Source organism: Chiroxiphia lanceolata, chromosome 1 (assembly GCF_009829145.1).
Source record: "Chiroxiphia lanceolata isolate bChiLan1 chromosome 1, bChiLan1.pri, whole genome shotgun sequence".
Taxonomy (NCBI): Eukaryota; Metazoa; Chordata; class Aves; order Passeriformes; family Pipridae; genus Chiroxiphia; species Chiroxiphia lanceolata.
In genome coordinates, this window is record NC_045637.1 from 73,576,945 (window position 1) to 74,153,660 (window position 576,716).

The 576,716-nt window shown below is 37.5% G+C and overlaps 1 protein-coding gene, 1 long non-coding RNA gene and 1 other non-coding gene across 9 annotated transcripts; 2 read left to right on the forward strand and 1 right to left on the reverse strand.

Moving 5' to 3' along the window:
- The first annotated feature begins 105,162 nt into the window (after nucleotides 1–105,162).
- LOC116780373 lies at nucleotides 105,163–110,354 on the forward strand. The gene is made up of 2 exons (XR_004354444.1): nucleotides 105,163–105,559; nucleotides 109,992–110,354. It is a non-coding gene; the product is annotated as an uncharacterized LOC116780373 (long non-coding RNA).
- A 32,559-nt stretch (nucleotides 110,355–142,913) lies between these two features.
- Nucleotides 142,914–476,388, reverse strand: SEMA5A (semaphorin 5A). Of its 7 annotated transcripts, XM_032697806.1 has the most exons (25): nucleotides 476,240–476,388; nucleotides 395,706–395,799; nucleotides 394,449–394,547; nucleotides 391,119–391,197; nucleotides 375,697–375,895; nucleotides 354,115–354,213; nucleotides 340,651–340,697; nucleotides 296,316–296,378; nucleotides 290,332–290,430; nucleotides 288,947–289,160; nucleotides 275,273–275,558; nucleotides 271,748–271,883; nucleotides 269,799–270,003; nucleotides 247,541–247,748; nucleotides 234,746–234,863; nucleotides 228,851–229,032; nucleotides 227,697–227,840; nucleotides 219,974–220,121; nucleotides 182,949–183,174; nucleotides 170,083–170,301; nucleotides 160,012–160,182; nucleotides 154,815–154,970; nucleotides 151,583–151,630; nucleotides 149,259–149,470; nucleotides 142,914–147,805 (listed from the first exon to the last, which is right to left on the reverse strand). In XM_032697806.1, exons 5-25 carry the CDS (start codon nucleotides 375,827–375,829, stop codon nucleotides 147,686–147,688), a joined length of 3,234 nt encoding a protein of 1,077 aa, XP_032553697.1. In that variant the 5' UTR covers nucleotides 375,830–375,895; nucleotides 391,119–391,197; nucleotides 394,449–394,547; nucleotides 395,706–395,799; nucleotides 476,240–476,388; the 3' UTR covers nucleotides 142,914–147,685. The 7 variants fall into 7 exon arrangements, with proteins under 7 accessions (XP_032553697.1, XP_032553662.1, XP_032553672.1 ...); XM_032697771.1 differs by lacking the exon at nucleotides 391,119–391,197; XM_032697781.1 differs by lacking the exons at nucleotides 391,119–391,197; nucleotides 476,240–476,388 and adding an exon at nucleotides 475,700–475,913.
- A 4,554-nt stretch (nucleotides 476,389–480,942) lies between these two features.
- LOC116781209 lies at nucleotides 480,943–481,011 on the forward strand. Its single transcript, XR_004354811.1, has one exon. It is a non-coding gene; the product is annotated as a small nucleolar RNA SNORD123 (small nucleolar RNA).
- The last annotated feature ends 95,705 nt before the right edge of the window (nucleotides 481,012–576,716 follow it).

A 576,716-nucleotide genomic window follows, 5' to 3' on the forward strand; every position in this document is an offset into this window, starting at 1 on the left:
GTTTTGGTGTATCTTGATGTAAAGACTAGGAAAATATAATAGAAAATTGTCTTCAAAAAGGGTAGTCCTGCTCTATTCTCTATCGTCCCCTATATTTGTTGTGAGTTCCTCGATGCTAGTCGCATAAGATCTAGGTTTCTTTCTAGAGGTTTATTTTCCAGTACACCAATTAACTGAACATCATCAGTTAATAGCTGCATAAACACTGCAGTAGCCTCACAAGAAGGATCACTGAATCGCTAAAAGTAGGGATGTACCCTAAATATATCTTAGCATTTTCAGTAGATACTTGCATAGAAAGTAGTTACTTTTGATACTAGGTGCTAGGGAAGGAGATTCCCATTGACCTACCAACTCTATTCACAGATATTTTGTTATATATTCAGCTCATACATGCAAGTTGAAAAATACTGATGCATTCGGATAAGGCATTTTATTAAGACAAGAAGATAGAAATACATGTCAAGATCAACACTCTGTAGTCCTATAGAGTATGAAAGACTTTTACAAGAAGGCAAATTAAGTTTTGTCTAAAGAATAATCATCTGACTAGAGTAGACTAGTAGCTACTGAGTCAGCAACCCTGACTCCCACACAACAGGCCTAAGTTCTGTGGAATAAGGTGCTAATGTAAAGATTACATAGAAACAGCAGATAAGAGAAAAATATTTTATGCTTAGTTCTTTGAGTTAGCTCTATGTATCTTTGATGTGGTGTTTATGTCCTTCTAGCCCCATATTGCCTGTTGCTGCCACCTTCAGATCAAACACATAGTATTATGCATATCCCAAAACGAGCTGAAATAAGTGTTTGCATGCATTAAGGTTTTAGAAAATGTATCTTTCTATGTATAAATTTGTACACAACAGGAATGTTACTTATGTGTTCAAGATGTGCAAATGACACTGCTACCTGTTAAACAGAAATATACACTGCTCACTGTTCTATATAAATCCTTTTGAGCTTCAACTATGACAGCTTGAAACATCTATTTGAGTAGCATCATCTAAATGATCACAATGAATATAATACAGATGTGTTTGTGCTGTTACATGCAAATTTGAAAATCATTTGTAATGAATCTTCTAATTTTGTAGTGCATTGAGGTGAATTATAGCTGTACAACACCAAAGGAAATGGCATGAATTCATAGAAGGTTGGTTTTCTAAACTAAAAGCACTAATATTCATCAGTTCTTCATGAAGTTATAGCTTACAAAGTATAATCCTAAAGATTAGGTAACAAAACCATCCCCAGATCTCCCTGCCCCCAAAAAAAGACCTCAAAAAAACAGACAAAAAAAACCATCCCCCCAAAAAGACAGACCCATACTGGAACACAAGTAACTCAGGTGATATTTTTGAGAAAATTCAGTCAATATTTCTGGGAACAGTACAAAATTTTCTGTGGAGGACACAGAAAGATTGTATGCTGTAATTTATCTGGCTTCTACCTTAGCCCAAATACATCCAACAACCTAAAAGGAACGTTACGTTATGAAGCTGAACCTCTGGTCATTTGCTTATTTCCCACAAAGGGCTGGGAGAAGAAATTGAACCAAAAAAGTGTAATGGCTTTGGATTCTGAATCTTCCACATTGGCCACTGCTCAGGTCACAGTTTGGAAAACTAATATGGACTGCTGTGATAATGAAGTCTGATTTCATGTCTAAGATATTAGTATACTTGTGTTTCTATCACAATTTAAACACTACTCCAGATAAAGGGATCTAACAGGACTTTTGAAAAAAAAGTGTTTTAATGGTTTGATTTCATAACTGCTACAATAGAGCAAGTTTATTCTGATTTGCACTTTTCTACTGTCCGTTTTTAGCCATGGGCTCCTGCAATGCTCCTACTAATTAAAAGATTCTTCCTCTTTGCATGTATGTAAGGACTGTGATTAAGAAAACTATTCTTCTTCTCATTATGCAAAATTGGAATATATATTACTCTAAATATTTCCCAGAGATGTCATCATTTTGATTTTTTCTGTGCTTATCCAGTTACAATGTATTAACATTCATCTTTTGCTGTGAAACCATGACTGTGCTTAGCACTGGCTGCAGTGCCAGTTTCAGAGATAAGGGACTCCAACTGCTGTCATTCGAGATTTACATGTGTATAAATCAGAGTATTGCTTTATTCCTTTGGGATAATCATTGCACTTGGAGCTGCTGTGGTACTTCTGATTAAAGAAATTGGCCTAGAATTATAACAGTATCAGATTAATATACTCATGTACAATATTAAATAGTGATATAATGTTTATATTAAATAGTTAAATAACATTTGGCATTTCAAATGCACAGAATTCAATTAGCTGCATAACAATGGGTAATTTTTTTTTTAGAATCCTTTTCAGTGAGGATGAAGATAAAGAAAATTTTATTATATCAAAATGTAATATATTAGGTAAGGATTTCTTTTTAAGACTTCTTATTATCACTTTTCAAGGACACCAAAAGTTTTGCAGCCTTTTTAATGGTATTAGGGATAGCTATAATTAGTCTTCCTGAATGAAAATCACTTAAAAATAAGCTGGTATCGTTTTCATGGTCATTGCAAAACTGATCCTGTCATTATTGACATAAAATAAATATGCACGTGAAAGGATAAAAACATGAATCCTACAGTAAATATGCAAACTGGTCCATCTACAACTTTCACCTCTACACCTTTACCTACAACTTTAGTTCTGGAAACAAAGGTCTTCTGAGACCTAACAGATTTGTACAAGGTGCTTTTCAAGATATTCTCCTTATCTGTATACCTGCACAAAACAATAGTGTAAGGAATGAAGATTTTTACCATCTGAGGTAGGATTTTCATAATGGAGTACTGTCCCAGTTAAGAACAGCTGGGACTCATTCATCACTGTGTGGGTGTAACCCAAAACTGTGTATTCTATGCCATCAATAGACCATTTACAGCAGCTGCCCAGAGCACGCTTGACCCCTCAGGCTATAAGCTGGGTGTTAAGAGGCCTGTGAGATAGGAGGATGCTCCTGTCCTCATACCCATTGTGGAACTCCCCACCCTGAGGGACGTACTGGGCATTCCTGCCTGAATCTGAGGATATATAATCTTGGGGGTCTTGAGACTTTGGTACCACCTGTGGGATCCAGAGAAGGACCGGAACTCGGACTGGACTGCGACCACCACTCTCAACCAGACTGAGACCACCACTCTTGACTGAACTGTGACTACCACTCACAACCAGACTGCAATCACCACTCTCGACTGGACTGCAACAGCACTCCCAACTGAACTGTGATCCACGTGATCTGGTCACGCTCATCTTTAAGGACTGGATATTGCAATATGAAATGAACAACTAAAACACACATGAGCTATCACAACGTGTTTTATTTATATTAATTTTTCAGTTTTTAACTGAGACTTGTACCACCTACTCAATTTTTTTTTTCCTAAGATGGATGTTGAGCTGACAGAACTACAAAAATCTTACCAATTTCAGAACTACATAACTGTTGAGGTTGACAGGGACCTCTGGTCCTCTAGAGGTCATCTGGTCCAATCCCTCTGCTCAAATAGGGCCACCCAGAGCCAGTTGACCACAACTGTGTATTTTTAAGAACGGACACTGCACCAGCCATCTGTGCCAGTGCTTGGTCACCCCCACAGTAATAACGCGTTTCCTGATATTCAGGGGGAAGCTACTATGTTTCTGTATGTGCCCATTTTCTCTGGTCCTGCCCCTGGGCACCATTGAAAACAGCCTGGGTCCATCTTCTCTATTTCCTCTCATCAGGTATTTATACACAATATTAAAATCTCCTCTGAGCTGCCTTTTGTCAAGACTGAGCAGTCACAACTATCTCAGCCTATCCTGAGTATGCAAGAGATACTCCAGTTGCTTAATCAGCTCTGTGGCCTTTTGCTGGATTTTCTGATGTGGCTCTATGTACTGGGAGCCTAGAACTGGACCCAGTACCTCAGACATGGTCTCATCACTGCTAAATAAAGGGGAAGGGTCACCTCCTTTACAATTCTGGCAATGCTTTGCCTAAGGCAGCCCAGAATATCATCAGGATTCTTTGTGGCAAGTGCACATTATGGGCTCATAGATTCATTTAGGTTGGAAAAGACCTCTAAGATCATTGACTCCAACCATTACCCTGCACTGTCAAGTCCACCACTAAACCATGTCTCTTAGTGCCACATCTACATATCTTTTAAATATCTCCAGGGATAGGGACTCGGCCAATTTCCTGGTCAGACATGTTCAACTAGGTGTCCACTACGAACACCAGGTTCTTTTCTGCAGAGTTCCTTTCCTGATGATGTTCCCAGTATAAATTAGTGCATGAGGTTGTCCCTCTCCAGATGCAAGACTTTGCACTTTCCCTTCTTGGTCTGATTATGGTCCTGTCAAACCATTTCTCTAGCCTGTCTCTCTCTTTCAAAATACGATCACAATGTTTTATTTCAGTTTTTTGGATCATTGCCAGTATTCCAGGTGCTACTGTAAATCAACATCAATATTGCAAAGAGATGCTTATCCAGCATTTTCAAAATCTTGCATTAAATCTGGGTACATATTACTGAGAAAATTCTCTCATGTAACTTTCACTCCAAGAACTAGAAAGCTAACTTTAACTGTCCTCATTTGGGGACTGATTTATTCAACCCCTGCTTTAAAAACAATAGCCTTTGCCCTTCTGTTCAAATCTCAAAGACAGTAAATTGTCTAGGCAGCCCTGAAAGGACCTGCTCACAGTGAGGACATAGTAGAAGAGAGGTCTTCCAGCACTGTGTGCAAGAGCAAGACTCCTAAAGGGTTTTTCCAACAAGTAATAGAATCAATGTCAGTACAAGATCAATCCTGCTTGGAACAAGCCATGTATTTTGTAGCTGTTAGATGATGAATAGTCTCAGTGTGGTGTTCATTCAAAGTAAGCATTTTTATTGGTAAGAAAGAAATTTTTAAAAATATAAGCAGTTATTTTTTCTTGATTCTGCATTAAATAAAGCCACAGTAATTTAATGCTATCAGCAAGACTTGCATGGTCTAGCTGAAAAGGGTCATATTGAAAGAATCCTCTGAAAACAGCAATATCAGCAGTTTCTCCCCGTTACCGTTTTTGTCACTGTTTCACTGAGCTCAGTGTATTAAAAAAGCAAAATCATTCCCATATTTAGCTTATTCCCATAACTAATTAGATCAGAATGTGAATTTCTGTTAGATGAGTATCCCAAAGGTATTCAAGTATCGCAAAATACCATACATGGTTTGTCAGACACTACTGCACTGCATCTTCTGTACAAAACAGATGAAATACACTAATTCAGTAGAGGAGATATTTAAGCTGTTAAATAGCTCATACATCTTGTATAGGCAGACCATTTTTGATGATATTAAAGTGAATTGGTTTCTTTTCTGCGTAGTTACTGATTGATCAGTACTTCCAGTGGCATAATGAAACTCACAATCTTAAGATTTCATTATTAGCTTTAATACTTAAATGTGCTAATGATATCCAAGAAAATGGAATAAAATCAGTGATGTGTCAGAAGAAAGTAATTCATATTATCTATAAGACAGTGCTGAGAGGCTGAGTGCTGGTGTTTAACTAAATGTTTTAGTACCACAAAATTTCATAACCTTTCTACAAAGTGCAGTCAATACAAATTAGGTGTTGGCAACAATACACTCTTATCCCATGTGTATCCTGCAGAATCAGAAATACTGCAAAAATTATCACATAAGGAGACAAGTAAAGCAAAAGATCTTATATGATGTGTTGATGGACAAAATATTGGAATTTTAAGAATCAAAATGGCTATATAAGCAACTGACTAATCAAAAGAATATCACTGTGTAGTGTACACAAGGGCTGTACTTCCATTGGACTTTTGCTGGTCAACTACTGGGTCTTCCGACCACATCCTTCATTTTCTTTTGTCTTTGACTGAATGCTAGCTGAAACAGCATGGTCAAAGCATGACAAAAATTATGCCCTCAATGGGAAATCTGAGCATATTTCTCAGATGAAATAACTGTATGGAGATAATTACCAGTTCTTTGAATAATGCTTGACAGTAATGATTCTTTTGATCTTACTTTTCTACTTTGAAGTCATGCTTACTGCTGTTCTCAATTCCTTTCTCTGGTCTAGTGCCTTTTGAATATTTTGACAAAAATCATCAATTTCAGTGTTTTCACCTGGAAGGGCCAACAACCTAACACATTTGAGGATATTGAAAGAGTGAATTTAAGCTGTATCAAGGCACAGGTGGAGCTGGATCTGTCTCCCACACCCTTGGACTGATCAGGATTTTCCTGGAGCAAATTATAGCATTAAGATGGATCACATTCACAACTTTAAATCTCAGTCATGGTTAGACCCATATTATGTTTTGGCTTATATTATGGATCTGTTTCTAAGAGCCTGCTTTGCTTAGGTAATAGCAGCAGCCTAATTGATATGACACTTGCACCAATGACAATATTTAAAAATTCATTTTTAAAAATTACCTTTTCTACCAGGTCACACCAGTCATTTACTCAGTACTGCTGTGAAAAAGAGAATGTAGGTTGGCAGAGTTATGATGCTGCAGCTTTCAGCAGTAGCTCTGTGTGTTTAAAGGACAAAACAAACAATGTATTTTAAATAATGTGCTTCTCAACTTCAGCTTCTTTTTGTTGCCTTAGATGTCTAAACAAAGAAAAAAATCTTTGAATTCAGTAGAACTTTAAATTTACACTCTTACTTTTAAAAAAATATTCCTTGATTAGGATTTGACTGCAAATACTTTGCTACATGAATGTCAATAATCTGATATTAAAAAATCAAGATATTACAATATGCCGTTGCTAATCTAATAAGAAATTTGGAATTGTATTTATTCTACAGTGGGAAGAAGTAAGCTATTAATTGGTCTTCCCATTAAAATTTCTAGCAATCTTATTTGTATGTCACTTTCTACAAGATTTAGCTGTATCATTCTCAAAGTTTTTTCTAGGGTCTATAAAAAACTGTATCAGTTGGTTGATCTTTAAAATCAAGTGCCTACTGAGCATAAACAGATATATTGAACAGAAAATGAGTCCATTTTTTCTTTGTAAACCTATTGATCTGGCTACACATAAAGATATTCATTGCCAGTTAATTATTAAAATGAACTTTAGGGCAACACCTACTCCTTCCTGTGAATAATAAATAATATGATCTCTGCCATATAAATTTTTTTATTCTGTGGATTGAAGCAGTGTCATCAGTTTCAAGTCAAATCACAAAATCAAACTACTGTCCCCACTCCCCTGCTCTTATTTAAGATGCAACAGTCAGATACTCTGGTATGACAGGTCACAGCCCTTTAAAAAGCTGCTGTTTAAAAGTCCCATTAGCATTCTGTAAGGTGTTTCTTCTGCCCTTCTGGCAGTAGTTCTTCTAAAAACATGCTTTGGCAATAACTGTATAAATCTGAAAAGAAGCAAGGCATAATCAGCTTGGTCAAACATGAGCAATCACAGGAAAAAGATAATTGTGATTATCTTCGAATACTTTGATCTGGTATATTTTTAGTTACTGATCTGATAAATTAGTTTGTAGAAAAGACTGTGACACAGAAAGCAATGTGTTGACCTTTCAGTTCTGAAGTATAGAAAGAGTGAAATACTAGGAGACAATTATTAAATCTTTTTATTACTGAGATTAAATTTAAAACTTTGCAGTATATATTTAACTTCTTCACTTCCTCCATTTTATTTCATAAGAAAGCATTCATTTTAAGAGTATATGACTGGCCACCTACATACACTTTTCCCCCCATGTTTCTTTTAGCACACATCAAAATTTATTAGGTTATGAGACAGAGACATGCTAACAAGGTAATAATTCTCTTCCTTGTTACACATTGAAAAAACCAGCACATTTACAAAACAAAGAACTTCAATAGCACAGGGAGTTTGAGAAAAAATTCTCTATTTCTAATAACCTGTCCTTTCTTGGTCAAAGAAATATTGGGAATGAAAGCAAAAGACTTTATTTAGTCAGTACTAATCCTACCAGTGCAAAGTCAACATTTTCTCATAAAAATCATTATATATGGAGATATGTTTAATGGCCCACAGTTTCTCTGAGATATGAATATCCAGTTAAGTTTTATTTGGCCTTTATAAAAGCCAGCCAATGGAAGAAACAGATGAAACCTTTTTGATTATTATAAGGCTACTGATGGATGATAATATCATATCATCAGCAGTAGAGAGATTGATATTTATAGAAATAAACCTTTGTATGGGATGTGAATTTAATATGCAAACCAGAACTAGCTCATGAGGATGGGAAATCCATGCAATGTGCAGTCACTAGAGGTCTTTGATATTTTTCCTCTAATTTGAAAAAACTGCTAGCAAACTACATGGACACCATCTTCCATGCACAAGTGAAATTCACATTCTGGGCCTCTCATTTGGCTCAAAACATTGCTGCTTATGCTATTTGTTTCCTCTCCTTTTTCTTAAGGTTTTCTTAAGGTGTTGGATAAGGTAGTAAGTAATAATAGTAATATATGCACTATTTTTTTCCCCTTGATAAACTATAAATATTGCTTATGCTCCATTATAAAATAGCAGGCCACTTTCACATTTAAGTAAACATTTGTAAGTCCCTTTGAATTCTATAAGCTACACTAATTTGCATTGTTTGGGATTCTCTGACATTTTTCCTATTTTTAATTGAATTTTTATTATCCCCTTGAAAGACTTTAAAGATTAGGAAAATTGTACAAAAACAATGAGGATACAAGAAGACTAATCAAATTTTCCAAAACTTTAAACCAGTCTTGTCTTAGGTCATTTGTTGTTTAAGACAAACCTCTTTACCCATCCCTTTCACACAAAATGAAACATTGAACTGAATCTAGACGCAAATAGCTTCTTAGGATGATTCAATCTACTTTAGCAAATAACATGCACATGATGCATAGTATGTGCCACAATTTATCAAGCTCTTAGCTGAAAATTCTTAGCCTCCTAGATAGATACGTTTCTTATGTGTCATAGTTTCCTCTTTTGCTGCTTTTGTATCTAAGTTCAATCTATTTGTAATGAAAAGGGAGATTGCTTGCTTGAAAAGCAAAACTGAAATAAAGTAATTTAAACACAATCTGCGGGTAGGAAAAGATAGGTTAAAATTGTATCTGTGTAAATTGTTCAGGAACACAAAGACAGTCTAGAAGTGAAAGAGGAGCTTAGAATCCTTATCTAATGATCTTAGACAATCAACACATTAAGTTATTCCATATTATTTTTCTGAAACTTCTGAATGACATAAAAATGAATTATGTTCAAATTTAGGCCCTCAAGATAAGACTTCTGGATTTATACTGAAAGTACTCCTGAATTGTCTTGAAAGGGAGAAATATATCAATTGTTCACTTTTTAGAACAGCTGTTGACCAACGGTCAACAAATGGGAGAGACAAAGTTGTTCCTGTGGGCTCCAGATTTTGAGCACATCAGTTTTTACATCTTGACTTATGAATAGAAGGGAGGACTGTGGGATCTACTCACCTGTCAGCCTCATCTCTCTGTCTGGGAAGATCTTGGAACAGGTCTTCCTTGAAGCTATGATCAATTATATGGAGGACAGAGAGGTAATTTGAGACAACCAGCATGGCTTCACCAAGGGCAAGTCCTGACTGACCAACAAAGTGGTCTTCTATGATGGAGTGACTACATCAGTAGATAAGTGAAGTGTTACAGATGTTATTTATCTGGACTTCTGTAAAGCCTTTGACATGGTCCCCCACATGGTTCTTCTCTCAAAATTGGAGACAGATGGTTTTATTAGATGGATGAGAAAGTGCTTGGATGCTCACATCCAAAGGATAGTGATCAATGTTTCAGGGTCCTGATGGATATCAATGATGAGTGGTGTCCCTTAGGAGTCTGTGTTGGGACAAGTGTTATTAAATACCTTCATCAATGACAAAGACCAAAGGATCAGGTGAGCTGGTATGGGAAGGGGCCTCCTTTCTAGATGACTTAGGAAATTAGGGATCTCTAGCTTAGGAATATTGTATTTTAATCAACTAAAGAATTTGCTTTTCGCATTATAATTATTTTCTTTTAGAATTACAATTAGTTTTGAGGTATGGAGTGTAGATGAAACATGGGAACTAGTGGGGAGTGCTGTATGTCCACCTGCAAGAAATTAGCTTACATGCCTCAGAAAACTTGATCAATAAGAGATTGTTCTGTTAAGAAGTAAATTCAATTGAGGATTATTTAAGCTAATGGGAAATTCTAGTTATCTTTAACCAATGATGAATATATGTGTCTTAGTGGATTCCAGAACAATTAGTTTAGGGGTCGGGGCCAACTGGATCAATCACAGAGGCTAGGAGGCATGACAAGTGAAAAGAAAACTGTGAAAACAACTGCCCCCCCCCCCCAAAGAAACAGACGCTAGGTAGCAGTCTTGCTTCAGGAATGAACACCAGGATGATATTTGACCCCCAAATCATGACATAATCAGAGGCTGGGTGTGAGGGGGGGATGTCTTTCAGGTATCACTGTATTTATATCCTGAAATTTGTGCTGATTCTTTGGTTCATGTATGGCAAATCAATCTCTATGAACCTGCAGCTGGCACATTAAAGAGATGTCCGATCCAATGATTTCTGGTCATTGGATTTAATTCTTTTGTTTTAGAACCCTCAGCAAATTTGCAGATGACACCAAACTGAGTGTTGCGGTTGACACACCTGAAAGACTGGATGTCATCCAAAGGGACCTGGACAAGCTCAAGAAGTGGGCCCATGGGAATTTCATGAGGTTTAACAAGATCAAGTACAAGGTGCTGCATCTGGGTTGAGGCAATCCCTGGTATCAATACAGGTTGGGAAATAAACATATCAAGATCACCCCTACCAAGGAGGACTTGGGGGTGCTGGTGGTTGAGAGTCTGGACATGACCCAGCAATGTGTCCTTGCAGTCCATAAAGCCAATTGTGTCCTGGGCTGCATCAAAAGCAGCATGGCCAGCAGGTCAAGGGAGTGGATTCTGCCCCTCTACTCCACTCTGGTGAGACCACACCTGGAGCACTGCATCGAGCTCTGGAGTCTTCAGCACAGGAAGGACACCTATTGCAGTGAGTCCAAAGCAGAGTCACTAAGACGATTAGAGGGATGGAGCACCTCTCGTATGAGGAAAGGCTGACAGAGCTGGGATTGTTCAGCCTGGAGAAGAGAAGTCTTTGGGATGACCTAATTGTGGCCTTTCAGTATCTAAAGGGAGCCTACATGAAAACTGGAGAATGACTATTTAAAATAGCATATAGTGAAAGGACAAGGGGGAATGACTTCAAGCTTGAAGAGAATAGGTTTAGATGAACTATTAGGAAGAAATTTTTTTCTGTGGAGGTGGTGAGGCACCGCAACAGGTTGTCCAAAGAAGTTGTAGATGCCTCATCCCTGGAAATGTTCAAGACCAGGTTGGATGGGGCTTGGAACAACTTGGTCTAGTGAAAGGTGTTCCTGTCCACAGCAGGAGGGGTTGGATCTAGGTGATCTTTAAGGTCCTTTCTAACTCAGGACGTTCTATGATTCTATGGTAATAAGAAACTGTACTATAAGAATGAGGAAATTGCTGTTCTGTTTCTACTAGAAAAGCTAAACAGGGAGAAGCAATAGAGCGTAATACCTAGGGAATCACTTAAAATATAATCTATTCTTGGATGACAGTGTTGTGAGATAAAAAATATTAGCAACATGACAGTGCCACCATTCCTTTTTCCATCTGTCCTGATGGCATAGAAATGTAACCCATAGGGTTGTGTAATAGCAGAAGTTGACAAACTAGATTCTTCCATTGGTTCTACTTCTAACCTGTTATATGAACTTGGAAAAGTTCTTCTGCCCTGCATTGTGGCATACTTGGCAGAAGAATATTTTTTGAAGTGTTTATAAGAATTGGATCTGAAGTTAGAATCTACTCTCGAGGCATAAGTTTTTACCTTGAATTTAATTCAGGTTAAAACTCCTTGCATATTGTCAGCACGTTTTTTTGTTTGTTTATGGGTAGTTTACATTCCTGATTTTTCTTAACTAAAATATCTACGTGATAATGCAAGTAATTTCTGGACTTATAATGAGGAAAAGACCAATCCTCCTTCACATGGATGTTTCTTCTATGCATGAAAATAGGTCCTTCATTCAAGGTAGGATCTGGGAAGCCTTTACCTTTAACTGGTTTCACAAGTTATGTTTCTTCAACAGCCTGTGGCAGTTTGTGTTTCTTGAAAACCAAAGAATGGCACAGATATATCACTGTTCTTTCCTCAGTGTCATGATAAAAAGCACACTAAAGATATCCATGTCTTCATACATACGAATTATTTCTATCCATGCCTCTGTGTAATGAGAAAAATAGTTCATTTTTCTGTCTAGATATAATTTTTTTTTAAAATTTCATTTTTTTTTTTTGATTCTGGAATGAATGATTCAAATAGTAAAATAAAATGTAGAAGTAAGGCTAAAATAAAATGCTAACATAAAGTTTCTATTATACCACAAAATTTAAACCTGTATTTTTGTGTTACATTGCCTAATTTATAAATTGCTATAGGGAAAAGAATGTGCATTTTTGTGAATGTTTAGTTTTATCAAATACAATAGAGACAAATCAACTGTCATGTATAGATTCATGATGAAAAACTGATGTAAAAATGAAGCAGTTTTTGAAACTAACATACTACATCAGAGAAATGCAATCCCTGAATTACTTTCTCCAAAAAGCATACTCTGACATTCTAGAAGATGAAATATTTTAGAATCCTGTCAAAGTAAAAAAAGTTATCAAACATTTGTTATATCTTAGTTATGCAGACACAGGCATTTTAGACACTTTGGGCTTAGATTTTACTACATACTGTTATTGCAAGGGTTTTCTGGCTTTCTTATACTCTTTTGAGTTTTCATGATTTCCGATGTGCATATCCTCTCATCAAGATTGATCTCATAAGAGTCATTCACAATGCATGGTCTAGTCTTCCCATTCCTGGATTTGAGAGGTTATTTCTAATAGGAATAGTGGTTTCCACAGAATTCCTAATCCTTTACATTCCTGAGGTTTCAGTACCTTCAATTAGCCATTGAATAATCTTATTAGGTAGCAATTATGCATATATCAAAGAGATGTTACAGATCATGTATTTTGCACATTTTGCTCTTCACTAAAATCGCAGGTGTAAAATGATCACCCCCCAGATTTTTGTTCCTTTTACATTTTGGGCAAAAATATATGAAAAACATCAGTAAATAATATGGGAATGCATTTTCATATTAAATACTGGGGATTTATGGTAACATTGTAATTTCATTTCAGTAAAGTTACAGTATATAATTTTTTTAGCCATACAGGTTTCAGTAGTTCTTAATGGCAAAATGTAAGTGCTGTATTTACACACTGTAGTAATAATTGGACCAGAAAAAACTGCTGAGTGTAAGGGAAGCATATTACATGTATAATGGAAATAGAAGCATAACTTCAATAGCCTAATTATTTTCAGATTTATAGAGTTGGAAGTAATGTCATTTTAGCAAGACTGTTTAAGTCTAAAGATAAGTAAATAATTCATTCAGTTAAGTTAGCTTCTTCTGTTAACTGGGTGTATGTAGCAGGATCATAATTTTTCTGTATTCACTCCAACCTGTAAGATTTGTGTTGATTTTTTTAAACAGCTCTGTGAAATCCCTGCAAACATGCAAACTTATTTTTCAAGGAATAAATGACTGTCATGTTCAAGTCACTGCCTGTTGTGACTCATTCACAAATAAAAAGATAGTATTAGATCTAGATTTCCAAGATTTGTAATTAGGAAAGAAGTTACATTCTATAAATATCTAACTAGCAAGATAACATTAAAATGCATTTACTGCCTTAAGAAAGATCAGTAAACCTCTATCCTCAGATTAGAAATTTTTATTCCCTCTTCACTTTTCTTTTTGTGTTTTTTGATTTTAATATTTTGTGTATTTTATGAACTTGTTTGGAATAGCTTTACATAGAGTGGGCAAAAATTTTACTTGCTTTTATAACATAGCCAAGAACAAAGCATTTTTATAAATGTAACAGAGATATTATTTTCCTTATCCTAGTGTATTTTTTTTTCTATTTTCTCATGGCACCATCGCCAAGACAGTGACTGTCTCTTTCAAAGCAGCTTGGGCTAACTTTACAATTGCTATCTAATGAGTGTGCTATGTAATTCTGTACTATTAAATGAGTTCTCATTTGTTCTTTCCAAATGAATGGCGTCTACAAATAGGGAGATCTTTCAATTAGTAAATTAATTAAAATTGAAATTATTGAAGATTTTTTCCTTTAAACTTCTAACTCTTGACTTAATATTTTCTTCATTTAATGATATTCACTGGGAGAGTAATTCTATTCAACTACAGCAAAAGTCCCACATGTGGAATGACGAATATTTTTACTCTTTTCACCAGATTGTTTTTGTAAAGATACAGTTGTCCATACACATGATACACCTGTAATTTAGGTCATTGGTGATGGAGGATGCAATGGTTTACCTCTCTCTGTGTAGCAATGGTATGCAGCTTGAAGCAACGTAGCATCACTTAAAAAATCTACTACCTTGTGCAAACGTAAACATTTCTTCCTAGTGAGTAGTTATAGCGACAAGTACTACTTTCAAGGCTCTCGATATGCATAGGTCTTTTTCAGTTCTTGTGGTGGTTTAGCCTCGGCTAACTGCAAAATGCTCATCCAACTGCTTGCTGACTGGGAGATCCTGGATCCGAATCTCACTGAATTATTGATATGGGTCAGAACCAACCCACTGTGAGTGTGCGTGCTCATGTGGGGAAGGAACATGGTGAGGTCTGCACACAAGGCCTGTGCTGAAGGCACAGGGCAGAGCTGAAGGCAAGGCCTGCTGCCCACGCAGAGCACACGGCAGAGCTGAAGACCCTGCAACCGGGCTGTCAGTCAAGGCAGACCTGCAACCTGTGACTGGCTACAGCACAACTCACTCTGGCCTGGAAGGCACTGACTGGATATCCTGCCTGGGAGGGAAAACTGAACTCTATAAATACATGAGATTCCATGTGGCCTCCCTCTTCTGCTCTTCTCTCTTCTCCCTCTCCAGCCCGCACCATGTGAAACATCGGATCTTGTCAGTAGCTACTCTCCTTTCTCTCTCTCCTTCTCTCTTTCTTCTCTCTTTATATCTTTTAATATGTTTTCTTCTTTTACTCTTTTCCTTCTCTTGTGGGTAACTTAAAACCAATGAACTGTGTTTTACTAAAGCTGGTATATGGATTGTTTTAGTGGGTGTTTCCTGCGGAATGGGTCTTTGTGCTGAATGTTTTAATGAAATGCTTTTCTCTTGGTTGTATTTTACTCCTGTAAAAAGCTTTTGCCAAAATATGTTATTTTTCTCAGTAAATTAAAAGAATTTCTCTTAAAGAAGAGTGTGTGACTCTTTCTCCGGACTCTAATTAGAGTTTATAATGAACCAAAAGGCTTTTAAAAAGTCTTAAATAAAAATGTAACCCCTCTGGGCAGTTCATAGCTTAATCCAGAGGGCAACACTGACTCCACCTCTCTGTGAGGCACCCCATGCAGTTACATGCAGTGATTCACTAAGGACAGAGCTTGGCACCGAAACTAGCTATAACTCTGCCCTTTGTTGAATGCCAGAAATGTAAATAAACTCTCTCTACTCCCATTCTTTGTGTTGCACCAAGGGAAAAATAATTTCAAACAATTATCGAAAGAAAGAATATGCAAATACACTGTATCTCTCTGGCTGACTGGACCCTTACACAAAATTAGACGAGGTCGCTTCATCTGCCTAAATTTCCTGAAAGTAACTGATAGAACAGAGAAATCAAGGGGTATTCATTAGATGCAAAAACCAGACTTATGCTATATCCTCTTTAAGGTGTGGAATGGGTTCCACATGTTGGAGAATTCAGCCTTGCAGTACTAACAATATTTCAATTATATTTAAACTACAGGTGGAAGAATATGATCTGCCACATAACAAAACAATACCTCCATTCAGCATATGAAAGAATAATTTTGTGTCAACATGTTTAAAAACATGGAGGAACATTCAAGTTTGTCCTTCTCCTACGCTGCCAAAAGTTTTTAATCTATTTCTTGGTATAATATAAAATGATAACATACACAACATGTCTTCCTAAGACTCGAGACTCAGCTAAAGAGAAAGGTGACATGGAAAAAACACCACTGGATAGTGTACCTTCTGTTCCCAAATATTCCTTGAGAAAGTCATATATCAACACATTAAAAAGAAGCAATCAAGTATAACAATGAGAAAATGCATGAAAGGGCTTTGTTATAAGAATCATTTACCTGAATATGAAGGGTTGATTCATTCACTGCAGTCCAAGAGGTTACAGCTCTGGACCTCCCTACCCCAAAAATTCTCAGACAGGAATTTGTGTCTCTGGGCTAAATGGTTGAAGGCTTTGTAATTTATCTCTGTTCTTTTTCCTACTATACTATGAAAAGGGTTGTAAATCATATGTAAGTAAAGCAATAAACAGACAGTAAATGGCTTGTTATGCAAATAATAAAAGACCCCAAACCAAAACCCCATAACATTTAATGTCAGTGAGAGCACTGACTGCCGAATTTAATATGGTCCACATAGGCTCTGGATACTGCAAAGATCTGGAGATATTTTTCAGAATCAGTTAAAACAGTTAACTTTAAACAAGAATTTGAAAAAAAGATGATAGAATTAAAAGTGCATACCAAGGCATAAACACAATGCTAGAGCAAATAAACATACAGCTGAAAACTGTCCAGTTTAAGAAATGCCGTACTGTGGCTGTAGTGGGAGCAAGCATTTTGTGAAATACATGTCTCTCAGTGCAAGACACTGCAGTGACAGCTGCAGTGAAACACAGAACACAACACAGTGGACAGAAAATATACTAATAAAACCAAGAATGTAAGTTCCTTTTTATTGAGGATATTGCTATCCATTTGCTGACAATGAAAGCCAGCAGCAACAAAGGATAGCCTGCTGACCCCAGAGACCACAACAGTATCAGCAGATGTTTATTGCTTCTTGAGTAAAAGAGTTCAGATAAAGTAAAGCAGCTTGAACATGTGCCCAAAATCAGACTTTTGGTATATGTTTGACTAGGTTTAGAGTAAAAGGAACAGGAGACAGGACCTTCCACATTTGAAGCCTTAAAATTATTACGAGTAAATTGCATAATGTTTCTCCATATAAAACCTAAAATTTGTCATCTCTCATTTCTTATATTTGATGAATCTTTTGCTTGCTTTCCTCTGTGTCATTTGTGAATATATTTTACCTAAGTAGATAAACTCTATGAATGTACGTTATGTATTGTTCTTGAAGGAAATATTAGTGTTTCCTTTGATCTTATGTTGCATATGACCTGTTTAACAGTCAGGAAAGGGTGAGAAAGCTATAGCTGCTAAAAAGATAAAAGGAGATTAACCTTGAAGATTGTGCATGTCTTATTAACTATTAGTAGTATTAAAACCAAAAAGGAGCTTCTGTATTTCTTTCCCAGTCTTAATATAAAAATATGTACATATTTTGAACTGGTTTTCAATCCAGTTGTGATTTAATAAAACATGTTCTTGCCTAGTGTATTATACAATTACCACCAACTCTCAAGTCTCAGATGCCTAACAGCTGCTGCAATAATGCTATAAATAAGGATAATGATTTCAAAGCTGTCTGGAAATTTACAACTTTACTTATCTGATTGTAACATTTGTATGGTTAGCTAGTGGTTTATATACACAAGGAACACTGAAGATATCTTGTAGACATCAATTTGGGAATTGGCTGCAATATTTGCAGATTATAGATCTGGAAGTGAATTATTAAGAATGGAAGACGGATACCATATCAAGGAAGTTGTCAAGTAGTGCATATACAATGTCAGTATTACAAAATAAGAGCAGCTGCAGACCTCTGAAGCTGTAAATAAATCATTCCATAATTTCGTGTTTAACTGCAGGGAACAAAGTAAAACACATTTCCACAAGTGACCTAAAAGACTTGATTTGTTTCAAAAGCCTTGTGAATTGATACTTCATAGAGCACCGAAATTGCATTACTTAACTTATTCAAGTACGTACAAGAAATTCCAGGCTTTCTCTCTTTGACTTTACATAATTAGATGTATCTCTCCCACGCAGTCACTCAATGACACATCCCAGTAAATGAAGAGTTTGACTGATTATACTGTAAGATCATCGAGTCAGGCACTGTTTTTTTTGTTTTACATGGTACAACACACAGGCCTGTTTTTGTTTCTCTTTAGTGCTACCCCAATAAAAACACAAACTAGAATAAATACAAAAGTGACATTCAGATCATATGATAGCATAGAAATTATATTTACATCCTTTCCAAAACTGATATTCTAGAGGGAATAGAAGTTTTTCAAGAGAGGATTTGCAGGAATGGGTAAAATGAAAAATGAAGTTGAGGATTTTGAAGATTTGATTACATGGAAAAAACCAAGACCAAGTTTTCATAAAGTCTCATAAGGGATGTGGGGTGACAAACTCATATGACCTTATCTCTCTCTACCACTACCTGAAAGGAGATTGGCATGAGGTGGATGTGGGTCTCTTCTCCCAAGTAACAAGTGGTAAGACAAGAGGAAATGGCATCAAGTTGTGCCAGGGAAGGTTTAGATTCGATATTGGGAAAAATTTCTTCACCAAAGCAGTTGTCAAGCATTGGAACAGGCTGCCCAGGAGTCCCCACTGCTGGAGGTATTTAAAAGACTTGTAGATGGGGCACTGAGGGACATGGTTTAGTGGTGGACTTGACAATGATGGGTTCATGATTGGATTTGATCATCTTAGAGGTGTTTTCCAACCTAAATGATTCTGTGATTTTTTGATTTTCCACAAATCAGCTTCTACCATCAGTAGATTAAAAATGCTGAAACACATTTTTATATCTTTTATTCAAATCTACTCTTTATTCCTTAAATGCTATTTAAGGAATTTTACTATAAACAAATATTTCCAGCTGAGAGAGAAGTAAAATATTCTCTTTATAAAGTAAATATTTTCAGTTGGTAAACTAAGATCCTCTATAGTCTGTTAAAAAAGGAAAACCCTACTTTATAATGGAAAGGACAATTTGAGTTTAGAGTCACTGTCTGTTAGTCACATTATTTTAACATTGCAATAACATTTAGTAAGTTAATAATGCATTTTATATACAATAACCTTCAAAGAGAAATATCCTAATGGTTTTCAGGTAATTTAAAATACTGGAACTGCAACAAAGGTTTCCACATACAGTATTGCTCGTTTTGCTGTAACAGAAATAATGATTTTATACAGTACACATTCATTTTATAGAGCCAGCCTTCAGAATTGAACAAATTAATTTACAGGAAGCCTTGAAAAATTCCAACTGAGCGATGGGGTAACCCATCCAGTTGTGCCTTTTTTGTCTTTAAGCCACAGCCACCTGAGAAGCAGTAAAAGGAGAAGTGACTGAGTATCAAAAGTGGATAATATCTCATGAAACCAGAGAGGTTAAAATGTCCACCTGTAGCTCTTAACGCACAGACTTTCCTTAGCTGGTGAGATTTGCCATCAAGAATAGAGGAAAGTTCTGTTTGTTTTTCTTCCTTATAGAGGCAAATCATTAGAGCAGTGTTTTTTAAAAAGTCTTCAGCATTGGTCTATTGTAAGAATGGACATGTCAAAATTTCTGAAGATACTTTGGACGGGGCTCAGATTTGAATCTTGTGCCTTCAGAAAAACTAGGCCTATTTTATTGCCTAAAGTGTCCCTCATAAACTAACCTTAGTTCTTTTGATTTTTGTTATTCATCATGGGCTTCTTCTGTTCATGGTTTAAATACTGTTGTAGGCTGGCAGGAATGGAGGCCAAATATTCAAAGCTGATGGCTAAACTGCTGTCAAGCAACTACTGAGGAGTGACATAGCTTGTGCTTCTCCTCCCTTCCTGTTCCTTGCCCTGAACAGTCCTTTGTTGGCTTGAATAAAATGAAAGAACTAGAATAATAAACTTCCCAACTAACTAGATCTAAATACAGAAAGTATTATACAGAAGTACTATGGTCATAATAGATGGAGTCACAAAGTATTTTATCTCCATGAACAAAATGCCAGAGAAGGGTAGAAGAAAGATCCACTGAATGTGACCCTTGTGTGCACACATGCTTGCAGAATAATTAATTCTGGTTATTAGCTGGTACTTTAACTGACTTTAAACAGATTGTAAACCCCAAGTTTGTTACCATAGCTTTTGCATGACAAATATAAATGCCAATTTCAATGGTGTCAGGAAATGAACCATCAGTCTCTGCCTATTATATGGGATAAAACTCTTAGGATGTGGTTTTTATTTCTGTTACATCTAGGACAAAATATAGCTGTCAAATATTTCATCCTACACAGAGTTAATGTGTCAAAAACATGTGATATTGCTAATAGATGCTCACATAATTGCCTGAGTTCTTCACATAATATTTTTGGGAGTCACTATCATTCATTTCAATATGTGTATGGGAATGATTTCCTTCTAAAAATGAAGATACAATTTTCTAGATAGGATATGAAATAAGAAAACACATAATTACCACAGCAATGTGACAATATACCTCTGTCTTTATTTTGAAATCTCTCACTTTTGCTACTGCTTCAGTATGACATTTTAACTGTATTAATATTTTCATAGTAGAAAAAGAGTAGAAAACTCAAAAAATACCCCTATTTTTCCTCTAATTTATTCTTTCAAATTCAGGTAGTATTTGCACTCATGACTGATAGGCATTTAGACTTGAAATTTTTTTAATACTTCTCTAAAAGGATTCAGTTGTGGCATATGTATTAACATAAGATGGGTATTATCCAAAACAGGAAAAATGATCTGGTCCTGAATACATCCTTATTAGAAGACAAAGAGAATGAAACAACAGGAAAAGATTAAAAAAAAAAGGTCTTAAGACATTGTCTTTTTAAGTGGCTGTTTCCAACATCAGTTGGAGTTACTTGTTAGAGCTAATACTGAGAATCTTATACTGCTGTATAAGCTGAACTGTACCGTATTATTGAACCCCAGACTTTTCTGTTCAGTAAATGGGGTAATTGATCCTTCAGGATTTCAAACCATACTTCCAATTGAAATATTAGGGGAGAGGTGTTGTTAACATTGCTCAATCTTATCAAATAATTTCCATGATAGACTTTATTATGAGTCAGCTGTCTATTTGTGTAAAAGCTGAGAATGAAATTCTCTTTTTTGATGTTCTACCTGAGGCTGAAGAGAAGATTTGCTTTTATTCTGGAAGTGAATCATGCAAAGAAGTGCTGACAGTAAGATGATGAGAAATATGTGCATTATTAGCTGTACCAATATGGAATTAATAATATAGTAGTTACTTTTTCCTTGCTCTCTCAGTGCTGCTTTGCTTGTTACTGGTACTTGAAATGTCCTTAAACATGCCCGTCATTGTGGATATGCTTTTTGATCACCTACTGAAAAACTATGCAAATTTAATTTTGAAAATAATCCCAGTTCATGCACAATCCATGGATATTACTTAGAGTATAGGGGTAAAAAGTCTGCTTTTTTTCCCAGGGAATATGCTTTAATCCCTTACAGGTCTTTATTCTGACTAGGTAACTGCATGTCTCATACCTGCTAAATAATGGAGTGTGGATGAACTGATCCTTAAAGTTAAGCATAACCTGGTCTCTATTTATGTCAAGAAATCTATTATCAGTAACACAAATTGTAGTAATTGTAAGTATTCTAGTGGTGCTAATCATACTGATGATCAAGGTAGATGTTAGTATGAGAGAGTGACTCTGTTTTTGTTGTTCTTTTAAGGATTTGGGATATCACACACAATATATAAAGAAAATAAAGTCTTCAACACCAAGCATCAAAACCAGAAAGCCTCAATGTGTCAGTCCTGTGTGCACAAATGGTCCTTAATGACCCTGAGCAGCCTCACCTGGAGTGCCTCCGCACACGTACTCTGTATGTTGGTCCATTTAAGTTCAGACCTGAGCCTTGTTTTCTTGCCTACACTATGTTGTAAGTGTACTTGTCTCCAGTCCCCTCTCTGGTTTTGTTTACTGATGGACCTTGAGCACACTTTGTAGGTAGCTTGTCTCCAGCCCTGCCTCCTGCACAGACCTTAGTCCTATGTTATAGCCTTACCTTCACTCTCTTGTGTCCAACTTTTTCTTCTGCTGTCCATGCGGTCACTATGGCTTTCCAGCTCAGCCCCAGTTTTGGAACAACCCTGTCCTTGATACTCCCAGAAACAAAGTCAGCGACTCCCTGTACCTTTTCTTGGGGGTGGTGCAGAGCTAAGAGTTGTACTCAATGATCCTTGGGGATCCTTTCCAACTCAGCATATGCTGTGATCCATGGTTACATCTTCACAAAGAATAATCACACTCAGTTTTTCACAGAAGTGTCACTTTATTTGAATCATCTCTTCAAACTGCTCTGAACATTTACCCAAATACAAATATCCTTTCACATGCAGTCTATTTTCCCCTTTCTTCTTTTTCCTCTTCTGTCCTGCTGCTTTCCCAGACAAATCTAGTCTTAATCTGTTTGTAGATAGGTCTCTCCCAAGACCCATACCCCAAGTATCATAGCATCACAGAATCAAAGGGACACTGACAATGTCTTTGCTGTTCTTTGGCCTTGCACAATCATGTTTTGATTACCTACAGCCATGGAGACTCCACAAGCTCTGGGCAATTCCTAGGTCTAAATGGAATTTGATATATTTTAAATTTTGCCTATTGTCTCTTGCCTTTTAACTGGAATCACTGAGAAAAATCTGTCTCCATCTTCTTTCGTCTCTCATCAATTACTCATACTCATTAAGAAGATTTTGTAAGCCTTTGTTTCTTAAATCTTGGACTTTCTGGAAGTACACAACATTATGATAAATTAGATATAAAAATAACAGCTCTTCTTCCTATCTTGTTATATACCAAGTTTTTTTTTCCTAAAATTTCCAAGGAAAAACTGCCCTACAAAAAAATTTCTGTTAATAACCAGGAAAATTCTATCATAACCGAAACAGTTCAACTCAAAAAGGACCAGTGAACACACATGGATAATGGGAACTAATACTGCAAAACGGACTAAGATGTATTGCTGCTGCTTGAATATTGTCTCAAAGTGTCACCTTGATATTAACTACAGAAATAAAAATGTGGAAATAAAAATATATTTCCTCTAGTAAACAAAGATTTGCAATATGGCAGTGTTTTCTTGCATTGATTTTGCTGCATTTCCATTCACTTTTCCAGTTATCTTCCTTTACCTTTTTCTTGACCTGTGGTGTGTTTGAACATTGTTACATTTTTTTTTTCTGTTTCTCCCTTTATCCTGCTTTTGGTTTGAGGTCAGCATCTGGGTGCTAAAAGGCACATTTTGAAGAACCAATTTAAAACACGTCAGCTGAGGTGCTAGAAAATTGTGAATCACCTTTCAAAAGTGCAAAATACATAATTTAGAATCTATTGCAATTTAGAATGGTTAGTCCTTGATTATATTTCTTCAACACTGCCTGATAAGGTTGTTGACCCTTTTAAAAAAGCTTTCCAGTATGGCATAAAGTCCAAAGATCTGACAGATGCCTGAAGAAAAATGAGTAGCCCATTTCTGAGTTCAGACAGACCTTTAGTATGAAGGACTAAAAATGACAGCTGAGGATAGAAGGCAATTAGGTTATATATTCTGAGGATTTGAGATGACAAAAACTACTGTTTTGGGAGTCTGTTCAGGTTCTAAATTCTGCTTCTAGCTAGATTCCTTCATGGGCTGATACATCACTCTGGAGAGTGAATGTGGGATTATTTCAGAGAATTTAAGAAACTGAACAGTGGTTTGAAAGTCATCTTGTACAGCCTCCCATTCAGAATGGGTCTGCTGCCTTCCCAGTTATCCTTTTAAATCCGTGATGCAACAGGATGCTAAGAGGTAGCAGTTCACAGCTCAGAGTTACGAAGTATTTTCCCATTTCTTTTTCTCAGGAAAGCTTTTGTCATGTGGAAGACAACTGCTTGTGGAAGTGACCTGATAATGTCTTCTGTAGCTGATCACTTCTTGAAGCTTGCCAGGAGGACACAAACAAGAAATAAGGAAAGTTTCTAAATAGCTTTTCAATTACTTTCACTAGTTTAGGACAAGCAGAGCTGTTTCCCCAAAAGCAGGGTAAGGTGGAATGAAAGGCGTTGTGTTCAATGTATTGTAAAATTAAAGGATGTATTCTCCAAAGTGTGTTTTTGCCAAGCTGTGATGAGCTTAACAGGATGGGGAGAGGCCTTTGCATTTTAAATGAGAATGAACAGTATTAATTGAGTATGTGTATTTCCACAAAATATAATATCTCTATAGCTAACTAGGGTTGAGATAGACCTGTAAGTATCCGTCCAGCTTTGTGCCAGACAGTTATGACTTTCACAAGGGACCTCCAGACTTATTCTGCTCTCTCCATTTTTTTTGTTTCTCTTGTGCTTGCAGCATTTTCAAAGGGAACAGAGTAGGTACTGATGTTCAGCTGTCCCATTGAACTATGAAAAGTACTCTGAAAAAACACTGAAAAAAGTACTATGAAATGCCACCTGGACATTCAGCAAGAGTGTCTTACAAATAGATCTGTTTCTATACATCAAAACCCAACAAAATCAACCTGTGGCTCTAGACTCACTGCACAGGAACTGGACTGATGATCTTAGTGCACAAGCTGTGTCCTTTGACAATGTCTCTTATACTTCCTATACTTTAGAAGGCCTCCGTAATATGAAACAGGTCAAAGGAAATCATGTAGGCTGCTGTCTTCACCCACATCTCTCGTGTAACTGCAGAGAGCAATTTAGCATTCCCCTAGGATTATCAGCGAGGACTGTGTGCAGACTCTCCAGATTATGGTCTTCAGACCTGCTTCTCAATTTCTAAGAAGACTTTGAGGATTTTGAATAAAGAAGGAAGAAAGGATCTACCCTAGCTACAGAAGAGGACAAAATTCCAATGACAAGGCTGTCAACAGTAATCCACTGAAAAAATAAGAAGGTAAGAATATCAGAAAATGTACTCAAACACATGTTGCAGCTACAGAGTTATTCTGTCTCAAATAGTAGGAAACACAGTTTAAACATAAAATATTTTAAGCAGTGAAGTGACATGATTTTTATGACAATTTTAGATAAATCTTGCTAAAGGAAAGGCATGTTGTTATCCACTTTTAGCATATAGCTAGAAAAACTTAAAGCAGATCTGAGGGAGTGGGATTTGATTCAGTAGAGGTAGCAACAAAAAATGGTTTGAAGAAAATGCGAATGAGATCATGATGAAGTTGTTGAAAAAAACTATAACTCTTCAGAACATGGTACAATCATGCAGTGATGTATGTAATTTTTTTCAAGATTTTTTTATTAGCTGATATGTCTGTGTTCCTACTTCATATTTATCACAGCTGACACATGGAGAAACAGCTATTTAGTATCTCTGCAAAATTTTCTAAATAAGAGAGAATAAAATAGTTGCATAGAGCATAATATATTTTTTTCATTGTATTCTTTTAAGACTGTTTTAAGGGTTGTCCATGGACATGTGTGGATATCCAATCTACTGCTTTTCTATTGCAAGGTGCAAAAACTATTCATGATTGTGTATTGACTTTTTTTCCCACCTAGGTAGAAGAACAATGAGATCTCATTCTCTACAGCTGCTCTGTTTGTTCAAAGGGATGAGGTGAAAAGATTATGGGTTATTCAATCACTTGGGTTGCCTCTTTCTGTAGCAGTACAGAGTATTCAGAAATTCCTTCAAAAGAACTATCTTTAAAATATTTATACCTGTATCTATATCTTTTAAATATCCCAAGTTTTGTGTCCTTGATGAAGAGAAGGCATGAAAGACAGGATTATAATAGGATCATTTTCCTCATTTGTACAACCTGTGGCTGATGTATGAGTTCAGTGACTGTGGGGGCAGAATGAAAATGACTCCCAGAAAACTGGAATGTGGTGTTCCCCCTTCATCTTTTTACCGCACAGCTGAAAAGGGCTGCTATGGACAAGTTCTAACCCTATGAAGGAATGAAGTTGCAGTGCCACAATGCACATCAAAAAAAGGGCTTTGCGTTACATCCCCTGTTCAGTCAACACAAAGCACAGTGACATGCAAGTATTGGCTTATCCTTAAAAAGTACATTTTATTACCTGAGACCACAAGGTGAAGAAAGAGTCAAGAGGAATTCCTGGGAACTTTTAGTTTAGAAGCTGCAGCAGCAGGTAGTGCTGCCTTTTCTCCTCATATGCTTCATTTCCTCACAGAAGCATCAATGTCAAAAATAGGCTTAAAGTAATGTCCAATGCCTCAAGGCTTCATAACAAGATGTTAGCCACTAGATGTTGCTCACATCATCCTCCTACTTTCCACTTTCTAGCTTCGTTTTGCTCAGAGTGACACTAACCTTGTACAGTTGTCTATTTCACGATATTTTGGATTCATGAATATAAATAAATATCAGCAAGAGAAGAAAGTTTGCGTTTAAATATTCATCTATTATAATAGAAATTATCCAGTTACAACCCCTTTGAAAATCCTGTGTACACAGGGAACACTTGACCCTAGAGACTGGATTTATTTTACACATGAACCGTCATGCTTAATTTGCCATTCTCGTTAGATAGAAAAAATGGTTTTAGTCTTCCTTTGTGTCAGTCTTTCATTTAAAAAAATGTTTATCAGCAATTGAAGAAACTAATTAGATGAACATCTTGATTTCTGAAAATGAATAAATAGCAAAGAAATTATATACAGGGTGTTTAAAATAGTACCAGAACCATCTTCTTTTTTTTTAACTTTTTTTTTTTGTTTTAACTTTACATAGTTACTTCTTTTAATTCTCTATCACAAGTTATATATAACATGAAAATTCAACTATAAATATCTTTCAAATAATAGTAGGAGTGCACAAAGGTTTAGCACTGAGAATTTATTCATTCTCTTGCTGTCTTTTGCTATATTTTCTCTCTGAAAATGTAACATTTTAGTATTTAGGAAATATTATAACAGTTAAACTCAGGCACTGCTTGTTATTTTTGTGCTTCCATTATAATCAATTTTTAGTGAATTCCAATTTGGTAATCCATGTGCAGGGAATGTCGCTGACTCATAAACACAATTTTTTTTCTTCCAAATAATTCTGGATTTTTTGAACTGATTGTGTTCAGTTACTTTCCTCAGGATGCTGTTACATTGATATAGGTGGGAATTAGACTGAAGTAACTATCGTTGTCTTGTCAATCAATGACAGAATTTTAGTAAGTATGGTTAGTTTCTACTCTTACATGAATATGAGTATCTCTTGTTGACAATCAATTGAAAAGGTGAGCCACATAAGCCAGTAGAGCAGAAGACTGTATTAGAACTTCAAGTTTTGTGAGTCGAATTATTTGTTTAAAAGCATACACCCCTGCCCACATATTTATATCCTTTTATATATAAAAATTTTATATATATATATATAAAATTTTAGTGCCTCATCGAATTAGGGATTTAGACAGTTGTCTAGCCAGAAATTGTTTAGCTGTTTTTCCTGTAGTATTAATATTGATATTAAAAAAAAGCCTAGAGCCTACACAAATGCAAAACAATCAGCTGTAAATGTTTTCCTGATTGCACAATGCAATGGGTAAGTAGAATTGTCTCAGAGTCTCTCAGACAAGGCTACAGTTGAAGCAATTGGATGGGGGAATAGACCTCGGAGGGAATTGTTATTGACTTAGCTAAATATTCTTTTTCTCCTTTCTTTCAAGCTTGATTACAGGACAAAGCCTCTTCACATGCACTAAGACATAGAGAAAGTAAAAAAAAAGGGAAACTCAGACTGGTCTATGCAAATGAAACTGTAACAAGGGGATCAAACTTCCTTGTGTGAACTATAATTGCCATGTCACTTCACAGATCTATATTTGAGAGGGACAACACTCAACATCTCATGGGTTCCCAACAGGAAACTGTGACTTTGAATGAAACCCACTCCAGACAAAAACCTTTGCCAGATTTTCCTGTTATCTGACATTACATTTACTTTGCCTCTGTGCCTGTAGTTGGAAGGTAACAGACAACATGAATTCATTCATAGCTGACAGAGGGAGACGAAATTTCAATAAGTAAAGGGAATCATAGAACCATAGAATAAGCTGAGTTGGAAGACACCCATCAGGGCTATCAAGTCCAACTCCTGGCCCTACACAGGGCACCCCCAAGAATCAAAAGATGAGTTATATGACTGAAGCAAGGAAAAACAATCTGTCAGAAACAGATGGGGTTGATTCTTATGGAACAAGAGGTGCATATTACCAATCAAAACAGGCAAGAGAAAGACATGCAGAAGGAAAAAAACCCACTTATTTATCTTACCACAGAAAATTTTGCAGATCACAGAAGTAATACTAGGTGTATTTTATGTACTGTTCAGTCTGTTCAGTAAAATAAAATCTGAATGGGACTGCCATTTGCAGAAAATAAAGCCCAATTTAAAAAGTGTATATATATGTCTGTGCAACTAATTCCCACTGGTATGACAGATTACCAGAAAAGGAAGCACTTAATATCATCTGGAAACATATATTTACCTCATAAAAAGGGTAGATAATTCTAGAATTGTGAATACTTAGAAATACATTTGGAGAAGGAGATCACTGTATGGGAGCATGTAGAAAAAAGAAATGAGATTTCAGCTGGAGAAAGCACTGGTAAGAGGATGCTTCCCAATCTCCTCAGTGCAACATCTAAACACATGAAGTATTCTGGTAAACAGAGCAAGCAATATCATGTTAAAGCAGGAGCAAATGCTTTATCCGAGATTTTCCGGTGCATATCAAAATATCCCTATAAAATTCACCACATTTTCTGAAAAAGAGATCTGGAGTCACTAAATCAATTGATCACAAAAATATAAGAAAATATTTTAATATTTTTTAAAGCTGTATACAGAATAGCAGAAATAAAATAAAAATGTTATGTGTGGAAGAACCACACTCTAAAAGCAACATAATTTCAAAAGCTGATAAATGGGTTTATTTGTAGAGCTAACTATAGTACTGTTTAGCTGGGGTTTTTTTCAGGGAAAAAGCAAAGAGTGAAATTAGACTAGGATGAATTGGGAAGCTTCCCAGGGTAATGAAGAGTAGCACACCATCTGTTTGAACGGGAAAGATATTTGATCAGTGCATGTTCTTCATCGTGCTGTGCAGTACAGAGGTAAAGGTCTTTCTAGCAAAATGGTGCTATGCAACATGAGTAATGGCAACTGAATAGAACAAACAATAAATGTAAACCACCACTGACTCTTGGGACACCTAAAATACAACCAAGTTATGGGCCAGTCTGTCACATAACAGCTGTGAAAATTATCTTTTTATCATGATGAGGAATTTTCTAAAGTTAATAATCTGATCAAACTTTTTTCTTCTTTAAAGATATGTCAGTGAGAAATTTTTGACCACTGGGCTGGTACAGGACCGGGCAAAAGGTGATTTAGAAATTGAGTCTGTCTGGTATGCTTTGAAAGGAAAACTGAAGTGCAGTGCAGAGGAACTGAAATGGACGCATGGAGATTTTGTTTCTGTTTGGACACAATAATAAACATCAGGTTTCGGGTTTTTTTCCTTCCCATGTGCCCTTGTTCACACTTTTTCCAAACAGTATAATAGTGGTGAACAGTATAATACTGCTTTTCATGTAGGTGGTCAACAGGTAAGTAGGTAAATGATCTTAAAAATATGTAAGGGCAGATGTTGCTATCCTTTTAAAGAGATCCAACTGGAAGTAACACTTAGATTGTTCATGTGTACCCAAGTTTTCATTGTTCTCAGCAGAAGTGGGACTACATGCTTCAGATCATGGCATAATAGCAACAGTTATAGGAGTATTAGCACTGGGTGAAGTTGAAAGCATCTGGCCGTGTTAGATGATCAAGACGCATTGACTGAACAAACGAAACTTCTGCATGAAGAGGAGAAACCTGTGCAGAATGGAAGTGGCTGTCTAACAGGGCAAATGTGAGGGATGTTTGTGCTCTTCTGCTGGGATGTGTAGTTGAAGTGACTCTATATCTCAGCCTTGTCTCCTTACTTTCTAAAAAACTTCAGAGTAGTTGCATCCAGAAGATGAAAAGCACGAACTTCCACCTCCTCTGGGCACATTTTAAGTATGTTTAGAGTGAGACAAAAGCTTGAGGTTTCATGGGCATCTTTCCCCCTTTCCCATGCCCTTCCCCGCTTTTCAGAAACATGAGAAAGCAAAAACTGTCTGGGAAAATGAAGCATACAAAAATTAGAAAAAATAAAAGCAGTAGACTTGGTGGTTTGCTCCCATGTTTGTAGAGAGCTGGATCATACCATACTGATAAAAAAGGATCAGCCTGTATTGTTCTTGGTCACTGACATCCACTTGTTAACTTGCATTGAAAAATCAGTCTCCCTCTCATATTCCAAATGTCGCATGTCTCCTGCAGGGTACATCTGCATGTCTGGGCAGATCTACTCATCAACAAGGGCCACTTTCAGCAGTATTTATCTATCTCCAACATATGTGTAAAGACCAGTTCTGCCTCCCCTCAGATGCTCTCAGCAGAACTGTTCTGATCCCTCAGCTGAACAGGAGAGACCTCTGATCTTTCTCAGGATGCAGAGCTGTAATTATAAAACTGTAAACTAGATGTGAGGCTTAATTATAATGTCAAATAGATTGGATTTTAATCAGCTCTCTGGATATACGGTTAGGAAGGATTTATCAGGGCAATGACCTAATTTTAAGAGGACGGTTTTCAGCTGAATGGTCTGAAAACAATTTAGTTCAGTGCCTACAGAGGGGAGACAAAAAAATACAGACCATCGCTTTTTAATGAGTAATGTCTAAATCACGGCACAGACTTTAGGAAACAAATTAATGTCTGATGTAACAACCAAGAGAATTGCTGTGCCATGGTGATGATTCTGGTCATGGGCCTGTCACAGCAACAGAAGAAATACCACAAGGAGAGTTGCCATAGAACAGGAAAGGACATTATAGCATGCAGAAATGTATGTTTGAGCAAAACTTTGCGAGTTCTCAGTGTGAGAGGCAGACTTATGGGTGTATTTTTGTCAGGTTTGGTGGGACATGGGAGCCAGAAGGGTCCACCTTTTCTTGAGAAGACTTTGCTCCCACACCAAGGTCCCACAGTTCCTACTGGGATAAGATATTATTCAGTAATGGCTCTGAACTAAGACCTGTCACATTGGTGAGATGTTTCCAAACTGGTCAGTCAGGAGGCTGTCAAGAGAGAGGGCTGCTGGTAGCAGGTACACAGGTATTGCATTGATACCAGATGGTGGCCTTGGGCTGCAGCAGGGGATTCCCTCTATCCCAGAATGGCAGCAGGCTGGGCAGAACCCTTCCTCTACAATTGCATAATTTCTTGTACTGAGCTGTGCTCAGTACCCAGAGGGAGCAGCCATCTGGGACGCCTTCTCTGCTCAAAGCTGTTTAGCAATATGCCTTCTGATCCTTCTCAGCTTCCCAGCTCTCAGCAATTACTTGAAGTATTCTGAATGGAGCTGGCAATCTCAAGAAAGTCTGTTTGGTTTTGCCCAGGATGTTTTCAAGTGGTGGTCTGGCTTATAATAACCCATCACCATGTTTTTAGGAACCATCACGAATAAGCGAATAGTACACATGACAAAAATCTGGCTCAGAAAGTGCTTTCAAAGTACAGCAGTGCAGTAAACTCAAGCCTCCAGAAGTCTGTGCAAAAGCACACATCATTTTAAAAAATCCAAAAAGGCACCAAAGTAACACTGTGTTAATTGCAACTTGAAAGCACAACAAAGGCATTCCAGAGTGGCTTCATTACATATTAACTCTGGTCACCCGGTCTGTTGATGTGAGGCTGTTTTCTTCTCTTCTTTGTGATAGAATTTTATGGAGGACATTACTACTGAGATTTTGCAGGCTTTCTGTCCCCACTCTATCAAGCTCTCTGAATTTCTTTTAATTTCTAGGGAGGCAGAGAGTACTGAACATCTGCATCAGCCTGTCAGATTGATCAGGGTGGTGAATGCTTCTCCTTGGGTGACAGTGCTCCCTCACTGGGGTTTGTTTTTTAAAATAGTTGAGTGTGTTATAGATGTGGGATTTCTAGTGGGAAAAAAAAATGGAAAAAAAAAGGGAAGGGAAGGTTCTGGAAGGGAAGGGAAGGGAAGGGAAGGGAAGGTTCTGGAAGGGAAGGGAAGGGAAGGTTCTGGAAGGGAAGGGAAGGGAAGGGAAGGGAAGGGAAGGTTCTGGAAGGGAAGGGAAGGGAAGGTTCTGGAAGGGAAGGGAAGGTTCTGGAAGGGAAGGTTCTGGAAGGTTCTGGAAGGGAAGGGAAGGGAAGGGAAGGGAAGGTTCTGGAAGGGAAGGGAAGGGAAGGGAAGGGAAGGGAAGGTTCTGGAAGGGAAGGGAAGGTTCTGGAAGGGAAGGGAAGGGAAGGGAAGGGAAGGGAAGGGAAGGGAAGGTTCTGGAAGGGAAGGTTCTGGAAGGGAAGGGAAGGGAAGGTTCTGGAAGGGAAGGGAAGGTTCTGGAAGGGAAGGGAAGGGAAGGGAAGGGAATGGAAGGGAAGGGAAGGTTCTGGAAGGGAAGGGAAGGGAAGGGAAGGTTCTGGAAGGGAAGGGAAGGTTCTGGAAGGGAAGGGAAGGGAAGGTTCTGGAAGGGAAGGGAAGGGAAGGGAAGGGAAGGGAAGGGAAGGGAAGGGAAGGGAAGGGAAGGGAAGGGAAGGGAAGGGAAGGGAAGGGAAGGGAAGGGAAGGGAAGGGAAGGGAAGGGAAGGGAAGGGAAGGGAAGGGAAGGGAAGGGAAGGGAAGGGAAGGGAAGGGAAGGTTCTGGAAGGGAAGGGAAGGGAAGGGAAGGGAAGGGAAGGTTCTGGAAGGGAAGGGAAGGGAAGGTTCTGGAAGGGAAGGGAAGGGAAGGTTCTGGAAGGGAAGGGAAGGGAAGGTTCTGGAAGGGAAGGGAAGGGAAGGGAAGGGAAGGGAAGGGAAGGGAAGGGAAGGGAAGGGAAGGGAAGGGAAGGGAAGGGAAGGGAAGGGAAGGGAAGGGAAGGTTCTGGAAGGGAAGGGAAGGGAAGGTTCTGGAAGGGAAGGGAAGGGAAGGGAAGGGAAGGTTCGGGAAGGGAAGGGAAGGGAAGGGAAGGGAAGGTTCTGGAAGGGAAGGGAAGGTTCTGGAAGGGAAGGGAAGGGAAGGGAAGGGAAGGGAAGGGAAGGGAAGGGAAGGGAAGGGAAGGGAAGGGAAGGGAAGGGAAGGTTCGGGAAGGGAAGGGAAGGTTCTGGAAGGTTCTGGAAGGTTCGGGAAGGGAAGGGAAGGTTCGGGAAGGTTCGGGAAGGTTCGGGAAGGTTCGGGAAGGGAAGGGAAGGTTCGGGAAGGTTCGGGAAGGTTCGGGAAGGTTCGGGAAGGGAAGGTTCGGGAAGGGAAGGTTCGGGAAGGTTCGGGAAGGTTCGGGAAGGGAAGGTTCGGGAAGGGAAGGTTCGGGAAGGTTCGGGAAGGTTCGGGAAGGGAAGGTTCGGGAAGGGAAGGTTCGGGAAGGTTCGGGAAGGTTCGGGAAGGGAAGGTTCAGGAAGGGATGGTTCGGGAAGGTTCGGGAAGGTTCGGGAAGGGAAGGTTCGGGAAGGGAAGGTTCGGGAAGGTTCGGGAAGGTTCGGGAAGGTTCGGGAAGGGAAGGTTCGGGAAGGGAAGGTTCGGGAAGGTTCGGGAAGGTTCGGGAAGGTTCGGGAAGGGAAGGCAAGGCAAGGCAAGGCAAGGCAAGGCAAGGCAAGGCAAGGCAAGGCAAGGGATAGGTGCGAGTCTCCCCCTAAGCATTTTAGAATTTCTTTTGGCTATGGTAAAATATTGATATTGGATTGTGAGAGAAGCAGTATCAAGCAGAAATATTTGGAACAGAGAAACTCGAGGTCAGAACACTTTTTATGCTCTTTAGTCTGTACTTCAAAAGATTTTATGCTGAAGAAATCAAGCTAAATGGGATTTTTAAGTAATAGATTTTCTACCAGTAATACTAATATTCCACATTTTTTTATTTTTAAATATGAAAACAGTTTAGATCATACTTTTCTGATTAGTTTTCAAAGTGAAAATTAATTATAATCTCTCTGAGATGCAGAAAAATGGTTTCTTTTGTGTAACTTTCTATGCGAAGATACATGCAAGGGATGTGAGCTATACTACATATAGTTTCAAGGATTTTATAGAGTAAAATTAGCACATCATTCTTTGAAAGTTTAAATTAATATGAAATTGCAGAAAAACTCAATTGAAAAGTGAGAACTATAACATGAACTGTAACAACTGGTTTAGGAAGGCTAGTAAAACAGTATAATTCCTTGTGAATAAATAACTAAGATTTGTTAGTTCAGGTTTGCTCTAACATTATAGTGGATATCTGTAGTTATTTTCAGCATTTGGATTTGAGGAGACAGACTAAATTTTATGTTCCAGATGAGATTTTGGAATCATGTCTGCAAGTGTCGAAATTAAAAAATATAATTTTTATAACGTAAAAGTAAGCTTGAAAAGTACTCTTAAAAGTCACAGTCCCTTATATTTATTAAGCCTCTTTATTAAGATCAGTCACAACATCTTTTTTTTTTTTTCGGGACAGAAAGCCTAGTAATTTCATTTAAAAAAATTGTCCTGAAGAGAAGGAAAAAAATTCCAAATAAAATGTGAAAATCCCTCCTGCCCTTAAAATCTCATTGATTATATTCTCTGTACTTCCAAATTTTGGCTTTTAGTACAGCACAGATTTAAATACAAATATAATGCTATTCTATTCTATTACATATATAAAGCTCATCTAAATATAAACGTAATAACTCAAAACTGGTTTAGAAAACTTTAGATGCTTTGGCAGAACAAAAGATTGGCTTTTCAACAACCAGAGGAGTGCAATTTTAATGCTTATAATGTAAAAACCACTGTACCAGCATACCTGCTGTATATCAGTTTTAGAAGAGCAGTTGACTGTAAGCAAGACTGGTTTACAAATATCATATGCAAAAGTTTAACAAGAATTTCGGGTGCATATGTGCTTTGTACTGTTCTACCCCAAATATCTTAACGTTATATCAATGACAATTACATTGACTGACTTTAGTAGCACTGAGATGCAAAAAATGTGTGATTCCACTAAAATTCTTTCCTCACAGTTGAATTCTGCTCGAATTAGACTTGTATTTTAATTCAGAATCATTACTGACTTATGCTGCTATACTGATAATCTGGTAGAAAGTGAGTTGAGCTAAACTGTTCAGAGAAAAATAAATTGGAAATGTCTGCTAAAAGATGGAACTGCCTATCATGTAAAAAAGCTATCATGAACTGATCCAGCTTTGGGTCATTTATAGCACAGAAGTTAAAGGAAGAGGCTTTAGTCTCAAACAGAAACCTCAGAAACCTCAATGTAAAATAGTGAAGAATGGATTTTTTAATTGCATTTTTATTCTACTCCAGAAAGATAAAAGGAAAAGAGAGAGGTGATTATTGGATAGGGAAACTTTTTGATAGGTGTTTGGAACTTTAAAATTAGTAGTTGAAAAGACACTATGCACTGTATGTGATAGGGAAAAAATAATTAACAATTACATGAATTTCATATCTATGACTAATATGCCGAAGTTTTAAAATTGCTATCTCTGGGTTGTTGACCCAGGCTCTTGTTGGCAGGTGGGACCCATCCAGATGCTTGTTCACCTTCCCATCTCCACACAAGCAGTGGGATGGGAGAGAAAAGAGGTGGCATACGACTGAGAAAGCTCTTGGGTCAAAATCAAGACAAGGAAAACACTAGTTACTAGAAAAACAGCCTTGACTTGGGACCACCCTTTCAAAATATCCCTCCCCACCACCACCTTGCGAACTGCAGCTACACCCTGTACACTATAAAATGCCTTTCCAATCCTAAATCTGTAACACTGTGAATAGATATCCTATGGTAGATTTCTGTAAGAGTTTAAGCTATCAAATCACTTTATTTGGATTGAAATAATGGTTTTGTATAGATAGAGAATTGATTCAAAACTTGGGTTTCCAATTTTTTTTTTAATTTCCTTGTGCCAGTTCATAGGCTATCCTAGCTCGTACGCATATATATGCACAGATCCAATTGCTCTCCCACAGTGACCAAAAACTTCTTTCATGCAACCAGACATGGAAAAAGAAAGCCTGTGACATGTAGTTATAAGAGCTTTAATACCACCATGGAAATATCATGGAAAATCTGGCGCTGCTTTTGAATCCTGTGACATCTTTGCAACTCAAACACTTCCATGTGCTTGGTTATAGAAACTACTCAGTTATTAAATTGTGAACATTTACTTTCTTAGGTCCTTTTTTTGTGTTACAGACCTACTGTGGAAAGTTAAATTTCTTTTTAAGATCAGGTGTTCTGGTTGCAGTGTTCATATCTAAAGGAAAAACAAGATACAAACCTAAAGCACAGTGGACTTTGTTCTTCCCATGCAGCAGGCAAATACTACAATAACCACACAGCCCAAAACTCCCTGGACACAAATGAGTGCATTGCAGGTAGGCTGACAGGTTTCCCCAGAAGTTTGTGGCTGAAACTCTCTTCTTCAGCAGACATGCAAAAGGCTGAAAGCTGCTCTTCTTTCCCACTTCACTGCTGTATAACCAACTGATCATGATCACAGCAGATGGGAAAGCTGTTTTCAACATCAGTGTGGTAAATTGTGAGCCATTTTCTTGTTCCCATTATGTTATCACTGTAGCACAGAGCATGATGGATCAAACACACGACAAAATTGCAGAAGCTGAAGTTCCCTGAGTTCATAGTCAAGCTCTGGAGCAGCTCTTGAAGGGCAAACACTGCTTGGCCCAGTTAAAGACCCTTCAGGGACTGCTGAATGTATTAATATCCAGGTGGAAAGGAGCTGGCTTTAGAGACTGAACTATGATCTATGATAAAAATACATTTGGGGCAATTTAAGCCAAATGTGAAAGCAGCGCTAACTTCTCCCATGTCAATTCAGCGTGTTCCACTCTTCCTTGTTTTTCTATTCTATACTGTGAAGAAAATCAGCTGATGCCAGCTTTATTTATCCTCAGGGGCTGTTTTTCTTTTCATGTGCTACAGCACAGATAAAGGTGCTATACACACATTTGTTATTTGTCGACCTCACCAAGGCTTTTGATACTGTGAGCAGAAAAGGTCTGTGGCAGATTTTGGAACGTTTAGGTTGTCCCCCCAAGTTCCTTAAAATGATCATCTCACTCCATGAGGATCAGCACGGCCAAGTCAGATATGGCAACACACTTTCTGAGCCCTTTTTAATTAAGAATGGTGTGAAACAAGGCTGCGTTCTCGCTCCTACCCTATTCACCGTCTTCTTTAGCATGATGCTCCAAAGGGCCACAGCAGACCTCGATGATCAGGATGGCATCTACATTCGATACCGTACTGATGGAAGTCTATTCAATCTAAGGCGACTGAAGGCCCACACCAAGACCTTAAACCATCTTGTCCGGGAGCTGCTTTATGCTGATGACGCTGCCCTTGTTGCCCACACAGAAGCAGCTCTGCAGCGTTTAACATCCTGCTTTGCAGATGCTGCTGAGCTCTTTGGGCTGGAAGTCAGCTTAAAGAAGACAGAGGTCCTCCATCAACCTGCACCTCAGGAAGTCTTCCATCATCCCCACATCACCATTGGCCAATCAGAGCTCAAATCAGTCCAACAGTTTAATTACCTTGGTAGCCTCATCTCCTCAGATGGTAAGATCGATGGAGAGATAGACAACAGGTTAGCTAAGGCATATAATGCTTTTGGAAAACTCCACAAGAGAGTATGGCGTAATAAACACTTAAAGAAAAGCACCAAGATCAGTGTTTACAAAGCCATAGTCTTGTCTACTCTCCTATACGGCTCCGAATCATGGGTCATCTACCGCCACCACCTGCGTCTCCTAGAACGCTTCCATCAGCGCTGCCTCCGTACAATCCTTAACATCCACTGGTCAGATTTTGTGACCAATACATCTGTACTAGAGCAAGCAGCTGTCACTAGTATTGAGGCCATGTTACTGAGAACGCAGCTGCGATGGGCAGGGCACGTCTCAAGGATGAAGGACCACCGCCTCCCTAAGATCCTGCTCTATGGTGAACTTGCCACTGGCTGCCGCATGAGAGGAGCCCCGAAGAAAAGATTCAAGGACTCCCTGAAACAACATCTCAGCCTTGGCCATATTGATCACCATAACTGGTCTACTCTGGCCTCCAATCGGGAGGCCTGGAGACACACCATCTATAACGCAGCTGTCTCCTTTGAGAACTCACGCAGGATCACTCTCGAGGAAAAAAGGCAACGCAGAAAGAACCGTATCTTGCAAAATACGCCATCTAAGGAGTCTTTCTGCTGCGCCTTTTGCAATCGGATATGTCTATCACGTATTGGCCTCATAAGCCACCAGCGTGCCTGCAGCAAATGTGGATAGTGCCTTCCCAAATCTTCGTTCGCGAAGCCTAGCCATGATGATATTCTAAAAAAGCAGTGGATCTAACATGAAAAAAACATTTTAAAAGCCATTTGGTGGACCTAATTGGAATTTCAGAGCTCCATCATTTTCAGAAATATAAAGAATCCTGTCTTCAAGTGATCTTTTAGGAATAAGATGTGTTCATTAGAATCCGGTACTTATGTCTTTGAATGATTCATTCAACCAAGGCTCTTTGGCTTAACTAATGTGTGTTCTATAGCTCATTCTGATCAATCATGACGGTATTGCAATTCCACAGTAAACCTAAACCAAAAAAAAAAAAAGATTAAAGCGAATTCTTTTTGGCTATGCATTTATATTTAGTCTGAGAGGTATTGAGGTTTTTTTTTTTTAATCTACAAGAGACAACAATTTTCAGAGGTATGCCAGTCACCAACATGTATTGTTTTAGTAAATTCTATTATCTCACAATTCTCTATGTTTTTGGAAAAATGACAGTTGGCTTGGAGACGAAGGTCTGCCTCCATTAAACTTGCTGGAATAACATATTTGCAATTCTTCGTTAATCTGTCATTAATATACTGCTCTGTTTTCAAAAATCTGTATGTCGCATTTGTGTTTAACAGTCAAGATAAATGGTAAAAGCTTTTTTTCCAGGTTTAGTAAACAAGTTCTGAACTTCTTTCTTCTAATACGTACTTACTGCAGAAAAGAAAACTTAGTTGCATCCCATGCTTAATTTGAAGTTCTGTTGCAATGGTGTATCAGTCTACGAATTGATTCAAGGCAATGTTTCAGATCAAACAGGGAGTATTATGAGACAAACAAGGAATAAAATCCGAGGGCAGGAAAAGAATTAGTACTTTTGTAGTAATACATAAACTGTATATCACAGTTTAGATATTAGTCAAATGTATTGATTCTGCAGGAGAGACTGCCAGGTTGTCAAAGACGTGTTTTTAAATTTTAAGTACAATTAAGCAGGGGATTAGAATTCCCAAATTTTTAAGCAAACTACTGAAAAATCTTATCAAACCTTCCAGCTTTGGAAAGTATGTTCAAAGGCTTATAAATAATAGTGACTTGCAGGAAGAAGTATGTGTTTTAGTATATTTACATCATGAGACATGCACCATTGGACTATGCAGGACTGAAGGTAGGGGCTTTAAAAACCCTGAACAAGGCATTTTTTAATCAAAAATAGTATAGTAAATGTGATAATGTCAGTGCTATGTCTACATTAATATGGCTTCTACATCATCATAGTCCTAGATTCAGCAAGGTCTATTGACATGTGCACCGTTATAGCAGGAATAAATTTCTCTGTTGTGTAGGCAGAAAGAGGAATACATCAAATTCTCCATCCTCTGTAGAGTTTCCTCTTGTATGGCTTACAGAGCTATTGAGAACACCACTCTCCTCCCTTATCCCAGAGCTGGACAATATGAACTGAAAAAATTTAGCTCTTATTTCTCAATAATATCTAGCTAAGTTGAACAATGAAACTCTTCCCCCCCCTTTCCAGTGTTCAAACTATGCTATTTAGTGCAAACATCTAGTTCTTAAACAAATATGCTACTCCAACTCTCCAGCTTCTTCGGTGACTTCACATGCATGCCTCTCCCAACATGCACGAGAGCTAATACCATAGTATACTATAGTATATTTCTTGATATTTTTCAGAACTGCATGGATTTTAGGTGAGTATCCCAATTTTAATGTTTTGGCTTAAGACTTTTTACCTAAAAATGAGCTTTTATATAAATTCTAATACATATTTCTAGATCCAGTTTGTCTACATAGGGAACAAATAATACAGGAACTAACTCTACAGTTCTGTTACTGCAACCAGACTTGTATCTATCTATTGACCCATTAAATAAAGGTCTGATTTAATTTAAAAAATTGTAATAAAAATTAACTACACTGAATAAATAGAGTAAATTTTTATACTTATATTGTAAGTAGAAACTATACCATGGATATATATGTAGGTTTGTAAGTTTAAAATGCACTTATCCATTGCTGAATGGAAAACCAGGAATGCAGGATTTCATTTTTTTTAATCCTTACCTGAATTTTCAATTACTACACCAAAAGATCAGAATTTTGTATTCCATCTTTATCTTCAGATTAAGTTTAATCAAAGCACTTTGTATGGACCCCTCAGGGACCTCTTTGAAAGAATTATTGTGAAAACATAATAAAAATGCTGAAATTAATTTCATTTTGAATTTCAACTCTCTGAAAGATTTCAAAGTGGGCATAGTGACTTAGTCGATTTGGATTAATTGAAAGTAAAGTCCTGAATGACAGATTGAAAGGAAGTAGACTTTATTACACTAGATTAAGTACCTGACAATTTGACCAATGACACAATAATGACTGGGATACACATGGAAAAATAGAGAAACTGAATTTGTGTTTGAATTTGTGCCACATGGCGAAACATTTGGGATGAACTAAAAAAAATGGAAAAATACAGTTTCCAGGTTTTGAAACTGCATGAAGCCTCTGGCAACCATGCAGTAGTCTAGTAGTGCTGAGAGGCTGGGAGGGAGAGAAAAGGGAAAGGACAGACTGAGCTGAAACGTCCAAGTTGTTTATTTTCCTTTCAATTTAAATAGCAGCAGAAAGGAGAATCTCTTAGATCATTCCATACGTGACCACCCAGAATTTATTCCAGTTAGAGCTAAAAAATGGCTTGCATATTTCTTCACTTGAAGGCAGGGGAGTGTCTGAGGAAGAAAGACTCTCTTTCTGCATAAACCTCTTGAGGATGGGGGCTGAAGTAATTATGTATGTAAATCAATGTTTTGGCATAGAACTTACAAAGAAAAGATACCCTAAAGTTTTAATCAGCAGTTCCACCATTTAAGCAAGGAACACACAAAGAATTATGGGTTTGATTTATGAGAATGCCACATCCTCAGAACCATAAATGTTTCCTACAAAATAACAAAAACCATCTGACCTCAAAAAGCCAAACTAGACACGCAAAAAAGTTATAATATACTCCTCTAAGCTTGAAACTGCTTTCATTAATTAATGTTAGATACCTAAAGGAAAGAGTTCATGCTTGAGTACAACATAATGTTATACTCCAGATATGAAATTCTGTCATAAAATATTGCTATCTTATTAGATTCTTACAAGGTTACTAGAGAAAAGCTTGAGAATATTTCTAGATTGTATCAAGATAGTATTTTATATGTAATATATTGTAATTTAATATGGAGAGAAATCAAATGAAGAAACTTATAATTTTAAAACCGTGATTTCTTACTGCATTTGTGAATTTATAATATTGTTTATTAATACTGTACTGTAGCTAATAATACCAAGAAATAATACAACTGATGTCAAAGAGTTTTCCACATTTAATTTCTCTACAGGAAAATGAGATATTTTTATTGTATCACCTATTGTCTCCTTTTAGAAAAAGAAAGTAACTAGGTTTGCATCCTGTTTATTTCAACTCAAGTAACAAAGGTGCTATTTCCAGGCATGATTAATACCAAATGTTTTTACAGCAAAGTGATATACATTAGTTGTTCCTTGTTCTCTAAAATGGATGATAATATTTGAAATTGCAGCTTAGATTCATCCAGAGTTGACAATTTTATATACAATAGCAAAAAGGATAGTCTCATTTCAGTGCATGAAAGAATTTGGCTGCCTTTCCTGCATATTCAGATCTACATATCTGTGGAATCTCATGTTTTGACTTTTAAAACACTTCGGAAATGCTTTTTGTATTGTCTTTCTAGGTAGTGACAACAGCATAGTGCAAATACTATAAACTTAACAATTGTGTTGATATGAAACATCTCGGGATGGGATGTTAACTCTTGATGAGGTAGGAAGTCTTTACAATGTAAAACAGGAATGAAGAATCGTGGATTAAACCATTCTTCCTAATCATTGTCCCTTCCTGAAAAATGACCATAATGGTCAGGTTGGACCACTCTGCAATACAAGCTATCTGAATGGCAAAAGATTACATAGATTCCAAATACAGTACACAGACTAATTTTTAGTCATCAGTATAAACATACTGTAATAAGGAGACAAAGTCCTTCATACTTGGACATAAAACATCTTTTATCCTTTATTACACTGTTGTTCATGAACATTTGCATGTATATATATTACTGAAATCGGTATTTCATCTGTATGCAGAATTAGTTGAGGGACACACAACTTCTTCAACTCATTTGTCATGCTAGAGCCAGCATTCTTTTTCAGACTTTGTCATAATACTTTTTCAGTGTTGCAGATGTTAAAGGGAATTTCAATAATTCTTAACAATCGTTTAGATTGCTTATCTGTAAAGATTCAACCCAGAGACACCAGTAATGCAGCATGAAATGTAATTACCAGTGTTGATAGTATTTGTTTCTTTAAAGAACTGGTTAAAAATTATGCACTTCACATACTCGAATACTTTATCACCTATTAATGTCATGTTAATCAGAGCAATCTGCACAAATGCCTTGATCAAAAGAGTGAAAGCAGAATGATTTGTCATATAAACATATTTACTCCTTGAAGTGTAGAAGCCAGTCTGCAATTTGTTTAATCAGGTATATGACAATTTATTTTAAAGACTACAGTTTTGTTCCTCCTCCTTATTTTTGTGGCCACTATAATGTGATATGTTACTTGCCATCTAACTATCTCTCTTTGAACAGAAAGACAAATTATTTTTTATTGTTTTCTAGTCTGGTACAGATGAATATATGTGTACTTTTCTTCCCTATCTCTATTTTGCTTCCATTAGCTTACAGACAACAAATACAGCATCTTTCTTCCCTACTTTTCCCACTCTAGCAAATTGGTGCTTGAAAATTACTCCACTATTAGAAAGAGCTTATAGATAAAAATAGGTCAGCTGGGAAAAAAAATAGATGTGATTTCTTTCTAAACTTTGCAGTAAGGGCAGTGTGGGTGTGTGGTGGCAACTATACTCATGAGGAAAACGTGGAAACACATGGAAAGTGTTGAGGTGCAGGGGAAGGAAGTGGCTCATCATTTCCTTAGAAGAGACCCATATGCCAGAGGTCTCATACAGGACCACCAGATGCCTGCACTCGATTTCTATTATTTAACTGGGTCTCAGAAAATGTGGTGGTCCAGGAGGGCAAAGCAGGGCTTAGCTGTCCCTCAGACTGGGAAGAAATGTCAAGAATAAGAAGGACTTTATCAGTATTTTAGTAACAAGCAGAAGTCCAGTTTGGTTTCCCCAGTTCAAGAGAGTAATCGAAAACCTTGAGACAGTCCACTTAAGCCCATCGAAACGAGCACATTCTTGGAGAATGTGACAACCAGAGAAAGGTTGGAGGACTAGTGTTTAGCCCAGAAAAAAGAAAGAAGGCTCAGGGAATCCAGTCTTTCAACACCTAAAAGATAGTTATAAAGAAGGTAAAGGTACTCTTTTCAAAGGGATCCACAGTGACAACAGGCAATAGGCACAAGCTGCTTCAAGGGAAATTCCACCCAAACTAAGAAAAAGATCATTTACCATGAGAACAATTATGTGTTGGAATAGTTTGCCCATAGAAGTGATGGAATCTCCCTTGCTGGAAATATTAAAATATATAGGACTGTGCTTTACAGGGCCCTGGGTAATTTAACCTAGAGTTGGATCAGATAATCTCCAGGGGTCCTTTCCACCCTTTTCTATTATTCTACATTTCAGTGATTCTATAGTGTTACTTCTTGGACTTATGCCACATGACAACATGATGGGGTAAGACATAAACCACAGAAATAAAGGCATAGAGCTATTGCCATTGGCAAGCTAAATAATGCATGGACATATTTAAAAATATTATGCAAAAATTCTATTAATTGTGGTTCTTTTTCAGGCATTCCTGATGATTGATTATTTGCCCCAGTTTTTACTGGGAAGATCAGATTATTTACCTGGAAGCTAGAAGAAGCAAGTTAAATCTGAGGATAAGATTTGTTCTTGATGTGTAAAGGATTCCACCTGACATAAATCTGAATCTCTAAGCAGATAAAGAGCAGTTCAAGAATTGCTGCGATTACAATCAAGCCCTCAGAACTGTACGTCATCTAGAGTCCCTGAAGGAATTTACATCTGATTGTTTTTCAACAGGAACTCCAATACTTGTATTATTTAGAATGCTATGCTGCATAGACCCAGTATTAATAGAATGACATTAAGCTGAGAAATAGTAACTAGCTACTACATGAATACTTTCAGAAGTTTCTAATCTTTCTGTCAAACAGACATCTGTGTTTCAGAAAAATTATATACTAGAAATGACAGATACTTAAAGTGGAAGTGGCCTTCCTCATATTGGATGTTTCCTTGTTTTAAACTCTGGAGTTCCTATTGCTTTTCCTTTACTATCACTTATATAAAGATCTGTGTATGTGATTGTGTTTAGTAGTGTTAGTCATGCTGTTTTTAACTAAGGTGGGATTATTGAAAATAAAGGGTTTGCCTGAAATCTAGTTCTAAGCCAGTGTAAATTATAGCCCTAGGTACTCAGAAATTTATGTAAATAAATCATTTCACCTATATTACTTATGGTATTTCCACATTCCAAATCTTAAACGCGATGCAGACTTTCACTTTTTTTTCCAGATGTTTCCTTTTTTTGATCTATCTCTAATTGCTTGATAGCTGCTTTCTCCTCATCTACCTATTCAAAAAGGAGGAAAAAAAAAGAGTATCAGTCTACAATACCATCTTTCCATTGAACGGGCTTGCAAGACCTTTGATGAAGAACAGCAGCTTGTGTTTCATCCTCATTTCAAAGCACAGAAAATGGCCTGAGGAAGGACGAGCTTGCTGCTTTCATATATTCCTAGTGTGCATGCTGGAATTACAGTGTTTTGGCCCTTGTCTGTACAAATAATGTGGTCTCCAGTAGCACAACATGAAAAGATAACTTAATGTGCATAATAAGGGAAAGTTACATTGTCAGTAAACTCAGACAGAAAGTCCTTGGAGTTAGTTAAGGAGAAAATTCATGAACTACTGTGTTACAGGGAAAAATTTCTCAGTTCACTTAGCTTAAATCTGAATCAGGATAGAAGCGGGTTACAGATTTATTAAGGGCTTAAAACAAAACCAGGAATCGTCTCTATTTTAGAGTCAATATCACTAATACAACATAAAAATCACGATACAAGACAATTTCAAAATGCTAACAAGCACCTACAAATTTCTAAATACTTTTTAATAAGAAGTGCCCAAAATTTTTAATCACAAACATGCCAGATATTCACAGAACTACCATCACACCTATCCCATCCCCAAAGGATGTGTGGTTTGCAAGCACCATGACTCCTTCAAAAGCATGGGTTACCCTATGTGTCCTGTAAGGACGCATGGATGCTACAGCTTTCTAGGTGTCTGTGTTGCTCTCTACAACCTATTAATTCACAAGCTGGTGAGAAAGCATTCCATGAGTTCATGTGCACAGATAAACTGCTATTTGCAGACTGCACTGCTACTCCTTAAGCTGTAGAGCAGGCAGTTCCTGGTGTCTGACAGGGAGACTCTTCTAGCTGGCTAAAGCAAAGAGGTGATGCTGGTGTGGCGAATTCTGGCAGTGTCAGACCAAGTTTTGATGACTGCTGTTTCCACTCCAAGGTCTTCAACTCCTGTTATGAATTTTCATGCTTCTTTTATGTTTCTTTTAAGATTAATTTATTTTTTTTACCTTAAAATTCCCCCATTACTGTTTAATCCTTCTGATGGTGGTCTTTCTCTTAAACATGATCAGGTTTTGGCAAATGCAACTTTCTTCTGTGTGTGCTTGATACACACATGCACACTCTTTGACCTCACATTCTTACTAGCAAGGGGTGTTAGCATTTAATGCTGAAAGATTAAGTATTAAGATTATAAATCTTAGGAGAAAAGTTTTGGCAAGTACAGGCATTACCACAACAGAATAGCTACAAATGACTCCTGCTAGAAATAAGTAGAAAGACTTCTCAAAAAAAGACATCCTTCTTTGTCTGGAGTTGAGTATGTGCATAATAGTAAATAAGGATAACACTATTCTTAGTATTTAAAATCCTCTCCCTTGACTATGGCCTGAATGTACAACAAGCTTCTCTGTTGTGATTGCAAATACAGCATGCCTGAAAACGAAAACGAACTCAGAAAGGATATGGTGTGTTGATACATGTCAGTGATCAAAAACCCCCAGACAAGCGACTTAAACGTATTAACACTACAGATGGTACTGCAGATATAGCCTTAATTGCTAATTTGCATTTCGTTGTCTACCTGCTTGAATACCCCAGTTTTGCTTACTTATCCAGCCAAATGCAGAACGTATGTAAGGAGAAGATGCCTTTTCCTTGATATGACAGAAATCATATCAGGAAAGAAGGGAATGAACAGTACTCAGTTTGATTTCTGTTTGATTCAGTGTAACACACCAGGTTGTCAGAGGCTTCTCTGACTATGTGAATCTATTGGAACAGTACATTTCTAAAAATATTATGTAAGCAATCCATATCAGAAGCATATTTTTCTTATGACTTTCAGGTCTTCTTGGACATCATGTGTATTCAGCACCTAATTATATCATTTGGAATACTTATATAGTTTGAGTTCAAATAACTTCCATCATGAATTATGCTAGTTAGAAGAATTTGACTGTCCAGCTTCCTATATGCCAATTTGGAGCAATTTCAAGACTAGCAGACCTAACACTTTATCATGCCTGCTACTTTTCCTTAAGTAATTTTTAAGTTCATACAGAAACCACAATTTTTTTTCATCACTGAATTTGTTTACCTTTGTCTTCCACTGGTTGGATCTAGTCACAGCGTTGACTGTTATATTATACTCTACTACCAAATTGTCATTCCCTATCAGGGAATAGTCCTTGATGAAATAACCCATTTTAACTTACCTAAGAAATTTAGTTGATTGTGTGTTTGCACCTCTTGTGAAGAGGTGATTAAATGACAACACAGTAGTTAGCATTAGGTCTTTGGGGCAAAGAAGGTGTGGAAGAAAGTAAATTACTAGAAAACCCTTGTTCTGGTGTCAGTGGGCTTCATAGGCTTATTGCCTACCCAGCTCAGCAGTGAGCTCTATTATGTCTAGAGTATCCTTATTTTTCTTACCAGTCTTCCTTGATATATGGCTATCAAACACAAAATGATTTTCACGAGTGTTTCAAGAAAACAAGTCACTTCTGATTTAAGGCCACCATAACTGGAAATCTCTCCAAGTCAGAAAATAGCCAAATGACATGCAATCCTGTTTACTTTGAAGGATTATTTTTCTATATGTGCCTACAAGTGTTAGTTTAGCCTTTTCTGGCCAGAGACCTTCAAGGGAAACTGATGTGACTAGCAAACAGAATTTGCACTTTTCAAACTCCATGAGTGTCAAATGGGGTTCCCTCCCCAGTAAACCTGTAAGGCGTACACTGCTCCTGTAGAACTTTATATTGGATGTTTTGGTATGAGTTTGACTCACACATCTAGATGTCTGTTCCCCACTCATGAGAAGAAAAGCAAAATGCCTAGTAAGATTTAATCAAATATGATTTGTATTAGTCATGGAAAAGAATAAGATGGGAATAACTCCAAGACATAATTACTTTAGGACATTCTATCCTGAAAGGAATCTTAAAACAATTTCCGTAGATTCTTATAAGAAAGTTAAGTTAATAAGTTTTCTTAAATTAAATGCTGATAAGAGAAATCCAAACAGACTTAATAAATGTATACAGCTGTCGGATATATTTTGAAAATGAGAATGGACTTTCAAAGGCCTAAATAAAACACAGGATTGCACATCGTGGAGGGGTTTGGAATGGCAACACTATTATTTTTTCTTGAGAGTTGACTTTTCCACATTTCTCTTCTAAAGAAAATTAATCTGGTTAATAAGTGTTCTTGTTTAGGTTGCATACACATTTTCAGGGTTTTTTATTTATTTCCAAAATTAATGGCAGCTAGTCACACAATGTTGAGATTTGACTCAATTATAGATTAAAACCCCTCAATTTATTTTAAAGAATAAAACCTTAGTCAAAAAATAATATCAGAAATGAGATAAACAAGCTCCCTATTGGTTTCTGCATTCAAAAATCTACAAAAGCCTATTTAGAGAAAAGGTGTGTTTTCTTTGGGGAAAAAAAATGCAGATATGAATGGCAGGTACTGCTGGCAACAATTTAAAAGAAAAAAAATTGTTCTGGCCCATCACCATCACAACTCTATGAAGCCATTAATAAGTTCCTTATGAAGCACTGTTTACTATGACCTGGAGAACAAGGGACATGAGTTTTTGCACCCCTCCCCACACTCTCGCCTTGAATTCTTCATAGGATCATGCTGGATTTGAATTTTTCTCACCATACTCTTCAGAGGCTGGGATTAATTTCTATCTTGTCCTGCCTCTGTGGTGTATCAGCATTTAGTCACTCTTTCAGATCTAGTTGTTATGAGAATCTCCAGTTGATGTGTGCTAGGAAGTTGATGACCAATGCTGTATCTGTCAGCAATGCACACCATACTCTGTTAGTATTTTGGACCCATGTCACCATTCATACCAATGTAAACATTTTTATTATCATTTTCTACAGCACTGGAAAATTCTTGGGCTTTAATTTTCAAATACATTTCAGGAATCTTGGTACCTGCTGGCAAAAAAATGACAGCTATATTCAGTCTCCCAAGCTCTTTGAGTTGTCCCTCAGTATTTCAGCATCAGTCTCTTGGCCCAGAAATAGAATACAATTTCCTTTTATGCAATTTTTTTGGCTCTAAATTCTAGTGCGATACAATCTTCATATTTTATTTCTCAGTTTTATTGTATTGTGGTTATGGTATACCTTTCTACTCTCTCACCCCATATTAGTTACATTACTTTTTCCTTTTTTATGCAAAATAAACTGGAAACAAATCTGAGAGGAAGAGAAAGCTACTTGCCATTGACAGCAGAGACAGAAGGAAATCTTTTGAATAGTGGAAAGAGTATTTCTTTCACTCTTAAATAATATTCCAAATATTTTGTCTATGAATACTCTTTCATTGACCTGTTACAGTTGTTCTGATACATATTTTTTAACAGTTAACACAGTGGCTGATCTCAATTATGCTGATTGCGACAGAGTTGTCAGCTGACATCAGACAAGTTTGATTCAGAGACAATGTAAAGAAATGCAGCACAGCTTTGGAACTTTTTTCTGAGCAGTCACAAATGAAAACCATCCCCATAGAACTGTATCTCCTGGTTGTACATTCATATTAATATAAAGATAAAGATGATGATGAAGATTAAGATAAAGGTGTATTTTCATACATCAGCATGTTGTGGTCTTAAAGAACTAGGCATCCAATAAGATGAATATCTGTGATCATGTGCATACAATAGAGTCAAGAAATTGCAACAAGCCAAACGAAGTGTGAAAACACAAAGTTTTTGAAGATGTCAGCCTCTTCGTATAGAGCAGGTAGAAGGTTCCTGTTATGATGTTCTTCTGAGTAGCCTGGTCCTGCCAGCCAGTCACCGGGACAGCTCTGACTTTGGTGGGTATAATGGCTTCCAAAATGGTGATGTTCAGGTATAGAAAGGGGAAGTAATGTGACAGCTGTCAGGGGCAGAGCTTCCACTAGAATTCAGGGCTCTGGCTTCTATCACTTCCTATCTGGGACAAAATTGTCCCTTGCATCATTCCTAGTACATCTTAATCATGCTATATGATTAAGATGTCTTGTTTTGTTACTCTCTTTATCAAAAAATAGATGACTGTGCACCCCATAGGATGCAAACACCCAAAGAATTCAAATCCACTTAAGTTGAAGCAAAACCAGACTGGAGAAGAAGATTTTCAGATCCCCTGGCACTTGGGTTTTTTTCATTTTCAAAAAAAATTGCTGAACAAATAAGTACGTCCCATTAAAAATCCTCCTGCTTACTTAATACTCATTACCAACAAATATGATCTCCATGACCCAAAACCCAAACAAAACTCAAAATGTAAATAAAAATAATTTATTTTTCTAGTTGAATTTCATCATAATATGGGACTGATCACTGAATATTGCTATGCAGCTTTTTACGCCAGCTGGAAGACTTCTGGCAGTTTTCTTATACTGCCTTATAAAAAAAATTCTTCATTGAAAACATGTGAATTCTTTTTTTCACCACCAAAAATAATTCTAACCCTAAAAAATGAATTTGATTTGTGGATTTGAAATAAAAAAGATGACATGAAGAGAAGTGTTAGGTAACAGCAGATCACTGTATTCTATTGTGAGTCCTGTGTAGCAGAAGTTCTTCATATTAAGGTTTTGTTCTATCTGTCCCTGTAGGAAATTGAGAGATCACCTTGATTTTTTCACAGTGTATGTACAAAAGAAGGAAAATACATGAAAACCCACACTGTACACATGAACTAGGGTTTGTGGAAGTTGCTACTAATTTCAGAGTGTAGTGCTCTGGAGATCTGCAGAAGAGTTTGGAAAAATACCAGCTAGATTTCGGGGAGAACATACCTGCATTGGCCTGATTAGGAAGAAGGGGTAAAAGAGGTAGAGCTCAGACAACAGGGGTGTTTCACAGAAAAGTATTTTGTGCTTTTGGATTTTACCCAAGCAAAAGAAAGTGCCATGATTTGAAGGGAAAGGGATGTGAATTATAAAGAAACAGTATTATTTATTAGTATTGGGGTATTTAAAAAACAATCTGTAATCTTAGTCCTTTAAAGAAAATTTATTTACCAGCCAAAAAAAATCATAATTTGTGCTTACTAACCTAGTAAATATATTTTTCATTCTGGTGATCATTTACTGTATTTTATGAATTATTTTGTAAAAAAAAATAAACCTTGATGAACCCCCAAAGAAAACTTAATTACTGAGACAGATTATCCTCTTCCCATGCACTTACTTTTCAGTGAAATTCCTGCCTGTCAAAAATTCTTGCCAAGTTGAGCCCTCAGCATTCTGCCAGGTTAGCTCTGAGTCTTTCCCTTTATTCATAATGAAAAATGTCTGTTAAAAAGTATTCTCCAAGTTCTGTGCTTCCAGTTTGCAATGTAAGTTTTGTTCTCAGTTCTAGTAGTATGTATCCTCATTCTGCTGCTAAATGTCTGCTTCTCATGAGGTAGAGAGAGACTTCATACAAGTTGAGGCTTGTTTTCTGTTCAGGTAATTTCAAACAGCTTAGAAAGGTTGCCAAGTCAACATCCAATTGATGTTATATAATGAAATGAGTCACAAAGCTACAAATATACTCTAAAGGTTAATTTTGGTAAAGTACATGCAAAAAGAAATGTAAAAAAATATAAACAGAAGTGTTTCTAGAGAAGCAATCTATGTTTTGTTCATACTGTGTATGTGCATTTACCATTACATGAAGAAATTTTTTTCTTTTTGCTTATTTGACTTACCCCACTCCTGAAGCACATCATATAGTTCAACAGAAAAGACCACACCCAGTTTTATTTTATTGTTCTTTCAAATACAAAATAAAAAATATAACTCCAAGAAATTTTGAAGGATTCTGAAAGAGATAAAATGAAAGGTGAGTGGAAAAAAAATTATACACCTAAGGAATTTCAGTCATGAATAATTTTGCTTTCTCTCTTTAAGGAATAACCCATGCTTAAAAATGCTCTGTGGATGTCGCTGATCAACCTTTCATGTTCCACATCAGTTTGGCAACAGCGGCCAAAGATGAAGATTTCTTTTCAGTGATCCGATCTGGAGGATGACTCAACTGAACAACAAAAGCAATTTAGTGGTGTCATAGCACACCAGAGGCAGGTTGCTATCCTTTTTTAATAGTCTGGAAATGGTGGAATGCCTAGGTCTTTTAAGATTGGATGGAAAGAGTCTGGGTAATCTCCTGGACAGTCTGAACATATAATTATATGAAAAAGAGAGATTTAATAACCCTTTGCGCAAGAAAAGCACATTCTGGTGTAGAGACATGACACTCGAGAAAGAAAACTCTGAAGGTACTTAATTAAGTTAGTTAAAGAAAAAATCAAATTCAGACAAATAGTGGGGAGAAATCTGAGTATTGTCCAAAGAAATAATCCATTGTTTTCAAGGAAAACTGTGGCTGCCTATATTGCCATACAAGCTTTCAAAATGTTTCTATTTCCCCTACCCTCTTCACACCACAGCAGGTAAGAAAACAACATCCATTGATTGGAGAGGAAAAGAACAATTTTATCTGAGTGATTGTTCAAGGAAAGTAATCCAAAAGTACACATAGAAATAAACTTAATTTCCGTTAGGCCAAGGGATCTTTTACTAGAGAAAGCATTTTAACTAACCTCCGAGAAATATGAAAACTTAGGAGACGAAAAAAAACAGAGAATCTAGTCAACCGGAAAAGGAAAGAGTGGACAGAACAAAACCAGTGTGTGCTTCAGTATCTGGGTGTAATGTAGCTATGGTCCAGGTACTTTGAGTTTAACTAGGTGTTTCAAAGTAGTGGGAACTAGAAGTTTGGAAGTGAAAATAGGTCAACAGAAACAGCACGTTGAAAACAGTCAGTTTAGCCAAGTGAGCATGCTGAGTACACTCTGTGAGGTCACCTTTAAATGGAAAAGAAAGAAAAAAAAGGGCAGAAAAAAACATTTTCTAACTTCTGTATTGGGCACTGGAGTGTTTTTGGACTGTGATGAACCAGATGGTCTGGTTTCTGTATCGGTTACTGTAGCAGAGGCTTTTGGATCGCGCTGTTGGACATCTAAAGGAGACATGTAGGAGCAAGCACTGGTATTGAATTGCTTTGATATACTGTAACGATGACGATTACCTGACTATTTTCTATTCTACCTTAGTGTGACCTTTGATAACAAGAGAATCTGAAGAAAGACAGCAAGTCTGTCAATATAACAAAAATTGTACCCAGAAGAGATGTAGGTACTGACTTGCTGGCAGTTCCTACTGACATGGAAAGTAAATATTTTATGTTAGATTTTTTCCAAAACTGGGAGATCATTATAAGGATATTATTTGGAAATCAATAAAACCCTATTGGAGTTGATCTCTATTGTGCTCTAGGAAAAAAAATTATCTTGAGATTGTTTAATAATGAATGAATAGGAGAACAATACAGGTAAGTGGATTTGATTTTGTATACACCAGTGCCATCCATCAAACTTATCTTGGCAGAAAATGGGAACTTTGCCCTTTTCCACTTGCTGATATAGCACATGTTGTGAACAGTGGGATATGCATAACCTGGGTATAGAACTGGAATCCTCTGTTCACATATCAAGAACCCCTAAGGCCCAGCACACTAAGAAGCTTTTTTACCTTCTAAGACTACCCTTCTGTAATCCACTTACCTCTTTATTTAAGAGGATACAGTGGGATCAAAATTCGAACACTTGCACTTTGATAATATTTTTTAATTCTACATTTTAAGCCCTTTTTGTGTTCTGCACTTAGAAGAGTGATAGATAATATGCCAGGACCTTATTCCTTTGAAGTTGACAGTGCACAATGCATGGGAGTTGGATGAGACAGTTTCATCCTTAGAAGTTTCTCAAGGGCCAAAAGTCACTGAAGTGTAATACAGACTCTTTCCCAGGGCAAAATTAGCTGGGAAAATTTTCCACGCAATGGAAGATATTCATGAGACTGGAGGACTTTTTCTTGATAAGGCAGTCAAGAGGAACTGAAATGGTGATGGCTAAATTTCAGTGTGACTTCCATTGTCACTGAAAGGAGGAAAATACTGTTCCTGTTTTCATTAACAAGGCACATATACGCCCATAGGTGGAAAGCACATTTGGAACAAACATCCTAAAAAGCTTCTGGTAGGAGCAACTACCTCTCCTTTTTAGAATCCCTGTAGAATCAGAATGATCCTGAAAGCTCTTCTAAGCCATCTCATGTAATAACCTTATTCTCTATTGAAATAAAGTTTTCCATGATGTGAAAAGTAGCTGGTAAACGTCTTCACCAAATAAAAGTCCTTTTTAAAGTGAGCAAAGAATGTATATGCCAGTGAAAGGGCTGGGATAGGCTGTATGGGCTGGCCTGGAGGTTTGCCAGCAGAAGGAGAACATTTCAGTTGTTATGAGGATTGTTATCAGGATGCGTCATAATTGTAACAATCTCCTATCAAATACTTCAGTCATGAGTGTCTTTTTTTGCTTAAGGGCAAATTTAAGTCCATACAGTTCAAAACCTAACTAGTGCTGTTTTATTTGGCAGGAAAAATCCTGAGTAGGACCCAAATCTGAAACCTTTATGCATGTCAGACTTCCCTAGGCCCAGGGAAATTGGTGTTATTTTAAAGCATGCAAGTTCATGTATTTTTATTAGCATGTGCTTAGAAAACTATTTAACACTTTGCAGCTACCATAAACTCATTAAACCTGCTTTAGAAATATGATGTCTAGTCATGACCAATGCTAAGGATGATGCCTATGCTGTTTGCAGCTCGACACTTGTAAATAAGCTATTAATTCAGATAGTGCTTAGTAGCTTTTTGTGCAATGTCTGAATTCATCGAGGCTATACCAGTGAAAGTGATTTTTCTGTGGAAAAGAACAGAATTAAAGAGATTCATCACATGAATAAGTACTACACAAGATGGCCTTAACATAGTCTGGCACTGGGCTTCCAAAGTTAACTGGGGCTTAATTTAATTCCCCATTCACATATGCCCTGTATGGACCACTGACAATACAAAACCCACATTACCCATTTTCTGTACTGAATATCCCACCTTTAATAGGATACCTAAGATTGCATATCTCTCAGATACAGATCTCACTTTTTCTCATACTTTCTTATTTTCCGCTAACTTTTAAATACATGGGACTGTAAAAAGGATAATGCCAAAAATTCATTGAAAAAATTATGCTCTTATTCTATAAACAATCTGAGTATGGTTCTGTTCACTTTGAATGACAGTAGGACAAAAACCAACAAAGTCATTATTCTTGACTTGCACTCCAACAGTTTCTTGCCATACCAGTAGTACAGCAGTGTTTGTACCACTGTGGATGCAAATGCCTGACCTATCTGACCGTAATGAGCTGAAAAGAAAATTTAGTAAAGAAAAAAAAATAAATTATTTTGAAATACTTGTTGCTTCTCTATTCCTCCAGTTGCATGTTTCCTTTACATGTAACATGGCAAATCTCCTTTTTCCTCCATTTTAGATGTCAGTGACAGCCTTAGAAAAGCACTTTTTAGACAAGTCATAATTGACAGCAAACTGGCTACTCTTTGGAGTTATTTATCTGAGTCTTCTCTCCCTTAGACTTGCTGCGATATGTTTAATCTCCTCTCAGCATTTCACAAGCGTGATACAGCTCTGGAACCGGTGAAGGAGCAACACCTCTGTCCTTGGAGGTTTATATAACTTATCCAGACACAGCCATGGATAACCTGATTGTGTTGGTGATTGTCTGCCTTCTATTGGGATATTGGACTGCATGACCCCAGAGGAAGAAATAAATTACCTTTTTTCTATATCTATTTTTGTATTTAAGCTTAGAATTGAAATCTTACCATAGGGTAGAGTTAGAAAGAGAGTAACACTATGAAATGCAGACACACTCTTAAGTGAAGAGGAAAAAGGAATAATGAATATTTTATAAATACAAACAATACTGATACTTTGAATTTTTCAATTTGTGACTCTGAGTAGTGCCCAGGAAAGATGTTGAAATAGGAAATGCTGGCCTCTATACTGAATATAATCAGACAACTGAGCAGCAAAATGATCTCAAAAAGCTTTTCTGGAGCTAGTGATTATGTATACTTAAGAATTAAAGTGGCACGAAAAAAAGTTTAGAAACTTTTCTTCTGAAACTCCACATGCTGCAACTACAGTTTTTTCACGAGTCTGCAAGACTGACAATCTGAAAATCTGAAGCATAATGTCAAACACATTAAAATAGGTGAGTCATAGGCTGATGTTCACTGTTCTGGAGGCATAGCTTTGCTAGTAGAAAGAAAATGAGAGCCAAGACGAATGGGACTGCGTTTGCACTGAATTTCTAGACCAGCTAGAAAGCTTAAAGACTGTTTCAAGACTGTTTTTTCAGACAAGTTCTGTCCACAATTTTTACACTCTTATGAGGTATCTTAAACTGCAGAAGCCATAAGCCACCACTTGTTCAATGATCTTTTAAATGGAGGCCTAGGATATTTTGGGATTTTACTTTTTTTTTAAGAAAACACACTGAAGTTACAGTCAAGGAGAGAAGAGAGATATTTTTCACTCTGAATTTATCATGAAGTTTTCACACTGCACAGGACTAGAAATCTTGCCGCACTAGAAAAAGGGTTTCACTTACAGTAGCAAATTGAAATGATGACTTCAGTGATGGTTTATCATTTCTCCAAGCTCTTGGTATCTACGTTGAACAGTGAAGAATCAATAATCTTCCAGTTGAATTTGAAAAGGCATCATCTTACTAGAATTCAAAACAACTATCTATTAACAGTTTAGGTTAGTGTATTAGACAAGCATTATTAAGTCAGCATAGATGTGATGAAGTAATTACTGTGTAAATCCTCACTCTAAATATGGTATTAATATAGATTTTCACATTTAAATAGGGAGTGGAAATGACATGCCACAAAAGCATCAGACTCAACTGTGCTGTAGAGTTTCATGACTGCTTTAGACAGCAAAAATTAAAAATAACAGCGGAAAATGCCAGTATGATTAATTTTTATTTTTTATCTTTCCTTCCACACAATTACATATTTATTACCATGACAGTAGAAAATAAGCTGAAATATTCAAAACTACTAGGATGATTATCACAATGATTTTTACTGTGCTGTTAGCAGAAATACCTTTTTTCCAGTTATAGGCATTTTCCATAGCTTAGAATTTTCTTTGACATGAAGAAAACAAGTTCTAACTTAATACTGGATTTTGAATGGATTTTTACATTTATTTTCGTGGTAAGTTACTTATGTTTTTTCACGCTTATCTGAACAGAGATTTAAGCAGTTATTGTAATTTACTTCTTGTTATTTTTATTGTCAAGACAATTAGCAATTAATGAAGTGGGAATTGGATCCACTAAAGATCAGAGCTGATTTCTTTTTAACTAATTTACGAAGCTTTAGACATTTAGCTCAATGGCCTTTTTATTGATAAAACTTCTCGCTATTTCCTAATAATACCGAACAAATGACAAATCACAAATTGCTCTTTGCTAAATGCTCCTGAGCACTTCAATTGATAAAGTACTGAAATTTGCCCATGCTGACATAAAGATTCCTTTCAGCCGCAAATAATATAATAATAATCATCCCCAGTTCTGAAAGTTAGTTTTGGAAAAGGAGAAATTATAAAAGCTTAATTTTATTTTACAGTGGCTTGTACTTGCGTATAAATATCTCAGGTATATTGGTCTACATCATTCTAGGTAGTATAGCAACATGTAACATATAAGACATTCCTATACAAAAGCAACTTATGAAATTAAAGAGCAGTTGTAGCTGATGAATGAGAAAACAAGTCAGGATAGGTAAAGAGAAGCAGGAGATATCGTGTGGAAACAAATAAGAAAGATTAGATATTAATTTTTCCAGCAGTCGAAGTAACAGTGTTATATATCTGCTTTTGGTTTCTAAGCAGAAAAATGTGTAATAGCTCCTAACGATGGTGTGCAACAGCATGTTTGAGATCCATTTCAGCTGTGGATGTCCTACGCAATCAATCTATTCACATGCTGTCAATGCAATATATCCATAGCACTTACTGCAGAGCTGGAAATTGAATACACATCATAGCAGCGAGTCTGATGTATTCTGTATTCTGTATTTTCTATGTCAGTTCTGTAGAGTTCATCTTTATATGTTCAGGAACTGTGAATTCCAGATAAAATGAAATTGCAGTCAAAGGGATACAACGCAAGACTGTATTTGAAATAAAACATCGAGTTGGAAAAGAGTGTGCACATGAAAATTTGGGTAAACATTTTCTCTGAAGATGAGAGACAAAACTTGCCCTCAGATTTTCACTTTGTTGTCTACTGTATCGCAGTGCTATGTGAGATATTTAAACTGTTCGGGTCCCCATTCTGCTGTGTGCAAATAAAAGCAGATCACTCTTTCAAGAAGAGTAATATTTTTATCTCATATTTTTTAGCTTAATTTTATCTCATGAGCTTTCACAAAAGGTGTTTATAATTAAGACAAATTTCAGTGGATGTTTCCCTCCTAAAGGATTCTGCATTTGGGACAGGGCAATCCTGGTTGTGTGTATAGACTAGGGAATGAGAGGCTGCAGAGCAACTCTGACGAAAGGGACCTGAGGGTCCTGGTCAATAGCAAATTAAACATGAGTCAGAAGTGCCCTGGCAGCCAGGAGGGTGTGCATCAGGCAAGGCATTGCCAGCAGTTCGAGGGAGAGCATTGCCCCGCTCTGCTCTGCACTGGTGTAGCCTCGCCTTGAATGTTGTGTGCAGTTTTGGACACCATAATATAAAAAAACCAGGATGGTGAAGTGTCTGGAGGGGAAGCCTTAAGAGGAGCGGTTGAGATCACTTTGTCTCTTCAACCTGGAGAAGAAACTGAAGGGAGACATCATTGTGGTCTTCAACATCCTCACAAGGGGAAGCTGAGGGGCAGGTACTGATCTCTTCACTCTTGTAACCAGTGACAGGACCTGAGGGAATGGCCTGAAGTTGTGTCAAGGGAGGTTTAGGTTAGATATCAGGAAAAGATTTTTCACTCAGAGGAGGGTTGGGCACTGGAACAGGCTTCCAGGGAAGTGGTCACAGCACCAAGCCTGTCTGAGCTCAAGAAATGTTTGGACAACGCTCTGAGGCACAAGGTGTGATGTAGGGATAGCAGTGGGACTCAATCCTCATGGGTACCTTACAACTCAGCATATTCTATGATTCTATGATTCTATGAAGAATTTTATGCAGCTTGTAGAAAATATTTTCCTATTGGATTCTTAGAATTAAAATTTAGTAGAGGATGACATGGAAAAGTGCTTGCAACATAACTTGTAACAAAAATTACAGTTAGTGTTTCAGTAGAGATCTACAATCACTTGTAAGAGATGGAGCATTGCTTAGGCAGGAATAATCAATTACCCTCAGCAGTAGAAATCAGTTTTGTTTAGCAGCGTGAAACCTTTCTGAAAATACATTGCTCTCTTTACTTAGACACTATAAGACAGTAATAGAGAAATCCTGCATTTTAGTACTCCTACTCCAACTTTCTCAGTAGGCAAAATGCTGCTGTAAGGATGCTTTTATAAGAAATTCTTCTAGGATTGGCAGTCCAAGAGATGAATGCAAGACTGTGCTTTACCAAGAAGTTAGTACAGAGCAGGGCCTCCTCATCTCAGAGTTGACAGGGCATCAAAGAAAAGATTTGGGGCAGAGACTTGCCTAGAATATGTGCCTCCTAGAGCCATCCAGGAGCATAAATCTTAGAAAAGTAGCATAAAGCTATGTGCATTTTCTTACATATATTGCACAGAATTTTCTTGTTCACAGTTTCTATTTAAAGTGTTTATAGTTCTAGTTTATCTTTTAATTTGTTTCCTCTCTACCTCAGACAAATAGCCAATATGTTTTGCCTTTGTCTTTTTCTAAGGGATTGTAAAGTGGCTTATCTGAATGTTGGCTTTACAAATCAATGCAGGGCATATTTCTTGTGTTCGATGACGGGTTTGGATGAGCAACAGTAAGAGTATTTTGGGGACCAACTGAAGCATTCCTGTTCCAAAAAACCTTCCGAACAGGCATGGCTTCAAACACAAACAAATCAAGTTTAGCAGAACTTGCATACAGGTTCTGCCTTGGATTAACAGGTACACCACCCTGAATTTAGCATAGCCATTTTCACAGTGGTGGATGTTATCAGCCATTACTTTCACAAGCACATAGTGTCTTGAACAGTTGTTGAAAGTAGACTTTATTTTTCTGTATGCAGAAAAGATAAGAAGATATTTTATGGCTTTTATGTAATGGAGGGAAAGAAACAGGAAGGACCTCAACCAGCAGATACGTGAGCTGTTGGCTATGTCAATGATTGGAAAAGGAAACATGAAAATTATTGTATCACCAAGTGGAGATCATTAAAGCTAGTGCCTCCACATAAAGTTGCACATTTTAATTCAATGTCAGACAGAGAAAAGTCTGCTGCACCAGTTTTACAATTATATTATTCTCCACATACAATTGTATTATTCACCACATATAAAAATAAAATACTTGTTCCTCTGAAATTTCTACGCCTTATAATGCATGGAGTGTACATTTACTATGTGACATAAACTACCTCAGAGTATTATTCCATGAAAAGAACCAAAAATATTCAAAATCTAATGCATTTGTATATATTGATAGAAAGGTTAATACAAGCCTGTCTCTCTATTCCATCAGCTACTACTTGCTTCTTGTTACCATGACAATTCAGCAACTTAATATCCTCAGCAAAATCTACTGCAGGAAATAAATCCATTCCATGGGCTAGTTAAAAAAATGACAACTCATCATCCTCCATATAAAATGAGACAGTCACAGTTTAAGACTAGAAGTAGTCTCATGATGAACAAGGTGTATTAACATCTCAGACATATTTTGAATTGACTAAGAGAAGATCTTAATGTAGGTTCAATCTTTAGACAATTGCCTTCAGATACAAAAATTGAAAACATAATTATTGGGGTTTTTTGTAGCAGATCAGACCCAAATTTCTCTATTTGTCTAACAATAATTTAACCATCATTATTTCATGTAGCTGTCATTTTCTACCAACAAAAGCAAATAAAAATTTCAAATAAATTATTTCTGAAGTGCATTCTGCAGAAAAGATTTTGTATCAGGAAACAATAAGAGATAACTTTCCAAACTAGATAAAATAAGATGACTAAGTTGGCTTTGGAAATTCACATATGGTATGGTTTAACCCTAGCCAGTAACTAAGAACCCTGCAGTTGTTTGCTCACTTCTGACAATCAAAAGTAAAACTTGTGGCTTGAGACAAAATCAGTTTAATAATTGGACTAAAGCAAAATAGAATAATCATAATAGTAGTAATAAAAAAGAGAGACAGAGAAAACCAAAGGAAAAAGGGGATTATTATAATTGCTCACCACCTTCTGACTGATGCCAAAAGCCCATCCCTGAATTGTGATCAAATAGGTAACTCCCACAATTTGCATACTGGACATGACATTCTATTGAATGGAATATCCCTTTGGCCAGTTTGGATTAGCTGTACTGACTATGCTACCTCTCAGCTTCTTGTGCACCTCCTCACTGGTAGAGCATGCAACACTGAAAAGTCCTTGATTTACGATAAGCACTGCTCAGCAACAACTAAAACATCAATGTCTCATCAATGTTATTCTCATACTGAATCCAAAAGAGAGCACTGTGCCAGCTACAGAGAAAAAAAAATGAACTCTATTCTAATTAGAACTAGAACAGAGTTCAGCCACTGTGGTGGAGATGAACCTCAAACAAAGTTTTAAGTAAGTCCATTGCCAGCCCATTAGCAGATTTTATTTCTTCATTGTTTCCTGATCTTTGTTATGCCTGTCCATTGCTTACTGTCTTGTGCCAAAATGAAAGAAGTGGCAAAGCAAAGAAAGTGCTACTTAAACTTGTGTTAGGATATTCTCGGTGCACAATCAAGCAGACCTGCCAAACAGCTGTTACAGTTTTAATATCTTTACTCTATGCTGTCTTAAGTCCTACTTTACTCTGAAACAATCCTCTGCAATTGCTGTTAGCAGAATATATGAGTTGAAATAAATTAGCTCCACGTAAAATCCTTTCAACAATTTTGTGAATGTGCTTTTGAATAACTGTGAACTTTCAGCCCTTCTGAAACAACAATTAGCACTGTCTCTTCACAGTCTAGGACAAAACTATCTGACCATTAAGTTTTTCTAGATTATGTAAGTCTTCAGAATAAAAAAGGGATGAGATTTAAATCACAGTATTAGACTGAAGGGAATAACTAATATTTCATTTTAAAGATTCATATTTAAAGACAGGTATTGCTTAAGGAATTTGGAGGGTCACAGGTTTGTTTCCAAAAGTGCTGGAAGAAATCTTGTTGTGCATCATAGGATGAAGTTGAATATGCATACCAAGATGCTGCTCACACAGGGAATTGATTAGGTTGAAGAGTACAAAAGCATATGGAAAAAAAAATAATGCATTCCAAAAGTTGTCAGTTAGGATAAGATATAGAAAGCATAAAAACTGTCTATCCAGTTTACAGCTCATTCAGTTTCCCTGCATTCACCATTTGAATCCAAATGTATGCAATACAAATGACCATGCTAAAATTTTGCAGTCTGAAAATTCTCCTGCCTGTAACAAGTCTTCCAGTGGGTCATTTGTATTTAGCGTTACCAGGGACCAGGTTTCCATTTAGAAATACCAGAAAATGTCACTGGAAGTTTAAATGAGTGCCTGCAAGGTAAGCAAAGCCCTTAAGCAGATAAAGGTCAGGTTGAATGGGGTTTTGAGCAACCTGGTCTAACGGAGTGTCCCTGCCCATTGCAGGCGTTTGGAAGTAGATAATCTAATTTAAGGTCCCTTCTAACCCAAGTCAATCTGTGATTCTATGATTAAATACCAGCAAGAAAGAAGAAATCTGCCAGTTAGAATAACATCTCCAGAGAAAGATATGAAGAGAGTGTCCTGCTGAATATGTATGCTGAAAAGCCCAAGTATGGGTTAAAGATCAGAACAGATGACTGGATATAGGCCTCTTTTTTATAGTGCTTCAAAGGCTTTAGTTTGACTATAACCACCACTTTAATTTGCCCACTTTAATTTGCCAGCCAAGCTAGAAAAGGCAATGTACCGACCTGGAGAGGCTTGCAAATGTTCCTGAAACAGGTGCTGCTGCTGCAGGGTGATACTAGATTTTGTTTTAGAGGAAGGTGAGCAGAACTTCTGAACCACAGTTCTCAGTCAGATGCATAGAATTTGTTCTTCCTCTAGCCTTGCTACCTGTGAAAAGGGGATCACACCTTTGGGACAGAGGAGGTGGAATATTTCCGTGTAACTGCAGGAAAACAATAATAAACTTTGCCAAACCAGCGTACTGATAAAAAAAGCTGACTGTAGAAACAGCTTTAAGGAGTCAATGCTAAAGAGGAAAAGGCTGTTCAAGTGAAACATAGGCCTATGATAGGTATTTTATTTTAGTCCATGAAATATACTCATGTTGGGAATATGCAAACTAGAATTTTTGCTTTGGAAAGCCTCCTCAAGTTTGACCACAAACCCCTGCAGTACATTTGAACAGTATGTTTTTATGTCAGCAATGAAAAAAGTTAACTGTAAATTTACCACTGATAAAAGGAATATAATCAATATTCCCTAAAATAGTCTCTATTAAGACAGAATAGAGTTGAGATTCATACCTGGTTTATAAGTATCTTTTCCATCCCACTTATTCTGTTACTCAAAAACATTGTCTTACTCTTTCCTCTGTTGTATTTGTTTGTGAACATCAAAACTGTTGTTCCTTCCAAGAATGTAAATGATTTGGGGAGCACAGCAAGTGTAACACACTGTAATAGTTTCTTTCCAATCCTGTGACATTTCATATCAGTAGAAGTCCTTGGAAGATAGATAAATCTGCCTGCTAAAGGCTGCTCTCTCTTCCAGAATTTGAATTCCACCTGTTGTGTTAAAAGACACTCTTAATGGAAAACATGATTGTCATTCAGTCTTTTTATTTTCCAGTGAAATAGTTTTCATTTCAATCTATACCTGTTGGTTGGGCAGCTCTCAATCAGCATGGCCAGTTTTCTTGTGGTCTTGCCAATTGACACCAGAGCTCTTATTCTTGTTCAGATTAATTGTATGCCTGCAAATAACATCTGTGTTAGGTTCAGCTGATGTATTTTAAAGATGTGAATCCTAACAATCCTCTGAAATTCCTGTTAGCAGAATATATGGGTTGAAAATGTGCTTTTGAATAACTGTGAACTTCCATCTCTTCTGAAACAACCATTAGCACTGTCTCTTCACAGTCTAGGACACGAGTATCTGACCATTAAGCTATTCCAACATCATTTAGGTTACATAAATCACAGAATATGCCAAGTTGGAAGGGACCCACAGAATAAGAAATGGATGAGATTTAAATCACAGTCTTAGACTGAAAGGAATAACAACTATTTCATTTAAAATATTCATATTTCCAAGAAAAATATACATTACTTAAGGAATTTGTAGAGCCACAGGTTTGTTTCCAAAACTGTTGGAAGAAACCTTGTGTGCCATAAGATGAAGCTGAATACACATCTCAAGGTGCTGCTCACACAGGGAACTGAATAGGTTGAAGATGATTGAAAACATATGGAAAAAAACATAATGAATTCCAAAAGCTGTCAATAAGCATAAGAGATAGAAAAAAAAAAAATCTATGCAGGTTACAGCTCATTCAGTTTCTCTGCATTCACCATTTCATTCTAAAGGCAATACAGACAACCATGCTAAAATTCTACATACAGCTGATATATTTTAAAGATATGAGTCCTAACTGAAAAAAAATAAAAATTGTAGGGCTTGGTATTCAAAGTCTGATTATGACTTTAATACAGATTTTAGAGGAGTTTGTGGGGTTTTTTTCTACTGTATACACTGTTTTTATACTCCTTTCTGGATTTCAGAGATTCTAGGAGTTCATAGAAGAACATGACTAGTAATTGGAATCCACTTGTTTCTTGAAGTTTGTCACTGAGACTGATCAGGAAGAGCAATTATTCATTAGTCCTGGTTTCTTCAGCCAGTAGATAAAAAAAATGTTATTGCCTTGGGGCTGGGAATTTGCTGGAGTCCATGAATCTTCCTAGTATAATCTGGTTCATAATTCTTTCTGATGAGTCTGGAGATTTCCTATCATTACAGCAAAAAAGACTCATCTAACGACTTATCTTTTGGCTAGCTAAACTTTATGTTTTCTTCTGAAATGGTAATGCTCTAGGAGACAGTGCTGTACAGCTCTTAGCTTAGCTCCATGGGAACATTGACTTAGTGGCGAAAGGGAGAGACTTGCAGTCAAGTATGTGATTATCCTCATATTTCCAGTCACCTAATGGCAATTTTTGACATGACAGACACTGAGGGAAAATACCAGATCCTGTAAGACTTAAGTCCAGAATAAGTACTGAATCACAATAACCCAAATTTATTTTTCCTTGGGATGTGAACTGTATGTCATGCTCTAGGCAGTGCTAGGCCATGATCTTTCCAGCTCTCATAGTGAAAAGTAGCAAGGTGTATTACAGCATTGTGGAGATCACTATATTGACACTTTCACTTTGGACAAGTTTGATACAGTTCAGTCATCATTTTAGTTTAGGAAGCAAGGAGAAACAATATACACAGTATATTATGTAATCAGTCGTTCAGATATTAAAAGAAATTAGAGACTATATAATTGTATTTTACAGTCTGGTACTAGGTAACTGGACCTTGTGACTACTCTAGTCTTCTGCATGATCACAGCAGTACAGAACAGCGGGAGAAACACAGGTTCTGATGCCACTTCTCCATCCAGCACACTAAAGCTGAAATGAGTGTGAAATTCACCTATAACCTGCCTGGACAAGGACCCTACAGTTTCCATAATGGAGAAGAGACCTGAACAAGTAGGAAATGGAGAACAACAAATGGAGAACAACAAATGGAGAACAACAAATGGAGAACAACCATTATGCTTTACTTGAATTATTGGTGCTTAAGTCAAATTTAGAACAAAAGAGCTCAGAAAATGTCTGGGGAAAGAAAAAGCTTACTATAAAATTCCTGAGCTAAAAAGACAGTAGAATGTACTTCCCATTGTGCCAGTACACTTTGATTAGTCATATCATTATGACTCCATGACTCCATGGTGAACTTTTATTTCAAACCAAACAAAAAAATTGATTGAACTAATCTTCTTAGTGGGCAATGGGCTTTCATTGGGAAAAGAGCAGTCAGAGAGACAGCTCAACTGAAAGAAAGATGATGAAAACATTTTTGATGGTCAGAATGCCTTGATTAAACTATGTTATGTAAATTGGTATAATAAACAGAAATCACAACTTGGAGCATCACGCCATGTTTTATATAATGATACTCAATTACTCTTGTAGAGAATAATATCTCATTTTGAGAATGTGGACTAGTAAACTGCATTCTGACAGAGGTGGGTTTCCAAAGACTTCAATAGATTTACCTGGTGCAAGGATTATATTTTGGTGATTTGGTTTGGTTTGGGGTTTTTTAAAAGAAATTATGAGAATTGGTTGCCTTCATCTAGACTGTGGTAGATTTTGATAGAAGTTGTAATAGGAATACTTTTCATGTCTGATATTTCAAAAATGGCTATCTAATAAAAAAAGATATCCCTGTAATATGCAAAAAACCCCATAGAAATGAATAAGAATCCTTTAGCACATCCACATAAACCATCTTTGGTCATGGTAAGAATCTTTGCAAGTCCTGTTTATTGTGTGCATGAGTTCTCCACTATGCCATTTCACAGACTCAATGGCCCTAATCGGTTCTACCAGCATAATTCTGTATCCCAGGTATTTGAAAAAGCCAGGTCTGTTGGTAACTGCCTGATCAAGAGACATGGCTACTCCACAACCAACTCTGTGGATTCTGTGGCTAAGAGGTGGGTGTCAGATATTCAGAGGAAACTGTGGAAAAATACCACAGTTCAACTGAAATGTTAAAACCAGAGGAAAAGAACATCTTTCCTGACACTTGCAGAGTTTAACTAGAGCAACCCTTGCATCAGAAATTATGAAATTCCTTAATGCCCACATATAAATACAAGGATTTAATAGTGATAACAAAGAAGGGATTTGGGTGGTTTTTTTGGTATGAATAAAAGCAGTTCATGTAGAGAAAGAAGGGAATGTATAAGATAGGAAACAATTCTTTTCTTTTTTCTAAGCCTGAACAACCCTCTACTCTGTAAGCTGCCCTTACGTTCCCATGGCATGTACTGTTTTGCAGAGAAATTAATCAATCTATGTAGAATTTCAAAACTTTAAAATAAGTGATGGAACCTCTGCATTTTCATATCTTAGCTGTCTATATCTACACTTGGCTTCGGGCTACTCCTATCTCTTCATCAAAGTGAGAGTAATCCTCTTTTCCGCTGGGCTTCGGCTGGTATTGATACTCAACGATTCCCATCTCAGTTTGGCCATAGCTACAAGGCAGCCCTGAGCCCTCAATATCATCTGTCTCTGATTGTCTTAAAGATGTTCCATTTCCACAGCTGTTGAAAATCACCAGTAAGAAATTGGCCAGATTCAAAATGCGCTCATGTCAGAGAGCCTAAATTTAAGCCAGAATCACTAATGGAACTTCAGAGCAGCTGCACCTTCCCACCTACACAGTCATAAATCAAAACAAGAACATGATCCAGGCGTATCTAAACTTCAGAGATTTTGGAAACTAAAGGAATATTAGCCCAGATTTTGAGATTCCCCTTCTCCTTTCCTTCAGACAAATGTAGGTATGTGCAGACCTTTGGCGCAGGGAAATTTCAGAACTAGAGGATGAACAGTCACCTCTTCTTTCTAAATATATTGAAGATATTCCATTCGACTTACATCTTGCTTTGTAAAGTCATAGCAAACTGAAAAAAAAACATTAACTGTCCCTCTTCTATCACCATTTTGACATTGACAAGTTGAAATGAATCCTCCCTAAACTCTCTGGAGAGATGAGGCCATCAGCATTATGACATTAAATTGATGACTCCACTTTTTCCAAGCAGTTACTATCAATGAGACTGGTTTGTCTCTGGTAACGTCACAGTTAAAACTCCAAACTGGTCTGATTTGCAGACACCTGATGCTCATGATATCAGGGCCATTTAGTCTTTCTGATTTCTTCTCTTCTCTTGCAGTGACTTTAATTCTTGCCCTAAAGTAAGGTGCTGTAGTTTTCTTGCTTTCATCCTCCCAGGCCCAAAGTCTGATAGTAAATCAGTTTCACTGTTGATTTGTTAATCAAAAGAAAAATATGCTAAAGGTAGTGTATGTTTATCTTTAAAGCAGTATTTCTCTCACATGCTTTGGAGATGTTCTTTTGATTAATATGTTCCCTTTCTCCACTTTCACTGTCTACAGAACAGCCAACCAAACCAAGAATTGTTATTTTACCTCTATCATTAAGCAATGGCATGTTGAGCAGTAGATGTCTGAATTAAGCTACACTTTTGCAAAAGGTTTCAAACATGAAAGCATTGCTTCCCAGTTGGCACACTGCATTCCTTTTGTCTTGTGAGATTGCACTATTAAAAAAACACAAAACAACCAAACCAGCTGACAAGACCGAGAAAAAAAGAAACAACAGACAAGACTGAGAAAAATAAAACTGTGGCAAAAAGGAGGCTTCAAAATTTTAACAACTTCTTGTAAATTACATAAAAATGCTGGTAGTTAATATTTTCAAGTGCTACTGAAGTACAGAAGGAGTATTTCATGTTTTAGTGGGGCTTATCTCTTAATTGTTTTGATCTGTGCAAACTCTTACATAACATTTTCATGTCCTGCAAAGCAAGAAATGTATAATGCAGAATTAGAATAAGGTGAAGAAATATCCCAGCTTCTACAAAAACAAAAGCAAAAAATGTCACTGTCACCTTCAACATACAGAAGAACATAAAATATAAGCCAAAGCATTACACAGATAACCGAAATTATTGTTCTGGAGGAATGGAATCAGCATTTCTGACAACCATTCCCAAATGCTCTCAGTGCTCAAGAATGTGCATAGCCAAATGGAAGCTATTTCAAGTTGATGTGTTCTACATTATGACTAACCACGGTAAATTACAGTTGGAGTTCCTCATCTATATCGCCGAGCATATACACCAGATGACATACATAGATCAAGGCTAACACCTAATGAGAAGCATGAGTGTAAAACAAGAAAAAAAAAAAAAAGGAAACAGACATCTATTTCATTGGAAGCAGAACAAAAATAAGTCATATTTTGGATCATAATCTTTGACAGTGTCTTTATACATTAGGTTGAAAATAACTGTTGAACAAATAATTAATGAAATGTCCCAGATGTCTTCTGCTATTTCCACGGACTCTACTCTTTAGGTAGTCATTCTTAATCTCTGCATATTCCAAATCAACTAGCTGGGTTTTCCAGCTGTAATGGGAAGAAAAACAGATATGTCACAGGCAGTTTTTCTAGCATATTGTAATCTTATTTGTTCTTATTCACTCTTTCTCTCAGAACCCCAATGGTTGCCCTTATGTCACACTGAGATGTAAACCATGAACTATTGAAGTATGAAGTATTTCAATTTTTGTCAGAACTCTTTGTGTTCTCTCTTCTTTTTTCTTTTTTTTTTAATTATTTTAATATAATTTGGGTAAACTACTTTTTAATCTAGAAGGATAGAAGCCTAGAATGTCATATATTTGTTACTTGAGGTATTCTGTTAAAGAAAGACTCTAAAAAAGAGTGACCTAAGAAAAGGTCTAATTTTCTAATCACAGTCCTAAATCAAAGTTTTTTTCCTGACTTTACTGGTAGGTACCAGATTCTTGCATAGTTTCTAAGTGATTAGGTATCTTGATCTGAAAATACTCAACATTTCAATCTGCGTTGTCAAATGTAAAGCTGCATTCTGATGTACTGTTCTCCAGCACAGGTATGCAGAAGAGCAGGTCCACAATCCATGGAGAAAAGAAGCATTCAAACAATTCTCTATCTCATCTATTCATCACGCCTAATATACCAAATGGAAAACATTTTTATGTTGTCCGATACTACTGTCTAGCAGAGAATACTGGAACTCATGTTAAGGATATTTCATACAATATTATCTTACAGAATATGCTGCTTTTTTTTTCTTAGGGGCTTTGGGAAAAACATGTCTTTGTTTTAAATTTAATAATCACAGTATTCATATAAAATTGTTTCTTTTTACAAAAGCAGCCTTTTTACACACACTTTTTTGAGGGACGAAACTGAATTAATAGCATTATGCATTTCCTAGTGTAATGCAAAAGTCATTAAAATATCTGAAATTCAGTGGTAAAATGAAGCACACAACTATAACAACTATCATCGTATCATGGCGGTTTTGGATAATCCTTATTAGGTTCAAACTATTTGTTTGAGTATATGAAACAAGCCCGAAGTAAACAGTAGAGAAGGAAAAAAACTTTTAACTAGGAATGTATTTTTTTTTAAGAAAATGAAGTTTTTTAATCTATTGAGAAGAATGTTTCCCAGATTGAGTACTTGGTCTTTGAAGAAGTGCTCCTCATTACATTCATTACATTAATTGCAATAATTAATTACATTAATTTTTACCCTAAGGACTCAATAATACACACACACATGCTAATACAAAATTTACAACCTGTTAAAAGGCTGAGAAAATGCAAAGAATGCAGGGAATGCGTACTCATTGCTCAGTGTGACCATGTACTTCTCAGTGTTACTGGTGATTCATGAACCTCCCAGCTTCTAGGGATAAAGGCATTCTAGTATGAAAACCAGAATTATAGTATGTTACTGGGTGAATTAGATGGAGATTTGTTAAATTCATCTTGTGTGCAAAAGTAGTTATCAATTTGAAAAAATATCACTATTCCCTCTATCACAACAACTGAGGGTATGGAGGCCTCTTGCAAATTGACTGAACACCCAAGACACATCTGTCATTGATGGAAACACATTGTAACTGACCCACTGTTTGTGTTTAGGGAAAATGACAATGGCCCACATCTATTTCTTGCCTTCAATGACTGCCACGGGACATTGCTAAGTAATAAGGGAACTATATAATATATAGTTAGCCTTAATATCTTTCTAAGTGATTTTGAGTGCCAAGTGAAACTTCTTTCTATTTACTACCATCAAATAGATTTCTATTCTATGAACTCGTCAAACCTCTTTTGGAATCTAAGGAAAACTATAGCACCTACAACAGTCTTTGTCAACCAGTTCCGCAGATCTATCTCCACTTGTGGGAAGACATTTGTCTTTTTCCTTGTTATGAAACTTTCTTAGATTGGTTTTATTTTATGGTTCCTAGTGCTTGAATTGGAACCCAACTGCCTTGAGACCCTGCTGGTTTTGTCGACCCACCATATTTGCCTTCACTTACCTCCTTTCCAAACTGATAAGTTCTACTTTGCTGAGCTGTTCTTCATTTTGTATCTGTGGTAATTCTTATTGCCCTTCTCTGAACTTTGTTAATATTCTTCTGGAGATGAGAGAATCAGAATTTCACATTTTTCAAGTTGTAGGGGAACTATGTCACCGATAAACATCATTCAAAAATGCATAGGAAGAAATGCAAGAACAACCATAGTGTCACTGAATAAACATTTTAACTGCAAGATTCCTGTTGTCTGGACTGATAACAGTAATTCAAAGCTTTCATCAATTTATTTATGGGATTACACTTTTTTCTGTGCATCACTTTAAGTTAATCTACAGTGAAATTCACATGTTATTCATTGTCATGTCATGTATTCCCTGAAACCCTCTTTAAAACTGGTCCTCTTTTTTGCTACCCAAAAAAATTTAGTATCATTACTGTATTCAGTTACCTCTTATTGTGTATTATTTTTAGATTGTTTATAAATATGAGGAACAGAACAGATTCCATATTTGCCATTCTTCCCCTCCTTGCAAGAACTGGCTGCTCCTTCAATTTGTGTGTTTCCTGACTTTTATTCAAGCAAGGGCCTTACCTCCTGGTTTACACAGCATTACACTGCTTAGTTTACTTCTAAGCAACTGGCTTATATCCATTTACTTTTAGTCCCTTCAGATAACCCTAATGGGCTTATAAAGGGGGACTTTCCTTTACAGACATCCTGTTGACTCTTCCCCTTTAGGAAGAGATCATATTCATCCATGTGTCTGTTATGTTAATTCTGCTCTTCGTGAATTTGCACTTACTCTTATTCTCTCCAGAAACTTCTTTGTTTCAAAAGCCAACCAGATTTCTTTCAGGGCTACAGTCCCTCTGCTTCCAATGGGGAAGTTTGTGAAGGAAGGAAAGCAAGAGGAAAGACAAGAATCTACTCAGTAAGTGCTGATGATGTAAACCTATTTGGAAAAACTTATTTAACATTTAGCATTTGAACCTCAAGATAGTGATAAAGATAGCCATATAGGATGAAAGTTCTTTTTGAGAAACACTGCATTTCTTTTCAAAATACTAGTTAGTCTCACTACAATGAGCAACAATTCTGGCATCACCAAACAATGAAAAATTTGACTGAAAGTGAAAAAAAAATTACGAAGTTTTAATTCTTTTTTTTTTCATTGAAAATGTATCAGACGCTGTTGTGTTTGTTTAATCTGTCAATTTGACATTAGCAGAATGACCTCATAGCCTGAATGAACAAATAATAAGCCAAGCCTTAAGATCTAAAATTCTTTGTGAGAGCTTTCATGTTTTCATACAGACTGGTATTGGTCTCTATGTTTTGCTCTGTTATGACAGTTCATGTTTTCTTGCTGCACGAGTTCAGTCCCACTAAAATGCACAGGACACTAGTCATCTAGTGTAGGTAGCTAAATGGAAGACAGCAACGATGCTCCTAGAAGAATGAAGGCCAGGACTGTAGCAGGAAGAATGTTGCAAAGTATTATGGGACTTGTAGTCCTTGGTACTCTTACGCATGCTCAGTGGAGTACTTTAATGTCATTGGTTGAGGGATCATGTGACGCGTTTTAAGCACTGTATTTAAACTGCTGTCCTTTGCCAATAAAGTAATTCTGCTCTCACACTCCTTGATATGGGTAGTGGAGTTCGTGAAGCAACAAGCACCTCACAGGATAAAATGACCACGATATAGTTTACATGTGTAGTTAGGTGTAGTTCAAATAAATAAAGCCTCCATACTGAAGGGCAAGAGAAAATAACAAACAAACAGACAAACAATAAAACTTTTCTCTTTTGAGACCTTTTGCTTCTCTCTTCAAGGCAAGACAGTGTTTCTACTCACACTAAGATAAAATTTGCAGAATATTTGAATGCAGTTTTTAATTTCATTTCCCCTGGGAGCATGCTGGGGAAGAGCTCTTTTTAACTTGTCAAGTGTAACAAATATTAAATTTATTAATAGTATAATAGCAAAGGACCTGAGCTGTTTATTTTTGTCAGTATAATGATAATGTTAATAAATGTGTAGTCAGTGACTCACGACACATGTATGTGACTCACAACACCCAAGTATGTCTTCTCTGTAAATCTGTAGGACGTGTTACTGATTCTGGTGCTACAGCAATAATTTATGGGCAGTATCTGGAAGGACATCCCTCAGTAACATCTATTAAAAACCTAACACGCAGTAACAGGTGGTGTAGCCTGGAAGTCCTGCTGTAGTGCTAAAGCAGTCTCATAACAAGACACTTGGGAATCCAAGTATTGTGTACCAAATCTGGGACACCCCAACACCATCAGAGAGCCAGATCTGCAGACCTCCAATGAAGTAGTAATAGTGGGGTGCCCTTGAAGAAGCAGTATAACCTGGGAAACATGGATGTTCAGACATTTTTTGTGCCCTGTGACACAGTAGTTAGCATTCTGCTGTGCATCCGGGGGATGCCTGACAGACTTATTTACAGTGAGCAGAAGAATATGTTTATACATTAATGTTGGTCATACAAGAAATGTTGCACCAGGACATGTTGCATGAGAGTCTGTTGATTTCAGTGGAGATATTTCTTCTGCCTCAAGTAATTTCATCTCAGTCTGTATGTTTGTTTAGTGCTTGAATGTGACATAATCTACAATTCAAAGTGAAGAAGAGGTGCAGTGTGTGATTACCTATAATCTGTTTGCTCTGTAAATTCATGTTGCTTCTTCCTCATTAATAATGCTATAGTTCAGTAATCTTGCAAAATGGGTATTTTAATACTACTTCTTTTCAGCACCACTGCAATGATGAGCCTGATTTTTATCAGTAATATAATTAACAGGTATTGATATCTTTTAATTGCTTCCAAGATAGTTCAGTAACATTTTTCTTTAACACATTAGTAGTTGATGAAGGAGGAAAAAAAGGAATTTATCAAAAGTCAGTTAACAGCTTAATTAACAACTTTCTGTTTAGTGGGGTTTTATGTACCTAGAGAGGTGATTTTTTCCCCAGTACATGTTATCTGCTTGTTTGTTGACAGACTGAGTGATCTGTCTGCAAAATGACATTTTCACTTAATAATCTAAAGCTACCACTTGCTCGCTAGGTTTCTTATTTATTCAGGGTGTTCAAGTTTCACAGAAAATTTAGGTTATAATATTAAGGTACCAATCGTGTTTTAAGTTGCCTAATTTTTTTTTTTAAGTGATGAAGGAGCTTCTGAAATTCTACTTGGTGTTCACATTCTGATTGCTCAAGTAGGTCTTCTAACTAAAATAGCCAAGTAAGAACTTGGACTGCTATAGGAAAAATGAGGATAAGTATAAAGACCTAAATAAAAATTTCGGTTCTAATCTTTAATTGTTAGAAAACTTAGCAAAAGAAAACTGTATCCAGTTTCCAGTTAAATTTAATAATGGCCAGTTATCTATTTGTTTGGTTCCCGTATTGTCATTTCACTTAAATCAGATTTTCTCAGTCTAGAAAATTAGTTATAGTCGAATAAGAATCTGTTAGTTTATATTGTGGCTTTGGCAAAAAGTCAATTGTGTTATGTCTGTTTTTACCTTCTTGGCTTCATTTCTTCTTCTTACTTCAAAATTTGCTTTTTAATTTCTTTGAGTTTATACTAATGATTTTGTAGTTGAGTTAGTAATTTTTTTCTTGGCTTCTTACATGTAAGTACTGTATTTTCAACTGTACAGTGATATGGTACCAACCTCAATTTTGTTACAACACTAAGACCACAACACTGTGTGCTAATCAGAGAATTCTAGAATTATGAAATTTGGCTTCTCAAATAAATCCCGAATATTCTTTCCATCTATGCCCATGGTGTCATACCTTCTTTATTGGTTTCTATCCCAACTTTGACCCACTGGCTGACACCAGGGACAGTATCTCTTAGTGAAGCTTCCTCTTAGGCTCTGGGTTGCATTACTCTAAGGAGAATGACTAGATGAGACAGAAGATGGTAGCGGTTATTTCCCAAGGTGTGAAAAATCATTTTGAAGGGAGAGAAGCTTACAGATGGAAATAGTGAGTAAGAAGTTGGGAGTCTGCAGTTCCAGGATGTGGAGAGCTGTAAATCGATAATCAAACCTCTGAGGAACAGAAAGTAAACTTCCTAGTGACCAGAAAGGATTGTGAATTTCAATTTCTTAGATTTTTTAGTCCCTGAAATGTAATTATTTAGTCCTTGACCCAGTCAGAATGCCAGTTTTATTTAGAAAGCCTTCAGGTGTTCCCCACAAACTTCCTGTAATTGGAAGACTTGAAAGTCTGGACTTCTTATGACGGGAAGAGATCAGCCGAACAGTACTTTACTTCTTTTATAGATAAGGACTCCTAGATCATAGGTCTCACTGAGATGGAACCTTTTCTGACTTGCTGTTGGAGTTAGATCTCACAGGAGAGCCAGTAAAAAACCCAACTTGTCTGTGGTTATTGCAACCAATCTATCTTTCAGAGCTGTGAGATACTGTAAATCAGCTGATGAGCAGTATCTTGCTTCTGTGACAGACTAGAACTTCAGTTCACAATTCCTGCATAACTGGAACCATATCTCAGCATGCCTTCCATGTAACCCTGTTTGCACTGTTGGGAGAGACTCTGATAGGCCTAGTAGTACCAAGATCATAGGTCCATATCTGACTGGAATTCAGATGCCTAAGTTGATATCCTAACAATAATTTAGATGTTCAGGGTGTAAATCTTCACAGCCTTTTGTAGCTAAACTCATCTAGCTCTTGAGGCATCTAAATTTCTTAAGCATCTCAGCTTTTGACATCAACATCCATGTTTTGCTTCTGAACACACTGGTTGTGTTGGTGCACGCACCAGGATGCAGACACAAAAATATTAGACCTAAATTCTGCCCTGTTCACAATACCTGTGCCCTTCTGAACTTTTATTTTTCCTTGAATATTTTAAGTGTATTTAGTTGGACTGACTGCTGCTCTGAAAAGCACATCTGAGAGTTCCTCATGCTTTGCCCATTTATTTGCCAGAGCCTAAAACACATGTAGAGAATTATGCTTAATAAATGAGTTGGTAGAAGAAAGTTACATCCTTTATCAGATTTTTTTTTTTTCCAGAGTTGTCGAGCTCATATTTCAAAATCATCCATTGTTTTAAGTTTTTAGCAACTTCCTATTGGCTTCCTAATGGTTTGGGTGTTGGGGTTCATTTTTTTGTTTGTTTTTTTTGGAGGGGGGAGGTTGGGGTTGTTGTTTGGTTTTTTTTTTTCCTGAAAGGAAGCTGACCCACTTGCAGATTAGAAATATGGACCAAGAATTCTCTCTATGCATAAATTCTAATTCTGCCAGAAATTCTTCTTCCATTTGTGGGAGCTACATGCAGAGAATTGGACCAGGTAGTTCAAAAAGATTCATGGCAGCATGACGATACTTGCACAAAATTACCACTTAAATCTGCTTGTTAGCTTTATCCTTCTTAAATAATGCACATTTTAAAGTATTTTTGTAAGGGGACTTTTAAAATCACAGTAACCAGAGACAGGGAATTAAATATGGATTAAGTTTGGTTGGTTTATTTCATCAAAACCTTGCTAGTTAATGCTTCACTTTTCTTAGGATTCTGGTTTGCCCTTAGATACTTGTATTAAGCTACTCTGGGTTGCTAAAAGATCGAGGCTGTAATGTCTGTAACATATACCTATAATATAGGGGATTTGACACTACAGCAATACGCTATTACAAATAGTTGCAGCTTCTATCAGCCCTGGAGGTACTCCAGCCTATACTGGTTTTTCTCTTGGGCACCGGTTTAGGAGCCCAAAAGGCTGTCCCAACAGCATTTAGCCAAACCCTGAATTCCAGATATCAAATTTGTCTTCTGGCCATGCTACCTGTTTTTAGGCCCACTTGAGACAGAATCCTTGAAGCTCCTTGAAATTTCTGGCTTGACAGAAATTTTAAAACAGTGTTCTAAAGGACTTTCTCTTCATTCCATTATCCATATTTTGGTGGTTTAAACAGGAAACAAAGAACTTTTTGGGAAGGAAGGCTGAGTGATCATCACGGAGACATTGAATATGCTAAGAATGAATGGAAAAAACATGTTTTCTCTCAAGATTTGTTTCATATTTTAGTCTCTTCAGCTCACCATGTGGGTTTGAAATTACACTTTTTTTAATAGCATGTGTCTTGTAGCTTATATGGATTTTTAAAAACATTTTAAGCATAAATTATGGTTTCTGCATATTAATACTTCTATAAAACATATTCTGTTCCATAAGTTTTTATGTCATATTCATCTCATTAGAGCACTTTCTAAATAAAAGCTGAAGGAATGTAATTAACGTGTGCCATATGTTTGTTTTTTCAGTCTCTCTCCCATAGGGAAGAATGAGTGCAGTGGCATATTTTTATTCTCATGTTATTTAATTAGACACACACAAACTATTCTGAACTTCTATCGGAGAAAGAACAATTAAAAAAAAGTTCCCTGATATCCGTTCGTAAATTCCATAAAAGTCTGTTTTACATGAATCAACCCCCCCTATGCCCCTGTTTGAAGTCTGTTTCCTACACAGGTAAGCTGTGCTGCTCTTGTCAGTTTTAAAGCTAGTGACCACAGCTGACCTCAGAATTATGGGTATGCTTTTTTCTGTTTGCACCACTTTGATATACAGATAGATAATTATTTGTATTTCTTTATAATAGGTAGTCATCTGCTAAGTTGCAAATATTGTGTCGTTCAGAACATAGTCTCCATGAACTGCAAGGCTATGAACAGTCTGTTTTTGTAGCATCCAGTCTACACTTAAATCTTCAAAAAAGGTACAGTATAATCCGTTCTTCTTTTAAGTGCCAAGTACTGCACTAATCAGAAGAAGATTCCCAAATTTAATAAGAAAATTTAAACAAGTTGGCATATGGTGCTTTGGTTACCTGCTTCTTTTTAGAAGGTAAATGTTGTATTTTTGTGATTTAAAGAATTTAACACTTTTTACAGCTATTTTATTGAACCAGTTGTACAAACTCCCATTTACATTTATACGACATTAAAGTGAATAGGAGAACCAAATTGTATTACACCCTAACTCTAAATGCAACAGTAGCAGAGAGAAATTCAAACAGGATCTTGTTTAGAGACTATCAGAGCAGAATTAACAAGGTTCAGGCTAAAGTCTTTAATTTCTTCTCCCAAGTAACTGAACACCAGACACCTAAGTTTAATTTCATGAAGTGGTAAATATCACCTAGTCCAAGTAACATTTTCTCGGTGTTTTCATAATGCCATTCTGTTTCCATTTCATCAACTTCAGGGACTGATCCTGAAGTTAAATATTGAAAAGAAAACCAAAAGAATTTTACAAAAGGTTGTGACACAGGAAATTTAAAGAAGGAAAGACATCAATTTAAAGTAAGAGTTTGAGAATCCACTAGCTAGAATTACTCTATTTCTTCAAACAGCTTTTTCTCTATCCCTATGTGTAGAGCAAACCCACAGTGGAAATCAAGGAATTCTCAGAGCTGAGAGATTTGCTTCCACTGTTGCCTGTAGGCAGAATGGGTTGGAATTAGACACATTGAAACAGGCTAAGATCCTTCTATGGCTCACATCTAAATGGATTATTTGAACCAAGGCAGAGAATTGTAAAAACTGTTGTGACACTAGGCTTAATTTGATCTCCATCTTCCTTTGCATTTTTGTCTCATGTTGCTTTAATTCATTGCACATTTATTTCTTCAGCACCAGAAACTGCTTTTTCTTTCTCTGTGTCAGCACTGTTGTCACTGTAATGGTTGTTCTTGAGTAATGCAAATATTTTCATTTACAACTAAGACTAAGGATTTTAGGACTGCATTTTTTGTTTTCTTCAGAGAAGTAATTTTCAATCTAATCTGTAGCCTTCTGGTATCTACAACAAATTAATATTAAATATGTACAGACCTAAAGGTGTTGTAGATCAACACCTCCACTAGAAAAACTCTAGGCAGTGAAGAAAAAAAAATTTTTAAAACCACAGCTTTTCAATCCATATTTATTTGATAACTACCTTACTCATCCTGTTTACTCAACTTGCATAGTCATCTCTCCCTGTTATGCCACTTTACCTGATCAAGTTTAGTACAACCAGGACTCATCACTTATCATTATTACTCTCATTTTCCATCTACTTTTCTTTGCCACCAAAGACCATTTCTTTATATCATTGCACTTAAGTAATGTCTATTTAATTTCAACTGCATGTCTTTTTAAGCAATTGGTTGACAGTATTAGATACTATCAATTGGCTCCTACTTTGTTTTTAACAATTATTCTCTGTTCTTGCCATTCTCTGATTGTCATCTGACTGCTGCTAATTATTCACCATGAATCACTGATAACTACAATTCTTTCCAAATATCTATCATTTGCTCGACTTTCTACATTTGCTTTGTGTTTGCACTGAACTTTTTACAATAGGTGCTCCAAATCCTTTGCTTCTGTATTCTTCATGGATTCTTACCCGAAAACCTTTTTCTTTACCATCTTAAATGAATATAGAATGGAGGTTCCTTCTTTGCTACTTGCTTTATAGGAAAATGAGACGAGTGATAACCAGTGAGTGTTATCTGACATCAAGAGCTGATTCTTTTAAATGTATATTAATACATGAAGGAAGATTGCAAAGAAGATGAAGCCAGACTCTTTTTGGTGATGCTCAGTGACAGGACCAGGGGAAATGGAGAACATAATATCTGCCCCTTTGGAGATACTCAAAAGCCATCTGTCTGGATGGACCTGCTCGAGTAGGAGTTTGGATCAGCTGACCTCCAGAGGACCCTTCCAACCTCAATACTTATGTGATCAACAGATAATTAATTCTGTAGACCACCTAAAACACAGGATGTTTATTAGCAAATTTTCTCCCTTCCCTAAAGCTTATCACTCTTCCCTATGAAAAACAATGCTCCCCAATCACATCTCACTTCCAGTACCTTCTTGACCTTATGTTTCTTTTTCTGTCTGACTTATTGGAAATACTTCAGAAATATTCATGATCTGAAAATATTGGCTTTCTTCTTTTTTTTTTTTTGTTTTTGTTTTTTTGTTTGTTTTGTTTTTTGTTTGTTTGTTTGTTTGTTTTTTTGTTTGTTTGGTGGTTTTTTTTTTTAATAACAAAAAAACCAGGAAGCTGGAAGTCAAGTGGAACACGGTGAACGTGACAAGATTTATCCACCTTTTTATGCACAGTGAGTATTTCAGATATCAAACTATGTTCTCTTTCTACTTGATTCTCTTTCTCCTTTTGACCATTAGAGTTGGTTGCTTGGAGGTCTGTGCTTCAGAGGTCTTTTTTCCTGGCAATACAGCTTGCATTGGGTATCATAAAATGTGATACCTGGTGAATTGCTAGTTAATAGTTTGAAGGCAAGTCAAGTAATTTCTCATCATTCCTAGCCTGCCAAGACAAAAGGAGAGATGAGTGGAATTTAAATACAGCAATGGTCAGGTTAGAAAGCTACCTCTGATTTAAGTATGCTATCAGAAGTTTTTCTTTTTGATGCCAAACTCCAGTGCTTATAGAATACAAATAAAGACAGGAACTCTTTTTTTCCTGTGTCTGATGGACAAGAATAGTCTTGATAAATTCCACAGAAAGGTCTTACATAAAGTGCTGATAGTAAATTTGCTCATTTGTAATAAAGCTGTATTATTTGACACTTTCAGATTGAGCTTTTTCAGTTGTTCATTACTAATGGCAGGAAACTGAAGTCATAAGATGTTAAGACAGTAACAAGAGAGAGGATATAATGGTAAAACCTGAAATAACAAGACAGAATTACTAATTGTCAGAGAGCTGAAAGGTAAAGTGAGGAAAACAATGTATTACTCAATGTATAACTGTAACATTTAAACAGTGAAATCCTACTCATTGTTTTGCTTACACATAGAGAGCTCAAAATAGCACTGAGATATATCACAACATTAAATTATGAAAGCATATCAATGTTTCCTCATACTCTTAATGTTTGCAATTTGAAATTGATTTCCCTTAGGTTGGATACAAATATGCAAACTTCAGTCCCTGCCTGTGATTAATTTCAAAGGCTTTCTTTAATTGACGAAATACAATACCATAAAATAAAATCCTGTGATGCATGGTAGTGGCAAAATATTATGCTATTAGTCATTTTATATGACTGTCATATTTTCATTCAAACTTAGAAAAAATATGGCCAGGCACCAAATGAGTGACACTCTATCACCAAAAGTTAAAAGTTTGATAGAATTTTAGATAATGAAGTGGCTCTCTGAACTAGAAAGGGGCAGATAATAGCTGTAGGTGCTATGGGAAGTTATAACAAAGTCACATGCTTTCTATAATGCACATTGTCCAAGCAGTACTGAAGGCTCAGCAGAATTTTAGAATGCATTTAACTGTTGGTCAACTCTCTACACACTAATCCACTTCCGGCAGGATTATTTTGAACCCTAAAAATCTCTGAGCAGCTTCAAAAAGTTTTTGTATCTTGTATTAGTCCTTGTTGTCATTCTTTTCCTCCAACCTGAGGCTATCAAGAACAAAAAAAGCCTGACAATTAAGGACAGAAGTGTTCAGTCTTGGACTACTGACATCCTTGATATTCACAAATCCAGGCTGGTTAGAAGTGGGTGATTTTCAACAAATGAAGAATGACACTTTCCTTCCTGATGCTCTTTGCTGTAGCATCAAGCACTTGTTTTCATTTCTACTTTTATCCTTTAGTCATCAAAATTGTCAGTTCAACCTTATCAGTTAATGGAAAAACAATTTTCTGCAATTTAACTCTGAATGATGTTTTCTTGTTCTTCTAAATATCATACAAACAACGTTTGGGCACAAAGATAGCCTGCAAGCACAACAGTTATGGATAAATGATAGAAAACCTTTCTTGAAAATGTGTAGTAAGTACGAAAATCTTTCTTTCAGGAAATGACTGGGTACAAAAACATCTAGGGATTTTTCTGTGGGTTTCTCTCAAAATAAATTAAATGAAGCTCTGCTTGGAATCTCTCTCACTACATGTCTGAAAATTAAACTCCCTCACTTGGCATTATTATGACTTCTAATGTTCTTAATATGTACCCTTTCCCATTCTTTCCTTCACTAAACCCCCCTTTCCTTCTTTTAGTCAGAAGCAATAACATTTATAGTTCATGAAATGCCCCTCAAAAAACCTGAATAAATTTCCAAGAATTCTTTCAAATAACTGACATCCAGCTCTTAGAAACTTTTAGTACTGTCTTGGTTTACTCTGTTTCTGTTCAACGGAAAAAATAGCATTGCCTGTCCAAAAAGACAAGAAATTATAAAAGCTTCATTTTAGATAAAATTTGGAGAAAGACTGCTATATCAACACTATATTGAAAGACAAATAGACAGAATCATAACATTCAGTCTTCCTTTTGACAGACATATTTTTCATGGCTTAGCTGCACATTTAGGTGTGCATTTGGCTGATTGACATTAGCTATTTGCTGAAGCAGGAAGGAAAAAAATGAATCCTTCTGAAATGAGATTTGTAAAGGCCAGGCTTCCTCTGATCTTAGAACTATTAAATGCATGCCAAGACCTCTGCTTACCTAGTTCTCCTTGATTTTCATGGCAAGTCTGGTTTCAAAAGGTTTATGAAAATGTCTCCTTTTACCAATATGAGGCAGGAGCCTTTGAAAGTATAAAGCACATGAAAGATGCAGGTGTCACAAAAGATATATGAGACTTTCAAGATACTGGGATGCTTTTAGACTAAAATTTCTATGAATAAAAGGATATTTTCCACAGAATCAGATCTTACCGGGCTCTAAGATTCACCAGGTTTTGCCCAAGTAAAGTAATTTTAAGGTAATTTTTTTGCTGGTAGCAATGATATCCAGAAGAGAATATGTGCAGTTCATGAATGTGTGTGATATGACAAATAGAACCTTCTTTATAAATGAAGAAACATCATTTGTGGGGTTTTGTACCTGCTTACTAGGCTGCGCAGCACAGAGAGACCAAAATGTGGGTTTGAAGGCAAAGAGAAAGAGTAACCGTAGAATCAAATCCACCACTCAAAAAATGGAAATAAAGTTTAAAAAAATTATACCAGGGAAGAAACATATACAAGCTCCCTGTTGCTCTCATGATGTTCTGTCTTGGTATGAACTGCAAGTCTTCATGCTGTCCTGTAATTCTTTTGTGTTCCTCGGTAGGCTCACCAGAAAAAAAGAAAAAAAAGAAAAAAAAAAAGGAAGAGAACACATTACCTAATTTTAATATGAGCAGATTTCACTAACAACTTCAGCTGATGGAAGAGTCCTTTCTTTGGACACGAAGAGTAATTTTACCTTCCTTATAAGTGTACACTGAAGTACTGCATTCAGTGCATTCAGAAACAATCAATGTAAACTAATCAAGTCAGAGAACACCTACAATCCTGCACACTGAATTCACCAGAAATTTTTAAATCACAGGGAGAAATAAAGCTTTGTTTTTAACAGAACTTGGTTTTACAGAGGGGAGGTGATAAAAATCTAGAAGGTATATGAGGCTAAAAGGCACATAATAAGGAAGGATGTGGAATGTGTCCTTTGAGATACTGTTACGTGATGACTAGAAAGCTCTCAGAAAACTAAGAAAGGAGGGAGAGGCAGAAAATCAACAATTCAGTTTCAGTATTCAGCTCTGTAAAGACTTAGTTTACCATGTGGTTTGGCTACAGATTTTGCATCAACAGGTAAAATTCCCTTTTAAAAGTCTTTGTTTTCTGTGGAGGTTTATTTTGATGAAGATTATATAACATACCAAAGTGGGGAAAGTCAGAGAAAGGAAAAAGGGAAAGGAAATAGCTTTTTACATGGATTAGAGACCTGTGTCTGAAACAGAACTATAACTTAATGAAGAGATAATGAAATACTTAGTGGCATTGTAATGACTGAGAATAGCTAGCTGATGTTAGAAAGTTAATAGTATGATATTGCTTCCCTCTGTATGGGGGCAGATTACAGGATTTCTGGTGGAGAAACCTTGTAGATTTCCACTGCACTAGGGAAGATGGGTCATAGTTAATCTGCAGTGTACACACAAGTTGGTAAAGGTGACCCACTGAGCTGGGAGACATTTAATGAAACCTTTCTGCAGAGGATGAAGAGTGCGGGTAGGGGAAAAATCCCTAAGTCACACAAACTGCAGAAAAAGGTTTGCAAAGATAAACAAACATCATAGATTCACACAGAATTTTGATAGCAGAAGAAGAGAGAAAAAGACAGACATGCTTTGTATGAGATGGTACTCCCGTATAATTGCAAAATTAACAGGCTCAGAATAGACAAGGCTCTGTGATTCTGCAGAAGTTAGGACCCTGAACCCTTCTAGAGCTCTCAGCCTGAAGGAATATTTCAGAGTGGTACAGAAACAGAAACAGAAGCAGAAGAAAGAACAGCTAGAGACTCCAGTTTAAGATATCCTCCCTTCTCTTTTTATCTTTAAATAAAGTGTTCAGAAACTTTCTGCAAACCTTGCTTTCTGAATGTTCCATTGTCTGTCTGACAATCAGTCCAGAGGTAAACCATGAATGGGAGTCCTATGTCCAGAAGATGAGAAGGTTCTGGGAAACAAGTTTATTTTGGCATATATTGCTTTTTATTTTTAAAAAGAAAAACTTTGTGTTGATTCCATTCAGTGTGAAATAAGATAAGAAGTGGGAAGACTGTAAAAAAAGGTATAGGAAATGCTTTCCTGCCTTCCAATTGGTGTGCCAATAGCAAATCAATTGATATTAAAGCTAAGATCCGGGTAAACTTATGTCAAACCCAGAATGATGTTCAATTGTGTAAAATGAAAACTGCACAGAGGACTCTCTCACAGTGATTCTAGCTATAAGCACAAACCCTACACTTATAGAAGATGGTCATTGAAAAATTTCTTGAAGGTGTCCAGCATGTCCTTTGGCTTCTCCCTTCCCATCCCACATTTTTACAGAAAACATATTGTTGAATTCTTGTAGGGAAAAAAAAAGGCAAAAACCCAACATCCGCCTTTTATTATTTTCTTTCTGCACAAAGAAAAAATGGAGCTAATTGCAAAAATAAAAAAGTATAAATCTCTTTTATTTTTGTATGAGACAGCAAATGACTCCCACTTGCTGCAAAAATGGACTCCAATACAATATTGATTAGGGGTATTATAGCCCATCAAGGAATAAATGGGACAGCAGTTTCAAAAATGCTCATGTAGTTATGTGATAGAAAGAGAAAGACAAATGTTTTGACACAGAAACAGCCAAAGTAGCTTGTATTGCAGGTGAAAATTATGGACATTATTATGGATGTGATATAGCCAAGAAAACTATGAAATATATTTACAAATAATTTTATTTAGCTAATTTATTCTCTTATATGTATTTGTGTGAGAATTAATTAATATATTCAGAAGCGCTATTAAACACATTTGAATGTTCAAAACCAAATGTGTTTTCAGGTACTGTCCAAACACCTGGAATATTCCCAGCTTCTCCAGAGCTGCATGAAGCCTTATGCCTTCTGTCTTCATGCACACATTATCCTACAGACAACATAACATCAGAAATGGTACAATGCTTCCTGAATTGCCTTGGCTTCTCCTCTACTAGCAAATTTTGTGATTGTTGTGCAGTCAAATGGGGCTCATGTGGAGCTGCTCTGCTGGCTCCTTTCCCAGAGTGGCTGGGGCACTCAGCCTTGATTTCAGCCTTGGCTTCAAGGACTGCTGGGCTCAAGCATAAGGTGACAGTAGGTTGGAAGCACCCAATACTTTGTGTCCTGAGGACAAAGCTCTAAGGATTCAGTTGTGGGAGCGGCGGCTGAGGTCATGTCCCAGCAGCAAGTTGAACTTTCAACTCAGATGTTGATGGTGCCTATAAGATGGTTCCCATTAAATCCAGTTGCAGAAAACAACCTTGTTTACAATGTGAGGCAGGATATTTCTTGCAAAACAGGCATCAGTAATGCAGTCTAGACTGTTCCTTCGAACTATTACCTAATTTGCACTAGCACTTTGGAAACAGTTGTTTGTTAGAGACTTTCTTATTTTTTCGTAGTCCAACTGTAGTCAGACATTGTTAATGACTTTTCTATACTTGCTGGTGGTTCTGTACCACTCTCCTTTGGATATCAGTGCAAACTACAGCTGTATCATTCATTCACACTTTACCTTCATAATTCCCTACAAGAAAGTAGAACTGCCACTACAAAATACTTTGCACCATCTGTGGTCAGCATCTCTGCTTATTATTGCAGAAAAAAGTTATATATCTTTGTTCACTATTCCACTTTAACAAAACTCTCAGTCTCATTTATTTCTCTCTAATTATTATTTTATCCATTTTCAGCACACTACTAATTCACTGAAGTAGCGTGGAAATTTGCATATAAAAATATTGTATTTACTAAAAGCATAGTAGGTTTTATCCATTAAGAGTATACTCTCCCTGTATAACCATCAGCTCTTGCCGTGTTCCACCAGTGCAGTCTTAAGTGTAATGATTGGAGCATAAATTATTGCTGTCCATCATCTCACAGTTTGACTGTGCTTTCACCAAGACTGCTGTGGAAAATAAATAAATATATTATTTTTCAGATCACAGACTTTTTTTTCCATGAAAGGGAGTAGAAGTTCAAGATACATACTTCTCTTGATCTAAAAACAAGTGCTGCTGTTAGCTTCTTTCCCTTCAAATCAATGTAATTCATACAATATAAGCAGCCAAGCCCTCAAGATACAATACAAGAGGTCCCAAGCTTTGTATCTTCTTTAGATATCAGATAAAAATCAATAGCATTTAGAATTACAAACACAAGCAATACTTAGAAAAGGACAGTCAGTAAAGAACAAAGCAGGGGACTGTCTCACAGCTATAGAAAAGGTTTGTTGGATCTCCTTAGATTAGCTGAGACAACACTGCTGCTAAACTGCTCTACTAAGCTCAACTTTTATGAATACCAAGTGATAGCAGACAAGTTGTTTACATTGTAGCTTACAGACATATATATGCACATAGGTTTTTGGACCATTTTAAAGACCTTCTTATGCTGTTACTTGAAACTTATACAGGAAGCTAAACACTGTCTCAGTAATTTCAAGTAAGAGGAGTAATTTCAATTAATAAGGAGGTAGAAGCCGTTCAAACAACATAGGAAATAAACATTACAGAAGGACTTTAGACCAATGCAATTACATATATGGAGAGTTAGCAATTTCCAATATTTCCAAGACACAAAATCTACCCCACAGATAGGCACAGAAGATCAAGAAGGTAGCCAATGCTTTTTGTCTAAATTAAATCTCTGGTAAGTGTTATAAAAGAAGCTACTTCTAGACTAGAGACTGGCCATCCCAACCCAGAAGGGTATTTCAGCATCTCTAGATGATGAACACACTAAGTATCATGAGTATGGCAATCTCCTCTCCCTGTGTGGTCTGGAGCACACTGAAGAGTGACTGCAACTGGGCTGCAGGAGGTGATAAGGGATGCAGCTAGTTTAGGTGTGATGTCAGTACATAGAAGTTTAGAGGAAACTAAGAAGATACTTAGGTCACAGATACCCCTCAGAGCAGCTAGACTACATGGTATTGCTCTAATGTGTTCTCCGCCGAGATGGATGCAATTGCCACTTAAATCCTACACGACAGTGAATTACCCCAAGCAGACTTCTGGTGGTTGTGTTCTGTGAAAGATTTTTGCCATAGTGGTCTTCTGTAACTTTGTTATATCTGAAGGATAGTGTTACAAGCAATACTTAAGAGACTGGAAATCTGTATTAACACTTCTCCAGTGAATTAATGATGGTGGTGTGCTTTCTGGAATGAGTAACCCAGAGTTGGAATTAATAGCTTTAGAGCCAAGGTTCCAAGCAACCTGATCTAAATTTGAGTTTGGACTAACTTTCAAAGCTAGCCATGCTTTGAATGGAGTTTGGATCACATGGCCTCCAGAGGACCCTTCCAAAGTAAACTATTAATTATTCTAAATGTAATTTCTGTGTGTGAAAGGATTACATTAATTTAATACTCATTTTATACATCTTTAGTGTCAAGTTCAGTAATTCCTAGCTCAGTTAGAAAAGTTTCTGTGATTAACTAAGAACTGGCTGAGGAGCTATCTCAGGCCTTCCCTAAACAGATCAGACAGTTTGGATCTTTAACAGAGGCATTTTTTTTTTCCTCACAGCTGCTATTCCAGACATTAGAATTAAATTGTAACTCACAAAAGAGTTAAGAAATTGAAAACAAAGTTTGAGTTAGTGTTATTTTTTCTGGTCCCTAGTATATTATAAACTAGGTGCTAGTTTAATAATTGTTTTTCACTCAAGGAAACAGCTGCATTACAGGCGATATCATAAATTTACCAGTTTTCCACTTACTCATGATGAGTTCAGTGGGAATAGAAGGGAAAAAAATAAGAACATTTTGGAGAATATCTTTATAGCATTAGTCAAATAATTCTTATTGTTTTATCATACAAAATAAAAAGGCACAGAAACTTTTCCTTCTTTCTTCTTTTTTAGCATTTGATTGTCTTAAGCAATTCATTTACAAATTCTCCCCTTCAACCTCAGCATAAAGACACCCTTCCTCTAATTTCGAACTTTTTAAAAGTATGGACTATGATCTTTAACTCAAATATACATTGGTGACCTTTTAGTTTTGTGAATTTTAATTAAAGACCCAGTCCTTGCTTCCTTACTAAATGACTATTTGAATGGATTTACCTGGGTGTGAGCCTTATCTGCTCCTTTCCTTTCTCACGCCTAATCAATCATTACCTGGATGTAAATGCTGAGAATGGCACATGTATCCATCATTCTGCTGGTGGTTAACTACATAAGAAAACAAATGAAATCCAAGTAATGAATATTCCATCTTTGACAAATATTAATTGCCTACACAACATTTTGCTCTCTAGCTTGTGATATCTCCAACCTGGGGTCATATCTTGTTCTCCTTTAGAGTGAACTAGGGTAAAATTCTACTCAACTTTCAACAAGACTAATTAATGTTTGGAGGAGAGATGGGATGCAAGAAGTCATTGTAAATTATGATATTTTACCAATCAAATCAAAATAATAAGCAGTGCTCACAACTTTGCATGTTTCTGCTCAGCTCTTTACAAATCAGAAAAATGAAATGGTGCACCTCATGAAAAGCTGTGAAGAAATCCCTGTCCTTCCCGTCATATATGCTTCCTTGGCCTGATATATTCTACCCACTAGAGTGCATTTTTGTTGGATTTTACAATAAGTTTTCCTACTTATTATAATTTTAACTTCTTTTCTGTTACCTGGTAATAAAAAGGACATTCATAATCTAGACTGCAGAGTCAGTTCTTTCACAAATGTAATGACTAAATTAGTGTATGAATTTTTCATGGAATAAGTTTACAAGCACTGAGTCATCATATGTCATACATTTGCATTCAGAATTACAGAATATGCCAAGTTAGAAGGGATTCACAAGGATCATTGAGTCCAACGCCTTGCCCTGCACAGGACCATCCCCAAGAGTCACCCTGTGTGTCTGAGTGTATCTTCCAAAATCTTCTTGAACCCTGTCCGGCTTGGTGCTGTGACCATTTCCCTAGGGAACTGTTCCAGCGCCCAGCCACCCTCTGAGTGAAGAATCTCTAATATCCAACCTAAAGCTCCCCTGACACAACTTCAGGCCATTCCTTTGGGTCCTGTCACAGAGAAGAGATCAGTGCCTGCCCCTCTTCTTCCTCTCAAGAGGAAGTTGTAGACTTCCAGGGGGTCTCCCCTCAGTTTCCTCTTCTCCAGACTGAACAGACCAACTGACATCAGCTGCTCCTCATGTGGCTTCCCCTCAAGGCCCTTCACAATCTTCATTACCCTCCTTTGGACAGTCTCTAATGGCTTAATATCTTCTTGGCTATTATCCATGGCACTGCTTTCCAGCATCTCACTGCCCAGCTTGTACTTACATCCAGGGTTACCCTGTCCCAGGTGCAGAATCCAGCACTTTCCCTTGTTGCGCTTCATATGGTTGCTGATTGCCCAGTCCTCTCATTTGTCGAGGTCTCTCTGCAGGGCCTCCCTGCCTTCGAGGGAGACAACAGCTCCTCCCAGTTTTGTGTCATCTTCAGACTTGCTTGGTATCCCTTCCAGTCCTGCGTCCAAGTCATTTATGAAGATATTGAAGAGCACAAGGCCCAAGATGGGGTCCTATAGAACCCCACTACTGACAGGTTGCCAGTCTGATTTTACCCCATTCACTAGGACCTCTGTGCAAGTGGTAGAACAGGGAGTATCTGATTGGTGAAATAATCTCATTTGTAATTGTCATACATCCTGTTTGGAGAACTAATATTTATTTTTGTTGTGTCATCCTAATTACTATATTTATTTCTATCTTTCCAGGCATTTGTAATCTTTTCAGCTTTGGGAAGTGTCCTCATGATTATCCCTTGAGGTCAAGTAGATTGTAATGTGGAAAACTGAATACTGCTGGACCTTGAATTGCATTTAAGAAATCTTCGGAAATATCACTTTTGATTTTTGGGTCTTTAGATCATTTTTTTTTACCCAATTTCATATTCTTCTGATCTTTGAACCTTTGATTTTCATACGTTTTACCCTGTGAAACAGCAAAAAATGTCTTACTAACATCCATAGTTGTGTTATTATTATAACAACATAAATGATAATTATGAAGTTTTATGTCGCACTTTTTATTACTCACCAAAGACATTATTTTTTTTATCAAAGAAAGGATTTAAGTCTGCTTGTAAGTGTTTTACCCTGAGGATCAGACGTTTACTTGACCCTCTCCGCTCATGGGATGTCCTTATGCACTATAGATTGCCCACTTTAAAGAACTTATTTAGACTGAATGAATCATTTATATACTTTGTTTCAGACACTGACTGTAAAACTTTAATGTTTCTTGAATGTGATTTGAGAAATACATCAGATGATCTCATTAGGGCTGCCTCACTGGACAAGCCTTTAGGTTTTTCTGGCATACATACCTGACAAAGCATTTGTTTTCTCAGTGACTACAATGCAAAGTTCCTTTCCCTCTTGTAGTCATATATTCACTGTTTCTTCTTTTCCTTTTGTTTTTTTTTTCCCTGATCCAAATCCATCAGTTATTCCTTTTTGTCATTCAGCTGTGCTACTTTCCATTTGCTAATTATACAGTTCATTAGGATATCTTCTTGCCACCTTTCTTTTCCCCCCTCATTGTATTCATTCAGCCAGCAAACACTATTTCTCCATCCACATTATGCTTTGGTAGAAGTTTTCCCATCAGTCTTCCCAGCAGATGCTTATTCCTCTGCAACATTTCCTTATGATTTCTTTGGACACCAAAGTTCACTAAATCTCTGGGCAACCTCTGTTTGACTGGACTATGGCAAATATTAGTGGTGATCTTATTTTTCTCTTGTATTTTGTTTCTTTGTTTGTTTGTTTGTTTGTTTCTTCCTTTGTTTTGTGTGGGTTTTTTGTTTGTTTTTGTTTGTGTTTTGGGGGTTTTTTTGTTGGTTTTTTCTTTTAATTAACACATTATCTGTCTGGATCTTGTAGCTGCAGATTGAAAATATGCTGTGTAGCAGAACTGGAAGGAATGTTAGCCTTCTCTCACTGGCTCATTTTAAGTTTTGCTCAGTACTGGAATAAAATCAACAAAAGAATATTCCCATAAAATGTAGGAAACTGTTTGTACTATTATTTCCTAAGAGCTTCTTCTCATATAACCTATAATAATTGTTTGTTCCCTCAATGTGACATGTTTTTTTGTTCATGTATTTCTTTTCTCATGTCCTTGCTTTTATCTTTGCCAACATGGAGGATTTATTAGTTTGGCTAAAAATAACAAATGCAAGCTTTTAGCTCAGCATGAAATGTTTTCCTCTCCCTTGAGAAAGAGCACAGATCTCTCAGTCTTTTCCCACAAAATGGATTCCCCTCTGGGACTTCATTCTGGCCAGTGATGTGTAGATTTACAATGTATCATATATGAGACCATCATCAGTCTGTATCTGGAAGAAAAGAGGTTATCTTTGGAAGGAGGAAGCTTGGTCTTGTTTCTGTTCCAGTCATGTTGGAAAAGAGAAGCCACAGTAATTCTCCTTGCACTCAGAAGGGCTGTGCCTGTGCTGCAGATCACAGACTCAAAGGACATCCTTCTCAAGAAGAAGATGGAGGCTAATGGCCCTCTTACAGCCCTGCCTCATTTTGTGGTGAATTTGCGTAGAGTGGCACCAAGGTTTGGAAATGAGTTGGAAAGCAGAACAAATAAGAGCCAGACCTACAAAAAGACCTCCATGTCATGAAATGGGGGAGGCTCAAAGACTAAATTAAGTTTGTTCTCCACTACTTACTGTGAACTGAAAGAAATTAATTGAGCAGAAATTATTGCTTCTCTGACACCTTCATAAGGCTTAAATCCTTGAAAAACTTAGTAAGTTTTACTGTTTGGTAATGTTGTACTTACTTCACAAGTGAGGTCCCAGGGTCCTGTCAGCCTGCATTATACTGAGGGTTTCTTCCTGTGTAAATGACAGCAGGGGAGGGGAAGTGAGGATAAAAAAAGTGCATACTTAAATCTCATCCTGACATTGAAGGAGGCTGCAGGTAGACTGATAAAAAGGATCTGGGAGCTGAGATATCTTTGCATTTCCTGCAGTTTAGGTATAGCCTGAGAGTACAATCTATAGCTTCAAAGAACCTCTGTCTTACTCATTTTCCCCAGAGTTCCTTCCTAACCTCAACAGTCCTGTAATTCTGTGAAGGTGTACAACCCAGCCAGACGGAAAGTACAGAATATAGTGGGACTTTTGTTTCGATTCTGTTGCCTGCCAGTTGGCTTAGAGAGTCAGCTTCTTGATTTCTTTCTTCATTCTTAGACATAATTAACGTTTTAATTATTTTGACTAAAAAGTGAACAAACAAAACAGCTTCAAAAACAGATTGTGAGCAACACACTGCAGCACGCTCAAGAGCCTGTTGTTTGTCTCTAAATATAGGGAGATATAGGTCAACTTTTTTACTTTTAATAAGGCACAGTGATCATCTAAGCCCAGAATGATTCTCTAAGCATTGTTCTATTACATTAAAAAAGCACATAGCCATCCCAGAAAGTCTTGTTCTGCAGCCACTCATTTCTGTAAGTTATGTATGCTTTCAACATGCCAATCACCAGTTGAGAATATCACCTATGCACAGACAAAAGTTAACAGCGCTTAAAACTCTTCTGAATGTTAGTGATGCCTCAATGTTGCATTTTGACATTAGTTTCAAGTGCAGACTGAATGCCATATGTAAACTCATGCAATAAATCTGCAGCAGAGTAAGGAACATGTCCCATATGTGTCAGATCCTAGTTGAACACCGTTCCTTCTGAGTTATCCTTCCCATTTGGAAAGAGGAGAATTTGTCCCCCACAAACCTTGAAAAGGAAAAGACAAAATGTATCATCCACAAGTAAGTATACCAGGTTTCTCAGTTTTCCTTTGAAACACTTAACTCTGAACAAAGTCATATTGTTCTGAGAAACAATGGTTTATATTAAAGAATATTTTCTTCCACACTATACAACCATGCCTTTTTTTCCCACTGTGAGTATAAACCAAAGTTTCCTGTGTTTCTCATGAGATCTTTGGATGATGACAACAGACTGCTCTAAAAACAGCTGTTTCAGTGCCTAGTGAATCGAAAGAATTTGGAAATCCTTACGTGACAATATCTGCATTCAGAATAAGAAAATCTCATCCGTGTTTTTTAAGATAAAGTTGAGAGTGAAAGAGAAATTCAGCTCAGAGAACAGAAATAAATTAGTTTCTCTGGTAGCTGCATTACAGCTGTTGCAGATGCAACAAAATTAGAGTCTGAATTAGAATTTTCCGTACTTGTACTTTGTTTTCATTAGGATTTATGTTTGCTCTAATGAGTTTGTTTTAAGTAGATGCACATTTATGGAACGAAAATATTCTGTTCAGTTCCTTTTCCTAACATGTTTAGCTAATCTGCTGAAGACTCTCCAGCAACCTTACTTAAAGGAAAGCAAATATTAATAAGGGACATTCCCCAATGGTTTTTTTCTAAAACAACTTGAACAATCATCTAATTTACTTTGTCACTTATTTCATTGTTTTATTTCCCTGGTGGTTTTTACATCTTAAGTGTCTGTCATTTGTGAGTTCTGAGTAGTAGTGGTGGTCTGGTTTTGCTTACACAGTCTTCTAGCTAAATAGAACAAAGCAGAAACTCTTTCTCGGTTCCTCACACTGCAATTGCTTCATTAGCTACAGAGACTGGTGGAAACAAGAGCTCTCCATCGCTTACAACATGGGAAACTTCCCTTTCTTCAACTCTCTTATTGAGTATACCTACATCTGCAGCTGCATTCCCCTAAAGAAAACTGGAAATAGCATCTAAAATGAAGAAAACAGACTTGTTTCTTGTTTCTATTCCCACAGCATATGCTTCATGCTGTACATAGGATGGAAATAAAAGATCAGGTAGTAAAAGAGCTAATTCCTAAGAGAAGCTTTGTGCCATTATGTCATTGATAATCTGGAGAGTCAGCAGGACAATGCTGAAGTTTCTGGCCTCCATTCTTGGCTACCATGTAAATACTGTCTCTTCCCCAGTAAAAAGCAGTTGAAGCTGGCTTAGTTACTAGTAGAACATTTTGCATACAAAGGTTTTCCTTCCATCTGTACCCCAATTTACCGTCAAGCCAAGTACAACTATCTGCAGTGGTGCACAGCTGATCCACAACACCTTGAGCAACCACCATTAGCCTAACCGCAGAAAGGCTCAACTTTATTTTTCGTTAGTCAGTCTGGTGGCACAAGAACATAAGCCTCCTCATCTACTCTTAGCTTTTCTTCCTACTTCTACTATCTCCCTTGATATTGCATGTCAGTCAGAAGGCACAGATTTAATCTCAGATTTAATCTCATCCTCTACTTGTTCTCTGTATAACCTCTCATGTCCAGGTGCTGCAAAGTCACATGTTTGACTGTTCATTAGCTTGAATTAGCAGTCTCTTTGTCTTGGCATTGACACAGAGTGGGAAGAGTTGAGAAATCAGTCTTTATACTGGCCCATATAAAACGCCTTTGGAGACTAGTCTTCCTAGGATGCCTGCATATAGCATGTAATATGACAGGCTAAAAGGCAAATGAATGGAGGAACTTCTTGTAGGTGTCCTGTGGTACCCATAAGCTCTTTACAGCTCTAGACCTAGGCAAATGAGTCTTCAAATTAGTACTCTTATACTGACCACTTAGATGTTAAATGCCTCTTGTATTCATCAGGAGTAACACCTCTCATACATATGTTGCCACTCCATTGTCTTTTCTTTTAACTGGCATTGTCAGTCTTTCTGTGGCATTGAGTAAAAGTGTAGGATAACACTCACCTGGGAGGTTTAGGTGATCCTAGCTCAACCTGGAAAGTCCTGCCTTTAAACACCAAGAAAATTCTAGCTAGATTTTTCTCTCAGAAACAAACAGAGCCTTTTGAACGTTTCATTGGCTGAAGTCCAGCTGTGAAGTGAGTTCTGAGGTGCTCTCTGTATTGAGAAAAAGCACTTTAAATCAGCCTGATGCTTCCTGCTTACACAGACAACATCATGCTCAGCTGGTACATGTGGGAAAGTACCTCCAGAGCAGCTAATTAGGGGGCTATCTGTGCATAGATGGCATGGCGCTCCGGAGTACTCTCCCAGACAAATCTACAGAGTGGATGGTTGAACGAAAAAGTCTACCAAAGTGCCAAAAACCAATTAGTGCTGGATGTCAGCACAAACAACTGTGAAACACTTGTCAGAACTCAATAGGATTTTTTCCCACAGAACCTAGAGCATTAAATCTGTTTATGATGTTAATCATATGAAGTAAAAATAAGGCAGGCTGTTCTGAGTCCTCCTGTTAGCTCCCATGTGTGTTAGATACGGACGAAACTCCATTAAGAAAGCTCAGGGTAGTTTTAACTTAGAACCATACCAAGAACTTACCTAACCGTTTGGAGAAAGTGTAAGACAGGATCTTAAACACTACTTTCCTCAAAAGCCACTAAGAAGTATGACTCATTGTTTTAGTTAATTAACTTCTTTGCCATGTTAGGAGGAATACTGTAAGTGCAAAAGAAGTAAAACAGTAAGATGTACCAACTACAGTCCTTTTATCATTAGAAAAGAGACAAAGCATTTGCTACTGACTTCCCTGATACAATAAAAGTCACAATTTGAAGACTGATGTGACCTCTGAGAGGGAGAAGTCTTATACATCTAAGTCAGTGAAGTACATTTCACTCAAATTATGACCTGGCTTCTGTTTTGTGGTGTAACAGCGTAGTTTGCAGTCAGTCAAGAGAAGTCTGTTTAGTGTCAGTCGGTTCCTCTCGCTTATGTATAAAACTCAAATGAAAGAATCATAAAAAAAGTCAGATAAAGTCAAAAGGAGTATTTAAATTTAGTGCATCAGTTGCCTGAGTGAATGCCTTAAGTCAGTAAACTGCATCTACTATAACCTCTACTAAAGGTTATGATTTGCATTATGTTGTGGTTCAACAGGAAAGTCTGCTGGTATTTAAAACAAAATGACATTTTAGTATTTCCTGAGATCATTAGAAGAAACAGACAGATGTGATCAGTGGGTTTTCATATTTTTCTCTGACTTTTTTTTACTTTGGTGATAGTATTAAGGTGATACCGTGAAACAGCAGGTAATATTTGACGATACTGCCAGGCAGCTCCCTTCTTGGTCTTGTTTGTTTACTTGAAAAAAGGCAGAGGAGTGTGCTGAGATAGCAAAAGAACTGAAGGTGAAGTATAAGAACTGTGTTTTGTTTTGCTTGCTTCGTTGGAAGATAATTTACCTTTCCTCCTTCCGTAGTTTCACAAGAGGGACAACACCTCTCCAGGACCCACCCCAAATTTGTGTTCTAGCTGCTGCTATCCTTTGTTGGTGTAGCTGCTACACTGACAGTGTTGGCAGCTTCTTCAGCTTGTGTGTATGAAGGGGGACACGTGCTCCATGTCAGGAATTCTGGAAAGATACTTTCACTTTCAGGTCTTTCCTGTATTCACTACTTTTTCTCAGATATTTATTTAGTTCGATCAGCTTTTAACAGAAGTTCAGATTTTGTTTCAAGTTAGTCCAAACATGCATGCTTTTATAAATAAGTCATTATCAATTAAGTGTTTGAATTTTTAAAAATTTTTAAAGAAATTCTTTGACATAAACTGTCCCCACAGGCATACAGACAGTTCTTAAAAATTCAGAAGAAGAGAGTATTGTGTATCTTATTTCTGAAGGTCTGTTGCATAAATAATTCTTTATAACTAGCTAATCCTCAGGTGAATATAAATATTGTCTATTCAAGCAAGTTTTCATTTAAAAAATTTAAGAATGTTAACATTGTATTAATAATAAAAACAGTAACAATAAAAAATAGCATCTTTATAGTTCTAAAAAAATTTTGAAAGATGGATATATCTTCTAAATATTTCCTTAAATCTTCAGGGTGTTTGTAAAAATAATCATTATCTATTGAGAGTATTTTTAACTCTTAGGTAAGACTCAAAGTGAATTTTTCTGTTGTTACAGAAAGAGGAAAAGCAAGAACTCTCTCTCGCTCTCTCTCTTAGGTTTGGATGGTACTGAAAATCTCAGTGCTGATCCCTTTGAGATTCCCTGAAAATTATTTCCTTTTTTGTTCATTAAGAAAGTAGATAGGCTTTCCACAAGAGTATCTTTCACTTAATTTAACAGTTCTTGTGTGTTCTCAATAGTTCTTCAGTAGTCATACCCACAGTTTATAACTTAACAGCCTGGTAAAAATTCTTTTTGAGGATTTGTAGCAGATAGCATTCAGTACTTTCTTTCCAATATGATATAAAATATTTGGACTATTATAGCATATCAGAAATTTTGTAACTGCATTCCAGAGACTACAGCTGGACCTAGAATTAAAAAATAAGGATTTACAGACAGAAAAGACTTTTCCTGAAATCTAGCAGCACTGGAAACATCAAGAGAGTACATATTTTGTATAGGTTTCATTTTTCTCCCAATTTAATTTATATATATCTATTCCTTCAAATTTTCTAAAAACATAGGAGAGTCTGTAGCAATTGAAATAATTGCAATTGAAATAATTTTTGTAATTACTGTTCTTATAACAATATTAAGGTTTATAATTTTCAACCTCTCCTAGTTTGCAAATTCTCACAGAGCAGGAACCAGAATGTGGTTCCTTGAAGCACCGCAACTCAGTTCCTTGGGGTTAATGTTTATGATACTCTTTTAGTGCATGATCATATACTGCTTTGTCTGCCATTTCAGCTGAACCAGGGAACAGATGCCTGATTAGTGATGAGCTACGTGGCTCTTTTAATTTTACAGAGTATGGTACCAGGTCTTATTTACTGCACAGCATTCAAATCCTGCTAAAAGTCAGAAATATTAGCTTCTTCATAGGCTCTTCCATTACAATTATTACTGTTATCTCTGAATATTCACATAATCCTGAGAGTTTATTATCCTCACTTTTTGGCTGGAGAGCCAAGGCATAGATCCACTAAGGTAAAAAATAACCACTAATTTAATGTTTGAGAATTCAGGAGCCTATGATGTTTTCAGAACATCAACATTATAAATCAGCATGTGTTCAAGACCCCACACCACTGGCTTGTCATTGTGAAGAGTACCCGTGATGGAAACAAATGAAATTCTATCTCCTAGAACAGACACTTCTCTTGAAAACAGGCTTTTTGCAAACATGGTTCTATTTCAGTACATACCGAAATTTCATCTTGACAGGAGTACTGAATTTTGGGAATATCAAATGCATAAATTGAAGTTTGACTTTTTTATGGTGCTTCAAAAGTTTAAAAAGTAGATAGACTTCTTGTGTGATAGTAGAAACTCAAAATTAACCAATCTGTTTAAACAGCGTGAAATCACTGGTTTAATGAAAATTGACCCATCAGAAATTATCTCATTTAAGGAATGTACACTGATTTGGTACAAATCTGTATTTCAAAATCTTTAAATCCTTTAAATAATAAAACTTCCTGTGGTCCAACTTGTGACTACTTGGCTCCTCTGAAAATAAACAGCATGAGCCCAGATGTACTGATGCCTAACAGTGGATAAAAAAACATAACCACAGAACACCTGTGAGAAGTTTGGGTGAATGACCTGCCCGGGATCACACTGAGAAATTTTTAGCAGATGTACATATGGAATCCAGTCTCCTGGATGGATTTCAACATCCTCAGCCAGGACACCATTATTCATTCTTTTCCCCCAGTTCCTTTTTCATTCTTTACACACCTTTCTGTTTTTGCTACAAATGAAGCAAGGATCCTTCAAAAAATAGGCCTATTTCATCACATACTCCTAATTCATCCCGAAAGTAGAATTTGTTGTGCAAAGAGAGACTGGAATCCATGCAAAAGAGAAAAAAGTAATCACAAAGCTCAAAATCTTTTCATGTTGTTCATGTACAGGAATGTTATCGTCAATGAGCCAAGGAAACATGGTTTAGATAAAACCACTGAAAAGCAAATGGAAAACTCATTAAAAAGTTGGGTCTTTAGAACCCATTGTCTAGGTCTTAAAGGAAGGTGAAGTTTGGTGGGGATGTGTGCCAACTGAAGTAGGCTCAATCAGTTATAAAAATATAAAATGAGGAATGCTCCAGACTCAAGTCCTTGGCACCTCATTCCAGTTCAGTGCCCACATGCACTCCCCTGACTTCCCATCCTGACTCCAGATGGCCTAGCCTTTTTCATTTCACCCATATCCAGGGTCTCTGTCATAGGCTTGTTCCATGTTGCCAGCAGCAGACATTGATCAGCCACCATGTTTTCCACAACCCTGGCTCAGTATTTTGTTCTTCCTTGGGTTCTCGCAGTTCCCTCCCAGACTTGGTGGGTAAAAAATTAGTATACCCCTCACTGAAAAGCTGTTGCTCTTCTCAAACCATATTTCAAGCTCTTACTCCAGAAACTGAAGTGACTGGAATATTACAAGTAAAGCCATCATATTGATTATTCATAAGGGGAAAAAAAACCCACTGATTTTTTTCCCTATCCTCAGTTCCAAATGTCCCAAGGTTGGTTTTCCTGCCTGTCCTTTACGGGCATTTCAGTTTACATGTAACAAAATGTATGAACACCTGAGTTGGAAGGTAATTTCAGAGCTATCCAGTGTTCCTAACAAAACTTACAATATTTTTTTATTGTGCTCTCTGTTCCTACTTCTCAGAGCTCCTAGAGGTATTTCTACCTTGATATATTATACAAAATTTAACTGAAGTGGGAGACTTGTGTTCATAAGCCATTAGCAAATGTGGATTGCAAACAGTGTGATGCTGATGGATATACTGGAGATAGAACCTGGAAATTAAAGAGTTAAATTATTTAGCTGTGACTTCTCTTCTCTTAGTCTCTTCCTCATGGTAGAATGAAAATTGGCATTTCCTGCACCCCTCCTACCCCTGCAAGCCTTTCCTAAGCTATCATTCTATATGTATGCAGCAGGACTGAAAGGAGGTAATATTCACATCAGAAGGAATCATCAGGACCCAACAGAACACTGTAGCTCCTTTAATTGTCCTGTGTTGAAAGACAACTAATTCTTGTTCTTCATATCTTGTTGAATACACAAGTCTGTTTAGTGGATTCCTTTTCTTTAGTGTAAGTACTGTGTCACAGAGAACATATTTCCATTTCCACTTGATTTACAGAATGAACACCAAGTGATTTTTAATATATTGCTGCAGTTCACCACCCATAGTTCGATGGCTTCAAAGGCAGACCTTTCCAAAAATAAGTGTAGCTTCTCATATATCTTGTTTGCAGTTTTATGGTGTATCCCAAGGCTTTCTGAAATAATGGTGGTATGTTATACTTCAGCCATCTTCTTATCCTTGATGGTTTTCCATGAACTGAATAAATGTTTGCAAAGCAATAAATTTGCTTATTTTTCCCATGCATTTCTGAGTATTTCTTGCTGCTCCGTATACTTTCTGTATAAAGTGGCCCATCAATTTAAATGGTTTCTAATCTCTATCATTCACTCACTTTACAGTTAACTTATGATCATGTTCTTCATATACTGTCCTTGGAAGTCTAGTCACTGATTTATGAAACTTTAGCCTTCATATTTTGCTGGAAAAAAATGTAAAATAGATGTTTACTATTTCTAAATCCTTAGAAACATCATAACAATAATAAAATTAATGTTTTTACTAGCTTTTATACTTTTATACTATCTTTTATGTACACCCTCAAAATAATGGGTGCTTTCCAGCCCCTTAATACTACAGTAATTTTGTCTTTGGGAAAGAATCAGTGCCTTTCATTGTTTAGGTTCAGTTGCATCCTCTAGTTAATCTATTACTCTTACAGAACTGTACATCTGGATAACATAATGAATACACATAGTTATCAAAATTTTGGTTTTGTTATGCAAGCAAAAGAAGCCAGTGTAGGATTTGATTCTTGTGCTGTATAATGATTTAAAAGAGCATGTAAAGGACTTACAATACTAACAGCACGACATCATTCATTACTAGAAAAGAATTTGTACTCACACAAAAGGAAACTGATTCTCTCAGAAAATCTGCATAGTCAGGTGGATAATTAAAGCTGGGAAAGGTGCAACATTGGAGATTTGCTTTATTACTAATCTAAGAGGACCATGAATACTTTGAAAAGAAGATTCTGTGGTGTCTCTTTCAGCACTTTTGAATTACCCCAAGGCTGCTGTCTTCTTCTTCTGTAAGCCAGTAAATGGATTAGATCAAAGTCCCTGTAACCAGTGAAATTAGAAATTACATCCAGACATATTTTTAGGAGGAACTCAAATATCGTAGATAAAGTTTCATTTATTTTTTAAACTGTTGTCTTGGTTTGAGCTGCCCTTCCCACCCCCCAGGTTCGTGGAGGCCCTGAGTTAGATTAGAGAGCTGAGTGGTGCCAGGGAAGTCCCCCCTGGGGAATCAATAGCAGAGGTGTGCCTGCCTGAAAACTTCTCTTCCGTGTTGAGGTAAATTCTGGGGAGGTGGGGGAAGCTTGGAGATTGGATTTTATTTTTTTTTTGGGGTGAGGTAAAATCGCCACACCTGTTAAAATATATTTTATACTTCTCATATGATTCTTCCCTTCTTTATTCCACCTATCCAAAAATACCTCAGGATTGACAATAGAAAAATATTTCATAATTTGCATGAATACAAGGCAAAGATTTCCTTCTTCAAACAGGCATAGTTTTCTCTGAACTGATTAATCATTCTTTGAAGAAAGGATAAAAACTCAGTATATGGACAGGTCCTAGCTAATGTTACATGAGGAGAGACTGTTCAGTGCTCTGAGGTTTAAACTTTAATAGGAGTATTGACTGTGATGCCAAAACCTGGTGAACACAGTAGTAGTTCAAGCACACAGGGATTAGAGAGCATAAAGGAGAACTCCTTCATAAGTTGGCCAGACTTGAAGTTTGATCAGGACATGCATGCATACTGGAACAGGTGGAAAGTGAAGAAGCAGCAGCTGGTCTCCATGACTTATTTTGATTCATGGGGAAAGGCAGCAATATATTTTCAAGTTTCTAAGTAGACACTACTTCCACCAAACCCAGGAGGAGACAGGAGGTAGCTCTGTGGCTGGCAGGCTGTCTCCAAACCTGGGCCAGTGTGGTGTGCCTCCTGAGATGGGTAATTTATGACTTGTCATTGATTCAGTGCTGTGTCCATTAAATGTCCACTTAGGAGAAATAAATCAAACATATTCTAGTGAAAATTAATGTAAATATCTCATTGCAGCTTAATCATGTTTCATATCTTAATCTATTCTTCTATAGTATGTTTGTCTGACTACATTACAGAGTGAATGTACAGATTCTCTAGTGGTAATTGTCTGGGTTACATTTTTTTAACCTCCTATTCAATTCTGGGCAGTCTCAACCTCATAAACTGACTGAATTGCTTTCCTCAACTAGGTTCTCCTCAGGGTTTTTACCTCCTTGAAGTAATTATAAAACAAAGTTATTTTACAGGGGAAAAGACAAAGATAGAGAGAAAACACCCAAGAAACTGAAGGACAAGACTTGTCAGTTTACTTTGAGTACCTGGGTATACTTCTATTCAAGATATTTGGTCTGAAATATCACTCATTTAATACATACTTAATGTTTTCAAACTCCTAGCTACAGGATTTTTTGCATGCGTGGGTTGAAGAAGCAATTGGACAAAGCTGTGACAGAAGAATCCTACTGCGATTTCTAAATTCAAAGACAGTTCTGTCCCAGGAAGTCCCTGACAAGTTGCTTGGTGGAGGCTGAGAGGGTGTGATGGGAAAGTAACATTACATATTGACCTTGGTCTTGTTTTCTAACCAAAGCAACTGCTATTGGTCATTATCAGCTGCAGGAGCATGAGGGCAGAGTCAGCACAGCTGGTATCATGGATTCAGGCATAAAAACATACATATACAGAGAGAGAGAGAGAATATTGGTTTGTTTAAAATGAAATCAAGAATTGGTTTTACACCATAGTCTTTGTTTTCAAGGTCTCCAGTGACTGGCCAAAGGGTAAATATGAGTCACTGGTGGAAGCAGGAAGCCTTAAAAAGAAGAAATGTCTCCAGACAAACGTAATTATTTTTTTAAGAGAAATAGTAGCAAAGCTGGAAATGTCTATGAAAACTGTTTGGGTTTTTTATCATTTAAAACATGTCTGAAAATTAATTTATATCCAGTCTTTGTAAGATCACTGGCATATAACTGAAAACCTGTTATGCAAAGGGACTTGCAAGGCAGGAAAGTAATGCAAGGCGAAACATGCATTGGGAATATGGCAAGTTAGCCTTAGTGATTTGGGGAATAGAACAAATAAAAACCTTAATGAAATTCACTTGAAACAAATGGACAGAAACTGCAAATACCTCTGAGAGCAGAGGAATAGTACAGAGGAAACTAGAGATATCCAAAATGTGTGAAGATAAAAAAAGATCCAAATAGAAAATCTGTGAGTTGTTACAGGGAGAAATTAGCTGAAACTCATCTATTCAGTTAAAGAAGAGAGAAATCTGGAGAGATGTGTAGCATACCACAGAGGGAAAGACAGGTGCTGCACTCAACTCCTACTAACGAAAAAAAGTCTGGTATTTTTTCTCAATCAGACTCTAAATTTTAGTTTTGAAGTTCAGTTGGATGCTTTCTTGAACTAAAACTCAACTGAAAGAAATATTTCCCACCATTCAAAACACTTCAACTGAAAACTGACACAGCAGAGTGAACATTTTAACCTTTTGAAGAGGCTTACAGTAAGATGAACGTAAGCTATTTCCCTCAAGTACAATATTTCTTTTTTACAGTAGTGGTCAAGTTGTATTTGTGGAACTCTATCTGTTGAGATGGGAAGACTTTGGCTTTAAGTAACCAACCTGAATGCTTTCTTGTTTATTGCAGAATCAGCACAACCAGCAGGAGGAACACACAAATTAAGATTTCCTCTGCACTTGAGGAATGAGAAGACCAGCATCTCTTCTCCAGGTTTCTTGTAGCTTGCTCCTCTGTCACTCCACCAAAATGCCACAGCAAATCCTCTGGCATAAGCTCGGTGTGAGTTCATGGATCAGAGGAGGGGAGGAGAGTAAGAGAAACGCTGTCTCATGTTGGCAAGAGGGCTGTATCATGCAGGAGAAGCCATGGTGGTCACCTTTCAAGATTTATCTGTTATGACATGATGATGCTTGAGGCTGGATTAAGAATTCCAGAAAGACTAGAGTGGCAGGAGAACAAAGGGTTTGTCAGTAAACACAGAGACCAATATCATCACCTTCAGCCTTCTGAAACTGCTGCATCGAAAGGTTGGTCAGCTCTTGGCTGATCTGTGACTGCTGTTAATTCAACTGAGGCCATGCTCAAAACAACAGAGCTGACAGCTGAAACAGAAATTTGCATATCTCCTGCACTTTCATGGTTCCACAGGATTTCCATAATCTAGAAAGCTCAAAACAAATTGTTTCATAATTCAGTGCAAAAGGACTGAAATACTTGTTCTTATTATTTTCTCCAGATGCTCAGATGGAGAAGTACAAAGTGGAGAAACCTATACTTTTCACAAATGTCAATTACAACATCATCCTTTGAGCACGCTCACAAATCCTTTCATTTTCGTTTTCCTACAAAGTAAAAGTACCTTTGGGAATTTCAGTGACCGATTTCCAGTGCGAATTAATTCAAATTCAATGGAAAGTACTGGGTCAATTATCAGTCTTTATTTGGCTTTTGTGAGAAATAAATGAATCACAGTTCAACTCAAAGTGCTTCTACACCAAAAAGTTTATCAATTCACTTCCATGATTTAGGAATCAAATTCCTCAAAAGAATGGGTGTGTAGATGACAGATAATTCAATAAAGACCTAGAAAATAGTGAATATTTCCTTTCTTAGCTAAACTACCTTTTAGACTCTTTCCTAGAGCAGAATCAGAATGCTCTGTCATGACTGAGATGCATATGAAGGTAGTGACACAGAGTAAAAAGACTACACGCTTGGCTTCTAGAGGTTGAGAGAATTACTGGCTTCAAGGACTCCTTATATCCCTCTGTTCTTCATCACACTAACTTCTTCCCAAACTCACTTTCTTCTTTGAGTGCTGTACATTGTCTCCAGCTGCCTCTGTCTCTGAGGATGTATCTGGAATTTTTTGTTACCACCTGCATGTCCTCTCTGTGCTGCTCCAAGCAGAGGCTGTTTGCACTATTCCCACCTCTCACTCGCTCACCACTCAGATGTTCCTCTATTTTTTTAGCTGCCTATATCACACTACCATTTTTTCATTTTCTTTTTCCTAATCATGTTGTAAACCCTGCCCATCTTTTCTGCCTTTTCCTATTTTATCCCTTTCAAGAATTTTGATTATTTACACCCCACTCTCACCTCCACCTCTCCCACCAAAGGTTCTGTATCTCTCCTGTAAACCAAACAGAGTGGGATTTAGACCACCAGTGCTCCCCTACATTGTGGTTCTCCCTCTCTCCTCTTTTCCCATATGCTTTTCACTGCTACACTCACTGCTGCCTAGGAGACAAGTCCTTCTCAGTACAGCATTGATCGTTTTGGAGAGATGAGCAGAACTGAAAGCTGAACACATTCCTTGCAAAAAATACCAGCTGCTGCAACAAACAGTTCTTTGTCTTACTGACAGTCAGAGAGGGGTCTAAAGTCATGACTCTACTAAATACTTGCAGAGGCACACCTCTTTCCTCCTCATTTGCTGACTTCAGCAGTCCAATTGACAACATACTCAGCAGGCTTCCTGTGAAAATGCAATATGGTCTGAAGTATGGAAATTAATATAATGCAGTTAAAAAAATAGTCTTTTCAAGTACATCATAACAAAGAAATACCACAAAGTTTAATGTGATGCCTTACAAACTTGGCCAAATATGTACAGGGTGGTTTGAGCTTGTCTAAGCAGAGTTGCAGAACCAAGACTTGACTTAACATGCTCCTGCACTGGGGTGATGTGCATAACTCAGAGTATATTGTTTTCAGAAACGTACTCTTGGTGTTGGGAGTGTGGAAAGAAATAATTAAAGGGGTTAGCAAGCTTTGAGAGGCCGATTTACGAAAAAATCTTGGGGCGGGACAGTCTGCACAACAATTAGGAAATGTTTGATTATCTAAGAATAGTAGCATAAATCACAAGCATTTAGAATAACCAATGACAGGATAATGAATGCCAAATAAAGTATCTCTTTAGACTGCCTATGCAAGGTGACACACACTCATATGCAGAATAAACTGGGGTCAGTGTCACTATCTAACACGATTACATTAAAAGTAGTCTGTAGAGGTCAAAGTGATGGTTTTTTGATAGATAAGGTATAATAAAATATTGATATTTACACCGTGGAAATAATTTTACAATGCCACATAGATGGAAAAATTAATCCTATCAGGTACTCTAAGATTCCTGTAGTCATGTGAACTAAACATCAGAAAATTATTCAAAGGAGATTTATGAGACTAACATATGATGATTCTGGTTCTGTGAAAACTTAGCTTTCTATGAAAAATATTTGGGCCAGAAAAAAATCACTTAGGTCACTGATCTCTTTCATTTTATACAAGTCACATTATTTAATTGATGAGGATGCATTCTTTTAATCAAATGTGAAGCATAGGACATTAGAGGAGGTCTTTCTTGCACTGTGCTAAAATAGTTATTCTCAAAGGATTTACTAAGGTCATTTTGAAGCTATACCATAATTTGCAGGAACCACTTAAATGAAAATCAGGCAGAACAAAACACCTTGGGGTACATTATTCTGAAATAATGTGCAAGAGAAATAATAGACGTAGTATCTGCCACTACTATTAGAGAGACGTGAGCATTTCACTCTTCATTCTTGTAATAAAAAGGTCCCCTAACACCCCCCCTTGATGATTCTATTTTACCTAATTGCTTTGTTTTATCAGCTATGGAAAAATATATATTCTGCATTACTAATCCCATTAGTGCTTTCAGAGGAAATGTCAGAATAATTAAATTTCTCAATGATCAGTATTCTGTCTTTTTTTTGTCAGGTCCTTCCTGTACTTAAACTACATGCACTGCCATAGTCTTTTGCAATTTTAAAACAAGGTCAGATACCAAGACAAAATTTTGCTTTGTATGAAGCTTTCCTTAGCAGGGACTTTTAAGCCTTTAGAAATTCAATCATTTAACAGAACCAATGACACAGGGTTTCTTCAAGCAAACAGAATGTACTTCAGCAAAAATCTTTGATAATGATGACACCATCCAGAGATCCAAAATATCACCAGGTTCCAGATTTATAACACCAGTCTAACTTGTATGCTTGGACACTTCCCAGGTCAAGTTTGGCATACCTGGTGAAAGCTGAAGACCTCAGGTGGGATGAGCAATGTGTCTAGAGTAGTGGCTGACGTTCGTCAGGATGAATTCAAGTGTTCAGCCACAAATTCCAAATACAAGGTCCAAGATTTAAAAAAAATTTTCCAGTTACTATACAAAACTTTCTGTGACTAAGAGCACACAATCATAGCTCAAATATGCATGTGAAAGCTACCTAACAAGCAATTTGAGAAGATGAATAGGAAAATAAAGCAGATGGGGAAAATCTCAAAACACGGTTAAATATTTCTCATCTTACTAGAGAGATTATGGATGATAAACATTGATGCTCTCTTATATAAAATTTTGGTATTCTTCAGGTGCTCAATAGTTTCTGTATCTTCATACCTGAAGTCTTCTGTGGAATTTGTCCCATAAAAGCTCCGCTCTCCACAGTGATGCTGTAAGAATATGGCTCTTTGTTGAGATTTGCCAGATTATTTCAGCCAATTTGACATTGCCTCTATCACACACACTAAGAAACTTCATTTTCTGTCTTGGAAGAGCTGGAATCTACTATGCCAGCAGTATCTAAGCTCAGAGTGAGAAACTAATAGATTTCTTATCCTTATCTCTAGCTATAATCCTGAATATATTTGCATTTAAAGAGTCTAGTTTTTCTGAAGATTAATTCTATGTTACCAGTCTTATAAGAGTAGGAAAATATGGACTAAGAGAAAAAAAAAGCCTTGGGACGCTAAGTATGGTGGCCTTCTGTCAGGAGGATGAAAATCAGTCTTGCAAGAAGGGGAAACCTAAAATACTGATGGCTCTTGCTTTTGCTTTAATTTCAATAGTTCTTTGTTTTTCCATAGTATCTCCCAACAGAAATCTACACACTGCAATGTAGGCTACAGAAACCATATCAAAACAGAGAAGACAGGTGTCTTGATATCACTACCTAATTCAACCAAACGATTTTTGTTGACTGCAGGATACAGGTGTGAGAATGAAGACATTGCATATCTACCTGTCTGCCTGCTGCCTATGATTAATAGTCTTGCACTTTCTGCTGCTTCTTGAAACTCCTGGTGTATAGCTCCTGAGGGGAAGCTAGTAGAAGCTTGATTTGTGACTCTCATCAGATTGTATGAACTCAGAAACCTGCTCTTATGGTATTAATAAGAAGTTAAAATATGCGCATGCATCCATGCACATGCATGCAGCTCAGTAGAGACATATTATTTGGCTATAAAGCAACAAGTATGATCATGTTAAGAAAAAAAATAAAATGTTGGCAGCAATTTCCAGCAAGAAAGGCAAAATTAGCTTTTTGCAGCTACTAGCTTTTAGTGAATGAAGGATATTGAGACAATAGTATTACCATAAAGGAGCACAAAGTAGATGTGCTAACTGTACTTTTTCTCTTAAAGGTCTCAAAGAAATAGACCCTACAGATTCAACACTCAAACAAAGCACCCCATGTCCTACAAGTATTCATTGAAGACAGCAGGGGGAAAAAGGAAGAGAAGCCCTTCTGCCTCAATCAATGATACTGCTTTTTAACAATGAGGGAGGACACCACCACCTCTTACAACAGAAAGGGAGGGGGAATTTGTATGCCTCTGGATGAACAGCAGTACTAAAGCGTTTAGCCATGAGGCCACTGTATCACGAACAACAATACAGAGTGATATATTTTTTTCAAATTTACATGTTTGCACTGCTCATATCAGAATCCTTATGTGGACAGATATTTTTTTCAAATAGCCAGTCTGGCTCATTTCACTCCTTCAGAACACAGGTTGAAAGAGAATTAACACCACCACCCTCCAAGCACCCAGATAAATAGGGCACTCATTTAGAAAGTAGGATGGACTAGGACTTTAACTGGGCACCAGGACAAATTCTGCTGTGGTACTTTCATCCCTGAGCAACTTTGCACTCAACACAAGTTGAGTGCCTACACTGTGCACTGAGTGGCCTGGTGGCTCCCAAGGAGTGTGTCACAGGTCATAGCTCCTCTGTGATCTGAGCCATGAGTGTACCGCAGCTAATGCTTTTGCTTATCCTATGATCTTCCCACCATATACCAACTGATGCATCAAGCCTCATTTGCTGATGGTCCTTACATACTTCCATGTGAAGTACAATGTTGTTTTATTTCAATGTGCCACTACTATACACTTGCAGTACATATGTAAGCAAAATTGCATAGTGCTCAAATCAGTGAGAAGCTGTCACTATCTCTATTTACTGACATTTTGAGCCCTTAGACCTGGAAGATGCAGTTTTATCAACTGCATTAGTGGTCACTTTTTGAAAGCAAAAGTCTGAGGACTATTTCTGTTACTCAAGTATCTATAAAGCCTTCAAGCTCCTATGTATTAGATGACCCAGGGAGAGACTCAAGTAGGTTGCCAAATATTTCTACTGATACGAATGTACCGTTACGAGTCAGACACATGATCAATGAAACTGCCCCATAATAGCCAGAAAACAAAAATTACCTGAGGAACAGGGGCATGTACACGTACCCTATAGCTGATATTATCATAAAAAAAAAATTCCAAGGTTTGTTCTGATTTTTATATTAAAAGAGGAAGCTGATTTAGAGGAAATCCATACTAGGTTGCCTCCAGTGCAGCTATAGTGTACAGGTGTGGCTCTGATAGGTGAAGTTTAGGGAGAGCCTGGTTCAATTATTTTCTAAAAGATTAAGCACACATTGAGGCTACATGCAGCTAAGTGCTAGGTAATTTACAGAACTTCACAGTAGTCATTAGTTCTAATTTTTTTTGCACATTCAAACAAAAGTTTCAAAAGTCAGATTGTCCTGTACACTGAATTATCTGTATTATTGATCACTATCATTGTACAATTATTTAGAAATGCTGAATTGAAGAGTTGGACTCTTCATTCATTGATTCATTAAAAGCTTTTGGCAATTTTTCATTTCATTAGTTTTTGATCATGCAGGTATGTCCTTGAAGTGACATGGCAGAGCTGAAGATGCAATTAAATTTCAGTCTTTTTCTGATAGCTTCAGACCACCATATCAGACTGCTTTTCAGTACAGGATACTTTATTTTAAACTAAAAATACATTCTGAAATGTCATTTTGAGGTAAAGAGAGCAAAAACTAGTTCTTTACATTAGCCATTTCTGTACTTTGGGTCACTATAAATTTCTCTTCTTTTTTCTGAGGTGATATTATATAAATTCCCAAACAATGTTTTAAAAGCAGGTGAGAAGTATTAACATCTGGACCATACCTCGAGAACTCATCTGATGGACTGGCAGAAATCTCTGAATTTTTAAAGATGCAGCTAACTTCCATTACTGGACAAACTTAAAGCTGTAATTTAAAGCCTTTGAAATCACTGGAAATCTCCCATTGACTTCAAAGACTCATAGAGTAGACACCAAAAGTATTTATGCCATTCCTGAACACTTTCCAAAATGGCCCCTGCATGTGTGTTCATGTGTAAAGACCACAAACACCAAAACTTTTGGGTAGAGAAACCTGATGCTTCTCCTGCGTTTCCTCCCTTCTTGTTCCCCTGTCATCAGGAGTAAGTACCTGAGTGCCTCCTAGAAGACGTAAGCACACTTCCATAAATGTCTGAAGAGGCAGACTGTGAGGTTCTGAGACGGATTTCTAGCAGGTTACGGGCATGGGTTCTGGGATTTTGATCAGGCCAGTTTGTAAAATAGGATTTCAAGATTTATCATCCTCTCTCAAAAAATCCTCAATGTTAAAAGTGTATGTTGCTATGGAGTACAATACTTGAAATACTGATTTATTAATAATGAATCTTTTTTTTTTCTTTATGAGATCTGGAACTAAAGAAGTAATTTCAGATCCATTCCAAATCCCACTATTTCAATGGTAATTACTAAAAGTGCAGGAGTAATGCATTTGCTCTGTTTGGACCATCTGGCAAATTTCTGAGCTTTGCAGTTTTATGATCTTGAGAGTCACTCTGCAAGTTATACAAAATAAATATTTCTGAACTCTAGAGCAATTACAAGATTAGTTAACATGTTAAAAAATATAACAATAGAAATGCGGAGGTTCTACTAACAAAGGCTAAGGATTCACATTGATGACAAAATCATTTTGAAGTCTGGAGAATAGAAGGATTTATTCAATATTAATATTCTTTTTCTACAATGTTTCAGCAGAGTTTTCATCTTCTGATGCTTTTCTGAGATGCACCTCTGTGATATGGTTTGAAGCTGGCTCCCTACCAAGTCTCCAAACCTTACCACAAGAAGTCCTCCCCCACTAAACCTCAGGGAGAAGAGGGAAAAAACAACCAAGAAAACCAAAACGAGAGAGAGAAAGCTAAAGCAATATATATAAATATATTTACACTTATATTACAGTTATATACAATTGAAATATATATACAATTTCACAAGGGAAAGGGAAGGGGGAAGGGAAAAGGAACAAAACCAAAATAAAATATATATATCCCAATCAGTAGCCCGAGATCTAGCAACTAAAAGAAATAGCAAAAGACTATCTTACTACTCTCCTTGGGACAACAGAAAGTCACGCTGGAACGATCACCGGCAACCTCCACCTCCCAAGGTCGACAAGGCCTTACCAGGCCTCGCTCCCCAACACGGCAGACTCAACAGCAGGGAACCTGCACCTCCAAGCCGCCAGAAGGAAAGAGTGAAGGCCTTTCCTCCTTTCTTCTTATAGCCTGGCTTACATAAAAATCGTAGGGAATACTGGATAAATCTGGGCACTTCCTTGGTTACAAACTGGTCACCAAGGAAAGCCTAGACCAAACTACCACATTCTGTAAAACAGTTAAATGCAATTGGTTGGTTACCTTTTGATGACTGATAGAAGCATTATAAGATAATAAAGCTCTTACAATGCCTTACAAACAAGGCAATTGTAGTGGTTTGGATCTTGTTTTCCCCCCAGAGGCTAAGAAAAGTGGTAACCCCCAAGGGGTGGAAACCCCTGGAAGTTTTGAAGTTCTGTCCAATGGGCGCTCCTGCAGAAAATGTAAACATACCACAAGCACCGGAAGAGACAAGTTGTAGTTTTGGTTGTTAGAAGAAGTAGCCATGTTGTAGAGCCACGAGGAAGGGGCTCTGAGCCCCTCGGGGCCTCTGGGGCCTCCCAGCCCCTGGCTGGGGGGGACTGCAAAGACTTGGAACAGTGTTAGACTGGACTAAGTGTCTGTAGTTAAGCCTGGAGATGTTTTCTCCAAACTGGGCAGCGGAGACAGAGCAGAAAGCAGAGACACAGCATCCAGAGACTGGCAGAGAGCCAGGATAGATAAGACCTGAACCGGAGGAGCAGCAGGAACAACATGCAGCACCGCAGAGAAGACTCCTGGAAGGAGAGCTGAGGAAAAGAGAGCCAGCAGCTGAGAGACAGAGTTCTGGGGGTAAGAACTGATACCAGACCCCCTCCCCCAAACTCCTTTGAGACCTCCTGGAAAAGGAGGAAGATGATAGACTCTTACTTGAAAGAGCCTTGAAGTGCAACATGCACTGCAGAGAGAGAGGAGCTGAGAAGCTCAGTCGTCCTGAGAGCTGAGCCAGGTGTGGGAGGTTGGCCTTGGGGGCCCTCCCTTGCTGCAAGCTACAAAGAAGCTCGCAGCCTGAGAGAGGTCCTGCAAGGAGCTTGAATCTCCTGGAGATACCAGACCGTCATGAAGACCCCCTGCGTCTTCGTGATATGACGTGGTGGAATGACCTTTGTCTGGGGTGATGTAGTCCACGGAGGAAGACCCCTTTGCCTGTGTCAAGGGGCCGAGGGAGCTTGGATACCTCCCTTGTGAGTGCTGGCAGAGATCCAGCAACAGCTGCATGCATGAGAGAGAGATAGACTGCTACTCTGAAGAAGCTGCTGCCCTGAGAGACTGGAAGGGGTCTGTCCTTTTTTCCCTCCTGGACTTTTATTTGGAGGGGAGAAGAGATCTGATCCATTGTAAATACTATGTCATGGTAGAGATAGTTGCGATCGTGTGTATAATGTGTTATAATATTTATTTGTACAGTCATTGTAATATATTCCCTTTCCCCCACTTTGAGTCTGGTGTGTTTTGTCTGGAAAAACCCATCCCACATTGGGTTGAGATGTGGAAGGGGGAATGGAGCTAGGGAACTGGATTTTGGGGCTATCTCAAACCATGACAGCAATGGACACTGCTTGTGAAATTGTATCAGACTTGCTTCTTGAAAGTAAGAAAAGCTGTATTGAAACTTCATTGAGGAGAGATTTCTACCAGGCTAATAGCTAATTAGCCAGAATGGTTGTGCCTTGGACATGACACCATTAGATGGTCCCCCTGACAACTGTGTCTGAGGACAAAAATAGCTGTGGATATGCTCTTTAAACCCCCAGGATGTTTGAGTCAATGTTCACTGAAACAAGCACGCATTGGTTTTATGTGGAAAGACATATGTAGCTAAACAGGGCACTAATGCATTTACCTCTGGAATGCCAACAGTGTGATATATATTTATATATGTAAGGTAATTACTTTCAAGATTAAGCTGCTACTGAGTAGTTTATTCACATACAAGAAATCAGGAGAACAGCTTGTTAGTCAAATCTGATCCCCTGTTATTACAACCAATACACTGCCCTTCATAGACTTTTGGAGTCATTTATGTACGACCCTGAGTGAGGGTTACTTCTTTAAGTAAAAGTTTAAAATTTCTTAAGCAAGAATACAGAGCATGCTGAATGAGAATTAAGCGCCCAGCCTAAAAAGAGCACTTCTAGCAGGCCCAAAAGACCTCACCTGGTGTCTTTGAGCTGAGCTAAGGGTAGCCGATGACTACTAGCATACCTGCTCACACCTGATACCCAGAAGTTCTCAAATGTTGTGTTTTTGTAACTTTCAGTATCTAAATTCATGAGAGTTTATGAATTAAATATGCAATGCTTATTAATTAAATAATATTTATTTGTGTTTGCATTTCCATTTTTCAAAATTGTTCCCCAATCTGAGATTGTTGTATTCATATGCACACTATAACAAGGCACAATCTAATAAGATAAAAACTCATCAAAATAATTTCCATACAAAACAAATCAATATGCAAATAACATGTCCCATTCCATCCATTTAGCCAATACCCTGAGTAATCTAAACAGCAGAGTTGCAGGCCCTTTGAATGCAAATGAAGGGAAACAGATGGTGATACATGCTTCCACATGGGCAAACTTTTTCAATAATGGGTTTTCTTTCATCATCAAATTGCTCAGAAACTACTATTTAATCTTGTTATGCTCAAGTTATTCAAACTTTGACAGTAATGAAAAATTACCTGTAGTATTGATTACCACAGACATGAACCACCAGTGGTCTGTGATCAGCTGTATTGATGCTGATCTCTGGAAGAAAAAGTGTTGGTTTTGATATCTTAGACACAAACATTTAGTTACCAATCTCCTTGAAAAACAGTTAGGTCACATAACTTTATGGTACTCTTTTTAGGAGCAATCAATCCATAATCATTAAAATAGCTTGTATTCATATGCAAGCACAAACTTCCTCAAAGATCACATTCTTTTAATGCAAGTCTCTGCGAAAGCATTGCTACAAGTGAGTGCTAGGACACAAAAGGGAAAGAAGCTAGGACCTGCATCCACCCTTTCATTTGGCCATGTAGTTCCTGCCTCCATACATCTCCTCTATCACAACCTCAGATAAACTGTCAAGAAGAAAAATTAATCCCTGGGCCCAATCTTCATATACAGAAGAGCAAGATTTATATGTACCAGAAGGGTAGCAGCCTGCCAACAGTTTAATGGCATGCCATTCAATCTAGAAATGTGGTATAGATATGCAGACTTCGTGGTTCCTCTAAGGTACACTCAAGCCTAGAGACCCTTGGGTTCGAATCTTTCTGGATTCATAAGGGAAAAAAAAAATCCTGAATATATAATTTCCTCCAGTGAGCTGAAAGTAATCTAAATAATCCAAGAGATGAGATTTCCAATATTGGAACCTTTAAAAATTTATTACTTTTCTAATACTTAGTGCTTTTAGTCTCGGGTTATATCAAAAAGCATAAAATTTTTTTTTTTTAATTTTTCCAGACATCCACTGTTTCTATGCAGCTGTGGAGAAAATTACTCTCTCATAATGTAGAGAGCCACATGGTAAAGAAATGTCCAGATATCACCTCTGGGACATGCGATATAGAATCCCAGAATCACAGAATATGCTGAGTTGAAAGGAACCCATCAGGATCATCGAGTCCAACTCCTAGCCTTGCACAGGACACCCCAAGAGGAACTCTGGACTATCAAGATATCATCCAGTACATTATTCTGCTCTGAGACAGGTTCAAAGATAATTTGCAGATCCTTTCTGATGTATCTCTAGTTTCCTTTTGCGCCACCTTAAACACAGATCTCTCAACGTTTCTTGCTAACCAGAGAGATAGCCTAAAACCTTTTTCTACTTCCCTGTCTTTAGCTTTTCCAGGGTTGGTTAAGCCCTACGGCCTCGACTTACCCTGTATGGACATAAAGTAGAGCTGAACCTATCCTCTTTATAGGAGTCTTTTATATACTTGAATATTGTAAAGCATGCTCCCAGTAATAACTTTTTTTCCTTTTTTTTAACACTTAATAAAGCTGTTTCCTTCAAGTTTCCATATAGGTCATGTTTTATTCTTGATACTTTAAAACAGATAAAAATCAGATAATTTACCAACTTTTCTCTTTGTTCTTTGGTTTTGTTCTTTTTCTTTTTTTTAAACAACTTATTCTTTTTCGGTTTGGTCGGCTTTTCTCTTCACAGTGGACATCAGTACCCCATCTGAGAAATCACTAATGCTGAGAACATAAAATGACTTTCCAATTTCTGTATATGCGTTGCATTATTCAACTTGTATTTAGTCTCTAGTCCACAACAGACACTCCCCCCTTCCACATTGCCTGCAGCCTAACCAGTTTTTCCTCAATTTTTTACTTCTGTCATTCTCCTTAAATGCAGCACTTTGTACTCAGCTTTGCTGAATATTACCTCAGTGGTTTGGGGCTATTTCTCCAAGTTATCAAGATCACTTCGAATTGGACACTTTTTTAAAAGTATTTTCAGTTGCTTTCCCCTCTGGTGTCATCTGTGGATTTTGGAAGAAGATTATTGTCCATCATCCAAACTGTTAATGCTGGTATTGCCTATTACTGAGTCAAGAAGACAGACTCGTGGGCCCTTCCTTGATATGCCCTCTAGTTTGACAGAATCCTGTAATCACTCTTTGACTGCAGTTTGGAGCAGTGATGCACTCACCCTATAATAATTTTATAGATTATGATCCATGTATAACTGTGATTAAAGCATTGCTCATGGGCTTAAATTAGACTTTTAAAGTCTCGAGATTGGCATTTGCATTTTTCCTCCCCCACCCCCCCCACTCGTGATGGTAGTATAAGCCAGAAGAAAGGTTGTGTGTAGGCTATTCATCTTAACATAAGAAGATTTGCTTTCAGTAAAACTTAAATTCAGATTTCCCTGGATTTAAAGTGCTGATTTAAAGAAATTTCCAGCATCTATATCCTTCCAGTTGCCCACATAAATGCTTGCTTCATTTTATCTGGCTGTTTTTTCATAGTATTTCTTCATCACAGGAAAAATACAAAGTATGTTATTCATTAATACTAAAAAAAAAATCCAAATACTACTGCAGGGTATTTCTGAGTCTGACAATAGAAGAACGATGATAAGGCTACCACATTTAGTTTAAATCACTTTGGTGGTTCAAACACCCAAGGATAGATTTTCCACAACAGCAGAGCACTGCAGAGCCTGCAAGAATGTAATAACTTTGGCAGAACTGAGAGGGAACAGGTATCCAAGTCCTGGGAGAGGCATTTCTGCACCCTGAAGCAGCTGATTTAACTTTTCTCTCTCCTTTCCTGCTACACGTGCCTCCTCCATATGGGACAGCACTAGCATCCTGGCTTCGCATTGCTGGGACAGGGACAGGCACAGAAGTCATCTGCAAACCTTGTCAGAGCAGCACAGAGCAGCCAGGCTCAGCCCTGCACTTTGGTTTATCTTTCTGGCTTGGAGAGCTGTGGAAGGAGTGGCAAATAGTCAAATGCACTCTTCAAATAGCTGAGATTGCTGAAGCAAGTAATTTCCCAGAACTCTGAGTGCATGTGGCCAACCCTTATCATCTGACTACGGTATTGTCGCTGAGAGAGCTTCATCACAAATGGGCTGTAGAGGCACCTGAACGCCTTAATGATGATGGTATAAAAAGCTTATTTAAAATATACCTGAGGTTTGGTCTGGTTCTGCTTATAGCCATAGATCCATGGTTCTCAAGGTGTGGTCTGTGGACCGCTGGAGTTTGTGACCTTTCTTATAAAGACTCTGAAAAAGATAAACAAACATCCTCCTCAGCACAGACCCCACCAGTCTGTTGCCAGTAGCCTCAAATATGTCAGGTCACAAATAAGCCTAAATTTTTCTCCAAAATGTTATGGAAAATCTTTAAGGAGGCCACAAAGGAGAAAAGCTTAAGACCTATTGCTTTTTTACCATGGTAGCACCTACAAATCTCTCTATAAATTTATCTTATTTACAAAATTTTAGCATATATTAATGATATTGGTTATAAGTGTCTTTGCTATTCTATTATGACTATTCAGAGCAAAAAATTCTGACACAGATAATAAATTTTTAAAGGTGCGTTAAGTGATTTGTAATTAAACAGTGAACTTTGCATTTTCTCCAAAAGTTATTTATGTGTTCAAAATAAATGCTATTTTGAGAAGGTATGGGATAGAATATTTCTACTTAAAAAAGAAAAAAGAAAAAAAAATCAAACTTTCCAGGGTCTTTTATTCTGAGCAATTTCTTACTATTCATAAATTTCCCTGTTCACACATTGTTAAAATGTTGGTTATCTCATTGTTTCACTTCAGTTTCAATTTTTTATAATAAAACCCGTATGCTTAAAATTTATTATGAAGAAAAGAACAAAGGTCTTTAAACTAAAAGAAGCCATACAAACTAAACCAAAATTGTTTTCTTCATTGTGAAGTCACAATACAGCTGTGTATGCTAACTATGAAAGGAAATAGAAAATTAAGGAAAGAAAAACCATAATGAAGTACATATTGTTATATAAACTATAAGTAAAGCCTTGGAACATAGACACACAGTTAGCAAATGAGGATGAAATACGAAAAATCTATCAAGACAACAGGCTGCAAAAACAAAGAAGCAAAATATTGCAGATAAGTTTAGGGACATATCCTGCCACTATTCCTGAAAGGGTACAGAATGCTACTCAGATAGGGCATTACCTTGTAAGTAATTTCTTTCATTTCAATTTAATCCTTGCATACTGATAAAGGAATTTGTTTACAAACCAATGAACATCAGAAAACGAGTCAACACTAGTGTTATTTTTCCATGTTGTCTGAAATCACTCAAGAATTCTATTGACTGTTGCAAATAAAAGTACATAGATGCTTAGTGATATTAGCTCCTGTGCTGGAAAATTAAGTACTGAGCGTTGTTCCATCATATGAAATTGTTTGGCTTTGACTCCAGAACATCAAATTAACTAGATTAATAGAAAACAGAAGGATAAAAATTTAAAGTGAGCCTGATATGCAGCTAGAATCATCAGGATTTCTTTAAAGAAAAATGTTCACTAGCATGTTGATTCGAATTCTTTTAAGACATGGTCTAAATGACAGTTTCCAAAGGAATACAGATTTTTTATTTTTATATTTATATGTATATGCGCACATTTTTCTCTGAGCACAATGCAAGTGTTCTCTTAATAACTGGGTCACAATAAATATCTAATCAGGTAAAAAGCTTCATTATCCCTTAAAGTAATTCCTAAAATAACACTTAGGTAGTCTTTCTGGGAATATAGATGTCATGAACAAAGCACATATTGATGCAATTTCAATTGCATACATCTTAAGCTCAGTTAAGATGATCCACAGATCTCACTCACAGGTTTCCAGTGATGATATTGTGCCCTTTTGACTAGGATGAAGCTGTGGCAGGAAATCTGCAGTATATGAGAAAACTGTGGTTTAAACATGTTTCAAAATGGCTTTTTGTAGTCTCTTTGCTAACTCATGCTTTCTTCTTCCCAAGACCCCCCATGACAAGTGTTATCTCCCATGCAGGAATGTCCTGGGAAGATGTCCTATGGTGTTCTCAGTGGCCCCTTTTAACCCCTTCCTATTGGTTGTTAACCCCTTCCTGCAACCTGTAATTGGTTACTCTGTGAATCTTCCTAACCCTATAAATGTAACCCTCCCAACAATAAACTCCCTCTTGCCTCCTCTCTGTGCCCAGTGTGCTGTCTCTGTGGCTGCCATGGGACAACGTGGGGAGGGGAGAGCACCTCTCCCCTCCAGGCTCAGGACCTGAAGAAACCTCTGGTGCTGGAGTTCCCTCCCCATCCACTCAAGCCGTCGGAAATGGTTCCTCAGATGGAAATGGAACTAGAACTGGGCAGCCCCACACTACGGGGGGAAAGAGATCCAAATGAAGCTTGTAAAAAACATCATCTTCTCTCATCACATGCATGGTTCTCTCACATAGGTCTCTCTGTATTTGGAGTAGCACCCTATGTTGGTTAGAATTCTGATGAGAAAATAAAACAGTAATCTGATTATACCATTTCTTTGTGTTACGTGCCTATGTGTTTCATTCCCCCCAGTAATGCACATGCCTTCTGGCATTAGCTTCGAGGAGGAAATCTTATGACAACCCAGTTAATTAAAAGCATTCCAAAGGAAGAAAACAATGTGTAATAACATGCAAAAGGCACAGAAAGGTTTTGAGGGGAAGAAAAATAACAAGGATTAAAGTGACGAGGCTAGAGATAATCCTGAGCAGCTAAACTGGCTCAAAGGTATATGCTACATGAAAAACTGCAATGAAACTCTTTCGAACTTAGCTTTAGTAGCTTACAGAACCTTTTAGGGCACAGGGCATTTTTATTTTTTTTTTCTCATGCTAGGCTTTCATTTCAGTAGTAATGCAGTCTGAGGAGAAGGAAGTTGGTTGAAAAGAATCGACAAAACCTCAGTAAATAAGTGGGAGGAGAATTGATGGAAAGAGAAAAACGGCCAGATATAAAACAGGGAATTAGGGATGGGATCCAGGCACCTAAAAATTAGATTATAGTAGGCAGGAGAAAGCAGGGGGACAAAGAAATGGAGTGAGAGATAGGGGAAAGAAACAGTAGCATGTTTGTTATTACCTTCCTATACCTCATTTACATAATGAAATTGTGTCAGCCTTAAACTTCCATGAGTTTATCATTGCTTTTATACTTTCTTACTTTATCAAGATGACATACACACATACAAAAAGGTGTATAGGACAATTTCCAAATTTTCTTTGTATATTATTGGATATATAATATCTCACCCTGTTTGACTCAAGAAAACTGTATTAGCGTGAGTAAAATATATGTCACCTGTTCTTTTTTTTTGTCTCAGACTGTGTTTGTCTTTCCAGGAATACAAGGATTTGATTGTTTTAAACTCTTACTTGCTTTTTCTCTTAAAGTTTTTTATTGAGCATGCTGATTCTGGTTTTAGCTATTTTATTTAATTATGATGTTATTTTATCAAAAGTATTTTATTCATTCTGCTGTCTTGTGTGGTTGTGAAAAATATAGATGTAGACCAGCATGAAGGAAAGAAAACAGATTTGGTTTTATTCAGATTGAAAAACTGAGAAATAAGGCAAATATAGTTTCCAGGCCAATCACTACCACCTGCCTACAAGTATGGCTGGTAAAGAGAAACTTCCTAAAACTGCTCAGCTGCAGTTCTTTACAGACAGAGGCACATTCAGCAAGTGACGTCTCAGACAGTTGAAATATTAAAGTGGTTATATGGAGATGAAGTGCCTAGCTTTGGCAAATAAAAAGAAAACAATTTTCTACTTTTATCAGGGTACACTGTCTATGTCATGCTGGTCAGAGCTGTTTCACTCTCTGTGCTGTTCATTGATATCCTCATCATTTATCCTCTCAGAGAAGTTGAATACTGCTTCAATTAGTTAAAAGGCCCCTTAAGATCTCCTTCAGTCCTAAAGTAGGCTGTTGTTTTCCTATTCTTTCTCCTCAGAACTTCCAGAAGCAGGACTTATTCAGTTAAAAAGCCTGGATGTATTTCTTAACTAAATCATTTGCATTCGTTCTTTCCTTTTTCTTTCCTTTACTCCAGTTTCTCCTTCCACTGTGCACCTCTTAGTAGCTGTCAACAATTTCTTTCTGTCTGAGGGAGTAGGAAAAGGAGTACATTTTCACAGTTAGACTGTGTCATGTCCAGTTGCCTTCAAAAGGCAGAAATTTACAATACACATTCTGCTACATTGCTTTATAAGTGTTGCACTTTATCAAGAGCAATGTATCGACAGGTTCCCATCAGGTGTGCTAGTGTTCACAGAAACTGTAGAAAGTCTTCATGTTGCTTAGAGAAAGATGAAATTTTTTGAGTGCAAGAGAGATCAAAAAGTGATGCTTCCCTTTTGTTCTCACTTTATTTCCTAACATAACAAAATCAACTTTGTTGTCCAGTGCGTGAAGAGTAATCTCAGATACTTGTAAACTACTGGGAAAAAAGCAATAAATGGGCAAAATTAAAGTGGCCTTCAAATATATTCCATGTGGAAACATTTTCCCTTTGAGAAGAACTACTTCCCTTCATTATTTATGTTTCCTCTTGGAGAACTGCCGTCCCCTCATTATCCACAGAATCAAAGGCTAGTCATTCCCCATCTGTGTCTTTGCCCAGTATTAAGTCTGTGATTGAAAGTAAAAAGTGCTGTGTCTTTTGACTTCTTTAATAGCTGGTGGAATTGATCTATTATTTAAGCATAAGACATTAATTGTAAACAGGGTAATGGAGACCTGAGAGATCTTCTCCTTCCATCTATTCAAAGACTTCTCAGAAGAGGAAACTGAAAAAAAAAGTGAATTACTTTGTTGACATATGACGGAAAACAAAAAAGAAGAACTGAAAGGGACTCTTGCAGTCTTTTATTATGTTACAGAAACATTTCTTTCAAAATGGGAGGCCTGTCCTAACGAGGGAATCGCTTGTGATTTGCAGCAGCACATCAAGGCCTGGCCTTGCCAGCTGTGCACATATGTGGCAGGAACAGCAGTCACACGGACGTCTGACAGCACCTTCCCACATGGATTCTTGTATGAAAAAGGAATAAGGAAGGGAGAATTTGTCTGGGATTCTGCTGACAGGTTTGCAAGGGGATCTGCTTACATATCTGCTGCACCTAAGACAGGGTGATGCCAGTCTCTGTGCTTGTTTCAGAGCTGCAGCAACAGAACCACCAGAGCGTGAGCAGCCAAAAGAGCCAGGAGAGCAATGTAACGACCTTGCTAGTGGCCAGTGGGAAAGAATGTGGGACCACCTGGATGCCCTGCAGCTCCTGAACGTGAAGATCCAAGCCTGCAAGTGATGCTGCTCTCCTGAGAGTGGGGCAGAAAAGCAGATGAACGGTCTGCAAGCTGCTACACAGAGGAAATCACCTTTCTGAAAGCAGGTGCTGAGCATGTATCTATGTTGTTTTCCTCCTTTCTTCCTTTAATAGTGCATAATTCATTAAGTAAAAAAGATTACTGGTTGCAACAGAAAACATATAAGCTTACATTGCATAGAAATGTGAAATTTAAATTTTTTTGATGGGAGCTGATCTGGCTTTTATTAGCAACCTTTCTGAATTTTGCAGAAGCTATTATTACTATCAGCACACTACTAGAAAAATTGTCACAGATGTTCAGAAAAGGGTGAAGTAAGGGAATATGTTGTGGGTTTTTTTTTGGAAAGGGAATTCAAGAAGCTAATATTTTAATAGTATTTTGTGCATTTTAATGTAGAATTAATATTCTATGCATTTTCATGTAGTCCTATTTTGACAGACAGCACCAAAACTAAGTAAGACAAATGTACATTCTGGTCTCTCCAGGAGAGAAATGACCCTGTCTAGTCAAGCCAGACAGCCAGCTATGCAATTCGGCTTTTAAAATGTACAACCATTTATAATTAACTAAGACTCTGACTTATACACAAGCTTTTCATCCACAGATTTAGTTGGGCTTCTGCAAGGAAATCTGGCCAATTGTGTCTGATTTACAGGTAAGATTCCAGACACAGGAGGGTTTTCATTGCTGCTGTTGTGTCATTAATTTTCAGCCTGTGTTAATGGTTGCAAATCTTTTTCAAAATGGTGCTTGCATCAATAAAAGTTATTTTGGAGAAACCAAGGAAGTTTAATGATTTGAACGAATATGTTATATAGAAAGAACAAGCCAAGTACAAAACTCTCTTTTATGAACCAGACATCAGGTTTGAGAAGATGGGAACTTGTAATAGACACCTTAATACATATTCAAGAATCTAAACAAAACCTGTTTCCAAAAGTACAGAGCATGCAGCATTTCCCGCTAATTTCCCTAAGCACTGCCACACTAAGAATTCTGCTTCAAACAGATACAGGGTTTTGAGAGTTTATCTATTGACACGGGAGCTGTCTTTGGGGCTTAAAATTAAATACTGCTCATCTTCAATAGCAGAGAGTACAAAAATAAAGGCCAATATTTCTAGGTACAGATGCACTTTAAATTAGACCAAAACACAAATGCCTAAAACATGGCATTTGGCAAAAACAACTGCTATTTATGCTGGTAGCCTACAGTGAGTGTTTTTAGACCTGTAACAAAGATACCTAAATCCTGAATGGGTTTAAATGAAAAAATTTATATTATTTTACTCTCTGACATGCTGTATATCAGATTACAGTTCCTAACACTCTTTTTTTCTCTTATTTTGTGTAGTTCTGCCTGGCAGTGTATTTGAAGTTTTCCTCCAGAACAGCTTTCAACAGAAAGTTGGGGTTTGCTGTCATAACAGCCCACTTTTCATGAAAAGATTAAATGTTTCTTTTGTCAGAAAACATGAATACCTGAATACTAAAAAAAATGTCTTTTAGAATTGCTGTCAAGTATTTCTTGGGAATTAGAGTTTGACTGTCTCAGGTCTCCATCAGCAGTTGCACCATAATGCCTTGGGAAGAAAGAAGTCTATGCTATATCCCTGGACATGTAGTAAATAACTATGTGCAACTACTTCAACAGAGGAGACTGTAGACACAAAGCGTCAGGTGCAAAATTTCAACAAACAAGTAGTCATCTTTGTCAGACAATTTTTTTCAATATAAATATTTCTATTGTTGAGATATTGTTTTTTGGTGTGCTTGTTTTTGTTTAGGTTTTTTTTTTTGGTTTATTGGAGGGGTTTTTTTGGGGGAAGGTCGTCAGAGAGAGAAGAGTGCTGGCAAAGAAATAGCTGAAATTTCACTTAAAGTACTTTTAACTATTTTTTCAGCAGCCATAATAATTATTCTCTATTTTGAATAAACCCTAAAATTAATTTTAATTCAAGCTGGCAAGTTTTGCCTGACTCCAATTTATGCCTAGTTGGCTGCATATTTCTAAGGAGGGCATATTTCTAATGTTGTCATTGCACAATCTTTGATTAAACATGACCCAGGTTTCATGTCTTCTCTTAAGAAGTCCCAGCTAGCCTCCCTAGGTCACTGACTTATGGGGCAAGCCTGGGCAGACCCCAGTATTAGAAACTTACTTGAAATTCTGCTTAACTCACATCCAAACCATGTCTCATTTTATGAAAGGCAAATATATGCTTAGTATGTTTTGGCAAGTATTTTCCAGTTTCGTATTCATCATTCTTGAAAAAAGGAGAATAAAAAAACTGGATGGAGACCTCTTTTGTGAAAGACAGTTACATTAGAAACTATTTCTTATACTGTTTTGAGAATTGATTGTACAGTAGATGTTGATGCCAGCCTCAACTTCACTTCTGCACCCCGAAGAAGTATTGGTGATTAACAAAAGTTCCCCATTGACCTTGGTCAAAATACACTGCAGTCTTCTTTCTCTTTAGGTCTACAATGAACACTAGCCTGGAGCATCACACCAGGGAAGGGCTAAGAAAACTAGTAATTAAAAAACTTTTTGGAAGATTTTTCCATCTTCCATGCTCAAATATGAATAGTGAGCAGAATAAAGTGCACTGAGATTGCAATAAAACAGAGTATGGAGTAATTCTGATGAGATAAAAGAAGTAGGTGGCAAATGAAATTATCATTAAAAATGAAAGAGCAGTATGCAGTAGAGTCAGCTTTAATTGATTATTTTTGTTTTCATGACAAGGATTCAAGCTGTGATCAAATGAGCAGTGATTTGTAGCTATCCTTAATCAGAGGCACAAAAGCTGCACAACGTGGTGGGAATGAGGATGACTGGCTCCTGAAAGACACTGGTGATGCCTCAACTACTCGTTTTCATTTCAAATCATGAATATTTGAAGTCAAGATACTCTAGCTGTTTAATTTCCTCTATAATTGATGTGGGGGGAAAAAAGAGCCCTAAAAATGTTTTGTTTAAGCTTTCATGCAGTTCCACCCCTAGGAGGAATGGGCAGGGCTGGGAGAGAACGCTCTGCCTGCTCACAGCTAGCAGTGAGTCAACAATGGGCTCCTGAAGGCTGAGTGCTGGAGCTGTGCTCGGGAGAAGAGGGAAGTGTCTGGCCCCAAGACAGGCAGATGGCCTGCAGGAGAATCTCCTGCACATCAGCCAGCATGTCCACCTGCCCCTCTGCTGCCACAGACCCCATGGTGCCCTTTCCTATTTACACCCAGGCAAGAGCCTGGTGTGGTATTTTGACAAGACACCTGTATGCACAGCTTTGCTTCAGCAGTACTCCAGATATGGTCTGCTAGGGCCAAGTAGAGGGGGAGGATCACCTCCCTCCATCTGCTGGTCACACTTTTCCCGATGCACCCCACGATACCATTGGCCCTTCTGGCTGCAAGGACACACTGCCAGCTCCTAGTCAAGTTGTCATCCACCAATACTCCCAGGTTCTTCTCTGCAGAGTTGCTCTCTAATAGGTCAGCTCCCAAACTGTACTGCTAGCGAGGATTATTCCTCCCCGGTTACAGGACCCTACACTCGACCTTGTTAAACATCATTAGATTTCTCTCCGCCTAGCTCTCCAGCTTATCAAGGTCCCACTGAATGGCAGCACAGCCCTCAGATATATCAGCCACTCCCCTCTGTTCCCTATCACCAGCAAACTGATATGTGCATGTATAATAAATGCACAGCTGAATTAAACTGAAATCATTAGTTTAATTACCATTTTTCAGTGTTACTGAAAGGACTGATTTTAATGAAGAGTGGGAGATTTGAGAGTGGCCACAGTGCTTGACTGCTTAGCACAGTTTAGGATGCAAGCATATATAGCAGAGAACTACAGCTGCGTGACTGCATCCCTGCATAATTTCCTCTGAGAATCCAGTCTATGCATTTACTCCACTATTGTACCTTCTCCTCTGAAACATTTTTTAGACCAAATGGAGGTGGTGAACAGAAAGCTCCTTGCCATCATCTTAAACTGTATGAGTCATCTCTGTGCTACTTTCTGCATATCTTTAATTTTTCTCTCTATTTTTTTCTTTCTTTTTTAGGATAAACAGATGTCAAAGTGGAGAAAGGAAGGAACGTGCATTTCATTTATTAACACCTCTCAAAAACATAAAGTGCATTTTTTTTTTGACTTTACATTGAGGCAAATAAAAGCATCTTTCACTGAACTTTATCCTAAACAGAAGTAGAGCAATATTTTAGAAGCAGATGTGACAGATAGTCATAGGGCCAGTCCCTAACACTTACTAGAGACGTGTTACTGTTTACTCAGTTTTACAATCAGCCACTGACTATGACACAGAAAAATATTCCAGGAATGCTGACTGTGAATCCTGCCATGAATCTACTCTTCTCCCTCAATGCTGAGTGTCTACAGTTGCTCTTCCACGTGGTGGCAATATCTTGGCACTAAGCTAGGCACCTTCACAGTTAAAAGCATATTACTTATCTGCAGCATAAGAGATATGCCACCTCGTCTTATCTGTGGATCATAAAGGTGGTTTGTAAGATGCACTCAGCAACAAACACATAACAGGAAAGGTCAGGACCCTATGGCTATATTTTTTTCCTTCTTATTTCCTAAAACATTTACATGGAAGAATATTGGTTTTGAGTAACTTCATGTTGTGATCTTCCCAATTAATACAGCACTTAAGCAGCACTCATTGAAGGTGAGACAAATGCTGTATTAAGTTTTTGCCTAGAAAATCAGATAACTGCTAATACTTGAATTTCATTCTACATCCCTTCAGGAGAGGAGGATAAAGTCTATATTATATAATAAATGAGTAGTCGCTGTTTCACATCCACATCCAACATCTGAGAGTCAGCCACAGAAAATGGCAATCCCAGCTCCTTTTGCCACACATTCAGATTCAGAGTTGAAATCTGTTGCTGATTTCAAAGTCCAAGTCTAGTCTAAGTGACACCTACCAGCCCACCAGAGTGGTGTCTTGTGTAAAATGAGCAAATCTGAAAACTGTATGTTCCTTGGAATGGAAATACAGGGCAAACCCCAAAAAGATTGACCAGTCATGCTGAAACAAAACTATTTCTATTCATGCTTAAATACCACTGACTAGCTGAAGAGCAATTACATGAGAAAAGAAGTCAGAAATTAAATCAGAGCTGAAATAATTTGAGAAAAGAGAAATTGAAATAAAATCAGCCTAAGTCAACACAGAATTGTTGCTCTACTTCAATACTTCTGTGTCAAATAATTTCTTAGAAGGGATATTTTCCTACAAAGTATTTTGAGCTTTTTCTGTTCCCTCAGAAATGTGTAACTGCTCTGCCTCCACCCAGCTGCAACAGCTCCTAGGGAAAACCTATTGTAGTGTCATTGCTGTAGGGTCTGCAAGGTACTGCTCCACTCTTTGTTGATATATATCTGGATCAAGCTTCCCATGGGCCTGCCTGGATACCTGTTCTGTATTCTCACCTGTGAGGCTACTGCTCAGGCTGTGCCCAGAAATCCCTAGTAGGGGTTTGGTTGACACTGCTGTAATGAGGACATGTTTGATAAAGTAATTGGCCTCCCTCCTAATTGTCACATATTTCATTCACTTCTACTTTCAGTCTAGACTCAAAGTGTGGGTAGCTGGGTGGTCTCCAGGTCCCTCTTCCCTGATTCATTGTATGCAAAGAAACTGGGGGGAGTGGCAGATACACCTGAAGGCTGTGCTGCCATTCAGCTGGACCTTGATAGGCTGGAGAGAAACCTTATGAGGTTCAACAAGGGCAACTGTAGGGTCCTGCACCTGGGGAGGAATAACCCCAAGTATTAGGACAGGTTGGTTCCTGTGTAACCTGCTCTAGGTGACCCCTGCCTTGGCAGGGGGGTTGGACTAGATGATCTCCAGAGGTCCCTTCCAACCCTAACTATTCTATGATTCTATGATTCTATGATTCTATGATTCTATGATTCTATGATTCTATGTTCTCTCCTATCTCCATCACAACTATGGGGGACTTCCTTGGATTTCTGTGCATCTGACACTGAAAACCCTGCCCTTAGTCATCCTTGGTCCTGCTTATTTCGGCTGTGATTCAACACTGATGACTCATCTTCTCCTAATGTATCGGAGCAGTAATATTCTCTTGCAAGTGTCAGTTGCAAAACCACCTCCCTCACAACCCTGTTGCCCTGTACAGATGTTTGCAAATGAAGGGGTTTGTCCTGGTTGCTTACATGCTGCTGTCTCACTCCAGCAGCATTGCTGGGAATTAGAAGATTCCATTAGACAGACTGGGATAGGGGAAGAAATATTTCTTATCTTTCTCACTCATGATATAGATAGGATAATTATTCGTGGGGTTATTTGTGTTTAGGGTGGGGGAGGGGAGGAGAGAGATTTCAAAGGTCAATTATTAAGCCTGTGCCCAAATCAAAGTCTATTGAATTTTGCAAAAGAACAGCGGGAGATCCTATTAAGTTTATTTTAATTTTGTGAGTTTGTGATTAGCTGCTTTCCAAAATAAAGCAAGAATGACAGAGACACTAAAGGTGTGCAGAGAGAATAATTTTCTGCAAATGAGACTGCGTGCTACTCATGCAGGCTGAAAAAAAAAATAACCTCTTCTTAAGGATATGCCACCCCATTATTCACCATACCCTATTATTTAGCAGTAAAGGCATTACTGAGAAGCCTTACAGCTTTTATCTGTGAACTGCTATTATACTTTTGGTTAGTAAAAATTAATTGTCCTGTTGATCTGACACATGTATGTCTATCTAAGTAGTAACATGGGAGCTGCTGGAAACAGGATGTACAATTAGTCCAATTCTTGTCACCACAAGCTGTAACATACAAAAGTAACGTGAAAAACATCAGTCAGGTACAACATAATTGTAACATACTTCATCAGTCTGGCCTACCTTTTGCACACCACCTGGTTACACATCACGTTCTGGAGAGAAAGAGTGAAGAAGAAAGTCAGCCCATGGTGTCTTCACTCTTACCTAGTTTGAAGTAGAGAGTGATTCCTTTCTTGCTTGCCCACAGCTGACAATCAACATAACTTCTGCAGACTGAGGCTTGGTAATCTCTATCATCACCTCCTCTCAGAGCAGAACCTGCATGTGCAATCAAAATTCTGACCTGGACTTCATTCTTTAAAGTGTGGCTGTTACTTACTTCTGTTTTTTTAAGAGGATCCAAGCACTATGTGCACACCAAGCCTGTTCCAGTTCAGAATAGACAGAGACTCTTTGGCCAAACCTGGCACATCCCAAATACAGTTTAGCCCATATGAGGCCACTGTGATGTTGAGGCACCTTTCCTTCACAGATCTCAAGTCTGTGGCTGACTCGACATCTCCCAGACCAGGGTCTGCAATTTGTCATCACTCCTTATGCATCAACCCTGTGAGGACCCTGAGAGCATTGACTGCTCCTGTGCTCCTCTCCTCCTTCCCATGTTTGATCCCTTCTCTCTCATCATTTTCTAGCAGTTCCCATCTTTCTCCTTCAGGACCGCAGTTATTTATGCATTGCTGTAGTGGAGCTACAAGAGAGAGCTGACATGTCAGGGAGGGAGGGAGCTCTCAGGCTGAGGGACTCCGCAGAGCCAACGACTCAGGGGTCCCTGGCAGCTGACCAAAGCAAATACAGCACAGTGGTACTGTACAGTCAGATGAAGGAGGGGTCAGGGTGGGTTATAGGGAGGTGGAAGGAAGCTGTCACATTCTCTGCATGACATTTGGCAGCTCTTTAAACCAGAGTACATGAAACAGGCTGGTAAACTATTCCCCCAGCCCTCAAGCATTGGCCCCCTGTTAGGAGCTACCTCACATGACCTCCACCAGCTTTACATTTCAGCCAGTCTTATTCTGTGTCTGAAAACCCCACCTGCTAGTCAGAATGAAACTAATTTCCTCAGTATTGGGAGCCAGGACAGGGTAGCTGATGGAAAAGCCTTCACCCAATATCAGGCTGCCTCCAACAGCTGTGCTTGAAATCTTCAGTCAATCCAGGTGTTGCCTTTCATTTGTCGGTCTGTTTCTGTCGGTAGAAAATATTGCTGCTGGTAACTTCTGCCATTCATTGCCATTGACAGCTGTATGGAATGACTGCGATCTGCCAGATTGGATTTTACAGCAGCATTTTACACCCACCTTTGGAAAATCCACCCACCAACATCCTTTAGGGGCTTAGACATGCCTGTTGGATGACTCCTGGCTGAGGAAGGAAAACCATGGGCACTGATACTGTGCACATACCCATGTGTTACTTTTAGAGATGTATAGGCACTTCAGGCTTTGATAGGAGCAGTAGAATAGTTTGCTCTGAAGGGCTGCACATCTCAGGAGGAATCCCTATTGGGAACTGCATTGACTGGGGCATCCTCTTTCTCTTGCAGCCTTTTCAGAGTTCTTTGGCGACCACTGTTCTGCTAGTTCTACTCTGAACTTCATTTGTCTCTGTTTACACTAAAGTCATATTATTGTCCACAGTTTTTCTTTATATTAAAAAAATCTCAATGCACAGATTTGGTTATTCTTCCCCCTTTCTCTCACATTATTATTAATGTTTGCCCGTGGATCTTTTTATGGGTCATTCTCTAAAGAGCACCTGCATTGCTAACTGACATCTTGCCACTACAGATATAAGAGAAAATATTGTGTTTTACAGTCTTGTTTTTAATGATGGTTGGCTCCACAATAAAGAATGCTACTGGGAAAAAAATATTAAAACACTTTCTACAGGATTCCTTACTCAAGGATCTCAGCTTCAGATTGCAAAGAGGCAAATTAAGGACATACTTTACACCATTAGAAAACATCCATTAAATAAAGCTAAAATTACATTCTTTTAGTGACTGCATTTTATGTGGTAGCATTACCCCTCGCTGAGCTCTCAGAATAGGCTGCCCACTGGAAATCTAAATGATGCCTCAGCTTTAAATCTTTAAACCTCCAGTGTTATCTCCCTAACAAACCAAATTAATCTCTGTGAATTATGTAATTCTTATTAAAAAAAAAAAAAAAAAAAGAAAAAAGAAAAGAAATAAAGAAAAGAAAAGAAAGTAAAAGAAAGAGAAGAGAAGAGAAGAGAAGAGAAGAGAAGAGAAGAGAAGAGAAGAGAAGAGAAGAGAAGAGAAGAGAAGAGAAGAGAAGAGAAGAGAAGAGAAGAAAAAAAGAAAAGAAAAGAAAAGAAAAGAAAAGAAAAGAAAAGAAAAGAAAAGAAAAGAAAAGAAAAGAAAAGAAAAGAAAAGAAAAGAAAAGAAAAGAAAAGAAAAGAAAAAAAGAAAAGAAAAGAAAAGAAAAGAAAAGAAAAGAAAAGAAAAGAAAAGAAAAGAAAAGAAAAGAAAAGAAAAGAAAAGAGAAAAGGCTCAAGAGGAACACAAGCAGAATTTATAAAGAGCTCCAAGGTTACAATATTCTTTATGGAATAAATGATCCATCCATTCAGCTCAGAACAGGGTAATTGCAAGGGACAGCATAGATAAAACATCAAGAACGCATGTCTAACTATTTTTAGATGCTTCTGCTCTACCAAAGCCCTGAGCAAACCTATTGACAAAACATATTCATTTCCCCCTTATGCCCCATTCTCTTATTTGATACTGATTGTCCCCTTCTGTGGGACACACAGCCACTCCACTGACAACAAGTGGTCACTGGATGTGAGGAAGAAAAAGGCAAGTGGTCATACTTTCCAAGGACATCTGGCTTCATAGTTAGGCACAATCAGTCGCAGTAACAAGTTCTACCTTCAGGTAGGAAAGCGTGGGACCAAGACATGATGCACAAGACTCTGCAAACAGTTTGCAGAGTTTTCTATTATTTCTGAATGAGTTTCTTTCAAACACAAAATCAAAGTTTTTCCAGTCTTTGCTGGTGTGTCCCAGAAGTCTGGAGTATCTCTGGTATAGGGAACTGGTTTTAAATCACCATTACTTTCCACACAGACCTATAAATTACTCGCTAGTAGACAGAGATAGATCCCCAGACTAAAGTGGGTAACTCCAGTTTGCATTGTGGCTATTCAAATCAAAGCCAAGAGAACTTCAGTGATATCTCGTATTTGTGTCAGGTCTTAGAAAGCACACAAGATTTTTTGGTCTGAAAAAACAGGTCCCACCCACTTGTAAAAACTTTGCAAGCTTACATAAAAAGTTCTGACAGCTCCTCTCTTTTGTAATGTTTTTGTAGGTGCTTGGGAATGTCTATGTCCCTGTCTGTGCTGTGCTACTGAGCATAAGGGTAGTGCAGACCATCCAGCTTCAGTCATTTGCATCACAAGCGGATCAATAACTGAAGCATAAGAAGCTTAACATTACTGCTAATATATGCAGTTTTGGCATCACCAACTGTTTAATGATGGGGTGTACCATCACAAGAGAAAAGAATGTTAACATTAATTTAAATAAAAGAATATTAACATTAGTTCAACATTAATTAATGTACACAGCCATTATACAGGCAAATACTAATATTTCATCACAGGTGAAAAATCTGAGGTGCTAGAGAAGTTAAAAAGTGTGAGGTTCCATATTGATTTTATCTTTACTTTTTTTTCAATCAGATACATGTGTTCCACACTTAGCACTGTTTCCTATGGCTATAAACTTGTGTTCAGATGTGGTAGGAAAGTGAGAGCTCTTAATATAACCTGTCTCATCAGAAAAGCCTGACATAAACTCCCTTTCTTTGATGAATTTATAAAAAAAGACTGTATAGGACTGCCTTGAATGTGTTCCACCTGAATTAGAGAAAAAAACAAAACCCAAGAACTTTCAATAATATCTCAAAGCTTGACATTTATTGGGAAAAAGCAAACCCCTTCAGAAGGTAAATTACCTTTGCTGTTCTAAATATGCAAGTTATACATTGTAAGTAATATTCATATAAACATGCTAAAATTATACAATATATTCTATCAGAATGTCCCTAGATTTAATTTGCAGACATTTGACATGGTTGAATGGAAACTCTAGATCCTGTAATACTTTCACCTGTATTTGTGGTGAACAGTCTATCCATCATGGCCCTGAGTTGTGTCTCTCAGAAGAGACTCCCCTAGTCTGTGCATGTGACCTAGTGGCTTTATTCCTAACATACTTTGGAACTTGCATTAAGCTGTATGAAAACATGGTCTATTTTTTTTGCACAGTGTGCTGGTTTTGTAGCTTTATCTTGTCTTTAGTTATTAATTCTATAATTTTTTGCTTTCAACTTCGCTATTATTTTTTTTTCATCCTGACCAACAAAAAAAGGACTAAACAGCATAGGGGTGAAAATAGGTTTCTGTGGAAACCTATTAAAAACACTCTCTCCATCCGGAGAATTCTTTGCTACTGACCTATCAATTAGCCAGTGTTAATGTGTTTCATTCCAGTAGTATTGTTTTATCTTTGCAGTGAAATTGCTAAGCAATAGCACATGGAATGTGAGAAGGGAATAACAGGGCACTAAAGAGCATGTCCAAGTTCATACAGGTTAATGGTTACTCCTTTCTCAAGGATCACAGATAGAGTTCAGTTTACATTAGGAGAATTTTCCTAATGATATGCAGATTTATAGTATCCCAGTTCTGCAGGTAATTTATAAAAGCTTGAGGGAGATGATGGACTGTTCATGTTTGCTCAAGTATTCTCACATTTCCTGCTGTTGAGGTGGATAATGCCAAAGCAGATTTCTGCACTACATTACAGAAAAAATGCTTGAAAAATCGATGGGTTTTGCCAAAACTGTTGATGAGCTATAGCTTGACAAAAAATTAGAGAACACTTTAAAATGTGACATGCTTCTAGCCAGACTTCAGAGTTTGCTTGGATCTGTGTCAGATCCCTCTCTGATGACAGACCATGCAGGCAAAAATGAGATTCCACCCCTTTATAAGAGAAGTTATAAGTAAGATGTGGAGCTTGTGATATTTTGAAATCAAAACTGTCACTGTGAGATAAAGGATCATCTTTTCTAAATAAACCGCTAGGTCAGAGGTTAGGGTTAGATGCTTCCTTTTGCCACAACTCAAGTTTTGCATCTCAGAGAGTTTATCTGGGGCTAGATTTATAAAAACCTTAAAGCTCATGCTCCCTTCAGTAAGAGAGATTCAGCCCTGCACCTTGATAAAACTGCTCCTTAATCTTGCCATGACACTGTCCTCAATCAGTAAAAAGGGTTTGTACCATCTCTTCTTGTTCATCTGGCATTCTGATGCTCAGAGAACTGGTAGAGAAGTTCCCCACTCTGCTGATGTTCCCAGGTTCTCCACAGTGCTGCATGCCAAAAGGGAGGATCAGGTGTGGCTGGGCCAACCAGAAGGTGAGTACATCCACTGGTGCCTCAGTGTGGGCAACTAGCACCACCCAGCAAAGACAAATTACAGAAAGGAAGTTCAGGAACCAGCTCATTCCAACTGTCAGACTTCACTCAGAGGCCTTGAGCAGCTGGAAGCCTCAGTCAACTAGTCTGAACAAGGTAGGCTACTTAACACAGTTGAAGTGTTGTAATGGCATCCCCACTATATAGATAAATATAACCTACAAAGTACTGCAGTGTTTGTTCTAAAACTAAGGTTCCACCTTTAATCTATTCTTGTGAAGGAAGTATTTCTTGCTTTGCCAGCTGCCTAGGGCTTCTTTAGAACAAAGATCATCCCTCACAAGAATTTGTGGACCAAGTTTATGATCTGGATGGGATTTAGACATAAATAATTTCAAGCCATCCAACTGTAAAAGGGCAAAAGGTGACTTACCCATCTCACCTACTAGCACTGGTAAGAAAGAGCCACAATAACCCTGCCTAATTACATGACATGGTTCCTTACGAGCTACGTAAACATTCCCCACTTTTTTATTTGTTTGCTTTTTATTCTTACCCTAGGTCTTCTATTTACCACCAGGATGGAACATCAGCAAAAGAAGTTGCTGCACAAACAATAGTGCATTTCAGAGTTTTAAACTCTGCTTCAGTCCTCTTGGATTGAAACTATTTTGCAATTGCTTTTATTGTCTTTAAACAGGCTTTCACAATTTAACATTTGCACAGAGTTAGGTAAATTAAATGCCATTTCACATATTTTCACAAAGATAAACATTTTTTGCAATAGCCTGTTTTGTTTGTTGATTTCGCTGAAGCAGACAGCATGACAAAAATACTGAAAAAGAATATTTTAACTTTAATACTTTTAGTGGAAAGTTTAGGATAGAAGCCAGACTGTGAAATAGTATTTCTCTTTATTTTTTAGTGCTCTAGGTTTTTGGTGAGGAAAAGGTCATTACTGGTTGGTTACAGGGCTATTTCTGAAGTTAATTTAAATTACTAACTGTTTAAAGCGGCTAATGTTCTTGTAGAAATTTTATTTGGTGCAGAGAGGAAACCAGGTGTTTATTATCATGCAGACAAAGCAGACTGAAGCCTACCATCTGGACACAGAGCTCTAATAAACAGCATCTCCAAGTGCAGTTGTCATTTCTGATACACACTGAGTCTGCTATTAGAGGAAAATCATGGTGCCACACTGCTGGCAATTGCCCACTTTTTAATGATAGCTCTGAGTTCACTACATCAGGCCCATTTCATTAGACATAAACTTGTAAGACTTCTGGTCTAGAGCCACAGTAGGGGTGTCTTGTTACTGCTGGTCAGCATGTTTTTTTTTCCTCATGAAACACTAGTCCAACTTTGATTCTATGCCTAGCAGACACTTGTGGTTCTTAGGAAAAGAACCTGCCTGTGAAGGGGCATGCTTTAGGAGGCAAGGTAGTGTGCATGGTTCTTTAGTTTTGTTAGTATCTATTTTGATTCTCATTGAAACTTCATAGAGTGCAGTTTTGGAGCAGAAATGGCAGACAAGATTGCTAGCAATGCAATGGTACCCCTGTTAATGATCACTAAGTGGCTTCTGCAACGCTGGTATTGTTTTCTTTAATGAGAAAACCAAGAGGATGTTGTACTCAATTTGTATCGACCGGCTGAGTAACCCTCCAGACGCTTTTCTTCAGAGATAATAATGTATTATTTAAACCAAAAGCTGTCAGCAACTACTGCTCAAATATTGAAGCAACTCACACTAAGAACTCCCACACAGAAATCTGACTTTCTGTTTTGTGTTTGTGTACCAGATTTCAGTCAGTGTGTGTGCTCTCAAGCATCAGTAAGAAACATGATCACAGGGAACAGGAAGAAAAAAAATATCATTACAGACACAAAAAGCTAAATCTATGATCTGACAGTGACTTCAGCAATCTTTGCCCCAGTTTCCCTTTGTCATGCTGGACATGTATATGCTTGTGTGCACATGTGCACAGGAGAGAGACCATGTCAGTCCAAATAGAAGAGAGTATACGTATTTTTTCACAAGCAGACTACAAACAGCAGGTAAAAAAACACTAGGCAATTGTAAAGTAGTTTGTCTTTTGAGCAGGGACTTTTCATCCACAGGCATCACACACACAAGAGTTACGTAAAAAAAACAACAGTCATGAATCTCACCTGCTACTGGTGTCAGAAAATATGCAGATGAAACAAATCAAAATCCTAACCTGCTCAGCAGCAGAAGCCTTTCTGCTTTTCCAGGAAAGCTTTGAGGAAAGCTCCTGGTGTTGGCTAAAACAGCTCCTATGTTTAAATATTATTATCTGTAAATTTTCCAGGTTGATAACTGGCTGATGTCATCACACAGCTCTTGCAACATGACATGAGTGCAGCTTCTCTGAATATTAGGGCACTTTTTGCTTGTTCCCTTATTTACCTCAGGTTTCAGGTTTGTGAGCATTTAAAAATGGACTGCATTTTTAATAGATATTGAACTCTAGAACAAGTGCATGTGCTGAAGAGTTATGGTGGATGAACTTTCCTCTCTTGAGATTTCTTTGTGTTTATTGGAGATTTAAGGTTTTTGTTGTTTTCTCATTTTGTCAAGCTCTCCTATGAATTTTAAACATAGAGACTGTGTAAGATCTTGGGATCTAAATCACAGAGTACCCTGGCATAAATAGTTGGTAACATGTATGGTTGTGCTCACTTTACCTACTGTGTTTTTTCTCTGAAAAGGGTTTACCTTAATCAACAACAACAACAACAATGACAACAAAATTAACAACATTCAATGTCAAAATAATGTTTTCTGCCCCTAAGTACCCACCCGAGCCTTCTGGAATGAAATTTTTGTAGAGGTACAGAGAGGTCTTGTCAGGTGAAGTCTGAAGACATCCAGTCAGAAATGATCAGAGAGTACATAGGTATCAGATTTAAATTTGTAACCAAAAATCAGCTTCTGACTGAAAACAGAGAAGATGGAGACAACCATGCAAGTGTCTGGAAAACTTGTACTGAAAGAGGGGTTGCAAGACAGCACAAACTTAGCGCTGTAGCACAGGGTAACATATAGAGGGTTTTTTCCGTTACTGTGGAGAGGAGGATTGCTATGCAGGAAGTAATCCCATTATGACTTGAACAGTTCTAATTCCCATGAGAAAAAATAAAAATAAGAGATGAAGAATTATTTGATTCCATTGCAAGGAAAGGCTACCCTTTAAAAGGATTATATCAAAATAAGGAACACTTGAAGCACAAATACAGATGCTCTCAGCTACTGGCAGGAAAGAGGCTTAAAGACACTTCTGGTCTTTCCCAGCATGATGGTTGTTATTATGGTATGTTAATTACTATAATCTATGTGAGTCATTTATATCCCAAAAGCACTCCCAGTAAACCGGGCTAGCTAACCTTCCTCTATTTTCATTTTCTACATAAATGCCAATGATGGGAAGAAGAGAATGCCCCCTTCAACCTGTGCCTTTCTACAGCACAGAGTATGTTAACAGAAACATCTCTATTACTAGAAAGCATCTTTGACTCTAATCTGTACCTCAGGAGAAATCCTAGCTCAGTTTTCATGGGAAATCATAGGCAAAGGTGGGCTTATTATGGTCATGGATAAGTAATTGACAAAGATTAAAAAAACCCACCCAAATATAAAAGGAGTGTTCTTGGGAAGTTATGAACAGGTCTAGGAAATCAAGGGAGTGAATTACTCTAATCCGTATTGGGGTCCAAATCATGAGATTTGAAAATACTTCTACCCATCTCTGTGGTACGGGTTTGTGGCAAGTTTTGTCTCTTTTAACGTCAAACACATTTAACACTTCATGGGATCAGGAAATCCCATAAATACATCTTTAACTGTAAGCATTGACTTGATGAGCACTCTTGGAGAGAAATATACTCATACACTATGGCACCTGAATAACATCAGGAAGGAAGCTTCAGAGGGAATATAAAAAGGTAAAGAAATTTATTTTTCTTTTCTTCTGTACAGAGTCCAAATTTATCACTGCAGAACTTGGTGTTTCCTTGCAGGTTAGTACTGTTTCCATTTGTGCAGAAAACAAGTAAACAAAAAATATAGCTTAGAAGATCACAGATGTGTAACTGAGATTTGAGTATACATGTTAAGGATGTATTCTTATTTGGGGAAAAGTGTTAAATGAGCACAAAAGGATGTTCAGGTCATGCTGACATTAAATACTTGAGAAGGGAAGAAAAATCCTTACTACCAAATCATGGAAAAGAAACTGAATCAAGAAAAAATTTTGAATACTAATCAAGGCAGTTAAATAATATCAATCTGAGTAATGAAGACCAGAAAAGCGGTATGCTCCCCACCCTCCCCAACCTAGAACTCAATTTGACGAAAGATAATTCATTAAATAAAATGATTTAAAATATCCAATAACATCACTGGGGAGGCTAATATATGGTGGGACATATGATACAAAAACAGTCACCACCCATCAATTGAGCTCCTTCTCTGTGTCCCAGGTGATCAGTAAAGCACTATGTAAAATTACCTCTGGATTACTAAATGAGTCAATGGACAGACACTAAGACACAAATTTGATAAGCAGTCTGAATAGGTGTAAAACCAAAGTGAGATCAACGTCAGTGGAACAAGATTGCAGTAGTAGCTGGCTTAGATCCCTGCACCTGTGCTTCTATGCTTGAGCCACCACAACAACATTTCTCCTTAAATGGGAGTATCTTTTGCAGCTCCCATGAGAAGTTTTGCCAAGAAAGATGTTTTTGAAGGAGGTAATGGCAAGAAAAATTATTCCTTATACAGATCTGTACAGGGATCATTTACTCCCATTATTGCAATAAGCAGTTGCCTTCTCCTGATACAAAACCAAAGTGTTTACAACTGCTAAAATCTCTTAGCTCTATTTCAAATATTTTATCTTGGCTACATCACTATTATAAACAATTTTTCCATTGTATAGGACATTTCAGAGGGCCATGACAAGCGAAAGCACTTTTCAGCACACAGACATAAAAGCATTTCTTCTGCAGCTGTCCTGTCTGCCATCAAAACTTTATTTAAAAGTTGGGACCTTATATATCCCATTTATTTGAAATTTTATTTCTTTTGCTTTTCGTCAATGTCTACTGCTGTAGCTAACAAAAGTGAGAATTCATTCAAAACCATTGGCTTAGTGATTAGCAAATACGGCTGCTGAATCCTGGAACATATACTTTGCTTATTGTTAATTACCTTTCATGAGATTTTAAAATCCAAAGCTATTGTTGGGCGAGGTTTGTGGATAAATCCTTTGGAGAAAAAATAACAAAAAACAAGTGCAAATAACATCTTCTTTCTGCATTTTCAGCCTCTAGGACTGAATTATGAGCATGCTGAAAGTTACACTGATTGAATTTTTTTCTGAAAATTACCATCTCTGCTCAGATGTTCATTTCAGTTGAGGAATTACTACAGTACTTTCAGTTTAAGACCAATTACAATAAAACAGACTCAGTATCACTATAACAGTTTTCACACAGCCCTTGATGTCACTTTTACAGTACAAATTTTTAGCAGATCTCACTACTGGCATAAAATCGCTCTGTCAAATTGATATATACTCAGCAAGGTAGAGCTGTGATCGGTTTCTCACAAGCAGAAAAGGCAAGGGGAAGGCAAGAATGTGAAACAGTGTCCAATCTGGATCCAAAAAGGCAACTGGAAACAAAAGGTTTATCAGTTTCCAGTACACCTCTCAGCTTTAACTTGCACCATGGGGTGGTCTCAGAGCATGTCATCTGGTGTGGTGTTTTTTTTTTTTCTTCAGTGAATGAGGTAAACTACAGGGGTACACACTCTAACTGTTCATCTGTGTTCAGCCTGTGGGACTAGACTGGACCTAGTCCAAAATCCAGCAGTTCAGCAACTGTTTGGCTCTACGGATCTACTCCTCTTGCCTTATCCTTCCTGCCAACACAGGTATTGCCAAAATGCCCCCTGTACTGCAGTGCTCACTGCTTGTGAGAGCATTTCCACCCTTTCCGGTTAACCTGATGTCGACAGTGTCACCAGTCAATTTTTCCCCAATTCTGAGCAACAATCACAGATTTGCACAAATACCTGTTGCAATCAGACTGCTTTTTCTTGAGCAACTAGTTGGCTTGATTATTCAGGAGGTTACACTCCCAACAGCCTCACCCTTAGCAGTTCCCAAAAAGCTTCTAAGTTCCTGTGAGTTTACTGGCAAGTTTGCTGAGTCTTCAGTCACATTCTTCTGTGTTTTTGTTTTCACTTCTGCCTATCCTTGCTACTGCTGGGATTGAAATCTTTGCCAAACCTCCCAGGTTTGCACATTTCCCTCTTTGTACCATCCCAGTTAGAAAATGTTGTTGCATGGCAACACAATGCAAAGCATTCATTTAGTGACATAGAACAGTCTAGCTAAAGGCCATTTCAGCCACACACAGATTCATTTTTGTGGAGAAGACGAGACCAAAAGAAAGGGAAAATGTCCACAGATCCTAGAACCCTTCTTTATTTGGAAGAATGGTTTTTAAATGAAGTCAAGCAGTACCTTGTTTTATCATTCATTTATTTAGCAAAGAAAGGAATGAATTCAAATACCCCACACAATGAACACATATTATTCCCTGATATCAAGATGCAGATTCGCTTGTGAACAATTTTAAATGAATCTGTTTTCTTACTATTGAAGTCATCTTGTACTGTGCATGGATTTGTGCAGAAGCAATACATTTTGGGCTCAATTCTGTAAACACATTAAAATAAGTAACTTGTTACATCCATACCACTGATCTCGGTGTGGTTACTTATGTGATGAGTAAAATTATACTCAAGAGCCTAGCTTTTGCCAAATTTAGGCATCCAAACAACACTGAAAATTAGAAGTATATCTCTCCAGGCTGAATGCAGTGTTGGTGGAGAGACACACTGGGATGTAACTCTGCCCATCGAAGGATGCTTTCCCATGAGAGACAAAGAGGGTGCTGGTGGCAGCTACAATCAGAAATTGGCCAGATGCCTTAAGCAGAGCAATATAAGCTTAGACCAAACTGTTTACAGAATTGATCTCATACAGCAAAGCCATTATGCATACAATTAACATTAGGAATGTGCTCATGTTGCGCTGATTTTAATAAAACTGGTCCCACATTTAAAGAAGTGAATATATTCATTCTATAATTATGAGGAAAAAATATTGAAGCATTTAATCCTATTAACATCTTACTTGCATCTGAGACCACTGACTTTGTTTTCTGGTTTGAACAGCCATATGGTCTGATGCTCTGAGAACTTTCTTCACTAAGTGCTTCAGTAGCTCTTGATTTGTACATTGGCATGCCATTTTCCCAGAGGTTGCTGTGGAGCTCTGGTTGAGCTAACTAAATGCACAGTGTCCTACACCCATATGAGACTTTAATCAGTACTGCTTAATAGCCTGGAAATCAAAGCCATTTAAGCCCCATTCTTTCTTCCACCCTCTTATGAAAATCCTAATACTAGTCAAAAATCTCTTGATTAATTTTAGCCAAACCACACTGCTTCAACAGCAGGTGACTGCAAATGGCTGGAAAAGCTTCCGTGTAAAGTAACTTTAAAAGACCATAAAGATCATCAGACTCAAATCAAAGTCCAAGACACATCTGCAAGGACATGAGTACATTTTCTAAGCAACTGAGGAACATACGCTATGTATCAGACATAAAAATAAGCACAAAATGTATACTTTGAGTTAGCCAATAAAAGTCTATACCGTGCAGGATGTGACTGGCAATCCTGCTTCCTCCATGTAGCAGGGCTACGTGGAAGCAGCTTTACTTAGACAATTTTGATGTATCTGCAAAAATGTTTGCATTCAAAATAGAGAAGCATTTTTAAATTTATGCAATCAGTGCAAAAGTGGTTTAGTAATATTATCTATTGGCATTTTTCAGAGGTAATATAATTATTTATCCAGAATAGAGCACAAGGATAAAGGGTATTTAAGCATGGCATTTGATGAGCAAGGGAGTTGATTTTTCCTTTCCAAAACAGAACAATTCCTTAACCTAATTTTACCCTTGCACAAATTTGAGAGCTTCATTGGCTTAAACAAGATTTGCAGGAAAATGCCCACTTGTTACATTTTTGACAAAAAAAAAATTAAAAAAAAATAAGAGCTTTCATGGAGAAATGGACATTGTTTAGTAGGGGACTTGGCAGTGCTAGGTTAATGGTTGGACTTAATCTTAGATGTCTTCCAACCTAAATGATTCTGTGATATCTGCTCTTCACCAAAATGTGTGTAGCCTATTTTAGAAAAAAAAAAATTAAATAAAGTAAGGAAAAGCTGTACTAAACTACCTGGGCAGCTTCATAGAACTCAGAAGGTGAAAATACTGATACAGGCAGTGAATCTGGGGTCCTCTAAAATTACCTAAGACACAAATATCTAACAGCTTGAAAACCTGTTGTTTCACAATCTAGTTTGGCAAGGAGATCTTGTTGTCAAGTTTTTCTCATTGAAGTGCTCTGGTATTTCCGTGTCTCCCCTGCTGCTTCAGATAGAGTTTTGAATACATTTCTGCCTGGGATATAGAACAATGAAATTTAGGAAGCTAAATGACAGAAAAATAGTTTAAAAGAATCACTTTCTGGACAAGATGGCATGGTACTTCAATAACATGGGAATTGCTCAAAGACATGTAACACCTGAAATACTCCTTTGAGAGATGGAAGTGTGAGCAGACTGAGCATCTGCTAAATGCACTTCTACTTATGATCACGCAGACTTAACCTAGGGTATTATTACCACATATATAACATGTATCTAACATATGTATCCAGGAAAAGAATGGAAAATAGATCACTGTAAAGATAGGCATGCCTCAAACTACTGAAGAGATAGGAAAAAAAAAGCTAATTTCAGTAATTTTAATTAAAAAAGTTTAAAATAAAGGTACATATTTCAAAAATTTTTAAGATATTGGTCTCATAACTAGAAATCTAAATATAAAATCCATAAGCTGGACTAATGTGCTCTTAACACAGGGGCAGAAAGGAACAGTGTTTCACATATGAGTGTATGTATATGTCCTGTTTTTTCTTGGCAGTAGCAGAAATATAGATTTTATTTTATCTTGTTTAAATATAAAATTTTATCTTTTGGCATGAATATAGCAATTCAAATACCAGACTGGTTATGATTTGGAGAGCCTTTTCCCCCTCTATCTCTTGCAGAGAAAATTTTCTCTTACCCAGGGCAATCAGCTAATTTCTTCCTGGGAAACCAAATCTAATGTACAGTAAAACATCACAAAGTATACAGAACCAGCATTATTATACTTTTTGGAGATGAACTGGTGTGAAGGTGAGGTGCTTTTATTTGACTGAGTTAGTAACAGGGAGAACTATTCAGCTGTAAAAAATAGGTGGCTGATCTTATTATTTTCATAGATGGTAAATGTGCGTTCATTTTACTGCACAGCTTTTTAAAGACCACTTGCTTTGAATTTTTTTGTAGAATAGAGACTGTTACATTCAGATATATCCCCATTCAAAAATGTAGCTCACTGCCATCAGTAGATACGGTGTTTACCCTTGCTATGTAGATGGCTGGACCACCAAAGTGGTGCTCAAATGCAGTCTCACATGATCAATGTTTCTTGGTACTTTTTGCTGGTTTTGTACATAGTTGTGAATCATTATAATCTGTACATGTTTTTCTCTATTTGCCTATCATAACATAACCTAATTAGCAAGGGCTTTAAACACAGAATGGAAACATTTCCACTCTACTCCTTGCATACCTCCCTAGTATTCTAGTATGATGATCTTTGATTTTAGCAAGGAAATGAAAGTCCAGTTCTTTAATCCTTAATATTCACTTGTAATTTCTTCTCACAAGCTTCTGAGAATAGCAAATGCTGCCTTATTACTACATAGTCTGAAAAATCTGACCCAAATCCCTGCCCTTTTCTTTTTAGTTATACATCTGGAATTTCAGATACAAAAATAATGTCATGAATGTGGGTGAAGACAGATGGAACAAAGAAAAATGGTATAAAACTTCTTTGTGTTTCCTTATCTGCTACTACAAAAGGAATTAAAACTGATAACTTAAACAGTATTTTAAATATTTACAACAAGATCATCACTTAAAACACCATAAGAATGTTCCTCTAGGGGTTAACTGATGTGGGTCAGACATGGCAACAAGATGAGACAATGCTTTGCAAATATATCTACGCTTTCTGAGCCAGCCTTGTTTGTCAGACATGTGCATATAAAGTAAAAGCTGGAAAGAAAAAAGCAGATCTATGATTATACCTACATACTCCCAGGAGTCAGAGACAGCACACAAAACGTGGTGCAGCCATATCATTCTGTGACCAGCCTGATGGTGAGTGCTACAGCAGAGACAAGTGCGTTCCCATATGCACGCACCAAGGAGAGGAAGCCTGTGGAATGCCACAACTTGTGCAAACCCGCACGCTGCTGCAAGGCTGCTTTACTAACAACACACAGAAAAACCTTCCAGTGTGCCTCTCCCATCTGCCCTCCTCCATCAGTCTCCCTTTGGGACATGCCCTTCCACATCCTTCCAAAAATTAAACTGAACAAGGTGAAGGCTTTATGTGACAGGGCTCGGCTCACAACTGGAAACCACTGACCCTGGAGGTGTCTGGGTTAATTACAAGATTGTATCCCTTGGTACAGCCTTAGTCTCCGCAGTCTGAACAGCTGAACTGCAGCCAGAGTGATTTACAGCCCAAGATCAGCTTACAGAGCCCAGAGCTGCTGCAGAGGATCACTAAACCATCACGTTTCTTCTTGTCCTCATTCCCAGCAACCTGTGAGCTCTTTCCACTGATGTGAGCTTCAGGAGACTGCACAGAGGGCTAACAGCAAAGCTCCCTTTTTAAATCTCAAGGAAATAAAAGACAATGCCTAAAAAGAAAATAAGATTTGTACTCCTGGTAGGTGTTTAAAGGGTAACATTATTATATCTGTTTAAAACTCAGGAATTACTCAGTCACTTGTTATAGAAATCTGACTGGAAATTTATGAAACTGAGTGAATCAATACAATCCTCATGAGGAGTCCAGTGACACTAAGGGGCTACAGCTGCCCCCAACACTGATGGTCAATCTTGCACTCTGCAAAGAAAACATCATGTCACAAACAGGTGGTTTGGGCTTTTGGCAGCAATGGGACATCGATGGCTTGGATCGTGCTTGAAATGTCTCTGAACTTCATCTCTGAAGCCTCAATCACATGAGCAGTCAAGTAGCACAGGCCTTGGGGACTGGGGAGTTACAGGAGGCCAGAAAATACACAAGCCCATTAGTACTCGTCATAATTATTGAAATCTGTAAAATAGGTATTAGAATAAGTCTTTGCAGTAAGATGTGGATTGAAGTATTTGTTTCTCTCCTCCAGAATCAGGTTGTTTTTGTTAAATGCCTGGGAAGAGAAAAAAAAAATGAAAAAAGAAAATGAAAAGGATAGAGGAAAGGTGATCACTAAGCGCTTTTTCACCAAGGCAATTCTTGTGGCTAATATGTGTGTATAGTAAGTCAGTCAAAAATGCATTGAGAAATACCTGTACATTCATAAAAACTTGCATTTGCAAAAAGTACCTTCTTACGTAATAAAATTCATACAGAAAATAATTCTATTCAATTAATAAAGCCAGGCACTTTTCCCCTAACATTACAAAATTAATTTTATGATTCTATGAATTTTTTTAATCATACATATGTTGTTCTTCCTATTAGAATGACTCACTTATTATCTTCATACTGAAAAAGAATTATTTTCTCTTTACTGCAATAATTCTCTCATTCTCAAGTGTTGTATGTTGCAGAAATGACTGAAGGTTTTATGACCATAAACTCTGTTTTTTAAAAAAGTAATACAGATTTTTAAATTATGAATTTTCAAAGGGTTGTGGGGTTTTTTTTTTGTTTGTTTGTTTCTGTAGTTATCTAGAGAGATGATTCATCATGGCTGGGCTTCGCGAACGAAGATTTGGGAAAGAGAGATGATTAGCGGCATTTGAAAAAGCTTTAAATTAGGTTCATATTCCACTGCTGACTAGAAACTCCAGAGTTTTCTTGCTGTTTTTAATGACTTTGTTTAAAATGTCTTTAATTAGAAAGAAAAATGCAGAAATTAGAAACTGGATTATCCAGGTAGGATTCAAGAAAAATCCTCATTTGTAAAAAGCTTTGCAGCTGCGTGAATAAACTGTGTAGTCTGAAGATACTGAACTAGATATTTTCAGAATGCACATCCTTCCTTAATTCGGTGGATCTGAAAAGCAGAGCTATTTTAAAAGGTCACAACAAGGAAGTTGCTGTTTGGGAATAACGATAAATGATATGGATATTATTATAGATTCTCAGTAAATCTGTACTGCTGTTTCACAGAATATTTTGGGTATAAACACTAGTTGAGAGTCTGACCTAGAATATATTCACCAGATACATCTCCTGTATGGAGACATAGTGCAGGAAGATGGAGAGTGCCCTTGAGAGTAGATCATCAGAGCCAAAGGATTATCTTCAATATATGCCATGGTGATCATTAATGGCCCTATTTACTTCTTGAACAAGCCACTAGGGAACACAATTAGGAAAAAATCCCACAAAAAAAACCTTGAGTGGTCTGCTTTTTTCCAGGAAAGGTTGCTGTATAAATTATATACACATGCAAAATTGAACTTCCTGCATAACAGGGATTGACATATAAAAGGATCTGCAATTAAAATACTTCAAATGAAATCTATTTTTGTCATTAACAATCAGCATAATTTGAGCCCAAATGTCACTGCAGAAAACTAGCAAGTAGAATTCTTTTGATACGGCAGAAATGTTGTCTAGGAGCATATAGTAGCTCCCAACCCACTTCTCACCTTGATGGCTTCTACAGAATCATATTTGTCCAGTTTGTTGATATGGTTGGTAATGCTGGTATTTAGAGGAGCTGGTGACACCGGATGGATGACAGTTGCATCATGGGACTGTTGTTGATACCGTTGGCAATAAGTGTAAACAAGCAGGGTAAGAAGGCAACCAAGTATTGAGCTACTTAATCCCACTGCGATCATGTGAAACATGTTGAACTCTGCAGACCAGAGAGAAGAAGGCATTCTTAATTTTAAGGAAGTAGAAATAAAAGCTTAAACTTGGGGGAAAAGTACACAAGTGTTTGATTCAAATAAGGATAAGGAAATTTTCATGTGTTTCTCTGAAACAATTGCAATGGTTTATCCCTACAGTAGTAAATTCATTTTACTTCCCTGAAGGGAGCATTATAAGAATCTTAGATACCCATACATCTCCATAAGTATTAAGATTGAGATCTCTGAAAAATGCTTAAATAGGTTCAGAACCCAAGTGAAAGATAAATGAATTGCATTTTGTAGGTTTGAATAGTTCATCAAAATTTTTTTTTCAGACTATATAACAAAGCCTTGTTTTATATAAATTATGTGTATAATGTAAATACATAGGTTTTGGGGGTTTTTTTCAGTGAACTACAATATCACCACCTCTACTGCCTTTCTAGTTCTTTCTCTTATACATGGTGACTTGTGGCCATAACAAAATCCTGATATCTTTGAATCACATTCCTTTTTTCCCTAAAATGTTTTCCATATCCCCTTTCTTCATGTAAGGGGGAGAATGAGAAAGAAATGGTAGCATTTTAGGGGAAAATTGGTAGTAGGGGGAGACAGATTCCTTGAAGCTCAACATGCTTTTAAGCATAGCAGCCAGAGAGTGTAGAGTCAACAACTCAGAGCCCAGCACCCTCCTATCTGCTCTGCCATTCAAAGATACTAGAGGATGAAACAATGGGAAACACTCTCCACCTATGTAAGGATTAAAATGGAGAGGAAGCTCATTGTTGCATGAAATCGTACAAGGGAATCTAAAGCACAGTCATTCCCCGATGTTACTGAATAGATACCAGGTCAGATGTTGCACGAGTAGGATTAGCTCAAAATAAACAAATTATACTGCTTTCCATTGTTATTTCAAACTGGAACTGTGTTTTTTGATTAGGAAAGAAGTATCAGTGAGAGGCTCGTGTCAGAAATTTCATTTTAAGATTACTGAAGATTTGTTTGTGGCTGCTTAAATGCACAAATGAAAGATTTTAAACTGAAATGCTGGTGCTAGTTTTAAAAACATCTGTTAGACTTTTTTCACTGTAATACAGAAAAACGGGCCAGGACATGAGTCCCATTTTTTGTAAATGCCTAAGGTAGAACCTTTACATGCCTACTGGGTACTTCGAAACACAAACTATATTTAGGTAACTAGACGACTGCTTCAATATATAAATTACCACTGAAATATCCTTCTACACTTTTATGACAGTTTCCCAGTGTTGCAAAACTTGATAAAATGTTTTCAGAGAACTACTGCTAATTAATAAAAAAATCAAATTACATTATCCTGGCTCCCATAACAAGTTACGATACGGAAAGGTATCCTTGCATAATCTCTGTGTTTTTTTCATTGTATTTTATTAGGTTAAAAATGCAGCTTATCTGCATGGAAGAATAGTAAACCCGGTCAGAGCTATTACCATGACGACACAGACTAAGTGTGATAGCTCAGCACAAAAAAAAAGAAAGGTCATTTTCCTTTTTATTCTTCTTCTTTTTGTTTGGTGGTTTTTAAAGTTCTTCCTTTCAAGATTTGTTTTTTTAGCATCATGACTCTCTGGAATGGAACTTCTTATTTACTTTTTAGTTTTTTCTTTGTCAGTGAAGCTAAAAATGAGTCCCAGACAGAGTCTGAGCTTATAAACGGGCTACCAGCCTGGTTTTCTGCTGTTTATTTGGAGTCCCAAAGAGGTTTGTGAAGTTATTGTCCTGAAAAATGTGGAGCAACATTACAGATTTTGACCTACTGATAATTAGCTTATTATACGTATTTTTTTTGAGACAATGGTGACTGCCATACTGAAAAACAAGAAAACAAAACATCCAGTAATGCATGTTCTTGTCTCAAAGGTCACCAATGACAGATAGATATTTAATGAGAAATCCTGTAGTAACTACAGTTTTCTGTATAAGTAGCTACTTTTTCGGTGCAAGTGTAAATAATGAGAATGCAGTATTTAGAAGGTAGAATAATACTAAGGGAGTGGAAAACGTGAAACAAAAGCAAAAACACAGAATCAATAATTCAGCATTTAATACACATCTTGAGCTGAAAAGCTTACCGCCACATCGTTTCTCTTCTATACTGCTGGATCGTGCCACAGATATTTCTAGAAAAATAAATAAACCACTTAGGCCAAGAAGAAAAAAATATTACACAGAACTACTAGTTTGATTAACACAGTAAGGATTTAAAAATTCATTCTATTACATTCACTACAAATCCAAAGTAAAAAATACTTTGACTGTGGGGTAGAATTAATAAAAAGGTCCCATGACATCTTCAGGTTTCTTAGTTTCCCAAGCAAAAGCAGCAACTTATTTTTAATTCTTGCCTCAAAACATCTCTGGAATTAAAAAGATGAAGTGCACATGAAAACATTCTTTGTGGAGTTTAAGCATGTGGAGAAAGAGTTGATTTACTGAATAGCAAATTTAACTACAGATTAATTACCTTGTGTTCAAATGGGCTCATTACTTCTAGAAGTCACGTCTGGCACTAATGTGAAAAATGGGAATTTACACATCATCAGAAAAGATGACTGCCAATTTCATGGGTCTCAGCTGTAAACTAATAAAATGTAATTCCAGCCTGTATACTTCCCATTTTGACTTTGAAAAAATATTGAAAAAATATTGAATAAAATCTCAATAAAATCAAGTTTTTCTTCTCTTTACTTGCAGACCTTGGCTTCTGGGAAGAGAAGTCCTATTTTACAAAACAGTCTCTCAAACCCCTCTGAAAGGGTCAAGGATCATGCGTATATGAGTGGGGTAACTGACACAGGCTACCTGGATTTCAAAAAAGCAGAATTTTAAGTTCTTTGAAAATGGCTTTCCAAGTAAGAATGAAATGAGGAGAGAGATACAAAACCAGGCTAGTTCTATTTGCCTAGTTCTTACAATGGAGGAAGGTTACCACTTCTGCAGGGACCTAGGCTTTCCATCAAAGAGCTAGAAAAGTAGAGGCAAATGTGATTTTGAAGTTTGCTGATGATACGAAGTTATGGTAGCATGGACAAGGGAATGCTGTCAAGAGCTGTAGAAGGGCCTTATAAAACTAGGCAATAAAATAATAAATAAACCAGAATGCAGATTAGTGCAAAGTGGTACATATAGTGGAAAGAAATCCTAGCTTCACCTATAAAACGATGGACTGTGAGCTAACCATTAGTACTCATGACTGAGACTTGCGGGTTATGACAAATTGTTCGGAGATAATAACAATTTAGTGTTCAGAAGGAGTTAAAAAGGAAAGCCAAATGTTAGGTAATGCCAAGAAAGCAATATTGAATAGAACAGGGTATCAGCATTATGGTACTTTACAAATCTATGTGCTGTCCACACCATGAACACTGTATGGAGCTCTGGTTTTCCCATCCAAGGATGTCTCTACTAGAACTAACAAACAGACCAGCGAAGGGAAAGAATGATACACACAAAGATGCACTAGAGTCTGTATAAGGAATTAAGAGTAGGCTCTCCACTGCCAGAAGATGATCCCAATGCAACTACTTGCAAAAGGGATCACAATTTTTTATCATTTGTGACAAGTTAAACCAATGCTAACTATTTTCAAAATGACAAAACATCAAACCTGACAGAACAGCACTCTTACAGAGAGTTAAAGGCTGAAAGCATACTTTGTCTCACTAAGACTGTTAATTTACAGTCACAGAACCATTTTGATTGGAAAAGACCTTTGGGATCATTGAATCCAATCATTAATAAGCACTGCCAAGTCCACCACTAAAGCATGCCCCTAAGAGCCACATCTACATGATTTTCAAATACCTACAGGGATGGTGACTCCATCACTTTCCTGAGCAGTCTGTTCCAGTGCTTGACAACACTTTTGCGATGAAATTTTTCCTAATATCCAATCTAAACTTCCCCTGGTGCATCTTGAGGCCATTTCTTCTTGTCCCATCGCTTGCTACTCGGGAGGAGAGATTTCCTCCCACACACCTGACTACAACCTCCTTTCAGGTAGTTGTAGAGAGTGCAAAGGTCTCCTCTGAGCCTCCTTTTCTCCAGGCTAAACAACCCTCAATCGCTCCTCATGGTACTTGTGCTCCAGACTCTTTTCCCATCTTTGCTACCCTTCTCCAAATACGCTCCAGCACCTCAATGTCTTTCTTGTAGAGAGGTGACCAGAACTGAACACAGGATCCAACATATTGCCTCACCAGTGCCAAGCACAAGGGGACAATTAGAGGAGGAGTGGCAAGAGAGGGAGAAGAGAAAGAGAAGAGGTGGTTCATTTCAGATTCTGCAAACACCTACTTTCCAAAACAAAATGTAGAGCTTATATTGGATTAAGCTGGAGATTCACAGAATGTGAGTATTAACAGAGTTTCAAAAGCCTTAGAAAAAGGGGAAAATACAATGCGGGAGTTTTTGCTTTTACACTGACATTTTTCACATCAGCTTTAGAGGAAAATAGTATTTGGGAGTTAAAGCATTATGCACTATCTATAAACACACTGTTTAAATTTGTTGATGTCTTTGTTATATTGTACTATACCAAATAGTCACACAAAAAAAAGGTTGCTGCACTGAGTAAACACAGCTACATTGCAAATGATACATTAAAATGTAAATTTCTCTGTCTGTGAAAAGATCACTAGCTTTTTTCAATGTACATAGGGAGAAAGATGACTGTTAACAGCAGTGCATTGTGACCACCCCTACTGTTGTGTGGATTTAAATGACTGCTGTAATTTAAAAACAAAAGTATAGTCATGAGTTTTGACAAATGCTGTAGAATAATACATAATGTGACTATCCATCAGGCACTTAGCAGTCATAGGGGAGATAAGGACTGGAGCAAAGTTAATGAGTTTCTAAGCAGTTATTAATTTAAGGGACTCTGAAATGATTTCCAGATTAACTACCGCAGCAGCCATTTTGTATAGGCAAACCACAAAACCTAGAGGAATGTTTCCCTAGAGTCTCAAAAACACTTAAATTAAAATAAAAAGCAAACTATTTCTACTTGCTGTCTGCAGTCATCCCCTGCTACCAAGTAGGATGGGAAAGACCTGCAGAATGCTGCAACAGTGACTAACCAAAGTCCCAGGTGATGACAGCAGGGACAGCTCTACAGCACTGAGTGCCATAGGGCAGATTTTCATGTAGACAGCAGATCTAACAACATCATCTCTACACAGTAGACCAACATGCTTTGGCTGACAAAAGGAAAATCTGCAGTGCAATCTGAAACAGTGCTATGCCTCACTCCAGAAACCTTGAGAAGTTTCACCAATCCTTCAAGGAGCTGGCTGATCTCACCTGGTATAAAGTTGGAGTCCAAAGCACAGGTTCGGCTCTCTGTGGTGTTGCCCGTGCACTGGCTACCTACAGGAAATAAAATGATGCACTGACGAGTGCGGGTCTGGAAGCCAGATGAGTCACAGTCAGACCACTTGGACCACTCGGACCAGCTGTCTGCAAAAGGCAAAGAGGGACACACATGCAGACACTGTGATTAAAGGCTTCAAGTACACCAAGTTAGAGAAAAATAGCTTGTATTTCTGAATTATGACAGAAGGCCTCATTTCCCACCTACCACCAACTATCAGAGGGCAGCACCTTCATTCTGATAAAACAAATGCAGTTCGGCTTTGGCAAAAGTCTCTGAAATGTTTAATGTGATGGTAAATTTGCTGCAGATGTATTACGGCTTTGGCTTCTGCCACAGCCTTTGTGCATGGAAGTGAGAAGTTGGAGGGATTCTGCAGTGGTGACTGAAAGAGTGATTGCTGTGGAATTAATTCCAGTCTAGGTCATTAGGGTGGACAAGGACACTGTCTTTGTTTATGTACCTGATAAGTAGCAATGAGAGCTATAAGCGTATGTATTCCAGATCTTAAATAGGATTTGTATTTAACTACAAAAAATAGTAGTATTTTGAAGATTTTTTAAAATATTTTTCTTTTATCTTCTGCTATTTCAGGTCCATTTCTTGACCATACATAAAGCTCATCAAGTATTCTCACCTTCTCTTCCCTATTCAGTTTATTGTCAGCTTCTATTTCTTTTCTATATTTCTTCCTCTCCTTACGTAGTTTTAAGACATTTTTATTTCATGCCTTTGTGATCTCAGATACTTCCCTTAAATGAAGTGATCTCATTCCCATAAGATGCTGTGAGTGTACTGCACTCAGCATTCTTACAATTCAAGCACAAGTCTTGCCTTCATAGGACTCTTCTGAATTAGGCAAACATAATAAAGACAGAGTTCAGTTAAACTTCCTTCTTTCTTCTGTCAGCTCTCCTATAGAGATAGGTTTTATGGTTTTAACATGGAATAAACAGCCCTACTATCCCAAACCGAGCTTGTTTCTACTTCAAAGTTTTAATTGATTTTATGTCTATATGAGGCAAATTTACAAATTTCATTTTGCTTCAAATGAAAAAGTATATATAATCTAATTTTGATTCAAGTTACATTGAACAACATCAAAATTCGTGAATTAATGAAGCTTTTTTACTCTGCCAATTAGGTCGAAAGTCGGGAAAGTTTTACACTGTTTTGGACCCCTTTCAATACATTGCATAAATCCAGTACACAAGATTCACATTTACTCATTACCTTCCCCTTATTCACACAGGAAAAAAGTTAAAACTTTAGTCACAATAAATTTAGAAGATTCCAGCAGGAATATTTGAGACTGTAGTCTTTAAAAATGTCAGTTATAAAATGGATTTACTTACCAGCTCAGGTAAGAACCTGGATATTGATATTTATGAACAATTAGCAAGTGTCTGGATGAGGCCTCATTTGAACAGGGAAAATACCTGAATACAATCAGCTTGTAGGATCTTGTTATTGTGAGTAGGAAGAATACTCAGTTTTTTATTTTGGCTTTTCTGTTTCTTAGGAAAGGTCCTGAGAGTGCTTCATTTGCAGAGTTCGTAGTAGGAGCACAGAAGCAGATGACATATTGTAGTTCAATCCTACTTCAGGGGGGTAGGAGAGCTGAGGTGGGAGTCAAGCAAATGGACAGGTTTCTTCCTTCCTACATAGTGTGGCATATCCACAGGTGCTGTCATCACCTGCATCAGCTGCTGGATCTAATTCAACTAAGTATATGGATCCTTACCATATATATTTAGTAACAAATAAAGCTCTGCTCATTCAAGTTTAAAGGAATGTTGATCAATACAAATCTTGACCCAGTTCTCATTGGTGGCAGAGAGCATGCTTAAACCAGAGCCAAGACTCCTGCCCAGTCCTGGTATAATTGGGATACATGCAGTAGGTGCCAAAATACTTGTGAGCATCCTAAATGCATCTTGTTGGCTGGTGTACTTTGCAGCCTCATCTTGTCCAATGTGCTTTCGGCCTTCCAGGTTCTTCGCTGCAGGAACTACATCCCGTGATAAAATAGAAACTTCAGAGTCCACATAGATCATGATAGGTCTCATATGGGTAACTGGGTAAGGTTACTGTTTCAGCCTGCCCTTTAAGGGACTCATAAAAGACACTATGAGCACTGGGACCTTTCCATATAAGCAACACAGGGTATCTCCCTCCCATAGTGAGTCCCACAGTGCCACCCAGTCACTACAGCACAGGTAGTCATCAGTGGGTCTGGTGCCACGCTGATCAGCTTCATCTGGCACACAGAATCACAGAAGAGGAGAGAGGGGACATCAGTGCAAGCATGAAAGGAATGGTCATCCCTGCAATGGTGAAGTAGAAAACTGTGCTTTGAGGAGTGCCACTGTTGGGAGCTCAGAGAGCCACAGAGAAGTAAAACACCCAAGACTGACAAATGTACAGTTTCAAATTGTTGCACCTGCCCTTTGTGGAGCCTCTATCTCTGCCCTCACAGGGACACTGAACCCATAGCTTTTGCAGGCACTTCTACTGACTCAGTTATCCTGACTCATCCCTTTGATTCCTTTATCTTCACAGTATCTGAGGTTCTTTTGCACCTCAGGCAGGCTTCTCTCAACTTTCTCCTCAGTTTTTTGCAAAAGCCATCAGAAAGTAAAAGAGAGGGTAGGCTGGAGAGGTGTTTAACCTGACACTGCTTTTCACCTCTAACATGGAAAGGCTTACTCATGACATGTCACATCTTCTTCCTAGACAGTCCTGTCTGGCCTTTGAAGCCAGGTTAAGTTCAAGCAGTTCCTAAGAGATCCCTTGGTGAAGAAGGCACCTCAGAAGATGAGGTTAATCAATGTAAGATTATAAATTTCTTTCATGCAGAACTATACCATCATTTCTAAATGCTCAACTGCTTTATCCATTGTTCTCATGTGTGAGTTAACAATCCAAGGACAGAACGTATTTTCCCCTCTTACAGCAGTAAATATTTTAAGTATAAGATAATGTTTTATTCAGTACATTACAGACACCATTGCAACTGATTACACCTACTCATAAGCAGCCTATAAAAACCACTATTGATCAAAACTGCAGTGCTTCCATTCACATCAATGCAATTGCATTTGGATAAAATAAAATAAAACCCACAAACTCAATAATGGCACTTTTAAAATGAAAGATGAGAAAAACTGATGTATTTCGCAGGCACAAGTCTGTTATTTTTTTTAAGCACATATTTGAATACTTTCAGTTGGATTTGCCAATAAACTTCTATATCCTCAAGAAATTTTTAGTATCGGGATTCCAGAAAATTTAGTATTCTGCTAGTTTTGTTTGGGAAAAAAACCCTACTATTTTAAATGCCAAAAAATCTTTGCTCTTTTCACACCTTAAGAAATGTTACAAATAATTTCCATTTTTGCATATGCATTTCTGTGTTGGTTGGTTGTTCTTAGATTCAAAGTGTCATTACTATTTCCTTCCTATATTAAAGATGTCACTCAATAGTGAATGTCACCAATGGTACTTTCAGATCTGCACAAGGAAGAACCACTCTTCACCTGGTCCTCACCACAAGAAAACAGCTCTGCAAAGATTCTGGAGCCTTTCCAAACTCCTAATACTGCAGTTATTTTTGACCTATACCACTGCGAAATAAAAGCAGTAAAAAGTAGTTTTGAAATCTGTATTGTAAACGTAGGGCAAAGACCATTCTCATAGCTAGCTGATGATGTGCTATTTCAAAAACCTATGGCAAATTTTCAGTGAGACTGAAATATAAATAAAATATTACAGATGTAACAAATACACTTTAAGCCTCTGAAATTTTATTGTTTTATAAGGGTTTCCACATCCATGAACCAAAATGAAATCAACCTCTTCCTCTATTTTGCATCCACTTCAAAATTTGGGTTAACAGACAGGTTAAAATAAGATGAAGACATTATTTATAAATGTTTGGAAACTGTCATTTATAGGAAAATGGCGGTAGAAAATAAATGCACAACAAGAGAAGTAGATACAATACTAGCACAATGAACTAGCTCTGAGCTTTTAAAGACGCCTTAAGAATCTCAAGGCAGCTATGTAATTTCTACATACAAATGCACACTATTTGCCTCAGAAAATCAAATCATCAACTGATTTCTATGTTTGTTGGGTTTTTTCAAACACAATACAGGGTGTTTCATCGGCTTTAATTTTGAGAAAGTAGCTACTTTTATTCTGCTGGAAGACATGCAGTGCCTAGAAAAGGAAATTACCATAAATTGTAGTTCATCACAAGTAATAGGATCCATAAATTCAAACTCATGGGGCTTTTGCCTTCATATGCACTGCCTCATCATATGAGTAGAAGACTTTTCCTATGAAGTCTAGGAGCTCTAAGTGAAGCAAGTAACACAGTGCAGCATCAGAGCTGCTTCTTTCCTTTTGCTGCTGCCTGTAATCCACTAATCGGCAATAAATGAAAGTTTCTGTGGTTTTAATCTCAATTTGTCACTTAAATTTCATGAAAAAAAATGAGTTTCCTTTAATATGGGTCAAAAGGCAGAGTCAAAATGACAGAAAAAGACATGATCCATAATATCATACAACTAGAGACATTTCATCTACTAAGTACTCCACAGTCATTTAAAAAGATGAAGTCTTTGTTCCTTAACATCTGAAGTTGAAGAAGGTATTTTACAAAGCATGCTACAGTTTGTTTTGTGTTTTTTATGAAAACAGGGCAAATATTATCTACTTGAAGGACCTCATGATAACACATGCTGAATATTAATCTCATCAATTTGCTTGCTCTGAAAGTTTAGTACTATAACAAAAGCACTTCTTTGTGATATTAAGTCTCACAAACTGTTTGCATGATCCACTTCAAATATTACACATTTTTAGTTAATCCAGATTCAGACCTGGTAACTTAAATTTTAATTTTTAAAGAGAGAGGGAGGCTGTGGTTTCCTATATACTATATCCTGCTAGTACTTGATTTACTGTAGCATTGTAGAATGTAAGAGCTGATTGTGCACTTAATAAGGGAAAGAAATTATTTGCTTCTAAATAACAGATCAAGAACATTATGTTGCTTAACTGTGAATGCCTTATTCAGTGGCACATGAACAACAAAGATGCACCGCTGATTTGCCGTACCTGGGCAGGGCTGTGTGTTGCAGAGTGCTTCTTCAGTGTGCAGTCCAAGGCAGATATCTCCTCCATATGCTGGTGCTGGGTTTGTACAGGAACGGGTTCTCATGTAATGCCCTCCTCCACAAGTTGCTGAGCATTTTGACCAAGATGACCAACAAGACCAGCCTCCATCCACTGAAAAGACACAAAGACCTATATTTTCCCAAACTGATGTGAGATGTGACATAATCCAGCCCATCTTCCTCATATTCTGCGGATCTTATTCATGGCCTACGGAAATTATTGGACATTTTTAGGTGCCACTGAACATAGGCCCACAAATTTAATCTTACCACAGTGCAATTTAATTTACATATTTTAAAAGCCCCTGGTATGCTGGAAAGCCTAACAAAATTACTCATTCATAAAAGACACTTTCAGTGAGTACCATAATATCTTGAAGGCCAAAAGTCTTTTCTCACTTGTGAGGAAACAGAATACCAAGCTTGTTTAGCAGAAGTATTATAAGTTCAGAGTAGTTTTTTTATTGATAGAAAAAAACTTCACCCAGTAATAGTAACAGAAGGATGGAGGAATCCAGATTTTGTTCTGTACCCAGCTGGATTGCCTTAACCCTACAACCCATTTCAAAGGATCTAACACATTGTAGAGTTTGATGGGCTAATATATACTTACAATCTTAACACAGCTCTAGCAGAGATGTCAGCAGCAGAACAATGGCAGAAGTTTAAAAAAAAGCTACATACATGGAGAAAAAGGAGTTGCCACCTTAAGTTTCTAACACAAGTTGTTGAAGAATAAATGTTATTATTCCCCCCTCCTTCCTCCCCCCTGCTGTTTTGTATTTACTAATTCAAGTATGTCAAACTATTCTCCACTCAGTTTGCACAAGATTTTTCTGACATGTAGGCTGAATTTCATGAGAGACCCATTTCTCAGTGGCTTTTGACACATGACCACTAGAAAATATTTTAGTGAAAGTTGACCTCATTGCCTGCCCTAGACTGGTTCCTTTGCAGCCTTTTTTCTTACAGCTACTGCTCCAGGATGTATTTCTGGTTTTCATGGCCACGTTGCAGCTCATCTGTCAAAGGCTTCCTATCTGCAGCCACATGGCAAAGTCAGATGTACTCCTTCCAGGGACAGTATTCCTGCTGCAAAGAATCTCAGTATTTTGTTGATTTCAATTTTTTTTTAAGAGACAAAAACCTAAACTTTAAAAATTTTCATATCCTACAAAAAATTAATTTCTTTTCAATCTCCTATTTAAAGTTTGTCACTCGCTTTCTTAATTCTTAAGTAAGAAAATTATTTACCGCACCTGCAACTGATTGAAATAAGTAGTGTGTAATTCAACCAACACAATAGATGAGCCTCTAAGTACTATAAAGGCAATGTGCTGTAAATTTTCCTTTCTAATAGGGTCCTAAACCAAGTAGAAGTTTCACTTGTTTTTCTCCCATCACTCATAGCAGCTTTGGGCATTTTACCACATAGGACAGAAACTTATTATTTCCCACTTTTAAAAATACTAAATAAGTACACTTTTTCTGTACGTAATTTCTACAGCACGCTCATTTAAGACATTCTTTGTAGGATTTTGTGGTTTGTTGAAAAAATTGATAGTCACTGAAGTCTCCAAAACATTCATCACCATTTCATAATGGCTCTTTTCTGCTCAGTTAATGAAACAACTTTTCAAGGAGTAATTTCTAGTGGTGTACTGAAATGCTATTCCATGATTATCTCTAACAACAAAAAAAAAAAGGGTTCCAAATTTGAAAAAAAATAACTTACAATGAAAATATCTGTGTAGTACTGCATTTAAAATCTCTCTTGAATGGAGATATAGAACAGTTAAAAATTACTCATTTTGGCTTTGTAGCATTGTATATCACAAATGCACTTTGTGAGTCAAGTAGAATGATTTCTGTGCAAAGGCTTCAAGAGTGAGAAAATGATCTAGGAGAATTTTGATATTAAAACCTATACATGCATTTTTTAATGTAATTTCAGACATAGCATAGCCTCAGGTTCTCAACTGCTATTCAAACAGGTAATTCACTAATGCATGTCTTAGGCTATTTACTAATCCTGTAAGTGAAGCTGTTGAATAGACAGCATTTTATTCCCTGTATTTTTTATTTGCAACATTATCCTAAACATCAAGAAAGCATGGAGCTGGTACTTTCTTGGTAAGAACTGTAGTTGCAAAAACTTTTGCAAGTAATGTATGTAGACTCTGAAGCCTGATTGGACAGATAGGATTTGTGGAATCTGGTTCTATATTCCAAGTATGCAATTGAAATAAATTATTTCCCTTATTAAGGAATTCAATGATTGTTACATTTTTTCCAGGATATATTTATCAACCAAATAATCTAGCTATACAGCTGTATGAGAGACTTTTATACCACCTATCATAAATAAATACTTCATCTCGGTAGAGTACTTGACTTATTCTTTTATTCATATTTTTCTTATTCATACTTTTCACTGGAAAACAAATATGTCTTTTTGCTTGAGATAACTCTGTTAATATAGTATTATGCAAACTCATATCTAAGAAATCCATAGGTTATTTGTCTTCGGTGCAGGTGAAATATACTGTGCAATTTTATAACAATTTCAAGACATGGTATCTTTTATTCAGAACTTGCCTCTGTTTTTCTTTCTTTTTAAATTATGTCAAATAAAAGCAGAAGCTGTTATCCAAGCTATTCCTTTCATGAGATATTTAAGGCTTTACCTTTCTAGATACTCCCTTTTTAGTTTTTTTATTTTTTCTTTAAAGTGATCGCTGACTAGCTCAAAATGACTAATCAGAGGCATACTTGCTGCAGCATATAGAGTTCCACAAACCAGAATTGATTCTGCCCGAGGTTGCCTAGACAGAATATAAATCATCTGGAAACATTACCTCTACATTGTTCACTGTAATGGAGACAGTGACCCCCAACACTTTTCTACTTATTTTTCAATGGACCAGAGACACAAATGCACGTGCATTTTGAAACTATGCAATCGATCTAAAAGTGGCCAAGAACACAGAGACCGATGTGACACCCAGGAATGTCATCATGTTTCACAGCTGCAGTGATCATGGTTGTACTACATAACTTCAGATATAAAGGAAGAAGTGGGTCTGGGGAGGATGGGAAAGGACAAATATACTAGACAAAGTTAGATTTGATCCTAATTGAGCTGGACAGTGCAATTATAACTGGGTATTTAGCAACTATTTATTGACAGGCCGCCTTCCGAAATCTCTAGCCTTTCAAGGACTATCATAAGTACCTTTTTTATTTGTCCCCAGAACTTTTGCTTTTCAGCAACAGAGTATGATAAGGCATCATCATGGTTAAATAAGATCAAAGCAGTGGGTATTTACTGCTTGAGTTTTTACAAGACCTAAATAGAGCTCTGTGGTTTCTTTCATCTTTCTTTAAGTTGCTTAGCAACACAGAACCATATGGGTTGGGTTTTTTTCTTTTTTTTTCCTTTTGTCATGGAGTCCTTAATGTTATTTCTGCCCCTTATAGGAGGAAAAATACACAGCTGCAAGGAAAGTCACTACAGGTTCTTTACATAAGAGTTTTGTAGAGCTGTTGGACAAAAGAAAGTCGTTAAAGCAGTTCCACAATGAAAGATTTAAAGAGCCTTTACATTTTGTGACAATAGCTGAGGTTGATCCGTTTAGGAAGGTTTCCTTCAGCTAGCAGGGTGCTTTCAAACAGTGCTCTTTCCTTTATAGTAAAGCAAACAACTTTTTGCCTACTGGTTGTTGTTGAGGTTAATGAATATTTCTTCACTATAATGAAAAAAATCCACACCATAGGAAAGAGGATGTACCAAGAAGAAACCCTGTACAGAAATGGGATCTCCTGGGGACATGACAAAACATCCAGACTACTGGAGAATTTCCAAGAGACAACTGAGTACACTTACTACCCTGCTATGCACTTTGGGTTTTACAAGGAAGTGGAAGGAAGTGTGGGCAGACACACTGGCCTCACCTAAGAACACAGAGAGGATTGCAGGCTCCTTCATATACTGTCTGGTCTCATTTTGAATTTAAACAACCAAAAAACCCCAAATAAAACCCATTCGTTTTTTGTTTTGTGGTTTGCTTTTGTGTGTGTGTGCGCGCACGCGTGTGCGCGTGTGTATGCCTTTAGGTTTATAACTTTTCATGCTAATCTTTTTAAAAGTGTGGCAAAAGAGAATAAAAAATGCTGAAAAGTCAGTCTTTTCTGTTTGCATGATTGCATAAAAATAGAGAGGCAGTAGTCCTCTCCCCCTGCAGAAATGCAAAAGTAAGACCTGGGGACATGCACATTGGGCAGCCTACAGACCCAAGAGAACACTGCTCACTTCCAGACACCTGGGGATCATCCCATTCCACATCACTTATTCTACGGTTTTTTCCTAATCCTGTGGGATATTGCTGCATGTTCAGTGTGGGGAAAGAGCAATTTTTACATCACAGTTTACAAAGTCAAAGTCTTGTTTCTGTGATGCTACAGATACCTTTTATTCATAAAAGCAATCCTGGATGAAACAAGTACTCAACATAGTGCAAGGCAGAAACACAGAAGGCAAATAAATACTTCTAAGGAAAGAACAAGAACAAAATCTAAGGATCCACTTGGATTTAAGTCTGCAACTGAGACTCTTAAGTTAGAAAAGCAATCGTTGTTTCGCAGGACAGTTCATTCCTCTTCTTACTGGCTACAGAAGCAGACTAAAGATATCAATGCAGCAGCCACAGAGACAAGCTTTACTGGAATATTTGTTTTTCCTCCTGATTTAGGAAGCTATTGCAGGATAAATTCTGTCTGTTCTTTTAAATACATTCTTGCTTCCTTGTGGCAAATATGAACTTCAAAGGGAAAAAAATGGGAGGAAAAACCCCAATAATGAAGACAAGAAACAATAAACAACAAATGGCTTTAGGGATGCATAAATAACTTAAATAGTCTTTCAGGGAGTTTTGTATATCTGAAACTTGTTATTAGCAAGTTTAGTGACCTTAGCCAAAATGTCACAACTAAACCAAACTAAAACTACTATAATAAAAATCTGAAGTTGGTAAAATCCCAAAATATTGTTATGAAATATCAGAATTTCAAATCTAAGAGATGGTAACTGTCCTTTCCCTCTGATCTAACACTATGCTCTGAAGAAGAGGGAATGGAAACTCCTGTAGCTCATGCTACTCAGTGGTGCTCATGTAGCTGTGCTTTAAATGCCTCATTAAGGCACATTGGCCAAGTGTCCCTATGAGAAAGAATATAAGAGAAGGCAACAAGAAATAAAACAAAAATAAAAAAAGTTATCCTTTTCTACAGAAATAACTGAAGAGATCTGTAATGCTGTGAACTAGGATAGTATTTCTTATGTTCTTTTAGTTCATAAAGTCTTTTAATTTTTGTAGATTTGCAGAATTTAAAATTCAAACAACACTTCTCTTCATCATGGATTTCTCTTTGTAATGTAAATATTTTGCAAGCCCCCAAGGATAACATTATAGATTTCTTTTTTTTAATATTGATCTCATATTAGTAATTCAAAAAACCCAGAAATGTCAGTGAGCATTGACATATCCTTTCCATAGTTACTGAGGCTTTTCAGTTCTTGCCAGCTCAATGCTATTTACATCTCTGAGGCATAAATAAGGAGCTGAGACATAGTGCCAAAGCATAACTTGCTAGTGCAAGACAATAGTTCAAATTCCCTTGTACGTCAAAGTAGTTTAGCCACATGGAAACTGAGTACAGAGACCATGCCTTTACCCTGTACTGACTTGCAAACTATTTCTGCAGATTATTTGGGAGAGTGCTAGTTAGTTGAAGGCAAAATTGTATGAGGGATCATTCTAAAACTTGAACAATACAGACAAATCATCTTCCAGGGCCTGGGTACAATTTCTGGCAATTTTCTGGCACTGTTCAATTTACTATTATATATTCAGCCTTCAAATACTATGAACGAAAAGCAATCTGCCTAGTGTCTGCTAGCAATCTGCACTTCAGTGGACCATTTACAACTGTGTAAAAAACTTCACTGTTTCTCCCTTGCAGGCTAAAAAAAGATTTAACAGTACCCACCGAAGGCAGGTTCTAGATGAATTTAGCAATTTTTTTAAGTTCTGGGATCCTTCAGCACATTCAATCATAAATTGCTGGCTATTAATATATCAGTAAGTATATTTAAAATGATGGTGCAAGACATTTAACCGGACAAGACAGCCTTGTACGTTGATTGCTCCGTGGACTTTTTCATTGTGTTAGTCCTTCAGAGCACTTGGTGTCTTCCAGGATGACACTGAGCCCAGATTAACTGATTGAGAAGATTAAAGTTGACTTTCAGCATGACTTAAACACCGCTCATATTCTCTATCACTCCTCTTTCTCAGTAGTTTACATCACGAGGGGTTGATCCTACCTGCAATAAGTGGAAGAGGGAGCAAAGCAGAACCTGAGCCTGCACGAGCAGGAAGGATTCCTTATGGCTGCCACTGTACCCCTTCCTACTAACTAGAATATTTCTAAAAGTAAAATGACTGGACTGGACTGTAACTAAGTGATCTGTGACAGCATGGAGCAGGTGAAGCTGTTCTTACCCTGAGGGAGCTCAGGTAAATCTTATGAAGCATCACATTCTTCTTTGTTGCAATTTTATTTCCAGTACTGTGGCAAATACTTTAAGGTCGAGGTCAGAACAAAATCTCCCCACATTCCTTCACCTTTCTGCGTGCACCACACTTATCTACATGGACAAGAATGAACTATGCAGACTTCCTGTTTTTTTCCCTGATGCTCACACTGGAAAGAAGGGCCTGACATATTTACTCTATGTTTATCTACAACTTAGTCTGTGGGAGGAGTCAATACCTCAGTGAGATCTGCCCTGATACCAGCCTTTTTTCATTAACACCAGCAAGGGCTGTGTGATCAAAGCCTAACAGGGACATTTTAGAAACTCATTCAGATCGCTACAGTAAGAATGACTTATAGAGCTATCCGAAATATTATAAGCACATAGGAAATGAAATCCAGTCCCTAGCACTGAAAGGACAAGAACCTTCTTGTTCTCGTTAACAAGAAGGCTGAAAACTGATTCAACCATGGTTTCTCTTCCTGGCTGGTCTCCTCTGTGTCCTTACTGTGGGGTACGGTAGATTTGTACACGTGGGCCTGGAGCAGAGGCTCTTCACTCATGTATGGTTTATGTCTGCCCTTTCTTGATGATGTCACATGAATGTCAACCTAATAGATGTTCATGTTTAGCCACCAATTTAACTTTTTGCTACTTTCATTAAAAATTAAGAGAATTCAAATTAATTGGTATGCTTCTCTAATAAAAATTTATTTCCTTTCTACAAAATTATAATCAGGTCTAATTTATGGATAACCCCTATGCTGCAATCATTTTTTACTCTCCCATGCCTTAAAAAAAAAAAATTAATTACATCTACTGCTGGCAATGTTTTCCCTTGAGATTTATCTGAGATCTGATTTAGCCCCCTCCATTTCTTCTTAATTATTGGCAAACAGTAGTTCTGTAGCTGAGGAACTTTGTGATTCCTTGTTGCAGGACATGATACATCTAAATATTTCATTCAATCTGTACATCTTTATTCAAATTTGCTTTGCACTAAAAAGAAAAATGAAACTTGTCTCTGAAAAAAGTTATTAGATATATTAGGACACTATTTGCTTCAGAAAGGCCCACTACAATTTATGTCTACTGATCTTTAAAAATATTTTCAAATTCAGAAACAGCAGAAGAGGGAATCATTTTTGCATAAAGCACAGTTTCAAATTCTGCCTTACAACTTCATGTATTTTAGTCTGAGGTATTGGCTAACCCATAAACAACTAGGGCCTCTACAACAAAATTATGTCTGCGTAACTGTGTTTTACCAGTTAAAACAATTTCCTTCAAAAATAAAACAGTGTAATAGCTGGAGAGCTAAATAAAAATACTACTTCGGAAAAACCTTTGACTTCTTTTAACTTTTAAAAAATCCAACAAAATTGAAGAGAGCACTTAATTTGAAAATCAATAGCAAAGGATGAAAAACAAATCTGGGCCCATTTAATGCATGTACTGCTGTTACTACAGTATGATAATACAATCAGATATCTTAAAATTTGTGAGCAGACCTGTTAGCTAATACTACACCACTCATATGCTTCAAAGGAAGCTGAAGCCTGTGTCTTGTGGAGGGATTCCCTTCGCAAGGGAAGAAGGAACTGAGGAGAAGATGCTACCTTCTAACTGCCTTTACCTACTGTATACATCCCTGAGGAGGCTTGCACATGTTAGTACAATGGTCCTCTAAAACCTTTGACCTCGGCATTACTGCCAACCCTCAAATTTTTTCACAGATCAACAGTGCAGTCACATGAAACAGAATTGTTTATACAGAAAGAAGCATATAGTCTTTTCCCTGGATCTCCTCAGATATTCACACTGACAGACAGAGGAGCTACACAATGAGCAACTAAAGCTACTTTCCTCCTTGGATGCAGCAAGAAAATTTCACCAGAAAGTGCTGGCTTGTCGTGCCCATGTGCCTCTTTCAGAACTTCAATGGCTCAGTGGGCTCAGTTCCCCCAGACTGAAGCAGGGATCCCCAGCAGAAATCCCCCTTGGATCTGCCCCACCAGCAGGAGAGATGGAGGCTTAAATGCCTCAGGGCATTCAATTTGCCAAAAAATCCTATTGTTCCTGTTAGCAGTAAAACTGTAAAGAGGTTAACTTTCAGTGAACAGCCAGAATGCTCACAGAGCTACTGGGTTTGCGGGCTATGTGCCAAAACATATTGCTTAGGTTTAATGCAAGATGGAAGCACGTTCTTCAAGAAACTGTGTACACCTGAGAGGGAACTGTGTCCTTCTGTACAGATCTGCCTACTGCTTAGATTCTAATGCAGAGAATGGGCAGTGACTGTTAAAGGGCTTAAAAAGCTTAGGGAAAGCACTGCAATAAGATTGGAAAAATATATATATACAGACACATACACACACATTAATACACACATGCTTTATGATAGTGATACACATGTAATAGTAATTCTTCAGGTCCAAACTTGAATAAATGACAAAAGCTCCATTCTCCAATAATAAAATATGCAGTATTCTTATACATCATTAATAAAATTAAAGATGTATGAAGGCTTATTTCTAAATTTATTTGTTCCTACCGTAAAGAACTGAGTATCTCAGTAATTTTTCCTTCTTCCTCACTATTCTTTCTTACCTTGAATTCCTTCCTCCTAATCCAATTGCACCTTCTTTTCTTCATGTGTTTTCCTTCCTATATCTTTCCCCTTCCTTTTTCCAGAAAGCCTCTGCAAAGCTCAAAAGCCTTTCAGTTTGGATTTCTGTTTTATGAAGCGTGAGAGGTGACTGAAACCAAGATCTTTTTTTTCGCCAGATGTCTGAGAAGCAACAATGATTTATAATCCAAAGCAGTTTCTTGTAAACACATATTCTACTTGTAATTCCTTTCATAGAATCCTAAAAAAGCTTTCAATGAAGGAGAAACTCAAGGTTCCAAGAACAATCTTTATGGTCTACTTGAATTACCATTTAATTTGGTGATCAGTCCTGAGTCTTATTTGCTGGAGGCTCTAAATTCAAGAGCTAGCACAGATTTAGTGCCAGCAAACACTGTGATGAAAATGATATTTTGAGTTCAAATAAAAACTAGGCCAGATTTCTCATGTCTTGCCAGATTTCTTATGTCTTTTTTTTCTGATAAGTTTATATACTAAAATTATATTTTTACAGTCAGTATCACAAGTGAAAAAAGACATAGCTGTTACTACTGTTGAAGATAAACTGATTGACATCACATGGGAATATTACCTAAATGCACTTATATTATAGAGGTAAATTTGAGCTGTAATTGACCCAAAAACCAAAACAAACCTCAAACCCACCAACTAAAAAAGAAAAAAGGAAAACAATTACTGCAATATATAGCCTTGAAGTTGAACTATTTGATTTTCCCTTCTCTAATTTCATTTGTAAGAATGAATTTCTAGGATTTGAATCTTACCTGGACAAGGCAAAATGTTGCATTCCTGGTACTCCAGAGATGGGCCAAGGCAAGGAAGTCCCCCATACTTGGGTTCAGGATTGCTGCAGACCCGTTTGCGATTCCGTATACCTCTACTGCAGTCACGACTGCACTGAGACCATGGAGACCAGGGTGACCAGGCACCATTGATGGTATGAGCAGAGTATCGTCCAGAACGTAAGAAATCCCCTGGCAATCCTAATAAAATAAGGATTGAAAAAGCAATACTGAATTAAAACAGTATCTCATTCCAAAACAACCTTTTCTTCTTCAAATTTACTCCTAGGCTTCTAATAGTAAGTAATACGAACAGGAAGGTCTTGACCTTTAGTCTTACAATCCAAACCCCAGTTTCATCTCGAGAAACTCTTCCGTAATACAAATTTCATAATCACTTGTACAGAACCAGAGAAGAGAGTTGGATCTAACACTTTAGTTAAAACTTTATGTCTGTGTTGACTGAACTAGCCAATTCATTCCACCTAAGAATGACAAAAATTACCTTTCTCTTGCACAGGAATTATCATCAGAAAATCTCCAGATATATTACATAGATATTACTGCCTCTGTTTTAGAGAAAGAAGGTATCCTAGGCAACAATGGACTGTACTTTTCCTATTCAGACTTTAGATAATGTCCACTAAAAATTCCAGAAAGTCTAGCAAAACTGCCCTTTTGTGAGGAGCTGTGTTTTGTCACTTTAAAAATCAGTTTATTTTCACTAAGTTGAAGTGTTCTAAGCCACATATAAGCCATGGAAATAGGCCTTTTGGAGACATACACACACGCACACACACAACATAGAATACTTCCTAGTTAAAATAACCACCTAGCCAGTGGAAAACATATTTTCTAAGTGAGCTTAGTAGAGAGAAAAGGTATCAGATTGCACAGCAATGGATGAAGTCGGCTATTTATCAATGAAAGGATCTGGAACAGATCTTGTTCACAGCATACAACCAATATGCCTGGATATAGCCCTGGGTCAACTTCTAATAATCTCTTGTTCATTTGAAGTATCTTTGTCACTTTTGGTCTTGATCCTGCATGCAAAAAGACTCCTTCAATTGCACTCATCACAACAATGAAACCACTCTTGAGCTGTAGCATTACTGCTAAGCATCACTACTAAGCAACTCCAGCAACACTACCGTTGCCAAAGCAGTTCACCTTTCCCAGTGTTAGCATCACTCTATGATTGATGGACCAGTAACTGCCGTTTTTATTACAAGCACTTATTTAAGTAGTCGTGACGAGAGAAGGTCCTGTGACCGGTACTTAAAACAACAGAGGATGTGTCTGCCTCTCTATGCTAGAGCTTCGGTATTGCTGGTATAAGTAGAGACGAATGGTATCACCATCAGTGGAGAAATGCAGGGGACTGTTGGCAGCTCTAACTGCAGCAAAAATGTCTGTTCTTAAGAAATTGTTTTGTGCCCTACTCACGGGCATAGGCACTGTGGGAGTATCAAATGGAGACAAAGAAACAGAAGATGTACTTAATGATGAGATGAAAACAGAAACAAAAAATACTGTGAAGAGTCTGTCCTGGACAGAACAGGACCAGCATTCAGCATAACCAGGACGGAGGAGCCTCTGATTTGCAGTGTACAGTACTGAAACAACTGCACCCTATTTCTACATGTGGTTATGGCATTACTATCACTGCTTAAGTTCTTCTCTGAGAAGTACACCCACAACAATCCCAAAGTAAATGAGGGTTTGCATATTTTTATTCAACACTTGATAACTGGCAGTATTGGAATGATGATGCACTGACACAGAAATACTTGTAATAGGAAACTGTTGAAATTAATAAGAAAACATCAGAACGGCAATATAAAAATTACTAAAAATGGATAAAACCTTTCAGGAATTATAGAGGGTAACTATTTCTCTCCTGCTGAGCCAGATTCTATTACACAGATATTAAAAGCAGCATTTTAAAAAGCAAGACATACATACAAAAATAAAAAAGGGAGCAAGACAGAGAACCAGTATATCAATTACGAATACAGGTCCAATTTCCTACTCTGTAAGACCCTTTTTTATGCAGTTTTTTTATCACTTTGGTCATGGAAATGCTTAACTTATGTACGCAGTGAGCTGTGAGACCAAAATAATACTATTTTTTATACCATAATTTCAAATTAAGGGCTTTTTTTAGTTATTAAATTAAAAGCAATACAAACAATGGAACAAGTATTAATCAGGCCAGCCCTCCAGTCATTTTCTTCATAAATCACTGCAGGGTGTATCACTTCATAACAATTCTAGGATATTCTCAAGATATTTTTGCAGGACATGTGTAGCTTTTTAAGTCCTAAGGAAAATTGCGACCTTATATGACATTATGGTATTTGATTTCTTCCTATTTAAACTGTAGACTGGGAAGGAGAATCTTCTAAGGGAAAACTCTAAGGTACTTTAGCTCTGAAACAGAAAAAGATTCTAAAGAATCTTTTTGCTGTGGAGTTTGGTCTGCAGCAAGTGTTCCCCTGTGTTTTCTTCTTTCCAAAGCATTAAAAATTTTATTATAAGAAGCAGACTTTTCACAGTTTTACAGTAATTCATTCAGCATTCATAGAGGGGCTTTCAGAATTTTCCCTTCAGACAGAAGCTACACAGTAAAAAATTAACATTATGCCATTAGTGGCATGTAAAATACCAAGATCAGTTTATGTTCCGGAAATACTGTTCTATATGTTCCTTGGTCAACATTATAGCTTTCAACAATGAAGTGACTAGGTTCATGGATGAGGGAGAACAGTGGATGTTACTTATCTCAACTGTAGTAAGGGTTTTCGATTGCAAGCTATGCTGGTGATGGTACATGCCTTCGGTAGGGTCGCCCATGCCAGACAGGTCCAAACCGAAGGGGTAGATAAAACCATGTCCATGGACAGGATGAGCCCGCTAGCCTTCTGGCAGTCATCCTAGGAGAAGGACAACTCTAACCCCAAACCCAGGCAGATGGAGCTCACTTAGCCCTGTAAGGCCATCCATCTAAGAGAATGACACTCTAAACAAACCTACATCCTAAGGATCTCGCTGTCAGCGTCCAAGCTCGCTCGGCCCTGACAGATGAACTTTAGGATTAAAGGGTGGGTCCAGTTCTGCGCATACTGCGTCTCGCCTAAAAAATCCATTGCGCAGGCTCGAAGGCCTTACCCACATTTGCAAAGCCCTGTAGTGATGGGCAAGGGTCGAGACGGCAGGTGAAAGGTGCACTGGCAGTCGCAGACCCAACCCTGCATGCAGGCGGTTCAGGATATTGGTCATCTGAGACTGACCGGAGATGACAGTCTCTTGGGGCAGCACCCTGAATGACCAAGCAGCCTTTTCGAGGACAGCACTGCTTGCTCCACTCAGAGAGGGACCTAGAAAAGGTGGCCTAAACAAAGCTCATCTCCCGTTTCACCCGGTTGGTTGACCGTGGCCAATAGGCGTCTTCTACTAATGCGGTCACACAAAGATCAAAAGACAAAGGCATGCACCTGCCTCCAAAGGTGTACCTAAATTAACTCTAGCATGTTGGAACATCAGAACAATGCTTGATTCTGCAGATAGTGGACGTCCTGAGCGTCGCTCTGCCCTAATCGCTCACGAACTATCACGTCTCAGCATCAACATAGCTGCTCTCAGTGAAGTTTGTCTCCACAAGGAAGGCAGCCTTAGAGAACATGGTGCCGGTTACATACTCTTTTGGTCAGGTAAACCCAAAACTGAAAGCATCTCTCAGGAGTTGGCTTCATGATTAAAAACTCTATTGTTCCTAAACTCGAAAATCTGCTGACAGGTCACTCTGACCGCATTATCTCCCTACGCCTTCCACTACACAACAAGCAACACGTCCTCTTTAGCAAATGTGCCCCAACTCTCCAAGCTGACTCTGCCGAAAAAGATAAATTCTACACCGACCTGCGCCACCTTACCCAAAAGGTACCTGCAGATGATAAGATCATTATCCCTGGTGATTTTAATGTCAGAGTAGGTAGGAAAGAACTTTGAAGCCTGGAAAGGAGTATTAGGCAAGCATGGTGCTGGAAACTGCAATGATAATGGTCAACTTCTGCTAGAATTCTGTGTGGAGCAACAGCTCACCATCACTAACACTATCTTTCAGCAGAAAAATAATTTGTAGACAACCTGGATGCATCCTAGATCTAAGGATTGGCACCTCATCGATTATGTCTTGGTGCGACGGAGAGATGTCCGCGATGTCCACCATACCCGCGTGATGCCCAGTGCAGAATGTCAAACAGACCATCGACTGGTGTGCTGTAAACTTAACTTCAACCTTAAGTTCAAGCCTAAAAGGGGCAGTATCCCAAGATCAGTGTTTACAGAGCCATAGTGCTGTCTACTCTCTTATATGGATCTGAATCATGGGTCATCTACCGCCACCACCTGCGTCTCCTAGAACGCTTCCATCAATGCTGCCTCCATACAATCCTAAACATCCACTGGTCAGATTATGTGACCAATACATCTATTCTAGAACAAGCAGCAATCACAAGTACTGAGGCCATGTTGCTGAGAACGCAGCTGCATTGGGCAGGGCACGTCTCAAGGATGAAGGACCACCGCCTCCCTAAGATCTTGCTTTATGGTGAACTTGCCACCGGCTGCTGCATGAGAGGAGCCCCAAAGAGAAGATACAAGGACTCCCTGAAACAACATCTCAGCCTTGGCCATATTGATCAACGTAACTAGTCTACTCTGGCCTCCAATCAAGAGGCCTTGAGACACACTATCTATAATGCTGTTGATGCTTTTTAAAAAGCACACAGGATCACTCTTGAGGAGAAAAGGCAATGCAGAAAGAATCGTGTCTTGCAGATTATACCACCTAAGGAGTCTTTCTGCTGTACCTTTTGCAACCGGACGTGTCTATCTCATATTGGCCTTTTTAGCCACCAGCACGCTTGTAACAAACGTGGGTAGAGCCCTTCCTAGATCTTCGTTCGCGAAGCCCAGCCATGATGATGATGAGTAAGGGTTTTCAAGATGACTCTCATAACCTCCTGATAGACAAGTCCACAAAGTATGAGCTAGATAAGTGGAGAGTGTAATGTATTGAAAACTGGCTGAGCAACTAGACTCAGAGGACTGTGATCAGTCATTAAAAGAAAAGTTACTAGTGATGCATGCCAAGGGGCAGTACGGGGTCCAATCCTGTTTAACACCATCATTAACGAACTGCACAAGTTTGCTGATGATACAAAACTGCAAGTGTGTCTGATAAACCTGAGGATCATGTTGTACTTTGTGAGGCACTGGATTATATTATTGGGTCAGAACCAACTCAAGTGTGCGTGGGTGATGGGGAAGGACTCAGAGAGCCCATATGGTGAGTCTCTGCAGCCTCATGGAGCAGCTCTGGAGCAGCTGTCAGTCAAAAGGGCAGAAAATGGAGCACCTCCACACCAGGAATCCTGGAACCCCTAACCCAGTCTCTGATAGGCTACACCACCCCTCACTCTGGTCCAGAGCCACAGAATGGTCAGTGAGCTGGAAGTCTCACATGGGAGGTGTGGTCACAGGGGCCAGAGCACATAAAATCAGCAACATGCGCCTCCATGCTCTCTCTCCTGAGAACTACTTCCATCATGTAAAGCTGGACTCTCTGGCAGTAGCTATGATCTTATCTTAATCTCATTTTCTTTCCAAGTTGTGTGGGTTAGTGTGTGCTACTCTTTTTTCTTCTCTTAATCTCTTCTCTTTCTTTACTGCTTTCTTAATATTTTGGGTAACTTAAAACTGGTGGGTTAGATTGTGCTGAATTGTATGAGTTAGCATGTGCTAAGTCAGTGCTTTGTGGAATGCTTTCTTTTGGCTGTATGTTACCCTTTTTAAACTTTTGTCAAGATCCTTATTTTCTCCCATATTCTAAAATTATCAGTAAAATTAGTAAAACCTGAAAAAATATGTGCATTGTTCTCTCTTTACTCTACCTCAAGGTAATAAAGAACCAAAGGCTTTCAAAATATTCAGTGGGTGAAATTTTGGACCCTTATATGTTTTTAAAAATAAAACACCTGGGTGAGCTTGTGGCTCAGGACCTGGGGTCTTACACACTTTGACTAGGCAGAGAGTAACGTCATGGGGTTCAATTAGGGAGGAACAACCCCATGCAACCCCATTTTGAGGCCAACTGCCTAGAAAGTAGCTCTTCAGAGAAGGATCTTGGGGTCCTGGAAGACAACAGTAAGCTGACTGTGAACCAGCAATGTGCCCTTGTGGAAAAGAAGGCACTTGAGTTACATTGGGAAGAATCTTACTAGTAGGTCAAGGAAGGTGATCCTGCCCCTCTACCAGCACTGGTAAAGACCCCATCTGGAGTGCTGGGTCCAGTTCTGGGCTCCCAAGTCCTTCAGCTAAGAAGCCCTGTTTATTAACTGAGGTGGTAGAGGAGATGGAGGGCAGAGGAGCAATGCAAAATTAACCAAAATATTACGTTCTCCAAGCAAAACTTCTTCAGGAAGTAAGTGGCTATACTATACAGAACCAAGTCCTAGCCATATCACAGTTTTCATCAAATTCAATAGAGGAATGTATAAACAGAAAAGCATTGTAATCTTCCAGAGCAAGTGGCACAAAACTGAAAACTTCAAATTTTCTCAATAAACTGTAGTTTTCTTGTTTGCCACTTCTGTTTGCAATTTGGGATGCTTTCAGATTGCTCCACATCTACCTGCAGAAACAGAAACCAGATTGTGCCACTCAACAGAAATCAATATTAAGCCTTCTGTTTTTCTCAGTTACTGTCCTGAAGATAAAAATATGTGGCTAAAACAGGATGCAAGGACCAATGCCCTCAGCTTGGTCAAAGCAAAAGTCTAGTTGCCAAACAACACCGTAGTCCCCCTTATTTAAAGTCCATCTATAGAAATAGTTGTCTCATTTGCAAAAAGTATGATCAGTCATAGCCTCATCAGCAAACTAATGAATAGCTTTCTGAAGACAGACAGAACAGCTGTAAATCAAATCCAGATCTGACCTTTATGAAAGGTTCATAGTTCAAATGTTTTAAACTAAATTGTTCTCAGAAAGCCTATGACTGACTTAGAGCACTGTGAACAACTAGAATGTGTGAATTCTGCTTGCAGTTTACCAACAGGCTTATTTTCAATTGTTCAGAAGTTGTACTCCAGTAATAAACTGCCACACACTGAGGCTAGAAAAGGGATTTAACTACTTAATCCCAGTACACTTTTAAACAGGCCTGTGCTCTTCCTTATAGTGAAAATTTCTGTGAGTAACAACAAGTACTGCAAAAACTTCAGTAGAAGCAATCACAGTGATTTTGTGGACTTTCAAGATCAAAGAAGACAGAAGATATAAACTGACATCTGAATAGAAGACTTTTCTCTCATTTCAAGTATTTATGCTTTTTTCAATATGGGTAAAATTACAGAGAAATTAGCACTGCATTGGTGATGACTTACTTGTTCAATAATGCACACATAACAGAAAATAATTGCCCAAATAAATTACATAATTCTTATCCAAACACAGATGATTTGATAATTTCTAAGTAAATTTTTAAAACTTTTTAGTTGAATTGAAATAGTTTTATAAAGCCACAAGAAATGAATCCTGTTTGGAGACATATTAACATGAAAATCACCTGCCCTGACTAGCACAAGAGAAAAAATCTGCCTTTGCAAAAGCCTGTAATGAGACTTTGATTGACCTGATTCTATTTGAAAACTGCAACACTCCCAGCCAAGTTCAATTAATTTGCCTTAAAGTAAGGCTTTAATAAAGTGTATAGTTTTATAATAATTCCCTAGTCTAGCCTGTAGCTAAGTAATACAGCTCTAAATAAGAGAGAAGTAGCTGTGACACCTGATAAATTATATTACTTGACTGATTTATGACTTATGTCCTCACGTTCCGACCTAACAAAGAAAATTCAATTATCCAAGCAGTCTAGGTTCATGACTTTGGGAAAAGACGATCTGAAGCCAAAATTCAAGTATCCTGAATAATTTCTAAATGACAGCATGAAACACTGTTTAAAGTGCTGGAAGGAACAAGGATAAGCAAAGATTGTTTCAATGTTGTCACTTTCTGAAGGCAGCCTGCAAGGTATTTGACAATGTTATTGAAGGATAAAACTTTATTACCTTCAGGTCTAAATACCTATAACTTACAGAAACTTTATAAACTTTCAACACATATTAAAATTTAAATGGTAAAATGTAATGGCCAACAATAATGCAACGCAAAGATAACATATTTAAAAAAAAACAAACAGTGTGCAGATGGAGGATGTTATGTTAGCACGAGAACTTTATTTCGTGTATGTACCTAGGTTTTCTGTATTTAAATATATAATCCCAAAATTCCATTAAGGAATGGTTGTTTGTCAATCAAACCTGATTTTGTCATCAAATTCAGTTCTAAATTCCATAATTCATTTTGTTCTTACTCAGAATTCCACAGTTTAACTTCTATAAGACAGTATAAGAGATAACATATACTCCTCCTGACTAGAGGACATGCTGGATTATCAGCGCATGTTTTATTCTGTACTAAATTCTGAGTGCACTATAGATTTCCTGTGGTTAACAGTAGGATTTAATAAATCTTTTCACAAGAGAGCATAGCCACTAAAACAGTAATTCAGACAAAATTACATCCTGCCTTCAAAAATAACTAGTGTTTTAAGTTTGGCATAGAGAAAGTAGTGATAACTGGGAATCTAAGCTCAGATTTCCAGGTGACTTTTTCTCCTTTTCCTTTAAGGAATTTGCGACTTTTCTTCAGAATTTATTCTCCCTTCCTATCACCTCCCCCCAACTCCCCAGCCACTCCAAAAAAAAAAAAAAAGGAAAAAAAGAAAGGAAAAAAAAAGAAGGAAAAAAAAGGAAAAAAAATAAAGAAAAAAAGCAAACAAAAGACTTTTTCAAACCAAAATTAGAAGTATTGTCTTTGTTTAATTGCCTTCTGAAGCTATTTTGGGAGCTAATCTGGTCTAACTCTGGCCATGTCAAATTCAAGTGTCTTGTCTAAGCTCATCATTGCTGTTTCCTTACACCTTGGAAAGAAAGTGGTACCTCCAGAGGGTAATTTGTGCCCATTGTACAAGAGCTTATCTTCAATGGATCCCTCATTCCTCAAGGTGCTATTGCTGGCTCTGCAGACTACAATGGAGTCTAGATTTTGGTAAGACAAATTCAACCTGGAAAAAAATCAGTCAACCTGATACCTTGTGAAATTTTTACCCCTGGATTTAAAAAAATATGTTTTCAATAAAATTGACAGTGTTTATATATCAGATAATCTTACAGAGCATCAGTACGTTTAATGTAGATATTTAATACGCTTCATAAATACACATTAAAGCCTATGGTAATGCAATTTCTAGACTATTAATGCTGGACTGTACAGAAATTGCATTAAGATGTGCAACAATGTACAATCTCACTCAGTTTATTTGAAATAGCTGCCTCTTTCCTATCTGAGCACTATATGAAAACCCAGAGGTAAAGAACAAGATGTATTATTCCTTCCTCTTAATCAAACTTCAAATTAGAAAAGCATGTGTGCAAATGCTGGTGTTTGCTTGATTGATAGAGAAATCTTACCACACTCAGGAGGAATTTAGAGGGTTTCTGGGAAGAAGTTCTAGCTCTAAGCTCAGACTGCAAAGGAAGTTTGCTTTGCTACCATCTGACAGTGAAACATGATTCTGCTTAACACGGCATGACTACAGTTGCACGGTGGGAGACTGTAGGCAATGAAAAAATTTTTAACAAATGGCTCCTATCTGCAAGGAGCAGAGCACTGATCTTTTGATCAGAACACATCTTTGGTAATGAGGTGTGCCAAGCATGCTGTACCAGAATTAATCTTTCTATAAAAGCCAGAAAATTGCTACAATTCAATATGAAGATAATGAAAAGAATGTTTCACAGTATCCAGGCTCTGGTCAGGTGGAAGTAAGTTATGATGTTTTCTTTCTATCTAGCCAGAAACTATGAAGGTGTCTGCCACAATTCATGGTTTCCTATTCCCGTGAGTTTCTTCTGTTCCAACAGCTACATCTACATGACTCTTATTCATGTGTTTTCTTCAAATGAAATCAAGGAACAGTAGAGTGGTGCTGTGTTGGCCCAAATTTAAACCTGGGAGCAGGGAAGTGTTCTTGAATCCTGCACTTTAGAGGCAGTCAGTAAGTTTCATCTGAGCAGCAAATCAAAATGGTGGCCCCCCTCACCCTCCCCCAGCAAATGTTCCGCTCCATACCGCTCTGACATCCATAATCAGAAAATGACTAAACAAATAGCCTCAAAATAAAATGTGGCTGTTTTCACCAGAAGTATATTGGTCAATGCAGCCACTTGGAACACTGATTGGGCTTGATCTTTCAGTACAGAATAATTAAAGACTCACTGGCCAAAAAGAATTGAAGAATGAACACAAATTAATGACAAAATTATAAGGGCACTCACTAGGAAGAACAGACATATGTATAATAGTTTCTGCCCTGTCGAGTACTCAATATAAAGTATTTAAATATTCAGTAGTTTTGGGATTAGTCAGCAAAAATTCTTCGCCCAGATGAACATTTCTATTACTATGCAACATGGCTGGGGTCACCCACATATATTACTCCAATGATGAATTATTTCCAAATGAATCAAAGCTGCAGTTTCAGCAAGATGCAACAAAAAAGTACACCACCAGGAAATTCAGGAGTATTATGTTCAGAAGCAAAAAAAAAAATCTTCAAGCTAATCAGGCAAAGAACACACCTGAACCACCTCCCACCCCACCACACTGCCCAAAAGCTCTGTTTAACAAAATATAGAGTCTGTTACTTCTGACTATATTCTACAGGAGTCAGTTCATGCATCAAACTCCAGGAGAGGACTTACAATGATGACTGAAGGGTTGAGAGAGGTGTCTCTGTACCATGTTTAATTTTCTTGCAGCAATGTGATCTAGAACAAACTGGCTCTTTCATTGGTCTACCCTACTAATGTGCTCTCTCTGCCACGCATTGGCTTTTGTATATTCCTTTCTTAAGTCTGACATCTCAGCTGTCAGACAAGGATATACCTAGATTCTCTTGCAGGTCTGCTTCTAGTTGTTGTGATAACTCTCCTAAGTCTGTGTTATCTGGTGGGAAAAATATTCTCTTTCTCATTTAATCTCATGAAATTTTAAAAGATTTCATCAATGTTGAAGCGCTGGAAGATAGTGAAAAGAAGCACCACCACCTGAAAATCTCATAAGGACAAGGGAAGTACACCTCTCATATACACCAATCATAGCAGAGCAAAATATTTGCTAAATACTAGTTTAAAATTTAGTTTGAATGAAAACAGGAGAATAGAAGAAACACTTGTGCCAAGAGTTGCTCCATGCCAAAATCTGCCTTGCTATCCACAGCTAAAAGAATCTACATTTGACACTAGATTAACTGAATTGTGAATGACACAGAACACAAAACTAAGCCTTATCCGGAGCACCATGGATTTTATTTTATTATTTCATGCAGTTCAATATATATCTTCAAAAAATTATTAACATCCTGCTCCCTCCAGAGAGGCACAGATGTCAAGTGATACAACAAAGGTTTTATAGGTTTTATACAGGATGAAGGTCAAGGGAGCAGGATGGAATTTTCTAGTATCTTATCACAGAAGCCAACTCTGCAGCCTCCCCTGCTACCAAAACCTTGATATGTAAACCTAATACAGGCAGGAGTTTAATAATCACTTTCACAATAGTTGGGCTGTCTGAAAAATATTGAGAATTAGAAAGCCTAAGGACTCAGAAACTGTTCTCTCTTTTTGATCTTAGATAAGCCAAATGTCTTCAGCTACACACTGGTGTTTTTTTCACCTAACTTGATACAAAAAAGATACAAAAGCCTGTATAAGTGGAAAATAGGTCTATAATACTATAGATAATAATATAATATAATATATATAATATAATATATATAATATAATAATATATATTATATATATAATATATATATTATATATATATTATATATAATATAATTATATAATATAATAATAAAAAATCAGTATTTCTTTAGATTATATGACTAAAATATAATACATAAAAAGATACACTGATATATAATTAAAACTGGATAATTCATGAAAAGCATTAATAAAATTAGAAGAACTGTCAGAAGGTTTCCTGGTTTTTATATATATATATAATATATATATATAAATTTATTCAAAGCCATGTATTACTCATAGGGAAAGAAGAAAATTCTGAAACAAAATAATTCCAATTTAAAGTGATCTAAAGTTAAAAAGATTTGGAAGAAGTTCAGTTTTCTGTCTCAGAAATAAACAAAATTTTAAATTACTAGCAATAGAACAACATAAACTTCTATAATACAAATTATCCAGTTCATATACTCCTTATTTATTTAAACACCTGTATGAATCTTACAGTCATTACTTTCACATTACTGAGCAAAAGTTCTTCTCAGCATCGATACTCCATATTCCAGCTAGATATTCAGCAAATATGGTAATGTTGCACAAATTCTCCCACAGGAAAAGCTCAAGAGAGTATAAGGAGATTCTTCCAAGAACCAGATTATTGAAAAGAAAATCAAAATAACTTGACAAATCTCATAACTGATGGTAAAAGACACTTGCTTAGTCTGAATGATGATGCTACATCCCGAAGAAACACAGGCAAGATTCCCTGTTGCGATCACTATGTCCTCCTTTTCATTATCAGTTCTGCTACACAAAACACCAGCAAGCAAAACCTTCCACTGTGTACTGAAAATGGAACTGCAGACGTCTCGCTAGCAGGAGGCATCATGCAGCCACTTTAGCTTTGCTTACCATCTGTCGAGCATCCACTGGTGCCATCACTGGAACAGTAGCGCATTTCAATCCGTTGCCTTCCCACCTCCAGTAAATTTGGGTCAGGCAAGCGCGCTTTGCACGTGTATCGGAAACGTTGTTCATAGTGACCACCATTGTCTGAAATATTGACTGGGGTCCAAGGTGTCCAGGGAGTTGTCTTTTTTAACTCTGGGCAGGCGTTGGTGTTACAAGGCTGATATTCCTGAAAGAAAAATGGTCATAATGAATACAATCAGCAAATATGACTTTAAAAACACCCCAGAAACCCTCAAAACAGACAAAAAGATAACCAATTAAAAAAAGCCTCTGATACTTTTTCCAGCATTTCCAATGACAGTGATCATCAATAAACTTAATTCCAATTTCAAACTGAAAGTGTTTTTTCTGCTTCTATGCAAGCAGAGTATCACACTGCTAAGAGCAATAATATGCCACTACAAATTAGATCTATTATATCCATAAAATCAGTAAAAAAACCACTATAAGTACCATGATAAAGCACATCCTTCATAAATTTATAGCCCCAAATAAGGTTTAGCTAAATATGCTAAAGCTTTTAATTAGGAAGCATTCTGATAAACTGCAAGTACTTGACACAAACAAGCAAAAAATAATTCCTTGGAAAAATCTAGTGGCATATGAATAACCAAACCACTGTCCATTTTGTGTATTGCTTATGTATTACAAAGGGGACAACAGACAAAAAATGTTTTCTACTACAGATTCTAGCTCCCTGAGGTGCACGTTACTCATAGCTCCAGCATTGCTAAACCTATCTTCAGAAGTAAATTCCCTGTGGACTGAATGCACTAAAAGGAACAGATTGCATCTGAGAAACAATGTAGAATTGCCAGTATTCTCACAAATGCAGACTTATCAGTACTGTCAGACTTCACAATACATGTTTTCTTATGAGTATCATCACGGCCTGTAGGTCCTGCCTATTCATTTTCCAGAGCAAAATACAATTCATCTAATGCAAATGCTTTGTAAACTATACGGAGGAAATTAAACAACCATTAAATATAAAAATAAATTCCCACTGACAAATTATTAAAGACAAAAAGAAATAGGCACCAGTGGAACAATTTTAAATTCTCTTGCTACCTCTGACCTCTTAGAGAGAAACTAAGCAGGAATAACCTTCTGAAAAGGAGCCCACTAAAGTTCGTAATTCCATTGAATTCTAAAAAAAATAAGGAAACAATAGAAATAATGGTTTTATCACATAGTACAACCTCCTTCTTCCATAACTCCTACCCCCGCTGATACCACCATGTTCCAACAAGCAATAGATTACCTGCTCCTCTCTTTCCCATGGTGATAATAGCTTTCTTATCTCATACTTTCCTCAGTCCACTACCTCTTCTCTCAGATAGTCTAACTTATTAATATACACAATGAGTTTGAGAGCAATTGCTTTCAATACACATTTGGGTTTAAGTGCTGTGTTGCTATTTCAGATCTAAAAGAAAATTCTTTGTCTGAAAGCCCTTCTAATTTTTCCATCTGTTAGAATTGGAAAAAAAAATTCCCCAGGAACCTCTGCCTCACTTATAGAGCAATGCACCAGAGAACCCAGTGTTATGTTCAAGATTCTCATGTTCAGAGGCCAGACGCATTTGTGACAAACTTCCTGCTTTTACAGTTTTGTGGAATTTCAGAAAGAGAGCTTTTAGCCCAAAGGCTTCAGCTGGACTACTCCTGTTTGCTCCTCAAGGCTGTGCAAAGTTCCTTCCCACCTAAAACCTGGTGATTACTGCTATGGTGACCACAAGATACTCAGGCACCATTTAGGAAAGAGGATCTCTTTAGAGCAGAGGACTGGATCAACCTTTCTGGGACCTGAGTTTCAGCCTTGACTGGTTTCTGGGTCAGAAGACAGCAAAGAACAACCTTGTCCTGTGTACAGCAGGGGAAGTAATTTTCTTCATGACTCCTCCAGGCAACTATTTAAATCAGGTATGTTTTAGTCTGAGGACAGAACGTGTATGACTGTTCTTGCAGCACATGAATTGTAAAAAAAGAAATCACAAAATTAACAGATGTCAGCCGCAGTCAGAACTACCCTGCTTGTTATCTGAACTGGCTACTCACCTCCAATGTGCAGTCCCCTCCAGTGACTGGATTACAGTGCATCTTTTAGTAAGAGCACTTTACCTTTCCCTCCCTATTTTTATTTAAAGACATCTAGCACTGATGAGTCTATCACCTCCCTGCATCAGCTGTTCCACTATTTAGTAATCCTCAAAGGCAACAAATTGCAAATTAATTCAAGGCTGCATTTTCCACTTAATTTAATTTTCCAGTCACTGAATTTTGCTGTGCTTTTATCAATGATACTGAAAGTGTTTCTTGTCCCCTATGTACAAAAAAGTTTTTCATGACCAAGTACTCATACATAATGATAAAATAAGCTGAAATTCTTAAAGCTGTGCAGGTTTTAAAACTTCATCTCTAGGTCCTGTGCACCCCAATGTCTTCCTTCTGTCCTATTTCCTTATTTTACTTAAGACTGGACACCAAAATCTGACTTGGCATTCTAGAAACAGTCTTATCAATACAGCATGCAAAGGCAAACATGACCCCATTCTACTTGACAGTCTGACTTTAATATGTACATTATTACATTAGTGCTTTTTCCTTCCACAACATTGCACAAAGAGCATAAGTAGACTCAATTATCTCTGATAACCTGTCCTTCTCTAAATCACAGCTTTACAACTACATATAGTTTCCTATCCCACATAAGAGGCGGATATTTGGCAATATTGAAATACATTTTATTAGCTTCTGCAATTTTCTAGCATGTTATGTACTACCTCAACAATCTCTGTCATGCTCAAGCCTTACTGAAAATGTCTTATATCACTGTCTAGACTGTTGATAAAAATGTTAAGTGCTATTGACCCAAGAACTGATTCCAGGCAGACTCTGCTAGACACATCCCAGTAATTTATATGTCCATTGACATCACATTTTTCAACTTGTCAATGAAACGGCTTTTAATCCATTTAACATTTGCCATAGATTTCAGTTTTCTGAATCAAAGTATTCCTGTTGCAAATGCAAATGAACTGGAAAAGGAGATCTGCTGTATCGCTTTCAAACATCTTGAAACGCAAACTCTTTTCTAGTAGTATATAAGCAGGAAAAATTCAATCTGTATAATAGCTACTATGGTATTTGTTTCAATATAGTCACAATGGTCTAAAAGTTTCAGCACCTCATTTATTATTGATTTTTGTACCGATATTTTTCAATCAAAAATAAAAGTTACTAGAAATGTGAGAGCTTTCTTTACTCACCATGGCATAGACAGGTGAGGGTCATGTAAAATAGAATATGTGAGATATGCAATGAACCTTTTGTCAAATAAAAATAGGCAGTAGGGGAAGAAGTTAATTTAGTGGCAGCATATTGAATGTTGCTTTGCTAACACACATCTGAGATGAACACGTCAGCTCACTCGCTTCTGGAAAGATAGACTACTAGTATTCAGTGTGCTTCAGGATGTGTAGTCCCTTCAAACACCATAACAGAAGGTATAGTCTTATGCTATTACATGAGCCAGAAAGAAAGATGTTCCTGAAGAGTATCTGCGGAGACCATTTATTAGTTTTTCCTTTCTTCTTGCTTGGTGCATAGCTTATATGAAAGTTTGACTGATGCCAGGCTTGATTATTTAACCGTGAGATAATACCCATGAAAGGCCCAGAATGTCAGAGGAAAGAAGAGTACACATTGTTTACACAGAAAATATTTACAGCAGTAAATAATCTCTCTGTGAGAAAATGCAGAGGACTATCACCAGAATGGATGACTCCGTGAAGTTCTGGCACTGATAATAACCTGGCAGAGACTGCTGGCTGCTCTCACGAACAGCTAGTACAGCAAACTGCTCTACCAACTACCACATCTGCCATAGAGGAATTAGAAATTGCACGGTGCTTGTCGAAAGCACCGATGTGATCTGATTCTACAAAATTCCAGTATAAGCAGAACAATGATCTTGCTCTGAATGGTCTTAGATTTGAAAATAAGTAAAGGAGAGGAGAGAAAAGGCACAATTCTGATCACATGTGGATATATTAAGTGCTGCTAGCATGGAGACATAGTCCAATTGGGAAGATTTGACAGAGACTGCAAATATGGAAACTGATACTTTTGCTTTGATTATCCTCCCCTTATCACCTTGTCCAATGCTTGAAAAATTTACTCAAGCGGGATTTCAGGAATATGGCCCTCTCCAAAGCAATTCTACTGTCTAGAATCATGGATACATTGATCAAGTAACCACATATGTCTCAGATGAATAAAAATCTCAGATGAAACACTGAGGTCTCAGCTGAACAGTGGTAAACAGAGTTAGAAAAGCAGTGAAACATTCTGCTTCAACAGAGGAACTGAGACTGTGGCCACTATACTCCACCTCATACATTCCACAAGGACTGAATGAAGAGATGGGGTCAAGCTCTCCTGGGAGATTCTCCAGCTACTCATAGAAGAAAACTTCAGGGGCTCATATGATAGGTTTAAGTACGTTAGTTCTTCGGGTACACTTGTGGACTCAGAACAAGAATTACTTGAGGCCATTTACAGACTCCAAAAGTATCATTGTAATAGTTCAAACTTAACCACATCCTCGAAGTTCTCTTTGCAAGTTGTCCTAAAACTTGTGATCTAATTCATCATATCATGGCTTTTAGTTTAGGGTGGATTTAGTCAGTGGACACTGTTAAATTATGGCCTGGCTGTACCTGGTAAAGATGCCATAAAATAAGACCTGTAAAGACTAAATTTCAGGGGACAACTCAATGGATCATTGGGAATTTTACACAAAATATACAAATAAATATATGCCTCACAAAATACATGTCTATGAAAATGATAAATTAACATAAATAAATTATCATGAAGAATACTGGTGGCAATATGAGAAAAGGCATCATAAATTAAAATCATAATTTGGAATCATAGAACATAAATATTGACTATGCCATTAAGCAACTACCTTGCTTCTGTTTTTAAATAATATTTCCTAGTATTTGTGTATAATGAAAAAAAGAATATTAATATCATGTTTTCTAGCAAGATTTATTTAGAATTATTTGGTTATATTCTTTTAGAAAAGGACAACTAAAATATTATTTTCAAAACATCTTATTTCAAACTGTAGGAGACTATTGTTAAATAACATAGAACAAATTTCTACTGTTTTCTCATGGAGGACATAGGACAAATTAATTTTTTCTCTGCTCTGCATAGCTACTTTAGTCAAATTCCTGACAATTTTGTTAATCTCTGAGACTTTTCCTCCTAGCTTAAGTTTTATTTAAATTAACCAAACAGCATGATAGTCTGATACCTCCTTAGGAAACTAGGCCAAAATATTATCTACATTTGAACTACAATTTTTTTTATTAAATCCAGAATTCAGATAGGGAGTTCTATTCCTACTTATGTTTATATTATGGAGGGATTTCTCCTAACAAACTCTTATTTCTTTCATGTATATAGTATGTCTAGGTTGAATGGACTTTAGTTCTCATCTGTGTTTTTCTTTCTCACTTGTTAGTGTTACAGACAAGACAGCTAAATCAACATTACTAGTTTAAATATTTTCAGTTGTCTTTTATGTTTTGCTTTTAATATATGGAATTACTTTTCAAATATTTTTGGAATCACCAAACAATCCATTGATTAAAAAGTACTATACATTTTTGCTTTTTGTTTCATCATGCTAAACTTCAGTTCGACTGGCCCAAAATGATTCTTCAGGTATTAAGACATCAACAGAAAAGAATGTTGCTGATCCATAAATTGAACGGTGTAGGATGTCACCTGGGACAAGACAGGGTTGTAAGGTATGAGAACCTGAGTCTCTCAGCCACCTCTCAGTCTTTGAGTTTGTCACAGCAATATGTGGTAAAAGAAAAGGATAGCTCTCACATGTAACCAAAACAAAGCCCAAAAAAATGTAACAGTGTTAATACACTCTAGAGAAAAACAGTTTCAATGTATAGGGGGCCTTGTTTACACATCAAAACGTGTAGGACTAATCATCAAAACATGAAGGACTAATACACCCTCTCTCTCTCTCTCTAAGGACCAAAAGATAGATAACATTTGTCTTGAAGTGGTTGATAAACATACTCAGAAAAATCCCTAACTGAACTTGAAAAAATTAATGGTTTATTTCTTTTCATTACAGAAATGTAAAGCCTTATCCATTTAGAAAAGCATTTTTAAACTAAAACCAAGAAAAGATAAGTCTCTGATCATATTTATATTTATTTCCACAGTTTAAAAAGCCAGGTTCTTCAACCAAATGCCATTAAATATACTGTATTTTAGTGTAATTTTGCAGTTACAATACTATTTCATAAGCATGACATGAAAGAATATCCAAACCCCATTAAGTTCAAGCCATTAAGCAAAGTATCTTCTACATTGTAAACTTTACAGTTATACTTAAAAAACAGATCACAAAAGAATTTGTCAGATCCCCACTGTATTTTAATCACACTAAGACATCATAGTTTGTAGGCTGTATTTTAGCCTCACTTGACATCAATGAGAGTAGTTTTCTTGATTCCATTGAAACCAGGACTTCAGAGGCTACTGCTCAGTGCAGATGCAATCCTTCAGTGATGTAAAGCAAGGGTAGAAGGTTGTGTCCACAACAGGTTTTTAAAAATATTTTGATGGATAGAGGGAGGAAAATAATTTATCCTACGCAAAAAGAACAAGTTTCTTCTGAAGTGAACAGATGTGGGTTTTTTGGCCTCAAATACTGACTGAGCACAACTTTCTATTTCAATTTTCTGTATTTTAAACAAAAGAATTGGAAAAAAAATCCTTTGGTAAAGGGCAATTTAAAAGGAATTAAAGGTTGGATTTGGATTCCTTTTCCTTGCAGGAGTTCAGGGTCTGTTGGGTAGGTCATTAGACTAGAGCAGGTCAGGACTCAATTCCTTCCTATATTCAACATCATTCATTTTACTTAGATAAGAAAAGTTCCAACTTTAATCACCTTTTCATAAACTCATCAAATTTTGGAGTGAACAAAGCCTCCACTTTTTCTCTACCACCCATTTGTGTAATTAATTCCTTGCTTGAAAGGCACATTTTATGTCAAACTCATCAAACTTTTCTGAAGGAAATTTTTACTACAGAAAATTACTGTTTTGCAGGTAAGTTCCTGCTTACGAGACAGGTATTCAGGGGTCATTTGATAGTCAGGAATCTTATTGCAAATCCCACTTTATCTGTGGTTTTGCACGCAGCATTAGGATGTGGCATAGAATAAACCTGCCTCTTGTTCTAGCAGCTCCACTGTGAGATGGGAACCTCCAGAAGTGGAGGGACAAGAAGTTGGAGATGTCATCACTTGAACTCACTAAAATTTGAGAAGCCCAGAAGGGCCTGTCAAAGGACTAAGGATTAAATTATCTTTGTCCTGAGTATTGTCATTTAGACTGCTGCAAAGCCTGCAGAAAGGAAGTATAAGATATTACTGAGCTGATGAAAACAGAACACATGGGACCATAAAAAATCAAGGCCGTAAGGCTGAAGGGATTGTCCATCTATAAATGATAGCATGAATTAACCAAAACTGACTCAAAAGTGATTTCAGTTATATTGCAACATAGTGAAGGCCTCAACTGCAGTATGAAAGCCATGACCAAAATCTGAGCAACAGCATGACAAGTAGACAGTGAAATATAAACATCATTGAAGCTAAATGATGTGTTATTTGTAAATTAATCAGAATTAATCTTATCAGCATTTAAAATCACCATGTAAACAGCAGCTTTGAAATGCATATTTATAAATTTAATTATAAAGAGAGGGAATTAAATTCTACCTCTAAAATTGAGAAAGCAATATGTGCCATTTGAAAAGACCTGGGAAAAAAATGTAGCTCACCTGATCACTCAGTACTTCAGAAGTTGGGAGAAGGAGGTTGTTCAAAATTTTCCATTTTGGTAGGTCTAATTAACTGATAGGAAAAAAGTGAGATGCTGCAGCTTAGCATGTTACCACTCAGCTGGGCCATGCTAAGGACCTGTGCATGTGGCTTTATTCTTACAAATGCGAATGCAAAAGAAGGCAAATTAAGTTAGATAGAAAAGGGGTGATTTACTCTCCTGTAGTAACTTAATTGTTTGTAATTAATTTTAAATAATCTTACTGAGAGGCTTAAGGTTTTTCATTTAAGCCCTATAGTTCCTGACAAAAATCTTTAAAATGGCTGAAATAGTTATTATTAACTCCAAATATATTTTTTAAACTGATGGAAATCATGGCTATCAAAGTATTTAATAATTGAGAGTAAGAATGTTAGAACATAATCCAGTAGTCAAAAAGGCATGAAAAGGCTGTCAACTCATCAGTTTTAGAGACTGATGTTTTGTAATCACTGGAAATCACACATAAATTACTTTCACCTCTAGTTTTTCTTCCTGTAGGTTTCTAAAAAGAAAAAGAGAGCTATGTTCTTGTAAAAGGAGATCCCCAACAACAAATTTTTAAACACCAAAAATGGAAGCAAATCTGGAACTTCAGTTTTCACAGGCAACACTGGAGTTACTTGGCTACTTTGGGACCTGGAAACAGGTTGATCCTTAGATACACTTAGATTCACCCATTGGTAGCTATAATGTTTGTCCATGTGCTTTTTTGTCCTGAACTTAGCAATGGGAGAAAGCTGCAATCAAATTTCATCTAAGTCTGTCTGCCACCACGTATTACTAAGTCCATAGGTTGCTAAAAAAACATGTAATTGCAAAACAAGAAGAGAAGAAGGTATAAAAGCTGCACAACCTGTAATTATGAGGTTGAGGATAAGGAGCCAGGGTGAAACTTCTACAGAACAAACTTTCTTTAACAAGGCAGTTTCAAATTAGACACAGTGGTAAAGTAGTTCTGGAAATGTACATAGTGAGGACACATTTACTTCCATAATATTTAGACCTGGAAAATCAACTGTGTGAAAAGCCTGCTAACAAGTAATGCAGAAAAATAAAACAGTTCTTACTATCCACAGAGTACACTTTTGGATTCTTATTAATTTATCAATAGTCATTTATTATATGATCAGTGCAGCTTTATATTCTAATTAATGCTTTTATCAGCCTACAGTTCATCATTCATCTTATTTTCTACAATTAGACAATCCTTTAGGTTAACATGAGCTATCACTTTTAAGATCAAAATCTGACAGAAAAAAAGATGCAACTACTAATCACTGGTACACCAAAACTGACCTGAGAGTATGAAACTGCTTATACAGTCATTTGGACAACAAGTACTTAATTTGCAGCTATTTTGTTGTTTGTTTGGACTTTTCCCACACTTATTATAAATATTTATAAATTGGGTTTTTGAAAAAAAAAAGGAAGCAAAATTTGAGAAAACTAATGCTAGAAAGAGCTGAAGACTGGTTTTGATCTGAAAATCTGATTATCCTAATATTCTTACTGTATTTTTCATATTCTTACTGTATTTTTCATTTAAAGGATGACTTAAATGATATACCAATCACTGAGGGGAAAATCCTATAACGTCACCACTCCTGAAAAAACACTTTAAATGTTAGAGCAGTTCCTAAATGACAGATGTTTAAGTGATGGAAATGGTAGAAACTGGATAGATGAGGAGGCACGAACTTTAATTCAGAGTTGCCAGTCCAAACACAGAAGCTGTAGTGAAAAACAGAACTTATTGAAATGTATTAAACTGTGCAAGTATTTAAATCCATTGAAAATTGATTTAGTCACACAAATGAAACACATTCAAAGACTTTGATCACTTGCACCTTCTGATGAGGTAGCAGAAAGACTATGCTCTGCACTTTAAAAAATGAAGCCACTTAGTAAGGGATCTGCGTATGTATTTGGAAGCTCAGTGAAGGTGGCAAAATACAGTTGCCAGAGATCCTTCCAGCACCAGATGGATTTTATGTCATCTTCCAAAACTCCAAATACTAGGAAGCTCCAATTATCTACCAGGAGGGAATTCAAGAATGGAAAGTTAATGTGCATATGTGCATCCATGTCTTCCTAGCTCAAAGGCTGCTCTACTGTAAATGAGCGAAAGGAGAAAAACAAACACAACCCCATTACCCAAATTCTTTTAAAGCAAAATTGTGGGTTTTTTTAAGATGTTGAGAGAGTGGACACAACCTGTGGCAAATGGATATAGAGGGTAGGTTAAAAAAATACCTTATGCGATAAATCTCTTTTTCAGGCCTTGACCCAGGCACGTGGAAGCAAACTGAACTGAAAATGCACTTAAGCACAATTTAATATGCTATCACCCCACAGACATCTGCCTTCCCCAGGGCAGAAGTCACAGAAGAGCTGTGAATGTACACCCACACTTCAATCAATGCTGCTACAGTCAAATATATAAACACAAAATAATCTTCAGTTATAGCTTGTAATCACCTGGATGAGGAAGCACTGCAACAAAAAAAGCCAACGCTTCCTTCTACCAACTCCACTCTGGGAAAATATGACCTTTAGAAAAGGGGGGACACCTGAGCTGGTTAAATTGCTGTAGCAAGCATCAGTTTAATGTGAGGGAAAAAAGTCCACAAAAAGTAAAAGAACAATCAAAATAATAGCAAAAGATTTTACAAGTTACCTAGTTATAAATAAACACAGAAACAGATATATGAAAACTATGCCCCTAGTTGTGATAATAAATGTAAATTCAAATTATCTATAAACTTTCACAGGTTTGTGTTTAACATGCTCAGTCAGTGAATCTGCAGAGGCAATTATAAATATACAATTTTCTGTCATTTTCTCATGAGTATTTACTTCTCAAAGCTTGTACACTTAACACAGGATTCAAATGCCCAAATGTAGGACTCTGTTGCCATTTTTAACAATATGGGTTATCTCACCTAGCTTCCAAACTGTTCTAAAAGCTTGTGGGTCTCTCATACTGCTTCTGATATAACTCTACATACACCCAGGTGTTCCACATGCATCATGGCTTCCCAAAAAGTAACACATTTGTTTAGGCAAATCTGCATCCTGCCCTTGCATCCCCCAGTGGAACCCATGATTTTTCAGAATTGTGTCAGAACTGAACCTTCTATTTCACATTCTCTATTTAATTTGTGTCAATCTAAAAAACTGCCTATAAACCAATTTCTCTCATAAAACATTTTTAACTTTTAGCCATTTTAATGCTGTTGGTTTTATATAAAGTTTATTTACAAAGGGTTTAATTTGTCAACATCACATTTTTGAAACTCTGTGGTTTCAAAGAAAACATTTTTTGATCTTCAGCCAATTCCTGGTAAGACAGATGTTTCTGGGGGAAAAAAAAGGCACTAAAAAAGTAGTAATATGCTGGTTTCATACTATGCTCTGTTTCCAGCATGAGGAAGATACAGTAAAAATAACTGTATGCTTCCTTTGCATCTCCTCAAATGTGAGCTGTTCTGTAGCTGGCACGACTCTAGCATAAAACAGATCAAGTTTTAATTGACAATAGCCTGTGTGTTTCAGCTTAGAACTTCTGAACACTATGCTCCACTGCTCTGGCGAAATTCCTTAGGAGAGGATTAAAGCCCTTTTATTTTACACTTTGTTTGAAGTCTCAGCAAAAAGGCTAAGCACAATATAGGGGAAAGGTGGCACTGCTAAAGATATTCAAGTCAGAAGGTTAATGAAGAAAAAGAAAGGAGAAAGAAATTAGAGACTGAAAAAAAAAGTAGGACAGAGTGTACTGTGGTAATGAAAATAAACTGACCAGGAACAGAGTATGATTCTCTGATAACGTTAAATCAAAGCACATTTCAAATAGAGCATTTTATGAGTTTCAACAAGTTGAACGCATAAGAACAATCTATTTTCTTAACACAATACTCATGAGGGCTCTTAAATAAGGACTTTACTACTTAAAGCACACAGAGGATACTTAGCTTCTCTTTATACACAGTTGCGTTCATCTCAGTCTTGTCGCAAATCAAATTTCTGTATGCCAGCTTTTCCCCACTTCTTGACATAAAATTCATGTAAACTCATTTATCAGAGGAAGAAAAAAGGAGATGAGTAAGGATTGACTCACACTGCAATGATCAAATTGGGCAGGAAAAAGTTTGCTAGTGAATATGTCATCGACCAAAATATTTCCTTTCAACATACCTAAAAAGGGGCATAAATTGCTACCAGCTACAAGAGTTGAGTTATATGCCACAGATTGGAAAATTTAACTTTGGCCCATGCCTTCAGGATGCTGAAGCTGCAGACTGCTAACACAGCCTGGCTAAGGGAAACAGTGAAGTCCACTCAAAGTGTCCGGTTGTAGGTGAAACAGGAGTGAGCACTTTATAAAGATGGCTTCCCCTTATAGAGGGGAGCCTGGAGAACTTTCTGAAGTATTACAAACACAAGGAGGAGGAGTTTGCCATAGGAAGGATTGCAACTGGATACAAAGCAAGAGGGAAGGGATTACAACTGAATATTGATAAGAAAGGAGGAGCAACACTCTTGTCAGGGAACCAACTGTTGTAAAAAAAGGGTAAAAAGGGGATAGGATTCTACCATACAACATGACAACTTTAATTCAACATTAAACTCTGGTTCAATTCAAAAAATCCTCGCTTATAAGTCAAGTCCACAGTCTTAAACAAAGTCCTCTTCCTCTGATGATTCCTTTATTGCTGCGGTCCATCTCCAGTATGCTTCTTTTTCTTGTTCCTCATTTCTTTCCCACAGACTGCCATTTGGTAGTTAGTAGTGTTGTGTTTGCTTATCAAAGCAATATGTAAACACACATTAACTTATTGGAAAAGAGGGCTGGGTAATGCATGATGTTGTATTTCAGATATACGTAGCAATGCAGAGAGGACTTACTGCCAGTAACTGCATAACCACGGCTGGAATACACTACTCAAATTCACATGATAGAATTTTAGCTCAAGGCCAGCATGGATGCCCTGAACCTACACTGTAAGGTTTATAATACAAGCTTCCTTTTGACAGCTCAGTAAGCGTGCTCTTTGGCATTTTCAGGACAATGACGTTAACAGATGGAAAATAAAAATGTTAGTTTTTATTTTGCTATAAAAAGCAATTTGCTCTCTGTATTTTGTATTCACTTTGTGATTTTAAATTTGAAATGTCTGACCATTTATAAAGAATTCTGGCTTATCAAATAAAACTCTGAAGGTAAGTTTTATGAGAACTACACTGCTGGAGTGGTCTGTTCCTGCAGGACTGCACCATGTGGAAGGGAGCCACACTGGAGCAGTTCATGAAGAATTACAGCTAGTGGGAAGAACCCATGTTGGACAAGTCCACAGAGAACCCCACAGCGGAGCAGCGGAAGACTCTGAGTCCTCCTCCCCCTGAGGAGGAAGGAGCAGCAGAGATGATGTGTGAAAAACTGACCTCAGCACCCATTTCCATGAAGTTGTGTTCCGAAAGAAGGGAGGGGGTGGGGGAAAGGTATTTTAAGGTTTGGTTTTAATTTTCATTACCCTACTCTGACTTGATTGGTAATAAAACAAATTAATTTCCCCCAGTAGAGTCTGTTTTGCCTGTGATGGTAACTGGGAGTGATCTCTCCCTGTCCTTATCTCAACCCAGGAGCCTTTTATTATATTTTCTCTCCCCTGCCAGCCTGAGGAGGGGAGTGACAGAGCAGCTTTGGCATCCAGCAGGGGTCCACCCACCACATGGCAGGGATGCAAAGGTAGCTTAAAGTTGTACATATGGAAAGGGAAAATTATAGCAAAAGATTTTTGTGCTGTGCAGATTTTTCCCCCATTGGACAAGCTGCTAAGGCATCCTTCTGTCTGGCAGCCTTCTCTGATACTCAGAGAAACTTGTCACCAAAATACAGAATTTCTTGGGAAAACAAATCTTTCTTTTAGATGCCCAGAGACAAGACAACACCAGTAAGACCAGTAGAAGTAGAAAATTGGCCAAAATAACTAGGACAGGCAGTCTGCTTTGCTTCATATTTTTCTCTAAGAGACCTAAAGAAAAGATTCTTAAAGGGAAAAAACCACAGAAAACAGAAAAATAAAATCAATACAGACAATAAATAAAAGATAATGACACTGAGCTGAGTTTGCATATCCATAGGCAGATGTTAATGTGCCTACATAAAATAAAAGCAATTATAGCTAAACAAATTTCACTGATAACAAAATGCAGGTGTTTGGTAAGAATTTGGGGATGAAAGTGTGAGGGTGCAAGCAGTCGATAGGATCCCAAAAGAGAGGGAAGAACGAAGATGACAGAATGTAATTTTCAATAACTTTCATGCAGAATAAAATTCTCACAAATCTTTCTTAAAGAGAAGGCTCAAATGTGGCTTTATAAATGCTAATTCACCTATTCATACTGTTGCAGTTTTAAAAAAGCCCAAGAAATAGTATATCTTTTAACTTTTAGCTTCATAATTCCAAATTATGTGGGCATGGGATTTTAAGTTTTGGTCACAGTTTCCAGCACTTCTTAAGACAGTGGTTTCTCATAAAGGTATAGGTGTTTTAGTAAATATTTTAGTAGCAGTGAAAAGGTACAGAAGGTGAGGCCCACATGCTGAGCAGTTAATTCTTGGTTTATAAAAGCAATCACTCTGCAGACACTACAGTTAATTCTTGGTTTATAAAAGCAATCACTCTGCAGACACTGAATGATGTATGAACTCTGTCTTAATGGATCCCAATACTATACGAAACTTAAGTGATTCAACCCAGGTATTTATGTATCAGTAGAGAAGTAGGAGAGAGATGCCTGAAAGGATTTCAGCATGAAGGAACAGTACTTGTAAGTTTACTAAAGATTTGTTTAAAGTGTACAAAATCATGCATTACCCAGCAGTCTTACTCTTAACATCAAGTATTGCTTAGAAAAATTGTTTCAATATATGCTATTTTGGAACTGGATTTTTTTATTTTGCTTTTTTTTTTTTTTTACTTTTCATACAAGCAAAAGAATATTTTTGCAACTCTTTTGCCACCTAAGATTGCATCTCTGTCTCTTCATGTTCAGACAGGTCTGTGAGAAGTCACAACTTGAAGCTATTTGTTCTTTGAACTGTGCCTGATATAGCCAAGCCATTTCTTAAATTATGGAAGCACTTTTTTAAAATCCCAAGCTAAAGGAAAAGAGTTAATGTGATCACTCTGCAGGATGACAAAGAAAGTATCTGATTTTACAAAATGTAAAGTTCACTATTCAATTACTTCGGAAGAATCTGTGGCAAATGCAACAGGGTAATTTTTTTTTTTTTAAACAAGGACTCTGGAAAGAATCAGTCCAAGGTGTCAGGGTTTTATCCTATTCAGGGGCAAAACGACATTTCATTTTGTATGTGTGAATGTTCCAAAGAGCATTTAGCCAACACATGAACATAGGATCTATAATCATGTGGCTGCTCACATGTCTCACAGACAGAAAACATTACAGAAAATGCAAATTACTTTTTATAGGATTCAGTGACATTACACTTCAAAAAAATTAAATCATTCAGTATTTCAAGTCAAATGCTTTATATGCCCATCACTCCTTCCATCAATTTAGCCTCAGAGAATAATTCTTAGCTTAGGAGAAAACTGAGTGAGATACAGGAACCACATGTCCTGCTGTAATAGTACTAGATGTGATTATTACTCACATCTTAAAGTTGTGTTTTATCTGAAAAAGTCCCCTGCATCCTTTCTTCTAGCAGGAGAATAGTAGGAAGGACAAGCGGGTGCACAGACTGCATACATTTCTAACAAAACAAAGCAATTCCTTGTTAAGGGGTCACATGGATTTACATGAACGCAAATTCAGATTTCTTTGAGACTTTTAATGAGGTCCCATGTGTATCCTTTATACACTGAAGAGTATTAATTTAAAAAAAATATAATTTTAGGCACAGGAAAAGTGATGAGAAAAGCGATAAGAAGGAAAACTGTGTGTTTTGTATCTACTTTAATTGAAGAACAGAAGAATCTGGCTCAGAAGAGCTTTTGATCAGAATAGCAGCATGTAATGTTAAGATTGTATAGTTTTATCAGTAGAGTGTACCATCTCGTTTTTGGCAAAGTGAAAGCAAATGTGGGCCTGCCTGGCATCACAGACAGTGAGATATGAATATAAAACAGTTGCATTTAATCAAGAGAGTTACTTACTAATCAGCAGTTAAATGAGAATGGCCAGTGTTCCCTAACAGGACCAAAAAACAGACATATCTTTATTTGCCCATGGTATAAGACTAATAGCCAGCATTAAGAATGAGAAGCTCATGACATAAGGGATTTATTCCAGTGGATGTGAAGCCTATTGTATAAATTCCAGAAACAGAGAGCTTATTTCTAATCAAGGTTGTGATCACAATCCTTAGCTCAAATGGGATTTCCGAAACATGCATGTCAATACTAAGAGGTTCAGATACTGAAAATCCAGTGTATTTTGTTTTCTTTTCATGGGTATGGTAAGTACCATTAAACCATCTGAGGAGCCATTCCAGCATGAACGGTCCACCTGAAATCTAATCATAATTAACCCACTAACATGCTTCCTAGCTTTGTAGCTCAGTAAATAGGGAGTAAGTGCTGTTTTTAACAGGCCACGGGTTTTGCATTAAGCTAACAAGAGAGGCTGTGGCACCTGCTGGGCTTTGCCTGTGCTTGTGTTGGTCTACCTGAAGATTTGTTTTTGTATGCAATAGCCATTATCCAATTACCAGATCTCTATCACCTATTTTGTTTTGACTTTTCATTAGCTCTGTATAATTGTGTGATGTAATGTCTATAGCAATATATATTTTGTAACTAATGAGTATTTCTAGCATGTTGTTACTATGGGTAAAATGACCTATTAGACCCCCTTAATAAAACAAAGCACAGACGAGTATCAGAAGCTTTGAAAGAAGTGGCAGAGAGCAATATTTGAAGCCCAGGGGCTATAAACATCACTCATGGCCTATTAATGGTCATCAAATGAATGCAACCTCACAGCACAAGGTAAGTCAAGTCATTCTTGTCAAGTCTCAGGAGTAGCAAAGAGAACAAAGAATAAGCATGGAACATATGTAAAACACACACTACATAGTAAATTCAGCTGCAATATGAACCTGCAGATCAATGAATAATAAACATAAAGAAACATAAAAAAGATCCCAACCACATCCTAAATAGAGAAGAAGGAAATCATCAACATCATACTTCTGGCAAAGGGCTTAGATACCCAGTTTCTGTAAACCCACCTCCAAACTGTAACCATCAACTTTAACACATAAAGGTGCAGTGGAAGGGCAAGCCTAACACCAGAGAAAGGAGGAGACTAACAGGTTTGTGTATTTATGCTACATGTAATTTAAACTATTTGATAAGGCTGTTATGACTGTTAGAAACATTATAACTAATCAGAAAAAGATTAACTTCTTGGTTTTTCATGAATAGTGTATTCTTTTTTGCCTGTAACAGGATTACGAATGTTGAATTGGTGGGAGTTCAAGAAATCCGTTCTCTAACTTGATTGCAACAATGGTTTCATAAAACATTGCATGGTTAAGGATATTTTCATGGGCAATTTTATTTCTGTTTGAGTTTGCAATTTCATAATTTCTTTAAATCTAAAAAAAAAAAAAATAAAAAATCATGCTTCTTAGACATTATTGTGATGAAGACCTTACCATTGCCAAAAAAGTTATATTAAACTTATTTACCACCATTATCTTTTAATTCAAAACTCTGAGATAAAATAAGAAAATGTAAAAGAAAAATCCAGATGCTCTATATCTGACCTGTCTTTGTTATCAGGTGATATCAGCAGAGACCTATTAATGTCCTGGCCTGATTGTGATTATACTGTAATTATACCCATCTGATACAGAGGATGGAGATAGAACTGTAAAATAGAAATCTCTTCAGAATGGAGACCTAGGACAATAACGTGGAGAACTACTCAAAAGGTTTAAAACTTGTTTCCAAGTACCTGGATACTTCCATTAAAGGTTTAGGAATTGTTGTAAGGCAGAAACTGACATTTTAATTTTTCTTTCTTTATTTATTTTATTTTTCCACAGAATTTCCATCTTCCATTTTCATACTAAGAGAATCAAATATAGACTTTTCATTCATAGCATGCCATTTCGATGTTGGAGCGGAAAAAAAGTGACAGAAAGGAATACTCATCAACACCAATTCACGGGAAATACTGTAAATCATAAAGTAAGTTCTGATCATGAGGTCTGACTCAGGTAGAGCTACTCTCTCCTCTGCAGGAGGATTCATTAGCCCTTAGATTAGCAGAGGTGAGAGGGGACGTTCTGCTCCAATGCTTCAAATCCCATCAAAGTTTTAGACAGTGTTGAGTGAAATATTGTTTCCCCCTTCTTTTTGTTCTTTCTTTTTCTTTCTCAAAAATGAAATTATTTACTTAATTTATTATGTTGTGAAGATCTAGCATGTAATGATTTTTACCGACCAAAAAACTGTCTAGGAAGTTAAGATTTTTAGGTACTGGGAAGAGAAGAATAGTAACAGAGGTCCTGGCACAATTCAGCCCTGTTTTCCTTAGTTCAAGACTTTACTGTAACATAATCAAGCAGTGAACTGTGAATCTGTAGGATGTGCTAGTATAGGTAAAAGAGCATTCTTCGCATACTGTCAGCTTTTTCATTTGTTTCTCCCTCACCAATAGATATTCTTCGGATTTATTTGTAATTTTGAAGCCATTTGAAAGATGAGCTGAATTTAAAAAAAAAATGTGTTGAGATATCTTTCCTCAAAATTTGTAATATTTTTTCATTAATTACAGTACTTTAAATCCTTGAATGGGCACTGGTTTGTCCTAGACACAGTATAAATGTAAGAAAACGGTGACATCATAATTCAGAAAGTCAGGACGACACATGAAGACACGCAACAGGCATTACAGTTACTGGTTCCTGATCTGAAAATAGCAGCATTGTTATTAAAGAAGCTATTTAAGATAAACCTTTATGTTTTCTAATGCTGTCTTTTGTCTAATCTGTGTATCCTGGAATACTGCTAATATAAGGATTCAGAAGGCCTGTTCTGCAATACTTTCAATTATAGCTGGGACTGTGAAGGACTTATGGTGACTGAGAGGCAGATTTTATTGGTAGTAATTCATAGAAGCTGTTCATGCTTTGCTGCTTTTGATGAATGAAACAATCTCAAGCTTATCAATAATTGGTATTATTCAAAATAAGAGAAATGAGAATAATACGGTGAACTAAACCACTAACTGAAACAGGTGAAGTAATTCTTTATCTAAATCACCACTCCACAACAAAATGGCTTTCAGGAAACTGAGATGAATGTGAGTTCTCCAAAGAAGAGCCTGATGCCAGCATGAATTATAGTGGTTCAGTCAAGTCAGAGCTCAAAAATCCTTTTAAGCATTTTCAAATCAGTTTTGTAGCCTTCTCCTGCAGTATCCTTTACCTCAGTCACCCAGACAAACCTGGAATAAGTTGCTCCGCAGAACACAGGTGTCTGTTTTACACTCCCAACATGGCTATGAAATTGATTCTTACTAAAAGTTTAAATTATGCTCAATTACCATGTACGTCCTGAGCATACAGACCTTTAAAACATCTATTTACAGCCCAAAATATGTCGCAGATATACGTATATATAAGGATAGATCCTTCTGTAACTTCAACACTAACTGAAAATTAGACTCCACTGTTAATTTTAATTAGAAAGTCTTAGAGGTGGCTTTTTTGAGGTTAAAAAAAGTCTTCTGAGATGGTATAAACTCTGTAGAGTTAAACCTTCAAGAGTTTTCTATCACAGAATAACTATACCACCTCCTCATTTACCTTTCAAAACTCATGTCCAGAAAAGCTCTGATAACTACATTGTGTTTGTACTGCACACTTAAAAACATGCAAACATATGGTTTGCTAACTTTAATTAATGGAATTGAATAAGCATGCATCCATTTATGAAAAAATCCTTTCTTTATGAACTTGTATAATCTCTTCACCACTTAAAAACACCAACAAACAAACCACAGAGCACTTAATATTTTTCCAAGGAAAATGTAGAGAAGGAATCAATTGGAACAGCTTTGTATTCAAAATCATCTGTGAAGCATCAAAGTTATGTTTGTTGACATCTGTGCTCCAGCTGTGGAGTTTAGAGTTCTTAATTTTTTTTAATCATGTTGCTTAGTCCAATGAGTAAGTACTTGGTTCTGTGCATTTACAAAGTTGGAAAGTTAATTCATCAGGGACTGTTCATATTCTCACAGCCTTTAATGTTTCCCTTAAAGAACATGTCAACTTTGAAGCTTCAAAGGAAATCTTTTTTCACTGGATCTTGATAAGTGACAATTTTAAACTAATAAGCTAGATTTGAAAAAAAATATGATTATACTCATTGAACTATACAGAGAGAAAAATATGCCTAAAAAGACAACTAAACCTGCCAACACCCTGCCAAACAAAAGACCCTTGCATCCAATTCATAAAGAATATATCTGATGTCAGCATTAACCAATTCTTTAATTGTCGAGAATCCATTTATGAGCCAGTCCTTATCTTTTTAAAAAAAGCAGAATGACACAGAAAGTCTGAGACTAACTCAGGCAACCCTGAAACCAGAGGAAGACTAAATTGACTTCAATGCCTTTTGGATAAGGTCCCATTTCAGCAGTCAAGCATTAAAACCACTTTGTGTGTCAGCTTATGACTCCATACAAAGTATAACATGACTTTGAAGAGTTACAGAAACCAAATGCTGTATCTTTCAAAGATCATGGATTCTGACTCCTCTTGCTTGATCTCTCCTAGCCACCCTTAGGGTGGAAATGCGAGGTTATCAGGGTGCCAGTGTAGAAGAAAGGGTATTTTGGGGGTTTTAAGTTTACTATAACTGTTTGGCAGCTGTGAAAAGTCCCCTGCAGAAACTCACATTTTACCCTTGAATAAGCAAACTAGGTCTCTGGTTCATGGGCCCAAGGTTAAGAAATATGAATACAGTAACAAAACCAACTATATTTTGGACAACTATTTTTTCCCAGAAAAACATAAAAGAATTTTTTTTTTTGTGAATTCTGCTCCCTTGAAAGGTGACACTACTCAAGAGAAAAATATTAGGGAGCTAGTCTCTGACCTCTCCTCTGCAGCACAAATGAACAAAGAAGAAGCTGAGTTCAGTACAACCATTAATGAGGGACCTGAAGAGGGACATGACCCAGCAGAGCACTACAGGAGGAAAGCTCACCATGGCCAGTGTATTAGAGGCAGAGATCAAATGTTTACTGTCTATCAAGAAATCTGAGGAAGGGGAAAAAGAAATCATCAGAACTAAACAGTAGGGAGATGAAACCACTCTTCAAAAAGCTGAAGTCAGGTACAAACAAAAAATGAATGGAAATAATAATGAAACCTGGCATATCAAATGTAAAAACACAACAAAAAAGTCCAGACAACAATTCAATGAGGTACTTTGTAAGGTCTAAAAGTTAAGACACAGTCCTACTTCAAGGACTTTAGGGACAGAAAGACTGCAACAGAGTCCATAGGCCCAATATACAGTGAAGGGGACATTTAGAAATCGCAAGACCATAGCAGGCTGTTAGTTGAAAACATAATGGCACAAATAGGAAAAATGAGCAAAAAATGTAACCAAAGAATATAACTACAGAAGCAGAAATAAGAAAACTAATACTAGTGCGACATAGCCTTTTGCTTAAATTTACCTTCCTATCTGAGGCCTGGAAGATTGTAAATGTCATACTACTTTTAAAAATACTTCAGGAAATTCAGGGTAACCATAAAAAAGTGAGCATAGTATCTGAATTGGGCAAACCAAGGAAATCATAATAAAGCATGAAATTAGTGGAACATGAACAAATATGATCCACTGGAGAACAAAATTATATGCCCTGCTTTTCTATAAAAGGAAGCCACAATCCTATCAGAGTCTCTGAAGGAGTCAACAAACATATGGATACAGGTGGTAAGTTGATGCAGTTTACTTTGAATTCAAGAAGACATTTCACAGTGTACCTCAAAAGCCCTTAAAAGAAACTTGCAGCCACAAGCTAAGAGGAAAGCTATTGTCCTTTCACAGATAATTAACTGCTTAAAAGATGGGAAAGGGAAGAGAGGAATAAATGGTCAGTTTTTCACAATGGATGGTGTTCAACATGGTCTATGCTGCAAACCTGTGTGGTTGAACTTATTCATGAAAGTACTGCAGCATCTAAAATGGCAGTTACATTCAGGAAAACACTCTGGAGGCGGTATTGCAGGGGAAAAAGGAAAGAGTAAGTATATAGTTAAGAAAATGCACCCTGTATCAGGCTGGAACTAAATTCATCAATAAATTTCTGCCAAATAATCAAAGGTACCTACCTTATAGAAGACCAAAGATTAATAGTTCATTTTTGTTTCTATTTGTCTTACTATATTAGGCAAAGCCCTTCTGTGACTTTAGCAAGTACAAATACTCTTGTAACAACTTGTAATAACTTACAATAACTTGCTCTCTCATTACTAAATTTTCCTTTCTTCTCCACGTTTCATCCTACCAGCCTCTCACAACACAGGAAATTCTGTTAATACATATTTATTCTTCCTATGAAGTTTAAGGCAACATTAGTTAGTTTTTCTTGGGACTTAGTTTTTCATTGGTACTATCATGGAAAGTCAGATTTAACTTTACAGATAGGGCATTTCATTTTGTTATATTTCTTTTTACTTAGAAAACTAACCAGCAAATAAAATGCCAGTCATTCTGAAAACAAAGAAAAGAAGTGCAAACATTTCCCTAGACAGAGATACTAAACAACACTGCATTTTTTACCTTTTTTTTCTTTTTCCAAGTTACATTCATATAGCTGCCAGCAAGGTTTTTGATGGATTAATTCCTATAATCCATAATTTGCTTTTTTTCTTGCATTCTGTGTAATGGATCATTTTTTTACTTCATACCAAATTGCTAATGCTAGATTTCACTATATGTCTAATATTCCTTTTAGCCCTCCATTTCAGAAGAAGATTATATGCACTGCTATTGCTTCTTTTTCTAAGTACTTTAAAACTCTTCAACAAAATATTCATTCTAACAATCTATTTCACATAAATGCTTCAATACATGAATTGGGATTCTAGACAAGCTTTTCAATAAGGGACAGGATACATAAATTAACTATTTAATAGGAAGCTTAAAGCATTTGCAAAGTGGGTTATGTGCTCCTATGTGAAAGCATACAGTACACTTCTAGTTTTGTGAACAACTGCTTAAAATTTTTGAAACTTCTGAATTAATCTCTTTTTATGCTTTGAATAGAGTGAGCATATTTCATTTCAGATTAAAGCATGAATATAGGTCTTGGTTTTCTAGATAGAGTAACAGATATACTCTCTGAACTTCTGGCTGACATCATGGAAGGCTGTGAAAAGACTTAGCTAAGTCAGGCAATGCTGAGAGATGCAGCTCTATTGACTATCTCTCATGTTTTTCATAGAGCTTGTACTGATTTTGATGGGGACAGAATAAACTCAGCTGTGAGAAATGAAATTTTTGCTAGTAAGTGGTATATCCACAGTAGTACGACATTACCAGAACAGTAAATTAACAGAGCCACACTAACTGAGCCATATACAGTGTCCTTACCAGCACTGACATGTAAATGGCCTTTTATAAAGAATCTTGGAATCTGTCACTACCTTCACAAATAACCCCTGAAGACAGGGCTGCTTTTGAGAAAAGGAGCAATAACACAGAAGAGTCATACTGAGCACTGTGCAGATGTTGGCTAAGTAACAGTCTCATATCTGATCTGGCACCTGGCAATTCAGCCTGTGTAATTGGCAACTAGGATCTGGGAGAGATTTCAGTTTCCTTTTCCTCTCTGATCCACAAAGGAAATGAGAGGTTCAAGTGCTATCTCTGGCACAGCCTGTTTCTCCTTGATAGTTGTGCAGTCTCCTAGCTCATGTGTTGTAGAACAAACACCAGGCCACTCGCACAGCAGGATGAACTGCACAAAGAGCTGCCAATGAGGGTACCCTGAGGGGACCATGAAGGTATTTAGGATTTCCTAGTACTGTCTTATTCTGCAGAAATGTTCACAGCTTGGAGATTGATTTGTCAAGCTGTAACTTAATGACTTTTCTTATGCATCCTAGAGGGCATCAACAGGGTTTCAGCAATTTGTGCCAGCTGTGGACCTGGTCAACCCCTCTTAATTTTAAATGCAAGTAAATTGCTAGCAGAACTAGCATGTCAACTCTACTATCTGGGGGGGGGGGGTCCCAAGTTTTCCTTCTGGAGATTGATTCAAAGTACAAAGAGATCAAAGTGAGCCTGTCCTTCCTGTGAATCAGATAGCTAAAAAAATACAGGTATAGTCTACAGCTGCTTTTCTCCATCTAGAGCCCCTCTGACAAGGCTAAGCAAGAACTGCATCTTGGGGCTGACATTTCTGGTTCACTCCCAATCTGCAGAGGGGCTTCAAATGAAAGATTCAAATTCCAAAGATTAAAATTTCAAATTAAAGATAAATCAACTCCTGTATCTTCACAAAGTAGTACTCCTTCACTGATCTCTCATGCTAGAAATTGTTATAAGTAACAAAGTTGGAGATTTTCATAATGTAAACTGAAAGGCCTGTTTTTATGACTTCACCTTTCTGATGTTTCAGATGATATAACAAGTATTGCTGAATTAGAAAAACTCTGTTCTTGAAGATGCAGGATTAATATTTTTTTATTTTCGACTACCTTACTCTAGCAGAAAAGAAATATGCTATGTGATGCTGCTTTCAAGTAACCTAAAGGGGGATAGGGAGACTGTGAGACTACATCCTGCCCTTCAAGCTGCAAGGACAATTCCCTGCGTATGCTAGTAAATGAGCTCACTGTTTGCATGAGTTTATATTCTCAGATTTGAAGAATACAATCCCATCTACTGGAATATTCAGATCTAAATATTATTATTTCCTGATGCTGCAATAAACTGAGTCACAACACCCTGAAGATACAAAATAAGGTATAAATAAACACAATGAAAATGTATGTTTGCCTTTTTTAAGGCTTGTGAACATGTTTGTTCAAGATGAATGTCAGCGTCTTTGGATGACTTAGTGTCTTTTATTTGGTGGCTGTAGTAGAAGTGCAGAAGTCTTCTAAGCCAACAACTTAATGTAAAAGGGAGGAGGGAATGAATCCTGGTGGGAAAAAAAAAAGGTAGTTTTAATAACTCCATCAATAAATATTCAGAACTTTAAAAAAATTATTTCCCAACCTGCTATACTCTGGGTAAAACCAGGGCTGCATGACACTATTTTCAATGAAAAGCACAAATCTATCACAGACTAATAAATTAAAAATTCTATGATGTTCTGAGACTAAGTAAGACTAAAAGCTGGCAGATAAATATAATTAATTTGGATGGAGTTCCATTTAATTGCACTCAGATGGCTAAGGACTGCTGTCAATCAGCTCAGCTAACAAATAAGTCTTGCACTCTTCAACAGTTGCTGCATTAGTGAAGCAATAACGGAAACAACACGTATTACTTATTCAGGCTTCATCCATCCCTCAATTTACTGAGGTTGAATTGAAGAACACTGAAAGAGAGCTCTGTTTTGTGTTAAGGTCTACATGTGAGCAGACTTTTTAGTATAAAATGTGTAAACACAGTTACTATGTTTGCACTGTACCATTTTAAGTACAAGAGACCAAACCTAAAAGGAACAAAATAAATCAGAGGGACAATTTGTTGCAAACTGATTCAGCACTCACTTACAAAGAGGAACATTGGAAGTGCCATTCTAGATCAGACATGCCTTCCCTGGTTATCATCAAATGGGAGCACAGAAATAAGTGGAATGCCGAAAGCACAGCTCTAAATCTGATTGTTAATACTCAGGGCAATGATTTAAAACTTTAAAATTTTATTTACTATGCTATCAAAAATGTAATTTTTTCTATTATAATTCTAGTTCATCCTGACATCCTGCACAATTTTAGTGGTTTGGAGTTTTATTGATTCTTCAGATTTAAGCCTCAATAATTTATTGCAACAAGTTATATCATTTAACAACGCCTTGAATAGAAATGAATTCCCTTCACTGGCTTCATATTTCCTTAAAACTCAGTATATTAAGCAGAGAGTACACAGAAATAGCAGAGTACCCTCTCCAACCCTGTCATTAATTTGTATATTAGTCCTTCATACACTAGAACCCTGTCTACTCTGACTTGTCAGAATCCCAATCCTTTGCCTTTCCTTGGAATACTTTCCAGAGCTCAGCTCACTTCTGCCATGTACCATGTCCTTTAAGAACAGTAAGCATGGCTACAGAACAATTTTATCCAACTGCTTTGTTATGTTTCTGAGGTAATTTTCAATGCCATGCGTCATGCACCCTTTTTTCCCATTATGATTGCAATTGTGCAACAACTTAAGGTTGGTACTGAACCACCTATAATAAAATTAAGTTTTCTGCATACTTAACAAAGACATATCTTTGTAATGGAAGTGCCTTCAAAAATTTGTAGTTGAAATCATAATGAGCTTTCATGACTTCAGTCATTGATACAATGCTGTCAGGTAAATTCAGCTTCAAAATAAGCTCACCTTCGAAGATAACAGTAGTGGTGGAGAAATCACATTACTTGCAATATGTGAAACTAAATCTGTGATTTCAACTAGCTTCAGTCCAGATTGTTACAATCATCCCTTGTGAGACTAGTTTATATATGAATCCCTGGACTACCTTTTTTGTCTCTATTAGAAATACCATGCTAAAACATTCTAAATGCTAAAACTGAATCTAAATTTTTTCACCACTGCACAAACTTTCTGGATTATAGCTAGTATCATAAACAACTCACACACCAGAGTCATTCTCCTGTCTCGTTCCTCATTGTGCTTCAAGGTGAAAGCGGGAGTTTCTGTTGATTTTATGCTAAGTTCATGACTTTGCAATTATGATACAACACTCTTCATTACTATTACTTTAGCCATGAAAGAAAGACATCTAGCGCCTTTCATAAGACATGTAAATCAACCTTTATATAGATGATGCCCCAAAACTTCAGGTCACCAGTAAATATAATTAAAATTTTCTGCCAAAATTACTCAAAACATTTTTAAGTAAGATCTATCTAAACTAACTCCTTTAGGAGACCTAGAGTACCCCCCCCCCAGTAATCTGATGTTTCTCCTTCCAGGAAAAACCACTGGTATGTCCAGTTAGCTTTATCCATCTTTTAACTCCTACACCTTCTTGCTAGTATATCACTTTAATGATGACCCTTTTTTGTAACATTGTATCATGAATTTAATACCAAGTACTTTGAAGCTGCTCCATTTTGGCTGCCAGAAACACCTGTGATTTTCTTGAAGAACAATGTCAGAGGGGTACGAAGTGGTCTATATTGGTAATATCCTAATGGACTGCACAGCACTTTCCGTTTATACCTGAATTATCTTTTACTCTGGAGTGAAGCAGCCCTCTTTACCTGCATCAATATTTTCTTTTCCTTAAATTTGGGTTAGAAGTTTAATATTTTTATTTTGCCTTCCTAAAAACAAAACAAGAGAATAAATACCCCATATTAAATACTGCTATAATTATTCCAATAACTCCAGGATACTCTTGGACAGACTTTTTCTTTTTTTTTTCCTTCTTTTTTTTTTGCTAACAGCTTTCTCTGTTTATGTCAGTTCTGATTTCATGGAAATATTACTTATGTATGAAAGAAAGCTACATTACCCATACTTCAATAACTAGATCCATAAGCACTGGAACTAATGAAGCCTGATTTTCTATAAGTTTATATTTCAAGTCTTTAAAGTTTTCCTCTTTCATTTCCCCTTCCCATATGTCCTGTCTGTAGCATTTAGCAGTTTTACTGCTAAAAATTAAAATACATGTAGTATCTAGTCACAAAGGACACGTGCTAACATGTACACTCATTTGACCAGCACCTGAGACCACCTGGACCAAATAAGGGACTCAGCTGCAAATCTGTCTCTCAGTGTAGAAACTAATTTAGGGTTTTTTGCTTTATTGAGCCACTGTTTTTCATGCAACTTGGTGCAATTCCATGTTGACATCTAAGACCACCCTCCAATCAAATGCAGTTGTAATGGGAAGTGGGTTCCTTACTTATGAGCAGTATCTGACAGACTACAATATGATCCTGTAAGCCCTATTACTTGACAAAACTAATCTAAAACCATGCCTCCTACATTTTGTTATGATTTCTAGTGTTCAGTGACAGTTATGGATTACTTTCTGGAGATAAGTGAATGTTCTAGGTCCACAGCAATTAAAAAGGCTGGATGAAGTACGAGTCCTCAGGAAATATCCTCCAGCTCCAGTATCACCCATTAATTCATTCTAAAATTAGTGCAGTACAAAACCTCAGCATCCAACATTCCTTCTCCCTAACTATCTTTCTCCTTTTTCATTCATATTCAAAACCCAGTCAAGTCAAAGGAAAGTAGAAGTTCATATCTTGTAATGCTGAGTCCTTGAGCCCAGCACTGCCTGCTGGGCCCAGAATGAAGAGGGTTTCAGATACTTCACCTTCTGTGGTTATCATGCACTGTAGTGATCACAGTTCAAGCACAGAGCCTCACATAGGCAGATATACTGTTTTACAACTAAGGAACAATAACGAAGACTACATCTACAGCACAGGAACCGCTGAGAACTGCAACAAATACCAATACTTGCACACTCTGGTGAGCTCCTTGCTTTAGGAAACAGTGTGGCAAAATCCGGATATAGTAAATCAAGTCTCCTATCTTTGATCAGTACAGCTCCCTAACTGGATGAAGGCACTTGGCTATCACTTGACCTTGAGGCACACACTAGTTGTTCCCCACATCCAAAACCCTGAGAAAGCTTGTGCACAGTTACAATAAAATTTGTTTCTTATGTTTTTTTAAAATAAGATTTGGACTTCTGAATCAAATACACATCATCTGCATCACAGGTTGAATACAAAGCTCTTGAACACTTTGAGAACACTCACTTTGGTGAGCCCTATTAATTGGATTTGAAAGAGATTTCAAGTCAGCCAGCATTGGTCCATAAAAGAAGTTACTGTACATGACCTGGAAGTCCCTGAAAGAACTTGGTATAGGAATCTCAGAACAAGACTGTAGCCAGTGTCAGTTGTCACAGGTTGAATCGCTTGAAGTGGAGTTTAACAGCAGCTAAAAATGTATTTCTCAGCTTGAAATTATTTTTAAAGTTACATGTTTCTTAACAAAGGGATGCTTCGCTCTGTTCTGGTTTAAGCAAGAAAGCAAACAACTTGCAGTTTAGTCTCTTTTTCAAAGTTAAATAAATCAAACAGCTAAATGATTGCTGGATGTGTAGCTAAATACCACATTTGATCAACCTGTTTATATTTCACATTTACCTTGACTATGTGTGTCAAGTTGGTAACTCATTTTAGTGACAAAATTGAGCACCGCATGTACCATTGATCAACATGTTTTAGCATTTTCTGGAACTACCCGCTAGACCTGCTGTTCACAGAGAGGGGCTGGTGGGAGATGTGGTGGTTGGAGGCCGTCTGGGGCACAGTGACTGCGAAATGATAGAGTTTTCAGTACTCAGGGATGAAAAGAGGGCCATCAAAAAAACTTCTACCCTGGACATCCAGAGGGCAGATTTCAGCCTACTCAGAAGACTGGTTTAGAGGTTACCTTGGGAAACAGCCCTTGAAAACAAAGAGGTCCAGGAGGGATGGACATGCTTCAAGAAGGAAGTCTTGATAGCACAGGAGCAGGCTGTCCCAGTCTTCCGAAAGATGAGCCAGTAGGGAAGACGGCCAGCCTGGCTGAACAGGGAGATTTTGAAGGAAATTAGGGGAATAAAGAGAGCTTACCAATTACGGAAAAAAGGGCTGGCTACTCATGAAGAGTTTAGGAATATAGATAGGTCATGTAGAAAGAAAATTAGAGAGACAAAGGCAGAATTTGAACTCAATTGAGCCACTTCTACAAATACATCCATAGCCAAAGGAGGGGCAAGGAAAACATCCATTCTTTGTTGGACGGGGGGGAACATAGTCACTAAAGATGAGAAAAAGGCTGAGTTACTTAACACCTTCTTTGCCTCAGTTTCCAACAGTAAGACAGGTTGTCCTCAGGACAGCTGGCTTCCGGAATTGGTAGACAAAGACAGGAAGCTGAATAGCCCCCCTGTAATCCAGGAGAAAACAGCGACCTGCTGAGCCACTTGGATCCTCACAAGTCTAAGCAATCAGATGGGATCCATCCTAGGGTGATGAGGGACCTGGCGGAAGAGCTCCCAGGCTGCTCTCCATCATTTACCAACAGTCCTGGCTCACTGGGGAGGTCCCAGATGACTGGAAGTCGGCAAATGTCATGCTGATCCACAAAAAGGGCTGCAAAGAGGACCCAGGAAACTACAGGCCTGTCATCCTGACCTCGGTGCCTGGAGAGGTTATGGAGCAGATCACACGACACCTACAGGATGGACAAGGATCAGACCCAGCCAGCACGGGCTTAGGAAGGGCAGGTCCTGTCTGACCAACCTGATCTCCTTTTATGATCAGGTGACCCGCCTGGTGGATGAGGGGAAGGCTGTGGATGTGGTCTATCCGGACTTCAGCAAAGCCTTTGACACCGTCTCCCATAGCATTCTCCTGAAAAAGCTGGCAGCCCATGGCTTGGACAGGGACACTCTGTGCTGGGTCAGGAACTGGCTGGAGGGCCGAGCCCAGAGAGTGGTGGGGAGCGAGGCTGCATCCAGTTGGCGGTCGGTCACCAGTGGTGTCCCCCAGGGATCAGTGCTGGGCCCAGTTCTGTTTAATATCTTTATCGATGATTTAGATGAGGGGATTGAGTGTACCATTGGCAAATTTGCAGATGACACCAAGTTGAGGAGAGTGTGGATCAGCTGGAAGGCAGGAAGGTTCTTCAGAGGGATGTGGACAAGCTGTAGAGCTGATCTGATTCCAACGGGATGAGGTTCAACAAGGTCAAGTGCCGGGTCCTCCACTTCGGCCACAACAACCCCATGCAGCGCTACAGGCTGGGGATGGAGTGGCTGGAGAGTAGCCAGGCAGAAAGGGACCTGGGAGTTTGGATTGACAGGAAGCTGAACATGAGCCAGCAGTGTGCCCAGGTGGCCAAGAAGGCCAATGGCATCCTGGCCTGGATCAGGAACAGTGTGGCCAGCAGGACCAGGGAAGTGATTCTTCCCCTGTACTCAGCACTGGTGAAACCACACCTGGAGTGCTGTGTCTAGTTCTGGGCCCCTCAGTTCAGGAAGGATATTGAGGTGCTGGAGCAGGTCCAGAGAAGAGCAATGAGGCTGGTGAAGGGACTCAAGCACAAGTCCTGTGAGGAGCGACTGAGGGAGCTGGGGTTGTTCGGCCTGGGGAAGAGGAGGCTCAGGGGAGACCTCATCACTATCTACAACCACCTGAAAGGAGGTTGTAGCCAGGTGGGCATCGGTCTCTTCTCCCAGGCAACCAGCAGTAGGAAAAGAGGGTACAGTCTTAAGCCCTGCCAGGGGAGGTTTATGTTGGATATTAGGAAGAAATTTTTTACAGAGAGAGTAATCAGACATTGGAATGGGCTGCCCAGGTAGGCGGTGGAGTCACCATCCCTGGAGGTCTAAAGATGAGACTGGATGTGGCACTTAGTGCCATAACCTAGTAACCACAGCAGTGTTGGTTGAAGGGTTGGACTTGATGATCTCGGAAGTCGTTTCCAACCCAGCTGATTCTATGATTTTGATTTTTTTTGGTTTTACCCTCTTTAATTACTTGTCATTGCTTACAATTGCAATAGCATATGCAGCACCAAAAGAAGGGATACTCTGCTTTGCTAAACTTTTAAAAGATAAAAAATCAGCTAATACCCAATAGAGTTTACATTATAGACAGAAAAGAAAAAAAAAAGGATTGGAAAAGGAAATGAGTATAAAGTAGGCAAACTTCATATAAACAATACAATTTCCTATACTTCATTCTTGTGAGATTGTTTTCTGATTTTGCAAGAGATAATTTTTCTTAAAGTAAATGGAAACTTTAAAAAGAACTGTAAAACAAAAGCATAATAACTATCTTATTTTCTGGTCCTTTTTCTAAACTAGATATTTCAAATCTGTTTTGTGAAATGGCAAGTATTTTAAAGGCAGACTGTTCTTTCTGATGGACAAAGTACTTCTGAAAACCTTCCATCTTCAAATTCCTTTCAAAAGCTTGATGAAAGAAAACAATGCTGACATTTGTTTATTTCCAAGACATTTTTTTCATCTTGTGTCATAACGAGAACTCTAGGATACACATAGTTTTTCTTCACAGTTTTGTGTTCAGTATAATTCCAGAATGTTGAAACAAAAACAACAATAACAACGACAACAACAACAATAATAATAGATTAATGAATAAGCAACTATTTCTAAGAAACAAATATTTATTTTTTTTTTTTAATTTCACAGCAACACCCAGCGTGGTTTGTTCCTGTATGTGGAAAGTATATAACCTTTACCAGCCTCCCAGATCCAAAACTAAAATTAATGTATATATTAGCATGACTGAAATGAGAACACTGACATTTATAAACATAAAGTATGTCACCCAACTTGAGCCTCAAACTAGATTACTCATTTCAGTAATAATTTGTTTAAAAAGTTATTCTTTTATTACTGGACTGAAGCAAATTCAAGCGAGATTATGCTTCTCAAGGGAAAAGAAGCATTTGCTGAAACAAATGTATAACTTATCCGAGTATGCTGTAAAATCTGAAAATGTTTGTCCTTTGAGTCATATTAGCACAGTCCACAGATTTCCACAGTTCCTTCTCTAGCGCATGTATCACCTGCATACATGAGACTAATACCTGTTTTGTGATCCACTTAAGCTTTTCATTACTAGATTTTAGCTGCTCCTAAATTTGGCTGTGATGGTCCTATCTCTTATTAGACAATTTCAAGCCCTCTTTACTAACTCTGATTAACCTGAAGACTTTAACATGTTCTTATGACTTCAGATTTTGATTTTAAGCTTCATTTTTTTGACCTTTATGAGTCTCTGTGGTCTAGTTCTCCTACATCATAATAATTTATGGTTTTCTATATTCAGTGAAAATGCCTTCAGTCCTAACTCTCTGGTCACCCATTTTCGTGTATTAAGTGCACTTCAGCAAGAGATGCGTCTTTAAAATATTATCATGGTTTTCTCTCTTTGAAATATTTATATGCATCAAAAGATTTATCATTATTATTTTATAAAACGCTAGGTTGGAAATAATAGCAGGGAACTCAGTATACTACGTCCTGATAAAGATCCTGAAGTGTCTTGGCTAATATCTGCTATAAGACAGATAAAGCCAAGAAACCAACTGATGAGAAACATTCCAAAATTAAAACACAGGCAGTAGCCAGTAAAATATCAGTAAACGCATTAAAATATCACAGGCAGTAGCCACCTGCTGTGATATTACAGCCTAGGAGCAATATTATCAAACCAAAAGGAAGAAAAACTGTTCATTAAAAATTATGTGGTATAAATCATTAGGTGGACACAGAAGATAGCCATTAATATGGTAAATGCTGCAAAATGAGGACACCCAAATAGATTAGGATTGGCTATACTGCAGTTTCACAGCCTGGTTGCAGACTGGAAAACAGAAGAGGCAGGTTCTCCTAGGAAATTAAATCTGGTTCCCTAATACTTTTGGCAAACACGCTGTAAGACTGCCTTTCTTAAGCTGTATAAAAACAGTTGTTGCTGTTTTTCTCCCATGATTCCCTATTGAAAAACGGTTCTAAAACCAAAGAATCGGCATAGTTGAAAGGGGTCCCAAGACAGCATTTAGTCCACTCTGTACCTCTGATGCATCAAAAATTTCTTTTCATTTCAAGGTGAAATGAAGCCTAACATAGTTACTATCTTCTTGAATAATATGTTTGCCAGTCCTCTGTCCTCTAACTGTTTTTCTTTTCCACTTCACAGGCCACAGCTGAAGAGTGCCTATGGCAACTCATGCTGTTCAAACGTTGTGAAAGTTTTACAAAGTTCAACCTCACTGAAGAAGGAAAACAAGAAACCTGGAGAGTCACTTTATAGTTTAAAGCTACCATCTAACAGTTGAAAGCGAGAACTGGGCATTTTAAGTCTCTGACACTATTTTCAGCTATGCCTTTAATTCACTTGGTAAATGTTTGGCTCATAACATGTTTTACTCCAGACGAAATAAACAGTAGAAAAGGTAGATTACTTCCACTGTAACTCTTCCTGAGATTATTTAGCTTCCAAAGTAGTCAGAGATAGTCAGAATATAAGTTTTTTGAAATAAATCAAATTCACTAAATAAGCTGAGTATCACTACAACCAGTAAAGAATGGAAAACAGTTGTAATAAGACACATTAATTTCTCCTTTATTCACTATGGTAAAAATTCATAATTCTGTTTTGAAAGATACATACCTACAACAATAAAAACAAAAAAATGGTTGAAGTACACAAACATTTGATAAATAAAAAAGTTTCATATGCATGCTCCTCATTCATAGGATTTTATTAATATAAATATTTAATCCATTCAATAATTACAAGAAGGCATAAAAATATTTCTAATTGCTTTCTTACATTAATGAAATAAACTCTTAGAAGCAATGAAGTACTTTCTTCTCCAGGTACACTTAGCGACAAGGTCCTGCTATGGCTGCAAAACCTCTGAGTCAAGACAGACAACTCAAAAGTTCAAATTCACTGAAACTTGAACAGAACAGAGACTTTATACCCAAATCCTTTGTCTTGAAGAACACCGGGGTTTACAGAGGATTTCTACCCTGGATGGCTTTCCATTGGTGCCTAAGTTTTAGCAACACAGCTGTGTACTCCAAAGCTAAGGGATTTTTTTGAAACCGTCAACATAGTAGTTTTCTAATTAATAAGGAATCTTCAAAACATTTCCATAGCTGAACTGGTAACTATTCTGTGACACAGCAGGGAATGTGCTAAGACTATTAACAAATTACAAGGCCCAATAACACTGATCTCAAATCAGTTACAAAATAGGAAACTTTTGCACTTAAGGCTTTCCTACTTTCCTCATGGAGCTTTCCAAGAAAATTAGAGCTATGTATTTTTCATTTCAGACCATGGGAAGATTCTGTGCAAAGCAAAATACTGCTTTCTTTCAAAACATTCTTGTGGGATAAAGAGGGATGAGACAGAAAACCTTCATATTGTGCTGTTTTCTGTGCTTGTCAGGAAGGTTTGACAATAGTTCTAGACCATATGTCTGCTTTTTGTGTACCAGTAGGGGGAGACAATTATTTTGGAAAACCGGATATAATTCTAAGTTATTAGGTTAATTCTTAAAGTTCAGCTGAAATAAAAAACCAAACCTGTTGGATGTTTTCAATCTACTGAAAATGAAATTCTATCACTAGAGTAAATTTTAAAAAGAGAAAAAATCCTGGGAAAATGCACAAAAAGAAAAAGGTAATAAATTATCCTTTCTTTTGTATTTAATTACCGCTAGTCTAACAAATAGATATGATGTCACATATGATGACAACCTCAGAATTAAGCCTACTCTCTGAAATTAAGGCATGCAAAAATTGGTTTTATATGTGGAAAAAAAGTACTGTTCTTCTGCCTCTTTCATATCCTGAAACAAAACTGAGTACATGTTTCTCGGTGTGCAACGTTAAGCCTGGCCACTGAACATAAAAAGTCTCATTTTCCCTTTGAGCTGTGCTTATTCTTGTTCGCTGGTGAGACTAGCACCACCATCTGTCATTCACCAGCAGAATTTTTCTTCCACAGTTTTGGCCACTTCATATTTCCATCTAGGTGAATCCTAGTGACAGTCCAGAACTAGCTTTCAAATTATCGTGGAAGAGCACCCCAAGGTTCATCTTTTGACATGAACCTACACTTGCTAAGACTTTGCTTCAGCTTCTAACACTGAGGTTATCTTCCTAGCATGCTGGAGTGAACATCACCCTTCCCTCTACATGTCTCTACTGTTTGTCTTGCTTCACCCATATACTACTATGCATCATCCCATTCACCTTCAAGAAAACAATGTCCCATTTTGATGTTCCCATCACTCAAAACCTACCACCTATATTTGTTCAGATATAAGAAAAACTGCCTACAAGATTTCCCATATGTTTTTCTTAATAAATTGAGTATCCATAAAGCACATCCATTCATTAAAATCATTCCAGTGTAGCTTAAAAGCCTGACAGCTCTAGGCGGCTGCTGTGCTGATTACTATTGGTATCTAATCTTACCTTAACATTTTTCCAGTGCTTCCGTGTATTCACTGATTGGCTTCTTATGTATTTAGATGTGCAACCTATCTTTTCCTCTGCTGTACAGAACCTGACACAATGGAGTCCTGGGCTCATAGCTAGAGTTCCTATGTACTCTGGTCATAGAAAAAAAACCCACCATAAACCCACAAGGACACATCTGCACTAACCTTGCCTCAGGAAACTAATTTTCTAGATGACACTGTGAAAAAGCTGAATTATATATATTTCTGTTTGATAAATTATGTGTATTTTAGCACATCCAAGAAACACAGAGACAAAAATAGTCTGGTGACTACTTAGGGGTAGAGCTTATAGACATACACAGATGCTTTATCACTAATGCCCTATGGACATAGGGCATTAGTGATAGGACAAGAGGAAATGGCTTCAAGTTGTGCCAGATCAGGTTTAGATTTGACATTAGGAAAAATTCCTTCACTGAAAGGGTTGTCAAAGCACTGGAACAGGCTGTCCAGGGAAGTGGTGGAGTCACCATCCCTGGAGGTATTTAAAATACATGTAGATGTGGCACTTGGGGACACAGTTTAATGGTGGACTTGGCAGAACTGGGTTAATGGTTGGACTTGATGATCTCATAGGTCTTTTCCAACTTAAATGATTTTATAATTCTATGGCATAGAGACATCCATGGCATATGGCCATAGGTATGTGCTGATGGGAAGACTGAAAATTACTCACCACGCTGCAGCCAGGGCAGTCAAGACCATTTTCGCATGTCCTACGCCGTGCCTGGATCCCTCCTCCACACTGAGCAGTGCAGCGCTCCCATGGACCCCAGCTTGTCCAAAATACATGAGGGGGGCACAACAAGTGCTCATTGCAGTACCTGTGAGAAGAGACAAACAAGGAGGCAAAGAATCTATTTAGTATCAATACAAGACTTCCCTGAAAAGCCTCTCATTTGCATAATTCAGATAGATGTTTGTACAAGGAAGTATTCTATACAAAGGGCCTCTCGCTATTCATCAAGCACTGAACTAACAGTTGTCACACTACACAGTGTTTAAACATTTGAGGGTTTGTATTTTTTTTAGGCTGCAATTGCGTGGGTGAAGCATTTGTTTGCTTTATTCAGTGACTACACAATCCATGCAATGTAACCATGCTATTGTACTGCAAGCACGTAAGCAAGATTGAAAACTACTTTATTAAAACCAGTTGTGGCTATACATCTGGGGCAGTCAAACATTTAGGCAGGCAGTCTTTTATCAGTCTCCAGCTAAGAATTGATTAGGATCCATCTCTCTCATCTTCAGAGAGCTAAACTTGCTTTTTGCTTTCCACAGTGTCTCTGCTTTTATGGGCAAAATAAAAGTTAAAACATTGATTCTAGGCATAAAGAACTGTACTGTTTTCATAATGTTATTACTTTATCTTTTAAAAGGTGTTTTTAGCTATTATAATCCTTGAAGGATTTCCCAGTAGGCTACAAACTGATTCAGGGGCCTAGTAGGTTCTTGAGGGAGGCAGGAATATTTTAATATTGAGCTGTCATTATTGTAACAAGACATTCAGACATGTGGGAAGGTCTCAACTTTTAGTGAGCTTTTTCATTTATCGTAAAAACCAAAGATTTCTGATTTTTCGAGTGTGCCATCCAAAAACTCTAGCCACAGCATATGCTACTTTCTAAGGAACCTCTACACAGGTCTAAAGGATTTGGGCCACCAGCAAGTGCAATGAGGGGTCTCTAAGAGACTGAGCTCTTACTTCAGATGAAACAAAGCCACAGCAGATAGAAAACAGACAATCCTGAAGGTATGTTCTAATATTTTATGGATGAGTCTGGGTAGCTCTTGCTATAACTACTGACTGTTCTGAACAAATAAATCAATCTGTTACAGTATTTCCTCTGTTTTTACACCAGTTATCCAATATCCAATGTCTTCTTTTCCTTCTAACAAGTTTCCATCACTTTGCACTCTCCTGCAATGAAAACTGACTAATACTCCAGTTATTCATTTCTACAAAAAGAGAAATGACAGCATGAACAGTTGTCATTTATCGCATATGCTGGAGCCTGTGATTTAAACTTTGTCCCTAGGTCTGAGAAACTCCATCAAAATTTAAAGGTAGGAGTGGGGTAAATAGGGGAGTGAGAGTTTTCTGTTTCTGTATAGCTAAAAAAATTATTAACAGCTTGTGCTGACCTTTCCTCAGCAACCTGAGGAAAAAACTCCCCAACCCTCAATATTTATGAATCTGGTGTCTCAGAATTCTTCAGAGCGTGATTTGGGTAAATGCTTTTCAGCAGTAGCTTATACATAAACTACCTTTTTTTCCCCTTCTGCATTGTTCAGTATTTGCAGTTCACAGTTCACATTATCCCATCATTAAATTAGTATAGGAATGTTCTGCACCTGGATATTCTTTCCCTAAAACTCCAACAACTGAACACATTCTTTGTCACATGCAGTCATTTATGTGAATGTTTGTGACAGTTTGTCTCTGGGAGCATTTGTTGAGAGTATGTACTCATGTAACATCAGCATTTATTTAGTCAAATTAGTACATATTTTGCATAATTGCCTTAGTTCTTAATGAAGATGTGCTATGTTAATTTGGGACACACACAGCAGGGCAAAGTAAGTCTGCCATAAAGCTGAGAATTACTGATGTTCAGCTGTGCAAAAAGTAAAATTAAGGAACTCATCTTGCCTTAAAATATAGGCATGTACAGTGTAGCTGTCTAAAAATGAAGTAGTCATCTATACTTGAGCAACAGATCATGGAAAGAAACAGCCCTGCTAAAAATATTATTTATGTCACCCTATGTCTAATGTAGGTCATATAAATACATCCCTCAGTGTACAGATTTCTTTTCATTGACTATAAATGCTGCATGGGAAATGGACATCTAAGCTCCCATTACAGACAATGGAAATTTGGTCAATACAAACTATGGTGATTAGAATTATTAATTTGAAGAAATTTAGGAATATACAGCAGAAGGAGACAAATTACTGTTCTCCACAGCCTATATTGAGTAGATTTCTACAGACCATAATGAAAGTTCAGACAGCTCATGCACATATAAGCACTCACATTTATGAACACCTGAAGTTAGGTGTGACAGATCTTGCTTAGATGAGAGATGCCACAATGCAGTGCCTCTTTTAGTGCCTATGTGCCCTACCACCCACTCTCTCATTTAAGCAGGACACAGAAAAGAAACCTAATAGCTAACACAGTAAGCACTTCAAAGCCCTGGCAATTTTGTTAACCAAGACTATTCAAAGATGCAGACGAAAAAAGCTCTAAAATCTCTATGCAAACTACTTCAGTTTAGGAAACAATTTTTTAAAAAAGCCAACACCAGAAGTGTCAATTTTTCATTTTCTTCACAAAAAGAAAAAAACAAAACCCAACACAACATACAAGTAGAATCTAATTTTTATTTCAGCCAGCCAGCCAGCCAGCCTCTGAAAACATCAGGTATGTTTTCACAGCTAGAGACATCCCTGCAATTGATCTTTGAGAGCTGTGCTACAGCATGGGTCTTTGAGCCAAGTTTCATTATATCTGTTCTTGGCTGCATTTCAAGTCACTCAGCAGCCCTTTTTCCCTTTTGCTCTTTCTTCCCCTCTTAATTTTGTTCTCAGGATCCACTGGGCTAACATTTTACAGTAATTCAACAAAACATGCAAGAAACTTGAACCTGTGAAACCAGTGCCCTCTCCCCTAACTTAACTGCAATGAGGTCAGAAGGGAGAACAGCCTAGAGAAATGTGAGTTTTATATTATGACCCTTCATGTTTTCCCTTGCAGTGAACCCAAGTTCAAATGCCTTAATAAAGGAATTGTCATACTGGGGGAAGGGAGAACATCCTATGTCCAGTTTTCTCCACAGCTACTAGTTCCTACAGTAAATTTTACACCAGGTGATTTCAGTACAACTGGTATTACTATTCTTGTTCCTATAAAAATCTCAATCTTTAGTAAAACATCAATTTATGCAATTTATGTCAGTGTTGCCATGCAGCCCTGAGTACTACAGGCACGACAGTTAGAAATACATCCTTTTTATTCGACAGAGAGATGTTATTTAAACAAATACTTCTTTATTTTGAGTTATATTATACCACCACGTATTTAAGAAAAACAAACTAGCCTTCCCATTCCTATGAAACGTACTGTTACGTGGTGGGTAGTTGTGATTACCAGCTGGTGGCTTACTGGGAAGCACAGACAATACCGAGGCTGATGGGAATGTCAGATTTCTTTAGCTGAAGGCAGACACATGACACACACATGCCCTATGGGACTGAAATTTTTGAGTTGGCAGAAATACCTACCCAGGAGACTGTGGAAGGTGGCAGGAGCTGGGACATGTGGTGCCAGGGACTTTTGTGGAAGAGGAGGGAGCAGAGAAAGCAAGGAGGACTGGAGCTCCCACTTCCTAGCAGACAAGACGTCCATGGGACTGCAAGCAAGCCTAAGGCCCTGTGGTGTTTGATCTGCTCTGCTGAAGGGAACTGGGCTTGTTCACATTGCTCAGAAACAAGCAGTGCTACACAGAGCAGGGATTTGACTCTCAGCAGTTCCTCTTTCTCATGGAAACAAGCTCAAAAGCTGAATGTCTGCTGAGGATTGTGTACAAAAAAAGAAACGCGACAACATCTACTGCTTCTAACCTTCTCATACACCCCAAAATACGCAGGGCTTTCAGAGGTTTACTCCTCATCTGCAGCCAATTTATTTTTCTAATTGCCATTGTTTTTTTTCTTTCTATTTTTTCCTGTGTAATAAAAGATAAATACACCCACTGAAAGTAATTTTAATGTCCTCCATGTCTGCACAGATAGGAGGGAGACCAGTGAACTTAATGAGGTCATATCTACAGCATCTTCCACAGAAAGGACAAACATTCTCACTTCATGATAATGTCAAGACAGGATACTACAGACTCTGTATACTAAGATCTAGAGAGTTTTCCAGCAGTTTCAGTGAATATTTGTCATACAGGAAAAATCAGAAATTTTTAAGCCCCTAAGGATTTCATCAGGATGTCTTCCATCTGGAGTCTTGACTTCAAAATTATTTTCTGATTAGCAAATTTTCTTACAATGTTATTTTTACTCCCTCTCCATATTCTGTCTAAATGCACATCAGCTGCACTTTTAACCTATTTTTACAAGGGAAATTTGCATTGTAACATGAGTATTTGCTGCTATCTCTCAGCTGCTTTCCACCCCACAAACACCCCTCTAGCAGCAGATCATGCAACAGTTTAACCTATCTTCAGCACTTTAAATTGGTAAATATTGCCACTGATTTCAAGAGAATGACCAGCAAGCACAGAACTGCCTGATAGATTAGCCATGATAGGATCATGGCTTTCATGTGGTAGAACAAACATAACCTAAACAAACACTTAGCTCTTAACACTTGAGTAAATACTTTAAAGATGAATATATGCATTCACATCTGCAGGTGAATTTACCTCAGATACACACTGCCTTTTCTGTGTTTGCTTTCTAAGCAGTTATGTACTGGATTTCTACTGAAATCACTGTTTGCTGAAAAGCTGTTTTAGGGTTTGGCATGATGTTGGCTGTGGAAACTGAATCCTACCTTTATACCCCTGAACATGTGAACGTGATTAAAGTATGTGTGTTTATAAAGACAAATGCACACAATGTGTAAACCAACTAATTCAAATTTTTACTAAGACTGCACATATTTTCATTATAAATATGAGTTGGGTCATTAAGAAAGTAAAATGCTAGGATATTTAGAAGCATCGATTGATTTAAATGAGAAAATCTGAGAAGTTGTTTTTTGCACTTTGGATACAAAAACAGTAAATGTTTCTTAGGATTTACTGCATATGTAATATTTGTTCAGCCTGCCTAAATGTACTGGGTTCAATTCTCAAAGGAACTGTTTCCATTTGGTGCAGATGTAACTCCAATAGGAGCGAAATGGTCAATTAGGACTACTGCAAATACTGGCACTCCATTGCCCTCCCAGCTAAAAACTCACTACAATCTGTAAGAGCCGTGAGGACACTCATAAAGCCCTAATGGCCCCAGTCAGCTTCACCTGGAACCCCTGCCCACACCCATGGGCCAAGAAGCTCTATTCAACCTGATCCTAACCACAGCTTCTGCCTTAGCTTCCTACCTGGACCTCTCTCATTGCCATGATATCTATGATACATCTATTGCCATGATTACCTATGATACAGACTCTTGGTTGGATCTGGTCACAATCTCCAGGCTTGCCCTGCTCCCCTGCTGGGGGTGGTGGGCTGGGCCCTGGTTGGCAAGTTTCCCAGGACTCTCTGCTTTTTACAGCTCTGAAAAGATTTGTTCAAGTACTTGGCTTAATACTGACAAAAATCCTGGCAAATAACCGATGCCTCATTCCTCTAACTGTTTTACAAATTATTTGACAAAATTCCCGAACTTATCACACCCTCTGGAAAAAAAGCCCTACTTAAAATGTTATAAAAGTATCAGGACATAACAGAGATGATAAACAAAACTAGGATAGAGGGAGGAAGGTCAGCTGTGAGCAAGCTGTGAGTGAGAGGAAGGTGCAAGGCCTGTGAGAGTGAACAATGTTTCAAGGAGATAGGAAAGAGTGACAGAAGAACTATGAGAGAAACAGGCATCCTGCAGTAAACTCACAGGCACATACATCCCAGATTGCTGATGAACTAGACAAAGAAAGAAAGAAAGGACAAATAACCCACAGGCTACAAAAGCAAAGCAACATAAGCCTATTGTTCCTTCAGAATTGTTATATACCAAAATTCATTCCTTATTAGCTGCCATTATTTCAACTCATCATAAGTACTACTTTCCATTTTGTAACTACTTTTACAGTGCACCCATTGTCTTAACACTCAACATATTCTGCTGTAATTAAGAAAATATTTCCCCCAGTTTTCTTTATTTCTCTGAAAGTTCTTGTTGGACTTTTATTCCATGTGAAACTAAAATGAACAATGACTACTGACATCTACAGTCCATCACCAAAACGTCTATCTAAGCTAAACTACTTTTTTCTATATTTAGTCTCGTTGTGTCCTGCCCTGAACTGACCTCTCAGTCCAAGAAAATCAATAACTGTTATTCATGCTGGGACAGAGCTAAGTAACAGCAGATAGAGTCTACTTTGGTGGTGATGCCTTTTGGTTGAGCAACCTATTTTCAGAAAGTAATTTACAAAATAACAAAATGCTCTCCACTGTGATGAAATGACAAATATTCATGGCCCTAAAAAAGCAAGGAATGCTTATGTGTTCTGCAATACTGATCCTTTAAGAGTTAGAAAGACTGGTGATCCATTAATGCATAAATGTGTGATGCAACAATGCAATTCCTTCAATGAATCTCTTAATCTGAAGAAATGCCAAAGTTGATGTTCAATTAAATGCCTCACTGAAACTCATCATAAAGATTACTGAACTTTATTTTCATCCAACAGCAATATAGGATACTACATCATCCATACAAAAACATTGAAGTAAGCTCTAAGTGCATATTGAGAGGAATTGTATCCGCATACATCTCTTAGAACTGATGACTACAGGACTCCACATTCTTACACCAACACCAGTCTTCTGCTATCCAGACTTCTGGTATGCCTCTAGAAACAACATAATGCACACAAGAGTTGCAGTTTATCTTTATATATTCTAGCTTGATTTAAAGAAATACTTAATTACTATTAAAACTGCGAACACAAAAATTAGAGATGTTAGGGTGCATGTAAAAAGGAATGAAAGGCCTGAACTTGACATTTGGAGCTAGTGACAAAATACTTAATCTGGTGCTAAAGCAGTACATGATGAAATCAAAATCTGAGCTAACTTCATATGCTCAGGGGTTAATATATATACAAACAATTAAAAAAAAGCCCAAGCGTGAAACCTTACTAAAAGATATTTGAGTTCATGGTGTATTATATTTACTGAACAGAAAACAAAGCCCTTGAAACTTCCTTTCATGTTATAGAAATGCTTAATTCATCTATGACAGAAAAAAATGAACTCAAAGCATCAGTAACATAGTGCTGTGACCTTATTATATTTTGCTCTGAATTCTTGTCTTGAGGCTGGGCAAGTTACAATTCAAACAAGTGCAATCAATTTTCAAGGAGAATCAATTTTCAGGGTCTCAGGGGACAACAGCACGTTGCTTCAGCAGAAGCAACTGGCACTACCAGGAGCTCTCAGGTGGCTCAGAAGGGATGAAGCTAAGTGAAAAATGAAAGATCTGCTGCAGACCAACAGCCTTGTTAATAGGAATACTGCTACTGGACAGCAGTGAAGTTAAAGAGAGTGAAAGGAAGGGGAAGAGAAAACCAAGGCAAGTAAAAGAGAAAATGTCTTATGGAATACAACTGAGCAGAAGAAATTAAAACAGACAACAGAAGAAAGATAACTCACCTCTCCTCACGATTCTGTCCCACACAGACGCGTCCTCCATGGCGCGGGGTTGGATTGCTGCAGGAACGCTGACGAACTTGAAAGCCTATTCCACAAGTGGTACTACAAGGTGACCAAGATGTCCATGGTGTCCAGCCTCCATTTCTGGTAGAATAAAAAGCTCAGGCTCTGTCATCTGTTATACATAGCGAATGGCTGATTAGGTGTGATTGACAGCAGAATCTGGCCTATTAATATATCTGTAGAAGTCATTAATAGCGCATTGTGTTCCATTTCTTCAAGAATACTGAACCAAAATAAAGGTACTCTGATTATTCCATATTCTATGCTTTGTAATCAGCAACTGCTAAAATCACCCTGCCACACAAGAAGTACAAAGTTATGAAGCTATTTAGTTGCTTTTGGTCACTTTATTCTGGGTAAACTTCATATGCAAATTCTCATATCAAAGTTCTGAAGATAATTTTTAATTATATACTGTTTTCAGGAAGATTAAAGTGTCAAATTTTGCTACCCCTTCTGAAAGTAAAGTGATTAAAGCCTAGAGGAAAAGGAGACCCATAGGACCCCATATTGCTCTCTACAACTACCTGAAAGGAGGTTGTAATGAGGTGGGGGTTGGTCTCTTCTCCAGTGTAACAAGTGACAGAATGAGAGGAAATGGCCTCATGCTGTGCCAGAAGAGATTTAGACTGGATGTTAGGAAAAGTTCCTTCACAAATAGGGTTGTCAAGCATTGAAATGGTGGAAGGAAAGTGGTGGAGTTACCATCCTTGGGGCTATTTAAAAGACATGTAGATGTGGTGCTTAGGGACATGGTTTAGTTGTGGACTTGGCAGTGCTTATTAATGGTTGGACTCAGTCTTGAGGGTCTTTCCCAGCCTAAATGATTCTATGATTTTAAAGGAAAAAGAGTATTAATTAAGTGTCAAAATGGATTAGTTCTCAATTTCAACAGGATACTCTGATAAGACATCAATATCTTTTTTGTAATATAACAAAAAAGCTAACAGAATTCACATGCTGTACCTTGTGGGAACTTTGAGAAAGGATGCTCCCGTTCCTCCCTAATATACCATAGAAAAAATAATTATTCTAATTAAGTTAAAAACTTTTAAACCATAAATGATAGAACCTGAAATTGTGTTGCATACCTGGAACAGTTGGCAATCTCCATGGTTGGTCCTTCACACAGCCAACCTCCACACTGAGGAGCAGGACTGTCACACACACGTGTCCTGCAGACGCAGGAGCCAACACTGGTACCGTCAGTGTGGGTGCAAGGTTTCCACTGTGACCATGTTCCAAAATGTCCATCCACTGTCAGATTCCTCATCTAGAAACAAACACAACAGAAAAGCTTACCTGAGGCCTGACAGTTCCTTCATAAAACCTCTTTATTTTGCAGTGCATGAAGGTTCAGCCTTCAGACATCAACAATAAAAGCCTCCTCTGGAGAGGTATAACTTCCAGACAGCAAGCTCCCCTTTTAATTTCTGCAGCTACATAATTTCCATGACTTCTGACCGATATGAGCCACTGGATGTCAACACTATAGCAATAACAGTAATCACAACTAACTGTTACCTTTCACATTCATGCTTGCCTACAGGGAGTCAATAGAAACTATAGTTTCACTTTCTCCATTGCCTTCTGATGACTGTGTTCCCTACTTTCTGAAATTTTCCTGTGAAAATGGAACCTGGATACTGACTGTAAAACCCAAATCTAGAGCAAAAGGAAGAACCAGCAGAGGATAAGGAAAAAATGAGGATACTATGAGGATGGTGAAGCACTGGAACAGATTTCCCAGAGAAGCTGTGGATGCTCCATCACTGGAAGTGTTCAAGGCCAGGCTGGACGGGGCTTTGAGCAACTTGGTCTAGTGGAAGATGTCCTTGACCTTGGCAGGGGTGTTGGAACTAGATGACTCTTAGTTCCCTTCCAATGAAACCATTCTGTGATTCTATGATACTGTAATAGTCCAGGGTAACAAAACTGGATCAATCAAACTCAAATCTCCATCATGAGTGTCTCTTTTTGACAACAGTTTTTTGAAGCATATAGTACCGTTTCATAAAAGTGAAATGTGGTTTTAAATGACAGATGCTAAGCATCAGATGTAATTATATGTATAAATCCTATAAACATCTTCAAAAAGCAGCACCTAACCCTACATGATGAGACAGTTTGTCCCTGTAGAATTCAATTCTCAACACCTTTGGCTGGAAGAGTCACACCATTCTTATCTTGACTGGATAAGGTGATTCCACCAAGCAGTCATAACACATTTAATAAGAAATTACTGTCCAGCTAAAACAAAATGAGCTAATGGAAAGTGCAGCAGCCTCCATAGCTACTGGAATTTCTAAAGAAAATGAGGAGGGACAACAGCTCTCAACAAAAACAGACTTTCATATTATCCTTTTAGCATCTTGACAAATCTGTGATCCTAAATGGAAATGATGGCCACTTTTTCACTTAAATGCTATGGGATTTGTCTTTTGATTGCCAGATTTTAACTTTCAGTCAAGACAACAGTACTAACAAGTGCAGGCTAAATAGTATTTAAAGTGACTCGTAGTTGAAAATAAATATGTATCAGTTGTAGTCATGCCTATTTCATCAAATGTGTATGAACATACCAATATAATATTTGCTTATATATTGAAATAGGAATTACAGTTGTAGATTGTCATAATTTATCTGAAATGGTGCCTCCCTTTGCTATTTTGAGTACTGGTTAACAGTGGTAAGAAAAGTATACATTTCACAAATAATTTGAAGATACAAAAGATTCGATTACAGCACAAGACATGGTTTCTCTGACACACTGGGTGTTGCCTGATTCATTCCACTGTGGCAAAGATTCCATAATTTCACTATTAATTAACTTTCTCACAATTTTATTTTTCACAGATATAGCTTGTCCATGGAAAAGTTATGTGCATATTCTGTAATCTATAACTGACATAACCACCATTCATAATTTCAAAATTCTGCTGACAGATGCTTATTGAAAATAATTCACCCACCTTTGTTCACGCAGAGTATACTCTGTTGGTTTTCATAAGACAACAGGAAATACTTACTTCTTGTTAAGTGGTAAGTAAAGCCATTCTCTCTTACACTTCTAGTCTAACAAATATACATAATTCATAAACTAACAATTACATGTCTCCAATCTAATGAGCATCAGAAGTGTGAAAATGCCTTTATAGTTTTCTATTTCTGTGTTGGACTAAAACATCTTTATTGTTGCACCTACAATTATAAACTAAAGCTACAGTTGTCTATGGTTACCATAATTTATATTAAGTGGTAGGGAAAGTATACATAAAATATAGCTGAAAGCTTGAGCTTAGAAAGATAAACTGGTGGCATATTTCTCTCTCTTCATTTTTTTTCCCTGCTCCTGAAAAGATCATCCCACTGTGGTCTCTGCTGTTCCCCAAGATTCACCTGCTCTGCCTCTCCGTGAATATTTCCCTTTCAGAAGTGTTATCAAACAATTTCATCACATGACTGCAGGAAAGCAAAAGGTAGTGATGAGGGGCCTTTTTAGCCCTTGCCAGAATCCATGTCCATTAACCTTTCACAATCTGACACACCTCAAGGGCAAAATCACAATCAATCAGACAATATGGCTGTATTATCCTGGCACAGCTACATTCTGTTTTCTCTCTCTAACACTCCATTTTTGTCACCCTTTCCCTTCTGTAGATATCTCTAGACCTTTCTTTCTTTCTCATGTCCTCCAAATATCAATCTTTGTCTTGAGCCTCTCTGCACCCACCTTGTCTTCCTGGTTTGTACTCAGAGTAAAGGTCACATCTTCAGTGACTCAGTTCTTAAATCTGTCACAAGATCTCTGGTTTGAGATTACTTTGTGTAGAATGCAGTGAATCTGGAGTACCTACTGAAGCTGTTAATGAATGTAAGATCCCATACTACACTCTTTTTCTGAGCACAACCATAAAAATAAACCCATTATATGTTGCATACTTATGTTACAGAAAATAAAGCCAAAACAAAACAAAAAAACCCCAAATATTTTTTAGAATAATTTTTATTTTCCTTGTAAAAGCTCTTTGATAATGTCAGTGTATTTTTAAGTGACAGATTGCAAGTCCCACTGGAAAATATTTCAGAAAAACAATTAACCTTCATTACCATCAAAAATATTGGATGAATAATAGGGATAATTGACTGACTGAAAGAAGCTTAAAGTAGATATATGTGCCATAGAATTAATTACTATCTATATTTATATACAGGTGCTGTATTTATGCCAACTGAAACAATAACCTAAAATCAAATTGAGAATTAAAATCAAAGCAAGATAACCAAAAGAACCACATCTTTCACAATTGATTTTCAAAGTTCAGAGTGACAGTAACACAGATGCTCAGCTACCTCTCCTAGTCCCCTCCCTGCTCTACCACGACATGCCAATAAATATCCAGCCATACGAATAATGCCCTAGGAAGAAATTTCTCAAAGGAAACTGATCACACTTTTTATTCTGGGCTAAACTAGTGTATAAACAGACCTCTCTGTCATCCAAGTTTAGAAGAAACTGGTCATGCATTAATCTAAAAAAGTTTCTATAATGTTAAAGAGATGAATGTAATTTTACTAACAATTAAGATATTGGAACCAATCGGCACCGGAAGAGGGAGGGTAAAAGGTTTCAAATAGCCCTTTATGTTCTGCCTGCAACAATATCTTAACTATATGTGGCCCATATTAAGGATGCACATAGCCTACAAAATTAAATTCGTTACATCTTGGCTTATATATCCTGTGAACACAGCACATAAAAATGCCATAAAAACAAATACTTGAAAGCCTCTCTAAGCAAAATTGTAATTGATTTCAGTTTGCCAGAATACAGTGTTATTTTAAAGAAAAGTTTCTATAAAATTTTTAAATTTGTTCAATAATGTGTTACTTGGTGTTTAGGGGTTTAAGGCAGTAATGGAATAAAAGTACACTTTTCAATTTAGATAGATAATTGTAAAATCTTCCTTATATTAGGCAACCTCAATCTGCTTAACTACAAAATTTCTTTGAAGGTTCACTAAACCTTTGCACCTCTGATTGGCCGTATAAGTCTCACAGCTATGGATGAATTTCTGAACAAGCCTTAGGTGCTCCCCTGCTTTGACTAGTCTGCCATATCCTAGGCAACTGTCATATAATAAGTACTAAATAATTGGTTTTTCCAGTTGAACGAAACAGAATTGAATTATGCTTTCTAAATCATTCATACTTCCCCCTCCACCCCAACTTGGCCTTGTGTTTTATATCTATGAAAGAAAATAAGGGCTAATACCACAATTGAAAGACCGAGCACAGCAGGTAGGCTGCTCATGCAAGTATCAACCAACACATGCATTTCAGCAAGCCTTCCACATAAAGCAACTAAGCCACCAGCAAAACCCCCATCCACAAAACCACTTTTAGCCTGTGGAATTACCACATACTCCACATACTTGGAGATTAATATAATGTGCAGTGCATGTAGTTACTTGTCGATCAGGGAGGCAAGGACTGCACTGGTGACTGAATCCAGACTTTCTGTGAGACAGTGACTATGTCTATATTAGCAAGTGGTGTGTGCACACACCGCAAATCTTGAAAATAAAAGCTGATGTTGAAGATTTGACACATACCCCATATGTATTTTGGGGGCTTTACTTTGGACTTGCTTTAGCCATAGATGGAACGCCTAGTAGTAGTTGGAGCATTTTTGCTTTAATTTCATCTGAAAGTAGTGTGGCTTGTGTGCTTCAAGACTGCTTTGTGATGTGAACCAATAAGTAGTATATGGGGAAAATTGTAGTATTTGCCCCAAATTTGTGCCTAATTTCGGCCCAAATGCTAATGCAGATGAATTCAACATAAACCTTTTTTATTAGGCCTCTGTGTGAGAGCATGGATGCAAAGGACAGGACGAGACATAAACATTTTTTAAAAGTTTTAAAAATTGAGAAAAAATGTTTAAAAATTGCTGTTTAATGTCAAACACAGAACACAGGAGCAAGTTCTCAAGGACCTCAGATTTCTATCTATGAGGCTGCTGCAACACATGTAGAGATCACAAATCAAAGCTGGAAGAACTTGATATTAATTCTGCACACCTCTAGTTCACTAAACAAAGCCTAGCTTAAGAGAGCTGGATAACCATATGAAGAGTAGAATATGAATGTCATAATGAGTATAAATTCATAGATGTGTGTGCTCCAACAATGAGTGGGGACAAGTTCAAGAAGTTCTTACTAGTAATGAAAGTAGAATTGAGTTGGAAAGGCTCCCTCTTCCTGGGCAGAAGGACAAAGCAGCAAGAGTCTTCAAAAAAAAAAAAGAGCTCAGTAGCACATGGAAGATTCTTCTTAACCCCTTTTTGTGAGCTTTGGAGTGAGGGAAAGGAATGAATATTAAAATGTCACCAGAACCACACTAAAAATGAGAGATGCAAATCAACTTTGTTGTTGTTTTTATTATTATATTAAATTTATTTGAAATAATTTTTAAACAGAAGTGCCCAGTGCAGATATTAAATTTATTATAATTATCACCTCAGTCATTGATGTGAGTGAGACTTAACTCATACAATTCACCATTCCAGTTCATGGACTTTTAAAGTTATTTGGCTTTTTATATTAGCAACACGGATCCTAAAAGAAAAGATCATACCACTAGTGATTAAACTTTTTCATAGTATATAATGGAGAAAAACCTTGCAGAGAAAAATGTGTCAGTATCTCTAATCTTAGAAAACATTTGTTTTCAAGGTGGGGACACAGATGTTACAGATAAAAACCAACCACCCTTTGAAAGTATTCTAAATAATTTTATCATATAAGTAATTTGATATGAAATAGAAAAGCAACAAAATATTCTGCTAAAATCTGATAGGAAAACCTAAGAAAAATGGTATCAAATACAGTTTTCTGAGCTTGAAAAATCTATGTCAGCTTGTTTTTATGAAATGTGCATGGAATCAAAGGTTTTAAGAGATAAATGAATGCATTTGGACTTACTGGACACACGCTAATGCTTTGCTCCCATTGACTCATACTCAGACTTTCTTCCAGTGTTGTGCATTTCTTCATCACCATGTCCCAGCCACAATAGGGGTCTTGGGATCCAATGCATGCACTGTAAACGAAAACCAATCAGATAACTCAGACATTTATCTTCATTTGTACTGACCAAAGACCTCTAAATAACTATGTAGCACTTCTTCATATTTCATAGGCAGAAAGTGAAATTGTGGTATGGCAGAAGAAATGACCAAATAGAAGAAAAAATAATTTGAATACCTACACAAAGCCAGGATTTCTTTAAATGCTTTCTTTTTTGTATGTATGCATGGTATGTTGTCAAGAATGACTACTGTACTTATTTACTAAAGAATTACAGAATTTCATAAAAAGGGTATCTTGTCTACTTCAAGCAAAGATTTCAGGAGTTATAGTTCTTAGTCTTTTCTATCAGTTTCGGAATTACATATATCTTCTTTGCCAGAAATCAGAGGACAATGTCTGCTCTTTGAAAATTAATTAGGAAACCTTCTGATCTATTTTCTGCACTGGTGTAAAATCTGTGGAAATAAACTCAAAGGGGCACTGGTGGCTGCCATCACACCCCTTACACATCCCGTGCTGCTCTTAACATTCCCTGTTAGTGGCACATGAGGAGGGAAAAAAAGGGTTAGAGATGGCAGTCTAGTTTCATACAGAGTCTGAAAGATCCACCGTGCAAAACTAGAAGTTCATTTCTCTGCTAAATAGCAGGTTTCTCTTGCTACTGACAGGTCGAACATTAACAGTCCAGGCAATATGTCTGCAGCTTCACAGCTAAAGATGCATAAGAAAGGAGGTGGAAATCCCATTATAGTGAAGCATAACATAATTTGTGTTTTTTGATCTACTCAACCCCTGGTCTACTGACACCTGAAGGAATGCACCTTTCTCAGAGGGAAAAAGGAGTTCTAGCACAGGAGCTAGTGGGGCTTGTTGACAGAGCTTTGAACTAGCTTGGAAGGGAGAAGGGACAAAGCCAGGCTTGCCAGTGATGACTGATGGGATTTTGCGCCAAAACCTGAGGAAACGAACACTCATGGGATCACTCAATCTGCCTCAAGAGGTGTTGGCTACAATGTACCACCACTGAAATGCTTCTACACCAATGCACACTGCATGAGGAACAAAGAAGAGGAGCTTGAAGCTTTGGCCCAGTCCCAAAGATTTGACATCACTGGCATAACCCAGTGGCATGAAACCTGTGACTGGAATGCTCTATTGGACAGTTACAAGCTCTTCAGGAGAGACAGGCAGGGTAGAAGAGGCAGAGGAGTGGCATTGAATGTAATAGAAGGGTTAGAATGCATGGAGCTCACAGCTGGCACTGGTACAGTTGAGAACCTCTGGGTAAGAATCAAGGGACAAACAAATAATGTGGGTGTCATCATGGGAGACTGCTATATAGACCTCCCAGCCAGGACGATAATGTTGACAAATTATTCTTTGAGGAACTACGGGACACTTCCAAGTCAACTGCCCTTGTCCTTATGGGGGACTTCAACTTGCCGGACATTAAGTGGGAGCGTCACATAGCTGGTACAACCTGAGCCAGAAAATTCCTAAAAAACCAGGATGACAACTTTATGGAACAGGTCCTAAGGGACCCGACTAGGAGAGATGCACTGCTTGATCTGCTGCTTGTCAACAGTGCAAAGTGGAGACTGGTGTCCATCTTGACCATAGTGACCATGAAGAGATTGACTCTAAAATCTCTGTTGACAGGAGGAAAAGTGCCAGCAAAACCTCAACTCTGGACATGAGGAGAGCAGACCTTGGGTTGTTCAGGGAATTAGTACGTAAGATCCCCTGGGAAAACGTTTTTGCAGGTGGTGGGATCCATCAGTGCTGGTCACTCTTCAAACATCACCTCCTAAGGGCACAGGAGCAGCAATTCCCAAATGTCAGAAGTCAAGCAGGTGAGGCAGAAAGCCGGCTTGGCTGAACAAGGATCTTGTCTTGGAAATAAGGCAAAAAAGGAAGGTGTATACCCAGATGAATCAAGGTTAGGTGACATGAGAAGAACTCAGAGATGCTGCCTGTCTCTGTAGGAAGAAAAGTCATGTGGCCAAAGCTTAGTTGGAGTTGAAGCTGGACAGAAATGTGGGGGACAATAAAAAGAGTTTTTTCAAATGTATTAATGTCAATAGGCAGTAAAGAAATAAAATATCATCAGCTCATTATAGCATAAGGATCGTCACCTCACAAACAGGGACAGAGACAAGGCAGAGGTGCTTAATGCTTTCTTTGCCTCTGTCTTCAACATGGATGATGGACCAAGGGACATCTCTCCTGTCAAGAGAAGCTGAGAGAGCTGGGACTGTTCAGCCAGAAGAGAAGGCTCAGAGAGGATCTCATCAATATATACAAAACCCTGAAGAGAGGGTACAAAGAAGGAGATCCATGGTCTTTTCAATGGTGCCAAGTGACAGGACCAGAGACAATGAACACAAACGAAATACAGGTTTCAGCTGAACATCAGGAGACTCACTGTTATGGTGAGGGTGACTGAGCACTGGCACAGGTTGCCCAGAGAGGTTCTGGAGTATCCTTCCTTGGAGATACTCAGAAGCCACCCGGACATGGCACTGGACAACTGACTCTGAGTGGCCCTGCTTGAGCAAGAGGTTGGACCAGATGACCACCAGAGACCCCCTGCCAACCTCAAATGTTCTGTGATTCTGTCCTTAGAAATTTAGGTGCTTTATTCCTATTTCTATTTATCTATGGCATTCCTCATGTAGTTCCATGTTAACATCTGACCAAACACAGACTTACTAATTCCCTAGTATGCTACTCCATAATATCATCATAGAGGATTCTTAGTGCTTATAAATTTCAAAGAACTTGTTTCTACAGTACACTTGGCAACATGGATTGCCAGTACTATGTAGGAGCATAGCTCCCATCTGCAAAATGGGTAAAATGTAAGAGACATAATAATCAAAACTTCATGAGTACCCCTAATTAGGCTGCCAGAACAAATATAAAGCTTTTGGTTTAGGAGATTCAGTGTTCAGGAGAGGGTTCCCACTGATGGCTCTTGCAGCTGTGAGTACTTAGCATTTTTGTAACTCAGGTTGCACGTTTCCATTTAATTATCTAGAAAGTGAGGAGGAACATTAATGAAAATTGTGGAAAGTTTAAAGTGTCTTGGTCTTACAATGTTTGCAAGATATGATGTCCAGTGTTCTCCTTCAGAATACCTCTGATAAAGCATGTGTTTTATCAGAAAAGAATACAAAATTAAATTAAAGGCTGACATAATGCAAAAATGGCAACATTAGATGTGCTAATGTTGAAGTGAAAACTTCTGCCTCGAAGAAGATCTCACTTTTCTAACTTCAAAGTGTTCACATTTATAAATGCAGTTATTATACTTTAGAAACTTTTTATTAGAAACAAAAATATTTTAAGGTCAGTATCCTTTCACTTAGAATTGTACTCCCTCTTTCGTGGGAATAAGCTGATCCTTCTCCCACTCTGCTCTTAGACCCCATTTCCTCTTTTGATTTTGCTTCCGCTTTACCTTCCACTCAGGCAAATCAAAATGGCTTGCACTTTTCACTACAAGTCACTGAAAAGTTATAAATAAGGAGCTAAAAACATACTTTGACTGTTCTTTTTACTTTCTGGTATCAAAACAGGTCCTAGTTTCATGGAAGAAATAAAAGTTCTTGTACTGCTAGGACAAAGCATGTTTAATCACTTTGTGGTGACACTGAACATGGTCATTTCAGTAGCTGACCAGCTTTGGAGAGCACTGCAACAAAATAAAATGAGGTGAATCTTTTCAGAATTAGTTAAGAAAGTCCAATGAAAAATGGATATTTTGTCTGTTCATCCCAGTAGGCACCAACCCACATCTCTAAGTATTCACATGAGTTGTCCCAGCACTGCTAAAACTGGCATTTTGTGCAGGAGGGAAATTCAGGAATAAAAGTGAATCAGTTCATTCTAAGACTCTTGATGCCACTTCCTCTATCGGGTCAGCATTCTCTACAAAAACATTCAACAGTTTTTGGCTTCTACTGATTGATTCTAATTTTTCTTTATGTTGTCACTTCACATTTTTTACCAAACATAAATATTGGGTAGTTGAGTGTCTCTCCTGCAAGGCATTCATTTGGCTGTGATGATTTAGTATGCCTACTGACAGTGATGCAACACTTCAACAATGGATTTTGACTGATTAGTAACAGAACTGTAAGTCACTTCACTCTAAAGGAAGTCAGCAACAGCAGGTCTTTTTCTTCAGCTATTTTAAAATTATCACTAAGTAGGCCAGCAAGACTGCTCTACTTCAGTTACATTTGAGATGATTTATTGAGACAGAAAATGAGGTAGAATTGAATATAAATCAAGCAAAATATATAAAAAATCCCATACAGATTTAGACTAAAAATAATTTGTTATGTGTGCACCAAAGAACAAAAAGTTTAAAAGCTATACCCTGATACCCTTGATTTCAGAGAGATTTTTAAATGTCCTTTCAGGGGACGAATATATTCCCAAATGAATATACATTGCAAGTGCTAATCAGGTATCCTCTGGAGACATTACATTTTATTCATACAATATAAATGTAAAAGGTGCATCTTCCAAGACTGTTCAATGAAACTTTTTTTGTCTTTACCTATACACAGCATTTTGGAGAACAGACTCTCCTGACCCTTTCAATAATTTCTACTGAAATATCCATGCTACATAGTTCCAATTATCATCAACTGTGATCTGACACTTTGTACGCCAGGAACTGAACTGGGGTCACCATCTTATTTCACAGAAGCCAGATTCATCACCGCAAATTCAAGGAGAAAACAGAAGATAAAAGCCTGACTCATGTTCCAAATGCATGGTTCTATCCATTTCTGAATGAATACATGAATCTAATACTAGACTTCTGTACAAATATATCTATCAGTGTTTCCATTACTACTGGTTTTGCACTGTATACATATATATGTGTGTGCAATGAAGAATAGGGATCTAAAGATATAGATGAATGATGTAGAAGAGCATAAATGGTAGAGACACAATTTATAAAGTCCTAGGAGCTCAAAATAAGATGCATGTCAGATACTCAGGATCCTGCTTAACCCCTGCCTGTACTACTAAGAAAAATCAAATCCTTTAATCATCTCAGACACTCTGAGTGAACTACTTTTGCTTCCTCTTACTTGAATTTCTGTAAGACAATCAAAATGTATTTAGGTACAATTCAATCTTGCAATGTCACTGAGAATACCAGCTTTAAACCTACAAGCTCCTCCCATCAAATCCAGAATCAGGAACCTTCCACAGAATCACAGAATATGCCAAGTGGGAAGGGACCCACAAGGATCATGGAGTCCAACCCCTAACGCTGCACAGGACCATCCCCAAGAGTCACATCATGTGCACCCGAGTATCATCCAAACACTGAACTCTGTCAGGCTTGGTGCTGTGACCACTGCCCTGGGTAGCCTGTTCCAGTACCCAACCACCTGCTGGGTTAAGAACCTTTTTCTCATATCTAACCTAAACCTCCCCTTACACAACTTAGGCCATTCCCTCGGGTCCTGTCACTGGTCACCACAGAGAAGAGATGAGTGTCAGCCCCTCTTCTTCCCTTCATGAGGAAGTTATAATTGCAATGAGGTCTCCCCTCAGTCTCCTCTTCTCCAGGCTGAACAGACCAAGTGACCTCAGTCACTACTAATACAGGTTCCCCTCAAGGCCCTTCGCCATCTTCGTTGCCCTCCTTTGGACACTCTCGGACAGCTTAATATCTTTCCTATATTATGGTGCCCCAAACTGCACACAATATTCAAGGTGAGGTCGCCCCAGTGCAGAGCAGAGTGGGACAATTCCCTCCCTTGACCGGCTGGCGATGCTTTGCCTGATGCCCTCCAGGACATTGTTGGCCCTCCTGGTTACCAGGGTACACTGCTGACTCATTTTTATGTATACATTTTTATGTATAAAATTTGTTTATAACACACAATTCTCTGAATGTTGTTGCTTCCAACTGAATCTACTTGAAACAAATGTGAAACACAACTTTCAGAGTACGCACTCCATCCTCTTGACAGATACATATACTGATAAAATCTCCTCTCAATTTTCTCAAGGTTGAACAGGTCCAACTCCCTCAGCTTATCCTCAAAAGAGAGATGTTCCAGTCGCCTACTCATCTTTGTTGCCCTCCACTGGATTCACTCCAGCAGTTCCATGTCTCTCTTGTCCTGAGGAGCCCAGAACTGGACACAGTACTCCAGATGTGGCCTCACCAGGGCTGAGTAGAGAGGCAGGATCACCTTCCTCTACCTGCTTTTCCTAATGGACCCCAGGATACCTTTGGCGTTCTTGGCCTCCAGGGCACACTGCTGGCTCACGAACAGCTTGTTGTCCACCAGGATCCCAGGTCCTTCTCTGCAGCGCTGCTTTCCAGCAGGTCAGCCCCCAGCCTATACTTCTGCATGAGGTTATACTTCCCCAAATGAAGAACTCTGCATTTGCCTTTGCTGAATTTCAGACAGTTCTCTGGCCATCTCTCCGGCCTGTCAAAGTCGTTCTGAAGGGCTGCACAGCACTCCGGGGTATTGGACACTCCTCTGAGCTTTGTGTCATCAGCAGACTTACTGAGAAGGCATCTGTGCCTTCATCCAAATAACTGATAAATAAGTTAAACAATACTGTGACCAGTATTGACCCTTAGATGACACCACTGCCATTCAGCCATTTCTCCATCCACCTCACTGTCCACTTGTAAAGTTACTATGAGTAACTACTCTGAACTTAGAATTCCTGAATATTTTGGTATTTTTTAAAGCAAAGTAATTAATTACATCATGACATATGAAAACCACATGCCTAATTAAAATTTTTATTTCTTAGTTCGCTTCTTTGTTCAAAATATTATCCTACTAATAAAATCCAAACTGCAAATATGTAGTCAAGTATATTTTGTTTTCTTACATCCTTGTAAACTGAAAAAAAAGATGTTTTTCTTCTCATAAGGCTACTTCAATAAATAAATTGGGAGCAGGCTGCAAAATTCTTGTTTGACAAAAATGTCTGCTTACAATAAAATGCATAGCTCACACTTTAAAAAGTTGTGACTAGACTTTTCAGGTAAAGCAAAATGTAAATGAACAGTTTGTCTCTGATGCATTTTGTGGGCGAGATAGACACTTTCTGCAAAAAGCTTCGTCTTCACAGAGGCAGAAAGGGTCAAGATCAGTTCTGAAGGGATTGAATCAATTCCCTCTGAAGTATGGGACTAATATTCTACTTCTTTTGAGTGAGAAAAACTTACAATTCTGCTTATTTCATAGTTCTGCTGTCTTTACTAGTGTTCTCATAAGTTCACACCAAATGAAGATAATTGTATAGTGTATCTAATACTCAAAAAAAGACTTGCCATTTTTAATATATGCTTATAATCTAGTCTTGCAGCCAGGATTATGGTTTATTGCAGTCTTGGAAATTTACAATGATTCTGATTTTGGAATATTACTCTGGAATCACTAATGAGATCAGTTCTCATGTGATTCAGACAGTCTAATGCAGCAGTGCATTTCTCAGATTTAAACCAGAATAAAGCCTGTGTATTTTGAAATCAGGAAATCCACCTAGATATCCAAAACCAACTATTTTGAAATGATTATTTCAAAACAGTAATTTCAATTCCATGTGTTGGCAAGGTCTTGTGGACACATGAGCACCTAATAATGGTTTAGACCACATGCTCAGTGTTAACTAGTATAGTATTAGAATACAGGAGTAATTATTTTACTGTGTAATATTATAGAATGCTTATTACCAGGAAAACAGGTTCCTACTGAGTGTGAGAGTGCTTCTGAAGATGCAAAATCTGTAGCTAGGGCAAAATAAAGGAATGCAAAAGTGGTTGAAATACTTAATCCAGTAATCTTGCTGGAGCTTTAGGAATGAAATAAAATATAACCAAATTTAGAGTTATTGTTTCTCCTGTTAGTTAATTCAGTACTTTTCTTAGTACCGTGCTGCTAGTTACCTTTTGTGTATGTACAGATTGCTTAACTAATGGATAACAAAGACATCAAAATAGGAATAATGAAGTGAATGAAAAGTTAGTTACAGTAGAATAGCTATGATAACATTACTTAGCAAGACAATCTTGTGAGTAAATAATATATTAAGCATATAATGTAAAAAGCAATACCCAAAAATTTCCAGGAGTTATTTTTCTTTTATACCAGAGAAGTCACTATTTGTACAGCTTTTAGCAGATGTCACTATTTATTTACTTAGACATAACATCGTAGTAAGATTAGTTTTCAAGCCATTCAAGTGTCTGAAACTTATATGCCACCAAAAACACCAGTTCTTGACCCTTGGTAAGATTTTAAAGAACGATGGGCCGATACAACCTCTCATTGTCCTCTATTTCAGAACTAATGCACTGAGAACTCCAGTACATAGCATAACATCAACAAATTTGTCTCAGAGGAGTCACTGTCACCCAGAGTTGCTTTTGAAGGCTACAGATGCCAAAAAAAGAAAGCTAATTGGTTCTTTGTTTCAGGGGAGAGAGTCTTTACCCCCCTGCTACAAATCTTATTCCTTATTTCACATGCACAGAGTTTTCAAAGTAAATAGAAAACATTGAAACTTTAGAGAGTTTAATAATTATCTTTGCAAGGTAATCATTCTATTTGTCTCACATTATAGTTAATTAGCAGGTATACAAAAGTCAGTTGTGCTTCATGCTTGGCCTACTCAACTCTGAAGAGGTACAGAGAGCTGGAGAATTCATAGAGTCAACAGCTCCAGTTAATAGTGTTGATGGACTTCCATAAAAGTTTGATAAACATGTGTGAATTGCAATACTCAGGTGATAATAACCTGGTCAAACCTTAAAGATTTTCCCCAGGGAGAACTGCACCTAGGTTAACTGCTCTGCTGCTTCCTCCTGGAACTTGATGCCAGAGTTTTTGGAGAACTGATTCTAGGTACTGACACGTTCCAAATTACTTTTCCCTAGTTGACTCCTAGAACCAGCAGGATTATGACAGGATGTTCAAAACTATTCGGACATTGGCAGAAGTGTGCATGAGATATTGCCCACCTGCCCCCCATGAAAACTGTCAATCCAAATAACTAGAATGGGCAACTCATGAATGATGAAAACACCATGGCACAATTAAAAGTGCTGAGAAACCCAAACAGTCTCTGTCTGTGGTATGATCTGCTGTTACAGTAATGAAATGCAGCAAATTGTACCTAAATCACAAAAAACCCCCCCAAAAATAATAAAAAAATTAGCCTCCAAATGTAAAACAATATTTTCGAGGGCCTTTGTTAACAGTATTTGTGTGAGCAGAGGAGTCATGAGGTCATGCAAACAGAACTGCTCTGAGTCAGAGGGAATGTCTGTCAAAGACAACACCATGTCGCAGGGCTACTCCACCACAGAAAAGTGCTGGAGGAACAGATTTACAATATGCAGAGCATATTACAGTGATAATTAAAGAGATATAATAATCTACAAATAAAAGCAATAACCACATGCTTTAGAAGCTAGTATGGGAAGATGAAACAAGGAATAATTAGACAATTATTCAGAAAGAAAGAAAAATATCTCAACATTGAGATATAAGCTTGTGGAACAGTCTGCTCAACAGAGGGACTGAAGTTGCATTTTCTGAAAGCTAAGTAATAAACCTAAATAAAGAGATTAGATAAGATTAAACACTGAGCACTCTGTCATTGACACAAAAACACAGAGCAGGTGAGCCAGCACGTCTTCGGCCTTTTGGCTTTTTTAAGGCTGTTATTCATAGACAAGCATGCTCTATTTCTCAACAATTATGTGAAGCAGATATTAAAGACTTCACATGTCCTTGATCTGGGGAAGAGACTCTAGTAATTATTGGTGGAATTTCAGAGTACAGCCTCGGCACAGTTATATAGCCCTAAGTATGATAAATGTAAATAAATAAAATTAAAATAATCCCCTGCAAAAAACACAATGCCCAAAGGCATTACCTTGGGTAAGGTTTACCCATTAATCTATTTACCCATTGCTATAGTACAGAAGTAGTAGTTGGAAACAGAAGAACGTGCGTATTGAAGCACCCAACAATGCAGTGAACAAGTTTCAGGTGTTTCATTGCCTAGAGAAATATGCCCAAGTAACATATTCACACTCTCTCCACATGCAAAAAATACAAATCTAGCATAAGCCAGGAAAAAACTTGTCAAACCAGAAGTAAGTTATAGGTGAGAGAAAGATTACATCTGCATTGTCTGAATAATCTGAGTCCCTAATGATAGATGACAAAGAGATTGCTTATTTCATCTGCAGCACACCTGTAAATCCTCTCCTTTCTCACAAAACAGAGCTAGAATTGCTGGTGAACTCTTTAACCACGAAGAAATCATGGATGGCAACCCTCTTGGTGCAATGAGTATTTAATTACTACAAGAAAAAAATTATGGAACTACAAAAGATACAGTTGAAAAACCCCATGAGGAATCATTTTATCTCCTTTTAAGTAAGTCACTCCGGTGGAAGATGAGACTTTACATAACTCTGAGCAGAGGAATAAATTATCATTTGCGCAAGATTTGAGTCATTTAACTACTGTTCTATGCAGTAAAATGGGAATGGCACCCATTTTGTTTAAAGAGAAATTTTTAAAATTAGCCAATTAGATCCCACTCCTCAAAGAGGGAGAGGAATGCCTAGCCTGTAGCCATACATGGGGTCTATGATTTTAGACAGCAGTCCCACCTTGAGAGGCCAGAAGCATGTTTGGGCCCTGTAGCCAGAATAACACTGATGTGCCTTGGGAATTGTCCTGACACAAGCACAGGTAACAGGGATCTGTGGGACCTCTACACAGGCACCAGCTAAGCAGGTGCTCTGGAAGTCTCATCTCTGGATTTTGGAGTTCATACATCACTACTAACATAAGGCCTCCAGCCTTGAAATGTCCAAAGTGCACTGCACGCTTGATGTAAATATAAGACACCCGTATTATTGAGTTCCCTGTGTTTATGGCTGTCATGGGTACACAGACCCTAGAGAAACACAGTCATAGCCTGATCTCCCTTTCTGAAATAAATACATCTGCCTAGGGCAACATGTTTACTGTTTTGTGCAAGCAGAATGGCTTAATCATATAATATTCAATCAAAGTGAGAAGTTTTTATTTATGTCACTATGTTTTTTTCCTTCTTCAGATATACACACTTGCATACATATGCCCCTCCTAATATGCAAGTCATTAAATAATGAAAAGGAGGAAAAAAAAAAAAAGGGCTACAGGACCACCACATATCCTGTCTGAAGTCACTAAACCAAGGAAAGATGAAACTTGGTTCTATGTAGGCTCCTAAACCAACAAAATGTTTGAAGCAGAGACTTGCCCCTGTATAACTTTTCCTTAAAGTAAGCTTTGCAGAACTTCCAATGGGGTTTTGAATGTCCTTCTATTGCAGAAGAAAATTATAAAATATGATACATAAGACAGCATAAACAAAAGAAAAAAAGTGCTGGTAAAAAACTGTAAAAAGTAGAATACTTCCCTTCCATGGTCTGCTCATTTTCTAGGGCACAGCTTTTCCTTCAGTCTTGTTCTCAAACTAGTGGCCTCCTGCATGATACCAATCCCCACAGTGAGCCAGGTCCCTTGGAAATATCCTTCCACTGTCACAGCTCTACACCTGCATCCTGTGGTCACCTACCTTCTGTGACCACCTGTGTGGTCCCTCTGATAGCCAGAAATATCTCTACATGCAAATGTTCACTGCCTTTTATGGGAGGTATAATCTCTTTGCTGCACAAATAACATCTCTGTGATGCTCAGTGTAGCAGCCGAGAAAGGCAACTGGCAGCCTTTCTCCTTCCTTTAATAGCCCAGCTTTCCAAAGGAACATGTGTTGAACAAGGTGAAGGTAGAACCAGCAAAAAAACCAACCACATGCCTCAGTAACAGTTTTCAAAATCTCATCACACTGGTTCAGTCTGATGTAACACAAAACAATTGTACTGCATTACCAGGACCTCACATATCAGAGGGAAGATCCAACTAATTAAATGGAATTATCAATCTCTAATAACGTTTTGCAACCCAGAGGTATTTTCAGATAGCCTATAGAAATAGTTGTGTGCTGAAGTTTAAATTCCTTAACTACCATAATACAGTCTACAACCAAGTGGTAATTTGTAAAATATCCTCTTTGTTTGATTGAACAACTGTCAGCTGCACAGTCCTTTTACTTAAAAGCATATTTGCATTTATTTTTTATTGATCCAAATTAACCTTTGAATAACCACTTCTTAATTCTTCCAACTCAGTGTTCTTTCTGAATCCACAGAGATATTGTTTACTCAGTTATAATACAGCTTTAAAAAAAACCCCAAACCCTAACTTAAACTTGTCCAAGTCTCAGTCTTTAAACATATTAAAGCCGTAGCTATATTGTACTTTACTAGATACCTGTTTTCTACATAAAACATTTCTTACTGTTTCACTTCACAATTCAGAATCTGCATAATGACACTTAAATATCAATATAATTCCTTGAGAGTCTCATCTAGTCCTAACAAGCTAGTACAAGAAGTCAGAGACACTTCTGATAAACAGTGTACAGAGTAAGTCATTGCTGACAAGAACAAATAATTTGGATTCCTACTTGCAGTCATTTTTCTTTCCGTTTTTCTGCAACCCCCTGCATGTATGTTTCTCCAATCAAATACAAATAGCTGATTCTTCATACCTGTATGTTTTGTAAAAGAGACATCTCTTCAGGGGGACCTTAATCACATGTTCCTGAAGGCCCACAAAAAGAACACTCTGGCTGTGTAAGATCTGAAGGCTCCTGATGGGCTCTCGCTGACTTTTCGGCAGGAGTTCAATTTCCTCGAGCAGGCAGCTGCTTGAAGTCTGGTTCATTGGGGCAAGTACCTTCTTAATAGTACCATAGTCTGAAAAGGCAAGAGGAAAATGACTTACTAAAAATCACATTAGCAATTCTACCTACTCGGTGTCATTCAGTGAACAAATCTTTGTCCCGTGCTGGATGTTTTCCAGCAGTGTAAAGTGTCAGAATGTGGGAGTATTTTGACTGAAGTTTTCTAAACTGATTATAGTGCAGTGAAAAGAACTTAAAAAATTTTTAAGGCTGTTTTCATACAATGCAATAAAGTAAAAAAAAAAAGGGTTATTATTGCAGAACAGACTTCACAGCAGTAGCCACTAGAAAGAGGCTTTCAAAGTCTGGTTATTATAAATGCACATTCGTGGCAAGGGTTACTGATTTCAGCTTACCAGATTTTACTACACTTTACTATATTTAAAGCAGTTTAAAAAGCAATAAAGTCCATAATTTCCCTAGTTTGTTTTAATATTCATTGTGTTAAAAATTATGGGATTTAGATATGTATCACATTCATTTAATAAAGCACATATATATGAACGTATGCAGGTCTTAATTGATTCTAGGTGACTATAGCAATGAAATGAGCCTGCATCCCTTTTTCTTACTTATCTGGATTTTGACCTCTGAAAAATCATCGCTTTTAGCATTCGCTCTTCACTTCTATTCTTATTGTGATTTCGAAGGAAAGAAAGTTATGCATCACAAACCAGAGTGAGAATATATGATGAGATTTATGATTCATTCTGAAAAGTTTTTAAATAATTTAAAAATATCAAAGTACATTTTTTCTGAACACAAAGGATCACATTCTCACACTGATAAATATTTTAGGTAGCTCTCTGACCAAAACAGCATCATGTAATCTTCTCTGTGCTGGCAACAGTAAATGTTAAAGATCCAACACTGCAAATACACAGAGATGAGCAGCCATGTGAAGTCTTGAAAGACTTCTCTTGTGAGTTGGTAATAATTGCAAGAGAAATGTTTGGGACGTCCTGTTCTGCAACTCAGAAAATAGTGTTTTTCCATCACTAGCACAAGGCCAGAAGCTCTGTGTAGGCTCTCAGGACATGTCTGGCCCTGTCTTGATGAGAGCTCGTTTGACCCTTGGCAGCAAATGCCTGGTGGCCATATGCCTGTGCTCCCCCCACAATGGCCTTGCCCTGGGAGCACCCAAGGCCAGGGCTGGCACCCCTGCACAGTCACTGTACCCTCCAAGGTAACTGGGCTGAGGGAGGGCAGCGTGTGATTCTCAAACTTTGCTTGGGAAATGATGAGGAACAGCAAGTAAGAAAATGCAGAAAAGTAGCCTTAAGTAGACTCCAAAACTGAAGAGAACCAATGTGTTAATTACTGTTAAAGTCTTCTGAATTTTCCTGAGGAACACTGAATAGCCAGTCTTAAGACCTGGAGAAGTACTGGAAGGGAGAGCACATCACCTAATAACATGGGAAGTTAGTAGGAAGTTTAATTATATGTAAACATATAATTAAGAAAACTTCATTTTTTGGATTTGTGCTGAGTACAGGGTTGACAATATAGAGATGTCTTTGTTCGTGCTAAGCAGTGCTAACACAGAGCCAAGGCCTTTTCTGCTTTTCATACTACCATGCTGGTACGGAAATTGGGGGTGCATAGAAAGTTTGGAGGAGATATAGCCAAGAGAGCTGACCCAAACTGACCAAAGGGATATTCCAGACCATATGGCATCATGGTCAGCATATAAACTGGGGGAAGAAGGAGGACGGGGGTAGAACATTTGGAATTATGCCTTTTGTCTTCCCAAGTCACTGGGACATGTGATGGAGCCCTGCTTTCCTGGGGATCGTTGAACACCTGCCTGCCCATGGGAAGCAGTGAATTAATTACTTGTTTTGCTTTGCTTGCATGCATGGCTCTTGCTTTCCCTATTAAACTCTCTTTATTGCTACCCATGGGTTTTCTAGGTTTTACCCTTCTGATTCCCCCCCTTATCCCACTTGTGGGAGAGTGAGTGAGTGGCTGCATGATACTTGCTGGGTGGATGGCTGGGGGTTAAATCGTGACACTGTGTTAATTACTGAATGAAAAGGGGTTTTTTTGAGCACAGAAGTTGGAAAAACATACTAAGTAGGAGAAGAAGAAGCCATGAGATCATTTTACAGATGTAAATTAGTTGGTATCGCTTTTAGAACAGTCAGTACAACTCTATATTACTTGTTTAACTGGCAGACAACAGATTCAGTATGACTCACGATATGTTGAATTTAGCTTGTTGTCTTTTTCCTGCATTAGACAAAAATCAGGTGCACATTCAGCACGTGCTTTTTGTACAGACCAACATTTCTTCCTGCCACTGTGCTGGGTCTAGCATCTACAGGCTGAGTCACTTGCCGTTACCTTCCCTAAAAGAAGAAAAAAGCAAGACCACAGGCCTCCTTCCCCCATGCCTGCATACACATTTAGCTTAGAAATGCAGCCTTGAATAAGAGAATATGATCAAACCCAAGTATTTTGTGTTTCTTGTGACTCATTTACTGTAGAGGGAAAAATTACAGTTTTGTATGTTCAAGTCTATGACATGGAGATTATGGTTACAACAGCATACTATCCCACAATGAAATAAAATATTCTCACTTTGAGAACTGCAGCACTAATGCCTTCCCCAGGACAGCTGTCATTGCTCTTGTTCTTCCATCCTGGCATATATTCTAAATTCCTCACATTTCCTTTTGCTTTCTTTCAGCATCTCCCAAACCATTCCTTTTTCGTTTGTTGTCTAAGAGGATCAGCACTCAGAAATGTTGAAAGTCATAACTGACTGGGCTTTAAGTGAAGAAACAGTGACAGAGATCCCAGAGATTATCAGAAAGAAACACTACTCTTCTCAGGAGCAGTGGGTCATACACAAATTCAGCAAAAAGGAATAGAATGATATCTGAGACCTACCTCTGCCTCAGTAAACTCCCCTACTTCTGACTTCTATAATCTATCTTCTCTGCTTTAAATTCCTCCTGCCTATGCCTGATTTTGCAATGACCACCTGGGAGCACAAACTAGGGTGAGGATCTGGTTTTATTCTACAACTTTGAGAGAGGTACAGATTGAATTGGTGACTATGTTCATTGGCCTATGGTATGTAGCAAGGGTATGTGTCTATCAACCTCCTCAAAAAATAACAGCATGCAACCTGGCTATACCAGGTTTCCTTACAGTAGAAAATCATAGCCAGTGATTTCAGTGTTTTCAAAAAAAATATTTTTAAAAGCCAGGTGCCTTGCTCCAGTGTTTCCAATTACACTACAATATGTGCAACATTGTGCACAGCCTCCAGCAAAGACTGCAGACTTCCTAAAGAACTTGCAAAAGTCTCATCCTCAGAAATGTTGTCTGTTCAGCCATTTTTACACCACAGTTGCAAAGAAAAATAGAGGGAAAAGCAGAGAAAGAAATGAATCTGGAACACAGCTCTAGGGCAGGGAGGTTTTCAGATCTGTCATAATCTTTCAAGTGAATATTTACTTTATAATCAAGCTTCTGCCAAGAAATAGCTAAGAAGGGTAATAAACACCAACTGTCTTAATGGATGTAACTTTATTGCCATGGACACAGGGAAAGTTCCAGTTTCATCACAAATGTCAAGTCTGAATCTAACAGCCATTTAAGAATTCAAATGAATGGTATCTTTGCATCCTAACTGTAAGCAAGACCTACTGGAATAGAACCAGATACCTGACAGACTTTATTTAAGGATGGCCAAGTATATACAGGAGTAGGAACAGATAATGACATTGGCCAGAATGAGTAAATAATGAGCTTTACTGGCTTTTACTGCAAATACTTTTAAAGAGACATGCCAACCCAGCAACTGAACATTAGAAATCTGATCACTGTGAATGAAGAGAAAAAAATCTAGTTGTAATATTACTATGTAATGTGTAGGAGGAGACTATGAAGAACTGATGGAAAACTGGACATGGAGTTGAAAAGAACATGCTTGGAGGCAGCAGAGTTTGTAATGAACAAAATTATAATGGCACAAAGTGAAAGGATGATCTCTAAAACTGAAAAGTAAAGTTTAATATGTGATTGTTATAAAGCATAGCCAGCAATGGAGGACATCGCAAGAGTGTGGTTGAAATCATTACAACATCTATGATGACACCTGCAAAGGAAAACAGAAAATGAACAAACAAAACAAACAGCAGATGCAACAAACGAATATAACTGTAATTTCCTGAATTTCCTAACAGAAATAAAAACACTCATAGAAGTTGCAGCAATTTCTTGCTACAGAGAAGAATAAATATTTACACGAGCTGTTATATTTACAAAATATTGCTGCATTCTTTAAGCAAACATATCTTTAACAAATCAACATGAGACAGTAAGTTCATTTCACTACTTTGAAAGAAGGGAAACAATCTCTACCCACTCCTTTTTAGAGGGAAACACTTTCAGTCTTAACTATTATTATAGATTACAGTGATAAACCCCCTAATTTCGTCTTCATTTTACTATAGTTTAGCATAGTACCTTGGAAAGTGAGTTGGTCTCCAGAAACTGGAGTTTTCTCAAGAAAACTGAACCAGCACCAGAAGACAGAATTCAAACCTATGTTTTTCAGAGGAGGAGTCTACAGTATCATCTTTCATTACTGTTGCAAAAACTCTTTGCTGTCTTTTAAACTATAGAAGATACTATATAGTTTCAGGCAAAAGAAACTTATAACTGCCTCAAATATCTCCTCAGGCCAGCTGTATGCCTATATTTAAGACTTTACAAATATTCCTTGCACTTTCTGAGCACAACAAGGTGCCTTTACAGATCTGACAATCTCCTTGCATATACCATGAAAAACTCAAGGAACAGTGAAACCTATTGTAAATTATAAACAGTCAGTGTAATAAATAAGGCCCCGTTTTTCAATTTTCCCATAAAACATTCTTTAGAACAGTAAGATGTCTTAAGCAGATGAAAGAATGTGGTCAATGTGGAGGAAAGCGGCAGTCAACACAAGACACAGAAGCTAGAGTCACATTTAAGAGATGCTTGCAACTGAACTTGGATAGGATATCACCTGTGCAAGAAATACACTACTCTGTCCATTATAATATGTGAAAACAGCCTCATTGATAATCTTACCAATCTGGCAGCATACTAATCAGGGGGTTTAATAGACGGAAATTTGGGAGAATACATTTTAAAGTGCAGCTGAAATAAATATAAATTCAAGGGGTCTAATTTGAAATAGACTTTGGAAAATTATATTAATTTTAAATTATATTAATTCTTACTTTAATTCTGCCTATTCTACATTGGTTTTGCATATTATTTATTTTATAAAAATTATTTTCCAGTTCAAAAATAAAAGCATTCAGACAGCATTAAGACTGTTGAAATTAAAGAATGTTGAATTTCTTGTTAATATTATCCATACGTGTATATAATTAGTTTACATTAATCATATAACTCTTGTATTAAATACTATAGGAAAAAAAAAATTGGGCATAAGAGTCGTCTTCAAGGTAGAGATCTTTCAGAATAATAAATTGAAATACCAAATATAAAATTGATTTATATATATATATATAATAGTACAAAACGTGATAGTACAGAACATATAATAGTACAAAATCAAAGAAAGTGCAAGGTGATTTACAAACATTCTGCCATTCTGAAAAAATGTATCATCAGTATTTTCTTTCCTCCACCACAGGAACTGGAAAAAGCCCTACCATTAAGCAGAATGTGCATTTGGCTAACAGCAGAAAATTATTCCAATGACAGAAAGTATTAAGTTGCATAAGGTCTTAAGTGCTCTCAACACAGAAAAAAAGACACAGGAACAGCTAATGCAGCAGCTGGTTGAGCCTACAAAGGGAAAGCCTGGGATTTAGGATTTAGCAATCTGTGTAACATCAAAAAAGATACATATGGTACACAGAATATGATGGGATTTAAAACTTACTCTTTTTTGCCCTTTCTATAAGTAACTTTAAAATTAGTTAAATCATCAGTAGAATGTGGATAATTAAAGCCTTCGCTATATTCTGTTTTCCGATATGGGGGTGGGGTACAATTTGATTTAAAGTAATGGCATGTTTAGAAGATAATATAACCAAGATCTGTAACTTCGTTTATCTTTTACCTCCAAGTCTCTGAGATATCTATTTATACTCGAAATACAAGAATACAACCTAAAGGACAAGTGAAAAACTGAGCTTTAGCCCTCCTTTAAAAATTAAAAATATACTATGGGCAAGCATAGTACTTCTATAATGATACAGAAAACAAAAAAAAAATGTAGTTTAATTTTAAAATTTCCACCTTTATTTACAATTTCAGTTTAAATATTTTTATGGTTTTTAGATGTATACTCTTTAATTCTTTAGGAAAAAAGTGAACCCCAAAATGAATATGTAATTGTGATGCTTTATCAAGACATAGATTTCAATTTTTTTAAATGTCTATATTTATTTTCAGAGCTGTTTTGCATGTTTGTCTCTCCATTTGAAAGTAAACCACTCTTTGAACAACCTGATCAGTGTAATGGTTAATTTGTTATTTTTCTCTACTTTTAGTATATTTTCATGACAAAAGAAAATATATAGATGCAATTTGTCTACAAGTTTCAGACAAAAATGGAGGTTAAAAATCTGAACATGTTCTGTTTTGCAGGCTTAAGAGAGAATAAAATATGATAAGGTTATGAAGGATAACAATAAGCCACTATGATTGCCTTGCTGTTACAGATCATTATCCTCGCGATGATAACAAGACAATGGTGGGTATTAAGAGAAACACAGATTAAGAGAAATACAGAAAGTACATTTATTTGATCAAAAAGGCAATTATGTAAGTGTATAACAAAAGGTTCTATGAAATACTGTAGCTGGAAATAGAAAAAAGAATTTAGTTGTATTTCCTCAAGATATATTGCAAATTGTTCTGCCCTGTTGATATGGCAACTTAATTTTAAAGAGCAAAATGGATAAATGAGACACTGGTTACCCACTGTACCATCACTTATGGGAAACAGAAAAGCTTAAGCTCTCCCTTATTCAGGTATCTTAGTTTTCCTTACTCCGTTTCAGGACACTTGGAGAAAAAAGTATGCAAGTGACATGGAAAACTCACAAATCATTACTCATTGACATTTAATTAAATTTCAGTAAATTAAATTAACCGAAGCAACAGTAATCCATGTGACAAACTTGGTATTATAAAAAACCAGTATTAATATCATTGAAAACACAGAACAAAAATAAATACTAAATAGTTTCTGTCACCTGCAGAAAATATATACAAACCACCAAGAAGTAAACCCTAACTGAAGTTCTTAAACTACCTAGTTATTTTTTATAGTTGCAAGGCTGAAAAACAACTAAAAATCTTCATAATCTACCAAGTGAGTTATATTTTTAGCTCAATCAATACAGTATCATTAATGTACCAAAGAAATTGGATTTTTAAGAGATGTTAGATGTAAAAAAAAATAAGTTACATTCTGGGGCTTGAAAAATTTTGCAGTTTGTTCATGTGAGACCTTAGCATAAAATGTTTGGCCTTAGAGTTTTTGGCCCCATGTGAAGTAAAAAACAGGTATAAAACCAAACCTGTTCTAGATGTACTCCAGAAAGAAAAAAATAGGGTGTGTGTTTTTTTAATAATTCCAGATTTTAAACCAAATCATTCTTTCCCCATGCTCAGTATGAAAGGGCTTTGTATTTCAAAGGTTGTTTATCTATTTCTGCCATTCCTAGAGAATAACAATACTCTAAGGATCCTTGGCCATATATCAACACTGAATTTTACAGCTTGGTCACTATTGCTCTGGTGGTACATTTAGTAGACAGAGAAGTTAACAAAAATTAGCAGGGAAGATAAGACTCCAAATTTAAGAAAAAAGTAACTTCAACTACTAATGAATCAAAATTTCCTGCTTCCTGTCAAACTATACCCAGTTCATAGCAATATTAAAATTGGACATTCCATTTTTCTTGGCATTTAGAAAGAAAAAGAAGTGCTAAATTGTGTAATTTTAATAAGCTTAGCAAAAGCTACTTTTAAATTATATACAAACAATTATACCACACAGTGCTCAGTGTATTAACAGTTCCTATCACATTTAGGAAATAGGAAAGGTTTGACTCTTTCTCTGACAAGAGCTTTGGAAGCAGTAAAAGAAAAATGTAGAAAAAAACTATATTAAATTATTCTTATCTGGGTAAGACCCCTAGTATTTATGCAATCTGGTGTGGTTTTGTTTTTCAGTTCTTGGATGTAATGACAGCAGTTCTGAAAGAGTGCATAAAAAGCAAGCACACATAATATTTTAGATTTACGTTCTTTATCTTTGGCTCTGACTCCTTCTTATTCCATCTTTCCTAGTACAATTCAAGTAAATATTGATGTTCTTCCTTACAATATTGGAAATTATTTTGAATTAAAGCAGAAATGAGATAGATTTTTGACAATGATTGTCAACAAAGGAGGTATGATGGTCTATTACTTGTCCCCTGGCTTCCATGCAGGAGAGATAATTTAACTCATTTGCCAACTACTACGAATCTGAAAAGTGCAATTTTAGCCACAATATATTTGCATACCTTCTAAAATTATTAGCAAACTTCTTAATGCCCTAGTAGCTATTCCAAGAGAAATTCAGTTGTACCTCTGCAACTAGAGGATTTTCTCATGGCTGTATGTCAAAACTTAATAAGTATTTATTCTATGAAGGGAAAATTTATGGGTTATCCTTTCTACATAGGGATTAGAACTATTGATTTAATAAAACTTCTGAATAAGAGAGTGCTGATCTAGATATTAGTTATGAAAAAAATAAAGAGCTTTCTTCAAAGCCGTGTGACTGGTAGGACAGAAAGAACATACAAATTAGTTACACATATATCCCAATAATTATTGCAGAGTAAACTCCCTCTCTAAAAACCCAAACCACGTTAAACCAAAAAACTAAAAATTGTGTTTCCATTTTCAAATACAGTAATTTTGTCATGTAACCATCAAAGCAAATCAGGACAACCACCATGTCAGTCCTCTCTTTACTGTTTTCCACAGAACACCTTTTAAACGTATAAAAATATTCTTTACAACACTTCTATCTCCTGTAGATTTAATTCCCATGTGTTATAATGTCTCAAAAGCATCAAGGACATAGTCAGTTTGCAGTTGAATTAGTAAAGCATTCTTCTGGTAACTACCATGCAAGGAGATAAATATCCACTTTAGCACAGAAAATATCTACCACTCCATAAAGTACAACAGATTATAAATTGATACAAATAACATTTCCACTAGTAGGGTTTCCTATGAATCAAAAAGGCATTATAGTTTAGAAAATACAGCAATTTGTGTGTCATTTAAGGCCATTTCATGCCTCAAATTGGAATTTAAATCCAGTTCCAGTGAGAATTATTCAAAAATCTTTCACATAGAGAATTCAAGTTCTAGAGGGAAATTCAGATCTACTTTAGACTAAAATGCAAAGTGACTAGCAGTTAAACCACAGTAATATGTCTTTTTTTGAAAGACTATTTCTACAAAGGTGAAGCTTCAAACTCCTAAAACTGAAATATCTTTTCTCTGCTTTCCTCTTGGTCTTTTCTAGCAAAAACCTATACTAAATAACAAATACATGCTGAGTTACGTGTCTCAGCTATCATATCAATTATGTCTGTTTCTTTCACAAAGAAAATCAAACTTTCTCAGCTTGCTAGAGTGGTTCTTGTATAATCTAGTGGCGATTTCTCACCCTTCCTAGATCTAAACCAGATGTTTCTTCCTGCCTGATGAAAAAAATACAACCCCAAAGTAATTTCAACAATCTCAAAATGTATGTATTTTTAATGAATCATGCTCATTGGCACACCTTTATTCACTACTTCTATTTCCAATCTTCTAGGAGATTTTCAGCTTGCCAAAGATGTGACTGGGGTGTCTTTTAACTATCTTTTATTTGCAATCTCATTTAGTTAGTTTTCAATGATAAAAGTTTAATAAAGAAACTATTCTTACGAAACAAGTTGGAGACCTGTGAGATCTGGGTTTAATTGCCAGTTTTTTCTCTCCAGACTTGATATTCAGAACAGTGATACCACCTAAAGTGAAAAAATTTAAAACTTGAAACTTCCTTTTTTTATAAAACTGTTTCAAGTAACTATAAGAATGTCTAACCATAGATTCTTTAACAAGTACATTTCCCTACTGAAGATGTAAAACTTCTTTTGCTACGCTGTTTTCTTGAACACTGACTTGATTCTATGACAAATTCAAAGCCAGGAACAGGCAGTTACTCTGTTCTCCCTCAATATACAGTTGAACAGAAAAGTCTCAGCTGTAGCCAAGAAAAATTATGTATGTGATTTTATGCCCTGTAAGCAATAGGTGTCCTTAAAGAATTTCAGGGAAATTACTGCTTAATTAAAAAGGCATTTGAAAACTGTTTTAATAGTTGTTGCAGCAGGGAGCAAGGCATCATCTCTCTAGCTGAATTCTCTACCTACTTGGATTGAGAGCTGCTGTGCTCCTGCATCTGCCTGTCAGATGAACTGTGCGCTCCACATGCAGATTAAAAAAGTGTCAGTGAATGGATCTGGGAAGGCTCCTTCCCATCCACAGCAGCCCCTTCTCTTCTGGATCAAGCATCCAACAAGGAGGTGCAAGAGATGACTTTGAATTCTGGAGACTCTGAGGAATTAAACCTCAGCTCTACATATTCCCCATGAATGCTGCTGCCATCAATATGACTCACCAACAGGCTGACCCTTCTCTGCTGTGTTGCTGTGTTAATTTCAGAGAATAATCCCAGAGAAATGCACAGTATTTTCTCAAAACATAGCTCCTTGACCATGTCCCCATACCAAGTATCACCATTTATAACCCCTTCAGAAAATTATATTAAAATGTGAACAACAATACTTTAGTTACTAGAATTGGTTTGAGAACTGATGTCTTAGGAGAATGGATATGGTTAAAACTACAGCTTAAAATCTTTAGATGAGGCTTTAATGAATTGAGGAAAAGAAAATAATTTCTAAAGACTTGGAAAAGAGGTGACAGAAAAGAATTTCAAGTTTGGCTCTAGTACAACACACTCTTTCTCTTTTTCTTCCTTGGGAAGTTGTCAGGAAATCTCAAGTAGGCCATGCAGACCAAGGCATGATTTGTAACATCGAGCAAACATTCATTGATTTTTTCAAACCATAATCTAATTTTGAATTCTTACTTAAATTATCCAAGTTCTGTCTACAAATTCACTCAATAATAAAAAATAATTACAAGGATCATGATAGATGAAATTAGCAGCCTCAAAGAAAGCCAGTAAAACACCTCTTCTGTCTTGCATCAGACTAAAAAATCTTGCTATATAAAAAGACACATTCTTTTAGCTTAGAAAAGGAATGAACTTAACAATGTCAGATTCAAAATCAAATAGAATATCAAGACTATGTTGGGGCATCAAACCTACAGACAAAACAAATTGTATATATTTATCAGTGTTGATCACAGTTACTGCATTTGAATCAAACTGGTCCTGCCAATATGCATATTAAGCTGTGAGCATGTGCTATGAGACTATCTTTATCAAGATTCCCATTAGATGTTTTCAGAAGTCTCAAATATTTACTCCTTGAGTACAGTAAGATGATAACCAAACAGAGTCAAGATAACCAAGAGTTACATGTGAATAACACCTATTCCAGAGAATGCCCATTTGGCATTATATTGCAATTACAGCTACTTTTGTTGGCAACATCCAGCTTTTACTATAGTAAAAATGACACATATACACACAAAGCTTGAAGTCCTGAGGCAAAGAAGACACAACCATTCATATGGTTCCGAATGGGAAACATTACACTTGTCAAGAGATGCATAATTTCAATATCCTAGATTCTGAAAAGAGAAAGAAATATAATAATAAGGTTGTTATTGGGGACTGGTTGCTACACTGACAACGAAACAAACAAAAAAGTCTGTAGTAATTTCCCAGAAACTTCTTCACAAGAAGAGAAAACTGCCTGATTTTGGACAGATCTTCTAAAATGTTTAATCAATATCTAGGACTAGAGTTAGTAGGCAGAGGAGAAGAGCATCTCTGAAGAAATGTGTAACCTCTAACTAAAGTAGCAGAGTAGGTAATAAACATAAATATTAATTGCAAGATGAAATGGTTTGTATGATTTAAGGCTTGCTATCTGACACAGAGTAGCAGCGAAGAATGCCACAAAAAGGAAAAAATTACTATCAAATACAGGCCCTGGATCCCTGCCAGACTTCTAAAGTTGAGATGTATTAACTGATTCGATCTGACTGGACAGGGAGTACTTAGTGCTCCTATTATTTTTTATTGCCTTCCTTCATACCACCAAAACAATAAATATCTTGTACTACTTAATGTATGCTTTGAATATGATAGTGTTTTCCCACTGAATAAAGTTTTCAGTGCCTGTATCAAGGAAGCATTTAGTTGCACAAGTGGAGAAAACTGAGATAATAACCAACAGCAAACCTTGCCTGATTTCTAAACTAAGGCACATGTGATTATTTTCACTGGAAGTGTCAGAAAGACAACTGACTACTGTATGGATTCAGAAGCATCACAGACTCGGCTGATGAAAATGTTTCAGGGACTATCCTCTACTCAAACTCATTTGCAGTCTGCACAGTACATGCCCCTATGCCTGAGGCCCTAAATGAGCCAAATCCAGTACATACGTCCAGTACAATTCCAGTATGATGTTCATGGAACTTCAGCAGCAATTTCAGCATAAAACACAGCTTTTGTTCAGAAATACAGAAGGACAAGATGATGATGATGATGATGACAAGACACAGAAACAAAGTTGGGATTAGAGAAATGAATCTCAAATCTCTTACCAGAAGATGTTCATCTCACTACTCTCACTATTCCATTAAAGTAGCCATAGCCATAGCATATAGCCATAGTCTACAGCCATAGTCTACAATGCATACAAGCATATTACATTATATTCTTTATATAATAGTCTAGGATCCAGGACATCTGGCAATAACTAGAAAATCTCACAAAGCTTGTTAGTTAAAAATCACCCCATACTTTGTAGGCAAGCAGTCTAACCACTATTCTGGTTGCAGTCATGCCTATTCCTTCTAAGGTGTGCCTTTACAGAATGAAATTTCCAAGATTCATGGGATAAGAAAGAAAAATAAAAGTAACTAAAAGCTAGAAGAATTAATCTGTAGGCAAGATATTAGGACTCTTACCCTGTGACTTGATTACAGTAAAATGCATATGGAACCTAATCCATCTTTTTGTAATTGCATCCGCAGGTTACAGGACTCTTCACACAAAGTCCACAGTGGCTGGAACAAAGTATCTTGACATTTTGATGACTTACAAGACACAGACAAAAGTAAATAAGGTACATCTTTATTAAGAAATTTTTTAGATTATTAAGATTTGCCATGTCCTATGAACAGAGCTGGGTAAGCACAAGGGGAAAAAATCCCAATGATTACTAGTGCCACTGCTTGTATATGCTCAGTTATAAATATCTAGATTTATTGAGGTTTACAGGACAAAGGATACAGAATGAAGAAGTTCACAAACATTAAAAAAACCAGGAGTTCAGTATAATATCCCATTTCATGACAGCTTTACTGACAGCTCACACTAAATATTGTACCTATAATAGAATCATATTTATGATCTATATTTGGTTTTTTAGGGTCAAAGCTGAATTTCTTGTAAGGTTTGGACTTTTATTTCTCCCTGTGATTTAACTGTTCAACTTTCTTCTTTGGTTGGACAGGGTTTATTGAATCACTCCTATGCATGTCCACCTTAAAAGAAAGGCTTTTTAGAAGTAAAAAGCCTTGCAGAATATTCTAAAGAAGTTCACAATGCTCAGCAACATGCCAAGTCACCTAACCCTTTCTGAAATGTTATGATAAAGTCAAGTCCCTTTAAAGAGGTTTCCTCCCCACATCTCTCAGCAAGAGACCTTCATACTGTGTACTTGTGCAAGGGTTACACAGTTGGTTCGAAGATTGAATTCCTCGCCAGCATAAAGCCAATTCCAATGCTGTTTTTTGAAATTAGGACCAAGCCTGTTGACTGGCGCTGCATGCTTTCAAGGGCAAAATAAGAGTTTTGAGTGTAGGCATAGATGCTAATAGATCTTAGCTTTCAAGGCAGCAGGACAACACTGAGCACCATGTAAGATACCTCTTCTACTCACAGCTTCACATTTTGCACATTAGAATTGTCTAATAACAAATGACACAGGGCTTACCAAGTCTAGTTTCTCTTCCAGGAAGAAGTGGTAGTTTCAAAACACATAGAAATAAAGGATAGGCTATTTGGTAATTCTAAGTTTATAAAGTAGTCAAAAAGGATTTGAAAGCTCAGCACCACCACGGTAAAGAGGAGCTGGTCTTTTTTAAATGGAAGGTTGAGACTGTCTCCAGCTCTTTTAATCTTTTTCCCTCCCTGGCCCATGCATTAAGCTCATTCTCATGAAAGCAGAGCCAGCTGTTCTTCAGTCAGTAGCTGCTTCTTGCAGCAACTGTGATTTCCAGTGGCAACATAGAAATGCACATACCATATGTTCTTTGGACATTTATTTATAGTCTTTATCCGACAGAGCGGGGCAATTATAAAGACATGATGATAATTTGTGAACAGAAAAAAAGAGCTTCTTCTACCTAAATTTGTCCCACGAGAAAACAGAATACCATCTACTTGCAGCAGGCAATTCAGGAACACGTTAATGAAAATATGAACAAACTATATGAGCAAATAGCAGTAACAAACTAATCAAAATCATGACCTATTTATGGGTTGATTATAATAACAAAAAATGACTACAAATAAGTGCTGAGTAATTTGTGAACCAAATAAAGGGCTACAACTCACACATATAAATTGCTGACAATTAATAATTTAATCAGCTCTAGTTAGAGCCATCTATTTATTAAGAAACCTCTCCAACTGGATCTGGCAGAATGATTTATCTTTATATACAGTGATAAAGCCAAGGGAAATCAGTACTACTGGACATTTTAAATGCCGGGTTTGATTCTCTAGAGACCCACAGTATCATTTATAACTCTGTAGCCTGAACTTTAGATGTAGCCATTCTCATTTAGTAATATTTTAAAACCCCTTTGCACAGTACAGATGACACAATACACAAGGCAGTAACAAATCAACATCTCTGTGTTTAAATTACATAAAAACCAGCAAAAGTTTACATTATCCTTCTTTGTCTTTACAGATAATTCAACATAAAAAATTAAATATATAGGAAGCCTTCTCAGTAAAGCTAGCATAAATCCAAGTGAACATTAAGCTCTTGAAGAAAAATCATGAAATCTTTTACACATTTTTTTAAACTTTGAAGCAAAATATTTCCTGAAAAGTTTAAAAATATAAACAGAGCATTAATTCAGCTAGGGTTTTTCTTTATCAGAGGTAACTGTCACTGCTAAAGCAGAAGAGAATAAGGTTATTAACTTTATGGTTTACTGCTTGTTTTTTTGAAACAAATTTTCAAGATCATCATGTTGCTCTTAGGACTGGTGTCTTCCAACACACACCAGTTTTTGACAGCAAAGTAATTGATGAGTGTCCTTGCTTCAAGCTTCTTGAAATGACATTGCATAAAGCCAGAAGGATAATAAGTTGCAGGAAAATAGTTTTAAAACCACTGCAGGGATGCTTTACAACTCTGTAAAAGCATACTTTACCTCTGTCAAGGAAAGGCATAAGAAACAAAGCAACTGTGTTTTCTGTAACAATTGAAGAGAAATGGTTTCAAAAAGTGACAACTTCGTGACACAGTGTATATGCCTCATTATCCATCTGTACTCTGATTCCCCTGTTTCTGAACTTGAAAGAATTAATACATACAAATAGACTACCTACCACTTTCACACTTGACTTCTGACTCAAAATTACAGCTACTCTGATCCTTTTTATTATTGCATTTCTACTGTGGTTTCTAGACTAAGGAGGTAATTCTTAAACGGAGATGAAAATTCTATAGATCCTTTCTACAGAAATTATGTACAGATTGCTGCCAATAACCTCAATGCACTTAAGATAACACAGTCAGAAATAGCACCAAATTGGAAAAAATGCAGTCAATTTAAATTTTGTTGCTCTCTTGACCAAGAGAGCATAAGAAATGCATATAAGCACATATATTTGCTTATAACGTTCAGGTTGGTAACTTTGCACGTACTCCATATATTCAGACAAAATGCACATTAAACTGTGAAAGCTGCACACTTTGATCAGAAATGTAGTCTGCCAGGAAAATGACAAAATCTCATCTGAGATTTTTTAGTAACAACACACTCACAACTTTTATTCTTGTTAAGACCTCGGGTTGCTCCCTAGAAAAAAGTGTGGTGTACTGATTACAAAAACAAAATGAAAAAGATAGAACTGCAAAAAAAATCACAGAGGAATCAAATCATGGAGTACTTTGCATCAGTTTACTCCCATCTAGCAAGACAAACAGGAGAAATACAAACTGTTTTGATAGCATTTCCATACTGAGTTTCATGCAAACTTCCAAATCTCTTCATGAGGCTGGGACCAGTTTCTAGATAATCTACAGTTTCAGGGTTTCATGAGAAAAATGTTATATTTGTGGAGATTTACTACCTGTTTTAACTGTTCTAAAGGCAAATGTATGAAAATCCAGTTGCATTTTCAAAAAATATCTTTTGAAATTTCTTCATGAAACCTCTCTACTACTTCATTATAATTGCTGCATGTGGTTTTATAATTGCTGTATGTGGTTTCTCAGAATTATTTTTATCATTATTCTTTGCATTGCTACCTGTAATTTTGAGGTGTTAAGAGGGAGGAAAAACACTTTCTAGAACCTCTTGGAAACCTGTTATAACATCTTCTAGTGACCTTTAAGCTTCAGCTAAAACCTGGCTTTAAGGCATAAAAATTGTGGTTCACTTCATTGAACAATCCACTCTTTAGAGACACGCAACATAGCCAACAATAAATCTTTTTCTTCAGGTTTCGTACTTTCTTTATAAGTCAGTCATACCCCAATTTCATCAATACTGTACTCTAAATCCCAATAATTAATATCCACCACTGGATATATACCATTTCTAATTAGGATACAGAAGGGACATACTCTGTCTAGTGGGACTGAAGAAGAGAAAAAGCATGGGAGTTTTTTCACCAAGTCATTTTACAGGATGGCCTTAAAAGTTTCTTATCAGACAGTGTAAATATTACTTTTTCTACACTCCTAAGTTCATTATGTTTTCATAATGTCCTCCAACTTTTCTCATTCATTCTAGTAAATCAATACATTTTGCAACAGTCTTCTAAATAAGGACTAGTTGCTCCTGTTGCAGCATCCTGTTTTAAAAAACCTTTTGATATCAGCAAAGTTTTTAACGATAGGCCACTTAAATTGAAAGGCAGAAATAAAATGGAGGAAAAAATGTGAGGTGGGGGGAAAGGGACAAAAGGGAGAGAAAGAAAACTAACAAATATAGCACAATTTTGCTTGGAATTATTTTTTTTTTTAAACAAAGAAAGAAGCCTTTCATACTTAGAAAGTTGTCAGAATATTGAGTGTTTCTCTAGTTTACTCTACTTTTCATGTATTGTTACAGATGATTTTTAGTTCAGAACATCTGTGAATGCTTTCCTTGACTTTCCTTTCTGAATCACTGAAAATTGTTCTGGGGATTTCTGGTTGCCTAAAGCCAGTAGCACAAAATGTGTAAGAATTGATATATCCTTTCATTCTGTGTTAGAAGTCACTGTAGTGAAAGATTAAGATGTGTCTCCAAAGTATTAAAGTATATTTTTGATATGAGCAGTAGCTGTTAAGTCCTAGCACATAAGAATCTGCTAGCAGAATGATGACTTGGCAAAGGTTTAGAAAAAAAGTATGTTGACACAGCAGATTAATGCATTTGTTTGCTTACCCCCAGTCTCCCCTCAATACGATATCTATTTAAGGTTTAATGAAGTTGGATTATACTTTTACACTCCCAGGGTTATTTGCCTCTGTAATTTTTGTATTCTAATAACAGGGTGGATAAGTTACTGAATATGAGGGGGTGAAAAGAGAACTTTCTCTTAACTATTGCCCATCTGTTTCAAAAAATGAGATTTTTGCTTTGAGTAACAAAGAAGCAGAGCATTCATTTGTATTCAATCCAATCCATATGCCTACATTTCCACTGATTCAGCTTTGTGCATTTTAAAAGTCAAATTTTGCAGAATGTTATAATTAATTACAGCTAAAAAAGTCATGTGATATACATCTCCCACAGCATGGATTAGATCCATCCTACTTTACACCACTAAGTGCAAATTGCTTACTGACAGTACTTACATCAGAGTTGAATGCACTTTTCTTTTGGCAGCAGACAGTACAGTGGTATCTAGTATCACAGTGTTGAATAAAAATTTAATTTAGCCCAACCAATTTGCACATTATACTGGCATACAATAAACACAGGTTGGAAGGGAGATCAGAAGGTCTCAATTCCAATCTGCTCAAAAGACAGACAGCTATTACATAGACCGGGTTGCTGTGTGGTCTTGAAAACCTCCAGGAATGGAGGATGCACAACCTCTCTGGGAAATCCAATCTGTTGCTTTACTGTCCTAGAAGTGAAAAAGATTTTCCCTTATATCCAGTCTGAAATTCTCTGCCTCTTGTCTCTTGTCTTCCCACCATGCACCAGTGTGAAAAGCATGTCACCATTCTCCATGTAAACTCCCTCTAGGTATTTGCAGGCTGTCACTAGCACCCTGCTCCCCCCAAAGCCCTTCCTCCCCCTCAGCTTCTCCTCCTAGGGCATGGTGCTCCAGCCTCCAAGGGAAGCAGACCCTCCACTGAATTTGCTCCATGTTATCAATGTCCTTCTTGTATTGGGGGAGGCCAAAATTGGGCATCAACCTCCTCCCTTGATCTACGGGCTATGTTCCTGTTAATACAGCCCAAGATGCTCTTGGCTGTCTCTGCAGTGACAGCATGCTCTTGGCATATGTTCAGCTTGCTGTCTACCAAAGTCTCCAGGTCCTGTCACAGAGCTGTTTCCTAGACAGTCAGTCCCCAGCCACAATCAGTGCATAGAGCTGGTCTTTCCCAGATTTGGGACTTCATATTTGCATATTTGAATTTCGTGAGGTTCTTGCTAGCTCGTCCCTTCAGCATGTCTAAGTCCTTTGGATGGCACCAGTGTCCTCCAATGTAACTCCTGGTACCCTAGTCTGGTGTCACCTGCACACTGTGATCTTTTGCCTCCTCCAGGTCATTGATTTAAGAAAGTCTAACAGGAAAGGATTTGGCTCCTCATCACTTCTATATATCCCATACATGCTTAACCACCCTTTCAGTGAAGAAATTTTTCCTAGTATCCAATCTAAACCTCCTCTGGCTGGAGGCCATTTCTTCTTGTCCTCCCGCTTTTTACTTGGAAGAAGAGACTGATCACCACCTGGCAACCTCCTGTCAGGCAGTTGCAGAGAGCCTTCTTATCTCCAGGCTAAACAACCCCAGCTCCCTCAGCCACTCCTCACAGGACTTGTGCTCCAGGCCCTTCACCAGCTTCATTGCCCTACTCTCCACAGGCTTCAGCACCTCAATGTCATTCTTGTAGTGAGAGGCCCAAAACTGAATACAGATTTCAAGGTGCAGCCTCACCAGTGCCGAGTACAGGGCTAAAATCACACCCTGGTCCTGCTGGCCACACTATTTCTGATACAGGCCAGGATGCCATTGGCCCTCTTGGCCACATTGTTCAGCTAGCTGTTGACCAGCTCCCCCAAGTCCTTTTCTACTCAGCAGCTTTTGGCTTTTTTTGAAGACAGAGCACTGTCATAAAAAAATAACTCCAAATTTAATTTACTGCCACTTTTGATGGTGCAAATAAATTAAATCAGGAAAGACACAATAATAACAACGTTTCTCAGACTGGTAGTAACTGTCATCCCCCTCTTTCACCTCTCCCAAGTACACACATGCTTTATGGTCTTAGGATCTCGGGTTAGATGACATTGTACATGAGAGTAAAGCTGGGCACTGGAGAAATTCAAAACTCTTAAACTTGGTCTGTTTCCAAAGTTATTGTTTATATTTCAAATTAAGGCAGCTGCCTTTTAGTTTCTGCTGTTTACAGAAGCAGTGGTATTTTTCTCAATAATCTTTTACTATATGCAGTTTATGATGAAAACTCCATGCTAACTGCTCCACAGCTTCTACACAAGGGCTTTGGAGAACTAAGATGCTTCACAATTAACAATATAATGAAACTAAAATTATGATCTGCATCCAAAAGAAGGCAAAATACTGCCTTCATCCTCAAATCATAATATTTTAAATAAATTACGCTATGTAATTTGGTGTATTTGGGGATTTTTAAACTACCCTTATGTACTGTAAATGTGGTGTTTGAGTATAAACATGTGTGGTAATTTCAAAATCTAGCAAAAAGTAATTCTTCTGAAAAGTGAATAATATTTCTTAGAAAATAAGGCTTAGTACTTACACTCAATTGGGAAGGAGTGTGGTAGAAGCAATGTTAAAAAAATCCACTGTGATTCAGTGAAATAGATGTGAAATAGAATTGAATGTCAAGAAAATTTCTAGAATAGAATGAGGGGTTTATCATATGATTTCTCATAAAACATACACTGTTCAACTACAGGAAAGTATATGCTAAAGTCAGACTAAAGACCCAGCTAAGGCAAGTATCCTGCTTCCATGAATGACCTAAACCAGAGGTACAGGGAAGAATGAAATTGAAAGGGAAGAATACATCATAAGGAGTATAAGAGCAGCGTCATTTTTAGCAGCATAAAAAGTACACAGATGCATAAAAAGAACAGTCTCTCCTGAAACAATGTATTAGTGAACCATGAAGTGTAAAGTTTTAGATCCTCACTTACTGAATCAAACGTGAAAGGTAAAACACTAAGGGAAACTGAAAACTGAAGACAATCAGAATCATGGAAAAAGACATTATTCTTGGTGCTGCTTTTTTAATGCAAATATCTCACAATGCAGTGGTAGTCTCTTTCCATGAAACCAATTCACCACATATTTCTGTAATTCAGTTTCTGTCAGGAGATCTCTACAATGCAAACATCATTTAGTATTGGCATAATTTCATTTAAAATGGTATGATTTACCACCCAGCAGGCTGTTTTGACTAGAACTGGACAAATCCAAGCATAGATTCAACCTATAAAAAGCCCTTCTATTACTGCCTAGCTTTCAAGGAGCATGATGAGATAAACTATGAACATTAACAAACCATTACTTTGATGAGTTATTCCCTAACAATGTGCATAGGACTAAGCATTGAAAAACTACCTTAAGTTTTATGACATGAGTCTGTAAACTTGTCAGTTCAACCTAGGATTTCAGTCTTGGCTGAGGACATTCTTTTTCTGCAAAAACAATTCTCCAACACATTCGCTACTTTTAAGAAGCCTGAAATTTTGAAGCAAGAAGGCAATAGTTCTAACCAAGGCAACTTTAGGTGAAGGATTCTTTTTCTTTCAGTCCTAAGTTTGTTTATAAATGAGAAAATAATAAGGTAGGGTGTAAATTTGCATAATGAATGTCTTAAAAATGAGACAAAAGGAAAGGTAATAAAATACATGTGAGCAGAAAAGTCAAAAATAACAATAGCAGTTGCTGCATTTGCTATTTATAAAGTTACTTCTATATCCTAAACCATCTTATCTTGGGCCCTTAACTTTGTACCCTTAACTACATAAACAGAATAAAAGACAGAAACTTGGGAAGTGTCATTTGTAGAATTCCCAACTATTCATTCCAAGAGCATGTAGGCTTCACACCTTCAAAGGAGAACAGGAAACTGACACCAAATTTTGAGTTCACAATATAACATAAAACACATAATAAACAGCTTAATTCTTCTATCCAAAAAATGTTTAAGATAAACAGGCTGTTGCTGTCAAAGAGAAAAAATTGATCTTCAAGGTGTTCTACACATATTTCATAAGTAATTCGCAGAACATTAAAGCTCAAAGACCTCATAAACTTTTGCAGTTATCGCAGCAATACAGAGTTCATACCTGTGGCCAGATAGATGATATGGAAAAGCATGTCCTTGCCCTGCACAACATCCACAACCACATGGGAAAATCGGCTGTTGTCTTCCATGAAGTAAGGAATTGGAATAACTGGTTGAACAACCTCATGCATTAAGAAGAATTTTTGAGCATCTTGAAGATTTCTCTCAGTCAGATTTGCATACAAACCCTGATCCATGGTGCCACACTGTAAACATAGAAGACTAACATTACTATACGTTACAACAAAAACAACAGATCCACTCCCTGATTTAAAGCACAAGAAAATAAAAACCAAGGGTAAATCATGTAGTGACACTGTGGAATTCGACCTTCGGGTCCCATTTTGGTGCTAAGCAGACATTTTGGTGCAGCAATTGAGGAAGTTCAACTTTCCTGAGGCAGTACTATAGAGGCTCCCTAACCCTAACAATATAGAAGGGCACTAGACAGACCAGCACAAGTGGACTACAGTAATACTATGCTATATCCTATGTTCACAGAGCATGAAGGAGAAAAACTACCATCTGACAAACCAAATAGTTTTCTGACTAGTTTTCTTTATAATTTTCACAGATGCAGTGCTAAAGACAACAAATTTTCAAAGGAAATTCCATGTCCTACCACAGCCAGGGGCTGAGCGAAATCTGAGGTGAAAGTACCACAAACAGTTCTAGGAGTTTCTTAAGACTCTGTGTTAAATAGCAAAAATGGACAGTGAAGAGCTCTATCAATGTTATCCACGGCAAAGACATTTTTCATTTGAAACTGAACAAATGTTTATCTGAAAACTGTACTCTTTCCTTACAAGAAAGCATTTACTAACTTCATGGACAAGTTTCAATCAAAAATAAACTAAGCAAAATAAGTGGCAGTTAATTTTAGAATATTTGTGTTCAACTGGGGACACAGAAGAGAAAGCTGTTTAATGCATGTGAATATATAAACATCCACATATTTACTCAGGCATAATTGGCATCAGAGCAGTAAAGCAGTACTTCACAACATTTATCAAATATTTGGATGATGTGAAAGGCATATCCAAGTCATAATTTTCATTCTGTTTTACTATATCATAAATACGCCATGAATTACAGCATGAGCAAAATACAGGGTTCAAAACCCCACCAGTTTTTTTTTCATTGTTGCCATGTCTTCAGTCTGAAATTATGTCATTGTTCCAAATCCACAAATGTTAAAAAAAAGTCAAGAAAGTAATTTCATGAGAAATCAGATGATGAGGAAAGAAAAATAAACAACTGGCAGGCAACAATTAGTTGCTCTGTATGTCAGATCAATGAAAAAAATAAACCATGTCAGAGAAGACTTTCTGTGAATCCATCAAGCAGGAAAGATTCCAGCTGAACACTCATAGTACACTGAAATTCAAATGGTCCTTGGTCTTACGACAGACATTGCCCTGTCTAAGAGAAAAGCAGTGATCTCTGAAGAAAAACAATATTCCTCAAAACTGGGACTTCCATAGTATTCTAATCTGGAAATATTTCATAAATATAATCTAGCCTTGGAAATACAATATCTGATGTAACTTTAACAACAGGGCAATAGTCTTCCTTCACATCACACACTTCTCTCTGTTATTACTGAGTAGGTGAATACTCTGAGGACAAATCTACTTCTGGGACTACACAAACAGAACTTCTGATACTTTATCATAAGGACTCTATAAAAGAAAAGTCCTTCTTTCTGGGAAGGAAACCAGTGACTAAGTCAATGAATATATCCCGTCTATGTGAAGTGTACTCTAAAGCACCATCAACATCACTGCTGCAGTTACAGAGCCAGAAATCTAATCTTCCTAAGCACTTCTATTGTTTTAGGTTCTTTTAAGGTCTTAGGCTAGTGCAAGAGAGGGCCTTATTAACCATGAACCATAAAGCCTTTTGAGAAAACCTCATGCAAACGATTGTCCCTCTCCCATGTATTCATACCTGAAAATTAGGGTTAGGATTGGGATACGGAAGCCAAGCAGATCGGGAGTTTTCCTGGTATTTGAAAGGTCCATTAAAAGCCTGAGTTATGGCACTCAGATTGAAAACACAAACTGCTGAGGCTGCTATGCTGTTCCTGTAAAAGAAATATAAATATTAACCTAAATAATAACATTAAGTCAACTTGCTGAAAAATAAATAAAAAAGGCAATAACTCTTCAATCCGTCAAGTAACTAATTAAGCAGATAAGATCAGTCAGGAGATGATATCTCAAGATAATGACAGATGATAAGCTGATTTAGCACAGACATTACATTTAAAATATTTGTTGGCCTTATCAAGTAGCTGGTGTGGGTGAAACTTAGAACTTCCTACCTTCTGCTGCTGCTCTGATACCACAAGGCTATACTTCCACACAATCATATGCACTAGGGACACCTCTTTTGTAGTTACAAAGTTCAGGATGATATTACTCTTAGGGCTTATTAATGTTTCTTCTATACAACATACATGAAACGAGGTAAGGATTTATTCAATTTATGGTATGTCTCTAGACCCTATGGAATCCCAGATATCTCCACAAAAATCCTGTGTTCCAAGAGATGATGTACAGAAGTTCAGAAAGTTCAGAAACCCAACAAGAGAAAACAACTTGGACTGCATACAAGATATCTTGTTAAACAAATAAACACAAATAAATGGCAGTCAGACAAAACATAAAATTTCCTGCATTTGCCTTGAAAATGTGGCTATAAAGTAATTCTGCATAGTGTAAAGAATATAATCTAATTATTATGAAAGCTTGTAATATGAGAACCAGCATTGTTCTCTTCCACATTTTGAAATAAATGAATAGATAATGAAGGTATTAGTTGCACGGATTTCCACTGCAGGTAAAACTGCTGACAATTGATCCACACATTATTATTTTTTTTTTTTTTTAATATATTTTTCTTTTTATTTAAACTTAGCCTGCACTTTACACAAGGCTTAAGAAAGCATACTATAGAAACTCCAAAATTATGGGAAAAAAAACCCAAGTAAACAACAACACCTGGAGGCACAAATCTACCAGCAACTGAAAAAAGTTAGGATATATGGTTTAAATACCAGGACAAAAGACCAATTTGCTTTCTTATGCTTGTCATCCTTATTTCAAAGAAACACCAAAACTTGGTGTTCAATATCTGCAGAATCAATTATCATTGGATTTGATAATCCCTTGCCTATATAAATTATCACTAAATGCAGCTCAGTAATGTTATTCTATATTAACCATACCAATGTCTTCTTGAATTTTTTGAAGTCCTTAAGGGACATTAGACTCACGCTTACAGATTTTTCAGATAGTCTAAAAGAAACAAAATCAGCTTCATTATGAAGCAGTGACTATAGTGGACTTAATCATCAACCACATATAAAAGGTGTAGGTTTGGCTGTTACTCAGTCTTTATTGACAGAAATGTTTCATTTTTTCCCTCCACAAGTATATTCAAGCATATTAAAAAAAGAATTAGAGTACAATAAAGTCATTGTAATTCTGAAGGTATTGAGACTGAAGAATGCTGAATGTGGTTAAGCAATATCTGATGCTGTTACACCAAGAAAAAGGAATATGTTGTTCCCTCTCATGGGAAACCCTGGCATTTCTACACCACCAGTTGCAGTGCTGAAAGGTGAATCAGGTGGATTCCACAGATTATCTGTGAACAGGGAGTCAGCATGGGGAAGTAATCCTAACTCTACAACATTTCAACAAGGTCCAAAAATTTACTTACAACATTTGATGTCAGGAACAAATATAATTTAAATGGAGCTATCCAAAAAACCCACCCTCAAACAGTTGTAACTGAATCCTCTTTGAAGAGTCCATTCTGTTGAACAATCAGAATGACAGGCCACCAGGGAAGAAGGAAGTAGCAGCAAGGTTTCAAATACTGCCTACTTTCACGTGGCAAAATTAATGCCTTTCTAAGAATAAATGATTATGATGACATTAGCAAGCTCATTTTCAGAAGAGCCAGGGAGCATCGGGAACATCGTTCCCTTTCCATGGTCTAAGCCCTATGGATTTTCTGCAGTAGAATTCCTCTGGTCAAGCTTTTCATGGCAGGAACATGTCAAGGCTATTTTGACTTCTCATGAAAGATCATGTTGAAGACGGGATGTGTAGGCCACCTGAGAAATACCTGTCTTTTATTATTTGAACTAGTTAGTAAAACAGATCAATGAAATTAAAATTACTGATCAAAACAACATCAAATTTTCTTATCCTCAGTAATCTCAAAGTCTCTATTATTCTCTTTATAAAAGTGAGGTTTGAATTCACTATGTTACTCCATTGCAGGGACAGGTTGAGCTCATCATCTGATGTCACAAGTTAGGAATTGTCACAGCTGGAGGTAAGCAGCCCATCACTAGTCTTGTTCACAGCCTGAGTTGCTGGCCCACAAGTGTGCCTGAATCTGGAAGATGCCTAAATGTGTTGATAAAGGACTGTGCCAAAAGCCCAAATTCATGCTCACTGTCTAGAATATGTAGGGATAATAATTTGTGGACATTAATTTGTGACTGTTTCCACCTGATTAATGGATATTTATAAAAGGTAGGTATCCCATTGTTTAAGGGGCCCAACCTGTATTTTAAGTGTCCAAGGAACTTCTAAAATTCTAGACAAAACTTACTTACACAGCCAGACAATACAAGAAGGTGAGATAATCAGAACCCGAAATTGGAAACTCTGTTCCAGTGGTTTGAATACTGGTCTGCACAGCCATAACACAGAGGCTGTTCTCACTAAGCAACAAATGAACTCCAGTTATCATGTTAGTAACAAAGGAAGTTTATGAGACAAATGACTCTTTTTTTCTTAAGAGCTAAGCAGCTCTTGGTACCCAGCTCAGAGTCCAGGGAGCTCTATTTTGACCTAATTTTTTAACATTTAACAAATTTTAACACCAAATTGAATTTTTTTTTTTCAATTTTACCTTGTTGATACAACAGGTTCAGTTAAAATTAAAATAAATTCTTGTTTGGACCCTTAAACTCACTAAAGTATATGTTAGAACTAATTAAAATACATAAGAGCACCTCTTGTCCTATTTTGGGAAGATGCATTCTCCCTGACAAGGTCAAAATCCATCATGTCAAATTCATGATCATGTCACATTACAATTATAAGATATTTTTTCTTAAGTACATAATTTATTTATGTATTGCAATAGTATGCAAAATAAAAAATAATGCCTTTCTAAGAATAAATGATTATGATGACAGAATACTCTTAAACACAACTGGATCCCTGCTTTAAGGAAATATTAAGAATTCCTCCTCTCATTCTTCAGCAATTCACGTAGGAAACATTTGGAACTGGTGCTTCTGCATAAGAGGACAGTGGATTGGGCAAAACAGAAGCTTGAATTTATGATGTTTACTTGGCATATACAGAAGAGAGCAGTTCAGAAGTTTAAGTTTTTGCTGTCACAAACAGCAAGAAAATAAAATATATAATTAGTTTTACTTACACATTAGTGGTAAAAATTCCATAGATCAAGTCCAATTCTGGCAGGAAGAAAGTGCTCTGAAGTTCATTATAGTAAAATGGAATTTCTCCAGGGCGAGAGCAGTTCAGACGAGCTTTCATGAAGGTAGTCCAGGTATCCTCCAGCACAAACTTGCCACCAATATCATTTTTACACACCCGAGCAGCACGAGAGAATACTGTTTTCCCACAGTCGTGTTCCACCGCATTCTCCCGGAAGAAGAAGTAAGTAAAGTTCCCAATGTCATAAGATGACACAAAATTTGGCTCTGAAAATAGCAGGAGGAAAGATCATTTATTACCTTTTTGTGATATATGCACTTATATTAACATGGAAGTTGAATTTATCTTCAAACATTAGATTTAGAAAAACACGCCTTTTATTATCCTTTAGGGAATTGGCGCAATGACATCTGAACAGGACAATTCATGTCCAACCACGATTATGAGCTACATGATCATGATATGCTGGGTTTGTCTGGGTAGAGTTAATTTTTTTTCACAGTAGCCAGCATGGCACTATGTTTTGGATTTGTGCTGGAAACTGTGTTGATAATTCAGGGATGTTTCTGTTATTGTTGAACAGCACTTACACAGAGCCAAGGCCTTTTCTGTTTCTTACACCACCTCAACAGCACAAAACGCCTACTGAGTTGCCAGCTGGGGTTAAACCACGACACGTGGCCTGACAGACTCTCTGCTCTATGGGTCTATAGCACATGACTCTGCTGGGCAACCTTAGCCCAGCTTTCTGTATTCCACCATCAAAAGTGTTACTGAATTTCCACTCTCTACATATGGGCATAGTGTCTTCTTAAAATGTAATTGCTTTATCTATTAACTCTATTTCTGCTTTCCCACCATGCCATTACTCCAGATTAGTAGAATAATGGGTGGTACCTGATTGTGAGTGAAAACGTACTCAGAGGATGCAATGAAAAAATAACTATACAAAAGCATTTGATGGAAAGATAACTGCATTTCAACGCTAAAGCTTTTGATAGTATTACAGTATTTTTCTCTATTTTATAAAGAAAAAATTAAAACTGACCAAAAATCTGATGGTGATGAAGGAGAAAACACAGAATATGTAAAAAAATAACCTGGAAAACAACAGATGGCAATATTTCTTAAAAGAAAAAAAAAAAAAGGGAAACAGTAAATACCAAAGACAATATACATAAACATATGGTCCATTTCCTAAGGATTACTAGAACTGAAGAAAGTCCATGACCTTAAGATAAGTTGGCAAACTGATGAGTTGTTAAAGACAAATTTGTCAAGAAGAGCCCCCTCTGTGCAAGGAACCATTATAAAACACTGATAGCCCCAAGAAACAAGCAAACTTTATATTCTCATTCCCAAATAGTATTCTGAAGTGGGAAAACAAATAAGCAAAACTGGTTTTAACACACCTATTGTGAGGAAACATTAAAAAAACATTTAATAGGTGAATATTTCTTGACAGTCCTATTGTATAGGAAAAAGCTGCTGCAACTACATCTAAGCATTTTACAGGAATAGCTCAAACCTGTCAAAACTTTTGAGGGGCACTAGAAAGGGAAGGAAGCTGGCCTTTCCACACAGTAGTCCAAACTCTGTCAGAAAACTCTTCTCCAAAGACAGTCCAGCTCCCAGCTCTTGTGGCCTCTTGTGCTGCTTCTCTCTCTACCTGCTGTGCTGAGAGTCTCCAAGGCAGGTTTCTTGGAAGCAATGATTATCAGCTGCCTAGGATGTTTGAAGCTGAGCAGAGTGCTCTCAGTCCTCCCTGTAACTTTCATTCATTATTATATCAAGCACTTCCCTGAGATTAGTCTGTAACGTACCACATTTTCCCCACACTCTGACCTGCACAGGTGTTTTGCTGGAAGACAGCAACCAAACAATTCTGAGAATTTGTTAGTAACCTGAGTTTTCATAAGTTACATAGTACCAATGCCTTTGTGTCTTTAAAAAGAAAAAAAAAAAGCAAAATAGTTTGACAGGACTTGTGATAGCACTAAAGATAAAACTGGATTGACAATATACAAAGAATTAAAACTATTAGTAATGTTATTCCTTTTAGAACCTCATATCTTCATTCCACATCTGTGTCAAACTTTCATTACAATAGGGATTTTGATTCAAAGGCTTCAAAAACTTTTGAAGTATGTTACTAGAATTTGCAGTTTCGTAGAAATAATTCATAGTTAATCATGACCTCTCATTCTTTAAACATAAAATGTAATACTGTAACACATTTACAAACTGAACACTCAAATTGGAGAAAGATGGAAAAAAAAGACATTTTTTAACTTTGTTATTTTTTTTTCTCTAAAAACATGCAATTTGCTGAATAGGTAACAGTGTAGAATGATATATAAGATTTATTTACAAGTACTAAGACTAAGATGACAAAAACACGTGGCTAAAAAATCCCAAAATTGTATACTATCACATTCTAGTCAGGTTAGACAGTTTTGACAGGCATCAAATACTAACTATATATCCAGAGATATTTGAATGCAAAGGTTTTTTTTTGTGTTATAAATCCCAATTATGTGTCATTCATTCTCAATACACATAGGTGTTTGAAGATTTATGGAACAAACTTGTATTTATTTAAATAAAATATACTATCCTTTTAGGAATACCAGGCTAACTAAAACTCAAAAAAATCCCAAAAGGAAAAATCCCCACTTTCCCTCATTATCCAACTTCAGTTCTTCAATTATATTTATATAACACCCACTCATTATTTCTCTTATCTGTAATGTACTTTCTTTTCTCATTCTACACAACATCCTTTCAGATTGGTCTTACAGTCATAGAAGGAACTACTGTCTGTGGAGGAAAGAAAAAGCATTCACTAGTTTCAGTGTAATTTGGGATACCTGTCCACATACTAAGATTATGCCTGACTTAAAGCAATATCAACTAAAGGTAGAAACTAAGAAAAACAATAGACCTGAAATAGCATTAAAAAAGTAAATGCTTCCAACTATACATTTGACTTTTTGTAGCCAGTAACCCTGCTTGGTCTTTCAGATTATCTCAAAAATATCTTGACTTCTGTGAAAAGATTCTACTTATAGTGCAAATACTCAAAATCAATTTGATCTACCCACAAAAAAACGTTTTGTTACAAATATTAAACAAAGTGGCCCTTCCTTGCAATCAGGCCTGAAGACAGTTCTCAACTGGAGGCCCACGGATATAAAAAGGGACAATAGGATCTCACTGCAAAGTAAAAAAAAAACACTATGGGAAGCACTCAGTGTGGAGAATGATGAATGACAAAAAAAGGCAACTTCACGAGCTGTAAGAATAAAAATAATGTGAAACGCTTTAAGAATGTTTTTGGGTTTCTTGAAAGCCCATGTCAGTCTTTCAAAAGACAGTATTTTAAAGTTGCACTGATAATCATAATACATGTATGAAAAATACCTAGTACTCATATTTCATGGATTCAAAACTGAGAAACAATATATACATCTGCGAACACCTATGCATATACTTTATTGATTACAAACTGATGAAAATGTGACCTGCTGTTGAAATTTGTGAAAACTGCTTTTATTTGCATGAAATGTAATAATCTCAGAGTTACCTCAGGGAATTCAGTGGATATGGAAGGATTATCAGGTCAGACTTCATTTATTTCATTCCCTCTTTGGGAAAAAGGAACATGATCACTTAAAAACTTCAAAGTTAAAAAGAATTTGCCATCTAGGAAAAATCAGTTCTTATGTGTCCAACTATTGTTCTGTGAACTGCTGTTTGTTGACATGGAGGCCTTCCCACAGAAGTTTTTAATGCAGTACATGAAGCGATTCTCTTGTTTCCTGCTGATTTTGCAAATAGTTCTGGAAGGGTAAACACACCTCATTTCTGAATTATTAGACCAACACAACAAGTGCAAGGATTCTGGTATGTGACAGGATACAGCTAGTATGAGAATGTCAACCTGTAATAATGTCACAAGTATTGTATATGACCTTTATAGGTTTTTATATACTCAATTTATGGATGTGTCAGGCTGACTAGACTTTCCCAAATTAAATGAAACCCATGGAATCAGGAAAGTAAGAAAATGAGCTTGTCAATGTGACCCAACAAAGATCACTGGGGTACAGCATCTACAGTGCTACAGCAGTGCTACACAGAGACACAAGCCCATGCATCGAAAGCACTGGGGGGCTAGTTAGCACTGCCTCTGGGCAAACAGACTAGTATGCCATTTCATAAATTTGCTTACTCAGCACAAATACCTGGGAATATCTACGACTTCTTTCATATAGCAGCATGAATGCCCTGCAAAGATGTTTCCCCACAGACTCTTCTAAGTTATGACTCAGAAAAAGATGACTCAACGGTATGAAGCCAAGATAATGCTTCCATCTAAAATAATCTGATTGGTTTTCTGAAATTTGTAGACAAACCTACATTTTCTGGGGAGCACAGTCTTTGTTCTTAATGGGAAGGCACTCACTGGGATAAGACAATGATTCCCTTTAGATTATTTTTCCTTTCCATTCACCCAGAGAACCTGGAAACCAAAGAGACCAAATCGATACTCACTGACAGAGCAGTCACATGTTGACGCTGTCTGACTGTGCCAACTGCTCCCATAGGGACTGGCTGCAGCTCTGCCATGCAGCACATGCTGATGCTGCACCCCAGACAGTGGTCTTCTTATGGCATGAAAGTCATGGTGCACTGCACTGGGAAGCAGTATAAGGACAGACTGGGGAATTTAGGAATGCAAAGTTTACTGGGAACAGGATGGGGCTCTCTGGAAGACAGAAGAAGCCAAATGGTACAGCTCCATCTGTATGGTCTCTTGATAATGGTATATAAAGCAAACTTCTCCCTGGGTCACACCCACGTTTTCACTTGGAAAACAGTAGCTGGAGGGGTCCAAACAAGTCTGGGAAATGAGCCAACGGTTAAGCAATACAGATGTCTAACGGTGTCATGCATAAGCTTATTTCCTGGACCTTTCTTACTTAGCAGTGTAGAAGTACTCTGAGTGGGTAAAAGGATGAGAGGAACTGTACAGGAACTTCTGCGTATAGAAATCAGAAATAGGAGCCTAAAAGAGCTCCATGAGAGCATCTGAGGTAGTCCTGGCCTATCCTTACTGTCTGAGCTTTGGAGCAAGAAAGTTTGCTTGTGTTTTTTAATCCATATAACCCCTCAACCTCTGAAGCACACTAATTTGACTTAATTTACATAGTTAGTGGATGTTAATGGTTCCAGAGTGAACCAACTGACATGGAATGAACTGTCTTACTTTATGGAGGTAACAGCAATTAACCTTAAGGATTACAAGGTCCAAAGCCTACTCTAAGCAAGAAAGAGCTGTGATTTCCAAGACTGTCCCTGTGAGATGTGACCACTCACTTCTGAAGTGCAAAGCATTCAGAGACCCAGTCAAAATTAATGAAAAATATGAAGAGAAACATAAAATTAGAAGTTTGTCAGATCTAGACAGAGATTTTACATATATATATATATATATATATATATATATATATACATATATAGATATTTATCTCCAAAATAAGACACACCCCCATAGATATTTGAATGCATAATATATTCAAAATCTTAGAAGTCTAGATACCAATCTAATGTTGAATGACATCTATCTGGAACTTGCTCACTGACTTCGAGAGATCAATGAATCACACCCTACTGTTGATCTCTAAAGACCTATTTCTTCCAAATATTTTTATTCAGCCAAATGCTTAATGGCCTTAAATTCTCGGAAGATGTATTTCAGTTTTTTTGAATAAACTTCAGCTTTCAGCTAGAAATGCTCTCCAAAAGGGAAGCTTAAAGTAATGGAAAGAAATTAAAATCCAAATGTGCCAGTCTGTTTTATTTTCTCTCACCTCATTGACATAATTAATGAAGTAGAGTTGCTATTTGCATTTTGCCATCACTGTATATTCATTAAGTATATTCAATTACTGTAGCCCCTTGCAGCTGTTGAAAAAGAGTATAGATCTTGTATTAGGCTGATCAAGTCATCACTGCTCATGAATGTTTAAGGACAAATTAGAGCCCTTTTACTCCAGAGTAAAATTTTCCTACAGCATTATATATCTCAAAAGTAACACATAACTTTTGGTCAACATATCTATATCCTTCCTCAGTAGTTGAACTGTAAAATGTTAAGTCCTGTATAAAACTGGTGGAAGTTATTTTATTAATAGTTATTTTTCCTCTGTGTTTCATAATTATCTAGGATGCATGCTTAAAATGCTAACCAGTCACAGAATAGCTGGCTACCAGTCTGTTTTGACTATTTCCTCTGCAACATCTTAGCTCTCCACAATTTCTTTTACATTCTTTTCCTTTTGCTAAATTGAGAATTTTATGGGTATAGAAGAGCAAGGACAGCAAAATACACTAAAACTCTGTATACAGACATTTTTTCCAATCTTCTCGTATATTGCCAATAGATTTTATAATACAATTCAGTACATCATAAAAGTGGATGCACTCATTACATTTTTACTGATGTACTCTAATAAATTGTGAAATGCAATTATTTCTTTTCTGAAAAATAGTTTTCAAATATGGTATTACAAAATTCATTGTTTTATTTCTTGTTGTTTATTTCAAATAAATCTTCATTTTCAGGGTACATGGCACAATATTTTGTAATTTATTATATTATTTTGGTAATGCAAATTTGCCAGTGACAAACTTAGTCATAGAAGTCATTCTCTACTCTGACCTAATACTTACTCTAGTCCTTGAGAATCCCACCTGGAGTTCAGTGGATTTTGTGTCACATATATTCACTGGGTAGACACCTTGCATAGCAATATATTAGGGGTGCAGGGTCCGAGGATGAAAAATACATAGGATTAGATTAATTCACTCAGAATCTCTAGAAGTTTGGGCTATAGGGATCTATTGCAACATCCAGAAGTTTGGACGGTTATTTAAAATTGAATCCAGAATTCCACAATCACAGGAATCTAGCATTCTTTAAGGAGATTTTGCTAAACAGCAGGTATGGAAAGAAAATCCAATTATAACAGCTTACCCATTTCTCTCCAAACATAATTTGGACTACCAATTTATTTTTTTTTCTCTGCTCTAGTTTTGCAGGGAGCAAAACAGTCAGAGGGTTCTCCCTGCAGATCTGGTTCTCTTTTCCTTTTTTATTTTCCTTTTTTTTTTTTTTTATCATAAGAAAAAGGAAACCAGACTTCAATTTCATAATCAACCTCTTTCCCCTTCACCTTAAGGCTTGGTATGTCTGCTACTGAAATTCCATCTCTACCTCCAATATTTCTATGACAGGATCACACAGAATCACAAAATGGTCAAAAGGGACCACGACAGGTCATCTGGTCCAACCTCCTGGCTCAAGCAGGGTCATCCTAGAGCACGTGGCACAGGATTGTATCCAGATAGCTTTTGAATATCTCCAGTGAGGGAGACTCCACAGGCTCTACAGGCAATGTGTTCCAGTGCATGGCCACTTGCACAGTAAAGGAAGTTCTTCTTAATATTCAGGTGTAAACTCCTGTCCTCCTCCTTTCTTTGATAAATGCTGCTTTTCATGTGTTCATGCGCCCTGCAATTTGAAATTTTCCATCTTTCCCTGGTTGAGATGTATTTCAGTCCTAAGTTCTTTCATTCTCTCTGGGTCACTGTTTATTATAGTTTTGTGCATTAATGAGGCTCATGATCCTGTCGTGCCTCTTTCCCTGCCTTTACAGTTGGGAAAAGGTTATCTGCTTGCAGAAGTGCCTTCCTTCCTCATTCAGCCTCTCCAATTGGAACCTGACAGAAGCAGGCTTGATGAGATATAAAAGAACAGGCTCTGTCCTCAAGAGCCTCCTAATGGAAGGTGGACCTTGCTGTTTTACCTAGAATAGATAAAAATAAAAATATCCCAACCTCATGGATAGTGTTTTTTTTGTTTTTACCATTTCAAACAGGTAAGGAAATGCTACAAAAGTGTTTTGTAAAAGGAAGGCAGGGGAGACACCTCCATTTCACACCAACTTACTGCTCTCCTACTCTGTCATTGCCATTTAGGAGAAGATGTACAACTTTGAAAGAAAAAACACAGTTTAACTGCTCAAATTTTTCCTCTTGCAGCAGCTCCAGTCAAGAAGCCTATGGTATTTCCCTCCTATTTTAGGATACTGGCAAAAACGATGATACACACAAAAGAACAGAATCAACCTCATGGGTGGCACAACCAAAGAAAATTAATTATTTATCTTCATGCAAAATAAGCAACAACTGGTAGAATATGCTTTGAGTATTTTCAGTCAGGTCTCTTATCTGAAAGACTACTTTGCACATTCAAGCACAGACTGGTTTTGAGTTACATGAAATATTACATAATAAAGAAGAGATTGCACTAGGTAATTAAAAGGCTTTTCATTAAAAGCCAGAAAAACTAAAGGATAACTCTGAATTATTATAGCCATTTTCATTAATCCTTAAAAACAAAATTGAAAGGATTAATTTTTATTCTTAGGTCATAAATTCTCTTCACACATCCTAAGAGTAGCAAAAGTTATAATAAAAGTCTGCTGACAAACTATAATAGGATTGCATTCAGAGTTGTGTTATACCCCACTAACCAAACTACCTTTGTAATAATTTTACTCTTACTTTTGAGGACTAAAAGTATCTTCTCTGGATTAACAAGTATTTGTTAAGCAAAATGTTTTTAGAAAGTGATCTCAGAAGAACTGCTTTAATAAGAGTATCTAATAACCAAATGCATAGGACAGCAAGAGGAAAAATAGTAATTTTATGTCTACCAACAGAGCAGAACAATCCAAACATTCCTCTCCTTTTCTCAGCTGGAAAGGCTTCTAATTTGTATGAGATTTTATTTTATTTTATTTTATTTTATTTTATTTTATTTTATTTTATTCTGGTTTGGGGCTACATCTTATATAGGATTACATTTTAATCATCTGTGGTCTGCTCACTGACGAAGTCTCTTGACATTTAAAACACAGTTTATATTTATTTAGTTATGTTCCAATAGCATTTATCATTGTATGTCTAGGATAAAGAAGACAGCTACAATGTATTTCAAGATAGTTGGAGACCAAAGCGATTCTAAGCAAAGGCATTTGGCAAATTATGAAACAGAATGTCCTAGTGTTTCTCCATGTGATGAAACCGAAAGGGATTGAAAGGGATTTCCCTTTTTTTTTTTCTTTTTTTTTAAATCTGTTTTGCCCTTTTATTGGCTAAGGGAAGCAAACAGACTTCGTAGACTAAGGCAAACTTTCACACTGAGGCATCAGATCAAACATTTACTGATTTGAAGAGGCATATTGAAAGGAGAAACACCTTTACTAACTGTAAATGTTGGACTACAGAAAAGGTTTCTAAGTCTAAATAGAGAAGACTTTTCCTTGCCAATCTGGACTCGCTGCAACTGTGGACTACAAATATAATAACTATTACATTTACCTCTGTCCTCTAGAGCACACTATGATGAATTCTACTCCTACTGAACTTTGCAGATCAACTCTAAAGCAAAGTCTAATTAGAAGCATACTGTAACAGTCAACTCTGGATATTTAAAGACTATGTTATACTGAAAGCTTAAAGAGACTGAAATAAACAGCATGCCAGCTTAATGAAAGATTTAATCTATTTTTTATCGCTTAATAATGTCCAAAGCAGACTGCTAAGGAACACTATTCCTTTTATGAAATCCTACATTCTAGCAACATGCTGCCCTTTACTGACCTGAGCAGTTGGCTGAAGCTCAAGGTGTTACTCATTGCTTTGGTCAGGAGAAGAAATCAGTGGAAGAGATGTTTGCTTTAGGCATAATCCTCAATATGTGCTCTATTACCTCTAATTGTTTCTCTCAAGCACAGAAGCCCTCGAACAGGGATTCAGAGAGAAAGAGAAAGGAGAATAGGTAGCAGAACAGGACACCTTACAGAGTAAATTACTGGTGAGCAGTCTTTCTACATTCTTCATTTGTTTGTGCATATATATATATATATATATATGTATATATATATTCATGTAACTTGAAGCATTACTTTTTTCTCTGCATGGGGAATAAGAAGGACAAAACATGACATCATGGAAGGTAAAGGTGGGTTCACATTTTCAAGCTTACTATCTGCAGCCGGCTGGGCTGTTGGATGAGGAGAACGCTGTTTTGCAGCAGTTAACTTTTCTGGGTGATCATGTTCTCTTTGAGTAGAGTGATAGAATTAGAGACACGGTTGGGAAGAGAAAAAAGCAGGGCCTGTCTCTTCTCTGTCAGTTGATAAATTCTTTGTGAGTAACCCAACCCCTAGAACTGTTGAACTAAGGTGAATGCTCAGGTCATACCACTCCAGTAGCCTGGTGCTTCAATGGCAACTCCTCATGGAGACAGAACTTCTGCATGGTTATGACTGCAGTCAAAACCCTGCTCATTGCATTTGGGCTAGCTGTATTTAATGCTGTCTATAGGAGCACCAGGAAGCCAGAAATAGCACTGATAAACAGAACATTAATTTCTTCTTCCAGAAGTGAAGGGAAGTTCTGAGGTAAAAAAAATTGTAACTGGTGATCATATTCAGAGGTAATTAAGAGATGAATAGATTACTACTGTAAATGTTAAAAGAGGGTAAGTTCAATAACTACCACCAGATGCTTCTTTCCTCCATCAGTGAAGAAGACATGATTATGTGCACTCTAAAGTTCTCCAAAATAGGAAAAACTTTAAGGAGGTGTGCAGATATCTGTAACATTTGGCAAACTGTTTTTTCTGCCAACGAAAATTTTTAAAACAGACAAAATTCTTTTGAGTCAAATCTTGAAACGGGGTTATCTAATAGGTGAGCAAACAGTATATCCAGAGACCCTCTAAGATGGCTCAACAACTAGCTCCAGTCAGAAATAGGATTTCTTTGTTAGTAGTGTTGCTGTACTATCCATCTTCCTTTTTGGATCAGTGCTTGCTCAAAATCTTTGTGCTTCACACTAAATTTCCTTTTTCCCTTCAGTTACAGTCTCACACCATATTCTCGTGGCTTAATTTTAGACATATTCTGAATAATTAATATCTTTAACCAAGCTATCAAACCCTTCATCACCTCAGATAATTGAGAGTTGAATGCCTCAAGAAAATGATAATACAGAAATGAAAGTTCACTGATTCTCCATAATCTGCTAAGGTTGAGCAACTCATCAGAATGATGAACATATCAATGTGACATATGCTGAAAATAACTGCTAACTTACCTATTCAGCTGTTGTGGACTGTTTCCAGACCTATCAAGCCCCTAGTAGAAGGCAGTACATGATAATAAATGCATGACTCTGGCTGAACCAGAATGAATGGGGAACTCAGGCCACCAACGTAAATGTATTTTATTTGTGATATCTGATTCCAGAAAGCGAAATCACATCACGGCAACACCCCAGCCACCTGACACATCAGCTCCATTTTCCCCTCCCACACTGTGTGTCATGGTTCTCATGATTACAGACCTTCTGACAATCAAGATTAGGATCAAGGTTTCTCCTGTGATGAAGATTCAGAGTTTTTCATGTCAAGATCCTTTACCACAAGTTACAGTGAACACCACTAGTAGACTAGTTAAGTATATAGGCTTATGCTTTGACCTGACTGATGGAATTGAAGATCCCTGAATTCACTATGGTAGCCATTAAAATCAACAGCGTCTTTACTGCGTAGTAACAGCACACGGAGCAAGATAATCAACTGTGTTTTAGAGTACTGCCATCACCCCCAGAGATGACTTGAATTGGTCCAACGTGATTGGCAGAGCAAAAAATCTAGGTGAGAAAAAACATGGTACTTCTGAGGAAAACATGGATGTAAAAGAAAAGCTTGTTTTAAATTGGAAGCCTTCACAAACATGTGCATGCACATGCACACCAAAAGCAAGTGAGCTACTGCTGCTGAACAGATATTGACAAGAGAGCTTCCATTCCAGTTGACACCTTACTTTTCTTGCAGGATTATCTGTGTTACTTTCTCACTGAAAGCAGCAAACTCTTCACTTTTGATCCAAGCCCTGAAAAACTAATATAGTTTCTTGGCACCGAATCACATAGAAGCAGGCAAACTGACATAAAAGCAAATGAATCCCCAACTCCTAGCTACCCCAGAAGACATTCCCCCTATAGGTAAATGGGTTGCTTCCAGTCTTTTATTGGATTTACTTGAACTGGCTCCAGTCACAAAACTCATCTTTTTCTTCCTCCCCTAAGATAAAAGACACAGTTTCCTGGTAACTTAATTATAAACAGTTTTGAGGCAGAAGAATGAGCTGTAATGGCTAATGTATAAGTGCAGCTGAAGCTTTTAATAGAAAAAATGTGAACACAGTGAATGTGATTAATTAGAGAAGTCTGGAGGGGATTTTATTGTGACTTCTGGCATAAAATATATCCAGTTTAACTGAAAATTCATGCTAAGAACTTTTTCCATTCGACAAAAGCACACAGGTGTGGCACAGCAACTAGTTCCAATATCAAGGCTGTGTGGACAAAGGGTGTCTGAACAGGAATATATATACAATGAGTTCATTTTTCCTCTCACTTCTTTTGCACTGCTATAATTCTGTTATGTTCCACACAGTCTAGGGTTTTTTTGTTGTTAATTAACATTCAAAAATCATCAGACCTTCAGAGAAGGTTACAAATTTCTCCAAGCTACCTCTGATGGCTTCTTTGTTCACGTAAAATATACCAATCATATAAGCACAATTCAGCATTCACATTATATTAGAACTGAAATATTCAAAACAAAGTCTTGTCACTTTCAGCTGACCAAATGTTCTGAAGCTAGAAGGATTAATATTTGTATTTAATTTCAAACATGAGAATAATCCCAACATATCATGACATGCACTGCAGGAATACTGACTTGTGTCACACAGCATGCATTATGAAAATATGTATTTTTTCTACTGGAACAAACATGGGCAAATTATAACATAAATAATTTCACATTTTATGTAAATAATAATTTTAATTTTAAAAGGATCTGCTTCTTTTTTTTTGTAATATACAAAATGGCAACTGGGTCTGTCATATCACAGGAATACCTATCTGTTTACAGCTTCTCCCAGCTAGAAATTCTCATCAAGTGATTAACATCCACGACACAGAATTGATTGCTGAACACAATTTTATGATGTGTTTTGCAGACAATTCCCTATATTTTGGCTGTAGAAAGTGTCAAAAATGTCAGTCTGTCACCTAAGCAGCATGGAAGCCAAACTTTTTCTGCCTGTCAAAGCTGGGACCTGCAGGGAAAGCCAAGAGAATTCAGTCCATTCTAAATTGTTTATTTTATGCCTTAAGTTCTTGAAGGACTCAACAAAAGAACACTCAAGGCAAGCTACTGCTCAAAGCTGACTCAGCTTTGCCATGCAAGCACACCGCAAGTGCAGCTCATTCCTATGCCTTCAAACACACCATGTATTTAAGTGCACTTCCACAAACTTCACCTATATTAACTAAATTCCATAATATTTATACTCGTAAAATAACAAATATGCAAAATAATTTTAAAATGAGATAAATAATACTTTAAAAACATTTAAATTATCAGAATGCAATCTCAAGACCATGAATATGAAGAACATGGGTTCGAAAAACCTGAGTCTCACATTCTATCAGCACTCACCATTCAGCCACTTGGAGTTGTACTGGGCAGTCCGGAGAGGAGGAAGAGCCCCCAGACTTCGATAAATAGCAGGATCCCTTCCTGGAAAATCCATGGCTGTAGCAGCATATAATTCCCCACTGGAAGTGAGAAGAGCAGTGGAGTTGTGCTGGGGACTGTAAGGACAACGAGCCATGCCACTGATTTGGTCATGTATCTCTGTCAAATTACTTAACTGTAAAAGAATTAGAAAAAGGGATTAAAATTACCCAAAAATTATAATTTTAGCCAAGCTATATCAATCTGAGCAAAATCCTACCATAAATACCAGTTATCTGCTTTGGTATTATACAATATCAAAGCAGATGAGTCAACCTTTATGATGAGCCAACCTTTACATCAATCTGAAATTTTCTCGTATAGAAAGTTTTATTGCCACGTTGTCTGGTTTGCTTTTGCTACTTTGGTATGTAAAACATGCATGACAATCATTAGTTACCATGGCTAAAATGTTTCCTATTAGAAGCAACTCAAAAATTAGTTATCTGTCCAAAGATTGTTACGATGTAAAAGAAAAACAGACCTGATTGCCAGAATCAACTAAGATATTCACTGTAGCAAACAACTAAACAATAAAAAAAAATAAATCTATTATTTGTTTTGTTGGTGTACTTCAGGAAAGAATCTCACATGAAAAATGAGATTAACAAAAGAAGCTTTCCAATATAGCAGAACCATCTCTGATTTCATAGCCCAAATACTTTCAGCCATAAAACACAGTATGATGTTAATGTGCTATTTGAAAGAAAACGTAAAATGGTTTTAAATATAATAAATGTGCCTAGGAGTTTTTAGTGATACAGTTATTCTTTGTATTTAAATGTTTCTCCCATCCTGACATAAATAGGCAGCTAGTCCAAACAGTGACATTTTGATATTATGACTTTTATTGATCCTACAATTAGGCGTGTTTTGAAAACAGAATGACAGACCTTCTTAACCAAGATTTCTGATTCTCATCAGTCAGAAGTTACATGTACTCTCATTTCTCCAGAACTACATGTACACAGGATGCAGCTGCGCAACTACATTCTATAACTAACCCAGTTGATGCTAACCAAACTTGACATACTGGCAGAAGCCTTAGAAATACCTAAAGTTCGTGAAAATTGCCCTGTAGGAGGAACTGAGCTGCTCATAGCTGTGCTCCTCTCATAGCTGAGGAAAAGACTGCAAAAAGAGATCATTGGTTAGCTTTCCTATTTGGCCTGCCACTAGCTAAATCAGCCTCTTACAAATCAGCTCACCCATCAACATGAAAATAGCCAGTTCTCAACCACAGCATGCTCTGCCTTTTAATCTGCTGGCCTAGAACAGGATTTCAGCTTGTGAGGTAAAACTCATACCGTTCGATTGGTGCAGATTGGAGTGAATGCATTGGTTCCACAGGTGAAGAGATGCTTGCCTCCCACAAGAAGCACTCGAATATAGTTCTGGCATTCCTCCTGTGATGCAAAAAAAGTATATTCAGTGATACTTCAAACTGTAGAGGAGACTAATTACACTTTGCTTTCCACGGTTATGTGTCCACACAGAAAATCTTTCAGGGAACAAGGTTTAAGCATACCCAATGTGTTAGCAATTATGATATGCACAGATTTCTTAATTAAAACACATACATCCATCAACCTTCCCAAAATGTTCTTAATAGGATAACAATAAACCTCTTCAGTACTGAAGATTTCTTTTCAGGGTACATTTCAAAGGTTTAGCTAAATTCTGAACAGATAGATGCTGCCTTAAGTACACTTTTCTCTCAAGAGATCAGATGCTGATTTCAAAGACAGATTAGGCTAAGGAAAGAAGTTGTGAGGAAAACAGGAGAAAGAACAGTCTGTCAGGAACAAGACCATATTGAAAACAGTACAAATAAAATTCTTGAGATATTCAGATGTGGATTTGTTACCACTGATTTCATAATTTACATAATCTGTTTTATTAGAAGCAACCTCTTTCCTGTTAATTCAAAGTTTCTCAAAAATTTTATTACTGCAATACAGAGATGCTCACTCCTGAGGAATAACTTTACATCCTTTTTACCCCATTAGAATGTGTGAAGGCTTTGTGATACTCATGTCTCTCATTTCAGAAGCTGGAAATGAACATCAAATTCTACTGTTTATTCAGACAGAAAGCCTTCTCCTGCAATATTAAAAATCTCCCAGAACTGTATGAAAGAAAGATTCAAACATCCCTCTTGCAAAAATCAATGTCCCTATCTGATAAAATGATCAATAATATATTTGGAGAAAATAACGTTTTGTTTGGAGAAAATAGTTTCCTAGAAACTAGCATTTGAATACTCTCTACCATTCATCACAAGATAGTCTCATATAAAGCATGAAAAAACCTTGTGAAATTACAGCTATGCAATTCCAGCAGATATTAAGTGAAATCATGTAAGTAAATCCATACAATAGTAATGGTGCAGAAGTCCCATTATCTGGCCTACAGTTATATTAAATGTATGCTTGTTTATCTTGAAAATAGACTCTCATTCTAGAAGAAAACAAATATAATCCTGAATAAACTGAACAGGCACAAAACAGATTGCAAAAGAAGATGAAGAAAATACTTTAAAGATCTCTGAGAAAACTCTCGAGATTTATCTTCTATACCTTTCCTCATTAAAAAAAAGTTAAAAATAAACTAAAAAAATCCTGTAAAATCTCAGAAAAAAACCCTACCTCTTTGAAAAAATTGTTCTCAAACCCACATTTAAACTAGTCTCTCATGAAAATGATGAAAATGTTGCTTTTAAATGCTTTTCTTTGAGCCTTTAAAGGTAAGGGTCAAACATCTTAGAAGTAAAATTTGATTCCTGTTGTGGAAAAAATACAAAGTTTTTACACTGAACTTTACAAAACTGTCATTTTAATATTCTTTAAAGCACAAAGAAGCAAACATGCAACAATAAAACAGAGTTGGGCAGTGCAGCAAGCCTTTTATAAAGCATCTTGGCAGTACAGGCAGTTTCCGTGTTTTAGGTTGCTTTAACACCATCAACAAAAGAAAAAAAAAGAAACCAAAAACCCCAACAATTGAAAGCAATTCTTTTTTTTTTTTTTTAATTTTTAAATTTTTTTTTGTGGGAAGGGTGCTCAGGGAGGTTGATAGAATGTACGACAGTAATTTATTCTTTGGTCTGTTTCCATTCTGCCCTTTGCAGCAAGCCATGGAATGTAAGTGTAGGAAAAATAAGTGGGTTCTGACATTACGATGTACCCAACCTCTCCTCTTCATATTCCAGAGCTCCCTGAAATAGTGTCATTTCCAAATTACTTGCATGCTGATCACCCACTCTTTTTGTTCAAAAATAATGTTAATTTTTTAAACTCTGGCATTCTTGGGAATCACAAGATTCTTCTCTTTAATGTTCCCAAGTCCTGTGCCAGTTTGACAATAATCCATACTGCAACAGGGCAAATAAAACATCTCCTTTCAAATTTTTGTCGGGCAGACAAAGAATAGCTTTTTTAAGTGTCTGTTTTCTTCATATGAAAAAAAAGTTCACATTAATAGAAAACAAATTTTTTTTTAAAAATTTGTTATTAATAAAACAATCACCACCCGAAAACATACTGAAAAATGACTTAATTGTGCAGTCATTTGAATTGTTCAGAGATACTTTTCTAGCTCTGGAGTCAAGCGTGGTGGTCCTGGTACACTTTTGACACATTTAAAATTGAGATGTGTATTGTAAAAGTGGCAGTGGTGAATGTAAAGGACTTCAAAAGCAAAATATTTTTTAGTTCAGAGGGCAGTATTAGGTTTAATAGCCATCTTTTATGTAGTCTTATTCTCCAGTTCATCTTGACCTCCATGTCATATACTTTTCTGTTTTCCTATAAAAATATGTCTGAAATAAAGAAATTAATTTAGGAATTACTTTGTACTTCTACATCAGCATATCTGAAATGAAATAAAACTATTAGAAACAATTCAGCAGCCAAGCAGGCTAGGCTGTTACTTAAGTTTAAGACTACCCTGACAGTTCAAGGAGAATCTGGCTGCAGTATGGTTATCCACTTGCAGCAATGTTAACATTTTAAACACACCTGTGGCTTAATTTTTAAATACCTTTATTGACAGATCCGATATATCACATACAACCATTAGAATCTTAAATAAGCAAGGGATGGGACTTAATTTCAATTATCATTATTATTTTTAATCTCTTTGGTTTATTGCATTTTTAACATGTGCATTTATATTTTTCTTTTCTAACATTTCCTACCACAAGTGTCAGGTTGAATGGGCAAATTTATTCTCTTAACCATGTGTGGTGTTTTAGACTTCTAAATGCTAATGCATGCTGGTCACAAGGACATAATTTTGTCTGACTCACTCTTGGAGCCACTTGTTATTTTAAGCAACAGCTTAAATTGGTGGATAAATGTCTGAAGTCTGAGTAACAAACATCGGCCTTCAAAAGTCAAGAGCACATTACACTGTCAAATGTGACAGATGTCCCTATACATTTTCCCCTTCAGCTCTTTTCCCTCGTTGGCTCCTAAAGCATAAACTTCAGAACAACAAGTACTGATAACAGCTACAGGCAAAAATTCCATGCAGCTTCTTTCTCAAGAACAAAAAAAAGAGTTGTGTTTCACTGACCATTATCTCAAAACTACTAGAGTTGCTTCAGGGTTCAAAGCTAGCTCCTGATTTTAGGGTAGGAGTTAAATCAGCTACTGATATTGACTCCATCAGTAAGCTGACTTTTAGTTTTGCCACCTGAACTCATTGCCCCCATGCTGCTCCGTGGTCAGCAGAGCATCAAGAAAAAGCAGGATCTGAATGAATAATCTACCCATGGCCATCCTTGCAATTCTCATCTCTCCTTCACCACAGTCTGGGCTAGCCTTACTTATTTTGTCTCCAGTCTTTCCTGTTCCTTTCCTGCAGTCACATATGTCTGCCCTGAAATCTGAATTAGCCCTGAGAAATGTTATAGAAATGCAACCCCCAGTAACTCTTCAATTTGGGCTCGATCTATTTATACAACAGTCAAACAAGCAGTTTTTCTAATAACAGTAACTGTGTCTGCCAGGAGATTCCCTCTGAAGAGGGACAATTCCCTGTAGCACTGCAGTGAATTCCTCCTGGTCTGATAATTCCCAGTTTTTCCAAGGGAAGGCTTTTGTGGTTTGACTAGGAGGAGAAGCATGCCATATAGCAGCTGCTTTCCTCATCTGCATGCATAAGTCCTCCTTCTACAGAGAGTATAGTGACCTTGCTTTAGTCTTGGAAATAAGGCAATAAAAGACAAACATCATTAGGCTATCTTTCCTCTGGTCATAAATGAATCCTTTGATTTTTAACCTCAAGCACATCAGTGAAAACAAAAGAGGCATGAAAAGTTCAAAAAGTCATTCCAGCTGTGTAGGTTGGCTCAGTCAATATCTCTGCATTCTCCAGCAACTCCCGTGTGAAGCTTTCAGGCCATAAAGTCTTCACACAAAAAGAAAAAAACCAAAAAACAAACACTGTGGTAACAATACCTATTTACTTCCAGGATTACTTTTGAATGTAAAGAAGAATCAGGATTGTACTCCTCTTCTAGATTGCAAATGAGAAACATGTCTGTGGGTACCAAGTAAATCTTTATCAAAAAAATAACGATACTAAGAAACAATCCCAGAGGTCATTATTAGAATAGCATGTACACTATTTTACAGTGACAGCCTAACTTCTAATCATCAGGTTCTACAAAGGGGTGTGATGAACATGAATGAAACTCTGCATGAATAAAAACTACACTAAGGTCCATTCTTAAATGTGTTTAACCAGCGTTGAGTATTTCTCCTAGCAAAATTATTTAATAGCAGCATACGCTTTGCACTGTTGAAGCAAATGTGGTAACATTGTTGTCAAAGTATTATTCAAAAGTACACTACTATAGCCTCGAATTTACAATTACTTTCATCCATCACTGCACTGTGACTTTCAGACAAGTTGAATGTTTTTCTCACAGCTTTAACTTGGAAAATCACTGTAAAACAAAGCCGTAAATGTCTAGTTACACATTACATTCATATCAGAATAGGTTCTACTGTATAAGGCCCTCGATCAGTGCAATCTGTCATATTTTATTGTCACTTGAGCACATTCCCTTACTTCCAAGTCTTGTCATCTGAAAGCTAAGGATAAAGGCTTGAGGGACATATTACATGTAGAAGCATAAATTTTCTAGTGAGAAATAACAACTTAAAAAATTAAACATTTACTTAAAATATGAGGTCCCAAAAGTTCTTTCTTTTCTATACCTCATGGTATAACAAGGCCCTGTTTCTGAAGTGAGGCCATTCTTCCTCTTTAATCTCAAATTTAGAGTGTAAAAATTTAGAGTATACAAAAGTGTACAACTGTATACTGCAATTTTTTTTTTCCAGAACTCAGTTAAAAAGAGCTGGAAATGAACTGTTTAATGTGAGAAGTTATAAAGTCAGTGATTAAATAACTATGCAGAAGAGACTCATCCTCTACTAGATGGCAGAGCTTTAGGAATATGTTTTTGGAGCTTGGAGTTTTTTGAGTTTTGCACAACAATGACGTATGCTGACATGTTCTGCTGAATAAAAGCAGGCATGCTCTTTTGCAGTTATCACTCTTGATGTGTTTTCCCTTTATGTTTTAACTGAATTAACTGCAATCATTAAACACTATAATAATTACAAACATAGACTGCATGCAATTCTAACTGCTTTTATAATTAATTTGACAATTAGCTTCAGGTTGGGGCAGCCACAAAGGAACACAGTACTGATAGATGTTCCATCTTAGCATTACATTTACCTGTGCTGAATAAAAGAAATTGCAGTAAGCCAGATAAAGAATTGGCTCTAAATACTAAAAATATATCAAGTCCTATGTCTAGAGAGGTTAGTGAATTTAACATAATTTTCTGTATAGCACCAGTAGAAAGGAAATATAAAAGTTCAAAAAATTGCATCTAATACACAAGAATATAAATTAAGGATTTTACAAAGTAATCATGCAGTTATGCAGGATTTACAGCACTGAAAATGAAGTGAGAATGCAGTCCACTACACATGATGTGCCATTGTTTAGCCTGTGGAGTCAAAACAGTAAATTGTTGGAGGCTAAAGCTAGTGATCATTTCAGAAAAGAATCACATGACTGTATTTCTAACCTCACAATCCCTATATTCTTTTTTAATCCTTTGGTTATACATCAGTGTCAAACTCCTTTTCTTCAACTCTAGAAAAAGGACAGTAAAGATGCATAGAGTAGTGATTTATACACTGAATTACACCCGCTATAACATATAAATTTTATTAAAGCAGAACAGCTATCTGGTGCTTACCTTTGATTTGCCTTTACTGTAACAGGCTCTTTTAGTAGCTTCATCACATTGCCACTCCACTGCCTGCAACCAACAGGAATTAGTTAGAAATGCTGGGAACACAGAAATATAAACCTCAGTGCTATCTAAGCCCATGCTTGTGAAATGTGTTTCAACTATACTGATAATTAGCTGTGGGTGATTTACTCCTTGGAAATGCAGTTTTGCTGCTGAAGGTTTTTCAGTGTTTTAACCCAAAAGGAAGCTGGCTGACCTCATGATTCACTGTACTGATCACTACAGCAGAAACAACCAGTTACACTTTATGCTATTTTAGCCGCTTTCTTGTGAGTTTTATTAAGGTAAGCAGAAAGGAACACACAGAAAGGCTGAACTTCTCCCCCCACCAGAGGTGGGTTGCATCACCACAGCATTTGAGGTCAGCTCTGATGAGAAACCTTGCGCTGTGGGAAAGTGTGCCCTACTGCAGTTTTTGAAGTATTTATCTCAAGCATCAAATGGAGATTTTAGTCTCTAAAGGTATGACTGCAGCACTAACCAGAAGCACTAAAACTTCCATTCAGAGAAAGAAGCATACGAGACAACAGAGGCATACAAGACAACAGTGGAACAGAGCACTGCAAAGCAGAAGCAATTTATCCTCAGTTTTTGAGCTGTCTCAGTGCTTCAACAGCTTTATGTCAGGACTGTAATGCCTAGTCTGCATCACTACAATTTCACTGCATGAGTTAATTCCAATTATTTCTGTATGTAACATTCAAGACCTATGACTTACGAACTTTATTTTTCAGTGGAGCAGGTTGTATGCTTGGTGTTTATGTACCAATACATGTACATATTTGAATGCCTGTATATGCTGTGTAGTCAAAGCACATTTTAAATCAGTCTGCATTATTTCACCTCAACAGTGTACATCCATATGTTTAGAAAAAAATGCCACAAAGCACTTCATATTTTATCAAGAATTGAGATTTCTGAAGTAACTACTGCTGCTTAATTATTGAAAACACAGCCTTTTCATTTTTATATACGAGGAAATAACAAAAGACCACTTATTCAGATTTAATATAGGAAATGTTGTCGTAGTTTGAGACCCCCAAAATCCAATTCCTGAGTCCAAGACCCCCTCTCACATCTCACTCCAGTGTGAGAGGGGTTTTTCCAGACACAACACAAGACTCAGTATGGGAGGCAGGGAATTATATCACAATCACTACACAAATAAATATTATAATACATTATATACATAATCTTAACTATCTCTCCTATGATAAATCAGTATTTACATTGGATCAAATCTCTTCTCCCTCCAGTAAAAGTCCAGAAGGGACGAAGGGAAAGATCCTTTCCACTTTCAGGGCAGTGGCCTCTCTTCTTCCATGCAGCAGCTGTAGTTGGATCTCTTTCCATTACACACAAGGGGGGGTCTCCTCTCACCCCTCTCGGCCCTTCAACTCCAAGTGAAGGTCTCTCTCTCCCGTGGACTGCGTTAACCAGGACAAAGGTTCGCCTCACCACATCATATCACAAAGTGCAGGGGTCTTTGTAACGGTCCCTTTCCTCAGGGGGTTTACCCCTGAGTCAGAACATCTCGGGCAGCTTTCCGTTGAAAGTCTTTGCCTCAAGAGTTCTACCAGAGCTCCTGTGCTCTGTCTCAGGCTGCCAGCCTGGTAGCAGCAGTTGGGGGGGCGGGGGGGGAGGGAAGAAGGTCATCCCCTCCACATTCCATCTGGCCGTCCCAGTCCAGCTTCCAGGATGTCTTGAGCTTCTCAGCAACTCTCTCGGTACTGCTGCATTCCAAGACTCCCCTCAAGTGGGAGTCCACCACCTCTCCTCTCTAGGAGGTGTCTCAAAAGGGTTTTGGGGGGTTTGGTTCAGCTCTTACCCCAAAACTCTGTCTGTAGAGCTTAGTTCTCTCTCTCTCTCCATTAGACATTTCTGTGTCTTCTTGCTTGGCTGCATGCCGGCTTTGCTGCTTCCCTCTTGTCTCTTGGCTTTCTGCCACAGCCTCCGTTCACTGCTGTCTCTGCCACCATTCCTGCTGCCCACTCACAGTGGAGAAAGACTCCCAGCTTCTCAGTTACAGACCTCAGTCCAGTTTAACACTGTTTGTGAGTTTCTGCAACTGCCAGCCAGGGGCTGGGGGGTCACGGCCCCCCAGCGAGGCTCCTGCCCCTTTCTTGTGGCTTCACAACATGGCCACTCTCCTCTTCAACAACCTCATCATCCTTCCGTTCCGGTGTGATATGTTTAAATTTTGCAGAAGTGCTGATTGGGTCAACACCAAGAGAGATACCACCCCCTCAGTGGTTACCATTTTTTTAACTCCAGGAAGAAAAACACTTTTTTTTCCCCACCACAACTCTTTTGTACCTGTCTTTTAGTGGAGACTATATTAAAACCAAGCAGACTCTATAATTAACAAAGAGATACAAGCCTATTTAAATTAAGGGTGGAAATGCCTTCAAAGCATTTGTGTTCCAACAAGCCCTAAAATGAGCTTTTTTTTCATTTCAGAGAAAAAAAAGGACACATGAAAACTAACGGTATTACTTCTCTTCCTCCATCCTAAACCTTCTTATTTACAGCATTTGCTTTGCCATGCTAAACGACTACAGCATATTGGGGAATATATTGAAAACCTTTGGAAGAATCCACTTGTGAATGATCCTAGCATCTATAACAAGCTGTATCTAGTAGCATGAAAGAAATGTCATATGCAGTTAGACAAAAAACCAGCAATGTGTTGACAAAAAAGCAGCAATGACCAAACTCTTTTGACTCTGTAATGCAAAAAGCAATTCATGTCCATAACAGAAACGACAGTACAAAAGACTGCTCTTGGACGAGCAAGTAAGTTCCTAATCCGTTAGGACACGCTGAATCCATACGTTATATGGCATTGAATCTATATGTTATATGGCACTAGATACAGGTATACAATACTGAATAGATTATCTCTAAACAACACAAAAAATTTCAAAAACCTGGAGAAACGCAAGAGTTAATTGCCAGCAGGAGGTCAGAGTAGAAAGACTTAGTGAAATATGAGTGCTTAAAAAGAAGGTTTGAAGAAAGTTCTTGCCAAAACCAAACTGAGAAGAATACACCAAGCATGAAGAGCAGGAAAAAGGCTGGATTAAATGTAAAATGTTTATCAATTAATCAATTTTCAGCGACAAAATACCCAGCTTTCAATTGGCTCTAAGTCCAAAGTAAAAGAGTAATTTGAAGGAGAAGTATATGAAATGTCAAAATTACATAATGTCACAAATCAAATTATTTAAGTACATTTCTCAGGCACTGAAAATTTTGGAAACAAAAATCAATAGACTTGGGAGATAGGACATTCAGAAGCCAAAAGTGACAGTTCTTCAAACTTTTGAAATCTGAGAAAAGCATACAACACATCTCTGCAAGTAGGTCACAGCTGGAAAATATGGGAACCCCCAGTGCACAATAATGCAAGTAAAATCTAGGAAAATTCAGGCAAAGGCTTTATTAACTCTGACCATAGTGAGAGAACATTGGGACAGCACCTCCCCCTCACTCCCCTGTTCTCTGCCAGGCAATCATAGAGACCCAGCATACGTACATTTCATAAAAAAATAAAGAGGTGAAGAAAAACAAACATTTCAATGTTAGCAAAGCCTGGTATCTATCCCTGGAGAGACGGACTCTTTAAGGAGCTTGCTAACTGCCACCCTTCTAAGAAGGAATCAAACATTAAACACCTTGACAATAGAGAGGTATAGGGCTCTTGGTGGAGCCTGTATGAGGAGCACACCCAGTATTACCTTAGTTCAGAAGTGGAAAGTTGGAAACAGCCACAGACTGCTAGCTTTTAGTTAAATACTCTTTTAGTTAGGATAAACATCTTGGCTGGACCCCTCAAGTCTTAAATATTAATAAAAACTTTACCACCACATCACAAACCCACTAATACCGTTAACAGCATAAACCAAAAATTAACTTTCTTCTCTTTGACATCCACACAATGCACAGATTTAAATAAAGATATTAAATATTAAAACGTTATGTAACGTTTCTGGATATCATAGTTAATACAAGAACCCAAATGCATGTAATATAATCAAATGGCAAACTCTGGGAAAATGGTATTAATGACAAAATATGTTAAAAGGAGTAATAGTGTCTGGACAAGAAATAAGTACAGGCACATTGGTGACAAAGCTAAGTCACACCTTTGAGATCAAGTGTACTTATAGTCCTATAGCCCTGCTAGAGGAGATAATAATACAGCAGACTGCAAATGAAATATAGCACAAAGGCATCTGAAGAGAGCTGAGTACTTTAAACTGTTGTACTTTGGTCCCTAAGGCTTCCCCACAGTTCAGTAACGCAGACAAACATTTCTATATAAAGACATTGTTGTTTTTTTCCTAAACTCCAGAAAATTTGGAGGAGTTTTCCACAAACTGGAAATTTAGATATTCAACGCAGTCTATTGGTTATATACAGGGGGAAGACAGGTAGAAAACTCCTCAAGCTAAATGTCATTTCAATGTGGAAAAAGAGGAGAAAAATGTGTCCTGAATCTTCAACCCACAAAGATAAAATAAAATGTCCCAACAGAATAATAACAATGTGGGTTTTGCCAGTAGAAGATTAAGACTTTGAAGTTTTCATTCTGAAAGACCAGATGAACACATAGATTGCATTATTTTAGAAAAGCAAATGAAAAACCATGTTTGTGGATGTTGCTGTTACCCACTGCTTCCATTAAATTGACATATTCTCCTGCTTAATACTGATTGCTGACATTTTCATGAAGTTCAGATGAGTAGCGCAGATATGACACGCATATCATGTTGGATATTTGATTCACTATGAAGGTCTACACAGCTGATGTTCATCTTGTTAGGATATTTTCTTTTCTACATTTCTTAATAAGAAGCTTTAATTTTCACATGCAAAATACAACCCGCACCATTCCATGTACTAGTTTTAATTAATATTATAATTCTACTTGAGCTGGCAACAAAATTCATTGAACCAAATTATAGACACTAAAGTTTGTTTGCTTTGGGGAAAGAGGAAACAGGGATTTGAAAGTTAATGTCAGAGAAAATAAGGATAGGTAATACACAGCTACTGCTACACATCTCCATTAGGAATGTAGCTGCATAGATTAAAGAGTAGGGTTTAAGTTAGCACATCAGTCTGTTTCTGATAGTAAGGTGACAATATTTACAATGACATGGCTTTTACAAATCCTGCAATCAATACATTCTTTCAAACACCTCTATAAATGTCATGCCTTGACTTAGTTTGCTCCTAATTTCCCAGTCTTCAGTTCAACTACATTCTAGTATATATAAAGAAACCTTAATTATGTAATGTAGTGAGATTTTTAGCACTGTGAAAGCCAGTGTGCCAACTCTAAAGACCGAACTTGAAAGATACAACTTGAACTTAACCCAGTGTACTCTGATGAGGATGCCACATTCACTCTGGAACACATACTGTTTTCTTTAACTAAAATAAATACATGAACCACAAAGCTCCATACTGATTTGACAAAAAATCAGACTGAACAAAACCAAGGCTTTGGTGCTCACTTAACTTTAAGCTTGAACTCAAGTTTCAAACTCATTGCAGGCAGCTTTTTTTAAAAGCTCAATTGCAAATAACTGTATCAGTGTTTTAAACATTACATCATTGATGTTTGTAAAGAACTTCAGAAATTTTAGATGGAATCTCTCCTGGTATTTTCAAGGGGTAGCAGAAGGAGAGAAATTCCAGCCAGAGAAGAAACAAATTCCAACTCGAGATATACAATGAAACTATTATCTTCAAAATGAAGAAAAATATACAACTAGCACTCGTATATGTAAATTTAAAAATTACAGTATTAAATTTACTAATATTCTTCGGAAAAACAAATATATTTCAGTAAATTTTCTGGATGAGCAATGAGTCTCTCTTAGAAGTTGAACTACCGTATCTTCAGCAGGAAATCTAAATATCTGAAAAGAAATTAACTCCAATGAAAACTGAAAGACAATCTCCAGTCTAAACTGATTTATCAAAATACATTTGAAGAACAATAAAAGAGAAACATGAAAACTGTAGAAACAGTAAATAATGTTCACAGAAGTAACTGTCAAGGGCTTCTCTTATATGCCCAACATGCAGGAACAAATTAAGTCCCCAAGCAAGACATCTGGAGGTCCTTTCCAACCTATATTCTTATATAATTTTCCAGAAAAATTACAAAATACAACAGGGAGGAAAAAAATCAAAGCCCTAAGTAATTTACTTTAACACAGCCCCTTTCTATAATTCTAACTTTAATTAGTAAAGGTAGACAGGAAATTTGAAATTTGAACACAGTCAAGAAAGGACTGGTCATTAAGAATGATTTAAGTCAGAGATGTATTAGTTTTACTGACAGGTCAAGAAAAAAACATCTGACTTTCACCTACAGTGGGAGCTGTACATATAACTGAGTAAAATCATATCTTCTGGAAGAACTATGCTCCCATAGCTACACAGATAGACAAAAGATATACATGTAGACAGGTATGCATTCATATATATTTTTATATATGAACATATTTGGAGTTGACATATATATATGATTATATGATATATATAATATATAGAATTATATACATAATATATAGAATTATATATTATATATTTCTGTAGAAACAGAATGTACTATTTCATTTCATAGAGAAAGAAGTTAATTAGTCAAGAACCAAGAAATGAACAGAACAATATTCCAGACAGATGGTCCAGCACTTCTTAGGCAGATGGCTCTGCTAATTAGATACTGGCAAAAATAACATTAAAGAAGACGGTTCAATTACACAATGCCAAAAACTAACAACTACATGATATTTCTTTTTTTCTTTTTTTCATTATCTGCTTGCTTTCATCTCTTATATCATGTATTTAAACAATACTCTGGGGAGTTGGGGTATAAAGGCAATAACCATAATAATATATGTCAACAAATATGAGTAATATTGCCTTACTGTTCACATCAGCCCAGCAATGGAATGGCTTCAAAATGTTTTGACTTGTTTGGCAAGGGTGTCTTGCAGCTTGCCTAATTAGCTCTCAATGAACATGTATGCTGAATTCCAAAAGCTGAATTTAAAGAGGTCATAAAGAAAGTGTCACGACCATAAACCCAAAGAATGTAGCCACAGAGAAGTATAACAGCAAGACATTAGCAGCAAATTAGCAGCCACAGAGTTAGTGGTGGTTTTGATGGTTACCAGAAATTTTAAGGCATGGTTTGGTATAATGACATCCTTGCTTCCAGCAAATATGTAAAGCCACTTAAGGAAGATTTATACCTCTCTCTACTTCACAGGAACCATTTTCCTTGCTTTCCACAGTGTCATGACCCCTCATGCTTGCAGCTATTGTTGCTGGAGCTGCCTATCTTGCCAATAGGTTCCTGACAAGTAACTTCAGAGAGTGATCACCCTCTGAGTGAAAAACTAGAGAAAAATATTAAAACGGGCTTTCCCTTTAACACAACTTTCCCAAAAAAAGGAAAAGCTGACTTCTGGGGATTTAAGGCATCCTGGTTAGGCTTTCACATGAAGTGATAGGCCAGCAGCTTATACAAGAAATTCAACACCATATGGACAACTTTACTAATTGGCTACAGTCATTGCAGTATTTTGCCACCAATTTTGTTGCCACATGAAACAGCCTGGGAATAACATCATGTGTGTTTTCATTTGTTCAGAACCAGCTTTTACTGTTCATCCACAGTTAAAAATTACAGTTTCTTATAAAGTAAGCACTATGAAATGTAAGGAAACAAACATAAAATGATGCGTGCATTTTCCAGGGTTTGGAATTTTGTTAGAAATGAGATCCCCTGATAGATATATAATTTTGTGCTTAAACCAAGTAATATCTGAAGCTTTATATGACTTCAAGGAGCTGATGTCAACTTAATTTTAGTCCAAATATACTAGCCTGAAGTATATAAAAAAGTGAGAAGTACATAACCTAATAATAATTCAAGAAGCAGGCAAAGTTTTAATCAGCTGATTTTATTGACTATGCAAATAAACAGCTGTTGAAAATTGTCAGAGTTAGTATGATAAATTTAGAAGAAAAAGTTAAGCATATTAGAGAAGAATTTAGAGTTACTTTTGCAAACCCTCCATGTTGTGCTACTCCAGTGACTTTAATGACACAGGACAGCCCAAGGCTGAACTTTTACAAATGCCACCTACTCATCCAACTGTGCATTCCCCTCTTGGTCTTCTGCAAAGATTTCTAAATGTCACAAAATTTCCATTTGGTTTACCTTTAACAGGGACAGGTTTATAAAAGAAAATGAAGTTACAAACCTAGAAATTAGCAACTCAAAACTTGACTATATTTGAAACTAGGGTTTTGAATCCTGCTCCCAGGGAGTTATTAAAAAAACCCGAAACTGTTGCACTGTGACTTTCAAAGTTTTTATTGTTCCAATCTGGCATTTTGAGGCTTTTACAGTTTTTATGGACATTTAAAAATTGAATGTGGGATTGTGCTGAAGGGGTGAAACAAGAAAATGTTCTTGCAGTACCAAACTTGGCAGCCATTCAGCAGGTAGGAATGAGATTTCACATCATGTTTTTAATGCACATTCTGAAATTATACTACATATAATAAATTTTATGTATTGAATCAATTACATATGAATCCTTTAAGATTTAGCATCTGTGCTAGCACACTGAGTTTTGAAGTGTTTCCTGAGTTTTGGCAAATAAGATTGATTTTAGTAGACTCCAAGACATTTTGAAAGCAACATTTTTTTTTACAAATAGTGTTTTAAACTTTTATATGCTGATAGGCCAGGATTATCTTTATTCCAGTTAAGGGAATTTCAATATAATTTCATACTTCTCAACCCCCTAGGGTTAAGAACAGAGTAAGTGGCAAAAAGAATCCCCTGGCACTGGAGTACCACAAAATGTTGGTTTGGACCTTGAGCATAGGCAAGCAGAAGTGTTCTGGTTTTTTTTTCCTGTACACTTGTTCATTGCTACTAAGAAACTTGGAAATTGGAAGTAAGAGACAGCATCAGAATGTGGGCCATCCTGCCCGCTGCTAACTTGCTGTTCAAGACAGCCATGCTGATGTGGTATTGCCCAGCAAACAGCCCTCCTTAACTTTCATCCACAGAAGTCAGGGAGACTTCAGAAGACTTTGTGCAAATCAAAAACCTTCTTGAAATAATTTCTGAGAGACACAGCCAACATACTATATCTTGCTCCTGGGATGTAAAGATAGCTCTATTACAGCTTCTGGCAAAGACTTAAAAATACTCAGATGAATCTGAGAGATATGACAGAGGATGCAATTTTTAACATCTTCTAAGTCATATTGAATAAATGAGACTACAAAAAAAATCCTGTTTCTATATATCTGTATACTATTTTGTACATAACTTCATATTAAGTACAGAAGAACAATTTTATCAGGGTTTCCATTTCTCTTTTTTACTTATTTATTTAAATAGTTTTGTAATTAGGCTTTAGAGATGGCAGGCTTGATTCTGTTAATAGTAATACCCACCTAGAATTCTGGAGAAAATACTACACTTTACAATAACTATTACTTACAATATTAAAAATATCTTTCAAATTAACCTAAAAATGGTATCTCACAAGACAGTAAAAAGACAAAAATTGCTGAAGGAACTTTATCATATATATATATATATTTCCATTAAATATGCAACCAAGTCAAGCTAAAAGGATTTAAATAGATGAAAGCAGAGAGGAAGTAGAAAGCTAATAACAAAGGAAATATAAGAACCACCATTTCATGCAGCTTGTCCAGTGAAAAGGTAATGGAAAAATACATGTTTCAACAGCAAGGAGATATAAATAATTAATTTTCTACATCCTTCTAGTTAAATTAATTGCTAAGAAAGGTGATTGAGAAAATCAAGATTGAGCTTTCTTCTTTCCACCTGTGGATAACACATAGATATACAGGCCCCTTAAAAAGTGGATGGGGTAAAATGGAACACAGTAAGAAAAAACACCACATCTCCAAAGAGTTGGGAATGAAGTTGATGACAACACAACAGACAGTTCACTCAGAAAAAAAGTAATTTCAATTTTGGTTATGTTTACCTTAAATAACTTGCTTACATTTGATAAATGGTAAAATAATCTGAGAAAAAATAGCAATATGGAGAAGAATAAAAAGTAAAAAGATACATAAGTGAGTGTCATCAATACATAGATAATATAATGAGCTGTGGAGTAAGACAAAAAAAAGAACAGCAGGCTGAAAAAAAATCTCACTAAACACAAAGTGCAAAAGATGCTTATTAAAATCAGAAATCTTGAACCTATAGCTACTAGGAAGATCACTGGAGTATAGATGCACTATTAAATTACACAGAAATCAAGTGTGAGAAAGACGAACACGAGCCTCAGGACTAAGGCAAGTATTTGCTTCAGATATGAAAATGCCTTCAAGGGAACGTCGTATTCTAATCACAGTGGAAGGAGCAGCGGGAACAAGGGGGCCCATAATCCAACTTTAAATCACCACTTCATTGTGAAGATTTGAGATAACAGCGAAGCTATGAAAAAGCTCGAATGCTATTTCTTTTTCTCGTTTTGGCACAAGTGAATGGTCTGGAGCAGTGTCAATGATTCATGGAACTTTGCACCTCTAGGTTACATGTTGAACATCATTCAAATTATTAATTAGTGGAGGTCAGTGACATCTGGCAACCTAGTATTAGCAACATTAAATGGATGAGTAATTTCTATTCAATTTCTATAAGACAAACACTCAGATCCAAATTGGCCATTTTTGCAGAGACGATAGAACAGCTCAGAGAGAAGACATACCCCTGTTACATATAAAGGTGTTTAATTCATTTTACATTGACAAGGAATCTTGGGAACGCAGTCACTGAAATAATCGTCATCATCATATCTTAACAATTTGCCTCCAACTTTTCCCTCATATTTCCCACCCTGCTGAACTAATATTTCAGCATACATAGACTTGTAGGAAGCTCTACTCAACCTTCAGATTCAGAGACCTTCAAGTGTTGAGAAAAGCATCTCCTAAATTTCAGTGACACGCAGAAATTTTAGAAAATATCTCACACAGGGAGCCCAACCAAAGAAATTTATTTCTGAACCAGTTGTGTGATGTTTTTCCTCCTCCTGTAACCTCTTTTCCGTTTTTCTTGATTTGATTGCTACATTGGAAGAACAATATTGTACTTTGGTATTTTTCTTCCACTGTAGCTGAAAGCTCAGTGGCAGTAACTATAAAAACATAATAAATAAACTCATTCAACAGGTTGCCCAGTGCAACTGTTAATAAGGCACTTCTATGCAGCCTTGGGGCTCTTATTTCTTCTTGCAGATATCATCAGCTTTCCCCTTTCAAATTATACTTTATTAACAATTTGTCCCCTGATGGGTATGTTACAGCTCTTAGCTTTTTAACAGTGGTTTATACTGGATGTTAGTTTATAATTATAAACAGAAAGTAACAAAACCTATTTCATTACTGGAAATTATTTCTTAAAAAATTCTCCTGTGCCTTTTCTGCTAAAATGAGTCCTTTGAAGTCACTGTTCCAAATCCCAGAGCTTTTACTATAGCAAAGCACTCCAAAATCAAAGCGAGTCTAAGAACAGAAGAAAGGCAAGAAATTGTAAACAGTTTCAATACCCACTACAGAAAAGGGACAGCTTCTGCACAGTAGTTCGTAATAGGAAAGCCCCTTAGCATATGACTGAAGTACTGAGGAACTTGAGAATCAGACCAAAGTCCACTCATTTTAGCTTTTACTGTGAATAGTGGAATGGATTCGAAACTCAGATCAGGCTATTCTGAGAGCAACACTATAAAACAGTGAAGTTGAAAAGCTCCATATATTCAAAAATAATTTTCTATTTTAAGTGCAAGATATATAAAAATAAAGATTTCTCAGTGTTCTTGAGGGAAAAAATAAAGCATAATCTTTACCTTTGTTAAGAAAAACAACAACAAACAAAACTTCATATGAAAAACACCACTGGATTTTTATCTGCCCTAAACTGCAGGGAGGAATATGTTTTATTTCAAAATAATTCAATGCCACAAATATTTGCTTAGCTTTTCTTCAAAACAGTCCATGTGATGCTCAGTCAAGGATCTCTAGGGATTTATAACAGCCAAATTAAAATTCACAAAGTTCAAGAAATAAGGCTCATGCTCTTAAAAGGTACTTTGAGATTTTAATAACAACATTCTGAATAGTCTGTCAGTCTCCTTGCAGATTCTATAACCTCTCCTTGCAGTGGAGATCTTTTGCAACGGAAAACACCTAATGAAATTTTTCAATGCCTACTGAAATTATCCAGTTCTTTTACCCAAATTATGAGTAATTCAAGCTCTCACAGAGACCACAAGCAAAGCTTGCACCTATAGACATGTCTCTTTCACTCTGAAAGCAAAATGACTACAAATCAAAAAGAATTCAGAGAAAAAAGCAAACTTAAAGAACAGAAAGATTTAAGGAAGAAGAAGGAACTCACATACTTAAAATGAATCTGCAATGCAAGCAAGGCTATTGCCTTCTCAGGGAGGATATTTGATGTCTAAACTCTGACAGAACCAAATCAAACTTTCCTGCAATGACTCTTCCTGAAGCACACTTCAGCCCTGAATTTTCAACTGTTTCACAGCACACAGAGTCTTATAATACCTGGGATCTTCAAGGAGAGAATAAGGCTTTGCCTGAAGTTACCTGCAGGACTAGGATATGAGTCTATATTAAAGGAAAGAGATGAATAGCCGCATTTTAGTTTTGCAACAGACAAACTCTCCTACACAAAAAAGGAGCAAGCACATCAAAGAATCTTGCTTGCTCTGTGTGGCAGAGGAAAACCTGAGTTTTGGTCTTCATGTTAACTGTGACTGAGAACCTACATAACCATTTCCTCAAGTAGAACTGACATTTCACGTCAGCAACATAAGTCCTGTCTACTAGAAGATCTTTTCAAGGACATTACAAACATAACTTTTCAGATGGATAAAATAATGCATTCTTCCCTACTCATGTTCCTGAATGTAGCCAAAATTTGTGCTAAATACAGTACAATTTTTGGCTACATTCATCCAGACCATCAGCAGTTCTGTGTTAAACACGGTGCTTTGAATTCAGATACTTCCAATATTAATCTGTCAGTTTCTGGAGAAAGCAGGGGGAAGGTAGGAAGGACATTTTATTGCCAATTAAAAATAGAGTCTGATGGTCAGAAACATAAATCTAAAACACTTTCCCACCACTACCACCACATTTTCACAGGAACAAATTTATCCTTTCAGGACTCCTGTACCTCCTCCAAGCCAGTAGCACAGGGGTACAGGGAATGGGGACCCATAACGTGCCACTCTGTCCTCCTCACACTTTTCCCTACTCCATACAACATTGATACAACTCTTTTTGTTTTAAGCCAAAATGATTTTGAAAGTTACAGTTATCTTAGAAAACAGTTCCCATTCTTCCCACAAAATCTATACTAGAGTGAGATGTGGTACATCTTTCTGTAACCTCTCCCATCTAGCTAGAAAGAGAAATATGAGCAAAATAAGTGGGTTTTTTGTAAAAATGAAAGTACAGGAAAATAAACTTTTTTAATTGCTCTATTTGCAAAACTTTTCTGTCCCTTTCTTCCACACACTATATCACAAAGTAATTGGGATGAAAATAAGATAAGATAATAGGCAGCTTTTTGAAAAATTCTATTCTGTGCATGACTGGAAAAAACTTTTAATTTTACAAAGTTGTTAGGGTAGCAGAACAGAATTAAAATTTTGGATGTACATGAATTGGATCTTGCATTTTTTTTCTCATTTTTCTGGAACAATTAAATAACATCTCAATAACTTTATAGTGATGGCAGATGTCCTCAGGCAAGAAAATTCAATCGTTCAAAGTAAATTCTTCTGCACATTAAAAAAAAGAAAAATGCCCTTGGCAAGGATATCATACATTCCCTAAAAGAAAAACTGCTAGTACTAGTAACTGCAGTAACAATAAAGCCAATAATAGCCATATTGAAGCACATGAGTAAACAGTACAACAAAAAAGGAGTGCCTCAAAATCAGATGGATATATGCTTCATTTTGGAGCACTGACTGCCCCCTTTACAGCTGGAACTAACTGCTAAAGTAGGAGAACACTTGAAGCACAGCTGTATTAACAGAATATTAAAGAACCTAAACTAAAAGTAATGCAAAATAAAAGCTATCATACCAATAAACAAACACAGGAAGAGCAAGAGGAAGACATAAGGCTTTCTTTGCTAGTTTTCATCTACTCTTACTTCACAGTCCCAAATCCACTGACAACAAACTGCTGCATTGCATTAGTGGCAGTTAGAAATTAATTCTTTACTCCTCAGTCCAATTCCTTCTTTCTACACATACCTACAAACTCCTCTATAATGAACTAACTCACTAAATTTGCTAACAAAACTAGCACATTTTACCTTGTCAGTCCAGTAACCCACCAAAGGTCTCCTAATGTTCAGAGGAGCAACTTCTAGTATACAGGAGTTGTAACATCAATAAATAAAAACTTGTCTAATAAATGGAGTAATGCATCTGCAATGTTTTTAATCTCAATCTAAATACAAAATCATGTTTGATGTTCTGCTAGCTGAAAGTTATTTTCTAACATACATTATTTTTCTAGTATAGATGTAGCTTGTCATGTCTTACTGTCAAAAGAATGTTAGTTTTCCAAATGTGATAAGCCAAGCAGGAATCTCAATCATTTGGCTGTTGTTCTTGTTTTAATGAAGAGAGATTGGTATCTCAAGAATCCTGGGGGGATAACGCAGATGTGATGCAAGGCAGAGTATAGATAACCATTCTGACTTGCTAACAGACTGAACATACTTAAAATGCATGCTTGCAAATCCCTCCCACTGTCGCCACCACAATAACATCTTTTATCAAAGTTTTGTCTAGTTTAGGAGGTCAGTTCTCCACAAATGCTAATCTGTTCTGATTGAATTCCAAACTGCAACATGCACTTGTATAAATCAAACCAACAGAACAAAACAAAAATGTCAACAGGTTGGCTACTTTCTGCACACAAGACGCAAATGTATTCTGCTGCACAGGGAGTACGGAAGGAATATCTTTCGTATCTTAGCAAAGCAAGGCAACGTAATTTTAATTTGTCTTCCCACATTACATGCTTCATACACGCTCCTCAACCTAAACACCAGAAATGGAAGCAGGACTGGATCAAGTGAGGGTACTAGCTAATATTACCAGCAGTCACACAGAGTAAACACGCTGTATCTCTTAAAGGGCAGAATATTTCATTATCACATCTGTGATCTAGTGAGCAGACAGAACAAGCATCCTTAGGTCTTTTCCGAGAAAATTACATGCTGCAGTTGGATTCACTCTAAATGCCTACAAAGGGACAGCGGAAGCATTGAACTGTTGAAGAATTAGGTAAAGATATTTAGGAATCTAATCTGTTGAGATGACCTTCAGGGACACTTCAGAACGGTACTATGCCCAAGAAAGGTCACTCTGCGATGTGGTAGCAGGTGAGTGAGCAGAAGGAGAGGAAAATGAGCCTGGTATCAAGAGTAAACTTTTAGACACAAATCAAGGTTTTCATGAAGCAACTTGACGCTGAAGAGTGAAGAAGCAACTCAACTTCTTTTCTGAGTAGCATGCAGGAATAGCACTGTAACCAACATGTACTTAGATTCAGCATCACTGCAAAAGCAACTGAATACACAAATCCACTACAGAACGTTCTGCTTCATAATAGGGAACTTCAGGATGAAGCAGATTAATAAAAAGGGGCTGACTGAGGTAGCTGAGAGTTGAAGTTTTGCAGCGTTCAAGAACACCAAGCTGGAGACACAGGACAAATTAATACTACCTATCAAAAAAAGAAAAAAAAAGACCTGAGAGAAAGGGCAACAGTTAGTTTGGCATAGATTAACAACAGCACAGAAGTAGTTAACAAAAGGAAGTAAGCATCTTTCAAAAACTAAAGCAGTGTCAAAATGAAAAAAAAGATCTCGAAGAATAATTTGAAAAAAACATTAATATTATGAATAAATCCTTCTTCAAACACATTAAAAGCAGGAATCTTGACAGTTCAAAGAAGGACTAAATGATCAAATGATTAAGAAGATAAAACCACACCAGGAAAAAACATATTTCTCCCCCTGACCAAGTTAATCATGGCAGAGCTCAAAGACCTTCTCATCCCAGAATGGGTGGGGCTGCTCATGAAAAACTCTAATCTCAAACCATAGTGTTGTTACAAGGGGCTATAGAATACAGATAAAAGAAAAAGCAACACATTTTCAGGATGGCTATTTATGCAAGAATTTTAAAAGTAATCCAGAGATGAAAGCTCTGAACTATTAAGTGGTGTATAACCTTTAGCTTACAACTGCTGTGGTACCTGAGGTCTGGAAGATGGCAAATGTAATATATATTTCTAAAATGGGCTACAGGAAGATCCAAGAAACTGGCAGCACTGATATCTGTATCAAGCAAATTATAAAAAAATTATATAATAAGTAATAAATATAGCGAACAAAGATGCAAGCCCTGCTATGTGAATTCAACCACCCTGGGTATAAGCCATCCAGGAGATTTCTGAAATATATCAATGGTAATTCCTTGATAAAGGTGAGTGTCAGCCCAGCCAGGGAAGATGATCTTATGGACTTGTTTTTATGAAGCAGGCATGTGAAAGGTGAAGTCTGCCCTGGCTGCAGTGATCAGAGTGGAGTTGACAATTTTGAGAAAAGTAAGTAAAAAAAAAATAGTAGAACTACAGTCATGGACTTCAGAATATCAGATATCAGCTTGTTTAGGGATATTCTTGGCTCTGTCGCATGTGAGATTGCTCTGAAAGGCATAGGGCATCGGGATAGCTGGTTGATGCTCAGGAACAACTCCTCACATCATAAGACTGGTCCATTCCAATGTATAGATATCTGAGCAGGCACAGCAGAAGGCCAGCACATGTGAACATGTGGAAATGCTGGATGGAGATGAAACACAAAAAAGGAATATACAGGTGTGTATATATATATATATATATATATTTATATATATATAATATACAAGAATATAAGGTATACGTTCTCCATGAAAAAATCCAGAGGCATTCCCTGAATATGTAGGAATGGAGTTAGGAAAGACAAATCTCAGCAGAAACCCTATGAAAAGTGAATAGCATCAGACAAGCATGTGTAAGTACACCAGCCTGTGGCTCCGTGGGTAGGGGACATAACGAAAAGTGATACATAAAAAAAAGTCCAAAAAACCCTGAGGTACTTAGTGCCTTCTTTGCCTCAGTTTTCACTGATAAGCCCTGCCCACAGGTCTGTCAGGTCCCTGAGCCTATTAGCACAGTTTGTGGAAGGAAAGCATTGCTAATACAGAGGAAGATCAGAGTCAGGAGACGTAAACTAACCGAATAAAATGAAACTAGCTATACAAGTCTATGGGACCAGATTAGAATCATCTAAGTGTACTGAAGGAGTTGACTGAAGCCATCGCAAAGCCATTCTTTTATCAAATTTGCAAGGAAACAACCAGCATGAATCTGACAATGTAAAGTCACTCCTTACCAAACTAATTGCCTTCTTTGATGAGAGCAGAAGCCACTATTTTACCTTACCTTTAACAATATCTTTGCCACTGTCTCCTGTAGTACCCTTAGAGTTCAGCTATTGAGTTATTGACTGGATTAATGATAATAACACAAATGAAAAGCTGTCTGAAACATGAGGCTTAAAGGGTTGCATTCAGTAGCGCAGAATCCAACTGCTAATGAGTTATCAGTCAGTTGAAGACTGATACTTGGGCCAATAGTATTTAATGTCTTTATTAATAACCCAGACAATGGGACAGAGTGCAGTCTCAGCAGGTTCATAAATTACAGCAGAATCTAAGAAAATGGGAGACCAACATGCTGCAGAACTCAAAATGCTTTGTTTTTTCAGAGGTACCTCAACAGACTGCAGAAATATGCTGACAGGAGCCTCATTAAGCACAAGAAAGGCCAAGTTCTGCATCTGGAATGGAATAACCTCCAAAAAAAAAAACCCACTGTCTAGAAAAATAGATACAGATATGAACAAAGTATGATTAAAGGATATCCAGAAGATATATTCTGTTTGGATTTGCAACAGGCATTGGACAAGTTCTCTTACCAAAGGACTTTGAAGAACCTCTTCAGGAAAATCAGGGCACGAGGGAACATTCTTCAGTGGATAAAGAAGAGGTTAAAAAGTAGGTGAGTAGGTATATGGTCAATTTTCAGAGGGGAGGAAGTCAGCAGGTGAGATACACAGTAATCTATGGAAGAATTCATAAATGCTGAACATATCCTGAGGTGATACAGCAAAGAGAATGAACCATGAAGTGACAGTACTTGCTAAAGACACCAAGTTATTGAGATTAGCAAAGAACTGACTGCATAGAGTTCTAGGAAACTCATACAAATCTGAATGGCTAACTATCTGTATTGAATTTAATCTGTCGTTTTAATAAATGAAGCGTTGCACACCAGGAAAAAATACCTTAACTAGTGAAATTATTTAATTTCATGTGTTCAGTGATGAGCTCTGAACTGAACATTACTATTCAAAAATAAGATCTTGAATTACAATAACAAAAAAGTAATTAACAACAAATTATGAGAAATACAAAACACTAGAGAACATCATTGTAGCATGGAACAAATCCATTTACCACCTTGTTTTGAACAGTTTGTGCATTTCTGTCCCAGCTCATAATTTGAAATATTAAAGTAAAACTAGGAAAGATTCACAGAAAAGGGACAAAAGACTTCCATCTTTTTGCATTTTCTCTACAGAGTAGGATTAAATAGACTGATTCCTCAACTTAGGAAAAAAAAGCAGGCATCTGAGGAGAGAGGTTATGGACAATTATACAATCATGAGGAAGGTGCACAGGGAAAACTGTTCACTTATTTTTAAAGGTGAATTAAAAGTGTATTCACCTTTCTTTGAATAGTAAAGAATATTTAAGTATATAAACCCCAGAACAACTTCTTTCAAAGGATGAGCTGCAGAACTCTCTTCTATAGGACAACAAAACGCAAAAAGTGAGTTAAATGTCACAGGGTGAAGTTGATATGAAAATATCCTTCAGGTAAGTGAGCTCTAGATTAAATCCGTCCTGCTCTCAGTACCTTATTCTATTTTGCGCTACAAAACCAAATAAAACACAAAATATTGTTTAATTATTATTAAAATTTCTGCCACTGAGTAGTGTGATTTTGTTCCTGTGGTTTACCCCACTTTGCATGTCCATTGTGACAGCTGAAAAGCTGACTGCATAAAAATCCATCCAAGGCACTACCTTCATCTCAGAAAGATCCTGGGTTCAAATAGCTGAGAAAGTTTTCTAAGGAACTATCATTACAAGTTTAGGTTTTTCCCAGGCACCTGCTGAAGGCAGAAGACAAGACAGTACAGCACGTGTGATCTAACCTTTTACTGGAATTGATATAACCTGCAAACTCCAAAAAGAGAGACATCACCCAGTATTTAGCTTAAGTTACTTCAAAGGAGCAATAAACTTTCATCAAAATTATATGTTTTCATGCTCTTTAGAAAGAATTTCAGCAAAAATGAAAGAAAATTGAACATCATTTATAATTAATATCACTAAAGTTATTATTCATAGCAAGGGAAATAATATGAAATGCTTATCAAATATGGACCAAGTTTGGGGGGGGTTAAATTAAAGTAATAAAATCTACAATCAAAATCCTATCTTAAGCCTTGACTACATCCAGGATATGTTCTGTTTTTATCATAACATCAAGGTTCAAGCAGCACACACTGCCTCTTCTTCCTTCATATTTTTGCTGGAAGCACTTTTATTTATTTTACACTGGAAGCACTTTTCCAGTGACTTACAATCTGTTACTTTCTAGGCAGATAATGACTTAGAGCTCATAATCATGTTACCTGAATCTGAATATGTGTTTCTACCTATGTAGCCCCCTATTTGATTTTTTCTTTCTACAGAAATTTCCCTTGTGCAAAATTTTGCATATTCTGCACATTTCCTTTTTCAAATTGCTTTCTCTGATTGAAAGCACTGGGAAGAACATCTAGAGATTGTTCTGTGCCCTGTCTGATAAATGAAAGTTATGCTTTCTTGTTGCCTGGCTACCCTCCGTGCCCCTGCTGGTGCCAGTGCAATTAACACATTCTTGCTATCTTCACTGGCCATTTTTAGTTTGCCACTCCTGCTCAGAGAAGTCAGGGAAATGTAATACGCATTCACTGCTGACATTTAGATCTGGTTGGAGCAGGTTGTTGTTTGAAATCGGAGGAGGGAAAATGCCAAGGATGAGATACGTTGGGAACTGTCCCACTAAGACAGTAAGACAAGACATCACTGAAAGAAGAGATTGGACTTTCCTCTGGGTCTTGGGGGCTAGGCATTCCTGAAATCTGGTCTTACTAGCAAATTCTGAGGTAAAGGCAGCACTGAATACCTTGGCCTACTCCATGTCATTTTTCACCAGTTGCCCATGCCCATTGAGCAGCAAGACCACGTTTGTCCTAGCCTCCCTTTTGCTGTTGAGGTGCTTGTAGAATCTTTTGCTGCTCTTAACATTCCTTCCCAGATTTAATTCAAGATCAGCCTAGGCTTTCCTAAGCCTATCCCAGTAAGATCAGACAACTACCTTACACTTCCCTTGGGTCACCTGCCCCATCTTTCATCTTCTGTAGAATATGTTTTCAAGACTTTTGAATTCAATAAGGAGCTCCTTGCTCATCCATGTGCTTCCTTGTACATCCATTTCTAATTGCCATACGTATTTTTGGTTGATTTGTAGTAAAAATCCAACTACGCTACTTTTTTGGGGAAAAAAAAACCAACAAAAACCAAACCAAACTAACAAAAAACAAACAAACAAACAAAACCAAACCCCAAACCAAACTAAACTAACAGAACAAAACCAAAACCAACCAAACAAAAAACCCCAAACAAATACTCTCAGCTATTTCAAATTAGTAACAAAAGCTTCAGGTTTTGGTACTGACTTTCTGGTGCTCGAGTACCTTGGCGTTGCATTGATTGCATTGAAGCACTAGCCACCTGCCTCCACTTACATGGCACCAGTCCAAGAATCATATCACCATGTTGTTTCTGTTTAAGCCTTTGCTGTGCCTTGTCCTCGGTCTGTATAATAAATACGTTCACTGTCTCAAGGAACTAGCTGTGGACCTGCCAGGCAAAAGCACCATGTTTGAAATAGACGTCAAATTCAGAGCTTTTAATTTCTCTGAACGAATAATGAAAGTAATGTCCCACATTTCAAAGCACCCACCAAATAAAAAAGGAAAGGATTTGTTTCTGGGGTACATTTCAAAAATCAAAACCTAATCAAATTGTGATGTTAGCAAATCCAAGCCCTGAAGGTAAAGGGAATCAATACCTAAAAAGTCTCCCAGAGAAATAAGAGTTAGCATTTGGAAGTCCAAATGGAATTATAAATTCAACTCTTCAATAGTTACAGAGCTTTTTCATCTAGCTAATATTTTTGAGCTGTAAGGCCACACAAAAGGAGAAAAAGGGTCCTGATGGTTTCCTGGAAAAACCCCTTTACCTTGGGAGACATTCCCAGAAACTGATAAAAGGATTAAATGAGGAAAGGAGTGATATGGAGATAACATGTCCTTTTCTTGAAATCATCCTGCCTGCCGGGAACTCAGGAAGTGGACCCTTGGGCCTCTGTCATCCATCACCCCAAAATTAATTTATTGACTATAGCCACTCAAACTTCCTAAGAAAAAAAAAGTATAAAAAGATTTGGACCCAAGCAAAAATTGGGGAGAAGTCCTATCAACTCTGCTGAGGTAATCGACAGGCTACCTTTTCTCCCTCCACTCTCTCGGGAGGCCTTGGGGTGAGCGATGGCTTTATACATATATATATATATATATATATATATATATATACACACACACTAATTTTACTTTTATTTCATAATAATTTGTAAGTTGCTTTTTCTTTAGTGTGTGTGCTTAAGTTTTTGCTTTACTTTTACTTTGCAAGTTGTCTTACTTATTTGCAAGTTGCTTTTGCTTTAGAGTTTGTAAGTTGTCTTAAGTTGCTTTAGAGTGTGTGCTTTGTAAGTGGCTTTGCTTTAGAGTTTTTGCTTAGGTTTTCTGGTATTAGTATTCTTCGTAAGTGACTTTGCCTTAGAGCCTGTGCTTATGCCCGGCCTTGTTGTTGTTGCTACATGGTTTCAGTACAATTTTTGCAGTTAAACGTTATCACCGAAGATACAAACCCTATAAATAGTCACAAATTTATATTAATAAACATGTTATTTCATGAACTGTTAGAGTCAGTCTGTTTTTAGGCGTTGACTGTTTCACTGATGGTAAAATAACTCATAGGAGAAACTGGTTAAGGGGTTTCCCTTTTGCTATTAAGTATTGTCCCCAAATAACTGGTATCAAATGTCCTGTCCATTTCAGTGAATCTGTTGAGCAAAAAGTCTCATCTAAGGAGATGCTAACAGACTGTTTGGACATTAGAAGGCTTTGATCTTCTGCAGGGGACACTGATAGTAAAAAAAAAAAAAAAAATACAGGTTGGACAGAGAGTTCTTTTCTGTTTCTTTTAACGTGACATGAGCCAATCTAGCGGCAGTCGTGCCAACCAATTTTTACCTGAAAGTTTACACCTATATAAGTTTATCAATGTCTATCTAAAGTCTATAAACTATCTCACTTCCACTCTTCCTGTCCTGATCAAAGCATTTCTAGTTGCCAGTACAACACCACAACAACCAGCAGGACAGAGCTGTAAAAACAATGGATATTTCAGTTTGTCTGCCAAAGCAAATACAAAAGTTTTCTTGTTTATTCTTCTAAATAATTCAGTATCAATTAAATGCTCAATTTAATCCAAAACGTTTAGACTGTTTCTTGTTTGAGTTTCTAAAGCTGTTTTCCCTCTCAGTATAAACAAAAGGCTATTCAAAATCAAACTATTCTAGAAGAAAAACTCAAAATGCTTCATTCAAGAATGTTAAAATATGCTTGATTCCCCTACTTTGGCTACTACAGCTCACTAAGATAGGACAGAATTGACCTTTTTGTCATCATCAAAATTCTCATCTAGCCTCAAAACTTATCAAGTAGCAGTCTTCACCTAGTTCTATTTCTCTGACGTTTCCAATAGTCTCCTATCTACCCCGAAGGTCCTGTGACCATCATATTTGTGACCATACAATGAACTCCACAATTTTCAGAAAGCTGCTTTTTATCAATATAGCCCATGAAAAAAGGAGTGAAAAAATAGAGAATGAGCAAGGAGAAAAAGCCATAGACCAATTTGAGATTAAAAATAAAGGGGATGTTTACCGGAAAATATCCCTTATCAATCTCCAATCAGGAAGAGAATGATTTATCCTTTTCATGGCTAAGCCCTGAATTGGAAACCCTTCTGAAAATATTGAAGATCTGCTTGTCTAAAAACAGACAGACAAGTGGGAAATTAGAGACTGCTCAGAGTCAGCAAGTACTATCAGTCAAGAAAGGAGACATACAGATTAAGAGATCCCTCGGGAATCCAGATAACCTACAACTGGAAATTAGCTGGAGAAAAAAGGAATAAACAAATAATTACAGCAAAAAGCTGAGGTTACAATAAGAACTGATTCATGATTAAATGCCTTTTTATTGTTTTTAGCTTTAACTCTGCCTTGTATGTTTAGGAACAGGGTTAAACAAGCTTTTATTTTGGAGATGCTGTTTCTGAATAGATTCAGCCATCTTATTAGTCTTTCATTCATAATAAAGTTTACATAATGCCAAACAGAGGTAGGATTTCTCTTTGGTCCAAAGAGAAATAGTGTGTCTGGTCACTGTAATTCCACTGTCACCAAGGGAAAGCCAAGGAGAGAGACTCTGAAGGAGACTTAAAGAGATATAAAGCAAAATTTTGTCCTGTGGTTATTAAACTGGTTGGAACAACCAGTCTAATACTGGTTTTATAACACAAGCAGGTCTTTCCCATTTTCTTCCTTTAACAACATTACCCCAAATTACATTTTATGACATTGTTATTAATGTCAATGTAGAATGAGACAACTAAAATTACATAAAATTGGATGAACAACTACTTGCTGAAATAAGTATCAAAAAAACCCCAGTACATTGCTAAGTGTCCCAGATTGAAAAACTACACTTGGTGAGTTTTCCCACATGAATAAGCATAAATGTAAATAAAGAATCCTATCTTTCTTATTCTGCTCATTAGTAGCTCTGCACATGTGATATAATGATGCATTGTTGAAATGCTCTGAGTCTCACATGAGTACTGTTTTTACTGAAATATTTTCAGGCTTCCAGCTGAGATGCTCAAGAAGCAGTCACAATTCTGAAATATAGCCAAGTTATTAAAATTAGTTTAGTCACAAACTATGTAACATGGCATTTTGGTTTTGAATTTTTTATTTATTTCCTTTTTTTGATGGTGGTTTGGCATTAGTCAAGTTACTATTTGCTTTCCATTGAGACCTTGTATTACTTAAAGCCAGGATGCAGATTTACAGAGAGAAACATGCTGCTGTGATCAAGCCAGTGTTTCTCATAAGGATCACACTGGATTGAGTTTATTATCAGAGAGAAGTCTGCCAGGTAGGTCCTTGAAATGAAAGTAAGTAGGGCACAGAACGAAGACACACATAGCTTCAAGTTCTGCCAATAAAAATGACAGAGGAGCTTGCCAAGGACCAGATGCAACTGGGTTTTTTTTAAGCATAAAACTATTTTCCTAGGTGTCTCTCCAGCTTCTGTGCTAGCCATTCTACAAAAAATATTGAGGTACGGTATAAATTCAAACATAAAACAGTACCTTATCTTATGGTTAGTGTATGAAAATACAATTTGAACAACCTGAAAGACGCTGCTTAAATATTGCAGCGTGGGGAGCAGATGGGAATCAATCCAAAAAGTGTAGGAGAGGGGGCGGAAATTACATACCTACTTTGAAAATAAATGCGATACAGTGTAAAATAATTGCAAATAAGTGTAAATGAAGTGACTTTCCTCATTCATCTTTCTTTACATATTCAAAAACACGATTTGAGTCATTGTTCCTCAGTTGCATATTTATAAAATCCCTTACTACCAATGTATTGTTCATTAGCATAACAGGCACATGGTATTTTGAGAATCTTCAAATTCATGGAGCTCATAGCATGCAACTCACATGATGAAAAGTGCCATCCATGGAACATACTTAACAGTGAGATTTGGGGCACTTGCATAACAGCCCTGTGTCAATATCAGCACTTGACTGCAAAACTACCCAGCATCATCAACTTATTAAGAGAATCTTTTCCTCTACTGTGCCCAGAAGCTTTATTTGGAGTTGGGTTTGCTTTCTGATTATTTCTTATTTCCTTATTACTCTTCTACATTCTTGAGAGAGCAAGCTACCTCAAAGTAATTAAGTTCTGAAACTTCGAAGGGTAGTTTAACAACCTCAGTTGGAAGGGAGACATGGATAAAACAGATTTATAAACTGGCAGAGTGGATTTTCAATTGAAGTAACTGTGTTTGAAAAGAAATTAACTATTTTAATACCATTTTTCAGTCCAGCTGCATTCAGAGACATGGATTATACAAAATGGCAGAGACAAAATGCTTTCAAGGAGATAACATTTAAGAGGAAAAGTGATAGTAGGGGTTTGGAATCTTATAAGTAAAGAAAAAACAATGCTATTTATTCTCCCTCAAGCTCTAAATTGTTGTAGCTTTTGACCTTTCCGGATGTGCTGTAATCTCTAGCAACAGCACTTGAAAAGAGTAGCTGAAAGGCAGGAGAGTTCTGCCATACTACTATTTTCCTAGCTGATGGTCCCCATCCCTACTAGTAGATCAGAAATTCAGATTTTTATTTTCTTTTAAATTTAATTTTAAAAGAGTATGTGTTCTTAAGAGGGTGTAGATTCTTTTGGGAGTTTGATTGACTGGTTTTCTTTAACAGCACGTACATTCAAACCCATTGTATTTTTACCTACTACTCATAAATCAATCACAGCTCATTCCCCTTCCTCTTTGGATAAACAGAAAAAAAAAAACAAACAACAAAAAGGATGAGTTCATGTCCAGTAATAATGTGATTTGAAGAGAGGATTCTGCTCTCCATCCCCAGTTCTGCCCTAGGATGAGAGTGCTATGGTTCATGAGCCCTTCAGTGCTCCCCTTAACTCAAACTCATCTTGCTCCTGCTGAATTTTGCTTAAAGACCAGAAAGGTGAGAGTGATGAATGGGAGAAAAGGCAATGTTCAGCCACAAACAGAGCAAGAGAGTATAGGTAGGAATGCTGACATGCCCAATTAAACCAGATTACATTGTCACTCTGAGAAGCTTGGCCACTTGAGGATGTGTAAGTGTAACACTACCATCACTCTTAAATCCCATAAGGAGTTTATTTCCTAATTCTTTTGAAAATATTGGTGATCCTTTAAAGAAAGTTACTAGACCTGAGGAAAATATGAGGCCTAGACACTCAAAATTAGAAACTACTGTTGGATGGATGCAGCCTCAACTTGCAGATAAGAGGGGTAGAGATAAAGAAAAGCCACCTCAATTAATCCGTTCTTTTCTGCCAGTTTCCACAGCAGATCTACCCCTGAGTTAGAAGACTCTTTAATTAAGTATTTAAACTGACTTTAAAATAAATGCATCATGCCCCACAACTCCTACTTTCCATAACAGAGAAGAATTAAGAACTCAGCATCTGAGTGCTACCTTTTCACTGTCTAACAACAAATTTAGGATTTTAAGAATCTGAAAATGCCAAATATTAAGGCGAAGATATCCAACATAAGGCTGTTCTTTATATGCCCCTCTGGCAGCAGAGTAGTCAGACTTCTTGATCCCACACACATAAAGCCTCTTTTGACACAAATGTGAATTTTGCCCAAGTCAGGATTACATGCTCAAACCTTCAGTATATCACGAAAGATTGAAGTTTGTGAAAATGATCAGTACACTTTTTTATCCTCACCTTTCATATGTTGCAAGTTATTTTAATGAACAGTAGAAGGAGTGGCAGTGGCATGTGGCAGCTCCTAAAATGCTATCCAACTGTTAAATAAAAGTTTAACATTTGAATACTATCATCACCATTCCTCTAATCTTTACCATCTACGCTGTCAGGGTATTATAGTTTTCAAACAGGAGAACAGAGAATTGTCTCTGAACTTTAATATCAAGGGAGCCATAAATTCCCCATTTATTGAACTTATAAAGGCATATGGGACATAATAATTTGTGATTTAAACCTTCAGAATTTAAACTTGAACCAAGCTGTCTGAACACTTATCATAAAGACCTTGTTATAAGAGCTGCAGCTGATAATGCAGCTTGTTGTACTCGCATGCCATCATTCCATTAATAAATGGTCTAGAACCTGAGCAGAAATATTTCATAAGCAACCTTGAAACAATAATGAGTGCCCCCTCCAGCTGTCCTGCACACAAGGAAAGTTGAGCAAGTGAGAAGGACAGACAATACAGCAAACACAATATCAAATAAATCTATGGATTTCTATGGAAAGTTTGCTTCTATTAGCATACACTGCAGGAGTCATACTAATTTTACAATTCTTCTCAATGTTTGGACTTAGTGCTCTGTGAAATCTTCTCACTAACTGTTTCAACTTCTCTACACTGTCAAAACCGGAAAGCTCTTACTGTAATGTAAGAAGAGAAACATTCAGTCCAGGTATATGGAGACACTGGATATCCTTAAACCAATGAAAGAAGGTTTCTCGAATGAAATTTTCTTTAACATAAGAAATGTTGACTATTTGAGCAGAAATAATAAGCCTTGAACCATACAAAGAAGAATGCTATAAATAATAAATATTGCCTATGTTGATTGTTGTTTACATGTAAATGTGTTGAGAAGCCCCGCAAGATTGCTTTTATCATTTAATGTGGCTTCTTTTAGAAAAACAAGTTTTAAATGTCAAGTTTGTGTTTTGAATTACTAAATTAGAATTTAAATCGAGGCATATATATTGTGCAGAAGTTTTGTACTTTTCCCCTCTAATTCTGTTTCCTCTACAAGCAGAACGTAGACAAAGGGTCACAAATTTGATGCAGTTTCTGGTATCTGCTCTGTGGACTTCTGACATTATCACCTTGTCAGTACAATCATTACTCTAATTAACTCTCTCCTCCATACTCATCGTGCATGAACTTACTTCCACACAATACTAAGGATGGTAAGCTGCTTCTCATTAAATGATGCCCATAAGGACTTTCAAATGTTCATATCGGAAAGCTCTGTACACAAAACATTTTATTTTTTCAACTTGTTTTTAACACAACTAAGTCAGTAACAACTATAGTCCAGCTCACATTTGACATAGTTCTTTCATGGCAGGCCATATATTTTTAATACAAACTGTTTGCTCTCCTCTTCCTTAATGTTACTTAACGCTTTTCTCTTTTGTGTTTAAAATACACTTGCTGCTGTGCTCTGCTGCGTGCTATGACATCTGTTCACAAAACATGACTCTCAGTTTTGTCAAAAAAATAAGTCCTATCACAGAGTCTTGTCCAGAACCAGCAGAGTAAGTAAAAGACTAGTGTCTTCTCGGTATTATGTTTTTCCTTTATCTATTTAAGAGTTAAACTTCTGAGACATCTGTTTGTTTCCTAAGACCAGAACAAATGTCCTCTCTGCTTGCTTGAAGTCCTGACTATGGTCTCAGAGTTTAAATGGCAAAACTAGACCTGGATGATAGTTCAGTCTTATAAGAAACACATGGAAGCCAAGAATCACTCTGGAGAGAACTTCAAGAAGAGATATTGTAGTATATTTCTTAATATTTTAGGTAATAGTAATTACTATTATTATAATCATTATCTCTATCTTTATCATTATTAAGTTTGTGAAGTCAAGAAAGCAAATTGTTACAATTCGTTGCATAAGACTACAGTAAAATTGACCACGATATTAAATAGTCTCCAAGAGCAAGAGTGGTAAGCATTCCAGAAATGGTATTAGGGGTCTCATACTTTCCACATGGAGAAAGTAATAGTTTACAACAGACATGAAATTTGTAGAGATGGTAAACATTTAGGCTTGCCACTGACTTATGTGAGGAGGATGCTTCCATACAAACAATGTTATATGCCTCCTCTTCCAAAAGGTAATAGCTATCCATGGAGACGGCTGAAAAGCTTCCAATCTTATAAGTATTGATTCTCAGGTCCTGTAAAATAATGCTAAAAGCCTCCTGAAAGAAGCAAAAGTGATGAAAAATTCTTTTCATTAGTAGATACTAAAGTGTATCACGAGATAAATAGCTATGCCTATTAAAAGCAGCAACCCACTCCAGTATTAATCAGTTTATAAATCAATTACTTGTGTGTAATCAGATCCCCATCTGTTCTTCAACGAAAGAGTAACCTCAGGTCTGCTTTTTTTCCTTGTCTACCAACAGGATTATTCATCAGATTTCCAATCAGTCACCTCATTTTTATAAGCTCTTTTCAGGATTCTCTATATCAAGCATAGAATTCAACCTGATAGACTATTGGTACTAGCAATAAAGCATGGGAAGAAAAGAATATATCCTAGATGAGTCTTGTAAGGCTGGCATTTCTGCTTGCTTTTCCTTACAAGAGCTTTGCAGAGTGGTTGTACTGCATAATGCATACATGGGAGACAAAGAGGGATACACTGCTGCTCTCTGAGTCATTTCTTCAAGAAGAAGTTACTTTCTTTTCCAGTCCAATTATCCTACTATTTATGACAGCAACAGCAGCAGAACTTATATGAGACACCCTCCCTGAGAGGCCCTTGCTTCCCACTGTCCAGAATTAAACACCTTTTCATGGTCTCAGGCAAGTTACAGAGGTCCCTACTAATCAAGCAGATGACAAATACAAAAGAAGTCAATCTACTTATCCAAAAATTGCTGTAGGTCCCTGTTACAGTCTATTTACTTTCAAGACTAGAAAAAGTAGATTTATACACCTCTCTTTTGAACTGACTTATAACACATATGGTCCGACTGCTCCGAAGCCTATGTGGTAGAATTTGCCTTTGTTCTCCTCTTCTGAAAACAAAACAGGAGGGAAACAGATTCCAGTAGGAAAAGGAGCTCAACCAATATTCCCATGGCTTTCATAACAGTGCATTAATATCAGAATTGTAATTTCAGTATTTATAAACTTCCACACAGTAATTACACTATCTGTTCAACAGGCATTTTAAAGCAATGTCTATACCACAGACAGGTAAAGGATATCTCAATATGCTTCAATTAACACAAACATCTGCTACTCCAGTCCCATAGTATTAGGAATTCTGGTGCACAGTCTAAGTCCATGCTCCTACAGCTAATGCTGCCATCAGTCCACATGCTAGACAGATAAATGCACCTCCAGTGTACCACATATATGCACAGCCACTACAGTGCTTCTAGAAAGATCTACATTGAACTGTAAGGAGTAGCAGACCAGCATTATTCAAATCCATCCACTTGTTCATCTTAACAGTGATTCAGAGGAGAGGACCTGAAGAGTTACAAAATTCAGCTACACCACAACTGTGAGCATAACAAACACTAGCCAGCACTAACAGCACATTGCCCTGTAATCCCAGAAGCATGACACAGACAAATTTGAGAAGTCCTGCCTTAAATCTGGCCAAGACTTTTCTAAGAATAGTAACAACGATGGCTATGGAAAGTGTTGATTTGACACACATACAAAAAAAAAATTCACCAAAACCTTCTCCAACTTCATTACAAATTTACTAAAAAAGCTTCTCAGAGCTTGAATCTGCAAAATGAGAAAAAGCGAAGTGTCTTCTCAACCCTATTGTTTAGGAAATTCAATTAAGCTACAAAAGAGACAGATCCAAATCTATGCTGTGAATCAGATGACAGATAAAGGCACAAGTCCATCTCTTATTAAGACAGTATACTATCTGTTAACTCTATTTCTAGACTCTATCTCACTTTCTAGCCCCTACTTGCCTCTTTGAGATGTTCTACTTCACAGAGAAATCCAAAATGTTTATTAGCAATATGACAAACTACCTCTGAATGGACAGAAAAGTAGTTACTCTCTTCGATTATTCCAATCCATTAGATGTTTTCAGTGGCCGTCTCTGAAGAATCACAGAATGGGGGATTGGAAGGGTTGGAAGGGACTTCTGGAGATCATCATTCACTTTCCCTGCTAATGCACGTTCACCTAGAGCAGGGTGTGCAGGATCACATCCAGAAGGTTTTTGTCTCCCGAGATCTCTATACTGTTTATCCCAGAATCAAGGTCATTTTTGGGAATGAGATTGATATAATGCAATCTTCCAATTAAACTGTCTTAATTTTATTCTAGATACATTTTGCTTTGGGGTTGTGGTCGCCCAAAATTTGGTTTCATTCCAGTAGATTTAACACTTCTAAAAATGGGATTTGATATTTATGTTTTACACCCTGCCCTGCATAAGAAGAGCATGTAGGCTTATTAGCTGTACTAAGTACATAAGAAAATTAACAGTGGTTTTCCTACAGGAGGAGCAATTTGGGAATCACTTCATTTAGGTGCTCTTTGTTTCAGTTTTCCCTTTTCTACCTTTGGCATGAAAGGTATTTTTATTTAAGCACTCCATTTTCACTGCCTGCATCAGTCTTGTATCATTTAGGAGGTCAGTTACAGGTATCAAGTAATTGTGTTGCACGTGTAATCCCAGATGCAGAGTACTCTGAATACAGATTTAGGAGTTGTGAGTAACTTCAGATAGACCCTGGGCCTTGCTCAACTCTCAGCAGACTATGTTCAGCCAAGAACTTAAATGACTACATCCAGATCCACAGTCATTGCAGATCTTCATATAGATGTGCTTCTGGAGAGTCTCAATCACCTGTTCTGTAACAACGTTGGCTGAAAATTAAGCATATCAGCCTGGTAAACACAGCATTAACCTTTTTCCTTAAGTCTGCTCATCATGTATCTACACTGCCTCCAACTTGCTCCAGAACTCTATGAGTCTTCTCTGCCATGGTCATCAGGTGGGTTTTGTTCTCAAGCTTTTCTGTTGGCTGGCTTCCAGAGACACTCTGATTTTGTGACCATTTTGTGGTCATTTTGAAAGGGCTGTTTGTTGTGCAATGTGTTCAGCCAGACCAGATGTTCTTGAAGAAATTACTGGGTTTAATCCTCTTTTCTCCTCAGATTTTATCTTATGGGACTCCATTCCTGGGCTACACTGACTAAAGCCCTTTCATCTATTTGGCTCTCATTTCCTATACAAACCAGATTCAATCTGTCCATTTTTTTTCAAAAGGTTACCTCCAGTTTTCTGGTACTTTTCCTTCAGCTGGCTACTTAGAAATCAGCAGGGAGTTTATACATGGCTGGTTTCCCAGCAAGGACTTCAAGATGCTTTCTGTTATGTTCTGCACTGCCCATACACCCGCTGTTATGAAAAAGTCTGATAAATATTACTTTTTTTTCCACAGAAAAAAACCAAATAATATATTTTTACTTACTTCTTGCAGTAACATCAACTTTCCCTCCTGTGAACTCCCTGACTTCCATCTGAAAGATGCATTTTCCTAGCATGACTGGTTACTCAGGCTAAAGGATGTATTTTCTTTCCCAATTCACAAAGGTGATTAGCAGAGACAGGCTTTCCATAGCACTGCATTGTGCATGAGCTTTGTACATCGCATCAACTCTAAAATGCATTTACAGTGCCTCAGTCTGATTAGATTCATTCACAGTAATATATCTTTACCTGTGTTCCATCCTGTCTAGCTGTTCTTCCCTACAACTTGCAAGTCCCAGAGAGAATATAACTTGTAGAAACCAGCTTTTCATCATGCTACCCGTTATTTTATCACAGATGTTAATGAAGTTTTGGCAAGTTTAGTGATGGAAACACAAATATTTCTTCACATTGCTGGTTAGATTTATTGTTCCTTATTCCCTAACTTAACGTCACTTACATTAAAATGTATTCATACAATGAATAATTTCTTATATTTATATATAATTTTATAGAAATAAGAATGATTTGACTTTTTTCTTCCTCTCCAATTTAAAATAAAACAATTCTTCCTTTTGTATGTCATAGCTGGCCATGTAGTAGAAAAATCAATGAAACTAAAAATTTTAGTGATGTTCTTGGTTTATGTAGCAAGCCTGATTTTGTAGATTATTTGGACATGATTTTTCATGCACCAGTTCCCAAGTTTCAACTTTACTTCTCAGCCTCCTTTACTGAATAGCTAGAGTCTAACAACCTGAATACAATTTCAAGAGAAACATGACGGTAGCTGGTTCTTATCTAATTTGTTCTTTTAAATAATGTTTTTGTTACTCTTCCCATCCCTCACAGGATTCAACTACATGTGTGCCTTGGATTTCCTCATCCCAAACCAGTCTGCTTGGACAGCAGTTCTATATTCCTCCTGGGTCACCTGTCCCTGCTTCTACCACTAGAATACTTCCTTTTCTGCATAGTTTAGTTGAAAACTCATTGTGCATCCATGCAGGTCTTCTGATGCCTTTGCTGAACCATCTGTTCTTCAGTATGGATCATATTATGTAAAAAAAAAAAGAGAAAAAAAAAAAGCCAGCTTATGGAGAATTTGTCTACATACATATAGCATGTCAAATTGTCCACCTCAGCTTTTATTTGTTAATGCATATGCAGAGTTTTGTTGAGTACAACTCATTCAGCTTTATTTCTCATGCTGAGTAGCACAATATTCTACAAGTAACACTACTGACAGATGTGTGAGAAAAGACTGTGGAATCATGCCTAGAGAAGTCTTTATAAATACATGATGACATATTTTTGATCTTCAATGAATGTACAGAATTATTGTTTCTTCAGTGCTGTCCTGACATATTATAAAAGCTTCATTAATAAATCCTAGCCTAATTAAAGTAAAAAAAAAAAAAAAGCCTCTGCAAAGGTTTTGTGTGTGCTTGACAGTATAAAACTTAATTCAGGTGTTTTTATTGCTCAGATATTCAGACAAAACAGTACACAAAATTCTAATGTGCAACAAAATAACCATGCATCTAGGAATCAGAAAGAGTTTCACTGAGAAAGATTTCATCTCATCAGTGGAAAGTGTGCAAAAATCTGAACATTGATGCAGATGAACTTCCCAGTTCCACTTCCCACAGTGTCTCTCTTCTCACTAGATCTCATTTTCTTCTAATAGTAACAAAGTGGGGAAAAAAGTAAGGAACAGTTTGACCTTTCATCTTTTCAGCTCTCTGAGATGAGCATAAGGAGGGACAGAATCGCTGCCCAGAATTGTCAAAATATCTAGGCAAAAACTTGGAGCTTACAGGCTATAACCCTTATAAGCAGGATTCTCACAGACAGATATTCTAAAAGCAATGGTATGTACAAATGTTGGGCAACTTCTGCTTTTTCCACTGTGGCTTCAGAATGAATGCATTCTGTCATTCATATTTAAATGCAAATTAACAGAAACCAGTGTGAAGTGCAAATACTAGACACTGTATTTAATTTAAAATGCTTAATTTAAATGCTTATAAAGTCAAAAAATATAAGAGCATAAATTTGTATTTTTTTCTAAAACAGTGGAAAAGAGAGAGTCAACTTAATATCTACCCCAACCCTAGAAATATTTACTAATTAATCAAATTTTCTCGAAGGTGATTTCAAAATTCTGAAAAACTCATGCTCATCTTAGTTTTCATTTAGAACTAAGTATTAATCACATGATTAAGTATGAATCACATACCACAAAAATGGTCAATGCCACAATGAAGTTGTTATTTAACTAATAATTAACAGAAATTTGTTTTATTTCTGACCCAGTTACTGGTTTTTCCTAAAACTGATTACCATAACATTGTTTTATCCTGAGTACCCACATAAACATGGAATTCTGAGATTTTCTCAGGTCTTTCATTTGACTTTTAATAAACCTAACCGAATCAGACAATTTTATACCTAAACCAAAACACAAACAATTTTGTGGCTATTTCTGATTACTACAATGGTAGCCGTACCCTGGGAAAAAAGACTAATAGGTTTTCATCAAGGAGGTAATTTTCAAAACTGAATAGACACATAACTGCAGGCATAAATATTAACTTCTAGTAAAACTCTTTTTCTTTAATTCACTTGTTTGCTTTCAATTATATTGTTGTCGTTACTTATAGCAAGATAAAATATCATAAATCTCTCAAGACACATGAGCAGGACTAAGTACAGACCCTAGTCTGTTACAGGATGAGGACAGTCACCTCACAAACAAGGACAGAGACAAGGCAGAGATGTTTCTTAAACGCTTCTTGCCTCGGTCTTCATACACGAATGACAGACCAAGGGTGGTCTCAGTGCCCTGAGCTGGAGGACCAGATGTGAGAATGATAACTCTGTCAGCCTGAAACTGTGCTGGATCTGCTGCTCCAGCTGAATCCCTACAAATCTAAGGAGCCTGATGGGATTCATCCAGAATCCTCAAAGAGGTGGCTGATGTCATCGCAAAACCTCTCTCAATGATTTTGAGCAGCCTGGGGAATCCAGAGAGGTCCTAGCTGACTGGAAACTGCAAAAGTTGTCCCTGATTTTCAAGAAGGGCAAGAAGGAGGACTCTGGAACTACAGGCCTATCAGTCTCACTTCAGTGTGGTAAAGCAATGACAACAAGTATTCTGGGAGATATTGAAAAACACCTGAAGACAACGCAGTCATCGGTCACAGCCAGCACGGCTTCGTGAGTGAAAAGTCTGCCTATCAAACCTAATTCCTTTATGACAGCTAACACACTTAGCTGATCAAGGAAAGCCAGTTGATGTCATCTTTTTGGATTTCAGCAAAGCATTCGATACTGTATCTCACAGGATTCTTCTGGACAAAATGTCCAGCCCACAGTTGGATAAACACATCATGTGGTGTGTGAGCAATTGGCTCACAGGTCAAGCACAGATGGTAATAGTGAATGGGGGAACATCAGACTGGCAACCCATCACTAGTGGGGTTCTGGAGGGCTCCATCCTGGGCCTTGTGCTCTTCAACATCTCCATAAATTACTTGGATGCAGCCCTGGAAGGGACACTAACCAAGTTTGTAGATGACACAAAACTGGGAGGAGCTGTTGACTCCCAGGGAGTCCCTGCAGGGAGGCCCTGCAGAGAGACCTTGATAAATTACAGGACTGGGAAATCAGGTAAGTGCCAGATTCTGCATCTGGGATGGGGCAAGCCCAGATGTACATACAGACTGGAGAATGAGATGCTGGAAAGCAGTGCCACGGAAAGGGACCTGGGTGTCCTGGTTGATGGCAAGTTGAAATGAGTCAGTAGTGCTCTGGCAGCCAGGACCGTGTCCTGGGGGGGCATCAGCTAAAGCATCACCAGCCGGTCGAGGGAGGGGATTGTCCCACTCTGCTCTACACTGGGGCAGCCTCACCTGGAATATTGTGTGCAGTTTTGGGCACCACAATATAAGATATTAAACTGTTAGAGAGTGTCCAAAGGAGGGCAACACAGATGGTGAAGGGCCTAGAGGGGAAGCCACATGAGGAGCGGCTGAGGGCACTTGGTCTGTTCAGCCTGGAGAAGAGGAGACTGAGGGGAGACCTCACTGCAGTCTACAACTTCCTCATGAGGGGAAGAATGGGGGAAGGCACTGATCTCTTCTCCCTCATGATCAGTGACAGAATTCAAGGGAATGGTATGAAGTTGTGTCAGGAGAGGTTTAGGTTGGATATTAGAAGGAGGTTCTTCACCCAGCAGGTGGATGGGTACTGGAACAACCTCCCCAGGGAAGTGGTCACGGCACCAAGCCTGACATAGTTCAAGAGGTGTTTGGACTCAGACCCCCACAGATCACGTGCAATTCCCAAATGCTCAGTAGAGCAAATTGCCCTCTAAAGGCCATAGTCTTAGCCAGAAAGCAATTAAGAGAAATAACATTGTTAATGATGTCAGTATATTACTTAAATAAATCATGTTTTCAGTTTGCCTGTCTTCAAATAAATCCAAAATAACAGCTGAACCAAAAATTTCATACACAACTCTCATATACATGTCTAAATCCAGATATTTCAAAGGACATTTAGTTTTCAATTTTAATAAACTGATTGATTTCCATAGTTTGACATGATTTATCTCTCCCAGATATGACAGCAGAAACATCATATTGTGGTACCATCTGGGATGGGTAAAACAATACATGCCAAAGCAGAAAAGAACTAACAGGAAAAGGTAATAGAAAAATAAGGATACGCAAAATGAAGGTGTCCCAAAATATTGGATAAGCCTATCAGAGAAAAACTCAAAACAACTTTAGTACTCTATTCTCAATTCAGAACAGGACTAGCGTCCTATTCTTTGACTAAGAAGTGACCCTATCAAACATCTAGAAGCAACAATTCACCTCTTACACTGGGCAGAATAATGTTGACCAGGCAAGTAAAATCCTGAAAGCAGCATAGACCCCTTCTTTGTGCCCTGAACCATTTAGGAGAGTAGGCTGTTTTGTTTCTTTGAATGTTTAAAAATCCTTAATTTCAGTAGCAAAAAACTAGTCTCCTAACCTTGAAATTTTTTCCACCTCTTCCCTAGGAGTGAAGAGAGCAGAACTTTTGCCTTATGGAAACAGCCAGTTCTTCCCATAGTTCAGCAGTTGGGTGCATCCTTTTAACAGCACTATGTCAAAAGCTCCTTAGAGTTTAGGGTCAAGATGTGTATCTTAAATTTTTCTGCCCTGTGGCAAGGGGACAAGAGGCTGCTCTACCATTTCCTATTACTCAGATTCAAATGTTGGGCTTTTTAATTTTATGTTTTGCTTTGTTTGTTTGTTGTTGTTTTTTTTAACTTCAACAAGCAACTTCTGAGGATACTACAGCCTTTATGCTAGGTACTGTTGACCCCTAACATACAGGTGTAAGCTGAACTCATCTCCTGCATGGTAGAATTAGCCAAAACATTCTATGCTCTGTCCCACCTAGCCTAGCAGAACTGCAATACTGGAAAACACAATTCTCCCTGTGACTCAGGAGACGTGTCTTTAAGCCTGCTCTTAGAATATACATGGCACACAAAGTGTGGTTGAACTCTAATTAGTTGTTACAGGTCAAAACAGACAATGAAGTTCCATATCAGCATCTATAAGCAAAAATCAATAAACTTGTTTGCAGATACTGTATTACAGATATAATCTCTTCCAAAGTATAATGTATATTCCATCCCTTTTCTAAATTGCTCAGCACTGCAGATTTAGGTGCCAAAGAGCTGAAAGTGTCTATCAGCAACTGCTTGTGGCAGACTCTCCACCTGGGCAAGACAATATAGGAATTAAGACAATCTGCTTTCAGTCTCTATATTAGTATTTTCTACTTTCTTTTTGTGCAATGTGCTAACATTCCTGCACTTTTTCATTACACTGAAAGATGCTGGTTCTCAAAGAAAGCCCATATCCCTCCATAAATATCACCCTGTTGTCACAGAATACTGCTTTTGTCCAGAATTAGCTGAAATACGCCACGGTCCTATACAGTCCAGATATTTGGAAAGCAGCAGCCTGATTTCTTTTGAAACAAATGCTAATTGGCAATTCCTCTTCTATCAGTATAACGTCTTTGGGAAAATGGAGACATGGGTGTCACCTTCTTAGAAGAAGACATTTCCATGATGACCTTTTGTGAATATAATGCAGTCTGGCTGACCACCATACATACCAGGAAAAAATATCCCAAAGGACTAAATTACACCACTATAAAATTCAGATCAGCTGTTTCATGAGCATCTGCTGTACAATGTACATGCATGCTTTTTGATATCACCTCTATTTCACGTGACAACAAGTGCACTCATATTATATATTCAGGTGATCCAGGCTTCCCCTTTATCTTAAAAACAAAACACAAATGTTTAACATCTAAAGAAAAGAGGAGCTTTACTCCAGTGGAATTGAAAATTTTAGTACTCATTTTTCTCCTTTACTGTGAAATCAGAACAGAAAACTACTGTAAATACACCAGAAATGCAGCCTAACAAACAGAGTTAAGAAAGAAAAAACAAAACAAAAAGGTAGGCTTCTTGGCTAAATGGATTAATTTGTCTAGAAATGGACTTGCACATGTACTTCAATACCAGCACAAAACAATGAAAGACACAGCAAATGAAAAATTCCATCTCTGCCTGCCTTTCTTTTTCTTATCTTTTCCCCTATCTCTCAAAATACTAACACATACCAATAAGTCAAAGTAGCAGCAAAGCCCTGCCAATTTGCCAGTATTCTTTTTCTTCAGTTAAACTCTTTCTAAATTTACATGAAAAATTTCAGCTATACTGAAGGGTAGGAAATTACAATTTCTGGAGACTAAAATCTTACAATTTTATAGAAGCCAAGTGTAAATGAGTAACAAGCAGAAATGAGCAAAAGAGGAGTCATACAGCAAATTGGCTGCCTCACATGCCCTCTTACGCAGTTCTTTAATGGGCAAGTCTGCATATGAACCTAGAACATCACACATCAGAAAAACTCTCAAACAATTAGCCAATATATGTAACTACATCTCTGGGGATGGAAAATCCTATGCATGGAAAGAACACTCAGAATGCAGAGTGGATCGGTACTTGGCCAAATATGACCAAATATTGTTATAGAACAGTAGTCATCTTCTGATTAATATATAGGTGAATCTGTGAGCACCAGCTGTTTCAGTAGCAATTTTTTTTTAATCAGAAATGGAGCACTGTCTGCTGGTAATTGATCTCTGCACAAATACACCATAAAATGAATATCAGGATTTGTGTTATCTAGCTTGAGGATCTAACATGTTTTATCTAGCTTTCAGCTGCATGCAAACAAGGTCATTTGGGTAAAGATTAGACATATGTGAAATTAAGCACTGCTGGCCAAATTCATCCTTTTCTGGCTTAAGTCAAGTTATAAGTTTGGTCAGAAACTATTGTTATGCAAGTAGAAAACACCATAATGCAAATACTAAGGGTATCACAAAAAAAGTACTGGAATGCACTTAAAACATCAACAAGTCCATCTATAACTGCCACAAAGAACTAGCTCTGGCTCCACAAATACTTCTAACTCTTCTTTAAATTTCCAATTGTCTAATTTAATTATCTGTGCACTTGCCATACAATCAAATCCAACAGTCTGCCACCAGAAAAGTATCAACAAGAGGAAGTACTGTATAGAGGTGTCATTGTGATATGCAGATGCACTGCCCTTTGCTTTTTTTTTTCTTTTTCTTTTTGAAACTGTGCTTTCAACACCAACTCAGACTAAGGCAACATTTCAAATACCTCTGCACATTTTGCTCATTCCTAGCTCAAAATCAGAATTTTGCATGTGCAAACTGTCATCTTTTGGTCACTCTGTAACTTGTTACCTTAATTGTCTCTGGAAAATTTTATGAGCAAACTCAAGCATGTGCCGTGAAAATGCCTTAACCACCTGAGTTTGTAAAGAAGTTCATCTTATGGAAGAAGAAAAGATGCATATGTTCTATCAGGTTTATGAAAAGTTTATGCATGCTGGCTTGTAAAAATGTTTATGGCAATTGTGGCATAAAGGCTTATAAAGGTCAGGAAGTATAGCTTTTCACTCTTTACAGACACATTAGCAAACTTGTCATGCAGGTAGACACAAACAAATGTTTGAATTTAGAAGCTCTCTTTCCAAAAAACTTGGAAAAAAAAAAGGTAAAAACAGACACTTGTGACAGACATCCTCCAAATGATGTCAAAAGCCCACTATTAATGCTGACCTTTGCTAGACATCATCTTTTTTAAAAAACATTTTTGAAAAAAAAAGTATTCATTTAAACACTACTATTTAGATTTCTGCTTTTATATTTTAAGAAAAACAACAAAGTTTTCAGGAAATACAGCTTTCATCTTGGCCAACATTTTTACGGATCATTCTACTGTTGCTTGAGGTGAGCAATAACAAAGCAAAGTTCACAAAACAAATCCATGCAGAGTCAGGCCTTCTATGTCTGTAAGCCTACTATTGCTGTAGCTAGTGATAAAATATTTGCCCTTCAACAACCACAGCCCAATGAGTGCTTCTTTCCTAATCCATAATCATTATGCATGCATTGTTCCAACAGTCAGCTTTGAACAATTTGACTCAGGCTTCTCCATTAAGAGCTTAAAAGGCTTTCACTTGCTGTACTCTTCTTTATTTTGCTACACAAAGAAAATTGCTGAGATACATCAAATACTGGTTTGCTAAAGATGCTATCATATGAAACCTGCTTACTCAAACAACATGCTCTTCCTATAAAGCGCAGAACACAGAACCATGACATGCAGAATGACAACTTTGATGTACTCACAATAGGCAATGATATTTCAGTGCATGTCCCCAGCTCACATTTAAATGCACATCCTGTCTCATGCAGTCTAGTAGCACTCTAACCCTCACTTTTACAAGGGATTAACTTTCATTAAACTGATGGAAATAGTACCCTTTCAATACATGAATCTCTGTTCTGCATTTCTTTTGTGAAATATTGCATTTCAAATGGCTGCCTGGTTTTGGTTTTGGTGGAGTTTTTTTCTTTGTTTATTTATAGTTTTAAAGGAAAGTTATCTTGAGTTTCCAAACTATTTTCCAGGCATACACTTGTAAAAAATAGGACTTACACATACTTCAGCCCAAAGTAATTTTTTCAAAAGTTTGCAAACAAGAAATCATTATTTTAATTTATTCCTTTTAGAGAGTTTTCCTATTAAAAAACCAGTATCTGATAATATTCAAAAATAATACTTTATTTATAAAATGTCTTGATTTTCAAAATACATAGAAATTTGTAAACGAAATTTTGCAAAGATGTTTTTGTTATGAGATTATTACCGTTCCAGTTTGGTACATGTAACATGAAGCCTATTGTCTTCATACTGGCAGCATGTGCAAAAACTAACAACATATTCTAAGAGACATTTAGGCACGACAGACAAGGAAACTTGCTTAGATAAAATAACTGAAGTGCATCAATGGTCAAAAGTTTGAGGCATTCTCTTTTTTTTCCAGACAGAAAAGTACAGTGAGAAAGATTCAACTGACGAATCAAACTAAAAAACCAAACCAACCAAAACAAAACAAAAAAAAACAAAACAAAAACAAAACAAAAAAAAACAAACAAAAAAACCCCAACAAACAAACAAACAAAAACACACACACACACACACACAAAATCCAAACTAAAATGCATCAATTAAAGAAAATAAACAAGTTATAGAAGTCTGATTGAAAACTGTAGAAAAGGAGGATGCAAATTGTTCCAATTTGCTTCCATGCTGAGAGTATTGCCATGCAGGAGGAAAAGTCAGCAATTTTTTCTCCCACTTCCAACACACAATAACAAAGACAGACCTTGAGCAATTTTCTAAGATACTTAAACAACAGATGTATAGGTTGTCTTGTTTCTAGCCCTTTTGTCTTATTATGAGCTACACTGAAAGCTTCTTACAGCTAGCACTTCACCATGCAACTTTTCTTCCAGATGTGAAAGCATGGTTTATTAGCTTGTAAAACATCTGCATGTTTTTGCAAAGGCTGGTTCATGCAAAAAATCAAAGCAAGCAACATAAGTAGAAGAATTAGAATAGATTTATTTTTTTTGCATTATTATTACGACAAAAACTGTGTGAAGAAAAAAAATGCTAAAAGCAAATTTCTTCTGTCCATACATAAAGTGTCAAAGCGTTCAGTCCCTCAGCAAACAAATATAACTAGCACATAGAATATTGAGTTAAACCATGATATGCTTTATTTCTCCTCTGAAATTCCATCATTCTGTTTTGCAAGGATTCCATATAACTTCTGCTTTGTTTCTCACTTTTTTCCCCTATCTTTTCAACCATAATACCCGATTACAAAACAACCTAAATATGTTGTTTAGTTAGTTTGGAAGTCCTAAACAAAAAAAAAATCAAAACAAAGGCTTCAGCCCCCTCACAGCTGATTTGGAGCTGCCAGAACTCACACACCCAAGGAAACACATCTTTTGAATACTGGCTGTTCTAGGGCACTCTAACAGAACCAGAAGGGAAGCAGAGGGAAAGAAGAGGAAGAAAAGATCTGTGAAGGAAAAATATGAAGGAGTCATAATGACAGGTTTGAAAATTAGGGAAAAAATTTGAAGATTAAGTGTATGGATAGTAAAGATATGCTGGTGAAAGAAAAAAATTCACACTTTCGTTTTGATTTAGAAACACAAGAACCCTAAAGGTTTGTGGAAAAACGTTTGAAGATACAGAGACGAATCAGTGGTGCTACAACACTGAAGACGGAATAAGAAACTTTACCAAAAGCCAGCTTGAGAAGACTGTTTAAAGGCTTCTTAACATTCGTAAGACTAAAGCCTAGTAACCCAGTATAACTTCACAGCATGATTCTGTGCTCGTTTTGTATTTTTGCTGATTGGGGTGAGGGGATGTCTGGTTGAGTTTCTCAGCACAATTATAAACCTCCGTAATCTCCAGATTTCTTCCTAATTAGTGAATTTAGCCTATTGATACATATTCTAACAGAGAAAAGCCGTGAACTTCAATCTATGAATTAGCAGGATAAACTATAATGGCATCATCAGAGACCTCTGAATGCAGTCTCGCAATAAGAATCTTTAGGACTTAAATTATTTGCCAGGATATTGAGTATGGTACAGAAGGTGAAAGTAGACAGCCTGAATTCTGTATATTAAAAGTGCTTGGTGTGTCACAGCCTTAAACACTAGAAAAAAAATTGAATATTTATTAATACTGCAATTTTGGTTAAAAATAAGCTAACTTCAGATCTTGTTTCTAGTAGTCTAGGAAGGTAGATAAAGACTGCAAACTTAATTAAATCATACACAAAATGTTCTACAAATCACAAGGATGGCCTTACCTGAATGCATTTTACTTTTCTGTATTCAAGTATATAGTATTACTTTGTAAATTGAAAGGGACAGTACTGAATCTAAATGTAGTAAATTTTAAATTGCATTAATGAAAAGACTATGAAAATCCACTCTAAAGCAATCACAGCAGAATAACACTAGGTCTGTATGGCCTGGGACAAAGGCTAATCCAGAATTAAAATGGATAATATGACTTATTAATAAGAGGCCTCAAAAAGGACAAAAACAGATGCATATTTATGTGTAGACATGAAGCTTATGAATATCTTGATTATCTGCTTTAAAACATCTGCTTACCTACATCATGCAGAGAAACTAAGGAAAGAAATAAAACATACCTGTATTAGAGAGAGATCCTCAAGGTTCAATCTGAAGAGGTAGTTTCGGGGTTAAAAAAATAGTAGATAAAAATTAATTGTTACTGGTGTTGCTTAAAAAAGTCTTGTTAGTGTTTAAATAAAAGCAAAATTAATGCATATAAAAGACAGGAAAAAATTAAAAAGTAACAGGTATTCAGGTCTTCAAATTCTTTCAGGGACTGTCTTAATGTATAGCCCTTTGGGCTAAGGATTAAGTTAATTTCTAAAACAGATTTTCAGTTTGAAGAACTGGCTGAATGTGAATAATGTAGATATTTATACTGCATGAATGTACATCTGATTCATTGCTCCAGTCTTCCTTTAGAATCAATGGGAAGAAATACTCTGTGCTTTGGCAGATTCATTTCAGCAGGGTCAGATAAGAGGACAGGTAGGTTAAATGAGAATAAGAAGACAGGTAGGTTAAAGCTGTCCATTTCTCTCCACAACGATGGGAACTGTATGCAATTAGCTCAGCCACATATATGTAAAGTTTGAAGCAAAGCATCCCAGTATGATGGACTACCTATAGAAGCCTCAGAGCTTACACAATTCTCAATGAAGTCCTGTCATACATGATTTAATTTCTTTGAAACCTGAGATTTTTTCCCCCACAGACAGCAGGAATCACACACAAACCAACTAAGCATTTTCAAAAGTCTGTGTGTTTATTCCAAAAATATTTCTCACTCCACTTTTTCTTAACAGCAATGTCACTGCATTTACAGAACTTGGAAGAGTTCAGGCAAACCGCAAGATGTTACACAAAGGCACTGCTTGAAACCTGGGGAAAGGATGGGGTTGGGAGACTCGGAAGGGTGAGGGTGCCCCACTGACCAAAACCACTTCCTCCAGTACATACTAGTGCAATATGTGCGTGCTATCACAACTCCTTCTAATACATTGTGTTATTGAGTTAAAGCAGCTGTCTTATTACCCATGTTCTGATAAACCAAGTGCATTGGTAGCCCTCGTGGTGTCAGCCCACGACCCTCAAAAAAATGAGCAAATATCACACCATCTTTCAGCTGATTTCAGCACATCCTTCCCTAGCATAGATTGTCTTTTTTGCTAGGTCTGAATACGGCTTTTCTATGTTCCATGTCCGTATCCCTCCTGCACCATTTTTTCTTTCTTTCTTAGTTTCTTCTCACACTTCTCTTTTCATTATTTTTTTCCTACATTTTCACAGAAATAACATTCTTCAGTCCTCGTCTGCCTAATTTTTACCTTATTTAAATCAATTTGATTTTCCAATGCCACTACAGAAATTTAGTCATAGCCACTTAGAAATTTAGTCATAAAATATCTGTAACATCAATTTATAAGATTTTAACAGATTCACTTAAAGTAACAAAAACCACACGATAAAGAGATGAGTAAATTTAAACTTCAAATATTTGTAATATTCACAGATTATCTGCAATATTACATCCATGCGAGTAGTAGAAGTGTAATCAAAATTAAAATTAGGCCACATTTTGAGATAAAAATTCTTTCCAAAGAGATATGAGGTATTGTTAATGGGCACAGATGGTCAGGACCTGCAGTTTACATCCCTCTTAATTTCTTTTAAATGAGACAGTAGGGAAGCAGAAAGGAACAAAACCAAATTGTGTCTTACTCAGAAACACAACCAATGTCATGGCAAATTTAACTTATGGACTTTGGGAAACAGCTATGTGTTTTTTATCAACTCTGGTACTTATATGGCCTACTTAAATTGTGGCTGTACAGGAATCAGGTCACTAGTTTTTCCTAGGAGTATTGCTAAAGACGGTTACTAAAAATGCAGGAGTCCGCCTAATAAGAGCAAGAATTCATGATAAAGTAAAATAAAGACAGAATATTTATTATTAGCACAGGTAAATCACCACAAAGAAATAACTAAAATACTTGGGTTTGAGTGAGACCTGAAGTGGGTAAACAAAGAAAACAGTACATTGCAGAACAATGTTTACACAAAGCTTCACCAACATGCTACATGCAAGTAGACTTGAAAGACTTTCACCAAAACACCAGGAAGCATTTCTAACACATCTCCACCCTCTCTGTAAGGACAAAAAAATACCTTCACTTCTGCAAAATGTCTTGCTCAGAATTATTCAGCAGGGAACATAAATACTTAGTCTGCTCCTCATCTCAGTGTATATCCATTTCCATCAATTGTCACTGTACTTCTTTCATTCCAGATATCATAGAAACCTACTCCATTGCTGTTGCAAATATTTCTTTTCACCTACAGAAACAAAACTTTTTTTCTTCCAGAGAAACCGAACTGCATCCTCAGCAGGTATAAACTGTTTTCTTAACCCAGTGGTATCAGACTTACAAGAGTGGCACAGAAATGCCCCATCTCACTCTACAAATGCAGTCTCTGTTGCAGAATATATCAGCAGACAGCTGACACTTTTAAGTTTAGGGTCAGTACTTCATGTAGTGTCATTTCCACCTGTATGTGTACTTTATCTTCAGATATCTACTGAAGATTTATCTGTGATGAGGCCTTTTTAGGACAGATTATCAAATTATTAATGTTTTTATGGTCTTTCATTCTGACATCATTTCAGCCTATTAAAAAGTAATCTATTGTCCCAAACCGCAAAAATTCTAAACTAATAATTGCAGGAACATAGTGTCAGCCTGAAGAAAAACAGAGATTCAACATTTTCCTTGTTTTTTGCTTGAAAAATGAGATTTGTATCCTATTCAGTAGAGCACAACACTTCTACATTAATATATTCAGTGTGACATTAGAAAAATTCACCCTGTGTTAGTGAGACTAAAATGATATTTTCATGTGAGTGAGTCAAGAGACCGAGCTAATTAGTTGACATTTTTCAACTTCCTGTGGCTGCCAATAACCAATTAAAATATTATTTTCAGCTTCATAAAACCAACAGAAAGAAAATGGAATAGCAATGTGCAAGAGACGGTACAACATTACACCTTAGTAACATAAACTGGGCAAATGGACAGCAGATTGGCTGTGACACAATTAATGCTCGGATAAGTGGCAAACCAGCACTCCGAGAGCAATCAGAGCTCTTCCTACCTAGATGGACCCATCTCAGTAAAACTTGCAGGACTACACTTAGCTCCACAAATACAACAGTTGAACATCCTAAGACGTGCATCTCTAACATGCGAGAACTCATTCACTCATTCAGACATGACATGTATGAGAAAAAAGAAGAAAAAAAAAAAAAGTTAGGCATGCCAGTAAAAAAGCACAACGGAAATGCAGAATTAATATATCTGTCAGTCCAAAGAAAAAGTCAATGCCAATTTTCGTTACATATGCAGAGCTGTTACGGTGACATAGGTGACAACACTTTTTGCAATGTGTTATTGAGCTTATGCCCTGGACTGCCATTTTTCAACCTCTGGTCAGCTTTATTCTAGTGCATTTATGCTTGAAGGCAACAAAGGATGTGAAATAAGAATGAAATTACATTTTTGAAGCACAGATACAGACTTCTTAGCACACAGGCCTGTCTCATTTCCAAATATGGTGATAATAAGCAAGACAAATACAACTTTGCATGCTGGAATTAAAGTGATTTGACACTGGTGATAATTGGCAAATTTGTTTTCATTTGGTGCTTAATGAATGAGGAAAGCAAATATGTTACAAAATCTGCAAACAGAAGGACACTTAATGAAAAGAAAACACAACTAACACTGAGAAAAATCAGTATCCTGTACTCCTTCAGAGATCCAGCAGGCAGTAAGCATTTTGCTTTACATTCATGGCACTGAACAACTTTTCTAGCTCAACTATGATTACTAAAACCTGTTAGTCATGAGCCTGTTCAAATCCAAGGGCAAAGACTTCCACTGATACCAGTGGGAACTGAATGAAAACACACAAAAAGCATGCTCCAGTCACCTCCTTGATGACAAATATTTTAATTATTGCAGTGTGACTACAGATAAAAGTATAAAACTAATCTTCTTTACGTTCCTAAACAAGTCTGTGTCAAAAAACAACTGAAAATCCATAAAGATTCAAAAGTATATCAGGTTAGCAATGGTTGTTAAATCCAGCATTTTACCCTTTTCTCTGTGAAATTGTAAGTTATAAAAGCTGAATGGAACAATAATAAATACGTGCATTAAACACAGACATGAATTAGAAGAACATTAAGATGGCACATACAGTTCAGGAAAATGTGGATTCAGGACGAAGCTTTTGAAAAAAAAAGATGGTAAAATATATACCATAACATAGCATAAAAACCTCTAAAACCCATCCTAAGCCCCCACATGTATCTGCAATTGGAAGTCTGAATCAATAAATAGGGGTTGCAACAAACTCAGAAACTCAAGGTATGACCAGACATGCTGCCAAATCTCCTGAAAAAAACCAGTAAGAGATTCCTTTCTCTTCACTTCTTTCAAGAAACTATTTCACCTGAAAGAAGAAAATTTATTTAATTTGTTGGAAGGAAAAAATATTACAACTGAAAATGAAAAGTATGAGCTCTGGAAGAATCAATCATTAAGCAAAAAGTCACAATTCCACAATTAAGATGGTGAAGTTCTGTGTGGCAGCCAATTCTAATTCTGCAGTGTAGTAAAATCAGCAATTGGAAATAAAATTTAAAAATATTAAGAATAGGACAAAAGGAGATAATCAATAAATTAAAAAATACGATGTAGAAAATTCATTTGGTCATATTAAGAAACCATAGGAAAAATACCTGAAAAATCCAGTGATGAAACACTGGAATAAGAGAAACCTAATCAAAGTGGTCTAGTTGAACCATTTATGAAAATGGTCAATTTACAATAATAAAAAGAAGAATAGTCAAAAGTAATATTTTGTCTGTACTTTGCAGGAAATTAAAGCCTCAGCAAATCAGAATAATGAAATGAGCATCTTACTGGTAAATGTTAAAGTTGTGAAAACAGCATATCCACAGATTTAAATATTTTCAGACTAGTAGGTCATGATAATTCAACTTAAAAATTATGGAGAAGTGATTTTTTTTTTATTCTTATTACTCTTTTTAAATAATTTCTAGAATTACAGGTGTTGTTGAGGAATGAAGACGAACCATGTTTTAGTAACATTTAAAAGGGCAAAGGGAAGACTCAGGTGATCACAGGCTGATCAGTGAGACATGAGTTTGTCAAACAGAATAAGAAAAACACTACCGTAGTCTATTAGGGAAGAATCCCATTAACCATTAAATGAATCCATTCTAAAATCTGATTTCCTTCTCTGATGCTTGCTCCTCAGGATTACCAAATCTTACTACATTCACTTCCCTGTGCCTCCTCATACGACCTCAGCAATGACTGGAGATCCTAGAACATAGGACTCCCACACAGATTTTCAACAACAGCCAGGCATCATTTCTATGTATTTCTTGTCCTGGGCATATCCAGAAAAAGCAAAAAGGCACCAGTGGCCCCTGCAGCTCTGGAGGTCACCCTCTTCCTGAAGTCCCATCATGCCATGTCATCTCAAACATGCATTAACATCTCCTGTTGGCCCTGGCTTCTCACACACAGCACTCAAGTTCCCCAGCTGACAATGGCCTTGGAATATTTGCCACCTGTCTGCCTCCAATGCATGCAGATGAAGGATTTTTCTGAATATTATGCTTTAGTATAGATGAATCCGGGAGATTATTCAGCTATTTATTTAATAAGCTGTCTTTGAATTCAACTTTATCCTGAAATATCACCTCAACCAAAATCTTAATCCTGTACTTCATAACTTTGGCTAACCAAATCAGTAATATTTTTTATTGCTACCACACATACGTCAAAGTACATGCCCCCAGATTTACATTCTGGAAAATATTGCATACTACACAGTACCCACTCACATTAAGAGCCATGCAAATTCTATGCGGTGTTGTTACCATTTCATTGTTCAATATATTAATCTGTTTATTTTCAAGATTATTTGAAATTAAATTCAAATGCAGCTGTTATATCTCCTCAAAAAAAATGGAAATGGGCTTAAGACCAGAAATTTTAGACAGTTCAAACTTTTTGTGGTCTCTTCTCCTACAGCAACCAAGTTCAGCACATAAGGTTTTCTTGAATTGTTTGGGGTTTTTTTGTGGGAGAAAGGTTGGGGGAGAAAGTTAAGAGTCTAAAGTAGCAAACATTGGGATTCTTTTCAATTTTTCTTTAAGAAAATAAACTGCAACAACAAAATTATCAAAAAATTATGTAAGTGATCACATTAATGCTAAAGGTGCTAAAAGGAAGGAGAATCTAAGCTTGATGGCCCAAATTTTCAAAGCTAGCCTTGAATTTCCCTCCTGTGATGCCACTATAGTTCTCTGATAGAGTCATTAATTTCCAACAGAGCCCTTTCCTTTAGTAAAAGCTCACTGTACATGACGTACAAAAGCAGGATTCATACCAAGGTAAGCACATGATGTTAACAAATCTCTATAGAAAACACAATCTTGCTCCCATCAAACCTTGAGAGGTGAAGGTCATGTGCACAGTATGCATCATTGCACTGCTAAATTTTCTGATTGCACACTTGGAATGAGGACTGAGACCTACACACCTACTTAGCATCCGATCAACCCTCTCACAATATGAGTGCAGTCACTCTAATTAATCCATGAGGGCACTGTAAGTAACTAATGCAAGGCAACAACGTTTCAGAGGCAGCTGAGAGTCCTTCACAGAACCGACTGCAGCTCCATGTGATACCTCTCCAGGACTTGTATATCATGTCTGTGAGCCCCTGGCCAGCTGGTAGCTCCCTGCCCTGCATTTCAGTGCTGTAAAGGCACACACACAGAGCCAAGTTCAGCAAGGAGCAAACTGCTGGAAGTGTAGGGCAGAAATGCTGTGTTGGACTAGCACTCATTGAGAAAGAAAGGAGCAGCTAACTGAAATAAGAACGTGGTCAAACATGGAACCAGCAGTAGATATAACTTGCCACATTCTGCGGCAGGACATGTACTACTTCCAACACACATCAAGTGTGTATATATTAAGTCATGACTTGAATTAAATACAGGTACCTTCAGAATACCACTCTTTTGATATAATTTCTAAAGACAGCTTACACTGAAATAGCAGTGTTCTCTGCCAAAGAAGTTCCATTTACCACTGCCATTTCTCTTTTCATCTTACCCTGAGTCAACTCCAGGGCTTCTCTGATGATGTATCATGTTAGCTACTCTAATTAAAATGCCAAGACATTAAATCAGCACAAGAAAACAAGTGATTTTTGTGGACTTAATGAACTGACTAGTGCTACTCTGCAACCAGACTATTACCAGTGTTGGTGCAAAGGAGGAGAAAATTGCGTAGTGGAACCAGGCATGAGCAGGAGAGGTAAAATGCATGAGCTTTTAAAAATATTCAGGTACCTTTTAGCAAGATAGAAAAGAGAAGCAGTAGGGGGAGAAAGACCTTTCTCTTTTGCAGAGGTAGGATGATAATTTCTCATAGATTTAACATTAAACCATACTTTAGATTAGATTAGATTAGCCCAGTTCAATCAGTGGAAGGACAGACACTGATTACCCTGAACTGAGTGTTAAAGGAGCAATGAAACCCAGATGGACGTTCAAAGAATATAGTATTACTTTCTGGTGCCTGTATGTTCTCCCAGTATGTAGTCCTCAGAGCATCTCATTAACAAGAAGATCTCATATTTTCCTGCTGGGAACAGACAACACCAAGAAACAAACCTGTACAGTTATTTATTCCTTTATTAGAGATTCTTAAGCCACTCTTAATGAATCCTTTAATTTGCTTTTCTGTTATTATGGAAAGGAGTGGTAATGGTTCAAATTAACGTTCCCAAACACGCATCTAATTAAGTGAGCAGGCATACTGTTACAGTCCTTCATCAGTGAGATAAGGAGTGACTGAGGCAATAAGCCACCTCAAAGCAAGTCATAATCCTAAAAAGCAAGTTTAATTAACTTGCAGGAGAACACACAGGAGAGAGCCACCATTATTAGGATGCTCTATATAAAAAAAAATAATGTCATATATGTCTAAATATATATTAGCCAATTAAAAAGAAAGTTGAATAGCTTTGAGATCTATTTCTGATAGTAACTATATCATTTAAAAGCATAGCTGAACTAGCTCAACTTGAATTAAAAAAATTTAAAAATTACCACATCTCAAGAATGAACTCAAGCTAGGCTGCTACCACTTCATAATTTCAAACATAAGAGGCTTGGGAAAAGAGAATAACTTCATTTTCCCTTTAAAAATAGACATAATTCTTCTTGCATGGTTTGAATAAAACCATTAAGGAAAAAAGAACAGATTGAAAGGAAACTGTAACTTATTACTTTGAATCTCAACATTTTTCCTAACCTACTGGGTTTGAGACATGCTTCTAGTTGATTCTCTTTTTACCAAAATGGCTGGAACACTTTTAGCACGTTCTCATTTATAAAAACTAGAGCTGCTATGTGTTAAGTGCATTGCCAAGGAAGAAGGAGAAAAAAAGGCAATGCGCAATTTGCCTGAGAAATTCAGACACTGTTGTATCCTTCCTCTAATCTGGTCTATTCCCCTTTCAATTGACCTTTCCAAAGAAACATATGACAAAGCACTTTCACACAGCAAAAGAAGGCAAGGTTGTTATTGGGGAAATCTATGAATCTCTATGCTTACTGTTATTTCAAAATACAGAAATCATTATAATATTTGTTTACATGCTAAGTTAGTCCACTAAGTAACACACAGAGAAATATTCATCTGAATATTTCATTAGGATTTATCAGGATAAGATAAATAAGCAGTCTCTCACTTCCTTGAGCTTACTGAGGAGCTAATGCCCTGAGAGTAATCCTTCATTGATGCCACTTAATTATAAAAGTAAATTTTGCCCTGCCATATGGGTTAGGTTTTTTTAAGAAAACAAATGAATTCCCAAGAAGGTTTCAGATCACTGTACAACTCATTTTTTTTATCCAGGTCGTATGCAATATTAAGAACAATGCCTGTGGCAAATTTAAAGGTACAGTTTCATGGGAACATGGATTGGATGATTAATTTGAAGGTACTAGTGTTGGAATGGTACCGTTCATAGATTACTGCAGACGGTGTAAAGAAACCGAACCAAGGCTTCAAAACTCCAATTTAACCAACTCGAGACCTATAGGAGAACTGGATGTTTTGCATAAAAAAATAAAATTATCAACCAGCAATAACTGTCTCACAAGGACTGAAAGACGACCCGTGGAAGCTGGGGGTGGGGAAAGAGGAGCAGATACTATTGTTAACAATCTATTTTTGCACAGCAACTACAGAATGGCCACAGACATCAGAAGACCACCTTTATTTCCCAAACTGGACAGGCAAGACTAATCTTCACAGTATAGGACTAGTAATTACCTTCCCAGTTATTGCCTACTATAGCAAAATATTACGGAATAATGTCCCTTTTGATCTCTATCTCAAAATATTTCTGTTCTTATTTTGCTCGCCCCAACAAAATGTAACAAAAGTCATTGTTTCTTGACTAAATTACCATGGCCAACTTAAACTGATTTGGTTGTCTGCCAACATTACTGTATAGCTCATACTGCTGTTTCCTTCCTTAGATGTACCTGCTGACAGATTTATGGGCAGGTACTGCACACACGCTCAGTCCTTGTTATCCTGCACTATAATTCCACCAACTCTCTTCATTTGCCTTCCAGCAGTCCTTCCCTACACTTCTAACTAGTTTCAGTTAATTTTTTTTAAGCAATATAAACAGAATAATACACACTACTACCGTTTAAAGTCTTTCAAGAACCTTGTGCAACGACATCAAAAGTTCTCTGTCACTCCAGGAGACCCTCTGAGGCATCATAGGATCACAGAATCACACAGAATCAACCAGGTTGGAAAAGACCTTTGAGACCATTGAGTCCCAACACCACCCTGTCAACTAGACCATGGGACTAAGTGCCACATCCAGTCTCTTCTTAAATACTTCCAAGGATGGTGACTCCACCACCTCCCTGAGCAGCCCATTCCAATGTCTGATCACTCTTTCTGTAAGAATTTCTTTCTAATGTCTACCCTAAACCTCTCCTGGCACAGCTTAAGACTGTGTCCTCTCATCCTACTGCTGGTTGTCTGGGAGAAGAGACTGACTCCAGGAACTTCTCTAATGTGGATCCTTTCCACAGGCTGAAGTCCTTCATGAACTGCATGGATCCCTTCCACGGGGTGTAGTCCCTCAGGAATGGACTTCTGGTTTCTCCATGGATCATAAGTCCTGCCAGCAAACTGGCAATGTGGGATCCTCTGTCCACAGAGCCACAGGCCCTGTCAAAAGACTGCTCTGGCACGGGTTTCCCACAGGGTCACAGCCTCCTTTGGGCATTCTCCTGCTCTGTCATGGAGCCCTCCATGGGCTGCAGGTGGACCTCTGCTCCCCATAGACCTTCATGTGCTGCAGGGCGACAGCCTATCTCACCACAGTCTGCACCACAGGCTGCAGGGGAATCTCTGCTCTGCTCTGCTGAAGCACCTCCTCCCCTCCATCTTCATTGACGTTGGTGTCTGCAGGGTTCATCATCATGGCCAGGCTTCGTGAATGAAGATTTGGGAAGGCACTATCCACATTTGTTACAGGTACGCTGGTGGCTTATGAGGCCAATACGAGACAGACATATCTGATTGCAAAAGGCACAGCAGAAAGACTCCTTAGATGGTATATTCTGCGAGACACAGTTCTTTCTGCTTTGCCTTTTCTCCTCGAGAGTGATCCTGCGTGTGTTCTCAAAGGAGACAGCTGCGTTATAGATGGTGTGTCTCCAGGCCTCCCGATTGGAGGCCAGAGTAGACCAGTTATGGTGATCAATATGGACAAGGCTGAGATGTTGTTTCAGGAAGTCCTTGTTTTTTCTTCGGGGCTCCTCTCTTGCAGCAGCCAGTGGCAAGTTCACCATAAAGCAAGATCTTAGGGAGGCAGTGGTCCTTCACCCTGGAGACGTGCCCTGCCCATCGCAGTTGTGTTCTCATCAACATGGCCTCAATACTTGTGACTGCTGCTTGTTCTAGAACAGATGTATTGGTCACATAATCTGACCAGTGGATGTTTAGGATTGTACGGAGGCAGCGTTGATGGAAGCGTTCTAGGAGACTGCAGGGCTATTCCTCTCACATATTCCCTCTTCTCTCTTCTGCAGCCACAATTACTTCTGCACAATAATTTTTCTTCCTTCTTAAATATGTTATCACAGAGGCATCATCATCGCTGATGGGCTCAGCCTTGGCCAGTGGTAGGTCCATCTTGGAGCCGGCTGGCATTGGCTCTGTTGGACATGGGAGAAGCTTCTAGCTGAAGATTTTAGCTGCTTCTCAGAGATGCCAACCCTGTAGCCCCCTCCAGTACCAGAGGCTTGCCACACAAACACAATACCTCTGGTTTTGTTGGGATGCCAGACAAGTAAATCAGAATGGGACTACTTCTCTTGGCAGTGCAAATTGCGTAATCTAAGTTCATTCATAGCTTTGTCACGTGCCACACTGCACTTTTCCCTTCTCTACTGGGTAGCAAATACAAAACCATGTTAGAGGGCTAAAATTATCATTTTCACAAATGAACAGGAAATTTTAATTGTTCAGATCTTACTGAAATCACATTACACATGGTTAATAATTTTTCACTATTGCAGTGTTAGTACAAGAAGATAACAGAAAAAAAAGTTGGAATATTTTAGAGAAATAAATGTATATCAAAAGATACTTCACCAGGGAGAGGAATTAACAATGCATTCTCTTCAATGTCTTTATGAGAGCATATTTGTGGCTTAGGACAGAAAATTAATTCTTCAAATGGCTCTTCAAAGAGCCAGTGTGAATCCAGTGAGGTAGACACACAAGAAAACTGCACTAAAATTTTGTCCACAGGCCATAGCACAACTATGGTAATATTAATGCTCGATTCAGATGGCCCTGGATGAAAGATAAGTAAAAACAGTGCATTAAAAAAAAAAAAACACAACATATCAGTGCAGCCAGTTGACACTATGAAAGGTTGCAAAATCCATTCCTGCAAATAAGCAGAAAACTTGACATCATATTCACAGTGAACGGATTCGTTCTATGTGTGGGGGAACTACATGCAAAAGGTGCATAATCAGTAAGATCAACACCTGCAATTTTGGGACTACAGCATCCTGACAATTGGTTGCTAGTCTCTGAATTTAGGACTTCATGACATATAACAACTTTAACCATATAGTCTGGCACAACAGTTAAAGAACAGAAAAGTATGCAGTGAAAAGGAGATATTAGTATCAATAACGTACAATTAGAGAAACCCGCTGACAAATGCAGTCATTCCAAAGTAAGGTCTCCATGGCCAAACACAACAGTGCCATGGAAAAGGTTAAAATTTAGAATGGAAATGCAGAATAAGGAAAAGAAAAATCTAACAAATTCTACTAACAAATAACAGCCAACTATACTGAACTCTAGAAAACAAGATTTCTGTTGTAATTTTGAAAACACTGAATATTTTTAATTTTGCAATTTTAGAACAAGAGATATGAAGCTCAGAAACAGCATTAACTTATACAGAAATCAAATTAATCTTTTAACTGTATTAGATCTTTTCCAAAAAGCAGAATTGACAGCTGGCATTTTTTTGTAGTCACTGCTTATTCAACAAAATCATCCAAAGCTTATCCCATAGCGATTCAAAAGCACAAGTTTAAACAAACATTTTTTTGCTGAGATTTGGAGCCAAGATTAACAGTATGGAGAATAGAAAAAGAGAGCAGAGAAAATTGGCGTTTTTTTCAACAGTGACTAGAGCTTTGTTAATTCAAGGGTAAAATATATGCAGAAGACAGGTTTGCATAATAAGTTTAGATGATTAATTTTTTTTGCCAACCAAAATGTTTTACTATACTTCATGTGCTAAGACAAAAAAGTGGTTCTCAAGGACTGTCACCGCTTCAATGTTAACATCTAAGACAGTGTCACTGTTGATCACAGCTTGCAAAGTACTCTCCTACCATGTAAAAAGTATAATTAACACTTTACCACTAATTCTGCAGTCTTTAACAGATCACTTCTGGCATTGTAGTGAATAATTATTAGAATCATTCAAGAACAAAGAGCCATATTGTGTAGCCAAATTTGGGATCATCATAAGTTCCATGCAGTGGTAACTTTAGTCACATTGTCATACAGTATCTGCCTGTCCTACTGTATGCATCCAAAGTTTGTGTACTCCAGGACAGTCCTCTTAAAAATGAGAATAGTGTAAGCTACTATGAACTTTGACACCAGGCAATCTATCTTTTAACTTTGGTCAGGAAAAAGAGAAATAAACATATATAACATTCAGTTTAGTGGGTCTAGAAGGCAAGGGAGTCACATGAGAGCAAGCTGATACTGGAATATGGCTGAATATTACTTATCAACAAAGAGTAAAACCCAGTCTGATGCAACATGAAAGAAAATAGATTTCTCACCTTGCTCCAGCAATAAGTTCTTTTTGTCCTGGGTCAAATGTTAACTGTGAGAAGTCCACAGCATCTTCTGCTTTGAACACATGTAACCAAGGGGCAATTTCTAAAATCAATCAAGAAATACAACTGTTACTATAAATGTTCTAGATGTAGTACGTCAGGTACCATTAAATTTGCAGATATGGTGGGGCTGCAAGTTGTCTCCATATGGTCCTCTAAGGAAACATAGGAGACTTTCACCACCATGCCATGTAATTTATAACACAGGCCTGTAAAATATATAGAGCAGCCACTCAATACACACTTGAACGAAGTATCCATATTTTGGTTTGATTTGTAAGCCAGATACGTTTTTCCTCCTTAGGTAAAGCAGAAAACACCACAGTACAATTGCAATTCAGTGGTACATACTCAAGTGAAGTCAAATTTATTTTCCATGCATAAGAAGCAGCTGAGAACTAGGGTTTATTTAGCTAGCTACTTATTTAGTTATTTTCTCTGCAAAAGGATACGATCAAGTGAAAAACAATGAGAAAAACAAATCAATTTGATGTTTCACCATTTTCACAATAAAAAGGTTGAGAAATGAGGGATGAAAAAGAAAAAATGCTTGACATACATTGAACTTTTTTTTTTCACCCGCCTTTCTCAGACCAATTTAGTGCTACATTAAGCAGGGCAGACAAGTGAGTGAGTTGCTGAAAATCAGCAAGGAGCATTACTGGTATTCAGAATACAAACTTGTTCCTACTTTCAAACTTAAACACATAAATAGTTGCACATCAAATCCTTAAATATTTTAATTAGTAGTAGTTATTTTTGCATTCATGTCACTAACTGGACACACAACAGTTTGTCTACATGAACACAGTGTTCTGGAAACAGAGCATGATTTTTTTTTTAATTTTACTTTTTTTAAATAGACACACAGAATACTTAAAATTGGTATAACAATACAAATGGCTCTCGAAAAAAGGTCCAGTTGTACAAAAAACCTCATCCTCTAGAGTTTTACAATTCTCAGGATGCTGATTGAAGTTTGTTTTTTTTTTTTAATGTAGTCACAAAGCAGTGGTCCGGAACTTATGTGAAAGGTGAAGAGGGCTAGGTATGTAAGGCACAACAGGCTGTGGAACCATCATTTTGAAGACTACAGATGTGAAGCATTCAACAAAAAGACCAAAGGTGAGCACACGGTCATGACCATCTAGAATACAGAGTAAAAACCGATCCACTCTCAAGGGTGCTGTAGAAGTGTAATTTTTGATACTGGTATCACCAGTTGCAGCTCAGGTTGACAAGATCCATTCTAAACTCCTTTCTTCACTCATGAGCATATTTTTCCTTTTGCAAATATCTGAGTAGAACAAATTCATGTCTAGTGCCTGTTTCAGGATGATTTGTTCCTCATTTAAATATTAAAATTTTAGCACAAGTGGGCTATCCATTCCTAAGGAATGGGCTCAGGAGAAAAATGTTATTCTGTGTCAAAACGTGTTCAGCCATTGCAGACAACCATTAAAAGCACTGTGCAGAAGCTGTAGCATCATATACTTTGGAAAAAAACAGATGGAACTGTGAAGTAGAATCACTTGGGTGTCAGAAAACTAACTTCTGCATTTTTTATGACAGCCTGTGTACATCTGGGCAATTTCAGGCATGCAATGCCAGTTGCACATATTCTGCAGTACTTGTAGCTAAATTCACTGTTGATTACATCTGTATTGGATAGGTTCTCAAATCAGGATCTGAACACTGTAGGGGAAAGGGGAAAGTTATCTAATATGCGGTCGCATATTAGATAACTATGATTACAGCTGACATCAGCTGTTACTGCAGATGCTGTACATAAAACCTACCAGGATTCTGAAGAAGGAAAAACAATATACACGCACATATACATTATACATACCTATTTATCTACTTATATTTATATATATAAGGCTACACAGGTAAGCCTAAAATAAGTGTTTCTTAACTTTTTTATACTTGATTTTGCAACCTTAAATTTTCAGTCATTCATTTCATATGAAAAAAATCAATCGTGAAGTTCTAAAAAGTTAAGAAATTAGGTAGGACATGAAGATGAAGAAATTCAGAGGTAAGTCACGAAGAATCTCACTGAAAAAAAAAAAAGAGAGAACAAAAAGCGAAAGCTAAATGCAATTAAGTTTATCAGTTTATCAGCCAATGTATCTAAAATCTCCATTAATTCCCTCATGTCCCACATGGACACAGATTATCCATAATCTTCACAGAAAAAATACATACCTACACACACAGTCCCAATCAGGAAGAGCTCTCAGTTCTGAGAGATGCAAAGAGGCTACATTTTTTTACAGTATTAAGCACTGTGACTGAGACAGAAATGGATAGAAAACCATTTTATAAAGTAGCAGAAATTCAGACAAAATCATAATACTGATAAATAACCACTAAAATCAAAACCCCAAATATACTATGATAAAAAACAGGGCTTTAAAAAAAAAAAAAAAAAAAGAATAGAAAACCAATCCTGAGAGTCCAGCCAAGCCAAAGGGCAGAAATTGCAAAAGGGGCTGGAAGGACAGACAAGGATATGGGTTAAGTCCTTGGCTGCTATGTTCCTCTTCCAAATGGTTGCACGAGCCATGGGAAGTGCTGCTGCACACATACAGGAATTTTCACTCTTTGAGATGGAAGTCATGGCTCCCTGGGCTCCCTCTACCTTTGCAACCAGAGTTACTGTCTTTGAGGAACAGTTTTGTAGAACCGCACACAAATCTACTAAACTGAAAAAGTGCAGCTCAGGTTACCAGTGTACTAACATTCAAATTTATACTGCTGTGTGCAAATAAGTACAGCTGAGAATGCCACTGGCTCCCCAGCAGACCTGCACACAAGTAAAGCCAGACCCACTCTAGAAACATCAGTCTCTGTAAGAGAAACAGGGTAAGCAGTTGAGAATGGAATTACCTCAGCTCCATACTGGTAGGACGAGTGAGACCCTTAGTTTTCTGAAAGAAGAGGAAAGGAGTAGCTCCCCATAGCATGAAGGCCAGAGACATTTCAGTACACAGAGGTAATGCAGTGCCAGAAGACTACAGGGAAAACTGAGATTCGAATACTCAATTTCCTTCCACTTGTCAAGCTGCCTCAGCAAGACACAATAAAGCTTCAAGGTACAGCAAGCAGGTGATTGAGACCATTACCAGGTTTGGAGCAAGTGAGCAGGGGTCAGGAAGGCAAGGCAAGCCTAGGCTAGAGAACAAGAAGAGAGGACTTGCTAAGAAAGACCTTGCTAAAAAAATCTCTCTGAAATCTGATTCCTCTCTATCTCTCCAAAATATAAATTATTTTATCCTGTCTTTGTTGCATTCAGCATGTTCTTGCTTGAGGGAATAAGGTCAGGGAGAGTAAATGGCTGTTAGAGTTCTTTTTTTTTTCAGCAAACACTCTGAAACCGTATCTCATGTGTCACAGTGGCATCATGTGTTAGCCTTTATGAGATAAAGCTACAACTTTGTGACCCTTTTGTAAGGGAACATGAATACAAAAACAGTGCCTGTTAAAAAAAAAAAAGGACAATCAACAAACCCATGTCCACTGTAAAAGTAAGAGCTTATTAGTGAAATTCTGTTGTGAGTTATGCTACAGAAGAATTATGTCACTAATTAACAGAATAATTATATTTATTTCACCCAAACAGCAAAATCTAGCTGAAACTCCAAAGGTGAAACAAGACTTTTCAGTTTTGCTATGAGTTATCAATTTAAAGTCAAATTCATAAAAGCTATTAAAGATGTATATTTTTTTTCTTAAAAAAATAATGGTAAAGTAGTAAGCAGTTATAATTTCACTTTATTAATGGTTTTTATACAGATGCGACTTGACAGGCTTTACAAAATAACATAGCTGTACATTTTGTATACTACAGCAGTACCATAAATAAATGTGTAAGTTAATTAAGCTGGCCTGCCAACAAGTGACTTAATCATATTGCTTGCCGATCACAGGTGACAAACAGTAACATCTCTACCTTTTCCAATTCTAATCCTCCCCTTTCTGGCATTCCACTCCCTTTCCTCTGCCCTCAATTCATGTGCAACACAGTAAAACACCAAGCCCTTTATTGACTTCTCTCTTCTTTCTCCTGATACTGAAAGCACAGATTCAAACACACTTTCAGTCTGGACTTCTTAAAACTAAGTGGGCATTTTTACCATTCTGCAGATATTGGTCTAAGAGTTAAAGTTATCCACAGAAAACTGTGTTATGGCATACATACAGTCATGACTACAGCCAATCTCCAACACATGCTAGGTCCTTTTGGTAAATTTAAGGCATAATTACCCTTAGCAAAGAAAAATATTTTTTTAATTGCTATTACAGTACTGAAATCTACAGGCCTTATAACTCAAAGACATTCCCAAAAGAAACACTTTCCCATGGAACTAAAATATGGATACTGAAAAAAATCTTTCTGAGAAAGCTACAGCTCTCTTTAACATGCTGGGAATCCCATGCTATGGGTTTTCCTGGGGGGTTCAGGTTTTGGGAGCATGGGGGGTTAATAGCTTAGATTTAATATGAAACAAAGTTTGGCATGGTCCATAAATCTACAGCAAAGCAAACACACTAAAGTCCCCTCAGCTCTTAGGAAAGGTCAAAGGAGTCTCCTAAAGAGGTTTAAAGAAAGGAGTTAACAATCAAAGCTGGGCAGGAGGACATTAGATACTCATTAAAAAAAATGAGAGACCAGAAATCTCTCTCTTTTTTACTTTAAATTTAGTATCTGCCCAACAGGCCACAGCTTGTTTGGTTTACATTGTCCAAGGACTTGCCAAGGGCTGAGCTCTACAGTTCTTTGCAAATGAAATCACAGAGTTCCCTCTAACCTAAGTTTCATTATTCAGCACTTCAAAGTAGAGCTACAGTAAACAGTAAAATGGAGTAATGACTAATAAGGAATTTGAACCAAATTCAGAAGTGATCATTAATGGTAAATAACAAAGTCAAAAGACAATAAAGATTTCCTGATTTAATTTAAAAATTAACGTAGACATTAAAATATCAGTAGTGTTTATGGTATATGTGTGTCACATCTCATGCCATGGTGTCCTTTTTGAAAATAGTGAGCACAAAGTCAAACTATGCACAGTACCACCTTCTTGAAGAAATTCTGTTAGCAAAGTAACAACAATAATAATAATACCACAATGACTACAGCAACAACAGTAACACCGTAGCTGAAAACCAGCAGATTTGCAATGTTAACAGAAGTCTCTGGGTGGCATCAGTACAACAAATTCACTAATCTCATCAGAAGAAAATGAAAATATATTTCTGCATGATAAAGTTATTTTATAATTGAATGTAACTAATCTAAGGATTATACAATAATCTCCATCTTCATGAAGTTGTATAATGATTTTAACCTAACTTAGATCTCTTCCTGTGATACTCCAGTTGCATTACTGTCCTCTTCAAAGGCAGCAAGAATGTCCGAAGTCTCTCTGCCACCTTGACTCCACTACATTACCCCTGCTGCTGTGATGACTGTCCCATTAACCCCAGGGGAAACTATTCAGCAATGTGTCAGTATTCACTCATTCAGTGGCAGTATTCACTCATCCAGCATGTCCCGTTTGGGGATTTATTTGCAACACTTGCTCTTGAAGGACACAGTTAAGTGCACTTGTAAACACACTGTTGTGATGCTTCAGGACTCCACAGTCCTTAAGTATTTTAGACCTAGGACTGAGAAAAGATTTTCTTCAGTAATTTCTGTGCATCATCAATTCAGTGTGACTGTTATAATTTTAAAATTCCCATTATATTATAAATATATCTATGAATAATAACTTCACTGCGAACAACTTCATGATAACAAGCATTGGTCTGTGTTGGGAAAAAAAGACAAGAAAAATGGCATGACCAGAGCCTGTTGCATCTCTTAGGATTCACTTTTGTCTATACTTTTTTCCTAACATTCCCAATTACTAGTCTTTCCTAGCTCTTTCATACTATATTCTCTCCTCACTGAAATGCATTAAACTTGCCTTGGCTGGCAAGTTATTGACTGACTGCGGGCAAAAAGATAAAAGATGCCACAGCTCGAGTGAAGAAAGGAAATACGTGCAAACACTATTCGACAGGTTCCAACAATAAAGGACGACGCCATCAAGACAGTTCAGCAAAAGAACAGCTGTATTACTTCTGAAATCAGTCACAATTCACTCCCACTTGTCAAGAAGGGGCTGAGGCTTAGTTTGTCAACAACATAATTTATTTTCTAGGACTTATTCGAGGCATGTGTTGCTCCGCATTTGTATGCAATGACTCAGTGTTTAAATAATTTTGATCAATACATTTCAAAAAAAAAGAAGATACTGGATAGAAAGCAGCTATAGTTACAAACATGTAAGTGACAATATAGGATATCCTATACAGGTGGTTTTTTTCCTTGGATGAGCTCCTGAAACACAACTGCAAACAAACTCCCAGATTAGGCACGCGAGCTTGTCCAGTTGTCATTGTAGTGGAGAGAAACCTACGCTACACCTGAACAAATACTTTGTGCACTCCTCAGGTTTCAGCACTGTGAAGCTCCACCACAACTATGGTGGTTCTATTTCCAGTACAAAGTGTTTAAAACCATAGAAATGGAAGTTATTCTTTACATACTTGTAAAGTCATGTTTTATTTTTACTTATTTTGGACCAAATTCTTATTCTAATGCTAGCCTAGCTCTGTTGCAAAACAGGCCAGACTGGACTTTTCCCAATGGGTATATTCCCATTGGACTCATCAACTGTGAAATCATTACAGTTATAGCCTCAGGTCAACACTCTGGGTATTCATTAACCCTTTCTACATGGCTCCTAATACTGTCCTTTAGTATGATTACAGGGACAGACAAAACAACTATTAATGCATCTACAATAGTAGAGCTTAAAAGTAGTACCAGCATTGCATTTCTGTTCCAGAGCTGAAGTTGCATAGAAGGAGCAAGAAATACCCAAGTGACATAAAATTAGGTGCTAGGCACATATACACTCCACCAGTATGAATTAGAGCCCAGGAAGGTGTTTTTTTTGTAATTTTTAATACACAAGAAGGACAAACTACTGCATTAAGAACCTTAGTCAGATGGACATATCAGAAAAAAAACGAGTCTCTAACATTTAAACCTCACAGAAAGGACTAAGCCTGTTCTAAAAAAAAAATAATAAATTGAAAAGCCAAGAGAATACTAGCTCAATGCTCTAGTGAAATTTCTGATCCACCTGTTACTGAGATTAGAATGTAGTTGGCATGTCCCATGTCCACTTTTTCATATATATGGCACAAGCATGCATATGTCAAGGCTAAGGAGGGTCATGAACGTAACAGATCTAACAGTCTTTGCTACCAGAGGACTCTAATAACCTAAATGGAATACAGTGGAAGCAGACTGAACACAACATAAGCAGAGAAGAATACTAGTTCAAGAGCAAAAAGATGCATCAGCTGACGCCATTTTATGCATCTCTGCATAATGAAAGGATTAGGACAGATAGACGTGTTACAATACTCAGTATTGCACTTTAATGAAAAGGCATTGCACAAAGCCCTCACCATAGAGAACACATTTATTCCTAGGCTGTGTATAGAATTAACAGTATGTGGACATCATAACTGGGAAACAAAGAATATATATTTATAGTAGTTAATCCCTTACTTTTTATAAAATTGAAAATTAAAAATATTTCTTATAGAAATTATGAAAACTTTTTAACGTGAATAATTGAAAATTGAAAAATATCAGCATTTGGTAATTAATGATTAGACATTAAGAACCACACAGTTTCTAAAATGGGGATCCAGGAAGATATAAGAAAACAAAACATCACTTTGTTTAGGTAGGGTTAGCTAATGCAATCCAATCCTCCATAAAGGAAAAGATGAAGTTGAAAGTTGCCCAGAATGATTAAATCAGAAACCACAAACTAAAAGATTCCTCTTTTAAGTCTTACCACACTACATTTGGTTCTCCTTTGGAAACATGAAAACATGTCAGATCTTCATCTGCAGTTCAGTGCTCATCTTTGCTTAGAGGGAGGGGAGGAAAAAAAAAAGAAACAACAAAAAGACAAAGCAACCTCAAAACTACAGCTCCCTTTCAAGATGTAGTATTTGGAGGTCTCTAGATTACACAAACAAGCCAGCTGCCTTCCTTCTACTAACAAGAAAACTTAATACAGTCCTGAAACTTGCTGTTCCTTACAAAGGAACACTGCAGAGGCCAAGAAATAAATATGTATCTCTAGCCTTATCTAGAAGCCCTGCTAGCTCTCCAGCTCTCCTCCATTTATTTGTAATAAAACAATCCAAGAGCTAAACCTCTTGACATTTTCCAGAAAGTTCACCACCTGTTTATTGGGCATTCATTTTATGAACAGTATTACAGGTCAGAACAATTTGGAGGTAATGAGGCAGGGCTGTAAGCGATTTATTTATTATTAATGGGAAAAAACAGACAATCAAGCATAATTACAGTATATGTCTTCGACTTTAAATGCATGAAAACTCAAACTTCTTTCTTAAGCCTATTGTAAACTTACTTCCTTCTACCCGCTCTTCTCATCTTTCATCGTTTATCTCACGAGGTAAAAGTGGCTGCCCCCAGCATTTGCTACTGCTCTCCAGGAAGGGCACACAGCAGTTGCCCTGCCCTGGTTCCCTGGCCTGCTTTTACGATCTGCTCTAACTTTCAAGGTCTGAAATAAGCCTGCATTCCTGTTTTCTTGTCCTGACAGAGCTTCTCCAGCTAGAAGTACATATTTCTGCATTCGTATGTGTGTACATACGTCTATTACCAGGATAATTAAAGGGAATTTGGGTTATGACTGTCTGTGCCCTAAGGGAAGAGACAGTAACATCTGCTGCAATGACTACTTATTTCTGACTTTTCTAACAAGGGTTTGGAATTATTTATGCTTCATTGTTCAAACACTCATATTGCATACAAATATAAGAAGGTGTAAGGGAAAAAAGACTGGACCCCCACCTAGATGAAGCAGTTTCAGCTCTACCCAGCCCAGTTAAAACCACTAATTTCACGCCCCAACTAGCACAGCCTACATGCTCTTCCCAGTGTGCAACTACCCCTTACAGTTGCCAGCTCTGGTCCCTGTGCTGCTGCTGCCAGTCTTCTTGAATGTGACACAGAGGGACAGACTGACCACGTAAAACACTTGACATCCTTAGTCGTGCCCTCTCTTCAGAGGGGTTTAATTCTTCATGTTTTAACACTTACATACTGGCTTTGTCAACCAGCCAGAGAATTCATTTGATGGAAATAATGTTTAATGGCGTGGTGGGGAAAAAAAGTGTTTTTCCCCCTGGAGTTAAAAAAATGGTAACCCCCGAGGGGGTGGTGTCACTTGATGCTGACCCAATCAGCACCCCTGCAAATTTAAACATATCACACCAGACCGGAAAAGAAGGGGATGAGGCAGCTGGAGGAAAAGTGGCCATGTTCTGAGACCACGGGAGTGGAGGGGCCAGGAGCCCTGTTGGGGGCTAGGTCCCCCCCAGCCTCTGCTGGGGGCTGCAGGAACTTGGAACAGTATTAGACTGTGCCAAGTATCTGTAGCTAAGAGCTGGGGAGTTTTCTCCACTGTGAGTGGGCAGCAGAAGACAGAAAAGCGGTGGCAGAGGCAGCGCTGAGTTGAAGGCTATGGCTGAAAGCCAAGAAGATAAGAAACAAGTAACAAGACGGCATGTAGCTGAGCAGAGAGACACAGAGATGTCTGAGAGAGAGAGAGAGGACTAAGCTCAACAGAGACAGTTTTGGGGTAAGAACTGAATGAGTTCCCCTCAAAACCCTTTTGAGACCCCTTCTAGGAGGAGGTGGTGGACCCCTACTTGAGGGGAGTCTTGGAATGCAGCAGCACCGGAGAGAGGACCTATGAGCTCAGAGATGTCCCGGAGCTGGACCAGGACAGCCAGATGGAATGCAGAGGGAAGTGGCCTGGTTCCCCCCCCCCCCCCCCCGCTGCTGCCACGCTGGCAGTTTTGAGACAGAGCAAAGGAGCTCTGATAGAACACTTAGGGTAAGGACTGAACTGAAAGCTGCCCTAAACGTTCTGACTCAAGGGGAACTTAAATCCCTGAGGAAAGGGACTGTCATGAAGATGCCCCTGAACTTCGTGATATGGCCGTGGTGAAGCGAGCTTTTGTCCCGGCAATCGCAGTCCACGGGAGTGAGACATTCACTCAGAGCCAAAGGGCCGAGGGGTGCGAGGAGAGCCCCTTGTGTGTAATGGAAGAGACAGATCCAGATACAACTCAGCTACGACTGCTGCATTGAAGAAGAGAGACACTGCTGCCCTGAACGTGGAAAGGATCTTTCCTTCCTCCTTCTGGACTTTTATTGGAGGAAAAGAGATTTGATCCAGTGTAAATACTGCTTTATCATAGGAGAGATAGTTAGGATTATGTATATAAAGTATTATAATATTTATTTGTGTAATAAATAAGATAATTCCCTCCCCCCATATTGAGTTTGTGTTGGTGTCTGGAAACCCCTCTCACACTGGGGTGAGTTGTGGGAGGGGGGCTTGGATTCGGAAATTGGATTTTTTGGGGGTCTCAAACCACAACAAATGGTTATAGAAATCAGTATTTGGCCTCAAGATGGAGTTTTTGTAAAGAATCTGCTGAATTTAATATAGGTATTACAGGGAACAGAAACACAAGCCAACTGCCCATAGACAGTTATGCCCTGTTATTTTAGTTGGAAATATCTATGCTTCAAATAGCAAGACCTTTTTTCTAGAACTGACCATCTTGCAATGATTCATTCTTATTTATCTTGGCATATGAACATACTAAACTTCTTCATTTACATTGTTTTAGAAAAATAAAATTTCTTGATTCTATCAATTCTGCCAAGACTACAGCTCATAAAATATTTTGAGGTCTGAAGATGTTTAATGAAAAAACACAAAACCCAACAAATAAGACATATCGTGACACAGAGGTTATACAGAGCAAAGCCCGACACTAATCTTTGTAAGAGCTTGGAGCCAGGACTTCAAAAAGGAACATACTCTCCACCACAAAAACAAAAAGATGTCCCAAAGTCAAAAAAAGAAAGTGACAAACAAGAAAAGAAAAAGAAAAACCACAACACCATGAAAAACACTTCTCTTTGTAGAACTTACGTTTGTTCTAAAGGCACTGCCAAACTCCAGGTATTTGTCACTATTAACAACTACTTTAGGTCGATTTACTGTAGACCTGGTTGTAAAATGGTGAGCTCTCAATTCTCTGAAATGGTGGAAAAGAACCGTATTTCTTTATCCATAAATCCTTCAAGACAAAATCTGAAGTGAGCACTGGAAATGGAAAGACGAGCTCATGAAAAATCAAGTGTGGTCCAACCTCAATATGACAAACTGTCATGTAACAAGTATCTACCATGTTCAGTCACACAAAATCAGCTCTACCCACTACCCTATAGTCTTGTCAACAGCAAACAAGCAGTGCTGCAGAAGGGAGACAGGAAAGAAAGCATGAGAGAAAACCAAAAACAAACAAACAACCAACCAAAAATACTTTGAAGAAGCACTGACAGCACTTCTCTATTTCCTAACAAACCTAACAAATCTAACAAACACAAAGTATCTCTGTAAGGTTATTTAAGAAATTAGGAAGAAAAATGAAAAAATTAACAAATGTTTTTTCTACACACCTCTTAAGATTCCTGGAAATATTAGAGCTACAAGTAAGGCGCAAAGATGGGCCAGGATTTCCCCAGATCTGGCTGCCAAAGTGACGGGCAGCAGAAGGGACATTCAGTGATGGGTAGTAAGGGCAGCAGGTGACACCAAGTGAGTGCAGTTTGGGGCCCCATAGACATTGCACAAAGTTGCCCAGGATCAGACAGCCAGGAACTGCAGTTGGTGACATCTTTTCTGAACTAGCAGTCTAGGTTACTTAGAATCACAGAATGGTTTGTGTTGGAAAACATCATTAAGATCATCAAGTCCAACTGTTAACACTGCATTGCCAAGTTCACCACTAAACCATGTCCCCAAGTGTCACGTCTGCACGTGTCTTAAATACCTCTAGTGATGGTGACTCCACCACTTCCCTAAGCAGCCTGTTCTAATGCTTATCCAACCTTCCAGTGGAGAAATTCCTCCTGATGTCCAACCTGAACCTCCCCTAGCACAACTTGAGGCCATTTCCTCTTGTCCTATTACTTGTTTTTTGGAAGAAGAAACTGACGCCCACCTGGCTACAACCTCCTTTCAGGTAGTTGTAGAGAGCCTCTGAGCCTCCTTTTCTCCAGTTTCCTCAGCCACTCCTTTTAAGACTTCTTTACAAGAAGTAATGAAGAAGAACTGAATTTAAGCTGTTTCTTTCAAAGGTCAGAGCCATGCTGCTGCCACCGCTGTGAGAGGCCAGGCAGGCTGTGTGGGCCCTCTTACCAGAGGTGGAGCCCACAGGGCCATCTGCTTCACACGACACAGAAGTGTCTTGCTGGGCTGTGATGACCATGGAGCCATGACCTCCCTGAAGACCTGGGCACAAACAGATTACACCCAAGGCAAGTTAGCATTGCAATGTTAACTAACCACATACATGCACTTCTTCTTCAGTCACCATTCAGTAGCTTTGGACATATATTGCAATGCAGTCCCTGAAGAAGGAGAATTGAATTCACATGAATTAGCATGGAGATTATGCATAGAGAACTCAAAATTGAGTAAAACATAATTTATACTGTGTCACATGAGTTAGAAAGAATGGATATGCCTCATTAATGCCTTTTCCAAGGAGTAGATTGGTAGAATACTCACACTGACAGCTGTCAGTAAAAGGGACAGAGTACACCTTAAACATCTTATGAAAAAAACCCTTTAAATACTGCCTCATGGAAAAAAATAAAATAGAAAAATATCAAAGCAATATTGTGCTTTCTCTTGCTTTAAGCACATCATAACTTCTAGAAATTAACAGAACTATAGCAGCTTACAAGCTCTATTTCTTGGTTGCTGATCTGTTTCTTCTCATCCAGTCTGGATGTTTTAGAACCTTTTAGTAAAAAATGCCCTTCGCCATTAAAAATACAGCTCTTTTGAAGAAGGAGAAAAAAAAGAAAAAGAATAAAAAAACCAGATTTTAATTCCATCGGCCCACTTTGTACAGCTAGTAGAATGTGGTAGGAGCCTCTCATTTTGCAGTTTCAATAACAATCAGGGAACTTCACATGCTGTAAACATCCAAATTAGGGCAATACAGAACAAATCAGCCATAGAAAGGCTTGCATCTCACTAGCTATTGTAGCCACTACTGATTTTATATTATCAGAAATTTATTAAAATTATTAACATTCTATGAAGATCCAGTGCTTGGCTGGAATGTCAAAATAATTGTAAATTGATGCTTGCTTTAAAATGTGAATGGGGTAGGGGTGTGTGGAAACAGCCAGTATGCAAGTCCTTTGCTTTGAGAATTCAGTCCCTGCCATTCCTTGGTTTTCATGGGAATGGATATCAATGATACTAGTGATTTCGCGAAATATAAGGGGATAGTAGCCTTCAATCTCCAAAGACATATTTTTTAAATTAACAGCAAACAGTTGAAGGTTGCCATTCCCCAGCAGAAGCTTAATCTCCTATACAAAAGTAAAGGTAAACCTGATTCGATACAAAAAAGTATAAAGCTGGTGATGGAATTATTTTCCTCCTTAAGAAGAGTTGGTTCTTGGCAAGGTAGTGCAAGCAATCTCATAGTCCTATCATCCAGACAAACCAAAGTTGCAATATCTAGCAATCAACTTTTCTTCACTGATGAATCATCTTATTTAAAGAAAAACCCAACAGATGATAGGGAATGGAAAGCAATACACCTTAATCTCTCTGCAGAAGGTGGCAGGAGGTCTTTGAAACGTATGTATGAAAAACTAGGAAAGGAAGGAAAAAGCAGTAAAAACTGAACATCTTAGTAGATTACTATTAGTTTAAAAGGTAACTTGCAACAAGCTTAGGAAAAGAGAAGAGAGTACAAACAAAAACAAGTTCATACGGCATATATCCTTCTTCATTCAGCCCACACGTTATTTCCTCTTGGCACATGTTAAGTGCATGCACTGCATGAGGAAACCACAGGATAAAATGAGCAGAGGGATGTACTGAGTCTGTATTACTTAGAAAAACACCAAGTGAGGGAATTCTGTGGTGGTCAGACAATAAGGTTAAGAAAATATATTTCTTAGGATTCCCTAACCAAGGAATCAAAAAATAACTATGCTATTTTTCTTTTCTGGTTAACCTCAAGTTGAAATGAAGGGTTTGTGTTCATTTCTTCTATGGATTGAGACATGCTATTTTTAAGCATGTTTATTCAACAGATAACTTTGTTACAGCACAAGTATGTATTTAAATTATCATTAAATATAGCTTCTAAAATTATGTAAACTGATGGTTTTTTGTTGAGACAGCACAACCCTAAATTCTGATTATTTTATGGGAGCACAGAAGAATGAGATTTGCCCCAGAGCAAATGATCTCAGCTGTACTCGGCATCAATTAAGTCAAGTGCACAACTTCACTGTATTTCTGATAGAAGAGGCAAAGTAATTCAATTTTAGGCAGGTAAACTGCAGGACAGTCAATACTTAAAATTTAACATGTAAAACTGGATTTGGGTCAATTTTTTTTCCAGCTGATTCACACACTGCTAAGCGCCTGTGATGGCCCCTTCAGTTCTACATCATGGACAGGGGTCTGCCTACAGACAGAGCCTTCAGCTGAGTTTTGACAGGTCTGACAGTTTCAAAGTTCAGCAAATGTGTGTGTCTGGGAAAACCAGGTGACGCTGTAACTACTTTTACACTTTTTGTTGATTGTTTTGGGTTTCTTTCTTCTTTAAACCTAATAAAAGCTCAGGTCCACAGGGAGCTACCACAAAAGTTCTGTAGAGCAGGCAAATTTTGAAACGATGGAAATATTTACACAAATATTACACTACTCAACTGTTTTGCTTTAGTTTTTTGCATAAGAATAGTTCAACTTTTATAAACATACATTGTTTCTCATAGAGAAAATTTGGTTTTCATAGTCTTTTCTAGCTGTCTGGGTTAAACATATCTCTTTACTATATTAAGAGAGTATGTTTTTCAAGAGTCTGTTTTCCAAGAAATTGACCATCAATAAACCCTAATACACTTGCAGAGCTAGTATTTCATAACTATATGAAAATAAAAGCATATCCAACTATAATAAAATTTAATAAAATTTAAAATTGTAAGGCTCTATGTTTAATGACTGTGCAGGGGGAAAACAGTTTTCCCCCTGCAGTTATAAAATGGTAAAACCCCAGGGGGTGGTAACCCTTGAAGTTTTAGCCAATGAACGCTTCTGCAAAATATAAACATATCACAACCAGAACGGAAGAGAAGGGAAGCTGTAGGTTGTTGTGGAAGAAGGTAGTCATGTTGTGAATGCCACGAGGAAGGGGCTCGGAGCCCCTTGGGGCCTCTGGGGCCCTCCCCAGCCCCCAGCTGGGGCTGTAGGGACTTGGAACAGCGTAATGCTGGGCTAAGTGCCTGTGGCTGAAAGCTAAAGAAGTTTTCTCCACCATGAGTGGGCAAATGGAGCAGCGGCAGAGGCAGCAGTGAACAGAGGCTATGGCTAAAAGTCAACAGATAAGAACTGAACTGGAGAAGCAGCGGAAACAGCATGCAGCTGAGCAAGGAAGACAGAGTTGTCTGAGAGAGTCAAGAGAGAGCCAGCAGAGAGAGAGAGGAAGTTGGGGTAAGAACTGAAACTAAAACCCCAAACTCCTTTTGTGACCTTTCTTAAGTGGAAAGGATGGACTCCTACTGAATGGAAGTCCTAAAACTGCAGTAGCACTGCAGAGAGGAGCTAAAAAGCTCAGAGAAAGAATGCGGAGGGGGGTGACCTTGGCCCCCCTGCTGCCTGAGGCAGAGCCCAGGAGCTCTGCAAAGGGGCTTGAATCCCCTGAAGATAAGGACTGTCACGAAGACCCCAGAGCTTCGTGATATGACGTAGTGAAGTGACCCTTGTCCTGGTGAACACAGCCTATGGAAGAAGACCCTTGCTTGAAACGAGTGGCCGAGGGGGCTTGGATACCCCCTCGTGTGTACTGGCAGAGATTCAGTTGCTGCGTAGAAGAAGAGAACCTGCTGCCTTAGAGACATTGCTGCTCTGAAGAAGGATCTTTCCTTCTTCCCTCCTGGTCTTTTATTTGGAAGGGAGAAGAGATTGGATCCATTGTAAATACTTACGTCATGGTAGAGATAATTAAGATTGTATATAATGTATTGTAGTATTTATTTGTACAGTCATTGTAATATATTCCCTTTCCCCCATTTTGAGTCGTGTGGTTGTCTGGAAAACTCATATCACACCAGGTTGAGATGCAGGAGGGGGTTTGGACTAGGGAATTAGATTTTGGGGATCTCAAACCATGACAATGACTAGCTTATTTAAGCACTTTTCCTCTCTTAACTCTTAAGTTAATTAAGCATAAATATACTTCTTTTCATGTTGTTAAAAACAGATGGAAACATATGCATAGATCAATGATCTCCCACTGTGAGTCTCTGTGTGTCTATTCTGTCCCTGCACCTTCTTTCCTCTCCCCCAATTCTAAGTTACACATGATTTATAATCTCTTGACTCTAATGCCTCTATTGGAATTATGTCAGTATAGCTGATCAATCCTTAGTCATCATCATGGCTGGGCTTCGCGAACGAAGATTTGGGAAAGGCTCTATCCACATTTGTTACAAGCACGCTGGTGGCTAAAAAGGCCAACGTGAGATAGACATAACCAATTGCAAAAGGCACAGCAGAAAGACTCCTTAGGTGGTATATTCTGCAAGACACGATTCTTTCTGTGTTGTCTTTCTCCTCGAGAGTGATCCTGCATGCGTTCTCAAAGGAAGTAGCAGCGTTATAGATGGTGTGTCTCCAGGCCTCCCGATTTGAAGCCAGAGTAGACCAGTTATGGTGATCAACATGGCCAAGGTTGAGATGCTGTTTCAGGGAGTCCTTGTATCTTTTCTTCGGGGCTCCTCTCATGCGGTAGCCAGTGGCAAGTTCACCATAAAGCAAGATCTTAGGGAGGCGGTGGTCCTTCATCCTTGAGACGTGCCCTGCCCAGCGCAGTTGTGTTCTCATCAACATGGCCTCAATACTTGTGATTGCTGCTTGCTCTAGAACAGATGTATTGGTCACATAATCTGACCAGTGGATGTTTAGGATTGTACGGAGGCAGCGTTGATACCTGCATGTTACATATGCAGACACATTTTTTTTTTTTTACGCCTGAATTTCAACATAATAGCACATCTTTGTACATCTGGAGGCAGACCTCCTTAGAGAGAGAGAAAGGAACTTCGAAGAGGGAACATGTATCATCAGTTAGTTTCACCGCATAAAACACTGAATTGCACACTATTGGCTGATCTTGTCAATTCATTCCATACTTAGAGATCTATTTTTATATAAGTCTGTTTTCCGTGATAGTTCTTAACAACTTTAAAAAACGAGAAAAGAAAATTTCCAGCTTCCTAGCATGACACAAGATGCCTTATTCTAGTCTAAGGAAGTTCTACGACAACAAATTTTAGAGCTGCCAACATTTTCTGATCTAAGACTTTCTTATTTATAGTTTCTGGGAGAGTGCAAAGGTGCATTATGCTGTCCTAAAATTAATCATGCAGATAAATAAAACATGGTTATTACCACTGTGTATGAAATATAAAATGAAACCAATTTTTAGATCATGTCAAAAATCCTGTGAAAGTGCATGCATCTCTCCTGCTTCTGGACCTTGTTTTTCCTCTTCCAGCAGAAAACAAAGTACTCGAGTAAAAATTCTCAACTGGCGGGTGAAATTCTTGCCATTTGGTATCAGGAGATGTATCACAGTCTTCAACTAAAACTATTTAGCTGTGAAAATCAGTGCTAGAAATAGTATATGTCTCTCTTCACAAGGTAGCTTGACAGGATCATCACCTAAGTGAGCAGTTTTTGATGGCCAGTGGGAAGGAAAGTAAGCTCTTTCAGTAGCTACACTCCTTTTCCATATTTCACTATGACAACTCCTGGGGACTATTTTGTCTTTTTATTAGTTTTTTCCAGCTGTTCATCCATACGCTACACCAGACTCTCACTCCATTAGTTTTATTTAATAGTTTATACTCCATCTACCATCCCTCTCAAAGGAAGACAAATCAAATAAGTACATTGCTATTTTGGCATACTAGAAACTACAAAAAAAAAAAAAAGCAAGCTTCAGTCAGTTATAAATAAAACAAAACTGTTGATATCTCTGTAAAGTTAGTACTGAGTTTACAAGCTTTAAAGTACCTACCACTCAATACCAGTCAGCCTTGGTTCATGTTCAGCATCCCACACAGTATTTAGCTCTGATGGATCTAACACTAGTATGAGATGACTTTACAGAATAGGGTATTAATGCAGCAATCAAATTAAAGGGGTTTTAGCTGTTACAAATTGATTTGTCGACTCTGTGTTGGTCTAGCACCAATACAACATCAATAGATACAAAGGGCATTTTCCTAGGCATTGATGAAGCCAGTAAATGTTGCAGAAAAAATACAGAAATCAGAAAGATGGCTGAAACCTGCCAACTCCATTCATTCAGAGACTGGTTCTTCTCACATATCTCTCTCTTCTTATATTTTAGTACCCCAAGTAGTCCATTCCTAACATACAGATTCAAAGACACACCTCTCAGGCATTTTTTCCTTTGGTTTCATAACTTCTGTTTTCCCTTAACTAGCAGTCCTGTAACTACAAGTGAAATGCTGTGTGCCCATGCCAATTATGTTACCTAGCTATCACAGAATCATAGAATCATAGAATCAGCTGGGTTGTAAGGGACCTCTGAGATCATCAAGACCAACCCCTGATCCACTATTGCCATGATTACTAGACCATGGCTATCACATACTGTAAACTGCATTGCAAATATGTTTCCACATGTACTTTCTAATATTTACTGATGACTCCCAACAGATCATTATGGTGAGTATGAACTACAGCTTGTCAGAATATTTTTCAAGATATGTCAGTTCATAAAGGTTAAGGTATGTCATGGATATGCACTGATTAATGATATTTTTACCACAAAGTTCAAGAAGGAGTCTGGCATTGAAAATCTTACTAAATCTCATATTAAAAATCTGACACATATAGAAACAATAAATGTTTCTATATAGTTGTATTTCCCACATATTTTTTTACAGCAAAAGGAATTGGTTTTGTTCAGTGAACCCTAACTATGACTCTCTCTTTGGCTACATCAAAAGATGGAACTGAAACAAGATGACAGAGTAGGTCTCTGGCCCCAAAAGCCTTAGCACAGTAACTTAGAACCAGAAGAATATCACTAAAAATTAAATATGATAAAGAATAAGAAAGGTCTAAAAGGCAGGATCAGGCTAAATTCAAGCTACTTTCCTAAATATTGACTGAATCAGATTCATAAAACAACATGTTTTTAATCAACTCCTAGTACATAGCTCTGATAATGAGTCCCAATTATTTGCTTTTACAGTTGCATATACAAAAACTACATCCAGTAATCTCTTAGTTTGTGAAATTAAGAAGTGCCAGAATTTTAACTGTGCTATTTGAATTGCTTTAATTTACAACATTGTGTATGAATGTCATGATAAAAAATAACATTTTAAACTAAATCATACACATAATATGAATGCTAAGGAAACCAGATCTGTCATCAGAATAACTCATACTATTTAGTCCATCAACAAACCAGTGATAAAGGTTCCACCTTCACAATACACTGATGGTTTGTTGTTCCAAGTAAAGAATGCAACAATTTTAGTTCATTCTCCAGTGTACTGAAGAAAAGGACAGCTGGCACCATTACTTTTATTAAACCATTAAAATGCCAGAACAAAATACTTTCTGTAAAAAGCACGACATTATTTTCTTTAACTTTATGAAAAGAATGGAAACAAATTTTTTTTCAATTAAAATTCAATAAATTCTAATTCATTGGAACAAAAAGCATACACATGTGCTTTCTTAGAAAAACAGGAGGAATGCAATATGTAATATAATACATCTTAATCTCTACATCCTCATAGCTACAAACTATTTGGAACTCATTCTAAGTTGCGACACTAATGGAAAAAATCTCAATTCAAATAAATAAAAAAGTCAGATAAGTTATTAAATGTCTTAGGTTTTTTACAGAAAACATCATCCAACTTTGCTTTGCTCCAACTGTTCCTCAGCACTTCACCCCAATACTCAAGATGACAACCATATGTGTGAAAAGACTGTCTTGGTGAAGCAAGGAAGTCATGGTGCAGCTCCAATGCAAAAAGACTGTGTGTATGAGGTATAAGCAGGGACAAGGTGAGCAACGAGGAATTTAGAAAGACCACATGGGCATGTAGGGACTATGTCAGGTTAAACAAAGCACAAAGAGAGTTCAGACTTGCAAGAAATATCAAGGGCAACAAGAGCAGCTTCTACTGCTCGAATAGCAATGAGAGGTTGAGCAGGAAAATATAAGCCTGTTGGTGCATTGGGCAGGCAACCTAGTGCCAGCAGACACAGATGATGCTGAGGGACTCAATACCACCAACAAGGTACTAAAGGTATCTGTTGTTTAGCAAAAGGGGTTCAAGAACTACCAACAGGAGATGCAGCCTGAGTCAGGGATGACTTGCAAGATCTCGGTCTATACAAATGCATGCAGTCAGACAAGCTGCATCCAAGATAACAGCAAGATAACCAGCCACTTTTCATCTCTGAGAAGTCACAGAGACAAAGGAAGGTCCTAAGTAACTGCAGGGAAACAAATATGGGAACTAAAGATCAGTCTATCTCACTGAAGTTCCTGGAAAAGTTATGAAGTTAGTTCTCTTGGAATGCATTTTTCTGGACATATGGACGAGAGAAAGGTGACTGAGAACTGCATGGATTTGTCAAAGGTAAATCATTCTTGACCAGCTTACTCGCCTTCTATAATAAAATGACTGTTTTCAATGATGAGGGAATGGTGGAGGATGTCATTTATCTCAACATTGTCTCACTGCAAATTAGGAAGTTATGGTCTGTCTCTTCAGGTGGGAAACAAGAGGGATAAAATGTCAGTTGGACGATCAAGAACAGAGTAAATATTTAATACCCCTTACTCCACCTGAGCCAGTAACAAGTGGAATATCACAAGGGTTGATCATGGGACCTGTCCTGTTTAACACCCTAATCAACAACCAAGGGGAGGCATCAGAATGCAGTTTGCAATGGTTGCAGATAACACCAAATTCAGAGAACCTTTTGGTAAGCTTGAGGCCTGGGCTGCCACCCAGAGAGACCTAGACAAGGTGGAGGAAGGGGGCAAGAGCAACTTCATGGAATTAAGTCTACGCATGCAGAATCCTGCACCTGGAAAGGAATAACTCCATGCAACAGTACAGGCTGGTTTTAATCACAAGGGAAAATGAGTCAACTATCTTTAAATTATATTTTCAGTCACAAATTCTCAATAAAGTTTTTCTGCACTTACTCCTTACCTTTGTATGCAATAATTGGGTGCACAGCTCTGTGGCAGTGCATATCTTCTGTTGTTGTTGGCTCCAGTATTCCTAACACCCCAAGTCCTGCCAACAGCAGTGACAAGAGGCAGCTTCCTTTCATGGTGGTCATGCTGTCCTCCACAGCAGTCACTTCTTTTAACTGTCTACTCTTCTGGCATTCATATGGGAAAAGCACCTGGAGAATTCAAAGAAATTTACTGAAGTACAAGAGCCAACCACATGAAAAATTAGACAATTCATGATCTTTAAAATAAAACAACATTGCTTTCTTTCTATCTCTGTAGTATTTGACTACTCAAAAGCATGCTATCAGCTGGTCCTCTAATTACTTCACAGACCTATCATGAGTTACCTAATTTAGCAATATGGATTTCTTTTCTCACCCAGTAGGATTAAAAAACTGATATTCATTACCCCTCCCAACCCGACTCCCTCACTTTAAAATTTTACTTTTAACATGTGAGGGAAAAATAATGTTCTCCAACATTTTTTTATTTTATTCTCTTAAATACAGCACATGTATTTAAATATATCTTCCCTGTTCACTTGGATCCACTGTTTCTTGCTCTGCTTTCCTCACAGAGGAAACAGTGCTTTGACTCCTCGCAAGTACAAGGTAGGAAAGGAACTGCTCCTTCATGTTACTGACTGTTTTGAGAGAACAACAGCCCTACAGCATCTATCTCTTTGCCTATCTGCAGAATACATATAGCACAGCACTGAAAGCGGTAGGACAGGGTTCACCTCAATGCTCTGATATACTTTTGCTTTACAGGAGTAAGGGTCACTGGTTCTGACACCAGCTTAATTTGTACCCCTTTGCCAAGACCAATGATAAGGCTGCGAACTGCAGACCCCTTTCTACTAAAATTTAGATGTGAATCAACACTTCATTGTTTTCATTAGAACCAGAATACAGTTGAATTTCAACTCCCTGATTTTTTGAAACATCCAGTAACCAGACAATTATATAAGTAACAGAATATATACGATGTCAATATAGTTTTAGGTCCATCCCAATTCCTTTAGTTTTATCATTAGAATATTCCAAGCAGCAACAACCTAACGATGCAACCCAAAAAAACTTTTGCCACTAGCAGTTTTACTGAGTCGCACAAAATTGCTTGCTGATAGCAGGCAGTTATGAGACATCACTGCCTTTCAGTGGAGAAGACCAGAGATTTGACACAACTCCACAGTGGTAGAAAAGTCATTCTACGAATTAATAGAGTAATTCATAAAAAAAAAAAAAAATCAGCAATTTTGATTCTAATACATTTGATCTCACTGAGTTGCAGTGTGCTGTTTATTAAGATGGATTTTACTTGTGTAAAATAAACATCCTAAATATATAAAATAAAGAGCTGTTAATTAAAAGATACCCCACTGTAAGAGCAATGTGTTTTAAAGACTACACTCAGAAAGCAGAATGGATAGTAAACATTGCTCCCCAGCATTCTGTAGCACCAGCCTTCATAAGATGAACTGCTCTTCTACCACCTTATTTTGCCGCCTTTAGATGCCCTCCAGCTAAGGCCTAGAGATTTCTAATCCTTAGTTTAAACTAAAATACATAGATCAAAGACATAATACATCTGAGCAGTATGTAAATTTAACAGTCAATTTTATCTTCTCTGCTAAATTTGCTTATGTTACTGAAAAAAAAGGTGGGAAGTTTCTAGGCAGTTAAATTCATATTCTTACCTTCCTAAGTAGTATATCTTATGATGTCATGTACCAATATGAATCTGTCTCTACAAATTGTTGCCCACAGTTGGCATTATCTGCTCACAGAAATTCTATGCACTCACGTATATAAGGGCATAAAGCTCTTGTTCCAATGTTTTGATAGTCCATTTTCTGCAAGATGACATTTCCATGCATTATGCACTATTCTGATACAAAATCAACCAGTTTATGTGGGCTATAGCATAGCTAATCGATATTCCTAACTTAAATATCATACAAATACATTACTAGCAGCTAGTTCTAATTCATGTTTCTGTAAGATTACACATATGATTTAGGAAGCAAAACAAAGGTCTGATACCACATCACAGACTCTCAAAGGCTGTTTTTCTTGCACACAATACAGCAGCAAGTATTCCAACACCAAGGAATACGGTACTTTCATGATGAAAACAAGCCAAAAACTTTATTTATTTTAATTTTTAGTCTCAGAAATATCCATAAATGTGTGAATATAGTGGACAAAAATTAAACAAGAATAAAATGAAACATTTATATTGGAAGCCCAGCTTTCTCTATTTCCCTGGCTGCAAATGAAGCCCCATGGTCTTTATGTAACTAGGCTTTCACATCCCAGTCAAGTTTAAAAAAAACAGCTCTACTGTAGTACTTTTGTATCAACTACTACAAAAAGATAATCCTGTTTCTGCAGAAAGAAAGAAAAGGACTCTTAATCAAAATATTAAATATCTACATATTTACGGATGCCTTGGTTTCCATTACAAAAAGAATACTGACTTTCATGGGACTAAGATGTAAATGTTGACAAGTCTGATGCCTCGTATCCTTCATGTATCCAGAAAACTTCTCCCCATCTGCCCCCTGTGAAAAGAACTCAGTAGTGGAAACAAAGATTCCTTCACAACAATACCTTTCCTCAGCCTCTAAATCCAAAGAGAGGTCAAAGAGGTTTTTTCTTTCCTAGCTGAACCTCTCTTCTCAGTGTATGCATCTCACATGGCAAAAATAGAGGCAGGATACACTCCCTTCTCTCAACCAGTATATCCAAAGACAATGTTATTCTTTGAAGGAGAGACAAGGAAGGATGTAAAAGAACTTCTGATAAAATATCTCAGTTCAAGTTTCTCTCTACCTTGACTTCTAGATGTTTAATTGTTTTCCACTATTTTATTAAGTCTATTAATGATTTTAGATGTATTAATTTAAATATATTAAGCACATGGTGGGTAACTGCAAGGAGAAGCTTACTTGCAACTACTCAGAGGAGAATTTTCAGAGACCCTGATAGACAAGAGAACAGTAAATCGAGGTAGCAGGTAGAAACCTCATCACTTCACTACACTACTGTATGCATGGAAGGAGAAAGAATTCTGGAGACTGCACCTGATATAATGCTAGAGTAAAAAATTAAAAGTAACTTTTAAAAAAATCCCCAAACAAAACAAGCAAAACTAACCAACCAAAATCAAACAGCTCCCAAGAACCAAAAAACCCACGCATCCCCAACCCCCCCAAAAAATATAAAAAAGCCCCACAAACAAAACATAGACTGTCGACACATACCCACAGCATCAACAGATGAACAGACACCTTAGAAGACTTCAAAACCAAATCTTTTTCCATAGAACTTGTAAGGGTTAGATTTCTCCATTCTGCACATGCTTGAGTAAGAACTGCTACACAAGTTCCATCTCTGCCCACGATAACAGCTGTTAAGAGTGAGCCTGAGGAGGTTGCACCTGAACTTCGTATCTAAAGAGAGCTGAAACACTGTAACGAGTCAGAAGTCCTGAGGCAGGCAAAGCAACCTTTCAGCCCTTCTCCTTACTGAAAGTGCAGCTATTGTGCAAAAAGTGATAGCTAGCCTGGAGCATAAGACATGACAAGACAAAGTCAAGAGAATCCTAAACATGAAAAGTTTAGGCTGGTTTCCTTGATTTCTGTAGAATTTCCATATGCAAACATCTCTCAACATAATGGTCAAGTCAAAACTCTTCGAGGTACATCCAAATAGTGATGCTGACCAACTTTTTAACTATCGCAAAACATTTGGGAAACAGCATGTTGACTTATTATTTGAATAGTTTTTCTAGCAGAGATCTTTAATCAGACTTCTGACAAACTGCATTTTACAACTCTGTAAAACAATCTGAGGATGCAAAATGAAAGCAGAATAAGTAGCATTATAAGATGCAATTTATTTCAATATATTACTTTATTCCTGTATGTAAAAGGTCTTATACACTTATTCTCTCCCTCATTCTTTTTGTTTTGGTCCAGTCTGCCTAGAAGAAATATAAAGATGAATGAGACCCTTTAGGCAAAGGTATTATATTTTACAAATGTACCATTTGGTTTCTCCATCAACAGTATTTGATGAGAAAAAAAATCCTGTAATTCACGATTTTCTATTTTAGCTGAGCCAACCCCCCTCCCCTCCACTTTAAAGAGAAAAAGTGTGAACAGCTAAGCATATGAGACAGGTAACCGCTCCTGCTAAATCCAAGCAGATTCATTTTAGACTATTCCCTCCAGGCATTGAAGTCATATATTTAAAATTAAATAATCAGGATGTCCATATTTCTACATCATTTAAAATACACTGTGTTGGAAGCACAATTTACCTTTGAATTATAAACTATGTTTTCTTTTGTTCAATCAAAATAAGCTGCTGTATAAAAGAGAGAGCTGCCACACTAACTGCACCTGTCCAGCAGTAAAGTTTCTTTCAAATAATTAACTTTGCTGATTCTGTAAGCGTCACTTTAACTGCACTTTCATTGAAAGATGAAGTGAGCTTATGTCAATATAAGTATACAAAAAGCAGAGTTTGGCATGGTTAAAAGATGCCGGTTTCAGGACTGGTTCTGGGTACATGCACCCAGAAGCAGGTCTGGGGTTTCTTTCTATGCACACTAGTGTCTACTCTCACAGACACTGCTCATGAAATTTGCTGTGGGAGATTCATTCCATTTTCCCTGGGCACTTTGCTCCACATCTTGGTTTGCAAAACAGTAAAAGTTTGATAAAACTTTTCTGTGCTAAGTAACTGCTCCAGATAACATTCACCTTTGTGCACAAGCACAAACCTGAAAAAAAAGTATTTTGCTAGTGAAATAAGACTATACGCTTCATACAGACAAATCAGGGTATCAGCATTCATATAGTCATAAAACTGGAGTACATGAATACCCTGTGATGCAAGCTTAGTGTCTTTTTCTGTAATTTGTCTTGATTTGTTAAAACTAAACTCCTCTAATTCATAAAAAATATTTGAGAGGAAGATTGCTTGAGAAAGGAATATATAAAAAAGACTCTGTCATCACACTTACTAAAAAAATTTAGGTAAATTCTAAGTCAATGTGTATACTCTCAGTTCCTAGTTCTGGCAACACCAGTAGTGACAAGCCCTGGAATCCAGAAGGAAAAAAGGATAGAAGCCAGGAGGAGGCATCAAGAAGCCTGTTTCCAAAAAAAACCCCAAGTTGTTTTTATTATAGTGAATCCTGTTTCCTGTCAAATGCACAAAAACCCCAAACCTATCCCTCTATAGTAGAATTACTTTGAAATACATTCCTTACTCAGTATAGCTTTAAGAAACAATTTGCATATCACTCAGATACACAATTAGATTAGATCAATAGCTCAAAGATCACCTCATTAAACATCAAGATGAGACTGGAGGCTATAGATCTTCTTCAGTGAAATAATCTAGTTGTACACTATCACGTCTTATAACCAGACCCAGCAATGCAGACTGTTTACTATGCGGCTGAGTAGCATATTCTAATTTGTCTTTGCATAAAGTGAGAGTCAGCTTCAATTAACAAACTGCTTACTGAGTTCCTTCATTTTTTTTTAATATTGTCATTCATTTCTTTAGTGGCATGAATTTTAAGATCTGCAAGAGACAGACAGCCATCAGCTGTCATTGAATGACACAGTCAAAAATCAATCCATGAATTCATAGTGACATTCTGCCAAAAGTCTGCTAATATCAGTAGCTGAGGGTGACAACTCAGAAGAATCTGTCATCGAAGCTAGTTCTCCAGCGCTTCTCAGAGCTGAAACTTGTGATTTGCACAAAGGAATCACTGCTTCAAGAACAATGGCCTGAAGCAAGGAGTTTGTAATAGCACCTCAGAACTCAAGTATCACACATTGTGAGCTTGACTGCCTCATCAGTGGGGGCATAGCCCCAGTGGACCACAGCTGCCTTGAGCAAGCACAGGCCCACACAGAAGAGTACCACAGGCAGCTTAGGGGTAGGAATAAAGGTAGTCAAATCAGCACAGCCTAGGCCCAAGTTCCAGCAAAATTTCAGCCCTTTTTTCAAATTCCTTTTTTCTTAGCTATCCATTAGCTCCTCGGTCTTTTTAGTATCTTCACAAGACCCAAATTCCTATCTAAAGTTTCCTTCCACTCATCTAGTTTCCTGGTCCAGTCATTGAGAGTACCTTTCCCCACATACTGCTTGGGACATCCATTGAACTGTGATCCTCAGACTGGACATCAGAAGTCAGCCTGAGGTAGTGGAAGGAAGGAAGGATTCTCCACCTCAGACAGATCTCAGCCAGCAAAGTTTTTCTTCTACAAAATAGCTTTAATGGAAGAACAAAATGGTAATGATTGCTTGCAAATAAAGGTCTGAAAAGTGGAAGAAAAATCAGAGGAAGTTTAACAGACAAAGGAAAGGCATGAAGTGAAGGCAAATGAGCAAGGAGAGTACAGAAGTGTCAGCTAGGGCAAGAAAAGGAAATGGAGAAGAAAGAATTAAGGGATCAACACCCTCCCCTCCCCGCCGAATTTCATCTTCTCTTTTCTCTCTATACAACACTTGCCTGCTCCTTTTCCAGTTGGTACTATTATTGGCAAACCAAACACATCTTCTTAGGGACCAACAAACTGTCAACACCATGAATATGACATAGAACACAAGCTGTTCTGTAATAGAAATATACTTTCAGGTGCTGTGAGTAACAGCATTTCAGAACAGAGACCATACCACAGGGTCCTGTTCATTTTAAAAAATTACATAGCTTCAAAATGGGATTGGGAAGTTATGAAATACCTCGACTCTCCCATTTTGCTGTGTGAAATTCAGAAACTTCCTGAGCCTGATACTGCAACAATATTCAGGAAAAATCCCACTAGCTGCTCCCTGCAGTCTCACCCTCTTCCCTGACCCACATGCTGCCTGCTACTGACAAAGACCAGATGCTGGGCTGGATGCACCTCTCACCAAGCGCAGCCATGTTCCTATATCCCGCAAAGGTCTGAGCCCTCTACTGCACACCATTGGTAGCTTGTGTTTTTTCTCACTTGTATCACAACACAGTATGTACAAGTCTGTATTTATGAGTTATTCATAAAGCCTAGTGAAAAGTGAATACAGTATCTGACTATAAGAGAGAGAAAATCCATTGCACACTTTCTTACAAAGCACGTGCTACAGTGCATGAATTGTGACCATAAAGAGAAACAGCACCCAGAATAGTCATATCCACATTTTGTCTTTAATATTCCTTCACCCATCCAGTATGATTTGGAAAGGTATCTTTCTTCTGGCTATAGCTGAGTCAAAATCCCCAATTTCAACAGAATCATGTAGCCATTAACTGGACTTCCTTACAAACTGTCACAAAACATGGCAAAAATTGCATTTTGGAAGTTTCTTTCAGTTTATCCAGCCATGTTGTTAGTGGCCTTTGCAAATATTCTTTCCAAATATCCCTGGCACACCGTTGAGAGCTAAAATACGATATATTAAGCTGTGGACAACAATTTTCCAAGCAACTTGTACTTTCAGAGACCTAGTAACACTGCCCCTGACTGAAGTTGCTATACTACATATTTCTACACCTCAGTAAATGAAAAGTATTGATGAAAATTCTTATTTACCCATTAAAAAGGAATATAGTAATAGTATGCTAGTCCACCTTATTGAAGAAGAGTTATTAAAAAAAAAAATCAAAAAAACCCCAGACAGTTAAAGTATTTTTAACACTTATTTTCATCATATTTGTTAGCAAACACAATCTCAGTTTATGGTACTGTGTTTTCCTTTGTTCTAAGCTACATAATTATGTTGATGTCACATAACTAGCTACATTTTTTTAGAAAGGAAATGTGTTTCAGTCTAGAGGGGAACTACTGTAATGAAGACATTTCTCGAGCGACCTTCCAACTCACTTTGTTCTTCCCTAGCTTCACTGTTAACCTACTTTTTGTAATCTCCTCCTAAAACAGCCTCTGTGCTACCTGTATAGTGAGGGGGTCACAGAAAAAGTGAATTTTGAAGTTTCACCAGTGAGAATTAGGAATCTATGAGTGACAATTAAAAGTAAAGCTGTGATGTCATTTGCATTAACAATGTGCTGAAACTTCACTATATATTAAAAAAAAAAAAATAGAAAGTTTAAAAACATGGCTTGCTTGAACAAAAAGCAGAAGTTCAGGACTAGAAGGAGATCCATGTAACACAGCAGCAGACAACAGTGCACTGAGATAACCAGGAAAATAATTAGCTGGGAAGAGAGAAGTTTTATCACCTGAGAGGAGAATGAAGAAGATTAGAGTTGGATGAAAATTTATGTCAAATCTTGAACATGTATTTGAAGTAGTTTTGAGTGAAGGCAAGTTTAATGGAAGCAGGTAAAAAAGAGGCAAGATGAACGTAATGGAAGCTTAGCTGTTGTATATAAATTGGGAATAGGCAACACAGAAATTGGAGTCATATGTGTTGAATAATTAAGAAAGAAAATCATCACATCACAGATTATTGCTGCAGCCATCTGGACATACTTTCTTATTTGTAAACTGTACTGAAAAACGTGCCAAAATTTGTACATGAATGTAAAGAGAAACCAGAAGGAAGACAGTATTACAGAAACTTCAAAGAGCTGGGTTTAAAAAAAAATTATATTCAACTTAAAACAGTTCCCTATCATTTTGTATATCAATGTATAAAAGTACTGGATAGTAACCAGTATTTAGCTTTCATAGAAACTTAAAAGAATACATTTTAAATGTGAATCACCAATCTAAAGAACAAAATTGTACTGCTAAAACAAAACAATTAGTGGATATTCTCCACATTAATACTAGGCAAACTTCCAAAATAAAGATTATATTAAGGTAGCTACTACTTTAAAAAACTGCTGGATGAGCTCCAAACTGTTGTGAAATTACTACTGTGACAGTCTGCTTCTACTAGATAATAAAAGCAAATTTATCCTTCTCATGGTGGGTTTGGCCCTGCAGTTCTTTCATGGGGTTTTAAAGGGTGGAAGGTATTAAACACACTTCAGCAAATGCATGGTGGTCACAGCTTAGACAGTGGAGGAAAACACACTTTTGTATGGCTCCATGGCCCCATTCGCAAATGCATTTCAGACTCCCAACTCCTCTCAACTCCCATCTCATTACCAGCTTTTGATTTGTTTCTTCCCATCAATAACCAACAGTCTCTCTTTACAGCAACAGATTAAGTGACAGTAAGGTTTAGCAGACTGATATGAAGGAAAGGGAGAGGTGAGGCAGCTCAGAGCTCCCATCCCACATCACTGCTACAGAACACTTCTGTTCTCCCCCTATTTATTTGTATGTACCTTTTCTATCAAGACAAGTATTTAAAACATCCACTCATCTCACCAAGCTTCTGGATTCCTTCCATTAGTTCTTGGACAAGCAATAGAGTATCCAACAAAGAATGCTTAGGTGGACTGAACCATCCAATGTCTCTGTACTGATTATACAAAATGCTAGAGTATCATAGAATCTCAGAATGGTTTGGATTGAAAGGGGTCTTAAAGACCATCTAGCTCTAACCCTGGTCATGGTGGCTATGGGCAGAAACACCTAGTAGGTTTTAGCAGTCTCTAACACTAGAGTAAGTTGCTCAAAGAGTAAGTAGGCCACTACCTCACTTTGTTGCTCTTTATCTCTGCAAAGATTTAGATCTTTTTATACATCAACAAAATTTTTTCCACACACTTATAAAGATTCAACACACAAGTGAAAGCACTGTTTAATGCTTCCTATAATCCCACAATTAACGCCCTCTGATTATAGGCAACAGTGCTCAAAGGGGACTCCACCAATCCACATGACACACTTCCATGTTAGATTTTGCATTTAGATCTCTGATTCAATTCAGAACTGCAACAGAAAAATCAGACAACTCTCCCATCTGAAGATGTCCATCAGAAACATAGGAAACCCTGATAAAGCTATCAGAATCCTGGAATAAGAAGTCTGAAGGCAAAATCATTATTTCTGTTAGATATTTCTGAAAATTCATCCACCTTTTGTTAGTTATTCACTAAATCCTGAAGCCAGATACAGATATTTTAAAACTTCTGTGAAAGATCAAGTTAATAAATCCTTTCCTAAAAAAACCAGTTAAAATTAAAAATAATGGAAGGTACAAAGATTTTCAAAGAGCATTTTAGAGCTAAAATATCCAATCCATCAGAGTTTGCAAAAAGAAAAGGCCAACTTCAAAACTACTACAATGCTTATACTTAAGACTCTGTGTATTCATAAAGGTTTCACACATATGAGGAACATCCCTGCACATGCCTGACCTTTCTGTCAATACAAACTTGCTTATTTTTTTCTAGATCCTAAAATACAGCATGACCAAGAAAAAAAAAATCCTTCTAAAGAGAATAAAACATAATTGTATTTTATGCCTCCAACATCACTGCTAAAAATTTAAGTTCTATTTTTAAGTTTGTTTAAAAGTAGTAAAACTTGACACAACAGAAATCATATACTATTTGGTGGAATGCACCCAATGAAGTTGTCAAACAACAAATAAGGAGATGTCAAATAACCTAACATTAAATGAGGAATGAATGGCTCTTGACATATTTGTTTCAATACCCAGAAGCCTCTTGTGGGTTTTCTTCAGAGCATACACTGTGCTGCTCTGTGTATTTGTGTATTATAAATAATAAAATAAATATACTCAATTTTTTCTGGGTCTGAAATATCCTCTTATGCTATTTTACTCACTTAGACTTTCATGTTTTATCTAATTCTTAATGATGATGCTCTTTTTAATGATTTCCATTTTTAAGAGCTTTCAGGAAAAAAAATCTATTCCGTAAAGTTATTTCACAAACTAACAATGTTGTGAAAATCCAATTTGCTTGGTGACATCTTTCCCAATGGTTTCTCAGTGGCTGACAGCTTTCATCAGTCAAAGACTAAATTACATGAAGTGTCACTGATGTCTCCATCATATCCAAAATCACTTTAGACTTCTGTAGCTTTGCAGCTGTCATTTTTCATTTATCACTTCAGAAACTTATAAGCATATAGTATGTATGCACAGATTGCATACACTGAAACATATCTCAGACTGCTCCTTTTGAGGAATCTAAACTTCAGAGACCAAATGTGTCAAAGTCACCTTGAGTTCATAAATAGAAACACATACAACAATTACGTCTTCCCTCAGATTTTTCTAACAATAGAGACACTGATTCAGCTTTTTTGGTTTGTTTAGCTCATATCGAAATTTTCTAGTAATCACACAGGTGCTTAACAGGAAGCTTCCTGACCATCCCTACATTTTATGCTACACAATATATTTGGTGGTGTCGCAGCAATAGCCTATGGAAAGCCTCCTCCCATCCCACTGCACCAACTCTCCAGCACACCATTAGTTTAGAATGATCTGCAGTCTATAACATCCTTATAGCTACATAGATAGTCCTTAGCTAGTGCTGCTTGACACCACCAAGATGTATACTCAAAAGCCATATTGTGCTCCTTTCTGTACATCTTCACACTTTCATATATTGAGTTCCTCAAAAAAACCCAAATGCATACATGGCACAGGCAGGGCATCCTCTCCTGGGATGAACAAATAATCGAAACACCAACACCCTGACATGCCACAGTTGAACATCATACACTTTGCTGGCAGGACCACATGCCCATTTAGACAACAGCCCATGGTAGTAAGCTAAGGCATTGCCACAGGTAGACCTGTATAGATAGCCTCCATTTCACTTTGCTAGCCTGGCCCTTCATCTTCTCCCATATTGTGTCTACAATGGTGGTGTTCCAACACCATATCCTGAGCAAAGACCCTAGCTCCCAAGCAATCCAGGTCTTCCTAGCAGTTAGTTCTATTGAAGCTTAGTCCAATATCAGTTGATGACAACATGCCTCAACGACCAGATCCATATGCTCACTCATGATTGGCACCATTTTCTCCTTCAAATCATCTCCTGCCCCAAAGAGAAATGAGCCACCAGATGCATTTTTAAGACCACCACAGCTACTGTATATAAGAAGGGTAAAGCCTGAGAGAAGCTGTGTTCATTAGATCACACTGCGTCTACTGCTACACACAGATCTCGCCCTTTCCACTCTCCCTCCACTGGAGCCCAGCTTCCTTCTCACTTTCCCTCAATACCTTTTAAACTGAGAAACAGAGGCATCTCAGTCCTAAGCTGAATGCCGCCTAAGTCAGGGTACAAAAATTTGGTATAAGGTATCCCAAGATCCCACTCCTCAGCAGCATGAAGGATGGTGCACTTATTAGCCCATCCATGCCTTTAGCTCACCCTGAGCTGCAGAACTGCCAATCAATGCATTCAGGGCAAGCCAGACCAACCTCTTCGCTCATTTGCTTAGGATACAAAAATTTGGCATACTACACTGAATGTACTGATGTCTGAGGAGATTGGTGAGTTAAAAGACAAGGTCTCTGCTTGACTATGAATACCCCCACCCTTTGAGAGCTGCCCTTTGAGAAACAAAGAGACCAGTTCAATTTTAAAAGTCAACAGATCCTGAGGTGCTCCTTTACAGAGTCCTCTAAAACCATCCTCACACTGGCAGCTGAGGCTTGAACTTGACAGATAATGACAGGACCACTCAGTGCCCATCATCATGTAGGTTATGTGGTGGAGTCATGGCATGCACAACAGGAGAGCAAATAAAGCTAGGAAAGCTGTATCCAACATGTTGAGAGTGGTTGTGGAATAGCCCGTTCATTCTTGATGTGTTCCAAAACAGGTGACCAGCAATCCCACCGCATGAACACTACCTTCCACTGTGCCCTAAGAAAGGATGGAGCTCAGAGTACAGGAATTCATTAGCTCCCTACAAATCAAGGCATATTGATACACCCACCTTCGAGTCTCTGTAGACCTATTCCTCTCCTTTTTGAGAACCAAAACCTTCTTTCATCAGCGGGAGAGGGTATTTATTTAAACACAAAGGAAATGCTAAAACACTAACTTTCCTTTCCTGTATTTATTTTTTTGTATCACTGCCTGACAGTGGTACTAAAAATGCTCTTGCAAAGTTAGAATCTCCATCCCTTCCCCTTTTTTGTAATCCTTTTGCAGTTATATTTTTTCTCCTTTATTTACCAAGTCTCTGCTTTGATGTCATTTGCATATTACTACAGAATGACATGTTGTTAAATCTACTTCAAGAACAACAGTCCAAGCACAAAGCTGTAGAAGGAATATTAAGGAAAATGACCATTAAAAAAAAACCTAAAAAACCAACCAAACAAACAAAGAACTCTTGTAAATGGTCTCTGTTAATGACACAAAGAAAAACACAAGTACAACAAAATGTCTTACAAATAAAACCTTCCCTTTAGCTGCGGGTGTGGTGTTGAAAAACTATTAAATCAGAGCAGAAAAGTGTCAGTTTATGTAGCAGTGGTGCAACTAGATACAAGTATCATGCATATGAGAAGGGTCTATGGAACTGATTGTTGGAATTCAAAATAAAGAACCCAGAAGGAAAATGCTGAGGACGCAAGGCCTTTCCACTGGTAGTCTGTGTAATAATGAAATGCAGAATTTGACCTAAAGAGGGGCAAAAAGAAAAGAGACTGGACACAAAACCACACTAAACAAAGAAACTTGCTTACGTTGTATGCATCTGGCCAAGTTAAAAATTGGGAATTTATGGCTGGGTTAGGAAATGGGTTACGAAATTGAGAAGACAGATTTAAAATGTGAATGATTCTCAATTTACCAAAGAGTAATAACAAACTTTCCAGCATGATGTGTGTGCTCTACCTTAGCGTACTTCATCCCAAAGAGAGGATGGGACTTGCATGCCACTTAAGGGTCCCAAAAGCTCAGTTTGGATACAAGAAAAAATTCCTCTGCATTCATATCTGGCCAAGTCTTTCCTCTGTTACAAATCACTTCACCATGACATTGATGAGACAAGTTGCAGACTGATCTAGCAGAAATTCTATATTGCTAATGTCACCGTGATGCATTCTGGTTTTTTTCACTACAGCCTTATCAATTTCTACAACTAATTATATAACCGTACATAAACACATCTCTTTCACAGGAAAAATCCAGTGCAGAGTTCATAGCTCTGCTTTTTTAAAGACATAAACCTGTATTTATACTGTAATAAACACATCATACAGAAAGATGCTGAAAACACAAATTGAAACATGTTGCTCTCACTATGAAAAATCTTTGCAAACCTTCAGTGCTCTGTAAATAATAAATAACTGAAGGTCATCTCATCAGGTTAAACGTGAGTTGTACTGCCAAGATAGAGAGTCTGCTACAGCTAGGCTGTGCTAGCTAGTACATGGATAAACAGGGATTTCAATTTCCAGGGCTGTCAATCTTGCATGTTTTCCAGCACTGGATTCCACCATATTTTATAAAGATGCAATCCGAAGCTGAGTGAAAAATAATTCAAACTTCTTCAGTGGTGTTGCAGAAAGGGCTTCCAGAGCACATAGATTATACATACATTAGTGCATACACTGCAAGTATGAAAATCTGTGTCACATGGGAAAAAAAATATTTATAAATGCACCAAACCTGGATCAACAGAGTCAACTCAATGGATCTCAAAACAGTGCCCTTTTCTATAAATTTTTCAGACATTTTCGATCAAGATGAGAGAAAGGAACCAAGAGACTTCAGGCAAATGAGAGATATCTGGAATACTTAAAGGTAGTTTCTCTGTGGCAAGGCATGTGACCTGGATGAGGCAGTTGAGCCAGCGCGGGAGAAGATGAACCTTATTGCTAACAGAATCTTAAGCACTAAAAAAAAACTAAAATAAAATTCTAAATCAAAGATCATTTAGTTTCACACCAGGTGTTAAAACCCTGCTTCTAGATGCCATTTATCTCAGAGATTTAACTAGCTTTAATGGGAAGAGTCTCATTTTCTCTAGCAAGAAACAAAGGGTCTTTCCATTAGACACAGTGACCTCATCCATCCCTCTCTGATCCTTCTTCACCCCATATGCAGATTAAAGCGTAGCACAATTCATCACTTCAGTACAAAGTTGTTTGCAGCTCAGTGGTCTGTGGTTATGTTACATACCAGGCACAGTGTCTGAAACAAAATGAAGCTCCTTCAACTCTGAAATTGCGATTGCTGCTTTAAAGCAATGCAGGTTCCTTTTAACAAAGAACAACAACTACTACTAATAAGTTTTTCATTGTTATGTTTAATTTGTTAAAATTCCACAAGTCCCCAACAAAGAGAAACCTCCAATCACTACATACACAGTGCCACAAGGAACACACTAGATAAGTTAGAAGGGCCAGGAAGAAGGACTTTTCTTCACAAATGGATGAGCTCAAAGAATTAGGTGAGTAGGAAAATGGCTGACCTAAGCAATACTTTAAACTAGTAATGACCTATGTTACATACCTCTTCTTTCCCTTGTAACCGCTCCTATTCTGCAATTCCCTTCCATTTATCTGAAACCACACCCTTGTATCCCCTCTTCCTGCAAGAAAAATACTCTTTCATCACGACTGTATATCACTATTTGAAATATTCACACCATTTGTGTCTTTGCAAGTTTTGGCCATGTTACTTAGAAATCCTTAGAGTTTCCATTTCAGCTTTTTAGTCTTATTTTTGCTACTATTTTCACAAAATTCATTTTTACCAAGAGCAACTAACCTCTCTAATCTAATGCAAAAAACATTGTTTTCTCCTTCTGTGTTTTTTGATTTTAAGTCCCCTTGGAAAACTTCTTAGAGGAAGTACACATACTGGTTCAGGAAATTTGTGTATTCTTTAATATCTGCATAGATCCATCCATCTCAGGTGAATAAACCACTAATGGAAAACCAAAGACACTGTTTCCTTCATTCCCAGTATCTGCTCCTCTCTAAGCTCCTTAAATTCTGTTAATTCTTCAGAACTTTACTCAGTAGTTTCTCAACTTTGCTTACTTACCTCTTTTCATTCAATTCCTTCAGATAAATTTACCTATTTTCCACTAATCTTCTCCCATGACCATCTTTCTTCCAGTAGCCTTATCTCTTCTGGTCATTTCAATAGCTACCATTATGAAACCCTGTCACACTTTTAGCCTTTCCCCTTTGATGTCATAACTCCAACATTTTGCTTCTCAAACAAATTCACAAACACAGAAGTATCTCCAAATTCAGTACTCTTTTCTTATTGTCTTTGTACTCTCTCTAGGCTTTGCTGTTTCATCTTGCTTATCTCTCCCCTCAAAGGATACTCCCTCTACAACAAAACGGGTGTCACTAGAACTTACTTATTGACAAAAGGTGTTCTGGTAATTCCTTTCTATGTGAAAAGCACTACAGACTGTACAGAGAACATAGTAAGGAAAAAAACTGAGATTTTTGGACTAAAAACTGAACTCTCAATGAAACAGCTTGAAAATATTAAAACAAATTTAATTGTAATTTATTAAGTGCCAAAATAAGATTAAAAGCATTTATCTTACAATGAGGGAAAAGTCTCCAAGCACAGTGTGAGACCTCAAATTACATAACAGCTTAGCATTTTTAAAAATACTTTTAGCAACAGAGTTCTCTTCTGGGACTGCACCCTGCAACCTTACTGTTTATAAAATAGCATGTAAGAACCACCACAGCGGGTCAAGCTGGCTGTTTAGCCCAAATTAAACGACAAAACTGGCTCAGGCAAAACATTCAGCCTGACCTACTACTCAGTCTCCAGGAGCAGCCAAGAGCAGATGTCTAAAGAAAGAGTGGAAACTAACGCAGTCATATACAATATTCTCTTCCACTCTCCCCAAAACCCTGTACACTTTCCACAGTTTGCCGCTCAGTAACTTCCTTACCTAGAGGTAGTGCCTTTATCACTTTTTTTTTTTAATTCCTCTTTTTTTTCCACCTCTTTATCCAGCTTTGTTCGGCGGCTCTATACACCCATGAAGCACACATAACATGCTGTGACAGGGAATTTCAGAATTACTTACTATGCAAAAAAACCCCACTACTTTTTCTAGCTTTAAAACTGTTCCCTGCCTGTTTCACCTCATTTCTCTTCTAATACAAACTTAGGTGGCACTGAGTATTCATTTCCCATCCACACACCTCACAGCTTTTATAATTTTATAGACATCTAGCTTTAGCATCTGGTCACTATCTCTTTTCCAGTATGGAGACTCTCATCTAGTTAGTTGTTCCTGTATGAATGATGCTCCATGGATGTCTTCTGCATCCTGCTGCCCCTCTTCATTCTTGTTGCCCTTCTCTGAAACTTTTCCAGCTCTGCTCTACTTGTTTTGAGATGAGGACACCAGAACAGCACACCATATGCTGGCTAGATGGGATCTCTGGGAGACATCCAGTCTGACCAATCACTAAAAGCCACAGTAGATCAGGTCAGCTGTAGCACTGTCCAACTAAGACTTGAAAGCTCCCACTGGGAGAGATGCCACCCCCACTCCACCCCCAGGTAACTTTATTCAGCGCTGCACTACCCTCTTTGTGAAAAAGCTTTTCCTAAAATGCCCAATCAGAATATTTAATTTGCAATCTGTGTATGTTAACTTCCTGTTACATAGTTTGACACAACCAAGAACGTTGGCTCCATCATCTTTGTAAGCATCATTCTAGTAGTTGAAGTCTAATATTAAGCAGTTCTTAAATATCTTCTTAATCAGGCATTTATACACAGAAATCAATTCTTTCTCCGTATCTCGCCCATATTATCCAATGTCCTTCCTAAAACACATATGCTAATCAAATTTTTAATTAATCCACAAACAAGAGACCTATTGGTTTCTAGGCTCCCTGATTCCTCATGAACACCCCTGAAATATGGCATAAAATTAGATATCTTCAAGTACTCAACTGCTGAGACACTTTAAAGCAAGAAGTTGCATGCCACAGTCTGTAGCTGTTCTATTTCCTTCTACCATTCCTAAAAAAACCTAGTTAAACTACACCTGGACCTGTTAAATTGAGAACATGCAATTTGTTCCACAATCTCGCCTACAAATGCTTCCAGTTGAGAAAGGCAATCCCATAAACCTCCCATAAGAAGGGTTCCAAAACAGGAACCACCCCATGCTTTTCCATGGTGAGCGCATACACACAAGAATGACTTAGTTTTCTGCCATTGCTTTATCTCAGATCATTCATTTCATAATGTCGTTATACACAGGCCACACAGACTCTACAGCTGGCTTCCTGCTATTGGTGTGATTGAGAAAAACATTCATTAATTTTATGTTTAGCCTGATAGGGGAATGTTTTGGTCCTATTTCCTTCTTTGAACACAGACATGACTTTTTTTAAGATGCCCTCTTGCTTTTAACAGTCTCCTATACCTTGTCACTTAGCTATACAGGCTTCCTTTTTCCTAGGACATTTTTAGACTGATGGTAAGTATTTGTGTGGAGCCTCCAAAACAGCATCCTGAAATAGTACCTCTCACACCTACAAACTTGTTACTCTCACAGTTCCCCTTCCAGTTTTTCTTTGAACAAACATCCCCATTTTTAGATAGTTTCCCTTTCTGAGCATAGTTTAGGAGAGGCAAGAAGAGAAGAAAATTTCAGGTTCTTTTTCTTGCATTCCACTCATTTCCATTTCTTCAATTTCCTTAGATTAGGGAAAAGAGAAAGGTAGAATAACTGTAATGGTCTACAAAGCCATCTCACAAGTCTTCTTGCAGACATCATCTTACAATCTCTCTATGACATCACCATCTACCCACTGAACAAAATAGTCTCTTACCTACCTTTTAGTCACCATCCCTCTGTAATCACCTACTGCCTCTGTTCAGTGTTTGTGCAAAGCCTAGCACAGGGGGGTCCTGGGTCTACTTCGTTGGATGCTCCTAGGAGTTAAGGAAACACAAAAGAGAAATAATAGGTATTGAAGAGATAGCTCATCAGCAATTCTCAGACATTTATAGTAGACATAAAGCATGTCTCCCAAGACAATAAATTAGAAATGTAAGGCATTTTAACTACAGAGTGTTAAGGACCAAACAGAAAGAGAGAGAAAAAAAAAATCATTCTTTAAAATATCTGGCAGCTTGGTATGAGAACCAGAAGAAGAGTACTTGTCATAGAATTACCAAAATCTATGGGACAAGGATTTGAGAAAAATCCTTTCCGTAAAATTCTGTCTCGGTCCCCTAACTATCACTAAAATGAAACATGCCTAAGACATAGGCTGAAATCTGCCCCCAAGCAAAATCCATGACAAAATTCAGATGGGTAAAACTTTAATATTCTTTTATTTTTCCATAAAACATAAAGTTCAAGACAAAACAATGCAGTTACTGTCTGACATCTCAAAACAATACAGAAGACATTTTCAAGCAAGAGATGCATCATTAAACACACTTCAAGATGTTAACCCATTTTGTAGGAAAAGCAAAGACAATATAATATTCACAAAATTATCTTGCTTTTTCCTTTATTGAAACAAGAAGGTACTGCTAATCATACTGCTACCTCTACTTGAAACAGCAAGACAGGAACCATATAGCAGTTTCCTGCTCTCAATACCCCAAGACTCACTTCACAAGAAAAAAGTGATATTCCATCCACTATAAGCTTTCCTTTCCTAGATTAAGAATGTCTATGCACAGAACAAATACACTGGCAATCAACAGTTCACCCTTGAACCTAAACAGAGACATGAGACAAAAAAAGGAGTCATTGTTCCACTCTGTTGACTCACTTATACAAAATGACTGTGGTAGATGACTGGAAGTGCTTGTGATTTTTTTTTTTCCAGGGCTTTCTTGACCTATGAGAGCCTCAGGAAATCTGCCAAATGCATAAGCAGTACTGCGTAAAAATATTTGCAAACATCATATGACCAAGAAGAACTCTCCAGGTTAGACAACAAAGATTCAGATTTAGGTTCACAACATCAAAATTTCTCATGAATCCCTTTCTTCCTAGCGCCAAGTACTTCAGATTATAATTTACATGTTTTCTTCTAAATTAAGAATCTATATCATATGCATGCATATACACACCCCTCTGTGAAATTCAGCGACGTCAAACTCCTCTGTAGAAGTTGCCAAGAGTAGACTTAGACAGTGTTCTTCATGGCACAGGGATCAGTCAAAGCTAAAAGAGAGAAAATCACTTTCAATTTCACAGTCCAAGGTGGTGGGAGAAGCCTATACTGTCAAGAAGACCTTGCATCACCTTTTCTTTGCCTCACACTTTTCAGAAACTCAAGGACAAATTTAAAACTTGGAAGAGGACCAAATTCTGCTTTTTTATATTACTATGTACCAGAGAATACTTGAACACCTCAGCATAACTACTCACCACCCGTGCACATTGATGACAAACTACTCTGAGACATTCAGTCTGTCAAGTAATTAATTATAACTGTTACTGTGCAGTAAGTTCTACAGGTAACTACAAGAAACCCATCTGTAAGATGCAGCATGCATCTTACAGATTTATGTACATAAATCTTACAGATTTATGTACCCACTCACTACACCAGAATGAGCAGCTGAATTATTAGGCTTTGAAACATTACAAAGAAGGCTGTATACCTCAATTTTTCTAAACAAGCCAAACAGTACTAGCTCTTTCTATATGCATTTCAACCTGCACGCTCTCCCTTCACCACTGACTTCACGATTCTTACTTCTATATAAACATCTCAGATTTTATTTGATTAAAATAAAAGGTTTGGCAAGTTTACTTCTATTCTAATGGTAATAATTACCTAAACAAAACTGGAAAGCAGGGTATGAATCCACCTTACTGATTTAGGGAAAACATGCACACACGCACAAACCAACTCATAAAGGTTGCATTTCTACAGATTCACCACTTGCTGCCCTTACATTCATTCATGTTAACTCTGCTGCTCCTATTACTGTGGTGGCACTCTAATTGGGCACAATACAGTACATGTTGTGGGTAAGATAACACCAGAAACTAGCCTGAATATTCACTTAGTTAAGCTAAAATTAGGCCGACTCAGCCAACTCCAAACCAGTCTTACAGAAATTGTAAATAAGGCCACCAAAATCAGAAGACTAATTGCAAAAAAAAATCAATTATTTTACTGGGAGATATACAACCATGTTTTAGTTTAATCTCACTTTGGTTTATCATCATTTGCTAAGGCAAAAAGGCTACAATGGTTTTGCCTCATACCTGAGTTTCCCATTCTTTCCTTTTAAAATGACTTCTGAAACTGATCATCAGTTTCAGTTAAAGACAAAAACTTTTATGAAAATGGCCAGGGAAAACAACAGACAAACTCACTTTTCAAACAGCTGTTTGTCCCTGCTCTCAATGACAAACAGAGGCATACAACAGGGGAATTCAACCATGGTACATTTTATTTGCCCAGAAGCACATTAATTTAAAAGAATGGGGGGGCGGGGGATAACATATACATGGATAAAAATACAGATAGGTGTATTCTAGTTGTATACTAGTGGAAGAAATCTTCACTAGATTTAATAATAAACAAATAGGAATGCTGTTTTCTGCTGCTGATAGAATATGGTACTAAAGTTGCTGGTATGACCAAGCAGTATGATTAAATCTGGCAGGGGTGTGGAGGAGAGTGCACATGCAATTAAGAGCCTTCGCTTTTCTATGGCTGTGGGCACTGTACTCACATCTGTCTAGTACACTTGAAAAGATATTTGGCTACACACTGAATTGAGCAAAGAAATAATAGCAGCATGTCTAGACAGCGTGGCTCGTCTGCACGCTGAGACTTCTCACTTCTGTTGTCGTTGCATGGCATTACTCAGGCAGTGTTCCCCAGCAGCTACCTCACCTTACCCAGTCACCTTGGGAGCTTGCCCAGGACTCAGGATTTTCATACAACACCTAATGACAAGAAGTGCTCACCTCACAACACAAAAAAGAATACTGAGTGGGACAAGAACATGCCTGTTCCACATCACTCCACCAGCCAGCATTGGCTTTTGCTCCACAAAGATGACAGCGTGAGTTAAGCAAGCAGGTTCAAGTGACTTCTGCTGATGTTGTTGGGGCTGAATTAGAAGTGGCAGGAACACCAGGTAGATGAGCTTTTCCCCACTTCAGTGTTCTCACCATCTATGCACAGGAGAACTGAGCAAATATAAGTAAATTTTAGGTACTCTTTAAAATCCTATTGAACACATTACTTGCTCTTGTTGATATCTGGTAAGAGAGAAAATCTTGTCAAAACTGCAAGTGTACCAAAACTGAGAAGGATGAAGGACAATAAGAGCAGGAATAAAAAGATACAAATATTCACCTTCCTCTTTGTCCTAGTTAGAACAGCTAGGACCGATTCATCACTGGATGGGTGTAGGCCAAAACTGTGTATTCTATAGCCTTCCATGCCATTTCCCAGAAACTGTTATCAGTAGAGGCCTGTGAAATAGGAAGATGTTCCTGTCCTCGTACCCTTTTATGGAATTCCCCGCTCTGAGGGAAGAACTGAGCATTCCTGCCTGAACTGGAGAATATATAAACTTGGAGTTTCGGAACCTTTTTACCACTCATGGGATCCAGAGGAAGACTGCAGCTCACTGCTCTCAACCAGACTGAGACCACCACCCTCAACTGGACTGCAATCACTACTTTTGACCAGACTGCAACAGCTCTCCCACCAGCAGGTTTTTCTCCTCTCCCTTTGCTTTGGACTCAGGGGGGTCCAAGGAACACCACTTTGTTCATGCCCCAGGGTGCTGGGTTATACATTTGGGTTTTGTGGGTTAAGACCAATTGTTTGTCTGTAAAATCGTACTTATTGTATTGTTTTATTAAATTGTTATTCTGACTTATAATCTCTCTTTTGAGTTGAGTTCATTTCCCCTGCTGGTTAACTTTTAAGCCAGCACACTCTTACCTTCCTCCAAAACATGCCTACATTATGAAAATATATCCTACTTTCAGGGATGAATCAAGGATGAATGGTTACAACAACTGCTATCTACAACCCTGTGCTTCTTCTACAAAAGCTTAAATTTTCTTCAACAAAAATGAACTTTATAATATATACTAGCTAATATTACTACTCACCTTTCTCTTTTCACACTGAAGAGATCCTTGCATCATCAAAAAATCTCACTAAACCTATCTTATTTACTTGACTAAAAAACGCACATGGAAAGATGGAAATTATTAAGCAGAATCTAGGCATAAGGAACATGGAAGAAACAGGAATATCCTTCTTATAAAGTAGCATTTTGTTTATATGCCTTCCAAATCAAAATATTGGGCAGAGTAAAACCAAAACAAAATAAATGTAGGAATTTTTAGGCAAAAAAGCGCAACAAATGAAAAATCAATCACATCCTTGAACATGCCCCTGTCACTGCTGCTTGAGACCACAGAACCAGCCCACACAACCACAACCTAAACAGACCAATGTCTGCAGACACATACTGCAGAACAGATCAATGTACAGAATGCTACACCCACTTCTGTTCCACGTGCAGAGCTGGGAAGCTTCCAGATCTTGACATATGTGTCTACTGGTTCAACACAAAAATCACATCTGGACAAAACAGGAGGAGTACCAGGACTCTCTGAAGTTCCAGCATTGTTCTTGACTTGCTGAGCACAAGTTCTAAGTCATGAACAACTGTGGACATCCGTACACATGTACTCACACTGCCATATATAAATTACATAAGCAATAGATCTGAGCGCAATAGACTCACTGTACTTGCTGTAACATGTGCCAGTGTTCAGGAATATGAGCCCTGGTCATATTCTTCATACTGCTAGCTATACTATTGGTCATGGTATCCTTTTTTTCCCCAGTTTTACTGAAAGGGGAAATTTAAAATTAGTTTCATGAATAACACACAGTTTTAACTCTATTTACAGTAACACTTTATTTTCCACTAGGCCAAAATAAGAAAAAATGTAGAGACTGGAGCGCCAGGACAGGAAACATATTGCTAACAGGAAAGCATAGATCAGAATATGTGAAGTTACCAGTCGGCCAGAGCCCTCTGGTTGAAAATTATAAAACGGAATGATATAACATTCATTTGGCTTTGCAGGGATTTGACTAATAATAGTTCATTTTAAGCCACTGAACTTGCCCCACTACTTGCTTTAACTCCATCTAGGTCAAAGTGACAGGACATGTTAATGTACATTTAACCTTTTAACCAACCACCATAGATTTATAGCCCAAGAGCAGCACTTCGGTCTTGTAAAAAAAACCCCACCATGATTCCCAGAATAGTAATTTTTAAAGTATAATACATTATTAAGATTGCTGACAGAACAAACAGTATTACCTAGTTTAAAATGGTAGAGATGGAGAAAAACAGTAATAAAGGATAAATTATTGTGGTCTTGCTCCCACTGAAGTCATGTTTTTTCATGAAGACTTCAAAGAGCAGGGTAAACATGGCCTTTATCCAACTTTCTGCAAATTACAGAACTGAGTAATTTTATTTAAAATAAATCAATTCTGATACAACTCTGATCTCCTTGAGTTTGAGAGCAGAAGTTCTTAAAATATTTATTTTTGAGTGTGATACCATTTATCCTTGTGCTTTTTCAGTCTTTAACTGAAGTCTATAGGACATTTCCAGTGCTCTGTTGCCACTGATATTTTCCGCCTACATGTCTCCAAACTTTTACATGGTTTTCTGAACCTGAATTTCACTGATTTGATAATCCAGGTAGACTTTTACAGTTCCAGGATACTGACATGAATAACACCTTTTACCACCTTTCAGCCAAATGGTGCTAGTACTGAGGACACAAATGGCTGAAAGTGTCATGACCAGAGAAATCAACTTCATAATGAAAGTCAACGAAAAAATTATTAAACACTGTAGCATAATGTACACTAGATTTATCTGTGTGTGTCTGTCTACAAGACTTAGATAAAAATAAATGTTTCTAGCATTTTGAGGTGTCCTTAAGATGAAATTTAATAGATGTGTTGTGTTTGGTTTGGGTTTGGGGTTTTTTCATTTGGTTTGGGGTGTGTGCGTGTGCATGTGCATTTTAATATTGCAGAAGGATACCATGGGACAGTCTTCTTGAGAAATTTCCCTTCTCCCCCAAAATGCAACACAGCACAGCTTCTACCTCTTCCACAATTCTCACTTATAAGAAATATAGCCTTAATGTCATTCCACCCACCCTAATAGGAGTGCAACTGCCCATGGGATAAAATGTTATTCCTGTTATGGAATTCTGCCCAGTAATTTCATGTCCTAACTGATTCTCCAATTTAAGTGGTACACTGATAACCGATGTTAGCATGTAAACTTTAATTTCAATTGATCACCATGTAAGTTCTCCAATATTTATGACAATTTAGGAAAAACAAGCAAAACAATACCCTGTAATCTACACACTTAGTCTGCATGAAACCAAACAGTTACTCCCTATCTTTCATTAACCAGTATATGGCTCCTTTATTTTCCAAAGAAGGCAAGTAAGCTAAGAAAGGTAAAACCAAAACTATGGGTATCAACGAAGATAAATACTAAGTAAATGCATCTTTAAACATGCAAATAAAAATATTGTTTCTCTGACTTTTTGCAAAAGACAGTGAACATTTTTATTCTAGTTTTAAAAAATACAAATGAAGTTCAGATGACAGACACCTTTTAGAGAAAAAAAAAGTCCACAACTCCAAGGAAAGTCCTGGCTTTTATTTAATATTCTGAAATACATTTGCTTTACTGCAGGATTCCAGCTGATACATTTTCCATAGCATAATTAATTCAGAGACATCTGCTTGCTAGCGGACCAAGAATGAACTTGGAGTTATAAGGCCTGGATTATAATTCTCAGTCAGGAACTGATTTGTGGTGAGCTTTGAGAACCTTGATCTGTCCCCACTTCACCATCATAAAATGTGAAGACGTTTTTTCATATTGCCTATTTTCTTTAAATAAAATACAAGTTTTATATATCAGTGAACTGCATTGTGAAAACTGCAGTTCCAATCAATAGCGAACTCCTGAGTATAGTGACAATTTCAGAAAAACTTTATGGTTATGTTCTCTCAGTCAGAGAGCCCAGCTGCCTTCTGGAGAAACAGGACTGAACAGATTCATATAGGTACTGCAGCTGCCAAATAATAACAAAAAGACTAATCCTGAATATTGCAGCTGCTGATAATGCTCATTGCCTACAATGCAGAAAGTATTACACTCACTATTGCCTACAGCATGCACTGCTACAGAGGAAATAAAAAAAAAAAAAAAAAGCAGTGATATGTTGTCTGGGAGAATCCAAGATGATAGTCTGAAGAAGAAAATTCAGCTCAGTGCATATGGTCTGAGGTTATGAAAAAAGTGTCTGCTACTATGCAGTAGGCCCCCATAACTGTGCAGCTGAAGTAATAATACCCCAACAAAATGCCATTACAATGTACAGTGTTTAAAAACTGTGCCAGTTTCCACGCATGTTGGTTTATTCTACAAGCTGGTTTATCCACTTTGTTAGTCTAAATGTTCCAAAATTATTTAAAGAAATCATATCCACTACATTTTAAAGACAAGAGACCATATTGAATCCTAGGTAACTCTATTAATTTTATTTTTTTGTGTATCAGGAAAAAAAATAGATTTGTAGTCTCCTTTTTCAAAAGGAGGGAGAGTTCTTAAGCAATACTGAGGGTCGGGAATGTGATGTCGGTTGGTGCAACACATCAACAAGCTTTATAAAATTTAGGTTCCCAGCCCAAAGGTGTTGGAATCACCTATGATATAAGACTATGAGAGAGAATTAAAAACAGTTTCTTAGTCTATGGTGCTTTCATATTCTGTGTCATTGTTTTTCCTGGCTTTGATTGCTCTCCTTCAATGATGGATGTTTTCCTGTTTTCCATCTCAGCATGCATGAGAGAAAGACAAAACTTAACATATCCATCACCAGAACAAGAACACAGCTCAGTCCATCTGGTACCATAGATCACAAACTGATAGATGCTCTCCCCTTCCCCCATCAAGATTCTTAGCTCTTCCACTCACTCTTCATCATGAGGTTGAATGCTTGAGGGTTGTTCGTTTGGGTTTTTTTTTTTTAGGTGACTGTAGAGATAGCAAGAATATGGCGGTTGTGATATGGACATATTCCAAGACTAGTCTGAAATATTCTTACCCAGGGCCAAATGTTTTCCCCGTCAGCAGCGAAAGCATTCAATGCTTTGGCATTCTTCTAGCAGCCTATCCCTCCCTTTGCCACCCAACATGCATGCACAGTCCCGTCTTCCCGGCTGCTCACAGTGCTGAAGCAATCACAAATGCCTCAGGCTAAGCAAATATACAGAGGTAAACACTTTAGTTCTGGGCATCATCCCAGAGAGGACACACATAATAATTTCCAAGCTCCTCAACATATTTTTTTTTCTTGTGTTCAGTACTAACAAAATTAAGGAAGGAGAAGAGTTTAATGCAGGAGTAGGATCCCTGTCAAGAATTTCACTACAACACCTAGTTCATCATAAGCTGTTAGCAAAAGAAAACGTCTTCTATCCTCTTCTGTGCACTAGGCTTAAATGATAAAGCAGGAAACAGATCCCAAAATTACTCTGCACTGTGCCCACAGTGAACTTCCTTTCACAGTCCCCTTGCCCTCCTCCAGTATCTCCAATCCACAGAACCTGTACTTATTTTCTACTAGCATATTACATTCTCACTAAGTAGAGCATGAAGTACATGATTCTGCATTCACCACACTGGTGTCCTACATGTTCACCTCAGGCAGCACAGAAGGAATACCTGGATCTGATTTTGCTTCTGTATTTCAAGTCTGCTTTAGACCCCAATTTCATGTAAAAACACAACATAAAAGAGAGCAAGAAGTTTGATGTCTGGTGCTGGGGGGATGATTTAGACTTTTGGTACTCAAGTTCTGGGAGAATTTATGCAGAAAAGTATGCAGAGGCACAGGCATATTGTCCTGAGGAAAATTTATTAAAATGCAATGTTAATTTCAGAGTCAGATATTGGTTTTCGTTATCTTTGACAATTCACCAAAAAGCACAATTTAGATGGTAATTTATAACTTAACTGTATGAAACAGTAATACATCCAGAAGTAACTGCAGTAAACTGACCAATAAACAGGAAACTCCTATTAGAAATGCCTTTAGGAATATTCAAGAACTTAAATGGTGAAGCAGAAGATTTTGCTTACTAGGACAGGATGGTAGGATCCACGTCCTGTGTACAAGCGTACGGTTCCACTGTTTCTGATCACATGTAATTATATAAGAAGAAAAAGGCATTTTATTTAGAACATCTGCATCAGAGCCCCTAAAGTTTTCCTAAAACAACTGCAGGAAATAAATAGCGCAAACAAGGAGAAGAAAGAGCAAAGACACACCTTACTTGATATGGAAATCCTGATGTAAAGACTGGTATTCCCTTCAGAAATACAAACAATACTGCTGGAAAAGTTGCCATATTCCAATGTTCTCATCCTCCTTCAAAGGTAAGAGAACTTGAAACAATGCAACAAAGAGAAACTGCACCGCAGATAAACCTGTGAGATAATCACACTTTGTCTAAGAAAAGGTTTAAACTCTACCACAAACTAAATACATCTGTCTGGTGCCCATGCTGCATTTGTTAGTGCTTTTATCCACCACACAACTTATTCTCTCACTTTTTACCCCAAGGTCTGAATTTTTTCAAAACAAATTAATTTGGCTCTCGCATTGCATTGTGCTGAAGGCAGTACTGATACACAGAGATTGCAAATGAAAATTAGACCACACAGAAGGGTATACTAAATTATCCCATATAAAAACAATGTTAAAATGGGATTTAAATAATATAACATTAAAGTAATAGGGTTAAAAATATATTACATTTTGATAAAAAATTGTAGTATTTTAAGATCATTATCACAGACGAGATGAAACTGAACAAAAATGTGTAAACAACAGGAAACATGAAAGCACATTTAAACCCCCAGACCACTTCAAATTTCTGTTTACTTACACTATGTGTGTACTAAATGTGCATATAAATACTAGCAGTAGCTCCAGAAGAGATGCAGCTGCATTTTAAGAACATTTCAGGTTTCCTTATTTTTCCATTGTTTTTCATACTTTGATTTTCTCAATAAGAAGAGTTCATGGTGAAGCCACTGCTTTAACAAGGATGAGGCATATATTATACACAGCTTACTTTTAGAGGGTCTGTCAGGTATTTGGAGGTTGTACTTTTTTGTAATTTAGACAACAAGCTGGAGGGCTGCATTTCATGGTTTCCTTACAACCTTCTCCCAAGGAAGCATTCTTATTCTCTCATCCAGAAATACGATTAGCTATAAAAATCCTTATCCCCCCTCTCCTTTCTCAGTGGCAGAAAAGAAACTAAAACCAGTTTATCTACTACTGTTAGCCTCCACTGTCAATCAAAATAAAGTCAAAGGATTACAAAAATGAAAATATGTCTTTACTTTTGTTTGTATCCACACATTTCTATGCAAAGAGTTATCTTCAGATGGTTCCTCTAGTGACAAAACAAAGATCTGAGTCACAATCTTAACTGTGTTGCATCTGGAGAACTTGGTCTTTGAGAGATCAAATAAACCCCCCAAGTTATCCAAAATTAGGCCCCAAATACATAAAGAGGTTCCTCTTGATAAAACTTTAACCTATGTTGCAGTCCCTCCTCATTCCCGAAAAACCCTCTTAAGGTCACTGTTCAGATGCAGCAACATTTGGAAGAAGATTTTCTCTACCAAATTCCAGAAAGAGATCCTTTATAGTTTTGTGTGCTACTACTAGGAATCACTAGGAAAAAAATAGGAAAGGTTTCTCTATTTCCTTGTTGGAACACGTTCTTCCCCAGAAGAGCTATGGGTCTTATGGTTCATCACTAAAGCCTCAGAGCAGGGAGAGCAAATAGACAATTAGGCAGTTAATATGGTTTGAGATGGAGACCTGGGCAGTTCTGGAAGCAGAGATCAAAGAGCAGGGAAAATAAAGATGAGCATCCTACTTTTACTTTATTTTGCACATCTTCTTATGGTAGGCTGGTGATATACCTCAGAGATGTTAGAATGGAGCTTATTGACACAAAACACGAAGCAGGACCTATCCTCCTCTGACTCAGTAATTCCTTGTCCTCCTATCCACTGAATGGCAGTTCAGAAAAATACTAACAATGAAAGATGGCAATAAACGTTTCTTGATACACCAATTTCAGGTATACAGGCTGCCTTCCTTTTTTACAGAATATAAGGATCATCTGCTTTTATAATGGGTAGTCAAGAAAACACCTCATTTTCCTACAGAGCATTAGTGGGAAAGCACTGCATAGCCTGTAAATGCAAAAGCAGATCCCACTTGAGAGGCAGAAAATCCGGATTCAATGACTAAAGGAAATCAAAACTAATACTGAAATGGAAGGAATGAGGGCAGTCATTAAGTGGGAGGTTAATAAACTCAGCACCAAGAATCTTGTTCTTGTTTACACATTCTTACGTGCTTAAAACTGCAACAAGAGACAGTGCTATTTGCTGTTTCCTGACAACAGACCAATTCATGCCCCATTTTTGCATGTCTTGAAACATCTGTAAATCAGAAGAGTCATTACAGACAACTATAAAGGGTGGGTGGGTTATGTGCACTATGGTTTCCTTGTTTTTTGTTTTCTGGGTTTTTTTTAAATAGAGTAGAATTTACTGCAATTTCTAACAGACTATAACTATATAGTTATATATCCAGCACTAGCTGGGATTTAAGAAACTGACTGTTTTTTTCAGGTTCAGAGCTTTGCTTGCAGTTTGTAAATTAAAATCGGTTTTCTCAAAAAAGCTGAAATTAATAAGAGGAAGCTAAAATAGAAAGTTACAGTTATCACAATATCTTCTCTATATCCTATTGAGTGACATCTTTGGAAATGTCAAAGTCTTTTGACAAAAAATATGACAAAATTAACAAGCTCATTTTCAAGGCATCTCATCTGTACAATGGGGTATGAAGTCAAAAAAAGCAGTTAGTGCTACTCAAGAGCACCTCAGTTCTGACTCCGCAAAGTGTATAATGGAAATCTGGTAGGGAAACCTGTATAAAATCCTAAGTTAGATGCTCACCTAGTACTGTTAACTGTGTATGCTATATACTGCATCGGAACACATTGGGCATTTTCTCCCATTCTGCCTTACCCTTTGTTTTCCATCAAACAGATTATGTCAGAGCTTTTCCAGTGCTCTTTTACTTGCCCTTGTGTATCAGCAATTCAAAGAAAGGAAAAGATGGAAAAAGTCAGAAAAATAACACAAGTCTGCAACCTCTCTTAGGAAGTACTCCACAAAAATTGCCTCAGAAGAAACATCACCTTCATTTGCAACAGCATAACCAAGGGGAGTAGGTTTTATTTTCTTTCAGGTTTTTTTTTTTTTACAGACACTCTACTTACGATGTGTGATCCACCTCCTTAGAGAAAAAAGATTGTTTAAGAGTGCCGGAGATGTCCCCTTGATGGCAAAGGAACAGGGAAAGTTGGAGAGCAGCAACCATGGTAAAAATTTCATTCAGGTCACTATTAGCATTCCCGCTGGTCTCCACAAAACACCAAACAAACAGGACTGGAATTCATTCAACTCCAGTTTCAGCCTTTGAATACCTACAATTACTCCCAAACGACTAATGAGGAAGCCAGTACTCCACCTCATAAGAAATATTGACATTAAGAAAGCAAGAAACTTGGTAGTGTGTATCAGATGAAGCTCACCCCTAAAATACTGGGTGAGGTAGTAACAGAAGTGGATTTTTAATGAATCCAACATTTCCGATAATTTCATCCTACAGCAGAAGAGCATTCATTTGCTTTGCCTTTCATCCCAGATAGTCCTATTTTTAAATCATCTGTATCACAAAATGGTTCTATTAATATATTACAAAATGCAATAAGGTTCTCTGAAACAAGCTGGATATGAGACTATTAGCAAGGGAGAACTATGTGTCATGTAAGAACAGCTCTGGATGGATTTTGACAAGTTGCTCGGTTCAGAAAAGTTACATCATTTTGGTTGCTTCTCTACTCCCCAAAATGGGTCTCAGACAAGACAGACTTACATAAAGATGTGGGCAAACTCTTGTTTGCAACGCAATAATTCTACTTGATCATCAAGAAAACTGACCGTCATGCAAAATTTTTTATGTTTACTGAAATACTGGATGTTCTTCCCCTTCCACAGAAGAACTAATACTTATGCTCAAAGACACATTTCACTCTTGATTCTTTTTTGAAATTCATTGTAGGTATTGTTCTATTTGAACTTCAAACATATGGTAAAAGTAGGAAATCAGCATCTCTGAAGTCGAATGCATCATTGCTCCCAATAAACCACCTCCCAAACAGAATTACTATAGTAAAAACTTGACTCATGGTCTACACTTGAAGGTTTTTTAGAGTTTTATTGCACTCTTTTAATGATCTAATTTTACAATGTAATTCTTCATTACTTATCTTGGATCATCCGCTTAATTTCTTCTTTCAAAGAACAACAAAAACAAAGGTAAGTTGTTTCCTGGAATTCTCAAACATTTTTCTGAATAGCAAGGTTAGTCAAATTAGACTTCAAATAGCATGGCAACTCTTCTGAAATTCCTTTTAAATATATCATCTGCCACATTTTGGAAGGCAAAGAGTTTTCTCTAACAGGCATGCAAAAACTAATTTCAAACATTAGTACCTCATCCTGTAGATGATAAGTTTTGAGTTCCCTCTTGGCTTTTCATGAAAAGAAATGCCATAACTTAGATCTGCAAAACAATTCGAAGAACCACTTCTATGTCATAGATTTTTAAACTGAACCAAAATGAGGAATGTATTTAAAATACAACAGACATTTGCAACTCAGCGAAAATCATCCCTTAAGCCCATTCAGCATTTACTCTTACTAAACCATTTACTTTTCCTAAACTCTCACTAAAGTCCTAAGAAAACCTGGCCACTTTCAACTACAAAAGGAGACACTATTTACAATTATTTCTATGTATGTCAGCATCCCTTTTTGTTGCACTGTTTTTCCATTTCCTGGACCATCAATTTTAATACTAAGGAGCAGGTAAGCAAAAGAAAGCGGAAGTAAAGCCATCATCACATCAATGTGAAACACAAGAGACGACCATTTAATTGTACTTTATGATGTGTGCTTGGATAGGTAATGTGCACTGAAATAGAGAAAGAAATCTGTAGGAACTATTTCCAACATCATCTCCCATCTCCCTTAAAATTCAAGTATTCTAACACACATACACATATGTATGTATATAAAATAGAGAGCTATAACAGAATTTCTTATGATAATGACCCAAACCATTACAAGTCTTAAAATATTTTATCATAAAACAGTGGGGAAAAAAATCAGTCACTAAAAACTTGTCTTAAGTCTTTCTTCCCTAGCATCACATATAATTAGCTGACAATTTATACCAAGAATCATGATTCATTTAAAAAATAAAAGGTTACAGTATACATTCAAATAAAAAACAACAGCAAAAGTCCCACACTAAGATTTTAGAGAACCTTACTTTTCTAAAATCCAGACATGAACACACTCATTGTTATTTCGGCTTCTACCACAGAAGGTGTCTCTAGAGACACTGCTTCATCCTTGCCTAGGATGCTACCAGGATACTGCAGTTCAGACTCCAAGATGCATTTCAAGTCAAGGAAAAAAGTCACCCCACAGGACAGTTACCTTCTGTTCCTGGACTGGGCAAATTGAAGTCCCTTCCTTGTGTAGAACTGAATACTATGGATCCTACAATTAATATTGCCATTAATAAAAAGCACATCTTCAGAGAAGAGTGGAAAAATATGAAAGCAGTAGCCATGACTCAGAACAATCTGGAAACTGAAGATAAGATGGAAGCACAACAGAAACAACAATAACTAAAAAAAAGGGACAATGTTGAAGGTTTTAATCAGAACAGATAACAATTTCTGTAAATTGTAAGAAGAAAATGTTGCAAAAAGGGCTACAATCTCTGTGCAAAGTACAAAAAATACCTCCTCAAAAAACCCAAAATTAAGCCCACAGAAATGATAAAGTAATAGTAATCAGCTCATAGGATTAATCACATCACCATCAAGATGTTTAAAGTAATCCATTCGCAGTGTACCAGTCACAAATCACAATTTATTGAGATCTGATTACAAAAGCATTTGTGCCACCAAACCCATGAAAAAGCAATGGCCTAATGACAAGGACCACTGTGTACTCTGTGTTTGATCTACATAATTTTCCCAGCTAATAGTCCTCAGACTGTAAATACAGTGCAAAAATGCTCTTCTGAACACAAGGAAAAATATGAGCAATGACTCTTTTGCACTCTCTTATACAGAACACCTGATCACTAGTTGCAGCTCTCTCTGCTGCTAGATGCACGATGATGGGACTGAATCTTCACCTCTGATGTGCCTAAAACGCGTTGCTTACATTCAGATGCTATTTAGAATAAACCTTGTTGTACTCCAGGAACCTTCATTTTAAAGCAGTTGCAACTCTTGGTATATTATTTAGAAGCTGTAAAAGAGGTTGCTCTTTTCCTGACAGGAACACAAGCTTTTCAAACCGGATTTTGGAAAAGCTAAACTCTCCAGCAAAATGGTTGGAAATAGCAATTGCTTATTAGTTTAAAACTTTTTCTAAATACTGGTCACAGTCATCAATAGTCCACCATTTCACCAGCAGAAGGGTACTTGAAGTAAACAAAATTTACTCCTTACTGAAAACTAAAACTGAAAAAAGAAAAAAAAAATAAGGAAAACATTTAGCAAAAAGTACTGAAGCTTGTCTCCTCCTAAGCATATGAAGGACAATTAGGGACAGTTGGGTATCTAGAAATGCTCAGAATGCATGTCCAAACACTACCAGTGTCCTCCTTCTCCTCCTCTGTGCCAGACTTCCCATAGGTTGAGTGAGGTCTGAGGCACAAAAGGGTTAGAGGGAAGAAGAGAATCCGAAGCCAGAAACAAGTTCAAACTGACCCAGCTGTAATAACAAAGGCACACAAGCTCAATCATTTTTTATTCTAAAAAACCCACTGGTGTAAAGAGGTTTACAATTTTCTTCATGCAGATTATATGAACAGAATTTCTTGCTTTCACTCCTATCTTCTTTTCATACAACAACATGAAAGGTTTTTAAAAACAATGGGAAAAGGTGCATAAAGGTGAATACTGATAAATCACAAAAACACACAGTTGAATCCACACGGAAAACATTAAAAAGTTTACTTAAACATGTTTTGTAAAACAATTAGCATTTTATCTCATGGGACCCAGAGGAATGTAATTGCTGAAGGCATAATTTTCTAATAGCACTAGTATTCTTTATATTTTCAAAATATTTTGTAAGTTTTGGGGGTTTTTTAAGGGGTAAGGATGTTCTTCTTTCAGAATGAAGTTGGAAGCAACTTCTTATCTCAGCAGCCACTTTTCTAAGCCACCATTTCCCCTTCCACCTCCACTACCTTTCCACAACAGGTGAGAAAAATATGCAACATGTGCTTTTCACAAATAGGGGAGTCAAAGTCAATCGATATTTTAATGTGCTGGAGGCTTTCGCACATTAAGGCCAGGGATAGACACCAGGGTGAGCAACATGACATGGAGGCAATTCCCTCATGTCAAAATACACAAAGCAGCTGAAGTTGAAGACATTTTATCTCATGTAAACACATTTTGCAAACCCTGGTCCTTCATATCCATCTGTGCCAAATATACTTGAGAGGTGAAACACGAAGTATATGCAATTATTGCAACATCCCCCACTAACTGTGAAAGCAGTTGTCCTGTTCTTATACATTCAAATATGTGATTGTAAAACAAGCATTTTCCTACCATGTCATTTGCTCTAAGACACCATTTCCATCCCCTTTCTCAAGTTTTCATCACTGCAAAAAAAAAAAAAAAAAAAAAAAAGAAAAAAAAATCTTTCAAGGCCCCAGGTCCACTTTCTCTTCTTCTGAAACCTAATGCCAATTTTACCTGTAACCTGCCTTTTAAACCAGCCACTGCTGCCAATTTATCATCAGGCCTTCCTCCCACTCCCTCTCTCTTCAGAGAAGCTGCACATCAGCGTTTCCAAATCCCTTCACTGTCCTCCTATCCCTCCCTACTCTAATTTGCTGATGCCTTAAAAAAAAAAAATAGTAAGAGCACAGCTGTTTACAACACAAGACAGACTTGTTTCACTGTTTCTGGATGCTCCCTTCAATTGATGAATTGAACATCCATTGTTTTGTTTTAAGGTGTAAACATTCTGCTTTGTTTCAGGTTTCCTCAATAGCTAATAGAACAGTTCTCATTACAACTCTTCATTATTAAACATCTCCCTTTTGTCCTCTACTTGAGGGCAAAAACGTGACAGTCATATGATAATTTCAAAATAAAATATTCAATAATAAAATATCCTTCATAAAAATCTGCATACAATAATGAGCATACATACCTATGCAGAAAATAGTTTCCATGGATATATTTCAAAGAAGTTGAGTGCAAGGTGAGCAATCCAATACGTTTAAGTGACCCAGCATAAGGGATATACATCAGAAGGGAAACCACAGCAAAATGACTGACCTCAGCTACCATCACAAGTGTGAAACCCAGAAAATACGAGAGAAGAAATGCAATCCATTAGATTTGTTTGTGTTAAAAGATATTATCTTCAAAGAGATACAGATAAAAAGGTTCACTTTCCATAAAAGCAAAACACCATAAATACATTGCTGGATTGTGGATGAAAAGTTGTATCAACTAAATAAAAATTAATTTGCACATGGCAAGAAAACACAAAAATAAAATTATTAGAATAAAATGAAGTATCATGGCTTTACACACTTGCCAGAGTCTATCTTCTTACATTAAAATTCCTAGTAAATTAGTCCAAATCCTTAAAAAAGAAAAGTATCAACAAGAGATAAATTCTTCATATAAAGACCATAATTCCTTTTTCAATATAAGTCAAAAATCCCTTTAAGCAAGAAACAAGTCTTATTATTTCCTATTTATGCAATTTTTATTATACCACAATGATTAAAGAAAATCTCAACATCAATGAAGTGGTTTCATATTAATTAAGTACCCATTAAAGAGAAACTTCTTCACCCATATCTCAATGAAAAGCATTCTAAAACATCACAAAAGCATCACAAAGAAAATCAACTCTGTATTCAGTGCTAAGTATTTCAGTCCTTTCATTGATTTCAATAAGCTTAGTAAAATATTCTATTTAATGTAGCTGATTTATATTAGGAAAATAGTCATCCTATGGAACTGGAGACACAGTGATTAGTACAGCAGCCATGTACAATTAGAAATGACCAGTTATAATTCACAAATAAGCAATACCTCAGGATGACCTCCTATAAACCATAAACAATTAACTATTGTAGTTCAATAAACTAATAAATTATGTGTCTGGATGGGTCACAGAAGATCACCCTCAACAGAAGCTGAGGAGTACAGAGAAGATGAAACCTGTCTGCTGTGAAAGGAATGGCACCAGGCGAGATTGGACAAATGGCAGCTGCTCTGGATGCTCAGGTGTCCAGTTTTAACACCCAAGCAAAGCCAGGTACATCCAAAAGGACATGCCAGGAAGGCCACACAACACAACTCCTCTGTGTATGTTAAAGCAGAGAAACAAAACAATATTACAAGGCTTTATGATTTATAAGTCTCTATTCAGGAAATAATTTTTTATATAAAAATATGGTCTGATATCTCTGTACAATACCACACTTTTTTTGCTAAAGCAGAAACAGAGGAATTGGATCTCTCTTCTTAAGAACTAAGTAACCAATGTAAAAGTCTTCCTGGCTCACCACTCATCTTCACTAGAATCCCTCTTATAACTGTTCCTATAGTGCTTTTTTTCCTGTATAAAACAATGTCTAGTCACTTACTGTATATGTGTTAAATATTCAAAACATATCTACACAAAATCTAACATTGAGAGCTTAAAAAAAAACCCACAAAAATATTAAAATAAAATAAATCATTTTAACTTATTTTAATAAGTGCTTGTTTCTGTCATTAAGCAATTAAAAAATAAAGTTACATATTTATTAGAAGAGTGTGTATGAGAATACAGCTCACAACATTTCCAGTTTCAATGTAATTTTTCTTTTTTAGACAGGAACTTCATGACTTACCATGTTTGAGCTTTTAAGCTAAGATAGAGCTGCAAAAATTCCCTGTGTATCTTCTAAGACAGTGTAACTATCTAGCATGAAAAGTCACAGATGGCTTGCTACTGTAAGTGTACAGCAGATGAAAACAAATGCCACATCAGGACAGTTTCTCTGCACAGTAACACAGTGGAGTTTTCAGTGTGATGGCTGCTTTAAAGGTTACAAAGAAGGTATTACTCAGTTATCTCTAACTTGCACTTCCTATGCATTGAACTTACCCAGCTTCAGTAAAAAAAAGTGTTCTGCTCATCACTTATGCATCAGAAGTGTTTTTCTTTATAAAGCTGGCATTCTGTCAGCTTAGAGATTGCCTGCTAAACTGCCCATCTTGGTTTGCATTATGAGAAACAGGAACAGGCATGCTTTTATGAGGCACACAGCCAAAAATGAGTAATGCCTAACAATTTATACAATTACAGAAAACACAACCTTGCTGAGATGCATATAATAAGAAAACTAAATTCATTTCTATTTCCATTTTTAAAAATTTCTCACCACAAATAGCTACATACCTACAGTATTTGATTTCATGAAACTAGGTCAGCAGCCATTTATTTCTAATACTAAGAGCATTCCATTACTAACTCAAGGTAAATACATTGTACTCTCAATTACTTACATGTAGGTATTTTTAAAAAAAAATGCCAAAACAAACTGATAGTGGGAGCAAAAAGAAGTAAAGGTTGCTTAGCATTTATTATCACCATGCAATCAAGAGTACCCCCAGAAATTTTCTCCCCACTACGAACCTTTTTTTAAAAAAACAAGGCTTCACTATTTTCCCTTAACATTTAACACTAAACACTGAATATTTACTTAATACTTATAAAATGCAGAGCGCTAACTGCAGCGCTATCAACCACTAATATATTCCTCATGAAGTACCCATAACGGCATCAGCCTGTTAATACTACTACTTGCCAGTCAAAACAAACAGAAATTCCAGTTCTTCTAACAGTAACCAGGGACTTGAGAAATGCAGAGCTGTAAAATAATACAAGCATCTTCAGAACACACATTTCAGTCTGCAATACCATATCACATCAACATAGCAAAACCCAGTTTCTAGAAACCTGTGCCCCTGTGGTGTGAGTAATACAAGAGAAGAAACTAGCCCTAAAAAAAGTCTATTTCCAAAGCCCAAACAGAGTGTGCGGGAAAGACAATCATACAATCACTCTATATCATTTGCATTTCCAGTAATATGGATATAACAGCTCACTGACATTCATATCCTGATTTCCCATAATAACAAAAGTGCATTTTCTTTTTTAGGGGTCAATGGGTCTTTTTCTCAATTCTGTACTTCAGCAAAACACATAGGATTTGGCACCTATTATGATGGCAGAAATTTAATCTCAGACAACATACGTTTAACTTCAGACCAAATCTTCTTGAAAATAGGGAACTAACATTTATTTATAGTTGAAATTGGTCTGTGATGCACATGTAATGATCTTAATGGGCTTTGCGTCAGTATTATCTAGAGTTATTTTTCTAGACTCACACGAAGAAATTATTCCAACATGACTGTCTTCGTTATTTCACAATATCTGCTTTTTCCCAGCATCACGCTTCTCCTTTTTTATTATTTATTTATTTATAATGAGACTAGAGCTTATAAAACCATCATTGCTTGTTTTATTTTTCTCCAGCTTCATATGTTGAACAGATAGCAACTGCTTTAGAAACGTAACAGGCTTAGTTTTTTCATTCAAGTTCTAACTCCTCAGAGTCATAAGATTTCCATCATCTTGAATCCCCTGCTTCTCCAACATTTTGTACTTCTAAAACGTTACAGCAGACTATAGGCAAATATGGCTCACCTTGTGTTCACATCTACTGACATCACTGCAGTTCAACCATCATACATCCCATGTCTACACACACAGATGCACACAATGGACAAGAGGATACTCTTCTGAGTACACATACAGTACTTTCTGTCCCCTCAGTCTAGAAGAAAGCAAGCCCTTATATATAGGGAAATATGATCCAGTCTGTTCAAACTGCTCGAAAATTCACTGTAAACATAAAATTTACCACTTTAGACTTCGCATTGAAAAGTAAAGATAAAAATCAAAGGACAAGAGATGATACTGGTTTCATTGTTTCTTATCTTCAAAGTTCTTTATTAAAGTCCATGTTTTTATGATAATCATCTTTACAGCATTATTCCCCTTGAGTCAACTGGTTTACTGCCATGAAGCTATTGCTCAACTAGTTGAAAACACACAAGCTACAAGTCCATGTAATTGGACTCTACTATCTTACCCCTCCTCATAAAAGCAAACACCTCCTTTCTTCCAAACAGACATTTCAATAAAATAAGTAGGAAATACATTGCGTATGGATGAGGAAGAAGCAAGTACAACTCAAAAGATGCATGTACAGATCATCAACCACATGATGTTGAAGCTGAAAAGCAAGAAGTGAGGATGAAGAAGCAATTATGACAAGGTAGTAATAAACCATTTTCATTTGACTCATGATTTCCAGATGACAAATTTGGGAAAGCGTCAAAGCATTAAGGATGTACTGACAATACCCTGTATTAGGCCTAAGTGTATTCAGCTGCATAGCCTCTCCTGACTGAAGTCAGTGTCAGAGTATCCAAAATAACAATGGAATAGGCTGCTCATTCCACAAAGATAAGAAGGTTAAAAATCACCATCTCCAAAATCTTTTTTGTACTTTAAAAAAAAATTATGTAATAGTTAACACATGTCAATAAAAAAAAAAACATGATGACAATTACAAATACTAAGTTAATCAGCCAATTATTTAATATAGATATTAATCTTTTCATGTTTTGCATTCTAGGAAGACGTTACTCATCAAAAATGTATGCAAACATATCACTACAGGAAAGAAAAAAAAAGAAGAGTAAAAATACCACCAAATGGATATATTCGAAAAAACTTTCACATACTTAAAAAGAACATAGGAGAGTTACAAGCACAAGCTTAGCTTTTATATTTAGAATAGCGAGACCAGCAACTCACAGGAATGCACAAAGTTTGACGCAGTCCATGCTGAGATGCAATGCCTGGTAGGGTCACAGTTCAAGCAGGGACAGCAGAGCATATGCCAACACCTGAACTACTGCCAGTACTGAAATAGCAGTTATGATTAAATACCTCATCCACTTTTGACCAGAATAGAACTTAGCAACTAAACTGGTTTTAGAAGTTTAACGAAAAATTATCACCTGTTTTAAAAAAGGCAATATTTTAAAACCATCTAACCCAAATTAGTATTTGAACTTTCAGATTAGATTTTACCTCTTAATTGGTAGGTATCTCTGGTCTTCTAGTTCTTCTTTCAAATTTCCCAGTATTCATAAGTACAAAGGTTTTTAGAGGTCTTGATAGTTCCAGCAAAGATCCAGTCTCCAAAAAAGTCAATGCTGGCCTGGCATCAGAGCCAATCCAATCAATTTCTCTAAAAGCCCAGAGCACTAGAAAGTACACAGCTAACACACCAAATGTTTGTACTTACAGATAGTTTGGGTCCAGCAGAATAACAGCAAAGGTATTTTCACATCACTGAACTAAGTTAATAGATTTGCGTTGCATTCAGCAGCACTCTAATCAGAAGAGGGTGCATACGTGTACAGAACAAAACAAAGAAACCCAGAACTAAGAAGAAGAAATCAGAGGGAAAGATTAAACATGAGATATGCCTTGCTTTTCTTAAAATGCAAGAGAAAAATTCAAGTACAGTTAACTGACACTATTATGCCTGTATATACAAGACACAGTCTCTCTTGTAGGGTCCTCAGCATCACAAGCTGCAAGAACATTTGGGGGAAAAGGAAACTTTCCAGGTAAGCAGAGAGGCCCTCAACTTAGACAGTAACTAGAGCCTGGCACTCATTTACTTCATCATTGCCTCCAAATTAAGAATGAAGTATTAAAAGCTTTATGCAGCATATTCTTTGATATAGTTACTAAGACAGTGAGTAGAGAAGTGCTGTGCCTACTGTCATATAAACTCGTACTTACAAGGAGCATAAGGTAGATTTTTGCACTACTGCCATTTCACATGAGTGAAGTCAATCAGCTTCCAAGAACTAAAAGATTACTCTTTAAAGGGTAAATCAGTAGCATAAATGTGATTTGTCAGATATTGAGAGGTGAACAAGGGTGAGCCCTGTTCCCATTTTATCAGAAAAAAAATAAACAACATAACAAAACATACACTAAGTCGTCCTACCTGGACTGTCTCACAGTAGCAGCTAGGAGGTCATGGCCAAGTGTCAGCTGATCAAGTACAGTTGAAAGATCAACTGTGGGATGGACCCAACGGTTCTGTGGCAAGTCAGTGGCCACAGAAAGGAAATCCTGACTTTCTGTTTAAGTTCCAATTCTGGCTCGTAGAAGTGCTACACAGAAGTAGGTGAAGTGTCCAGAACAGATATTACTAGAATTTAGATATAGCTATAAAAAGCTCAACTTAAAGTATTGGAAAAAAAACCCGATGCAGAACGATATATTGGATTTATGAACCTTCTCTTCCTGCACAAACAATCTGCTAATAATATTAGAACTATCCGGTTGCAATATTATTTGGGAAAAAAAATCCTGCTGTGTGTTTAATGGTGGCCAATAAACACCATGGAGTAAAAATATAAATAATATAATAAAATCTACATGCCCAACTTTTTCTCTGTAACAATAAATATGTTTCTTATTCCTAAAAATGTAAGCCCACATGTTAGACAAAACAGAGATTTAAATCCTTAACAGCTGCATCACCACATACAAAGATCACAGACCATGGTGTTTACTGGGCAAACATAGACAGGTACCATGCTATTTTCCATTGTTTGAATTCAAGGCTTTTGGATTCATAAGTCTCAGTGGTATTGCTGCTATGACTAATTCATCATGTCAAGTAGTTCATTCTCATTATTTGTTTCAAGAAAGTTCCCACTATCTTCTTTAAAAGAAGCAAGCTGCAACAAAGTTTTGTTTTGTTCTTTTGTTCGATTGTGGATTTTTTCTATTCTAGGTGCCAGCTGGCCAGAACTTAGCACAGATGCTGAATATTTTGTTGCTCTTCAGGAGAGATACGTCCCTTCAGACAATAGCCTCAATGTGCAGGCACAGCAATGCAAATCTTGATACACACTCCTATCTCTCTACAAGCTTGGTCCACAATCCAACTCCTCATGAAGATAAAGTCTGTTCTGTGAGGGGTTGAGAAGAATTTCTATACATGGAGATCTGATATATTTAACTAAATGATTATCTATCTTACTCCTGTACATTAGTGATGGTTTACTGTCTTTTCCAGAATTAACCAGACATAAAGAAACAGGATTCAAACTTGATTTTCAAGACCTTTAGTGCCTTGCATAGGGCAGAGCCTATTTCATCTTTTTTTTCTGGGCACTTGCTCAGAACCATTCCACACTATGCTGCAGCACTACTTTGCACACTTTGTTCACGTATGGAAATACTATTTATCACCATGAAATCATATAATGCTCAAATTCCTACTCTTTTTTTCTCAGCAAAGGTGCTAAATAAATTCATTATGCTTGTCTGCTTCTGAATCCCACTTATGCCAAATGGTTCTTAAAAAATATTTCCTCCTTTTTGTTTCCCCTATCCAAAATGCACTTCATAACCAATTTTATGAACAGAATTAAATACTTCTTCAGGCACAAAAAAAACAACCAGAACAAGCTCAAATTTTCAGTGCTTTTTTACAATCAACACCATCTTACCAAATGAACAAATACAATGAGCTACAAGTCAGCAAAAAAGTCATCACAGCAATTTACCACTGATTTGAAAAATATTGATAGCCTCAGGTGAATCAGACATTAACTCTTACTGATTTGGAGGGTGATATAGCATTAATAATTCAACAAAAAACACTTTGAGTAATAAAAGCTTAGGGTTATTTATTTAACCAATTAGATCATTTTTGGCAACATCCCTGCTTTTGAATAAACCATGCATGTTCTTCAATTAATCATGAGAATTGAAAACTACAAATCCGCAGTCTCTACCTTCCAGTCAAAGAGATACATTGCTTAAGAAGCCCAAAAGATTGAGAGAGAAAATAAGAATAATTTATATTCTCAGTGGACAAAAGAGAGCTGGCACTAGAAGACGTGCTAATTAGCAAAGCTTGGCTACTGGTGCTTAACGATCTGTTCCTCATGCACCACTTTCCCAATCCACTGAGAGACAGGTACAAATTGCACCTATAAAAAGTTATAACCCATTAGCATGCATAGGAGGTGCATCTTGTTACCACTAATGTTCAACAGTCCCTTCTAATCTATGAGAGTGGCAGAAAGATGCAAATGTTTAACTAGAACACTATACTGAATTACCATGCATGTCATTTATTAACAGCTTTATTTTATTCAGAAACTTTAGTGTGACAAACCATTACCACACTGACAGTCAAAGTCAAGGGAGTTTTTTGAATGCTTCAGTTTTGGTCTTTCTCTCTACAGGGAATCAGTACAGGTCTCATGGTCCACATAAATACTTTTGCTAAAAATTCTAAATTCCTTACAATACAGTCCAATTCAAAATCTCTGTTTTGAGTCTCTTCTTCAGCAAGTTAAACAAGTGAAACCCCATGGAGTGCACCCTCAACTGGAGTTACAAGTTGAATGCTCAATTTCCTCTTATTTCTTTAATGAAATGCATTCAGATTGGCTCTGCTTATTCAGACAAAAGCCAAAATTAGAAATTACAAATCAAACAATCTGCTTCTCTCTGATAACTGAAATGGTATTATCAAATGGATGAACGGGAAAAAGAAAAGATGGTCCTCACTTCCACAACTCATAATGAAGTTGTGTTCCTATAATTAAGTCTTTTGATATTTAAACTGGGATTTCATGTAAAAAACCAGAAGATTATGTTTATTTACTTTTCATGTTAGCCATCCCAGCATTAATGCTTCACATTTTGGAAAACAATCTTTACAATGATTATTTTTAAAGGAAGAATTCGCTTCCATTAAAAAGACCAAGACCTGTCAAACTCACTTTTGAGAGAAATCAATGAATGCTAAAGCAACATAGATCCTATATATAGACCTGAAAATATAACAGTAGACAGAAACCAAACCAAACAAAACAACCAAAACAACAAAAACCCCCAAAGATATCTACATCCTCTCCTTCCAAATTTTTCCAGAGTAAACTAAAAATTCCACCTCAAAACTATTTAATTTTATTTTAATCCAGTAAAATTCCTAATTCCAATGCAGAAGATGGAGCGTTAAATTCATTTTTAATTGTCAATAGTTCATTTCTCTGTAGTGTTTTGGGATTTGGAGGGATTAGGGTTGGTTTTTTGGTTCTTTTTAAGTAAACATTAAGTGTTTAACACTGTGTCACCTTCTAAACCAGCATTTTTGAGAAGGTATGCTTATACCACATCCATATCTAATCACCTATCCACACATGACAGTTTTCTGAGGGGAAACTTTTGAGCAACTAGCATATTAAAAACACCTAAACTTCTAGGCATTTACTTCTACATGCAGAGGAAAACAGGTTTAGTGAAAGAAATGCTTTCCCAGCTTAATGAACATCTCATTTTTTTTTAAGTCATCTTCCTATTTAAAATTAATCTGCTTGTTTCATTAACTATCTAATCAGCCCTCAGTTTAAAATTCTGGTATTAAGTCAGGTCAGTAACAGTTATGGGCTTTGACTGTTGTTTTGTTTTTTTTTTAATTAATTCACTGTGCAAGAAGAGTCAAGAAATGCTTCAAATCTCAAATGTATAAAGAAAGGACTGGACTTGGTACTGTATGAAGTTGCATAGTAATTCCTAGCATCTCAGAACAAGATACTCATACTTACTCCACACCCAAAGTTTCTCTTCTCTAATACAGATTTTAGAAGATACAGGGTGGAAGTGAGACTTCTGAGAAAGGAGTTTGAAAACAATTATCAATTGATTTGTATCAATAAACCCACATATTTGCACTTCGACAACCCTGACGCCAGCAAAGGGCTGAAATGTAGCAAACATTTAACAAGTCACAGCAATAATATTCCTATTTTTACTTATTGTTCAGGCATCTAAAAAGTATGTGATACGGGTCCAGTACAAACCCCCGATCACAACAGATGACAATATCTTTAAACTAAGAGAAAAAGCAAAACACATAAAAAAGGTGAAGAGGTGAATAAATAGCACCACAGTGACAATACAGTCGTATAGTCGCAAAGCACATGGGTGTTTTAGGGGACACCTTTGGCTTTTTTAAAGTGTTCTCCTCAACTCTCATGAAGAAGACAATGTGGTATTGCTTCCAGAACTGATCTTCAGCATCTGTTCTGCTAAATGATAATGATAGATTCTGTCCTACTGGTTCTCAGTGCCCAAACTAAGTGTGCATACCTCCTGAGAATAAATGACTAAAGCTTTCAAGCTACCAACACCATGTGCCAACCAGAAGTTTCCTCCTTTCAATTTCCAAACAACTCACCTCCCTTCCCACTCCTATTTCTTTCCCAGTTGCTCCTCACCACTCAATACTTCCTATTCTGCAGGGATCCTATTACTATATGTCCTATGCATCTGCAGTGGAACAGGTACACAAGTGTTTTTTCCTCCTCTCCTTTAACCATGTTAATAGAAGAGAAACAGTGAAATATATAATAATAATGATTAATTTTAGTAGTACTAATTAATATGGATATGACACTAGATTTGGAGACATTCCTTTTTCTTGTTAGCAGACCAGAAAAAATTATTTCAAACAATCAGTAACTGTCCATGGAGGAAACAAACCTTCAAGAACAAAATCACTTTTAACTGAAGAAACAATAGCTTTCACCCCAGAATTCTGAAAGAATCGGCCTGTGCTGTCAGTGGTGTGACAGCAAAATGTTTTAACAACCAATCTATCAAGACAAACAAAAATACTTGAGTGGGAAAAAAATTGAGTGGAAAACAAAAAACAACACCATCTATCTTAAGCAGGAGGGAAAAAAGTGAAGCAGTCCATGATCAGAAGCAGTGAGGCACTCAGACTGTTACTTTCTTTCAAGATGGAAGATACTTAAACACTAGAAGTGGAATAGAAACCTAGGAAGGACAAGTGTAAATAAACCAAAATCAGTCAAATGTGCACGTGTAGGACATTTAAAGGAAAATTCATTCCTTGCCTTAGAGAAAAGAAGGCAGGAGACTTTTCAGTATGGAGTAGAATTTGTATGTATTTTCTATAAAACCTTGCAGTAGTCATATACATAAAGATACTTTTTAAATAGCTATTAGATGCAAATTATATTCTGAATATGAATATTTCTTTCAGATTTCTACAAAAATTGCATAGCGTAAAACTTCACAACAGCAAACAGCAGTTTATAGCACTTGCACAGTAGCTATAGCATGTCCTGCATTGCACTCATCATTTAGCACTCCATATATTCACAATACCTTTAACCTTGAAAGGCACCTCAAGAGGCCCTACTTCAATAATCTGCTCAAAGCAGAGACAGCAATGAATTTAGACAAGGTTGCTCAGGGCTTTATCCAACAAGGTCTTGACAGACACCAAGCATGGAGATCTTGCAGTGTCTCTAGGAAACTGATTTCAGTGCTTACTCATCTTAATAGGAATTTTTCCCCCTCCAGAACTGGAAGCTCCATGTTTCAATTTAGGACTTAACTCTCATTTTTTTACCATGTATGTTTTACTAGGCCTCTTCACACCATCTCTTCTGCGGGCTGAACAAGCACAACCCTCTCAGTCTCTTCCCTATATTACGTGTTCCAGTCCCCTGACTATCCTGCTGGCTGTCCACTGGATTCACTCAAGTTTATCAACATTCCTTTACTAGGAGAGCCAAAATTTGACATAGTATTCCACACATGGAATACTAGTAAGTGTGAAAGAATAGGGAATAATCACTCCACCTGCTGGCTCTACTCCCACTGATGGAACGCAGAACACTGTCAGCCTTCAGGACAGTCAGAACGCACAGCTGGTTCACGTTTAGGCTTCTGTCAACCCAGTCCCAGATCAATTACCTCAAAAAGGAGTCATCTTCATTGCATCATGATTTTTATCCTCACAGTGATATCTATCTATACATGCATCCAGATATTCCCAGATGCAAAACTATCACTCTGAGCTACACTATAAACTTCTTGATGAAAAACATTTCACACACAGGAAAAAAAAAAAAAGGCCAGCTAAGAGAACAAAGGACACATTCAATTTAGAAAGAGTTATTTGAATGCAAAAGCTAACCAAAACACAAAGATATGGTAAAAACTTTACACAGATCAACAGGTACCCAGAAACTGATTTTTCGACTTTTACAGTACTAGGTCCTTATCAACTAAGAATTGGCAAAACCAGTTATCATATTATCACTTTCTGTGACTGTAGTACTTGGTAGCTCCAATCAGAGGCTGATCTTTCAGTTGCATAAGTATTTTCAAATTTATTTTTAAATAATCATTCACAAGTGTCCCTAAATTTTAAAATTTTTCACAAAACTTCTGGTGAGTTGTGTGTGCATTAATCATTAAACAGTTCCAATTTCTAACTCTCCACTTGCATTGGACAAGCTTCTGGAGGAGCTTTGTTTTCCCACTTCAAAATGCAGCAATTTCATTATCTCAAAGAATGTCAAAGCATGCGGACATCTGAACAAGTTATTAACAATTTAACAAACATACTAACACATTTTGAAGCCTAATGGATAAAAAAAATGTGATGGACTAAATTTTTTCAGGATATCCAAGTAATTTCTTACTTCAATTAATCCAATATATTTAAATAATCAGCTTAAATCAATAAATAAAATACTTTTCTTCATTTTAGTATCCTACAGTTCACTGAAACATAACAAGCATGAATTAATCACATAAACAGAATAAAAATTACCCACATGAATGCTGAAATAATTCCCTGTGCTTACAATTTGTATTATAATGTTTTTGATAGCAAGTGCATTAGCTTCCAGTCTCAAGGCTAAATATTTAAACTTGCAAAGATTGAATTTCATACCCCTGAAAAATTAACTTGACAAACACAGACAGCTTTCACAGTAAATTTTCACACTGACCAATAAACTTCAAACAAATCACAATCTTGGTCTCAAAAGTGTTGACATAAAAAAAATATATCAGATTGCAAATACTGTTTTTTAAAAAATATGTACTTTTTTCTGTTATTTTTCTTAAAGTAGAGTCTAACCATTTAAACATAGAGCATTCTTCAAGTACATTGAAAACAAATAATTTTCAGAGATCTGTATTCAGAACTACTACTCCACAATTTCAACACCTGTATATAATTTTAGACAAAATAAGAATAGTAATTCTTACTCTGGCACCATGAGCCAGTGCTGAAAGATAAAAACAACCTAGCCAACAGGCAAAGAAAGAAAAGCATTGACACTACAGCTTTATGCTCTTCTTCCAAAACTGAACCCACTCCAAAGCAGACCTCAACTGAGCTTCTGTTCATGTTAGTGACAATCTGGATTAATGGACATAGAAAGAAGAAAAGCATCTATATGGATGCCTGTGCGTAATTCACACTGCAACCACGAGGAAATATTTGCATGTCCCTTTGATTAAAACACAACGAGAACTTTGCATTCTGTTCTAAAATAATTACTTGCTAGTAACAGAGTAACACATCATAGTGACAAGTGGGATATGCTTTCAGGCCAAACACACGCAAACAAAAGATTGTGTCTACACAAGCATACAGCCCGATAGTGACAAGCATTCTTTGAAGTCCTATCCAGCATTATCTCTGCAAGAAAAGCAGGATCAACCCTTTTAACTGCATTTCTGAAGACTTCTGTCTTCCAGAAGGCTTATGCAGAAATTCAGAATCAGAATTTAGTGGGGAAACGCTGCTTTTGTACTTGCAATATGTTCCACAAGGTGCCTTCACAGCAACCTGAAGAGACCTGCCAACAGCACAGTAATTGCCTCAGCCAGGCAAAGTGGTGCCCCATGGCTGGGAGTGGGAGGTGTTGGAGGACATGGATGAAGCACTACCCCATCAGTGACAGGGCCCATGCATCTTGACACCTGCACCTGTACCTGGGTGCAGATGTCAAGATGTTGGTAGTGGCAAGGGCACAGCCAGTTCCAGCGGCTCCAGTGGCCCCAGCACAGGGCACAGCTCAGCCCCTCAGCCACGGGGGGTGAGAGCCCCGGGGAAAGCCTGGGCAAGGGAGGGCAAAATGCTGCCTGGCAGCCAGGGCTGAGGGAGGGGAACCGGGTGAGAAACAGCCCTGCCAAGCCCTGAGGGGACAGCAGGAGGAGGGCCTTGGCAGGGTGGGTCACCCCTGGAGACTCCAGGAGCAGCTGAGTGGGCATCTGGCAGCCAGTCATGGTCAACTGACCATACATCCATGGTAAAGACCTCTAGACCAGCTGAAACCAATGCTGAAAACACACAACACACTCAAATGTTGCTGTTTACTGTCATTTTATCATCCACAAGATACTTAAGGGCAGTCACACAGGTGCAGCATCAAATTATCGAACAAGGACATAATTTTGGGTTTCTGCGTTGATTTAAACCCTAAAAGTTTTGGCAAACAATGCTGCAAATAGGGCTAGCTTTTAAAGGACACACCCAAATTTTACACACTTAAATAAAAATTAAAATTCCTTGTTCTTTTTAGAAATGGTGTGGCTATAACAGTATAAAAACAGGTCAGAGACTCGAGTTCACATATAACATCTGCAACTATATTAAACTCATTAGATCTCAATCAAATAAGTCCTTTTTTTGCAGCCCACCTTTCATATTTTCCAAAGTACATTTTATTGAAAAGTAGACTGCTGGTTTGTGTTTGTTTTTTTTTTTTTAAATAACAACCCAATTTTTTTCTTCTTCCCCTCCCTACGTCTTTTGAAGAGCTCATAGTCTACCACTAGCAAAATCCAGCATCCAGTATCACAAATACCATCAATTTCAAATGAAATAAGGCTTTGATTTCAAGAAAAGATTACTTTCATCTGTATTATAGGCACTTGTGCCCTCCAACAAATCAGCTCTACCAAAAGGATTCCCAGCCACACTCATAAGCAATTGCTACAAGGCTCCTAGAATCCTTCTTGAGTGACCCAGTATGATAGTACTTGGCTGCCAAAAATATTTCAGGAATTGTTAACATGCTGTTGGATCTCTTCAGCGCAGAAACATCTGTTGCCTGGTATAGGATGGGAGGAGAGTGGAAATGTTGAGATCCACTAAACACTTCTGACACAAGAGGATAAGCAAAATTTCCTCCACCTGACAGAACAGTTTACTCCTATTTGTATCTCAGGCCAGGCATTTCAAGTGGCACTACCTTTTAAGCTAATTTGACTTCAACTAGCCTGATCCGTCAATATCTGACAAAATAACAGTTTATCTTTTCCTCTGCTAAGTATTTGCATTAGTAAAAGAGACTTCATCGAGAAATGTATTGAGTAACTGACAATGTAGTTTGAAAAATGTTATACTTATTTACAAACACAACTATCTCAGAAAAAAACTCGATCATCTGCAACAAGTGGGTGTTGGCAGAATAATGGCAGAGTTATAAAATAAGCACTCTAATAAATAGATATTTATTAACTTTAGTAGTAAAATAGACAAGGTTTTTAAGGTATTAATTTAATTTTTATTTAATATATTGTTTTCCTTTAATATATTTTACACTGGGAATCAAAAAATATTTTATTGCATATTATTTAAAAGCTTACTAAAACTTGTCAGCGCTTGAGCTAAAGTTATTTACTAATTAGAAACTTTTGAACCGTTTCCTTAGAATCCATTAGGATAATGTTAACAGTTTACTACTTTAAACAAAATGTCTAAAAAGTTACTATGTTACTTATATTTAACTAAAATTTGTTTTTTCAAACCTGAGAGGGGCAGTTAAGCAGGTTAGGGTTGAGCAAACCAGGACAACTGCTACAGAGAAAACCGATTTCATTCCCCCATCGCTCCACCTTCCTCTCAAGCTGAGGTCCAAATGACCGCGTTAAGACTTAAATTTAATCGAGTAAAATAAAAGAGTTCACCACAACCATGCAATTATCATATCAGAATATTCACGCTACATTTGTATGTTCTAATATGTATTCACAGGAAAGTTTATACAAATTAGTTTTGTATCAGTTTCAGTATTCTGGAGTATTAAAGAGGGTTCCACTACTAAAATAGATGTAGTAGAGGAATGGGAATGCAGTTATTAAACATTTTGAACATATTTGCCTTTTATTTTCCTTTTCACTTAGTAATTTGTTGCTGAATGCTTTTTGAGACAACTATTTATATAAAAAAAGAAAAAAATTTGTTTACACATATCAAGAAACATAGTGACTTTATAAAAACTGTGTTCCTACTATTCTCTAAGTCCTAATTTCCATGAATTTATGCTCGGTCTCATTGGTAATTTTAAGTACCAAGACAACAACTTGAATGCTACCAGGTCTTTCATCATGGCCCACATATTAGCCACTGTAATTTGTTTTAAGAGTTTCTACGGAGAAACTGTAGGATTTCCTCCAGGAAAGATACCAACCTTTGAAAATACTATTCTACTATCGTCCAAATTTTAAAAACAATAACAAATATTTCAATTAAACTATGCAAACTTAGAGCTTCACTCATAAAAACCTCTATGTTTCCGGGTACTTTAGAAGCAGCAGTCTTCTCTATGTAAGGATACAAAACTAAAAGTACATAAATGTACTTAAAAAGTTTACTTTTAAGAATAATCTCAGTCTTATGCAGGTTTTTTCCCCTAGAAATCTTAGGCATCACAGCAAGTCATACAAAAGTAAAATGTCACTGATCAACAGGCACTGACTGAAAGTACAGAGTATTGACACTGAAGCACAGAAATGCTTTTTCCCCCTACAAATTTACACCACTGTGTTTTGTGCCTCAAACTTTCTTTCCCTTGGGAGAGGGCATTTGACAGATGAAAAGGTTAATATCTATTACTCTTACAAAACATGACTAAAAGGCCTATAATTTGCATTTTATAGACAACCTCTTCAGGGATTTGTCTACCCTCCATTATCAACATCTCTAAATCTTTAACAGAGAAAGTCAGATTTTGGATTCCATACTCATCTGAGGCAATATAAGCTGACAAAGTTAAACTTTGTGAAGTAAAAACTCTGAGAACTTGGGAATTGCCTTAAAAAGGAATATACCCGCTTTGTCTTCCACTGGAAGTATCAATAAATAAAATATCACTTATTCCAGGAAAGCTGACAACACAATTCAGTAGGGACTATAAGTGAAGACTGCATTTATCACACCAGCTTAATGTCTTTTATTGTAGAACAGTGTCATATTTCATAACAAGAATTATAATATTCAGGTCAGTTTAGCTGCTCAAGGTTGCGCATTTGAGACAGTCATCTAGTTGTGTTTTAATAGAAATCACTAAAGGTTCAAAAATATCGTTAGTGTAAGCTAGCCTAAAAGTAAAAAAAAAAAAAAAAAAAAAAAACCAGAATTTTTGAAACAATAATTTTACGAAATTTTCACAACAACAGCTGGGCTTCTATTTAAGGGAAATTTTTAAAAAATGCATTTATATTGCTAGTTATATGAGTTAGTTATATTTAGGATAAATAAAAAAGTTCACACATTTCAAGCTATGAAGTTACAATGCCTACAGTGCAGCTGTCTGTACAGGATCATTCGCTGGCTGTGGCCAGGGATTCTGGCACTGAGTGTTACTATTCATCTTGGCAGACTAGCATAAGCAGAGGCTGTCGACAGGACGAGTGGGAGTTTGGAGGTATAAAGGATATAGAAGATGGTATCTATCTTTAGGAGGTAGTTAGTTTAATTATCTATGAAGTTATTGATCTTCAGTTAGGAAGCAGCTGAGCAACTGTTTTAAAGAATGCCATGAGCAGCCAGCTTGTGATTAAAAGAACATTCATGCCCTTAAAGGAAACTGGAAAGCAAAAAATACTCTGGCAATTGGAAAATGCACATTAAGTAGAATAGAAACAGAAACTTAAAATATTCATGTCTCTGTGTGCCAAGGCAATGGTGGATTTTTTTTCATACAAGAAATTCCACATGACTTCAAGTACAAATTTTTAGAAATATTTTCCTAGTTCTCTCATTAAATTTTCTCAAAAAGACTATGTTGAAAAATGTTCTTGTTTCTACAGATAAGTATTAGGAAACTACAAGTTTCTGGTCAAATGATTTTCGCATGAGCTACAGAGTGGGCATACAACTACTTTGTGCACCAGGAAAAGAATAAATATTTATGTTCAGTGAAACAACAGTAGTTTAGACCCAAAAATGTTGCCCAAAAGTTTAACTTCCTTCTATAAAACAATATTTTTATTATTTTTTTTGTGGTGAACTCTAACCAGTGACTCAGTTCTTTTAGTTATATTTGTACCTTCAACACCTATGGCCCTGGGTATAGTAAGGTTATTCTGAACTCCTGTAAACACCTTTCCAGCCTCTTTATGTGAACATACACAATTAACAAACAGTAGACAAATTGCTTCAGTTTGAATTATAAATCAAATGCTGCTATTCTTCATTCCCTAAATACCCATAAATTGAGCTGTAAAGGACTCAAAATTCACAAGGCAAATGTAAGATGTAGAGTAAACGAAGTTTCTTATCTGCAACATGCTATGGCCAAAGTCTCACTAACATAGCAAAAGGCTACACATTTATCCTCTTCAAACAGGGCAGGGCTTGTTAACACAAGGAAATGCCCGCACAGTTCTGCAGCTACTGTTATTGTGGAACTTCTCGTAAATAGATCAGAAAAAAAAAAAACGTTCCTTTCACATATGCTGCTGCTGCAAACCATTTGCCAGTGGAAACCCCTGGTCAATGTGGTTAGGGCAGCATTGCACCAAGGTTTCTTTTAGGAGTTAATCCATACTGCAGAAATACCAATTTAGCTTTACATTGGTTAGTATAGGTATCAACAGCCGTGCAGGCATGAATCTGATCATATCCCTACAACTCTAAACTAGGGGTGAAGTTCAAGTCACCAATGTTTCCATCCTATCAGTCCCTGAAATAGATGTACGAAAACTACCCTGGGAACATCTGTGTGTACGTCAGTCACGCTTCCCTGCTACAGCATGGTCCTACTCACAACTTGGTAGCTACAGAAGCAGTATTTGCCAACTCAGCATGACTCACTATTACTGAACTATTACTAAAACTGTTACCAAGAACCATCTTTACAATTATTTTCATTTTATTAATGTGTGTTTAACCATCAGTGCTCAAATATTATGATTAGTGGGTCCCTTCCAACTCAGAATACTCTGTGACTCTGTGAAAATTAGAGAGGACATAAAAATTAAACACATTAGACAGAATAATTTATTACATAAAGGAACTACATCACAAGTCCTGAGACAGTAGCAACACAACTGAAGCCAAATTTGAATACTTGGCTCCTCTCTGAACATTTGTCTTAATTATTTTTCTTTTTGGAAAACTTATATTTTTATTCCTTGATGCACAAACCTTCTAGACACACTTTGAAAGCTCAGACAGACTTTTGAGTTAATGACTAATAGCAAATAATAAATATGCATGCAGAAGAAAACTCTAAACCTTTATACTAGAAGGGTCATTTTGGTTATTTCTAAATTATCAATCTTTTCCTGTTTCATTAAAAAGCTTTGAGAAAGTCTTGAGCTCAACCTTTTCTACTTTTTAGCCCTATAATTCAGGGCCAATGTGCATATTACCGCTTTGAACATAATATGACATAATTTTCACTTGGGGGTATTTTGCACATTTGGAGGGTTAAAATACCTTCTCTGTGAAGAACAAACCCTCATAAACTTCTTGGTTCAAGTACACACTTCTAGATATGCCAGATTCAACATGTTAATCAGCCATTATCCAATCAAGTATCCAATCAACAAAATATTACCTCAATACACTATTATACTGTCACATTAATATTCTCCACCTCTACTATTTTTTTAAATATTTCACTATTATTTATAATTTTTCCCTTGAAGGTCTCAAAATCAGATTCCTTTTGTGCTAAAGGGCAATTTTTGACACATGGTGTTACAAAAGAATCAATGAAAATTACTTTTATATAAAAAGATTTGGGAAGTTGAAAACTTTTCTTTTACCCTGTTTTCCCTCAAAAATCACTCTATTCATCTCAATGTGCTTTTATTTTACAAAAACAGTGTCAAAAACTAGAAAAGTTATATTAGAAAATGTCTAAATGAAGTCCTATTTTGACTATCCAGTTGCAGAATGTTTACTTAAATACTGCCTTTTTCTTTGTAGGATAAAAACATGAAAGTAAATGGTTAAGCAAGTATGAAGAAAAACAAGTTATTGTATTCTAGTAAAAGATAACTGGTATTGGTTCTTGAGAGAGTGAAATGACTGGGTGGTTAGCCCAGTATTTCATAACCAAGACTTCTCTCAAATCAGGTGTTAATAGTTAATTTAGGTTTCTTATTTTGTGAATATACAAATGCCAATTGTATGATGCAACTGAGAGTTCAGTTTCACCTCAGATGAGTTTCAAAAAACCCACAACTTATCTATGAAACTCAGAAATCCACAGTAATTTGAACTGAACGTTTCCAGTAGAAAACTATTTTCTTTAAAGTCAGCTTGACAAACAATTCCTGGATGTCCTAAAAGAAGGCAAAACTATACTTTTCTCTTGATTCTGTGTATACTGCATAGGATGCTTTCAGATGGCTACACAAGTCCCTTGCTCAATAGTGAGCTCCATGCTAATCATAACACAAGAGTGTACAGAACACAGCAGTCTAAAACAACAGATGTAAACGTCTAATGCAGCACAAAACAGAAAGTCATTATAAAAACAAAGTGATAGGCATCACAATCAAGGAAAAAGCACCTAAGAAGTGACTGCAATCAAGTCCCCTCCTTGAACCTCCTTGCCATCTACCCTGGAGTCATTTACCAGTTGGATACAACCTGCAGATGTGGCAAGCCCTTGCACTGGCACGGTAAAGAGGGGTCAGGATTTGGGTAGAAGCACAGTGGGCCCTCCCTTTATTCTTCCAGACAGCACTACACCCAGCCAGGCAACAGGGACACAAACATGAAACATTCTGAACTCGTTCATCGCCCACACCCAGAGAAGTCTGAAGAAGGCTTTATGAGAAAAACAGCTGGACTGTCAAGGACAGTTTGCTCCTAAAATAAACCCTATTTTAAGCTCTCATCTAACTACTACCTATGCCTCTTTTCATTGTCCGTTTCTAAAAAAAAAGCTGGTCAGTTTAAGAACAACTTTACTTAGGACCTTAAAGGCAAGAAGTAGCAACAGTTCATCAGTAACAGTAGCCTCAGTTACTGAAGTTTATGGTACACAGGAGGGTAGGGCCAAGAAGCACTGCACTTGAATGAAGTCAAATTTGTCGATTTGTCAAAATGAAAACTGGTAAACAGGTATTTCTTGGTTTTAGAACACTATTATCAGCTATGTATAGACGCCAGTGGCTTTCACATGAATGGATTACACTTGCCACAGAGCTACCAAAAAAAAAAATAATCAGAAATACTTTTTTCACCATCAAAAGTACAATAAATGCACACAAAATAAAAATTGCTAAGTGTTTTTCACCTGTAGGCACCTTTGTATTTTACTTTTTTAAGCTCTCTTGGATGTCAGGAGGTCACAAAAACTTCCAGACTGTCAGTACAAGAAGGTCTGTTAAATTTCAGCTCAGTGATTGTACAGACGACCAAAATACAACTTACCATAGAGTATTCTCATTCTGTGCCTGAATTCTTACTGGGAAAAAGCAGTTACCAGACAAATAAAGAAGGTACAGTATACCGTGCACAAAATGACTACAGGTCAGATCTACATTATGAGTACTTTACCAGTATAGGAAGCTTACCCCTTTAATTTAAGAGGCAACTACATTGGCAAAGGTACCACGGAAGGACCGAGGTTGGCAGGGACCTCTGGAGGTCATCTGGTCTAACCCCCTCCTCAAGATGGGCCACTTAGAGCAGGCTGCCCATGACAACGTCCAGGCAGCTTCTGAGTATCTCCAAGGATGGAGACTCCACAGCCTTGCCTGGGACATTATACTCTGTGTCACACTCAGTATCAGTACAGCAAAGCTGTTTTACAAACCACAGAAAGCCAAAGATTTTAGGTTCCATTTTAATCCTCTGAAGGCTTTTCCTAGCAAAAATGTATTGGTAACGCTGCACACCTTCCTATTTCCTGCACAACTATATCACTCCTAGGGTACATAGAGGTCATGCAGATATATAAAGCTGATATTAAACATCAATCTGTTTTATCATTTGTGATGCATCCCATCAAATAATGAAACTGGCACCAAGCCTGATCTGCCCTAACAGTCACAAAGACCACGAGTGGAAATAAACAATAGCATCCTATCCATCTGCTCGACACTGGTAACTATCACATTAATTTAGTCTGGAATAGGTAGGAACGGGTCCCCAATAATAAATCTGTGATTACACTAGACTATTCTGAGACAAAATATTAGTCTCAGCACAGAGTGTTCCTATCCAGCTCAGGTAGGATTATACAGAAGATCACTGAAATGAAAAAGTAGCACCCTGTTATTTTTCATTTGCAGGGGTAGCAACTATCTTTTAGGTGAAAGTTTCCCAGACAGCTATTGCATGATGCTATTTTTCTAGTACCTGCTGGTCTACCCTTATTTTATACAATATGTACTATGTGGAGGCATAAGAGACCATTACAGGGAATCATAATGAGATCATTAAGGGATGGTAAAGAAATTGGTTATGTCATGATAATTTGAACAGTACAACTTAGAAGGATATAAATCAGAAAAATAGTATGATGTCTTAGAAATTAATAGGAATTAATCAGAATTATTAAGAAAAGAACACAAAATTTTGCAGCATTTCTTCGTGAAAAAGACTATTTCAAAAGTTACATTTTGTCTCCACAGAAACACACAAGAATAGCTAAATTAAGCTATTGAAAATATTTCAGATATGTGTTCTTAGCAAGAAGTTACATGGATCACAATTTGATCCATGACAGATTGAGATTATTTTTCACAAAACAAGAACACTGGGTTCTCACCAATTGACTATATTGGGCTGCAGTTCTGAGTATCAGCAGAACTAATAAAGACAACAGCTATATTAAAATATGAAAAATATTTTAAAGGATATTAGTTCACCACAACAAGACTAGCTATATGGCTTAAAGGACATTTTACTTCTCAATAGACCTAGGGAGAAAACTAACAGCAAACCAAAACCAAAGGGCCTTAAAATTCCTATACTTTCATCAAAGTAATTTTCTCCCATAGCAAAGTTTTATTAAACAGTTTTCTTTAAAACTTCCTGACAGGTGAGCAAAGAAGTAAATGCATGGACAACAGTTACTGGTAGAAAAATAAAGTGCATTTTTAGTAATTTCTAATGATTGGTTGGGAGGGGTGTTGGTTTTCTCCCTCAAAATCTGACGTTTATCATACTTACTCCTGGGCAAAGACATACAATTTATCTTAGAAGAAATCCCAGTTGATTTAACAATGACTTAAAGAAACAGTTTCTTTCAAGTCTGTAACAAAGATACCACTTTTCTTGAGGGAAAGGGTAAGAGGCTACAGGAGAAGTGGCTGGGAAGCATGTTTAGTACATTCCCATCACTGGATCTCCAAAACTGTTTCTGCTTTTAAAGAAACCCCAAGAACTCTGGTTTTCTTCAGGTGCTGCATCATCCCATGGCACAAAAGAGAGATGGTGCCCATGGAAACAGAATTTCCCGAGTCAACCTAGGACATGAGCAAGTTTACCTGGCCACATCTGGAACAGAACACATATGGCAGAATATACCTATAAAGGATTTCTTACAGAGTCCACTTATATGAATACAGAAGTTTTTATTATCTACAGGTCTTTACCTCAGGCCTCAAGCAGCGGTGTACATCTGAAATTCTGAAGGCCAAATTGAGACTTAATAATCCTGCAGTAACAATAATGTTACAGTATACAACCACTATACTTCGCTGTTCTCCATTTGCTGTTGTATGAGAAAAGCTGACCAGTTCAGCCCTCTAGAAAAAAAAAAACCAGACATTTCATAGGAAGAAGTGGATTTTCTCTTTTTGAAAGCAAGGGCTTCATCTGCAGATAAATAAATAACAGGATGAGGAAAATATACAGGATATGATGTTCTATTAACAAACATCACATCTGTTACTCATATTTTAATATCGTCCCTGCCACCCTGAAGCATATCATGTGCAATTAAGAGGAAATTGCAATGCAATTTTTAAGTAAGTTATTGTCAACAGACATACAGTACTAAGCCAAATGCAAATCACTAAATCAATTCAGCACCAGTTTAAAAAGTTTTGATTAATCCTCAATTCAATGCTATGCTATTATAATATGTTATTAAACGCACCCACCACTTTAAGACTCCCTCATTTCATTTGTAATTACAGTAAATATTGATTGGAAGGGTGGCCTGGAGACAGGTCCAAAATGTGCAACTTTGGTCCCTGGAGGCAGAGCTTACTGACAGTATTCTGTTCCTATGTCTGTCCTTCAGACAGACTCAGCAGAGATATAAAAATTCAATATATTAATATAATGGTTACAATGCATACCTGCTTAGATTTTACTCAATTAAGCAGAGAAATTTGTTACAGTTTTTTAATAAAAGCCTTAATCAATTTTATCTTTAAATGCTGCTGTGAAAACTGTTCCAAAGCAGCTCTGAAGACAGTCTGAAAAGTGAATCACAGAACTAAGAGCACTGGCAACTACTAATTTCTTCTCCCTGGTTTTTCAACAAAACCAACAGAGGCCATAGCCAGTTTGGCAAAAGCTGAGCTCATCTAAATACAGCAAGACTACAGCAATGATCTGACATCTGCTGCTGTATGCAAGTGTCCACCTTCAACCCACTGTCCCTTTTACACTGCCCCTTGTGCTAAGGGGGCATCTCCAGCATCTCCCTCTAAAACCTACAATGAGCCCTGTTCCTGTTAGGTGCTGACAGTCAAAGCTTCTTCACACCTGTCTTGCCAGGTTCCCTTTAAGGAGAAGCCTAGCACAGAGTCCTCATTTACAAATTTATAAGCATCTCCAGACCAGCCTATCTGCAGCTCCTAAAACAACATATTAAAAAACATATTGTCCATGAAGTTCCTCCCACCATAACTAAGTTGATACACTGCAGCTTTGATCATGGTTTTTCATGTACTTCAATAAAGAATAAAAAATAAGATGAATTTTAATTTTCCCACAAATAGATTAATCCTGTGAAACATATCCAGAAGATTAGCTTCTGTAAACACCGGGCGTATAACGCCTGGCTAGTTATTTAGAATTATGTTGATCTAACTACAGGTTACACCATGGTTTCATTTAAAGGCACCACCAACATTCAGCAGAGAATGTAGTCACACCTTGAATCCATTTCAATTAGAAGACTTTGCAGAGAACAAATGCCACACATACTCACATCAAACCATTCTTTTAAAAATGAAACTAAAACCAGACAGCTATAGGTTGGCATGAGGTCCAAATTAATGCGTTCACAAGTAGTACCTTATTACATGAAAGTGCCATCAGTATCACTTGCAATTTTATTGCCATCAGAATATAATTATTATTTGTCCCAACATTTTTACTTAGTTGTATGTGCTCTATTAGAAGCCACCAACATTACATCTGCACTACCTGACTAATCAGTACCAAGCAATATTCCCAGGCACTGGAAATTTCATTATCCATAATGTTTGTTAGAATGACCCGCAGCACAGCTTCTATCAGAGCTAGCTATCATTCACTCTAACACCTGCCATGCATGCTCCAGAAGCCAGCATGCCCAGGAAATAATCCACATATACAGTCTCCTTTCTGAAGGCTAGAAAGTTTAACAGTGTCAGTGCTAGATGTCTTGTGCCTTTGGTTTTGGTGTGAGAGGGCAGTCCTGGGCATACTAATTCACACATAGAGATGCATCCTCAAAAATGCATATTTTGTACAAAATCATCATTAAAAAGGAAGTGGAAGCCTATGCTTATCCTAAAGGCAGGCAAACAAGAAAGCCTCAAAGTGATTGACCCTTCAGTCCATTAAATACAGATGGGATTGCTATTTGTTTGTCATTAGATTAAAACATATTCCAATCCAAAATGCCACCACATGTATGGAATGCCAGGAATTACTAATATAGACTTCAATAACCGTATATGCCAAGGTGCAATCTACATAGAATTTTAAATTAAACAGTTTGTTTTGTGACTTTGATATGAGGTACTAAAGCACCCTCGCTGGTATGGTAACCTGCCTTCACTCTTCCAATCAGTCATGACAAAACAAAATGAGAAAACTCTGTCAATTATTTAAAGAAGGAGATTGGACAACAATCAAATTAACTGTTTTGCAATTAATTCATTTATTTACTCTAAAGATTGAGTACATTTCAACCAGAAAAAAAATTTCTTCTGTTTTCATATGTTAATGAAACTAAGGCCAGGTCTTGTGCGTGTGTGTGTGTGTGCGTGTGTGTGTGTGTGTGTGTGTGTGTGTGTGTGTGTGTTCTCTCAGAACAGCTGACATGAGTTTCCATAATGCATTTACAGATCAAATTTGGCTGTACTGCAAGTTCATATGACACAGTACATGCAGATTAAAAAATCTAATTAGATTTTTTGGAACTTTACTCTCATCAAAGTACCCCAATGAAACAGCCAAACCTCCAGAAGTGCTCAGTAGTAAGTGGATTACATTTCTTGCAGGCACTGTTGGATGCTGCAAAATCTTAGACAAGGCAAAGCAGAGTCATAGTGTGATCACTTCCACCATCTGGGACAACAGCAATTGGCCCAAGACCGAATAATAATTATAGCAACAGAAGTCAAAACTATTATGCTGGTATAAACACAGCCTAACATGGCAACACTGTCACTTTCTGGCACAGGAATCAGTCACCTTTTGCATCCAGTTCAGGTTGCAGAAATCTGCAGATCCCTGTGGATCCACTTGGAATCAGCATTTCACGCAGAAATGGACCTCCTCTGCCACAAGCCTTTCTTCTACAGGTTTTTCCCAGGTCTAAGGTTCATTTTCTGTAACTAAAGCCACAAAATCCTTGAAATCGAGCCACTGAAAATTAGTGAGACAACAAGAAATATACAAAGGCTATTCTTTTGTTTAAAACTTCTCCTCTACAGTTAAGGACACAATGTCTATAACTATACTATATACATTTTAGGGTGTTTCACTTCTTTCTCTTTCTAGTCTAGTCTCCTGGTATGAACATCCATTAGTAGATAAAGAGCATCTTTTTATTTAGTTTCATCAGAAAGGAATCCAATGGCTGTAATTCAAGTCTGTGATTAAAAATGCAAGCTAAAACAATAAGAGATTTGCTTCAGCTAAGCAGCCTGGGACTATAACAGTAATGTAGATGCGAGGCCTCTCAGAAGGTGTCCATGAAAAATGGCTCCCTGAAAGCCAAATGCAGGAGCTAAAATCTTTGTTCAGGTCAGACTGGTACATACCACATCCTGTCACCTCACATCCTATTCTACTGCGTTTAAAAATATGAACCGTTCCCCTCAGCTCCACAACCAACACCACCTGCATACTCTGATACTCCTCAGACAATAAGAATATGGGCTGCTCCCTGCTACATTCAGTGAACGAACAAACCAACACCAGAAGGAGAAAGGAAAGAGATCCCAAATGCCCAGCTCCCACAGTGGACCACAGAACAAGCAAGCAACAAGGTCAGACAGGCTGGCATAACTCTCATATTCTATCACCTCTCTAATGCAGGTCTGAAGGAGCAACAGCGTGGGGTGCTCCTGTCAACTGTCTTACAGACAGAGTGATTATCATCATCACCTCACACCAAGGTGAAATCTATAGCTGACCATCTAAAACGTTTTCAGAGAAACACAAAGGAGAATTCTTCAGGCACTGCAATGTAGGGCAATCAGAGAAGAATTTTGGGAATCTGAATAATTACCTTTTCTTACAATTTTTTTTACCATGTTGTCCTTATAAAATTTTAAGGCAACATAAAAAGTATGCAGGGGTTTATTTCTACTCCATTTCTCTTTTTCACCATTTTTTTTTACTTCTCCCGCTGCTGCATTCATCTCCTCACTCTTTCTTCCTTTCCCCTAACACCTAGCTCCTTCCTGCCTGAGCTCTGTACCAGCAGACTGCTGAAGCCAGCCAATTATCAAGGATGTCTGACACCTCTCACGATAAGGTTCTGTTTTCACCCACTTGGACTGCAATCTCTCATGGTAAGTGCAGACTGAACAGTTGCGGGGACTTTCAGCCGAACAGTGCACTCACTGCCTCAACCAAGGTTATGGAAAATACAGGGTTTTGCTCACACTGTACCATTGTGAAGACTATTCAGACTATTCTCTGAGGCATTCCACTGTCTCTGGCAACAGGGGAACGATGGGGCACCAAGCATCTTCCTATTGATGCTCTCAATTCCACCTGAATTTGCTATACCAACCAAGTGGCATTTGCAATGTCAACCAAGGTGGTTGAGCTAAGCAAATAGCTTACTGCTATTTGCTGTGTTACAAATCCACCTTCACCCTTACTTTGTCCACTCCTCTGAGTTCACTGTGATGCTTCACAAACCAGTTCACCCCCCTGAGCAACCGAAAACTGCTCTCATTTTTGGGTGAATCAGGTCACCAGTCGAGTACGTCTGTTCAAAACAGGAAGACCCAGCACACAGCCAGAACTAGGACTGCCCTTGCAGTGGCAGCAAGCATACAGATAATCTTGGGTGCATCTTGTTAGGCTGCACCTTGAGTCAGGCTGGAGAAGGAAAAGCAAAATCTATTTCCCCATAATTACTAAACACCACTCAGACCAGAACATCTACAACACTGTCCAACTTCAGTATGTTTTTGTAAAGGTAAATATTGGCTGTCACAATATTTTTACAATGCTGCCATTTCAATTTCTCTCTGTTCTGAAGCGCAGGCCAGAGATCATAATCTTCCACATTAGTCAAAGTGTTATAGGGTTAACCTTCAGCACCTCTGATTGAATGTTGACTGAGAGTTATTAAACAGATACTATCATGCAGTTCTCTAATAAACACACAGAAAAATTACTGCCATTTACAGCACTTTCTGTTTGGAGTATTACAAATAACTTTTAAATGGAAATGAGAACACGAAAAACCTATTGGCATTCTTCACAGAGACTTTCCACCATTTATTAGTCACATATTTTGACATCTTGCATTGAATAAGTGTGTTAAGGGATGGGAGCACAAATGATATTTACCTCCTTTACATACCACTGTTATGGTGTACTATTAATAGGAAGCATATCACCTCCACTCTGTAGAGGTTACAGAGAAAGAAAAAAAGCAAGATCAGGCTCAGGCTAAGCATCTCAGTCACATAAGTAACTTGACTAGCAATCTCCATAGTCCTGGCCACCTTCCAGTCCTTGCACTATGAGCTGATCCCTCATCATATGCTGGTGAAAACAAAAATGTCCAGAGTGATCTTAAGTGGTATCTATCATGTTGATTTTTTTCCCCTGTCAGTACAACACTTTTACTCCACAGGGTGGAATGAAGTCTTTCCCAGCCAAACTCCAGCTCCTTCGGAAAAGCAGTCATCTGCCAGGTGTACAGCCCAGCCCCTGGAGCAAATACAGCCTGTCCAAATTGACTGAGATCTTTTGCTGTTACAAATCAGCCCTTCCAAGTCTCCGAGCCCCAGCTGGTTCACCTAGCAAAAAGTGAGAGAGTGCAAGCTTACTACTGCTTCATAAAATAAGAAGGATAACCATTAAATGACACATTTTCTCTCTGAAAGTTTCCAGATCCTTTTAGCTGAATTATCCTGGATCATAAACACACTATGTTTGGAGAACAGCTGCACATTGTATTTCAGCTAAGGTCTATGCTATCTCCACTTACCTTTCTCTTTAGGCCGAAGTCAAACGCTATGAGACAAGTATATGTACTATAAATCACATCTTTCAACACCAACAGTTGGCCAGCCTGCTTACACATGGACGTTGTAGAGCACACTCCCTCAGGCAATAACCAGTGGAAATCAGCCCATAGATCCAGCTGCACCAAGGACGAAAATAAGAAAGGACTGGGAATGGGGAACAGGGGCTTTCTTGAGACTCCCAAGGAGAGAAAGAATCTGCTCTTTTCTCAGTGAGAAAGGCAGAAAAGAAGAGGCATAGGAGAAGGGAAGGAAATGGTTCAGTTGAGACTGAACTTTTTATTTCCTGGGAAATAAAAAGCATGAGCATGGAACTACCTACTCCTGCAAGATGGGTTCATTTGATCTGAAAATCAGACGGTTGAAGAGACTATTGCAGACACATAAGGCTCAGGAAGAAAAGCACAAGACAGGGAGGGAACAATAATAATCAGGATCTTCTAGTCCATTAGGCCTGAGATAAAAGGAAAAGAAGGAGAGGGACAAAACAAACTTCAACAAGAAAAAACAACTTAAGGACATTGCATTACCAAAAAAAAAAAAACATAATAAAAGTCAGATTATCCAGGGTAATGAATTTTGGATTAGCTGGAACAGAGGGAGGGAATGACCGTGAGGAGACAGGACAGCAAGGTTTTGGGAGAACAGATCAGGAATGAACAGCAGAGAGAGCAGACACGCACAGAAAGCCTGCAGAGGTAAGAGAGTATGACTAGGTGAGCAAAAACAATACACAGGTGAGGGACAAGCTGAAGAAACAGAAGAGGTAGAATACAGAGATAGAATATACTTACAGCAAATACAACAAAGAATAAATCTGTGAGCCAGACAGCAAAACCCATATAGAAGCTGCACTGGAAACCAACATTTTGGCTTTTCAATATATAAAAATGGCTATAATAAAAAGAGAGACTTTTTACCAAGACCTGTAGTGAGAATGCAAAGGGTGATGGTTTTAAATTGAAAGTTTTAAAGTGGACATAAGGAAGAAATTTGTTATTATGAAGGTGGTGAAACACTGGAACACGCTGCCCAGAAAAGCTGTGGTTGCCCCATCACTGGAAGTTTTCAACGTCAAGCTGGATGGGTTTGAACAACCTGGTCAGTGGCATTGGACTAGATGATCTTTAAGGGTCCCTTCTAACCCTACCAGTCTATGACTCTACAATGATTTTCAACCTTCATCCTTCTTTCCCTTAGCAAACAGCCCATAATGGCTGTCTATCCCAAAGCTGGCTCACTGAGCAGTAAATCAGTGCCCTATAATATCCTCCAATAACCCATGTAAGAGTGGTCTGCACTATATATTTCACCATATCACACACTTTGCACACTGCATGATGCTTTCTCCTGATGCATACAGCAGGTATGCTGGATCAAAACGGGGGTGGGGAGGATGTAATAAAGGTGTGATTTATACACTTTTTTGAATAGTGAAGAGAGACACAGAGAAGTGAGGAAAAATAATAGTTTCACAAGTACAAGAGTCACCTGTAACATTGGAAAACTGGCCTCTTGTAAACTTCTGTTGTGATCCTAAATCTTGCAGTAAGCCTAAATATATTATTTAGTTCAATCACATGACTATAAAACATTTCTAAAACCAAGATAAGACAGGCCTGTCAATAGACAGAGTCCGAAAAAACAGATTGAAAACAATGTAGCCAGGAGGCTACTGTGGTTTTTTTTAACCTCATCTATATTAGAACAATTTAGGAAAAAAAAAATAAAATTCAATGAGGACAAAAAATTACCTGGCACCATGAAAACATTCCTCTGGCAGAGAATATATATTTACGTTCATTCAGCCAATACTTCAAAAACCTTCTTAAAACATTCTCTAAAGTTATGTATGATTTTCCATCCTGATAAGTTAGGTTCCTGTCAGTGTTTTTTAAAGTGATCCTTATTTACATACCCTTTCTTTTCATATTTTTGTTTTCATTTAATAATCATCAACTGCATACATTTTGTCCAATTATATCATATGCATTTTCTGTCACCTCTGTACAGTCCTTTACACTTTGCAGTGCTTAACATTTTTACAAAATACCACCACCATTACTAGTAATAAAAATTACAATAATAATATAATTATCATCTAAGGGAATTTGTACATTTTTAAGCTTCTTGTACAGTTTAGAGAGGAGACTAAAGGCTGCATAAATGAAAGCTACATGTCTTGAAGAAAAATTCAGATTGATTTTTGGTGAAAATCTGACAGTGATTAAGTACTTTGGAAAGTAAATACAAATTCAAAATGTCATAGACAGCCAGAGCAAATCCAGATCGCAATAGCAAGGCCCATTCTAATCCAGCATTAAAACTGGCAAATCGTATGCCAGAGGTACGCGTGAGGACAAGCCCTCAGTAGACAGACAGGAAGGAGTATCCCTCCTGTAACTGCCAATTTCTGATGAAACCTTCCAAATCAAACTGAGGTGATAACTCTGCAATTATTAAAAGTAGTAGATCAAGAATGGTAACAGAGATGGTATAGATGGTAACAGATCCCTGTGTCTGGGCGATGTGGTCCTCTGACTTGGCGGCAAGAAAAATGTACTCCCCTGCTGGTTTCTGTCTTCCCCTTCCATGAAATGAATTCCATAATATCCAATAAAACAGACATACGAAGGTCTACCACAGATGGCAACACTCATTACAATCAAATTACAAAACCAAATAATATTGAATTCTGAAAGATCTGATTAATATTTTTTTCACTCACAAGAACTTCTAAAGAAGTTTGAATCAAAAAATATAAAACCAGTTATAAAGCAGCAGCAAAGTCAAGATCATTGAAAACTTAGTCTTGGTACTACTACACACACCTGTTTGAAACAAATGAATGATGAATGAGAGGAAAAGAATAGCGAATGAAAAGGTAATCTTTGATTTTCTTGCCCTCTCATCCAGTCCCATTTAAAGCCAAAGAACCAAAATCCATAGCTCATCATCTTCCTTGATGTAAAGAGCAGAAGGGAATTATACATATAATTATCATGGTCAACATCAGACCATCCAACTAAGCAGAACAGACTGCTAAATCTGCAGCTCCCCTGGGTTCTTATGCACACATTTAGGAACCAAAGACAAGCAAGAAGCTGATTCTGCATACACATCAGCTCTATTCCTCCTCTTACAACAACCACAAAAGAGAAATCAAAAATAGGTAACAAAAAAAATTACTGGATAGCAACCTCTCACCTTCTGTAAAGATTTCTTTTAAAGAAATAATAACAACAATAACACAACTTTCAGAATCCAAGTTTAAAGGTGTTAAAAGTTGTAGCCACTCACACAAAACCCAAAGATTTTTAGAGAGCAAAACTTATTGTCAACACCAACCTTGACAGCCATGAGACCCTAGTGGAATCAAAAGATACAGTCCACCAGGGGACTAAGCGTGATAGTCCACTATTACAGACTGTGATAGCTACACTGCTACCACACCTGCCAACCCACCCACAAGCTGAAGCAGTCATAGGTCCTGACAGTGACACCCAGGGCAGGAGAGCTGGGGCTGTAAGTCACAGCCTTGCACATTTAAAAAAAGAAACTGTTACCACACTTTGGAGTAAGTGCTAAAATACCTGCATTTTAATGGCTATCCAGGTCAAACCCTTCAAGCAAACACCTGAAATACTGAAATAAATGCCTGGTGCTCAAAAGGAGCAGGTCACACTTTAATCTTACAACTGGGATCAGCTTTACTTGCTATAGAGAATACTGCCCATTAATGTGTGATTTTCAACCCCAGCTAACAGATGTGTAGAAATTACTTGAGCTATCTAGAGGTATCCTCTGAAAAAAAAAAAATGGTTTCTCTCCTCTAGAGTTGTAAACACATGCTAGCTTTTCTAAGTGACAAAGCAGCAGCCAAGGTTTCTGATTATCCAGGGAACACAGAACCTGCCTGACAGCAAGAAGATCTGATTAATGTCTGCACCCTCATGACTTCATCATCCCTTCTTTCAAAAAGATTCACCTTCAGTTTCTGATAAAGATCACTTCCAAGTTTCCAAATCCAACAGAGAATTAGTGCAGCTGATAAAAATGAATTCTGTTTGTATTCCCAAGAATATCATGACTTCCTTAGACAGGGCTGGGAAAAAAATTACACAAAACGTCACTTTGGCTTCTTTTGCTATTCCATTTGAAGGATCAATGGAAATAGGTGGCCTGCCATCTACTTAGTTCCTGCAACAAGTGATCCTTTGCAATATAAGGAAACAGTGCAGCCTATCCACAGATTCAAAGTTTTCTTGTAGGGCAGAAAATCATGTTTGAACAGTGGGTCTTGCAGAGTTCAAGCTGACTAGAAGTACTTCAGATTCCTGCTTCCACTCCATGTTACTTAGTCACTACTGGCCTGTCACCTGATCCTTGGACTCAGTTGCATTACATGCACAGGTTCATCTGCCAATGCTGGAAGCTCCTTGAGTTTCACTCGCCAAGACTGTTGCTGCTGCTCTGTCCTTTTCCAACATCTCTCATGTTCAGCCCTGTGCTTTTGCTCCACACTTCTTTATAGCTGGAGAGGCTGGAGGAGGCACAGGTCATCTACAAGTAGGTTCTCCCTTTAGTAATACTGAGGGTTATAGAGGAGAGAACAATGCAACTGAGGTTTCCAGTCAAAGCTTAGGGGCAGTACTACCCCTTCACTCCACTATGATTAACAAGTCATATACATGAACTTCCCACTGGCAGCTCTCTTGTTTTCTGGTTGCCTAGCTTGCAAGTGAGGTGTGAATTAAACTATCACAACGCGGATATATATCTGGGTTAAATTTTCCAGCTTTAAAGTTAGCTATAAATTTTTTAACTTACAAATTCTTTACTTGGTTTTTTTTTTCCATTCTCCATTTTTTAAGTGCTGCAGTAACAGAAAGAGCAATTGAACACAAAAAACCACCTCATTAAATGTTAAAGTTAAAAGTTCCAAACTTTTAACTTCCACAGTAAATGGGTTTGGGTATGTAGGTAGAGAAAAAAAAGCAAACACCCTTTAAGTTTCTAACCAAGAATCTCAATTCATTGTTTGCTAAGAAACAAAAGACAAATGTGACAAAGAGTACAGCTATGTCATCTATTGCAGAATGGCTTATACCTCACGATCTCCAAGCTGTCCAACAAACTCTTGGGAAGAAAACAAGACTTGTAGACACAGCAGAATTGTGTTAACTTAAGTCTGGCACTGCATTGAACTGAAAAGTTGCACTGTTTTCACATAGGAGCTGGCTCCCAGCCAGCCAGCTTGAACCATAAACAGAACAAGCTTCCTTCTGCCTCTAAGTGTTGTGTCGGCACATTCAGAACATGAAAAAAAGAAGCATGACAGGACACCAAGGAAGAAGTAGTACCTCATTTCTTCTGCTCATACAAAGCTGTTTTGTTTTGGTTTTTAATACCAGGATGCATTCAATGCAGCTGAATCAAACAATATGGAAAGAGGGTAGTTCTGAGAGTGTCCTTAAATTGTCATCATCTTCAATGCCACCATAGTGGAAATAAGCAAATCAGATACTTTCCTGCAGAATCATCTTTCTCTACTTTTTCTGACCAGTTCAGATTAATTTGCAAAATGATGAATTACACTAAAACCATAGTTCCAATTGACTTTATAGTCAAGTCAGAGTAGAACAGAGATGATGGCAACTCCCTTTCTGTATTCAGTATCACTTCTTCCTTGGTCAGAGGAAGCAATTGGTAGATAATTCATGAGACATTCTTTAGTTCAAAGAGCTAAATACACTCTCCCTCAGGTAAGTCCAGCAAACAAAGGACTCTGACTGTAAAACAAAACAATTAATCCAGAAGATACTTGCATAATGATTACAAAGCAAGAATTCACATTAATTATTCAAGGAACAGTGACTCTCAGAAATACAGTACAGGAGACACTGAAAATGTCTTCTGCATTTGAACAAATTGCACTACCTCAGGTAAGCTGTGTTGTATTTAAATAATAAATAAATAAATCAAAACACAAGCAGTGATGAGTTAAAAATATTCTAAGCTTATATCTACATAATATCAAAAAAAGCTGAAACATATTTCATGGCTGAGGACCAGTAATTTAGATGTAAGAAAGAGAGTTCCAGATTTCAGAACTAACAGTATGGAACAAAAGAACCACAACAACTAGTAAAGAAATTATTAACATATGTGGTAAAGCTCTAGCAATGTAGCACTAATTGCTAAAACTACAGTATTAGAATAAAGAATGCAGATGGTATTTGATATAAAAATAAATAAATAAGAGCATCATAGGTGCCTTGTTGGAAAAAAAAAAAGCCTACATTAGCTTATAATTTCTTTAGCAACAAATTATGTTCTGGTTCTGCACTTTGCAAACAAAGAACTTACATTCAAAATGTAAAATAATTAGTATACAAACCAATACCAGGACTACATTTGTTAAAAAGCAGCCTTCATCTCACAGATTTCACATGCCTGTTCCCTGAAGCTGGGGAATATTTCCATACGTGCTGAAAGAGATGATGACAGCCAAGGCTTAAAGCTGAGCAATATTCTTTTTCTAGCCCACTCAGAAACAAAGAACAGTACCCTTGAAAGCTTAAAAAAAAAGAAAAAAAGGCTTCTCTCATATCTTCCCTTGTATACAAATTAATATGAAGAGCAGAAAATAACCCATTGGCCAGGGCAGAAAAGACTTTTTCAACTCACGGGTTTACCTATCTTTATCCTAAAGTCTTGAAACTAAGAAATAACTATTGCATATGCTTAGGAAAACTTAAAAGAAATGCTTGAGCATGTTGTTCTTCTTCTGGAACCCTATCTTCCACAGCCCAAAGGATCCCAAGACTGAAAATCTGTTTTCTATAACGATAGTAGTGAAGCAGTAATTATGCTTGCAAGCATAAAAAAGGTGAGTTTTTTTATTTCTACCTGATATTATGGGGAAGTATTTATCTTTGATGCTAGTTTCTCCTATTCACTTCCTTTACCAGTATCATTCACAGTTTATAATGCAAACCAGATGTAACAGCACAATTTTGAATAGCACAAAATAGCTAGGTGTGTCACTTCCACCACCTGTTCTTTAGCAAAGAAGAAAATATTAATCTTTTTCCATTTTTTTAACCACAGGTGATCTTGTTCTGCAGCTCACACACAATTTACATGACCGAAAACAAAAAGTGTTGCCAGAAAGAGACTTCTGTGCCAAGAACCTCACACTGACATTTCTATGCATAAGCCCAAGAGTCAGGACTCTATCTCCCAGTGGAAAAGGGCTGCTAGCTCCTTTGCTATACAATCCATGGTGGTTGCAACACCGAGCTGATCAGCTCAACACTTTGCATCATAAGTGCAGATCATTCTGCATTGCTGGCTCACACTGCAGGCAGGCCAGACTACCCTAGACACTTATGCACGCTGTGAGAAGGACCTCCCCACACTTAATATGACATGAAAAGTTAAGTGATAAATTTACTGCACCAGAGTGTTTATGTTCCAAAAAATTTTACTATCCCCTGTTGAATATTCCCTGTGACTTTTGTGCCAGCTGTAGCACCAAAAAACCAAGCAAAACAAAACAAACAAAAAAAACAACCAAAACAAAACAAACCAAACAAACAAACAAAAAACCCCACCAAACTAAAACAACTGGATACTGTTATTATTAGGATTTGGACATGATGATGATCCCTGTGTGTCCCTTCCAACTCAGGATATTCTATGATTTTACGATTACTGAATAGTTTCCAGTCAAGACTCTGGTGTCAATAAGGGTGAAGTGAACGATAGGTACAATCCCAGTACTGTATTACATTAATACACCTAGGAAGTTGCACGTTTTATGTGACATAGTTTCACAAATAATTGACCCACAGCAAAATTAGTCTGCCCAATATATTAAATTATCTATCCCACTGTAGTTTTTATTAGAAGTTACTGTTTTTTCCTTTAGTAGACAAAAAGATCCATTTTTTTTATATAAAGATAATCATTGTATGATGTGTGAACTCAGACCATCCAAAACTCCTTTCATAATTCCTTAATTTATTAACAAATCATAAACTTTCCTTTCAGTGCTGAATATTAAATACCATTATTTGTACTTAAAGTTTGCTTAAATTTCATCAGAGGAAGAAAAGCATAAAATAGTAACGCACTAATTTAGGAACATATACACTCTTCAGAGCTATACTGTAAATGTAATACACACAATAACCCCAATGGAGTCTGTGAAAATAATTGTATATACAAGTCTTTCAGAGCAAGACTAAAAATATTCAACATAAATATCACAGTAATGGATAAGCATAAAAAAGAAATTGTTTTTGTCATTTCCAGATCCATGCATAATTGACCCTACTGTTCTTACCTCACACAAGTTGATCGTATTTTATTACAAGGTAACTCTTACTAACTCTTTATTCTTAAAAATCACTAACAAGTACCTTAATCCTCAATTAATCCTTTACAAGTACTATTTCCAGAACAAAATGTTTCTTCAAGACCTTTGATTTACCAGAAGCTGACCTGTGTATCAACACAAACCTCCCGTTTTAAAAATATCACTATAACAGAATTCAGCAGAGATAGGTAAGAGCTGTTGGAGTCTGGTCACTTGCATGCCATGGATCATGGTGCAAGATTGCAAACAGCTTTTGCTGCCATTCCTAAAAAAGACAATAAGCAAAGATCACTTACTTTCAGAACACTATCATCTGGTTGTCACAAAATACACCACCTCAATCTATATGTATTTTGGATTGCTTAGTAATTAATTAAGATATGAGTTTGGGGATGTTTGTTTTTTTTTAAATATCCAGACTTGGTTTTGGTAACACATGCTATTCTTCCCCATGATCTCCTTGAGTCCAGTTTGCAGCTAGAAAATTCTCTACAAAAACAAGAGAATAAAATCTTGTTATTAATGCTTGGTGTTAAAGGTAGATGCAGAAGAAACTTAGGCAAGAGCACAACATATGATTATGCTTTTTGATTATCTACTCAGAAGAGGGGGAAAAAACATCAAATCCACTTTGCTGAAAGCTTGAGAGAGGGTGGGACTCCATAATTCAGAAGAGAAGGCAATTATAAACAAAGAAGGCTAACACTTTAGACAATTAGATTACGGCCTCAGTTCCAAACCATTGGTGTAATGAAGGTATCTAGGAAGAGAAATGTACATGCTTGTTTGGTTTTATTACCTCTTTTAAAGGCTGCTTGGCTTTGTTTAGCTTCAGTTATCATGGTCTCTAAACACACAAGCTCCGAATCAGAGCACCTGTAGAACTGTGTAGAGCATATTTCACTTAACTGCAGTCTCCCATTTCTGTGACGATCCCCACGGTTTCCTGCAGCTGTCTCACAAGGTGTCACTTCTACTGAGACGCCACAGGTGGTACAGCCAGAGCACACTGTGCAGCCCACGGGATGGATTGGGGCTGGCACAGGGAGACCTCCCCACCCCCTAAGAACATGGCTGCACTGAAGCTGCAATGAAAAATTTCATTAGAAAAGCTCAGAGCTGACATAAACCAGCAACTGCATGTGCATAAGTGAAGACTGAACACAGTATCCACAGCCGCCTGTGTACATGCATCTGTGCAGATCTAGCCTCAGCTTGTTATGATTACCAGATATCACCAATTGCCCACTGCCTACAGAAAACACTAGTGGTTGGAGCCCAGCTTTATATCACTAAATCCATCAGCAGAATTGGGCACCAGTATTGACAGTTGCAATATAGAAGACAGAGAACAGATAAGTAAGCAAGTTTCAGTCACCAATACTGAAAAAAAAGGGAAGAAATGAAACTATGAATCTTAGAGATAAATTCACAACAAACTATTTGCAGCTGAACTATCCAACACTGCCTACAAGCACTAGAGGAGGTGCGAGGGAGGAAGAAAAAATGTACATGTGGAACAAATAAGTTTTCTTAATTTCCTTTGTTTTATAAAGTAAAAGCATTCTAAAATTTAAATATGATTTATGCACTGTCCTCATGATGTTCTGCCGGATGATGTCCATGCTAAACACTGGTTCAATCTACAGTCACATTCTTTTAATAGCAACTGCAATTTATGTTCCAGGACAAGTGCCAGTAGCTAATGATCCTCCTGTTATCCCTTTTCCTGTTTCATCCCCTTGATGGGATGAAAACTCATTTTCCTGGTCTTGATACATGAAAACCCTGTCTTGCATATTACAAATACGTATGTATACAAATTGTTTGGGTAGTGAAAGGCATTTAACAAGATCAGGACCATCAGTATGGCTAGACATATGGCCAAACAGAAAATCCACTTTTGGCACAGGAGTTTTGCAAGCAATCCTTGCCACCTCACTGCTACTGTAGCTGCTCAAAATCCTCTGGCTATAGAAATTCTGCAGGGAAGGATTTGTACGTGGGACAGTTCTATATTAGTGTGGATTTGCTTTTAATAATAAATTACTTTTCTGTATCTAAAGAAAAGGAAACAGGTAATACAACACATATACAGATAAAACATATGAGCTTATTAGGAAAAAAAATGGCACACCATGATCCCTCTGCCAGCCACACTTTTTTCCACCACTTCATTATCAACAATAGGAATTACCAGTTCACATGACAAGCCTGGATACATTTAAGAATTTCAAAACTCATATATTCTGCTCAGAATTGGACATCACCCCCTAGGTGCTCAATCCAAGACACCACTGATGAGCACATTTAAATAACAGGTCACAGAAGTTAAACAGATTAGAACCTCAGGAAAAAAAAAAAAAAAAAAGGATAATTGTCAGGGACATGAGACCTCTTAGGTGGCAACTTAAAGACAAAGGGTACCTCATCTAAGTAGCTGGACAAGTTATTAGAGATAGCATGAAAAATCCCTTTCCCCTACTTGAGAGTGAAATGGGAACTCCGAATCCATCTAACATTTCGCACTCTCGGTAGCAATGCTGGAACAAGAAAAGATGCCCAGTGTTCTAAGGTCATAGTTAGCTTCTTCAAAGACGTCTTTAATAGAAAATTGAGATGTCCTATTCTCCCACTATGTATCAACTTTTTGTTAAAACATATTCCAGATACCTACCCAGGAGTCCCATTCTGCATAGCTGTTAGCGACAACATACAATTCATCTCACTTTCCTTTTCATTATTAATTGTTAGACTTCTAACTCAAGGTTATCTGTATCTTACCCCAGTATCAACCTGATTAATGGATGCAAACCTTTCACCTTTCAATTACACAGTAAATTTTCACTGCTTCATGAAACTGATTAATCTTGTCATATCCTCATTCACAGATAACTTAAAACGCGTAGTCGGTACAGAACCAATTATCCTTGATCGATAAAGGAGGCATTCTTCCTTCCTTTGGGTCTTGAGCCTTTTTTTTTTTATTTTATTTCTTCTACCTATCAAGCCCTCTTAGTTGAGATCTTTTCACTGCCAGAAGAGTGAAAAGCGGATTGTGAAACAGAACCACCAATCTCACACTTTTAAGATGTTAGTCTTGGATTAATCCTCTACAGAATAGGTAGAACAAGTACTGAAAGACCTCAAAAAACCAAAGTTTCTAAAGCTGAGATACTCCATAAAATGTGCTAGAAGAGGTTAAATGACAGCAAAGATTGTTTGAATATGGGTGGTTGGCTGGATGATCTGCTCCAATCCCAAGCAACCTACACTCACTGATTCTGTGACGGTAACAACAAATACGCAGCACCTGCCTGGGACACAGTGAGCAACCACAGCAGCACCATGTAGACAGGAAAATAGTCAATGTCCAACATTCTTTCCCTGAGTATTTAAATGCTTCTCTAGAAGACCACTTCAGAAGTAGTAGGACTGCCTGAAGAAACAATTTCTGTTCTCTGTTAAGCCTGTTTCCAAAAGAGCTAGAATAGCTAGCTTTGAATAAGTAATTCACACTTTGCAGTGTCTGTGGGTAAATGCCTACATTTACTTTAAACACACTGTTAAAACAAAAATATCCATGAGTTACTAGGCAAGCAGAATACATTTTCTTTCACTACGGGATATCAAATGTCAAAAAGATCCCATGGAGTCAAAACAACAAAAATTGAAACAAAAAAATTTTCTAATGCCATCAAGAGCATAAAGATCTAAAGATAAACTCAGATAATGTTATAACGTACACGAGTTAAATCAGGAACATTTCCAGTTAGCCCTTTTTCCAAAAGATCACTCATGCAAAAACAAGTTCTCCTTTTTTTCCCTTTCCTTTTTTTCTTTGTAAAATACGTCCCTGTTTGGAGAAATGGAAACTTTAAAATGCACAGATGTTTGTGATTGCACGCTAACAGCCTGCTGGGAACCATTAATGGTGTAGAGAGTAAAGTTATTCAATCATCTATAAGTCACTTCTCAAAACTGTTGCTCTCAGTCAAGGGGGTGATTAATGGCGTCCAGCAATGACACAAATTACCCCCTGCCCATGCAAGCTCTTTGATTTTAATGCAGTTGAGCTACTGAAGTAAACAAACCAATTTGGGTGTTCAACAAGCTCTTTGTCTCATTAAAAATTATTTGACTAGACTAGTGGTAAAAGAATATTGCATATGTCCCCAAATTCAATTTGGCATTCTGTAATCATAGCAGCAATTACATTTGCAAAAAGTTTAGAAATTAGCAGAGGCAGAAAATGGTCAACCTTTCATTAGGAACTTTCATTAGGGATTTTCGTGTGTAACAAAATTAATATTTTCTAATCACCACAGTACAGCAAGCATGCTTCTGTATGTTTCAAAGAGGCCAACAGCAACTACAGACACTAGGCAAAAGTTTCAGCAAGCAGCTGCAATTTTGCTGTTCCAAAGGAGACAGCCCTCTACCCCTCCCAAGCAGGATTTCTGCAAACTGCAAGTCCGGTAACCCTCAAGGATGCCTGCTGCAGTCTGGGGTCTGGCTCCACTTGGCATTTCATGTCAGGGCACGTTTTTTCTTCCCTCCCTTGTACAACCAAAATGATGAGTGCAAATGCGACAAATTATACAGGCTGAGGCATTTTGATTCTTTAGTTAAATGTCAGGTGCCCCACAATGATTGGAATTTCCTCTTCTTGCAGCAGAAAATTTTAATTCACAATACCTGCGACTGTAGGTTACCTTTGTGCTCCACACACATTCAGCAACAGTGTAACTACCTCAGAAGTCACAGAAAGAAGCAGGGTGGTCTGAAACCAGAGAAGCACTTTGGCACAACTGATGGCAAACCTCTGCTTGAGGACTGTTGGAGGGAGCACCCACTCTGGGAATGACCTAATGATCACTTTAATTCTTTTTAAGTGATGCGACAGGACCTGCCTCAGAGCTATGTACCCAGCTAACACCACTGGCTGGCCCTGAAGTCCCACATCAGCTCTGGGCCCCTGACAGCCAGGCAGCCGGGAGTCTGGCTGCAGCACTGGCTGTGAGACGGCTCCCTGTGCAGGGCCACACCACAGCCTCAGGTGCCATTTGCAGCATGTCTCAAACACCTTCCCAGTGTATCCCATAGTCTTAACACTTCTTCTAAGCAGCAGAAGTGTTACTTTCTGTAGCCTGTTATCACAAAGTAGAGAGAGAAAAAAAATTACAAGACTTCATGTAAAATGGGAGCTGACAGCATGCCATCATCCTTGGTTTTAGAAAATGTCACTGGACACGTATCTCACAATACATCAAAGATTGCTTTCAAACCTTCAGACAGTTATCCGAGTCTCATTTTTCATCACATTCCTCCCAACAAATTGATACCAGCCTTCTGCATCTTACAACTGAGATCAACGTATCTGTTTCCCACACATCCTGATCAGCCTCTTTACTCTGAACTCACTCCAAATCCGTCTCCTAACTTCCTGACCACTCATCTCAACCTTCCTTTTATCTTTCTCACACAATTTTTAGCATCTCTTCTACATACACCGACCCCAAAGCAACCCAGTAGAAACTTGGTCAAACCTGTTTAAGTGCAACAAAATACAGTAAATGGCAGGGAGAATTATTTTCCTTTGGCAGTATGACACAATGAGCACCCAAAAAGCATAGTAATAAAGATCAGATCAACATAAATAATACAATTCACATACACAGATCTGATGAGCATATTAGACTCCCAGTGTCCAATGGTACAAGACTTCTACACAGAAGATCTTATTGTCTGGTAAATTTACTGCGGAAGGACGATCTATGAGACTAAAATCACACAAAAGCGACAAGAAAAAAAATAGTTTAGTAGATTGGGGTAGCATTTTATTTTCTTTACTAACACCTAACTTAAGCAGAAGGGGGGGGGGAGGGGGTAAGAAGGCTCCAGTCATGCCATCCTCAGAAATTATATAATTCATAACAAGAAGACCAAAGGCTTGCTCCAACTGATACTATTATACAGCATTAGAAAGCCGATTTTTCTCCAATTTTCATATCAGGTACTCTAAAACATGGGAGAACTTACCATACCCAGATTGTGAAAGTCAATGTAAAATAACTGTAACCATCCAAGTTCCTTTTTACCTTACTGCTAGCTGTCTAATATACCAATTTTCTAACTCCTTTGTTGTATTTAATATGCAAAGAAACTTGTAAGTTTCTAAAAATAATCATACATTTCCAGCAAGATGTATCCGTATGTAGCTTTGGTTCCAAATATCTAGTGAAATATAAGGGAATTATGTTGACTTGCTAATGTACTACAGAAAGAGTTTATATTTTTACATTATACCTCCTTTTTAGCTTTTAAGTTTTGTGTCCTACTTTCTGGTCTACTAAAAAAATTATTTGCTATTTAATTTAAATTATCTTCTCTTTACCCTTTCTTCATTCCTTAGTTGACAGGATACTGTTACTCCTCATGGAGAATGCTCTTCGACAAATAGGACTACTACTTTGAAGCTGCATTTAATTATTCTTGCTCACTTCCTTGCCCCAAAGCAGTTGCCATTGAGCACCTACCCTTTTGAAGGAGTTTCATACTCATCAATCAAATTTAAAGGATCAAAACCAGACCATTAATTGTTACCATAAAACCTAAACCGTGCTAGGCAATGCTACAGATACTGTAATCTAAAAATCTGAAGTCAGTGTTAACAGATTTCTGTGTTGCTTCCACTACAACTTTCTAATTTGACCTCTCCAAAGCATCTCTTGGTTTAATACAAAGGACAAAGTAGAAGAGGTACATAGTTTTGATGGGGTTTTTGAGATTTCTTTGTTAAAGCTTTTCTTACCACTAAGAGATGCAGCTTCTTATAGCTTCATCTTGAATGAGGTTTTTCTCTGATAAAAATCTTCTCCAGTCTGTTAACTGTCCCCAAATTTAAGAAATTCCATTGTTTTCAATTATGTTTTGCAGAAAGTGGATACGGGTGATCTGACAGCATCAAGATAACGGGAGAGTATTTAGAAGTGAATAAATGTTGTTAATGATTTCTACGTCTGATAGCTAAAATTCCAATTTTAGCTTCCTAACAGTGAGAAGGCTGCAAAGAACTCAGTAAGGCATCAGATAAAGGAAAAAAGCACCTTATTGATCAGTCAATAACCACCCTGAAATAATAAAAGCAGAAAGACATGCCATTTTCTGAAGACAGTCCAGATGTTAAACACACAAAGAAATAGCTTAAAGCATAACTTGCTCTTCTTTTCCCCATGTTTTTTTCTTTTTTAAATAAAAGCTTCCTTTTCTCCCAGCAGTGTTTACACAAAGCAAAGGCAGTGAGTTCTTACAACATCTCACGTTTTCAAATGTCATTCAAACTGTTTGTCAATCTGTGCTAAAACATCATATCATAAAGAACTAGTCATGTTTTCTACTTCTCATGCAAGGCTCCAATTGTCACCTAAACAAGATGGAGGATTTTTTCTACATATCTAAAGCAACTTTGTCTAAAATTAATCTTAAAACTAACAACAATATGGGAATCATTTATTTCTGTGAAGTTCAAATTCTTTTTATAAAAAGAGTTGAACCATCCATGACACATACGTGTTTGTTCGGAGAGATGAATCAAGAATGCTTTGCTCCTGCAGAATGCATTTACCAAGAAGCACAGGAGCTAAGGGGTAGGGGGAAGGAGAGTCCATCAACAAGCTCTGCCTTCAAGAGTTTCCACTAGCCCGCCAATGAGGCCAGCACAGCTGTTGTATTTGAAATAGGCATTAAATTGGTCATTTTCAGAGGGGAAATGGAGGGTGCTGTAGCTTTTTTTTCTTTGGTTTTTTTTTGGATGGGGGAGTAGCTGTTTTTTGTTGGTTTTTTTTAATTTTAGAACACAATTAGAAGTTTTTAAAAAAGAAAGTCTGGAGAAACCAAAGCTCTTCTAAATTCTGCTCTTTTAAATGTGTATTTCAATAATTTATGTTGTTGTCCAGGTAAATACTAGAACACCACGGGATTTTTTCTTTATCAGAGTATTAGTAGCTCCTCAGTGCTTATTTCAAAAATAATTAAGTTCACTGAAGTTGGATATAATTGACATATTTACCTCTGTTGCACTTTCCATTGAAGCAATCTCAACTCCTTTACAAAAGGTTTTGCAAACAGTGTGTACAAATTAATTTCTCCCATAGACAGGACAAAGGATTACAGGCCTGTATTTTTTTAATCTGTTATTTATTAATATGTTATTTATATGCCTTTATAATAGGTATCATGCTAAGATAATAACTACAACTTCATTAGATTTCACGACAGAGCATTCAGCTTTCCCAAAATCCATCCTGAACTATCTACTTTCTTAGAAGGTTCTTTTTGGTGCTTGCATTCACTGTTTCCCTGCAGGTCAAGAACGAGAAACCAACACACATAAATTTCACTTGGAAAGTGAACCAGACCTGCAGAACTCCTTTCTGCCCCAAGGTAATGCACTAAGTTTCATTGGGGCTGATGCCTTTGTAACACCATTCACTTCCATGGCTGTAACATCTGCTCCTCCAAGATGCAAATAAGAAACCGAGATCTTTGTGGTACCATCCCGCACTACAAGCCTGTTAATGTCAGGTTTAGTTTGGTAGGTAAAAGCTTACCTTTCTTCCCGAAACCACTTTTTTTATTTTCTTTTAATTTATTGTTTCCACATCAACAAATCCTTATAATTAAAAAAAAAAAAAAAAAAAGTAAACTTGCTTAGCCCACTGCACTGGGTTTCGGTTTACTGAGCTGTAATACCTCCCTTTCCATAAAGACATGATGTTTTTGCAATCACTTAAAAATATCTTTATTAAAGACTTATGGGGAGGGGGTTACCCCCCCTCAGCTTTCAAAGCATAAATGCTGCTCAATCTAATCACTATTTTGAAGCCTGCCACTAATCTACTATGCCAAATGAACAGAACAAGCCTCTGCCACAAATCTTTGGAGAAATCGCACTTCTGCCTTACGCACTCTACCTATTGTACCTCCTCCTGTACAAACAAACAGCTTTCTCCTTACTATAGTCATGAATGTTACACCTAAAAGTCCAGTCTCTTCATTCTAGAGTTACCTAAACCCTTAGAAGTGAAACTAAATGAAAATATTAGACATCATGTAAATTAAGAATGAAGAATTTTTTTATCCCCCAAGAAGCTGTTAAAATGCTCACAACTATTCAACATGAACAATAATTGCTTTTAAAAAAAACCTGTGAGCAAAGCAATAAAGATCTGCAGACAAATTTGAAAACATGAAAATCAAGTCTCTCACCTTACTTAAAAATCATGTTTAAAAGTAAAAAGTCTCTATTTATAACCTCCAAAAATATTGAATAATATACTCTGAATTAAAAAAAATATGGTCATATGTAGTTAAAATACAAAAAAAAAAAAAATAAAAGAAGTATTTTTTTTTTTTTAAGATGTTTCTCCTCTAGGAGAATATTTACATATCCACACAGTTCTGTTCTCTCTCTCCCATCCCACTCCACCCATATACAGACATATACAGAGAGAGTAAGAAACATGTTTCTTTACTGCTATCTGAAAACAAACACAAGAACCAACACCTATACTCAATAAATAAGTCATAAGAAAATCCTATCTTATTTCTACAGGTCATTCCAATGGGTTTTAAAGAAACCTGCTGCTCACAGTCATTAAAAAGGCCTATATCTCACTATTGTTCCAAAACCAGGAAGAAGGGGGCAGAGTACTGGAACGAAAAAGTCAGTGCACACTTTCCCCATACAAGACTAATCTGGACCTACAGTAATTTGCAAAAATATTCAAGTAATTAATCAAACCATAATACCCAAGCTCTGTTTTTCCTCAAGCTTTACATTCCCCTAATACAGGGATAGCACTTTTCCTCAAGCTTATTTGGCCATTGGAATGCTACAAATAAAATAGTATAATGTGAAATAAATCACGCTCAAATCTGCCAGCTGCCTGTGTGTGTATGTATATATATATATATATATATATATATATATAATCAGAAATAAGTCAGGATCTACTTATACTCCCAGCTGAAGTCAGCTGGAATTGTACCACTGACTTCCATTCATGCAGAACCATGTTAAATATCTCTGGCCAAGAGTTTGTTTTAATTCCTATGAAACACATTTCACATTTTGATGCCATATAAAGAACAACAATAATAACAGTAAGTCAGCCTTGCATAAAACCATAAATGTTTAAAATAATTATATTAAGATCTGTTTGAATAACAGGGGGTGCTGAATACAATTTAGTGCTTGTGACCACCTGCAGTATTATATCCAGGATACAATGCTAATTTTAGATTTCTGGATGAATGCCCACTGTAGGATGTGCTATTTTTACTAAGTTCTGACAAGTCCATCCAATGGCACATCTCCACCTCTGAAGTAGTACTGAAAGACTACTAAAGTTTCCAGTTACCACTGCAAAACTGCAAACTACAGAGTTCTTTCACAAAACTGTTCTTCTTATTCTGATTAACTTTACACAATTGAATTTATGAATAAAACCAAAACAAATACCTGGAAACAGTATAATTAAAAGAGTGTGTATTAGCCTTCCCTCCTCCCCTGAAGCATTTCTCATCCAAACACAAAATAATAGTATTATATATATATTTTTCCAACTTTCAGTTCAGTGCACAGAAAAAAACATACAGAAATAGCCTTCACCTTCTAGGTAGACTCTTCCTGGTGTCTATACTACACTGACCACACTTACCTCTGTCTTACTGAGTGACAAAATAGAATCAAAAATGAAACAAAACTCCATGCTGATACATGTATTACTGTGGTCCACATAATAACATGGATTTTGGGGACCACCATTCACCAGGTCTCAATTTAGACCTGTAAGCCACTGAGTGCAATGAACAATCCAGTTTTACATGTGAGTTTGTACTACAGAGCTGCTTCTTAGTTTTCCCAAGGAGACATTTTTAACTGAGGTACAGGGTCAGCAAGTTTGGAATAGGCAGTTTAAGATTTCTACCTTTCTACTTACATGAGCTTATTTCCCTTACCTGCCACATTTCAACAGGTAGACTGAGACTGTTCCAAGAGATATATTCTGTTATGACAGATTTAATACATTTTTAATAATAAAGATTTAAATATGAGCATGGTATTTGGCATGCATCTTGAAGCAAACCATAAGACATAGCTTCTGTCAAACTCTCCAATAAAGACAACACAATAGTTAGGGGGAAATGTTAGCCAGAAACAGTTACATGAAACACAAAACCCTCGAGAATGAAAAAGTCTTTATTTATTAAATTAAATGCAAATTTTTCATTCTAATACTTCTGATGTGTTTTTCTGGATTTTCTCAGGTATGCTTAATTAAACCCACTCATCAACACCAACTTTGTTCAAAAGAGCCATTAATTAATATAGCACAGAAGCAGCTTAGCCCTAAAGGAGTCTGTGACATTTGTTCATAGAGAAGACTGATCATTAATTGCTCCCCTTGTTCTAAGCCTCTTAATGATATTTTTGACACAACACTACAAGTCATTGTGACTTATTCCTCACAGCTAGTGACATCTGCACTATGTTAAGTTAATAAAACTACCTTTGAAGGGTTTTCAAGAAGATATTTAAAGACACAGAGGAAAAAAGGTCTGGATGTGTTGCCAGTGGAATAAAGAAACTATACTGAATTTTTTTACCATTATCTTAGAGTACCCTTTGTATTACAGATAATTTAAGCAAATATTTTGTGTTCCATATTCACCATAATAAATGGAACTCAGGCAGAAGCTCACTGTGCTATTCCAACCTATTTCAACTGTGCTCCTACACCAATCTAAATCATAATGTTTCATAGGTCTTCTGCTGATCATAAGTTCTCAGGCAAATAAGAAGACTGGCTTTTTAATTGCTTTGGTTAAAAAAATTACTTTTTTTATGTTTTAAGAAATAAAAGGCGGAGAGTAGAGTCTGGCTCTGGATTATGAAATAACCACATTAACCAAAGATCTCTCTCCAATATATAAAACAAAGTTGTTATCACTTCACACTAAGTACATGCTTTAATTTATAAGATGGTTTTGCTGATTTCTTTTGGATTCCAGAAGTGATTGTGTATTTTTATAAGTTTGTGGGAGCCCAAACCCAGCTTTCAGCAAAGGAAAACAAGGGCTGACAAAAACCTCGTGATCGGAAGGAGCTGGACCCTTCTCACAAGACCTGTTAAAGTTCTGCCTTATGGATCAAGCCTGGCTCCAGCAGATATCAGAAAAGACTTTTGAGATGATTGTATCAAACCATGTCTAAACCCCTGTAATTCCTCTATCCCCCATGTAATCCTACTAGAAGAAAAATTAACTATTTAGAAATTGCAGTAAAAACTTGTGTAATTCCATAATTAACATAGCTCGTCCCCTTCATTAACATGTCCAGCCTCAGATGCCTTTAAAATAGTGTTCTCGTGTTCAATAAACTATTCCAGTTCCCCCATACTGGGATCGTGTTTAGCTTTTATTTTTCAGACCGCCACTTAAGTTTGACAATTAACTTGTTTATCTCCATAACACTTATAGTGTCATAGTATCCATAGTCGAGTTCTACTGCAAAGCACATAATAGTTCACTGAAGACACTCAAAGCAAATAACAAACAAGATGTATAGACAGTTCTTACCTGGAGAACAGCTGAAAGCCCTGTAGATCCACAGACCTTCAACACACAAGTGAGAACAGCATCCACCCTGAGAGCTGGTGACATTACTTCAATTAGCCTGACCAAGTTTTCTAACCTGGAATTCAGTTTCTATAGTTCATATTATACAGCAACTCCTCCTGCCTGACAATTATTTACACTAACACAGCCATCAAGTTTCATGCAGTTGCATGTGTGAGAAACTGTGTTAAGCATTTCATTAGCTAATTGTATACTTCTACGTACTTAAAAATAGCATAGTGGCAGTGGATATGGTTAGTCGGAACCTTATTTTTTGATCTAGTTCAAAAGGACTCAGATCCTGTGAACAGTCAAGGAGAGACTAAGAGGGTAACACTTAGAGCGCAAATAGGATGCTAGGTGTGTAGCAGTGGAGACAAAGAAGAAAGGCTTCCACAATTTTGCAGTTGCCCATCTACTACCTCCCACCATGTTGTTCTCCCACGGCACACAAGCCTGGTTTCCTCTGAAGCTTTCCGTTCCCACTCATCTAAAATATCCCATCCCACCTCTTATTTAGACCAGCTGCTTCTACCCCCTTGCCCATCACCTACATCATTATCTTTGCCCCTTAAGTGAGGAATTAAAGAGAAAAAAAAAAAAAACAAAAACCAAAAAAACCACCCACCTACACAACAGCAGTCGCCTTTCTCTGTCCTGAGCTTCAGGACACAAAGTAGCAGGAAAAAAACTGACAGCCCCAAAAGTGTCAGGAGGCTCCTGCCAGCTCAAGCACCCTTGCTTGCTTAGTGTTCAGTGACAGCAATACACTCACTACAGGCTACAGGAATGCAGGAAAGGTGATCTGCATGTCTTAGATGTGATGAAGGTAACAGGACGTTTGGCACACCTTCTGATGGCCAGCTGAAGGCTGAGATGGCATGTGGATTGCTCACACAAAATATTTTACCTGCTGGAACACCATCTCGGCTGACTTACTGCAGAGTGAAAACAGAAAAGAGTAATTCCACCTTGATGGATTAGGCAAAGAATCACGTGTTCATTAATACACATGTAACCTAGAAGCAGAAGGCAGGAGTACCCTGGCCTGCCTTATACCTTATACCAGTTCTGCTACATCTGCACATGACAGATGCAGCAGAACTGAGCCAAATTACTAAAAAGTAAAGCAAGGAATATTCTAATTTCTTCTTTTTTTGCTTTAAAATGTACACAGAACAAAAGGGAACTCATAATGAGCATAAGAGCTCATTTTATTAGCATTGTTATACTAAAACGTAGATAACAAACCATGTAGAATTTTTATTTCCAAATTTTTAGGAACATGAAGCAATGCTAATGTCAATCCTCAATATTCCACACCCTTTCACTATAATTAAGCCACCTCACCTTTAATTGAGAACCCTATAAAAGCAACATGCTCCTGTACATTATCTGAAACAACATATTGGACCTATTGATGCCATTTTCAGAGCTACAGCTGCAGTTAGAGGGAACACAACCAGGAGATTTTAGAAATTAATGCATAACACCTGTACTTAAATCTTACACAGTACAGACTTAACCACAGCCTGCAGCAAGACTGCATGGCAAGACATACCATCAAATCAGAGGCAAACTATGGAGAAATATTTGCACTTACAAAGTGTTCATCAGCTTTCAGAGAAGTTTATTAAAACCTCAAATACCCATGTACGTTCTTATTAGTGTAGTCCAATTAGCCTGTCCATGTTTCTGGTCCATCTAAATTAACATAACTTCATAATTTACAAAAATTCTACTAATTTGATTATATTTTCTAAATCCAGTCAAATCACACACATAATCACATCCACCTTTAAAAGATCCCACTATAGGCATCATGAAAGATTAATTTAAATTACATTTCTTTTATTCACTCTTTTCCCTCATCAGTAAAAGGTGCTGCATTTATCCCTGCAGTCCAGCTTGCCAGAATAAAGTTAAGAAGTTTATGAATTTTAGATATTGCACATAATCAATATTTGATGCCAATATTTCTTTGCTCTTCAAAGAGATGAGCTCTTCAGAGCTCAAAATAAAACCATCAACTATCAGAACAGCATCCTGATCTCTATTTCAATTCACTTTATCTTTCAGAATGGTCTTGTGCACTAACCACTGCACTGAAGCTGATAAGTTCTTCCCAGCAGAAAGGCTTCTCTGTCCTTCTACTATTACTTTGTGTGGGATACTATAGCAGAATTTTCACTAAACAAATGAAGGGAGCATATTATCTAGCCAGTACCACTGCTTCACAAGCTAAATAGACTGTAAGAATGTACGTGACTGCATGTGTGTGTATGTACAGAAGAGAAAAAAAAAAAGGAACTGGAAGGTGAGGTTAATTTTGGCCATGCATAGAGTATACCAGGAAACATTTATAAATGCTGGTTTCAAAGTTCTTTTAAAAATTGCAAGTGTCACAGACATATTTTATTACTGATACAAAGCTTTTAAATTATAGATAAGTTTTACTGTCAGGAAGGAACATTACTCTGATCTAGTCTTCTAAGTAGAATAATTCTGGTCACTAAGCCCCAACCAACAATTTCTACACAGAAATTATTGCTCAAATGAGTTCTATCACAGTCCTCATTTAATTAATATACATCTGTCACACATTACTAAAGTACCTATCAACATTGTAGTGTTACTATACGGATGAGTTATACTTGATCTTTCTTTGATGATTCAGAACCTTGAGCAAACCAAACATGTCACCTGCCACTTGCAGGCAGCTGCTAGGCAACAGAAATGCCAGAGGAAGGCAGTTAGCTAGTGTCTCCAGCCTATCCCATGCCATGCTGCATAAGACACCAGAATGGTTAGGGTTGGAAGGAACCTTAAAGGTCATAGAATCATTAAGGTTGGAAAAGACCTCCAAGATCATCAAATCCAATCTTTGACTGAACTCCACCATGCCAACTAAACCATAGCACTAGATGCCATGTCCATTCATTTCTTGAACACTTCCAAGAATAATGACTCCACCACTTCCTGGGCAGCCTGTTTCAATGTTTTATCACCCTTTCACTGAAGAAATTCTTCCTGGTGGCCAACCTGAACCTCTCCTGGCATAGATTGAGGCCATTTCCTCTTGTCCTGTTGCTAGTTGCCTGGGAGAAGAAGCCAGCCTCCACCTTGCTACAACCTCCTTTCACGTAGATCATCTAATTACAATCCCCCTGCCATGGGCAGGAAATCTTCCACTAGACCAGGTTACTCAAAGCCCCATCCAGCCTGTTTTTGAATACCTCCAGGGATGGGGAATCCACAGCCTCTCTGGGCAACCTTTTTCAGTGCCTCACTATCTTCACAATAAAGAATTTCTTCCTAATATTGAATCTAAACCTACTCTCCTTCATCTTAAGGCCATTCTGCCATGTCCTATTGTTACATGCCCTTGTGAAAAGTCTCTCTCCAGCTTTCTTTTAGGCTCCCTTTAGGTACTGACATGTGCCATAAGGTCTCCCCAGAGCCTTCTCTTCTCCAGGCTGAACAGCTCCAGCTTTCTCAGTCTGTCCTTATAGGACAGGTGCTCCAGCTCTGCGCTCTGCTGGACTCATTCCAACAAGGTCTGGATATATTAGAAACTTGGCAACAGCGGTAAATCTTTCAGGAGTTACTGAAGTAGAACCTTAAGTGAGAAAGGTTTAAAAGAAAAAAAAAATTCAAACCTGATGTTTAAATACAAGCTAGAGTCTACAGAACCTTTTCTATAGGAAGTGTAAAAATATTACATACACTACCAGAAATATGAGAAGTATCTTACCATTTCCATAATTCTGCACAGTGCTGACCTGTAGTGGAATGCACTGAGAGCGATCATACCAGACAAAAATGATTCTGTTTATAGATGCCTTGGGGAAAGGATGTTGTATTTCCATTCATTTTTTAACAGCTAGGTATACCACCAGAAAAACTGGATAACAGAACATTGATGCAAAAGTTTTCTCTGTTGATGAGTTCCTGGGACCAAGGTATAAGTGTTGTCTATAAAAATTGGATCCATTGCCAGTTGTGCAATAATTACACACTTGAGACAGACATTGATCATTTATTTCAGAGTTGCACGAGCCTGGATGTTCACTGGAATTTCATAAATCAAGCACACCAACTATCAAAACTTTTTACTATTTATATGTTTTAGCGAACAAAGGAATTGGCTACAAGTTACACAGTTCTCTTATTGGTTAATGATTCTCTTTCTTCTCATCCTAATTTGTTCATATGCTCAGTCTTTTTCTTCCTTTGAGTCAGTGAGTTTCCTGGTGGTCTTCTTACCAGTGGTCGGTCTGTTGCTGATCACAACCTCCCCCTTCCAGAATTACGTTTTACCCAGGTGGAGCTGATTTCAGCATAATTGCCAACTTGGTTCTATCAGTTTCTTCCACGTCTTGAGAGTTCTGCCAGTTGTCTTTTTGGCCCATAAATTCTGCATTCTTCGAGTCCAGTATAAGTGGACATCCTTCTTCCCAAGCTTTGTTAACCTCCCGCTAGGTCTGAGATTATTGAAGCATGTCAAGCCATAAACCTTAACAAGGCAATTCTACCAAGTAATTTGTTTTTCTAATATCTGGACAACACTTAGAGTTTGCTTGTTAGCTACTACCTGTTTCACGGATTAAATCTCCCTTCTGGTTGATTAGGCTTGAAAGTGTACAAAGATCAAACATGAAAGAACATCCTTTCCTAAGAAAATTTTATATATTCCACATTTTGCAACATAAAGACTACAGTTGTGAGCCTAAATGCTGCTGAAATAATGAATTTTTGGAACTACTGTTGCAAAAAGAAGCTAAATGAAACAACATTTCAGAAGAAGATACTAATAATTTATACACTAGTTGCCATTGCTAAAGCTGAAGAGATTATCTTCTGCTAATCGCTTTCTCCCTAGTAAGCTGCCTACAAGAGCAATTCCAAACTATTTTCAGTCACAGTATGACATGTAAACCTGAACAACATAATACTGAGTTTCATTAACTCAAATCCTTACAATTCAGTCACAAAAGTAAGGCTCCTATGAGCACTCCAGTTCACATAAACCTAATATTTTTAGGACTACTAATACAATTACGAAAGTCAATCTAGATGCTATTATGAAGCTAAAGGTTGGCTTTTTTCTCTCTTCCTAATGTTTTGGCATGAAGGCTGGCATTAGAGGTACCTAAAAGGCAATACGAATGATATTCAGGAAGATCCAGACAAGTTTTTCCCAAGATTGCTCATCCCAATTGTCAACTATCTATAGATATTAATACAAACACTCATAGAAACACTATTCTTCAAATGAAGATTGATTTGTAGGAAACAACTTTTTATGTGGAAGCAAGAACATTCAACACGTGCAAAATTTCTTGTAAGGCTTAGAAAGTTTTAGTCAAAAAATAAGCAGGAAGGAAAGAAGGTACTCAAACATACCACAAAGCAACATTTCCACAATACAGAAAGAGGAGACAAGACCCTGGCCTGGCAAGAAGTAAACTCAACCTGCTAGTTAAAAACAGATGTCTCTAGATCCTCAGGTCTCACCTGTGATCAAGTTCTCTAGACTTGACCTATGGCTGCAGATAAATCTTTGAACATGTCAGTGTGTGCCGAGAGCTAGGAACAGGCCTGGTGTCAACTGCTCTGCTCATTGTGAATGTCATTTTCAAAATTTTCAGTGTTGGCATTGTTAGAAATTTGGGGCTTATAAAAAAGGTCAAGGTTGATGGGAGTAGCAGGGAAAAAACCCAAACCACTTGTTTAAATGACTCTTTTAAGGGAAATGCTAAATCTACAAAATAAACAAATACATGCAATTATAAACCAAGCCTGATTTATACAGAATTCACAATAAATCAGAGAGGTAAGTTAAGCACATGAATTGTTCCTCATAAACAAACCGAGCTTGCTATATTTCCAGGCAATTCTTATTAAAATATTAGTGATATGCCTCTGCAACAAACTAGTTCTTTTTTGAGCCTTCTGGAAAAAAAGAAAATTACAACACAGCAGCAGAAGTTGAAGGACAAGCTTTGTCAACAGTCATCCTATAAAAAGACTAATGTGTCTTTTTCCCAAGAGGCAGGGAATGAGTTCATAGGGTACTCAAAGGAAAACAACACGTTTGCTCAAGTTATTTTAAGAGCACTTTATGATTATGGGTTTGAGATACAAATATAAAGACTCAAGTTAGATATCAGAATTAAGTGTTTACCTCTAGTTAAAGATCATTTTTCTTCAAAATTCAATACTAATCTCACTGGCCTTCAGATTAAATACATTTGAAAACAACCTTCCCTGCCAGTTATAGATAGCTAAGCAAAAATGGGATTTTCTAATAAAAGCTACTTATAGAAAGGATATTGAAGGAAAGGGAAAAAAAAAAATCAAGTCACTCCATCCAGACAATTAATTTAATTTGAAACAACAGACAACAATGGCAAAAAGAACAATAATTCAGCTCTAGAGCCCTGATCTCTCCTTTTGCTGTTGTTCCTAGTTACACTTTTTTTTTGGTAAAAAAAAGTTACAGGATGATGCCCAAGCTTCACTGGTTCATCTTCTGTGTCAAAGATATTAAATAATGTTTCAGATAAAGAGCCTAACACCATGTGCTCAGGAAAGCAATAGAATATAAATTGGAAAATCTTGCAACTTTCTTGGACAATTCAGAAAAGCCTGTAAACTCTGACCAAACTTTACAACAGAATTACATCACTTCAACAAGTCCCCAGAGCCTAGGGTAACAGCATTTTAGGACTCTTATCCTATGCATCAAGAGAAGTTTTTCTTCCCACAAACATCAACTTCACCTCTTGTACATCTCTAGATCTGTAAGCGTGAACTCATGCTCTTGGCACATGAATGTAGAAGGGTTTTGTGGTTTTGTACTATCAATTACAACAGCATGTACCAGAATCCATTGTAATTTTTCAATAGAGTGAGGTCTGACAGACAAACTCTGCAAGACTGAACTTCAGTTTTTAACAGATTATTACCCTGAATTTTCCCACTTCTGATACACTCAAGGGCAATGCAATGAGGCATTGCCTCTCAGGTACCTCACTCCTCAGGAGATGAGTTTAGATTGCTGGTGAAGACAGGTATATACCCATGCCTAAGTCCATTTGCAACCTCCACAAGAAAGCTTTATAACAGACAGCAAAAGTTAACATGACAAATAGCTGCATGGATACACTCTAAACGACTGAGGTAAATCCAACAAGTTTCATTGTTATTTGAGAGACTAATCAGAACTTTATTCTGCAATCTTCTTCTCCCCTCTTCCTTACCTGCCAGTAGCCGTTGCATACCTGCAGTAACACTGAGACCAATGCCTATAGGGCCTTAGTGGGATAGGTGGCCACGGGTACTTCAAAGACGAAGCGTTGAGAGGATCAGTTCCTTAATACTGTTTGTGCTATGGTTCTACACTAGCACAACTAAAAGGACCCTATAGACAACTGACTGACATAAAGTTTCAGAATTTCCAAGAAGAACAACAAACTTCAACAGCACCCTCTAACTCCATTTAGACCTGCCTGCCTTTCAAGAACACAGCATACAGCAGTTTTCAGGTCACAAAGTCAAGCTTTTAATAGAGTACAGGAATTAAGGTGGGTTTCTGGTTGGTTGTTTGGGTTTTTCTGAAGTATTTAATCAAGTGAGGGCCAGATCATGGATTTACAGGTCAGAAAAAAAAGTGCAAGAGACAACAACAGTACCAACATCACCTTTAGCAACTTGAGCATCAACAGCTAGTTCAAGAGTCTTACAAGAGTCATTAGATTCTTGGCCTAGCCCAGGCTGATACACCTTGAAGAGTACTATCAGAAAACAGTCCATTCCCTTCCAAAGTTGAAATCCCCTCTTTTGGCTAAGATATGAGTCCCGTGTTGCAGCATTGGGTAATATAAACATCAGACACCAGCTGCAATCTTGTGTACATGCTCTCCCCTGAACATTCTTAGGAAGTATTTCAATATCATTGCTTATGTTTAAAAATCAATAAGGAAAAGCATGCATTGGAGCAAGAGAATGGACAAAAATAGACAAAAATTAGAATACACACACACTGCTTTTATGACAAAAACTAATAAAACAACCATATAGCCCTACTGTAAGCTCAGAATAAGAAAGCAAATGAAGCATAAGAGGCCATCAACAACCAAACTCAGATTAAGTAACATAGCAGCCCAAAGACTGTGGATAATCTCTTTTTGCAGTCTCCAACTTTGGCTTAGTAAAGAAACCTTAAAACTCTGCCAGACTTTGAGAGACACAAAGCAACACACATGACCTATCCTCCAGTAACTGGCAAGGCCAGGAGTTTTTCCTCAAGTACTCAGCAATTTCACTATCAGACAAGGTCAACAGAAAGGGCTTTATCCCATACATCTTCTCTCATAACAAGGTGATCTCAGCAGTGCTCCCAGGGTACACTTTCTAATTAAGGGGTTTTGCCAATGCAAATGTTAGTGGGCTTCCAGTGAAAGCAGGTCACTGAAACAACACAGATGATGAGAAAACACACATGGACAGGAGAAAAAAAAAAAAAAAGCAACAGGAATTTCTGAAGTGACTTCATGCTGAAGAAAACACAGTGTAAAACAACTGCCTAATATTTTTTAAAACCACAACACAAATACTCATTCGCATACCTTTGGAGAGTTCACCAGCAATAGAAATGACTGATTCAGCAACAAGATTACTGTGGGTCAGAAGAACAGGGCCCAAAATTACTTAAATATTTCTCCCCAGCTACAGAGGTCTTACAGTTAACTTTATAGTAAACATTCCAATTAAGCCTAAGTCTAACCAGAAAGCACATTTCAACAGTATTCTGGCTTTCCACCTAGACTAGGAATTCAGAAAAGGAAGACAGCAGCAAAGAAAGCAACTCAATTTTGAAATGCAGAGAAGGGATGGGGAAAAGAAGGGTGAAAATCTCACAGTTCACAGCAAAACACATCTTTTCAGCCTACTCAATTCACGTATAAGCCAATCCTGCAGCCATCGCATGTTCTCTAATTTATTCATCACATGTATTTAGTAAAGCCTAGGAATGCACCCCAGTATTATAGAGAGAGGAGAGTAACAGGCTGCATTTCAGCATTTTCAAAGTTGTAATTTCTCTGAGCTTCTCCTAAACCCAACAAATACTGCTAAGTGGATGGATGATGCTGTTCATCTAGCACGGTGTTAAAAAATCAGAATATTATATGCCAAAGATTCAGAGCTGCTCAATCAATATCTCCTAAATGAAACACTAATCTCCATTACTGGGGTTGGTAACCATGAAAAGGTTGACCAGTTCTGTCAGAAATTAAGATCCAACAATTCTAAGGTATACTGGAGCTCAGGGATATATCCTGATTTAAAAAACTAGAAAAGGAATGAAAACCCATATTATCTGGCTATCACACAAGAAATTTCATAACACAGATAAGCTAATTGGAGATAAGTCTGGAAATGATAGTGCATCTGACATGCTACACAGCATTTAACCTTTCTAAACAAATTATTCAAACTATTTGCAAAGAAAAGATAACATTTGAAAAGATAAATTTCAACAGTTGAGTTAAACTCAGGAATTTCACTGCAAGGGCCGCAGTGCAGACTTTGTATCAACCCCAGCTTTCTGCTACTATCAGTAACAACTGACAAATATCTGCTCTTTCGTGAAGTTGCTGGACTTTCTCATATACACCGGGAAACAAGCAGATTTCTTCCAAAAAGGTTCCCAAATGGAGATTCATTTTATTAATACATTTATATAAAAACTATGAGTATGGAGATAAAGAGTTGATTCTATACAGCAGACAACTGGATTGCATCAATGTTCCTCAGGGAAAACACAAATTTGAGAATAGATGCATGAACACATACACTAAATAATGAAAGATTTGTATGCTTTATACTCTGGAATATACATTCTAGCAAAAAATCGAGAGGACACAAATTAGACTGCAGTTTGGGGATCACTAACTTGGTTTACATTTGCTACTTTCCTGACAAATGTTAAATGAATGTGCTATAGTTCGATGCAAACTGGCAAATTTCTTAAATAAATCATCAGAAATATTTATGGAGCAAACTAAAATAAACCCCCCAACCTTCTTTGGAAACAGTTTGCCGTTTTAACAACAGATTTTACGGCGAACCATACCTCAACTTCACATGTCAGGCTATGATGTTCCACGGGTGTCTGTAAGAACTGCAGATAGCAGAGTGCCACCTGCCTTTCACGGGTCACAGTTGCAATACTGCAGCCTGGAAATTAAATCCAGACTACAGCCAACAGTTGGCAAACATATCTCAAAAGGGTCAGTTTGAAAAGTATTTATAGCATTTGGGAAAAAAAAAAAGAAAACAAAAAGCACCAACCAAACAAGAATAAAAACACAAACAAACAAACACTTCATTCTTTTCAATCAGCTACAGCTTTACAAAACACATTAGGAAAAAACAAATGTATAGTCTGTAACTTAAAATTGTTTCCAAATAGGAATGTATACACATGCCAAAGAGGATAAAAGGATGATAATGAAGAGAAACAGACTGATTAGCAATCATTCAGAGAACTCAGCACTGACAAGAATGTCTATTAAACATCTCCATAAAATGATGTTACAGAAAAGGAGAAGTTCCTCAGTACTGCTTCCTAAAATTACAGCAGCAGCAATATCAATTCATCTCAGGAGCCATAGTAACTTCAGAACATATACTACCAAACATCAAGAGCATATCAAAATTTTATAAACCAGATGTTAAATCTAAAGCTAAACTGTATTTCACTGCTATTCAGAAGTCCGTCATCACAACATATTAACCAAGTATTAGATACTGCTTTACATTAAATAGCACAGTGTAGGATTACACACACTCTCCTCCCCACTATCAACCGATACTACTGGTAGTACACACCTACTATCAACTGATAGTACTATCAGCTATCCACTTACGTGTCCTACAGCACAGAAATAAGACCCAGCCAACACTGGTGATAAAGCTGTTACAGACCAGAGGGCAGAAACGGGTCTGTCTGCTCCTGCTCACCCCAGGAGCTCAGTTGCTCCCTTGGTTGAATTCCTACTCGCAACTTCTAACACAAAAGCCAGAATTTGAAGGACACTTACATATTATTTCTGCAGTTCACAGCTCGTAGCATACAGTTTACTCACTGGAAAGTAATGAACTTCATTCATTGAAAATCCTATATTTGTGCAAGGCTACATCAACAAAAGTCAGAATCCACGTGGTTTCCCTAAGTAGCTGGGGGAAGAGAAGTTAAAAAACAAACCACCACACAACTCCTTCTTCTGGAAACAGCAGCAACACACAGTTACCACCCTCTGCATCTCTGCCCAACAGGAAATAAGTACAACAAACCTGCTACAACCATGTTTATGGATCATTACAAAGTGCACAGGCACTCCTAAGTATTTTGAGAAAACAGCTCTGGTTAAAGATTAAAACAAATGAGATACTACAGACATTAATGCCTTCAGCTTTGTCAACCAAAACAAAACAGTTGCAACATCCCAAGGAATAAGCAGTACAACTTAAAAGCAAGTATTTACACTACTTAGTTCAAAACAACCTCTCAAACAGAGAAGTAAACAGCCACCTCCAGAGCAAAATCTTAGCGCTCAGCAGGACTCCTCACAGCTGTTCAGCATTAAAATGAGAAAACGAGATGAATTCATCAGCAAACGTAATAAAGTTAGATTATTAGTACCTGCCAGAGAGGAAGGTGGGAACACAGCACAAAATGCAGAAGTCAACCAAACTTTTTCACTAGACTAAGCAAAGTACCTAAGGCCATACCTCAGCCTTTCAAGGCAGTAATACACTTTTGATTGAGCATGTGTTATATATATGACATCACCAAGTTCAACAATTCTTGGTAAATCAGACTTCACTAAACTGAGTCAGTCTTATATAACAACTGTACATGTTCAAAGTGCTAGAACTAAGATTTGAGTTCAATTTCCATTATGAAAAAAAATCTGTTTCACAGCGCTGTAGCTGTGCTAGCATCACACCAGTCTTTCACACCAAAATTCGAACCAAGAGTGGTTAGTCAGCTTTCAGAAAACACAATCTTCAGATGCTCTACCTTAGGGCTGTCAGAGCATGCTATCACTATAACTTTAACATTACAGTCTAGTTTTAGGATGTCTTTCTCAGCTGTAAACTTGCAAATTCGAACCATCTTCAAAAGGATGAGTGTGCCCGCATGTACAGATCTATCCTGCCAATAGTTCAGTCTGCTGAAGGAACAGATGCACTTACAGCTCCCTCCACGTCTGCTGCCCTCCAGAAATAATCCTGGGCAGATTATCGTTGTGTCAATCTACAATTCACAGTCAGCATCTGGAATGACACAACAAACCCTAATAGTTGTAATCTGTCTGGTAAGCAATCCTCACGGAATGATGGATTTATACAACTGACCGAGGTGTTTCCATCTGCATTGTTGCGGAATGGTAACTCAAACTCCCTGATTCAGAAAGTGCCAAAATACAGTCACACCACGAAACGAAGACAGTCCAGTTAAATAACAGTGAGAATGAAAGTACATCAGGGCTTTAAATCATACTACACGAACATCCCACTGAAAACCCCATGTTTCTCAGACAACTCCCGCTGCCTTTCACTCCACTGCTGCTCTCACTAGAAGACGAGGCTAAGCAAACTTCACTTGCCAAAGTGTGACAAAACCCCTCCAAAACGTTTCGGAGCCAGCGGCTGCCTCCTCGCTGCCTCAGCGACCGCAACGCACCTCACGCTTCTGGGCGAGAACGCGCTCCCGCGAGTGCGACCCCGAGGGCGGGAGCGGCGCGGGGGTCCCACTGCGCGGAGCTCCGGCGGGGACGGTCCGGGCTTCAGCCCCACTGCAGAAGCGGCTGCCTGCTCATCTGGTTTTTATTTCTCCCTAGCAAACAGCACCGTCTTCGAGGAGAACGGCCACTCGTTTTGGAAGGCTCGGTGGACTTTCAGGGGTGGAGCCGGGCAATGCCCGATTCGGGCTCCGGGAGCCAGCAGCGCTCCCCGACACCGGTACCCGGCGGCAGCGCCGCTGAGCCTCGCCGCCAGCTCCCCCTGCCGGCACCCACCCGCTGCGCCGCCCAGACCCCGACCCTGGCCGGCCTCCGCGCCCCCGGGGGCGCTCGGCGGAGCCAGGGGCGCAGCCCTGCGAACCACAAGCGAAGTGGCCCCGGGCAGGGAGCGGGCGGCCGGGGACGTGCCATCCCTGCGGCACTCCAACCCCTCAGCCCGAGCCTGGCGCTGGCGCGTGGGGAGAGGGGCCGGGAGGGGTTACCTGGAGGCGCCGTGAGCTGCACGCCGCAGGCGGGCGGGCGGGCTCCGGCGCCGCGATGGTGCCCGCTTCCCTGCTCACGCCGCCATGGCCGCAGCCCCGCCGAGCCGCCCGCGCTCCGCTCGCTCCCACCAAGTTTGCGGCGCGGCAGCTGCGCGCCTCGCCCGGCGGCCGGACCCAGCGCCCCGCCGCGGGGGCGGAGCAGCGGCAGCCGGGGCGGCCGCCACGGCCGCCCGTCCGCGGCGATGCCGTACGCGGCTCGGCTCGGCTCGTCCCGCAGCCAGCGCTGCCCCGGGCTGGGGCGATCTCGCATTACTCCCTTCCCTCCCCCCGCGCTCCCTCCTCCGGGCCAGGCGAGAAGTTGCAACTGGTTGAGATATTTGTGCTCGGGATTTGGGTTTGTTTTTATTTTAATTATTTTTTTTTTTCCCTTTACTCACCACAACTCAAAAAAACATAACCTGAGGCTGCTCCTCACCATCAGATCTGAGCAGGGGCGCCCCAGCGCCGGTACAACTAAGCATAACAAATCCGGACGAGCTGCAGCGAGAGACTGGGAGGGAGGAAGGGAAGGAAGGAGGGTAGGCGGTGGGCAACGGGCAGCTCCGCTGTGCCGGATCCTCAGGGGCTCCTGGCCTGTGCCCGGGGCTCCGGAGGCGGGGCAGTCGCCGCCGAAACCGGGGAGCAGCAGATATAGCAGGCGAAGGAGTAGCGGCTGCCCCGGGGCGGAAGAGGCACGGGAGCGCCCACGGTGCGCGCCCGCCGGCTCCCCGCGCCCCCTTATACGCCATCCCGCAGTCGGCGAGACAACCCCCAGTGTCCCAGCCCCGAGCCCCCCGTGTCTGGCGAGGAGCCGCGTAGGCAACAGGAGCCGCGCATCACCAACCCCGTCCCCGCCGCGCTGCGCGGGTGAGCGCTCGGGCACTGCGCGGCTCGGGGAATGCGGGGTTGACACTCTCGCGGCCACGTAACAGCCTCTGGCGAGTCCTTCTCCGCCCCCGCCAGTCCCCTCCCTCCCCCCCACAACACGATCGACGTGTCAGCCCCGAAAGTCCATTTCCAGGCCCTGGGAGAGTTCCCTATAAAGGTCCCGCTGCGTGCGTGGGACAGTGAGACGTGGCACTGCGGGGCTGCAGCCGAGCCGCGCAGGCATCTCCCCCAGGTACGTGCGTTCGCATTTCTGATCTCACCAGGTTTTTGATGCATGTCTTTGTGTTTAGCCAGCCCACCTGTGTTAAACCAGGAGGTTATTTTTGTTCATGTGTGTATTGTAATTAATTCCATCAACGTGTTGGTTTTTTGTTGTTGGTTTTTTTTTTTTTATGGCAGCATTTGCACATTTCTACTACAAACTGCAGAGAGAAACCTGACTTTTGTTCGCAGCAAGACCTCCATTTAGAAGACTAAAAGCAGTAAGAGTTTATTAAAACAAACAAAGCTGTGGAATTGATTCATGCTAGAGTAATCCTATAAAAACATACCTAATTAAAACAACTAGAATCAAAACTTATCAGCAAGTCAAATGCTGCAAATCCAAATTGCCTTAAACATTCAGCTCAAGGGAGAACATGACTTTGGCTATGATATAAAAGAAACTTATTCAAGTAGAAACATTAATGAAAGTTTGAAGTTATCATTAAAAATGAAGACCTGGAATTTGCTTGTTGGTAGTTAATAAAAAAAAAAAAAAAAAAAAAACAAAACCACAAAACCCACAAAAAAAACCCCAGACCAACCAACCAAACAAACAAAAAAGGCAAATAGTACAGGCTAAACTTTTTTTCTTTTTTTTTTTTTTTTTTTTTATTAAAGTCATGCAACCCGGACAGTCAAGGCTTTTTCCTTATTTATAACAATAGAGTTTGAAAAGCTACTACTGTAATGCATATTTATGTAGGATCACTTTCCCATGTGATTTCCTTCTGATACAGAAAATACTTGTATAGAAAATAAAAGAATTCCTTTTACACCTAAAAATTGCCATCAAAGTAAGTGTAGATATACAAAGGTTCACATATCTACTCCATTAACTTGTTTGGAGTAGGTTTAAGACATATCTGTTCACATCAGCAAGTCCCACATTTTTTACGTATCTCTACCTGTTAAAAAGAGTTTAGAGTTTCTTTTTAAAGAGGAGGTATATTTGTTTTTCCAGCTGCTGGGAAAAAAAATAAAACATCCATACTTTATCTATGAAAAGTAAACACTATGTATGGAAAAGCAACTGCCAGTGAAAAAAACCATCAAAATTCTAGCACGTGGAGTGATGTATATTTTAGCCTCTAACAATTTCTCTGCAGTTTGGCTATGAAACAATGCACATATAAGTAAAAAAATCTCAAACAAAGAAACATACCCCCCAAACTCACAACATTTGTAGCTTTATATCATAATGTTTTAATGATGTACAGTACATCCTAAGAAAAATTCCACTGGAATCATGTTGACTCTGCATCATTCCCAGAACTTTTAAGTCACGTGCTTTACGGCTAACTACCAGTTTCACAGAAGAACAGTAATGATGTCAATGCTTAATTTTATTTAATTTTATTTGAGAAGCTCAAGGGCAAAGAGGTATGAAACTGCCTGTGAGAGTAACTATGTTTGAAATAAAGCTACAAAATGTAACATTTTTAATGTTATATGTAACCCTGTGCTATGTCTAAGTGCAGAGTTAAATCAGATGAGCGAGACCAGCAATTTTAGGTGACACAATGCCCCCAGACGTACTCTTCCAAGTAGGGGCTGAGGGTTTTTTGTGTCTGTACAAGTTGCACATTGGTGTCTTGATCCCAGGCAAAGCGTCAGTGTGTTACTATATCCAAAATAAATTAGGATATTCTAACATAATCTAGGAATATTATGCTGGCCGTAGGGAGAAAGCAGCAGGAGAAGCTCTGCTATCTGGAAGGGGAAAACAGAACAGCGGACCAAGTCCCATTTCAGCCAGCTTTCCTTCCAATATGTCCTCCTCCTCTGCCTTGTATTTTCCTGACATTATATTTCTCACTGTTACTAATTCTTAATCTCTCCTTCCAAAAATATAGAGCCCAGCATGCTAAGGGATAGCAGCATGTGAAAGCAGTAAGGTACTGCAGTTGGAAGAGGAAAGGCTGCTCAGCGTCTTCAGGCTATTGGCCAGTTTGGTGGGAAGCCAAGATTTCAGCTCCTCCCTGTGGTGGCAGGATACAAGGAGTGTTAGAAAGTAGGGAAGGGGGTGGACTTCCACCTTTTTAGGTGGGAAAGCCATGGTACAAGGGAAGGCCTGTCTTCACATTACCCATCAAAAGCACCTTGGATAGTGTGTTTTTCACCATTTAGAAAAACAAAGGCAGATACAGTAAACTGAAAGATGAAGTTGGGTTAAAAGGGAAAAAAAAATCAAAACCAAACAAAAAAAAATGAAAAGGAGGAAGGAGTTAGCTTCAGGAAAATTGAACTTTGAGCTATGTTTGAATCATAAGGAAACAACTTTGCTTACTTCACAATCACAGAGTTCAAAGGCTTTATTCCCATCACATGTATTTTTCCAGACCATTGAAAATATTACTTATTTTTGTTTTATTCATGAGAAACAAACGAGAAAAACTTTGAAGTCTCACAGTTAATTGCCAACCTTTGGGTATTTTAACCACATAATTTATTACTTAAGAGAAACCGTATTGGTGACCAGAGCCTTTCCGGAGCAGAGCAGGCAGGAGCATGGTGCATATGAACAAACTCCCTTTCCTGAGCAATGCTAAAGAATAGAGAGCTTGTACAATCTGCTGTCATGAATTTAGCTTCCTTAAGTGATCCTCCTGAGAGAATTAATCACCAGGTCTACATTGCTGTTTCTTCCTTCTTTCCCACTGAGATTCAGGAAAGTATTTGCCCTGAGCTGAGTGAGTCCTTAGCATTCCCTACTGCGTTGAGCAACATCTCCTTCCAAACTTGGATTATCATGAGTCTGCCATATTTAAATACCAGGGACTCCCAATGTTCTTATATGTTAAAATAGGAATGGCATCTTCATCTCAGGAAAGCAGATAACCCAGAGGATTTAAGTTTACCATCTTCATCCTCAGATAAGTCTGGTAGGGAAGTACACTGTTAAAAAGCAGGCCATGCAAGGCTGTAGCTGTTTATGTCCAGAAGCAGACACAGGACAAGGTCAGACTAAGCATAATATTAATTGTCTTTGCAAAACACACCGTTGCAACACTTGCTTTAAATCATAGGGAAATAAAATGTTAAGAGTTGAAAATTCTGCTGTTTTCCATCAAATTGTTGTCTCATGTAATGTGCTGTATATAAAGGTTAAACTGACTAGTTTCCATAATATCTATGAATTAGGAAAAGCTAGATGAGATTCTAAATTACTCGGCTTTTGAGAATTAGGTGTTCTTCTCATGAGTTTATATTTACCATTTGTGATTAAAAGGGAGAATAAAGTAATATTTCTCCTGGCATTTCTATTATTAAGGCTCTTTATAAACAAAATTGTTTATTTTTATGAAGATGAGATTTTCAACACAGCTATATAATAAGTATAAATAAATATAAATAAATACGCACTTGCACTTATAAATCTGTGAGCCAAATTTTAGTAATTGCCTCTTTCTTTTGATTAAAGTCTCTGACAAATAAGGCACTTAAAGAAGTTGTTATGAGAGTTCTAAATAAGGGCCATCCAACTTCAGATCCCTAAAAGTAGACAGATATTTGGTGAAAATGATGAATTCTCGGGTACTGATTCATGTGATCTGAAAAAGCCATCCATTTCCTGATTCACCTTCATATCTCTTCCAGAAAAAAAAAAAGAATATTTTACAATAAATACCATCAGTCAAACAATTTTTATGTGTGTGTTTTTATATCTTTCAGCCAATTCCTCGAACTGATACTTTCAAAACGAAGAGGAAGACAGGAGTGAGAATGAAGAATGCCTTGGAGAAATCCAGTTGTAAAGTTTGAGGAGCAGAAAAAATAGGAAATATTAATAACTCCGGTCTCTTAAATAGGTCAGAATTTAGACTGAAATAATGAAAAGTTACAACCCTAAGACATAAGTACTATTAAATTTGAATCTAGATTCACAGATTTTTAAATTAATATGTAATAAAATATTTGCTTCTTTTCCCTCCTCTACTTTGGATGGTAATATATTTTTCTGCCTTAAAAAACTCTCTTGTATAGAGTACTGTAAGTTTTTATTTTTTGGATATTAGCCCCAAGACATCCATTAGTTGCTCCTCTCTGTTTGAGCATCCATAATCGTTAATATTGAATTCCTGTGTTACTACATCACCCAGCAGTACAAGGGGAATTTGGATAGAGAGTGCATATATATATATGACCTTGTCACTGCCAAGTGGTCTAAAGCACAGGATATACCGCTCATCTAGACTTCAGGTTTTTGTGCTGGCCTTTTTGAGGGTGCATGGGTAGAGAAGATATTTGGCATTAACTCCTGTTTTCATAGAATTAGACTACCACAATTTTTAGAAGGAATTTTAACCAAATGTGAAGTTCTCATAACTTAGACAACATTTCTGTGTCACTGATCTAGCATTAGGAGCCCTAAAACAAGTTTGCCTATTGACAGTGGAGTTGTCTGTGCACAAGAATTTCGTGATAAATTCTCCAAGTAGGCCAACATCTAAGTAATTGTTAAAAAGAGATTTATGTAAACTGGAGAAAAGCAACGTATGAACATTCTTGTTTTGCTTTAAGCATATCTTAAGTCCACAAAAAAATGCACATAAATTAAGTTGGAATTAACAAAAAAAGACTAAAAAAGAGTTTGATTGTCTAATGGGAGTTCATTTATCACTTCAGTTAAGAGCAAACCCTATTTATGTGACCAAAATCTCACATACCCTCTGCCCTTTCTAAGACTCATAGGGAACACAATAAGCTAGATGTACTAATCGAGAGGGTTTATGTAGGAAGTAAGAGAGTCAGCAACTTACTACGGTGCATGCCATGTTGCAATAGATCCATTTTTCCAACTGTACACTTCCTATCAGATCATTTGATAGCAGCGATAAAAGTTACAAGTTCTGTTCAATTGATGTTTTCCTCAGTTGCTCATACACTGTATTCAATGGCTTGTTAGGAAAAAAAATAGATGGTGTTGTTTACAGCCAGTCTTTATAGTCTGGAATTGTTAAAAACCAAAATACCAAATTGTTAAAAACCTCCACAACTTGGAGGTGGCTACAGAAACAAGGACAAAAAAGAAAATAAATTAAAAATAATATGTGTTTATTAATGAGAAATAAAAACAACCCCCCCCAATACCCTACTGAATTTATTTACTTTACTGGTTTTATTTGGAAACTAAGGCACCCATCTCAGAGTCTGGTCTTCTGTCCTGTTGTTAGTTTAACTCATGTCAGACTAGAGCAGCAAGAGTATAAGGAGGCACCTACATCTTCCTAGACTTGAAAGGAAGCCCAGCCCACAGTTCTGTAAAGTTTTTGTGCATCTTGGTTAGCACTTGTGAATTTAGCAGCTCTGTTCTGCCATTTCTGTATTCCAGATCAAATATCTAGGTGTTAAAAATGTGAGAGAGATTTTTCCCTACCAAGTGTCATTTACAAGAGCATGTGCTGTTGGCTGTGAATTAGGGGCAGTGGATATTGACCTCATATTATGCTTTTGTTAATACTCCTGTTTGTACCTGATCACTGCCCCAAATCCCTCCCATATGGTACACGTGTCATTTTTTTTTTAATGTTTTAAAAGTTTTCTATGAGCAGTACCAAAAATCTGTGTTGAGCTGAACTGTCTGCTATCAAACCTTTAGTCTTCATGCAGGGTTCTGTCCCAAAGGGATGCCCAAATCAAAGGGATCCATTTCCCAAAGAGCTGTGATCTTTGCTGGCAAAGTATACTGTATCTGTTTATTGCAGGCAGTCCATTTAAAAGTGCACAGATATTTTCTACTATAAGTTCTTTTTTTTCCATTCAAGTATGCATAAATTAGCCTGCATTGTGACATTGTCAGTTCAGGGTTTTAGCAAGATCATATTCCTTAATGAGCAAAAGTTGGAAGAAGTAACATTACAGGAAAATGGAACTAAGATCGCTTGTCTTCTTAATTTTAGTTGTATTGGATTTGCATGGCAAAGTTCCAGTCATGGAGGGGCTGTATGGGTGTCTGTGGAGGTCCACAGTGGAGCAGAGATCCACCTGCAGCCTCTGCAGGACCCCAAGCCAGAACAGGGGATGCCCAAGGGAGACTGTGAGCCTGTGGGAAGTCCATGCTGGAGCAGGCTCCTGGTGGAACCTGTGGCCCTGTAGAGAGAGAAGCCCACATTGGAATGGTTGCTGGCAGGACTTGTGACCCCACCAGGGATCCACGCTGGAGTAACTTGTTCCTGAGGACTGCACCCCATTTAAGGGATCCACACTGGAGCAGTTAGTGAAGAACTGCAGCCTGTGGGAAGGATTTATGTTTGAGAAATTCATGGAGGACTGTCTCCCATGGCAGGGACCCCACTGGGGAGCAGAGGAAGGATGACTCTGCCTGAGGAGCAAGTGGAAGGAGAGACAACATGTCATGAATTGACTGTAACCCCATTCCCTGCTTCTTGCACTGCTGGGGAAGAGGTATAAAATCAAGAATAAAGTTAGACTCAGGAAGGAGGGAGGGATGGGTGGAAGGTATTTTTAGGATTTGTTTTACTTCTCATTACCTTACTCTGATTTTGATTGGTAATAAGTTCAGTCAATTTCCCAAAGTTGAGTCTGTTTTGCCTATGGCAGTAATGGGTGAGTGATTTCTCTCTCATCTCAACGAGCCTTTAATTATGTTTTCTCTCCCCTGCCTAACTGAGAGAGTGGCTTTGGTGGGTACCTGGCGTTCAGCCAGGGTCAAAACACTACACTAGTACTACCTAACACTTGAGTGCTTCACTTATTGCCCTTAGCAATAATTAGCACTCTTCAAATGTCAGATGTATGGTATAAGTTCAGTTACTAAATTTGTAGCCCTCTTATTCCTTTCCATAGCCTGAAACCATTGTAGTTATTGAAATTATTTAAATCAGAAATACTGTGTTCAAAATGTTTTAAATTTTTCTTTAGACTTTACATAATCAGAAAATTCTTTATTAAAAATATTGTATGGTAATTATTTGGCTGGAAACATGGAAACATGTAAGCTGCAGAAGGGAACACTTAACCTGAATCAGCTCCAAGAAGCCAGAATTTGTTTTTCGAAACCTGAAATTTCATAAAATAAGCCTCATTGCAAAACACTCGAGCAGGAGGAGGGATGTGCAGACATGCTGTCAAAGAGCAAAAGCCACTTTTTTTGCAGTTAACCCCAGCTATAATTAGATTACTAAGGGGTTTTAATACTTATTCAAACTTGGGCATTCATTAAAGAGACAAGATTAGAGGGAAGAAACTGAAAACATTGCTAACCTTGTAAGTCCACCATCATGCTTTAAATATTACCAGAAGATACCAAAAGGAGACCAAGGCTGTAACATCTACATGCCTTGAAGTGCCTATTGTTCCAATGGGCATTCTAAATTCAGAATAGAGGGGGGTTGGTGTGTGCACTGATGCTGCTATATAAACAAAATAAGACTGTTCACTGTTTGTTCTTTCACCGGTCATATGTTTACAAAGACTTTAAGGGCTAAAATTTTAAAAGTAGTTGTAGCATGACAAAACTGTTAATGAAATAATTTGCATCAAAATGTCAGATTTCAATTGGGTTTGTCAGCTGGGGATAGAGATTCTAATTAAAAGGACTAGAGTGAGTAAAGGAAGAAATACATGGGAGCTACATGCTAACACTATCTTCTTTATTCTTATAATGACTTCCTTCTGCTACCAAAATGAAGGTGTAGATAATAGGACTTAGTCAACAAGTGAAAAGAAATACTTCAATTATCTCAGGGAAAAAAAAAAGGAGAAAAAAATGGCATTCATCCAACTGCAGCCCAAAGCCTCCATCCCTGCCAGCATTCTTGACTTTTCACAAAAATGAGTTATATATTATGCCCCAAAGACACAGCAAGTTGAACTGGTTGATAAGAACTGGTTCTAAAGTTAAGGACTTTTATGAAGGAAAGTTTCCTCAAAGCTGTTCATTTTGAGCACTTGGTAAAAGTGGATTACTAGCACAAAGGAAGAGACATCTTCATTCCAAAGTATATATATATGGGAGAAAAGCAAACAGTTGTCACTCAACATCGTAGACAGTTGGCAGTTTCTGGGTATAGCATGATAAATCATGTAACAAAAAAAAAAAAAAAGAATCTGACATTCATTAGCATCAGGTTCTAGGAGAATTTTACATAGTTATTTCTCCATGAGACAGAAGCAAATGCAATGTCATAGCAGCTGCATGTGGAAGCAAGCAATCTGTGAGAAGATTAGCGAAGACTCTTTTCCCAAGGCTGTATCCTATATCTGAATGGTGACACCCACAGGTTGTCCTGTTTTGATGCCTTTTTACTTGTTCAGATTGTTCAGCAAAGGAACTGAAGTTTGGTCTAAAAGTAGTGGTTTTCTAAACTATTCACATTGTTGGTTCTCTATTTTTAGGGAGGAAATTGGAGATATATTCTATTGTTTGAAGGAAAAAGTGTATGAACTGGAAAAGTCCTTTATGGTCATAAAGGCTTTCAGTCTGCTGCTGTGATCAAAAGCAATGTGAATGGATAGAATACTACTGTTTTATAAGTTTATTTCACAATGTTTGAGGAAATTAATTTCCAAATACTGCTGCTCAACATTTAATGGTTGATGTTCCCAGAGTCAGCAGACACGGAGCTGCCATCAGGAATGCCTAGACATTCTTTATAGCAGATTGTCAGGCAGAGCCTCCCACTTGGCTGACTCAGCAGGATCATTCTTCCTCACTAGATACAGTAAAAACATCTATAAGCATTTTTAAGTGTTGGTCAACAACAAATCACAGAATATTCTGAGCTGGAAGGGAGCCACAAGGATCATCAAGTCCAACTCTTAAGTGAATGGCCCATATAGGGCATTGAACCTATGACCTTGGTGTTTTTACCACCAAGTTTTAACCAACTGAGATAATCTCAAGGATTTTTTTCCTGACTTTACTGGGAGCAAGAATGGGTTATATGATTTCTAGGTTGATACAACCAAGAGCCTTTTAGAGAAATGAGTGCCTACAATTTACTTGCACACTAGAGGGATTTGCAATTAGAGGAAAACTCATCATCATGGCTGAGCTTCGCAAACGAAGATTTGGGAAGGCTTTATCCACATTTGTTACAGGCACGTTGGTGACTTATGAGGCCAATACGTGACAGACATATCTGATTGCAAAAGGCACAACAGAAAGACTCCTTAGATGGTGTATTCCGCAGGACACGGTTCTTCCTGCGTTGCCTTTTCTCCTCGAGAGTGATCCTGCGTGTGTTCTCAAAGGCATCCGCAGCGTTATAGATGCTGTGTCTCCAGGCCTCCCGATTTGAGGCCAGAGTAGACCAGTTATGGTGATCAATATGGACAAGGCTGAGATGCTGTTTCAGGGAGTCCTTGAATCTTTTCTTCGGGGCTCCTCTCTTGCGACAGCCAGTGGCAAGTTCACCATAGAGTAAGATCTTAGGGAGGCGGTGGTCCTTCATCCTTGAGACGTGCCCTGCCCATCGCAGCTGTGTTCTCATCAGCATGGCCTCTACACTTGTGACTGCTGCTTGCTCAAGAACAGATGTATTGGTCACATAATCTGACCAGTGGATGTTTAGGATTGTACGGAGGCAGCGCTGATGGAAGCGTTCTAGGAGACGCAGGTGGTGGCGGTAGATGACCCATGATTCGGAACCATATAGGAGAGTGGACAACACTATGGCTCTGTAAACACTGATCTTGGTGCTTTTCTTTAAATGTTTATTACGCCATACTCTTTTGTGGAGTTTTCCGAAAGCACTGTATGCCTTTGCCAACCTGTTGTCTATCTCCCCGTCAATCTTACCATCCGAGGAGATGAGGCTACCTAGGTAATTAAACTGCTGGACTGATTTGAGCTCTGATTCGCCAATGGTGATATGGGGATGATGGAAGACTTCCTGAGGTGCAGGTTGATGGAGAACTTCTGTCTTCTTTAAGCTGACTTCCAGCCCAAAGAGCTCAGCAGCATCTGCAAAGCAGGATGTTAAACGCTGCAGAGCTGCTTCTGTGTGGGCAACAAGGGCAGCATCATCAGCATAGAGCAGCTCCCAGACAAGATGGTTTAGGGTCTTGGTGTGGGCCTTCAGACGCCTTAGATTGAACAGGCTTCCATCAGTACGATATCGAATGTAGATACCGTCCTGATCATCGAGGTCTGCTGTGGCCCTTTGGAACATCATGCTAAAAAAGATTGTGAATAAGGTAGGAGCGAGAACGCAGCCTTGTTTCACACCATTCCTAATTAAAAAGGGCTCAGAAAGTGTGTTGCCATACCTGATTTGGCCGAGCTGATCCTCATGGAGTGAGATGATCATTTTAAGGAACTTGGGAGGACAACCTAAACGTTCCAAAATCTGCCACAGACCTTTTCTGCTCACAGTATCAAAAGCCTTGGTGAGGTTGACAAAGGTTACATAAAGACCTTTGTTCTGTTCCCTACATTTCTCTTGCAGTTGTCTGAGAACAAATACCATGTCTGTGGTGCTTCTGTTGGCTCTGAAACCACACTGACTTTCAGGTAGGATCCCTTCTGCTATAGTGGGTATTAGTCTGTTCAAGAGTATTCTTGCCAGGATTTTGCCAGCAATGGAGAGCAGAGTAATACCACGATAGTTTGAGCAATCTGATTTAGTACCTTTCTTCTTATACATAGTGATGATGATAGCATCACGAAGGTCTGATGGTAGTTCACCGAGCTCCCAGCAGCGCACCACAAACTCGTGAAATTTGGTGTGGAGTGCAAGGCCCCCATGTTTCCAGACTTCGGGTGGAATTCCATCAACCCCCGCTGCCTTGCCAATTTTTACCTGCTGTATGGCCTTGAGGGTTTCTCCTAAAGTGGGGGCTGTATCCAATTCATACTTTACTGGTTGTTGTGTGATGGACTGAATTGCTGAGTCTTGGACCACACGGTTGGTACTGAAAAGAGTCTGAAAGTGTTCAGACCATCGATTCAGAATGGAGGTTTTATCTGTTAGAAGCGTTTAGATAATATAAATAAATACATCTCAAAGTTCCTGCTGTATTTTGTGGCTTCTTGCAGTACACTGTAAGTCTTAAAAGTGACACAGCATGAAAAAGTTCCTTTGAATCTGAATCAATTACATTTTGCTTGGAACTCCCTATGAAGAAATGCACAAAGCAAAATTCAAATGCATACTCTGTATAGTGAACGCAGCTGAAAAATCAACAGGGTAAGACTTTTGAGGGTGTCAAAATACTCTTCGGATTTGTTAGATGAGATCATGAAAGAAAACCAGAATTGAGTCTTCTCGTTTTAAATGATAGGTTTCCTTTCAGTTCTCAAATTCAAATCACTTATTCAAAAATACAGATAACTAACATGTATCCTAAGCTAACTAACTACACAACATCAAGAGTATTGGGGATTTTGTCTATTTAAGAGCACAAAAATACTGGTTACTGCTGATACTGTGTTGTCATCTATAAATACCATACCTGAGGAAACCAGAGAAGATTTTATATCTCTCTGTGTATTTACTCAGTGGTTAGCACAACAGGACCCTTGGTTTCACTTGGATCTACCAATGGACATTACTGTCATATCCAAAAAAAATCACTGACAGTCCTTTTGTTTGACAGAAAGTTACACATTGTGATTTTCTGGGGAGGCTGTTACAGATAAACTCTACAAATCTGATGGGAAAAAAAACATAGATGTTCAGGTGTTATAATCATATATAGAGATCTGAGATTGCCACAACACTGCCTGACCTAGGAATGGAGTGTCTAACTATATCTGATTAAAATATCCTTAAGGGTACATTGGGTTTCCCAGAAATGAATTACCTGACAAACATATATCTTTTCTCAGTATTTATTTTCTTCTTTTTCTTATAACTCCCTTCCTTGTAACTGAAAGTGCTGAAGAACAAGTCCTAATGATTGGTCGGAGTTTTTTTTCTGGTAATATTATAAATGAAAACACATTTGACTAAACCCTGCGGAAAATGTAATTTGTTATGTCACAGCAATCACTCAGCATGTGTACAGCTGGGTTTGGTGATACCAGCCCCTGCCTGTTATAAAACCAACAGCAATGGCCTCAAGGAAGGAAGGGTAAATGAAGAAAGACTGATGGCCTGGGGGCTCAAACCAGTTTGGTTCATCAGGAGCTAAAAGGGAATGCTTTAACTTGCCAATGATTTGCTATTCTGATGCCAAAGCAGGGAATCAGAGGCCAAATCATTTTAAACACATTCCCTTTCTTTTACCAAAGTCCTTTTGATTATTTTAGAATAGAAATGGGAAAATGCTGTGCTATGTATATATTACTTAAAGCGCTTTCTAAAAAGTGTATAACAAGAATTAAATACTGCATTTTCAGTGGAGTTCTCATAGACCAACTTCAATTCCACCCACTTAAAAGAAAGATGTAGAGCACTTTCAAAAATCTGTCAATACCCCACTTCTTTCTGTTAGCTGAATTCAAGGAGACCTGATTAGAATATCTTCATCTTGGAAAAAAACAAGAGCCTTGCACCAGTGTCTGGATCAAAACAGAAAAACTTTTATCCCTCCAAATATCCATTTGTTATTACTAGGTTAACACTGGAAGCACAGTGGAAGCATAACAGATCCAGCACAAACAAGGCTAACTCCATCAGCATCCCACCAGCATGTCAGCCACCGGTGTTAGACCAAGAGCTCAGACAGTGCTGTTGCTCTGGAACTACTTTTTAAGCTGATCTCTAAACAACTGATGAACAAGTGTACAACAGACTGCAAGTTCTTCTGCAAACACTAGTAACAGAGAACAACATTAAACAAGAATCCTAACTCCCTACAAATCTCACCCTACAGCATCTCCTGATCTTGTCTGATAGCTGGGAGATCACAGACTCTAGGCTAAACTCAGCTCCACAGTAGAGAGTCAAGAACAAAGAAGGAAAGATAGAAATGCTTCACAGAGTATATTCACTAGTGTGGATGTTTACTTCTTTTAGCCCTATTTTGTGTTTAGCCTGGGCTAAACACAGCCTAGGGCTGAAGGACTGCTAGATACAGAGGAAAAATAAATTAAAGAGAAGCAGGGATTGAAAGCAAGCAGATGAGGAAAAGCAGTAAGGTCAAAAAAAGTCAAGGGTAAGAAAAAGGGAAAAGACAAAATTATGTTACCCTTCATTGTGTCAACCAAATAATAAAGTGTTTTCTCAGTACTATGCCTGAAATCCACCCATCCTTTCCCAAATAATATTCAGATAGTCCCTTCACTCAGAGTACTCAAGTTCTTCAGTGTAAAAGCTGGAATTAGGGCAATCTAGCATAAGTATCTGATGGTCAATCTATATGAAATGCTTTAGAAAGTTAAGCAAGGCAAACATACAGCTAGTCGTCAGTGATTTCTGACTTACAGACATCCAGTAATGCAGGATCTCAGTAGATTTATACAGTCCTTCATAGACATATTCTTCCAAAATTTATTCCATCACTGACTTGACATATCCAAACCTCTTAGGTTGAGGAGTGCCACAACTGGTGTTTGCTTTGAAAAGGTGCACTTCCTTTTGTTTTGAACATCTTCACACCTAGTTTCCCTTGCCATTTTATCATAAGACATAGTGACTAGTCATTCCCTATTTACCTTCTACAGACCTCTGCATCTCAATTTTCTGTCTTCCCAGTCTCTTTTGGTTGGAGTAGCCTAGCTTAATTTAAATAATTCACATGCAGAAGTAATTTCATGGGGCTGGTCACCTTGACAGCACTTTTTTTTATCCTTATCACTTCTACTATATTCTTTTTGAACCAGGAACAATCAGAATTACAAACAACATTCTAGGCTTAGGCAAGCTATGGATTTACATAGTATTAAACCTCAGATAGAAGCAATAGGAAGTTATCTTGGTTGCTCTTTATCCTTTTCTACTAATTCCTGACATTAAGTACTAATTTTGACCACCACTGAGAGCTGAGCTGATGTTTTCACAAAAGTAGCTGTTGCAACTGCAATATCTTGTTCCTGAATGGCAACAGCAAGTTCAGAATCCATCTCTGCTCTTGCAAAGTTAGGGTTGTTTCCTTCTCTGTGTCCCATTACAGTTACATACATGGAATTTCACCTTCTTTCTTATCATCCATTCAACCCACATTCTGAGATCTTTCCGCAGAATTTGTAGTTGCTCTTCATCTTTGCTCTTCATCCAAAATAACTTTGTATTATCAGCATGTACTCGAGTACCACTTGCAGTACATGAAGAATACCACATGAATTTTCATCAGATTGTATTAAACAGAAATGCTAAAATTAGCATTACGAGTACTTGAACAAAATGCAACAAAATGCTATGCCTACAAATACTGCTTCGTTCCAGACCTCTCTTCCCAAAAACATTACCTTCATTGGGTAAGATCAAGGCACACCTTGCTGATGTGCTCTTGGGTAGTGTCTGGCTGTCATCTCAAGTTTCGTACAGCTAAAACAGAGCTCTCTCTCCTTTGAGTCGTCTCTTCTCTGCCTCTTCTCCAGATTCTCAAAGGACTCTTCCTGTCCTGCTAGTTTCAAACACCCATAACCTGGATGTCAAGTTTAATTTAGACTCTTTGTTATGTCCACAGAACCATCTCTAAAACCTGGTCTTTTTTGTCCACTCATGCTGTTAAAATTCTCATTAGGTCACAGTTATTTTGCAGCTCACTTGCTTTAACATCTTGGCCCTGAAAAAAACATTTGTGTCCCAGGTATATCTATTTATACACTACTGCCAAGACTGTCTTCAAAACCTACCAGTTCAATTTGCTCATGCTGCTCTTTGCCATTTTGACAGTTTCCCTCACAATAAACAAAAAAAAAAAAATTCATCTTTAAGACATTGACAGCTATTTTCATTCTTTGAATATTTTTTCATTTATTATCCAGCAATGAGCTTCAAGCTTTAACTAGTTCATATATCACCTCATCTGCTTATTTGTTCAAAAAGCCTACATGGAGCTCCCCATAAACATACATAATTTTAGGCTTTTCTCTTCCTTGATCCCTTCATTCTCACTTCTTTGCTATAGTGCCTCCCAAAAAGACAACTGATAATTACTGATCTGTTATTGTGTGGAAGACAAGTACATTTAATTGACATTGTCCCCTAATCGCCTTGGACACTGGTTTCTCTTCAGTTTTTTACCCTTAATTATGGGTGGACAACATGCTCTGTTACATAGCAAGTGCCTGATCTGGGCTTGGGAGTCCTAAGAACAATTATGATAACAAAATTAATACTTATATTGTATCATATGGAAATTGAACTGATGCAACCCAAAAAATAAATTCCTAAGCTAGGATCTTTCACAAGCATTTTAGTTCAGGAAGTTTAGAAAAGCACAAACATCTGCCAACATTGCACCATATTCATTCTCATTAGAGTTGCAGAGGCAGTAGTCCTGCTAAAACTAGTATAATTATGTATAAATGATGTTGGCAAAGTTCACAAAATATGTCAGAAGGACAGAACCAGATGTTTCCTGGGCTGCATATCCTCAGTAGGTTTTACACCATCACTCTGCATATAAAAGTGGAGGCCTTTTTAGTAATGTCAGTTTCTCTCTTCTTCCTGGAAAGCCCACCTGTTTTCTAATATTGTGCAGAGACTAGTACTTGAGTTACCAATTAAGTTTTCAATCACTCAGGCCTTCTAAGCAATTCAGCTGATCTGCCTTTGTCCATTTTCTATGTTAAAAATACCAGGCCTTGTTTGCGTCAGATTCTACATATTTCCTTAATCTTTGAATTTATTAATATTTTAGCTAATTTGTAGCTTCATTCCTGTCTTCAAAACTTAAGACCCTAAGACAACTTTTATTCCATATTTTACCTGTGAATATGATGTGTCTTGTACAAGTGATTAAATAAGTCTGTGCTACTGAATAGAAGCCTTCTTCTATTTGGGTGGGGTTTTTATCTCAACACTCCCAGTTGCTCTCCATAAGCTTTCTTTTGCAGGAACTGCAGTAGCCTGGATCTAGTGGACATGTATTGCAGGTTCAGGCTTCTATTTAAATGCATCCTCCCTCTGTATCTTACTCATTATCTCTGCCATGAAATCCGGCTTTTCAGTTTCCAGTTTCATATAGCTTCCACTATCTATGCTTTTTTATTATTCCTCAGACTGTAATACTGACTTCTATATACATACAGATCCCTTTATATATAGTGACACAAGTTCATCTAGTCACGTAATCCTGAAACCTATTTTCCCAAGGTTAGTATTTCCCAGAAGCAGACACATATCCTTTACAGATAAAAGTCAATGTATATTAGGTATTCTGCATCTCAAAGAGGAAGCATGGGTTTTCCAACAAGTATCACAACTTAAGCACATTTGCATCTTCAGAAACTTTACTGTTAGAGCATTAAGAAAGAATCTAGTCGTAAGGAGGGAGGTACAAACCTGACTCATTATATGCCTTGGGACTGTTTCTTCTGATGGCTAATTCCTGATTAAATGATCAGTGTCTTGGCCTCATTCACACTGCATTGATTAGGCTCTCCCAAGTAATGAAGGCTCAGCGTTATGTTTATTTCATCTCAAGTTACATAGAAAATATTCCTCTCTATGTTTATAGAGGCTGGAATGAATTGCAAGAAATTTATTAGGTAGAACCATCTCAGACACTTAGAGGTTACTAGGATAAAGTCCTTTTCCTTTTACTCTGGATAGGGGATCAGAAGAAACTCACGCATGACACCTTATTCCTTATATTTGCACGGGTTCTGAGATCACAGTCCTTCTGTAGGAACAAAACAAACAAAAAAAACCCAAATGAGCCAAACAGAACCAAAAAGCCACCTGAGTCTTTTTGACAGTGAATAGTGCACTTATCCACTATTGAAACACTGATTCAAGGATAGACCATGAAAGAGAGCATTTGAAACTGGTGACAGGTCGTCTCCTGAAAACAAAAAATAATTATAAATAGTTGCCAGCCATTGCTTTGGAAAAAAAAAAAACAAAAAAGGGCTCTTTCATATTTGTGCACACAATAACTTATAGATGTATTTTCTGGTAACATCTAGTCTGTGTAAATCTTTAAAAGAAGAAGGAATGTCTTCAGGTTACCCTGATTTCCTTGCCTTCTACAATGCTTATGTATTATCTCCATCTGAGTTCATATAGCAAGGATCATCCAGTGGTCCCAATGATCAGCCCTTTATATAAAGCAGCAAGAGAGGTTTTGTGAGAAAGATGAATCTTTATGCATATTCTCAGTTTAAGCCAAGACACATAAAGCTGTTTGACATTCCACAGCTTGATACACCAACCTCTGCCAGCTCTGCAATGGAGGAAGGGTGAGATCTGGCTTTAGGCATTGCATGAGTGCAAGCTGACATGTTGCGTAACAGCCTGAAACAGTCTGAAATCTGCCTCTGACAGATTTATCTTAAGGTTACAGATGACCATCCAGATGGACTGGAAATCTCTCCTCTGGAAGGTATGCAATTGCTATTTGCAGTCAGTTTGATTTCCTGTGAATGACAACTTGCTTCGGTTTCTCATCCTACTCAGCTGTTTGTAACAAAACTAAAGTTCAAGGATTGTAGTGTTGTCCAGAAATCTATGGCTTCAAGTAAGTAGTTGAACAGCAAGTAATAATTGCATTAACTCATATTCACAACTAGTTAATGAACACTTTGTGTAAACATCCTTAGCACTGGGGAAAGTCTGAATACTGCTTTGCTCTCAACTGCAGATATTTTATGGGAAAGAAAGAGTCACCGTATGGAAGCATGCATTTTGAAGAGAGTTAAAAAGTGTCCTTAACATTATAAAAAGAAAAGGAGAGTAAGAAAGGCAGTGTTACCATATTGAGACTAAGGCAGTTCAGTTTTCTCAAGTTGAAAAGAGAAAAAAATATTTGTAATTCTATTTTGGAGAAATTGTCAGTAGTAGACTTTACCCCTTGATTTACAAAATGTATTTTCTATGAATCAGATATCCCATAAAGCAAGGCTATGTTTTTTCAGAGGCTATTCATGAAAGACATCAATGAAAAGGATGAGAAAAGCCACAAGAAGAATCTGTAATTGATGAGGATACCTGAAAGAGATAACTTCTAATCATCTGGAATGACTCCTAGCTAATGATTAATCTAGCTCAAACCTAAAACAAAGGTGAAGATGATATCTGAAGACAGGGTTTGGGAAGAACTGTCACTGTTCTTCAACAAACTATCTTGGTTGTTTCACAAATTGGTTGCATTTGTAGCTTTTTAAAAGGAAAACTATTTTCTAAAGCATAAGCAGTTGGTTTTCACTGCAAACATGCAGGTACTCTGTAACTGTCTGGCTCTGGTATTTGAAGGGCTTCCACCAGAAGACCAAGATATATTTGGGTAGATATGTTTCTTTGGACTTTGCATTTTATATGTTAAGTTGCTCAAAATATTTCTGCCTTTAAAGGAGAAAAACGTGTACTGAATTCTCCTGTTCAGAATTTTTTAAGAACCCTTCATCATTACAATCATTATAGCAAATTAGATGGAAAAACAAGTGATTGTAAGGACTAAACTTCCAGTGTTACTCATGGAAACATAAATATCCTTCAGAAAATACAGCCTTTTATTATTTTGCTTGAGACTGAAATCGGTTCACAAAGACAGATATTTTGTTCTGTTGGTAAGAGTATTTACATAATGTTAGTTTGCTAGGCACAGTTGGACTGAAATAGAGGAGCACTTACTTGATTTTTATTTTAATCTGGCCTTTGGAGTTATTTATCCTTGGGAACAGATGTCAACAGAGAAAGCTGTTTAGCTTTCTTAGCATTTGGAACGATAGTAGCTGGTGTCATTTTAAAATGACTTCAAGATGTCTTCTCTCAAAAACATCACTAAACTTTTCTCCAGGACCTAAATGGGTTGGTAATTGATAGCCCTTTTTCTGTGATCATTGATTTTTCAGTCTTCAGGGTAGTACAAACTATAGATGGCACCTCTTGCAAAGCTCTGAGATCAATTGGGAGCAAAGTAAGAGCAGAAGAGTGTGTACTCATGTCATGATGATAAAGATGAAAGGTTCTTGGGAGAGGCTGCAGGGTAAGTTGTCATGATTCAAGATCTGTGTCTTCTTTGCGTATTGGGTGTTCATCATCTCTGTCTCTAAAATCTTATCTGAGAGTAATTGAAACCTGAGGTCACAGGAGTATTAGGCCATTTTAATTAGCAGTAAATTGCAGATAAATGGGAAGAAAATTTGCTTCTACACTTTGATAAACTCAGCAGTAAATTTACTGTGGATAGTACTGAAGAGGAAGCAATTTGCACCAGCAATAAATTAACTACAATAATTTTTGGAATGATGACTGTAGTTTAGGATGATGATGTAGATCCTGTTTCAGTGTTGTGACTGCTATATTTGGGGATAAAGAAGCTGTATTAAATGCAGGGACTAGAGTACCCTTAGAAGCTGAGCTAGCTGGAGAAGAAGCTTTAGTGGTGTTGCTACCAAAATGGTATTTTAGCTCTACTCTTAATCAGGAAATATGGGCAAATATGATCTTTCTAGTTGTTTGGGGTTTTTTGTTTGGTTTGGTTGTTGTGGTGATGGTGGTTTTGGTTTTTTTTGTTTGTTTGTTTTGGTTTTTTTTGTTTTGCTTTGGTTTTGGTTTTTTTTTGTTTGGTTGTTTTTTGTTTGTTGTTGTGGTGGTGGTGGTGTTTTTTTGGTTTTTTGTTTGGTTTTGGTTTTGTTTTGTTTTTTTGGTTTGTTTGTTTGTTTGTTTTTAATGCCTATATGTATTCTCTACCTCAGCATTGGAAGTTTACCACAAAAAAACAAGCTGGTCCAGTTCCCTTCTGTTATCTGCCTTTAGAACTACATCCTTAGTGACAGCAAGAGACAGATCATAGAAGATTATAGAAAGAGAGAGAAAAGCTTCAAGTTCTTACATTTTGCTTTCCAAGAGCAATCTTGTTTTGTTGTGTCTGTATTTCCTTCTACTTGAAGAGAATGACTGACAGATGAAGCAGCTGAGCATTTTTTTCTTAAAACACTGTAGACAGAAGCCTTGCCTCTCTGGGAGAGGCACTAGTCTCTCCCAGTTTTTGAATCCAGCTTTTGAAATCACTGTGATGTCAGATATGTGGGGAAATATTTTTTAAATAATTAAAAAAATCAGACTTACAATTGGCAGATTTTATAAGGAATTAATGTCTATTGGCCTGAAAAGGACAGATATCAGAAAGAACTATAGATTAGGAGACATTCAGAGGCCATATGAGGGAGTTCTGTAACTGCTGTCACTTTTTTTTTAATGCCCTTGTGGATGAAAGGCTGAAAGAACTTATATTACCGTTCATACATTTGGGCCAAACAACAGTACTGTTCAAAGATTTCAGTGTGGTATACAGGAGCCCACGTACAGCTAAAGTGGTTTCCATACAGATGAACACTTACAGAACAACAAATTCTGAGACCTAAAAACAAAGGTTGAAAAAGATCCTTCTGCAAAGTTAATGTCATCTGTTCAGAGAGCAGGAGGTTTAAAACTTAGAAACTTCTTCAATATCACTGAGCTCAGCAATGGCAGCTCAGCCCCTGAACCAATTTTTCTTCTTATATGGACTTTGGTCAATATCAGAAGAATTGCTGGGCCTTGGTTTGCTTTGATTTTTGGTTTTGCTTTGTTATTTTTTCTTAATATGGGCAAATGATGCTTGGTATGACCAGAACACAAGCTTCACATTCTTTGTCCTACTCCATATTTTCCCATTTCCCTGTGGATGAGGATTGAGTGTCAGATACTCCTGGACTGCCCTATTTCATGCCTAAACCATAAGACAAATATCTCTAACAAAGACACTTCTGAGTGAGTAGAGGAAGTTGCTCTCAGGGGAACAACATTTCTTATTTTTATGTAAATAAGAAGGTAAAGCATACTACTTAGTTATGGCCAAACTTCTCTGAAATGTATTCAGTGATCTAGAACATGTATCCCAGTACTTGAACCACCTTCATCTCTCTTGGAAAAGTAAACAATAGCAACCATCTATACAGACAATACAAGAATTTCAAACTTCTATTCATTATGAATGATTGCTTTATATCGGAGAAGAGATTTTTCATACGTGTGTAAAATTAGTAAGGTTTATGTTTTACTAATGTAAATATCACACAATCAACTCACAATTAAGTGTTGAGTTATACTTTGATTCATGACCAAAGGACTGTTTTATTTTTCTGTAAATTTACTACATATTTCATTCCAACCCAAACAGTGGAACAGGCTGCATGCTTCTCCTTTACCAAGGGAAAATACATTTATTCCTTCATATAAATATTTTTGCCTTTTCACCTGTTCTTGTATAACGGAATCAGGTCTGATAAATTCATTAAAAATTAATCTTCTTTCTAAACCAAGCTTACACAAGTGTAACACATGACTAGCAACTTACTCCAAAAACAGAGACTGCTACGTATGTACTAGATGGAGACTGAAATGTCAAAACCATGGTTAGCATCTGGTTGTCACCCTTCAGTAACAAGTCTCAGGTGTCTATTCTGATGCAGCAATGATGGCAGTTTTCCTGTGTCTGCAGGTGCAGCCAGACAGCGTGCAGCATGGCTTACCAGCATGTTACTGTCCCTTGATCAGCTATAGATTCTTTCTGTGATGTAAATGAGACCTTTTAAAAAAAGGATTTCCCAAAGAGCTTCAGTGCATTTCGTGATCATCTCACTCCAGGGGAGCAAGTTCCTCTGAGGCAAGTTCTTCTTTTTGCAGGACTTCATAGAGTCCAGACAGATGTTAATAGCCAAACTCCAGAGGGATCATCACTTCCCCTTCCCTCTCTGCCTCAGCAAGGCTGGAGAAGGGATTTTTTTGCTGTGCTGGGATAATGAGCTGTCTGTCTGTCTCAGTCCTGTTGTGACTCTTCCCTGATGCTGATCTTGACACAGCTGCTATACAACTCCCATACTTTTTAACAAGACAGACTGCATATTAATCTAGAGCTCAAACATAAGGCCTCTTCTCAACCCGTGTTCAAAAGAAGTGTTTTATCTCCTTTCACTACAAAGTACAATACCATGGTCAAAGGGGGAAAAGGTGGCATAAGAAGATGCTTGATGTATTGCAGTTACTTCAAATGCAAATTGAATGTGTTTTTATAAAGGCTAAATCCCACTTTATGCACATGCTATTGATTAAGAACTAGCTGACAGAGACCTTGACAGTGGTATTGGTGCAGAATTGTCCTTCTCAGAGGGGATTTTCTATGAAGATTCTTATCTACGTTCAAAATCTATTCAGCTTCTCCTGACTAGAAAAATAGACAAAAAGTAAGCCATGTACTCATCCAGCTTTACATGCACTATCCAAAGGTGTCATGGATCACGTAATAGAAAACATCTGTAATTGGAACTATAGAGGACCTTGCTGAAGTAAAGATCAACATGTGCCCCTTTGTCATTTGAGCATTCTGCTGCTGGTACCCTAAACAGCAGCAGACTGTGAAGTTAGTTCCTGCCAGCCTTTTGGATGAGCAAGCTACTTGTCTGCTTCAAGTAGGCTACGTTTTGCTCTGATGGAAATGGCCACTTATCTGTAATGTAAGCAACTTAGCAGTCAGACAACACAGGGCAAAATATGTTATGCAGCCAATAATTGTTATGGGAATTGATTTTACATCACAACATTTCACAGCAGGATGAGACAAACACTGCCCTCTCATGCATCTGCATATAGCTTCTGCACTAATTCTCCTAAAAAGCTGCTTGTTGCACATTAAGCGACCAGAAATGAACACAGGATATTTCTGAAACATTACAGGACTTGCTACACTGCCCAATGCAGCAATTAGCTACAACACTTCTTGAGTAACATGTACAAAAGGACTTTAAGCTTCTTGTCAGTAAGTTACATTCCTTATCTAATCTCCTATATCTGTATCACTTTTATTCATTTCCCAGCAAAATAAAAGAAAGGATCAGAAAACAATAATACAGAGGGCAACAAATCTATCATAACTCTACAATATAGAGAGGAAAAATAAACTTCCCTTTTGTATTGTTAAAGTAAAAAAAGACAGGCAGAAGGAGCTGCACTGCAATGGCCTATGGAATATGACTGATGCCAGAGCAAGTAAGGAGTCTTGAAGAATAGAAAGGGTTTTTCTGGGGTTTTTTTAACTGTAATATAGTTCTTCCTGGATCTCAGTTTGTACTTTAAGGAGATAACAATACGGGGAGAGGAGACTTCATAAACATGGAACTCTGCAAGGTATTATATTTAGTACCATGTGGCATAACTAATCAGAGGGCAATAGCTATACAGCATCCTGTGCATACTTTATTGGGCAAAGAAAGAGCTAACTGAGAGACATCTGAGCTAACTGAGAGATTTATAGAAACCTCTTGGAATAGTAGGAAACTTTCTTTTCCTAAGAGAATTGACAGGAAAGCATGGCATAGCTCTCTTACTTTACATTATAAAAATTTTACTGAAGTTCTGGACTGCTGTAATAAATCCAGATGAAACAAAAGTCAGCAAAAGACAAACAACAATAGATATGTTTGCACAGTATAGGATAGGTAGGTAGGTGCGTGCATGCTCAGCCATGGTTGCTAGCACATGGGAGGTCCCTTTGCCCATACTTCACCTGATCAGATGTCATATGTCCAGTGTAGCAAGTGTTGACTGCATGACAACCGGCTTGTAGTATTGGCTAGGAAAGCTGCTCACTTCATGTAAGTGAACACTAAATGAAAAGGGGTCTACCACACAGGGCAAGCAGTCCCATATTCACATCTGATTGGGCCATTGAAACAAGGCTCATTTTCATACTAAGTCATCTGGCTAATGAATAACATCACTCTTGCAGGAAAGCACGAAAAGCTCAGCAGTAACTCCCCATACTATGCCAAAAGGACAGATAAAGAGGAAAGAGGTGATCAGTCGTAGCAAGTTGAAATTACGTCTAACTGTGACTTCAGCAAAACTTCTATTCAGATAACACAACCAGTGTCAATATTTGCATTTTTAAAAGTGCTTTGAGAATTGAAGGTGATTGAGAGCCACAAAATCAGTTTGTAATTTGGGAAAAAAGGGTTCTTAAATAATTCAAACTGTCATTTTAGCACAGGTGAGAGATGAAAGGTGACTTGCACACAGTACAACTGTCTGTATTGAGGAAAAATTAGAGAATACTATTGAAAGCCTGAAACTAAAAGAAAAAAAAATCACTAGTGTTCAGAATCTGACATCAGAAAAATTCAAAATAGAAATTAGGCACAGATTTTACCTAATATGTCCTCTTTGGAAAACCAATATACTAGCCAAGTGTAGATTTCCTCAGACATGGGTTAATGAAACAAAATGAGTTGCTGTAATTTAATCTTACAGTATGGGCTCATCAGGGTGTGGGAGAATGCATTGCAAAGAGTGCTCCAGCACTTGATAGTCTGATGTCTGATGAAACCAGTGCACAGGACATACCCCTGATTTTCATGCCGAAGGTGATCCCAATGAACTGGATGTATTGTGCATACAAAAGCATCTATATCATATGCAACGCAGACTCACAGCTCTGGGCCTTCCAGATTCTCAAAACAGGTGTGATAGGATATACAAGATATCAACCAGTGTGATCCAGTGCTTCCTTCTGTCACTGAATTCTATGAGTCTATCATAAACATAGCCTAAACAATGGCAAATTGTGTATTTACCACCACAGTTAATATCTGTGAACATATTTGGGGTAACCTATTCAGGTTTACCTCCTTAATCAAACCTTGTAAGTCAAAACAGTGATTAGTCGGTCAGTTTTGTCAGCATGCAGGGCTCTAGGGCCTTACCACCACAAAATTAACTCACTTGCTAGCTCATGCTGCTTGTTCCTGTGGTAAATATTCTTTGTTCCAGTATTTTTGGACATGCTAGGTTGGGTTGTTAGTTTTCCTAATCCAGGTTTCTTGATTTGGGTAAATAATTATTCACTTATATTTTCTTCTGTGCAGAAATATGATTACCTCAAAGAGAATCAATGGATGTTAAAAATGTTTCCTGCTCCAATTAAGCAACACAAGTATTAGTACTAGCATTTTATTCTTCTACGTGCCTTTCATGTAAAAGATTATCACTGTATGTGAAACACAAAATAAGTTACTTTCCCTTAGCACTTTGAGGGAAATTATGTTCCTCTTAAATACTATAATCAATGTCACTTAGACTTATACCCAGCTTCTTGTACAAGAAAAGAAATATAATCTCTGCCTCTTTTTAAGAACACAACATTAAATCCATGCACAACCATTTATCCATCAGCCACTGAATTTTATATTTAGAGTTTTACAGTGTTCTAGGACAGAAACATAAACATTGTTTCCAGATGCACAAAGCTTTGAGCCTTTGATTCCACAATCACAATCATTCATGCAGTACTATAGAAAGAGGTAATATAACTTAGAAGTGTAATGTAATTTAATGAACAGGTTTTCACACTGCAAAAGCCTTGCTGTGTTCTATACTCGTCATCTGAGTGAAACCAGAGTTGAAAGAAACCGAGAAATTGTGTTGTTTCTTTGTTGCATTAGAAAAACACCTGAAAAACTCAGAGATTGAAATTCCTGAGGGAAAGACTACATATGAATACAGTAAGAGAATTATTAACACACACACTATGGGCACTTATCACAGGAAAGAAAATGCAAAAAAAAGGTCACATTAAAGGAACAGAAAATGGGACTTAAGGTCAAAATGAACATTCTTGCAAACAGCAATTAAAAGCTGCACCTGAATGGGCCATCAGGAAAAAAATTATCAGAAATCACATTTATAGTACCTCAAATATTCATTTCAGTGTCCATTTCTGACACATTTTTATTCCTACAAGACTTTAACACATTTAAGTTATCTGCCACTAGGGGTAATAGCATCTGTTGGGGTTGTTTACAAGTACCCATACTCTTGTCAGACAGAATGATCTAATCTTCTTCAGTTCGAATGCTGTAGTCTATACTGCCAGGTACTATTCTAAACCCTTCAGGTATCATGGTAGTTTATATCCCAGGACCTGGAAAATGTCTTGTGTTTGCCAGATGTGAGTGCTGGTAAGCCTAAGGGCTTTCTAAATGTTATTGCAGGACCTTCAACACATGTCTCTTAAGCAGTCAAATATCACACAAAATGAGCATATTTAAAATTCATTCAAGAGATCACAGTATCACAGACTCACAGAATATGCTGAGTTGGAAGGGACCCACAAGGATCACCGAGTTCAACTCTCAGTCCTGCATGAGTTCCTCCCCAAGAATCACACCATATGCCCAAGTATCTTCCTAATGCTTCTTGAACTCTGTCATGTTTGGTGCTGTGACCACTTCCCTGGGGAGCCTTTTCCAGTGCCCAACCACCTTCTGGGAGAAGAACTTCTTTCTAATATCCAACCTAAACCTCCCCTGACACAACTTCGGGCCATTCCCTTGGGTCCTGTCACTGGTCACCACAGAGAAGAGATCAGTGTCTACCCCTCCTCTTCCCCTCCCAAGGAAGTTGTAGGCTGCAATGAGATCTCCCCTCAGTCTCCTCCAGGTTGGACAGACCAAGTGATCTAAACCACTCCCCATACGGATTCCTCTCAAGGCCCTTCACCATCTTCATTGCTCTCCTTTGGACACTCTCTAACAGCTTAATATCTTTCTTATACTGTGGTGCCCAAAACTGCACACATTATTCAAGGTGAAGCCGCACTAGTGGTAGAGCAGAGTGGGACAATCCCCTCCCCCGACCGGCTGGCGATGCTTTGCCTGATGCCCCCCTGGACATGTTTGGCCCTCCTGGCTGCCAGGGCACCGATGACTCACATCCAACTTGCCATCAACCAGGACCCCCAAGTCCCTTTCCACAGCACTGTTCTCCAGTATCTCATGCCCCAGTCTGTAAGTACGTCCAGGACTGCCCAATCCCAGGTGCAGAATCCAGCACTTTCCCTTGTTGAACTTCATATGGTTGGTGATTGCCCAGTCCTCTAATTTGTCGAGGTCTCTCTGCGGGGCCTCTCTGCCTTCAAGGGAGTCAACAGCTCCTCCCAGTTTTGTGTCATCTGCAAATTTGTTTAGTATCCCTTCCAGTGCTGCTTCCAAGTCATTTATGAAGATGTTGAAGAGTACAGGGCCTGAGATGGAGCTCTGTGGAACTCCACTAGTGAAAGGTTGCCAGGCTGATGTTACCCCATTCACTATTACCCTCTGTGCTTGACCTGTGAGCCAATTGCTCACCGAACCCATGAGATCAGAAGTGGTAGGCATTTTCAAAATGGGTGTCCCTTATTAAAAGGGAAGAATTGACATGAGCAGTAACTGCTCAGTGATGAAGGCTAAAATTTAAGACAGAAAATTACCTTTACACTGAACATCACACTGTCTGACAATGAGTACCTTCTGTCTGGGGGAACCTGCAGCCACAGTGAAAAAAGGGAACTGGACAGAAAAAGGTCCACAGAAAGCAATGTGTGCAGAAACAGTTAAATTAGTAAAAATAAAGCTTCTGCCTTAGCATGCCCTTTTTCTTAATTCCTTAAGACAAGAAAGCATCTACTTTTACTGAAGATTCCTTGTTTTTTCAAGAGCTAAGTGCCTAACCATTTCCTATAAAGCACAGAAGGAGGAAATAGTGACTGATGGAACCACGATTCCTTGCAAAGCCCAGTTAGGACAATTTCAATCACTAGAACTCAGTAACTAGAGCACTTATGGGACATGTGGGTTTAAATCTCTACAGAGGATGAAGAGGTAAAGGAATCAGTTTCCAAAACAGCAGATGATGTCTCCAAATACTATCTTATTATTTAAAATAGAGGATACTTTCTCCATCTTCTCCTTTGCCAGCAGCACTTTACACAATGATTCAAGTATGTTTTCTAGTGACTCACCAAAATGGGCTCTCTAAACACTCAGCAAAACAATGTGTCCCCACAGATGCTCCTAGGTCTTAGAAATCTAACTGTTTAGCACCATTAACACACATAAGTATGGGTATTCAGAAATAATTAAGAGTAGATATATAAACCTTTTTGATAATCAGTGCAGTAAGACATAACTGCAAAGGCTTTTTTGTGGATCTACATTCTATCAGTCATGAAAATTTGAGATACATTCACAGTATGCCCTTTTTTTATTTTCAAATTCTACAGTCTCTAGTTTTTTGAAATGTGAGGGGGTTTGTAGCAGGTGGTTTTTTTTGTTTTTTTGTTTGGTTGGTTGGGGGTTTTTTGGTTTTGTTTGCTTGGTTGGTTTTGGGGGTTTTTGGTTTGGTTTTTTGGGGGAGGGGGAGTTTTGGTTTTTTGTTTGTTTTGATTGCTGTTGTTACGGGTCTTTTTCCCATAAACACTAGGAAATAGGATGAGAAATTCTCTCTCTGAATGAAATAGTTCATAATTATCTTTTTCATTTTTACTCACTTTGGGTTTCTAATTTGCTACATCAAACTAAATCACAATGTGTTTCACTACCAGCAGCACATAATTAGAGAAAGTTGACATTCACAAGTCCATTTCACTGGTGTGCACAGATGTGAATGACCAATTGTCTGAAGAGCTATTTTTCTCACAGAAGAATTGAATAGATAATTATATTTCTCTGGTTATAACAATGAAAAGTGCAATATATCCTCCTGGAGAGGAAAAAGATCTTTCAACCAAAGCTTTCAAGACAATAACCCAAACAACATCAAAATGAACTTAGTAATTGAATTATTTAATTCAGGATTCAGTTGTGCTCTCCGCGTAAGTAGATGAGAGCTTTGTTAATATTAGAAAATACTCCATAGAAATCAATACTGAGACAGATGCTCAGAATAACACACAGAGCTCCCCTGAAGAGTCTCCACAAATCAGAAGACCCAACCACCTGCTCCCAGCAACAGCTCCATGCTTTTCAGATTCTCTCTCTCCGTTCTCATTCCTTTGGCTACCAAAAAGCTTGCTAAAAAGATTCTTTAAATATCAGCTACTAAACATAGTCAAAGAAACACAATTGAGAGATTTGACTTTTAAGATCCAACTTGTTAAAGCAGGCTGTCAAAATTAGTGACTGAAAACACCAAACCACATATCTTCAAGGATGTTTTGGTATAATTCACTGGGGTTTAAAAATCAAGCCACATCTGATGAAGGCATGCATGTACTGTGTCTATGTGCACTGTTTACAAGCAATTACAGTTTGTTCATTGTGTTGAAATCTCTTACAGAGATATTTCTAAAAGAATGAGCAGAATTGAATTGGAAATATTGGTCTCATTTTCAAGTTCAGAGACTTGGAAAGCCTGGATTTATCAACCTTCTGTCATTTTGCAGGAAACAAATTTGAAAGACATCATTATGATGAAATAAGTAACTCAGCATGGTCAAGTTGAATTATGTGGAGGACTGAAAAGTCTTTAAGAGAATGATACACCATAACCTGAAGTTCCATGTGAACTTCATAAGGACAAAATGTATCAATAAATTGCATGAGGATGGGTTAAATTCTGAATAATTGCTGTGTGAAAAGACAGAATACTTGGGGAGCCCAGAAAAGGTCACTCGGTGCAAGACATTAAGGCATGGACTCAGCACGGGGGGAGAACTGAGACAAGTTTATTAAGGTTTGCAGCCCTTTTATAACCAAACACAAACAGGTAAACATACATTATAAGGCAAAAAGTGTGACCGCATCATCCAAGTGACTGCTAGCTGTCACTTAGGGAGACAGCAGTTTTCGAAGTTACAGCTCACCTCTGTAATGAGTTGCTCTGTTCTCTGCAAAGGTCTGGTTTTTTCCAGGCCCTGACTTCCACTGCTGGGGACTTATGATGAGCCACCAGTTTATTTTTTTCAAAGGGGATGGGCCAAAGCCTGCAGAAAGAAAATATCAGTGTAACAAGACAGTGACTCCGTATCTTAGCAGATGCACTCGTAGCAGTGCCATTTTTCAACACAGGCATGGAAGGTATCAGTCTAGAAAGAAGAAAGGAGCTGACTAAAGGCCAGATACATGGGAAGTAACACTGTAGATAGTCAAATAGAAACCAGAAGAATGGGGAGCAAACAGCATTGACTGATGGCTAGTAGTGTGATCAAAAGAGACTAAAACCAGGGAGATATCATCTGCCACCTCATTCACCTTGTCCTAGGTGAATAAAAAGAATCAAAGAACTCCAGAGTCACCATGAGAAACTTCAGTGGTCTGAAGATAAAAAATCACTACTCCTCCAAACCAATGACAAACACTCATGGCTGTAATACTCCCTGAACATAAAAAAAGTTGCTCTGGAGCAGCCTCAGGCAGGTGTCCCTCTCATGTCAGTATCCCGGTGTGCATCAATAGTAATTCAGCATAGAACAGATAGGGTACATACAGGGTACGCTTATTAACAAGAAGTCCATTGTCATGCCAGGGAAATCTCTTTGAAAGAATTCCACCTACATGAGTTATGAGCCCTTAATAGCTATTTTCATGTAATTTCTATTTGTATTCCTATAGGGATCCTCATTTCTTGTTATTAAGCAGCTGCATTAAGTTTGTTTTCAAAACCAGGTCCTGGCACTGAAAAAAGTCTCAATTATTTCCATAAACCTGTAGCAAGAACTATATACTGCTCTTTTGACATCTTTGCCACTTCACCCTTCTCTTTCTTTCCCTGGATTGATACTGTTGTCTCCTCACTCTCCAGTGGGCTGCTAATACCTCATCTTTAGCTGTTGGCTTCAGGAATATCCACATGGACATAACTGGCCTTGGACTGCTCCATGTTCATCCTTTCTGCTGGCAGCAGTCACAAGTGTGCTTCTCAACTGTTCTGAACCAGAAATCTAGATCTTAAATTTGCTCAAACTGATGAGTACAGAGGAACACATGGAGAAAAGCAAAAGAAAGGGTTGGCATGGTGACAAGTTTGTGTAAAATCACCTCTTACTCTAATCTCCCAGCTACCTGCCTGATCCTGGTATCTGTGAGGTACTACTTCTCTCCTTCATTTGTCCCCTTCCTCTGCTACCAGACTAAGGTTGTGCAAGCAGGAATCCATGAGAACATTTACTTATCATCTAAATGAAGATGGCATTAACATTATTTTGATTTTTTCTTCACACTAAGCTTTTCCTGAGGTCAGTTCTTAGGAGCAATGCAGTCTCTGTATTATTATGTAGAAAGGGAAACACACAGACAGTCCTTATACACATCATCTGATCCAAAGTACACAGTTCTGTCTGAAACGAGGTCTGTAATTGGTGGGGAAAGACACTGTCTCAGTCTTAGAATTAGAAAGGGGGTAGCTGGAGTCTTTTTGTTGCAGGACACTTTTCAGCAGAATGGCCTTCTGTTAAAGAGAAAGGTCTTATCAAGAATAGTCTGAAGATAATCAAAGACTGTTTTGCTGAAAACTGAAATACCAGAGGACACAAAGAAAGTTCACTGAAAGGCATTAGGAAATGTTAGGGAGCAAGAGCTGAAGTACCTCTAATGAAAAGAATGGTATAAAACCAAAAGTAGACTATATTAGGGAATTGCTAGTAATGTAGCACCTATAGGGACTAAATTTTAATAGAACATAACAGATAGCACCAGAGTGCACAAATGAAAACAGAAAAAAAACAATGCAAAGAGAGTAAGGGCATGGGAACTCATTAGCATAAACCACCTCATACGCATAACTTACTATTTTTTGGGCTGCTAGAGAAATATTAGGTAACTTCAGCATATCTAGAGCACATCTGTATTACAAGATGCCACTGAAACACCATACAAAGTTTATAGAATACAGTTAAAAATATCTGTATTTTTACAGATAGAGTTAGAAAACGAATATGAAAGATGGCATTGAAAGGAACATCAATGAGAACACGTGAAATGTGGAGACGAACTGCCATGCAAGCCTTGCAAAGAAAAAAGTTGCCAAGCACTGTATCTACAGTCTTATTTTAAGACAACTTAGTGAATAATATATTTCCAAAATGTAACAAACACTCCAAGTCTAAATTGCAATGGTTAGGTAGATGATAACTGAAATACTTTCTTTTGTGCCTCACAGCCAGACAAAGAGATCAATCAAAAAAACTTGTTTCTTTTGCAGAGCATGCATAAGCACAGCCTGCTTACTGGACTGCATCAAAGTTAAAAAAAATATAAGCATAACAATTGAAATCAACCCGTTTTCTTCCTCAAAGAAAGATGCAGGATAGATAGGCATAGAAGGGGTCTTTCCTTTTACTCTGCACTCCCAGTAATCTTTATACTGAAGGTCAAAGAGAAAAAAACCACACTAATAAGAAGATCGAAAGACAAGAAAGGTTTTGGCAGAACAGAAATAGGTAATTTAATCGGTGCCACCTGAAAGTAAGCCCTTCACAGAACCCAGTATAAAATAGTCATCTCCAGCAAGTAAGGTTTAGTAGGAATGCACTTTGAATGAATCATCTCAATCTTCTCTAGATTTTTGTTTTAATAGCAGGTACTGAGCAAAGAATTAAGTCATCAAAGGTAGAAAAAAAAGGTATGTTACAGAAACAGCACATTATTTCCCCGAATGATGATCTGAGCCTTCAGCAGTGGTGGGGAGAGAAGAATAGGATGATGCACAAGGCATCACAATTTCAGAGAAATAAGTGGATCTAGTCACTTAATAAACAACTCTTTCCTTCTTTCATTTTCTTTCTTTCTTTTTCTTTCCTTCTTTCTTTTTTCTTCCTTTCCTTCTTTCTTTCTTTCCTTCTTTCTCTTTTCTTTCCTTCTTTCTTTCTTTTTTCTCTTTTCTTTCCTTCTTTCTTTCTTTTTTTTCTTTTTTCTTTCTTCTTTCTTTCTTTCTTCTTTCCTTCTTTCTTTCTTTTTTCTTTCTTTCTTTCCTTCTTTCTCTTTTCTTTCCTTCTTTCTTTCTTTCTTTTTTTTTTTCATGTTCAAAGGTTTATGCAGGGATCTCATTTCATTTATTTCATTATGATTATTTTTAACCTTAATCTTGTAAAACAGAGACAACCTGCCACAGCATCGTATTTTATATAGAATTAGATTTCTAAAACACAAGTAAAAGCAAAACCAAACCAACAGAAATAATGAATAATCATTGATGTTCTCTGTTTCAGCTTGTACAGACTATATGTAGGGTGCAACACCTTACGATATTCTATGCAGTAACAAAAAGTATGACTACACCTAATGCAGAAACTGGAAAACTAGCTTTTTACTGTCTGCTTTGGATGGTAGCCATGCAGCCATAGCACCAAGGCATGGTGCTGTTTAGAGTTAACCATTTACACAGATTTTGGGAGTTTGCAGCTTGCAGTGCACCTCATGCCACAGCAGTAGCAGCACAGGTGGAAGTACCTGAGCTAACAAGTTCACAGCCAGGACATTTTTATATAAATTACCACCACACTTCTGGCTCTAGCACTGACAGTCACATACAGCTTCAGGATTTGTATTCATTTTACATGTTTTTGCTTGAATGTGAGAAATAAGAAACCACGGGGCCCATCTCAAGGCAAGAGAACTAGAACATTTACAACTCAAACTTTTTTTAAGAAGAAATATGACATAAAGGAGTTAAACAGTGATTTTTTTAGAATGGAAAAAACCCCAACAAACTAAGAGAGAAAATCTGTAAATAATTTGCCTCTTGGTGTTTCTGTTCTGTCTTACTTCTGTGTTTAACTTCTTAAAATGCCATACATCAAAGGTCAATCACATAACGCAGGTATCTGGAATTGTGTGCACATGTAAACTGTAGACATGGCACAGGGCTTTCAAATGAATGTTCAAAAGGTGTAATAGTAGCTACTGCTATTACTTTCATTAAACAAAATACAAATTTCTAGTCATCTGCGATGAGTATTCACAGGGAAAATATATGGTAAAATAGATGATATTTGAATTATAACCCCTGGGCAGAAAAGAGTCACATTGGTATTCAGTTCATTTTGCAGCTTCTAGTGGAAATAAGCATTTCTTGAAACACATTTCCATAGCAATTGTTTGATATGTATTATCCCTTATTTTCACTAGAGAGAAAGACAAAGTGATTATCTTTCATGTTGTCTACCAAAGAAAACAACTACAAAAAATTGCTGGACAGGAATCAGACTGCAAATGTAGTCTATTTTGATGCTTTCAACCCAGCATACTTCTTCATACTTGTTTGTCATGTAGGGACTTTTTGTTTTAATGTGTCACCCTTCTATTTTCATTCAAATTCTAAGATGTTTCAAGTTCAAAAAACCTTAGGTTAAAAACCCGAAAGTTTCCATATTTGCAGGCAAAATTAATAACTTCCAGGAGAAATGACTGCCTAATTTTTACAAAATATAAGCCTTTTTCTCAGCCAATCAGTGTCATTTTTCAACAGTTGTTCCTGAGACACTATCTTTATAAAAACATGATATTACTAAGTGGATGGCACATTTTAATACACTTAATATCATGTCTCACAAACAAATATATCCTGTTGGTGTTAAAGCACCTCTATGGACACTCCATTTCCATAGCTGATTGTGAAGGAAAGTTAACATTTAAAAGACCAAAAAGTAAGGGTATTCTGGAGTGAAGAGAAGGCGAAGACAAGCAGGAAATAAGTAGAGGTTAAAATATGAAAAAGTAGAAATTTAAACTGACTACAGTCTCAAAGTCCCAACCTGCTTCCTTACTAGTTGCATGAGACCTGTGAGCTATTTTTAACCCACTTCCTAGAGTGAGAAATTAAACAGGGATATTCCATAGTTCTGTCTTATTTTATAGATGAACCAAAGTACGTTGAAACTGGCTGTTAGTTTAGGAACTGGCACTATGAACTGAGTTCTTGGCACCAACAAGGGAAAAATATGAATCATTCACAGAACATAAAAGAAAAAGAAGAGCAAGGGTCACAAATACAATGGGGCATGCAAAATTTCAAATGGTCAAGAAAAGATTTCAACTGTTTCTCAGTGTTCTTTCTTGTCACTCTATTTCACACTGAGAAGATTATTTGCATGCCCTTTCACACAAATTTTTTTAGAGAAAGTAGGTTCTTTAAGAGACATATGTAAAAATAATGAATCCAGTCACCAACAGTAACAAGGCCCTCCAGGATATGCATTATTATGTTGATAAAGAAAACTTCAGATAGCTAAAAATATTATGCTTACCAAGGCACAACTCTAAAGTGCTGAGCAGAAGGACACGGTTTACTGTTGCCTAACAGGGAACACAAGAAGGGCTGGGGGCTACAGAAGTCTGTCCAGGGTGAGTCAGAAAGAAAGCACATCATGTGTAAAAGATAAGGAAGTAAAAAGATATCGGTACCTCTGGGTTTCACCTACGTTATTTGGCTGCTTAGTTCACTAACCAAGAAAAAACATGGCATAGCTTTAGAGAGCAGGGAGGTCCAGTCAACCATCAGCTTAGGAAGAATATTTACAGGCATCAATGAGTAAGAAAACTACAAAGCAAACACAGAGAAGGACACATTTTCTTGCTGGATTTTACAAAGCAAGAAAATACCCAAGAATTATCTGCTAATTTATGATATATCAAATCTATTTAACAGAAGTAGAATTTTTTTGGTTTAATTTTGTTTTGATTTTTGTTTTAGTGGGCTTTTTAGATTTTTGAAAGACTGCTCATGCAAAAGCCAGGAATTTGCTATGGGATAGATATGTCTGTTGTTAACACTAGACCTAGCATTCCTAGTTTGTATTTCAGTTAGTCCAGGGGCCTCTCTGGAAACTTCCATTACTCCCTTTAGATCTATTGACTTGGCTAGCAATTTGATTTTTCAGTGCAATACATTGCAGTAATCACACTTGGCAATCATAAAAGTGGATTAGCATAGCCAAGCGTAGGAAGACAGGGTGCAGTTTCCTGTCCAGCCTCAGGCAGAAGGGGACATTTTGCAGAGTTGGCATTGTGCAAGTTTGCAAAAGCAACATAAACATGCAAAAGGCCCCTCAGGCTTTACATTTTGACACATCCTAAAGTTCAGTTTAGTCGAAGCACTTCTTTTCGCCAAATGAAACTGTACTTGAGTGTGGAAAGAAAAACCCCACTACATGTTAAGAAACCCACAACATTTAGTCTAGCAGCAAACTAGAAGTTGTGTCAAAAGCTAGATCAATATCTGTTGCTATAACTATACAACTACATTCCTAGAAGAGTGAAAAAAACTTTGATGAGAAATGCTGAACTGCTTGCAGATTTCCTTTTTGATAATCATTCCCTCTACTCTCTTGTCTCCAAGTAATCTCAACCTTATCAAAACAGAAAAGACAACTGCTAAAGGATCTTTTATATGGTGGATATAGTTTTGCACAGCTGATAGAGTGATCCTGGATTTGCTAACAATATTTTACTGAGGAAAGGAGAAATAACTGTATGCTAGTAAGACAGAAGATTACTTACCCTCTTCCTTAATAAGACAACTGCTGTTTGAGCCTGCCATTCTTGCCTTCTGCCTGTGACCCATAATCAAACCCTTCTTTTATTTTCAAAAAGAAATTGTAAAAGTTTCATCTGAAATTTGATTGATGTTAGACAACCTTTCCATTAGGAAAGAACATAGGTTTTACCTATAATTATTCCTGTACAGAACCAGCACAATGTATGCACCAATAGGAAATCAATACTGGATGCTTTCAATAAAGATACAAAAACTGAAGCTGATTGATGTTTTTTCATCAAAATATATTCTAGAAGAAAAATAAGATTTTTGTAAAATATCTTCTAGGTTTCAACTGAAAAATACAACAATGCTTCCACTAACAACAGTAAATACAAAGTACTATCTTTATTCAGGGAAGCAAAGGCGAGGGGAAGCTAATTAGACAAAAGAGCAACTATAAACTCTGGAGATACTTTTTCATAGAACTAATGAAAAGGGGGAGAAAAAACTTTTGAAACTGTCCCAGGACAAATATCGGGACATTTCTGGACCAGTCCTTGACAAAACCCACCGTGCAATTAAACAGTATTCCTGGTGCAAAACGTTTGTCAGTAAACTGTCTAGGTTCTTTATCTGTAATAAAATTCATGAAACTCTACGCTTACCCTTCTTAGCCCAGCTGTTCATATACATTAACGTGCCATAAAGAATAAAACCTTTTTATACACTGAGAGCTAATGCCAAAGAGTATGTGATTTCACTAACCCACATTTTGAAATAGAAAGCACTAAGTGAATTACTCAGATCTTAAGAAATATCAGCTTCGGGGTTTTACCAGCTGAGACATTTCTTGTGTGAGAATCTCTGGGTCTTTATCCAGTCTAGATCCTTATAAATGACATAACTAGGAATACAAATCTCTTTTCTAAGGTTTTTTTGTTGTTGGTTGCTTTTTGGGTTTTTTAGTTGTTGGTTGGCTTTTTCATAGAAGATTTTAATATTATCTTCTGCTTGTTTCCGTAAACATGCCACGAGACAATGCTTATCAAGAATATGCACTACCAAAGTATTCTCCTAGATCAGGGTCACTATATCTGCAATAACTGCAATATTCTGCAACAATCAGATAGCTATGATAATTATCACCCTTTAACAGCTTCTCAATTGCATTTGTGCCTGCCAGTTTCTGTACTGCAGCATAAAACTGTTGATATTTCATGAAAGAAGAGCAAGTGGACAGATGGGACAACTTGCACCAATAGTGACATTGTCAGCAAGATGTGTAACCAGCACTGCCACAAATGTGCTATTAAAGTTTCCAAAAATTGGTATCCTTTGATTTTTCTAGGCTGAATTAAGAGGCTTTTACAGAGAAGCTATCCAAAGAAAAACTTCTGTGGACTGCAGCGGATTTAGGAGCAGCCTAAATCAACCCTAAGCAATAAATACTCTTTAATTCTGCATTTATTTTACATATGGGAACCAAGGATGATCAGAACTACTGGAAAAAGGGTTGTACCAATTTTTTTCCTTGATTTTTTGTTTGGTTTTGATAGCATGTAAAGTTCTGTATATAAGGTTCAAAGTGGACACAACAATGAGGCCCCACCTCCTGTTTTTATTCCTGGCTGATAAAGAGAACAGAGAAGATGTAATAAACAGACTCACAGAAAAATCGAGGTTGGAAGAGGCTTCAGGAGGTCCAGCTTCCTCCACAAATCAAGGTTAACCTTGAATTCACATCAGGTATCTGAGGGTTTTGAAAACCTTCAGGATCACAGACTCCACAGCCCCTCTGTGCAACCTGTTCCAGCACCTGACAATTCTCACAAAAGAAAATAAAATGCCACCCCACCCCCCACCCCACCCCCCCGGTTTTATCCAGTCAGAGAGTCCCATTTCATTTAATAAGCACTGTCTCCAAATCTCACAGCACGGACCTCAGTAAAAAAAGGGTAAAGACTTTTCAAAGAAATGAAAAGTTACTTTTGAAGGAATGAAAAGTCAAGGAATAAAGTCTTGTGTGTTTTCATGAATACTTATTTAGGACTACCCTATATTTTGCATTTATTCTTTACTTCCAAAAACTCCCCATGTGAGAGGAAGAATGTGACAGCTTCCTTCTCCTTGCTCTCCTGTGATCTGTTTGCTTTCCCAGCAATCCTTTGCTCTGTTCTCTAACTTTTCTCCCCAATATCTAAGTTCCAAGCATATTTCCAATTAAGTATTCATTCAAGAACAGACTGGTTGGAAGCCTTTAAACAATAAACAGTCTAAGCTCAGCTTTTCAGCATTTCTGTTAATGTAAACCTCCTGAAAAGCATATTCAGTCTCTATGCTTCAACTGTCTGTGAAAAGGTAGCACACGGAGGGCCCATAAAACCAATGCTGTACCAGCTAAGGACTGATATGTGCAGTCTCCCTGTTTCTCTTAAATAAAACAACCTGAGTCATGAACCGTTCTTTATTCTTTTTCCGCATTCAATGAACAAGCAATGTTCTGTAGGCCAGATATGTTTTTCTGTGTAGAGATTTAGAATGCATTGAAGTACTGAGTCAAGGAACTGGATTGTTTTTAATATCCTTTCAAAACAATGGAGAAGCTCAATTACTGGGGCTCACTACTGCTCTCACTGCTAGTTATGTAGCCGATTTAAAAATCCTAAATGGTCTTTTCAAGTATCAAAGAAAAAAACCCCAGTCCTTTTATCATTATTCCATTTTATTAAGTTCTCTTCTGTGTTAGCCTCCTTTAATGCTCTGATTTTCTTTGGTCTTCAAACTCATCTTCACTCCCATCTCCTTTTTCAAAAAGGATAGTGTAAAACCTACCTTAGCTTTGGTGCCTGAACTCCTTTTATTTGCCTAAATAGTGTCAAAGGGGAGGGGGAAGTAAAATATGTTCAATAAGTATTTTCTTTGCAGCCTTTAGTACACTTTTCCCTTTAATTTTCTTCTAATATTTTTAGTTCATTGTCTTTCATAGTATTCAGTTTTTCTTTCTCTCAAAGGTGCCTGATCTCTTTGAATGTAACATCATTTTCCCTTTTACAGTATCCTCTGTTGCTAACAAGGATGTCTTTTGATGTCTCAGACCTTTTCTTTATAGGCTCACCTTTCATTCTGCTTTTTAGAACTATTCAACCAACAAAAGTCCAAGCCCATGTTATTATAAGCATAAAACTTTAAAAGCTTCCTTTTGTGTGTTTGAATTGTACTCTCACTTTCTCTTGAAAAGCTAAGTAAATATTCCAGAAAACTAGGCACAGACTAGGCTAGACCTAGCACATCTTTATAGGTGCATAACGTGTTCTTACTTACAAATATGTAAGTATATAAGACATATTTGTGTGATTTTATATCCAGGTGGCCAACAGTTGGAAAGATTGAGGACAGAAACTCTGGTTTTCCTGAAATTGTAAACAAAGGAGTGCATGTATCTTCATTTCCTGGGGCCCTGCCACTATTTTATTGTCCTAGACATTGCTAAAAGTACATACATTGAGACAGCAGACTTTCTATGTGTTTCTGCCATCACTTTCCCTAACCAGCATGGTCCCTGTGTCTACTTTTGAACAAGGACACACACAGCAAAATGAGGTCTGTAGATTTTATAGCAAAAGACATATGGCTCCACTGTTTCTTGTAAGTGCCACACACTACAACTTAATAGTTAGTTAAGGATTAATAAAAAAGAAAATCAATTGTAAACATATTTCTGTGAAGTAAATTTTGTTTTTTACAGTGAGACTATGTATTCCACCTAGTTTTTAAGTACCGGACATTACAGAGAATCACTCATATTTATTTATATTTCAAAATTTCTCTTCCATACTTGCATCAAATGCCTAAGGAACTTTGAAAGGATTTTATTCATAACTGTTTTAAAATAAAATACATAAAGAGCCTAGAAATAGAAAAATGAAAGGATCCTGTGCACTGTGGATGGAGTCCAAAGATCCACACTGTCCAACAAACTGCCTGAAATACCGGACTGTGGCCCTCCATGCCTTCCGGTGTAGTTAGAAGGATTTTTTAATTCCTTCTGTCTCCAGTGGCTCAGCTTGTCAGGAGAAGTGGAAAATGCTTCTGATCAGTGCAAGTGGCAGCCTAGCATCCAGAGCAAGCCCTGAGGAGTGGGAGAGTACCCTCAGATAAAGAGAACCCCTTCTTTCCTGGTTAAGTGCTATAACCAGTAACTCACAGGTAACCTTCTGTTACCAGTAAGCTGTGAGGTAGGTGGTGGGCACTGACACATACATTGTCATACCTTACAGATAGAGCTTGTCTGTGGATTTGGTGAGCTCAGAAGTCCCACCAAGGGTAGATGTCACTCTGCTCAGTGTTCCAGTCCCATCAGGGCAGGGAGGCAGGGATCTCACTGAGAGAGAGGCAGTTCTGGCTATGACACCAATGCTGATTGCAAGCATCAGCAGAACTTGCCACTACTTCAGAGAGAGGATTAGTTAACTGAGATATTTCTGGGATTCCAAATCCCTGGTTCACCCAGATTCTCTCTTTATATCTTTCCTATTAATACAGAAATAAGCTCACAGGGTTAATATTTTATTTCCTAATGTACACAACAAATTTCTAGACACTTAAAATTATATGATCTAAAATAAATAATGTACAGTAAAGAAAATAAACTCCCACAAAGAAATCTTCACTTTCAAATGTGCCATGACCCCATTTATCCAAATGGAGGTGCTGTTGAAGATTTCAAAAGCACTTAAGCATGCCTTGAAATCAAGGTGACATATATTTTGAATATACTAGTTTGGAATATATACAACTTCGAAATACAAATGATAACTGCTATTGGTAAGTCATTCAGTATTATCAATTTTTGACCCATTCCCTAATAGTGTAAGTTGGGAGAGATGAGACAAAATTGGTGGCATGTAGTGGCTTTTTCTTCTTAGATTTTTATGTTAATGTATGAGAGTAATCACAGTTTAATTTGAGCTTTCCTCCCCAGAAATCTTAAAGCAAACCATTCTGAGTCCACATATCTCTAAGTATACCAGTATGTTTTGTTATTGTTGTTTACCTTTTCTTTTGTCAAGTTTTATTCCACAAACATCAATACCGGACATTTAGAACACTAAAGGCAGGTGGGATATACATTATACACAGAGAATTTATTTATCCAGTTATGCACTGCTCATGTTCATGGCTAGCAGGCATGAAGCCTGTAGCAACTACATTGTTTTATACAGTTCCAATTACACAGAAAAGTGCATCATAATTTCCCAGCCCAGCACAGGACAGAAATTTTCCAGGTCACCAACACGTAAATGAAACTACCAGCATCTGAGGGGCAAATAAATGCTATCTTCCACATCTCCCATCTCCCTTAACACCTCATCAAAGCCTCTCTCTAAAGGTTCAGCTTAAAAGTCTGAAAAGCTGAGTGACCACCCAGGCTCTGATTTTATTGCACCTCTCAAAACCTGACAGGCAGGTCTAGCCCTTCATCATAGTCTCTGCCGTGAGGTATTCATCTGGGTCCCTACCAGCAGCAAGCAGAAACACACATACACACATTCAGAGACCCTGTTGTCAGAGGCCAGAGCAGAAGAGGACTTAGGAAGCACAAGAACTAGAATAGTGAGACACTGATCTGCTGAGCCTAGATCGTCTCCTCTGAGAGTGGTCAGCTGAAGATGTCTGGAGATTGCTTTAAAAAAAAAAAAGGCCTATGTATTTCCTCCCAGTCACTACATATGTACCTTCCGAGTCTGCATCCAGATTTTTTTCTAGTACCCAACTGAGTTATTCTTTATGAATTCATGGAGTTGCTTTAGAAACACATTTATGCTTTTAACCCTCTTAAGATTGCACTGGGAATGAATTCACAACATAATGGTACACTATGTGAAAAAGTACTTAATTTATTTTTACATCAAATCATTCCATTGACTGACTTGAGTCCCTGTATTTTGAGAAACAGTGATTAAATTATTTCACACTCCCATTCTCCATGCCACTCCTGATTTTATGGCTCTTTGTGATACCCTGCCCTTTTCCAAGCAGGAAGGTGTGAAGTTTTACCTTGTTCAGAACATATTACCTGCTGCTGACTGACCTCATTGCAATTAATCTAGACGAGTTATGAAAAGAGCAGTGTTCTGTGGTTAAAAGCTAAAGAGGAATAATGTTCACATAAAAAATTTTGAATTCTCTTCCCCTCCAACAGAGTCTTGAAATAGCTAAATAAAGTTTACACTCAGGTCTTGCACAGTAACAAACAGCTGGGCTGTCAGTAAGCCTTTCAGGCAATCTTGCTAAGGTGGATAGAAGCAGATCCAGTTGAAAAGGGCTTATTATATTCCCCTCAACACAGCATTTTTAGAGCAGAGCTGCCTTCAGGCAAAGCAGAGTGCTAATTGCCAAAAAGGCTGGGTAGGCAGGTTACACAGTGCGTAAAGTAGATGATGGCAAAAGGAAGATGCGTCCCTGACGTGAAGAGTTAAACGACGCATGTGGGAAAGCCCAGCCCTGTGGATACAGAGCCACAGTGTTTCTTTGGAGAGAGAGGGAGAAGAACTGCATACAGCCTTCAAAATCTGACCTCGAGGATCTAGCTTCAGCACTAGGACCCACAGAAAACCCCCCTGCCAGATGTTTTAATAAGAGTAGTATTTTTTTCCCCTAAAGAACTGGGGTTTTTTTATTTGACATTTCATTATTTATCTGTAGTTTGTCCCAAGGAATTACAATAATTCAGTGTTTCCTGTGAGGAAGCAACTACTTTTATAAACAAAGATAAAATAATGTTAACATTTGTCAGAAAGTTCTAATTTCTTTAATAGAAAACAATAAAATTATATCATTATATATTGTAACTGTGTCTGTATTTTAATGAAGATTTATTTCAATACATCTTCCATAAAAATTAGAGGGGAAAAGCATTTATTTTTGAAAGTCCAAACCCATGGTCCTTAACATGATATTATGATGACTGACTTCAACTGCTCCTTTTACAACTTTTACAAAGAAAACCTCAATATATGAACAAAAACCTGTAGAAGCCTAAGCAAATATCTAGTTTTAACTGAGTAACTAAGTACACTGAAGCTAAAGCAGTCACCTGCATGCAAGATTTAGGTACTTATGGAAATGGTGCCAAAGCTGATTTGCAACACTTGGAAGAATGAGAGAATACAAGCAACAGAACTACAGAGCAGATGTTCACAGGGGAAATACACAGGCAAAATGTTGTTTTACGGGAAAAAAAAATTAAAATATGGTTTGGGTTTATTTTCGCCAAAAAAAAAAAAAAGACTGTAATAGCATCAGGATTTCCTGACTGTGCGAAAGTGGGAACATTCAACTGATGCCCAGAGAACACCTTTGGACTTCACAGTTTAGTGTCATTAACCACTCCCAAAACAACAGAACATAAAACATCGAATGATCATCCAGTTATTAATGCGGCAACAAAGGATATAATCACTGAAATATTTAAGTTGACCTAGAAGAACACTTGTTTGCAGTTTCAAATTGAATTTTTCAAGATGCTATAGTTGATTAAAGATTTCAATTAATATTGTGCAATATTAATTCTCAAGTCTGGAAAATACTGGTTCTCTTCAATGTCATTGTAAATGTTGACATTTGACAGTGCTGTCTTTTTATGGAAACAACCAAAAACTGAAGCAGATATCACATGCTGACACAGGATCCTGTAGACTTGCAATTTAAATGGGTTTTTTTGTTATTATTTTTGGTTTTTTTAAAGATTAGACAAATTCATTCTGCAACTGGAGGTCAAATTTTTACACTTGTTTCAACTACTTTCTTGAATACCCAGTCTACACCGATACTAAATTCTCCAAGTTGTCAGTAAAAGGAGTCAATAGAGTTCCTGACAGGAAACTGCTTTCTAGAGAAATTTTAATAGAATTTTTTGTTTAAGTCTGTCTTCCACCACTAGGCTATTTCCCAAGGAGAAATGTAATAAAGACTGCTGAGATAATTTATTCCTCACTATGTTCTCTAAAGGTGGACTTTGATGTTTATCAGGCCAGCAGTCAGTAGGACTTTATAGGATACAAAAATTTTCACTAATGTTTGAAGTTTATTGGTGTGCATTCACAGAACAGATAGTTGGGTAGTATTTGTCACTGGCTCGTGACACAAATAGAAATTGTTTTACACTTACCACCTAGGTTTGAGATCAACATTCTATGTCATATCTGAAATTGTCAAGAGGAGCCATCTAAACTCGGATAGCTGTAAAGTGAAGGTGGTATTCATCAGCTTTTAAAAAAAAAAGGAATTGCAGTATAAAAAACCCCCAAAACAACAAACCATCCTCAAACCAATCAACCAAAAAAAAAAAGTAACAAAAATGCAAGAACCAAGCAAAATAACACTACATGGGCAAAACAACACTCTCTCTGTAGATGTACTGTCTAATGCCAGGATCTACAAAAAATCCAAAGGACTACTTGAAATTGGAAAGGCAGAAACATATTACATCAGATGTGCATCAGCCTATCATGAAGCAAAACCACACCCAATTGAAGACCTTCTTGTGACACGGAACCCATTCCCTCCTCTAATATCAACCCTCGTACTGCTGGTACTGTTCCTGTGTTATACACTTCCTAAGCCTGATATCAGCCTCTAGCCACTTTTCTGATAAGAGTAGAAGGTTCTTCTGAACCTTTTTATCAAGGGGTGAATAAAGATCAACTTCATGGCACTGACAAGTCAGACTATTACACCTGTCGAAGAGCATCACACAGAATGGATGGCTTGAGGGCTCCAGGGACTACAAGCAGACCCTTTCCAGGCTCCATTTGCTCTGAAATCACATCCTATGTAGTTTTGTAGTGAATTGGAAGAGTATATGGATGGACTGGAATGGTCTCCCACAGTACCAAAAGCTTTACCTTGATGCTGACGTGCCCAGTTATGAAGGAGTCTTGTCCCTTTTCTTACTCCCAGCAAAAAGCCTGAGAGCATTTCTTCCAAGGAGAAGGAATTTGAGAACAATACATCAGTCTCCTCTTCGAAGCTGTCACACCCCAACATAACACAGCTATAAAGATTTTGGCAAGGAAGTAGTTTCTCACAAGTACGAAAGTCAAAGCAAAAATATCAAAGAAAAAGGGAGCTGAATTCTAGAAGGCATAAGAAAGGGATCGTAACTTGGTGTCTTTGATGCAACGGCACTCAGAAGAGATTACAGAGGGTGCAGCATTTTTCAGAGTCATGATTTGAAGAACCTGACCTGTCAGCAGTTGGAGATAAAGTTAAATTTTATTTTTCTGGTGACTGAGTGGTTAATGATCTACCTCTGTGTATCTCTAAGACTTTGGAGCAGGACACACTTTAAGAATCAAAAGCCTTCATCCAAGGATCAGTTCAGAGGCTGGTGATAGATGACTCCTCTGCAGAGAGAGCACAGCTCTTGTGTATGTCTTTCCATCTAAGCAGTGGGTGTATCCTCCAATTTTGAAAACTACCCTCTCTCTGCTTAAGAATATTTATCTTCTGCTCCTCAAACAGGCTGAATACTTGAGAAAAATGAAGCATTAGGTTGGGACAGACCTCTGAGATAAGATCTCAGAAGGAGTATAGGCAAATTTAGATATTTTGTCATTCATTTAAGCTGTTTTATATACTATACAACCTCAATACTTATTTTTAAGAAGTCTCTACAGGTAAAGACTAAAGTAAAATATTCTTCTTTGACTTACCAAACCAAATTTTCTTTCAAAAATGACCCTAATATAAAATAAGCTTATTAAATTATTTAACAAATATAATTATTTCTAATGTTTTTCATGAAATATATGCAGAGAAGTCACTAGATGGTTAGATAGCTTAAAAGCTATCCAATTTTTAAGGTCTATTTCTAGATATTTAAACCCATTTTACAATTCTTCACAGCAGCAACTTCTAAATTCCATTTAAAGAATTCAAGTATCAAGAAACTATCAAGAGCAAAATGGATTGTATCTCCTCCTGTATTTCTACCATTTTGCTATATGCACGTTAATTTGTAACAGGATAAAGAGTTTATCCTTAATACTCTAACTTGGTTTCAGTTTAATTGGCTTAATCTTGCTTGTTTGAATCTCATGAAAAAATCACACTATAATGTCCCTTATTTTACAGCTCATTAAATAGTCTTATAAATTATATCTATTTTGTATTTCATATCATTTACCCACATCTCTAATTTCTATTGTTTTATTAATTCTAAAAATATTAATATAGAATGTGTTCCACTTTGTGGCGTAGGTCATTTCTATAAGCATTTTTAATGTTTGATAAGTTAATGAGTTATTTACAAGAATTCTTGGGGGAAAAAAAGTCCTAGAAAAAATGTCAGATGTTCTTGAAACAGAATTTTATGTAATTCCATTATAATTTGTTTTCCAGTCAGATTTTGTGGTTAATTGCAAAGGCAAGTATTCATACATAAACCTCCTTCCATGAGCTATGAAAGGAGAACATACACATTAACTTCATTGCTGACATAAAGTTACTATGGTTGCCACTCTTACTTCAGAATGGCTCCTTATTTCAGCTGTGCTTCTACTAATGAGTTACTGATATAAAGACAGACAGGAGTCAGAACTTGCTTCCTGAGACAGCAGTAAAACTATTTCTCATCTTCTATCTCTGCATGAAGTGTCTAGAATTACAAAGTCACAAGGACAGAACAAGTGAATATCATAGAATTATAGTTTCAAAGGTATTTATCAACAAAAGTAAATTAAGATACTGCAGTAACTGTTGTAATTCTTTGTGCTGAATACTAATCTTAAAACTTATAATAAATTCAACAGACAAGTTGGAAATAACAGGCTCTAATTTTAACTTTGTGACTGATTTGCTGGGAACTCAAATCTTTCAGTACTACAGCTTTCTTTTCTGTAAAATATATCTGGTAGTTAATGCCTAATTCTTCCCCAGAGCAGGGGAAGAAGATCTGATTGGAAACTTGACTTTCAATAAGACACTTGACTTCAACAAGATACAAATCATTCACTGAAATTCTCCATTTTTTTTAAGGAAGTATCTATAAAAATGCAAACGATAGGAGTTCTACATAAACACTGAGACAAGGAGTAAACTTAAATGCAGCCCTGCTACCTACCCTACAACCAGTTTCTGCCACAGACCATTGCAAGAGTTTTCTTTTTGTAATCCCCTCTTTCCCCACGCTTTGCAAGCTAAGTTATCTCTAAGATTTATAGCAGACATAACCCAGGTTCTTTTTGTAACTTGATTTTATAAAAACTATTAGGTGATTTGTGCTGTGCAGAGACTGATAAAAACAAGCAAACAAAAAAGACAGTTTTGTTACAGCCTTTGTGTTTGCAGAACATGTCCTGTCACAGCTGAAGTTACTGAAAAGGGACAGTTAGGGTTAACTTCAATCACAATATTTTTTCTAATAATATCTTGTTTTTTCATTAACAGTAATTGATGGAGCACATTGCACCCAATAAATTCATTTTGTGTCTGGTTTAGTTAAAAAGTTTAGAAACAAAGCCTTCTGACCAACCGCTAAAATGTAATAATCAAAGTTGGGAAAATACAAAAAAAACCTCTGAAATTTTATATATGGTAGTCTCTGACTGGAAATGGAGTCATCATAAAGGGGTTCAGTTTTCAGGGGTTTTTTTCCACTGTTCTACACAACAAGACATTAAAAATCTTCAAAGCTGTGTATTTTCTGAACTTACACAAAGACAGAAATAAATCTGAAGGGATTCTTTTATTATAGCAGTTGCGGAAAAATGTTGCATGATACTCAGAGGAGAATGATCACTGCAAAAATTCAGAAGAATTACATATGAATTTCCAGTCGTGAATGGATTTCCGGTCAGATCCTGCCCAGAATAAGGAGGCTGTTTTCCTTCTTCATATTAGAGAAGAAAAATTGTTCACTGGAGCTGAAGATTTGGGAGGACAATTACCCAAGTAAAATGTCATAAGATGTCTTTTGAGGAAAATGATGATGCTAACTAAGTCTCATAATTCTTGCCAAATATATGCTGCTTCATATAAATTAAATATCCACTTTAATACACAAATATTTCCCTGCATTAAAAATTTTCCCTGAATTGTGTTGTGCTGTTACTGTGAAGTCATCATGAAGCTCTCTTTCTGTATAAGTCTCCTGTGCAACAAGCTGGGGTTTTCACTGAGCTTTTTTCAAGTGTCCCACTATAACCGTCAAGCCTCCACAGTCGTTCGCAAAGACATGAAAGAATCATTGTTTCAGATAGAAGGGAGGTAGAAGTAACACGGTCTCTCTAGGAGACCTTCTAGTCTGGCAACTGGAACTAAGCAGAAGATCAGAAGACACCTAAAATCGCACAAGACACCTCTGCCTAGGCACATGGTGGGATCCTCAAATAGCGACCACTAGTAAGTATTCCATGCAGGCTTCATGAGCCGTGATAAAATACAAGATGATCTTGAAAGTATCTTACTCCCAGTCCCTAACATGTGATTTTAGTCTAGTCAATAGTATAGTCAATGTATAGTCTTAATAAAGAGAGCTTGTGAGACACGACACTTGTTTAGAATTAGTAAATCATGTCTCCCCAAAGAAACAATGGACTCATCACACAACTTAGTAAAATTTAACTTCATACACTATTTTTTGTTTTTTATCATGTTTATCTTGTTATCATGATTCATTTCACCTTCAATTCCAGTGCCTGACATGTTAATTGTTCTGCTTGTTATTAAGGCAGGTGGGAGTCAGTGAGCTCCAACTTCCATATTGATCTAATACTTCTCAAAGCTTCTCACAGGCTACAAAATGTCTTCCCTACCAGCCAATATATAAACTATGCTTGTCAAAGTTTCTCCCATCAGAGTCTCAGGCCTCTCTGTGATGGATAGAAAAGTCCAGAAAGAGCTGTACCTACAATAGAACTAAATTAAAATTAATATCTCGTGCAGTAGCAGTAGGAGCTAAAAAACTACACCCACATCCAGAAAGATCTGTGGGAAACCTGACACGAAAGGACACATATTACTGTATGAATAATCTTTGTATTTAAGCAAGTAAATAGTTTACTTACATCTAACATATCCTTCATGTCTAAACATTCATGAGTTTGCCAGCTGTTGCAGAAGGATCTCATGATGATGAGCAACCAGGCAATAGAATAGTAGACAAAATTCAGTGACAATAAATACAAGTAATGAGCAACCCTGACTGCACACACAGTAATAAATGAGCCTACTACCCTCAAGAAAGAGGTCTTATAGTCCCTACAGATGGTTTTGTGAAAACAAATGACAAAATGTTCACTGGTGACCAGAAAGACAACAGATCATTAGAAAATAAGTGGAGCACAAAATAGAGACCATTGTGCCATAGTATTTATCAGTAATGTGCTCAAATCCAGAATCATTGGCTCCTCTGTGTTCAACAAATAGACTATTTCTAAAAAAGAATAAAAGAATGATAAAAACACCTCTGTGTAAAAAACAAAGGAATACAATTAGATGCTACAGAGAGGAAATGGAATGATGAAAGGAGTACAACAGAAATATGTAAAATGAAGAGCAGCATGCAGTGGGTGAATAGGGAGTGACTATTCACTGCTGGTAATTGAAGTGCTAAGGGTCACCAGATGAAAAATAGCAGGCATTGGGCTCAAAGTAAGTATCCTTAAGTATTCTTTTAACAGAGTGTAATCAAAGAGCCTGGTTATATTAGGATTTTCTAGAATATTACAAATTATTTTAAAAAAAGGATTAGGGAAACTAATGAAAGGAAATTCCATCTTGAACAATGAAACACAAAGAGATATGAACCCTGGCTCAGGAAATCCTTACAGCTGCTTGCTGGAAGCTGTACAGTAGATTTATTGTGAAGGAGTAGTCAAATCTATTGCAAACAACTTATCTTTGCAAATTTGCATCAATCCAACAGGATAATGTCTAGAAGCATGTTATGTTCTGAATTTGAAATCAAAGTGCACAACTGGTCTAATAAGTAAAATCACATTCTTTTTGCTCCACAACTGAAATAAACAGCAGGGGATTCGAAAAACCTCATCAGGATAGCAATTCCCACAGAGTGAAGGTGAAACAATTTGAAGGGGAATCAAGAGGAAAGTCTGGGGTGTTATAAAACCCTTTCCCTTTATGGTTCATATAAATTTTGCATGGGACAAGGTTTCTATAAAAATTAATTCACAGCTCAGTAGCCAGGGCGTTATTTTGAGAATAAAGAGAACTTTGTCCTCTCCTCAGTTCAGCTGTTAATTTACTGTATAACTCCCTCACATCCTTTATACTTTAATTATCTCACCTACAAAGTAGAGATAACATATTTTACTAAAAGAGTCACTTTATTAAGATCTATGAATTAAACGCTTATTTACTGATCATCAGCCTGTAAAATGAACCCGACAGAGCAGCCCTACTCTGAGACAATGATGGACTAATTTGAGTAACCTGGCAGAAGCTAAAAAAGAATTATTAGAACAAATCTAAAAGGTGTCTTTTGCTAGAGTCTCTGTGCATTGCTGGTGTCTTTATTAATTTTCTTGATGACCCTCTTTACAAGATTTCTAGAAGATTATCTTCTGAGTTCTTAATGAAGTTTAGCTCAATACCTACATTCTCTTTTTTCTGGAAAATGGGAAGATGATAGAAGGAAGGAGACTGGTCTCTGTTGAGAGAATGGTTATATTTGCATCTCATTTCCATCAGATGTTGCCCATGTTTTCTTAGGATGATGGCAACTTGTCTGAAGTAGTTTTCCAGTATTAGGTACTTGAACACTACATAAACAATGCCTTGGTTTTTTTCAAGTAAGGCCTGGAGAGTTTAACTTTCTATTTCTTTGTCTTTTACCAAGCTACTAGCCAATTCAAGGACAATTTTATTGGCTACTAAATATAACATTTTGGGTCCCATTGTATGCAACAATACAATTGCAGGGTTTTTCCCCTAGTTTAAAAAAAGTAGTCTGCATTTCTGTCAACCTAGTGTTAAATTTCTTTATAGCAGCTAGTATGGTGTTATGTTTTGTATTTGTGCTGGAAACAGGGTTGATAACTCAGGGATCTTTTAGCTATTGCTAAGCAGTGTTTACACAAAGTCAAGGTCTTTTCTGCTCCTCACCTCACCCACTCAGTGAGGAGGCTGGGGGTGCACAAGAAGTTATGGGGAGACACAGCCAGGACAGATGACCCCAAATGACCCAAGGGACATTTCATACCATCTAGCATCATGCTCAACATATAAAGCAGGGGGAAAAAGAAGGAAGATTAGGACATTTGGAGTGATGGTGTTTGTCTTCCCAAGTCACTATTACAGGTGATGGAGCCCTACTTTCCTGGGGATGGCTGAAGAGCTGCCTCTCTATGGGAAAGGGTGAATGAGTTCCTTATTTTGCTTTACTTGTGTGTTTTGCTTGTTAAAATGTTTTTACCTCAATCCATGAGTTTTCTCGCTTTTATCCTTCCAATTCTCTTCCCCATCCCACTGAGAGGTGTGGGGAGAAGGGGAATGAGCCAGCAGCTGTGGGGGGCTTAGTTGCTGGCTGGGGTTAAACTCCAACAACATTACACCAGGTCCTTCTGGATTTTGCTAGTTGTCTATTCCCTGTATATGTAAATCAGAGAGCTAATACTGCCTTTACATATTCCTTATAGTATGACATCCTTCTAAGAGATTACTCTTTCTTTCCCTGGTATTCCAACAAGCATAATCAGCTAGGTCATGCAACCTTACTTTGTTGGGACCTGTTGTTGTAGGCTGTTTCCAGTTGAGAATGTTTAATTCTGAAACATTTATTTACCCAAAGATCCCATGTGACGTGTACTTTTAGCCCGCAGGACACTGGGAGAATCATGTTACAATGAAACACATATTACAAAACCCAGTCACATTCCGGTCATACATCACCTTGAGGCTCGTTGTTCAAACCTTCACAAAAATATAAAACCAGTAAGACATACGCAATTTTTAAAATGCAGTATACCCATTATTGTTTTATATATCCTTAGATATAAGGATAGAAAAAAATATATCGAAGTCCTGATATGCAGACCTATCAAGATAACCACATTTTAGATACAGAATATACCAGTACGAAACAGTCAACTCGACATGGTTCTAATATGATTAAAACAAGTGTGTTTATGTTTCATAAGCTGTCTTACATCTCATTTGTCTCACAAGTAGAAAATATAAACTGTTAATATACTATGTCAGGACAATACCTGTGTGCAGTCAACAATGCTAGTGAATTTATGTGCCTAAATGTGACATACTTTCATTGGTAAATGAAAATACACAGCCAATTTTAACAGTAAATTCAAATTAATGACAGGTCTCAGCAGCCATATATGTAGAATAAACATTCCAGATTGCCTACAAAATGAAACCAATTTATCTTACAAGGATTGATAGGTTGAATGCCAAAGACTGAATTCAAGTTTCACTGTGGTTATTGTATGAAATATTCTGGTAGGAGTTCAGCTCCACGTGACAGTGGCTCATTTGAAACTGGCAGTGGTGCCATGAACAGCAATGAGAAGGAAAAAGTGAAAGGAACTAAATCTGAATCAAAAAACCAATCATCATCCCCCAATATCCATATCCTCTGTGCATAGTCTCAGTTGCCTGACTCTAAACTAGACCTTCAAATCAAAATGTATTGTTTGTTATGTCCACTTCAGTTTTCAACATGAAGCTTTCTTAAATAATGCTGAAAACACATAGTACTGTGACTAAGTTTTGTATAACTTTATTCAAATATCTCAAATATCAATGAAAGACCAACATCAAATTTCCAATGTGTTTTTACAGTTTTTGTTAGGTTTTTGTTAGGTTATGTACATATGTCTCAGTGCACAGTATCCTCTACCAGGTCATATGACAAGAAGCATAAACACATTTTAAGAAAGAGATTATGAAGAGGTACAGAAGACTTGAGGGGTCTGCTTTTAGACTCTTAACTTTTATTGTTACTTTTTAAGGTTGTTAATTTAAACTTTTTTGTTTTTAAACACCAGCTGGCCACAGTTATCTTCTATTTTCGCTCCAAGAAATTTTAGACAATTTACATATAATTTTCAATCATCCTCACCAAATGTTCTTTAAGATGATTTTTGAGAACTCATCTTGAGATGTATGACTGAACTTCCTATTATTCTAAAAACATAACTTAATTGTTAACTGGAATGATTAATTAATCATAGATTTGCATAGAATAAAATTTTTTAGAGTTCTTAATATCATGTACCTTGTCTCTCCTAATAGTCTTACAGATTATTGTTATAAATGTGATGTTCAGGAAAAAAGTGCATAAAAACCAAGAGTGGAAATAGCTGAAGCTGGAATGAACTGCTTACAATTGTAAAATTTGTGCAACAAACTCATGGTGCACAGTGACAATGCTGGTAACACATGCATCCCAGAGAAAAGTCAATTAATTGAAATACTTTGAAAATGTTAAAGCAGTATCAAACCCAGTAAAGGTGCATGCTGGTTTGGGGTGAGGTAGAATTAATTTTATTCACAGTGACTACTGTGGGGCTGTGTTTCGGATTTGTGCTGAACATACAACTGATAATATAGAGGCGTTTTTGTTACTGCTGAGCAAAGCTTACACAGAATCAAGTCCTTTTCTGCTTTTTGTACTGCCATGCCGGTAAGGGACTGGGGATGCACGGAAAGCTGGGAGTAGACACAGTCAGGACAGGTGACCCCAGCTAACCAAAGGGATATTGTATACCATATGGCATCATGCTCAGTATAGAAAGTGGGAGAAAAAAGGAAGAAGCAGGGGACGTTGGTAGTGATGGCATTTGTCTTCCCAAGTCACCATTACATATGATGGAGGCCTGGTCTCCTGGAAATGGCTGAACACCTGCTTGCCCATGGGAAGCAGTGAATGAATTATTTGTTTTGCTTTGTTTGTGTGCGCAGCTTTTGCTTTACCTGTTAAACTTTATCTCAACCCATGAGTTTTCTAGCTTTTACCCTTCTGATTCTGTCCCAGATCCCACTGGTGGAGGAGTGAGTGAGCAACTGTGTGGAGTTTATTTACTGGCTGGGTTTAAACTACAACAAGGTGATAAAAAAAAAATAAATAAATCTAGAGGCAAATGTGCAACAGCCATAAACAAAAGGACCAGACTGTGGTAGAAAGGCTGATCCATTTTCATGACAGACATTGGTTTCAGTGAAAAACTGACCTTTTCCATAACAAAGGTGGCCCAAAATCACTAGACTTGCATGGGCCAAGCAGCCCTATCCAAAAACAAACATACAGATTTCAGTGCAATAAGGAACGACATGCACCTAGAAAATATAATTAATTTATTGGAAGAAAAGCCATCTGAAAGCTTTGGAATAATGTTTTCCTTTGAAAACAGTATGAGAAGGATCCAAAGTAACCTTGTCTGTCCAGCTATTGGGGTCAGACAGTGCAATTCTGAACAGAAACACAAGTGCTTAAATTATTTTTTTTAAAACTCAGTTCATCTAAATTGACCAAAAAAGTACTCCGATTTGAAAATCTAGTGCAGAGTATTTATCAGAGATGACAAATACTACAGTCCTTCATTTGTGTTTCAGTCAAGAAGGAAAAAACTTGAATCCTATTGATACTGTGTTTTAATATGTTAGATCTATAACATTAACAGAAAAAACCAAGGGATTTACAACTGCATACTGTATTAAAGATACCTCAAATTCTAATAATTTTACTATGACAGACACTACTTGTTTAATTTTTACTCTCAGGCTATATACCTATTAATTTAAGAACAACTGAATGGTCTCATGGCAACGCAGCAGAACACAGAGGGGAAGGAGCTTATTTTTTAAAATACAATGAACTGTATTCAGGGACAGTGGTCTCCAGGTTGCAATGGACAGCTTACTGAAAAAAGGCAGTGGGTACAGTGTTACAGTAATCGGGTACAGTGTTGCAGTAATTGGGATCTGTAAAAGAAGAGCTGTGAAGCATCAGACATCTTTGAATGTAGAATAAAATTTTTGAAAAAAAATCTTTTTAAACACTATGGACACTCCAAAAATATGCTGTAATCAACACCACTACCAAACTCACAGAAGCAAAGACTGAAAGGAAGGATTCATCTGTCACGGTTTGAAATGAATGACATCCCAACCTACAGGGTTCAAGGAGGAATTTAGGTCTGCTTTATTAAAGATGGCTTCCCCTATTATTCTCACTAAAAACAGAACTCAAGCAAGAGTTATGGTTATGGATATTCTTTGATTCTGAATATTTAGGCTATATGATTTCTGGTACCTTATCAAATACTTGGTTTAAACCGGCTATAAAATTGTTTAGGAATCACATCCATTTGGTGACATTTATCAATTTGCTTCATTCAAGCAGCACTATTCTCTGTGAAGCTATGCCCAGTAAAATAGTCAATCCTCAAATTAGGCAAAGTCATAATACAAATAAAGCACCACCAATTAGAACTGCATGTACAAGGGTTGTTTGGGGGGTTTCTTTTGGGGGGGGGGGCGAGGCAAGAGGAAAGCTGCTAGCTTTTACAGTGTAAATTATATGAAAAGACCTTAAAGTGGGGTTTTTCCAGTTAATTATGTATTTGGAAAATTAGCAATGATATAAACACCATTGGCTGCAATAAAAATAAATATCAGAACTGAGACCAGAGGTTTTAAAATAGACATACTGGCATAACTCACCTGAACAGAGAGGATTAGATTTTAAGTTAAGACTACATTCAAAGATGAGAAATTATGTTTTTACTTTCTAAAAAGAAAGAAAACTTAAAGAAAAAAAGATTAAGCAACATAACAGTATTTCGAATCAATTATGAAGAAGACTGTGCTCAGACAAAATAAATGGTGAATAACTCTACCTTGCTAACTGATGTCACATCTGTCTTACTGGGACAGGATGTAGCCATCTATTAAACTCCCTCTTGACTCAGGAATTACTTTGTTTACCAGGTGGGGATGCAGTAAACATATTTTAGGTGTACGGCTTCTGTCCTGACCGTGACCCTGAAAAAGATAACAGTATGATACCACATAAGCATCATTAGTTCCACAGCAAGACTAGTCAACACAAACAGAAGCATAAATGAGCAAGCAGAGCTAAGACATGGTGTGGTATATTGCTGGCTATGCAGTTACAAGGTTCACTCAAATCCCTCATTAGCTCATCTGCTTTAGGACCATTCAGTCCTTTCTCATCTGTGCAGCACCTTGGTTTGGGAAAAACTTTCACAGTTGAAGGTCGCTGGCACCCAGGTTTATACAAATCAGATTTGCTGATAGAGGATTACTGGAGTACAAATGCTTCAGCAATAGCTTCCTCCTCATGCATGCCAATTCCTCCTGTGTAACACCTAAACAATATTCTAAACAACACAAATCTCCAGCAGCCCCACTGGGGATGGTTACAGTATGGTTCAAAAGGGACAGTGAGAAGGTTGGTTAAAAAGTTAGCTCTTCCTACCAAGTTAGGAGAAAATAAACATCTACAAATCAGGGTTTTTTGGGCTTGATTAGGAAGGTACATGCATAGTGGCACAAACACCTCACCCATCTCTTGAATACACTATTTGAAATAAAGAGAAGACCATTTTCACACAGATTATTTTGGTATGGCTGTATATTTCACCAATTCCCCATAGGACAGACCTACTGGAAATTAAGAATGTCTTTTCTGAAGTACCTTACTTTTCTTCCAAAATGTGTTAAACTGATTTGACTTTAAGTCACTCTTACTGTGGAAGAAGTATATGCAACAGCAGGAACTAGTCATAAGTACCTAATCTAATATAAAGTCACATAAATCCAGCCTGCACTAACCCCATGCAAACAAGACCAAAGTCTTGTGCTGCTTTGGGTGCTGTGCTAGTCTCAGAATAACCTGTTTGCAACTGATGTCACTAAATAGACCTACATCTGCAGCTTCTTACAGTTTACTTAAACTTGAAAGCCGCACAAAATAAACAAGGACATGAATAATACACTCCAGCTATTGCATACGAGTCCCCAGTGTGGATATTGTATTCTACCTGGAAGGAGTACCTGCACTGCAGTAAGAACTGAGACTGCAGCCTATGCTGTCACATCTGATTTAATTTCAGTAGCTCACATATCAACAGCTTCAGCAGGAGAGGTGTAGTTACTGACAGTGTAAGGAATGCAACAACATCAGTGATGGACCTGAAAGGGAAGTGAGCACTTGCATGTGGCTGGACAGCAGAGCCCCATTTTGGTCATGACATAAAGGCTTGTGTCAGCCATACCACACCACTGTCAGCGGTGAGGTTCCCGTGTCATCCTCTAACCAGCTGCAGGCAGTCAGGCAGATTAGAGTGAGAAGTTTGAACAAGAGGTGGAAGGTAACCTACTTCAGTTTGCTTGAAGGAAATTATTGTCAGAACAGGGAAGGAAAAGCAGTGTAAGATAATAAAAACTTTACATTTTTCCTACAAACAAATGACTCTGTCCATTCTCTCATAAACAAACCAAAGAAACTGGCAGAGGTCAGCACTGAGTCCCACTGCCAGTCCCCAAAGAGCAGTATGCTGTTGTGGTGGGTTGACATTGGATGGACGTCAGGTACCCACTCAGCTGCTCTATCGCTCCCCTTCCCAGCTGGACAGGGGAGAGAGTAAGATGAAAAACGACTCATGGGTTGAGATAAGGCAGTTTATTAAAGCAAAAGCAAAGCAAAAGATTGTGTGTGCAAAAGCAAAGCAAAAAATAACAAGGTTTATTCTCTACTTCCCATCAGAAACGATGGCCGACCACTTCTGAGAAGCAGGGCTTCAGCGATGCATAATGGTCGCATAATAGGCAGCCACTGGAGACAATGAATACACCCTTTCCTACTCCTTTCCTTAACTTTTATATCTGAGCTGACGTCATATGGTATGGAATATCCCTTTGATTAGTTTGGGTCAGTTGGCCTACTTGTGTCCCCTCCCAGAAGGAATGTTACAGTGCTGATGCTGTGCTCAGCAGTAGCCAAAACAGTGGTGTGTTATCAACACCCTTCTAGCTACCAGTGCAGAGCACAGCACTGTAAGGGCTACTGTGGGGAAATGAACTCCAGCTCAGCCAGACCCAATGCGGCTGTATTAGCCTACCAAAGCAAAACATGATACTTCAGTTAGAAAGGGTGCAAAAACCCTACAAACCCAAAGTATCCATGACTGAACTTATGTCACATGATTTACTATAAGTGATGGTTCACATGCACAAAACTCAGGTGGCATGCAGGGCTCAGTGCATCCACCATCTTGTTTCCCCATTCTGAAACTAGAGCTAAGATGCCATTGAAAAGGATACAGTGTATCCCAGAGTGAAAAGTTTCAGACTTTTTTTTTCCTGTTTTCAATTCAAAAGCCTGCGCAGCTTTATCATGCTTGCCTTGTCATCCCCGAAAAACCAGTCCAGTTATGTAAATAACAAATATTACTTCTTCCAGGCCTAGCATCTCTACTGTGATGGGCAGCTAGAGGCAACAAAAGAGACATCTACAGAAAGTCACCATAGATTTTCCCAGAGGAAGTTTAATGAAGAAAATTAAGAACAAAGTGGTGGGAGTTTTTTTAGCTCATCACACAAAATAAAAGAATGAGACATTTTAAATATACAGGACTAAGCTAAAACAGGAGAAAATAAGTGAACATTCAGGTAAGCATGAGTCATCATCCATATTTGTCAAGGGGAGTGGTCAGGGGAGTGATCATCAGCTTTGAGGGCCGTGCTGCTCTTCTGGCACACCTCAAGGCTAGAAAAAAGGCCTAACATGAGCCTTAAGAAGTTCAGCGGCAATAAACCAATGGCAAAGCAAAACTCCTGCAGCCAAGAGGGAAAAACCTCAGTCTGGGCACCCACTGACTAGGCGGGTGCTCTGCAGAAGAGCAAAGCTGACAAGTTGAACATTTGTTACCAATATGCCCTTGTGTTGAAGAGGGCCAAACATGGGCCAGGCTGCTTTAGCAACCAAATGGCAATGGAGGGGACTACTCCCTTCTGGTCAATGCCTGTGAGACTGCACCTGCAGTACCATGTTCAGTTTTGGTATCCCCAGTAAGAAAGACATTCACATATTGAAGCAAGTTTGATAGATGGTCACCAAGATGAGTGGGGAGTTGCAGCACATGGCAGCCAAGGAGAGCTGAGAGAATTTATCAAGTATTAAGAAACTAACCATGAGGTTACTTACACACCAGCACAGTTGCCAAGAGATTCTGTGGAATCTCCATCCCTAGAGACATTGAAACCTCAGTTAGACAAAGCTGTTAAAAGCAACTTCACCTTAGTTCTTCCTTCTTTGTCTGAGGGTTGGACCTTCAAACAGAATCTTCACAGGTCCCTTTCAAACAATATCAGTATGTGATAATGACAGCAATTTATTTATACCTTCCTTTCTATTTCTCCAAAATACATACTCCCTTTTAAATAAATGCTTTTTCTACTTCCATTTATTTTCTTTGCTTAAAGAAACCCCAAAACCAAAACATCACCAAAATCCGGTGATAAACCACTTCCATATTCTCTTCTTTTTTCCTCATTTTTTCCTCATTTTTTTCTTTTACTTCTCACAGGAAGCATCGAAACACCTTCTTATATCACAGAAGTTCTTTGCAACTTCTTGGCTAGAAGTGTACTCCACCTGACATGCCAGCTAACAGCACCTCTCTGATATCTAAGGAATCTATTAGCATCTAGCCAGCTCCCTAGGAATTAGGTTACTTAAGAGCAAAGAATGAACTGTAAAAGTGACTTAGCTTGTTAGAAGCTATTCTAAGACGGACAGGCAACTGTTTCTTATTTAAGTAACTTTATTGATGACTATGAGATTTATGGTTGATGCACAGTGTTTCCTTTGCTAGCTGAGAAAATAATTCTTCAACAACACTGAAAGTGGGGTTTCCTTTTCAAAATTTATCTTTCTTTCATCATTATTTACCGCGCATTTTGTAACACGGAACAAGATATTTAATTAACTTAGTACAATCAATACATATGCTTCCACATACAATGATGTCTGGAATGTCACCCTAGAGGAAGTTGAACGATATTCTGTATTACAAACTACTCTCTGTTATATCACTGCTTTCATTCTGCCCAGTAAAAATGCTTCTTTTTCAATTAACAATTTTATGGTTTTAGAGTTTCTTCTGATTTGCTTTGTGTTCCTTTTTTTTTCATGCATTTCAAATTCTTCTGTGATACCACTTAAATCAATGTATTGAGATTGGATTTCCTGCAAAATTATGAAGAGAACTAGGTATGAGAAAAAATATATGACAGGCAGTTACAACTGCTAGTATAACTGTATTTTCTGTAATATATTTTAGGTGGGTTTTAATTTTTATTCCATTTAGTAATTTAAGAACTGAGATACAAATCTCAAGAAATTTAGGAATGCATTAGGTGGTCAGAGAAGAAATAAAATATGCAATGTAACTGGTAGACAGGAGAGCAACTAAGACAACATCAAAAGCAATGTTCCTGGGCTCAGTCTTGTACCTAAAACTATGCATTGCATAATGTTTACAGATTTTTTTTTTCTATAATGCACTGTCTATATAGCTCAGTTCACACAACTCATTACAATACACATAAGGTTCATAAGAACATAGGGTACATACAGTAAAATGTTTGGGGGTCATTCAACTAGTTTTAGCTAAATTAAATGCATTCCAGCCCAGTAATACAGCTCGATTGACAATTACAAATTAATTTATTTATGTCATGTTTCTTGGGTCACCAGAGAAGTTGACACTAATCATCAACTTGCTGCTCCAGCTATTTCACTAACAATATTCATAAGCTAAAATTATTTTTAACAGAATAAAAGTATGATGTAAACAAAACTGGCCATCCATATTTAATTAAATTTTAATGAGGAAGAGGAAATGTAGTTCTGGGTACTGTTTAAGGTTGCGTTACACCACTAAAATGTTGCATTGTGTGTCACATCCGCTTATTGACAAGTAATTTGTACGTGACACCTGAGAAAAGAGTTACTGGTGTGACACTGCATTTTAATATTCACTCCTCATTTTGTGCATGTTGAGGAAAGAATTATTTTACCCTTTGCATTCCCGCATAGATTAACCATCAACAGAAGGGTCTCACCAAAAGCCTGAAGAAGTCACTGAATAGTCTTTTCTTTAACTTTCTTGGGCTTTTAATCATTATGTACTATTTCTCTAAAACAGATATTTTTTTTCCAATTTCTTCTCAAAATGCATATACTTTTTGTATATTTCACAAGAAAATTACTAGTTTGTCACGTTCACTTAAAAAGCACCCAAAAATTTGGCAAGAAAGTGGAGGAAACCTGAGCATAAGCACTTTGGTTTTAATTCACACAATTGCTTAATGTCAAAAAGCCACTAAAATCAATGTCATCATACAGAAATGTACTTACTTGATTTTATTATTTATAACTTGGGTTAGTTATTTTAAAATTAATTCCTCACAGAGCAAAAATGCATCTATTTCATAACTTGCAGACTTTATACCTCTAAATTAAGTCATTTGTGGCATTACCAACTTTCCTAGGGTTCCTTTTATTCACACCCAAGCAGAAGAGTTCCAAGTGCAAGGCAGGACTTTGTTTACATTCTTTCTGTAACACCATAAGACAACATGAACCTGGCTACAAAAACATGAAGCAATGACAATGTTATTTTATTATTCTAAACAGTCACCCGAGGTAAGTGCACTGATAAAATATATTATAAATCAATTACCAAAAGAGTGTCCAGGACTAAAAATTTCTTTGTTTACAAATTATTTCAAATAATACCTAGCTTAGGACTTACACCTATAAAAGAATGCAAACCCTTCTTTTACTGAAAAAATCTTCAAGACACTTCCGCTTTACAAGAATTCACTGCAAAAGTGAGGATGGTCACATTCAAATTAACTCTGCATGAGCCAGCTCAATTCCAGAAGGCATGGGAAAATAGACTCTGAAGTCAAGGACAGAGAGCTGGATATTTAACCTGGAAATACAGGGCTGCAAGGGGTGACTCACCAGCAAGCACCAAGTACCAGCTTGGAGACAAAGGCACAACACTTACCTGTGAGATTGTGTGAGAGGCTAAAGTTGATTGGATTTAAATTGATGCAATGGGTGCATCAACAAGTACTAGCCTACAAACAAGTTTTACAAACCTCAATTCAGTTAGATTCAAACCGAATTATTTCCTTGACAAATCCTGACAATAATAACAAGGAACTGTTTTGTTTCAGCCAGACCAATCTGTAAATGGAATCCTGCTCAGCTCTAAGGTCACTGGAGCCACCAGGCTGATGCCACTGCCTCTGGCCAGAAGAGTGCAAATGAGGGATGGGACTGCTGTCCTCCACTAAACACAGATTTCAGAGTACCTTGATGTACCTTCGGCTCCACACTTCTGTTGAGCTCCAAAGTATACTCCTGCTCAACATGCAATTAAAGTACCAATTTTAGCTTATTTAACCAAAATAAATTGCTGAAACCACTAATTGGTGCACTCTAATATAACTGTAGATAGCCTTAGGCAGTTCTTCCATACCTCAAGTGAATGACCTAACCACTGAATAAAAGTGTATAGAGGAATACACTTTTCTCTTTTCAGATCTGTTATCTACCTGCTGTCTCAAACAAAGAAGTGCTGAAAATTCATCAGTAAAGCAACTTAAAGAAATATGAATTATAAACTTATAAACTCCTATATAACTTACAGAGACTTTTAAATTAAAGAAATTTTTAAACTAAATTTTTACATTAAAAACATTTTATCCAACCACACAAGATCATTTTTTCTGAGATTACTTGGGTGCACTTCTAACTGAATCCATTTGCACAGATAACTGCCTTAGGCTTGCCAAATACCATTTTAAAAGCATCTCCTTCCTTTACAAAGGGTATTCTGTCCTATTTTTATGGCCACTTACAGAAACCCAACACAACATGTCACAGCACTGCAATGACAAGAGATCCATAATGCTCCTTCCAGTTTTATGTGCTTCATTAATCAGCCTCTAAAACAGGATCCACTGAATTCATGTCATAGCTAGATAAATGTATTGCCTATTTTATATGTAATGTAGAAATACATAACGATCACCTTCCCTGGATTTTATCTCTTAGCTTTCATTTTGGTCACGTCTACTGTCAGTACTCTTCCTTTCCTGAAGCTCCATTTTGCAACACATCAAGTGGCCTGCTTGGTGCTGGGCACTCAATTTGCAGAGACTTGAAAATTCTCCTTTTAGCTGAGCAAAGACTGGAGAAAGAGGAGGTGAAGTAACATGTACAGCAGTTCCCAATGTGATTACAGGGACCAGAATCCTCTTCATAACACTTTCCATGATGGCTAGAGCTGAGCAGGGATGGTAGCAGGATTTATGTAGTCTTTCTTTCCCTTATAATGTTACAGTGAGGTGAATGGAGAAGGTACCTGCAACACATTGGGTCAGGGTTATTTCTTATTTGTTCTTTCCATTTTCTATTTAGTTTTTCTTCTTAGTGGCTTCTTCCCCAGAAAAATGCATACAAATCATGGTCTTCTTTCTGTACTTTATTCTCCATGCTCTCTGCAAATTTTAAGACTAAAATATATGCCGATTGTACTTTGAAATTTAAAGTTCAAGACCCCAAAGGATAATATAAGTAAAGAGCATTTCAAACGTCAGTATTAACCTTCATAAATACATCATGTTTCACTTTTGTAGCTTTCCCATCCTTTCCTGTTCCTCTTTCTCTTCTCTTTCTCTCGTCCAATCCTGAATTGCTTATGTGACCAAAGAGAACAACTCAAACATAATATTTCTCAAACCTCTACTGAACTGGACATTTTTCAGATTTTTATAGTCTGAATAACTGCTATGATTTCACCATATTTAATGTTCTGTATTTGAATTTCACCCGAAAGTGGAAGCAAAAATTGTGATTTAGATGTATCTTTAATAAATATCACCAATGTGTTCATGCTACCTGGGACACAATGACAGATATTGTCCATATCACAGCCAGGATGCTTAAACACTCACAAAGCAATATATTCTGGCAAAGTTCTGTTTCACCTGTCTGCCTAAAACCCATCATTGATCTCTGGAACAAAAAACTCATCTGTATGCATTTTCATGTACATAAAACCTTCATCTCATGATGATACTGAGGTAACTGTGTAAGTGGATAGATACATACACATCAGACACGCCAGGCTTCTGCAAAATGCAGAACCTTAGTACACAAAACATCGGTACTCAGGTTGGCTTCACAGCCTTAAAAATTAATGCCAAAAAACCAGATAATTTGGATAAGATTTGGTTGTAGCCATAAAACCAAGCAGAATAAAAACTGATGACGTTTTTCATATCTGCCCCACAGCTACTCAAAGCCAATGCAATGTCTGAGCAAAGCAACACTGTGATTAATATTCACCAGAAAATCTATTATGAAGAGGAATCATTTTAAAACTTTATCTTTCCAGTTGACACTCTTATATAAAGTCAACTGAATTCAATAGGATTCAGCAGCCTATAGATTAGATGGGGTTGGGATTATACCTTCAGTTCTTCTGGATGACTGGATGCACTGATTCGCAGAGAAATTGATTCTACCTGTGAAATGGGTGAAATTTTGCCTTTTAACTTGATCTGTACAAGTAAATAAATTAATCAATCAACTGGTTTACATTACATGTAAAACCACCCTGTGTCATAATTTCTATTCTTTCTGTGATAAAAGTCTTTTTTACCTGGAGATACTATGTCCCCGTGGTGAGAAACTACTAAGTCATACTCAGCATGGCTGAAATATCCCTTTTGAGAGGATCATGGGAACATATAGAGACAGAGGACTGTTCTCTGTAACAGAAACACACATGGCAGCTTGCAGACCTTCAAAGGATGAAGGATACCTCTGGACTGTTAAGACTGAAGAGATAATATGAACAACAATCAAAGGAGAAACACAAAAATCACTTTAACTTCCAGATAGTTATTGTCTTGCTTTTTCTGACACTTGCCCTACATTAATGGTGCAGTAAATATAAACTAAATACTTACTAAAAATATCAGAGATAGGAAAAGAACTTGTTAATGCTGTTGGAAGCTTGAATTAGAAGCTTTATTTACTGAGCAAGGCTTCATCAATTACAACACTGCTAATTCTAATCCAGTTGATCTCTTCAATCTGTTTTTTACCATCAAGTTACTAAATTATTGTTTTTGTCTTCTCAATCTCACTGTTACTCTCATCCTCTTCCAGTTCTTTTTCCTTACTCAGATTAGAAGTATGCTCTACTGTTCTTAATTCAGTCCATATTAACCCTATCTCTATCCATCTGTGTTCTGCTTCTTTTCACCATTAGGCAGAGCTTTTAAACTTTCGAAGTCTATTTCTCTGCTTCTTATTAGTTACCAGTTGAGCAATCCAAAATGTTATATAGTGAGGCCATTCAACCACGATTGCTTTTAATGTTTTCAAGCCTCCTTATCTCTGTTCAGTCCTCATCTATTTCACATCTTTTTGTGGTTACTGGCTGTATGTATTTTCCTACTATTCTCCATAAACTGCCACAGCAATGTCCCAGCATGGCTCTTCATTTACTTTGCTGCCTGATGTTTCTGTGATTGCTTTCCCTGCTCCCCACTCATCACCTCCTAAGGGACCCAAGCTGAACTTCTGCTTGCTGCCTGCCAGTGGTAGTTTCAGTGAGACCATTAACTTTAGGAAGAGCCATCTACAGGCAGAGAACATGATTTCCTTTCCCTACTGCAATCCTTCCTCAGCCAGTTCTATCCTGCCCTCTGTGTAGCACAACTTGCCTGCATGGCAAAAGCAGAGCACATTCATGAATAACTCACCAAGTGGAGGAAACCCTTGGGACTTGATGTCCCAGGCCCTCACAGACAGCACAGTAACCCCATATAGACAGCATGGAGCACACACACTTCTCTGAAATCACCACCATCAACATCCCTGGGCCTGGCTGCAGCCCCCCCAACCCTCAGTGCAAGGACAGACTTCTCAAAACCTTATATCACATTTAAGATGGACCATTCAAGTCCCTGCTGTATTTGCCCACCCAAGCTGCTATACCTGCAGCAGGAGAGGGGCAGGGGGACAGCCTTTGTACCAGCCACAGGGACTCTCAGTAGAGAAGATTGATTCTCACTGCTGGTGTGAATGTTGAGAACAAAAGAGGTTTGGCCTGGACAGTAAACATGTTTCTCTGGTAGAAATAATGTGATATTTAATTAATCCTTTTGTGTTGACTTGCTGACCTGGGGAGTTAACTCAATTTTCACTTATCAACACTGTCGGCAAACTAGCCCAGGAACAGACTGATCAGCCTCTGCCACCTCTGGCCACACTGATCACCTCTGCATACTTTGGACCAGATCTATAGACCATGCCGGATGTAAAGCACCTGGATTTAAGTAAAATCATGAAGGCAACAGGCATGCCAGGATCTGGCATGATCCTGGTATCTCAAGGAAAGTAAGGAGTTACCTGCCCTTTGAAGACTTTCAGGCTGGTCTAGCAGTAGGAATTACTGCTTGGTGTTGTCCCTGCTGTAATTGAAGTCCTCTCAGTCAGAGTCCAGTCCTTAATCTTTTTTGGCCTCTACCTGTTATTTATCTCTTTATGTCCTATGTATTTTCATGTCATCTCAGAAACAAAGTTAACCACCTACTTTACTCTTCATGATACCACTACACTTACAGGTACTTTCACCTGTATGATAAAAAATCCCCTGTCATAATTAAATTATTTCTCTCCCCTCCCCCCCAATGATTCGCTGAAGCATCTTTTATACAGGTTTTTCTCATATTTCTATTTCTCAGTCTTTCTTTGTTCTTATTCTTTACTTCACTTCTTCCACAAGATACACACATTAAAAAAAAACAAAATAGAGCAACAACCATATGCTTCCCTTCTGATCTGTATCCTTATTTACATTAGTAACATCCCATTATAATGAATGATTCACAGAATTAAGAACCAAGCTGAGTGTAAAGCTAGCTTAGTTTGGCCCTAAAATGGACTGAAGAACAGTTGGAGAACTAACATTTGCAGAGAGAACAGCTGTTTTTGAAAGAACACGTTTCTCCAAGACTTAATTTACTCCATGAAAAGTTTCACTGACTGGGACAAAAAAAAGCTCAACACTCGTAAAGTATCTGGTTCTGTAAAAAGACAAAAGACTTTCTTGTGCCCAAAGAACATTCAAAGTATTAGCCAATAAATACTTACAGACTTGTACCCACTGAAGTTTCCAAAGTATTTTAGTCTTTCATGTCATTTAAAATGCAGCTTACTGTGGTCATTGAAGCTAATGAAAAACTCATTTTGATGAAAAACATAAAAGAATTAACATGATTTAAGACAGCCAAAACAACACCTTGTAATGTACAACGTACATAAAGAAGGTTTTGCTGTTGTCATTCTTACTATCTTTGAGAAAATAACAGTCTTGAGAGCTATAATGTAAGAACACAGGTTTTCTTATTATTTTTTAATTTATTTTCTTCTTTTATTTCCACACCTGACTTAGAAATTAGTTCTTATTTTGTTACTACTTCTTGCAATACCATTTAGAAAATACTTCAAAAATTGCTCCAGAAATAGCTTACCAACCCCAAACTATCAGGCATTTTTACTTTGAGGTTAGAGTGTTATGATCACACATACAAAATGCATTGCACTAATTATGCTTATCAGCACATAAATACAATTCTCTCCTCTCTCTCAAATCAGTCACTTTGTTCTACATACTTCATCATTTAGCTAAACTATCTTATAAGACAGTTGTCAAAGAAGAAAATCTAGTTAACAGTGTATGCTTAAGCAAATTCATAGATTTCACTGTAAAACAAACTTGTCACCAGCATCTGTCTTCCACACTTAGTTCCACCATTAACCATGGTTAAATGTGCAGGTCTGTAAAACACACAAAGGCAGACTGAGAAAAATCTTTAATCTATTCTTCAAGCAGTAATCCTAACGTGGTTTCAATGATTGCCTCTTGGCTTTATAATCATAGCAGACTGACATTTAGGAGCAACTGATTATTGCCTTTGACCCAGACCAGATAAAACTATGGAACATGACTATTGTTTTACACACCATCACTTCCAATCTACACATTAGTTATTGCCTCACATGTAGGCTCAAGACACAACAGGAACTTAAGGAGTGTCCTAGAGGTTCAGACCAATGGTTCATCAAATCCAGGGCTGTCTCTGCAACAGAGCAGTAAGAGGAGCTTTTCAGGAGTACCACAGGCACACTTTCTACAATATATTCCATCATCCAGCATCCAGACTTCATGAATTAGAAACGATGGACAGTACTAACCTCCCCAATGCTTTTACCATCCATCTATGGAGCTGTTTCTCATAAGTTCGTGCAATTCTCTTGAATATACCAATACTATCCATCTTCGCTCTGTCATGTACTAGTAAATGCCTAAAGTTTGCAACACACAGTCTAAATACTTTCCTTTGAGTGCTTGAATTTATATCTACTGCCATTTTTTTCTAGTGTCCTTCAATACTTGTAGTTTGGAATTGATGAATGACAGTTCCAATAACCCTAATGTGTTGCCTTCATGATTGTGAAATCTTTGGTCACCTCACCCCTCAACCTTTTCTCCAAGCTGAAGAAACCTGGATCTTTGTCAGTTCATCCTCAATCTGTTTCAGCCACTTTATCATTTTAGTTGTCCTTCCCTCTCTTTCTTTCTGCAATGCTACTACATCCTCCTTTGGGTCAGGAGGCCAAAACCGCACACAGTGCTTAAGATGTGAATGGATGAAGATCTTACACAACAGAAAATTTATGCACTTCATTTTGTCTTTAAAATCCTTCTTGATGAAGGTCAAGATTTTTATTTTTTTAAAAAATCTTTTTTTGGTCTCTTTTAAAAATAAGCTAACGGATTTCAAGGAATTGCCAAGACAGTCATGACTTGTCATTGTTCTTTCCTGAGTGGCAATTGCCAATTATGAGTAAATTTTAATTTATTTTCTTTGTTATGTTCAGAGTGTCCCAACCTAGTCAGTAAAGCTTTAGCAATAAGACACTGCCTTTCCAAATCTCCTCTGTCAATGAAATCTTGGGCTATGCAGAGTTCAAGCATACTTGTTTACTGGATTTTAGCTTCTGTTTACAAACAACCTCATTCTCCAGACCTCTAGTACCCACAGTCTAGGCAATCTTTCTGCAGGAAACCTCTCTCACCTCTTTCTAACCTGGCTTCTTGAAGAAGCAAATCTCATGCAATTACACTGCATCTGCATGTGATAATTTACCATTCCATCCCCCAGTTATCTTTGAACCTACTAGACAATTTAAAACACATTAAACAGGATAAAAATCTCCAAGGTCATTATATCCTTAAGTTTCACAGAACTAGCAAACTGGAAAGAAAAAGAGACCCTGATCAGTGCCTCCACTAAAGGACAAGCTGTAACATGCAGTCATCCTTAGCAGAAAGTCTGCACAGAAAGATTTTCAGGACATCAGTTGCACAAGAACTTTCATTTAGTGTTTGTACTTCAGTAGACATAAGAGGATGTAATCGTAAGTTACAAATCCATCAGAGACCAATTTTCACTAATTCTCACACATAGAAGTACATATTGATTCACCTCGGGTAATGAGTCACAGGAAGCCACTTAAATTGTTTCATGGTAGGAGGGGAACCTAGGCCAGTTGCAGCCTCAGCTGGAGCTGCCAACAGTCACTCTGCTCTGGTTTGAAGATACTCTCAGATAAAATTACCTAGTTAACAGTGGGACTAGTGCCCCATAGAACAGTATAACAGAAGAAAATGAAGGTAAACATAAGATAACAACTTGTATCTATTTCACCAAAATCCATACTTCTCAAACACAATTGCAACAATCAGCAGAACAGAGGGGGGCAGTCACATTTGAAGGACAGGACTAAGATAAGGAAGAAAGAGGTGGACTGTCTCATGTTTTCCACCAAGCAGCCTTCCATTAGGAACTTCGGCAGCAAGGAGTTCACAGCTCATCTCCAATAACAGCAAAACTCTCCCAATGGACAAGGTAGCAGTCCTCAGCCCATGGTGAGCAATTTGGTTGTGCTGGAAGACCTCCAGGAGGGGCAGCATACTCCCCTGCCTACTCTGGTCCAATCTCAGCAAGGGGCTAAATGGTGTTACTCAAGGGAACAAAATACTCCCACGTGCCTAGTTCACACGATTCACTCTGAGAGTCATCTTTCCACAGAGATATTGAATGTCACAGCTGTGAAGACAACAGGGAGCCCAACATAGGCCCCAGTTAACCTCTGGCTATGTCTGGATCTTGCAACAGAACCTGCTTAACAGCACCTGGCACTGCCAGTGGTGGCCAGATTCCATGGGTTTGTGCACCTTCTCCTGTCAGTGCTGGAGCAGCCTCAGCTCTACCTGGGCAGCCACAGCTGCCTGCCAGCACACTGTCAGCAAGCCCTCTCTCTTACCGCCTGTGCAGGCAGCAGCAGGCAAGCCTTGTTTCCAATCTGTCTTACTCATGGTCACCTTCCTTAGAAAAATGACCCTCTCAGAGTGATGTCCAGGTGTTAGAAAGACAAATTACTTGTCAGTATAATTGCCTTATTAAGGTTTAGGGCTTAACATGTTTCAATAATCTCAGGTCTAGGGGGAGGTTAACAAAGCTTGGGGAGAAGGTTGTATTACTGATAGTGGATACAAAGAATGCAAAATTCACATGCCACAAGGACATCTGGCAGAACTCCCAAGATAAGGAAGAAACTAACAAACCCAACTCAGCAACTGCGCTGAATCAGCTCCAGCTGGGTAAAAGGTAATTCTAACGGGGAGCTCATGACCATCAACTCATGGACCCAAGAAACCCACTGACCAAAAGAAGATAAAGACTGAGTATGGGACTAATTAGTATGAGAAGCAAGGGAATCATTTAACCAATAGAAGATAGAATAGTAACTATAAAGAGAATTATCTTTAGTGCCAAAGTCCAATACAGTTCTAAAAACCGAGCCTGCTCATACTACTTTGATAGGCTGGGACAACAAGAACACCATGTGACATAATTTTTCCTTGGGAAGAGCAATTCTTTGCTATTGTTTGTAAGTATAAAGGAATTTTTTTTGTAGGTTTGTTGTTTTTGCTGCTGTTGTTTCTATTTTAGTTTTTTTCCCCCTCTTTCACTCTGATCAAAACAGATTCTAGTTCTAACAACCAGACAGACCATAAAGTATATTAACCTTCTACATTCTCAGCCAAAGTCAGATATTACCCTCAGAGAAGGAACTCATTTTCCTGTTCAATTATCATCAAAACATTTAGTTGACTTGGGCTTGTATTTTCAAATTCTTATTATTCCCTTGATAATTTCAATAAGGTTATTAAATTAGAGCTGTACGTATGTAGGCAGCAGCCTCATGTGAAGAGAGATGACTCCTCAGGTGATGCAATGCAAGTGGGAAAACAGGGAAGTTATCAAATTAGAACAGCTTTCCTCTTCTTTTTGGCAAACCAGCAACTGGGAGGATCTGTGTTAGTGCCACTGGACTAATGCTACATCAACATGATTTGATATTGCAAGCTAAATTATAAGCACGCATTTAATTTCTGCCTTTAGGAAAATGAACTGGAATACTGTAACATCCATAATTATAATTTTCAGTATTACATAAATCCCTAATGGAGAACAGCATAAACCTTGAGTACACGTGTGCCCCGTGACACATAACAGAACAAGTTACATGTTATTATCCAGATCTGCATCACTCCTTAGCAGGACAAAAACACAGAAAAGGAAGGAACCGTTATTATGGCTTCAGCAATAATCAACGCAGAATCCACAGTTTGTCCCAAAGAATGGAGAGTGAAGTTGGCTGCTCGATTGGTTATTTTTAAAATTAACTATTCCCATGAAACAATTCAGACAGCAACCACCAAAAAAAACCCACCGCAAAACCCCAAACCAAAACCCAACACAGAATTAACAGGGGAACAGCATCCCATGGTGGTAACAATGGTCTATGTGATGGTGGCAGCGGTGGTGGGAATAGAAAGGAACCTGGAAAGTGAAAGGCTAAAGATTAAATTAGATTTGTACAACAACAACCTAAATCATGGATGTCATTCATTTGAATTCTGTAGGCAGTCTGAAAAAGCAGAAGCAAAAGAAATAAATATGGCTCCTGACAACTTTAATGACCTGTTAACAATCCGGGTTTTGTGAATTTGGCCTCTTTATTGCTGATGATTTTAGCAGTAACATCCTACCAGTGAGCTCACCACACAGTCCAAAGTTAACTCCCTCTAACACCTCTCTGGGGAGAGGGATCCAACAGAAACATAAACAGCTGCCCATGTCTTCAGTTCCCCTTCACTTAATATTTTTATGGTGCAGTTAAAAGTTTCAAGACATGGTGGAATCACACCAAAAAGTAAAACTGAATTCCCAGCAGAAATGCTAATTATGTTTCTGCTTAAGTCTATAATGTGAACACACAAAACTGCTGTAGAAATCTCTCAGAGCTGAAGAGCCCAAGGATATTTGCTATACAGCGCACTCGGGATCCTCAGTAGAGGGGAATTAACCAAAGCTGAGAACAATGCTGTGACCCACATGGTTCGTAAACTCCTAATCATAAAGGATGCACAGCAAGACATTGTGAGTCAATGAGGCAGCACAGGAAAACCTTTTCAGTTGAATTTTATAGATGCATTTTGTCTCTTTTTCTCTAAAACAACAAGACAATTATTCTACACCCAAAATTTAAAATTAGACTTTATCAGGAACAATATTTTACTACTAATTAGTGCTAGTGGAAATATTTGTTTGGGTTTTTCTTTCTGCTGAAAACATCTTTCCTGTTAATCATCTCCAGATTTTCACATTGTTCACTTTTTCAAATTGCTAATATTGTGCTATGAGAAACCAGTAAAGAGTATCTTTATTCATAGAAATAGCACAAATTTAAAGTCCTAAAAATGTAATCCTTACTCATACCGTTGAATGTTTGTTAAAAGCAACAATCCTATTAAGGTTTATCAGATTCCTTTTGTGAATTCACCAAACACAGAAGAGCGGATCGGAGACACAGAGGATATCTTTCACTCTAAAGGGATTACAAAAAAACAGCAGTATATTTAGGAATAGCCTGGTACTAAAAAATCTTTCTTTGCAGTCATGTCATCTTAAGTGTGGCTTGGAAATGCCTGAGGATAAGAAACACACAAGGAATACCATAGGCAGGGTATTGCAGGCTCCTGACTCCATATTGCAGTTGCTACAACCTTGCAGATAATATAATAATGGAATTTAAGTTATTTTGAAGTAAAAACCTTAAGAATTGGAGGAAGCAAGAAAATAATCTTGTCTTGTTGTCCTGATGTGTGCCAAGATCCCATATCTGAATCTCAACTCAAATCCTGTGAACCTATTCCAGAATTGTCAGTTAACATGAATCCAAACCATGGATCTAAACACAGATTAATATCTTTACTCTCTAATGTTGAACTGAGAATAGAATAGTTCTTCTCAACTTAGACCAAATTAAAAAAGGAATATGAATGTAAGATTTTTCTTTTTTTGTTTTAGGCAAGATTCCTATGGCGGAGAGAAACAGAACTGTTACCATTTGGGAGTGGGGAGGAGGGGGAAATATAATTTCTGATGCTTGTGACTTTTCTGGGGCTTTTTATAATAATATTTCTCAAAGCTTTCTACATTTCAGCCCAATTTACATTTATCTTCCCATTTTTTAATAATCAGCAGAAAAGGCTTTACTATGTTATAGAACATCTCTTTGAAAAGAGATAATCTGCAAGCGACAAATTGAGGAAGAAAAGAAAGTAGAAAGTTTCTGCAGAAGGAAAGTATCTCCTAAGATAAAAGGGACAACCTGATAAGGACACATCTGTAAGATCATGAAGTGACATCTTTTAATCTGGTTACATAAAACAGCATTACAGTAAATTACAAGAGTTGTAAGAAGAGCAACTGCATCAGAGTTAAAAATAAGACCAAGATTGGTTGTGATTCACCAGCCACAGCAGACAGAACTGCATTTAACCTTTTAAATTTACTACATGTTCTTTCTGCTTTTGTGAAATTCTATGAATTCTTGAAAAAAAATTTGTTGGCTTTTGGCAGGTATGCCTTAAGGAGCATCTTCCCTCTGATGGCCTCTGTGGCAGTTTGTTTCTAGCTCTTAGCCTTGAGGCTTGATTTTAAGTTTTAATAACACTAATCAAGGGGACCTTTTTCAATTTCGAGTTTAAATGAAGGTCATTTAAAAAAAAAATCTCAAAAGAAAATCTAATCAATCCTAACCCATAATACTCTCTTGCACTTTATTACTAGTTGAGTTTCTATTCTCCCTTACTCAGTGAAGTCAGCAGCACTATTTTCTTTGTTGTACATAGTCATTCGGATTATTATGAATATACACAGTTCATAACTACATACCTATTTACCCATGATTTTGCATGTCCACAGCAGCACAGCTTGGAAAATCTACATGTTAGGAGCACAGTCGAGATCTTTGATTTGTATATGCACTTTTCTCTAGTGCTCTGAGAAACAAATAACCTTCCCCTAACTACCTTTCTCTTACACACAAGTATTGTGCTTCAGTTCCCAAAGTCTTTTTGTTTGCCACCCTAACATCTAAGCTGCCTAATGAATACCTTCATTCCAATAACAAAAACACAGCAAGCTCTCCTTAATCTGCAAAGCTGCCACAAAGAAAACATGTATAAATCTTTCTTATATGGATCTTAATTTGCACTTTTCGATTTCATTAGACTCAACATGCCATGACATAAAAATTGCATTTCCCCAAAATATAATTACTTGCTTTCTAGTTCCTCAGATAAATGAACAAACCACAAGGCCAAACTGATGGACTCAAATGGAAACAACCAAAACAAAACCACCCAAAACCCAAACAACAACAAAAAATCCCAATCAAAAACCCACCACACATAAACACTGCATACATATGTACATACTTACTTTCCATACATTTTTCAGACTTATTTATCATAGATTTCAGCTAGTGATTCAGCCATTTTCTCATAGACTGACAAGAGCACAATTGCTTTACTCTCTCAGAACAGAGCAGCTGAGAAAGACAGAGTGGCTTTTGATGCACAGCTCATGAAGCTACAACAGGAAAATACAGGAGAGGTATTATGTAAGGAACTTGTTTAAAACAATTCTGTACTTTTCAGTAAGAGGAGGGATATGAAGATTTTTAGGGGCAGCCAAGTATTTTCACACATATCCAGGTTTACCAACAAGTAAAAGAAAAAAAAACTGAGGAAGAAAGAGGTATTCGCATCCAGCTAAAAGATACAGATTTACCTTCTTCTCTAAAGGAGACTGAGGGAATGAGGGGGATTGGTTTTTAGTTTCATGAAGAAAAGTTAATGCAGCATTTTATCAATAAAAATGGTCCTGAGTATTTCTGGAAAAGTTGTACAGTAGTAGTGGTATGTTTCTAATAATGTACTTTCAGTTTTAGTAACTGGTCAAATTACATTAAAGTACAACACAGATGGACAGTATTATTTTAACTCTGTCTAAACACAGCTGTAAAGAATTTTTGTCAGCCAAGGCACTTTGATATCTACAATAAATTTATTCATGAAGACCTTTTTAGAGTATCATGAAATAAAGAATGGTTTCCAGTCTTTTTAACCCATGACACCTATGCTAAAAACCATATACTAGATCTTATGAATTAATCACTAATCATACAAAGTTCCAGTTATGGAACTTTAAGAAATGGGAAAGTCAGTGTAGACATTAGGTTTTAGTTTGTTGGCAAAAGTTTTTGAAGAAAAGTAGAACTACTTTGTAAGAATATGAGACTTAGTCACTTTTATCCATTTCCTTGAGCCAATTTTTCTCACTGTGAGGAGAATTAGATCATTTTAAATATTAGATTCACAGGCACAAGTGAGAAAGAAAATAATGGCATTTGATTTAGGAAACAGGAGAAGCAGACATCTTTATCATTATAAGGGTGTATTGTTGAAAATGAGTACATCAATGTCAAATCTTACTACAGAGAAAACAAAAGTGATCTCTGGAAAATCTTAGTTAGATGTGGTTAAAGTGAATCACCATGAATAGGCTGGTTATTTAGTTCAGTTCGTATCTTGAAATAAACTATAAAACACTTTGCTGCTGGAAATGCTTTCAAAAACTACCAAAATCACCAGCTTCCCAAAAGAACTCCTTGAAATATGACATATATTATTTCTCCTCTCTCCCTCCTATCTTTGCTTCACACCTTCTCCCCCTGCCTGATTCCCACTCAGCCGACCATCCAGTTTTCCGTGGATTTTCTCCACGGCGACATTCAGCAGTTCCAGTTTGCGTGTTGCAGCAGAACCTGAAAGCAAATGGCTGCTTAGGCTCCACAGGGGCCAGAGGGAAAGAGTGAAGTATCTGCTTTGCCACCACAGACACTCACAGATGCATCTTCAGTTAACCGAGCATTTGGTTTACTTTTCTCATGAAAGGTCCACGATGCTGCTTAGCAGCAGGGGAAGAGCTACTTTTATAAGAAATGCAAAACAAGTAGCTGCTCCAGCTGCACCCAGTCTGAAGGCGACAGAAAGCCCAGACCACCGATGTAGCACACTTCAAATGTCTCCTCTTTCTCTTTCTGAAGCAGTGTTGCGAATTCAAGTTTCTTGATGCACTCTTTCTAGAGCTACAGCAGCTATGGGGTTTATGTTGCTGCTGGGGTATAAAAAAAACCACCTGGGAACCATCAGATTTTTCTGACTATACTTTTCAGTAGAAGTCTAAAGAAGCTGCTGAAGAAAGTTTTGTGAGATATAAAAGCTGGGCTACACCTGAGCAAGACCCTGAGATTAGCTCAGTTGTTTAGAGGATGGTGCTAATAAACCAAGGTCCTGAGTTTGATCCCCGTACAGGCTATTTATTCACTTAAGATTTGGACCCGATGATCTTTGTGGGTCCCTTCCAATTCAGAATATTCTATGAAACAAACAAAATTAGTAAGGTCTGGGCAGCTCAGGAATATTAAAAAGCATCTGGAAAACACTTATAAAACAGAAGTGAAAACTTTGTATGGTATTAATTTTTAACAAGCTGACATTTTAGGGGGTAGAACTGTTCATAAGAGCCAAAGATAGAAATGTATACAAGTAACCAGACTATATAACTGAAACAGAAAAACTGATTATACAAGTGACACTGATTCTGCGAGCCATCCTTAAAAGCATTTTCAGGTCATCAGGTCTAGTCATAGAATTATAAAATCAAAAAAAATTGGGGTTGGAAGGGACATTAAAGATCATCTGATTCCAAGCCCCTGCAATAGACAGGGACACCTTCCACTAGACGAGGTTGCTCAAAGCCCCATCCAACCTAGTCTTGTACGCTTCCAGGGCTGGGGCATCCACAACTTCCCTGAGCAACCTGTTCTGGTGCCTCACCACCCTCACAGTGAAGAATTTCTTCCTAATATCTAAGCTAAACCTACTTCTTTTGAGTTTGAAGCCATTTCCTCTTGTTCTACCTCTACATGCCCCAGTCAAAAGTCCCTCTACAGCCTTCTTGTAGGCTCTGTAGGCCCCCTTTAGGTACTGGAAGGCTGCTATGAGGTCACACCAGAGAATTCTCCAGGCTGTCCTCTTTTTCCTGATGCCATCTCATATAAATCTATATGTAATATCAAGCTCCATTTATAATCTTTTCAATGAATTGAACAGACATATGGGGATTGAGGGGGGAGGGGAGGTGGTGTTTGGGGTTTTTGTTTTGTTTTGTTTTTCAGGTATTTTAAAAAATGAGTGGTTTATACTCATGAACTGGGGTTCCAACAGATAAACTTTGACAAACCTATCAGGAATGTTTTAATCTATCACCCTTCCTAACTCCTCATGATATTTTGCTGTACAGGTTATCTCACCACAACAAATGGAAATACATGACCTGATTATTCTAGTTCACAGTGCAACTTAAAGCACTAATAAAATGTGGTTTGTGCAAAGACATCAGATCGTGAACTGAACCTACTGATGCTGCGCACACACATTTCACCAAAATGTGGTGGCAAGTTTTGAAATGGTAAACTAGATGCAGCAGCATCTTTATTCACTTAGTTAATGTGAGCAGGACCGCTCAGCCAGATGGGTACAGTTCTCAGATGAGTTGACAACACTTGCACTGTCCAGTTGCTTAACTGGCCACATATTCTGTTCATCCCTTTATTAACATTGTTTCCCTGGACAAGTTTGTATTCTTTGCAAAAAGCTGAGCACAAATCAGATCTCCCAAGGCTTCCAGTGACTGATACGAGACTCTTTAAAAGAAAAGTATGTAATTAATACTGACAATAACAAAAATAAATTAGTCATTGTAAATAATTCAGAATTAGGTTTTTCTCAGAAGGAAACTAGAAAAATTACTGCTTAAATTTCTGCATCCAGTTTCCTACTGTCACAGTTAGAATTCCTTAGTTTTTCATAATTTCTAAATGCATATTAAGTTTGAAGGAAGACTATTTCAAGTCTAATTCAACCCTTTCTTACTAATTTCTCCAGAACTTTCCAGAAACATCACTAGAAAACTGTAAAGAAAATCAGTAGTTAACAGAGATGAGTTCCCCTTGCTTTCAAATCCAGTTGCTAAATACAGAATTCTGTTTAAAAAAAAATTTAAGAGGAAATTTAGAAAATGAATGTTGTTTGATTTGCATTTTTCATATCTACATTCCTGTATGGGATTATGTTTAAAAATGGAGATAAAGAGATGTGTAAACTTAATCAAAAATCAAAACTTATTTTCACTTGAAAATATCCATTGAGCTAAAAAATAAATTAGTTTGAAAATTCAAATTAAGATGTAAAAGATGTTAGCAAGCTCCATGGCATTTCATTCTTCCTAGACATAACTTGTCTGATGTAGATAATAAGGGTTTTCAACCAATTTTTTTAAGAGGTAGAAAAATAAAGTAAATTTTAAAACACATTTGACTAGAATTTGTTTATTGTATTTAAATACTCAATATCATTCTGCTGTCAGTCATGCTCAACTCTAGCTAATCTCCTTAGTTTTTATTAATTTTTCCATGATGCTGCAGTGTCAAAACCTGTAAGTATCCTAAATGACTGCATTCAAGGAAATAACAGTTCACTTATAATGCACAAAATCTTTTGGTAAATAATCACTGATAAAATCTACTATGTAGATTTATATACACTACGTAGAACTCACTGAATTTATCGGGCAAAACTAGGTACAAATTTTATCCCATTCTCCCAAGTGACAGCAGATATGGAAACTACAGCTTTGAGAAGGTAAACTACTCTGCATTGAATGTGCAGATATAAAGAAAAGTGGAAAAATAGTGATGAAATGGCTAGACCATTTGAAGTAATCTATTTGAAGTAAAATAGTTTTTGTGTGTGGAATTAAAGTAGAATTTAACACGCCTCATAATTTCCTTGTTTGTCTGTGCTTCTTGGAGCATGAGCACTCATTTAGAAAAGACAACATTGGAAGTGGTGATATCTTTAGCGTAGTTTAGTTGTACCAATATCTCTCAGCTGCAGAGTATCTTTCCAGTCATGTCTTCTTTTCTTCCCTTTTCCATTCTTTCTCCTTCTCTTATGCACACATTTGTGCACCCAGTGCTATTGAAATCTGAAAAGTCTGCATCTGCTCCCAGATCAAAACCTGTTTGTCACTAAAATATAGCTTTAAAAAAAAAAGACACCAAAACAAAAATGAGGAGAAGGGGAAATAAGTGGAAATATCCACATTTTCCTCTGCCTTCTGTCCCCAGCATCATGAGAAAATAACTGCTTCCCTGAAGTGCATTTAGATGTCTGAAAAAGCACAGCAGTGATCATCAAGGATACATTTGGGAAGAAGTCAAATAATAACCACTTAGAGGAGTAAAACATGTTGTTCAATGCACTGTTCAAAGCACAGCTAGTACTTCAGACAGAGTAATAAAAATTTATCTTAAGTGCTTATGGAGGGAAGAAACTAGGTTTGTACCCAGTACATTCAGCTTGCTCATTTGGAGCTGAGCTTCCAGCTCAGATCTTTCCCCAGTCCTTCCTTGGAAGGCTGCTAGCATAAAAAGACCAATTGATACCTTCATATTTCTCAAAAAAATAGGCTAAAGATCTATCTAATCTAGCTCAGAAAAGAGTCTGCAATGTCCTTGTGTACTGCATTTCCTTCCTTCCCATTCTTCTTCAATTGAGGTTCAAAAATGTTAGGGACGTACATGGATTCAGGTGATGGACTGTTTCCTGCAGCTCCCAGTCCTATCTATCATGTCATTTTTTCAGCTCTAGAGCAGAACAGAAGAATAGTTCTCCTGCAAAAGAAGTACAGTTAGAGGAAAGGGAATGCACCCAGACTGCACAGAGGAGCAAATACTCGGTAGGAATGACCTAATATCTCTCCAGTGAAGTGTGCTTGGCTTTTGCACTCTAAACTCTCAGACATCTGTCCGCTTTCCACAGGCATCCTGTACTCATCCTTCAGGTTAAAGGTCTAGCACCTCATTTTCACTGATCCCCTCATTAGGAACTGCTCATAGTAGTTTTAATCTGTGGGTATTGCTCAGACTAGGTTTATTTTTCTCTTCCAGTATTTCACTATTTGTGTATGTGTCATCTAATGTAAGGGTTGAAATAGTAATTGCTACCCTTCTGTGGAAATGCTCGGTAATCACTGCATAAACCTTGCATAACATCCAGAAAGTAGTTTAGAGTTGGCTCCAGACAGCCTTCATTTACATATCCAAACACATTTTTGTGAAGCTAAACTAAGTGTATGTTTTTCAGAGAAGTCATACACTCAAAATTACCATGTTCCTCAATCTTTTTTCCACAAAAAGGTTGCCCTTACAAGGCAGCTGGATTTTTCTACCAGATTGCCAGCTACTGTCAAGCAGAAGCTCTTCTGCCCAGAGAACACACAATAATACCATTCTCAAACCCAACCTAAAATCATCCTTGGACAAGATACTGTCCACGTTGCATAACCAGTTATATCTGTCAGGAAAAAAGGAAAACAAAATGCACAAATTAAACCCAGACACAACATAAAAAAAAAACCAGAAAGAAAAAAAATCCAATAATTATTTTCCTTAGGGTGAAGTTTGTCTAGAGTCATGTGCCCATCTATCATCTCACTGGGTGTTTTGGTGATTGTAGCTGAAATACACAGCAAAAATTAGGCCAGTCAGCAAGGTAGAAAAGAATTCCTGATGGCATAAAAGTGTAAATTATTTCATTTTATTAATCATTTTAAAAACATGATGATCTAAGTCATCTGAACAGAGCAAGCAGTATTAAGGATCAAACTCTGCATCACAATTAGAGAGTACTTCATCACGCCAAATATATCCGGAGGAACTATTTCACAAAGAGGATTTAATCAACAGCTGACAATAATAATACCCACCAGACTGAATAATGTGAATAGCAATATATGCAAACACATGCATTTGTTTTTTCAGAGAAATAACCTTCTGGAAAAAAAAAAAGTTCAGCAAGAAACTGACAATAAATGAACAGAAAAAAAAAGTTATAAGAGCAGCATAAAAGTGGAACTTAATTAAAAGCTTCAAATGCAAATATTAGCCAAAGAATAAAAAAAATACATATATAAATAAAAAATAAGTAGAGAATATTGAGTGTGACAGCATCAAAACAAAGAAAAAAACTCATAAAAGAGCAACAGTGAAAACAGGAGAATGGAAAGAAAAAGTGTACCATGCCCTCTGAAATTGAGATGAAAGAAGACAATTTAAAGATCACTTGTCATTCACTATTGTCTTAAATTAACACAGGCTGAAGAAATACTTTCTTAAGTAGCCATTAAGTAGCCATTTAACTTCTGAAAAAGAAAATTATAAAGCTATTCAAGGCGAAAAAAAATTGAAGAACAGGTTTCAAAAAGGTGTTGGTACCAAAATGCTTAATAATAAATCTACTTGCTGCAGATTTGTATTTCTGAAGGTCAAATAAAAAATAAAAAACGCACAGGTACAAAAATTGGGACTAAATCAAAACCGAAAGCAACTAGACCCTAGACTGCAACCCACTTCTGCCTTCTCTGCTTGGCACTCAGCTGACACCTAATCCTGAAAATTCTAAGCACTTCAGTCTCTGACCTGAAGTCCTGGAACAGTAACTGCATGCAGAAGTGTCTCAGGTCTGTACCAACAGCTCCCATCATTCATGGCACAGCTTGAATGAAATTCAGAAACTGGGAGTTTCACTACTTGGGTTTGCTGAAGCAATAGCGTGGTTACTGTCTCCAAGTATGCTAACATAACCACAACTCTGCAAATGCAACTGTAGCTCTCTGCCTAGCTTGAGGAATTTATATTGAATTTTGTGTTAAGCAAGCCTCAGATAAAATTCAGAAACTGACTTGGAAGCAAGGACAGGATGACCATATACTCCCAGCTGAACTACAAGCATTGAATTCATCTCCTAATGTAGGTGTCTAGGTTTCCTCTGTAGTGAAGAGGGGGCCAAGCAGCACAGCCAAAGGGTTCCAGACAGCAACTAACTCGTCCTGCAGCAGACAGGTTGGTCAAATGAATCACTGCTGACTACCTGACTCCATCATTGACTATGGCACAGTTTTGACACCAGCCTAAAATTAACACCCTCTTGCTGGCACCTAAAGGCCTACTGTAGATTAAATGCTCCTGAATTCACTCACTCACATCCAGTAAAAGGAAAATTTCCTTGTTGTAAACTGGTAGATACAATTGGAGGGAAGAAGTTCCTTATCTAAGCCTTGCATGGCAACAAGTACACGTCACTATAGAATGAGAAATAAACTTATGATCCTTTTGAACTGAGAAATGCAGCAGTGCCAAAGTTTTCCCCATCCTGAAAAAGTATTCCCACTATTTTATTAAGAAAAGATGCATCAGCTACTTTCAAATTTTCTCCCAGAGAAAGTCTGTTTTTGCATCCTAATGACAATTTTAACTTTTCGGGTTTTCAGCTCTGTCTCAAAATATTTACATAAATATTTAAGTAAAAAATCATGCATCCTGTTCTCAAAGCAGAGAGGTCAGGACATGACAGATAGGTAACTCAGTCATTCACCAGGTCATCTTTTCCTTCCATCTAACATTAATATACTTGGATGTGCTTTCCTTTTGGTAAGGTATTGCAGTTTTTGCAACTTATTGAAATGTATCATGTTTCAATGAAGGGTAAAGAAAATTGCCAGCTTGCAACATGTAACATACTACTAAAAGTATTTCCGGAATGAAGACAAAACCAAAATCCTTGGCAACCTGTTCTTGAATTCACTGATAGAACAGTTGAGTAGTGCACTGTACTCATCCAACATGAACAAATATAGAGGTTATGCGATTGGGAAAGTGACAGCTGTACCTGAATCAGCTCTCACTTTGATCTACAAAATGAAATCCCAAGAGGTATGCCCAAATTTGGTTCTGAAGGAAGGTTAGCAAAGAGTACGGACAGCAGCACTGAACAAAAATAGTTCTGTGAGGAGCTGTTTCACAGGTATCTACACAGACTTCCACACAGACTTCCCATGAAAACCATAAAGTGGTTTCATGGTTATTTCTAAGGTAAGGAAGATGGCAACACAAAGCTTTAGTTGATCACATCTGCACACGGCTCTCATAGTTCAAACAGAGTCAAGAAACCTTGACTTTTTGGAGAAGCTATGCAAATGATGATAGAACTGACAGATAAGGTTTTTATCTATTTATCTATTTTTATCTCCTTTTATAATATGTTTATATCAATATTTAGGGGGGTTTTCTGTATAAAGTAAAAGTAACACTCCTGTCTTGGTTAGAAACCTTTCAATATCAAATGCTGCCAGAAGCTCCAGTATGAGCCAGTCATGATTGGTTCATAGCAACAAAATGTACTGGGTGCACTACAAGAGAAACACATTTTCTAGGTGGAGTAGAACTGGAAAAGTAATCCAAATTGGTATACATAAGTGATCTGTCACCAGCCAACTGTAGAAAGAAGTTGCTGGAAATGTGAGGCAGGGAGATAATTGCCTGAAGGATGAGAAACTAGAGAGTCCACTGCGACCACAAACCAGCATTTAGAAAAGGCTGACCGAAAAGACAATGCCTTAGAAAGAATTCCCAGATCATTAGCAAAGGTCCATATCCTCTTACAGAACAGTTTGACAAGATGCTGGGAGGAAAGGAAACAAATAGGAACTGACACAGAATTTGAGAGCTTTGGCATACTAAAATACTCGCGTAAGATAATTTAGTCCACAAATAATTGCCACTTTTGGAGATTCCCAGAACCTTTACCTATACCTGCAAACATGGAGAAAAGTAAAAGTATACTCCACCAGGCAATCAGTGTTCTACAGAAAGTGACAGTCCATTGCAGAATGTTCATGGCACCGAATGGCAATGTATTTTGCAATTCAGATGTGAAGCTTCTATTCCATCCTTTGCTATTAATGGACAAATTCATTCACCTTCTTACAGATAACATTGTTACATTTGCAATTGTATGCATTGCCCTTAATAAATCCTAGAAAGAGAAAAATAACACAGACAGCAAATGAAAAGACAGAAGGCTTTTTTGGCCTTTCTCAGTCCAACTTGGTTATAGAAACAAGATAATCCATATCTCTCAACCAGAATATTGTAGAGTATACAAAATAAATAAAATCTAGTTCTTTATCCTGATATTACAAACATGGAATATGACATGTGATATTTGCCTTGGCACAAAGGAGAGTGAATTGACCTTGAAGGGCGGGGGCACAGCTACTGAGACTTAAGGGCCATTGCCAAAAGAGAAGAATAGAATGTAGTGCTAGAATCAGTTTCCAGTTCTGTCACGTATAAACGAAGTTTTTCATAACTTTCCAGTACATGTTTTTCAGTGATCGCTGAATTGTAGCTACTTATCAAGAACATAAATGGACATCCAGTAAGTTCCTCCCTCCTCACTGCATGTGATCAGTCTCTATTCTGGACCAGAGGTAGAAAATTACTCCAGCACAAGAAGAGAAAAACAGAGAGGTGTCTTTCAGGAAAAATAAGGAGTTATTTGTCAGAAAACAAACAAACAAGCAAACCCTACCCTACCAACAGTCAGAATTAGTCATAGAATGCAGTACTTAATATTTTTTTTAATCAGTTACTGAACTGCAATTCCGAAAGGCAGAATAAGTTAAACATAATAATATTAATAAAATACAACACAAGTTTTTAGGTAATGCTATTTCTTTGTACTATGCACTTATTATCTAAGAATGTCACACTACACAGCTTTGCACAAGCACACAATAAAGAATCCTCCAACACACACATTTACTGGGGCAGATGTACTTGAAGGAATGTTAACTTTGATTTTCATATGAATAAAATCACAATATAAATCTATCTTTTCCATGTATTAATAAACTTTATCACTACATAAAACTGCACTATAAAAAAGGATGAACCAGTATCTTTTTAGATTTGAAACACTTCATTGTGAACAATAATTACTGATCAGCTTTATGAGCAATGCAATGTCACATTCAATGGCCCTCACAGACTCAGTTGAATAAGTAATAGATGTTCGTATTTTCATATTGAGCTAAAATAAATGCAAAATATCTCATGACAATAGAAGTTGATCCTACCTTACAGTCTTAAGTTATTAATTTCTTGGAAATCCCAAGGAAAAACTGCCTAGAACATCAAAGTAGCTTGCAAAGCACTGTCATGTGCTCTTAAACTGAATAAATGCAAATTTGGCCACTTCTTTTGAAATTCTGTAGGGTAAAGAAGGAGCTTAGTTTTCCTCATTTTGGTAAATCTCTTTTTAGAAAGTTCAAAGAAACACAGGCGACAGTTGATGAGATGAATCCATAAATAAATAAAGACATGAAATATAAAGAGTTTTTATTTTTAATGATGGAAAGACATTTAACAAATGTACTTGCAAATTAATGAATAATCTTAAAAATAAAGATATTCCTATCTGATCACACGGTAACAGTTCAACTATCTTTGTTTGCTGTGTTTAAAGCTAGATGTATCTCAGCAAACTTGATGGCTTTACAGCTTTATCCATACTATACAATTTCCAAAACAAAGAGTTTTATTTCATTCCAGCAATAAACACACTAAGTTAAGAACAAAAGTCACAAAGGTTTATAAATAATCAACCATGAGTGAAGAAATGTAAACATAATTATTCTTCTGCTTTGCAGCTGAACCTTTAAATTGGATGCTGCACCATTGAGAAAGGAACAGACCAGTTTTGGGAAACAAGAAATTACCTTAATATATACAATATATACAATGATATATATACAAAGATGCCAGCATCAAAGTGAAAAATGGGGGGCAGGGATGGAAAGCATCTATTTCCATCTATAGTAGAGATTCAGGTTCCACATCCAGCGCCATATTGACCTATGTTGTCAGCAGCCAACTGACTCCCTTCCTAGAGCTTCAGGAAGAAATCCAAAGGCACAGTTGCATGAATGCAGTCCCCAAAAAGCTGCTCTAAAGTATTGAACAGGACATCAGACTTCTGGAGCATGGGAACACTGAGCAGCTGCATACGGAGGGTGGCCCAGTCCAGGGTCATCACCAAGGACTCGGAAGTAATTTCTGCTGAACAGCTCATATCTATTAGTTGGGCAGTGCAAAGACAGCACGGGTTAGCTGCAGGCAACTGATAAATCCCCATGCTCTCACCCAACCTCGACTGAAGAAGCAGGGATTAGTTTGGGTGCAGAGGGTATTAAAGAGGGCTGACATGCTGCAAGCTACCCCTGTAGTCTAGCCATAGCTACCTGCAGGATCCAGAGATGACGCAGGAGTGGTGGGAGGGCTTTGCAGCTGATCCATGAGGGAGAACGAGCTAGGAGCAGAGAGCAACTGTAGCACAGACAGGGTCCCCGCTAACCATGGCAGAGCCCCACAGCAAGCAAGCAGAACAAGGTGTGTGAGAACAGCACACTTCGCCAGCAGACCAGCAGACACAAGACAAGAGTAAGACAGCAAATCAGGTCTCATGTCAAGATGGGAAATTCAAACGACAAACTGGGAACAGCAGAACGCGGAATTCTACACAGACACACACCCCTACAACACAGCTCAGGCACAGAGTAACAGCCCTAGGCTGAGCTGAAATGGGCCTCCCCATCCCATGAACTCAGGGTCTGGGTAAAAACCCAGGTGAAGCTGATCAGGCACATGAAAGACTATTAGTGCCCTCAGGGCCTTGACACATACCACAGGTGTAGAGGAAAGCAAGCAAATGTAACCTGAAACTCTCTACATTCCACACAACATTAGTGTTTCTGGACTGTGGTTCAGTCCTCTTTTTGCTTGGCTGTAAGATTGTGACTGTATTACTTGGAGACCCTCTCCCCTCAGCTTTTAAAGATTCTTTTGATTTATAGATTCTGCTATTTAGATTCTTGTACAACTTCTGTTCCACCATTCCATGTGGCACAGATATGCAATCTGGACTGCGTTCTTGGAGAACTGAGAAAAAATATCTGAGTTGGTTCTCAAAATGAACAGACTAGGTTTCTTCAGAGACATCCTTAGACTGCAAACTATACAGTGCTAAGATAGTCTCTTGATTGATATACATGTTTTTGCTATGGAAAAAGGCGCAGTGTATCTACAGAACAAAGAGATACAACATAGCATTACAATGACAGTTGTAGATAAAAAATAAATCAAAAATAAACATTTTACAAGTCTTCTGCACTTTTCTTGTCAGCTTCCCCTCTCCTGTCCTTTCTCAGATCTCATCTTAATTCCTCTGCAGCTTCAGACTATCTATTCCAGGATATGTGGATCACCTGAGCAGAAGACTCTAATAGTTGGTAACCTGACACTGCCTTCAGCCGACAGACGAAGGAGTGTCATACGAGAGGCAGACGGACACAACCAAGGCTGTGTCGTGCCTCTGCAGGCACAGTGTTGCCTGAAGAGTACAAAGCAGTAAATACAGCCTGCAAGTCCCATTTTCTATTTGCAATATCCACAACCTGATTTTTCACCAGACAAATTAGCTTAGCTTTAATAGAACAACAGCAAAATAACTTCAATAAATTGCTTAGTCTTTGCCATAAAAAACAAACAAACAAGCAAACAAAAAACCAAAACAAATCAAACCATCAAAAAAACAGAGGACAATTTAACCAGCCCATTTTTAAAGATACACAGTGATAGGTAGCTCCACAACCCCCACTAAACAATCTCTTCCATGTCTTCAGTGTCCTAATCATCAAAGAAAAATTACTAACATCTAATCTGAGTTTTCCTTATTGAAATTTAGGCCTACTGCTACCTTTCTCAGACATAATAAACAGTTTATTACCTTCTTCATTATTAATGACTAAAAAAAGTTAAGATGAGTTCCTTACTTAAGGCAGGAAACTACTGGCTTATGGCATCAGAAAGGAGAAAGGTTTGGTAAAGTGTGAGGAAAAAAAACCATTAACTATGATAATCGCCCAATTTCAGTTGAGTTTTTATTAATAGTATAGGACTTCAGCATAAAAGAGAGGAGTTCAGCTAAATTAAATATTCTCAAGCTGTTCAGTTTGGACAAATTTCAGGTAAAAATACTTAAAATCCTGGCTGAAGTACAACAATTCAATGACTACCTCTAGGACCTCATGGAAAAACAAAATAGCTACAGAAAAAACCAAACCCATAAGCCATATCTTAAAAAAGGATAGAAGTAAAAATATAAATAATATATAAATATTATTTGTATATAAAAATAATAATAAATATTGTAAGTGCAAAGATAGCACAAAAAAAATTAAATGTTAGTTGACAGATTCCTTATGAATAAGTCATATCAAACCAAAGTAATGTTCATCTTTGACAGAAATACATGCCCTGTAAATAATGTAAAGGCAGTAGAATTTTTAAGTTATAAAGACTTTGGCACGATCTCATGTTGCGTTTTTGCAAGGATACAAGGCATCCGCGGTCAAAAGCTACAAAAGGTATAAAACTAGTAGTCACAGTATTGCTATGTAGCTAACAGGGCTCCACATTAGTCTGCTCAGTACTGTTGGAGATTTTCATTAATCATCTGAATAATGCAGCAGAACATCTTTTGTTACTAAATTCAAAGATGTCAGCAAACTGAGTTGTACGAATGAATGGACTCAGAAGGATCTTAAGGTATCACTGTGTAGTAGTGATTAATATGCAGTGGTACAGTGCAATTCCAGGGATGGTAATTCTTAGTATAAGCAGCCTTATTATGCTAATCTTAGAAATATTTAGAGTGTTACAACAGTGTAAGTGGAAACTGAAATTTTAAAAATCATGTTAGTTTCTGTTTTACACACACTGCAGTGGAAAGAAAAAACTATTACAATACAAAAATACCTAAGATTTTACAGAATCAAAGAATATGCAGATTTGGAAGGGACCCACAAGGATCGTTGAGTCCAACTCTTAGCCCTGTACAGGATGATTTTGTGTTGCTTTTCAGACTGTTTCCAAAGTTAGTGTGTAAAGCTCTCACTGGTCTAATCAACAACAATGAGAGTAAAACAGAAATACAAGGTCACATTAAGCATTTAGAAGTGGATCTAAGTCCGTCTTAAAGATAGAACATGTTCTCATTCACCTTTAGAATTCTACTGAGCAGAAAACTACATCTAAGCTAGCTTTCTAGAGCACCTTTATAGACAGTAAGCAGAAGTAAGCACATCACAGTACAGTTTATCTCATCCTAGGATACACACATGACCATGAGTCATACCCTACTGCTGCACTGTTCTCTGTAAGGGAGACTGCACAAATAGCTCTACACAGGCATCTTAAGTTAGAGAAACATAGTCTTGTCCTCCGTATTTGGGCAGACATTTCGATGTACACCTGTTGTTAGAAGAGGATCAGAATGGTGTCACAGCTCCGGGTCTTTTTAATCTACACTACTGCAAAACAAATGAAGACCTCAGGTTGCCATTTTCAGTCTGAATTTCTGTTGCCACTTTGGCAAAAGCTGATACAAGAAGGTCATGCAGACCACCTTAGGGTGGTCAAAATAAAACAGCTTCCGCTTGTTCTTCAGAAAGATATCGTCTTGTGTTATGCCCATTTGCTAATGGTAAAGTTCAACAGCCACTTTCAAATGCTGCTTAACATAATGGTAAGCTGAGCTAGTTCTTCCAAGTGGGAAGATTGGGGAATATCAGAGGTCGCTATTTACCAGTAAAAGAGTATACCATCACAAAAGTACTCCTGGCTGGTACCTGACAAAAGGCAACACTCTAGATTTCCGGGGTAGTTGTGTACATATCCCTTTATTCCATACAGCGGCTACTTCCAATTCTCATTGAGTTTGAAGCCTCAAAAATCCACAACAGTGATTTCAGAGAGAAAATTAAACATACCGCATCATTCTTTCTCCTATTTCTTTTGTGTGCTGAAGAATCGATGACAACTTTGGATGTGTAACACACAAAACTTTACCTTTAATATCAAGGATCATTGACACCTGAGTGAAATATAGTGTCACAAATGAAGCTTCACAACCTTTTGCCTCAATTTAAAGGCAAACTGAGTGATTTTGCAAAGGATCGTAAACTTAACCTTGCAGACTATACATACAACAACATATATTATATGATGGCAAGTAGAATACACTAGAGTAACCCTGGAAACATCCAGGAGTGGGTTTCTGAGAATGAGGAGATGGGGCTGTGCAATACTGAGGCCATAGCTCCTGCTCTGACTGCTGTATATTTCTTCTTTGGTAGTAGAGTTTTTGACCCTCATGGGAGACTTTACTTTTACACTTCTTCTGTTTGATTTAATTTTTTGCCTCATTTTTCTAACAATATATACTATTTATGAACATTTCAGCCTTAGATTTATTATTTTCCTCTCAGTGGTCCATTCTTCTCAGAGGTATGAAGTTCTGAAAATCAGATAAAACCCCAATATCAATACTTTCTGCACTCAGGGAAAGAAAAATCTAGTTATGTCACCACATACTGCTAATGTACTCTCCGTGTCAGCAGAATACATGAGGAAAGGGATCATTTTGAGTGCCTGAGGAGAAAATGGTCCCAAAGGATGAATAAATGGTTTCTTCCCCTCTTTTCCAAAGATAAATACAGAGACAGATGTTTCCAACTTACAGTCTCTGGAATGCATAGGTACTGGACTGCTAATTTGCCAAGATATTATTGCTCATGTCCTTGGCATAGTGGCAGAAATAAAAAGCTGTGCTGTGGGTTAAATATTTGGTTTTTCATGCCATGATGATAATATTCTATAAAAAAACCCCCGAAGGACAACATACTTACCTTTTTGAAGAATTGGTTTTATTTTTAAATTCTCACCAATTATTCTGCTTCTTTCTTACCTTACAGTAATTATCACACCTAGTTTTCAAAGACTACACTAGAGGAATTTGAAGTAATCCTGAAATTCCTCCGCACGCAAAATTCAGTCTTTCCAAAGAATGAGTAAGAAAGATTCCAAGATTCCCAGGAAAATGGAGGTCACATAACAGTTCTCCAGATACAAATCAAACAGAGGAGAGAAGAAAAAATTTGCCCGTATATCCAATCAAAAGACGATTTATCATTAATGTCACCTTTTTCAAAGCACAAAATGGAAAATCAAAAATAGGTCTCTGTACCTAATGGCCAATGTCTAGGGGAATATGTCATTCCATAGTTGCCCAATTCCTTTTCATTAAGCATTTCATACCTGTTCTAATACAAAGTAGCCACCTGAAGTATCTAGACCTTTTGCTATCTACTATGGAAGTTATTCTTTTTCTAAAAGTGTTCTGCTTTAAGACTGAGTAGGTAAAACAAAAGTAGAGAAAAGTAAATGCATATAAATATTGGAATGATTATATCATACCAGTATCATTTAATTAACATATGTACTTTCAATTATAGTGATTTAGCTTTAATTTGGATCCACCTTTGCCCATATCCATGCATAAGTAATTTGTTTTTAACTACATCTCATACAGCTAGCAGAACTCAATATAAGTGAAGCTATATAAAGCTATAAAATAACATTATTTGCCTCTGAAGTTGTGGCCCCCTTACAGAATCCCTCCCAGTTTTCGCACTCAGTAATTTTCTTCATCAGAAAATTAAGAGCTTTGAGAGTACTAGAAGTGCAAAAATCAAAGGTATTGTCACACAGGGATTCCATCTCTTTGACACTGTTCCAACTTCCATTTGTAATACAGATATTTGTACCCCCACAGCAAAGTCATTTCGTGATGGGAGGGGGAGAGAAGTATTCTTTCATTGCTTTAAAGTCCAGATGTACTTTTAATAGCTATATTGCTCAATGGAATTCCTAAACTGGCAAACTTTTTCTACTTTATTCACTTCTCAGTTAGACAGTGTAATACAAAGTAAACATATTAATTAAGTATTTTGTTAAAAATGCCTTGGTGCAATTCTTTAAGAAAGAAAAACAAGTTCAACAATAAATAGGTATACAACTTAAGTGCAGTCACATCCTCCATCCCCCTGGCAGATGTCTAACCTCAAATTTGTGTAAAGCTGAAGTGCTTAGAGACTTTTAAGAAAGTATTTCAGCCTCATTCAAAACAAAGTGAGGATAGTTAGTTAGTTTACCCAAACTTTTACAGCAAGATATTAACGAGAACCTTAAGCACGTGTTACATTAGATACTAGAATAATAAACTTCATCTAGACATAATGCAGGAATACAGATCTGTATGTAACCACAGCTCAGGATAGTTCAGCTTAAACTTGACGAGGTTCAATAACCTGGCTCAGGAACTGGTCTGTGATTAGGCAGTGGTTGAGTTTCAGTCCAAAGCCTGCAAGAGGAAGTGTTTGGCTCAGTAGTCAACACAAAGTACAAACTTTATTTGTAATTCACTGGTCATCTTCCAGGGAAACAAAAACCCAAAAATAAAAACAAAGGCAAACAAAACAAACAGACAAACTAAAAGGTCTCTTGTATTCTTCAAGGAAAAAAAAACCTGTGAAAAAGAAAGAAACAAAAGATTACTTAAGATAACACAGATAAAAAAAAAAAGTTAAAATATTTTATTATTTAAATCAGTGAGCTGAAGTGTTGCTAACAAATGCATAGGATACAGTGACTGCAGTTGTTCTGGCCAGGTAAAAAATGCAAATCTGTTCCAACACCAGCTGAACATGTTCTGTGTAGCATTCAGGAATACATTATGCACAGGAAAGGGAAAGTAGAAATTTCCAAGACACTACCAAAAGCATTACTGACATTTCCTTTCCTTCCTTTAAGCTTTCACTGCCTTGTCAGTTCACTAGGTTTTTAGCTTCACATCTCCTACTAGCGATACTTTGACATGCTGCTGATGAAATAATTCAAATCTAAGCATGAAGAAAACTTAAAACCTATTTCAGGAGTACACAAATAAATATGCTGATTTAAGAAAGATAAATTGCATCCTTTGCTTTGTTATATTGGATTTCTGCAACTAAATTAAAAAATAAAGGAATAAAAAGGGACTGATTTTAAAATATAGCACCCTCTGACATATGACGAGGCATCTCTTCTCTGCTGCTCAAATCTTGGGTAGAGGGAGAAACTTACAGCAAAAATTCCCTGTGATCTTTCAAGCTCACTGTTGTCAGCAACAATTCTTCCTGCTCTCCTCAGAACTTACTGTTAAATTAGTCACATAAGCAATGCAATTAACATTACCTATGTGAAGTGACATCAGTTGCAAGGCAGGGGCTGCAAGCCCTGCACACCTTTTCTGCATCAGGGCAGAATGCTTGAGCTGCAAAGTGTTAACATTCCCTCTTCTGAAATATAGCATGGTGAAAAGCATAGTCAAGCTCTGGAAGTTGAAATGAGTCATACAGTGCCTGCTGCTTTCTGCCTTTGTTACAATAAGATAAAGGTCAGCAAAATTAAGAAGGTTTAATTTACACCATAAACTGACACAAACATATTCTATTGTCACCCATTTTGTTTTGCTTTTCTTGGTTATAATAAAATCTATTTTATTAGAGCAGAAATGCTTACCTCAGTCTTGATGTGAAAACCAACAGGGAATTGACTCCCAGAAAAGCCTAGAAGAATGAAAAGTCTTACAGATGATTTTTTGATGTCATCTTACCTCAAACAAAGTTGGCACTGGATATCAGAAAAATATCAAGGGAAAAAAAAAACAAACGCAGCATAAAATATTGTCAAAAACAGTTGATCATCAAATACATTGAACAAATTATTAAGTGAAACATTTCTAGGGCTTTTTCATGCATCTACGTGACATATTTATTGTTAATAAGAGTCGGCATCTAATGTACATCTGTGTACATTTAATAGTTCAAGTGAGAAGATTATCCCTTATGTCTGCCTCAGAAAACTGAATCAAGGATCTTCTTTCTGTGCATGATCAGCAATGTCTTCATTGATGGGCAAGAAGTCCCAGGTCACAGATAAATGCTATGTCTGTCTATGTGACTATTTACTTCTACAAGATGAGGCTGAGGAATCTTCTGTAGTACTCTAGACAGCCTCAGAAAATTAACCTTTGAACAAGTGTTGTTTATCCAACAGAAGAGTATAAACCAACAATTCCTGTACATGCTTGGGGAGAAGTCCAATGCTCAAAGAACTTGACTAGAATCTTGAGGAGCAGGACAGAATGTCCACATGAAGATGACAGCAGTACTGCAACTAAAGCTATGTAAGGAGTGCCAATTTCCTGTTTCCAATAGAGGATTTCTCCCTCAAACAAGGCCAAAAAATGAAAAGAAAAAGAGAAAGGCAGAATAATTCATCTTGATGGTGAAACTTCAGAATGGTCTAGAGCTGGGTGAAGGCCAAACACTCTTTACAGTAAACAGCATCGCACCAGTCCCAGGCAACGATCTAAATATTGCCAAGGAGAATCTATGTCAAATGAGTCGGGACAGAGTGTAAAATAGAAGGGGCTTCTCAGATGACAGAGACAGCCTGGAGCAAAGGCGACATTTTCCCTGATGGTCTGAGATCCTGCTATGTGGAACAGAAGAACAATGCTACCTCAGCAAGGACCAGTGAGAGACAGATCAGGAGTGGGTCCAGCCAGTCCTGGTGGAACAGCTTTGACAAGGTTTTCTCTTGGCAGCAGCAGAAACATGGATGGGGAATGGGATTTCCCGCAGATATGGTAATTTTTGCCTCAGTCTGGCAGCCTGAAGCCACAGAATGTGGGGCAGCGTAGTCAAACTCTCAATCTTACAATCTCCTGTAGATCCCAGAAAGGATGAAGGGTCCCAGAGTCACCATATAGTTTTAGAAATTTATCTTTAGTGACACAAAACTACTTACTAAGTAGGCTTTAATCACCTTGATCCTAGAATTGGGATCCTACATAGGAAATGGAGATGCAGCAAGTGGAATGATACCCTTTGCTGGCTGCCTTAATTAGCACCTCTGTTCTTACTGCATACAAGTCTTCCCAGCTAACGCCATCTGCAAGCAGGCCAAATATATTTGACATCGATACAACACTGTATTGTCCATACATCATAAGAAAAGTTCACATGCCTGCCATTCTCCCTCTGCCTCCAGGACCTATTCAGCTTTACATAACAATCACACATGCAATGTTAATAGAGGTTGGAAATGCCATACTCCATATTTTTTTCTAAATTACTTCCCTGCTGCTCACTCCCTGTTTGCTTTGATCAGTTTGGGAAATTCATGCAATCACAGCCACTAAATGAAGAACACTGTCTGAGTATAATGTTCTAGTGGACAGAAAGTTCCCCAGCTCTCCATTCTTGCTAACTAGCCTGCAAGCCCCTTATTATATTCCAGCTTGATAAATCAGGGGGAAAAAAGGGTTAGTGAAGACCCCATCTACACATAAACTTACCATGGTTTTAAGATCCTTCTGTGAAGCCAAAGCAGAGTACAACATGGATGCTTATTTAGTTCCCAAGTAGCATGTTTTCATAGAAATGCAGAAAATATAGGCTTGAGGTATCTAGTCCAAAACTTCCTTGAAGCAGGTCTCATTAGATGAGGCTGCTCAGGCTGTGACCCATCAAGCATGACAATTATGGATATTCTACAGTCTTCCAGGTAACCTGTTCCTGTATGTAGTAACACTTATGGTAAAAACTTATATTCTTATCTAATTAGAGTTTCCCATTTTTCAACTTCTGTCCTTTGCATATCATCCTACCACTAGACACTACTAAGATGACTCTGGCTCCATCTTCTCTATATTTTCCAATTAGTCAGTTGAAGCGAGCAGTAAGATCTCTCCCAAACTTTCCCTTACCCAATCATTTTCTCCTATGCCATGTGCTCCACTTCCTTGGCCGTCTTGATATCCTTCCAACTGACTCATTCCCGTATAGCAGTGTCTTGTGTTGGGAAAACCAAAACAGGACACTCTACTCCAGATACAGTCTCACAAATGTCACAGAGGGGAAAGATCACTTCCCTGGAGCTGCTGGCCATATTTGTGCTAATACAACCCAGGAAGTGATTAGTCTTTGATGCTTTAATTGATTGGCATTTTTGTTTCAATTCATTATTTTTCTATTGTAAATAGATTCTAATTCTATTTCAAAATCTTTAGTGCACTGCAACTTAAAATAAGACAGTTAAAACAGAAATAATTCTGGTTGTCAGTGTTTTACATACAACCAGGAGGAACTGGTTCAACTTCTGCACATACTTATATCTGAGTCTTTGTTTACAACCGAGAGTTGTGCTGATTTAACCAGCATGATTTTTCCTCCTGCTCTATAGACACAAATCAGCTTAAGAGCCTTTCAGCAATTAAACTGAAGACATTTTCATACCACTGTCAATAGAATGACCCTTACTTACATTAGGGCAAATGAGAGTTAAGTTCTAAGAGTGCCAAACAAAAATTAAATTGACAGTAATAAATGTATGTCCTGGTAGTCAGCCCCCACCCACCACCCCAGACCCATACCATAAGCCCTGTCATGACATTGCTATGACTTTCTGAACTAGTGATACTTTTCAAACTGGTAGGCATTACCAGGCAGTGGATTAAATGGTAACTTACTTTTTCACAGGAAAAGGTAATATATCACAACTTTTTACATAATATTCATTTACTTCTTTAAGAACAGTAGACATGCAAATCTCTTAAATAGAAGGATTTTTTTCCTAAAATTACTTTAATAAAAACAGAGGCATTAAAATTTTATACAGAACATTCTAAAATGCCAAAGTATTAATTCAGGATAACAACTTCTTTAAGCATTACTGAATTATGCATTTTAAATTAACAATTTTCAAAAAATGGCAGTGGGTATATTATAAAACTGAAAATAAATTTTACAAAACCTATTCCAAGTATTTTCTATGCAATGATTTGTGTGAATTATTTAACGTTTTCATTAGCATTGTCTGGAAATATGCAATTTTATCTGACTCATGTCTTGAGATCCTTGTAATGTTAAAGATCCTATTTCTGCAAGTTTTCTTGCATAGGCATGACACTAAATGCACACACGCACTTTTGTAGAACTCAAGTTATTCAGTATTGAAACTAAAAACTTATGCTAAAAGTGAACATTTGAATTGCTTCATATGTATGTTGTTCCTTTGCAAGCACTGTACAGTTATTCTTCCATATTACATTGTGGTGGTTTGGGCTAGGCCTTCCTTGGTGACCAGTTTGTAACCAAGGAAGGGTCCAGATTTACCCAGTATTCCCTACGATTTTTACGTAAGCCAGATTATAAGAAGAAAGGAGGAGAGGCCTTCGCTCTCTTTCCTTCCGGCGGCTTGGAGGTGCAGGTTCCCTGCTGTTGAGTCTGCCGTGTTGGGGAGCGAGGCCTGGTAGGGCCTTGTCGACCTTGGGAGGCGGAGGTTGCCGGCGATCGTACCGGAGCGACTCTCGGTTGTCCCAAGGAGAGTGGTGGGATATTTTCTTTGCTAACTCTTAGTTACTAGATCTCGGGCTACTGATTGAGATATATATATATATATATATATATATATATATATATTATTTTGGTTTTGTTCCCTTTCCCTTCCCCCTTCCCCTTCCCTTGTGAAATTCTATATATTTTTAAATTGTATATATATTTCAATTGTAACATAAGTGTAAATATATTTATATATATCACTTTAGCTGTCTCTCTCTCGTTTCAGGTTTTCTTAGTTGGTTGGTTTTTTTTTCTCTCCCTCTTCTCCCTGAGGTTTTGGCGGGGGGGGGGCTTCTGGTGGTAAGGTTTGGAGACTTGGCAGGGAGCCAGCTTCAAACCATATCATACATAAAACAAGAAAACAAACTTATAAAATTTTGCCTAGTTTTCATGCATTTTCAGAAGCATATAAAATTTAGGCTTGAAAAGGGAGACAGATTTCCATCAAAGAAAGGCTTTACTTTAAAAATTCAAGTGTATCTTGTGCCCAGTTAAGCAACAGAAAAAAGTAGCATTTCTTAGTGCAGCATCTGTTTTGAAAGAGATATGGCAGACTAAATAATTATATCAAAAGTATTCAAACACCAATTAACACTTGACTTGAGGTTCAAGTAAAGATTTAAACCAGATCTTATTAGACCATCTCTAATATATGAGAGAGAGACACAGGCAGATGATAACAGCTATTGAAAATTAAAGCTGCTTAATTGTATGCATCAAGCAGAAGGCAGTTGATGGCTAAAATTTCCACAGGAATTTTCAGCTTAGATAGGCAGAGGGGAACTAGGTGCCTCATTGGTAGACACTAGATACCGAAGAAATCTTAGATAGGTCCTTTCGTACTGGTGAGCTTTGTAGACATCTAAAGCTCTACACACATACACCTCTATAAGTTAAAATTCAGGTCAGTTAGCTGTCAGTAATGAGCATTGCTGGTTATGGTTGCTAATGGTTTCAGTTCACTATCCTTTAAAACACATGTACTGATTGGAGAAATAGACAAAACTCAGGTTTTCCTGTCCATAAGCCCA

Coding starts and splice junctions, on each gene's coding strand:
- SEMA5A (XM_032697753.1), bottom strand. CDS start 378,261: ATGAAGGATACGAGGCATCAGACTTGTCAACATTTACATCTTAGTCCC. Junction 340,698..354,114: donor AGAACTTATTGCTGGAGCAA/GGTGAGAAATCT, acceptor TTTTTTAACCCC/GAAACTACCTCTTCAGATTG. Junction 220,122..227,696: donor GGACAGAATCGTGAGGAGAG/GTGAGTTATCTT, acceptor CTCTTCTCACAG/GTACTGCAATGAGCACTTGT.